The 446,093-nt window shown below is 34.7% G+C and overlaps 18 protein-coding genes and 4 long non-coding RNA genes across 35 annotated transcripts; 13 read left to right on the top strand and 9 right to left on the bottom strand.

The window, feature by feature from the left end:
* Positions 1 to 40,317: 40,317 nt before the first annotated feature.
* On the top strand, positions 40,318 to 41,140 carry LOC106620898 (glutathione S-transferase 1). Its single transcript, XM_014239553.3, has one exon. It carries the CDS (start codon positions 40,442 to 40,444, stop codon positions 41,105 to 41,107), a length of 666 nt encoding a protein of 221 aa, XP_014095028.1. The 5' UTR covers positions 40,318 to 40,441; the 3' UTR covers positions 41,108 to 41,140.
* Positions 41,141 to 42,801: 1,661 nt separating this feature from the next.
* Positions 42,802 to 46,275, top strand: LOC138856986 (uncharacterized). Its single transcript, XR_011395967.1, has 2 exons — positions 42,802 to 43,192; positions 45,916 to 46,275. It is a non-coding gene; the product is annotated as an uncharacterized lncRNA (long non-coding RNA).
* A 30-nt stretch (positions 46,276 to 46,305) lies between these two features.
* Positions 46,306 to 52,414, top strand: NAT1 (N-acetyltransferase 1; the record flags this gene model as incomplete). Its single annotated transcript, XM_014239547.3, has 5 exons — positions 46,306 to 48,060; positions 48,128 to 49,071; positions 49,149 to 50,817; positions 50,888 to 51,074; positions 51,167 to 52,414. Coding segments are annotated over 5 exons (4,734 nt in total), but the record flags the coding sequence as incomplete, so codon positions are not given.
* A 950-nt stretch (positions 52,415 to 53,364) lies between these two features.
* Positions 53,365 to 54,599, bottom strand: GstE10 (Glutathione S transferase E10). Its single transcript, XM_014239552.3, has one exon. The coding sequence runs from the start codon at positions 54,256 to 54,258 to the stop codon at positions 53,539 to 53,541; it is 720 nt and encodes a 239-aa protein (XP_014095027.1). The 5' UTR covers positions 54,259 to 54,599; the 3' UTR covers positions 53,365 to 53,538.
* Positions 54,600 to 56,695: 2,096 nt separating this feature from the next.
* LOC106620900 (glutathione S-transferase 1) lies at positions 56,696 to 57,588 on the top strand. Its single transcript, XM_014239557.3, has one exon. The coding sequence runs from the start codon at positions 56,791 to 56,793 to the stop codon at positions 57,454 to 57,456; it is 666 nt and encodes a 221-aa protein (XP_014095032.1). The 5' UTR covers positions 56,696 to 56,790; the 3' UTR covers positions 57,457 to 57,588.
* Positions 57,589 to 58,425: 837 nt separating this feature from the next.
* Positions 58,426 to 59,356, top strand: LOC106620904 (glutathione S-transferase 1). Its single transcript, XM_014239560.3, has one exon. The coding sequence runs from the start codon at positions 58,588 to 58,590 to the stop codon at positions 59,260 to 59,262; it is 675 nt and encodes a 224-aa protein (XP_014095035.2). The 5' UTR covers positions 58,426 to 58,587; the 3' UTR covers positions 59,263 to 59,356.
* Positions 59,357 to 60,134: 778 nt separating this feature from the next.
* Positions 60,135 to 69,180, bottom strand: LOC106620907 (uncharacterized). 2 transcript variants are annotated; one of them, XM_014239562.3, is made up of 3 exons: positions 68,813 to 69,180; positions 60,975 to 61,242; positions 60,135 to 60,871 (listed from the first exon to the last, which is right to left on the bottom strand). In XM_014239562.3, exons 2-3 carry the CDS (start codon positions 61,027 to 61,029, stop codon positions 60,723 to 60,725), a joined length of 204 nt encoding a protein of 67 aa, XP_014095037.1. In that variant the 5' UTR covers positions 61,030 to 61,242; positions 68,813 to 69,180; the 3' UTR covers positions 60,135 to 60,722. The 2 variants fall into 2 exon arrangements, with proteins under 2 accessions (XP_014095037.1, XP_036226128.1); XM_036370235.2 differs by lacking the exon at positions 68,813 to 69,180 and adding an exon at positions 61,316 to 61,460.
* Positions 61,543 to 64,865, top strand: ENGase (cytosolic endo-beta-N-acetylglucosaminidase). 2 transcript variants are annotated; one of them, XM_014239551.3, is made up of 5 exons: positions 61,543 to 61,743; positions 62,706 to 62,937; positions 62,997 to 63,145; positions 63,240 to 63,414; positions 63,471 to 64,865. In XM_014239551.3, the coding sequence occupies exons 1-5, from the start codon at positions 61,695 to 61,697 to the stop codon at positions 64,693 to 64,695; spliced, it is 1,830 nt and encodes a 609-aa protein (XP_014095026.2). In that variant the 5' UTR covers positions 61,543 to 61,694; the 3' UTR covers positions 64,696 to 64,865. The 2 variants fall into 2 exon arrangements, with proteins under 2 accessions (XP_014095026.2, XP_036226091.1); XM_036370198.2 differs by lacking the exon at positions 61,543 to 61,743 and adding an exon at positions 62,114 to 62,236.
* A 3,751-nt stretch (positions 69,181 to 72,931) lies between the features above and the next one.
* LOC106620910 (glutathione S-transferase 1) lies at positions 72,932 to 73,849 on the top strand. The gene has a single exon (XM_014239565.3). It carries the CDS (start codon positions 73,024 to 73,026, stop codon positions 73,690 to 73,692), a length of 669 nt encoding a protein of 222 aa, XP_014095040.1. The 5' UTR covers positions 72,932 to 73,023; the 3' UTR covers positions 73,693 to 73,849.
* A 5,455-nt stretch (positions 73,850 to 79,304) lies between these two features.
* On the top strand, positions 79,305 to 80,309 carry LOC106620911 (glutathione S-transferase 1). Its single transcript, XM_014239566.3, has one exon. The coding sequence runs from the start codon at positions 79,549 to 79,551 to the stop codon at positions 80,212 to 80,214; it is 666 nt and encodes a 221-aa protein (XP_014095041.2). The 5' UTR covers positions 79,305 to 79,548; the 3' UTR covers positions 80,215 to 80,309.
* Positions 80,310 to 82,149: 1,840 nt separating this feature from the next.
* On the bottom strand, positions 82,150 to 84,182 carry imd (immune deficiency). 3 transcript variants are annotated; one of them, XR_004977977.2, is made up of 3 exons: positions 83,264 to 84,182; positions 82,602 to 83,139; positions 82,150 to 82,513 (listed from the first exon to the last, which is right to left on the bottom strand). XR_004977977.2 is itself a non-coding variant. In XM_014239563.3 (2 exons), the coding sequence occupies exons 1-2, from the start codon at positions 84,032 to 84,034 to the stop codon at positions 82,975 to 82,977; spliced, it is 936 nt and encodes a 311-aa protein (XP_014095038.2). In that variant the 5' UTR covers positions 84,035 to 84,182; the 3' UTR covers positions 82,150 to 82,974. The 3 variants fall into 3 exon arrangements, 1 of the variants encoding a protein (XP_014095038.2); XR_001330861.3 differs by having other exon boundaries at positions 82,150 to 82,842; positions 82,908 to 83,139; XM_014239563.3 differs by having other exon boundaries at positions 82,150 to 83,139.
* A 1,130-nt stretch (positions 84,183 to 85,312) lies between these two features.
* Positions 85,313 to 88,793, top strand: CycB (Cyclin B). The gene is made up of 5 exons (XM_014230680.3): positions 85,313 to 85,607; positions 86,139 to 86,278; positions 86,344 to 86,591; positions 86,654 to 87,522; positions 87,592 to 88,793. The coding sequence occupies exons 1-5, from the start codon at positions 85,575 to 85,577 to the stop codon at positions 87,880 to 87,882; spliced, it is 1,581 nt and encodes a 526-aa protein (XP_014086155.2). The 5' UTR covers positions 85,313 to 85,574; the 3' UTR covers positions 87,883 to 88,793.
* LOC138856983 (uncharacterized) lies at positions 87,418 to 89,673 on the bottom strand. Its single transcript, XR_011395966.1, has 2 exons — positions 89,414 to 89,673; positions 87,418 to 89,353 (listed from the first exon to the last, which is right to left on the bottom strand). It is a non-coding gene; the product is annotated as an uncharacterized lncRNA (long non-coding RNA).
* A 504-nt stretch (positions 89,674 to 90,177) lies between these two features.
* Positions 90,178 to 93,700, bottom strand: blw (ATP synthase subunit alpha blw, mitochondrial). The gene is made up of 4 exons (XM_014230679.3): positions 93,479 to 93,700; positions 91,996 to 92,576; positions 91,078 to 91,879; positions 90,178 to 90,987 (listed from the first exon to the last, which is right to left on the bottom strand). The coding sequence occupies exons 1-4, from the start codon at positions 93,542 to 93,544 to the stop codon at positions 90,778 to 90,780; spliced, it is 1,659 nt and encodes a 552-aa protein (XP_014086154.1). The 5' UTR covers positions 93,545 to 93,700; the 3' UTR covers positions 90,178 to 90,777.
* A 1,569-nt stretch (positions 93,701 to 95,269) lies between these two features.
* On the top strand, positions 95,270 to 358,690 carry LOC106614734 (cyclic nucleotide-gated channel alpha-3). Of its 4 annotated transcripts, none has more exons than XM_070108176.1 (12): positions 95,270 to 99,004; positions 185,914 to 186,157; positions 298,103 to 298,445; positions 299,763 to 300,769; positions 338,534 to 338,685; positions 339,377 to 339,518; positions 342,818 to 342,955; positions 353,779 to 353,946; positions 354,338 to 354,479; positions 355,363 to 355,529; positions 355,667 to 356,023; positions 358,599 to 358,690. In XM_070108176.1, the coding sequence occupies exons 2-11, from the start codon at positions 185,938 to 185,940 to the stop codon at positions 355,990 to 355,992; spliced, it is 2,805 nt and encodes a 934-aa protein (XP_069964277.1). In that variant the 5' UTR covers positions 95,270 to 99,004; positions 185,914 to 185,937; the 3' UTR covers positions 355,993 to 356,023; positions 358,599 to 358,690. The 4 variants fall into 4 exon arrangements, with proteins under 4 accessions (XP_069964277.1, XP_069964276.1, XP_069964275.1 ...); XM_070108175.1 differs by having other exon boundaries at positions 342,818 to 342,967; XM_070108174.1 differs by lacking the exon at positions 95,270 to 99,004 and adding an exon at positions 296,118 to 296,923 and having other exon boundaries at positions 186,074 to 186,157.
* Positions 203,174 to 203,994, top strand: LOC138856982 (uncharacterized). Its single transcript, XR_011395965.1, has 2 exons — positions 203,174 to 203,637; positions 203,763 to 203,994. It is a non-coding gene; the product is annotated as an uncharacterized lncRNA (long non-coding RNA).
* LOC106614740 (protein insensitive) lies at positions 223,396 to 225,254 on the bottom strand. The gene has a single exon (XM_070108177.1). It carries the CDS (start codon positions 225,238 to 225,240, stop codon positions 223,741 to 223,743), a length of 1,500 nt encoding a protein of 499 aa, XP_069964278.1. The 5' UTR covers positions 225,241 to 225,254; the 3' UTR covers positions 223,396 to 223,740.
* On the bottom strand, positions 227,241 to 236,453 carry LOC106614776 (early boundary activity protein 1). 2 transcript variants are annotated; one of them, XM_036370216.2, is made up of 2 exons: positions 236,358 to 236,453; positions 227,241 to 229,081 (listed from the first exon to the last, which is right to left on the bottom strand). In XM_036370216.2, the coding sequence occupies exon 2, from the start codon at positions 228,892 to 228,894 to the stop codon at positions 227,833 to 227,835; it is 1,062 nt and encodes a 353-aa protein (XP_036226109.2). In that variant the 5' UTR covers positions 228,895 to 229,081; positions 236,358 to 236,453; the 3' UTR covers positions 227,241 to 227,832. The 2 variants fall into 2 exon arrangements, with proteins under 2 accessions (XP_036226109.2, XP_014086156.2); XM_014230681.3 differs by lacking the exon at positions 227,241 to 229,081 and adding an exon at positions 230,028 to 231,380.
* On the bottom strand, positions 237,553 to 238,897 carry LOC138855657 (uncharacterized). The gene has a single exon (XM_070108178.1). It carries the CDS (start codon positions 238,714 to 238,716, stop codon positions 237,565 to 237,567), a length of 1,152 nt encoding a protein of 383 aa, XP_069964279.1. The 5' UTR covers positions 238,717 to 238,897; the 3' UTR covers positions 237,553 to 237,564.
* On the bottom strand, positions 270,068 to 270,636 carry LOC118682238 (uncharacterized). Its single transcript, XR_004977999.2, has 2 exons — positions 270,278 to 270,636; positions 270,068 to 270,211 (listed from the first exon to the last, which is right to left on the bottom strand). It is a non-coding gene; the product is annotated as an uncharacterized lncRNA (long non-coding RNA).
* Positions 349,421 to 350,570, top strand: LOC118682230 (uncharacterized). Its single transcript, XM_036370220.2, has one exon. It carries the CDS (start codon positions 349,510 to 349,512, stop codon positions 350,533 to 350,535), a length of 1,026 nt encoding a protein of 341 aa, XP_036226113.2. The 5' UTR covers positions 349,421 to 349,509; the 3' UTR covers positions 350,536 to 350,570.
* Positions 358,691 to 365,036: 6,346 nt separating the features above from the next.
* Positions 365,037 to 444,894, top strand: jbug (filamin-type immunoglobulin domains fbug). Of its 6 annotated transcripts, none has more exons than XM_014230660.3 (18): positions 365,037 to 365,154; positions 384,217 to 384,859; positions 402,545 to 403,195; positions 403,257 to 403,562; positions 403,629 to 404,648; positions 405,042 to 405,416; positions 405,613 to 405,810; positions 406,374 to 406,825; positions 406,888 to 407,327; positions 433,002 to 434,013; positions 434,087 to 434,307; positions 439,233 to 439,381; positions 439,550 to 441,626; positions 441,682 to 441,810; positions 441,873 to 442,234; positions 442,297 to 443,298; positions 443,400 to 443,579; positions 443,648 to 444,894. In XM_014230660.3, the coding sequence occupies exons 2-18, from the start codon at positions 384,623 to 384,625 to the stop codon at positions 443,777 to 443,779; spliced, it is 8,943 nt and encodes a 2,980-aa protein (XP_014086135.2). In that variant the 5' UTR covers positions 365,037 to 365,154; positions 384,217 to 384,622; the 3' UTR covers positions 443,780 to 444,894. The 6 variants fall into 6 exon arrangements, with proteins under 6 accessions (XP_014086135.2, XP_014086131.2, XP_036226049.2 ...); XM_036370152.2 differs by lacking the exon at positions 365,037 to 365,154 and adding an exon at positions 383,959 to 384,060; XM_070108172.1 differs by lacking the exon at positions 365,037 to 365,154 and adding an exon at positions 384,032 to 384,134.
* The last annotated feature ends 1,199 nt before the right edge of the window (positions 444,895 to 446,093 follow it).

Genomic DNA, 446,093 nt, shown 5'->3' with positions numbered 1-446,093 from the left:
TTGGGATTAATTTTTAATGTTTAAATCCGGTTTCTTGCACTAAATTATTATATATTCTTTTTTTAATCCGGTATGCGGGATTAAAATATTTTTTTTTGTTTTTTATCCGGTATTTGGGACTAAAAATTTATTTTTAGTTCTTCGATCTGGTATTTGAAATTAGAAATTATTTTTAATTAAGATTTGCAGGATTCGGGATTAAAAATAAAATAAATTGATTTAAGTAATAATTCAATTGTTTTTTTACCACACAGTACCTGGGTATGAATAACTTTGGCTAGCATCTGGACTTAAGAATTCATCTAGATAAAAAATAGCTGGTATACAAACTGATCAATCAAAATCAAGTTCGTTTTTATTTGAGAAGATATCCTATTATAGACATGATATATAGATTAATACCCAAGACAATACTATAATCTCCGCATTAATTGTTCGGATCGGATCACTATAGAATACAGCTGCCATTTAAACTGGCTGATCAAAATCATGATAAAGATCTTTTTATGCCGTTTTATGCTCTAAAGAATGCCGTTCAACGGCATCGTTAACGTAGTTTATTTCATTTGAGAACGCTTTTCATAGAATCTCTCACAAATTTCGTGGTAACCTCAATCATATCAATCAAATGCAAGGCTCGAAAAACATTTAATCTAAAAAATTTGTCAAAAACCCGTTAAAATTCTACTAAACAAATGTAAAATTCACTAGATTGCTTCAGAAATCTATAACTCTGAAATAGTATTTTCTGTAATACGAGTCTATTTAAATTACATATTTATACATATGTACCGAGAAAATATAAGAAGCCAGCCAGTGTGTTTTTATTAAAATATCTAGATTCCAATTTTGAGGATCTTTCGAAATATCGGATATATTTATTTATAAGACATAAATCAGGCTATCGTTCTCATTATTGCAAAGAAGAATAAATAATAAATCGCAATGAAATCCTGTAAGCGCCGTTCGGTTCGCGTACCGCTTCAATATGCAGCCAACGTGTGTCATATGCAACTGATGACTTATCAACTCTAATTGCCTGAAAGTCATTACTAAATGAGCGATTCTTTTCAGTGACTGACAAACACGCTGTCACAGCAGCCATGACAATTGTTGTTGTTACTGATACAAAATTCAAAATTCACCAGCTTTGGTTTGCTTATCGCGCGATCATCTCGAAGCAACGTTGCAGACTTGGGTAGAGTTGAGTTCAGACGCAGGCGCCTCAATCAGCGCGACACCATTTATCATAAAATAAGCGAAGAGCTAGAAGCGAACGGTTTTGCGTCTGCGGAGAGGAGAGGTTTACTTAATTAATGTTGATCCACAAAGAGGCTGCAGCTACCAAAGCTCAAAGCTATAAAAAGGTGGTCGTATATCTGAAGGTTGCATATATCGGGGATCAGCGATACACGCGTCTAAAATAAAAGTTGAACTGCAAGTGTGTGTGTATGCGTGTATGTGTATGAATTTTTATTAATTTCAAATTTAGATGAGACTAATGGACTTCGCTGATCGCACAACGGGCCGAGCCATTGAGCTTGAATTGCGCCGTACAAAAACCTTGCTGCTCATTGTTATTGTTATTGTTGCCGTTGTGAATTTTTTCAATTTTATTTTCAGCACTTGGCCGTGTTTTGTAACTCTTGTCATTTGATGTGCCTTTCATTGACTTATCACGAATCAATGAGACAATGCGATCACCCCACTGTGTGGCAAGTTGAAACGGCTGTCCATGCGTGCACCATTTGGTAGGAAATGTGCGCAAACGCGCGCGCTCATGAATAAAACAAACAATCGATCGCATGAGCAACGATCGAGCGATGAAGCGATGGACAGCCGCGCATAGCCTGATCGAGGAACTTTTTGTGCGATTTAGTTGTTTTTGCTTTTTTTATTTTTTTTCAGGCAAACACCTGAGCAAGCGTGCGCGAATGGACGTTGTGCGGTCGCTTGGCGGGGAAACCGCTTACAGACGTGTCTCAGCAGCTAAAGTAAACCTGTTGGTTCTGTTGGCTCTTCTATCACTCTTTGTGCCATGACTGTTGCTTAGTCAACAAAGTCTTTGGCAAATTTATTACACGACTCGAGTCAGCAACTCAACAGCAAGCTGCTGCGTCAGATCGGTAGCAACAGCATGTTGCAGCCGGTGCAGTTGTGGCGGACAGCCGGCAGTCGAAGAGTCACCGCCATAAGTATACTCGTATGTAGTAGCGGGAAACCAAATTTTAACATAAAAATTCAATAATTCTGACGTCCGGGCCATCCAATTGATGGATATGCTCTAAGTGCTGCGCAATGTACGCTCAATAAAGTGTCCGTCCCGCCTGTCCAGTTCGACTATTCAGCTTGCTGCAATGTACATAGTGTGACAAGCGGCCGGACCGTTGCGTGTCGCCAAGGTGTTCAACAATTCGCAAATGAATGAGTTTATCGCTTTTTAATAAGTTCACCCATCGCCGCTGCCACCACCAGGCTGATGGAATTTGAACGTTTTTCTCCCTCACCGGCGGCCGGCCTTTCAGCGTGGTGAGCCTAAGTCCTTGTGCTTGTCACCGAACGGCAGCAACAATCGCTAACTATCTACCAAAAAGGCTGGGGACATGTGTGCCTTGTCTGCTGCTCGTCTTCGGTTTTTTTATCTTTCAAAGTTCATGTTTTTACTTTTATGCGTTGTTGCTATTGTTGTTATTTGATCTACTTTATTGCTGACTTTGTGGTGACAGATGTGCAGCGTTGGCGTGGCAATCGCACTTCCGACTTTTCAACACGCATAAATTTGAAAGTCTTTCATGTTTCACCTTCTTTGTACAAATGTGCAGGTATGTTGGTTTATAGATTATGCTTGTCTCATTGTTCTTTCAACTGGAAGTTTTTGTTCATGTTGTTCCTGCTTTTGTTTAAATTTACACACAACTTTTTAGCGATAATTTTCGTTGCAAAGTGGCCTTCTGAGAAACTTGGCCAGGCTTAGAAATGGTGGGAAACTTTTTGCGAGGAAGCATATTTTATTTAAATGCATATACTTGTATGTATTTATATATATATTGAATTATATACATTAGTGTAACCTTCGATAAATTAATATAAGCGGCATCTATTGAGAACTAAAGTGTATTCAGTAATGTTTTTATGATATAAAATATTCTTAGATACAAATACATTCCATAAATTATACCACTTTTCAAGTAGAAACTTCTGACTAAAATGGAATTGATCTGAAAAGCATCAGATTCATTCAAATTATTTTGAAAGTTAGTTTAGAAAAAGAGCATTATTACGTCAGCGACATCCGTATTCTTCCAACAAATAGCAGAGGTTCTGGACAAAGTACAAATGGAAACAGTGAAACTGTCATATTTCTGGCCGAAATCAAGCAATATACTTGTAGTCCAAAATAAAACTCATTTTTAATCAGAAATATTTCCTTCAAGAAAACAAAAAAAAAATATGTCGTTATTATATATATATTAGATTAAATCTATGCATCTAACAGTTCTGTAACTGGTCAAAAATTAAATTTTGGCAGGCCAAAAACGACCCAAAATATGGGTAAACAAAAATTTTTATGAACTCCGCCATTTTGTTTACTTTTATTTTTTTTTCACCGCAGTCCGGACAATATCTTCTAGCAAATAATACAGTTTTTAAGTTTCATCCATGGAGAAGATCGGAATCACTGCAGCAATGGAGGACTTTTTTAGCACCGGCGGTCTCGCGTGTAAATCGAAAAATAGTTAATTTTTTCTTTGATTTAATTTTACTATGTCTTCCTAAAATATGTATGTATATATTAAAACCCTTAAATTTTTTAAACAAATGTTAGAGTCGTTTTTTTAATTCCGAAAAATCGCCTTTTTTAGGCTATCACACTAGATGTGCTCCTTAAAATGAGGGCTGTCATTTATTTATGCATTAAATTCAATGTGTTATTTAGTACAGTTATAGTCATCCGATATATGTCATATATACACGATTTTGTTGCCTTTGTGGAATTCTTAATTTCAATCATAGAAATCCTTTCTTATTGACAAAAAACGTGGATAGTCGATTTTCACAAGCTTCTTTAGAAGCCATTTTTAAGCAGCAAAATCATGTGCCATAGACAGCAACAGGTAGTGATTGTTGAGAGTACAGGTCAGATTAAGAGTATGGCCGTAGTAGAGCTCCTCGTAGGAGATGATTCCCTGCCAATCCCAACAAAAACGTAACAGAATCTTTCTGACTTTGGCTCACCGCGATTCGACCAGAACCGTTTTCGCTGGTCGTTGTTGTTAGTGACCCATTTTTTGTCAACAGTAAAACATCCGCTTGATAAATGTATCGATTTTGTTGCGATTTAGTAAGGATTCTCAGAAAAAAATTCGGTTCATAAGGTTTTTTTGTGTTAATTCGCGTGAGATCCATACATCGAGCTTCTTTTTATATTCAGTCGTATTTAAAAGATAGCTGCTGGGCTATCGAAACATTCCTTGCCTTTGATGATCGGACTCGGATATTTCGGACTATTAAACTTCCAGAACGTAGTACATCTTTGACATCGAAATTACCTGAACGGAATCGTCGAACCCAAAATTGCACGTGATTGGCAAGACCACCCGGAAGGGATCAGCCTTTGAGTATCAAATCTTCTCGTTCTTTCTCTTTTCTTTAATATAGAGTTGCAGGATATAATAATATTTCCGTGCACAATGAAATCTATGCACATCCTTTTTATAATGTTGATGTGTTTCTACAAAATTTAAAGTTCACGTTAGGCCCCACAAAATTTAGAATCCCCTTAAGAATTTTCAATGCCAAATAAAGTTGCAGGAATTTAATGTTTCGAAGTTTTCGCAGTAGTATATGTTTTGAAACGAGGTTTAAAGAAAGCATACATAAGTGACAAATTTCTTCCAAAAATGTAACATGAAAATTGTACTAAATCATTGTTGTCATAACAAGTAGCAATAACATTGCCAAAATCTGCTCCAAAAACCAAACAAAATCCAAAAGCTAAAAAGTTTCGGTAACTTCTTCGGATTTGCAGAGCTTTTGTTGCATCAAAATCATTCTCACTTGTAAGAAACTAGTTTTCAATGTAAACTTAGTTTATTTACAATGTTTTTATAAATCTTTTTGACGAACGAAACAAGATTAAACCTATATACCCTATATATGTAACTACAAATGTTATAAGCTAATTTGGTAGAAAGTGAGTATGGTTTTACCAACAATCATATAACAATCAAATCAAGGACAATTAAAACGTAAATAAAAAAATCCAGTGAAATACCCAGAAATAAGTAGAAAATCGAAAATCGAAAATCGTCCAAATACCTTTCTTTCTTCTTCTTCTTTTCATTTCAAGCAATCTATCGCTTATTAGTCAGCTGTAGAAAGCAGCATCAGCGCTGCCTCATCTCTTAAATTAACAAATTGTCAGCCACTGCATATTATTTTATTGCGAGTAAATTTGTCACCAGTTGATATGAAGGGAAGGGAATGGAGTAAGCTAAGAGGTTATTAGGCGTCACACCAACACCGCAGACAACTGCAGCCGCAGCAGCAACAACAACGGGGCAGAAAATCAACAACAGCCGCATTACAACAATTGGAGTGTGTCAATTGTTGTTATTGTATGCATATTGTTGTTATTGCGGTCGCACGTAAGTCCATCATAAATAAATCTGAGCAACGTCGAACGCGTCTATTTTTGGTGTAATTTGATGGCATTCGATTGGAAGTGGCGCATAAGACGCTTCATTGGATAGCCGTGAGGTTGAGGGCGAACAACCAGGTCCTAGGTGAATTCGAGAGCTATATGTGTGTCTGTGTATATGTGCGTAGGGTGAGTGATGTGAGGCGCGTATTACTTAAGAGTGTCAACACGTTTGCGGGTGAATGCTGCATGCAACGCTTGCGCTCCACACTTTATGGGTTTTTTTAAATAAACAGTTTATTTTATGGTTCAGAAACAACAAAAACCACAGCAGTGCAGTCTGCAGACGTGTGCCCGCCATAAAATTCTAATGCTGCGATCTATCGGGCAGCGGGGAGCTCGGTGAGCGCATTAACATACAAATCGAAGATTCGACATTCCTCAGTAGAAATGTTTTTCCATTTTATTAAAGATCTGAATGTGTTTGTACGTGTATGCTTCAGTGGTATTGGAATCGCTTCGACTTATACGCTGGACTTTTTTGTTGTTTTTGTTGCCCCTGCTTTAGCCACTAATTCCCAATCGTAAATTTGTCTTTAAGTGGCCGTGTCGTTAATTGGAACGATGTAATATATATTTGTTGTAGTTGTTGTTGTTGCTTTTGAATGCGTGAAAGCGCGTGTTTTTGGTTTTAAAATGTGTGAATTGCCAATGAAATGTTTTGATTTTGGTCCATTGAGCGGTGAAGCATTGGTTAACGATGCCCAAATTATATTAAAGTGACAAGCATACGAAATTAGTTGTTGCCACCTTTTGCATTTTAAGCAGTGTTTTTTTGTATACTCTGCGGTTTCATTTATAAATCCGTAAATACATACACATATAAGTATGTAGTTAGTATGGCGCTAATTAGTGCTTGCGTACAGCTTATCTTGCCTCTAGCATAAATTAACCAGGATTTCGAAATAAATCTAATACGATGAGCTGACGCAAGTATCACTCACAAATTACGAAGAATATAGTTAAAGCTTCGAAATTTGTTTTTCAATTGAAAACTTCGGCAGACCCACTATTAAACAAGATATTGTAAGTGCAATGACATTTTAAATCTGATAATTAAAAGTGCCTGACGGCTGAGCTTATTCCAATTTGTATTTGCTCTGACAGAGACCTTCCCAATGGTGGGATTGGCTCCAATTAATATTAGACCTAATATTATTAATAAGTATTAATCAAAGCAAATTATTTATATCTTGATATTTTTCTCCTTTTCGTGGGTGGAAATCATCATTATAAAATATGAAGCAACCCGATTGTTAATATCAGAGATATGTGAGGTTAAGAACGAAAGTTTAAATATATTCGAGAGCGCTATCTTGCGAAAGGACAATTTCTTTCAGGCAACAAAATAAAGCAAATAAGAACAGATAAGTTTCGTGTGTAACCAAATATTAATACTCTCGCAATTTTCAAAGCCGGTTAAATGGGTATTTTCAGGTGTTGATAAAACTCTTTATTAAAAAGTGTTACGTAAAAATTCCACATTTCTTATTCGACAATTATATAATTAGATTATAATCATATTAAAACTAGTTCAGCTGATTTCATTAAAATATCACACATATTGGCCAACATAAAGAATTTAAAGTCAACAGAAAATTTGAAATTCCTATATTTGGTATATGGGTTTAGAGCAATACTTATTTCTGATCTGAGTATCTGAGGTTCTTAAAAAGGTTTATTCCATTTTTTGAATAATTTATGTGAGAAGTGTGCACTATCTCGACCCATTTGAATCTCGCTTGAAACTTCTCGAGGTCAATTAAGGAGTCCATGGACTTTAGCGAGCTCGATCACTTTTAACTGAGGTCAATGACCCTTTTGTTTACCTTTAGTGACCTTTTTATATATTTTTAATGGGGAAACCAACACTACTATACGTCAATGACCTTTGATGAGTTCAATGACCCTGTTTATAACTTTTAACGAGTACAATAACACTTCTATATGTCAATTTTGCTTACCTTTAGAGAGGACAGCAACCATATCGGAGATCATTGACTTTTGGTGAAGTCAATGACCCTTTTGCTTACCTTTTAATTTTAGCGAGGACAGCAATCCTTTCGGGGGCGATGATTTGCGATTTAGCTAAGGATCATTCACGAGTATGGAAAGGTTTCAGTTCTTTTGCATACACCTTAAATACCTATACTGTGAAGTAAAAGAGTCGGTTGTAATTTAAAAATGTGTTATATGGGAACTTCACAAATTAACATACAAATATTGGGATAATATTATATTATGCACCAAATTCGGTTTATATTGAACGAGTAGTTCTCGATATTTGAGTGATTTAGTTTGTGAGAAAATTAAATTTATTAAGACGGGCGGGACCCCGTCTTCTTTTTAAAACTTCGGTCCACCATAACAAATTGCAATTTTTTGAATTTTAAAATTAATGTAAATTTCTTAACTTTTAATTTTTGCTTAAGGGCATTTCATATATGTGACAATGGCCTGATTTTGCCCATTCACACTACCAACCTTCTCCAAGGAATATGTTTTGTTAGATATCTCACTTTTAACTCAAGTTATTTCTGCAATCACCCGGATTTCGATTCGTCTCGTCATCCTGATAATTTGTACCTATATACTATACATATGTACGTACATATGTAACTCTATTGCTATTTCGGTAGGTTTCTGTTGAAACATGTTGCGAGAGTATTATTTATGGTGGTGAAGATGAGGGTTTTCAGCAAATCTCATGAAAATTATAAAAATGGAAATTAAAATATTTATTACAAATAATTTATGGCATTAAAATGAGTTTATATGGCACACGCTTAATTTAATTGTACTAATGGAAAATCAATATTTAGTTGGCAGTTTGGCTTAGATTGAATTAAAATTTATATTATGGAAATGCAGTTGACTTCAAAATTTGTTTTATTATCCTTATCACTTTTTTCATTTGGGCTATCCCACTTCAGAACTTAAAGAAACAGATTTATAAGCGACGTTCTCATCGAGAAACATAATTAATAAATTATTTCCTTTCTGTCATATAACATTAATTAAGATTTTCAATGAAGCATTCAGCACTCAATAAGGATGTGCTGCTGAACCGCCCCGGATATGCCAATTGCAGCTGAAGGCCACTTTTCACTTGTCATGACAAAATAGAAGCTATAAAAAATTAATAAACATATGTAAGCCTAGTTGTACAAATACATCTAGTTGTGCATATATCTTCATCTGTATTTATTTGTAAGCAAAACTGTTGTTTGTATTTCAATTCGTATTTGTATTTGTTTTTGTATTAATGAGGATGCACTTTTAAATCACAGACAAATAAATCACCATAACGCCAGTCAGCGGACTGCGCCAAAATCCAATGCTGTCAACCGACCAGAAAACGAAAACAACAACAAGTACACAAATAAAAAGATGAAATAAAAAGCTGCATACATACACACATACAAACATATATCACAAAAATCAAATCAGCCGGCAATGTGATGCTACTTACCATGCAACATCCAGCAACCGGTAGCTGGGCACCAAGAGGCAGGGGCGTTTCACCACAGTCGCCTCCAAAATGATGTATTGCTTTTTTAACGCTGCTGATAGTGTCTGATCCGCAGGAAATTAACCAAACGAAACAACGGCAACCACAAATAAATAAATATACATGCCCATTGAAACACACACACACACACACACTGACAAACGCATTTACATATGCAGCTGTGAATATGATACCTATGCTAATACATACTTATTGAGTGTGGGCTACATTAATAAAGAAGCCTCATTTAGCGGCGCTGCAATACCCATAAATGCTGTACGGTTGGCTGCCCGCTCATTGGACTTACTTTAGCGGCTATTGTTGTTGTATTTGTGTTGCTGGGCGACCACTGGAGCCGTTGCCCCTTATGCGTGTATTCATAGCTGACAACATGTGGTCCAAATATGTTGCATTTTTCGTTTATTATAAATTGATTTTCATTATAATATCAACTGCAGGACATTGATGTTTGACAGCGTCGCTGTATCCTTACTTCATTTTTGCTTAAATGAGTGTAAACAGCGTGTTTGAGTAGCGCAGAAGAAATCGATGGACCGTACCGGAGCAACGTGGGAAAAATTGATAGTGGTTGAGTGCAGAAAACGGTTTGCAGGAAGCGGAGAATTTTTTCAAAGAAAATTAGAAGTTTTTTTTTTCCTATAAATTGATTAAGCACGTAAGAAAGAGTATGTTCTAAAGCTAATTAAGCTATTAAAACATCAAACTGTCAAAGAAATTGAGTTTGATTTAATTTCAAAGCTCTTAAAAAAGCAACATGATATGAATATGTGGTTCTTACTTGTTCCAGAAAACATTATTCACATATCTTCGAGAATCATGATAACTATTGTTCGCAAAAGAACCGAATATCTCATTAATAATTATAAAACCAATGAGAGCGAAATGATTATCCTCCCACCACATAAGTATATTACATAGTTTTAGATCAATAACCTGTGAATATTTAGGTACATCGATGCTAAGTTAAAATATTAGCCGATTTCTTCGAATTCTCACATTAAACCATATTTTTGTTCATCTTGATCAACATTACGGTACATATAGCATCAACTGCGAGCGTAAACCGAATCGACTAAAAATGTTTTTTCCTAAATTAGTACAACCCTTTTTATGTTCGTATGAAGTGTGATTTCCATATGTCAATTAGTATGTGATTGGCAACTGTTTGTTTACGATGCGAACATTTATCTATCGATTTTCAACATCGAAAAAACTGAACAACGAGTTTCTTTGAAATTTTGTGGAATCGTTGAAAATGTTTCACAAATGTATTGGGGAGTCTACTTTATCACGAACACAAATATTTGTAGGGCACAAAACATTCAGTGAGGGTCTTGAAGTCATAAGAAAACTTGTCTTATGCGAGTCGTACATCCACCTCTTTTATAGACGATGACAGTGAAAAGGTTAAAGAACCAGTGCTTGAAAATCGTCGTGTTGACATCAGAGAGAGAATATAGGTTCTCAGCATCTCTTATGGATCGACTCAACACATTTTGGTTAATGTTTTGAATATTAAATCTAGACTCGTACCAAGGTAGAGATCACAAAAGAGATGGATTTTTCACCACGCTAATGCGCCGTCACATTCTAGCATGATTGTGAATAACTTTTTGACTAAACACGAAAGGAGAGTCATCGCTCAGTTATCCTATTCACCTGATTTCCTCTGACTTTTTTCTGTTTCCGAAACTGAAGGCCATCTCAGTCGAATTTAATTACGCGTTGGCATACTTTGATTAGCTCTGCAGCCTATTTTGTAGTCACTTTAGATAGCGAAGCGTAATATTTCCAATGAAGTCTGCTGCGATAGCTCACATAGAGTATGGGAAGCGTATTTTAGACCTATTTGAAGCTTTTTCATATATATATAATTCTATAACCAAATATGCGATTGAAGCCGAAAACGAATAAGCAATATGCCTTTGCGTTGACCACACTGAATGTCTTTGGAAACCGAATATGTCTATATACCATTTACAATAAATAATATGAGCTGATTTAATTAGAAGCTGAAAAGTCAAGTGTCCAACCAAAAATCAATTTTGAGTGCTAAAAGTGAATTTTTACAATTTCTAATTCAATTAAATTTGCAAGAAAGCCATTTTATGTACACATATAGTACATATGTATGTATGTATATATAGACTATTAACTTGTTTGTCGCAGGTTCTTAAAAATCTGTTGGATGGATAATTCATAAAAACACGGATATTTTCATTGAATTTACATGGATTGGAAAATTGCAATACTCAAACCGCAATAACGAAAAATATTTATAACAATCTTCTCATACAATATTTTTATATATTATTCCACACTTTATTCAGTTCATTAAAATATAAACCAAATTAAATTAAACTTCATATTTATCCAGATTTCACTACGGCACCAACTTCTAATTTTCCTTTTATGCTTCCGCGCCTTCTTCATTGATCTCCTTAGTAGAGTTTCTTTTCCAGCAACTCCTTTGAACTCTTCGCTTGCAATTATGTGGTATGTATGTAGGTATGTACATATATATGAGCAAGCTTATGTAATAGACGCAAGTGGCAATAAAAGCACCGCAGACCCACTATCGTTTGGCCATAAAGTAAGTTTACTTCAAAGTTTCCTACCCCAAACGTAGCAAAAACAGCAAGTCGGCTCAACATTCGGTTGTCTTGTGGCAAAACTACGCCTTTCCTTTCGTGTAGTAAAGTCTTTTAAATTTTTACGCCGAAGTAAATTTTCAAAGCCCATGATTGCCGCAATTTTGGGTTGATTTTATTCATTTAGTGTGCGTAGTGTTGCACACACCCCTCTAAATCGCAAGTCGAATTTCTTGTACATATTGATATATATGTAGGTTTGTATTAATGTACGGGTAAGGTAGTGCGTGTATGTGTGACTCTGGCGTCTTGGCCGCAATTGGTATGGCGTAATTCGTGGTCTCAAATGAGTCTCAGGCACGGAATGGAGTTCGCAATCAACTTAATCTGTTAATAATGGAAAAATAATTCACAAAATTTCCCAACTTCACTTTGTTTTGTCAGTGTGTCCGTTCGTCTGCTGTATGTTTCCTGCTTCCTTTGAATAAATTCGAACCTTTTCCGAGGCCTTAATGGTTACGACAGCGCCTACTTGAGACAAACGAAGGAAAGGTGGTGAGAATGTATAAGAGTTGAGTGAAATTTGAATGAGTTTAAAGAAACGCAAACTTTCTTAAAACAGTATTGTATGAAATTAAACGGTTTAAAGTGTATTATTTCGTTATACTATTTTATTATACTGTGCTATGCACACTTATAGAGGTATGTAGGTATATTATTGATTTGTACTGTATTAGAATTTTGATTAAATATATAATAAATATCATAGGCCTTAACAACAGAACCGTCAGTGCAGCATTTTCCAGCCTAAAAAAGGAACCAAAAAAGTATAGTCTTGTGGTGAACGGGGGCAAAACAAAGTATCTGGAGGCCATACGTAAGATTTCCCGCGTCTTAGGAACTACATATGTTACTGACGTTGACGAACTGAGACGAGAACGCACTTGAGGCATTCGAGAGAAATGTTCTCCGCATAGTCATTGAAGCCGTTCGCGTGAGCAATGAGTTCTGAAGAAGATGAAAGCACGAACTAAATGAGCTCTACAGCGACATGTATATAGTTAACCGCATAAAAGTCCAACGAATGCGCTGGTTAGGCCATGTCCTCGCAAAAAATAGAGGCAACTAGCGAACGTTTTGTGTTCTTGGCCCAGACCGACCTACGGTTGTAGTGTCAAAGTAGAAGAATTTAAGTATTGTACCTAATACGAGTACATTCTTTACATACAAAACTAGAACATGATCAGTTTAACTACAAGTGTATTTTAGTCATTGTATAAACTAGATTTATACAATGATTTTAGTAGACTTAGTTATATCGAGTATACCCGCACATTTAAACAGAGAGACACAAAGAGTGTGTAAACATAAAAAAAATTATTTTCGTCGTCAAAAAGGACTTCTTTCGATGATTCCTTATAATTATTATCGACCTCTACTAGTAAGACTCGCAGTTTTTTCCATGGATTTCTTTCAATGATCTCAAAAGACTCATGTTATATTGTGTGTGGCTACACCGCGCTTCTTACCCAAATCATTCGCCAAAAAGTTTTTATCCGATCATTCAGTGATTTTGAGGACCATTGCTCCCTTGTCATTAAGAGAGAGGGACGAGAGAGTTAAAATCCGATCAAATTTAACCAGAACTGACAAAAGACCATACACTTGCCTCGTACATAAGCCTCGATTGTGATGATATTCGGTGTTTTCAGCGAGTTTAGGTTTTTTCAAAAATCAGTATACCAAATGTTTCCTGTTCAATTGAACATTACACTCAGAATAGTTTTTTTCTTAGATTCTTTATTCAATGAAACCCAAACAAGGTACAAAAAGCTATTTTTCTGAAAAAATCTTCTTAAAAGTATACAATAACATTTCAAAGTCATTTATTTTACGCCAATCTTAAAAAATAACTGGTGTTGGTATTTTAACGTTAATTTTTTCGTCTTTTGTTTTTAAGACAGCATTTTTTTTGTTCACTAAAATACTATTAAAAATAGTTACCGAAAAGAAAATAATTAAAATTAAAAAAAAAAATACTACCAAATTATATATTATACATATGATCAATAAGATTATTGCTTTTAAATATAAGCTCAATTCCTTCATGTCCAGCTTTCCCCACCTATTGCCTATTCGCCGTACGAGTGTATTCTACATAAAATTTCATATTACTAAACTTTCGCAAAGGCATTTACAAATCTAATAATATCTTATACATGTACTCTTAAGCGCAACCGAAATATAATATTTCATAACTATGTGCAAACATGAGTTGGTTAATCTAAAGGCGTTAAATATGTAAGCATATTTACACATTTATTTATAAAACCGCTTTTTAATTAATTTTTGACTGCAACAACTTCTATTCAACATCACGCAACATCGACACACCCCGCCAGCGCTGCCCATATTAAAACAAAAAAAAAACGACGTTATTAACTGGGAACTCATTAAAATTACTTCAATACTTTATTCCACAATTTTTATTTCAATAATTTTTGCGTGCTAACTGGTTACTTGTGCAGCATAATGCACCCTCCGCCCATACCGCCCGATTTATGCCCCTCTCGTGCGTGTTTGGTAAATATTTTTACGAAAACCTGTCAGTTGTGGACAAATTGTCCAATGAATAATGAGTTGTCGGGCGAGCGGCTGTGGCTGAGCGGTGAATGGTAAATGGTGAACGGTAAACGGTAAGCGAAGAGCGACGAGTGGCGAGAAGTTTTGTTGGCTATGCGGCGGCAACCTTTGCATGTTTCATAATTTTAATTAATTGCATTGAACTTTCAAGCATGCGGAAGGGCAAGCGGACGGACGTGAGGCGGAATGAATGGATGAATGAGCGAATGAGAGCACAAGCAATGAATGGTGCAGCATTGAGTGCAATTTTCGGAAATGGACGAAGCAAAATAGTTAGCCACACGCAGCAAGCAGCTGGTAGCTGATGGCTGTTGGCTAAACGTTGCATGCATGCACTATGCAATACGAGAAGTTCCGAAAATGCAAGCGAAAATCAATAAACCAACCAGGCCAAGTGGTTAAAAGAGAGCGGCAATACTTGCTTTCCTTTGGTGTCTACAGCTGGCGGTTGAAAAGAGCGCACTGCTGTTATGTATCCTGCCCGTTCTGAATTGTTTCTGGGTGTGTGTGAGTCGAGTGCTCACACAATCACACACATACACACTTCAATGTGCACAATCCAGTTTGATATCGCGCCATCAGATACCGAGCCACTCGTATCAAATTAACGTCTCGCAGTGGCGACCTCAGTCTCAGTCTCCGCCCAATTGAAACCCCCCCAATGCGTCAAGTTGCAAGCGCTCAACAACAACACTAGCAGTAAGTACGGAAGCAGATGGCAGGCAGTAAGAGTGTTAGTGAGAATGAAAACCGGTTCGAGCTTAAATGCCGTGCTTGTCGCATAGCACATTGTTCTTACAAATATGAATCCATATAACCATACACACATACATATGTATGTGTGTGAATGTATATGTGTTTATAAAATTGGCAATGGTTTTTGTTGTTGTTGATACATGCGCGTATTGTATAAATTGTAAGCGGACATCTTTGTCAAGGGTTGGTCCATAACAAATGGCTATATATTTACAAATGTATGTATAAACATACATAAATGACGCAATGGGCGAAGGGGTGGTGAATTTCTATTTAAGTATGTAAATGTGTGTGTATATATCAATGTTTGTATACATATTGTACATATATTCTTATATTATGTATTATTCACTCTTATTAACAAACACTATTTGCGACTTCAGGCGCTCACTTTCTATTTGCATTTTCGTTCTGTCAGCAAATTTGACATATCTACCAGTTGACCTTAACGTCTTTCTAAATCATAACTTATTTTCAAAAATTAACTTTTTTAATGCCAACCAAATCAGGAAACTACCACAAATGTGTGTAAATGCGAAAAACATTTTGTGCACAATATTTACATGCATAAATGTTGCAAGAATCCTGTCAAAAGAATTTTCTTTGTAACGAAGAGAATTTTGTGTGTTAATGGTATAACGTTTAATCCCTGTTACCTAGAAGCTTATGATCATATGAAATATATACAAGTACTTTTTCCTTGAATTCAGGCAGGCTCCACATATTAGTTTGGTTTCCATATATGTTCATACATACATATGTACATATTTACCATATATTGACCAGCACGAAGTATAAATAAATATGCATGTGTTCGACACTCTTATGAGTGCATGATTGTGATGTTTTGAAAATGTAGTTAGCCCTTAAATAGGGCTCTCAATACTGAAACTAAGAGGCATCTAAGAAACTGATAGAAACCTATAAGATAATTTTAAATAATTTTATCAACACTATTTAATTCAAAACAAGAAAAAACGTTAACTTCGAAGCATAATGCCGTTCACAGATGCATATCTTTTAACATAAAAAAGTATAAAGAGTTCCTTATCTTGATTTGGACTGGGCAGTTTGTATGGCAGCTATACACTACAGTGGTCCGATCTGAACAATATGCTTGAAGATTGTAGAGGACTATAATCTATGCAAAATTCCGGATAATTCCGGAGTTATATAGTAACCTCCAACCTTGTAACACTATCTTTCTATATGGTCACCCCTGTAGTATATGGTCAACTAATAGTATAAAAGAACTGACTATCCTATAACCCTAAGCGCTTCGAGTCCTCCCATCCCATTCAAAGGTCAGCTTTAACGGGCGACATTTAAAAGAGAAACAACGTCATAATCTGTTACTCCACTGACTGCAACCTTATACTTGTACGCTCTGAACAGCATATTCGATATAAAACTGGAATGCTCTATTAAGTGGTATAATATAATATTATCTAGTAAATTCTTTCCTAGTTGTCATACACCGCTCCACTCAACTTCAGCCTCATGGTAAGGGCATCTCTTTCGCACATAAAAAATTCAGAAACATACAATACAAATAACTCCTTGACATTTTACACTTATGCGTTTTGACTCTCAGGCTTTACTCACAAACTTTTGGATCGCAACTGTATCCTGCATGATTTCATCGTCGAGTGTAGACTTATGTATGTATATCGACGAAAAGAAACGGAGGATATTCCGGTGCTGCAAGTGAAACTCTAGTATACCTATTATATTCCTATTATTTTAAGAAAACAATACTATAATTTGTATATGTACTAGACAACTTTTTATGTATAAGAATTTATTACCGAGCAGTATTACTTACATATGTTGTTGCTTGTGATTTACAGAAAAGGTTACTTATTATTGGGAAAAAAAAACGGCTTTACAATGCCAGCGATAACATCCAGCTCTTCTTTTTCGCTTTTAATATTATTATTTTTTAAATAATCAATACATCTTCAACCAAGTATACAAAAGTCTGTAAGCACTTCTATCTCGCTTCACATTTTTCCAATTAATTCCCATATTTCCCATTACAGTTCACATTTCCACACTACCATTTTTGTTAAATGCCTACCAAACTAAGCGTTAATTCGACAAACTTTGCATTCAGCTAATCAGGAGCTTAGCAGCAACCGCATTTACGCGCAGCACAGTGATTCCGCTAAAGCCGAACAGAAGCAAACGATCATATTCTTCGCTGCAGCGAAAGCGTACGGAAGGCCGCAATGCTTCCTCTGTTGCGGCATCATGCTGGTAGGCACAGTAGCTCTCTTGCACACCACACTTCCACGCATACCATCTAGCGGTGTTTCAAAGAAAATGCCACAGCCGCCATATTTGGCGAAGAACAGAAGCGACTTGGATGCCAGTTTATTAGAAAGAACTGATCGCTCAATAAGTAATGCGATCGCGTGCACGGTGGTACGTAACATGCACGAAGAGAGATTGTGAAAGAGCGATGAATAATGATACTAAGAGTTTATTTACTTGTAGGAAGATTATCGCTCCAAATTATTTGATGAAATGCTTGAGATCCCAGCCGAGAGAGATGAATATTTAGCATAAGCTCGAAATATGTGTGAAAAAATTATATATCTTGTGTAAGTTTAGCAGAATTTAATCCAATAAAGTAATAAAGGCACAGCAGAACTTTGTATAAAATGCATTATTAAAAGCTTATAATATCATATTTAATAACAGCCCTTGGCCGGATAGAAATCGGCTCAATTTCGGTAGCGTTGAATCGGCTTTCATGGGAATCGGCTAATCCTTTGTTAGGAGTATCAATCACTACATTCGAACTTCCCCTATAACTGATGCCTATTTTGGAATATTTGAGCAGTTTTCTTTTTTCATGACGTAGCATGTCTATTGGTGAAATATATTTTCTGTTTACTCGTCTTCACTAACAGCAATAACAGTTATATTAAATGTTATAATATTACGTAACTCATTTTTGTTAATTGCAGACAACATCTGTAAAATATTGAAGAATGTCGAATCGAACAGCAACTAGTATAAATAATATACGTATATACCATACTTGTTTAGCAGCTGTTAGCTTACGACGCGAAAAGTTTGTCTGACGATTTTATCATGGATTAAAAAAATGGATAATAACATCGAGAAAGTAAATGAAATATGGCATGAAAAACATCATGTTGGCATCAGGAAGATAGTAGACCGTATCATTGCTAGATAAGTACCAAAAGACCTGAATCTTTCGCAAAAATAACGTAGAGGGGAGGGGGTTATTTGGACAGCGGAGCACTGTAGCTAAGGAACTAATATACATTCATCAAACTCTTCACTACTTGCGACGAGACATGGGTTTATGACGGCGAAACTGCAATCTAGCGAATGGCACTCCAAAAACAAGCTGAAACCGAAAAATCCAAAATTCGCTGAAGGCACTGAAGACCACCCCAGCCGAGGCTTCTAACAAGTGTATGAAAAATTGAATGAAGCGTTGCCATGTTTGTATTTACTTTAATGAGGCATGAGGAAGATAGTGTGGCTCAAACATTGCAAGCAGAAAACCGGCTATAATTTAGGATTCTTAAAAATGGTGGTGGCTCGTGGTTTGATTTCCATTTGAGCTTTTGAGAAAATATGACAAAAAAAAATATATTTTTAACAGCATAATACCGAACGTAATCACTGCGCTTAATAGAAATTTTAAATATTGTGGCATGTTTGTAGTAGAGGCGCAAATGGCCGATCAACGAACGTACAAAGAAGATTGGAGAGAAGTTTGCGGAAGAAATTACAACAACATTCAACCACAAACGCAGCTGGCACCATGACGCAGCTACAAATGGAGCAGATAGCGCTGATGAATGTGTTTGAAAATGAAATGAAACTGCAAGGAAATTGTGGCGTCACAGCACACAACTTGCCAACCATGCAACACGACGATCAGTCGCTGTTGGAATATTTTATTCAACATTTAATGGCCTAACTGAGCGTTAGTGAAGCACTGAATTAGGCAGTTTTAGACCAGAACCAGATTGAGTAATGTGCATGGTGACTGATGGACTGCCAGACTGTGGGACTACGCGCAACGTAGACGAATGGACGCGGGCAGCAAGCAGACAAACAAGCGAGCCAAGTAGCTGATAGCTGGATGGAGCGATGAACGAATGGTTGGATGCATAGTTGGACGATTGTATGGTTGGCTGCTTGTGCGGCTGGAGAAGCGCTTGCTCACTCGCGGCTGTCCATATGTCACGTGATAGTTTTATTGGAATTGCCATATTGCGTATTGGTTTGCTGCAAGTTGAGCGATTCACGCTAATTCATGTGCTAATCCGACGCAGCAGCTGCGAAAAATTGCAGCAATTGAATTCTAATTAAATGTAATTATTCCTTTTTTTGTCTCTATGTGCTGGTGGATGTAGATATGTATGCATGGACCTAAGTGCTAGTGTTCGACGGATGCACACTCAGCAAACTTTCCCACACATTTCAACGTTATTTGGACAGCGGAGCACTGGCAATGTTGCAGATGTTGGGGAGGTGGCGGCGCAGAGGAGCACGAGTTGGCGGTTGCGCATCTCAAAACCTACTCTGTCAGGATAACAAATAAGTGCATGTTGTAGACAGATAGTAGCAAACCCGAACTGACCTGCGCACAAGCGGCAACAACAACTGCAACCGCTATACATACTTGTACAAAAATACATTTATGCATACCAGCCGGCAGCGCAGGAGCCGCCACTATCACCGCCCATGTGGATCGGCTGCTCAGCATTTCGAACATTTCAGGCAGGCCAGTAGCAATTAAGATAAGCTATGCTTATGAAGTGGCCAATGCAGCGTCCGGACCAGCGTGCGATTGTATTTCGGCGGCTGCGCTTACGTTTGGGTCCTGTCAAACGCTGCCGGTGGTCGCGAACATTGGCAACGACTGCTGTGTGTGTTTGTACGCGCACCAACTGGTAGCAAATTGACTGATAATGGTCATTAGCAATGCGACAAGCGAACGGTCGCGACGTGGAGCGGTTATTGGCGGTAGCGTATTTTGTCGGTTGAAATTGGTTAGACAGGTGAATGGCGATGCTGTGGCTTTTCAAGTATTTTTCATGGGTTTTCTTTTGCTTTCATTATAACTATTCATTCATTACACATATTTGTTGCTGTTGACAGTGTTGTTGCATAGACAGTTGCACTCTGGCTGAAGTATGAGCGGGAAATGTCAAGCGTTAACTGGCGCGAAATGTCGCCTGACGACCCAAATATCGAGCGCACCTACATAAATAAGTGGAATCAATAGAATGCGTTACTTTCCTGAAATACTGTATATGCGTTGATGTTGCGCTGCCGCGGCGCAGCACGTGACAAGCGCGCAACAGGCATGCTTGGTATGCGTAGAAATACTTTTTTTAACATTCCTCGCTTTCAATTACTTTTTGTTGTTGTTTACGTTCTAATATTAGTTGTGGCAGTCGCATTAAATGACAATTCTCTATTTTCCTGCCTTCATTAACTATGCAAATTTTCTGTTTTCTTATTTTTTTTTGTGATGTGAAACCGCTGTGATGAAAAATTCCTGACTGTCAGTCCTTTATACACAATCAACTGCAGTACACCCACACCTGTCGACTTTTTATTATGAGCCGCACATTGGAGCTTTTTTGTTCAAATTTCGATGATGCACTCAAATAAAACGTCAAAAGATGTTAGAAAGAATATTACCGTTAAATATTACATACAAGTACATGTATCTCACTTGAACAGACTATATTAAATTTACCATGAACTTTGTAACACCTAGAAGGAAACGTCGGAGACCCTATAATATATATATACATATATATAAATTATCAGCATGACGAGCTGAGTCGGTTAGGTCAAGTCCGTCTGTATATACGCAAACTAGTCTCTCAGTATTAGAGATATCGAACTGAAATTTTGCACAGGTCCTTTTCTCCACAAGAAGCTGCTCATTTGTTGGAACCGCCTATATCGGACCACTATAGGATGTAGCTGCCATACTAAGTAATCGAGCAAAATCAAGTTCTTGTATGAAATTTGATTTCTTTTCTTAAGATGTCTTCACGAAATTTGCCATAGACTATTTCCCAAAGCTATGCTACAAACTCCGAAAAAATTTTGTATGGAAATCATTTTTAGTTTACAAGAAATTTATTTTCACACGAAATTTGACATGAACTTGAAGGTTGTATTTAGTATATTATAGCTTCGGTGCAGCCAAAGTTAATGTATTTTTTTTTTTTTTTTTTGGTTTTAAACTTAGCTCATTCTATCAGCTAGTTTTTATCTACAGTCTTACGCCTTGTGCAATGATTTTATTTGCTCTGAAACATGAATAATAATAAAATTATGAAATGTCAGCTCTTTATCGGAATTTGTTTTCTTTAGAAAGCTTCTCTTATAAAACTTTCAATACAATAATCACTCACTTTGCAATCCTCAAATTTGTCTACTCTAAACGTCATTGGCTCCAGTGTGCCTTTTCCACTCGCTGATACTACGAGTACTATGGTGCCTCCTACATAGAGTTACGTTTCGTGGTTGTCAATGGCAATCGTCTTGCTTACCTTTTCCACCTCAATTACTTTGATTTGTACAAAGACGCTGGTGTCTTTGAAATTTAGCCACAACGTTGGTGTCTTTGACATTCATACTGCACATAATTGTTGTTATTGTCTTTATGCCAAATGTTATTGTTGTTGTTGAAATTCTTATTGCCGTTGTTATCGTTGTAGAAGCCATTACCATTGCCATTGTCGGTAGCATCACCGTTGTTGCTATTGTCATCGTTTGTTCCATGAATGGTTTGTTGGCATTGTTGTTGGTATTAATAATATGCCTCGTCGACAAATTGCCATAATGAAAATGATTTCGAAATGCTTTCTTTGAAGGATGCCTCATCGTAACAGCGGTGTCAGCTTTGCGGCAACAATTTCAACTCAATTATGTGTGTATGTATGTGAGTATGCTTTCTTTCCCCAGCATTTGATAGACACTGGTGACAGCAGTCAAGCGTTGCAATTATTGACGAGCTGGAAGAAAAACAAGTCGCGCCTTCAAACTCCTCAACTCTTGCGAAGTGGTATGCACTTATATTTACTATGTGTTTCAAGGAGAACAACTTTCAGTTTGTTAAAGGAAGTGTGAAATTATTGATGAAAATGGTTAAAGCATTATGGCGGCGGCTTTCTTTGTATAAAGTTAATAATTAAAAGAAATATTTATATATTACGCCGCTTGGCATATTAAGTAGGCAATTTCGTGTTTTACCTAGAAATTTAAACTTCAGTTATGTATATGTGTGTGTGTGTGTGTGTAAAAACATATATGTACATACGTATTCCTGTCACGCGTTTTTGTATCCTTATTAAACACTTGAGACCAATTGGTAGCTATACTCGCGTACTCGTGTTGCCAAGTGTAGAAATATTTTAATATTTTCATGTCTTTTATTGAGCGTTGGTGCTGTCGCAAGATCTGTCAATAATAAAAGCAACAATCCAAATTAATGTATATATGAAATTATGTACACATAGTTAACATATTTTGTATAAAAACGCTGCTAAACCATACATTTACTGTTCGGTTACTACTTAAAAAAAACACCTTATTTATATATAAATATGTGTTGAGCTTTCTTAAAGGCTTAACCATTCAAAACTCTCATTTTTAAATTTTGTATGGTCACTCCAATCCAGGTGCAAGCATAGATGTATTAGTTGAGAATTAAATGCATCACTTCCTCTTAATTGTTCATTGGCTCAAACACTGGTCGAAGAAAATTTTAAAATTGAAAAAAGCTCTACCCTATATAAAGCAATGTTAAGGCCCCGACAAGTTTTTTAAAAGCGATCTAGCATTTTCACGGATGTGGCGGCTTAAAGCTCGCTCTTTTTTGAATAACTACACAGAAATTAGTAAGATAAGTTCACCTAAACATGTTTGTATGTATATATACAAGTAGATCAAATAAATGCAATACTACTATACATGCTATTATTATTTAACCAAGAAATCAAGTAGATCATAAGCTAGAGAACTTTCTGTTTAACATTAATATTTTAAATCAACCTCGTTGTGTCGGTATTTTTTCATTCTGCTTCAGTATACTTTCCTAATTCTCTAACGAAATTAAATTTTTGTTCATTATGCTTTCCTAACTCTCTAAAGGCATCAAATTGTCAGATTTCAGAGGCTTTCAGTGTGTGATTTGTAGAAAATATTTTACTTTTACAGGTTTCGTTTAGCATGCTTATGAAAAAAGTGATTAAGAAGCGCTAATTCAATACTTTCTATGTACACAAAGAATATACATATGTATAATCATTTAGCAATCAACAGCACGAACAATTTCGTGAGTATTTAATACTAACAACTGATCAAATTTGACTCGGACAGGTCCAGGTTGACTGGGTGCGCAACCGAATCGATAAAAATTTGTTCCCAGATTGGTACAATCTTTTTTACGTTCGTGTGAAGCTTAATCTCAATTTATCAATGAGTGTGTGTTTGGCAGCTGTTTGTTTACGGCGCGAAAAGCTTGTCTGTTAAATCACGGCTATTAAATCGTTGAAAATGTTACAAAAGTTTTTTTAAGGAATCTACTTGATAATAAGCCTAAGAATTTAGGGGACATAAAACATTTAGTGAAGGTCGTGAAGTCAACTAAAACTTTCCTAATGCGCGTCGTACATCTGCCTCTGTTAATCAGACGATTAAGACGATCAAAAAAATTAAATAACAAATGCTTGAACATCATCGTGTTGCCATCAAAAGGAGAGAGAGAAAGAGAGCAGAAGATCTAAATTCATTTTGGTTAACGTTTTAGGTATGAAGCATTCCAATGCTGGACTCATACAAAAATTCCTGAATCTTTAACAAAAATTATGTCAAGTAGAGGTCGCAAAACATATGATTGACAACGTCGCTGAGAACCCTACATTCATCATTCGCATCAGCACTGATGACGAGATGTGGATTTATGAATTTGATCAAAACTGTCCAAAATCCAGCGAATGGCGCTCCAAAAATGAGCCGAAACCGAAAAAACACGTTAAAGGCGGTCAAAAATCGAAGTTTTCTTTAATTGCCGTGCTATGATTCAGCATGAAAACGTTCCACAGGGTCAAACGATCAATAAGGAATATTACATGGTCTTTTGTAGGGGTCTATGTGAAACAATTCGTCGTAAACGATCAGATTTGTGGGCAGAAATTGCATGGAGTTTGCTCCATGATAATGCGTCGTCACACTATATAATATTGAAAACGAGAGTCATCGCTCTTTACCGTATTCACCAGATATTGTTGCTGTGATTTTTTTCTGTTTTCGAAACTGAAAAATTGGCTTCGAGGAACGCGCCATGTGGCCATTGAAGTCATTAAAAGTCACTCCGTGAAGCCACTGAAGGCCATCCCACCCGAGGCTTATAACAATCGTATAGAAAATTTGATTAAACATTGCTTTTATTTACTAAGAAGGAGCCTATTTAGATGAAGATAATAAAAATTATTATTAAAATAGGTGATACTATTGTTTTTTGTTTGTCAGTCTAGGTCAAATTTGAAAATATCTTATTGAAAAGGGTCGATTCCGGGTGGGTTCAAGTAATGGACCAGCCGAAAGCTTTCATCTTACATTTTATCTTTCATGTCAACAGTACTAATTTGTCGGAGATTAATCGATTATTCATCTCTTTTACGAATATAAAGCGAATAGCGACTTTGAAGACTACATATAGAATGAAGTAAATTAAGTTTGAAAGACATCTTCAATTTCAACACACATGACCGACGGAAAAGCCGTACAAGTTGAAAAGCAGTTTTGTATGTACCAACTTCACTAAATGCCGACAACTTAAAAGCATTTTGAAGTAGTCAGTGTTTAGCAAGAAACAAGAACTCAAAGGACCGTTTTAACAAGGCAAAGTAAACAAGTGGGGAAGAAGAAAAGTGTGGCGGTGTCGGCAAACTGCTGATCGCATTCGCCGGCGAAGGTTCTGTGAGAAGAATTCAAAACGGAGAAGAATAAGAAAATGGAACTTAAGAGCGCTCGGTGCAGCAGACGCGGCGGTGCAGCTTTTATTGTCGATTGCAATGAAATTGCCGCTTAAAATGATTACAGGCGAGCGAAAGAAGAAAAAATAATTACACGATTAGTAAATTTAAAAAAAGGAGCACAACAACAAAAACTACAAATGTAAACGAACTGCAGCAGCCGCCAATGAGGGCAGCAACAAATGACCGGTCAGCGTGCAGATGCAATCGCAAATTGAGCGGCAAATAAAATTCAAGAAGTTGCATTGCGTTGTTGCGCCTTTTTCTTCTTATTCCAAATTATTTGCTTTATTGTGATAATTGTTGTGTGCATGCTTTTTACAGTTCTTTTTTTTTTTTTGTTGTTTGCGATTTTGCGATGTATTGCTTTATTCCGCGTATCGATGGCTAATGATAAGCAAAAGCAGCAGCCGAAACTGGTCGTTCATATAGATGCTGACTTTATTAACACTCCTTGCCATCTTATTTTCCACACACACACACATATATATATATACATATATGGCCACAACCCTTGCGACGCATCATCAAGTGCTTACCGTGCTGTGCAGCATCCTGCCGCCATGCGAGCAAGTATATCCTGCGCCGTCACCTCGCGCTGCCTGACGCCGCCCCTCGTTCGGGTTTTCCCGCATCGCAGCCGCAACGTCCTACTCCGACATTTGGTGCTTGAGGTATTTTCTTAGTAGTTTATAAAAACATAAAAGCTACAATGCCAACAACAAACACAACAAAAGCAAAAATAATAAACAATGTGCAAACAATAAATGTAGGTACATACATATATGTATGTGTATGCGAGGGAAAGAACTTGAAAAAACTGAAGAAGCCGAAACTGCGGTTCGTTCTCGGCGTATAACAAACAGAACGCTAACAACAGCAGCTACAACAACAAAATTATTGGCAGTGAAACAAAAACAGTGGCATCTGCGGAATGTGAAAAGTTCGTTCCCATGACTGCAGGCGTTCAAAGAGAGATACCGAAAACGAAACGAGAATTCTACTGGCGGCTGATGCGCGGATTCGCGAATTCGCGCATTCAAGCCGTTGCGACCGCTGGGTAGAAGAATACATAGATGCATACGTACATACATATTGGCTGCTTTGCCTTAACCTTCCGACTTCTTGGGCACTTGCAGGTTTGTGTATTTCTGCTAGATTTTTCTACTGGTGTTGTTGTTATTCTTCGTGCTTTGTTATTGTATTGGTGCAAAGCACTTTGTGTTTCGCGCTTTTAAGCAGCTTTTCTCAAACTTTTGCATCAATCGCTGAAGATCTCAAATCAATTATATATCTATATATAAATTGACAAGAATAGTGTTTCGGACGTGTTTCCACGCAAAGGAAGCTCTCTTATCGATCTTCACTCACACACTATCTCTTATAACTATATTTCTAGCTTTTATCTTTCATTTTTTTGTGAAGCTTCGCGAGATAAAGAATGTCTGAAGCCTGCATGAACGGCTTTCCTTTTTGCCTTTAGAAAAAGATTTTTCAATAATGCAGTTTTTTTGGAACTAAGTCCACTGGTCCGATGATCGTTTAATTGTAAAATTTACACAAAACACAGAGTTACATCCTTTAGTTCCATTAAGTGCTAATGATGATCTCGTGATTGTTATTCGCTCTTCCAAAAAATCAGGAAAGAACGTCCGTATGCATTTATTTTGCCTAAGCACATTTAATATCGGGACTATGTCTGAAATGTTGTAGCAAGATCGTGAAGTTTGTTAGAACACGTTAACAAATAAAATCAGGTTACGCCGAAGTAATTTAACATGTGATCAAATTTGATCCGGACTGGTACATTTATACTGTACTGAAACGTTAAAAAAATTAGTACAACCTTTTTTATGTTCGAAGGAAGTTTGAAAACATGGCAATTTGTGTAATGGAACGAGCTCAAAAGTACCAACTAAACGGTTTATTTTATATATTTCTATAATTATATTTTCATATACATGCATATATTCATATTAACTTCAAAGATTATTTCAGAGTTCGAAATTTCTAAGTTTTTGAAATTTCTAAAACTCTTCTCAAAACATAAATTTGCTCTCTCCACTTGGTCACAGCAAAATTAACGTCTGCTCTCGAAATATCTTGAAAAATAATCGATCAATATGGCACATATGTAATAAGTATTCGCAACCTTTGTAGCTGTTGTGGCCTTTTCGCAACATTATTTTTTATCAGCACCTCGCAATTGTTTCTCGCTTGCTTGCTATTGCAACGAAATCACCGCCATTCTTGCAATACGCGCTGTAGTTATTCGTGTGTGTGTGTGTGTGTGTGTACGAGCGTTTGGTGTTGATGCAGCAAATCAGCGAACATCAATGTATGTAAGCATGTTGCTGTTGCCTTTGGGCACCGTCTTTTGCCCATTGCCGCAAACATATTGAAACATTTTCGGATCTGCCGCAGATAAAACAGCAATTCGCGATGCTCGTCGTCGATTTGCGCTTTACGGCCCAAATCGCATCCCATACCGACTACGAACGAGTGCGAGTACAGGACATACGCATATTTCGGAATGTTGCCATAACTTCGCCAGTTGGTAACGAAGACTCCACTTTACAATTTTCTTCTTCTTAGTTTTTTTTTTTTTACTTTGCTTCACACAAGTGTGCTCTTCTTTACTCCTTTTTGCTGTTGTCACATTCAATATCTACATTTATCGTGCGTGATTGTTATTGTAACAGCATTTATATGCTATAGTTGTTGTTGCTGTTGTTGCACTGATAAGGTATTACGTGTGAGTAGTCGCTTCTAGTTCGCCGCATATTTTTGTCGCTTGTCTGCTGCGCCGCACGAACAGCCAAATGGAAGGGCTTCTTTAAAAGGTTCGTGAGGTCAGTAGTAAATTGAATTGAATTGCATTGAAATTGGTTGGTAAAGTGTTCAATTAACAAAACATAACAAGTTAAAAGGATAAGCAACTACCGACAGTTAAACTCATATGCGCATGCGCGCATGCCTGAAGTTGTCCAACTGCAAATAAAAGCATTTGATGGCCAGAGAGAATTCGTTTCCCACGCTCGCACTCAAATATTTGGGTTAATGTCTAGCCGAGAAATCTGTGTTGAAAACTTAACTACACAAATGTAGTATTTGAAATATCTTCTATATGACTAGGATAAACAAAAATTTTTATATAATATAAATATCAGCATTTTCGAGATAAAGTTTCTTTGTTTTGCCAACAATAATTATTATAAAAACGCATAGTAATTTCTAAAGCGTGATCAAAAGGTTCATGAACATCAAAAAAGCTGAAGAAAAAACTAAATATCCATAATCAAGTTCTCTAGTAGGCAAACATCCGTTTACCTTATCCTGTAAGGCAACGAGGTCAGCTTAACAATAATTTGATCATAATAGGCCCAACGTTTAGAATATCACATCAATATTTATTGTTTAAAACAATCCTAAGCTCTGTTGTTGTTGGCTTGGTGGTAGTCCTCGGGTGAAAGTAAATATAGGTCCGTTCTGCCTAAGTAGACATATAGACATATTTCGAAAATAGACTTTCATTAAAAATTTGGGAATTTATAATAGTTGAACATGATAAAATAAGCGGTTGTTGTTATTGTGATGAGAACCATAAATAATTGGGGAATGTTGTTGACGGTACGTACGGTAAATCTGAGTCCATCATCTGATTACGTGCCATTTGATCAGATATGACCCGGACTGACAAAAGTAAACTACATTTTAATGTACTTTAATGCAAATCTTTATTAGCGCCTTCAAAATAGGCTCCTGATCTAATACAAGAATGCCAACGCTTAATCCAATTTTCCATATATTTTTTATAAGCCGTGGTTAGGAAGGTCTTCAGTGCCATCAGCGAATTTTGTATTTTCGGCTCATTTTGGTGTGAGATTCGCTAGATTTTTGCACAATTTTCACGTCATAGTCATAAATTGAATTCGATGAATGTACGGTACTAGGCTACGTTGTCAAACATCTCTTTGCACTAGTCTCCTTCTTTTTTGCAAGATTCAAGTCTTTTGATTCGAGTCTACCATTGACACACTTCATACCTAAAATACAATAACAGATTTGAATCAAATTTTCAATGACTTTACGACCTTCACTGAAACTTTTTCCGTCGTAAACAAACAACTGCCAAACACACACTAATTGGCAAACTTCTGATTAACATAAAAATAAGTTGTATCAGTCCAGGGAAAAAATTTTTATCTGTTCGGTTTGCGCGCGCAGTCCGAGTCAAATTTGATCTGATGGTATAAATCCAGCTTGCCCACTCAAATCCCCGCATCAAACATATTTGGCCAACGGTTCTTCGAACACTGGTATCTGACCTTATTATACCAGTCCCGGTCTCACAGTTTGCCGTTTTCCAAACCTTGCCGCCATTGTAAAATATTTGTCTACATTCGTACTAAGCATAAAAAAAATGTCTATCAGACTATAAAAAAGCTAAATTTTTTGGACACAATGAAGGTTTTCAATTAGCTAGGAAAGCCCTTTGCTCAATGAAGACTAAGTTGACGTGGTTAACTAAACTTAAAAAGCTGTATTTTCCTGAGAGTTTTTCTTTTTTAAGTTGAATCCAATTCTGCTAAATCCAACAACTCCGTCCGACGGCTTTTGCATGCAATCAATATCGAGGCAATTCTTACAATCTTGCCAGCAACTCTTTCTATTTTAATTATAAGTTTTTTTTTGCCTTCCAAAGCTCTGAAGATCAAATGAAACCGCCGACAGCACTGTGAGCACTCGTAAGTCGGCCATTGTTGAGTGCGCACAAATTAAGCACCTGAAATGAGATGAAAAAATCTGATCAGCCTTGAGAACCTAACAACGAGTGGCCAGCTTCCATCTTGTGCACCGCGGCTTTCTCAGACTTAAAATGTACTTAGTACGTGCTGCACTTCGGTGAATGCATCTGCTGCCAAGCCACAAAAAAACTATGCCAACAACAACAAAAATGGCAAAGACGATAAGATCAGCAAATCGAGGCAATGGCTGCAAGAGACCGCAACTGAATGAACCAGCGCTCAGCGCTTTTCTAAGCACAGCAGCTGTTTTTTCCTTAGTACCGCGATTGGCCGCAGAAATGACCATCTTGCCTATTGCCGCATTAAACGCTTTAAGCTTTGGCAGTAGCGCAAGTGTGCGCGTATCAGTCATACGTCCATCATTTTCCATGCCATTGTCAAGAGTAGATCAATCAAAAGGCATCCGCGGCCGCGAAACGGCGAGTATCACACAGGCGCACAAGTGACAATTGCACTGGCCTGTGCGATGATGGTTTATAGGCACCGACAGGTTGTTACTGTTGTTGTTGCATAAAATGCCTTGTCGCAATAATGACCAATCGGAAGAATCTTAAATGCTCCATCCGCACGTTCGTTCGAATATCCGGTCGTCGCAACTTTTCTGCACTCCAACTAACTGAGCGGCAAACGATTGGCGGCGGCGACAATTTAGGCCCGACGCTCGGGCGATAAGAAAAAACTGAAATTAATTTCGAAATTTTTCGTGTTCGGTATTTCAACATTTGGTACTTTTTGCTGGGCTTTTGCTCTGTCGACTCTTGAGTTTAATAAGTTGGTCAGTTGGTTGATTTATTTTTAATACTTTTGTTTATAGCCGACATATGTATGTAGATATGTATAATATATATACATATATATGTGTGTATATATAGATGAAAACATTTTGAATTTTACATATACATGTACATGGTTAACTTTGGCTGGTGTATTAAATGAGTTAAAACGTTTGTAGGTTACATTTCTGTGGAGCTTATCAATTATAGTTATACTCCTCTGTATTGGGTAATTTCAAGAATACCTCTTGTTACCCAAGTCGGACGCATCTGTGTTCATATTTCTTCAGAAATGATGCCGCTGAGAATGTAACCGTCAAGGGCGACCATTATCGCGCCATAATAACCGACTATTTTATGTCTGAAATTGAAACTCGAGATCTCGGCGACATTTGATTTCAACAAGGCTTCCAACAAATCGCATCAATCTATGGATTTATTGAGAGAACAGTGCGGTGAGCAGATAATTTCACGTTTTGGGCCGGTCGATTGGGCATCAAGATCGTGTGATATCACACGGTTAGACTTGTTCCTGTCGGGATAAGTATAGTCTAAAGTCTATGCGGTCAATCCCGCTTCGGCTCAGACCTTGGAGCAAAATATCACGCGTGTCATTCGCCAGTTACCAGTCGAAATGCTAGAACGAGTCATCGAAAATTGGACTCAACGGATCGACCATCAGAGACGTAGCCGCCGCCAACATTTGTAAGAGATAATCTTCAAAAAATAAATGCCAAAGAATGTTCTTTCGAATGATGATAAACATTTTGCATTAAATTTGAATTTTCTGTGTTTTTTTCTTTAAAAAAGTAGGGAACCTTGAAATGGATCAAATGTATAGATATATCGCTGAAATGGAATGGAAAAATAGTGGTCGTAAAATATATGCTTGAAAACGTAGCTGAGGACCCTACTTTCGTCAAACGCATTATGGTGGCGAGACGTGGATCTCGAATCTAGCGAATGGCGCTCCAAAAAATACGTGAAAATGTTTTTTTTTTGTCAGTCCGGATCACACTTGATTATATGGTATTTCTCTGTCGATATGCATTTATATCATATGCATTGACAGCAATAAATATTGTCGGAAATTGTAAAACTAACGTCTCCATTAAATTGTATCTAAACAATTAATAATATGTTTATGAGCATACTCATACATATATGTATGTATAAAAAAGGGCGATCTAATCAATATCGAGTTTGGCCACTGTGGTATTATAAACATAACAGTATTTTAATTTCGTATGTAAATTTATTTTAGCTACAATTTTACAAGTATTCAGCACTAAATGATGCAGATAACCCAATGGCCAACTGGATATATGTATACTTGTACAAATTAATGGAAGTAAATTTATCACTTAACCCTTGTATTTTATGGCAACCCCTTAACAGCTACACAAATAAATAAATGAAAAATATTAATGATTAAATGCCTAACATTGAGGAGAAACCTGAACGAATGGACAACAACATTTTAATTAGCGCTGACATGTCGTTTTATGTGTTGTAAATATGTGTAATTAAAAATGTACGTTTCGCAGTTGAGCGAGAATCATAGATTAAGGATCAGGAGTGGTCGTTTAGCCCATGCGCTTGCCACCTAATGCTGGCGCGAAGTCACCGCAACCAAATGCAACATAGCGGTAAATCATTTTAGACGAATATTTAAGCCTTTAAGCCAACAAACTGTATATTAGATGCGCGCAGATAATATTCAATGGGAAAATATTAAATTTATTTGAGTGGCAAACGTATTTCCGGACGAATGCAACGGTTGGTGAAGATAAAGAAGGACCACACTTTCAGAGCGCATGCACTTGCAAGTGCTTTGGTGTCGACGATGGCGATGGCGGCGCTGTTGGCACCTGGTTACAAACCGCGATGGTATCCTAAACTATTAATTTTCACTACACGCCTCAAACAGCGTTGACCATGTCAACACTTTAACTCTTTACTTTTGTTGTTGCTCGTTATGCCATTGCATGCTAATATATACGAATGTATGTGTAAATGTATGTATGTAGGTTAGTGCATCTTTTTGGTAATAAAAATTCCAGACGCTGCTTATCGTGATCGTCCTTTTTAAAACTGTCAGCATATACAAGTCAATGGGCAGGACACTTCGTGTGCAAAGGACATCATGTCCGTATGCGTGTGCACTTGTATGTATGCGGCTGGTAAGAAAATTCAGCTTAATGAAAAGACCATAAAACAAAGGCGAAATTAAGTTGGTGGACCCAAAGGAATGTTTATTATTTAGACAAAGCATTAAAAGCGTGGAGGGGGAATTTAGATATTCGCTTGTGTATGTGTGTGTGTACTCGTATATGCTAAAAACAAAGTGAACGGGTTAAAGCAAACGAAACTTCTGCACTTGAGTAAGTTGAAAACTCACTTTGAGCAGAGTTGAAGTACTCCTTCATTTTTATGGGCAGAAAAAAGGGTTGCAGTTGAGCGAATCGCCTCAGGTGCGCGAAAGAAGAAGCAGTTGTTGAAAAAGCTGTATGAAATTTTCATAAAAACTATGAATTTAGTTACATTCCATTTATTTATTTATTATTAATTCTATTTATTTTAATGTAAGGTTATCAAAGCAAGCTCGAGTTCACAAAAGTTCACAATTTCTACATTTAATACGTCAAAAGATTTAGTTGCACTAAATTCCAAACACTCCGCATGCTTGAATAAAATATATGTTTACGCTTAGATGAAATTTCTTCATAGCAAATCGTTCAAAACAATTTATGTCTCAGCGACGCTTTAAAAAGCTTTAAAGCACCGTTCGCTGCATCTCAGTCAGTCAACCGTTTACTCGCTGAATAAAAGTGAAATTAAATAATTTGTCTTTTTAATTTTGCAATAAATTCTCAAGTGTCTACCCACTCCACAATGTACGCCACCTCCCGTCAGCCAAATACGCAACACTCATTACCACCCTGTTTTGCCTCATTGCCACATCTCGTATTCGATTTCTTTTATAATCTTTTATTAGGATGAGTATGGTTCACAGCGCCGCAATATCATCTCCGATGTTGTTGGAACAATGCTTGAAGTCATCAGTGTGTCAGCAATAAACACACGCTTCCGCCTGCTATTATCACCGTCATCACCATAGATGTAGAATAGTAATAATAGCTGAAACCAGAAGCGTGCCAAAATCACTTGGCAACGCGGCACAGTGGTGCGTTACTAGAAAATTTGTATACAAAATATCATTTTATCCAGTAACGGTACAACATAATATAATCGCGATATTTTTATACATGTTTCAAGTTATATGAAGAAATTCTATTTCACGGCTATGGAATCGTTGAAAATATTGCAAAAGTGTTTTGAATACTTTACCACAAACATAAGTATTTCAGTGGCGCAAAGCATTCAGTAAAGGTCTTGAAGTTCGAAAAGTTCTCATGAGAGTCGTCCATCCACCTCTGTTATTAACGATGACATTGAAAGAGTTCAAGAAACAGATCAACTCAACACTTTTTGGTTAATGTTTTAGGTATGAAGGGTGTCAATGCTAGACTAGTCCAAAACACCTGAGCAAAGGAGATGCTTGACAAAGTAGCTGAGAACGCTATAACAAATGTATGGCAAATTGGATTAAGCGTTGGCTTACTTGTATTGGCGCAGGAACCTGTTTCGAAGGCGATAATAAAGATTTGTTTTAAAATAGGGGAAAACATATATACTTTTTGACATTTCGTCTAACTTGATTTCTTAAGAAAATACTCGAAATACTTTTCAGGGCCCTCTGAAAATAAATCTTAAACCGCCTCGCAACAACAGATATATTTTTAAGTAGTTTTTTATGTTGATTAAAAACAGATTTACCACTGCGCGGGTCTGTCTCGAAAACTGCTTAACGAAGCTCTAATAGAATTTAAAGCTTTCTTTACATACTTTTTTCAGACTATATCAACCGAGCATTACAATTCTCTGAAATTAATTCCCACGACTGGCGAGTCTACGTAACCGGTACGGGCCCTAATATTATGCCGGGCAAGGACTGTTAACTTGGCAGCATTTACTTGTTGCAGGAATGATTTCTGCCGCTAGAACAATCACAACAATACTCTCTCAAATAGTCAAATGGTCAAAATTGTAATACGATCGACCAAAAGTGTTCCCATTACGTTACATTCGCCTCTACAAAGCCCGAGCTGCAAAACAAAATTTTGAATTTCAAAACCACTGTGCCAACTCATACCATACTTATCACTCACCCAAGATATATTGACTTAAACATTAGGCCTCCACTACACACCACAAAAGCACTGCGAAACATATTGAATGTATGAATAGGCAAATATATAGAAATGGACGGACAACTGAATAAGGGCGCTTCGATGTTTGGCACTTGTGCGACCCCATGAATGCAAAATACAAATTAAAGATGATATGGCAATCAGCAATAAGCGTTTTTATTAAATTCACCAAACACCCAAAACCTTCCGGAGAACACAAACATAACATAGCAACAACACAAGTCATGCCGTATTATTTGTGTATCCGCTCATAAACACCCGCGAAATCCGTTCACCCTCCTTTGAAGCAATATAAAAGCACTTCAACTCACTTGCCTATAATCATTTACAAACAAATTTCATCACTAACACGCCAATATGTCCATTTATATTCGTATATTATTTTTTTTAATATCCTCGTGCCATTGCTTTGTTCCTCGTTTAATGTGAATATTGCTGTCGCGTGGAAGCGTTTAAATCGTGCAGAAGACCGTTAATCCTTGTGTTGAAAATCGTATTGTTGGCAAATTACCATTCTCCCCGCTATCCTGCGTCTCCGCATTCTTCTTTATACTTCAGCGTGGAACACCCTTTGAAGATAATCACGTACATACATAGACACCCGTCGTACAATAACAAATGAAAGGGTGTCAGCTTAGCTGACTTTTGATATTGCCAAGGATATTATTTACAGCGAAACATATTAGAACAGCCAAAAATGTCAAATGATTTTTCGGAATGAACGAGCGAATGAATGAAATGAAGTGGAGCATACACTGAGACTAAAAAGAAACAAAAGCCCCAATACAAGTATATTATAAAACCAGGAATCAATTTAAAGAACTTTTCTTTTTCTGATAAACCTTTCCAAGCATAACGTTCATATGTCAGAAATAAAAATTTTAGTGGACTGGTCCTCTCAATTCTTAAGGAATATAACATATATTACTCTGACTCTTGAAGAATCGAAAGCAACTAAAAGAAGCTCAAGTTGCCTGTTGAAAGCCTTGTATTAGAAACAGTTTTTCGAGCTCGGCTCTCTTGGTAAAAAATTTACATGTGAACTCAAGTAGAGAACATACAGATACCGCATTAAAAACCGCTTGCTGTTCTATCTCTCTCTTTCACTATGGCAAACTATGCGATTTACACTAGTTGTTGTTCGGTTCGCTACTCTTCAAGGTTTGTCGAATTGTGTTATAATTATAATCTTAAGTTTGCCACGAAGTTTGTAACAGCCAGAAAGAAATATTATTTTTTTTTAAAGAAATCGTATCTATATAACCTCAAATTTTGCTCAGTGTAGCCAAAGCTTATACTGATGTCCGCTTCAAATGTTATGGCGATGTCTTTTACCACTTTTACTTCGATTTGGTGCGTACAAAACTTTCTCGACCCTTGATTGTTGTAAGTTGTTGTCATTATTGTTGTTGTAAGCAATTCGAGATTTGTCAATGAGCAGTGGAGAAATGAAAAATGACAATTGTAAATAGTCACGACCGAAACAATGCGCAGCGATTACCCAACACAGCTTCAGCTTTCCAAGGATCTGAAGTTTGAGCGACAGCATGACTGAGCGACAATCCACATTGTGCGAGGTCACCTCATCTTCCGCCGCATTGGCAGCCACCGAACGCTGCTCAAGGAGGGTAGTTGCCAAATATTGGCTTGCGACTACTGCTTTTGATTATGTTGATATGTGGGCTGGTCGTCTGCTGGCTCAAACAATTTCGCATGCTACGGGTCCTGCCGGGAGAAGGATGTGAAATGAATGAAATGTGAAATTAAATGATAAAAGATGCTCTAATGCGTCGACTGCACATACACACAACAACAACATGTGAAGAGCATAGAGGGGGGGGTGTGAATATGTGTGCGCATGTGTGTTTGCATGACGCAGCGTGCTTGAAGGGAAGTTGCGGCGTATGCATGGACCATGCCAAAGGTCGGCAAGCACCTGTTTTATTAAAAAGCAAATAAACGTCGACGAGTGTCTGTGAAGCGGCATTGCGAGCGCACGCCAAGTAAGAGACATCGAGCTGCGCACAAGGACATCAGTCCTTCAATTGATGTTCGCCAAGGGTTTGGGCTGTCAAGTGGTGGTCGGTTGTATAGCATAATAATTGTGCATATTTGGCTTTTTAATAAAACCTAATCGTCATGGCATCGCTTCATCAACGCACAACAACCGGGTGTTTAGCGGTGGCAGTAGAGCGGAGCAAGATAACTGCGAGGGGTGTTTCGGATGTGGTTTGGGTAGCCATATGTATATTTATATGTATGTATGTATGTGTACTACTCGTACTTGGGCAATGAAATTTAATTAAATTTCTAAACACTTAATATATCTGTATATGTAAGTAATTACGCATATAACTATGTGTGTATGTATGTATGCCTTTAGATTTGTAGACATGTACATCAATACACACCTGTAGTACATTTACATTTACAATTTATGGCGAAAGTGTGGCGAAAATCTTTGTTTTGACCGAACACGTGTTTTTTTTATTATTTTATTTTTTATTATTTTTTATTATATTTTTTACCTTTTTAGCATAAGATTAATAACTTTCTGTTCCTGTCCTGTTGATATTAAAAATTGTCATACAGTCGTATTAAATATTAACAACTCTTATGAAATTCAATGGAAAGAAAAAGAAATATTTAACATCGGTTGCATCAAAGCTATAATAGCCATCACAAATAATGTTTCCATTCAAGAACTTAATACTGATCGTTCAGTTCGTATGAAAGCTATATGCTATATTGGTCTGACACAATTTGCTACAATGGTTCCGACTAATGAGCAGTCCCTTGGTGAGAAAGGGTCGTGTACAAAATTTCAGATCGATATTTCAAAACTGAGAAACTAGTTCGCGTATATACAGACGGATGCTGATCATTTATATACATATATTATAAGGTCTCCGACGTTTCCTTTTGGATGTTACAAACTTCATGGCAAACTTAATATACCCTGTTCAGCGTTTAATAATAATTTCTGTTTGAAATGCTTGTGGTACAAATATTTTTTAAACAATAAAATAACATTAACTTCGCCAGCGTTTCTTCAATTTCGGAGTATAAAGAGATCTTCATTATGATTTTGATCGGTCAGTTTGTACCTCAGTTATATTGTTATATAGTGGACCGATATTTATATATAAATATACTTTATATTTGCTGTAACTCTGCAAGAAATCAAGAATATACCAAAAACTTATCAGAAGTACTTTGAGCATTGAAAGATGCGATGGCAAAAAATTATATTGAAAATAATAAATCTAAATAAATCAATATAGAATAGAGTTTTAAATTATCGACTTTCACGTACGTCAATAGCAAACCATGAAAACCATTCGTTATATTTACATACATATGTAGGTATGCACGAATCTTGACTCAATACTTTCCATTTCTAATATAATATAGAAATAGCTCTCAGCTTTTTTCTCTTTCTATGTACGTCAAAGATTCTCCAATTAAATATTATATTATACCTATAATATATACATTATTTGCTACCAATTTTCATAATACGGACTTTGTTTAGACAACTTAATTGTATAAAAAAGGTAAAGGTTGATAACCCGATTAACATTTTAACTGTAATTGTATATTTTCTGATATGGAAAGGTTTAAACTTTTTTAGTTTGATAATCCCATCGTAACATTTCTTTATCTTATCAATCCAAATTTCTATCAACCAATACTCTAACTTTTTATCTTTTTATTTAAAAAATAGTCATCTCGCATACCACATACATACCATATTCCGTGCATATATATTATTTGATCTATTTATATTTTATTATTCTGGATTTCAGAAAGAAAAATTACAAAATATAACCAATAAATAGTAAATAAACTTTACATAATTTTATTTTTAATTACTTTCGTACATATATAGGTAGTAATATTTAATCCAAGAACCAATCACTTGTTTTTTGAAATTTTGTAACTTAAAGTTTAACAAATTAATCGAAAAAGTATTGTAAATTATATACATATTATAAAATGTAAAGTAGGCCAAATTTTATTAATAGATTATAAAATATTAATTTTTGATAAGATAAGAGATTTTTCAACATAACTTCTATATTGTCATAATTTTCCGATATTGTCTCAAAAGCCACTCTATAAATTATCTAATGTTCTCATAAAGTGATTGTGAAATAAATTGAACTTTGCTTTCCACCTGTAAATGGCAGAATAATGCAAGTCATGAAAATAACTTACGTCATGCTCAAACTGTTAATATTGTGGTACCAATAACAAGAAAAAACGTTAATATCGACTACACCGAAGTTATAATACCATTTAAGGTATAAAAGATATTTAACTTGATTTTGATCGCTCATTTTGTATTGCAGCTATATCCTTAAGTGCACCGATGTCGGCGGTTTCAGCAAATTTGTAGCAAAAAAAAAAACTGAACAAAGAGTTACTTTGAAATTTTGTGATTCCAATGGAATTACGGTTGCCGAATCATTGAAAATGTTTCAGAAATGTATTGTGGAGTCTACTTTATCACGAACACAATATTTTGTATGGCACAAAACATTCAGTGAGGGTCGGGAAGTCATCGAAAACTTGTCTCATGCGAGTCGTACATCCACTTCTATTAATGACAATCACATGGTAAAAGTTAAAGAAACAGTGCTTGTAAATCATCGTGTTGGCACCAGAGATATAGCACATCTTTAACGGATCGACTCAACACATTTTAGTTAAGGGCTTGGGTATGAAGCGTATTAACACAAGACTCGGATCAGAATACCAGAATCTTTCAGTCCTGTTCAAATTTGATCAGATTGTAGACATACTTTATGGGGTCGTCGACATTTCCCTCTGTGTGACTTTATGACAACCTTAATATACCTTGTTCAGGGTTACATGTGTGTGCGTGTATGTGCATGTGATATTTGTTCACAATCCATATAAGAAAATATATGCACGGGTACTTTCGTCTTTAGTAGTTATATACTTGTACATATGTATTTAAATAAAATACTGAATATGATAACCGACGCGATAATTACTCTTGGAAAAGAGCAGAGCCGGCAAAATTTCGCATAAAGACCGTAAATATTTGACGCTAAATGCAATAGGTAAGGAAAAATATGATAAGTTTCACTTATTCACAATTTTCAGCACGCACAGAATAATCTTATCAATGTACAATACTTCACACTATCCGTGACCGCCAGTCAGCAAATACTTCATAAACGAGAAATCATTTGTATTATTCAATTAGTTGTTAGTACAACGTTGACAATCACATAACGGTTTTCGACATTTAAAATAATATAAAAACAAAAAAATGGGAAAAATAGAGTTGTACGCAATTGGTGGAAGCGCGCCGTGTCGTGCTGTTTTGCTTACACTCAAAGCGTTGAATGTGACATTCGAATATAAACTGTTGAATTTAATGACTGGTGCGAATCGAACACCGGAATATCTCGCCATTAATCCACATGGCACAGTACCAACATTAGTTGACGATGGAGAGATACTCACTGATTCCCATGCTATTACCACATATTTGGTTGACAAATACGGCACTGACAACTCACTATATCCAAAGGATCTAATCCAACGCGCCAAGGTCAATCAAGTTTTATTCTATGAAGCCACCGTCGTTTTCGATCGCACATTCCTCAGTATTAGCAACGCTGTCTTTAATAATAATAATGTGATTCCATTTGCCAAAATCGATGCCATCTATAAGGTATACGAGCGTCTGGAGGGTTTTCTGCAAGCACATACATACGTGGCTGGCGAACAGCTAACGGTTGCCGATTTTTCACTCATCGCCACAATAACCACCTTATTTACGTACGCCGAACTCGATGCGGGTAAATATCCAAAAATCGCTGAATGGGTTAGACGACTGGAGGAGCTGCCGTACTATGCCGAAGCGAACGGTGTTGGATTGAAGCAATATAATGATTTTGTAAAAACAGTTGGTTTTAAGGTTTTACGTTAATTAAAAGAAACCCTGTGATTAATAAGTGAAAAAGTGTCTTTCAATGTTATTTAAATATATGCTAGATGTGTTTTAGTATTTCACTTTGAAAATGTAACCTACAACTAAAATTGACATTTTCTTGGTTCATGAGTTATGAGTTACAAAAATATACTTATGTATGTACTTATATGAAATTTAGGATATGGTGCCCATAAAAATACCTACATATCTACACTTCTCTATGTGGAAAATTATAAATTTAATTAAATTAAATTTTTTAGTTTTGACAGCGTTCGTTCGATTTTATTGCCAAAGCAAAATACCCAGAAAGTCGACTCAACCGAAACTCGAGTACATTGAAAGAATTGGCGTTGAAACTTACACATACGCACTGTGTAACTGATAAGCCCATTACGTAAGGAAGAGAGTAGCGATTACACGTACTCAAGAATTTCGATTAGATTTGTGAAGCTCATAGAAACTTTAACTGAAATCTCTAGTAGAGCTCTTCGGTATTTAACCCGTGGCTTAACCGATTGTTGGATTGATAATTTGGAGGGTACAGATTTATTCGCTGCCCTAATCTGCTCCATGTACATACACAAGTATATATATATACATAAGCAATCCAAATTTTCAAAATTATTAAAGCTTGCATACATATGTAAAAATGTATATTTGAATATTCACAAACATTTTTTTTTACTGAATTTTACAAGAAAAACATACAAAAGTCTATTTGTCATTATGGACGTAAAAATATTGTCTTCGCGTTTAATAAAGCATTCGAATTATTATTTTTATTTTCTTGAATTCAAACAATTAAACATACTCCTCTTTCAGTTTGTTGTCTACTTTACACTTCTACATTTAGATTATTTCAAAAACATACTTGAAAAAACTAAATAAACTTTATAATAATCTTTCCATCAAAATTATGCGTCCAAAACCAAAACCAACTTATGGCCCAGCCACATACAACTTTCATCGCTATGCCTGACAATTCATACCATAAATAATTTTATAACGAAGCAAAGAAAGCAACGGTAACTCACAATGAATGCTTTGCATTCAGTGTTTCTCTTAAATAAAAACGTCGACTGTTGCTTGGCAAAGCGTAAACAGATGAGAGTTCTCCAACATTTCGCTTCGGCTTGCTGCGTTGCGCTTAGATGTGAACGTAAGCGTACACCGAAGTTTCCTGTCAAAACAAATGTCTGACGTAAAGCAAAGCAAAAATTCTATGTTAATTTGTCAATTATGACAGTGTTTATCGATAGCGACATTTATCATTTCTCGATACATATTGCACTAAAAAAATTTTGATTATCTCTATTTTAGAAATGCATTGCGGAATCAAAAATTTAAATAAATTTATTCTAAATTAACAATTAAAAAAATAATTCATGTCATGACACAAATAACTTTCCTTGCAATTAAAAAACTTTGCATTGAAATTTTTTTAACCTTTGACAACTTGCAGCCCTGGAACGAAATTTATTTTGGAACGCTTCCTTTTGCAATATATCGCTGAAATCAATTTAGTGAATATCACAGTGTTGCTTTTTTGCTGTCAATATCTTATTAAATAAACTACTTAATAATTGTCACATTAAAATAAAGTTTTGTATACAATTATTAAACAATCAAATAAAAAATTCAATAAATATAATTACAAGATACTTGCTGCATATGATCTTAAATTACTATTGTAGACTTCTGTATGCAACACAATTTATTATACTTTACATAATATTTCCACTCTTATAATTTCTACATGAAAAATTTGTTTTTAATTGTCGAAACTATAAAATATTTTTGTTTTCAAAATCTTGCAGTTAAACCGAATTATCGTTTGTTCTGTCTGTCGCTTAGTCAAATACATTTCTTGCCAAAAAATAACATTCGTTGCAACTTGTCGAATAGGAAAATAGTAGCAATTGTGCATTACCTGCAGACACTCTGGTTTACTCGTTTGTTTCGTTTGCTTCGCCATCAGGTTCGGTGACAAAAACTAATTTCTTCGTTTTTGCCTTTGCCTTGGCTAGTGAGTTTCAATTTTTGTGCATCGGTTTGCAGAAAAATAAATTTTTATAAGAAACGGTAAGTGCATTTATTTTACTTCAAATTATTTATATTTCCTGTTTACAATACTAATTCTTATTGTGAGTGGAAATTAAGTCGTTATTGCGCTTAAAACTAAATGTGAAAATAAAATCGAAGTTAGCAGACTTGTGGACATGAGTTTTTCATTCGTTTCTACGAGCATTGCATACATACTTAAATATTCTTTATATGCATATAAACTACTGTAAAACGCGATTTTAACTGAATGCAAATCGATTATTAGCAAAAATTTATACTACAGTGAATTGATCTCGTGATTTTTAAATTATGGATTTTTTATGTTAACGAATTTTATTCTTTAGTATAAAGAAAATTCGGGCTTTTGAAACAGCGCTGCCAACGTCGCTGTCGAAGTCTGTTAGCCTCGCAAAACAATGCCAATGAATCACACGAACGTCGTCGCAACCAAGATGGCGACGACGTCGATGTGTTGTTTTGTCTTGTCGCGCGCCCCGCAATATCTTCCATTTCTAGTATACATACAATAGGTAGATGCACATTTACTTACTCACGTATAACTTTTTCATCTTTTTTCCCCCATTGTAATTTATTGTGTACATGGGCCACATGCTTTTATATATCTACATAGATACATGCATATATTGCGTTTAGCTTCACTTGTCTGATTTTCCGTTTTTAATCTTTGTTACCTACCCAAGACGCATCTTGTTTGTAAGATGTATCATGATGCGACGACATTGCTTTTATCACGTACTTTACATACATATATTATATGTATGTATATATTTATTTGAAAATATTTTCCTTTAAAATACATTGAACTGTATTTCGTCGTAATTTTGCGATATTTGACCTCTCTTATACTCGATTGTTTTTACAGTCATAATTTGTTATCTGGTCGCAATTTCTTGGGTTAAGCCTCAAATCTCCGTTAATGCATGAAAAAGCTCAAACATTCCAAAATGGATACGAATGTTTTGTGGGGGAAAGCAGACGTCGGGGCAGAAAAAATGACGACAGCGTCGCAGTAAACGGCAGTGGCAACGGTAATATCGCAGCAGCAAGTGCAAAGTGAAAATTAAACGTCGCTTTGCTCAAGTGAAATGAGACGGCGACAGCACAAGTCTGAATTGAGGTCGAAATCAATTTAAAGCTCTGTAGTGACCATCAATTTGTATATGTTTGTATTATATTAAAATTGTATGTGTATGTATGTATGTACATAAATAAAATATACAACAGCGTTAGACCAGTGCTCGTTCGAACGTTACTTTACGAAAATTAATTGTAAATATGCTAATTATGCTTTGAAGAATTTACTGATAGATCCAAATTTGAGGTTACAACAATTGAATGATAGCATAAAAACACTGAAAATCACCCTCGAAACGCGCATGTACGACGTGTCTTGCATCTATCTACTTTTTTCATATATGAACCTTACCCCTTGTGGGGGTTTTTGTTCTCCTTCAGTGCTTACACACATCGTTGACGTTGAATTTCTTTGTGATGTCGATCTATGAACAAAGAAAGTTCATAACGAATAATTTACTCTGAAAAAACTTTAAAGCGACAACAAATGAGTTGAGAGCATCGGTGTCGTTATGAAATAACTTGTATTATTGTCAAATTCTTTGTGGTAACGTGCAGGGTGTAGTCTTTTCTTAAATACATATGTATCTAGTATATTCAAATCGACGTTTTATGTGGCCTTAAGATTGACATACAAATTATCTTTGTTGCGTGATGTTGCATTGTAAATTTCTGTTGGGTACAGTTCTGGAAATTGTGAGCCTTTGCTATTCCTTTAAAATTTTGATCAACAAATTTTTATTAAATTTTAGGTATACACATGAAGAAAAATTATGACCTGTTATTCTTTTTCTTCTTAGTTTTGCATATATTAGCTTTAAAAAGTCTGTGTGCACAAATTAACTCAATATCCAAACAACCAATGAGTAATCATCGAAAAAATTCCAACTTTTTTTTATCATTAGGTAAATAATTAGTCTAAAATTTTAGAAAATGTATGCATTTTTTCTAAGTAACACCTCCAGCTCAGTAATAATTATTATCTAAAGAACTTTAGTTTGTGTGGCAACACTTATTTCATGCTATTTCAAGGGACATGATTCTACAAAGAATTTACTGCTTGAATCGTCAAATTATTAAACGCAGGATGAGAGAACCTAGGTAGATGGAAAAACAATACCAACAAGCAGCAGTAGCAGCGAAATCAGCTGCTTTAGAAGCGACAGGAACTGGGAGTGTAGGTAGATAGACGAACATACCAAAGCAAACCGAGTACTTTTAAAACAGGTATAGAGATAAAGTGCAAAGTGAAATGAGTAGAATTGTGACTATGTATTGTTATTGTAGTAATTTTGTCGGACGATTCAAAAACTTGTACCACAATTTCGATGGATAACTAGTTTATTGTTGCTCTTCGTAGTGTACTGTTCATTAGCTAAGAGTTAAAATTTTAATAATTCACCATATTGTTAAAAAATATACATTGTAGAATTAACGCTTTCGGAAGTTGCTGTGCAATTAAAGAAATCGCTTGAATTTTTTCTTCCACCAGTTTCTACCTTAAATGCTCATTTGAAAAGGTTGATAAAAAAAATGTTAATACATATTTATCAGATATATTTATGTAATACACACATTTAAATATAACACCGATGCATTTAATTTGAGCACAAAATTATTAACCAATATTTTTCTTTTACTTGCAGAATAATTTCATATACAAGGCAATTGACTTTGAAGAAAACAACATAATTTTCCAAGAAAGAAAAGTTTTAAATTAAAAAACCCTTGTAAAGATATCATAATATTATAAATTGTGGAAATCGCATACCTGCGATTAAAGTAGTGAAAATTTGTAATCACTTACAACTTGTTTGCGTCTTCATTCGTTACAAATTTTACGTTATCGGCAACCGTGAGTGTGTGCGTGTGAGTTGAGTGTATCGTTTAAATCTCCAGTCACACAGTGGGTCAATCAGCCAGTGATTAGACAGTTATCAAACATAGCAGTTCATCTGAGCGAACTAAGCAAAACATATATATATATATAGAACACCAAAATATTTCCTTTTCAAAAAGTAGACGAGCTTTATTGATTTATCAACGAAGCGCGACGACATCAGACAGTTACGTCAGCAAACGTCGTGTTAGCTAGCTGTAAAGCAGAATTTAAAATTCTTTACCCACAAGTTAACGAAAAAGTTTTCATCATTCCTCATTCAACGCTTAGTGATCACTTCTTGCAGCCTTACGACGACCCAAGGCAACGTTGGGATCAAACCAGCGAACGTTATTTAGGCACAATAGCGCAGGACAGGATCGTGAAATCAAGCACCATTGAGGGAGGCAGCAGCACCGGTGACACCAGTATTGGCGGCAGCGGTTTACACCTTGCAATAACGGCTCATCAAACTGATACTGAGCGTTTTAACGACAATTCGTGTAACCGAGGAGGAGGAGGCGGCGGCGTTAGCGTCAGCTGCGGCGGCCAAACCCCGCCCACACCAACGGTCGGAAAAACACTGTTAAATACAAGTCCCAATCTTTTGCCGATTACCACTGCGTCGGATACTTTTAACAATTTGAAAAATTTAGTCAAGATTGATAAGGGTTCCAGTCCAACAAACGGTAACACCAATAGTGGTGGTAGTAGTTATCGCCCAAAAGGCAATAACGTTGGTGGTTATAAAAATAACAGTAACCTTGCCCATACAATCGGTGTTTCTCCAACATCTGCCGACGAACGTGGTCTAATTTCCGGTAACGGCAGCGGTTCATCTGGTTCGGGTATCGTTGCTGGGGGGCGTGCTGGAGCAGGAAGCTCTTCGGGATATATTAGTTCAACTTATAACAGGAATTCCGCCAAAATTCGTCAATACGATTCGGACGTAAGCCCACGACCTCGACGAACTTACCAGGGTGACTCGTCGTCGTCGCGTTACTATAACAAGAATAGTGACACTTTGGGACAGGGCCCCAAATCAGTTGGTACTAGCGGTAACGGCACTCTAAGTGGTGCTGGTATCGGACGTGCTATCATAGGTAACGAAGGTAATAGCGGACGCGGCTCATACAACGCCGACGGAAGCAATAACAGACGTTATAACAATCAATCGACAGATGGCGGCTACAATAGTGCTAATCGTAATATAAACTCAACCGGTGGCGGAGGCAACAGCTATCGCCAGCAGCAGGCCAACCGTTACGAGAACAGCAATGGGCAACAGCGGTCTTATGGCAATTCCACAAATGCCAACTACAACAGTAATTATTCAAATAAACAAGGCTATGGCTCACGTTCTGGCTACAATGATGGAAATGTAAATGCGCGATCAAATCACCGTGAAGACTACGGTAGCAACAACTATCGAGAGTACGACGACACACCACGTTCACGTTATAATACTGGAAATAACAGCAATTCTAATAGTCTTGAACGCAGCAACAACGGGCGATACAAGCCCTCTGAGCAGGGTAACGGAAACGGCCATATTCCGTCTGCCTTAAGACAAGGCGGTATTTCAATAGAGGATCGTTACGATCGTGCTTCTAGTTCGGCTGAAGTCGGTCGAGCTTATAGCAATCGCACTCCACCAATTCGTGGCGGAAATGCATCTGGCACCGGTTCAGTACCAGGTGCACAACACTCTTCAACACCAACTTCGATAAATTCAGCGTCATCGTCGTCACGTGGCATATCACCCAACTCAGCTGGCGCCACAGCCGGAGCACAGCACATTTCACCATCACCCACGCCACCACCTCCATCTGCAGGTCGCTGGGTGCCACCATCTTTGCGTCCACAACATGGACTCAGTCAGACCGAAAAGAACGATGCTGTCTTCAGAAAGGTTAGTAATATAATATTTTTATGTTTATACATTTTGGTTTATATAAATTTTATACGTTTGCATTAAGGTTCGCGGTATCCTTAATAAATTAACTCCAGAGAAATTTCAAGAACTTAGCGATGAATTGTTGAAACTCGACTTAAACTCCATTCTCATTTTAAATGGTGTGATTTTGTTGATTTTTGATAAAGCTCTAGATGAGCCGAAATATTCGTCTATGTATGCACAGTTATGCAAACGACTCTCCGAAGAAGCTCCATCTTTTGAAAAAGACCCCAACAGTTTATGTACCTTTTTACGGCTGCTCATCGCTGTTTGTCGTGACAAGTTTAATAATCGCCTCAAACGCGACAACACCGACGGTGACAACAACAATCAATTTAACAAAGTACATCGACCAGAGTCACAAGCAAATCTTGGCGAAAATGATACCGATGAAGAAGAACGCCGTCATCTGGCCAAACAGCGCATGCTGGGTAATGTTAAGTTCATTGGTGAACTGCACAAATTGGATATGTTGTCAACAAATGTCCTGCATCAGTGCATCATGGAATTGCTGGACAAGAAGAAGAAGCGTTCACCCTCACAGCAGGAAATGTGCGAGGACATGGAGTGCTTGGCACAGCTGCTCAAAACGTGCGGGAAGGTCCTGGATTCAGAACAGGGCAAAGAGCTGATGAATCAATATTTCGATACATTGGAACGCCGATCAAAATCGACTGACTATCCGCCTAGGATACGCTTCATGTTGAAGGATGTCATCGAACTGCGTGAAAACAACTGGATACCCCGTAAAGTGGCGACCACTGAGGGACCCGTGCCTATTAAGCAGATCCGCACCGACGATGATACAATTATTCGTACACCGTTCGCACAGAGGAATCGCGATATGCGCAATAATGATCGCGACGGTGATAGCTGGATGAATCGTTTCCATATAAATCTGCAACCAGGCTTTAATGATATGTTTGGTAGTTTAAGCGTAACTGGTGCTTCGCCGATTGTTTCACCGTGAGTTTTTCATATTATTGGGCGCGTTATTGCATATTTAAATGCAATAATAAAAATGTTATTTTTTGACTTTACAGATTTGTTGGTAATAACTCCAATCGCCCCTATAATGGACGTGAGCGCAATCAAGGTGGACGCGATGGCAACAATTACAACAATCGTTACAATAAGCACAATAATCAAAATAGTGGATCCGGTGGAAATCGAGAGGACGGACGAGGTGGCCGCAATGGGCACATGGGACGAGATGGTGACTCATCTGGTCCATCACATTATGGCAACGGCGGTGCAAACTCGCTGCTTAACAGCAAAGAACTTGCACCACGCTTCAAACGAAATTTGATGTCGACCAATCAAGATCCTGTGGAAAATCTACAAATGCGACCTGCTGCCAACTCGCTTCTTTTCAAAGCTGCGTCACAAAATCATAAACTGCCAGCAATGTTGCCAATGTCGACACCGCCAACTGGTAGCACTGGCTTCGGTAATAGCAGTTCCAGTCGAGGTGGTGCTCCCAGCAAGGATCAACTGTCTAACATACAATATCCGTTACTTGGTACCCCTACTTCGCACATAATAAACCCAGCACGCCCTTCGTCGACTCCATCTGCCGAATATGATAGTGAGAAGAGTGTTCAATCCGCCAGCTTGGGTTTAACTTTGGCGAGAGGTCTAAAAGCTACTTCTTCCTCGCCAAACTTCGGTGCAGCGAACAATGCTACCGGCGAAAAAGGAAACCCTATCGACAATAATACAGATTACCCCAATATGTCGGATGCTGTTTACAAAAAACGTAGCTCCACACCGGTAGATCCACAACAGTTGGTCACTAAACAGGGTTCCGTGGAGAAGATTGCTGGCGCTGGTGCGAATAAACAGAAGAAAGATAAAGCTTTTAACAAAGAAGAAGTTTTGAAGAAAACTACCACTTATATTAAAGATATTTTCTTCTACGATTCCGATGACGATGAGGATACAACTATCACTGACTCCCCAGTTAACGACCAAGAAGGAGATCACAATGATAGCGGCGTTGCTAGCTCGAACGCCAGCGATAGCATCCATGGCAAGCAATTTACTAATCTAGTAGATGGATTTTTGGATCTCAAAGTGCCTGAGAAATGTATGAAGGATGTCTGCATCAATATCATAATGGATGTGCTGGAAAAACCCGAAGACAAGTATTTGAATCGTGTAATCATATTCTTACAAGCATTACGTAAGCAATGCAATATCAAGCCCAATATTATATTGGAAGTTTTTAAGCAAGTTATTAACAAAATGAACGAACGTGAAGCTTTAAATCCGCGCATTGCCACACATGTTGCTGGCCTGTTGAGCCGCGCCGTTGGCGATGCTGGTCTACTCAAATTGACCGATATTGCCAACTACACAGACAACGGTCAACATTATCCGCTATTTTTGCTCGTGCTGCAGCAACTGCACAAGTCCATTGGCAAAGAACCGTTGGCGGAGACATTCCGTGAAAGTAAAATCGATTTGATGAACAGTTTACCGGAAGTGGATCGCAATAAGACACGTTTAGCCGAAATATTGGACGATCGCAACTTGGCTTTCCTCTATCCGTTGCTCAAAGTGCAGGCAGAGATGTATAAGCAACTCACTAGCGATCCAAATCCCACAGCATTCTTTAAGTGGATCAAAGCCAATGTCGATTCCAAATTCTATAAAGATGTTGGTTTTATTAATGCACTCATGACAGTTATAGTGAAATATATAACACAAGTAAGTACTAAAATTTAACTGTTATTTAATGTGGAATATATTACCAACTATTATTATTTTTTTGTTTTAGGAGACAACTCTAGCAGAAGGTACAGACACTAAGAAGCATCCAGATCGTGCCACCATCGAGAAAGAGGAATCGTTGCTACTCAAATATTGTCAAATTCTGCAAACATTCCTGGGTGGCAGTAACGAGCTGCAATTGATTGCTATTTATGCACTACAAGTTTTTTGCTATAATGAAAACTTCCCCAAAGGTGCGTGCGCAAATAAAACCATTTAAATAACCAAACAGTATTTTCACACTTAGCGGTACGGTTATTTAATTTCTTTTTTGTTTTATGCTTAGGTATGCTTTGCCGCTGGTTCAAATATCTCTATGAAGCTGAAGTAATCGAAGAGGAGACATTTATTTTATGGAAGGAGGAAATTTCAGACAAATACCCTGGCAAGGGAACTGCATTATTCCAAGTTAACAATTGGCTGACTTGGTTGCAAGAGGCCGAATCTGAGGATGACGATGACTGAATTTAGCAAATCCATTAACGCAATAAATAAAAAACAAAATATATTTAAACACAAATTATTAACCTATTAAACTGATAGATAACAAACTAACAAAAATTAAAAAAAAAATTTTAAAAAAAATTAAAAAAAAAAAACTTTCGAAATGAATAATGCGTTGAATCGTTCGTTAGCACATTCTGAAAATCAACACTCCAAATTAAAATAAAAAAAGAATGCTGCATGAAGGCAAAGATAATCACATGCACGCTATTTGCAACAAAAAAAAATAATAATAATGAAAATTAGAATTATAAAATATATTAATAAAACATGAACAAATTAAGCAAGCATAAAAGCGACAAAAGATCAGACTTCAGAAACTGGGGACGAAATGAATGATAATTTTGAACATAAATTTAATACACTTATTGTACTGTACTCCAGTTCTATATTTTTTCTCTCGATACTGCAACAATTCATTGTGTGGAAGAAAACAAAAACAATTTTAGATAATTACCAATCACACTAATTTTCTTAAACTCGATCTTCAACGCTCAGTAATTTTTTAGCAAATTTATTTCAATATAATCTCTGAATACTACGACTTTATTTCTTATTTTAAAATGAATAAACAACAAAAACAAAATATTTAATAAAAACACATTTTACTTAAATAGTTTAAATTCGTTAATAACTAAAAGTTTTTGCGTAAGAAAATTGCAAAGCAGTGCAGGAAAGCATATGGCGCAAATAGGCAGACAAAACAAAAACTAGCAATAAAATGTAATAAATAAATAAAATAAATCGAAACTGCTGCCAGTACACTTCCCTTTGTAATCTATTTCTACTAAATTTGCAATGTGTCCGCATAACGGCTCGAGACATTTTTGTGAAATTTTTGCCAAATTAGTGTTAAACTTTGTGATAAATATCGCAAAAACATGGCCAGTGTAAACAAAAACATTTGCAGAAAACATGAATGTCCAACTGATACTGAAGAGAATTAATGCAAAACAAAACAATATATTATCCGAATTGAACTTTTAGAAGAAAAGTCGAAATAAAGCGAAATAACAGCTGCCGCAACGAATTTATTGTTGTTTTATTATAAACTGAACATGCTAAATTAAGTTTGTCACGAAGTACATATGTAACACCCAGAAAGAAACGTCGAAGACTATAAAATATACATAGGCACATATATATGTATGTATGTATAATTGATCATCGTGACGATTAGCCAAGTCCGTCTGTATATACACGAACTAGTCTCTCAGCTTTTGAGATATCGATCTGGAATATTGCACACGTCATTTGTCGGAACCGCCGATATCGGACCACTATAGCATATAGCTGCCATGCAAACTGAACGATCAAAATGAAGTTTTTGTATAGAAAACTTTTTTATTTGATAAGATATCTTCACGAAATTTGGCACGGATTATTTGCCTTGGGGCAGTGGTACAAGCTCCGAATAAATTGTTTACATCGAACCATTATAGCATATAGCTACCATACAACATGCATGAAGTCGTTGTATGGAAAACTTTTTTATTTGTGAAGGTATAACCGTAAGGTTTTTCTTCTCTTTAATTATGCTTTAAACTGGGTTTTTGACTGGTCGAATCATCTGAGTCGAGGGAAGTACCTGCTCAGCTGCCAATGTTCAATCTCCGAGCGCATTATTGTTAAGAATATTCATTACAGATTTCGTCCAACCAAGCGTTTTGATAGTTTCACGAAGAACTGTCTTGCGCCTCTGATAGATTTCGGTAATATGCTGGTACTAGTGCGAGGAGAAATCAAGGCACGTAGAGCGCATATTTTTTTCTAATAGAGGTTATTGTGCCACTCGCTCTTTACAGTTGTGTTTTTGACAAGAGAAAGTTTTTTATAAATATCCATCAGATGCTTGGAGCTTGGAGCTTTGTGCAAACTTTTACTCAATCTTTAGCGGAAACATACACTAACTTCACTTTTTAAATATATTTCAGTAGTGGAAAGAAGGTTGTAGGTATTAATATCAATATAACTTAAATATTTCTTATGACAAAGTGCAGAATTTATTTTTAATCAATGAGTATAAACATTGGCTTATAAATACAACTTTACATTTTGCAACAAACAATAAACAACAAATGAATGTATAATAACAAATTTGAATTGTCGACGAATCGCCAGAATTACATACAAATCCAAATGACTCGCGCACTCTCACTGCCTACTACTTTTGATTTCTTCATATGCTTTCTTCCACAGCTTTTCATACTGCTTCGGCAGTTTGCTGTGCACCAATTCCGCGTATTCCTTTAAAGCGGCGTCAGAGATTTCCGCATAGTAAGGAAGCGCCTCCAAACGCTTCAGCCACTCCGCCAACTTCGGCCACTTGTTACTATCGATAGCTACAAATGTGGCACTTAAGAGGCTCACCGTCGAAACGATGCTGAAATCGGCGATGGTCAAATTCTCACCAGCCATGTAGGTGCTTTTGGTGAGAAATGTTTCTAGCAAAGTGTAGGCATTTCTTATTTGCTCGAACTTCTCTTTTGGTATATCGATGACATTCTGATGAAAGAGTGGACCGGTGATTTGCTTAAGACAAGTGGAAAACAATGTGACTGCTTCGTAGTATAAACGATGATCCACCACGGCGCGCGCGTAAAAATCTGCTGGATAGAGTGTGTCATCCTTGCCATACTTGCGCACCAGATAACCGGCAATGGCATGAGAGTCCACCAGTATGTTTGTATCATCCTCAAGCGTGGGTACTGTATGCTGAGGATTCTTTTCTACAAATTCCGGCTGCATTTGTTCTTTGGCAAAGATGTTCACCTCACGAAATTCAAAGTCTAAATCGAGCGCTTTAAGCGTGAGCAAGACGGTTCGTGTGGGTGCACTCTTTTTGGTGCCATACAAGATCAATTTCGACGACATTGCTTCGAAACAGTTATTTTTAAAAACACTTTAAAGTCTTAACAAAGGCAAAATACCCGTAAGTCTGCTTTCTCTGCTGGCTGGCTGTTTACACCCACTGCACTAAAGCGTTATTGTGGCATTGACTGACTAAATGATCACGTACACTCATTTATATCTGTACATGCTTCCCAATAATTCTTCCAGAGCATTTGATTCTCCGTTGCGATAAAAGCTTTGGGGCATATAATGCAGATAAGATACGTTTCCCCGTGCTTAATAATGACGTCAGAAACTTGTTTTATTAGCCACACATTCAAAACTACATTGTTTGTTAATTTATTTTAAAGAGGGTAAAAAAAATAATAATAAATAAAAGACAACAGACAACAGATCCGACTACATTCAAATTATTTTATTTTTAAATTGAGGAGACAACAGTGACTACAACGACTGTTCACCTGTGTGTGCGTCACTTAATCCTTAATTAATTTTAATTAGAGAAAAGCTCTAAGTTTGACGTCATTTTGTGGACGCATTAACAGTTAACCTTTATTATTTATTTATTTGCATATAAGTATATCCAGTTATGTGTCTTGAAAAGGTAAAAATATGCTTTGATGCATATTTGATGCTATTAAAAGCTTTGCTTCGTAACGTTAGTGAGTGTATGGTTTTTCTGCTATGGAAAGTGATCGGTAATTTCACTATACCTATGCACACGGCGTGAATAAGCTTTTTATAAGAATCCAATATAAAGCTCACATCTAGTGTGAAATTAAAAAAATAAACGGGTTTTCATATTTCGTTCGGTTTAACCTTTAACAATAACGGTCTAAAATTTTAATTCAATATCTCAAACAGTTTTTGAGTTACAACCTTTTAAAGTAGAGCCGCTCAATTAATCAGCTCCATCAGTTTAGTTTAACTTTAACACTTTTTTTTTTGAAACAGTATTTTCGAATTTACCAATGTGATTACTAGGAGACAAATGCTTCGATCACTAATAAATACTTGCACTCCTACCAGTTTTTGCTCTGATCAAAAATCAATTTTGGCAGGTTAAAATCGACCAACATTTTGGGTAAAACATAATTTTTTTTAAACACCACTATTTTGTCAAATAAAATTTTTTTGTTTTGATCGTGGATTATTTTACGCACAATATCTGCTAGTGAGAATTTTTTAGTTTCGTCTACGGTGAAGGCCGAAATCCCTGCAGCAGTGGAATACCTTTTTTAGTGTCGTCGAAAAATATTTGATTTTTTTTGTTTAAATTTTTTTTATTAATTTATTTAATTATTCTTAAAATATGTATAAATATTCCCTAAAATTTTAAAATAATTGTACAGTACAGTAGTTGTTTTTTGAATTCCTAAAAATCGCCTTTTTTAGGCTGTCACAAGTATGCACCTTGAAACTGCTGGGTTCTCTTTTTTCTGTAATCATTAGGCTTTCAGAGTTTTGATTCCCCTAATATTTATGAATTACATAATACTGGGGGTATAAAACTAAACAGACAATGTAACAGTAAAACCCAAAATTGCCACTATTAAGTATGTACTGGTATTCTATCTTTCCTTTACCGTAATCCAGCATCGCACGCTACAGCAAAAATTGGAAGATTTTTATGAATAGACTCCACTCCACAAGACTTCCAAATTTACTTTTTTATTTTATCGACGATTCGTCATTCCAAGTGGCTACGCAGATTCTAAGAATGTAAACTTTTTTTTCTTCAGTCGTCTCTCAACAGGCACGTAAAACTTTATTGCGAACAAAGTCGCTTAGAAGAAGATTTCTTCTTTCTGTTTAAATTTTAATACCCAAACAAATTTTAAACTTTAAACGCCCTTTTGAAACTTAACTTGTCTACTTGTATATTTATGGATAAGAAGATACTTATTCTCGATACAGCTTTTGAGGCGAGAAGCACCGAAGAAATAGAGATCAAAATTCTTCGATACAAAGTTTTTAAAATATTGCCTCAGTTTGAGACACTTCCTATAGGTCAAGAACCGTTAAAATAGAGTTTTTGCTGTCGGAAAATATCTATAGAGAGTATGTTCTATGAGCATGGGACTGAGAGAAGGGAGAAATTTCATATTCCATTTGAAGACAACGAAAACTATTGCTTGAAATGAGAGCTGTGCTTCAGAGCCGTGTAGTCGTGGTTCAAATCTATTGTACAATTCAATAGTAAGAATAGTCGGAAGAAGTAAGTAATTTTTAGTGCAATACTGTTTAAAAGACACATACTCGTGTATAGACGCTATATACGTTTCCAATAAGCAAGTGAAGTTCAAAAATTTCGAAAAATAATAACTTTTTGCATTTTTCTTTTTGAATATATAGCAATTATTGGTACACACTGTACATTTATCATAATTCCACCACAATCAATGTGGAAATCATGTGAGTGGATGTCTCTATTTATATTTTTGTCATTCCTCTATTCTATGGTAAAAGATCCGTTAGTTAACTGACATTCAATAAAAAGAAATCAAAAACAAACGAAAATTAAATTGCTTCAATTAAGAAAACCGGTGAAAAATGTCAGGTATTATTCTATATGGCCACGACATCAGTCCACCGGTCCGCGCGTGTTTGTTAACGCTGAAAGCACTAAAACTGCAATTTGAATACAAACATGTAGATATTTTGGTGGGTGAACAATTAGCCGATGACTTCATCAAGCACAATCCACAACACACTGTGCCCACATTGCATGATAATGGCGTCTGGTTGTGGGACTCGCACGCCATCTGTGGCTATCTTGTCGACAAGTATGCTAAGGATGATTCGCTATATCCGCGAGATTTAGTCTTGCGCGCACGCGTCCATCAGCGACTCTATTTCGATGCGAGCATACTCTTCATGTCATTACGCTGTATCACTCGACCGATGTTCAAGAGCAATGTATCCATCGTACCGCGTGAAAAGACACAGGGAATCATTGAAGGTTATACTTTGCTTGAGAAGTTCCTGACAAGCGGTGCCTATTTAGTAGGCGATTGTTTGACCATAGCCGATCTTTGCTGTGTTGCCACGGCAACGTCGCTGGGAGGTGTGATCGAATTGGATGCTACAAAATATCCCAAAGTGAGCGCATGGATGGAGCGCTTGAAGAAATTGCCATACTACGAGGAAGCAAACGGTTGGGGATGCAAAAGGTATATGGACATACTTAAGACACGTCTCACTGCCATTGTGTCCTGAATAAATATCCTTTTTATTTACTTAGATGTAATATTGAAATAAAGGGTTGTATGTTAAGCTCATATTAGTATTTTAACTAAGGTTAATTATTTTTGTGAAGGAAATATAAAAGGCTTTGTTATATTAAAATTATTGGCTCGTGGTATTTTTTATACCCTAAACAGGATATACGAAGTTTGTAACACGAAGTTTGTAACACTAAGAACGAAACGTCGGAAAACCGACGTACGAGCGTAAGATGAGTCCATAAAGCCATGTCCGTCTATCTATATGTATATACGTGAACTTGTCCCTTAGTTTTTGAAGCTGCTGATTTGTCGGAATCGCTGATATCGGATCACTATGGCTTATAGCTGCCATACAAACTGGCCAAATTAATTTCTTGCATGGAAAACTTTTTTTATTTAACAAGATGTCGTCACGAATTTTTACATAGATTATTGTCCAAGGCAATACTATAATCTCCGAACATATTGTTCAGATCAGACCGCTATAGCATATAGCTGTCATATAAACTGATCGATCAAAATCAAGATAAAGATGTTTTTATACAATCGTATGCTATAAAAAGTGCACCTGTGAAGGGTATTCTAGCTTTGGTGTAGCCGAAGTTAACGTCTTTACTTGTTTTTTTTTACATTTATTTTGGTACCTTAAGTGAAGGTAAAGTTATAATAATAAATACGTCAAATGTTTGTAAAATATGGTTGTGTGTTGGAGCTTCTCCGTATGTTAAATCGTTTGTTTTGTGTTATTAAATAATACATATATAATTCCACGAACTACTCGCTTTCATAACCAACTCACTTTATATAAAACTTTAAACAATTTAATAAATTGCTTTAGTTTGATTACTGAATTGTTTGCTTGCAAACTTCTTATCATTCTGAGTGTTTGTATTTAATGCACATAGATAAGACGCATATAACATATACAATAATATCAAAACTCTCATCAAATTGGCGAAAAAAAAGCGAATAATTTGCTTTCAGCAATACACACACTTTACATACATATGAATTTCTCTACAAATAGGACAAATTTATGACAAAGCTTTCAGTCGAAATTTAGCACAGGTGGTGGCCAGATGTGATTTTAGTTCAAAATTATATACATAGACATATATTTGAAATGAGTGAAAAAATCGCCCTCTACGGCTTCGAAAGGAGTCCACCGGTACGCGCCGTTTTACTGACACTGAACGCTTTGAATTTGAAATTCGAACAAATAACGGTGGATACACGTAAGGGTGAACAATATTCTGAGGAGTACTTGAAAAAAAATCCAGCGCATACAATTCCATTACTTGAAATTGATGGCAAATATATATCTGATTCTCACGCCATCATTGCCTTCTTAGCTAGCAAATATGGCAAAGACGATTCGCTCTATCCAAAGGATCTATATCAACGCGCCATTGTCGACCAACGTTTGCACTATGAGACAGGTGTTGTCTTTCAAGAAGTAATGAAACAACGTTTGCGTCCATTATTTTTATGTGAACTGCCACAAGCGGCGGCTGATGAAGCAATTAAAGCCGTTTGCGATGTATATACTGTGCTGGAGACTTATCTCAACCAAAATAAATATATGGCTGCTGATCATTTAACCATAGCTGATCTCAGTCTCCTATCAACGGTTACTGTTATGGATTTAGTTGTGCCTGTGGTGGCGGAAAAGTGGCCAAAATTGTCAGCGTGGTTGGTGAAATTGAAGCAGTTGCCATATTATGAGAAAGCAAACACCAAAGGTTTGAAAGAACTGAAGGAAGCCTTTAAGCCGGCATTGGCGAAGTATAAGATATAAGATATAAGAAATAGATAATATTTACACATTGTATACTAAAATATGTGCATTGTTTTAAGAAATCTTCTTTTACATCAAAAATCGAATAATTTTACCGATCTGACTTTTGCTTTATATTCTTTGAGTTTTTATACCCTTAACAGACGGAAAAGTTAGAGACCCTACAAAGTGTATATAGAAATAGTAAGCGTAACGAGCTTATTCGATTTAGCTACATATGTTCGTCTGTCTGTATATATATATTCTCAGTTTTTGAGATATCGTTCAAGATACTGCTGATTTGTCGGAACCGTCGATAACGAATACAAACTGTTTGATAAAAATAAAGTACTTGTATGGAACACTTTTTTATTTGACAAATTATCTTCAAATAATTTAGCATAGATTATTCTCCAAGGCAACGTTACAATTTTTGAAAGCTTTTTTCAGATCGGAACACTATAGCATGTAGCTGTAGAAATGCGCCTGCAAGGATTATAATAGTTTTGGTGCAGCCGAAGTTAAAGTTTTTTCTTGCTTTGGCTTGAAATAAAGTTTGATTCTTTCACTTAAAAGCATATAATTGCTTATATACCCACTTATTTATACATGTTAAACTATTAAATAAAGCGTACACTTTTATATTAATTTATTTATTATATATACATATGTAAATATATTTAAAAGTAAACAATTTTCAATAAATACATACATGAATACAACTTACAAACATACATAAAATTAGCATCACATAACACGGTCAGCAATGCTATAGCAGTTTTTGAAGTACAAATATAAATTTGTTTATGTTTAACAATCCAAATATAATATTTCGATAATATACTATATAGTCGTTTTCGTTTGCAAAATTCAACAACAATAAAAGTGCGTGATTACTTTTTGCTGTTCTCTTTTATTTATTGATAAACTATTTCAATATAATTAATAATTTATATTGAGCAAAGATGTACCTCGATTTTCATACGCAAGGTTATATCAATAAAAAGGCTTATTAGAGGATTCTGGGTATTAAATTGTGTATAATAAAGGTCCTAATTTACTTCAATAATACATTTGGTTTTTATTCTAATACACAACATTATAATACATCTGTGACAAATACATGTACATACATATGTGCATATGGCTTTAACTAGTACGTATGTACTCGTATATGTACAACACACACATATGTAAATACCAACATGAATATGTAAGTAAGTACGTGAACAATCTAATATGCTTTTATATACCTTTTTTATTTTACGGAAGTTTGTTGTTTTCTTGTGCGTTGCTTTTATTTTTCACTCGTCGTAATATTTTCTCTTTGCACCATACTGCAACTTCTACCCATTGCATTTTGGCTTCCGCGGGAATCGTTGACTTTTAATGAGTGAATATGATTAGGTGAATCGGATGATCGGAATCAGGAAATGTAAACGGTATAACGGTATATATGAAATGGATGATTGCGAAAGGAACTACGCGGTCACATAATATTCACGTTGGCGTTTTTGACATTTTTCACGTGCAATATAACACAACGCAATGGTTATGAGAATTGCAATTGTTACCCCCATTCCTATGCTAACCCACATTATCTCCTCGTTGATGCCCACGTACGAACGCCCTTGAAGGAAATTCAAATTAAATGAAACTTTTAGTAAGAAAATATTTATGGAATTGACACATAATATATATGTATGTATATAGTATATATGTATATCACTTACCGTTATAATAATGATTGGAATAGCCAGCTTTCCCGGCTACCCTGCCTGCTGGCATTTTGACGGCAATATATAAAGCAAAACTTTTTTTTTTTAAATACAATTAAATTCTATAGCTCAAAGAACTTGAGTAAACTTTTGTAAGGTTTTTTTTAGGTACTATAAATGCTTTTTCAATGGAAATAAGTCAGTGCAATATCAAAATGTCCAGGCATAGATTGAAGGACCACCAATTTAAAGATCATATAATGTAATTGCCATAGTGTTTGTGCTAGAACGAAAGAAAAAACTTATATAAGGATGTCTGTACACAGAATAATTGTTTTTTTTTTTCTTAATATAACCTAATAGAATTCTGTTTAAAATTCCAGAGGTTGATTATTTGTATGTTATTTTGAACTGCCATTCATGATAATCGCCTTTGAGCTGAAATTATTTATTGTTAAATTCAATTGCGACAACTAAAACGATCACTAATTAACGATTAACGTCGATTGCAACTAAAATGACATTGATAATGCAATGTCTTACATCTCTATGCAATTAACAGCTGATTTTATTTTCCTTCCCATTGGCTTCTGCTATCACAGCGTTTGTCGTATTGCTAGTGATAAATATTAGTTTTATTTTTATTAGTTTCTTTTATTTTATATAAAAATTGTGTAAAAATTGCATTTATTTTTAGTGTATAAATGAAAGTTAGTAAATAGATTAATTCTTTAGATGCAAGCCGATGAAATGAAAATGTGCGATGGATCGGAGGAATGCTGCAGTGAGTAATGCGTACGACTACGTGCTTTTGTTTGCCTGTTAACTAAAGTGTATTTGAATCTGAGTTTTATAAATAATATTAGTGAAGTGTGAAAGTTATTGTACCACATATATACATATTTGTATATATTATTGAAATATCCATTGATTGGTTGCTGTTTAATGTTTATTAGAATTTTACTTGTTTGTGTTTTAGCGGCTTATTTGCATAAAAGCAGACATATTTGTACATACGACCTAACTCGCAAATGATAATTGTTTCGTTCGTGAACAAGCTGGAAGTGATAAAAGATTGCGCAAACCTAAATTATATATTTTCCCGCGTATTCGTAAATATCAGTTATTTGCTAATATTTATTATATATACATTTTATTTTTGCCCACATATTATTTTTTTATTTTGAAACATAATTAACATACTAAAATTTAAAACAACTGATTTTAACTGGATAGATATACCCACTTATAATATCCAAATATTAATTTACTGTTAGGTAAAAATTACTTATTTGTTTTCGACATATTACTTCGGCGAAGTGCACATGCGATTCATTACAATATTCCAAAGTGAACTTTTTTCATATATTTACTCATTGTTAGTGATGCAAACATACTTATAATGCAATGCCTAATTTAGTGATAAGGTTGAGCTTTCTATTCGACTATATAGCATTGTATTAACGCACTTGTATACTTTTATACGTGCATATTAATGCATAAAATCAATCAAACAATGAAATCTTAAAGTTCTAGTCGCACTTCCTAAGCAAAAAAACAAAAACAAAAAATGTATCCAAAGCTTCCGATAAACAATGAATATACATATATACCATATACCATAAGTTTTTGTTGTTTTGTAATATTTGCATTGCTTAAAAAGCATTGGATGTATTAAGAGGTTTATTACATGTGCGCTATAGTTTCAATATTTTCAAACCAATATGCAATATTTTACCATTGAAGACAAACTGGAAGCTGAAGCGATACACTCCAACGAACAGCTACTATCCTTCGAATTGCGAAGTAAAGACATAAAATGGGAGAGCTATGTAACACCATTGACGGCCCGCATTTCGCCAATTTATCTACAAAGACAATTCCAATTGATGAGTAATTATAGAGAACCAATTGGAAACCACAATAGGCGTGAAGTTCTAGTCTGTCACGATATGATGGGAAACTATCTGGAAGATCGGTATATATTATATATTTTGGAATATAAAGATGTTTTTCTATATAGTTTCTATTCTGTAGGCATTACCACTCATCCAAAAAGTATGATGACTACCGTTTCTACCATTGGTCCGGAATCGATTACTTTTGTTACTTTAGTCATAATTATATCACAATACCGCCATGTGGTTGGTTAAATGCAGCGCACAAACATGGTGTACGAGTTTTGGGTAAGTATTAAGCTTTTCATTCAGAATATTTCTTTTAATTAAATTGACTTTTCAATTAAACAAAAAATAAATAAAATAATATTTTCTATTGCAGGCACATTTATTACTGAAAGTGGGCACTCCAAACTATTAAGTGAAGTGCTGCAGTCAAAGGATATGGTAGATAAGATTGTCGATGCTATGGTGAAACTATGCAAGCATTATTGCTTTGAAGGCTGGCTGATTAATGTCGAATGCAAAGTTAAATTAGAAGATATGGAAAACCTTTAGTAAGTAGGAAAACCAGCAGATTTCCAAGTGGATTTAAAAAACACCTCCATTTCAGCTACCTCATAGAACGCTTACGCTCAACTGTGGAAAGTGAAGTGGAACACGGTGTGGTGTTCTGGTATGACAGCATCATTGATACAGGCGACCTGAGATGGCAAAATGAAATTAATGCAAAAAATGTGCGTTTTTTTCGTGCTGCTCATGGCATGCTAATCAATTATACTTGGAATGACAAGAGTCTAGAGATGACAACGGAAATTTGTGAGCGCTCACAAGCTCAATGTCAGCGTGCCTTTTTTGGCATCGATGTCTTTGGACGTGGCCAAGTTGCCAAGTTTCAGTGTAAACAAACCTTGGCACGCATTGTGAATCAACGATTTTCAACGGGCTTATTTGCACCAGCCTGGACATATGAAACACTACAAACGTTTGGGTACAATATAAAACAACCGTTGGGAGATGACAGCGTAAATGATGCTTTCTTGCGACGCAATGAAAAATTTTGGTGTTCTTTATGGGAACATTTGGCTACACATCCCTACAATATATTACCGTTTTATACCGATTTTTGTCTGGGATCAGGAAAAAACACATATGTAAATGGACGCGCAAAGAGTAGTTTGAGCGGGAGTGGTGGGGGTGATGGCGAACAGTTTTTTAATTTATCTCGCTGTTCGCTACAGCCATCAGTCCCTCTATATCAGCTCGCTGAGCGTTACTACGCCGACGGTTTTAATGGCGGCTCGTGTCTCCGAATATTACAATATAATAATAGCTTCCGTGTGTTTGTTACCGACTTCAAACTACAAAATGGTGGACTTGTTTTTGCATACGCTTATAAGCTACAACCAAAGGATGGCGAATTCGACTGCATTTTGCGTTTTTGTACTAGAAATAATGCACGTGATTGCTATCTGTTCCTGGGTGATTATTACGATACAATGAATTTGCAAAAGGGACGCTGCTACGTTTCACCGTTAAAGCCGAAATATTATAATCTATTGAACAGCAATAAGTTAGATACACCAAAAATACCCAAAGAAATTTCGCTGCCAGAAAATATGGTAAATGGGTGGCGCGTACGTTATTATGTGGTGGCTTTTGATGGCGCCATTCAAGTGAAGGATATTGGTGTGCTGTATCGACGAAGTGAAGAAGCAACAGACACTGCCTACTTAGGTGCGGTCTATCTGAATGAGTGTGATGTGAATACGCTTGACTTCCCACAAGATAGCAATATTGCATTGATACAAATTTATGGAGAGGATTTGCTTAATTAGATTTTGAAGGTAAGGCCCAACGGCAGTCAAAAGTCAGTAAATTTTTGCTCTTTTTGGCTTTTGATTAGTATTTTTTTTCTAAATATGTATACACATTTATATGATTATGTAAACAAATTTTATACAGTTTTTTTACAATTTAACTATTAAAGCATAAATGAAAATAAAAACTTGCACTACTGTAATTTGTTTGGGATGAAAAAAAAGTTGATTGCTTGGCGCAAAATGTTGCATCGGCATTTTACACTTTAGCATTTATAGTAATTGATATTAAGGTGTGCGATTTTGGGATTATATTTCCAATATTTGATTTTTTAGTTCAAATTTAGTATTTAGAAATTGAGCAATAGAATTTTGTTGCAATTAATTTAAAATAGAAACAACATTAATCTTGGCCAAGGCTACATATGCATATGCTTCACAGGTGCATTTCTAATAGCAACAAGTAAGGAAGGACTAAGTTTGGGTGTAACCGAACATTTTATACTCTTGCAACTTGCCAGGATCAAAGCCAGGGAAATACCTTCAGGTGCATACGGTATGTTAGAACCAAAAAAATCAATATATGTAGTATATGGTAGTTTGGGTAATTTGTGAACCGATTTCACATATTTTCGGCATTAAACTATAGTATAACCAATATTATTTACTTCCAGTAAATTTTCTAAGGTATTTTACTTATTTGCTGAAATATGCGATATAAAGCCAGCCAGTAGTTCGAAAATCATTCTATTAGGTATATGGGGGCTAAAGGAATTGTTGACCCGATGCAACCCATTTTTAACATACAGGCATATTATTATCCGAAAGGGATCCTTCCGATGTAGACAATTTTTGGTAATAAGGTCGCCCAACTCAAAGGCACTCTTCAGCAAACTTTTATCCCGATACATTCATTGATGCTTGATTTGCATACTGGAAAGTGAAAGAATCAGATGGAATTTAAATCTGTGTTATATGGGAAGTAGACGTGGTTGTAATCCGATTTCGCCCATTTTCGCACTTTATTATAGAAATATGAGAAGAATGTCATGTACCGGATTTGGTTGGAATCGGTTAAGCAGATCTCAAGATATGGGGTTTCACCTAAAAGTGGGCGGTGCCACGCCCACTGTCTAATTTTTACCGCGGCTCTTATAAAGTCATCTCATAAAATCCGGGGGTTAAAATTTAATGTCTCTGGCTTGTTTAGTGCTTGGTTTATCGCGCTTTTAGTGGTTTTTAACAGTACCATTATATGGGGAGTGCGCGGGCTTGTCACACGATTTCACCAATTTTCACACTGTCTGTGCTAAAAGCATTTGTACTCAGTGAATTTCGTTATTATAGCTTTAGCGGTTTAGGACATATGCACATTAAACCTATTGGGGGGCGGGACCACGCCCATTAAAAAAACAAATTATACTGCAGATGCCCCTCTCTAATGTAATCCTGTGTACCAAATAAGAGTCTTGTATCTTGTTGTGGAGCTTAGTTATGGCAATTTATTTGTATTTGATTAATGGCATTTTTGGGCGTGGCAGTGGTCCGATTACGCCCATCTGTAATACCACCGGTCTTACGGCACCAAGAAATATCTGTACCAAGTTTAATAAAGATATCTCAATTTTTACTCAAGTTAGTCTGTCGGACAGACAGTCACCCGGATTTCAACTCGTCTCTTCATCCTGATCATTTATATATATATAACCCTATATCTAACTCCATTAGTTTTTGGCGATACAAACAACCGCTAAGTGAACAAAACTATTATACTCTGTAGCAACATGTTGCAAGGGTATAAAAAATATTTGTCTTGATTTTGATTGATCAGTTTGTATAGCAGCTATATGCTATAGTGGTCTGATCTGAATTAGGAAATTCCGTGAAGTTAGGTATTCCGTTCTCTCGACAGTCGGGTCTAAGTAACCGGAACGGACCCGTATTTTTTATCATCACTCAAAATTACTTCAGGAATGTTTTCTGCCGCTACTACAACAACAACAGCTAGGTATATGCTTTAGTGGTTCGATATGGGCGATTCGGACAAATGAGCAGCTTTTTAGTGAGAAAAGAATGTGTACGAAATTTCAGATCAATATCTCTCTCAGACAGACAGCCGAACAAACCTAAATCAACTCAGCTCATCACGCTGATCATATATGTATTGTATATGCTTTATAGGGTCTCCAAAGTTTTCTTACATACTTCGTGGCAAACTTAATATACCCTGTTCTTATAAAGAACTACCGAAATTTGTGAATGCAGTCAGTATACGAGTGTGAGCTCGTATGACTTTTTCTCATGCCACTACCTCCGGCCAAAAACTTTTCAATTTAACACTTTGTCTTCTTTCCTTTTCAATTACTCATTTGCCTATTCTTGCTTTAACGCTGCCCGTATATAGTATTCGGTAAGAAATTGTAGAAAAGGCTTTATCGACATAGTCTCATACATAGATAAGTGGTTCGTCTGTGTGTATTTCAGCTTGCATTACCTCTACAAAACACAAGTACTTAAGTTGACTTGTTGAGAATACGTCTTTGTTTTCCTTAATGCATAGCCACGCACACTTTTCTGATTTTATGTGACAACATGCTCTTTGGATATTAAATGGGTTTATGGGTATCTAATATATTTCTACTCAAAACATGTACATATATACAGTTTCATTATAAAGAAATCCACACTTATACAAATACATGTGTTTAAGAATGTCCCAGTAGTGTAATTCTTTGGATTTGGATTTTTCAATTTGAAATATGAAAGGATATTAATTTTTAGCAACGCATGATCACTCTGTAGGAGGTAGAATTGAATAAATGCGTCCTAGTATCCCAACGAAACTTGAGTTCGATTCTCAAATAAACGTTGTGGTTAGTGTGGTGTAGTTTCTGTCCAGTAAATCGTTCTCCACTGCCCTTAAACCAACACCACCCATATTGTAGCAAGGATCGTTCATTATATAATACCACAAACAGGGTACATTAAATTTGCCACGAAGTTTGTAACACCTAGAAGGAAACGTCGGAGACCTTACAAAATATATGTGTATAAAGCAGATAAATGATCCGCGTGACGATCTGAGTTGATTTAGTCATGTTCGTCTGTCCGTCGTTACAATCTCAAAAGAAAATGTTCAGATCGGATCACTATAGCATATAATATATGTAGTTGCCATACAAACCGACCGATCAAAACCAAGTTCTGGTGCGAAATCTCTTGTATTTGTGAGTATAGCTTTGCTGCAACTGAAATTAACGGTTTTTCTTGTTTTTGTTATTATTAATAACTTTTCTTCAGAATTGAAGCTCATTCTTCGCGGAGTCTGATCACTTTTTCAAATGCTCACTGTAGCGATATACTAAGTTAGTACTTGCGATAGCTAAGCTCCAAAGTGATATGATAGAGGAATAAAATTTGTTGATATAATTTTATGTGCAGCTCATACTATATGTACAAATGTATGTATGTATGTATGTATGTAAATATTTATATGACTTCTTAACGAACCGAATCGATAGCACGCGCATCCACGGCTCCAACAGCTCTAAGAACAGGCTACATACTTATATACAAACATATATTAACATCGGTGGATGTCAAGTATCAAACAAACACAAGAGTTTGTTGGTTAACACTAAAGTTAGGTCAAATACACTTTGCAAATTGGCGATGCAGCAAATCACTTGGCAGTGGTACTTGCACAAATGAATATGTACATACATATGTTGGTGTATGTGTATGCTAGGATTTATGAGTCTAAGTAAGTACATATATATATGTATATGTACGTGAAAATGTGTGGAAATAGGCCACCAACTTATTGTGCTCTGACACATTTTATTAGATCATGAGCATATACCCATATATAAACATACACATACACAGAGATACAAAATCGCTTAAAATAAATTCTACACATTTTTTAATTTTATGAGAAAAATTTAATCCAATAAAGTCTAAAAACAATTACCAACTTTTTTTTTTTTTATAAAATATACAGTTTAATATTTCGACTGCAACCGTCTCGAAACACAAATTCGAGTTCCACCTTAAAATCTGTATGTATGTATGTGCACATGTGTGATACATGCATTTATTTATGAAATAATAAAACTATTCTAATTACACTCACTTTTTAATAAATTGCCACTGCGTTTGATACGCTTTAAAAGCGGTTTATTATATTATATTATATATGTATATTTTACCCGTAATTATATTTGCTTTTAGTAACAATTTAACATTGTATTGTATTAACAACTAAGTACGAACTATTTTATGCGCTAGCCAAGCAATGTACATAAATCATTCGCTTTATATGTACAGCATTTGAGCCGAATTTGTCCCGCTTTTAGGCAGCCAAGCCCCAAAAAGCACTGAATGCCTTGCTTCGCGTGAGAGAGTACAACGAAAGCACATTATCCACTCCCATGGAGATAATAAACTCAACTGATGCTGTATTGCGGCATGCTGGTGGCACAAACTTTTCCATACAAATTCTCTGTTGTCGTTGATGCTCCGGCACATGTTAACATTGTTGGGGTTGTTCGGCATTTCCTTTGACTAAAGCCTTAGGTTGGTTTTCGAAAGCGTTCACATTGTGTCTTAATATTTTATACTTGAAAAATAATACGCTTAGTATAAAATATTTTTGAAACATTTTCTATGGCTTGAACACACATACGATGTTTTTGGGTGGCATTTGGGTTAATTTTTTTTTAACCAATATTTAAATAAAAGCAAGAAAACACGTTAACTTTGTTTGTGCCGAAGCTATAATACCCTTCACAAATAAAAAAGTTTTCCATACAACGACTTCGATTTGATCGTCCAGTTACATGGCAGCTATGTATATGCTATAGTGGTCCGTTCTGAACATTTTGTTCGGAGATTGTAGCGTTGTTATACAAGTTCATTGTTGTGACACTCTTATATTCAACTAACCTAATATCTGTAAGGAACAAGTGAAATTAAGCGATCCTTAACGGATTATAGTATGGCTCGTGGTGTCGCTGGTTTTAAACATTTAGAGAAGTCTTTAACAACCGGCGACTTCGAACTTACGTTTCATTGATTCTTTTTCATTGAAGTGTAAGCTGAAATAGAAAAGTATATGCGTGAGCGTAACATTATTCTTGTATTTTTACAGGAGTGCTAAGTTTATTGTTTTTGTTTTGACATTCACACAACCGTAACTTTATTCCATATTTCCTGCGTCAACGAGAAAATACTCGCCTAACCCATATGCTCCAGTTAAAAAGAGAGCCTTGTGCATTAAAGCTTTTTTTTCCATGGCTGCCACCGTAAGACAATTTTTACTGTAATCTAAAGTTAATTTTAATAAAAGCTTTATCGAAAAAGAACCATCGTTAACATAGATTTACTAATAAATTATTGATATTGAATACATGTTTGTTTATTGTCATATTTTCTAGAATATTTCCTATCGTACAAATATGCAGTGCCGTCACTTTTCTCGCAGGAAAGAGACTCGCGCATAACAACGCCCCCCCTGACCTAGCTTACAATATTAACTTTATGCAATAATATATGTATGTACATGCTATAAATGAGTACATTATAATATATATAAAACCAAACACTACGATACACCATGATTTGCAACTTTTATGCTGACAAACAAATATCCTTGTAGAAAAAATCTAAAAAAGAAGAAGAAAATTCGCTGGAGAAAAAAATGTCTGAGTTGTTTCCTTATTAAATTAGTAAATATAATTCCAAACAAGTTTTGTCAGATCTTGAGCTTTTTTGCTTATCAACAAGAGTTCTGACGGAATACATTAATTAATATAGCAATTGTTTGTGAAGAATAGAAAATATTTCACTTGCTTGTCTTTATTAAAACTTAAGCATGGCGCAGATATGATTCCAACATGTTTCCCATTGAAAAATCAGTGTCAATATCGGAATAAAAACTAACATAAATACTGACATATGACAAGCCTCATTTAAAAGGGTCGAACCATAACTTTTTTACCACACTTATACCGAATAGGAAGACATCGTTGCTGTGGTTGGCTATGTGTTGAATATTTCGAAGAACATGCAAGATATCCAAGTAAAAAATAAGTAGATCTTCCTGATCATAAATGGTTGGTAAAATCGGTTAAGATCTCGCCGCTTTCGTTGTTCTAGTTTGTACTCACTATATTAGCGGTTAATATATTTGGAAAATACGTATAAAAGTGCCAATGAAATCGAGAACGAAGAAAGCCAAGAGTTGGGCTTCGGGAGACGGCTTTGGAACATTTTGACAAGAATTCACATCTGATGACGTGTTACAACCAAACAAAATGTATAATTATGTTCTTACTTATACATATGTAACCCTTTACAAAATACTGGGTCAAACTTCTGCACCTTTTAATGAGAAGCGGCTTGATATTAACCGACCAAACCACCAACCAGCACTTTAATTCATCCGAGTTTTATTAAAAGCATGTTTAAATTAGAATTACACACTAGCACATACATATGTACATACGAGTATGTACGTTTGATTATTCTACCGTGGGCGACCAAAGCATTTCGAAAAAAAACATCAGACATCTACATGTGTATATGTACTTATGTATGCATATATTTTAGATGAGTGCAAAATTCAAATACATAATGTTCTTGATATTTCTGATAGGCAAAAAACACTTAGCGTTTTGCTTTTTATCTACAATTCTTCAGTAAGATTTGTATAAAAGTAACTAAATATTAACATAGAAATTCATAAGAAAAATTATTTTTACAATTGAAGTTATATGTATATAAAAAGAGGCATGTTAGTGAAATCAAAGAGGGAAATCAAGGGATGGATAATCATTAATTTCACAACTTTGATAATAATAAGAACAGAGTTCTTTTCATAAAATCTTACAGTCAATGAACAAATAACATCATATTAATTCGTTGTGTTGAAAATATTAAATTTTGTACCAAAAAGAGATGATTTGCGAAAAGCATTAAAATAATGTGTGAAATGAAGAACGTGAAAATGATCAATTTAAAACATGCATTGATCGAAAAACGACCAGAATCGGCCAGAAGACACAACAAAGAAATTTTATTACACGACAATGCATCTATACATAAAGCAAAATCGGTTCAGAATACAATCAAAGTACTTGGCTTGGAGCTGCTACTCCACCCACCGTATTCACCAGACTTGGCTACTTCCGATTACCATTTGTTTTCATCAATGGCACATGCATTGGCTAAGCAGCACTTTGATTCCTACGAAGAAGTCGAAAATTGGGTATCTGATTAGTTTGCTTCAAAAGACGAACATTTATATTGCCATGGTATTCACAAATTTCCAGAAAGGTGGTCAAGATTTGTAAAAAGCAATGGTCAATACGACCGCTCATTTCATACCGGTACTAAGTAATATCTAGTATCATTTAATATATTAATTTGAAGCTCGTCAGCAGTTGTGAAATAATACATATATTACAAAGTATTTCCTACAGGGAATACCAATATATTAATTAACGACTATCGACAAGTCTACATAATATTTATCTACATCTCTGTTAAAATTACTGAACCATGTGTTGTGGAGTACTCCGCTACTAGTCATCTGTAATGCTGTAGTGGACCAGCAGATGTCTCTATTTGAGTCCATCACTGCTCGAAATAGTGTAACAGTGTTAGAAAAATGGAATGGTTTGTATTTCAGTGTAAAACATGAATATTCAGTATGAAAGTTAGATCATAATGAATAAGAAAACACATTTGATAAATTTTAAGTAAATAATTAAACGAAAACAATAAGATTTTCCATTCTCGTTTGCATTAAATGCATAAAATATGGCTGAAATTAGTGACATTCGTCTTTTTAATGTTTAATTTCCCAATGGTTTACGACTTTCTTAATTAGTAGCAAAAGTAAAAATAGAATAGTAAAAGATTTGAAAGTATATACGACGGTAGCTTGCCGCACGTACTTCAGGGAACACTCCGATGTCAATATGTTATAAAGAGTTAGAATAGCTGGTCTTAGACTAGCTCCTCGCAATGTTGAGCGATCAACAAATTTTATATGAATTTTAGTTGCTGTTAGAGTACTTTCTAGACCATATGGAGTAGATTTTTCATGCATCCATAGAATACTCGCCATTTTTGCACGTGCATTTTAATATTTTGAGTGCACAAATACAACATGAAAGCGTATGTGATCGATCTCTCTTTTTCATACAGACTAACTCCACTGTGCAAGGTATAAATAGCTAATCAGCAATAACTTTTACAAGTCTGTTGAAACTCGTTGCCGGGTAAACGTTTCATCTGTTTATTTCATTGTTGAAAAAAAAAAGAATCAAAATAAAAGATATGGGCAAACTTGTGTTGTATGGTATAGAAGCCAGTCCACCAGTGCGTACTGTATTATTGACATTGAATGCATTGGATTTACCATATGAATTTGTAGCTGTAGATTTGTTTGCTCAAGGCAATAAATCGGAGGAATATCTGAAAATTAACCCAACCGGTACAGTACCGGCTTTATTGGATGACGGTCAAGCCATTTCGGATTCACACGCCATTAGCGCGTACTTGGCAAGTAAATATGGCAAAGATGATTCACTCTATCCTAAAGATTTGGTGAAACGTTCAGTTGTCGATCACCGCTTGTACTTTGACGCTGGTGTAGCCTTTGAACGTGCCCTGCGCGGAACAACAAAACCTATTCTCTTCAATAATGAAACGAATGTACCACAGCAAAAAATCAACAATATCGCCGAAGTGTATGATATAGTGAACAAATTACTACAGAATCATCCTTATGTTGCTGGCGATAATTTGACCATTGCGGATTTTTCACTAATAACATCAATCTCCTCATTGCAAGCTTATTTAGAGAGCGATGTCGCTAAGTATCCCAATTTGGTTGCATGGATTAAGCGCTTGGAGCAGTTACCTTACTATGAGAAAGCGAACGGCAATGGCGTTAAACAGTTAATCGAATTGATAAAGTCAAAGAATATAACCATCGTATCTTAAACTGTTGGTGTTTAATCGATTTCTTTTTGTAAAATTGTTTCCAATAACACAGTTATATTATTATGTAATATACCTATAATGAAAAATGCACGACTGAAAATATTATATAATATATACCTACTTGATACATGCATATGTATTGTATATTGCAAATAAATATTTAATATTACTAGGAGCCCTCCGCTGCGCTCCGGGACGCTCGCCCCCCGCGTCCGCCCCCCGCCGAGCGCGAGCTAGCTCGCTCTTATGTTAGTTGATTCTCGACAGCAACAGAAAACTTTTATATATAATAGAGAGATATATGACTATCAAATATAACAGCAAAGCTTCTCTAAATGACAGTGTAATTATTGGTAAGGAGACAAAAAGATCAAAAGCTGAGCTATAAATACTAAAGCACTCACTATAATCATTAATAACAGTCATTATCGTTTGTTGTGTATATCATACCGGTTTTGTGAGAGCGTGCTCTCTTCTCAACCAAAAAAGCTAATATAGATATAACATACACCGGTGGTGACATACCATAATTGGCTACACTCCTATTAATTTTTAAATGTCATAATTTCATAATTAAAAAACGCCAGCTTTTTAACATAAGTTTTATATTTTTTTCACAGATTTATTGAAAATTTTAGTCACAGTTTTATTGAAAAACAAGAAAAAATGCAATGTCTTGGGCAATAATCCACGCCAAATAGCAGATATTTTGTCAAATAAAAATGTTTTTCCAAGCCAGAATTTGATTTTGATCTGTTAGTTTATCTGTCATTTAATTGTAATCTTTTCCTACAAAACTATGAGCTTTGCAGTTTAAAATAATGTTTTTTGTATAAAAATAAAATAAATTTGCCTTAAAATAGTCAAACTTCAACCGTTAATATATTTTAAACAGTTAGGTTTACGAAAAAATCGTTAGAACACATTTTGTAGAACATTAAATTTCGAGTAGTTGATAGCGAGATATAAATATTTCTATCCGATCATAAGAAAAAAATAGATAACGGTAAAGCAGAGGACCTTACAGCGAAAAAAAACACATTCGGTTTTTTGATCCACCCTAATATAGGTATACGGTGTTCTTTTAAACAAGCCATATGTCAAGAAGAAATAAAACACTATAAAATAGTGTTATGGCCAAGAATTTAGCTTTATTATAAATATTATTATGTTATATGTTATGTTTTAAACTTGATTTCGGGCAAGTGACCGCGGGCTTGAATAAATTCCAGGCGATAAGCCTAATTTTTTGCAGCAATTGGGGCCGTATGTTAGCGATAACCCGATGACTAACCTCTTCCGAGCCGTCAATTGTCAATGATTCCCTCTGCCCATAGACCACACCAAACAGTGACTTTTTGAGGATATAACGGTGTCTCAACAATGCGTTGGGAAATCATCACTTGAAATGTGGCAATTTTGTTTATTAACTTACCCATTCAACCAAGAGTGAGCTTGATCGCTGAACAAAATTTTCTTGTGAAAACCGGGATCGGTGGCTATCTCGCTTTGGGCCCATTCATCGAACGTGCGACGTTACAATGCGAAGAAAGACATCGTTGGCGGGAAATGTTAAACCGAGCTTCCTATAATAAACAAACTTAAATCGCACGATAATCAAACGGTAAATACATTCTAATAGTATATGTAAGATATTTATATACATATATCGCATAGCATTCTGTACGAGAAAATCCGATCAGTCCTAATGCAATAATCCATATACAGTTAATTAAGCTTTTAAAAGCGTCAAGTTTGTATGATTCAATTAACTGTCTTGATATTGCTAATTATATGTATTATATATCATACATGATTACGAGTATAGCTTTGTTATTTGAAAGTATGGAGAAAAGCGATATAAAAATATACGTGTGGCACTCGGGGACTGCCGCGGTAAAGCTATTGCATAGCATTTTTTATCAACTTATGCATTTATAATTATTTATTTATTTTTTATGCAGTATTTTTTTCTCCTTGATATTAATTCAAGTTACACTTTTTGACGTGTAACCGATACGTGGTGACCGACAAGAAAACAAATTGTTTTCTTTTATTAAATAAATGAGTTGACAATATTGTTTAAAATGTTTTTATTATCTTACAATGCATGTAGGTTATTCAGGAATTTTTATCATTGAAACAATAGGTTTATAGTAACTAAAGAAACATAAGTTTGAGATCTGATATCCTATAAATATGTGGAAAATACCGCGTCAATGGTGGTCCCATATTTTGTTGTGGATTCTTGTGGATCATTATTCATTTTCAAATTCATTTTTTCCGAAAGAAATGTGGTCAATCGCTCTGATTTTATCAGCGAAGTTGATGTTGAAATCGCCCACTAAGATAAGTGAAAATTTATTAGCATTGATAATCCGATTGAAATACATAATTTCAATTGTATTGTTCAATTCAACTGAGATACAGTTCTAAAAGGTGGGGTACCTATTTACCAAAATAATAATAATGTTACTAATATTATGTCTCCGAATGAATATTAAATAAAATATTTTTATTAATTAAATTTTTCTTATAATTCCATATTTGTATTTGCCATTAAAAAAATTGTATCTTAAATATAATTATTTTTTAATCACCCTGCTCTTCAATTGATATGTTCCGCTTGAAATATGCGAAAATACGCCTAAAAGTATGCAAACATTTTGCGCATACTTTGTGATCGTATTAGGTTTATTTCCGTTACGGAACTTGTTGCTTCAGTCCCCGAGCTCAAAGCCCGCGATAGAAGCTATGCAATAGCTTAATAACCCTTTTTGCAAAAAGATAGTAAAACTCATGAAAAGTAGTTTCATATTTAATATTATTTATACAATAGTAGGCAAGCAATTTGTATTGCCGTTGGGACAGCCGATAGGAAAATATAGACACAGATTTTATCACTTCTTTGAACCGTTATTATTATAGTATACTCGATTATGAGATCAAAACGTTACTACATGGTTATACGCATTTTATATTAAATACCTACTTCCGGAATGTATTATTGAAGAACCTTTAATAATTAGTAATGAATTTGACGTTTTAGTGGCACTCAAAAATGTTTGCATTATCTTTATACTCCCATTTTGTATCTATTACGGCTACATACATATTTCTATACTAATATAAAATATATTTTAAATTTGTCAATATTACTTTGAAATTGGACACAGCTGTTTCAAGTTGTCGCAACAGAAGCTTCCCTGTCAAAACGGAGTCTAACTCAACTGCTCATTGTGGTCATGGCAAACCGCTCAACACTAGCTCTGTTATCGAGAAGTAGTTATTGCTAGCAAGTAGGGTGGTCATCGCATTGAGCAGTTTTAGGAATTAGTACGCTCATATGGATATAGGCTCAGCAGGCTATGAGCGTCGCTCTGATCTCACCTTGAAATGTTAGAATGCATTACTAGTTTTATTCAGAACTCAATTTAAAGCACATTCAACGAGAAGTTCAATCAAATATTGATTATATCTAACACTTCTCAGAATATCTCAAAGCTAAAACAAGTGCTGAAATACAAAAGTGTGAATAGAAACAAGATTACGTTTTAGAATTGGGGAAAAATTGCTTGAAAACCTAAGTTATTGTCAAAGTAAAACTATTAGGTATCGATTCCAAACTGCGAGATGGATACTCTTATTCGTAATAACATGTCGAAGCTGAATTCGCCGACTTATTGCTGGAAGAGTGATGCGTTTCTCCATACATTACATCTTTTACCCTGAACAGGGTAGATTAAGTTGGTAACACCTAGAACGAAACGTCGAAGACGAATATATATATCAGCGTGACTAGCTGCATCGATTTAGCAAAAAACGTCGAAAAATTTTAAATGAAAAGTCCATTTATATAATGGATGTGTAATTTTGCACACTTGCTTTTCTCCCAAAGAAGCTGCTCGTTTGTCAGAACCGCTGATTTTAGACAACAATTGCATATAGCTGCCATACAAACTGACCCATCAAACTCATGTAATTGTATGGAAATGATTTTTATTTGACACGATATCTTCACGGTATTTGGCATAGATTCTTGCCCAAGGCCAATCTCCGCACAAATTGTTCAGGTCGGACCATTATAGCATATAGCTGCCATTCAACATCTGCTATAAATATGCTATAAAAAAAGCACCTGTGTAGCGTATAATAGCTTCGGTGCAGTGGAAGTATACGTTTTATTTGTTTATTAATATTGTTGATGCACCCATTTGTTTGCAAGAGCTCGTAACCGCTATTTATAGCATATAAACTCTTTAATACAGTTGACATAACGATAAACTTAAAAAGATCCTTCAATGGTTATTATGAATAGTAATAATTATAATACAAAAGTGCCTCAGATAAGATACGATTTTAAGTACTTACCGGCATATTTTACTTTTTATTTACATGCGCTCATATTAATAAGGGCAAATAGTATTGAGAGCGAGCTATTTACTTAATACAGAAAAAAATAAATATTTCACAATTCATAGTAATAAACAAATAACTTTGCATATTAAGTATTTTTTAATTAAGAGCAAAGCGCATAAAACCGATTTTATCCGACTCAAAGATAGAGTTTTGTGTTTCCAATTAATATTTAAATAAAGTTTACTTACGTGAAAATGAATTAGAGGTTCATTTGTAGAAGAAGAGAGAGATGTTTTATTAAGATAACATCATGCTTCTAATCAATGAAGCCAATGGCAAAATTGGTTGAATGACGCTTCAAATTGCTGTCACCTTAGCGGCCTTAGCGACATTTTCTTGTTCTCACTTATCAACAGAATGCTCAATGGATGGAAATTTAGCGATAATAAAGAGGTATAAGCCGATCATGGCCAATTTCGAAGCTAAAATAATAATAGAAAAGATAGGAGATTGCTATTATCGGTGGGACCTAAGTAGGTATATTAAATAATAAAATCGATTTAGTGTTTTTTTAAACAATAATTTTTATGTACATATAAACAGATCTAGTCGTGCTTCACTAACTAAAAGCTTTTTTGCTGATATGGAAAGAAGGACTTTTTCCCGTTTTTTGTTGTATAAATAATTTATTTGCTTTGAACAGGGTATATTAAATTTGCCACGACGTTCCCAAAAGAAATATCGGAGAGTCTATGGAGTATATACGTCTGTCTATCTATCTGTATATATGCGAACTAGACCCTCAGCTTTTGAGATATCTATCTAAAATTTTGCTAAACTCCCCAAGAAGCTGCTCATTTGTCAGGAAGGTTGATATCGGACCACTATAGCATATAGCTGTTATACAAACTGATCGATCAAAACCAAGTTTTTGCATGAAAAACTTTTTTATTTGTGAAGGGTATTATAGCTTCGGTACAACCGAAATAAAGGTTTTTTTTTGTCTTCTTCTGATTATTATATTTCAGAAATTGCTTTGATATTTGCTGCTGATAATTTGCTCACTCATATTTAATCTTCAATTATATAGCAATATAAATATATAATTTTGTTGTCAAACTGAACTAATTACATTACTGTGAAATAAAACGAGTAGCTGTTGATACTGCATTTTAGGCGACGAGCTCGTGATAACTAAATGTTCTTTGTAAATTTATCCGCTCACTATAAAACATATATTTATAAGCGTGTATGTCGCACATTTTTACTACCGTCTGTCTACGTATGCATTTAGTATGTACTTATGCATATATTGTAAGCTTCAAAATAAACAAAGTCCAACCGTTGAAAACAAAAGCAATCGCGCTTCCAGCGCCTCAGTTAAGCACCAGCACTCAACGCGGTCGCCAGCAGAAGCAGCCGAAACGGATGAAATCTTTCATTCTAGCACAAACATAAATCCACACGAAATATTTACGAAATCGTGTATCCAGAAAGATGGGCAAACTAGTGTTGTATGGCGTGGAACCAAGCCCACCAGTGCGCGCTGTTAAATTGACCCTGGCAGCGTTGGGTCTACAATACGAATACAAATTAGTCAAACTGCTTGAGGGTGAGCACAAAACTGCAGAATTTATGCAAAAGAATCCGCAGCATACAGTGCCAGTGCTGGAGGATGATGGTCAATATTTATGGGACTCACATGCGATTATGGCATATCTGGTACGTCGCTACGGTAAGGACGATTCACTTTATCCCAAAGATTTCATCAAGCGTGCCATTGTCGATCAGCGGCTACATTTTGAAACGGGTGTTTTGTTTCAAGGCTGCTTACGTAACATAGCTTTGCCTCTCTTCTATGGAAATGATGTTGAAGTGCCACGCGCTAAAATTGATGCTATTTACGAAGCTTACGACTTTCTGGAAGTCTTTCTAGCAGACCAACCCTACCTGTGCGGACAAACCATCACTCTAGCCGACTTTAGTAACATTTCGACCGTATCCAGTTTCGCTGACTTGGCGCCCATCGATGCGACTAAGTACCCGAAATTGAAAGCTTGGGTTGCCCGCATGAGCCAGATACCAAACTATAATCAATCGAATGGTTATGGCGCACAGATGCTGGTCGATATGCTTAAGGAGAAAATCAAAAGGATTGTATGAAGGATGTGGAGCAAAAGCTGTGGACTTACAAGTACATGAAATAATTGTTATCAATTAAGTGAAATAAAGTAAAAATACTAATAAGCGTATGAAAATTTAGAGATTTGATTTAATCTGATACTGATAATGAAGTTCGTGTACGATTATTAAGCTCCGCAATGCTTGCTCATGTATGTGTTTTATGATGGCGTGATATTTGAAAGAGCAGAAACTCCCGAAATTTTCCAACGTTTATAACTGCTTTCAGAAAGTTCTTAACTTGATGACTTTTTAGTTTGACTTATGGCATCACCACCTTTAATTTGTTCGAATCGTATTAGTACCGGTATTGTAACGGTTGAATAATCGGAAAGTTGAAAAGGATTCAAACAAGAAAAAACAGTAACTTCCATCGCTTCCGTTCCGAAGCTGCAATACTATTCACAAATACAAAATATTCCATACAAGAATTTGATTTCTATTGTTCAGTTTGTATTATAGCTATATGCTATAGTGACTCAATATTGGTGATTTTTGGGTTGAAAAGGGCGCGTGCAAAATTACAGACCGATATCTCAAAAAATTAGTGATTAGTTGGTTAAAACGAGTCAACTCGTTATGCTGTTCATTTATATACCTATATACTTAGTTTATATGCGACATTTCCTTCTGGGCGTTACAATTTTCGTAGCAAACTGATTAGACCCTGTTTGGGTGATAAATATATACAATTGAAAAATCGTATATTACTCGTTCATCAATTTCACATCTCTGACGCGTGATTTCTCAATCAAAGCTTGGAGAAAACAGACGAAATACCTAATGAAATCACAAAAGGAATCAGCTCAGCTTAGCCGCAGAAAGTTCAATTGGAGACAAGACCTTAATAAATTTTCAACTCAAGCTTTACTGTGGACTTGATCAAAATCGCTTAGGTGGTTACAAAATTTGTATGATTTATTTTAAATATGTTCTTAAAGATATTTTGTCGAGTCATCGAAAAGTTTTACTACAACTCACTTTTTAATGGCATTACTTTCTTATCACGCCAAAACAATAAGATTTCGCATGATTACGAAAAAATAAGAGCAATTTAGGTTTCAGCGTATAAGCAAGTTAATAATAGTAGAAATGAATGCAAACTATAGCGTTATATATTCTGTAAGTATAAGTATAAGTAAGTGTAAGTATAAGAAAGCTAGTAGAGAGAGCTAGTAAAGATCAACCCGTATAGCCACTTATGACAAATGGCAGGAATTATTATTGAATAAATATATAATATTAGTACAAACTGATTTATATTGTATATACCATACATACATACCAACACACACATATATTATAATAATTGCTTATACTTATTAATACATATAGTATATGTATATTGTATAACACAGTGGATTGTCACTTCGCAAGACGATAACGTAAGCTTCTACAAAAAGTGATTTTCAAGTGACTTTGTGTAATTGTATTTAAAAAGCTATTGTTTATATACATACATACTTGTATATATACTCGTACATTTTAATAAATCATTGCTTTTAATCCATATTTTATTTTTATACACTGAATAAGGCACATTAAGTTTGTTAAACGCAAAAGGAAATGTCAGATATTCTATAAAGTACACATATAAATTTTGAACGTGATTAGCTGAGTCCATTTAGTCATATCCATCAATCCGTCCATTTCGAAATTGCAGCTACTACACTAATTATTATTTGTATCGAAAAAGCAGAGCATAAAGTTTTGTGAGTTCAAACCAACTAAAACTTGCTCATAACTTAGTCGGCGTTCACTTTTATTTACTTATTTTTATAGCATACCTTACGCTATTCGCCGGTACCAATAACGAAAAAAGCGTATATTTTTTATTTTTAAAACAATTTTTTTATGTTTTATTGAAATAAAATATTTTTAATTATGTACATATATGTATACAAAATTCTCGAGCTATTAAATTTGTTTAAACGTTAAAGCTTTTATTGTCGTTATAAATCATATTTGTATGCACTTTTTCATTAACATCACGCATTAATCAAAATATAATTAAAAATTTACAAATGCAGTTTTACACAAACTCTTGTATATTCGATATCAAAATTTTCATAGGAATTTTATTATATGTAATTAAATTCATACTTAAATTTCAATTTTCTAAAATTTCTAAATTTTGTTAAATTTGAATATTTATACAAATTTGTTATACATGAATACAAATTGTGCTTAAAAACATATTAAAATCTAAAACCAAATTATGCATTTCTACTTATCACTATTGGAACCTCTTTACTGTGCTGTATTTGATTTGGCCCAACATCTGCAAATATACATGCATGCACAAATGCAATTTCAATAACAAACTTTAAGCATAACAATCAGTACAATTTGAACAATTAAGTACATACATTTGCACATAATATATGTATATTTATGTCTGTATATAGCCATGGCGATGGATATTTTAAGATATGCTCATGGTCATAAGACTGGATTTTAAACTTCTAACTTTTGTGCCGTATTTTCAGGAATATTGTGAACCCATATAAAATATACTTATTAAATTTTACTTTATAAAAATCTTAAGTATACAGGGTTTTTACCAAGAATACAATATTGCACAGAACATAGTTTTTTGTGCTCCTCACACTGAAAGAGTAAAATAAAAATTTTGAAAATTATAATGTATATATAGATATATATACTACTGGAACCTGGGCTTCGCCCGTCAACCCTATAAGGCACTTTGTGTTATCTTAACAACATAGAAATTGTTAGCCATTATGAGGAAGGTTTTCTTCTATCCACTTCGGATTTGTAAACCAATTTCATGCGCTGCACGCAATCGCGATGGTTTAACTCCCAAAGCAGCGAAGTAATATGTCCAAGCGTTGCTACATTATCCTCAGCATCGCGAATCCATTGTAGCAGTAGCTGATAAATAACCTGAAAATTTATCATCGTTTATTGAAATTGCTTGAGTATAAATATTTAAATTCTCAATTTTAACTAATAACTCCGCAGACTCTTCGCTTTTAAACTCTATATAAACACATATCACGTTATATACCTCTTTGATTCCACCATGCATTTGATGATCGATAACAGCTTGCTCGATTTGTCCTTCCGAGAGGCCCAGCTCTCGCATCACATGTTTCCAACCTTCGCCCAGGTGTGTAGATATAGTTTCCAATATACGGTGATTTGGCTCCTCACGTGACTGCATCATAGCCACAATTGAAGTAGTTTTACGTGGTAGTTGTCTTTTTATGTTGTCCACACCATTAGAGCAACTAGAAGAGTTGGGTTCGTCACTTTTACCAATTTTGCGTGTGTTGTTGGTAGCTATACCACTTATGTTGCTATTAAAATTATAGACTGAACCAAAATGCAGCTGTTTTATGTTGGAGAATTGCATTACCATTTGTTGTTGAGCATTATGTACATTCATTGTGTTCATTGTAGCTGGTGCCAGGGCACCGGGGGATGTTGGCGTCAAAGCATGGCTGTTTGACTGCAAGGCAACCACACCCGTATTGGAGTTTAATCCAGTTTCACTTTCAAATGCATTTGTATTATTTGCTTCCTCAACCGAATTGTAGTTTGGTGCTGAGAGTTCCCGAACCACTGACTCTGTTAGTTCTGTCGAAGGTGTTGGTGTGGGGTTATTGCTAGTTGGCAATTCTTCATTTTCATCAATCGGCAAGGCATCGGTTTCTAGCCTTCCTGGGACGCATTTATCTCCAAGGTTAAGGTCTTCGTTCTCACTTTTATTGGTAATTTTTTGAGAATCTTTACCATTACTGAAAATGCCAGGCAGAAATTTTTTTAGCTTTGGCATTTTTTTTTTTTGCGTCTAAACCAAAAATTCAAAACAAAAATCGAAAATTTCACTTGATTAAATTCGATTTTTATCAAGATTCCGGAAATTCCAAGGCAAACAAAGAATATACAAAAAAACAAAACAATTTTCAATTTTTGTCAACATATGTCTTATGATTGTCAATAAAACGAATTTCTACGTTTGATGTCGCTGAAAACAGTATAACTCCTCGTTAAATAAAGCTGCCAACTTTTTATATATTTGAATGTACGCCAGTACATCCAAACTTTTCTAAGCATGAAAATTAATAAACTAAAATCAGAAAATGTAAAATATACATATGTTGCATGTAGACAAATTAACAATTATATTGGGTACTTTTATATTTGTTTACTTGCACACATAATTATATATATATATATATAAATATATACATATAGCGGTCGCAAATTTTCTTATACATATTAATATATACATATATATATATATTATATATGTATATATGTATATATTTATATATATATATATGTATATATTTATATGTATAAGAAAATTTGCGACCGCTTGGCCTTGTCTTATCGGGTTATGTCAAGCAAGAGGTGTACAAAATCAAACACTGAAATCTGACTGATCTTAAAATTAAATGCAAAGTCGTTTGCGAATTGTAAATATACGAGGCTGCATGTGTACATTTCTTAACATTGAAATTAGCTTAATTTTCTGAATTAACATTACTTTGCTCAATTCTGCTATTTTCCAGTTTCCTGATGTTAATTTTGACCAATTATTTTCTGTGGTCAAACACGCTCATCGTTTTCACTTCTCCTGCGAAAAGTGAAATATTTTGATAATGGCCGCACTGTGAACCTTCTCTGCTAAAATAATATCTATAAAATTACTGTTGTCTTTATATGCTGCTAAACAATTTGTAGATTTAATCATATTTAGATCCAACGAAAAATAATGAAAACAAATTTCGTTCTTGCTAAAATAATACGTAGTAAACAACAATAACTTCTGGTAAGATTATTCTGTAATAATTCAAAAGCTTTTTGGGTTAGAGAAGTTGGGACTATCAAATAAATTTTCGAATTATTATATAATATAATATTATACTCTTCATTCAGTAAAATGCTTCTACGATTATAGTTTAAAACAAAGCTTTATAACTAACTAAATATATAAGGTGGCATCATTATTCCTTTAAATTCGTTAAAATGGCAGTTAACGAAGAATTTAACGAAGCATTCTTCGGGTTTTGGCCTGGTTCGGGTAGAGTGCGGGACTTTTTAAAAGTGCGCTTCAAACAGTAATTGCAACGGTTCGTGAACATCAACATTTTCCACTATTCTAAAATATCAGAACTGTCGCAGAAAAGAATAGTTGGATTGTCATAATTGTAGTTAGAAAGGAGTTTGGCAACTTTTTTCTATCCATCAAAAAGTGCAATTGAATTAGAATAGAACAAAATTAGAAAAGTCGGCAGACAAAAATTTTACCAACGAGCCTTTTACTTATATTTTTTGTCTAAGTGTTTAAAGAAGAAATTACCATTAAAATGGTTGGCGCTACAAAAATCCGTATTGATGAGGTAAGTTAACCTAACTGTAATATAATTTCATATTGTAGTTTATTCGTTAATGTATATATATATATATATGTATGTATGTATGTATAAACGCATCAATGCAATGTAGACACATGTCTGCCTACATGATCACAACTATTCCCAATCAAATTCATGTTCTTTGTTATTGGTTTTAAATGAATTCCAGTTTAACCGTAGTATAAAAGGGCAAAGGGAAACAAAATGCAGTATGGTACTTGGCGCTTAATTTGCACTCGTGCATACATATCTTCAAAATATATGTACCATATTTTAAGAAAATCCGGTTCTTTTTGCACATAACAAAAATTTCCAATTATTGAAATAACTCTTATAATTTTTACTGAAAATATATGAATTCAATCAATATTGTGCATTGTTTTTCTCGCTGCAAATTATTCTTTGTCTATTTTAACAAAATTTTCTGCACTATACTTGTGCTTACCTTTACCATATATTTAAAGTGTGTCCTAATTTTAATAATGTAATGTAATTGTAAACTTAATTTCTTCAAAGAATGAAGCCAACAATTTTGCTAAGGTAAAGAAATTTGGTGTTGCTAATGCAACGGAAAACACAAAGCGTGCAGCCTTAGGAGACTTGCAGAATCGAGCAGTTCTAAGACTTGCAAATGCTAAAGAGGCTGCACAGAAGGAGTAAGTGCAATTTATATTAAACAAATATATATTTTGGTTACTAACGTAACGCAATTTTACTACAGTATTGATTCAAAACTGAAAAATGTAATTCAAAATACCAAACCACGTGTGGATACACACTGGAAAAAGGCGCCAGGAGCTACTGTCAAGTCAACAAGCACAGCTGATGAAAAACCGAAAAAGATTCTTACGCGGTCCAATTCTACACGTGTTGAATCTTCAGCTTTGCAGAGAAATGCTGTAACTGGCCTGAACAAACACAAGACGCTTACTACAAAAGTAGTGGAACCAAACTTACAACAGGCAAAACGTAAGTACATATAAAACTATATTTAAATATGAGTTTACTATTTGTTTTATTTGCAAACATAGTCAGTAAAGCTAAGGCTGCACTGGATGAAAACCCAAAGAAATCTGGTGAAGCACTTACATTTAGGCGTGAAGATAGCAACTTATCTCTAAAATCGCTGACAAAATTAAAGGCAGCGTTGTCGAAAGAAGCGAATAAAGTTACTGCCAGAAAACTAACAGCACAGAGCATAAAACCTAAACCAGAAATTGTTACTGAGTCGTCAGATTCAGGCAGCGAAATTAACAAAAATGTTGAAACACAAATCTCAGGTGTACAAAAGCACTCACCAGAAGTAGAAGAGTTCGTTGATTTTGAAGATATCGATTCTGGCGATTCGGATCAATTATTACTGGTATCGGAATACGTGAATGATATCTATAATTACCTCTTTCAATTAGAGGATGAACAGTGTATACGAGAAAACCATTTGGATGACCAAGTGGAAGTTTACCCAAAAATGCGCGCTGTACTAATTGACTGGATTAACGAGGTACACTTTCAGTTTCATCTAACTCCAGAAACATTCCAAATGACAGTTGCAATTATCGATCGCTACTTGCAAGAAGTAAAGAATACAAAACGCACGCATTTGCAATTGGTAGGTGTCACGGCTCTATTCATTGCAGCCAAGTATGAAGAGTTAGTTCCACCATCGATTGCAGATTTTGTCTATATAACCGATGACACTTATAATTCCAAACAAATCGTGCAAATGGAGTTGAAAATCATTAAAGCACTCGATTGCAACTTATCGCGCCCTTTGCCAATACACTTTTTGCGTCGCTTCTCTAAGGCGGCTAAAGTAGAAGATATACACCACGCGATGGCCAAATATTTTCTCGAATTGACATCAATCGAATACGATTTAGCAGCATACAAGCCGTCCGAGGTAATACTAGAATAAACGTTAAATTATGAGTATAATATGAATTAAAATTTATAAATATATGTTTGTCAGATCGCCGCTGCATCTCTCTTCTTAGCCCTACATTTGCTTAAAGAGAACGCTAGAGCATCAGTGGGCTTCAACAACAAACACTGGTCTCCCACAATGCAATATTACTCGCGATACACGGCAAAACATTTAAGACCTATCGCCAAGAAAATTGCAGTGGTGGTGCGAAATGCGCCCACTGCCAAACTAAAGGCTGTCTACACGAAATACCAATCATCGAAATTATATAAAATTGCGATGCGTTCGGAATTATATGATAAACTAATTGAATCAATAATTAACCACACCGAATAAGAAATAGTTACGGGCAGCTATAGCGACAGGGGCTGCAATGCGCTTAATTTTTGTTTATGTCGTTTAGTTTAATTGTTTTTTTTTTTTTACTTTATTTTATAAACATTTCAATATTTTTATTATCAAACATTTTTAAATAATATATATATTTTTACTTTTAAGTTGTATGCTACAATTTAGATTAAAAAAATACTGTCCCGGATTGTCGGTCAAAAGTCATTATAGACATAATAACTTCCATGTAATGCTTTGCATTATAGCAATGAAAGAAGTTTGTAATTATGGAATTATGTCATCGAAAGCACCAATCAAGGGCAATACTAACATCAACTCCTGTTTGTACAAGTATTCGGATATTTAGTCTTAAATAAATTGCTGAATACCTGTCATATTTAATGTAATGTATGTATGCCTGTATTAGTGTTTGCTAAAATGTAACATTTCCGAAATGTGAGGAAATCACCGACTAACCAACGTATATTAGTGTCTAAATGTACTTTATATCAAATTTTTGTATCAAAACTTTTGCTGCTATGGTAGGCGCCTTCTTTTCCCAACCGATAGCAATCATTTCTTTATCAAAGGTGCTTGTTTAGGTTGTTATGAAGTCGGCATACTCATCAGCGCAGTTTTTTTATTCATATTTATGTCTAAATTTGGCAAAATTAGAACTAATGTAGTTTAAAAAAAAAAAGAAAAGAAAACTATTAAATTGAACAATGTTTGTAGGCTCAAACTGAATATATTCTGCTATAATCGTTTGTAATTTAAGGTTCACAAGCATAAGCATAGTGGGAACGCATGCAAGAGCATTGGTGTCTGCTGCTGCCTTGAGTGTTATTTCAGAAATAATTCTGGTTGCATGTGAATATAACTTTTATGTATGATTAAAACATTTTGCTCAAAAAATACCAGCATGCGTTTAATTTGATTTGTTTAGAGTTGGACGAATGTTCCATGAATATTATTGAATATACAATATTATTAAGTAAATATTAAAAACCCTTGCCATGCTCTGTCTGCTTGAAGCGACTTTATTCTTTTACTTACATGCGTTTTTTTTGCGCCGGTCGACTCGCACAAAGGTCGTTCTGCCGCGCATATTTCGGTAATAGTAGTTCAGCAGCGAAGCAAAGCAACGGCGGACAAACCGAAATAAACGAAAGAAAATTTCCAAAATTTGCTATCTGCCATGTATGTATGTATGTGAATGGCAAGAGGCAGAGGGGGCAGGTATGTCAATTCCATCACGTCCGCTTATCTACCAGCGCGCACACCCAACAACAATCATCGTGTATATTTGGAAAGTTGTAGGCATTTCCCGAAACTGAGCCCCTGCCATTGCAGACGGCCATTTTTTCAGCCGCTTAGTGTAGTGCTGCAACAAATGCGCCTGCTTAAGTAGTAGTGGTGTAGGTGCTGATAAGGGGATACAAATGTTTGCTTCGCTTCGATTATCGATTCTCATTCGCTGGAAATAAAATATTTCTGTATAAGTCTATTTGACCCCCTCCCGAATTCGAATGCTCACTCGTGCGTGTTTGTGAGTGCTCCAATGTCGTAAAAGTGTCGAAAAATAATGACGCTCATAAAACCGTCAAACTCGGATTTCGAATAGGCGTGCAGCAAACAAGAAAGTAGCGCTTTTATGTCCAAATGTAAACATTAAAAACAAACACAACACAACAGCCTCAATAACAGTTGTAACTGTGGTAAATTCTGTTAATGTACAGAGAGCTGTAATGTTTTCACTGGCAAACTGACCTTCCGCAACATTGTGTATGCAAATTGTACCTAAGCACTAAAAGGTCGATATGTCAATGTCAGAAGACATGGTGTGTATAAAGCTGAGAACGGTAAATTATGGTTTATTCGTTGAGGCAACAGCCAAAACGGCATTTGTGTAATACACAAGCATATGTAACCAGAATCTTACATGACTTTATGAAGTTTTAATGTATGTACCTGGATTCCGTCTAAGGAATACGTATGTATGTATATAAGTGTAGGATGCTAGCAAACTGGATCTGCGTGGCATCAGAAGTGTTCTAAATTACGGGGTATAGTAGAGAATGTAGTATCATCATTATCATCGATGAAGGGAATAATTTTTTAATTTTTTTAACAAACAATTATGGATACTATTTTTACACACTATAGTTGCTGCTAATCCTCGTTTCTATTCATCATATTTCATATTGTATTACTTCGCCCCATGAAATAGTGAGAAAAGGAGTTAGATCCCCACCCTCAACTATAAGAAAAATTGCAAAAAACCTTTTAATTAAATAAATATTTTATATTTTTTCTAACCTCACTTTATTACTTTTTCGCATGACAATAACTGTTATTTGACTGTATCATCTAAGAATAATTTTAGTTTAATGCACTGTAATTTACTGTTATAAATACTTCAATATTTTCGAAAAATTTGCCTTTAAGTCAAGTGCAGAATTTGTGCAACACATAAAACACAAACTAATTTTTAAGCGCTCTCGTTAAATGCACTATATGCGCACATATTCAGCATATGACCTCATCGAAGTTGGCATCTACGTCTTAGAGCGAACAATGCAGACATTCGGCAAGCGCATAGAATTTATTCGAATTGAGTCCCTTGGTTATGTTAATCTTACGATGCATATTCATAGATATTTAAGTAATAAAAAGGAAACATGAATGGAGTTTTTCTATTTTTTATCATTATTTAATTTCGTTTTTTTCTTCGCTTTATCTGGTTCTTTATCTTTACGTTTATAGTGTATAATTTTATTATATGTAGACGCGACCTGCATTGGTTGTTGGTATTTTTCGCGCTGCTATTTATGAAATAGTGTAACTTGTTATTGTTGCTACTATACTAATTCAGCTTGGCTTTGCACAGCAAATCTTCACTTAACCCTGGAAAGTCGACAAGAATTTTGAGACAATATCCTTCAGCTTGGCATCGGAGCCCTCAGAGATTTGACCATCCTTCGCGATTTGATCGAGCAGACCTTGTTCGTTGGTCTTAATGTGTTGCAAGAATTCCTTTTCGAACTTGGTAATCTTGGCGGGATCCATCTTGTCCAAGTGACCGCGCACACCGCAGTAGATGACAGCAACCTAAGAGTGTGAAGGAATAACCATCAAATATTGTTCAGTAAAACCTCAAATTGAAAGTTTAAATGAAATTTCAATTTTTTGTTCACTCACCTGATCTTCAATGGACATTGGCACGTATTGACCTTGTTTCAACAATTCAGTCAAACGCACACCACGGTTCAACAGTTGTTGGGTAGCAGCATCCAAATCAGAGCCGAATTGAGCGAAAGCAGCGACTTCACGGTATTGAGCCAATTCCAATTTCATGGAACCAGCGACCTGCTTCATAGCCTTGGTTTGGGCAGCTGAACCGACACGGGATACAGACAGACCGACGTTAATGGCTGGACGGATACCCTTGTAGAACAACTCAGTTTCCAAGAAGATTTGACCGTCAGTGATGGAGATGACATTGGTTGGAATGTAGGCGGACACATCACCAGCCTGTGTCTCAATGACGGGCAAGGCTGTCAAAGAGCCACCACCCATAGCGGGCGACATTTTGGCGGCACGCTCCAACAAACGGGAGTGCAAGTAGAATACATCACCGGGATAGGCCTCACGACCTGGTGGACGACGCAATAACAGAGACATTTGACGGTATGCAACAGCTTGTTTCGACAAATCGTCATAGATGATCAAAGCGTGCTTTCCCTTGTCACGGAAGTATTCACCCATGGCGCAGCCAGAGTAGGGAGCCAAGTACTGCAGAGGAGCAGCATCAGAGGCGGTAGCCGACACAATGATGGAGTAGTTCATGGCACCAGAATCGGTCAAACGCTTCACAATCTGGGCGACAGTCGAACGTTTCTGACCAATGGCAACGTAGATGCAGTACAATTTCTTGCTTTCATCTTGTCCATCGTTGAAACGTTTCTGGTTGATGATGGTATCAATAGCCAAAGCGGTTTTTCTATAGTAATTACATACATATATAGATTTTAGTTTGAAGAATTAGGTGACAACAAATTTTTCTTTATCTTCACACTTTTGTGGATAAATGTAGATGATTTCGACATGTTTGCTTACCCAGTTTGTCTGTCACCAATGATCAACTCACGTTGACCACGACCAATTGGCACCAACGAATCGACAGCTTTGATGCCAGTCTGCATAGGTTCGCGCACAGACACACGGGGAATGATACCGGGAGCTTTGATACCGACACGGAAACGATCCTTGGTGTTGATAGCTCCCTTACCGTCAATGGCGTTACCCAAAGCATCGACGACGCGTCCCAACAATTGATCACCGACTGGTACGTCGACAATAGCACCGGTACGCTTGACAATATCACCCTGCTTGATCAGTTTGTCATTACCGAAAACGACAACACCGACGTTGTCAGGTTCCAAATTCAAAGCCATACCTTTCAGACCGGAGGAGAATTCCACCATCTCATCGGCTTGGATGTTATTCAAACCATAGACGCGAGCAATACCATCACCAATGCTCAACACACGACCGGTCTCTTCCAAATCGGCCTTGGGGGCAACACCCAAGATGCGCTCCTCCAGAATGGAAGAAATCTCGGCGCTACGTTGAGTGGCCGAGACATGAAGTTTACGTGCAGCCAAGGAAACAGCAGGGTAAGCAGCCTTGCAGGCGACCTAATAAAATGAAATGTATTAATGAACAAAACGCTTAATAAATATATGAAATTTTATGTTATATTTTTACTGTAACAATTCCTGACAACAGATGTTGTCATAGAACTGGCACATCAGTGGATATAAAACTGGTGGCAAGAACTATAGAATTGTTTCAAAACAACTTTAAAAACGTCTGGCCCAGAGTGCACTTGCCTTAATTTGGATATTCAATTAATTTACAAAAGTTCTAATTTTTTGTAGTTTCTTATGTAAGCAATAGTGTGACGGTTTAGTCTAAAGCCATGCATGCTAACTGACCGGTTATAGCTGTAACCAATTTTTGGAGGACATTCGAGAAAAGCAATAAACTTCAAATGCTTTAATACACTCAATTAATTTATAGTTTATTTGGACTTTTTATTATTAAATTTTCACCATCATTTGATTATGTTAACATAACCTAAAAATCGATATCACTCGTACAATGGTTGTCTCGTTCAGTGGTCACACGAGTGCTACTCGGTGATTTGGGGTGGCTGCTGGACTATGCATTATGTAATTGAAAAAAATTCAATGCATTATAAGGTTTTGTTTAAATATATTTGGATATCACACATCTATTAGTTAGATTTTTTTACACCCAAAACAAAACACTATTATGTAACATTATGTTCCAACCTGCACACTTCATAAAATACGCGTGAATGATTGTACCACACGTTGCGTAACTTTCTTCATCGATCTCTATCAAAATTCTTTTTGTAACGATTTAGTTAATTTGCACAACATAACTAACAATAATTATTTGGAAAACTTTTGTTATTCCAATAAGTACAAGCTTTCAATTTTAATATTATAAATACAAATTTTTCAAGCGCTTATCTTTTCTAAATTTTCAATTTAATATAACCGGTGCATACCTGTGTAGCAGCCTTTGGCAATGTGCGGGCCACAGACGAGGCCAAACGTGCAGAAATCATGGACATCTTAATTTAATTCTTCTGTAATTTCTTCACCGGAATAAGAAAACCTTTTGCACCCAACTACAATTCTCTCGACTTATTTTACAAAAGATGGTTGGTTGATGGCTGCCGAGTTCACGTTCACTCTATTCGCAAAGTGTTACGAATTGCCGACGTTCGACGTTTAGAAGTTTCGTTAAATTGCGCGATGAACTTTTGCTGAATGCGAATGAATATTGGATAAACTGGACGATTATTCGTTGACAAATTTAAAGTGAGATTGCCATAAATGCTTATGTCACGGTTTTTTTTTCACTTGGGCCATAGGTCCATCACTTTTTGAAATGGACCAAATTTGGTCCATTGTTTTTCTCTTGAGCCATTGGTCCATCACTTTGTGAAATGGTTCATTTTGAATGCTTTCGAAAATTTTCTTTGTCCTATAAACATTGTATAAATCTACATATTTTATCCAATGCAATAAATGAACAGGGTTTTTTCAGTACCGCCACAATCATATTCAGTGGCAGCGTTGCAAACATTGTATAATGAAACAATGGTTGCTAAATAGTTTCACAACTGATCTCCAAGTTATCGAATCTAGTAACACTAGACAGCTGTGAAATTTGGGACAGATTCAGTGTTGCCAACAGTGAAGGTCTTCAAATTAAAGATATTTTAAATGCTCTTAAAATCTCTTAATTAAAAATACTTGATCCTATTTTTGTTTTACTATGGACGTTTACATTGTATTGATACTATGTTCTACTTTTAATATGTTAAGTGATAATATATTTTAGTACATAAGTACATGTACTGAAGAATATCTAATATTTGTTTTGTTATATACATATGTGTATAAAGTTATATGTAATGTAATATGTATATCATGTACCTATACTCGTGCGCCTGAAAGATGTAGTAAATTAAAAATGTGAATGATCTCAAGTGAATAAAAATAAAAATATGTAACATAAAAAAATTAAACTTGAATTAATAAAGTGAACGTATATTTCTTTTGTTTGTGGGAAAATATATTTTATTTTTTCTCACACTACACACCGAACAACACGCAAACTTTAGAACTGGCAATACTAATTTTGCGGACATTGCCAGTAGTTACTGTAGCGCGTCATATAAATATACAACAAATAAATATGTTATTTAGTTCAACACTTGTTATTGGCGTTTTTGTTAAATGAGTTTAAAAGTTAAGTTGGAGAGTTTCTCTTTGCCTAATATAATATTTAAAATTGTGAAAACATCGCAGATTGAAAGCAATGCTGATTCATAAACGTTTCAATAGAACATGAATTTCAGTTTCAATGTGTGACATTTCCGTTCCTTTCCTACTATGAACGCAGTTGCAGATAAGCAGTTCCGTTTCCTGGACTATTTGTATTCCAATCAAAAAACGCCTTTGAAATATTTTTTATAAAATTATTACTAAAAATAATGTCTGGGTTATCTTTTAGCAGCTGTATACAATATTTAATTTGTATAAAAGTCAGCTTTAAGCTTTGGCAGCAAAGAAATGCTTTTTCATATTGCTTGTCACACAGCCTCCTATTACCGATTGGTCCACATAAATTTCACCGCAACGAAGTGTCATCACATAATATCTCATTTCACTGCTTCATCCTACATTTGCTTGCATGTGCGCAAGGATAAAATGTAAAAGTGCTTGGAAGTCATATTGGAAATATATTCTCCGCGCATATTACGCTCTGCCTCTCCTCAAATCACAAACAAATTTGGAGATGCTGAGCTATGCGAAGAACATGTGTCACAGTCTCAGTTGTGGCAAGCACGAACGTATTGTGCGTGCGGACACAGATGATTTCGCGTTGTGCTTCGCTTTGCGCCGGATGTGTTGTGCGGAATGTGAGTTGCTTGCGTCAAGTGCATATGCATATGTGTGTGTGCGTGTGCTGCTGATAGCGTTGGCTATGTTGTTTGAATGTCTTTAGGCTCGTAGCAAGCAAATTTCTGTCAGCCATCACTTGGATGAATGGACAAATAGCGCTGGATTGATGATTGGACGACATTTTATATGGTGGAAACTGCTGTAGACACATATATGAGCATACATTCCTTCGTTTATTTCCGAAATTCTTGTCTGATTTAGAGTCTCCAAGCAGCCAAGTAAAAGAGAACAGCGCGATGACGACGGCAATTTGCTGGCTAAGAAATGTGGATATGCAGTAGTCAGTGTTTGTGTGGTCTAGCGAACGCAACTAAAAAACGTGAAATTATCGAGTGAAGTGCTGTTTCCATCTTTTATCACTTATAATCTATAAAACAAGAATTAATAATACTAACCGAAAAGAAATTACTTAAAATAATGTGCTATGTGGATGAGTGTAATATTGCAGTTTAACAAGTGCGATAAATAATTTTATATTCAGCTGGGTAAGCGCTGTCATGTGTTTGCATTGGCCAATAGTGTGAAAAAAATGAAGCTGTGCAAAAGTGGTAATTAATAGAAAAAGTACAAGCTTATGCTTGAGTACTGTCTATCTATGTATGTATAAGAGTGGTGTAAATAAAAAATTACCAATTAAACAAATACCTTACATACATCTACACAAACATATACATGTATGTAGCATACTTTTAGCTGATTTGCGGCGCAGACGGCCTTTGTACGCTCATATGTATGTCGCACGAAAAGGCGTAAAGTCATAATGTCAGTGGAAAAAAATTACAATTAAATCCATTTATATACGAATGTGGCTATAAAAGCGTGTGGTGAAGAGTGTGTACATGAAAATCGCAAGAAATTACCACACCAATATGCGCGGTTTGAGTGATTTAAATGAAGGAATAAGAAACAAATGAAAGTTAAGATAAATAAAATCAAATAAGTGGCAAATGAAAACACAATCTAATTAGCAGCAGATGCTGCACTAAGTTGCTTTTACCGCAAGCGTATGAAAAGACTGCTCGGAGTATTAAATAATCAATTTTCATACTTTAAAATGTGAGGTATTTTAAATTCGCTTAAAATATATCAGATTATTGGTTAAACTAAATCTCGATTAACGGTTGTAAATTATTCTAAAAAATTTCAATAATAAAGCTTGTGAAATATGTGGTCAAATAACCTTACTAACTGGAAAACGGTTGAAAGCGTTGCGCGTGTATTGACATAAGAGTTTTGCATACCGGAAAACCAGAGCTCGTACAAATTGTTCGCCCATAATGAAAACGAAAGTAAAACCATTAGTTTAAGTATAAAAACTTGTAGCACAAACCGATTTGCAACCATAAATGTGCTTAAAACTTTGTACATATAGGCTAAATATGCATCGGTAAGAACCGAAGCGTTAAGCGTAAACTTGCGGTGCCGTGAAAATATTGGGAAAGTACTGATAGACAACCAAAAAAAAAAAAAACTTTTTAAAATATGCAAACTGAAATAGATAGTTTTAATTGGCAAATTTGAAGACACTAGATAGCAAAAACTTTTACACAGCGTGCAACAAGAAGATAATTCTAGCGAGCAAAAAAAAAACACAAATAATAATAAAAACAATAAAAAAATTAAGTACGAGAAGCTTAAGCGAAAAGAACGAACACAAAGAGAGAATCGAAAGCATTACGGGGAAAGTTCAAATCAAAACACCAACCGACCGACGGAGCAACCATTAGCTATCAGCAGCAGCGCAAGAGAAGTAGCAGGGAAAGCAGCAGCATAACATCCAATCTCCAAAATTTCAAATATAAAGAAGAGAAAAAGCACAGAAAACAAGAAAAAGAAGAAATGAACACAAAGTGGAAAGCAATGAAATGTAAATCTAGAAGAACAAGTGGATGAAATTAAAAAGTAAAACAAAAAGCTGAAAGCAGCAGCAACAGCATTTGCAGCGGCCAGTCGCCGCCGAGCGCTCTATGTGAATTTTCAGGCACGCAAGGGAAGTGACAGAACGTGCAGATTATTCGCTAAAGCGGCGAACGATGGGAATAAATCGACACGAGCAGCGCACGCGAGTCTTTGGTGATGTGGTGGTGGTGGTGTTAAGTGAGTGAGGGTGGTGTTGGCATTAGGTGGCATCGATACGATTGACACGAGACAGTGCAGACGTTGTTTGTGTGCCACGCTCGTATTTTCTAATACAACTGCATACATATGTATGTACATAAATATATAACTATACTTATACATCTTAACACAACTAGCTAAGTGGAAGCATGGTACGCTTTCGCATTCAAAACGCAAATCAACCGAAGTGACGATTAGATGCGTGCACAGCAGCCGGTCACACGAATTACACTAACGCAATTCCGAAACTACCCACAAGTGCTGCAAATATACATACATATACAACGCAGGAGCATTTTTATGTATTTGGTGTGTCAGTGAAAGCGCGCATACATACATACATAAACATACCAATGCATAAGCACAGTAACAGCAACAGCATGTTTCAAGTGACAGTTTAATGCTTTTCATATAGGAACAGTGTGCCTAGAAGTCATCCAACAGCAACGGTGTGCGCCTGAAAATGGACTAAGAGTATTTTTAAACATACATATGTATATGTACCCGTTGTACTGGTGTGTGTATGAGAATTCACTGCAAAAGAGCCTATGACGCTGGTAATATTTGCCGCCAACTGCGCCGCACACACACACATACACACATTTACGATTAAACGCACAGTTGCATTGCAAAGGCCTTACTGTTTGCTGTTATTGTATTTGTGAATTCAATGTCGAGGAAAATGTGAAACAAAATTGTGTGAACTAAAAAATACTATCCAATATATAGCACGAAAATACTTTGGCATGTTTGAAAAGAATGAAAAAAAGACAATAGCTGACGGGTGGAAATTGAAAACGCAGAATACAAATCGAAACAACTCAAGGTCAACGAAAATCGAAATTCACACCAACTCAAGTCAGGCAAAGTGAAAGCGAAAAATTAAGGCAAAGCGCTTGCTTTATGCACACTTGTGTGTTTAATTGCACATATACTCACATACATACTACAAATACATACAAAGTCATACTTATTGTTTGTTGCATGCTTAATGCAACAGCGCTAGTTTTAACAAAAAAATTTAGCATACAAATAGGCGCAATTATCTTTAAAAACGCCGCAACGTGGTTATTACCGTTAGTAAAATACAAAAAAGAGTAAAATTAACAAAAAAAAAAAAAATATACATACGAAAGCAAACAAAATCTAAAATAAATTTGGTAGAATTTGGAAATCGCGAAAACCCAAAAAAGTGTTTGTTAAAAATATTTAAAGTGTGTCTAATCGCGTGTTTATTGTGCATGTGTTGTAAATAATATGTTGTAAAAAATATGTAAGTACATTTATGGTAATTGCTTATTTATAAATACACATAAAAGTTACAAAAAAAAAATCGCATGTAAGTTACATATATTTGAAGTGTAAAACGAGCAAACAACTAATAGGCAAACGGCCGTGCCATAATGCAGTTTTAAGCAAATTGTGGATGCTAAATTGAGGTAAGTGTCCACACAAATGAATTTAACAAATATTTTGCCACAAACAAATGGTTATAGTTAATGGCTGTACCATATGAGGTATAACATGCCACTACGTACATATCCAAACACATATATACACGCACACAAACATTGTTGTGCGGAATTTGTGGTACTAATTCGTTGTTAATTGCTTAATTGCCTAATTATGTGCTATTAAATTCTGTTGGACATTTAAACGCATTTTGATGCGTTGAATATCTAATTCCCGTTATTTTTTGCAACGGCATTCAAACTTTCAGTTCGGCCAACTAGATGCATATATATATGTACATGTTCTATGGCATGACAACAATTATGGGCAACTATTTAATACTCGAAGTAAAGAACAAAAATAAAAACAACAACAAAATACATACAAAAATACATATATAACAATATAATATATAACACTTGGTGCATAACAGATTACAAAATTTAATTACGTGGAAACTGGTTGAAGATGAGTGACTGTAGCTGTGGTTATTAGTGTTATATACTTTAGCGCTATGGCAACGCTGTCGCATCGACTGTTAAACATTAATGCAGCAGCAGTAGTTGTGTTGCTATTGCTATTGCTGCTGCCGATGCAAAATGAAAAGTTGTTGGCGCAAACTTTTGTAATGCAATTTGTTAAACGTTAGGAATTGTAAGTGGCGCCGCGTGACAAGCCCTTGGGTGCAGTAGTGGCGTAGGTACATACAAATACATATATGTATACATAAGTTAAGTTAAAGGGTGAACACAATAATTTCTATTACTGGATTTAGAAACATATATCGAAACTCTGTATGGAAGCGTGATGATGTAGATTAAAAATTCTTCCACGAGGCTTTCTACAATTGTGTCTGTTCATATAAGCTATCGCGGCGGATGGTTATAGAATACTGAACATCTAATTAAAATTGACTAGGGCTAACAAAAAAAAAAAAAACATAATTAATAAAAAAAAAATAAAAAACAAAAAACTACATTTAAACGTATTTTAATACAAAATTTTATTATCACCTTCAAAAACGGCTTTTGAGCCAATATACGAGGTGTGTATTCAAAAATAACCGGAATTGTCATTTTTTTTAAGATAATATTTGTCTACATTAATTATTATTATAATTACAATGTTGTCGCCCTCAAAATAGTCCCCAATTGATATTATGCACTTATGACAGCGCTTCGTCGAATCACTTCTCAAAACTCGATTTTATTTGTAGCTAAAATTTCAGAAATGCGCTTTGAATGTTATCTATGCTTGTAAAACGACGGGCTTTTAAGGTTCTCTTTATATTTGGAAATAGGAAAAAGTCACACGGAGCCATGTATCACGAATATGGGGGCTGTGAAATCGTTATAGTATTATTTTTGGCCACGAATTCACAAAGAAATTCTTACCTACATTTCTTTTAACAAAGGGAAAGTCACCAAGCCCGTAAAAACACGTCTAACCACAGCGGCTGCTACAGACTTGTTAAGCAATAAATACAGCTGAAAACTTTATCGTATTTCAGGTGCATATATATTATCAACATACAATAATAAAAAATGTTTTGAAGAATTCGACTCCTCAAGCCCGCGAAATTTTAATTTTAAAATTTCCGTTATTTTTTTAACGGCATTGTAAGCAAACCAACTATTAATCCGATTTCCTTATATTTATTATAAGGCTCGGTTGGGATAATCCTCAGTGTCTTCGGGCGATTTTGGTTATTTCGATTTCTGCTCAGTTTTGGAGCGTGAGGCGCTAGATTGTTGGGCAGTTTCGATTTCATATTCATAAACTTATGTCTCGTTATTAGAAATGATACGTTTGATGAATGTAAGCTCCTCAGCTACGTTATCAAGTATCTCTTTTGTTATCTCTACGCGGCGTCGTTTTTGCAAAACATACAAGACTTTTGGTCCGAGTCTAGCATTGACACGATTCATGCCTAAAACATTAACTACAATGCGCGCAGTCGATGAATCAGAGTTGTTGATATCTTTTGCTATCTCTGATGCCAAACTAGGATTTTCAAGCACTGTTGCTTTGACTACACGAATTTAAGCCTATAAAACTCCACCTTTGAGCAAAATATTAATTTCCATGCCGCATAAATTGAGATCGATATGAAGTTTTTAGCAGCTTAGTCCTTATTTGACCATATGTTAGTTTTTTTCAACAGTTCTTTTTTTCTAATTTTTATAAAGAGCAAATTAATCAGTCGAATCGGTGCACCTAAAAGTATTTTAAGTTAATATTTCTTTGGTCTGACCCATGTCGCTATGTATAATAATAAATCGTATACCTATATATAAATAGTTTGATAAATTGTATTCTATGCACTTAGGATCATTTATTTTTTAAACTTTTCCAAGTTTTTAAATTTTTCTTGTGCTTTTTCTTGTTTTATGCTGCGCAAAAATTTAAAGCTCAGTAATATTATATATACTTATTTAAGAGATTGATCTGTAACAAAGGCATTATAAGTAAAATTAAACAACAGAGTGCCACTTGACACGTCTATAATGAAGTTGCGGTTGCAACAATGCCTCAGCGCGACCGCAAAAATCTATTAGGAAGAGTGTCAGATGTAGCGCAGTGAATGACAGGAATGTGCAACTACTTGCAATATGTAATTTATATCAGGCGAGTTCAGATCAAACTAATAAATTTACTTTAAAAACCTTTACTGAACAGGAAGAGTTATGTTTAACTGCTTTTATTTTTTATACCCTGAATAGGGTATTTTAAGTTTGCCACGAAATTTGTAACACTCAGGCGAAATCGTCGGAAGCCCTATAAAATACATACATACATAAATATAATATATAAATGATCAGTGCGACGAGCTGAGTCGATTTAGCCATATCCTTTTGTATATACACGAGTCAGTTTTTGAGATATCGACATGAAATTTAGTACACGTAATTTCCTTCTCGAGAAGCTACTAATTTATTGGAAACGCCGATATCGGATCACTATCTCATATAGCTGTCATACAAATTGAGTGATCATAATCAAGTTTTGGTATGGAAAACTTTTTTATTTGACGAGATATTTAACATGAATTATTACCAAAGGCAACGGTATAATATGTGAAGAAATTGTTGAGATCCCACCTTTATTACATATACCTGCCATATAAACTGATTGTTCAAAATCAAATTCTTTTCATTTGCGAAGGATATTATAGCTGCGGTGCAGCTGAAGTTAACGTTTTTTATATTTTTTTATTTTCTTACAGCATTTAATTTTTACAAACCGTTTTAAATGCCTTTTAATAATTTTAAAATTAATTTTAAAACTGAAAAACTTAAAAATAATAACTTACGAACTATCTCGAAAATATTATAATGTGTGCGTATGAGAAATTCATGGTTAATTTTTGTAAAACAAATTTTTTTTTAATTCATTAAAAAATATAAATTTCAGCCAAATAAAACCCAATTATTTTAAGTTATTTGCCAGTTTCGATTCTCAGGTGATTCTTGTTATTTGCAATTTTTTAATTACTTATATATGTTAGCTCTATGTTACGTTATAAATACAATATATTTTTTAAACAAAAACTTTTTAACACACACAAATGTGCCACCAAACCGCAAATGAATTATGCATTTCTCGGTTTTCATTTAATTCACATCTGCATTGTGACCCAGCTGTGGCAGCGGAAATGTGTTAGTGTGTTTGTGTGAAGCTGCTATGTATCAAAAGCAAACAGTATTCATTGTAATAATGCATGTACATATATAAATTAATTCACCTGCAATCCTTTATAAGTATGGTCACGAAAAGTAAGTTTATTTATTTATTTACCAAAACCAGAGGGGAACTGAACATTCACACGCCAGACCAACCGCATATTCTTGCACAAATGCATATATATATGAATAGCTATGTACATGAGCGTGTACATACAGCCAAATATATAACAGTATATTTAAGAAAAGTCATAAAAGATTCACCAGAAATGATGTGATGTGTTATTTGCATTAACCAAACACACACACACACGCATACAGCCTAGCATATAAATGTCATATAATATATACACAAAAACTCTTTGTTATGTGCGTGAGTTTGTAAGCTGGCAATATAATTTTATTTCATTTACGACTTGGAAGTCTTACAACAAAGCATATATAATTTTAAATTTCAGCTGGCTATTGGTGTGCGTGCGCCTGTATGTGTGTGTCCATCTAACGCTGACGAACAATTATATGCACTTACGTGTGTGTGTGTGTGTATTGTGTTTGTGCTCATGTTTTAGAAACAATAAAGGTAAAATATTATGTACAATTTCATTTTTCCTTCTTACCGTTATGTGACCGATCGGCGTTCGCAGCGAATTTGAGCAATTTGTTGGTCGTTGCGCCAGCTGTGTGTTTACGCCCGTCCACCACCCTCGTTTCAGCTGGCGTTACCATGATCATGATGGGTTTTAATGGCTCGCACTCTCCCAGAGTTGTTGCTATACTGCTGTCACCTCCCGCCTGTCGGTTGGGAATGTTTGGCCAATTCAACGTTAAAAAGTTCAGTCACGTTCATACCGCAGAAGGATTTTATGAATCAAATTTCTTTGCATTGCGGTGTGCTCGTTTGTTGGCTCGCCTCGTTTGTCCGTTCGACCAGTTAGCGAAGCATCTGCTTGTTTGTTCGTTCCTCTGGCATGTGTTTTTTTTGTTTTTTAATATTTTGTTATTGCTTTTGTTTTGCTACCCATGCTAGTTAGCTTGCAAAGTGCGTGCGTGCTCATTTTGTTTACAATACAAATAAATAAGCAAACAAGCTAATGCGTTTTCTTATGTTAGAGTTGCCAACTCTGTTCGAAACTGTTTGAGAATTTTCTCAAACGAAAACGAAAGTGAAGCGAAAACTTTTTGGAACGAACGCTAAAATAAACATTCTACAAATGAAAATAACAAAAATATAAGAAAAGAAATAAACAAACAAAAAAATAAAAAATAAAAACCTATAAAAGGATTCAAAATTTAACTATAAATTCGCAGCGCTGGATACAAATAACATGTTCAGCTTAGTCCACCTTGCCTTAAAACTAACCAAATTGTAGGGAATTAATTGTTGCTTTTTTAACTATTATAATACCTTAAAGGCAGAAATTTAATTTTTGTAAATATAAATTAAACGGCAAAAACCAAAATTAGCAAAACTTTCAAAATTAAAATATACAATTAATAACTTTAAAAGACAAAACTAGAAACCACGATAAAAAATATAACTAAAAAAAATAAAAACATTAACAAAATCAAAAAATGCAACTGCTTTAAAAAATTTAATGAATAAACCGATATTTCAAAAAAACAAGAAAAAACATAATCACACATCAGCTATATAAACTGATCTGAACAATTTCTTCCGAGAATACATTGTTGCCTTCGACAATAATCCGTGCCTAATTTCGTGAAGATATACGGCTAAATCAATTCAGCTCATCATGTTGATCATTTATGTATATATTTTATAGGGTCTGCGACTGTTCAGGGTATAAAAAAGGAAATAGAGAAACAGGGTAGGATATATTTGGAATTAGAACTTATTATAAAAACCAGGTGGATATCTTAAAAATAGAAGTTTATTTCCAATGTGGTAGCGCTGCTTGGTGTCCATGGCGAAAGTTTGGTTAGTTTCCATATTTGTATTTTGAAGAAATTATGTATGATTCCTTTTTCAAAATAAATATCTTTTAAAAAATATTAGACTTGCACCATTTGTCCAACGCAATTCTATTCAGAGGGCTGTAATAATGTTAGCCATAGAAAGATTTCCAGCGATAAATAACACTAAAAGATAACAAATTAGGTATTTAATAATATACGAACTTTTTATTTGTTGCTCTATTAAGTAATATAATATATAATTCTAAATAACCACTGTTGCCTACAATTAGGAGTTATATATTTTATTATCGAAGTCACCTACCTAATGCTGTCATTGTGCGATAACTAATTCATCTTATAAGCTTAAAACTCCTTCATTCGTAAAAATGTCAAGAAACACTGGACCAGTTTTTACGATTTCGAAGTCGGTTAAGGGGTTGTATTCGCTTACAAGTCAGAAAAAACGCGTTTCGTGATTTGTTCAAAAAGAAATATTTAATAAATAAATGAAAAATGTACATTTACAGAATTTAGTATACATTTATAATCGGCGATTAATTTTGAAATAAATTGGGATTAACTAGATTCCTCTGAAATCTCTAATCTAAAATCCAAAAACAAAAAAAATGTTATTATAATATTATAGATGAATACAGGTAATGCTCGAAGGACTAATCAACCTATTTTTGACAAAATCCGGCTTCCCAAAAAAAGTCGTTTTTTGTGAAAAAATTTACACTACGAAAAATCGAAATTATCAAAACTCTTATTTCTTTAATGTGTACCTGATATTATATATACATCTAAGAAAATATGATGTTGTTTGTTCAGTGACTGTACGGTTATTGAATATGTTTGACAGATGTCATGCCAATCAAACAGAAAAAAAAATTAATTCTCGCTCACAACAAATGTTCTCTACCAAAGCATTTGAATCTTAACGCTCTTTCATACCGGTGATTTTCGTTAAATAAGTACTCTGTGCATATACTTTTAACGGTAATCATTTTTGAAAGTATGGCGAATTCGGTAATCCTAGTCATCCAGCAGAAGACGTAATTTGTAAGCAGATGTATATTTGTAAACATATACATTAGTAGAGCGAAAATTTTTATAAATTTTTTTTGCTAGCCTGAGGGTAAAATTGTAAGATAAAAATAGAAAATTTTTGGAAAAAAAAAAATTTTTTTTAACATCTAGAGGCCCACTCACTTTTAAAGTAAATTTCGAGTTAAAATTTTTGATAAGGGTTCTAAAAGCTGTGGAGAGTTCTCTTTCTGGCCAAAGTTATCAACTTAAAAAAATTTTGTGGTCATTATTGGAGTTTAAAAAAAAGTCTTAAACGACAACATGCTTTTCTTAAGCGTTAAAATAAAATTTGAGTCAATTTTTATATAAATGTAAAGAGCTTAAACGAAAAAAAATATTTTTTTTGTCCAAAATTTTAGCTCGAAATTTACTTTAAAACTGAATGGGTGGGTTAAAATTTTTTTTTTTTCCAAAAATTTTTTTTTTTTATAATATATACAAATAAACTAAAGTACATATTAAGAAACGAATTTCCAAATAATTAAAACAAAACAAATAAAATGTAATTTGAAATATAAAATTTCATTGCTATTTACTTTGAAATTTAATTAAAACAATTTCATAGAAATGCCATTGTTTCGGATTTGGGCGTTGTCTTTATTTCACTTCACAGTTTTATGATAAATAATTCAAATTTGTGTCTCTCAATGGTCATCTGTATGTGTGTACCGTTGTGCATACCTTTTGCTATGGCTTTGTGGAATTAAAATTAAAATCAGCCTGTATTTGTGTGTATGCTGAACAATATTTCGCATTTGAGTGCTCTGCTATGCCGTACAAATGTCTGTTCATTGTTAACAGCTGTTATCATGTTTAATTCAAATTTTTTAATTGCCTCGGTATACTCGAATACACAGTTTGCATAAATAAATAATTAGGCACATTTCGTTTTCAACAACTTTCAACGAACTTCGTGTTGCAAATGTGCATGCAAAGGATAGTCTGTGAATACATCTACACACATACCTGGCTGGCTCATGAGCTTGGGACCAAGCGGATTTGTGCACTTCTTTGGCTAAGCCGCTTTTTAATTTAAAATTAATCGCACTCTCGATATTTTGCTACGGTTGCATTAATAATCAGAAACTTCAACTACAGCGCCAACAACAAGCCATAACAACAACACTAATAACCAAAACAAATATGAGTGAAAACTTTTGAAAACAAATGCGCGAAAGAAAAACCAACAAAAACTGCGAGCAAAAAAATATAATTATTTTTATGAACTTTCAACGCCAATATCCCACGAGTCTAATTTATGTGCCTGTGCATAAACAAGAGGAAAGTGTACAAAAAACTGGGGAAACAAAAAATAGATAATATATAAAAAAATTTAAAAGCATTAACACGCCGCGTGAAAACGCAATGCTGAGCTGCCAATGTTGCCACCGTGGCTGCGTCTGCTATTGCCGCATTGCGTCACTTAATTTCAAATGCAAATTTTCGCAAAGGCACAACAAAAATACGTGGTTATGTTGTCGGCAACAGCACGTAGTAGGCTTGTCTTCCGAATGTGAGGAGCCAGCCATTTACTTAGTTAATGCTTCGCTTTCATTTTCATATTCATATTCATGAGCTAAAATGAACAGTTACAGAAACAACAAGCGCACAAACTGTAACAGTAACAGCAGCAAGTGACAAGCACAACAAACACAGTAGCACAAAGGCAGGCGCACTCTCTCATTCGCAACTAAAGTGTGCGGAACTATACTGGGGCCACGATTGCATGGTTTGTGACTCAAGAATTTGTTCTCCTTTAGGCACATGCAACAATGGCTTATACATTTTGAAGTGCCGCCAGTTAATTTGAAAATATAATACATTAAATATATGCGCCTTAAAGCATGCATTTCATGGAAAGTTGCATGTTCATTTTGTAGCAGACAATTGATTAAGAGAGATCTAGAGTCAGCGGTTATAGCTAGTTAAAGAACATATTTTGCAATTTTTTGCACAAAGTGCTGTCTACTCTTGCAGAAATTATGATAATCACCCACTGCGCTTTAAATCTTTGACAAAATTAGATTAATTTGGAAAGTATCACTCAACCCTTATTTAGACATTTACATTTATTTGAACTGCTACGGAATCATGAAATATGTTGAAAAAAGTTTTTTGAGAATCTAAAAACTCTAAAGCACTCAGAGTACATTTTGAAATCAATGAAGATCGTGAATTACATCGAGTTGTGTTCGCTTCAAGCGGAAAAAAGAAAATTTTGAACAAATATCATTTAATCTCTCAATATAGTCTCCTTTTAGCTCAATACACTTGATACAGCGACGCTACTACCTCGTTAACTCCTTTGAAAATATGCTTTCTGGTCGCCTTCAAGGTTGAAGTTGCGATGGTGGTGAGCTTAAAAAGTTATATCCACTTAAAAAAATCGATATTTTGCTTACATATATAGCAATTTTACTTACCTTTGAGAATATTCTTGGAAAATTTGAAGCTGATCTGGCAAATAGTTTTGGAGATATGAGCGTATTTATAAGAATTTTTTAACTTAATATAATCGATTCTAAAAACATTAAACGCCATTTTCTCGAAACAATTTATTCAGAGACGGTAAGGAAAATTTCTTTGAACCGGCTGAATGAACGACTTGAAATTTTTGGATTTAATTTAAAATCGTCCTCACAGTCAGATAGATGAGAACGACTACGGGATCAATAAAATCCAAAATTTTTCAAAATGAATCTCCGATTATTGAAGTATATACTTTAAATTCTGTCAATTCAAATTACATGTATTTATTTATAAAATATAAAGCCTTTTTGAAACAAATTCACCAACAAACGCGTTTTTTCTGACTTGCTAGTGTTCCTTAAGTACTTATGTAATGCTCTCGTAACCTGCATTCGTTTTTGCAAAAATTGTTGTTGATATAAAGCTAAGCCAGCAATATGTCAGGTTATTTGAGTAATTTGTGGCCCTACTGATATTTTTTTGTACTCCCGAAACTGAAATATGCATTTAATGGAACGCGCCTTTGGATTATTTTTAAAAAAATGTGGTAAATAGTGCTTCGAACTTAAACAATTTAGTGTGCTTTTCGAAACTATTGTATTATTATTTTAGCTACAGGAACATTGGGAAATTATCTCATTTTCACTTCAAATTCACTCACACAGTGAAATAAATTTATTTGTAATTATAATGTTTGATACAGAATAGGCATTAACTGAGTAGTTTGTTTTTTAACTTCAGTAGATTTAACTGCAATTATTTCACTATGAGTTTTATATTTTCTGTGCGTTGCAGTGTAAGAATATAATATCAAATGGCATCAGGTGCAGGCAGTATCGCCACAGGCTACTCGTACGTATGTATATATATAAGTAAAAACCAGCAAAAATTGTATAATGCGTGTATGTATATTAGGAAGGAGCTTCTCTAGAAGCTGAGATTCTTCTTTTTTGCCAATTAAGAGTTATCAACTTAAATGAATTTTTGGTGATCATTATTGGAGTTTAAAAAACAAGACTTAAACGACAACATGCTTTCCTTAAGCCTTAAAATAAATTTTGAGTCAAAAACCGTCAAATTCGGTAAATTTTACATAAATGTGAAGAGTTTAACTAAAAAAAAATTTTTTTGTTTCAAAATTTTACTTCGAAATTTACTTTAAAAGTGAGTGCGGCCGCCTCTTGATGTTAAAAAAAAATTTTTTTTTCAAATATTTTCTTTTATTATAATCTACAAATTTTACCCCCAGGCTAAGCAAAAAAAAAATGTTTTTCGCTCCACCCAATGTATATTTATGTGCAACTACATAAGTAAAGAGCGTGAGTGTATGCTTAAGAATAAAGTAATATGATATATAAGTAATTATATGAACTTATAAAAGCCATAACAGAATGGGCGGCTGATTGTAGTTACCACAGACATAAGAACACTGATACAATGTACACACATATAAAGTGGGCACATATATAGATACATATATATGTATGTTTACTATTTTTTCAACTCCAGTAGTGGCACGCAGCATCCAAGATGAAGTGTTTGTACTTAGTTTTGAGTGAGACTTGTCTGCACGGCTAATGTTGAAATATCTACCAGAAGAAGAAGAACAAGACATATATCTCTACGTTCATTATAATCGCTGATAAACTATTTTTCAGAGGCGTGGTCGCTAAGAACAACAGCACCGCAGCAGTTCACTAAATATATGTGTATTTGTAAGAGTGTGTGTATGTGAGTGTTGTATATATGTTTATGAATTGTTGTACATATGTATGCGTTAGTGTGTATATATATGTAAATTTGTGTGCGTAACTAAGTACATACTAACTAAGAGCACTTGTGCTTAACTCTTTCTTTCACATTACGTATACGCCATGGCCGCCCCGACACAGTCTTGCTTTGTTCGCGTAGAAATAAGTTTGCAATTAGTGTACACTATTTTTTAACTTAATCCTTGCAGCTTTTGGGTAGTTAGGTGTTGAGCTTGTGTAATTTTAATGCAATACTTGCAATTCAATGTAGGAAGACTCTTCAAGTCGCTTAGCTACTTTATTATTTCGTTGCTTTCGTTTGATGTCTACTGCGGCTACAGACCGAGGGTAATTGAAAAGTAAATATGAAATGCTGAAACAATTAAGACTGTTTGCCATTTCTTTCTTAAATGTGGAAAATACTATATGAAAGAGATTTAAAGTTGCAGGCTACATGTAGAACAAATTTGTGTTTTTTAATTTATTAAAGAAATCTGTTTTTAGGGTTAGTTAAATACAAGTACCTTCCGCTCCTCGAATTGCCTAATTTCGCCCGTAAGTATGCTAAAATTTCCACTAAAAATTGGACTTTGCACATTTTCACGCTGAATTTGTTTTCTTACGGTCTCAAAGAGCGCCGACGTACAATAATGTATTTATGTATGTATGTGTGAATATATATTTATCGGCATGCATAAACTTAATTATGTGAACGACTTGTATGTGTGTGTTTGTGTGCTCGTGCTTATTTGTTTTGCGGCAAAATTAATTAGCCATAAAACGACAAAATGAGCAACCAAACAATAAACTATGCAAACAAAGTAGACAGAAATGAATAAACAAAACAAATGAATGAGTGATTGAAAGTATACAAACATTAAGCGCACACTCACACACCAAAGTATACCATGGGGTGCATCAAGAGTTGCCACAAAAGTTGTTCATTAATGAGAAACCAGAAGGGTTGGAGGCCGTTTGAGAAACACAACAGAGAAAAAAGCACTTAGTAATGCTTTTTGTGCCTTGTGTATATATGTGTGTCTATGTGTGTGTGTGTGTGTGGGGCGTTGAATATTTGCTAAATTATAAATTAGCGTCAGCAAACAAATCAACAACGGCAATGTTGAAATATTATTCACTATAACTAATAGACTATAGAAAGTAAGGCAGCGTTGATATAAAGAAGAAGCAGAGAGTATATATAAATTTACTTATGTATGTATAGTTGGCAATAGTCGTAATTTAGTATGCGTTAGAACTTTTTTGCTTGAGTTTTATATGTTTGCGTCAAACACGTTGGGAACGTTAGAAGTGTGTCTGCATTGCCATTATAATTTAGCAGACGTAAAGGACTTCGAAGTTGTATGGTATAATAAATTTTAATGGTATTTTAGCTTATATTGATAAATATTTTTAACTATTGGCTAACTTCTCTCTTCGAAGGAAAAAGTGGTGGAAAGTAATATATACTTATATATAATGCACATCCAGACCTCATTAGAAATTATAGAATTGCATGAAAATAAAGCTGAAAACTAATAAAACGTTAACTTCCTTAGCTATAATATCCTTCACAGGTACAATTTTTTTTTAGCAAACAAGGGTATAAACAGGACGTTATCTTGATTTTGATCGGTTAGTTTGTATGGCAGCTATAAGTTATAGTGATCCGATCTGAGCAATTTGCTCGGAGATTATAGCATTTTCTTGATCAACAATCCATGCCAAATTTAGGGAAGATAATTTGTCAAAGTTTTCCACACAAGAACTTGATTTTGATCGGCCAATTGGTATGGAAGTTAGGTGCTATAGTAACCCGATCTAAATTCATTTGCTCAAAGATTGTACCACTGCCTGTTGCAATAATTCATGCCAAATGTGGTATAGGTATCATGTCAAATAAATAGGTTTTCCATACAAAGTTTTCCATAAAATAACCCTCTCTGGACAAACCGTACGACTATTAATTTTATATATATATATAAAATATTTTATATGGCTTAAGATACGTTTAAAACATACAAAAGAGAGGCATATATAATAACGTTAAATAATTTACATTGCACATTATTTAGTTACACAGAAAACAATGACAAAATTACCAGATTTACTCATACGCCCGCGGTGTTCAGCAGAAGCACCGACTAATGCAACTAAAATGTTATTTTACAATATTTTTGTTGAGTTTACTTTTATATATATATAAAATATAAATATATAAATAGAATATTTAATATTCGCTTGAAGGGTCTAAATTCTTAATAGACTCTGTCAAAATCTTTCTATAATGCTGAATTCTACCATCTTTCAAGTTCATGTCGTTAATATTCGCTTAGAAATTCATTTGACGTTTACTGTCGATCTAAATAACGTTGGCAGCGTAATTTTCGAAGGCAAACAAAAAAATGGGTTTCTCTGTGTTTCATTTCCATCAGTTTCCGAGGTTCATTCGCTCACCAGACGCTAAATTTTTGCTTAACAACTTAGCAAGTGGGGGGTTTTTAGCAAAATAATTCGAAAAGAAGTTCGTAATAGTCTCCGATATTATTCAATTACAACCGTCAAAGCAACATGGAGCCCCCTTTCAAGATAAATTAGGTACTAAAAAGTATTTTTGAAACAAATACTATACTAGAAAAATTTTGATGGGATGATAAACACTGTCAGACAATACTCATTATTTTTGTTTCATCATTTTTGCAGTGCCTTCACAGCATTGGAGCAATTTAATAAGCAAACTACGGTAATTAAATGCGAGCGGCGATTGCATTTCCATAATGTGTGCGAGTATCTGACCGTTTATATGCAAATAGGACAGTGCAGCGCCAAAGGTTAGAGCTAAAGGTCATTATCAGCGTTGTTGGTGTGGCTAACAAGCCAAAGAAGTAATAAACGCACACACACACAGTCATAGCGTGGGAAAACATGAGCGACCAAGCGCTTGAATACAACTGACCATTTCACACAAAGGTACACACAGACGCATATACATACATAACAACCGCCACCGCCACCGCCACCGCCACACTTACGCCGTTCCACACCAGCCGCCATGTAGCAGAGCTTATATAAAGCTTAAATTGATTGAAACGTTTGCCGCTGCTAGCGAGCGTTCTCCCTCTTTTTGCATATATTTGCATATTTTTAATGCACGACACTTTTGCACTTTTATTGTGTTTGTAAAGTCAAGCTCGTGTAAGCTGACACCAACGTCAATGCATGCATGCAAACAACACACGCTCGCATTTACACACACACACACACACACACAAACATACATACATACACAAGCTGTTTAGATGCAAAAACGAAAGAATGGTGCTTCAGTCATATGGGTCTCGCAACGCTTTAAGATGAATATTCGCTTGCCTGTAATTGCTTGCAACTGAGACAGGGTGGGGTCCCACACGAGCGCAAACGTTTCAGCTACTATACAAATTTACACGCGTTTCCTTTCGCAATTGTTTGCTGTCCTGCTGCACTTATACGCGAGGGATGTGGCCGGTGTGTGTATATGTGTCTTTAGGTGTTTATATGTTTGTGCACAGTTCGGTTCCGGTGTGTCGAATTTGCATAGTGCACTCAGGTGTAAAGTAGAAAATTGTGATAATTGAAAAGGTCACCATCACCAACACAATCAGCGTTGTATGCTCGCCTTTGTGGGTGTATGCGCACTTCAGTTTGTATGTATGTGTGTGTGGTGGATGAATGCTGCATTGTGTTGGCTGTAGTTGCATGTGGTATTAGGTGTCCTAGGTGTGGCGCTTGACTCAACTTGCTGCAGTCCCGTGGCAGATTCTACACAGAAATTAAAAGCAAAATTCCATAATACACAAGGAGAACGCAAATTGAAATATTAAATTACTTTAAAGGGAAATGAGAACTAAATAACTGTGTATGCAAAAGCTCAGTGGCTAAATGCAATGATATTGACAGTGTTTGCGTTGTAAAAATTGAAGTTATTTAAATAGACTAGTGAACGAAAAAGGAAGAAATCTCTAAATTAAGGGGCACACCTAGTCGGACAGCTTAGAGGTGTTTTTTAGAATTAAAAGAAAAACGACTATATCAATTGTTTTAAAATTTAAGCTGATTGAAATTTTACAAGAAAAATATTAGTTAATACGCGATCTTCAACGCTGTTAAAAAATAGATCTTCTACTGCTGCAGTGATTACCACTTTCCCCGTAGGTGAAACTTTAAAAAACAAAAACCCGCGCAAACAGAAGATATTATCCGTACAATAACCTACGAAAAAAAATATTAAAAATTGCCGATGCTTAAAAAAAGTTGAATTTTATCCAAAGTATTGGTCTTTTTGGACTGCTAAAATTCGATTATGGATCAAAAAATTAAAAAAAAACCAGATTATTGTATGGAGAACTATAACGAAACATGCAAAAAATTTGATAGTAGCCCAAAGATTTGTCTCAGAGCATTCACTGCAACAAATTCGTAAAATGCTCTTTCGAGAAAAACGCGATTAAAGATAAACAGCATAAGCTGATTGAACAACTCAAAAACTATCTCAGATATTGCTTTAAAATTTCAGTATGTTATTTCTATAGTTATAGTAAATCGAAATATGAAAAATATTTTTCTATCTCTATATCTATATCTATATCTATATCTATATCTATATCTATATCTATATATATTTATCTGCTGAATCAGCAGCTGTATACGTACAAAGTTAATCTGATAAAAATCGTTCAACTAATTGTTCATCATACGCCCTGTCGTTCCCCAACAATAACATGTTGTGAGTATTCAATATATAATATTAATGTCAATTATTTTTTATTGCATGCATTTAATTTTTTTATTTATTACTAATTGTCTCTTTTGACGCTCCATCATTTAATTGCATGCAGTGACATAATGACATGTTTATAATTTTCCTATTTTTATGAACTCAATATTAAATTACAAAAGTGCAGTAAAAGCTCATGGGTTAGCAATGAAAACGATTGCACTTGACGCAGCAATGAATTGCACGTCATTGATATTTAAACAATTCATAACGGTTCATATGGGCAACATTAAATAAAACAATAGAACTGCCAATTCAAAGCAAATAAAAAAACACTTGGGGGGGTAAATATGCTGCCAGTTAACGATAATAAGGACCGTATAACAGAAATGCGTAGTCCCAAATGTTCCGCCAATTGAAAGTGTGAACAGAAGAAAGCTGAGATGTTTTGGAAGGTAAAAATTTAGTTTAAGAATGATTTGGAATTAATTTTAATTTTTTGCAAGGTACAACGCGAATATAGTTATAGTAAGAAACTGTTTTGAAATTAAACGTTCAGAAATCTTATTTATAATTTTATGGTATTTTTCATTTTTCAAGAGAAATGTCAATCGAATAAGCATGGCTACCAGCTGATAGCTAATTTTACTTTAAACATGTGTTATAGAAGCGCTGCGAGACTCATAATAGAATGTTTTATATACTTAGAAAAGTTCACTATCTGAATTTTTTCCACAAGGTAGTAATGCTCTTAAAAGTAATTGTGTGAAATTTTCGTTTTTCTTTTTATTTATGAGCTTAGTTCAATCTATTCAATAACTGAAAATGCAACCCTATTTTGTTTTTTCAAAATGAAATGTTATTTTTATGGTTGGAAGCAGGTTTGCAGATAATACATAAAAAAATTGCCGAATTAACATTTGGATAAAAAATTTTTTTTTGTAATCCTCAAAAAATTTTGAATCTCGCATACCGGATTAAAAAATAAAAAAACAAGAGAAGTGCTTGCTTCCGATTGTTCAGTTGGTATTGCAGCTATATGCAATAATGGTTCCGTTCCGTTACGACAAATGAGCAGCTTCTTAGTGAGAAAAGGCCAGGTGCGAAATTTCAGATCGATAGCTTAAAAACTGAGGGACTAGTTCGCGTATATACAGACAGACAGACGGCCAGACAGACAGACATGGCTAAATCAGCTCAGCTTAACATGCTGATCATTTATGTATATATTTTATAGGGTCTCCGACGTTTCCTTCTTTTTGTTACAATTTTCGTGGCAAATTTAATATATGTACCCTGTTCAGGGTATATCAGGTATGTAAACACTTCAAAAATAATGCCTTATACCATATTCCGAACGACAATTCGAAGTGATTAAGTGTCGGTCGGAACATGTCATTAATGAAATTTTTTCTTCAAATACAAATGAAAATAATATTTAACAAAGTTTTGCAATAAACTTTTTATAACGCGTAAAAAATAGAAAATATTTTTGAATTCACAAAAACGCCATACTTTCGAACGATTCATAAAATTTTAAGCAAAACTGTAATACATACATACATATGTGTGAAAGTACGCTTGAACGGGTTTGCATAGTAGGTAGTTAGTTCTACGTGAAACAAAAAATTTTGATATATTGTATATACCTACAAATGTACTTCCATATCCATACAAAGCTTCATATGCGCACATTTGTTTGAGTTATCGATACACATCACTCATACGACGTGGCGCACGCGTTTATGCTTCGCTGAATTTCGGTAGTCACAGGCCGTATGTGATTTGCATGCGTATATACGCATACATTTATGCATGTAGCGATGCTGTATTCATGCATAACATATGCACATACCTTTATATGTGATTTGTGTGTGTTGTTTGTTGGCTGGAAGACAAATAGACCCGCAGTCAGCCATGCGAATTTGTCGTATTGATTTGAATATGCTGCCAGAAAATGGTAACCCCCTTGCAATAAGGGCTGCCCAATTTCAAATCAACAAGTACGCTATAAACCTCTGCACATGGTGTGAGCTTGAGAAATATATATGTTGTTACATATGTGCTTGTATATGTATATGCATGTACGTATGCATGAATGTACGTATGTATTATGAATCTGCGTATTAACGCATGGGTGGTTGTCTGGAAATCAAGTTGCCGCTTGATATTGAAAACAATCCAAAAATAGATTTTATATTAAAAAAAATTCAAATATTGAAGAAGCGATATTTGAATGTGTATTGATTGAAATTTAATGTGGAATATGATATGATATGAAAAATATGTATTTTATATTTCAATGTGGCGATTAAATTTATCAAATATTATTTTATATGAAGTAACAAGAACATTCAACATTCCATTTAAAGTGTTTCAGCGCATTTTTGACCCGGACTTGACAGTAATGATGAGTTTGATGATTGAAAGGTTCTCAGTTACGTTGTCAGGCATCCCTTTTGCGACATCTACGTAATTTTGGCCACAGATTCAGATTTAGCATTGACACGATTCATTCCATCAACATAAAAAAAATGTGTGGAGTTGAGCTTTTTTCAAGCACCGTTTCTTTAAATTTATCAAATATTTACATAAACAGAGGTGAGTGGACGACTCGCATGAAGTAATTTTTCGATGACTTTACGACCTTCACTGAATGCTCTGTTCCACTTCAATACTTGAGTTCGGGATAAAGTAGACGTTGTTTTATTTATTTTTTCATGGTTAAAATCGCCAGACAAACTTCTTACCAACAAAGAAAGTGTTGTAGCTAGGAAAAAATAGTTTATGGTTTCGATGCACAGTTTAAATGAACCAGTCCGAGTTAAATTTGATAAGAATTAAGAATTTGAAAACCATGTTTTGCTGTTTATAAAGATCAGTGAAATCAGTGCTCAATTTTATGTGAAATATCAGTTACAGTTTATGAAAGATAATTAGGTTAAGGTTTAACTGTTTTTATAAAAATTGACATTGTTATTAATAGTTTATATTGTATATGAGTGTTCTACGAATATGAGTAAGAAATGAAGTTGAAGTATCGGTTATGGATTTTAAATGAGTTTCTTAAAATTTTGAAAGATATTTTAATATTGTAGGAATTAATTATTAATTAACTTATTTAAGTTTTCTCCAGAGATATAGTTTTTCATTGCAAATATTGATCCCGCTTTCACATTACCGTACACATTGAATTACCGACAAGTATATTCGCTACTAAAGTGCACCAACATCAAAATGCAATATTTGATTACGTTGCCCTAAACTCATCAGGGCGGCACATGCCATGTCATGAATGTTACACAGTAAACTTATCTCGTATGCACGAAGTCAATCAAGCGACTTGCTCATTACGAACATCTGCTGCAGGTGTGTATGCTTATCAACAAAATTACAGTTGGCAATAAGCGCAAATATATATATTAAACAATACTCACGGAAATATATATGAACATACGTATGTATTCAAGTGAATAAGTAGCGAAATATAACGAAAACAAGTTTACTTCGGTTGCAACGAAACTAAAATACTCTATAGGTAAAATTTAGATAGCATAAAAGTGTATAAAAAGATCCTTATCTTAATCAGTTTTTATGTCAGCCATCTGCTATAGCGACCCGATCTATATAAATTGTTTGAAAGTTGAACCGTTTTTTGTACAATAACCCGTGCCAAATTTCATGAAGAAAAAAGTGTTCCATACAAAGACTTGAGTTTGATCGTAACAATTTGTATGGCAGCTAGATGCTATAGCAATCCGATATTGGCGTTTCCGACAAATGAGCAGCTTCGTGAGGAAAAGAAGACGTGTATACAATTTCGGATCGACACATCAAAAACTGAGGGACTAGTTCGCGTATATATAGACAAAAAGACGGACATGGCTAAATCGACTTAGCTCCATCATGCTGATCATTTGTACATATGGTATATTTTATAAGGTCTCCAACGTTTCATTCTGAGAGTTACAAACTTTGTGGCAAGCTTAAAATACAATACTTGGTTCAGGGTTTAAAAATGTAGACATATATATATAGGTGGTGGCTTACTTAACTAAAAACGTAAATTTTAAGTTAAAAAGTAATTTTATATTTGGGAAAAGTTTATTAGCGGCAGAACTACAACGCTAGTAGCGTTAAGAAGCGTTAGATAATGAGCATTTATTTTCATCCACCCGATAGATGGCGTTAGCGTTGTAATACTGCTTAAAACCGCATTTTTTCTGTTTGCTGCAACGAAGCACGCCAGGATAATTCAGTATTTATATATATTGTAATTACTTTAATATTGGCATATTGCTTCTTAGTCTTCTTCTCAGCACAACTGTAAATATTTAAATACACAAATTTTCTTCTACAAATATTTATTTTGTATTTTACATATTTTTCCATAGACTGCTGTCCGTATTTTCTACTTTGAAATGGCTTTTGCTCACATTTCTTATTTACCAAATTTTTTTTCGTATATTCGCATTTCACTTCAGTTGGCTTTCATTTCATTATTTATATTAAAATATTTAATCAATCAGCTTTATGTCTATTGTATGGAATATGCCAAATCTTCAAAGTAAGCACTCATTATTCCAACTCGGTAATCTGCTTGTACACTCCAGCGTATCTGTGCTCGGTGCGCTTGCCAGTCGCGTGCTTTTTGCTTTCAGCCCTCTCTCGTTCTTTTTTTTTGTTTGTTTCTTTTGTTATTCTATACTTGTGTATTAATATAAAAGCACTTACATATGTATGGACGTAATCAAAAAGAATTTATTTTCCAATTCTCATACACAAATACCTAGACACACACATATGTAGATGGAAGCAACCTTAACGCAAGCGCTACGAAATCTTCCTTGTCGCTTTGTGTGTGTCTTTTCGTTGCTTCCGTGCTGAGCTTTGCTTTTGATATTCATAATCTCATTTATTATTAAGTAATAATGGTGTGCTGCGTATACTATATACATATGTACATTGTTAGCTACAGACACACTCCCACGCCCAAAAAAATAATGTTCGCACATACACACGCACATATATGCCTTTATTTGAAACGGAGTAAAGTAACATTCTTATGAATACAATAGCAACACTCCGTTCTGTTGCGCTTCTTCTCATTGCTCACCAATTTCTTTGCGCGCTGACAAACTTTGCTCTGGCCCTGCGCGCCCTACGCCACGTCTTGGAGCTTACTTCTTGCATTGACATTTTATTTGTGTTTGCTGTTATCGTTGCGCTTTTTGCGCTGCTATTTTAAAATTATTGTGCCATTGTCTTCCCTGCCATTCCATTGTGTTGTTGCTTTTGTACACAGCCATATTGGTGTGCATGTGTGTGTGCTTTATTATATTAGTGTGTGTAAATGTGTGTATTGTTTTGCCTCGCCGACTGACATTTTTCTCTGTTTGCTGGCGCTTTCGGGTTTATTCGTTCTTATTGAAGCGCTGATACTATCCTCTGCCATGTCGGTATATATCCTCTTTGCCTGTCACTGGCTGATGCCATTGTTGCATTCTTGTGCCGATTTTTTTTAAACAGATTTTCTTTTTGCAATTTTTCATCCCGTTTTTTTACTCTGTGTGGTTTTCAGTATTAATATTTTTTGCAACACACTTTACTCATCTTAATTTTGCCATTTTATTATGACATAAATCAAGTATTTAATTTTGTTACTCATTTTTTAAGTGTACGTGGCTGAGCTTATCTGCTCTGACATCTTATTTTAAAATAAGCCTGAGATTTTTTTTAAGTTTGGTGTACTCAAAGCGATCTTTTTTGTATTTTTTTTGAGTGAAGTGGATTTAATAGTATTTATTTTATTTCATAGTGACATAATGTATTTTGACTTGCTAGCGATTTTGCATAAGGCAAAAGAAATATGATTTAATATTTCTTATGCATTTCCATAGATATTAAAACAATTTATGTATATATATAAAACCAAGTTCATAAGCGTGAACCTCTGAGGTACTGCTTATTCCTTCATCCGATGATTAAGCCTTAACAATTTTAAAATGTTTTAGTTAACGTTTAATAAAAGAAAAATTTCTTTAACTGGTCGAAACTTGTCGAAGGTGAATCGAACAAACAACTGGCCAATTGTCATATACTTTATATCAATAGACTGTATTATTTTAAAGGAAACTTTAGTTGACTTTAAAAGAAAGCAACACACGCTTCTTAATTGGTCGAAAAATGGAGAAGGCAAATCGAAAAAACTATTTACCAACTGACATAAATAAAAAAAAAACATAAGTCAAATGGAAAAACAAGAAGAGTTGCTTTTCATTTTAGTTTTATAGAATACAAATCGAATGAACAACTGGCATAAATTTTCACACAGAGTATACCACATGAACGGGAAATTCACACAACTATTATTCAATTCTAGTTGCTGTTGCTTTGAAATGTAATTTTTCTTTTTTTAGAAAATGGAGCAGAAATGGAATAAAGAATGCTGTGAAATGACAAATCGAACATGACTATTTTAATTTCGAATAATGAAGATATTTCTATACAGATAAAGTTGAGCAAGATATTGCTACAGAAATTCAACTCCATAAGTTGCTAAGGCAAACTGTAGAAGAAATTAAAGCTCACTTAAATACAAGCTTGCGCTTCTTCAATATTGGTGTGATTATTTCAATGTAAAGTTTAAGTGCTTCGCCAAATGTTGGCATAAATTTTGGGCGTTCCTGCGGTTTGCTGTATGGTTTAATTTCATTGGCGACAATAAATGAGACGACCGGAATTCTAAAAAACAAAAGATATATATATATAAAACCTAAAATTCAAATACTGCTCATTATAAATCTCATTATAAATGTATATTTATGTTGCACGTGCAGCCAGAAAGTGTGGTCGCGGCAGTTTTGATATACCCTAAAGTGTGTATGGACATTTGATGGTAGGTAGTTGTGCGATAAGTTAAACCCTTTCGCACAAAACCACCCCCACGACCACATACAACGGCAAAAATCGCTTGCTCATAGCAAATTGCACAAAAACTCTGAAGTTACGCGGTAACTCCATATTACGTAACTGCATAACCGCGGTATCTGTCAAGGCCCCTTGCTGTTACTGCTATATTCGTTGTTGTTATGTGCGCTGCGGGAAGTATACGTGGTTGTTAGTTACATTTATGGAATGCCGTGTCAGCGCAGCTGCTCCACGCCGCAGCAACCACATGGACGAATGGTTGGCGGATGAGTGCACAAAATTCGAGTTGGGGCCGTGAATAAACAGAGAAAAAGGCTAAAAAGAAGAATTGAAGCATGGGAATGTGCATGTTGACGCAAATAGCAATAGACTTTCACTAAAATGCCTAAATATGAAGCTTCTGTGACACACATACATATGCTACCCTTTAAGTATTGTATCTAACTCCGTTTGGCTTTGGGACCCAACCGGGTGTGGGTAAGCGTATTCTGTTGTGAGAGCGGGTGAAATATATGTTTTATATTTTATTTTAGAAAATAACTACATCTGATAAAAATTGTCGCAAAAGTGGCGCATAAATATAATAAATGCGTGTGGATGTCAGTTTGGATGTCTACGAAAAAAGCATTTACTGCCTAGGGTCCGCCGGACGCTCACACACCACCATACACACACAAATGCCCACACATTTTGTTTTGTGATTTTGGTTTATGAATTATGAACGCATAAGCGTTTAGGGACTGTCGGCCAGTGTGTGTATGCAGTCGTCAGTCGTCTGAAAAGTGCCAAATTCCAGATATTCTAGTTTTTTTCTCTCCGCCGTTGGGTATTACCAACTGACGCTTAATAAACGACGCGGTTCACTGGCAAGCTGGCACACATTTTTCAAACATATCAACACAGTCACATATCTAAAATATACTTAAGTTTGCTGTCGTTGCAATGCGTTGTAGGCATATGTTTCTACTCTTTTAATTTCCTACAAAGATTCCTCTTTTGAAAATTGTGTCAAACAACGTTAGGTGGCCGCTGGCAAATCGTTTAGTTGAGAACTTCAAAGGTCAGCTGGCGACTCTCATTATCATTTATTTTCACAGATAATCCACTGAAGGTGCAGGGAGCGAGAAAGAAGGATGAATTATGAAAGTTAAATAATGTATGTGAGCGAAAAATATACGAATATAACGAATACAACTTGCAACAAATCGAAAACAAAGAATTTAAAAGCCTTCAGGTCTTTTCTAAGAATTATTTATTAAAATTCCGTACTAAAAAGTCTGAAGTCAATGTATTTTCCAGAAATCCACTTATCTACCTGCTATCCGTGCTTAATACTTATCACCTGGTGCTTTCGTACCTGCGCAAATTTCTTAAAACACGCGCAGATTTTGTATTATAAACAAAGCTTATTTAACAACGCACAAAAGCGGAACAATTTTAACGAGTGTCGAAAACTCATACAAAAAGAATCATGGAAGTAACAAAATCCTCACTGCTACAAATCTACACTGATTTAAATATACTGCCGACTATAAAGGATCCAGCAGAAATGCGCTTAATGGCTCAGGATTTTCTAGACAAAGTCAATTACTATCAAGAGCAGTATCCGCTCGTACAAGAGCTGGATGATATAGAATTATTTGTAACAAGAATTATCGATATATCGTTCTTGGAAGAACCAGATCGCAATGCGATGTTGTTGTTGATAATTGAAGATTACGTGCGGCGGCGGCGTTGGCTTGAAGCATTTTGAGAAGAATCGAGTATGGCACAAAAGCGAAAAACTGGAGATGCACTGTTCTTCTTCTGAAACAAAGTGCCGTTATATACATTTATAAAGATTTTATACTGTTATTTAAAGTCATATTAGTATTATTTTAAGACAAAGAAAATTATAATAAAGAAATTTATAAAAAAATATGGTTCAAAAATAAATGTTTGATAAAATTCATTTAATTTATATTATATAAAAACGTAACGTAAATAGTAATAATAATGGTATCGGAAGTTGCTCACAGATACCAGAAGTGGTATCACAAAGGGTCTCCTATAGGCTTAGGTGCGTCGTCAGACAGCCACTCCATCTACCTACCTATTAGTAAGAATATGGCGATTAAAAAATAATTAAGTTTAAGTTGTAATAAAATCTTTGTTGAAATAGTGAGAGTATTTACTATATACGTTTAATAAATAATTTTCGCTGATGAATTGGAAAAAAGTAGAAATTATGGATCTGCTCGCCATGCCCGCTCTTTCGTACTCATTTTCTACACCACTTGCCAGCACCGCATAACTACTACTACTACGGCACAGTGGCAGTCGTAACAGGAAAAAACGTTAACTTCGGTTGCAGCGAAGCTATAAACCTCTCACAAATACAAAACTTGCTGTACAAAAAAATGCAAACTGTGCAAAATTTTAGATCAATAACTCAAAAACTGTCTAGTTTGCATATACACAGCCAGACGGCATGGCTAAGTCGACTCAGCTCAACACACTGATCTTTTATATACATATATGTATATTGCGACGCAAATGCATGGCCAAACGAACTTGACAAACTGGCGATGCTGGTGATTTTACTGAGAATGGCGGCCTTTAGTGCTCGTAATGATGTTCCGCTCAAATTTCGCAAGGTGACTTTGAGGCGCATGGCGTTCAGTTGCCAAAGTAACGGTTAACATAAAACCGGTTAGGTGAAGCTACTCGCTACGTTCATAAATGTATGCATGTAGGTATGTGGGACAACACTTCATGCTACTCAATAAATGTGTTGCACACTTACCGGTATGTACGCCTCGTGCGCCACGCAATCATTGGAAGGGGACGCGATAAATTCCACTTGTCACTTGCGCTTGGTTGAATGAATAGCTGATGAGGAACAGTCGACTGCGATGTGGTTAATGATTTTAGTATTGTTTTTGTTGTTTTTTCCAGCTATCAATATCATATGCATATACACATACTCATCTTTGCGCGATTGCTGCTTGTATGTTGTTACGGAGGATTTCGGCAGTGTCGGCGCCACAGTTACCTATAACGCGCCCGTCGAGCATACCCGAGAGATCTTGGCACATGTTCTACCGAAAATTAAACAAGTGCCACTTCCAACACTCTGCACACACCAGCAGGGCAACGCTTTGACGCGCTCTTAGGCGTACAGAGGCGTACAGAGGCGTGGCTCTTGTGTAAAAGTAAAACCAATGCGAAATATGCGTTGCTTAATCAACTTTGAAAGTGATTGTGAGGAAGCGTACGTACAGTGTTGTATATTAAGCATGCCCATTTGCCACTGAATTGATGTTGTAACTTTCACGTATCTTGGATTAACTTTTCAAAATTGAAAGTGTTTCTATGGAGTTTCAAAAGGATAATATGTATAAAATATCGATATTTTGCTTATTATAATATATTTTTCAAATGTCTTTTATATGATAACGTTATTGCAATATTATTTATTTGTGGTGGCAACCCTATTTTATCATGTACTGGGCAGAAACCTTTCATTAACATAATTATTTAAAAACCATGCATTCTAATGGATTAGGGTAAACGTTTTAAAAACGCGGCAACACTACTACTTGCTAAATTGCTTAACTATGTGAGTTCCTAGATTTCCTGAGTTTATTAAAATTATTAATTAAGTTGATTTTTTATCTTATCAATATTTTGAAATTAAATCTTTAAAACATGAGGCAACCCTAAAAATATTCTTTGTGAAACGCCTTTTTAAATTTTTTTATAGCGTTATCCAAATTTTTATACTACAGTAATATAGTATATTTAGGGGCTAACATAATTTGAACAGGTGGCAACCTCACAAAAATATTATGTAGTGTAAACTTTCTGAAATTTACCAAGTTAGATAAAAAAGTTCAGGCAATTCGTTTATATTGTTAATTTTCTTGAAATACAATTTTTTAACAGGTGGTAACCCTTTAAAAAAATTGCCAACTGTAAGTTTTACGAAGGTTCTTAAAATCTTGTACCCATATTGTAGTGTTTTGATTTTTAGACAGGTAGCAAGCTTCTAACTGTTAATTAAGTAGTGAAAGTCCAGACAAAACCAATCAACTTGAATTTAATTCGAAAGTTCAAAACTTCACATATTTCACACAATACTGTAATGTTGTGTATTTGTGTTCGAATTGCTGCTGAGGTGCATTGTTACGAACACAAAACAATGCTGCCTAGCACGTTTCGGGTAATAAATAAGTAAATAAGTGTACCAATGAAGCGCGAAACGAAGAGCTAAAAGAGGGTGAAAAAGACACTAAAAATATATAAAAGGCAACAAAATTCAAAATCAAAGAAAGAAGGGTTTGTGATATTGGGCCGTGTAGAAATTAAACCCTGTGAAATTGACGAGAATTGAAAAGCTTAATTTGTGCGTGAGACAAACGACACACACTTGGCATCGTTCACGCGCTCAATGAGTACAAGTCTAATGAAAGCGAAACGAGACAAACTGCCTGCTTTGACATGCATATTCACGTACGTGTGTGTGTGTGTGTGTTGTTTCTGCTCCTCAGCTACACCAACACATTTGCGTGTATGCTACCCAACGCGTCTCACTGCGTATGCGTGTGTGTGTGTGCAGCAATGCCCACCAATTATTTCTGTAATCGAACACGTTCCATTTCGAGTGTTTATATGCTTGCGTGTTAGTGTGTGCCTGTGCAGTGTGTACCAGTTGTGCTTGTGTTGTGATGGTGCCTTTCACCCATTTCGAACTGTGAAATTGTCATTCATCGTCGTAGTCGAATTCTTGCTGATTCCAGCCGTTCTACTGCCGTTGCTCACGTTCGTAGCTTTTATACTAGGATTTTATTGTCTGTTTGCTTGGTAATTTCAAATTAATTAAAATGTGACAAAGAGTGGGCGGCTTTTATTAGAACCAACACGAGCCCAGAGTCTAGAATATGCGGCGTGGAGGAGCAATAGATGCGAAAATTAGCGCTAGTCGTCGAATCGATGTTACTTTTATTCTTCTTAGATTTTAAAAATGTCTTTGTGGAGAGTTCGTGTTCGAATATAAGTATGTAGTTATAATTAAATATAATATATTACGATATACCTAAAATGTTAACTACGTAGATTCACTCGTAAATATAGGTATATGTACATAAGGGTGGGCCTAAACTTTTTGCATTAATTAATTTTATAACGTAAAAAAATTTCTAATCTTTTTAATACTTCCAACTATGATATATATAAAATGTGTTTGACCGCGTTATTACAATAGTGCTATATAGAAAACGAAATTTCTAGGAATTTATCACATAAAAACAACAAAAAATATTATTTTTTATAGATTTTTTATAATTTTGAGTAATTATTTAGTAAAATGATGTAATAAATTATCTGTTACGATTTAAGGTTAGTCTTTGACCTCGAATAACTTCTGAACGATTCGATTTAGTAAAAATTCAGACTGCAGCATTTTTGTAGATCGTTAAACTTCCTATAAGAACGGGTTTTGCTTTTCACCTTAAAATAACTTGTTGAAATGCATTATACACCCAAACAAAATAAGAAAAAATTGCTTTTTATGTGGAAAATCAAAAACTTCATTGCGCCTGGGATTGTTGAAATTGTTGAAGTCCTACTTTACCAAATGTTTTTTTTGTAATTTTGAACGATATTTTCCGGATATCCAGAAAAAAAATATAATATAATATAATATAACATATTTTTTGTTGTTTTTCTTTTCTAACCCAGACTAATACTTGCATACTAATATACATAAAACAGTTTGTAGTTAATACTAAACTTATGAAAAATAATAAAAAAAAATTTAATGGAAATAGATATGGCAAATTCTTCTTTTGCAAACACTTTTCTAATTTTTTGTTCAGATATTAAAACTAACATCACAAAAAGTTAAATAAACACTTGGCAACACTGTAAAAGATTATACATATCTATACATATCTTCAAATAACAATTCTAATTAAAGGACATTTATTTTCTTTTTTAATTTATATAAATGTTAAGAATGGTTCGTAACTATTGTAACTATATGGCAACTCTATCTCTTAATATATGCACATACTAAGATTTATATAGAAAGCACTACTGTACGCAATTCTATCGACATACATCTGCTTTTCTATAAAAATCTATTTATATTACCTAAATTTATTTTTAATTTGTTCAATATCATCATATATTTAATAACATTTTCGTTGTCTTTAGAAAGGTTTTTAGGTGGCAACCCTAACCAAAATATTTTCATTTTAAACTATTACATGTATTCATTAAAATTGCCGTGGTTTTTAATAAATTTATTTTAAAATTATTTTGTGGCAACCCTAGCCAATTTCCTTAGAGGAATTACTAATTTTAATATTATGTAATATATTTTTGCTAACGCATTCGCAAACACACACGCATTTACTTCACAATTCATTATGTTTTATAAAGTTCTTAAAAATCATTCCAAAGAGACAAATACACAACATTAACGATATAAAATGCGCGTTGGTTTTCAATATATATACCGTTATCTTGAATACAACCATGATGTTACGAAATGCCCAATGAACTGAAAAATTTTTCATATTACACTAATACGATTTCTAAAAAAATATATATATTATATAAACGTTTGTGAATATAGTTAAATTCTGATGCTGTTTCCTTCCCTTGCGTACACATTGAGATAAGTTCGTTATCATCAAACATCTCATTTGTTTGCTATTTACAAGTACCAATATTTTCACCACTGCGACATGCTTTGAATTTTAAGCTGTTTCCATCAAGTTACTAATGCCAGTTTCCAGTCTATTGGCTCTGTTTGTATTTATGAACAAAAATATAAATGTTTACTTGAATGCACAGAAACGTTTTCGTGGAGGCACTCTGTAATTCTAGCTTCCTCATTTGAAATTTATTTGAATTATCGATTTTTTTAGCCGGAATGGAATGGGAAACTATAAATTTATCAATTTTTGAATATGCTCGTTTATATAATGGAATTTTCGCAAAGTAGAATTTGTATATGGTACAACATGCATTTGTAGCTAGTTTCATATTTTTTGTAAGTTTTCGTATAATACGACCTGCAGAATTGAATTCAATAAATTTCCAATTTCGTTTTATAAAATAAATGGTAGAAGTTGATAAGAATTCAGCCTTAAGATGACTTTTAAGCGGTTATATCCACTTACAAAATAGCATAAATGCATATTTTGTGAATTTTTTTGTAGAGGAATTTTATTTAAGAAATATAAAATATGTGCATCTCAAATCTAAAAACCAACAAAACAAATTGTATTACTATAGATGAATACAGGTAATGGTAAAAGGACTAGTCAAAATTTTAATTTTAGGTTCCCCAAAAAAATGTTAGATCTTATTCCTATGATTATTATCTACCAAATATATCCAACAAAATCGAGTAAAATCGAGTAATCGGTTTGGGACTTTGATGAAATCTGAATTGAATTTAAGAAATGCGCCTAGTTGTAGGCAAAGTTTCGAATTTTTAGTTTACAATAGAAAACCTAACAAAAATAAAACGTTGTCTGACAACGGATCTTATTTAATAAAAAGTTCAAAGAAAAACCAACAAACATTTTTTTCATCCTTCATAAAAATTTCAGTGCTAGCCATAGTCTCATACTACAATTTTTAATACGTATATATGAACATGGTTCATTGTATTAAATGCGCAAAAAAGTGAATTTAAAGCAGCAAAAGTTTTCTGCCAATTATTTTCATCGCTCCTAATTGGTTGGCCTCTACAAGTTTTAACTCCAACTTTCAACCAGCTACTCATCCAGCCGCGGCCACTAACAAGCGTCTGGTGTGTGATTGTTGGCTCTCTTGGTGTACTTATCATATTATTAAAATTAAAATTTCAACAATTGCATGAATAAAATACGAAAATCTCTGCACAAAATCACAAACCAACAAAGAGAAAGGGAATCGCGTAAAATTTAAATCGCAAATTTTTGCATAACATCAAAGTGGAATGGGAAACGTGAAGGATCCACAGCAGATAAGGGAAAGTCAATGAAGAAAGAGTAGAAATGGGGAGATGACAATGAAGTGATTTTCAGCATTTGTTTTTCGTTTGCAAAGTAGAAAAGTAAACAACAACATGGTTAGGGGATGGTATTAGTAACTTTTGGCGATGTTTTAGCTATGTTGGTCTTAAGGTGGATATATATAATATATAGTGAATATTACGTTTATATTTGAGTATATTAAGGTGAGCCAAAAAACCTAATATCTAATTTATAGGTTAAAATGACTCGATATAATTTTAAAGAATGTCTGTGAACGGACAAGGTTTCTCATATAAATAACACGTAAAGAAATCGGTTTTTATGAAAAATGCCAAAAGATTTGAACCGTTTGAGATACAATTTTTCACATCGGGAATTTGTGTAGGGTATAAAATTAGCTTAATGAGGTGGGACTTTGACCTCGAATAACTTCTAAACGAGTTCATTTAGCAAAAAATCATTTCAACCCTCTTTTGTAGATCATTAAATTTTCTACAAGAATATGTTTTCATTTTCACTATACAATTATTGATAAAAAAGCTTTAAACACCCAAGCAAAATCAGAAAATATTGATGTATTATTTGCATGGGAAATCAAAAGTAACAAAGCGCCCTTGGTGGGTATTAATATTAAGAGTTTTTGTTCGTCATTACGAACGATATTTTCATGATATTTAAAGAAAAAAAAAATTTTTTGGGCTCACCCTAATATATATATACATATATATATATATATGTATTCTATTTAGTAAAAATAACTAAAAAGTAACAAAATAAAAATACAAAATGCATTATAGCGAGTATTTGAAGTTAAATTCAGTTAGCTAAGATCCACCGCTCAAAACTTATTTTCTTCGCTTTGTGGGACACTTTATATTTACTTGTATGCTTTATGTCCCAAAACAGATGCGCGCATTTGGTTTCATGGGGTAATATTTTTTCTTTCGTCGTAGTCGCTGCAGTTACTCGTATGTGTGGGATAGTAGCACAGTTTTAGGCGTTCGATAGCCATGCAAGTTTGCAACTAGAAGTTCTCACACCAAATATGCATTTGTGCATTTGACTTGAAGTTTGCAGTTTCGTCGCGGGCGTATGCGAAGTTTTATCACCAGTTTCGCCACAATACTCATATTAAATTTATTCCAGATATAACGAAATTGAAGCGAAGTGGAATTGCGGTTCTGGCGAATACTTTCTTGCATTGGTTAGTTTTGCGCCACAGCTGTATTACCCAATTGAAATTGTAGGGAGCTAAACGACATGGTTTAGACAGATTGCATTGCTATTTTTGATTGCGTAAAACTCTATTAAAATGGAACTTTTTTGCTGGTTAAAAAAATATTTAAAAACATTTTTTGAATATTTGCTTAAGAAATAAGTTATTAATCAATAAATGCTGGATCTTAACATTTTCAAGATGCTAATGATTTTATTTTTGATTGATTGTGAAATTTAATTTCCAGGCCTTACAGATGGCACTAATAACCTTTAATCAGCTGTTTTGATAAAAACTTAAAAGTGAAGGTTGAGAAATTACTGCGATGATTATGTGTTTTTTTTGGTTTATTTTAATTAAATTATAAAAAAATCATCAATTCCATTTTAGAAATGCGAAATATACTAGAAATTTCACCTCATTATTATTTATCCAAATACATTTTCTTTTCATTCAGAAAATTTTTGTCCATTGACAATAGTAAAAAATGTTCAAATCAGGCAACGTCAAATCACCGATATTTACAAATTCGGTTCCAAAGTACATTAGAAGAGTGCCAGTTAACCTTTTCGAAAAAAATATTTCACATTTTTATTATATTTCTTGGTTTCACTGCAACTGTATGATTAAAGATGTCCTACAGGTTCACTCTGCAACATCGCAAGCGATGCATTCATCACAAGAATTCTTCGGATAATTCATAGTTGCTATGCTTTGTGTTTCGCATTTCGTGAACATCTGAAAATCAACAACTTTCCGAAAACTTCGTTTAAACGCCTGAGTGCCAGCCACTGCCGCTGTTGCTGCAGCGTTTGCTAACCACATGTCGAGTTTGAGTTTCGACTGAGTGGCTAATAGACAAACATACTCTTCATGCGAATGACACAAATATATACACGCACACACAAACACACATATACGCTAGAACAACGCGACGAGCAGCAATAGAACTGTAGAGAAGAAACGGCCAGTAAGAGATTATGGCAGCAATTGAGTTGTGTTTGTGAACACATACAACGAAAAATATGAAATTTTGGCGATTCACAAACTTTTAGTGCACAGTTGTGCGCACAAGCTTACGAGTATAAGCTGAGGAGTGTGAATGATTGAGAGGCGTATGAGGTGCCTTTGCTGGCGATGGCGAAAGTGTAGGCTGCAGAAAAGTGATAGGCTTACTTACTTATTACTAAGCACATACATATGTATTAGGGTGTTCATTATTTCCCAAGTTGTTTGTTTTTTTGACAAAAACCCCAGAAGATGCAAAGTGACGAAGATATACGAGTATAACATACTTGTAGGATTTTTTGAAATTTTGCATTAAAAAAGTTAACCGAAAACTTTGAAAAAAATATATTTAAGTACAAAATTTTGCGTTCTGCAAAATAGGTCTTATTGCTTTTTTCCAAAAAAATATTTCTTTAAAAAATATACGCAGTTTAAAGTATGCATGAAATGTATTGTACAGTACACCATGTCGTATGAGCAACACAGAATTTATAAGGTACTTGTACGAATGCTCAGGCCATTTGTGTATCAACTTGGTAAATAACGGACACCCTAATATGCATATATGCACACTTCCGAGCAGTGTTTGGTGAATTGTTGAAGTTTTAGGGGATATGTATGAGTATGTTGAACCGATTGCTGATAGCATGTCTTACTTAGTATGAACTGCTCCAGCAATCGCATTTATTATGCAACCTATAATTAATACTTTTTGGTGGGAAGGAAAAAAATGAAATGAAATGGAAATTAGCATAGCGCCACTAAACTTATGAGGACCTATGAATAACGAAAGCCATTAGCAAGCGTATATATATGTATATGCTAGTATATACTCATATATGTATATTCTATACACACATATACATACATAACAAGAATCTGGCATCTTACGCCGCCAACAAGTCAATTGTGCATATCATTTGCGAACTAACACACTTAACCGCTTACTTAAGTATGCAACAAACGTTGGTGGGCGCTGGCAATTGTCTTGCGGCAGAGGCAATCAAGTGTGACAAGTAGCAGTAGTAACGGTATTTGACATCTCACTAGTGAGTTTAAGTGACAGTGTCGCCCAAAAGGTGGCCATGAGTTTGGGTGTGTTTGTGTGTGAGAGTGTGTGTATGTGGTAATTAATTATTTATTATGATATTGTTTCAGTTACTTACGCTGATAATTACTTTGTTATGCTGCGTTAGCGTCTTTGTGGTGTTCATGATGAGCTTTAAGCTGGCAGTCAGTCAGCCAACCAGTCAGTTAGCGCCGCCAATATTGCCAACTTAAATGTTTATATTACAGTCTATCTCAAACATCTCGTATACAGGGTTGTATTTGATAGTTACTTCGAAAGTTTAACTCAGAATTGACATAAAAAGGTAAAAACATCTCACAGATTTTCGCATAACACAAATATTACCACTACAAATAGTTAACGATTCTGATTAATGTTGCACTAGTTATTTACATTAAGGTGAATTAAAAAAAAAAAATGTTTTCTTTTTGCATATATCGAATGTAAATATATTGGAGAATATTTTTCGAAAATTTGAAGTTGATTCGGCAAATAGTTTCGAAGGTAAGAGTGAATTTGTATGAATTCTTTATCTTAGTGTAATCAGCACCCACAACTTTACACACATTTTTTCAAAACGCTGTTTTCAGAAAAGGTGATGAAAATTTCTCCGAAAAGCTTGAGCTGATCCACTTGAAATATTTACGCGACATTCTTAGATATACTTGTATATGTCAGATAAATAATTTTGGATTTTTAGGCCACTCTGATGTCTAAATTAAAAAAAAAAATCGACTTTTCGAAAACACCAAATTTTGACTAGTCCCTCGATTATAACCTGTATTAGTTATATGATTAGTTTTTTTGGTTTGTGGGTTTGAGTTTTAAGTTATTAAGTAATTCTAAGCAGAAAAATCTTTCTCATCGCCAGACATCTTTTTTGTTTTATTTTTTAAACGTGACCTGCAATATGAATACTACGCTACAACAACAATAACATAGATATATAGGTTTATTACTCAAGTATGCATTACGGAAATTTTATATCTCCAACTGAATATAAATTCTTATCGGTATTTTTCTCTCATTTCTCTACACTCACACACCCATACATAATTAGTCACATATTAAAAAAAAAATATATTAATTCAAAAAAGTTGTTAATCGCAGTCGTTCTTATGTGGTTTTTGTTGCCTCACACGTCTGCATATATAAACACGCAATTTTGTCGTAATATTTTGACGCATATTCATTATGAACATAATAATTTTCGCCTCCTGCGTGTTATTCGTTATGTGTGTTCGTATGTGTGCATATTAAACGTGCATAAAAAATTTAAAAGTTCCTTAAACACTCGCATAAAGCAACTTATGATGCGCTGCTAATTATATTTTCACAACTTCCGCTGTCTGCTTTTATGCTTTTCTACATATTTATTATTACGAGCTATACAAGTCTTCTCAAGTCATATCATGCGCAGATCACACCTCACGTCACTCCGGAATAGACACATAGTGAGTACATTTCTGTTGTGCTGATTAATAAAAATTTTATGAGCAACTTTTAATTACACGCAAACAAGGACAATCACACATACATACACAGCCGTATACTCAATACCCATACATATACACACACCTATTAAGGCATTATTTTATGGGCTTACTGGAGAGTGGGCATTCACATTATTTCGTCTAATGAATGATTTCAATTAGTTTTGTTACAAGAACAATAAATTTGTAGTAATTTCGTCGATCATAAATAAGTTTAAAGGCTATAGGCTTCCGGAAATTTTTCTTCTCCACCACGACATTTAAAGTTTGTAAATCGAAAGAAAAGGTGTCATAAGTTTATAATTGCTATTTATGTCTGTATACATACACTCTTTACTTACGTCATCTGATTGCTGCCACAGGTCGCCTCTTCTGTTTATATGTATGTATATTACGAACAATCAGAGTATGTGGGGTATTTGAAAAACCTAGTATAGTCATGTGCCTCCGATATTTGGTTAATCAATCATTTCAATCTGTAAAATTGTTCAATCAATCAATCATATAAAGTCTATGAATTAATCAAATCTACCATCAATCATTCAAATTATTATCAGTCAAACAATCAATCACTAATATAAATCATATTAATCTCTCAATCCATAAAGCCAATTAAATTAATCAATTCTATCAATCTACAAAAACAATCGACCTAATAAACATTCAATTAAATTAATACCTCAAATCAATAAATCAGTTATTCGATCAATCATTAAAATGATTTTCAGTGAAAAAATGAGTTAATCATATAAATCATACCAATCTCTCATTCAAATCAAATCAATCAATCTATAAAATCATTCAAATCAATTATTTAAATGACCATCGAGCAAATAATCATTCAATCACTCTATAAATCAACCAATCAGTCTTTCATTCTTTCGGCATATCCATTAATCAAACAACATGTCAATTAGACAATTAATCAATAATTCCATTAATAATATAATCAAACAAGCAATTAATTATTTGAGCAATCCTTTATTCAATAAATGTCTCCATTATTTAATTCAATAACAAATCATTTAAATAATAAATTATGGTCTCAATTATTTAATGAATTTTTAATAAAAAAAATTATTCACTCAATCAATCAATGAAACAATGAAGCAACCAATTCTCAGATCTTTCTTCAAGAAGTCAATATCTAAAACTGTGCGCTATCTTGCCCGGTCAGTTTACACTGAGCTTGTACTTGATGTGAGAGAACCAGGAGTACGCATTGCTCGGATATAGACGATTGTTTGTGTCAATAAAACAAAATTATTATATTGGAGTCGACTATTTTTTTGTGCGGTTCTTCACGAAAGAACCATGTTTTTTGTAGTGTATTTATCTTGCAACCTCAGTGTTGATTGCTACTTGTTTTAGATTCGATTTGTTTTCTCTTTTTCAAGTAGACACATACATATATTAAATATCGGTTCTTAAATTCTAAAATAAAATATTAAAATCCCGTTATCTCAAAGTGTGGGATATGAAAAATGATAAGATGCCACAACAACAAATTGCGTTTGGAAAACACCCTTCAGGCTTGCAACATTCAGCCAATATTACATTGCATAAATGTGGCACTTTTACTTTATTTAAGGCAACAACAATCGCTAGCAGTTCTCACGTCGTGTCTTTGTGCGCATATTTAATTGCATTGGATAATCTTTCGTTTTCAACACAATTTGTACAAATATTAATAAAAGTCAACAGCTTGGAAAGATATGCCTTTTAGTATACAAGTAGGCATTGTTTTCTTCAGACGCTGCACTATTGGCGTTGTTGTTGTTTTGTGGCGCTTTTTGCCACGAGCACTGCTCAGCCAAGTGTTCGCAATGTGGCAGTGCGATTGTCAACACGTTATGAGCAGAAATAGAGAAATGCCAAGAAATAATATAAATCACTGTCGTAATAGTAAAGAACATAAAAATGAGAGGGGGATTAGGCAATATTTTGAAGGGTGCTGAGAGATGAAATTCGTGGAGGCTGAAAACGGAGGGAGAGAAAAGAAATACTAGATTTCAATACCGTTAGATGAAGCAGAGAGGCGGCAAGGTACAGTGACGCGAAAAACTGAATTGAAGAATTAAACAAATATTCAAATAAATATTTTTTATATATCATTCATAATTTTTGTAAATTATTTTTTTGCAAAAATTATAAGTTTTTTTTTATATTTCTAACTATTTTATTGTATTATATTTTTGATTATATATATTGTTTTTTGTATTAAAAATTAATACGAAGTGGCATGAATGAATAGCAAGCAGCAATATTTTTACAATAAAAGAAATAATTTTCAACTAAAAACTTTTGATTTAAGTGTATTATTTTAATATTTTGTGATGAGAAACACATCCACTGTGCACTGCCGACGCAACAGTGATGGCCGCACAGTAAATATATTTTTGACAGCTGGTATTTGATTGATGATGCTGAAAAATTACAAATTACAACGAAAACGTTAAATTACTGTTTCCGGCTTAGCGCCCCCGAGTTGAGGAATGCGCAACCAGCACAGCCATACTAATAATATTTGTATTTTATTTCAACATAGATATGTGTATTATGCGTGCGACTATGAGAGAACCATTGCTGAATTACCGCACTGGATGGCCTGCACCATTGTTTGTTGGCATACAATCAGCATTTGCCATAGAATTTCACTATCAATAATGTTGGCTGCTCATCAGCAGTCACTAATATAGTTTTCAACAGTATCATCATTGGCTTGCGTGAACGCCTCAAAGTAGGCTAAGAAATGTATGCTCTAACGGCGCTGTGGACTGACTAAGTGTTTAGCTGGGACGCCTAAAATTTGATTAACGCATTTGCAAGCCACATTTGCCATTGTTGCTCAGCAATTTACATTGGCTTTGTGGTAAATAGATTTCCAATTTTTGCTTAAATCAAAATAAAGTGATTATACGCACATGTATGTATGTATTTGTAGGTTGAAGCGCACCGACAATAAATCGACAACCACTGAAGCATATTGATAGCACGAATTACGGCGTATTCGTTATCTGTGTATTTGTGCGTTTGTGTGTATGTGTGTACTCATTTATGTGCGTCTATTTGTTTGTGTGTGTATGTTAGTTACTTAAGTTTCATGTTATGATTGATTGCAACGCATTTGCAAATGAGCGCAATGAATGATTGAATGTCTGAGTGAATATGTGTGCCCGTGCGCGTGTGGGCAAACATAACGGGGCTGGAGTAGGCGTTGATGGAATGAAATACAAATATTTGTGCAATGCGTTACCAATTAACAATGAAGTGAAAATATTTATTGTAAACTAACACAACCACAAACATACTATACATGTGTATAGTAGACAAACAATGCCCACACACACACACACACACAAATATACATGGCGAACTCTTGCGTTGTTTTTACATACACATGGCTTACATTTTCAGCTTGGTTGTGGCGCGTTTTTCCGCAGAATTTTCTATTGTTTCAGTTTTCTCTCTGGTGTTGCATTGAACTCTATTGTGGTTACGTATACGCACTGACCGGCATTTAATAAAAAAAATGTTACATAGAACAGTGCAAATGAATTTTTCGCGAATGAAACATAACGCCTGCAGCATTCTGTTACGGAAGAAAAAACATATGCGGAAATAGGCCATTGTCTGTTAGGTCGAAAACTTCACATTGAAAAGAACTGAAAACAAACAAGTAAGGAAGGGCTAAGTTTAGGTGTTACCGAACATCTTATACTCTCGCAATTTTGAAAGCTCAAATGTGCGGAAATATTTTTAGGTTTTGCAAACCTTTATGTTAAGAAAATGTTGCGCAAGAATTCAACATGGTTTACAATCTAAATTAGTATATTATTTACTTTAATATGTCATAGGACGCAGAATCATTTAGTGTTATAACTACATTTTGCTTTTCCGAACTATTTATATTAAAGCAACTTAATTATATTAAAATTGGTATTAGAACTGTCTAGGGAAAGATCTAAACTGATTGCAATCACTTTTGTGATTATTCAAGTAACCTTGAGTACATCTTTCATGCAATTTTGTAAAGAAAACTCACACACTGACGGACATATTCAACACAAAGTCTGTTAATATAACGCACATGAATATATATAATATATAAGTAGTATAACAGGAGTTTGCGGTAATTCATGAACCAACAAATTTGCGGACTTAAACCAAAGTACATCCAGTGTAGTATGTTCACATAATTTTACAAAGATATCTTACATATTGACCGATATAAATTCAACCGGAAGTTTGAAGATCTTTTATTAGGTATATGGGACATAGATGTACAATAGTATTGACCTGATTTTCATCCATTTTAGGCACAAGAACACAATGTTATTTAAGAAAGACGCTCTCTAAATTTCATTAAGATTTCTTACATATTAGTCGATAAGTGAGGTATTAAATCGAACCGAAACCGAAGATTCAAAAATCTTTATATTAGATATATGAGTGCTAATGTAAGTATTCAACATATTTTACCCAGGTTTGATACAAAGGCACGCTATCAGAAAATAAATTTCATTAATATACATCAGAGTTTTACTGATCTTTTCGGCAAAAAATCAATTGTTTGCACCGTAGTACGCAGGTTCTGTATCTAGCGACTTGAAAAGCTATGGTCCGATTTTGTCTATTTTTGAACGTGATATCATACCTTAGTGGCTTTATTTGCTCAAGCTTTTATTTCCATAACTTAACTGGTGCTTGATTTATATTCTGTAAAGTGAAACAATTATAAGAAGTTAAAAATTTTGATTTATGAAAATCAGGCATGGTTGTGGCCCGATTTTTGTTAACATAACATAAAAAAGTCAAAATAATTTTATGTACAAAGTTTGATTGAAATAGGTCGAGTAATTTCAAAGAAATAGAACTTTGTCGAATATGGGCGGTGCGACGATCCATTTGCCCATTTTTTAAACCGATTCACATGAAGCTCTTTGTGTAAAATTTGACGGCTCTGACACATTTACATATTGAGTTATCGCACCTTTAGTAGTATTCAGCATAACCGTTATGTGGGGAGTGTGCGTGGTTATCATGCGATTTTTGGGTGATACAAAAAACCGTTAAGTTTACAAAACTATTATACTCTCTGTTGCAACATGTTGCGAGTGTAAAAAAATTACGTTTTTTACGTTACGACTTCGTTTACGTAATTAATGTAAGAAGTGCGAATGGGAAAAAGAAAAAAAGATGAATACATGGTCAGAAAAGGTTCAGTGCTCAATTAGTTAGAATTAAATCAGGTTAAGCGAAGGGTTTCTGAGTACCATTTTAAATTTAAGGTAGCAGTTTAAATTACTCCGATATTGGCCAAGTGTAAAGAACACATTTCCGTTATTACCGGAAGCAAAATAATAGGTTTGAATTTCCTTGCAACTTTGAGATGTTCAAATAAAAACCAATAGGCAAGGGAAGTTGTTACATTTTGGACACTTTTTTGTCGCTCCAACTTAAAAGCTCAACCGAAAAATATGAACAGTATTGTCTCTGCAACAAACAACAAACTCAAACGCATGCCAACAACAAACACACTATGCTTGTATGTATGTATGTATGTGTATTAGCTGCATGTTTTTATTTGTGTAATGCGGCATATATTTTACAATGGACACCCGAATGGATATTTGCCGCGCAACCGAAACACACACCGCGCCACATGGCAACCAATTAAGAGCAAAGAATGCCGTTGCAACTGGAACATTGCCATTTAAGCCGCACAGACGCATGCGAAATTGTTGCCGCCTTTGTTTTTGAGTTAGTTGAAGTTTGTTGTTATTTTGTTGTTTTTTGTCGCGCTTTGGCTCGTTTAATTTTAGTCATCGGTACGAGTGAATGGTGTGTTTGTTATTGTTGCTGTCAGTTTTGCGTGATTTTAGCTGCTGTGACACTTTTTGACAGCGTGCGAATGTTGGCAATAGGAAACAATGAGTGCAACACAACAAAAAACAATAATAATAATAACAATGGCAGAAGTGACAACATTTGAACGAGGCAATAAACCACAAAACATGAAACATAAATGTACATATATGCCGCTTCATGTGAGCGCAAAGTGTTGCATGCAATATAAGTGTAGGCAGTTGCTTACTGCCAAGTGCGATGATGGGGAGGCGGGGTGGATGAGACGCGTGACTGTATTTGAGACTGCGGAAGTTTTTTTGGCAGCTGCTTTTGTGCTTTTATTGCACAGAGAATGGCAGTTGCACCGTGAGTATAAATTTAGGCGCTAAATCACTGCTTCTGACAATCGTGGCATAAAGCCGCTGTAAGCGAATATTTAGTTTGTAATAGTTTGGTATTTTATATTAGCATTGTACAGAAATAAGTGTTACTATTACAAGAAGAAGAAGAAAAAAATATATAAAATTGTCTGTGCACGGGAATTCAGCAGATTTTTGATTTTTACTTAAGGGTAAGGTATGGTTCTCATGTTTGGTTAGAAAATATTTGTAACATTTAGCAATAGAAGAAGCTGTCAAATATATGCCACTCTGAAATGTATCTGAAAGTTGACTGCATGTTGAGCTTGTGACCTTGAAATTTACTGAGTATTGAACGTTGCTCTGCAGGCTAACCACTATTCTTCCCAAAATAGCACACAAAATTCATGAACCTCTCCCCTCTGACATCTAAAATCGATATGTCATTCATTGTCGATTGACATTTGTTAGAAATGTCCAAAAGCTTGCAACATTACTTTTACATTCTCATGTGTTTATGTATTTACTTTAACGATTACTTGACGTTACGTGACGTAAAAGCAGTGCTGCACAACAAAGTGATAAATATATATTTTTAAATGAGCACAGTGAAAATACATACTTTATATATGTCAGTACATACTGACATACCTGGGCTACAACACATACATTTATACTCTTCGACTTAAATACATCTATACATATGTACTATATGCAACGTATGTTTTCCATTTAAAAGAGGAAATGAGAAAAATTGTTCATTTTGGCATCGCCTCGTTCGCACATTCATTCATTCGTACTCGTATGCTTCGTTCTTTTTGGCGGCGGAAATGTAATGTGCAAATGTTTGTCAAACATTGTTCAACTGAGTCAAGTATTTACCAATCCACTTATGTATATCAACATGCTTATTTACAGTAATATCTCTACAAATATGCACAAAGAGAACCTGGTGGAAATTGTAATGTTTTGAGTGGAGATATAAGCGCTGGAATTGTAAATATTGTATAAGAATAATTTTAATAATTTTTTGGTTATGATTGTCCGCCAGATTGACTGTTAAACTTGTTGTAGCTAGCATTTTTTAAGATATCATTATGAAACTTTGCTGACGTCCTTTTCTTTCCAAAAACCTGCTCATTTGTCGGAACAGGCGATATCACTCTACTAAAATTAAGTCTTTGTATGGACAACTTTTTTATTTGACAAGAAATCTACACAAGATTTGGCATGAATTATTGTCCAATATAACGATGCAATCAAAAGCCGAAATTTTTCAGATCGAATCACTATAGCATCTAGCTTGTTTATTTGACAAGGTCACACTATGAAATCATTACATCAATAATCAATTACTTTCAGGTGAACTTAAACATTAAAATTTCCTACTGGGTACATGTGCACAAACGCGTGCATATATGTAGTTATATATATATGTGGATGTAATTTCGTATAAATATTTGGACAATGGTGCAGCTGTGCAATGCTAGATACAGTTGTTATTCAATTGTCAGTTAAACAGTCAGTCAGCTAGTCCATTGGCCGGTTATCAATTTCAATTCCCATCAAGTTCCCTTGCCATTGTTGTTTCATCCACCCCGTTACCTACATGCAAGAGTTTTATGAATGTGAGTGTCATATGCTGACGGCATCTTGTGGGTGGGGAAGAGTGCAAATAGATGTCTGAATGCCATCTAAATGTACGTCCGTGTAGCTATAAAGGCACTCAGCGCATTCCTAAGCGCACATATATACAGTTACAAAGGAATATTGAGCTAAAAATAAACTCTGCTCGCAGTTTGGCACTGAGTTTGCAAGGTTATTGTGCACAAAACTTTGTGATTTTTCGCAAATAATCGAATCGAATTTAGTTTTTCTCTTTAATTAAAGTTATTGGTAAATACATTTCTGTTACTGCTGTTACTAAAAATTGTTAAATTTTTATAAAATAAATGGTTTTCCCAGGCGTTAGTAACATTTACTGCTATTTTTATACCATCACTACTTCTCTTGGAGCCACAAATATTTTTATTTAATTCGATATAAACTGTAATTGCACAAATAAATTGTTATTGCATACATAGCAAGAGGCAATAAAACTGGCATTTTATATCAACAATTTAATAATAGTAATCCCTGCAACATTTTCTGTGTCCCAAATTGCGTGCGAACAGCGGCACGTATACGCCCAGTGGTCCGCCAACGCAAAGCACTATCGATTTGAATGGCATTCTCCTAACAACTGACTATCAGTAAATATTCAAAACTATTTCACTGAACTAAATCTTATTAATGGTCTCACATACCTACGCTTTTATTTGCGTATTTGCCACCTCATCGCACCCGCGAACCTCTCAACACCCCTGTTCACTTGTCGCTTCGCACTCGTGGCGGTTTATTTACGATTACTTTGTGCAATTAGCGAAATTCAATTACATTCGCATTTTGTGTTAGTCTAAAATAATATTCAAATAAATATTCCATTGTAACGTAACGCGGTTGTTATTGTTGCATGCATGTGTTGATGCAGCCTGAATTGTGTATGCGCGCGGTTATTTGGGTTTGTGTTAGTCAGTTGCGGAAATTGAATTGTCTGTTAGCCGACTCAGCTGAGCTTAATACCCGAATTGTTGTTGGCGGCTAATAAATGTACACTATGTGTTGCTGCAAATAATATATTTAGTTGGTATTAGTGTATTTGTGTATGTGTGTGTGCGCGCAAATGCATAATTCGTTGGAGAACTTCAATAACAAATCTAAATTAATCCCTTGGATTGAGCGATAAATAATTATTCAGGTAGCGTGGCACCTTTCTGTTTTGGAAGTATAATCAATTTGAATGGTTGTCTGGATGGCAAGCAGACTTAAAAGCAAATGGTTATGATTTTTATAAAAAAAATTTAGCTCGCCGGGACTTAGAGTACGCAAGGTATTTAGACTGAAACAATTGGGATAGGATTCATGTTTTGATAGCATCTGCGCTGCAATGAATTAAGAGTTTTCAGAAGAAGATTAGCTAAATATGCTATCAGACAATTGCAGTTAGTTTCCAGCCGAAGTAATACGTATTTCTATGATTACGGAGTACCGATTGTCGAATAAAATTAAAGAGGCTATAGTGGGCTGGCCATATTATTCGTGCCGAAGAAAACCATTCTTCTAAGCAAATTCTGCTGAAAAGCTGCAGAATTAAACAGAGGCAGACTAAAACTTAAATGGTTTGTTGGTGTAGACTAGGACGCTGAAGTGCTGGAACTACGATGCAAGCAACAGACAAAAATAATTGGAGAATTAAATTGCTGTTAGCGAAGACCCGCCTGGGGTTGTGGAACTGATGATGACAATTGCCGAAGTAATTATAGGAACGATGAGCTTGCCAAATGGATAAGAGTCAAAGTTTTGTTGTTCTGTTCCTTAGGGCGGCGAACTGTAATATATTAGTAAGCTTTGCCTTACATAATCTGCAGAGAAAATTAGACTAAAACAAAAATTACTTAATCAAACTCTTTTTTAATGATGAAGCGCTTAGCAAATCTGGATCTCCAAAATTCTATTACTTTAAAACAACGTCAGCGGTGCTTCGAAGCTGCTAAAAACAACCCCGGACTGATTCAAAAAATGTTCGTTTATTTTTATACAAATCTTTATTATTGCCTTTAAAATAGCCTCCCACCATACCTCTAAGCCTCAACTGGGATAGCCTTCAGTGCATACAGAAAATTTTGATTTCTTCGCCATTCACTAAATTATTGGATAGTTTCCTAGTCATATTCATAAGCCCTCATCTCGTCATCAGTAGTGATGTGTTTCATGAATGGTAGGGTCCTCAGCTACGTTATTAAGCATCTCTTCCCGCATTGCCGCGCTTCATACCCAAAACATTAACCAAATGTATTGAAACGAACTCATGAGAAATGCTGAGTTTCTCTGCTATCTCTGTGATGATAACACGGCGATTTTCTAGCACTCTTTCTTTAACTTTTTTGATGTTATCGCTACTAACAGAGGTGGATGGACGACTCGCACGAGGCAAGTTTTCGATGAATTCACGACCCTCACTGAATGTTTTGTGCCATACAAATATTTGTGTACGTAATAAATTAGACTCACCAAAACACTTTTGCAACATTTCCAACGATTCCGTAGGTGTGATTCATTTGGAAATACAAAATTTCAAGCAAACTCATTGTTATTTTTTTTTTTTTAATGGAAAGATCGCCAGACAAACTTTTTCCGTCATAAGCAAACAGCTGCCAAACAGACTTTAATTGGCATATGGAGATGAAATTTCAAACGAAATTCAAAAAAAGTTGTACCAATCTCAGAAAAAAAAGTTTATTGATTCGGTTTCCGTACGCTGTTTGTATGCACCAATCCGTGTCATATTTGATCAGATGATACTTCTAGAATCTTATCCTATGAAGTCCTTATATTTTGAGTTGCTTTTCAACTAAGCAACTTATAAAAAATTTCGTCATGTTCAGTGTCTTTTAAGCTCATTTTATCAAAAGCGCCACCTGTTGAGTAAATAATTTAAAATGGATTCGACGATTGAATATAAAATTGGTCTATGACCGCTAGCTACCACGTACTTTCTTTTTCTATGTAAATTTTATTTAAGTGTACCTTTTTATATCAGAGTCACACATTTATACACATTAATGATAAGCTCCATTTATTTCTATTTTATTGATAGATCTAAGATCAAAGAGCTTAACAAGTGGCTCATCGTAACTTTTTTGAAAGCTTATAGCTTGCTTTATTTTATAGACATACACACCTAGATACACACACACACTGGTGCAAATGCATAATAAAGTGCTTTCTCAGAAACTATTAGCTGCAAAAGTTTCCTTGAGATAAATTGGCGAAATACTTCATCTTTTGGGAATATACTTGTAGGCTATTATAATTCTGTTTTATATTTTTTTTTATTACTTTTCGATGCCAGCGCATACACATTAAACGCTAAAGTAGGGCTTACATGAACGGTGAGTTCCATTGCTTATGATATACTGTACTATATGAGCGCCTTGCACGGCCAGCGCTTTAATGCTTTGGCCATAAATATAATGCCGAAGTGAAATGATTGCAGGCGAGCCAGCATAATTTCAATTTAAATATAATAAGCCACTTTCGAAAGCAGCAAAGCAGTAAATTTCAGCTGAATGCAAACAAAACACACACATACACATATACAAACACAAACATAGATTTGCAAAAATATAAATTTAAGATTCATGTAAACGAATGTGCGTGTATTTGCCGAAAAGATAGCTTTCGGTATATTGAAAAATATAGCGACGTGACGTATTCACTTGCTCAAGCGAGGACGCATAAAAATATTCTACAGAATTTATTAGCTTCACAGGCGAAATTGAAGTATTTACAAGCGGCAGCCAAGCCGAAGTGGACGACAGTTATATATCTTGCGCGCGAAGTGAAAAGGCTAGAGCAGCGCTCGAGGTGTATGTGTGTGCATTGGTGTGCTTAGGTAAGTCTTGGTGCGCCGCGCCACAGGAGCTAGCGAAGCGCTTAAAGAGTTCGTAATAGAAGTGTTGCGGTTGAGACTGCGGTTGCTAGGCAGCAGCAACAGTGTAGTGGTAGAGGCAAACAACAACATCATCAACACCGGCAGTAATGCGGCTGCTAACCGAGCTACTGCCATGAAAACAACAAAATAATAATCTACAGGAAAGCGGATGCTAAGATGCGGAAGCATTAAAGGACTGCAGGACAAAGATGAGTAGCGACGAACGGCAGTGGGACAGCAAAGCAGTAACGGCTGTTAACGTCCGACACTTGGAAATTATTGTTGTCTTGCGGCTTCATATGCTAGTGGACAGTGGGGGGCGCAGCTCATCTCCTCCTCTCTGCCATGCTGTTGCTCTACTCAGAACTAAGCTTTGCTTAATCCTCGCTGCCGACCACTAAACATTTTAATTTTCCTTTATTAAGGACGGGCGTGCGCGTGTACGATTGCTCGGCGGGTGGTGCATGGTAGCCATGTTCGAATTACCTTGACGCGTTTATGTCAGCGCATGGCTTTAATTGGAGGAGCGCGTGCCGCGCGCTGTCAATTGTCGCATGGCAGGATGTTGAAAATTTCTAAGAAAATTAAATTTGCGTAAATTTCGGGTTTCTGTTGGATAATGTTTCTAAAATTTATGTAAACAAAACTGTGTGAGGGAATATTGTAGATTTAATTTGGCGGACAGTTGGTATTTGATCGAGGGCACGAGTTTGTTATTTAAGTTTGCCGCTCGAAAGTTCTGAAATCCGTGGTTGTGTATGTATGTATTTAGTTTATGCCTCTAAAGTGTTGAGTCAACTCTCACAGATGTATAATTTTACGAAGTTAATTGAACTTTGTAATAGTTTTTCATGAGACTCATTCTTTTGAAACTGTCAATCATTCGATCTCTGATTGATTGAACGAGGATGCATCAGGATGCGATTCTTTTACTGTTATCAAGCGCAGAGTTGGTTTTCAAGTTTCCCCATGAAAAAGAACGATCCGGTAACACTAACTATATCTACTTATCTAAGCACTCTTACAAATTAGTAGGTTTGCATTAGAATTTTGTACGAATTTGTTGTGCGTCGTAAAATTTGAATAAGTTGGACTCATTTGTCGCTTACAATGTTGCAAATAAGATATCTATTCGGCATCTACTGATTAATACTCGTCAAAGGTAATAGTAAACTCAAAAACTAAAATGTGGTTAATTGGACTTCTTCTTTCTCGAAATCACTGTTTGGACATTTCTTAGCGTGTGATCCAACAAAAAAGGTGTTAAACGGAAGTTAGTAAGTATTCGTATTCACCGTATAATACTCGTCGATTACTATAGTAATTATTTTTAAGTACTCGAGCAGTTCTATTCAAAAAGTTAAAAGAAAATTTGGAAAAAGTGATCACTTTCTTAAGTTTTACTTACTTCGAAATAACAGAGTACAGCTAAGCTTTCATGGACCACCGTGCATGTCAGGGTAAAGTTTAAAGCTTAATGATAACTCCTTGTACAGGAGTTTAAGCCATTTCATATGAAAATATATCGCCAAACTAAGACGACTATATCGCAAATACAAAATGATACCAAACTTAAAATGAATTATTGACAAGCTGCTCGTCTTCCGTCTTAATATTTATTCGGTACAGATTTTTCTTGCTAAAAAATGGTCATTAATGCTTTTAGTAAGTATGACTATTAAACGCATGAAATCAAATTCAATAACAGCCAAACGAGTCCATTCGGAAATCGTGAGACAGGCGTGGGGAATTATTATTTAGAGTTCAGAGCCATTTTTGTATATATGTATGTACAATATTTCTCGAATGTTTTTCTGTTAACAGCTGACAGGTAGGCAATATTATATAAAATAATATACTAATCCCCAGCGTCACCTATCGATCAAGTTTTATGATGAACTAATAAAAATCTCATCAAATCAAACTCAAAATACAGTTTATGAATATATCTGGACTATGAACAAATAATAACAGTGGTTAACTCTAGCAGTTTAGATTGTTATACGAAACAAATATTGAAATTAAAAATGCCCACTTTAGTTTTGTTAGTAGAAATTATTTACGTTTCGCCTTCCAGGCTCAAATTGGAATACAAAGAACAATGTAAGAATTTTACCGATTTTGTGCCAAAAATTTTAAGTATTTTTATGATATATGCTAGTATGTATATGTGTCTGCCCAAATGTTGAGTGAGCAAAAACTTTCGTGCTAAGTGTGACGTCAATTCAAGTCACTGACCCAGTTATTATTCACACATTTGCAAAAACACATACACACACACACATAAAGAGTTATATTTAAAAATCAAAACTAAATTATGGAGTTGAAAAGTGCCAAAAGTGCAGAGAATTTTTTGGCAAACCCAATTTGGTTGTTGTTTTTATTTGCATAGATACATACGCAAATAAAATTCGATATTTTTTGCATCGACTGTGTTTGGCAGCACCTGAGGAAAATGTACTGCCAAAAGCGGGTTTCTTTCTGAAACAAAAATCGACGACAATTTTTATTCGTAGAAAACTATATGATGACACTCATGCTATAAACACACTGTTTATATATATATATATACAAGTATAGTTATATAATAATGTACAAAACTATAGGTATGTGCGAGTATTATATATGTATAAACACGCAGCTCGGTGCGTGTGTACTTGTTTGCTTTAGTGCAGCGCATAATCGTAATGCAACCGCAGAAACATGCTACTTGCAACATGTGTGCAAATAACAACAAATAATTCACACATACTCGTACGCCCACACATGTACATTTGTACGCATAAGCTCAGTGCCGCTTTGTTATCAAATGTGTTTACGTATTTATGCAGCCACAGCGTCATAAATTCTGAAAAATTATGAACTGCATATATTGAATATATTGCGTTTATTGCAAGTATGCCCATACACACACATACATATGGTATATAGATTAATACAGTGTAAACAGTCATATAGTGTTCTTCTGACAAAATTCTCAATTTAATATTGTAGTATTGAAGTTAGCAGGATTTATTTGTTAAAAAATGTTCAAAAGAGGTGGCAACATTTTTCAAAAATTTTGATTAAACATATTTAAGTATTTATTTTAAATATTTGTTTCCTTGATTATTTTTAAACAGGTGGCAACACTTCTAAATCAATAATTTAATTGATCAATTTAATAAAATAATTTTTTAGACATGTGGCAACGCTATTGATTTTATTGCAATAGTTCTTAAATCATTCGAATTGTTTTAATTATTTTTTTGAAACACTTGATTCAAATAATTTTTTTAAGTAGGTGGCAATACTTTAAAAAATTATTTGCAACAATAGTTTATAAAATCTATAAACCTATAAGTAAATTTGTCAGTTTAAAAAATAAATTTTTTTATCATGTGGCTACCTTATTTACTGTACTGTAATAATCCGTAAATTCTTTGAAGTGTTTTTTATAGTTTATTTTAAACACTTGATTAAATTAATTTTTTTAAACATGTGGTAACGCGTTCCAAACATGTTCCCAACACAATTTCTAAAATCTATAATTTATAATTTATTTTATCAATTTAATAAAATAAAATAAAATTAAACATGTGGCAACTCTTCTCACACGCCTTTTCAGCTGTAGTCATTATTAAATCTCTATATTTTGGTTTCTAAGTTTTGATACTATTTCTTAGATAATACGAGTGGAAAAATTGAGCCACATAAAAAAACGTAAACAGCTGGCAACCCTCCTAGCCCGCATTTTATATTATTTGATTTGAAAAATCTCAACTTTTCTGCACTCACTGTCTTTTCAACTCATTGGGTTGCAGCCACTGTTGCGCAATCATTGTCACATATGTATATATGTGCATAATATAATATATGTATATAGTTTCATTGTTTGTTATTAATAACCGGCGATATGTGTGTATATATCTTTGATTGTTTTATTGCCTGCGTTGCTTTTGCGGTTATTGCATGCTATATTTACTTGCCACGTATGCTATGACAAACTGCTGTTTATATTTATTGGATAAATATTTTCTTAAGAAGTTATTATTTTTGCGCACATACATCATAACACACACAAGCATATGCCCATGTAAAACAAATAAAATATACAGTTACATATAATTAACATACATACATATAAAACATACATTTTGCATAACGTAAGTAGATGCTGCTTGAGCAACAACACAACCACCAACTGTAAATTACTTGAGCATAACAAATGTTACGTATACGCCGTGCGGTTGAGATTCACATAGTACTGTATATGCCATTACTCCTCACTAACCATTTTAAATGTCATTATGATAAATTAATTTGAATTTGCACACAAATACACAATGTCTTTTATTAGGATACTGAAAGCGTTTGACAATTCTGTTGATTTGTTGTTAGCTATGTACAGTAACTACTTAAGTGGTACTTTGCATTAAAAGCATTCCAATTAAATTTTCGGATTACTTATCGTTTATCAAATGAGCTCTTTTTACGCTTTATTATTTTCTATGAATTTCATAATATTTATGTATAGGGTTTGGTGCATTTGAGTACTGCTGGTGACAATCTTATGTAATGAATTAATTGCTTCGTTGCGTCAGAAATAAACAAAGTGCTGTTACTTTTTGGATTGGGTTATGTCGAAAAATGAAAATAATGAATGTTAATATATTCAATATAATAAGATTTAAAGTTTTCTGTAAGTTTTTGAAATCAGTTAAATACTTTTAGCTTGAAAGTAAGATAAACATAAATTGCCTCATGCGAGTTGGCCATCTACCTCTGATAATGGCGATAACATCGAAAAAGTTAAAGAAATATTTTAGCGGTGTTAGAATCAGAGAAATATGAGAGGATCTCAAATCTTTTATAGATTGACGCAACACATGTTGGTTAATGCTTTGGTTATGCAGCGTGTTAATAGTAGACTCGTAACGGAAGACCTGAATCTTATACAAAAACCACGCCGAATATAGAGCGCAAAATTGCTGCTTGACAACATAGCTGAGATGGCTTCATTGATTAAACGCATAATTACTGAGAACGAGACTTGGGTTTATGAATGTGACATCCAAACTGTGCAACAATTTATTGGATGTAATTTTACTTGGCCGTTGTGAGGCATCGACTTGAAGCAATTTGTCGTAAAAACCGGATTTGTGGGCAGAAAATTAATGGATTTAACAACGAATAATGGGTCGTCATATTCTAGCATGATTGTGACTAAGTTTTTGGCTAAACATTAAACAAGAGTCGTCGCTCAGTCATCATATTCGGCAGATTTGGCTCCCTGTGACTTTTTTCTTTCAAACGAGCTTATTTTGAAGGCGAGAATTGAGATGTGTATTAATATACGGGAAAATATAGCTTTTATGTCATTCCGGGTGTATTTGTATGGACATGTATGAATCCAGGGAAGAAAATTATGAGAAAGAGATTGGTATCAACAAATTCAAACCAAAATCAGAGAAAAAGTTTTAAATATGAAAATTAACAAGTGAATTAGTATACCAACTAACTACTACCGCCCGCAAATTGGAAAGCAAAAGGAACAATGAATATGCCACTTCTATAAGGGTTGGGGAAGACAGCAATATCAAAAAGCAAAGAAATGCCGAAGTGTCGGAAACTTAATGCCAGAACTCATTGCTCGGTCTTTTTACGGATTAATTCCCATTATTTTGAGACATAATTTGGCAAAGTACCCTGCAAATGGGATAAAGCGCCAACACAAGCCCACCTTACTTAATATTGTACATAAATACACATTAAGCGAAACAGCCGGAGAGAGAGAATCGCGAGAAAAAGTGTATTGCAGCGTTTATTCCACTCTTTAATAACTAAAAGTGAAAACAACTAATTAGAAGCACAAAGAAAACGAAAAGTAAATTGGCACACAAGATAACAATGCTGCCAACCGAAAATATTAAAAAATAAAGGAAATGGAACTAAATGAAAAATTGCGGTAAATTAATAAAAAACAAAAAGGGAAAACTAAAATAGGAAGGAAATAAAACAAAAAGCAAAGTAGAAAGCAAGTTCGTGGCAATAACAATAGCCAAAGTGATATAAAGAAATGGGTGAAAAAAAAAAATATTTTTTTTAGATTTGAAATGCAACCACAGCTGTGCGCAAAAACTAACTGGCATATATTTTTTGCGAGGAATGATATAACGTGTAATAATATTTTATGGCATATAAATTGCGTAACTTAACTTAACATAACATAATTTAACTTAAGGTAACGTTACTTAACTTAACTTATCTTTACTTAATTTAACTTAAAATAACTTAACATACGAGTAGCTTAGCCGAAAATGAATTGACCATTTTTCACAACTATAGTTAGTACAACTCTGTTATAAAAAGATGCCACTAAATGCTGATTTTTTTTTACCAGAATATGAACGTTGAAACATGCTATTGCGATGAGAACTGAGTTTATAGAAATTTGAGAATCTTAATGAAACCATAAACAGAAATGCAGAAAACATAACGTGACTTAACCCAACTTAACATAACATAACTCATCACAAAATCACTTAGAGTAACTTAACATAGCATAATGTAATTTGATACAGAAATAAAATAGAAAAAACTTTACATAACTTAACACAACATAACGTAACGCAACTTAACATAAAATTACTTAACGTAATTTACCACAGCATAACATAATTTGTGACAAAAATTAAATAGAGAAAACTTTACGAAACATAACGTAACACAACTTAACATAAAATTATTTAACTTAATTTATTATAGCATAACATAACTTGATACAGAAAACGGATTCAACATTTTGCAAAAATATAGTTGAAGACAATGCTATTTTTGCAATCAGCACTGTATGCATTCATATACATGCATCCGCTATTGTAATGATACCTGCGTCAATGTAACAACAATTACAACAAGTGCTGTGCTAGTTGACAGCACTTGCCAGCTCTTGGTTCATAGTCCAGCGGCTGACTTGGCAGCTGCTTGACAGTCGCTCAATGCAGCAGCACACTGCGAGTTCCGTTGCAAAGGGCGAGAGCATAGATAAGATAAGAGCGACGAATGGTGTAAGTAAGTACACAAGTACGTGAGCAAACAACAAAGTCATTGAAGAAATGGGTTACGCCATTGCTTTGATTAAAGTTCTCATTCATTTCGGCTTTTGTTGCTTTGTGCTGCTTTGTGCGCACCACCACTCATCCTGCTTATAAATAAATATATGTATAAATGTTTAAATTAATTTTTTTGCTGTCACCTTTCTTTGCGTTTTCGTGTCTTTTTGCAATTCTTGTTGTTGAATTTCGCTTTGTTGCTGGTGACCGCAAACGGACAATGGAGCTTCCTTTTCGGCTTTGCGCTTTGGCCAACCAGCTGGCGCTATGTTAGTGAGCGGGAATGTGCGAACGCGTTGATGAGCAGCTGCTTGTAGCACATACCGTTCGTTTCATTCGGCTCCAATGGCGACTGGTGAAGATATCCTTGTATATGTGTGTGTGTTACGTCCATCTTTCTCTCGTTGCCTGGACTCTGCTTGCCGCGCTGCTGGCTTGCAAGGTGAAAGGCATTTTTAATTTTACATAATCAGTCAAAAAATATATTTGTTCTGTTGAAATTTGAGCTCAGAATACTTAGCGACAATCCTGAAATGAATTTGAAAAAATGTGAATGTGAATGAACGAGCTGTCAGCGGTTGAAATTCGTTTTAATATCTGTGATTTGGTTTTGTAGTTTCGCTATCTCTGCTCAAGTTTTGTGAAATTGCTGGATAAATAGCATTTAATTTGCGCAAAACATATATATTTTGCACAAGAAAACCGAATATTTGGAGATTTAAGCGGCAAAAGATAGAATTTCAGTCAGATTCGAAGTATACCACAAGCTTTTTTGTATTGAAAGAAGTTATTCCAGTTTAAGGCTTTTTTTCTTATATTTCGTGGAATTCATTAACTTGTCTCCTTGATTTTGATGGGTCAGTGTGTATGGCAGCTAATTACTATTGTGGTTTGATATCGGCCTTTTCGACAAGTGAGTAGCTTCTTGGAGAGAAAAGAATCTATCCAAAAATTGTGATCGATAGCTCAAAAACTAAGGGACTAGTTCGTTTATATACATAGAGGTAGTCGAACATGGATCAGCTCGTCACGCTGATCATTTATATATATTTATATATATACACATAAATATTATGGGGTCTTTCTTTTAGATGTTACAAACTTCGTGGAGAATTTCAAATTCTGATTTTTTGGGTATAAGTATTACTGGCGTTATTTGAAAGTTATGTGGACCGGGTGATATTTTTTATCTCATATTATTAGCCTTCCAGAAGAACTACACTAAAATCGAAATTAGTCGCCTCAATAAATTTCCGATAGTCTTGTGGGCTTTTGTTGATATATGAAGGTTTTAATCACTCCTTAAGAGTTTTTGGTTCCATAGACACCGGTCTGCAACAGTCGAAGCATGATTTTCGCGATCTCTGTCGTCGAGATCAGCCTCCGTAACCGAACCTGGGGTAACAGGTTTTGCGCTTTAATAATCCGTTTCTGATATACCGCAAAAAAGTAAAAATATAATATCAAACTTTTATGCATCACTGATAGTTTTCCGAGTACACACAATATTCGAATTCAGGTCTCACAATTAAATTTAACATCTACTAAAACATTGATGAAGACGTTCTGTAAGAAATTTTAAGACAAAAGAGAGGTTTAAAAATATGATATTTCACCAAATTTCATTGAAGTTGAGAATTATGTTTATTTTTTGTTTCAATAGTTTTTGTGCAGCAAAAAAGGAAGTCCTTGCATCAGCAATGAAATTTGCAGAGACACTTTGATATCTCGAAACTTCCACTCAATTTGGTGTAGCAAAACTCCGAGGGGTTAGAGTGTGAAGTCGTGCATTTTCTTTACGAGGTAGAAGTCATTTTTTGCCTCAACTTACATATTTAGAGAATAACTTTAAGTTCACACTCGTACTTGTGTGTTTGCAACTTCAATAAAAAATGATTTCCCAAAAGCGCACCTAAATACAACCATGTTTATTGCCATCAAAGCAGAAGTCGACAAACTCGAAGAGATAAGAAAAAATACTTGAAAAAGTAACGGACAGAATGTGTGCAATGCATATCTTGTGAATAGCGCTTGAAGAGATGGACAGCGATGCAGAGAGTTCAAGCAGAAAAACTGCACTTTTTCATGCAGTTTACCGTATGAAGTGGCATGCCACATACATAGCAATCACATGTATAATACATACACACATATATACATACATACATATTATATCCATATACATTACATTTGGAACAAGCATTCGTGCCATATCAAGCGAATTTATGCCACCTTCAACACAAATAAACTTTTGAGCAGCAAGCACACTCACACATGTGTATATACATACACCTAGAAGGAGTATGAGGAAAATAGCGCTGCAAAATAAAAACATCCAATTTGGCAATACGAAAGCAACTGCTATGTTGGCACTCCATCGAGAGCAGTAAATTTTTTTACTTACAAATTTGATTGTGCTGTATTTTGTTGCATGCCACAGAGTTGCTACAGTTGCTCGCGCACTAGACACTTTGGCGTGCCCATTTACACACATTTCGCACACAAACATATACACACATGCGCACACTTACTAAAGCTACTGTTCCATTGACACGCTGACCAAGCACATACTTGTGCCGGACGGACACCTGTACTCCATGTGAAGTGCCTAAACGTGGCACATGGGTCGAAAAAATAAAGGTTCTGCTTACCAACGTTGAATAACGGTAAAAAATGAGAAAATCTCAGTTAGCGCTTTTCGCTTTTGAATGTTAGAAGCACCAACGGCTGCAATGCTGCACCTATACATATACATATATTTATATTGTGTGTGTAGGTATTTTAACATGTGAGTGACAGTTTTCCTATCGCGCAAACTTTTTTTGTAGATGCTTTGTGCTAAGTATTGCATTGGTAAAATTCGATTTCTCGCAATATGAACGATTCTCTGCTTGAGCTGTTGCTTTTTTTAGGGAACAATTTGCCGATGCCAAAATAGAAATCATTTTTAACGGCTACTTTTATACGACGCAGTCGAAGTACTACTTTTGAATTTTGTATTTAATATTTTGAAAAGTAATGTGATATTTTTGACAGAAAGAATTCATAGATTCAAAAAAAATAAAAAATTCAAACAATTAATTCACAATAGCTTTGTCGTGGCGAATTTAGTCTTTAAAACTCAAACTTTCATGGGGTTAAGTGGTAGCTGGTTTGATAGGCCGTGGGATCATAGTAAGCAGTTAAGTATACCAGATAAAGGTCTATGAAAGCGAGGTGAGTTTTAAACTAAAACTTCTAAATGGATTATGAGCAGACTTGAAGAAACCTTAGTATCCTTACCGAACTAATTTTTATAAACTGATACCTTGGCGAGTGTCTTTATACTTTAAACTAGGTATATGAAGTATGCCACGAAAGATGGAAGCTTTGGAGACTCTATAAATAATATACTATACATATATATATATAAGCAAACTAGTCCATCAATTTTTAAGATATCGCTCTGAAATTTTGCACACGTTCCTTTTTCCCCAATAAGCTGCTTATTTGTCATATAGCTGCCATACACACTGAACAATCGGCATCAAGGGCATGTATGAAAAACTCTTTTACTTGACGAGATATCTTCATTAACTTTGGCATGGATTATTACCCAAGGCAGTGCTGGAATCTCCAAATTTATTGTTCAGTTTGGACCACTATAGTGTAGTGTGGTATTATAGCTTTGGTGCAGCGAAAGTTAAAGTTTTTCTTGTTCATCAATAAAATCGCAGCTAAAATTTTTAAATGATTTATAAACTAATATCGACATGCCCTGTTTCCTTCATATATTTTTTAAATATAATATATATATATATACACATGTATATAAAATATGAATACTACTTACTAATTAATCCTAAATGTTCTTTCTATTTTTAGGTAAGCCCAGTGATTTGATGGACTTAAAATTGTTTACCAAATTCAAAGGTACCGGCATAAGATTTTATTTTGAACTAAGCCATATATTTTTTCTTTAAATATATATAATTACTTCAGAGGAAAGTAGATTAAAACAAAATTAAATTTTTGTGGCTGGCATTGCATATATTCTTATTATAATACTAGCTTTTCATTCACAGGAGAGATATTCCAAAATTAAATATTATTATTATTATGTATTACAAAATGTGCTTCAATTCAAGTTTTTTCAAGTACTTTCTAGAAAGCTTTTTTATGCACTTTAAATTTGGCAAATTCTTTCTACTATTGTAATTTTTTTTGAGATGGCATCTCTATTTCAAGATATTTCTAATTTTCGGGAAAGTTTATTAAACTCTTTACTAAAGTTAAGAAAACTGTTTGCCACAACGTTAATTTTCCAACAACAGCTGGTAGCTCTATTTCGAATAAAATTTTTAAATTGAAGACCTTTAGATTAATTCCGGCTGATACTTATATTTTATCAGTTTTTCTTTTAAATTCATTAAATTAATTAAATTTAACATATTCAGTCCCTCTGGAACCATTAGCTTCATTTTTCGGCAACCGATTAGTTTCTCAATTGTTTGTATGTACTTACTTATATATAATTAGATGTTAAAATTTTGTATCTTTGCTGACTAGTTAAAATGAGACTAGTCATCTTTTCAGCGTAACAACTAACTTGTAAACTGAAATATGTTTCTCTAATTGGGCTCTGACGGCGACTGGGTACTTGTGTGCCATCAAACAAGGTACATGGGCTTCACCAACTACGTCCACTAGCTGTCAATCTTTGCTTTAATTTAATTGCTGGAAAGAAAATTGTTTGCGCATGGGAAGTGCAAAGTTTTGATAATTTGCCATATCTACAGCACACACACAACCTCATTCACACACACGTCCACAGCCATAGACATACCCAAAAACAGAACGACTCACTCATTCACGCGCATACTTTTGAATGACAGTTCATTTGCCAACAGCAATGTGCACTTCCAAAAGCACGAGATCTAGATATATGTGTGTGTGCATGTGTGTTTGTGTCCTTCGTGTCTAACTCAGAGATTTTTTCTGCTGTGTGTATGGGGGTTTTGCAAAAAGGACGTTTTGCCTGCGGGTCACACCTTGGCAGACACGAATACTCATACTCAGCATTTTTGGTTGAATGTGTACATATGTGTTAGGGTGTATGTGTGTGTTGTGCCTGTGGGGATTGCAACTAACAACCTCAAATTGCTGTTTTACCTCTGTGCTAGTGTGAAACTATACGTGGCAGTTTATAAGAGTGAAATTATTAATTATTTTTAGTTTTATTAGATTTCGTACCTTCTATCCAACACTAATACTCTTGCACACACACATACTTGTACATGTGTACTTGCGAATATAATATACTCATACCTTGTAGTTGCACGGCAATTTGAGCATCAAAAGTAGCGGTGCAAGTGAGGAACAAGTTTTTCCCGACAATTTTAGTTGTCTGTTGTCTGCCGAAGCACGTCTCTGTAACTTTAATTACACATGCCCACTAACACAGACACACACACACACCCATATAGTAAGGTGCACAGAATATGGGCTGCTGTCGATATGTAGTTCATATTTGTAACTACGTTAGTGAGTTTGTGTGTGTATGTGTGTTAAGGAGGAAAACGCTATTTGACTCTTGCCAGACTTTTAGTTAGCTGGCTGAGACTATTCGGAACTAATGCGTTTAATTTCATAATTTCATAACTCGCAAAAGTTTTAAATGATCTAAATTTTTACTAATGAAATTCAAGCAGATTAGGTTTTGCGAAATATGCGTGTGAAGAGAAAAATAATAAAATTTATTATTTGGTTAATTACAGTTTAACTATTTTTGAAATTAATTAGTTAAATAAGATTAAGTAATGCAGAAGAGTACTACTATATGTAGCCTTGTTTTAACTGATCATGTTGCGATTGGACAAATAGCGTTGTATTTCTTCGGCACTAGCGATGGTCCAACTTCTTTAAGGGCACACCTAGTGTAACAGCCGTAAAACCATCTCTACTAGAAGATATTGTATGTCAAAAAGTATTTGAGATATCGATTTAAAATTTTAGTATGGTATTTTTAACGGCATAGCCAAATGAAACATGAAAAAATTGAGTTTTTTAAATTTCACACTAGATCTGCTCCTTAAGTGGTTTCAAAAACACGTTTTCTGAGGTCTGCTAAGTAGGCATAGTAGAGTTCTGGGACCGTTTTTTTGTCAATTTCAGAAACCGGTGATCATCGCCTTTTCGGCCGATAGAATAGTCTTCGCGGGTTTCGGGTCTTTGATGTGCATCCGATTTATGTTTTATCGAAGGTTACGATACGGATTATGTTTAAACAGCTTCAAAAACTGAAAAGTCACGAAAAGTTCCGATCCGATCGCCATTTTGTTTAATTTTCCTCAACACACCAATTTCCATCGTCTTTCAATTAGCTTCAGCGTTAAATAAAACCCTTTTACATACTTTCCAAATTTCATAGTTTAACAAAAAGCTTAGTTTATATCCCGCTTTCTTAGCGTACGGTTGTGGCAAATCAAAAAGGCTAAAAATTTACAAAAATTGTGCTTTGTTTAGCTTACGTAAGCCACAACGGAAGCCGCGCCAAGTTGTTGCGGTGAAAAATAACCAACAAAAGTTTCTTTCGCACGACTAATTGAATTTTTGCAATTTTTAACAAAGGCAGCGCTGAGTACTGAACCAAAGCTACAAACACACACATATGTATTTGTACAAGAACAACAAAGTTGGCGGCAATGTCGGAAATACGACCCCAATTGGAATATTTATTATTTGTATAAATTTGAAATTGAGCAAAGCACTAGAGCGAACACAGTGCAAGCCGAAACAATAGCAAAAACAACACAAAGTACAAAGGTGTTGTAAAGCGTGCAGCGCGTAGCTGAAAGTGGGTTGGGACTGTCAGCTAACCGCAAGTGCAGCAAAACGCTGTTGGCGAATGCATCGTCACATACATACTGTTATTGCTGCGCTGCCATATCGCTTGAGATAGAGACGCACACATGCGCACCCACATTGTGGCAACTTTTATATCCTCTTCAAATTTTAATTCCATTTAGCCAGCGGCAATGGAAATAATAACAAAACAATCGCAAAGACAAAGCGACACAAGCAGGAGGCTGCCAATAGCACCTGCTCGGTGCAACAGCGCCCCCTGCGAGTAGCCGAGTGTGCGAGTGCACTTGGCAACCGATGCAGCAGCAGTAGCTGGCAGCCAGCTTTGCGCATACAACATGCTGCACGCCACATGCAAGTTGCCACAAACAATACTGTTGCGCTTGCCACGACATACACCACCACCTTCACCGCAACAATATTGCAGAACAAATATACTTCCGTATGCTGCCAACACTTCTCGAGATTGCCACCTTTTGACACGCTAACACACACGCACACACATACATAAACACTTGCGCATGTTCGATACTGCTTTTGCTTTTTCCGCTGCGTATTAATAGTTTACTACTTCTGCGGCGACCAATTCACCATTTGTGCCACCTCATTGCTTCCTGGCGCTTGGTGGTGCTCAAAGATTGCAACAATGTCCTTCCGCAACCGTTGCGTTGCAATATATCTTGTACGTGACACATTCACATTGCGGCCGACTCTGTCACGAAACTCGCACACGCAGACACCGCCGCAGCAACACACTTTGCGGCATCCACATCGATCGGTTGTTGGCTTTCTTTCGAGGCGCATACACGCACACGTGCCTCTTTAGCGTGTTCGTAACAACTATCAAGTTTTAAAAAATAATAATAATAGTTGCAATAATAACAACATTCGATACAACAAGAACAAAAACCACAGCCAATATGGAACAAGCAACACACCGGTAAAATGTTGCAGCTTATTGCGGAGAAATATGAAAGCAACTTATCATTGTAGCAGGCATTCTTCACACACCGCACCTGGGTAAGGAATACGAACGCCCCGAGTAGATATAAACGTACTTTAAACAAAAACGAGTTGATAAAGAAAGCGTGCGGAGAAATAAAAATTTAAACGAGACCGATAAATTGCAAAACTGATTTTCAAAAATTATAATGAGTTCATATAATTTTGTAACCTATTGGTTTATTAGAAATCATTACAGAGTTTTTTGAATCATCAATTGATTGGGTTAACAGGCGACTAAGGCTAAGCAATATTTGTAGCCTATGAAAATACAACGCTGAATTTTCGAAATCGGAAAACTAATAAGCTGCAGTTATTTAAAGAGTGATATATAATATAATGTTATTCTTTATCTCTGTGAGAAAACATGTATCTCCTCTCATGAGAGTTCAAGATCTTATCTATTTTCTAAATCAAAGTTACAAATACTTTAGCGACTTTTGTATAAACTATAGCCTAATTTAAAGTGTAAAGAGGGATCTTGGCTGGAAAGTGCAGGAAGATAAAAATATAATGATCTGATGTCTCGACAGATGCGACGCGAATTCGAAACATTGTCTTAGAAGACATACCCATGGTGACTTCTCACTCGTAAGGATGGGTTATGTGACTTCTATCGATTTAGTAACAGAAGAGTAGTGCGTATGTCGCCACTCAATTGAGTCTTCATGCTCAACCAAGGCGTTATGATAGACCGAGAAATGCTAAGCAAAATAATATCAACATATTTAATTTAAACGTTCTGACTGAACACGGTCCAATAGGCTCACATGCGGTTGTCAGACGCAAATCGCCAAAACTATGTGGAAAAAGTCTAGGTGGAATCATCCAGCCATTTTCTTTTCAACTGCCCGGTATTTGCCAGACTGAGGTTAAAACCACTCGGTGGATAAGAGTTCGGGAAATCTGGCGAAGTTACGCGCATTGATATTAATCGCCTTAAAAAAATTGTGATAGGCTTGAGGAGCTCCTAACCTAAGCCAAAACTTTTAATTAGATTTCCGAAGAAAATAAACCATCCGTTTTCTTTTAGAACTTCTTTTGATAAGCGCAGAATCCTTTTATCATACAGTCTTCAACACACTTATTTTCTTCAAGAAAGTTCTGGATTATTCAACAGCACCATATTTAATGAGAAAGTAAAGCAATTTGAAGAGAGTATACGCTTCCGTTTCCCTTTTTTAGGTAAGAATTCTTGATTAAGATCTCTTCATATAGATTCAGAAAAAAATTTCGATGTAGTTTGTTTTCAGATTCTTTCAAATATGTAACATACCATAGTAATTTGCACGTGTGCATGTACGATAGATTCTGAAATATTTTTTATATTTTTTTTAAAGAAAATTTGAATAAAACTTCAAATGCTATCATTTAAGGCTATATATCCAATTGTGAATTTCTAAAATGTATTTTTTTGCATATGTACAAGTATATCGAGTGTACCTATGTATATCCAGCATTGTGATCCGGCAAACAGTTTCAGAGATATGAGCGCACATATTGCCAAGAATTTTTTTCGTAATGTAATCGGCTTCCAAATCTTCAAACTCATTTTTCTCGAAACGATGTTTTCAGAGTCGGTGAGTAAAATAATGAAAGCACGGCAATAGTAAAATATAAATTGTTTGATAAATATTAATTTTTTTGTAAAACCTTCTAACGGCACATATGCTTGAATGCTAAGCAGTGTTGACTTTAACCCAATATGTCTAGCAGCGAAGTGAGAAAGAAAATAGCATTAGAGCGGAATTGATAAAAGCAAATATTTAAAACAACAATGCGAAAACGAACAAAATGGCAAACATGGCAGCAGCGCCAGCTCGGAGCAACAACAACAGTGTTTTTTATGCAAAAAATATGAACGAAAACACAAAATCCATATGACGCTTAGACATAGACATACATACAAACACATATACACATGTGCACATGTAAGGAGGGCAACAATGTTAACAGCAACAATAATCGGGTATGCAATAAAAAATATTATTACGCTGCAGCGGAGCAATGGCTGGAGCGCGAGCAGTGTCAATAGCCAGCAATAAACTAATAATCCCGAGGTTATGTATTGTGAGCCGGGCGAAATAATGCTAAAAAGTAGCAGTAATCAAAAACAAATAAAAGTACACAAGCATAAGCAAACAAGCTGGACGACGAGCGCTTGTGGAAAGTACGAAGCTACATGTGTGAGTGTGTAAATTTAACTGTTTTTATTGCATTGAATTAAAAAGCGTTTTCGTTTTCCAATGTAACGATTTATTGCTTAACCAATTTTTATTACTGCAGTTTTCCATTACTTTAAATGATGAGGAAGTGGCGGTTGTGGGTAGAGAAGTTTTGTATAGCGCTTACTTTATAATTTTAGAGAATATCGAGGTGTTTCATATTTAATTTGAAGTAGATCCGGCCCAGAGTTTCGGAGATATTACATTTGTAATAATTTTTTAACTTATTGTAATCGGCTCCCAAACTAAGAACAATTTCTCGAAACGTTGTGTTCAGAATTGGTGACGAACACCTTCTTAACAATATTTTGCAGATAATGATCGATCGTTTGTATAAAAGTGATCTCAGAGACTAGGTGTAGCCAGTGAGGCCTTTAAAGTAATAATATATTTAATATTTATGTATATGTCGCTACGTGTATTGACTGAAATGCAAATATCTGAATTAGAATTCTAATATACATAGTGTTTTTTTTTAATATTTGTACATATACTCGTACATATACATCATGCTCATGTCACTTTTCAGAAATTTTCTATTTGATATCCATTAAATTTTGGAATAATATTTTTACTGCCATATGTACGAGTGTATGTGTGCATTTAATTAAAATCTGTATTTAATGAAGTTATTGTGCAACAAAACCCGTATCAAAATAAACAAACACGAAACTCATTGTAAATATTTATGCACGAACTCGCTCATAAATGAATTTATTTTTCAAACAAATGCCATATATTAATATTTTTACTTTACGGCAAAGCTAGCAGATGCAAATTCACAAATTTAATGAGTTTTTTTCTTACGGTTGATTGAAAACAAGCTGGTAGGCTATTATAATAAAATGCATTTCAAGTTTTTACGCAGTTTTTTAAATTTTAATATCAAATATTTTGCCATAAAATAAAATATTAAACGTCAAGTAAGTAAAAGTTAGCTTTTCATTACTTAATCAAACATTTTAAATGGTTGTACAAAAGTATGCCACATCTGAAAATAGTTTGACTTTTTATGTTAGTACTTTAAGAGTGACCGCTGCTTCTAAAATTGTAACTTTTCGTAATAAATTAATTATGTTTCAAATTTGCTTGCAGTCTTTAACAAATAATGTTTAAAGATCGCTTTATGTCTAGAACAACTCTCGATCAACTCTCAGTTACATTGTTTTAGAAATTGATTTTCTCTGTTTTTTCTAATCAATTTTCGACCGCTAACAATTTTGGGATCGTTACCCTGCTGATAACTATTATTTTTACTGGAGAAACCCTTAAAAGCCAATGCATGAAACATATTTTTGATCTATATTTTTCATATTTTGTTTGTGATTCCATTCTCAGTCAACTTCATTACACATAGTCTACTTGCAGATCGCCACAGCCCTAGTGGTTGGCCTCAAAGTTTTAAAGTTGAGCGCATAGTTAATCTTAAGCCTACAAACAAATTGATCTCATCTCTATCAGCTGCAATTCTCTCAATTATCTATTCTGTTACAAATCCATAATCGATTCTCGACTAGTTGTTACTGAAATGCAGAACATATAAAATTTCATTAAAGTCTATGAAATGAGTTTTCCGATATTTAGCACTGACACCACCTTAGGCACATTATTTCTATCTAAGCAAATTTTAGAAACTTCTCTATTCTCATATCTCCCTCGAAGGTATGTGTGCAGAGAAAAGACTGCCAGGGATAGGCTCGGCGGCCTGGTAATCCAAGTATTATGGAACGAAATCAAAGTCTGCGAAGATTCTAGTGTATCCAGGCACCAGGCAGCTTCTCTTAGTTTGAAAACAACTTTCGCGGCCATACACCTTCACAGCTGTTATATGTTATATGTAGCAAGAAGGCATCATAGTTATGCTGATGAGAGCCGCTGGTTGAACACTGAGTAATTTTTTCGCAAGCGTTGTGTTTTCCAGTGCCTTCCACCATATAAAAGTTCCATAGAATATTACTATATATCTTATTGACTGTGGTCTCATATTGCCGAAGAACTACTCTTTTAAAAATAACTTCTCTGCTGCAGTATCAGGTAAACAATGAATTCATTGCTCTTTCAAAAATATTGGAATAGAGCTATCCTGGTTTTTAATCAACTCAAGGCGACGATTAATTTAGTATAGGCTGTAGGCTAGAAGTACTGTTTCATTTTTTTAAACCGAAATTTTTTTTAATTTTATCAATAAATGCATTAAAATTTTCCGTCCATTGTTTTGCTCACCCGCACATTTTAAGTTTTTTAATTTATTGGAAACCACGTAGGGGCAAAATTACAGGTCATAATCCGGCAACCACCACCAAGTTCATTAAATATAATATAATATAAGTAAGTACCCCACAAATATGGTATATATGCGTACTGTTATATATGTATTTTATCAATTCGCGCAACAACAAGCGTGAAGAGCACGGTACATTTTGCTTGTCAATGCACAGCCCAATTGAAATTCATAAAATAATTCATCTTAGTGGCAACGACATAAGCATTTGAGGGGGCCACGCGCTATGTTATGTCATTTAAACTGCTGATAATTTACGCAAACAAAGTCCGAACAATCGTTCAAGCGCTTTAGACCATTTCTGTAATTTATGGCCGCATAAATTCAACATAAAAGCCGAAAATAGCTGAAAATTACAAAATTTAGAATATTTATACAGTACATAGTATAGCATATGTTTAATATGTGAATGCTCGTGTACTTGCATATAAATAATAAACAAATAAACTGAATGAATTTTGCCGGTTTTTTGAAGACCACAAGTTATAATTATTCACCGCTTTCAATTTCGTTTGTTCGAAAATTAATTTTATCTTACTGTTGTTGTTGCTAGTATAAAATTGCGCTCTCCAGATATCTGTTCAGTTATATACATATAGATTGTGCGAAAATGTTTTGATGAACTCGATGAACTAAAATCCACTTGTCACATGAAAGGAGCTTACTTGTGCGTATTATAAAAGGTTAGCCCGGTTTGTCTTTCGGATAGAGTATCATCATCATAATCATCAGCTTGGCACTATAACCGGGTGTCGGTCGTGGCCGCGGTGAAAGCCAGTTGGAGATATCAAGTTTTGCCAGGTCTGCATCTACGTGATCTTTCCATCTGAGTATCTTCGTTCTTTTCTTCGTCGGCCACCAGGAGCACTGAATCGTACATTTTGCGAGATGGAGCGCAGTCACTGTATTTTTATGCGCCGCAATATGTTCATATTGCCGAAGAGCTCATCATTCGATCGAATCCTACGAGTAGGAGGCCAAAACCATAGACGTTGTTGTTGGTATTTATGCTGGATTCTGAATATACGAAGTATTTCACTACCTAGAAGTTATAACTAGATAATTAGATTAAAGAAATCGCTTTATACGAGTTTGCCTTGTCTGAAACCTCGTTCGGTATCGAACGGTTTAAAGATGTCCTTCCATAATCTGATGGAGCCGATGAAAGCGCTCAAAGTCATTTTACGTAATCGTGAAAGATCCATTTGCACATTCGGCTATTGTGGAGGTTCTATTTTACTTTTGAATTTTAAATGTCTATCGAGTCGGACGTCGTGATAATTTCCATTATTATAGTATTAAATAGATAACATAAGTTAGAGTTCCCAAGAAGTCTAATAGACTCTTAGATGAACCGCCGATTATGTTATATATATAGAAATCTCTTAGCCCAAAGTGATTACAAGTGACAGTGTTTCTGGAGGTTGTATCTCTTTTTTAGCATATTTCATTGTCAACACATTTTTGTGCTTTAGCTCTTAACAGTATGCGCTAGAAGTATTTGTCTCCTAAAATAATTCGTCTTATGTGAAAAAAAGATATTTAGGACACATAAGTCATTATAAAGTTGTTTGTTTACACTTTTCATCCATTCGTTTCGCCAAAAGCTAATGTGCCTCAACCCTCCTCTTTCACAGAGTTACTAATTTATCTCACAGCACAGTTCATCGCTTTCGCAATCGAACAAACAGTAGGAAGACATAAAATGTGAAAAATGGGCAAACAGAAAAACAAAACTAAACGCTAAGATGAAGTGCGCACCAAAGCCGAAGTAACCAAGAAAGAGAATGGAAAAAGTAATGCTTAATCCTTTGACACTTTGCGGAATTAATCAATTTCAATGTTGGAGCCACAGCTGTAGCGGCGTACACGACAGCCACCAATTACCATTTCCAGTCAGAGCTTGCATTGCCACGTTACAGTAACAATCTCGACGCGGGTGAGCGGCAGTGGAGTGAAACCAAATGCGGAGCGCGCGCGTTTTTTCCGCTCAGCTGCGGTTTGGCGGAAGTCAACATGGCGTTTGGCGCATTAACGCCATCGTCGATCAGAGTGGTTAATAGTGGGCAACTGCAGTCGCTTCGCTGATTATATGCAGCAACTAATATGAACGACAAAATGGCGACGGACTAAATCACAAGTTAAAAAAAAAATATTTACCATAATACTCATATAAAGTGATGAAGGAATAAAAAAAGGAAAGAAATTGGATTTTTTTAACCACTTTTGCTTTGTTTGCTGCTGTCAGCGTCATATTGCGTCAAGTTTTGCGCCCAAGCCGATCTAAGTCGTGACGTGAGTAACAGTGAATATGCTCAAAGCAGACAGAAATGTTGCTTGCTTTTGCTCACCACCTCGTCTAACTATTACGAGGTGCTTTTCATTCACGCGCTGAGGCGCTGCTGGTTTTGCAGATGAAGTTGACTTTGTTGATGACCATGAGCATCTAATTAGCGTCTCAGCTAGCTGTGATGGTTGGCGAAGGGGGGCGTTACGAAGAATTGCTCTGACAGTTTTAATTTATAGTGTGTCACATAATTAAAATGAAGTCTCATATTAAGGAGACATTTACAAATTGGGAGGTAACTAAAGCAAATGATAATTTTTATATATGAGATAGTGTAAAGTTGGACAATTGACTGAGAATAATCTACGAATATATTATACTAAGTTCGAGTTTGTGAAGTTCCGACTAAAGTGCTCATATACCTAGCTTCGCCATAATTCCTAATAAATTTGATCTTTTGTGCATCGATTTAAAATATTCACATAATACTTGCTGAGCACATCGAAACATTCAGTAATAAAACGGGATATTTTAAAAAGGGTTTAAGATTTTGTTTATAATTGAAATATTCACTTGATACCCATCTGGTCAGGGAGAACTTTTAATAGCATCCTTACAACCATTTCAAAAAAGGGAATTCGTAGATCTGGTCGTTGTTGTGTGGTTTTTGTAATACGATTTAGTGATACTATTTTCGTCTGGTGGTGGGCGCTCCAAAAGGCTACACTCGCTAAGAAGATTGAACGTGTTCAAAGAGATCAGGTGCATTGCTGCGAAGGTCACTCTAAGGCTCAGGTAAGCTGAATATATGAATGAAAACAAATCGGGACTACCTTAAATTCAACTGCAGCCCTGAAAACTCGTGGATGCTCTTCTCTGCTCACATACCAAAGAAATCGGTGAAGAATAGTCGCTGGGAGCTTTTCACGAAAGCATTCATGCGGTGAGGCTAAATCCGAAAAGTTGTCAAAGTTGTATGGAAAAAAATGGAAACAAAGGCGGAAACATCTAGACACTTACTCCTTGATTTCCAGCCTTTGCAAAACGGAGGTTGAAACATTTCGGCAGTCTTAATTTCTGCGAACCAGGATACGTACCCGAAACTGATATTAACCATCTGTACAATTTTGTAATAGGCTCAAAGCGCTTTGTAGATTTCCGACGGTCTTATGATCAATTATATAGAAATTTTAGGTACCACAATGGACCGGCATGCCATGCTGTCCAAGTGAGATCCCTGTTAGGATCAACCTTTAACATAACCTAATCTAGCAATATTTGCAAGAACTCGATTTTGAATTTTCAGATTCCTGAAGACCACTTGCTTTACAATCATTGAATAATTCATGACCTTCCATATAACAAGGAGAATTTTGACAGACTTGTTCACTCTACTTCCTTACTGTTTACCGTTTTTTCTCATTACCAGCTGTATATAAGCATAATTACTATACACCATATACTTTTACGAATGCCTTCGCCACTAATGTGTCTACTGCAACTGTAACTGTTAATGAATTGAAGTGCTTTTTTTGCGAAGTGTTAAGTTTTAAGCAAAATTTGTGCGCTCTCTCTTTTTTCATTTCTCTCCAAATTTCTTAAAAAGCTGCGCTGTTATATAAGCTCGTTCTTTTTTGCTTTTTTGTCGATGGTAAATGAATAGAGAGTGTGTTGGTTACTAATTACATTATGCAAGCGACAAAAAAACAGCTACGCATCGTTGCTGTTTCTGGATTTGCTCTTAAGAGACGGTCGATTTTTTCACATCAGTCCTTGCTTGGAGTTTATGCGCATGTGAGTGCTGTAGTCTCTAATGAGCCATGTAAGAGATAGTTATTTATGTTTTTTAAAGGTATAGGGCAAAAAGGGTGAATTGCAAAATTATAAAACGCTCAAGTGTCACACAAATGTTAAATAAAGAGCAATATAAAGAAAGCCTGAAATTTTGAATATGGTTGAATTTTTTTTTAAATACATATGTATAAAAGAAGTTTAGAAACTGAGTGAAAACAAGAAAAAATGTTAACTTCGGTTGCACCGAAGCTTTAATACCCTTCACAGGGTATAAGAAACTTCAGAGACGCTATAAAATATATACATAAATGACCAGCATGATGAGCTGAGTTGATTTAGCGATGTCCGTCTGTCTGTCCCTCTGTCGGTATATACACGAACCAGTCACACTGTTTTTGATACATCGGTTTGAAATTTTGCACAGGCTCTTTTTTCCTCAAGAAGCAGCACATTTGTCGGCACCGTCGATATCGGAACACTATAGCATATAACTGCCATACAAACTGACCGATTAAAAACCAGAGAAAGATCTTCACAAATGATATTTTTGTCCTATAAAGTAAGTTTAATTCGACTTTAATGTTGTTTATATCATAACATGGCTATAAAGTACTAGCAAAACATTTTCCGATTTAGTAATATATATATAAGTGCACCTCTGAGGGGTACTGTAGCTTCGGTGCAACTGAAGTTAACTGTTTTATTGTCCCTCCATAATTTAGCCAATATTTTAGTATAACTATTTTTATGTTTTTATTTTGAATGTTTTGCCATTTTGCGCCCACCCGGTTCGGTGCTGACTGTATTAGCAGAGATCTAAAGATAATGAAAGAATACACTGCAAAGTTTTTAAATTCTTCCAAAAGAGAAAGTACGCTGTGAATGGCAGGTGATTTCCTTGGAGGCGAATTTGTTAAACTTTGCTATTTTTAAATGTTTGCCCTCGGAAAAAACTTTCTTTCTCCTACCACTAAGTTGACAGTTTGCATTTTTGCCCGCACTAAGTTTTTCGCTTACGAATTTGCCGCACAGTCGGAAGTGGTGGAAAACAAGTTTAGCTAAAATCAACGGATAATTGCTTCATTGAGCAAAGTAAATGAAACGACCAAAAAATGTGAAAAGTTAAAGAATCTCCGCGCCTGTGTCTGCGCGCAATAAGTGAAAGCTGACGCATTGGTCATCGTGTCGCGTCACTCACCATTTCGTACGTCATCGTTATTGACTACAAGTGTTTGTTGGTCTTGTTGGCCTCGCTTTTTTGCTTGCTTGCCGCGAAACTTTTCAATCACGCTCTGCATGAAAGCAAAACATAATCCAACTCTCCTAACGAAATGTCGCACACCCCTTTCATGGACACAGAAGTGCTTTTTAGTAACGCTCGCCTTAAACATTATTGCGTGCATACACTTTTCCCACACCAATCAATATTTGTAGGACTATGACTGTGTTTTCCAGTTAAATAAATGTTCAATGAGTTTATCAGCAGCAAAAGCAAGTCCGGTAACAATAGCAACAACAGCGTTAACGTCGACAAAGAGGGCAGTCACACTTAAGTAGATTGATTTTTATAGTAAATGAGTTTATCGTTTTGATTGATGGCATTGCTTGCTTGATTACATTAAATGAGTCGAACGAAGGAATTTCACAAATACCAACTGAGTTGTAATAGCTCGAAATGCGTCATTAAATTCGCAGTTACCATTATAACCATTAGCTGCATGGGACTTCTTTGATAGCCGCGGCTTTTACTCCTTGCATTAACTTGATTCATTTGAAAATGAAAATCTTAAGGTGATTTTCATTCTGGTTTTATTTTTTATTTATTGTACTTTCGAATTTTTTTGAGTTTGGCTTTGATTGTTAGTTTGTTTGTCTTGGCTTGGTTTGATTTTGGTTTAGTTTTTGATTTTACACTTTGATTTTTATTGTGTTTATCATTTCGATTTTTATTTGGTTTTTGTTTTATATGATTTGGTTTTTGTGTTGGATTTTTATTATAACTTTGTTTGTGATTTTGATTTTGATTTTAACTTTCTTCTTAAATTGAATTTTGATTTTATTTATATTTATTATATTTTTGACTTTGATTTAAAATTTTAATTTTGAATGAGATTTTTATCTGGTTGTTGATGGGGTTTTTGTTTTTGATTTTCATTTTGATAAAATTGATTTTTATTGTGATTTTGAATTATATATTTCGTTTTCATTTTGGCTTTGAATTTGGTTTTGACTTTGTTTTTGATTTTGGGCTTGTTTATAATTTGGTCTTTAATTTTTTTGATTTGGACTATGATTTTGCTTTCGTTTTTAATTTTGATTTCAAATTTTATTGTGATTTTGAGCTGGATTTTTTCGTCGTTTTTATTTAGAAGATAGATTTATCAAGATAAAGTGATATAAGGGATTTTCGTATATATTTTAATTAAAAGTCGGAAGTACTGCATTGCTTATTTACAATCACAGGCAAGGAAATACACTATCATTACAAAGACGTTCTTTCGGAATTTTGTTAAGGTTTCTTACATATTGACCGATAGATGTGTTATAAAGCCAGAAGGAAGTTCGAAAATATTTATATTAGGTATGACGGAGCTAAGGGAAGTATTGACCCGATTTTACCCATTTTTAGCATAAGGGCATGCTGTTATCGTAAAAATATTTTTCCCAGAATTTCAATAATCGAACACACAGACTGGCTGATATGGCTGTATTTGGTCTCTGGAACCTTGAAAAGTTATAGTCCGATTTCAACAATTTTTGGGCGTTAGATAAAACACCTTGAGAACAAAGGACAGACTAAAATTTTACCATAATAACTTCATTGTTGTTTGATTTGTGTACTGTAAAGTGAAAGAATCAGATTGAATAAAAAGAAGAAGTAGGCGTGGTTGTCAACCGAGTCCGCCCATAGTGTGCAATAATAATAATAGCATAACTTTACACTCCAAATTAGGTTGAAATTAGCTAAGTTGTTCCTGATATAAAGAAATGCTTGTGGATCTTTTATTCAGTGAGTTATTGCACTTTTTGCAATTATCAACGTAACCGTTATATAGGTTAGTGGATAGTGGTATAGTGGACGTGGTTATTATCTGATTTTCTCAGTGTACTTGTATAAAGAAATGCTAAAAAGACTTTTTTCAGCAAGTTTGGTTGAGACAGCCTCAGTGGTTTGGAAGATATGTTCAATTAGCATTTAGAGGGCGGGGTCACGCTCAAATTCAAGAGCGTGACAGTGGTTCGATTATATACGTGTACCCAGTTTCATATATCAATTTTCACTCAAGCTATTGCTTGGACGGACAGAAAGTTACTTGAATTTCAATTCGTTTCGTCATCCACAATCAATCAATCATCAACAAGGAAATATACATATGTGCAGTCCTATATTTTATATAATGAGCAACGATTTGAAAATGAAGTACTTATACAATTTGAAAGCTCAAAAGGGAAGAGGAACACGTAACATTCATGCCTGCTGTGGTTTCTTGCCATGTATGCGTCTTGCAGAATGGAAAAATATTTAAATTACATAAGTTCCTGAATTATTAAAATTGCAACAACAACAACAGCGGATGAAAATATTTTAATACATTTTTATAGCACAAAATGGAAAAACATGCAACGAAATATGAAAACGCAAAGTGTAATTTATTTCAGCGACAACACACTCACTGCCACACAATTCATGCGCTGACATGCATTTATTGCATTCATGCCACATGCAGCAACACTTGCATGCAACAACAAAGCCCCATGCATACGGATTCGCAAACAAGCGATGAAGTACAATATCAACACAAAATTTGCCTGCAGCAACAACAGCCAGCAGTTGTCGACACATGTTGTAAGTTGTTGGTGAAGAAGCTGTTAGTCTTTACATTTGCGGCGGCAACTGTTGCTCTTGAGCTTTACTTTCTTGATTTCTTAATGTAAATCATAATGCTCTCGAGGAATGTTTGTATGTAAGTGCATACATATTTCTGCGCCAGTATATGCCTACTACCCGCTTACTGGTACTTACATATATATGTATTAGGGTGGAGCGAAAATAATTTTTTTTTTTGCTTAGCCTGAGCGTAAAATTTATAGATTATAAAAAAAAGGAAATTTTTGGGAAACAAATTTTTTTTTTAACATCTAGACTTTACATCTAAGCCTTACTTTTAAAGTAAATTTCGAGTTAAAATTTTTATTTTGTAAAAAAGTTTTGATAAGTGTTCTAGAAGCAGTGGAGAGTCCTCTTTCTTAAGCGTAAAAATAAATTTTGAGTCAAAACCCGTCAAATTCATTCATTTTTATAAAAATGTGAAGAGTTTAAACTAAAATAACTCGATATTTACTTCAAAAGTGGCCCACTCACTTTCCAAAAATTTTCTTTTTTTATAATCTATAAATTTTACCCTTAGGCTAAGCAAAAAAAATTTTTTTTTCGCTCCACCCTATTATGTATACATATAAATTTTTCCAGCTATCAAAAATCTATCTGTGAAGTTGTAAGTACTGGTTCGCTTTATAGTTCAACTCCTTAGGTATCTCGAAACTGTGAACTACTCAACTCAGTGTGCCGCAAGAGTTCTAAATTTTTTGCACTGATTCTTAGAGTAATCTTCTAATACTTCCTGAGTTCATATTTGTCTTCAGATACCCATTCGATTTGAGGTACGAAATGAGCGAATCAGCTTTTTTGGATAACGTAAATTTATTAAACACACTGACAAAATTTGATACAAATTCGTAAGCAAACATTGCCGCCACGAACTGTCAAAATTACGTCATCCGTATTGGTAGACGCTGTATATAGATATATAGCGGATTTTCATAAGGAATCTCTCGCACGCCAGTTCACTCTGGTCGCTTCCGAACAAATAAAAGTCTAGTTACTTGCTTCTACATGTATTTATTTACCACTGTGAAACTTTAGAGACCGCCGAGACCTTTTCAATTTTTTTAACAACATTCTTGCACTTCAGCTGTAGTTACGTTTGTACGTCTGTCTGTCTGTCTGTATACCATAGAGGTATAAGAACTCATACAAATGCGGTTGCAATATTTGTTCTGCAAATTTACTTTTCTCGTACGTTTGTTTTACTTCTATTTGCTTTCAAATGTTTTACCAGCAACTCCAAAGTTTTTTTTACCAGCACGCATGCCTAATTATACCAACACATATACCATATACAAACTTTTATACACTTAAATGTATGTGTGCTTACGAAAAAGTACAAGTTTTTCATATAAATTTGTTTTTTCTCTTCGACTTTTTTCGTCTTTTTTCAAGTGTTACTGTTTGTTTGCTGCAGGCAAATACAACATTTGGTACACACATACTTACACACATACTCAGCAGGCGTGACTCATACTTGTGGTTATTTGAAGAACAAGAAAATTTTCTTAACACTTCAAGTGGATTTGTCTGTAATTAATGCAACATTTTAATTGTGCGTTTTTAATTTTGAAGTTGTAAGGTAATTCCACAGAGTTTTTGAGTACATATAATTTGATTAATTAAAAAAAATTTATATATTAATACGGAGCCTGAAATTGTGACGAAAAGTAGCTTTAAGCTTATGGAAAAAAAAATTTTGTTTGGTTTGTAAGTTCTTATACTGCAAGAGAAGCCGCCTTATGTCACACCATACATCTTACAGTTGACTTTGTGCGGTCAAGTTCAGTTAATATACAATATTATCAGTGGCCTCCAAGCTAATTAGTAATAAAATAATTTGACTAAGCAGTGCTTTCAGTGTCACCTTGAAAATACTTGGTACATAAATTGGGAAATCTTGATAGGGTTAAGACTTGTCTAAATTGCGGTTAGATTTGTAAATACGGTTCTTCGTAAATGCGGAAATAATTTTTCAATTAGTTGAGAAAACTTAACTGTGTGAAATTAAAATATATATATCTTGTTATTTTAATTTTTGCATATTTCGATAATATTTACCTTTAAAAATACCATACTAAAACAAATTTGAAATATTTGTTGAGTTACAGGGTTCTAAAGCGTAGCTGCTTAGTTCAATCAGCGCCATAAGTTTAGTTAAACTTTAAAGACGTTTTTCTCAAAACAATATTTTACGAATTTGTTTGTTTGTTTAGCTGGAGAAATATGATCCGATCATTATTTTAAAATTTTTTCTGCATTTTCTCTATACAATGAGCCACCAGGTTCTTGATCTGATCAAAAGTGAAATTTTGACAAATTTGGGTAAAATACAAACGCCACCATTAGGTATATATTTGTTGATTTTCGAACGTTGGTTATTGTACTGATAATATCTTCTATAGAGAGTGATTGTTTTGCGCAGATAAGGCCGGAATCACTGCAGTAGTGGAGCACCGTATTTTTAGCGCCATCGAAGATCGCGTGTAACTAGAAAAATATTTTATTTTTTTGTTTTCTAAAATTTTACTGTGTATTCTTAAAGTATTTATGTATATATATATATATATATATATATTGATACAGTGGTGTTTATTCTTAAAACTCGCTTTTTGTAGGCTACCGCATTAGGTGGGCCCTTAAAGAAATTGGTATTCCAAGTTTTATTTTTTTGATAATATGATAGTTTAAAATTTATATTTCTAGAATGCGAGACTTGCTGTAGAATGATTTTGTAAAACCTCAAATAAATTTCAGCGCTTGCATAAAAAAATATTAAATTTGATTTATTTCCAATTACAAATACTTGTATGTGATGGGTTATAATCACATTTGCATGTGCGCACACAGCTGCGGCATTATCCAAATTTAACATTAATCGAATGACCAGTGCAGACAAATACGCCGACAGCATTGGCATTAGTGTGTTATAAACCGTGTTGAATAGCAAAATAGACGACAATTATTTTCACATTATGTTGGCCAACGTCATTATACAGGCGCTATTATCGCTCTTGTAGTAGCTGTTGTAATAATTGCCGAAATGTTCGCGATCTGCAGGCGATGCGGGCGTTTGCTTGCCAGAACCGCGGCGATTTAGGCATTCTGTTTTACATTTTCAATATTTCCGTTTGAGTAATTTGCAACGGTTTATTAGTGAAGCGAAATGCGCGAAAAAAGACAAGGGCAACAACAATTTGAGAAAATCGCATGCGAATTGCACAAATAATATGCAGCTGCCTGTTGCCGGCCCCCTCTATCTAGTGCACAACTGCATGCACACACATACATACAACCAGCTGTGCATGTGTATGTGCAAGCAGCAATTTGTGTCAATGAATTGGAAAATTATTTTCAATTTGTTCGCCTGAATGTGCAACAAACAGTTCGAGATACAGGCGTATGTGTGTGTGTATATGTTTGTAAGCATGCATTGACCAGTATATGAATAAAAGCAAAATAATTTTACAGTTACTCTCGCATATTTGAACAGCTTGTGAAGAGATATGCAGCTACATGAACACATACATATATGCATAATAAGCAGTTGGCCGAAGGCGTATGAGTAATCTTTTCTATATTCACACAACCATACACATATACATAGATACACAAATACATTTAGACACATATGTATATGGTTATGTGTCCATTTTACATTGTGTTGCACATATTTTGTTATTCAAATCGGCTTAGCCGCATTGAGGCTGGAACGTGGCGTATCCGAGAGTGCCTGAGTATCCCGCAGTTTGTAATGGGAATTTTGAGTTAATTTGACATTCTTGTGCGCATATATTTGCGCTACAAAGCAAAATATTTTGACTTTTTTCGATGCAACAGCGAAAAGCATAAAACCGAAATTAATATCAAATACACGGAGAATAGAAAATCCGGTTTAAGCATCAGATGCCTTTTTTGTCGAGAATTGGAGAATACTAACATATAGTTCAGTGCTTTTACAATTTTCAATTATATTTCACAATGCAGTTTGCAGAGCCGTTTTTTTTATTATACCCTGCACAGAGAATATTAAGTTTGCTATAAAATTTGTAAATCCCAGAAGAAAGCTTCGCAGACTCTATAAAGTATATATAAAATTCTATCCATCTGTCCGTCTGTATATACCTGAACTAGTTTCTCAGTTTTTGAGATATCCATCTGAAATTTTGAACACGTCCTTTTCTCGCCAAAAATCTGTTTAGTTGTGGGAATCATTGTTGTCGGATCACTATAGGATAAAGCTGCCATACAAACTGATTTTTTTGAACTTTTGTGTGAACAGTTTTTTATTTGCAAAGTGTATTATAGCTTCGGCGCAATTTATGTTGGCGTTTTTACTTGTTTTCATATGAAATACATGCCCAAATACCGTTAACCATTTACATTAGCCTCAAAAGTGTAGGAAGAAAAATTCGGTGAGAGCTTTGAGCTCGAAATGTGTAATAATGTATACATAGTTTAAAGGCTAACTATATCAAATAAGAAATTGATTTCTGAGATCTAAATATTTTTAAAACGTCACAGGATCTATGAGAAGTTATCCAACTTAAGCGTTGGCAATAGCTACGAGTTGCTTTGAATTTTAATTCTAGTAATATGAAAGTACTGGAACACCATTTGAAGTACCAAACTGGCTACTGAAATGGTCTGTGGATGTAAAAATCTAGATTGAGCTATATTGACATGCGCCAGATACAATCGCCAGTAAGGCGGGTGACAACCTTCTAAGCGGTCTTTTCGCATAGCTAATTGGACAATATCGGCTTCTAATGATTCAAAAACTATGACTTTTACCGAAGAACAAGAAAATACTCTTGTATTTTGAAAAGATAGTAGGGGAATAAGTAGAGCTATTCATCGAGGGCCAAAATAGTTTTTAGAAATTAGCTGGACTTCTTCGCGACGAATGATTGCTCAATGGGAGCCATAGCAAATAGTAAGAAGCAGTATGAAGTAGCAAAATAGCCTTAAAAAAGAATTTTACGTTTCTTATGGAATGAGTATCAGATTAAATATGGATTTTTTTGTTCGGAGAGAGCTGGATATATGCCGTCTGCCAGTCTTCTAACTCATTATTTTGACTTTAATTCTAACATTATGTCATAATAGAACTCATTCTTTGCTTAAGCACGACCCTAATGAGAATCCATTTTTTAGATCAGATAAAGTACGACATCTCGGTAATCTTTTACCAAGGTATTAACAGTTCTATTAATTGCATTTATTGACAATTATCATTCAACTAAACATATTCATAAAATCAGTCAATTTCGCGGAAAACTTTATTGAAGATGAGAAATCTGTAATAAACTTATGAGTACTCAGGGAAATGAGCGAGAACTTCTCACACCTCCTTCTTAAATAATTCAATAGATTCATTCGATTAATTTGAAGATATCCTATTGCATACTGTTTGCACTAGAAATACTTAAAACTCATATCTGTTTATATTTTCTCGCAAAAAATATTAGCACTAGAGTTCACACTGTCATACTAGCATACAATGATACAGCCAAATTTCCTTGCTGACGTTCATTTATTAGATGAATTCCAGATTTTCTACAAACTTGCTAATATGTGTTTACTGTCTATGATTGTAGTGGTAAGCATGAGTTATACGTACATATTTAATAGTTATGTGTAGAAAGCTGACTAAGAGCATTGCAGAAAATAAACAATAACTACAACTTGTTTAAATAAATGAAAAAATACTTTACGTCAACCATAAATGTTGATTTTGCTGTCCACTCTAAATTGTACCGTTTCGTTTCGTATGTGTTCAATAAGTTGCCTTTTCCTTAACGACCCCACCCATCCACCAAACAAAATTGATTCCTTTTCATTTTTGTTTGCTTTATAATAAAATAAACACTGCCAAATGCTTCGAGTTCACCGTTGTGCTCCACTACGCTTCACTTCATTTCGGCTTTTGTGCAAATATGCTTGCGAAATAGCATTCACTTCTCACTTGGTAATTGCTTGCGAGCACACATATGCACACACACACACATACGCTCAAACACTAATATCAAACATTTCTTTTACATAGTACAATGCTTGCACATTCCTCGGCTGTCAAGTAACGAGCGCAGGAATTTCGTCCCATTTCTTGCGGGGCCCACTTGTCAGTGACACTACTGTCATGCCTGATGTATGAAAACGGAAAAAATCCTTAAAATTTTATTATCGACACGTGCTTTACAGGGCAGTCATTGCCATGCATGAGGTCGCACAGAGATGCTTGTATGTGTGATATGAGGTGCTATAGTGCATCTGAAAATTTAACGGCCATTAATACCGAAACGTTTCTTACACGCCGGTTGATATTAGTCGAAACGTATAGAGTTTAAATGTTGATTTTGATCGGTCAGTTTGTATAACAGCTATAAGCTATAGTAATCAGATCTTAACCTTTTTTCGGAGATTGTAGCGTTGACCTGGAAAATAATCAACGCCAAATTTCGTAAAACTTTCTTATCAAATGAAAAGCTTTTCCACATAACTAATTCATTTTGATCGGCCAGTTTGTATTGTATGACAGCTGTAAGCTATAGTAATCAGATCTGAAAATTTTTTCAAGAAAGTGTAGCATCGCTTTGGAGACTAATCCATGCCAAATTTCGTGAAGGTATTTTGTCACAGAAGAAATAAGTTTTCCCTAGAACTTGATTTTGATAGATCAGTTTGTATGGCAGCTATATGCTATAGTGGTCCGATATAAACAGTTCCGATAAATGAGAAACTTACTAGGGAGAAGAGAACGTGTGCTTAATTTCAGATCGATATCTCTAAAACTAACTGGACTAGCTAGCTCGTCCCGCTGATTATTTATATACACTCTTTATATGATTGTCAACGTTTGCTTCTACATTTCATTACTTCGTTTCAATCTTAATACACCTTACTCAGGGTATAAATATGTGTGACTAAGAAGGCTTATTGGCGCGATATTCCAGTCCTGAAACGAGGTGGAGACTCTTTCTTCTCCTTTTTCGCCTCTTCTTATGTCAAATTTTTTAAAAATATCTTACTTGGGTAACTGTTGATTTCTGAAATACCATTTTGAAAAATTATAGCATACATCCAGGCGCATTATGGTTCGTTTTATTTAAGTTTCAAACCATACGGGATTTTTGTGACATTATGAACTCATGTTCAAACATTTCACACTGTACTCTTGCACACTTGTATTTAAGCTTTTGTGCATACATACATATACATATATAAATACAGATTTATATTAATTTGGCTTAAGCTTTGGCTTCTAAAGGAACAAGAAACGCAATATTTAACTGCATGCGCCTATCGTTGGCAAAAAATCAAATTAATTTATGGTAATAGCAAATCGCTAAAGGATCAAAGGTCCCTCTTTAAAATGTCAGCACAATCAGGGACTCAATAATGGAACACGAGCAAGAAGAAATCTAAATTTATTTTTTAAAAGCATGTAGGCGAATTCCATTTGCTTTGCTGCTACAAAAGCAACAGATTTTTGTATGGGCAAAGTGATTTGCATATTTTTAATGCAGCAGAAAAGGAAGAAAAATCATGTCGAAATGCTTTGAAAATACAAAATCATTCGCTGCTCTGTAAAATCCATGCGCTAGATAGACTTAATTAAATGCAGGCGACGGAAATCGATTTAGTGCCTAGAAATATGCATCACTTGCAACAGGCTTTTAACACGAAATTTACATAACACGCAATGCACACATACATGTATATGTATTATAATATGTGTGGATGTTTTAAAACATGTTTGAAATGAAAAATTTAGTTAAATTGAAGCTCGCACTAAAAGAGGAAAGAAAGAAAAATTTTAAGTAGTAAAAACGTTAACTTCGGTTGCACCGAATCTACAAAAATCTAAACATATACAAAAGGTTTCTTAACTTGATTCCGGTCATGGCAGCTATATGCTATAGTGGTCCGACATCGGTCGTTTCGATAAATGTGCAGCTTCTTGGTGATAAAAGAAGGTGAAATTTCAGATGGATATCTCAAAAATTGAATGACGTTTATATACAGATGGATGGACTAAATCGACTCAGCTTATCATGCTGATCTTTTCTTTATATTTTTAATAAGGTCTCAGACGTTTCCTTCTGGGTTTTACAAACGTCGTTGCGAACTTAATATACGCTGTTTAGGGTATAAAAATATATTCGTAGAATGCTTACAAAATATACTCGCATTTTTTTGTAGCAAAGCTAAGTATGTATGAGTATATCGCTTACTTCAACCACACAAAAAATATATTTATCAAAGTATTATATATAGATATATATACCTTGTATATATACTCGTCTAGTTATTGTCCGCTGTTGTCACAGTATATTGTAATATGAAGTTAAATGAACCCACATTCATTGTGTACCGCGTTTGAAGCCTCTTAGAAAGGTTGTGTGTCCTAAAAAAATTTATCATTTGCGTTAAGCAGGTGATGAAAGAAAACTCACTTAAGTGAAAAGTTGACATGTCGGGTTTGAAAATAGAAAACGGCTGCGTGACTGTTTCTTTTTATTCCAAAGCGACTGTCATCTGTTGACTGCTGTGTTGACATTGAAAAGTGGCATTAAATAACCTAACGAAACATAATGTTCCGAAACATAATGGAGTCTACTGAAATTCTTGTATTTGCTGATTACCTAATCAGCGCTTCTAAAGCGTGTTTTTTATTGAAATGCCAAACAAGTTTTATGAACTTTGGGTATTTCCATCAAAAAGTGGTTTAACAGAGGCGAAATGCATGACTTAGATGGCTAATTGTTAAGCATTAAATTGACCTTTACTGATATACAATCTGATTAAACATGACCTCCGATAAAACTCTTTTCCTAGATTGGTACACCTTTTTTGTTTTGTTCGTGTGAAGCTTGATCGCCAATGTGTCAATGAGTGTTGAGTGTTTGGCAGCTGTTTGTTTACGACTCGAAAAGTTTGTCAAGCAAGTTTTACCAAACAAAAAAAAAAAAAATTCCACAACGATTTTCCTTGATATTTTGTATTTCTAATTGCTATTTATGGATACGGAATCGTTGAAAATGTTGCACAAGTGTTTTGGTGAGTCTACCTTATTCGCAAACACAAATACTTGAGTGGCACAAGGCATTCAGTGAAGGTCGTAAAGTCTTTGAAAACTTGTCTCATGCAAGTCGTTCATTTGCAAGTCATATAGAGCATATTGGCATCAGAGAGATAGCAGAGGATCTCAACATCACTTGCGGATCTACTCAACACATTTTGGTTAATGTTTTAGGCATGAAGCGTATCAGTGCTAGACTTGTGCCGAAATACCCAAATCTTTTGGAAAATTACGCTGAGGAAAGGTCGCAGAAGACAATAGGCTTGACAACATAAATAGCTGAGGACCCTAGATTCAACAAATGCATAATTTTGAATGTGATGGCAAAACTGTCCAATAAGTCAAGGCTTATAATAAGTACTTGAAAAATTGGATTAAGTGTTGGCATGCCACTAATGGATCATGCGACATTTATCAAAGTGATAATAAAAATTTGTTTTACATTTTTTTGTCAGTCCGTCAAAAATTGATGATTTCAGATGGTGATTCCATTCGTTTCGTCCAAAATTAAAGAAGTTTTTAATTAGCTATTCAGCTTTAAAATTACAAAAAAAAAAATCTAAAAAGTCGCTAATCAGTTGTATATTGCATTTCGCTGGTTCTTTCTTTAGTTAAAAAAAATTGACTGATGATTTAGCATGCAAATCACACTTGACAGCAATTACTGCCAAGTTAGCCAGAAGAGTCTTTTTGGAATTGTCTACACTAAAATTAAAAACAAAGCTCATTCGTAGTTTGCCGCTGAGACCGTGAGTTTTGGAAATAAATTTTTACCAATTTTGATCCGGCGTATACCTTAGCATGGTAATTTGCTTAAATATACTGAATATAATTGTCAGACACATGTATTATATTGCTGTCCCTCTACCCCACTACTTTTTTGGAAATTACTCCAAGCTTCAAACAAACTGAGCATTTTGTAAGCTTTATTTGGATGCCAAATGTATTGCGCATTTGGTTTTAACATACTTTAATATAAAAACCGTATTTTCTTGCATTTCTTTCTTGTGCAAATGAACATAAATTTAACTTTTGCGTGCTAAAATCGCGCAAGTCACACAAAAAGTTTTAGCATCAATCAAGAAGTTGAGAAGAAGAAACAACAATACGAGGGTAAGAGTCACATGCCGCGACGACCGCAACTCAATAATTTCAATTATGCAAGTTAAAAAAGCTAGGGAAATACAAAAAAATAGATGAAAAAGAAACTCATTAGAAAGGTTTACGCACAAATACATACATATAGAAAACAGCACATTATTGAGCGCGTAAGTGCAAAAGTAATGCATACAAAGTGGTGAGCCGAAGTGAGTGAGTTAAAGTACTTTTAGTATTCATTTTCACGAAAGAAACATAAATTATGCGGACGCCGCGAATGCGTGTGCCTGCAGGGTAGGGCGTTGCCACATATACTCGTACATACAAGTATAGTACGATCGTATACAATGTGTACTCGAAATTATATAGGCCTCAACATGAGAAAGCTAAGGAATGTCTAAGGCATTCGTTTCTGTAATAATTTCTTTCGTTTTGCACCGCTCACAAAGTATCTCTAATGATGCCCGACTGCGTGGCTTTGCCTACCACAATGCGATTTCGCCGCTTTTTCGTATTTTCATACTTATTATAATTCGGCTTTGCTTTGTAAGAAGGTGAAAATATCTTAAATGAAAGCTCGCAGCGAGCCAGTATATTAAAGAATTGGTGGCATAGGCGAAGGTAGGTAAAGAATGTGGGACATGCTTAAAAAAGAGATATGGTGAGCAGTGTAAGGAACAGTGCAGGAAATTTTTCGCCATTGCTTGCGTTGCTTTAAATTCATTTGGGCACGCGGAATGTGAAATGGGCACATATGTACTAAAAGAAAATGCAAAGAAATATTGCGTCTTCAGCGACAAATAAAGAGTGTGGCAAGCACCTAACTGTGTTTGTTGTGTTGTTTTGTTTTGGTTGCGGTATGCTCGTGGCAAGTTGTAATAGATGTGTGTGAGGAATTAAAAGCATACTTTATGGCGTTTGGCAGCGTATGCTGTCGAAGATGCCAACGGAAGTATAGCCAGAAGTGTCTTGCGATTGCTATATGCAGGTGTCAAAGTGTGGCTGGTTGTATATACATATGTATGTGTCAGTGCGTGTCAATGCGGTTGCGATTGCGGTCGACGTTGACTGTCGACGTGTTCGGTGGCGCTTGTTGGCATTAGTGGTTGTTGATGATATGTCGTTGGTGCTCAGTAACTGCAAATACACACACACACATATGTTTGAAAATTAAAGCTTGCCAGTGTGTTGGCTGTTTGAGTACTTCTGTATGATACTTTTTCATTAACTTTGATTTTAACTCTCTTTTTTTTTGCGCTGTGCCTTCTACCAGCTTCCCAAGTTTGCTTACATTGGTTTGGGCTTGTTGTTGGCTAGAATTTTTTATTTTTCCATTAATTTTACATTTTGCATTTTTATTCTGATTTGAAAGCGTGTCTTTCATTATTGCTTGTAAAGGGGGTATGCAGATTAAGTAGCAGCACCCTGCTGTGGCATATTATGATCAGCTGTGTATAATTATGTTGTTATATCTTGAGGATATCTTGTCAAATCAAAAAGTTTTCCTTACAAAGACTTCTACTTGTATATTAAAGATTTCTTCTATAGCGGTTTCGAAAAATGAGCAGCTTCTTGGAAAATTTGACGTGGGAAAAATTTCAGATCGATAACCCAAAAACTGAGAGACTAGTTCGCGTATATACAGGCAGATAGACGGACATTTATATACATACTTTATAGGGTCTCTGACGTTTCGATCTGCGTCTTATAAACTTCGTGGCAAACTAAATATACCCTGCTCAGGGTATAAAAATAGCATCTAGGGCTTGATAGAGGCCTAGCGCACTAAAATATGTATATAATTAGCTATAATTTTTAGGCTTAGACTAACTGTTTTAACTAAATACCACTTACTTGGTCGCACTTTTACTTTATTACCGAAGACCAGTCTTTACGAAAATCTAACGAGGTCACAATTTTGAGAAAACTTAGTAAAAAATTCAATACAATTCTATATACACTTTAATGAACTCTTTCAATAGACTGCAATAAACGAAATTACATTTCTGAGTAGCTCACTCTCGCGAGGCCTAGTCGAGATTTTGCACTATTAAAAATTCATACTTTATTATTTTTTAAAAAGTTTCTGATATTTTTTTCTATATGCCAACATATAAAATTATTCACTTATTTTGTATTATTCTCGCTGACTTCTTATCGTTGCAGTGCCGTCATCTGCGCCCAACGGGGATGTCCACAGCCAAAAGGCTGGTACTCTCATTACGCGGTCGCAAGCATTCACAGGGCAATACAGCGACATCATCGACACGTCTAGTGTCGGCTGGTACCTCCCCGGGACATGAGCTGGACGAAATAGCAGTTGTCTCGGGCACCGGAGGTTCCAGCCATCATCTCTCCTCATATGGCGGTATCGGTGCTGATATAAGTAATGGTCCCCGATACTCAACAGGTGAGTCTTATACGTCTATATATGTATATATTTTTTTTTATATATTTAAAGAATCGAAAATAAATGGATTAATTTACTTATACACAGATACACGTACATATTTTGCAAGAATAATTAAAATTGTTGTGTGCTTGCCTCATTTTTGTGTGTATGCGTTTGCTTGTCATAAATAATAAATGGAATTTCATGGTTTACCAAAAAAAAAATTTCCTGTTGTTGTTGTATATCAGTTAAGTTAAAAAAAAAAACGAAGATTAATACGCCCCTTTCTTTCATACCTTTATTGTTCTTGAAAGCACGCGTAACTTTGATCCTTATTGATAAACCGCCTGTTATTATGAGTTAATTGAACATGTATACATACACATATATACATACCTGCTGATATGTGCTTAAATTTGTACATATTTTTAACTATAAGAAGCTTTTTAAAGCTGGTTTAACTTTGCTTTGAACTTCTAATACTCTGTAGTCATATATACATATATCTACATACATATATATATATGTGTATATCTCATTATGAGTGCATATATGTGTATATCTGGGGCTTAGTTGAGTGTGTGTGTGTGTAACACTGTCTCCTCGTTGTGGTTGTCGTTTGTTTTTACACATGCTCATATTCTCACGACCCTAACTCCTACCTAAATACATACATACATACACATACTCATGCATACATATGTACATCAGAAATTCATATTCAGCAATCAGGCGGACAAAAATGTCCTTAAGCTTCACATTACTTTATATTTGGTATGAAAATGGAGTAGGAACTTTTGTTTTAGCAAAAGCAATTTAGTGAAAATGTTGCTTAACTGTTTCTGTACCAGTGCTGCTTTGGCGATTGTTTCATAATGTTAGACATTATTACTTAGTTCATATGGAATTAGTGTGTGCTGAAAGTAGAGCTTTGGTACTCATGCCACCCATTCAAAACTATAATGAAAGCACATGTCATGCTCGGTTGACAGTTGATAGGGTTGTTGGATGAAGCTCGTTTGTTGTTGTTGCAGCAACATGCTAACTACTTGATTTCTAAACTGTTGCTGCGTTATGGTTAAGGTAACTATGATGAGCAATTTTGGCAAAAATATTTGAGAAAGCAATTTATTTAATGACTTGGGTGAGAATTTCAGTTGCGCTTCACATTTCAGTGCATTCAAAATTGTTTTGGGAAACTTTTAAAATTTTCAGATTATCATATTTTTCATACTCTTGAACATGTGGTTTCTTTTAATTGTAGTGTTAGTTAAAGCGTCAACGTTCTCTTGGCTACGGTTTCTCCACTTATTCAAATTCATTGTTAACTATATATATATTGTATATATATGTATATAAATATAATGTGGACTTATCCGTATATTATGCGTATCGGTTACTGCCGAGCTATTAATCGCTGCAAGTCCACTCCAGTGCATTTTCCAAATAAATGAGAAAGAAATTGTCCGGAGTGGTGCTGTGGTCATAAACTTTTTAAAGTCATACTTATCACAAAAAGAAAAGAGACAAAAACTTCGGTTGCACCAAAGCTATAATACCCGTCACATTTAAAAAGACTTTGATCAATAAGTGTTTATGACAGCAATATGCTATAGTGACCCGATCTGAACAATTTATATGGATATTGTACCGTTGGCAAGGACAATAAACCATGACAAATTTCGTGAAGATATCTTGTGAAATAAAAAAGTTTTCCTTACGATAACTTGATTTTCAAGTGATTCGATATCGATGGTTCTGCTTGATGATACTGCTTTACTAGTTTTGCTAACATCAAACTCTTTAAATACTCTGCATTAATAATATTTCACTTGCTAAGTAAATGACCACAGAGCAGAGTTGCCGAGTTACTGACCGATCAACAGGACTCGTGCCCGCTCTCTTTTATGCGTGCCGTAATGCGTTCGTTGTTATTGTTTTTATTTTATTAGCAAACATGTGGGCGCTCAGTGAGCTCAGCGTAGCTTAGTCTCGGTTGTATTTTCTTTTTGTGGCTTCATTCTTTTTTCCAACTCTCAATTTTGCCGAAAATTACTGTTTATTTGCTTTGTATCGCTTTTACCTCTCCTTCACGTTAGCTATTTTATTCCAGTGTCTCACAGTCTGCATATGTGAGCTGACTACTTTTCGTAAGTAATCTTTTGTGTGCTTTTTTACTCTTTCTGTTGTTTTTACTTCTTCGTGCGTTGTCAACGCGCAGGCGACTCAATCAGTTAAGCAAGCAAATGTGTGCCATTTACAAATCTAATCAAATCTCAGACGCATTAAGTTGCTCGTACATTGCCCTTGTCTCGGCTATTGTTTCTCTTGACTCGTAAAGTGTTGCCGGCGCTTTGAGTTGGGTTATTGGGTCGGTTTTATGTTACGCGTGCCGGTAAAATGTTAAAGTAAATAGACAAAGTAACGTTTAATACAGGTTGCGTTGCAATGGAGTCCCACATTTACGGTTAGAATATTAAGCAAGACACAGGAAATTTAAACGTGGATTCTCTGCAAGTAATTGTCATACCTGAGAGTCAATAGAAATGCGATTTGTAGTGCTAAAAAAGATTATGATGTGTTCGGAGTAACGCTTTCGCATTCAAATTATTCGGTTAGTTTCCGGGTTTGCGAAGCCTTCCTTCGTTATCTTCTTTGCGATCTTTCGCCTGGCGTCGCCACTTTGCTGTGGTTTAACTTAACCAAATACTGTGTCTTTGACCTTTGTGATGTTTGTCAGGCTGAACTAATATCCCCAAAATAAGAAAATTGTATTTATTTTTTTCAATATATAACTGTATTTACGTTGGAGTGAATCGCACCTTTTATTATATAATTTTACTTGGGAGCACAATAACAATATATTTTGTGAGAAATTAGACAATCATGTTCGTGGTTAAATATTATTTTAAGTTTGACATCTCGTTTGTAGCCTTTAGAGTTTTTAGACCACGGTATATGAATTATTTTAGAGAGTGGTATATAAGTTGGTATGGCTTGATTGTTGTCTGAAATATATGCGGCACGATCCTATTAGACCCTAAAGGAACAGTTATATTGTTCTCATTGGGCTTCATATTTCATTAAATCACTAAAAATACTATTTTTCAATTAAAAACGAAAAAATATAATAAGAATTGTATCATAGTCCCACCTGGCGAAAGCCTTTGATAAAAATAAAAATTAAAGATAAATTCCTTTACCCTGAAAAAGTTAACACACCAACAAAAAAAAATAAATAAATAACAAAAAAAAAAAAACAATCAGAGCTACAAGTTAAAAAGCATTTTAGATTTTGGTTGTGGCTGGTGAAACGTCTAATTTTTTTTCTCACACAATTTCTACCTTGTAGTTGTGGGCATTTTTTACGTATTTAAGTAATATTATATTCTTCAATCTTTTTTTCTATCTTTCTGCATAATCTATCATACTTGCTTGATTTCCAAATTTTGCTCTAATGGCAGAGAAGTCCCAGGAGTCTTCAAAACATCTATCAACCGAGATATGCTTTCGAAAGTGGTGCAATTTCATTTAAATTACCGAACATAAATTTGCATAATTTTTCAAGTGCTTGAGCGTTGAGGGAATTATCTCTGCTTTCTATGAAGAACTGATTTTTTTTTTTAATTTTAAATAAATTGCATTACAAGAATATTTACGATATTTTGAAATTTTCACTACTTAAACTGAGCCTTTTTACTTCTCTAAAGCTCAATCTAACTCGTAAGCTAATTTTTATTGTATACATTCTAAAAAACGGGCTTTTTCTATATGAAAGTTACAAGAAATTGTCAAAACGTCAAATACGAGGCATATAAATAAGCGCTTTGCATACTTTTCGGCGCACACCCCCAAAACGGAGCTGATTTGTAGCTTGCTTGTTATTGCGGTATCATCGGTTTTTTTTTGTCTCTGCCGTCTGTGCTTTTGTTGTTGCAACATATCTCATTTCCAACCACTTTTCGAACATTTTTATTTTCGTCGAATTTTATTCGTTTCGCTCTTTTTTTTTGTTGCTTGCGCATTTATTGCCACTCTTTGTGGTTATTACGATTGTGATAACGTCTCGCCTTTATTTGCTCATATTTCAAAGAATATCACAAACGCATATCTCATTTTAAGCTACCGCACCCCCAAATGGACTACGCAGCAAAATGCCGTTAGTGTATTTAGCCACTTCAAACACGGCAGCTGCTGTTGGAGGTGTGTATGTATGTGTGAGTGCGCCGGGGCAGGTGTACAATTGTGGTTGAATTCCCTGTTCGTGGCGCTACTGTGCCCATAAATATATCCCAGGTTAATTTTCCATTTGCTTTTTTATGATGCCGAGATTTGTTTAATTTATATTTTTAATGTCTTACTTTATTTTTGACCAAAAGTGCGGCAATGTTTTATTCCGTTTTTTATTTGCTGTATTTTCTATGTTTATTTATTATTTTCGTGTGCTTTTTCTTCTGCTCACTTTTTGGTTGGTTGCTGTGGTTTCCACCCGTCGCCAGTGCGGCCAACTGTTGCTTAGTCAACATAAATTTTCCACCTGCATTTTTCGTGTTTATTGTCCATGTATTTGTGTATTTTTGTGGCCTTTGTGCTACCGCTCATCAACTTGCCTAAGTCGAGCGCGGCTGGGTGTGGCGATTTATCTCTTAAACCATAATAAAATAAGCAGCTTTTAAAGTGTTTAACAATGGCAAACAAATTCGCGGTGTACAGTTGTATTTGCGATGTTGTTGCAATTTCAAAACCGCGTATGTATGTATGTGTGCTGTCTAAATTTTGCATTTGCCACGGCTTTGTGCGGTTACATGTCCTTAAATGGCTTTGTAATTTGTTGACGTTTCTTTTATTTGTGGATTTCGCTTTTCACGCATTAACGGCGTAAATATAAATTTCATATATATATGTGTGTAGGTGTGAGCGTAATAATAGCTGTCTGTTTTTGTTCAGTTGTTAATAGGCGGTATAATTGCTGCTTTAGGTAATCCGATGAAGATTAATAAAATTGTCGGAAATTGTTTGGCGATAAATTCGTAATTTTTGATGTGCTCAAGAATTGCTTATAGCAGTCTTATTTACAAAGAAGAGACATGCAATTGGTTGCAATATATCTTCGAGATTTCACAGAGTGATTTGAGTAATTTCAGGTTTACAAATTTCCATAAGACACATGCTGAAAATATTACCAACTGTTATCTTATTATCGGCAAATTGTTTATAGCTTCGAGAAAACTATTTACTAGTGCTAAGGCAAGCCAGCAACAGCAAAGTTTGTTTAACATATAACATAGTCGGATGAACCCATTGGAAAAGAAAGAAAAAATATCATTTAGTGTTGTCCTTTTTTTAAAATTTGGTTATTTGAAATTTTCACATAAATTGGTAGTTTATGCGAAAAAATTGTTGACTTGTAGTTTTGTCGGAAATGAAGCGAAACTGTTAGTAACCTTCTTACTCCCGATATTAGATCGCCCGTAAATTATTATTTATGCCACTTTTGTCATTTTACCTTCCCTTTCCAATGGGTTTCACCTTACCATGTTTTTTTGTCACATTTTCTAATTTAAAATGTTTCAGCATTATAATTCACTTTTACATAGTCTCACGATAGGTCTCGCTAACCTCTCGGACGTTCTGTGGAGCAGATATTTGTGCTTTGGCGGCAAAATCGGGCGAATACGATGCTATGTATTTTGGTTTGGGTTTCATTGAATTTCTTTTTTAAGAACTCGGCACGAAATTCCGCTTTTGAAAGTTAGAGCTTTGAATCTGGTAATGTTGTACTTCTAAGCTGCTGTTGTTCCTTTTAATCCTCAAAAATTGAAAGTTAATTGGGCGAAAGACCTGGTAATGAAATGTTCCGTTAATATCACAATATTTGAACAATATTTTCGTCGCTAAAAAAGTACCAAATGAATCCTGAAAGATGTCTCATGTTGCACTCTCTTACGTAACCGAATACTCGGGCAATTGTTATTTTTTAGCGGTGGTGTAAAATATTTAAGTAAATAATCTTTCAAATTTATTCGTAGTTCTGCTCCATATTGATTTTTATTCATACTCAAAGTAGTAGACTTCATATATTTTCCAGGATTTTCAAATGATAATTGCTAATATCTATCCTAGTTCTTCTTCACTAAAGCTTGAATCCCTTAGTTAACCGAAATTAGCAGTTCACAGAATTTTATTTATGTAGGGTTCTAGCTTACTCTGGTTTATTCTCAGAACTAAAATGTATAGAACAACAATACTCTTGGAACACATTTTGCACTAGGATATATTACGAAGATAATTCTAAAAAAAAGTTGTGTAATTGTTATGTAATACATTATGGTACCCAACCGTGAAATTCTGTTACCAGGGCGTTCTCACTAAATTAAAAGTTTAAAATTTTCTTCTATATAAAAATGTTGTTATTATAATGGTGGCTTGGTGTATACATACAAATTTAACACTGCATTTGTATACAAGTATATATACATATTTGCACATGTTTGTGTGAATATGAAATGAATTCACATGCAAAGCACATGAAAAAGCTTTGTAATTCGCAATGTGTACACTTCATTTGCATTAAAAACATTGAAAAAGTGGAAAAAATGGCAAAAAAAGTAAAGCAGCGCAAAATAAATTTAAAAAATGACACACATGTAGAAAATATGTGTGAAAAAATGCGCAAAATTGAAGCAAAAATTAACTATAAAACATTTTTTCAAATTCGTTACACAAAAAAAAAAAAGAAACAACAACAAGAACAAAAAGACAAAAAAAAGAAGTGCACACAAAAATTAACTTTTTCGCCGCTGGCTATGTAACGAAATAAAATTTTATTGTTGTGTCGCATAAAAAGTAATGAAATTTGTGGATCAACGAAAAATGTTAAACGATAAGCTCAGAGCGTCCTTTCGGCTTTCATCTGGCACGTCAAAGGTTACATAAAGACGAGCGTTGAAGAAATAACGAACATATTGAGTGCTTTATGAGGCGCAAAAAATACGCAATTGCATTACATTTTGGCACACATATTGCATACATACTTACTGAAATGTATATCCATGTGTGTGTGTGTGTATGCCTCTTACTTAAGTGCTTTGTTTAAGTTTGACTGGCATGGAATGACATAAAAATAAAATACCTATTTAAATAATTGGCAAAAGTGTGCGAGTGTATATTAGGGTGAGCAAAAAATAATAATAAAGTAAACTTTTAAATATATACATTTTTGAATTGAAAAAAAAAACAACTTTCTCAGGGGTATTTTTTCTCTGTTTATAGGTTAATTTTATTACATAAATTCGTTTTTAATTTTTGTTTTTTTTTTAGCTTACCCTAGTGTAATTGTGTGTGTCTGCGCAAAAAGTGCTCATATGGCGAGCCGCTACCTCGATGTAAGCCCTGTAAGCTGTATTTCTTTCGCATAAAATTCAGTCCGCATAATCGTTTATCGAATATTTTCCAATGGTGCACGTGTTTGTGGCATGCAACGCACATTGAGCACATTGCGTTTAATCGCATTTCGCAGCATTTAAATGTAATATGTTTTGTATGCAAACCCACACACACATACACCCACATGCTCATAGCTGGCCATGGCAAACGTCACAAAAAGCACCAGCTACAAACGTAACTTTGCATTGTGCGCACTTTGTTTTTGCACGCTGGTGAAATGCCATTCATCTTTAAAATTTTTAGTGCCGGCGCATAAATGTTTACTTAAAATGTTTTTGTGCGTGTTCAGTTAAATTTTAGGTTTTTCTGACTTTTGAGCCTTACTGGGAAAAATTAGCATTGTTCTGCTCAACTTATTCGAGGTTCGCGTATTTTAGCTTAATTAAGATTAACTATTGATCGGAAGTTTATCACAGAATAAAGATATGGAATATGTTTAGATCTTCACTAGTAACTTAGTGTAAATCGATTAGAGCAACATTGTCGCATTGACCGTTAATACCGTTATCGAAAGTGCTGATGCATAATTCTACACATTATTATTGTATATTCATCATAATATAAATGAATCTGGCCAGATAATCCATTCAAATATTATTCTGAAACTTTTACCAAAACGTCTCGAAAATAGAAATTCTTGTCAAGTTGAAGCATTATTTGCAGTGGTGCTAAGGCGTGAAATGTAATGAAAAAGTAATATAATTGTAATTACCAATTTACACTAAAAAAGTTGTGTGATCTGTTACAAGGGTGGTATCAAAAGATGACTCTTTTATGGGGTTGTATCCACCTGCCAATCAGAAAGAATGCGTTTTTTTGTGATTTTTTTCTGTAGAGGCATTTTATTAACAAAATGTAAAAAAATAATGTACAATTACATAATTTAATGCATGTACATTAATAATCAGTGCTTAATTTTTAAAAATTTACAACTCCCTTGATCCCGTAGCTGATCTACAGGAGTACCTCCGAAAAAGTTTGTCTGGCGGTAACGAAGTTTTTTCTATTTCAAATTTTCTCAAACCCAAAACCATAAGGAATTATTATTATTAAAGATAAATTCAGCTAGCGATCGAAGAACTAATAAAAGTTTTGATTTTTGAAAATTATGGCGACTTCTCAAAAAAGAATTTTTTCTTGTGGAAAACTTTACGTTTCAAAGTAACTTAAACAATCGAAATTATTGTCGAAATCTTATTTCTTCAATCTCTGCCTAACAAATATATCTAAAAAGGTTGTGTGAAACTTTTAAGTCGATCGGTCCAGCCGTTTCGGTTAAATTTTTCTTATCTTCTTGTACTAAGTTAAAGAACTCATACAAAGTCACTCATATCTCTAAAACTATTTTGCGAATAAAGTTCAAATGATCGAAGAATATTTTCAAATATATGCACATTCGATATATATGCAAAAAAAGAAGATAATTATATATATATTTGATTTAGTATTACTGCCTAAAGCAATTTTGGAGACTTTTTGCAATTACACTACAGCAAAAATGGTTCAAACAAGTTCACATCTATTATAATAAAGCCCTGTTTAACGCTTAGGTGATAAGTTTAGTACAAATAGTCTTGTACATATGTATATACTGTATGGAAAAAATCAAATTGAGTTTTAAAAGAAACCTGCTTTTTCGCTTACTCCTTCAAAAGAGTTCCATCCATTTTCTGGCCGATCTGCAACTTTTAGCGTTTGTTCTCGCGCAATCTCTACTCGATGTTATAGCGGTTCATCAGCTTTACATACTTTCACTCTCCAACGAAACATACTTTCAATTAAATGATAATATCTCTGCATTCCTCTAGAATTTTGGTAGATATTGGGAGTTTTTTAACCTTATAGAAATAATTTGTACATACCTTCATACACGTATGTACCAAAAATAATAGAAGTTAATGTTTAAATCATACAACATGCAGTGTTATCTATTTGCAGCATGCATGAGTTACATTCATTCTCTTGCAAACGCACCTAACTTCATATAATCGTATGACAGAGTTTTTTCACTAAAAGAAAAAGTGTGCAATTGTGCTATTTTTACAAAAGGTATAAAAAGTCTGTGAAATTATTGGTATCGATGTAAATTTTACCACGATATTATTAATTGTTCCTTAATAATTAAATGAAGAACAAAAAAGTGAAAAGTGTGAGTTTTTCATGAAAAAACGGTTTTCGGCCATCAATCACTCTCGGTATCTAAAAAGTTGGGTTATTATTGGAACACACTGTAGAGAGCTTATTAAACTTCGTGGGCGATGTGCTGCCTTGCTATAGAACTTTTTGATACATGGTGACACTTTCATCATGTCATTTTGCAAATTTTTTGGTAACACAGCGTCCAACCTAACTTAAATTTATAATTTCTTGTAGAAAAAGTGCTGGCAAATATTCCATCAAGCACATGTTATACAAATATATATGATAAGTTCATTATAAATTAATATTTTTAATCTCACTCACCTACTGTTGTCAACGTTTGTAATGTTTTGTGATCCCACTTGCACATTTCCTTTGCTCTCAAACTTCGAAGATGAAGAGGAGCACGAAAAATCCTTCACATCCTCAGCGGCAAGCGCGCATCAAAAATTCCCACACAACTGTATTTTCGCACGTGTACTGGTATGTATAATACTTGTATTTATTATTTAAAGAAGTATAACTCACATTTCCTAATGTTTGCATGACAAGGCAAATGTCTTTAATGATTCTCATCTTGATGCTACAATCGCACTGCCACTGTCAACACCGCAGCCGCGACCGCGCCATGCGAGAAGGTAATAAAATGCGGAAAATAAATAAAAGACGAGAATCAGCATAAAAACCACATAAGATATGAAAATGTACAACATATACATGCATATCTACATGTAAAGGAGTTCAGCAAAAAACAAAAAAAAGTGTAAAAAAAGCATATGTAAGTGGGTGTAGATGGTTTGGGAGAGTTTTAAAAATTCTCAGAGGTGTACTTCAGTGAATTTTATTTGCATTTTTATGTGTAGTCAAAGAAACCCCAAGTTTACGTTTCGCGCTCCTAATGGCAGGCTTCGTCATCGGTGTTGTTTTTGTTGTCATAGGCATTGCTCAATGTAGTAGCGTTGTGATTTCCTGTAGTTGTTGTTTTTTGTTTTGACTGCTGCTATTGCTCAAGGGCAGTATTTGTCAACAAAAGTTATCAGCAAAGGGCGAGTTGAGCTTTGTTTACGCATCTTCTATGGGAGCTGGTTGTCCATATACCGATATTTGACTTTTTGTTTTATGAATATTTTATAAAAACTGTGGTTCCTTTTTTATTTTACTTTTCCTTTTTAAAAGTGATGAAGTGAATGAGAATTGGAGTTTCTGAGCTTTTATACCCTGAAAAGGGTATATGTTGCTGCCGCGAACAAGTCGCTCAGTGTTTGAGATATCGATCTGAAATTTGCATACATCTTTTCTCCTCAAAATTCGTATCATTTGTCGGAACCGCCGATATCGGACCAGTATAGGGTATAGCTGCCATACAAACTGATCGATCAAAATCAAGTCATTGTATGGAAAACTTCTTTTTGCGAAGATATCTGCTCGAAATTTGGCACAGATTACTAAGCAAGGTTACGCAACAATCTACGAACATCTTGTTCAGATCGGATTACTATAGCATGTAACTGTCATTCAAATTGATCGATTAAAATCAAGATAAATATCTTTTTATATATTATAGCTTTGGTTCAACTGAAGCTAATGTTTTTTTTCTTGTTGTTGTATATGGGAGAAAAGAGAATTTTTAATAAAAACCCTACTTATTTTCAGGTTTCATAAAAATTGCTTTCATATTTGTTAATGATTTTTGTAACCAAATTTGCTTTCAGGCATAATTGTTTTTGTAAGCCTTTTGGCATATTTTTGTTCATGCCACTCACACTTATTTCTGAAAAATATGTTTCTTTGCTTGTACATTAGCCGCTATTGCTATGGGATAGAATTTTATTTTGGTCAAAAAGTAATTAAAAAATCATTTGAACGAGTTTCTAGTTTACTCAGGAAAACACACAAACCAACAATGTGTGTATTAAAATCATGAATAAAAAATAAGAAAAAATATTCTCCACTCAAACTCACGCCTAAATGGGAAAAGTTTTAGATTTTCGTTGAACGAATAGTATGGAAATTTTATGAGCAAACTTAAACGCCAGCCAAATGATGATGAAAGTGTGGCAATCGATTTGACTTCTGTGGCTATTACCGTTATAGCTATGGAAATGAGCTCATGGCAATTTTTTCGCTTTTTTATTTTTCTAAAAAACGCCGAAAAACGAAGTGTGCATACGGTATACTGCAACATATTTGAAATTTCGAAAACACAAGCGAATTCTCGCTCCGCTTTAAATCACTGCCCGAAAGTACATTAGAAACAAAAAGCCGACACAATCAAAGCAAAAAATAAATCGAAAAACTTTTTAGATACAATAGCAAGAAAAAAATAGTTGCTCTGTGTCGCGTTGCGCTGTTGCACGCACATTGCCCTGCGCCTATATACCATATATTCATGAGTCACTTGTCGCCTTGCTGGGGATGCAGCTGCGTATACGTAATGCGTCATATTAAAGGATTTGTTTAAAGGTGCCTTCCCTTCTATACGTACATGCAAAAGCATTATTTTTTTGATTTCTTTGCTTTCTTTTGTTTGTGGTTTTCCCTTCGCCGTTTGTTGTTATTGTAGCACTTTTTATTTCCCTTCTTTACAATTTTATTAGCATGCTTTAACTGTAAGTGAGTTGAGCAAAGTCATTGACATTGAAAAATGATTGCGGTGGAGACAGAATGCTAAATTACAGTTTTAACTTAAGGGTTCAAGGTTCTAAAATTAATGAAAATAAAGTAAGTGAAATAAATAAAAGGCAAGAAAGCAAATTTTCTTCCGACCAGGTAAAAGAGAGGAAAGCCACATTTCAGTCGAAAGAGTTTAGCAAATAAGCATTAGTATGGATTTAAAAATTTGCAATTTGTTTTTGCTAAAGTTTATTGTGGTTGTTAGTTTTAAGAAGTATATTTCTGCTTATATGTTGATGGTTTTTACCAGTACAAAGGTAGGAAATAATATGAAAACTGTTATATAAGAAAGAGCCCTGAGCTTTTTACACTGATTAACATCCTCTTGTGGAGCTTTAACTCAATATTTTAATTTTTGACACGCAAAATACCTTTCGACTTACAACTGGGCATATTTTAAATTCCGATTCGACTGAATTTCAATTTATTTTTGGCATTCTGGAATAAACATTCTATTAAAATTGATATAGAGACACTCTTCAAATTACACATCCATCTCCAGCGGTAGTAGTAATACTAGATTTTAACGTTTCAAACTTATTTTGAGTACGAAATAGGCATAAGTAAAGATTTCAACGTGTTCAAAAGAAAGCAAAAGCCTGAAAAAGCTATAATAGACATATAAGTATTCGATTGAAAATACTTTAAGAGCTCCGGGCTGTGCTGGAATTCCTATAAAGTCTTTTCTTGCCACTTTTATTATTGCTTTTTTTGGATTTTATGGTTCTCTGGTAAATATAATTATCTGGGGAGTGTCAATTTTTGCAAATCTTTTATTTTCTTAGCATGCGCTCTGCATTTTTGTTGATGCTACTAACGTAGTAGATCCCATATTTATATGATATAACTCACGTTTGAATTTACTAGACTCTAACTTATCCAAAATTAAGGCATATTATGCTTGTATATTTCATGCTTGCCTATTCAAAATATACATTTCGTTCCCACGAAAGTTGAGACTACGTAACCGGAACGGACCCAGATTTGTATCCAGCTGAGTATAGCAATTACTTCAGGAATGTTTTCTGTCGCAATAGTAACAATAACAGCAACAGAATAATGCTTTATATTAAATATTTGACAATTTCGAGGAATTCTTTTAATTAACTAATTAAGTTAAGCCAACTCTTTGCAAGCCGCACGAATATAGCTATCGGCCTATCAATCAATCTATATTAATATTATTCCTATTTTTTATGCCTTGAAAAGGGAATATTAAGTTTGGCGTGAAGTTTGTAGCATCCCAAAAGAAACGTAGGAGACCCTATAAAATATATACATTTATAAATGATCAGCACGACAAGTCGAGTCAATTTATCCGTCAGTTTTTGAGATAACGATCTGATATCGTCAATATCGGTCAAACATAGCACATAGCTGTCATACAAACTGAACGGTCAAAATGAATTCCTTGTATGAAAAACTTTTTGATTTGAAAAAATATCTTCAAGAGATTTGACAGCGACTATTGTTTAAAGCAAGCTTCTTTATTTCTGAAGGCTATTCTAAATAACTTCGGTGTAATCAAAGTTGACGTTTCCTCTTGTTTAAACTATTTTCCATAAAAAAATACTTTGACTTTTCTAAAAGAAGAATGTTATTTATTACTGCCCTTGAAATTATTTACCACTGTTTTAAATTACGAAACAGATGAACTCGTAAACATGCCACAAACATAACTTTCAAAGATTTGCCTTTGCTGAATCGATAAAGTGAACTTCGTATAGAAAATAAAGCAATAAAAGAATAAATAAAACAAAGTGAAACTTCGAAAAATATTGCTAATAAAAGGCAGCTTTTGTAAAAATAATAAAAAAATTGCTTCCAAAATAATTTCTTAACGAAAAAGTGCACGCTGGAATATATTTTTACATTTTCACACATATACACGCATACATGATTATATAAAGTGCCTGAAAGCTTATAAATTTAACTGCAGCTTGCAGTTGATTACAGCTATCAGTGGCACGATCATAAACTTAATGGTGTACCAGGCAAAATGGCAAATGGCGAGTAATAACAGCCACCAACAAAAAGCATTGGGCAGAAGAAGGGAAGTGGAGGTGGTAAACATGAAAAACAAAAACAAAATCATAACAACATCACCATTACCAATAGCATTTCCATTAGCATTATCGGCACCGATAGCAACGACAGCAGCGCAGAAACCCGTTTAATGCAAAAGGACCTGCTATACAAATATTATATATGTATGTATGCGTGCTGCTAGCGGGGACGATAAGCGCGGCTGCTGGTTGTATGTGCCCCACAAAAGTGTATCTGCCACACGTCGGTATATATCCATTCAATCAGAGGCCTTATTATGTGCATGCGCCTTCATAACAACATATATACAAATGCGTATGTATGTATGCATAATATCTATGTATGTGTGTGTGTGTATGTATGCACCTGTTAGCTTGTATGTGTGTGTGTGTGAGCGCGTGCATGAGTTGGTGCTGGCAAATGATGAAATACCAATATTTTCGCAATCAATCAACATATCAAGCACATAAAAGCGCACAATAATGAAAGTAACAGCAACAACAACAACAACATCACCAATAACCAGTAGAACACTAAACGACTCGACGCTCAAATCAGTCAAGCAAGTAAACAACCAGCTATAATGCTAAAAGATATATCCAAAGTGCATAAGAAAGTTGATGGCAGGCATCGGTGTTGGTAACGGTGATGTCAATGGGTTTGTCAGTTGAGCAAGAAAATTATGTATTGTATGTCGCTGCGAATGTAAGCCTATGCATGATGTATGGGCATATAAATAAATAAATAAATAGCGAAGTTAGTTGCAGATAAGCATGAAATGATGGCGTGAAGAAGTGAGAATATTATTCTCTTTTACAGCATACATTTTAGCGCCAAGCAATAAAATACACGGAGTAAACATATTCTAACCGCAAATTGAAATTGAAGTTATAAAATTCTAAGTCCGCTCGAGGTATAAACTGAATTCGAGATGGGTGGTTGTTTCATTAGTATATTCGATAAAACAATAAATCACGAATATTTCTGAAAATTTTTCATATTAACATAAACCCTTTAGTTTTACTTGTTATAAATTCCAGTGCAGGCTGTGTGAGTCTTAAATTACTAACTTATTATCAGTTCGATTATTAGCTGAGTATGTATTCAGTATCACTTTCCTGATTCTTTATATTTCGCCTTGCAGATATAGCTGTCTTCTGCGATATAAGTATCTTTCCATTCACTAAACCTTTCAGGCCGATTTAAGATTTATATATGTGCGTATGTAAAGATGGTGTTGGAGTACCTAATAAAAGTAAGCACACTTTTCAAGTTGATGTGGCGAGCTTTACGAGTTTTTTATATAGTGGCATAAAAAACTTATGTATAATGCAGACTCATACATTCAATGTTAAATTCTTATAAAAAAAGGCTTATTGATTTGCTGGAATTACCTATATTTTTTAATACATAGCTCTATTTGTACGTACCTCGTAGCAATAGGCACATTTTCGTTGTGTGTGGCTTTCGCCGCAAATGGAATAATTTTACTTACTTACAAGTTAGTAGTACTCTGCAAGTAAGCGATATAAATAAGTAGCAATAGCAACAAAGATTGGTATTACTAGCAATAACGGTAACAGTAATCAAACTCGCTCATAAAAACCGCAACGATAAACAGCTGAGATTACTTCATGCCATCAAACTACTCTCTGAAGTTGTATAAAAGAGTTAAAATTTTGTGTGTCGCTATGTATTGTCACAGGGTGGCTCCTAAGAGACCACACCTTCACTGAAAAGACGAATATTTCTGAAAATTTTAAAAATAATTCTATCATGAACAAAATGCTTATTAGACTTATGTAATTTGCCATACGTGGTGGTTTTCGAATGCCATTTTATTACTGATGACAGTTAGCTTCTCTATTTATTTAAATTAAATTTCATAAAAAAAAATATATATATTTTTGATTCGGTAAGTTGTTCCATCAACTCCTTTATGCAGTTTCCGTTGTGTTTCATTCTCCAGTTACATAAAATTAAGGATTAAAATTAAAATTATCTCATTTTAGACATATATATTTTTTTAATGACGAGAATGCCGGGTGCAATATGGCTCCTCTAAAATTGAAATTTGTATTATTATAGAAATCAACTACTTTAAATCGACCAGCTCTCGTTCTAAATGTGGATGCTGCTCTTGACAGATTTCGATTTCTGTTAATAGGACATGTGCCATTATACGCTTTTCTTGCGGATCTTGTATTTTCGGCAGATTACTGAGATTTTTATTGATTTCTTTCATTTGCAGTGATGCTTTTGTTTCGGCCATGATGTTGAGTGCAAGCATTTGTTAGACACCAGGCAGAATTGTTCTATTTATGTTAGGGCCTCGATAAACTTTAACTGCGAAAGAGAAATCTACTCTGGTTTTGAACAGTCTGTGTAGGTACGAAAGCACGTTGGTGATTATGCTTAGGATATTAGTGATAACTAGTTAATTGAATTTCTAAGAAAGACGTTAACTACCGGTTCTTTTAGTCTGAACTTTCAACAAAAATAATTATGTGAAAAGATTTATTTATTTTTGTCGTCAATTTCAACCACTTTGAAGATTTATTCTTTTGAAAGTTGGCCCCGAATTTAGAATGGTAGCTTATCCTTAAAATTATTGTAGATGTCTTCAATATACGATAATCGTATAATATAATAAACTTATATTAATTTATTTTTGAATTTTGTTTAGAAGTTGTTTTTAGCTCTTTATAAGGGAATTACTGGCATATAATAAACAACATAAAAAAAAAACTATATATTTTAGAGCAGAAATACAAAAACAGCTGCTAATTATTTTCTACTCTGCATTAACTTTAGTAATTTATGTTACCGATCTTTCCACTAATAACAAAAACTGGAATATATATAATATTTGCAAAAAGTAAAAAATAAAAAGGAAGGGCGAAGAAAGTATTCGCAGAAGCCTCATCTCTGTCAACGTAAAATAATCATAATTATCATATTACCTTGAAATAAGTAAATATCTACAAAAGGTAAGGATTATTCTTTACTTCGGCACGTTCACTCATACCTCGGTACCTGCGGAACGAATATAAAATGCGAGCACTTTTCGTAGCTCACTTAAAAGTAATAATAACTCTGACAGAAACAGAAAGCAATCCCAACACAGGTCAAAGCATAATGACACGGTTTAAAACTGTGCTCGAAATACAAAAAATCCAAGAGGACTTTGAGAAGTTACATAAAATTATCGATCATAAGGAAATTAATGAAAAATGTTACAGTTTTTTAAAAGATTTGGGTCACATTAAGCATGAGCATCCGCGAATAAAGATGGCCTTGAACGAGATGAAATTTGCAGTAATCCGGCTTTTGCAACTACTTCCAGTCGAAGAGCATAACGAAGTTACACTTTGTCATTCTACTGGAGATTCAGTGAATGATGGATTAATTATAGATCGATGATATAACTGGAAACCCCGAGGAACCCGCTTGCTGGAGAAATGTGGATAAACTGCTTTTAAAGTTAAGAATTTTAAATTTTTCCTAAAAAATATACATTGAAATAAAATAGTTCTTTAAATATTTAATAACCTATTTTTTGATTCGCATATTTATAAAGCATATTTTATATTTGTCAGTTTTTTAAGTTTATTTCGCCAGAGTTTCGATATTCAAGCTCAAAATTAGAGAAATTTAATTAATTGTTCCCACATGTGCTACTTTAAATGAAATTTTTATAGTAAATCAGACATCGCTCGGTCAAGGAAAATACTTCTCAGCTCATGTGGTATACAATTTTGAATGAAAAATTACAGATCTTAGGCTGTGAAATCAGGAACAGGTATAGAGATGGATTATAGTTGAATTAGCGAAGAATAAAAATTAGTTTTTTTTTCAAGTTTTCGACACCTTTATATCTGTTATCGTTAATAACATAAAATAATATAAAAACTATTTATTTTACTTGAAACTTACTCGAGTTTTTTAGTTTGCTCAATAGAGGGCAGTCATGTCCTGCGCTTCTTGCCACTCAAAGTGCCAGCGGTTGACCGCAAAAATTTGTTCAGCACTCTAGCAGCCGCCACTTACCCACAACCCAAACTATTGGCATTTGACACTGACCAATGCTGACAGACACAACTGAACAACAACTCGAGTTAGCAAATAGTTTGCGGAGTATTTCCAGTGTTGCCACCAGCATTTGACGACAAAAGGTTGCACTAACCAGCGCAGCATAGTCACAAAGTAAATAAATCAATCAACTGCGCGATGTGTGTCTAACAATTGTCAACCAAATATTGCAGGACTCCAATAGCACCAACAAATAGTCAACCCACACTACAACGCACAACTGTTGTGAATTATTTCCCTCGTATATCTAGCCTAAGCCGTCTGGCCGCCAGTGTCGGGAATTGCGCGTAGGCGGGACGCCAATCCAGCGCATTTTCGTTTTGTCATTGCAATAAACTTTCACTTTACGCATTTACAGTTACAGTTCAAGTGTTGTTTGAGTTCGGCGAACGCGCTGCGCACCGAAAATGTCGATCTATCGAATGGGCAACCTTTTTTTTTAAGCAGACATGTCGTTGATTGTGGTTGCTGCGAGTCACATTTGGGTGAAAGCAGATGGTGGTAGTTTTTCTCGAGAGTTGTGGGACCCGAAATGCTACTTCTGCATTGCCAAAGATGCCATGCCGTGGTTTTTCTCTTGTTTATGCGCTCATCGGCCTGCATGTGTGTGTGCGATTTCTTGAGATTCCGATTGGTACTTACTGCCATTTGGTGGGTGATTTAGGCATTGCTGCTATAATTTATGGCCACACTGATAGCTCACTCATTCACTGACTAATTCATGGGTTCGGTTAAGTGAATAAATAAATTTGTGGCATTGATAATTTATGTTTAACTTTGTGCGTGCACATTCGTATTTGTATTCGTAGTTGTTATTGGCTTCTTTCTTGTTAAAATTTGCAGTGGGTAGCTTTATGGTTTAATTTTAATTAAAATTGGTTGAAAAACTTTGTTTAAAAGTTAAGCAATTTTTGTGTCCTTTTGTGTTTTTTCTATGCCTCGGTCACAGTTTGTTGGAAATTAAAATTGATTTCAGTTTCAATTATTTTTAATTCTAATTGAATATGGGGTGGTTTTAATTGAAGGCGCTATAAGCTGTTATTTGTACTATGTTTTACTGCGTGGTAAAGTTTTGTTAGATTTTTTTTATGAATAACACAAATTAATTGGTCTCATAGGCGCCGTTCTCCGCAGGTATTAGTTGCAGATTTAGTAATAAAAGTTCTGGTAACTTTTTGACTCAAAGTAAGTAGAGTTTAACAACCGTTACATAACAAAGCTTCGACACACTGATCTTCATACTTTTTAAATTGAATTTGGAAACGATGCTACTCTTTTTTCTAAGCAGCGACAAATTAATTGTGGGCTTCAGCCATACCTGATATATCATTGAGTTCATAAAATGTAATTATTTCCATGGTTAGTATAGATTAACCTTGAAAAGTTCATATAAGATTTTATAAAATGTGTATCGTAGACATTGCTTATATATATTTTTTTATCTTTGACACTATTCTGAGGGATCAGCGGCGAAAACAATCAAATTTTCATCAATAAAATTTTTAGGTTATCATTGAAATTTTGAGAGACGCATTATTAACGCAATACACTCTCAAGAGCTTACCATTGCAGCCACTTCTGCCATTTTAAAAAGTTTTCTCGATTATTCCATATATCACTCCCAAGTGTTTACCATTCCTTGATAATTTGTTGAAGTTCGAAAGCGACCAACTAAAATACATCATCTAATATATTAATATAAATTACTAATGTCTCCTTTAAAATATGTTCCTGCGCCAAAACAAGCATACCAACGCTTATTCCAATTTTCTATATATCTGTTATAAGCCTTGGCTGGGCTGACGCATTTCCTGAAAACAACAAAGTCACAGGGAGCCAAATCTGGCGAATTTGGTGACTGAGTGCTGACTCTCGTTTCGTGTTCGGCCAAAAAGTTAGTCTCAATCATGCTAGAATGTGAAGATGCATTATTCTGGTGTAAAACAAATGGATTTATTGCCCACAAATTACAATGGATTGCTACACCTTGCTTCATGTTGAACCACACATAAAAGATGTTGAGATGCTCTGCTATCCCTTTGTTGCCAACATGACGATTTTCAAGCACTGTTTTTTTTTTTGTTACGTTTTCGATGTTATCGTCATTAGAGATGGATGGACGACACGCTGGGTTGGTTGAAAAGGGAGGCCAGACTACAAGGGGCCGAACTTAGTCCATCATTAGGTTCATTGTACTCCCAAGTGGTAACTTATTTCTTCTTATCCAGAAACTCAGTGGTATTAATAAAATACCTGATTTCATCTAAGCTAAATATCTTCATTTAAGTTGGAACATTGAGAGTCGTAGAAGTTGCGCCGTCTCAGCCAGTTCAGGCTACTCGTTCGCAAAGCTAATGTTCCATTTCTTTCCAAGCTCTGTATTATCTTAGAGGTGGGTGCCCTTTTGTCCAAAACTAGAAACTTTTTGGACTGTCCACTAGCAACACTATCCCAAAGTACATTTTTAGTACGCCCTAGGTCGCTTGTGTTTTCTTTACTAATTTAATAAATTTAACATTATGCTCTATAGAATTTTACCAATTCTACTCTCCCTCTAAGAGATATTTATTATTTTCTCGTGCCAAAATAAATCTACTCAATTTTGAAATTATCCCCAACATAATATTTCAATTTGGTGTGTCAACTTTCATAATACAAAAGCACGTCTGCTAGCTTGTTCATACACAATTTAAGCTACCATTAAATAATATTTTTACTGTAATATTTCGTTTTTTGGTTCTGCCACAATCAGCCAAATCTGCAATTTAATGAACCGGCTGAATTTTAATTGTTTTTACATATATTTCCATTAGTTTGACAAATATTATCACAGCAAAAATTAAAATGGATAGAAACCAAATAATGCGAATTACAAAGAAAACAAGATAATTTGCATATGAAAACAAACAAAAAATGTATTTTCAGCATAACCTGACAAAAATAACAATAACAACAATAACAAAAGCTGCGGCGCTGAATAGCATTTCACCAAGTTATTGATGAGCATTAATTTTTGTCATGCAACACACTTTTTCAGAAAATAATTTGCATATGTGTGTGTGTGTGCATTGCATAAATCATGCAAATACTCAACGGACTGGACATAAGTAGTTTGTTATGCAAAAGCGTAAAGCATGGTAAATGATTATTTATTGTAAGGTACACAAATGTAGCGAGAGAGAGAGAGAGAGCGGTGGTGAGAGAGTGAACGAGAGAATATAGAATACAGAATATTAAATAAATATTGTTTGTTGAAGTTTTTTGTTGCATAATTGGCCTGTAAAAACCTGCCTAAATGGGTTTATAAAAAAGGCAAATAACGGTTTTTTCGTCGCTTTGCATAAAAAAGTAGTATTAAGTGCATTACATGCCACAAAATCGAGTGATGCGCATAATTGTGAAACAATTGTAGCTAATTTTAATTTAGAAGGTGTTTGCTCAACAACTTTTGCTGGAATTTCATTGAAATTGTATAACTATTGACAAAATGAGGAATTTAAATAAAATATATATCTATATATAGATAAAACATTAACTTTTAATTTCACTGATTAAAAATATGCCATATGCCGTTGCTTGTGAAGTGATAAGATTAATTAAAATATATTTGTTAAATATTAGTAAAATTATGTAACATATGTTTTTAACATTTCTCTCCAACAATCGGCTCGAAGCTTTTTTGAGTGATTAACAAATTGTGTGGGATCCAACGTGATCAAATTTTTTTGTATAGAAAAATGTTAATGCAATATTCAATCCGTGCTAATCCTGCTAATGCCCGTGTTGGTTCAATTTCACGATAGGTCACAAGGCAATTTTGCAATATCAGCAAACTGTGTGATAAATTTGTGTGTTGACAGATTGCAACACTAGGTTTGCCAAATCACGAATTATAAAGGCAAACTATGTATGTATGTTTGTATATGTATGCATATGGCTCACATTTTGTTATTTCGATTCATCTTCAGAACCAATTCACTATGCTCAAAAAATAAATATAAAATATGCGTAAAAACAAGTCTTTAACCGGGAATTGAACACAAGTTTGAATGATGAATATGTATGAAAGGCGTAATGCGACATGCGACATGCGACATGCGACATGCGGAAAATAGGCAAGACAATTCGACACTATAGATAAAAAGTTTCACTTTATTAATCAATTTTATAAAAGATAACCGACCATTGCAGCTGAGCGTTTTAAATGCTCGTCTATTCGTTTAACGAACGTGCGAAAAAATTCGGTTCAATAACCTAAACATGCTGCGCAATTATATCACTCAGTAAGCGTACATCTTTATTTTTTGCTGTACAGATTCCCACCAAAGCTTTTTTTTCACTAACTTAACCTGAAAAATTGCTTTTATATGAAGCTAGTCCTTGTTTTTACTTTACTTTCGCATTAATATGACATCAATGCAAACTCAAGCACTGCTTCGTGTGTCTTAACCACAAAGATGCCTCTCAATCGGCAAGGATACATAGTGCTTTCGTAGTTCTCTTCAACAAGCGTTGAGCTTATGTTTGTGTATGTGTGCCATAAAATTGCTTGGTTTGCGTCATACCATAGATTACCTATTCATTGAAGCCAATATCCACTACCGATTGCAATTCACTTTTAATACTTCCAAATTATTTTGTGGCCGGATTTGTTTCGTCAAACACACGAGCAAAAATAATACACATAGACATACAAATAAATATGCATATAAATGTATATATGTGTGTGTTCAGCACACAGCTTTCCTCGAGAATGTAACCTACTTTCGGCATATTGGTTAGGTAGCAGAAGTTGAAAAAAAGCTAACGAGCACTCATTTGATTGTTTTGTATGTGTGCAAGCAAAAGCTGTGTGTGTGTGTGCCTGTCTGCTGCACTGCCAATGCCACTGACACAGCAACCGGGCACAACTTAAGTGCTTGTATTGTGGAAATTGAAACTTGTCGGCAAAAAGAAAACCGCAAAATAAATCAATTATAAATCCCAAACGAGTGAATTGTACAAAGCTTGTAAGATAGCCTAAGCGGCAGGTGGGCCGACGGGCAGCCAGGCAGCAGCGCAGCAAAAGACAATTCTATGTTATTTGTAGAAAGGGAGAAAAAATAAATCACTGCACAATGAGTAATACAATTCCATGTCGTAAGCCACACCGAGACGTTGTGGAGCTGAGAAGGTAGTTGTACAACCACAACAAAAAAAAAAAAAAACAGCAAAAACAAGCCAAATGCTAATGGCTGCACTGATTGCCGATGAAATAAATTTCGCATACAAACCCAAAATCTAAGCCAACATCCAAAGTATAGTGGAAAAAACTACTAAAGTAGAGAATTACTAAGCGAAACTAACTACTTGAAAAAGGAGGTGTATCTTAGAAAAAATCATGGCGACGAAACAAAAAAGGCACTTAAGTGCTTAAGTACAAATATTGGTGTCAGTGAGGATTTTGGGTAACAGTAGTTAAAATATACAGCCTACAGCTACGTTTAGCTGAGTAATGCGAGTAATTGAGGCTACAATTGAATACGTACATTAAGGTGGCACTTAAAATTACAGAAAACTACAAATATATATTATATAGTCAAAGACATGCAGCACAAATTTGCTGCTGTCTACCTCTCTAATGCCTATATACCATACATATGACAGACTTATGTGGCCAATAACAAACACACATACACGCTGAAAATACACAGGCGTGCAGAGTTTTATAGTTAAAAAGTGTACGAAATTTATACACACATACACATACGTGTAACATATTATATAATATGTCTACAACTACAAGTGCCATGTGCATACGTGATGACAATTCAAACGTTTCCATTACAAAACCGCAAACCCACACACACACCAGCGCAAGTGCGCTTTATAGTAAAGCATAACGTTAGTACTGCTGCTTGTTTGGCTACTCCTACAGCTTGTTTGTTTGCCTCCGCTGAGTGATTGATTGAAATATTGATGAATAGTGGCGCATCAGGCTACAACAATGCCAACAAGAGTAATAAAAACAACAACAACCACAATGGTAATGAAAAGCAAGCAGACATATATAGACGAGCATGTATTAATATCAAATGTTTCCAGGGTAAATCATTTCGATTTGATTAGATGTGGCAGCAGCAAGTGGCGTCTCGCCCATAACAGTCTGCGCATACACACACACACAGACACGCAAGTATATGAAGTTATAAATACGTGTGGTGCACGGAAATAATATCAGGCAATTTGATTTGTTAAACTCATTGAGGTAAGTGAGTTTTAAGGAATTTATTACCAACGACCCACATGGCGTATGAGTAACCTGCGCATACAAAAGCTTAAATGTGACATAAATTGTGTTAGTTTAAGCGTTTAGTTGCGGCTTGTGAAGGTTGTTTTGTGGAATATTGCCTGTTCGGAGAATATGAGGAAGAGTTAGAGTGTCTCTCTGCAAATGCTCTTTTCTATTTAAGACTTTTTTGCTCAAAAATATACCTGATGGACTATGACCTATGTTATAAGCCTCAGTGTGTTAAAATACCAGCTTTTTTCAAACCGCTTTATAAACTGTTACGCACAGCATTCAGCATCGCCAGCAGTGAATGTTAATAAATCGATTTAGGTGATAGTCAGTATTGGGCATTGGTATCTTGGTCTGTATCAGCGTTGTGATTCTACGGAGCATAAATTCATGCCAAGACATAATTCACTCTCTGCTGAATTATTTTCATAATCTAATAGTTATTGAATAGAAATAACTCAAAATTACTCACTATCTCTTTCTGTTGTTTTCAATGTTGAAGCAACATAAAATATTCCAAAATAGTTGAGAAATACTGTTCAGGAGTGGCTGAGTACACCAAATTTCAGGGATAATTCTGATTTGATCTGAACGATGTCTGTGCAGAATACATTGTTGCCTTAAACAACAACTCGTGTCAAATTCCATGAAGATATTTTGTAAAATCAAAAAGCTTTTTATACAAGAACTTGATTTTGACCGATCAGTGACAGATATATTGACTCAACTCATCACACTATGTGTGATATATCATATATTATCCTTCCTAGCAAACTTCATACACCCTCTTCATGGTTTAAAAATACCTCAAACATTGCCACCATATAAAATATACTATGAAAGTATGTATGTATTTATGAGAACAACAAATGACAAATATACCAAAAAATGCATTACTTTATTTTATCTGAGTGACAAACTTTTCAGCTGCAGCTCACAGAAAGCTTTTCATAACTGCTTTATTTTTAAATTCAGAAATTCTTTGGCTACTTACACTTCTTTATACTATCGCATTTCTCGACTGTCCCTCTGCTGATACTTTCAAGTGATTTTAAGCTGAACGGCGATGGTGGCATCACTGGTGCGCCGCAAATATCCCAAAGCATTTATGGCAGCTGTGTATGCGAGTTTGAGTGTGTTGTCTGCCGTAAGACAAAGGTCTAAAGTAGAGTATTTCACATTTTGCATTACGTTAATGTATGTTTGTATGTATATTTGTTTGGAATTGTGCATGCCCTTTGTGTTTTTGTGTTGGAAAATAGCTTGCGACAACCAGAAAAGAATATTTTTTATGCTGTCAGCAGCTGATTGTAACTGTTATAGCGTTGTTGCCTTTGCATTGGCTCATTTGACTCGTGAGAATACACCGGTAATTGACATCCGAGTAGTCAAAGAGAATCGTAAGTGTTAATATACTTGTTTTGCATGTGTGTATGTATGTAAAAGTAAAATTATACGTGCAAGCAGTGAATGGCAAAAACTGCTGAACTTATAGCTGAAGATTGGTCCAATAAGTAGTGCCCGGTTCTTAGTATGAAGTATTTTGTACTGGGACACAAGTTTTGTGCAAAGGAATCTCGAGAAGGTCAATGGATTTACATATATCCCATTTCAGCGATTTTTAATTCGTTTTGGACTTTTTTTTTTATTTCTTTGGCTCTTTTTACTAATTCCATCGAGACTTTCGACCATTAGTGACAATATTTAGATCCTATACTCATATTTCGTCGGAGGTATCTGTAGAATGGTCCGAAATAAAAAACAAAACTTATGTGCTGTGGAAGTCTTTTGTTGGAAGTGGTGTTATTAGTTCAAATATTGATCTTGGCACTCTCTGTAGAGATATTCGCAATCATATAGAAATCGTTTTTCCTTCATGGACACTCTATAAAACTATTTTTTTTTTATATTTCACTGCAGTTTGCTTTGTTTCAGGTACCATTCTGTACCAATTTCAAAGCAGTCTTGCCGGCAGCACCTGTCTTCGATTTGTCGTACAGGAAAACCCAACAATTATCAATAATATGACAAGGTGTCAAACTGTAAAGTGTCTCCAACAACCGCAAAGGGAGAAGCACGCACATGCTTAATATCCACAGTTTCTACATCTTTACATACATAAATTGCTTGTGTCTACGTATACGCTGATAGTTGAGGAGTAAATATGTCACTGGCAACATATAGGTAAATATAGTATGAAAATCTCAATGCAGCCTTTGCTTTATCGTCTATCTGTATAGTCGTACATATATAGGCAAATACGTATTGACATATGTATGATGCAAATATCACATTTCTGGCAGTGAGATCCATGGGACACTGTTTGTAGGAATAAATATTTTTATACTCTTGCAACATGTTACTATAGAGTATAATAGTTTTCTTCACCTAACGGTTGTACCATATATATATATGAAACGAGTTGAAATCCGAGTGACTGTCTGCCCGTCCTTTCGTTCAAGCGATAATTTGAGTAAAAATTGATATATATTGATGAAACTATTCATTTGTTCAACACAACTTCCTCAGAACAATTATTTTTAGTATTCTACTACTTCCCATATAACGGCTATGTTGAAAACTACTAAAAGTGCGATAACTCAATAAATTAAAGCGTCAGAGAGACTAAATTTTGCAACCGAGCTGATAAAAAAAAAAGCTTTTAGAAACCGATATAAAAATTAAACAATGGATTTGGCACTGCCCATAGTTAGGTGAAAATCCATATCTCGGGACCTACTCGACCGATTTGAACCAGATTTGGTTCAGACCATTATAATAATATTCCTATATTGCAATGCAAAATTGAAGAATTTGAACTACAATCACATTACTTTCCATATAACACGATCTGATTCTTTCACTCTCTAGTATACAAATCAAACACTAATTAATGTATCGGTGTAAAACTTTGCACGAATAGCGCCTTTAAGATGTGCCATATGATGATCGAATATTAATATAATAATATTGCCAAAATCAGACTACAATTATTCATGCCTACTAATATCGAATATGTGGAGCCTAGTTCCCATTGCGAAATTTTTATCAAATTCTGAAAATTTTTTTATCAATTTCTGATAATACTATGCATGTATGTCAAATATGTTCGGAGATTATAGCGTTGCTTCAGAAAATAATCCATGCCAAATTTTGTGAAGAGATTTTGCCAAATAAAAAATGTTTCCATACAAACGCCGGCTACTGCTAGCATTGGTGCTCGGTGGGACAAACATATGTATATCGCGTCAATTTGTTCCTACGTTCTGATAATTTTGAACTCCCTAAACGGGGTAACACAATGAAAAAATTTAAATTTTAGTTACAATTAATGTCCTAATTAGGGGTGTAGAAGCTTCTTATTGGCATTAGAACATGCAAATTAAAGCGCAACTTCGTTCTTAACAAACAGTTGAGTTCGGTTGGCATTTTAGAAACATATTTCATGAAGAAGAAACGCAAACAAATCAAACAGCGACAGAAGATACACGCACTCCAAGATCATTTGGCTGGTGCGCTGAGACAATTTTCCGCTTTACGGTCACCAACGCTAAAGCAAATGTCAACTTCGCCATTGACCAGCAAAGACAAAGTGCCAGGGATCGAGCAAAGAATACCGCAGCCCGACCACAGACACAAAGAAGCGTTTATTTTCATTTACGCCAAACTAATTGGCAGCAGGTTATGTTGCCAGGCGGCAAACGTAGCAAGTGGCTAACAAAACGTAGCAGGCAACAAACGCAAGTTGCGCAACTGAAACAATTGCAAGAGGCAAGGCGTTCGGTGGCACAAGTCACTGAACCGCAGATTGTGTGGGGCGCTGCCAAAAATTACGGTGCAACCAAGCACGCAAACGAACGGCGACGTGACCAACGGACTGACACAGAGCGAATATGGCCGCAACGAACGAAGGTGGAAAGCTTGAAATCTTTACTTCCGTGCATATGTGTGTGTGTGCGCTTGGAAGTGGCAGCACGCAAAAGCACTTGGACCGAGTGCTAAGTAAGTTAAGCCTAGACGAGTGCGGAGCGCGCAAATTACAGAGCAGCGTCGCCAAAGGCGCTTGCCTCAGCGGCAGAACGCCGGTGTGGCACGCAACGTCCCAGCTGGGGTATTCGGAGTTGTTGCTGCTGCCAACAATGTAGCAAAGCAAATACATACATTGTTGTGTTTTAATTTTCGCCTACTTTGTAATCACAACTTTGCATAGTTCGGAAATTTGTTGCGAGCCCCGCGGCCAGTTGCCAGCTGCCAGGTGCCAGAAGCCAACAGTCAAAGTTACAACAGCAGCCGCAGAAGCTAGACATAAGATGGCAATGGAGGAATGGAGAGCATAAAAAGTGGATTAGTAAATACAAAGAAGCAAGCAGCTAGCATTGGCAAGCGGCAATAACTTGCAACACTGTCGCACGTGGTTGCGTGCTCCGTGTAGGGGGTGTAGCGGTAGATATGGCTAGCAGATCGGCTTGTGGGAAGAGCGTTGTCTGCTCTGCTAAAGCTGCGACATGCCCGCTGCGAGGTCCTTGTGGGCATGTTCGCTGTTGGTGGCAGCGCAAAATGTTGTTCAACCGACGTCAAGGCGCGGTGGCAGCAACTACAGTTAGTATAGTTGTTGAGGGTATGTGAAAGTGTTTTGAGCTTGCATGCCAAATAAAAAATAAAAATATAAAATAAAGCGAGTACGTCGCTTTGACAACCCGTACATGTGTGTGTGTGTGTTTGCCGCTCATGGTCTCGCCTTCAAGGTGTTCTTCGTCAACGTTTGCTCTTTGCTTACTCGTGCAAGTCATGCAGCGCGTGGCATGTCTCATAGTTGCATGCCACTTTTGATGTTGGCAACTCAAAGCCATGCACGCACACACACAGACACACACATAAATATGCATTTTTATGCGCTTAACGGCTCTTCTTCTCCTTTGCAATTTCATTTTGATTTCCTTTTATTTTTGCTAAAATTTTTGTGTTTTTATTGCCATTGCATGCTTGAGAATGCAGCACAAGCAACAACAACAACACACTTGCTTTGCATAGTTGTAAGTATATTTGGCGTATTTGGCTTTGTGCTTCATAGTTTTGTAATTAATTTGCGAATAATGCACAACATTTGCACACTCTTCCTTCTCCCCGTACCTCTTACTCATTGCTTGCGCTTTTTGGTGGCTTCCTCATAATGTCGTGCTTTTTTACTTACTATGATTACTGTCATCACACTTGGTGCTTATGCTGTTGACGTTCCAAAAGTATTTCGCTTTAATACGCTCGTATATTTGCCGGCATTCTCTTGATTGCTTTGTGTGTGGAAACTGCAAACGACGAGTGAGGAGTAGAACGGATTGGTTTTTATTTGGCGGGTGCTGACAGTTTCGTCATAGAATCGTTTGATGCCAAGTTTCAAATATTCAGAGTTTTTATAGTATAACAAGTGGCACTACTATATAAATTGTTCTTTAGAAGTCATTTCAAAGGGGTTGAGTATAGGTCCAGAATGATATCTCATCAAAACTTTCACGGACTGTTAAAAATAACCTTTACGTCACTAATTATATTCGTGTCGCGTTTTTTTTGAGGCTATAACATTTTTCCAACTTCTGGCAATTTGAGGATTCCTTTCCAAAAGCATAGCGCCGCTAGCACTGGCGGCCAAGAATGAATCAAGCCAATTTTTGATACCCTGTTCTGCTGTGAATCGTATTTAAGTGAGAGCGTTCTGCGGCGGCCGGAACAAATCGTGGTCAGAAGTGACAAGGTGTGTGCTATAAGGCGGATGAGGCAAAACCGGTCTAGCAACATTAGACCAAGCGTTGTCATTAGAGAGGAGAGTTGCTGCATCGTGTCTAGTCGCCAATTCCGAGTACTTTCGGCAATCACTCGCTTAAATTTGATGTTGTTTTTAAATAGCTGCTTGGGAGATTCCCAAAGATTTTGCGAGCTCTTCTTGTGTTTGGTAACAATCTTAATCGAGTATGCGTTCAGTAAAATACGACGATTTTCGGCTGAGGTGTTTTTGAGTGAATAAATATTATTATTATTTACGTTTCGAATGTGCGGTTGTTTTCCAACGCATGTTCTGCATATTGGAACAATACTTTTTTACTATTTTCCATCCTCTAAATTGGCTTTGATAAGTGATAAATGCGATTACCATTACCATAGTTCGCTTACTTATTTGTTTTTGTACTTCACTTTGACTCATGGCATTCACCTTGCATGGATATTTAGTATCGAGTACAGAAAAAATCGCAGGTAGTCAAATTTGGTAAAAGAAGAAGAAGATCCTTTACTTTTGCTTGATTTCCATTGTCATGTTCCTTTAGCAATACTGCTCCGAGAGACTTACCACGAAAATTCAAATATTTTGATATGTTTCTACTCATTTGAATTTATGAAAATAAAGAGTTTAAAGTAAAAATATTTTTTTTAGATAATTTTTCCACTTTTTACGTGTTACCTTAACCTTAGCTCACTTTATTTTCTATCGAATTTTGCGTATTACAAGCAGACAAGTGTATCGACCATAACTGTATTTTATTACCGTTATGCAGCAATATTTCGTAATAAATAACAAAACATATTCCCCCTCACACCGAACCGAGCCGACCGAAATGCACTGTGCTTTATTGACAAAGGCAATGATGCAACAACAATGCACATTTCTATATAGGTTGGCCGGCAGCAGAGGCATTGCAGAAACTAAGATAATTGTGAAAGCCATAGAAAACCTAAGACTGCAGTAATTTTTCATGATCTCAACCGTAAAAATCTCTATTGTTCTGTGTGGTTAAGTGTTTGCCCGTGTAAGTGGTTAAGTGTGTGTGTGCCGGAAATGAACTGTCACATTGACAATAGCTAAAATAAAATACACTGCACAGTTCATATATACTACACTGTGGCATATAGCAATCAATATTGCTTGGTTTGCAGCTTATGTGTATAAGTGCTGTCGCTGGTATTGTAGTACACCGCAATCGAAATTGATGGAGCGTATGAGTAACATTAAATTCCGGCCGTAATGAAGTTCGTTATAAATGTAAGCCAAGCAATGATGTTGTTTTGGCATGCTCTGCTCAGCTTATTTATTACTCCAGTGGCATGTTCATTTATATACACACATACATTTGTATTTAGTTGAGCAGAAAAATATCTGTTATATTCGACTTGGAAAGGTGTTCTTGCAGCATATTGGACGTTAAGCTGACAGCGTGTGTGTAGCCATGCGTTGCCAGCCAATTAGGTATTGTGATGGGATATTAGTGCATCTAAATGATTTCTAATAAATACTCTAGGGTGTTGTATTGAATATATTGTTAACTGAAAATAAAGGGTATAAATTAATGTTATATAAAATATCATTGGCTTAGCTAAATTTAACGGAAGGATGGATATAGTCGGGTGTCTTTTGGTGGGATATGATAGGGAAGCATGCGATTAGCAAGAAATTGCACTCGGCAAGATGCTCATAAATATGATATAGATATAATATTGGTTTAAAATAAAATTTTTGAAGTGAAACTGATAAACAATAAACGAATGATGAATTTCTTCGAGCCAATTTAACATTTTTTTGTCACTTATTTTCTAAGTAAAGTATTTTTTGTCTACATTCTACTGGCCTCACAAAAGGAAAAACGATTTGAAATTCTATAAACTTATTTGAAAAAGGTCATCTGTACACTGAAGGCAGTGGTTTAGCTGCAAATTAAAAATGGTTTATAAAAACTTTTGTTTTAGTTTAAGATTTCGCATTCATATCTAACATTCAGAAGCATTTCTGACATGCAAAATCGTTTTTAAACACCTCTTGGCTTCAATTCATATGCCACCTAATTTACTTTTCAAAGTATTCGGTTGCTTTTAAACATTTTTAAATAGCTGCTTAAGTGACTTCCAAAGATTCTGCGAGCTCTCCTTTTGTTTGGCAATAATCTTCATCGCGTAATGCGTGCTCATCTTAAAGTCTTTTTGGTTGCCCAAAACGTTCTTCGCCCTTCAAAGTTTCCTCAGCTAGAGCATGTTCATCATACACTTCCACCAAAACATATGCACTGGTGACCATTTAAATTGATAATATTGTGATATGCTCTCCGATTTAAAAGCTCAAAATGCTTCCTTGCACAAACGAACGAATTATTTTTAAGTTACTTATAGTTTTAATGACTGCTTCCGCTTATGCGGTCTTTTGTCATTATCATGTAAGAAATCACAACACTTACTGAAGCTTTTTTGCGATAGCTTTTGTCTAACAAGTTGATGCATATAGTCAGATAGTCACTGCAATCACAATTTGTCTTTTGTTGTTGCTCCGCTACGCATACGAAAAGAAATAAATGATTTTATGCTGCGGCTATGACGTTTATTTTTCAAAACTCTTCACTATATGAAATGCGAAAAAGAAACGGGGAACAGCAAAAATTGCAAAAAAAAAAAAACAACTTATGCTCGACATGTAAATACTAGGCACAAGCTGAAGAAAATATAAAAAATAAACACACCGAAGCACTCATAATCATTGGAGTGTATAAAAGGCAGCGAGTGGAGTGGAAGTAAATGACTGATTACGTAATATAAAATTCAACAAAACGCATAAATCACGCAGTTTTCTGCTGCCAAGCGGAGCAGAAAGAGAAAATGGGGCGCAGAGAAGAAGCGATGTTGTCGCATACCGAAGTCGAAAAACCGCAAGCAACAGAAGCGCACGTAGAAGACGCAAACTCGCTTCTTTGATATTGACTACAGTCGCCGGCGCAGTTGTTGGCCTGCTTGTCTCATTGCCGTAACCCTTGCTTACTCATATTTACTTATACAAAAATATATAATTGTATTTATTGAAATCGACCACGCAAACGAAATTAACTGCTTTCTACCAACGCGCTGTTGCCATTAACTCCTTCGCCAATGAAATTAACACATCTTTGTTGTTGCTTTTTTACTCAAATTTGCGCATTTTCGCTGGTTTTCACTTTTCCCCAGTGCTAAACGCAAGCAAATAAGTAGGCAAGTTGAAAAGAAAAAGCGCGTTGCTGGCAAAAGTGCTAATAAAAATAAAAGGAAATGGCGTACGCCACGACGTATACGTAAGCGAGGGCAAACTTTTTCCCATAAATTCATGGCGCATATAATTGACTAAAAATTTCAATTATACCAATGAAAAATGACAGCTACTTTGCATTAAAAAGGGTGTAGGCAAATAATTATGATGCAAACGCAGGAAAAAGTGCCAAAGCAAGCCACAACAACAAGTATTTAAGCAAATGCGCAGTTTTAAATTTCAATTTCAATGTCTGCACACAAAAAGGCGCAGAAAGTCTAAAAGTGTGTTACCGAAATTAATATATTGGCAATTCAACAAAGGAATTCTCGAAAATTAGGAAACGCGCGTGGCAACTTGGCTCGAGTTTGGTTTATATTTGTGTGAATTTGTACTTTAAGGTATTTGTGCGCGAGCGTTTATGGCATTTTGTCGGATTTTGAATAAATTTAAGCTAATTTTGCTACAGTTACAGCCGAAGCTGGTAAAGATGAGTTAACACCGGCAAGTTATAAAAAACCATAAAAACCAAGCAAACAAAATGGTGCTTAAAAGTGCTGATGAGTCAACGATTTGAGTTGAAAAAACGAAAGTTAAGTTATTCAAGTTTTTTTAGTAATGACTGTAGTAAATAACGGAGATTAAAAATTATTGATTAAGGACGAATTTGTTTACTTGAAAGTAGCTATTAAAGGAGTCTAGTAAAAATAAATTCATCAATTATTTAGCATAGTTAGAATGCTGCGCATATAATGCAACCATTTTGTTCGATATCATAATGCTACTCTCATCTCTGGATAATTTTTTTAAGACTAATTTTTCACCATCATAATCATTCCCCATAAACAGAAATAGGTAGTAACCACTGGGTGCTAGGTGTGGACTGAAAGATGGTAGATAAAAACCTCCTAACCCAGCTCATAAAGTTTCTGGCGAGTCACTATCTGTCAGGCATTACTCTGAGGGAACGCAACTCCTCTCTAATTGGTCAAAGCAGGTCTCTGCAGGAGATTGCTCCCTTTATATTGTCCAATTGGTAGTAGTACAGATCTGAACTTGGACTTTGGTTATGGAAGAGCAGCTCGTAGTAGATTATTCCCTACCGATCTCACGCTTAGATCAAATTTATTTTAATTTTACTATTTAGTTGCATTCGTTTTCTGAGTAACAGTACTTAAAGAACACAAACACAAGCATTTCTGACACTCTCTTTCTTAACTTCCTATTATGGTATATTCCAAAAATGTGTATGTAAATATTTGTAAAAATATTTCTATTTTATTTACATTTTTTCTCAATACTTTACCATTCTCTTCAATTTTAAAATATAAGAGATGCTCACCGAAACAAAAAGCTCCCGGGCTAGTTCGAAAATAAAATGTTAGCCATTTCCAAAGCATGAAAAGCAAACTTATGATAGACAATGAAGCTTGCCGGACCATACCACTACTGAAAATTCTCACTTCACTTCTTAATAAACTGTACTTTTAACTATCTTCTGCGTCTCACACCCTGGCACTGCATCCACACATAGATGTAAAGAAACGAAATAAAAATAAATAAATACATGTAAAGAAACGAAAAATAAAAATTGTCAAAAATTAAAAGCTTCGCAATTTTTATTTATTTTTGCTACCTTTCTTATTTACCAATTTCGCTTTCATTTCTTATGTCACAGAAGACAAATGTACGAACACAAGCACAATGCTCCTTAAATTTTCCCTTGATGGCTATGTGTTTGGAATATTTAATTGAGTAACTTATTTTCGCCTTGGACCAGGAACGATACGCCCACCATTTTTTGTATGTATGACTGTCAATGCAGGCACGCATTGCCAGGCACTTGCAGGACAACAGCTCAATACAGTGGCTGCAGAGAAAGAGCGTGAAGAGGGAGAGCCAGCTGGGGGTTGGTGCGGAGTGCCGTTAAGAACGGATGGAACACACCGCAATGGCTAACAGCACGAAAATTGACTTAATTTCCGCTTTGGCCACAATACGCGGTCTGTCAATTTTTGTACGCGTAGTTGGCAATGCAAGCACTCGCTGCCGGCCATGAGCCATGTACCAATTGCGACGCTGCACACACTCATCGTCTATACCAAATAAGGGGCCGCAGAGCAAAGTAACCGGCAAAAAAAGTTAAGCGAGTCGGTCAACTAGGCGCTGGAATTGAATTGAGTGGCGCGGAGTTTCTAAAATGCTAGTGGTTAGGGACTGATTTGCAGTGGGGGTGTGCATTCGTAATTGAACTTTAAAGTAAAGAGAAAAATAAACAATAGAATAAAAGACAAAACGATGAGGAGGCAAGGCTGAAAGCAAGGGAAATTGGTAGAATATAAGCGAAATACCAGTAACGGGCAAACGAGGCGAGTGCACGCTGCTGAAGTTCCCTAAATTTTGTTTACAGCAAACTATTTGAATGTTTTATAGTTTTTGTGCAAGCGCCGTGCTCTCAGTGGGTACTCTAATGCTCTTGGTAAAGTTTTTATTTCATAAATTATTTTCTATAATTGTTTGAGTGTGCACCAACAATTTTGTTGAAAGAGATATTTTCTTGAATTCTTGCTATTGTTTTCTTTTTAAATTCCCTTTAAAACGTTTTCTCGTAGCTGACTGAAATTAGATTTTTCTCCGTTGGAGTTTCCCAGGCGGAAAATTAGGCACTAACTGCATTTGTATACTGATATAATGCTAGAAAAAGCAAAAGGGGAAAATTCAGTCAAATTAGGAACTCAGATAAAATAAAAAAACGTTAGCTTTGGCTGCACCCTTCACCCATGCAACTATGGTATAACTATATCAGAAAACGTAAACGGTTAGCGGCTTGCATTCAAAGAAACTGTTGTGTTAGTCCTTTCTAAAGGTTAGGTAAATAATATAGACTGATTTTTCGTGAGGCCACGGGTATTCCTACTCGGAAAGCTAAAGACGCCCGTCCATTGTGATCACCAAAACTCCTAGGTTTGTATCAAAAGACTTTCGCATATCGAAAAAGCACCTAGAGTCTGCCACAATTCGCCGGGTTCGTAGAAAGTATGGAAATCCAGAAGATTTAACCTTAGTCTCAGATGTTTCCATCTCATTTTCCTTCCTGCAAGTTTGACAAGTGGCGTCACCCAAAATCCTTAGCCTCATCTTGTGAGTGCCAATGGGACAGTGTTCAGTGTTCAGTTAAGCGTGCTAAGAGCTAGTAGCTCAATAGATCTTTTACGCTCCACTCTAGGCTTTCGTGAAGATAACTTCTGAAACAATAAAGTTTTCCATACAAGAACTTGATTTTGATTGTTACAGCAATGTGCTATATGTGATTGGGGATTCCGACAAATAAGCAGCTACTTGGGAAGAAAAATGAAGGACAATATACAGACAGATAGACGGATATGGTTAAATCGAAGCACTTCGAATAGCTAATCAGAATAATATAATTTTATATCCACACAAATAAATCGAGATTTTTGTAATAATTTCATCTTGTTTGTAAGCTGTAGAAGATCTACCGTCATTAGCCGCTCCAAATACAATCGCAGAGCTGCGAAAACTCGACTAAAAAACTGAGATTTTTTTTTTGCTCAAGCAGAGCCGTATATTTTTTTTGTTGAAACGAAATACTAAAATCTTTAAATATACATAAAATAATTACAGTGTAAGAATATTAACATAGATGTATACAAAACTTATATAAAATACCATTGGAACTATATCTACATATAAGTATGTACATAAATCATATTATCATCACATAAAATATAATATAATACAAATCAGATTCTAAATATTATAAATATTTGAACTTCATAAAATTTTAAAAATATATATATTACATTATTTGTGGTAAACGTGCCACCGTGGCTTGCTATTCGTGCTTCTGCTACATTTATCAATTCAGTTAGTGAGTTTCTAAGTCTTACTGAGTCGTCTAAGCTTCTTTGTGCTATCTGCACATTTTGTGGTGATTATGCTGCGAATACTCTTTTCAGTGAAAGGAGTGTGTAATTTAACACAATGTATGATATCCGAAACCTTGTCCGGATTCAATTGACCCTTAGGTGGACGCTCACGACCCACAAATGCTGGTGACGGCTTGCCGCTAAGTGTATTTTTCGCCAGTATCTCTTCCGAGAAGACTAAACAAAGCAATATGCGCGTGGCCGTAGACGGAGCCTCAAATGATATGGTTTGGAATTTTCTGGTGGGAACTTTTGTGCCATTCGGACCAATAACTGTGTAAACACCGTTATCAATAGTGGGTAAATGTGGACCTCGCATAGGTGTTGAACTTGCTCGGGGCGGTGAAATTGGTGATGGTGTACCTGTACTGGCAGCGCGATCGTTCTCTGCGGCATTCGAGATTCCGATATCATTAATCAAGATCGGTATTTGCATAGGCGTTGAACTTGTTACGAATGGTGAGGATGCAAGGGTTGGTGTACTCGTGCTGGTAGCGCGATCAGTATCCACGGTATTCGAAATGCTGATGCCACTTTCAGTACTCGTAGCAACAGTTTCATATGCAGCTACAGATTCAATGCCTTCCATGGTACTGATCGATTGGATTTCTTCACCATCGTTTACTACATTTCTGATGTTGCTGCTGTCAACAACATTATTAATGATATTTTCCGATATCGTTGTAGTTGTCACGGGAGGTGATGTACTTGTACTGGAAGCGAGATTATTCTCCATTCTGTTCGTACTGCCGATATCATTGATCAAGATCGGCATTTGCATAGTTGTGCCATCCATGCCTCTGATTGATTGGGCTTCCACTCCGCCAATTGCTACATTTTTGATGGTACTGCTGTTAGCAACATTATAAGTATTATTTTCAGATACAGCGTTCATTTGAGCTTTCACGGAAGCATCCATAGGCTTTACATTATTTCCGGATTGCGTTTCTGTTGAGATCTCGCTTTGATTTACAGTTTCTTGCCTCATTTCCCACAGAACACGCTTACGTGGATCAGCGCGGTAATTGCTATCACAGCGCGTGTTTTGCTTTGCGTTTGAACACACAGGGGATGCTGTGAAATTGAAACTGCTTGTACTTGACCTACCATGCGTCGTGTATAGGTCACTCGTGGAGCTTATTAACTGGTTAGTTGCGCGTTTTGATAACACAGTACTTAGCGCGATGATTCTTTGTTGCTGCTTCAATCTTCTATATACTCTTGAAAGATGATGCATTTTCTCCGATAATGTGGATTTGGTTCTAAGAATATCTTGCACTACAGGATTGAGTTCGCAAGGCTCCAATTGCGGTAGATACTTATTCAACCAACTATCTACCAATTTTTGTATTTCTTCGGGCTCTGTGGCTTTATTAAGTAACTCGATCTCAGCTGCAAGTTGATCCTCAGAAAGAATCGGTAGCAAGAAGTCCATATTTTGTAATAACATTTTACTCAATATTTTTTGTAGTTTCACCGTTTAGTCTGCTGTCAATCTGCAATGGCTGTAAAATTCACTATGAGAAAATTGGCAGTGTCACCAGGTTTTATAGGCCGTTCGATCGTTTAGTAGAATAAGCTCAGAGAGTAGCCCTCAGGTAGAATGTTGTACCTGACGTCGTGCTATTCAGGTAGTCGCGTATTCATCTCAAACGCTGTAATAACAAAGAAAATATTGAATTCATTATTTTAGCTTCGACAATCATAAACTTGAAAATTGCTGCGTTGAGTCTTTTTTGTATCCTTTACCTTTTATTCTTTGGCACACCCATTTAATATATTAATATATACTTTATTATATTTTTAAAATCCCTTTTCGCCTTTATTTTTGAGTTATATTGAAATTAGTTAATCTTTCTATTGACTAATAACAATAAAAAAGAAAGACGGTACTTAATTAGTCAGACCTTGAGCGAAGCACAATGTTATAGACACACCTACTAATGTATACCATATATTTAATTGACATAACCAAATATTTTTTGCATAATTTTGCTTTCTTTGAATTCGATCAAGGTAAAGATATTACAGTGACTGTATAACTCTAGCATTATATCGACAGACACTGTTGAGATGTTTGTTGAAGGATTTGTTTTTTTAATGACCTTGCTGACAAGAGGTGGTGCTTAAGTTTATACAAAAAAAAATCAGATCATTTCACTAAGCTAAATAAAAACATCTATTTAATGCATAAATAAGAGATTTTTTGAGTGCACCTGTGGTCCGAATTTTTTAGAAAGTTGGCCGAAGTTAGGTGAAATTCTTCTAATTCCTAACAACTACATATATTTATACCCTGAACCAGGTATATTAAGTTTGCCACGAGGTTTGTAACACCCAGAAGGAAACGTCGGAAACCCTATAAAGTGTATATAGAAATGATTAGCATGATCAGCTGAGTTGATTTGGCCATGTCCGGCTATCTGTCTGTCTGTCTGTATATATACGAACCAGTATACGAACCTAGTACCTCAGTTCGTAAGCTATCGATCTGAAATTTTACACTTGTTTTTTCTCACTATCGGACCACAATAGCCTATAGCTGCCATACAAACTGAACAATCGGAATCAATTACTTGTATGGAAAACACTTTCATTTGACGAGGTATCTGATTTTATACCGTACATATTGTTAATTTAATAAAATATGCTGAAGTTATCAAATTATATGTTAGATATTTTATTGGCATGTTATTTTAGATTTAAAGTAGTTGGGTGCTTAAAGTTAAGGAAATTGGACCAGGCTGGACCCTAATCACTACATTTAGTTGAGTTTATGTCGCATATATCGTTATTAGCCCGATATTTCAATGTATTGACTGTGATTATGTCATCTATGGTAAAAATAAGAAGAAAAAAAAAAACGGCAGCCTCGGTTGCTATAATACTTTTGAAAAATAAGAAAAGTTTACTTACAGAAAGTTGTTTTTGCTCATTAGACAATAATCTATGCCAAATTGCGTGAAGATAGTTTGTTAAAAAAAATTCCATATACATTGTGGCTTTTGATCGGTGAGTTTGTATGACAACTATATGTTATAGTAACCTGATCTGAACAATTAGCGCGAAGATTGTAGCGCCACTATGAGTTATAATTTATGTAAAATTACGTAAAGGTATCTTTTCACATAAACAATATTTCCATACAAGTTCTTGAGCTAAGTGAGGTTGCGTAACAGTATAAAGACCAAGAAATTTAATTTTTTTTGGCTCTAGTAGAGCACTTATTTAATTAATTTTTTTATTAAATTAAATATTAAATATATGTATAAGTTATGTATATTAACTACTACATGAATATATTCTACTTAAATCATATTTCTTTCATATGTAATTATGATATATAATGAGCCAGATCATAAATAGTTTTCCTTAAAAGTATTTTTTTTTGTGCCTCGTTTTAACTTTTATTAATTTTCTTCATCTTTATAATTTTTTATTTAACTTCGCTTTAAAATAGATTATATTATATATAATAAAATTATAAATATTTATAAATTATATAAAATACTATTACAAATACATCAATAAATATAATTCATACATACTTCACATATAATAATATAGAACATCAATTGAGCTCAGAACTAATCCTGCTTGAAAGTATTCGCTCCGTGATTCTTCTTCATTTTCCTTACTCTTTCTAACTTTTTGTATTAAATTAAATACTAGAATCACTAATTATATGTATTAATTGTATAATTACAGAGTAAGAAAATTGAGCATATGTATATAAGTTATATAAAATACCATATGAATAAAGAATTATTATATACTTCACTTGTGTACAACTAATTTTCCTTAAGAGTATTCTCTTCATGCTTCCTCTTCATTTCGCTTAATTGATTATTTCATTAATATTATATAAAATCAATATAGCTTAAAAAATGTAGGATAAATATAAAAATTATATAAAATACTATGGCAATATACTTAAATCATATTTCCTCCTCAAATAATAATATAAAACCTCAAACGAGATCATAACTAATACTCCTGGAAAGTGTAATATTTTCTTCGTGCTTCTTCTTCTTTATTGCTCTTAATTTTGCGATTCAGAAATTTTATTGAGTCGTCTAAACTTCTTTGTGCTATCCGCACATTTTGTAGTGATGATGCAGCGAACCTCATGTTCGGTGAAAGTTGTACGCGATGTAACACAATGTATGATATCTGAAATCTTGTCAGGATTCAATTGACCTTTAGGAGGACGTCCACGTCCCCGAAATGCTGGCGATGGTTTGCCGCTAAGTGTATTTTTCGCCAGTATCTCTTCCGAAAAGACCAAACAAAGTAAGCTGCGCGTGGCCGTGGACGGCGAACTAAATGATATGGCTCTGAAGACTTTACTTAGTACCTTTGTACCATTCGGACCAATCATAGTGTAGTCGTCATTGTGGGCAGCATAGGGCAAGGCTGGAACTCGCATAGGTGTTGAAGTTGCTGCGTGTAGTGGGGAGTTAAATTGTGGTAAACTCGCATGGAAAGTACGATCACTCTCCGTGGTTCCACTACTTGTGGTTTCATAGCTAGCAACAGATTCATTGCCATCCATGCTACTTATTGATTGGATGTCTTCCCCTTCTCTACTCATTGCTCTCAACAATCGTTTGCGTGGATCAGCGCAATTATAATTAATGCGACGCGCCACGAATTTCTTGCAGTCTGACCAACGAGTGGGTGTTGTTAAGCAAGTGGCACTGCTTGCACTTGGCCAAGTTTGGCTGATTGATACTGCAGTGCTTGACATACGAGGTGGTGTTGTGAAACCCGAACTGCGTGTAGAAGCGGAGATACCGCTGTCGGAATTAAGCGCAGCTGAATACACATTTTCATTACTAAATACTTCTTGAAATAAAGTTTTTTCTTCCAACTTCAAGTTCTCATACTCTCTTAAAATTACAGCCATCTTTAGCGCTACCATATACTTCTTTTTAAGAGCTTTGTGAGTTAACGGGTGAAATTTTCCGGGCTCTAAGTTCGGTAGATACTCTACCAACCATCTGTTTATCAGTCCTTTCATCTCTCTGGGATCTTTGACATTTTTCATCATCTCGTTTTCGGCTTCGAATTGAGCTTTAGAAAGAATCGGGAGGAAAGCCATACTTTATATTACTATATTTTGCAATCTATTTTGCTCTTTGTACTACGTTGTATTTGTTGTCAATCTCTTGTGGATATGAAATTCACTGTGCGCAGGCTTCGCTGTAGTCAGCAGGTTTTATAAGTCTTACTACAGGTAGGTCACTTGCTATCGTGACGTGCAGGTAATTGTGAATTCACCTTAAGCTCTGTAATTTCAAAGAAAATGCATTAGTTGAGTGACCTTAAAACCGATGTATTCGTATCGTTTTGTTGGATAGAGACATTTTTTCAGTTCAAAAATACTTCATTAATTTTCATATTTATAAACCATCACCATTCAGGAGTTTCACCACTTATAACTGTACTAATATATGTTGAATATGTTGAAAGAACATAGCGTTGATGCCATGAAATAAATTTTAAAATATATTTTTCGCACAATTGTCTTTGGCACTACTCAAGAGAGTTGCTGAAATTGATCGACCAATTGTAGTATTGTAGTAATGGTAAATTGTAAGCCTTGTTTTACAAACTGTTTTTGTTATTAATTGCGATTATTGGTGTCATTAAGGCTACCAAGGGAATCAACTGAGAAAGCAATTACTCAGCTCAGTTTTTGAAAAGAAATAATCGATTGATGTTATTGCTCGAACTTCAATTATAGAATGACATCTGCGATTTCTATAGAATTAAAATTTCGAAACCGCTTTTAACTTTTAGGCTGAGTTATGTCCATGTAAAACGTTGCTCAATTTGAGTTATATTAAGTTTTGATTCGATAAAGCTATGACTTCAACAGAAGTTAATAGCAACACTCTAGAAATCAACTCAATAGACAAATTTAATTCGAAAATATGAAGACTATACAAGTTTTTTGATTCTTTCTCTTTATTTTTATTTTTATCTTTTTCTTTAATTTTACTTTTTATCTATATATACCTTTATCTTTATCAATATCTTCATCTTGGACAACAGAAACCCATCAATTTTTTCAAATTTAATTCGAAAAAAGAAGACTATAAAAAATGTTTAAATATTTATCTTTATCTTTAACTTTGATAACAGAAACCCGTCAAATTTTTCTATCGGGTGATGCCCTAAAATAAATTTTTATCGGTTTTATCTAAATAGGTATATAAGAAAATACTACAGTTACAACAATATATTTACTTCACATATATTAATATATCAATCAAACATACAATGAATTTTCTTTATAAATATTGTTAGAACGTAAAAATTTTAAAAAGTTTATCGTATTTGTGACAAACGAGCCACCGTGGAATTCTTTTCCTGCTCCTGTTTCATGTCTCTTAATTTTTCGTTTCGATAAGTGAGTCTTGAAGTTTTATTGAGTCTCCTATACTTCTTAGCGATCTCCGAACATTTAGTGGTGATTATGCAGCGAACTTCATGTTTGGAGGAATGTATGCGGGACATAACACAATATTCGAGATCCGCAATCTTTTCCGGATTCAATTGACCTTTAGGCGGCCGTTCACGTCCCACAAATGCAGGCGAAGGCTTACCGCTAAGTGTATTTTTCGCCAGGATCTCCTCTGGGAAAACCAAACATAGCAAGCTGCGCGTGGCAATACCTAGTGTCGCAAATGATATGGCTTTGAATTTTTTGGTAGAAACTTTTGTGCCATTTGGACCGATCACTATGTATGTATCACCGTTGGCAATTGTGGGCAAGCCAGTCCTTCGTATAGGCTTTGAGATGCCCCGTTGATTTGTGTTGACTTCTCCACTAACTTCCCTTAGCACACGCTTTTGTGGATTATCGATACGAAGTGTCGTGCTTCTTCTGCTCGACCGACGAAGGGGTGTTAAAGTGCTGGAACTGTTTGTACTTGGCTTGATATGCATTGTGTGTGAGTCGCCCGTGGAAGCGGATGTTGAAGTGTCTGCATCATTCGACACATTGTTACTATAAAATATGTCCTGTAATAAAGTATTTCTTTTTTCCACGTTGCTGATGACACTGAAAGCTTTCTCCACATATGCCTTAAGCTCTCTTCTCTCCTCATTTTGCTGATTATTAGAATTTTTACTATGCCGCGTTTCTGGACGCTCTTGTCTCTCGGGGAAATCGGCAAGTTTCATATTCAGCTTAGTATTCGGTTTTCCTTGTTTTCGTCTTACTGCGCGTACTTTTAATATTTCCGTCATTTTTCTAGCTAAAATATATTTAGCTCTAAGGGCCTCCTGAGTTGCCGGGTTGAATTTGGCAAGCTCTGACCTAGTTAGATTCTGATAATCTACCAACCATCTGTTTATTAGTGGTTTGAGCTCTTCGGGTTCGTCAGCATTCATAATCATCTCATTTTCGAATTTTATTTGAGCCTTAGAAAGTATCGGGTGCCTATCTATACTTGCTAAACTTGGCGCCTGGTTTCCATTAGATATCCAGTTCAAAAAGGCTTCCATTTAAATAAGTAAGTTCAGAGAGTAGCCCACAGATAGAATGTTTGTTTAAATATCGCGTGTGCACCTCAGTCGCTGTAATATCAAAGAAAACAGTGCATCAATAACTTTCATTCGAAGGCTTGCAATCGAGTTGTTTTTCTACCCTGAACAGGGTGTATAAAGTTGGTAGCACCCAGAAGGAACCGTCGGAGGCCATATAAAATTTATATATAAGGATCAGTATTACGGCGTTGTCCATCTCTCTGTCCGTCAGTCTGACTGTGTATCATACATGGGTACTAGTCGCTCAGTTTTTGAGATATTGATATGCAATTTTGCGCACGCCCTTTTCTTCCCAAGAAGCTGTGATATCGGACCCCTATAAGATATAGTTGCCGAACAAACTGACCTATTACTAAAATTTTCGATAAAACTGTTCAGATCGATCCATTGTAGCATATAGCTGCCATACAAACTGATCGGTCAGAATCAAGTCCTTGCATAGAAAAATTTTTTAGTTGGCAAGATATCTACACGAAATTTAACATGTTTATTGTTCAAGGCGAACACTTTTACTCCACTGATACCACTTTTATAATAATTTAAAATTAATTTTGAGTTTCATACAAAACAGTTTTTTTGGTTTCATGATAAAAATTCAAGCCAATTTAGACTTCCTGAAATTGTTTTCTAGCCTGAAGCCAATTATGTGAAAGTATTTGATCCGCCCGTATGTAAGTCAGCTAAACTTTCTCGGAAAAAACTATAAATACACAGTTTCCAGGACGAAACAACCTACAAATATTGAATTATGACTACAGAGATAAAAAATTTTGAAAATTCTCTAAAATTACAAACAAAACACATCTCTGCTGTATATTGTTGGCAAGTGCCGTCGCGCAATACCGCTATTAAATGTCATTAACACAAACAAATAATATAAAACATCAGCGTATTTCCCTTTGCTTAAGGCAACTATACAGACACATATCCGTTAGGATGAGCCGCCACACAAGCACTTAAGCATTTAACGTTATGCCATTAGAAACACACACCGCCATTCCATAACCGTTTATAGCTGAGTACATGCATATGTTTAGCTATCCATATTGGATTCCAGTTGTCAGTTTGTATGTAAGCTGCCGCTATTTATGCTATGTTGCAAATAAAAACCCACCACAGTCCATTAAAATTTCTTTGAACTGCCACTGTAGAAGCTTCACTTGCCTGCGTTGCTGACGACGCACGACGCGGCGTCGAAGACGACAGCGCTTTTATTTGATTTCATATAAAAGCATGAACGGATGACATAAAAGAAATAAATGTGTGTTAGTATGTTTGCAGAAATACCAACGCGATTGCATTTCTAGCGCTGTTTGTATTCGTATGTAGGTTTATAGCAGCAACGCAGATACAGAACGTTACATGCTTACATACATTTATAAACACACGCTGCGAAGACTGGTCGACTTTCGCACTGACAATATGTTCTATATATTATATATTTATTTGTATGTATGTATATACATTTATAGTAAGTAGCAACATACAAACAAACCCATTTGTAAATCTATCAAGCCAACGCATTTAGCTATTTATTTGTGTTGTTGTTATTATTGCAATTGCTGGCTTTCATTTCAGCTCAATCCAAACTAAGCCCAACATAATGTCGGTTGCTGTGCCGCCTTTCAGCTTGACATTTATGAATGCGCGCCTCCGTTGTTCGGCGCTGAGGTCTCGTACTCCAGCAGACCCCCAGAGAAATGTTTATGCAGGTGTATGCGTGATTTGTTTTCAGTGCTTGCGAATATGCCATTTCTTCTAAACACAATAAAAGCTTAACTTTGAAAGCTATTTGTGTCTATAGACGCTCTTGAAGCCATCTTTTTTAAAATTCACTAGGAAATCTTTTATAAGAAAGGTGTTTAGCTATTATTCATGAAATAAAAAGTCCGCAAAGCTTTTGTTGACGTTACATTAGAAACCACTAAAGTTCTACATTACTTACTCAAAATACCATGTGTTGGGTTTCTAAGAAGCTCAAATTTACAGAAGCTTGTTTAAAGTTGCCAACAAAGTTGATTTTAGTTTTGTCTGGAAAAGCATAATTAATCTTTAATAAAGAATTATACCTATAATTGTGTAATGATTTGCTCTCTCTTTGATGATTCAGTTTTTATCATTAATTTAGGTTAGGTTGTACTACAGTGATAATTTAGGAGGCAGGTGTTATCTGCTGTTATATTATGTATATAATACACCGCAGCATTTAAGTCATTTAGTATAGAGGTCTTAAACTATAGGAGTTAGTTTGAGTGTTACATCTTTTCAAGCTTCGCTACAGAAAATTGCTTTAACCATTTTAGAGCTTATAACAAGTCGTTCAGGTTAAGAGCTTTGCTGAGAGCAGTATATCATGCTCGTAACTTCGAAGAAGAAGCTTACTTAATAATCAAAATCATAATATATAACACTAATAACAATCAAGCTTATCGAGAGTTGGAGAAAATAATAGAAATTGCCTTGAAATAATCGCAAAAATATGTCAAAGTATTTTGAAAATTAAGCGATGTGCATGTTGCACAGAAAAAATGATATCACTTTGTCGGTTGTTAATTCGTCTCCGCTTGGGTCATGCAAACTTCACTGCAGTGGTGAAGCGTTCGAACGGAAATAGGGGCGCATCGTTTCCTATAACTACCGTGATATGTTTTCCATACAATTCATTTCGGTGAAACGTCGACCTTAGTTGATTCTTCCTAAGCCCACAGCTTTGATGGCTAATGGAATTGTTACTATTATAATACATTCTCTCAAACTTTTACCCATTTTAGGACCAAAGAGGAAGCAGATAAGGTTTTTTGAGAACTTTTACTGTTTCTTGGATAAAAACTTCTGTGGGCCTTTACTGAAGTGTATAATAAATGAATGCAAGTTGTTGGTCAAATTCGTTGTACTTAAGTATAAAAGTAAGTGACGGCATATCTTTTTGAAAGTATAACCGTGAATTTCAATACTGAAATGTTTGCTGTGATTTCAAAGAAGACATCGCTAGAAATTTCTTAATCACTGCATCTCATTTGATACGAAAATATATTTGGGAAGCAAACTAAAATCCAACACCAAAATTTTGAAGCACAGTACAGTCATCCCGACGACTGTTAACAGCAATTTGTACATTGAGGAGAGACTCTGTTCAAAATTAAAAAATATTTCATCTTGAGAATTGTTTAAAGGAAGAAATATCATAAAATATATTTTGTTATTAAAATTTAATTTTATTGAATTCAGAAAATAATTTGCAAACAGTATTGAATAAATGAACACTTAACTGTCTAAATTACAATATTTTAAATTCTGTGTTTATTCTACCTTTAATTTAACAAAATTTATTTTGAATACAACGATTTACATTTTTTTATTTTAATGGAATTGTTTGTTTTACCATTTTCGAATTCAAATAGCATACTTACTGTTACTATTTGTGGATGGTATCCACCCCAGTAATTTTAATTGTTGGAATGCTCAAATTTTTGCATAGAAAATATATAAATGTGTATTTTTGTTGCACTTATTTGAACAACAACAACGGCAAATTTGCTCTACAAGTCATTGAATTGATATACCAGCCTATTATTGGTTTTATTATTCTAATAGACAATTTCGGAATTGCACATTTACTCACGTCAAGCTTTTTCGGTAATAATGAAGCTTATATATATAAAATATTTACTTCTTTTTTTTTTTTTTACTTAGCTTGAGGGTCAAGTTTGTAGATTATAAAACAGAAAATTTTTGGAAAAAAAATTTTTTTTTTTACCATCTAGAGGCGGGTCACTCAGTATTACAGTAAATTTCGAATTAAAATTTTTGTGGACAAGAAAAATATATTTTTGGTTTAAACTCTTTACATTTATATAAAAACTATCGAATTTGACGGTTTTTGACTCAAATTTATTTTAACGCTTAAGGAAAGCATGTTGTCGTTTAAGACTTTTTTTAAAACTCCAATAATGACCACAAAAATATTTTTAAGTTAGTAACTTTTAAATGGAGAGAAAAAGATATGAAACATTTTTTGTTTCCCAAAAATTTTCTTATTTTATAATCTACAAATTTGCCCCTTAGTCTAAGCAAAAAAAAAAATTTATTTTCTCTCCACCCTAATATATATAAATAAAAAAAATATATATAAAAAAATCACTATTTAATCTAGTAAATAGCAGAGAACAGAAGTAAACAAAATTTTCAAACACAAAAGCACTTAAGATAGTGGATTTAAAACTGTTGAGACCTTTAGATTAGCCAGTATCTTATATTCTGCCGCAGTAAAATTTTTCTCTCGCAGCATTTAAAGTTATTTTGGCTTTGAATAAAAATAATTTCTCAGCACACTTTCATAAAAAAAACCTAAGTATTGTTAGACGTGGTTATTGTTTTAGACGATTCTGAAACACCTAATCTCTGTGCAATAACCATATACTAATCGAGATTACTGAGTCATGCTAAATCTTGAGCATATAAATTAAATTATAATACGAAAAAGCTAAAATTGTAACTGTAATAATAAACCAATGATTACCCTCCTCTCACCCAACCAACGTTAGGCGCAATCTGCATACTTGCGAAATTAGCCAAGTAATGAATGGCAGTAAAGCTTTTATAACCATCGAGATCTAAAATTGCTTTTCAACAGCTAAGAGTTAATATTTCGTTATAATACATTTTTATGATATGATTATCAAATATGTGGGTTCGCTTAGTTTAAAAGTTGGTCAACAAGAATTTAACAGCATGGACCTAAACTGCATCTATAAGCGACCGAGAGATTAAGTTTAACTTCAGACAACAGAGAACAACTGCAAATTGTTTCATAAATGATTTTGACAAAGAATATAATGCCAAGCACTTTCCTAGGACTAAGATTTATAGGTTTTAAATGACAAATTTATGAAGGAAGACTTAACCTAGAATCCCATTGGGAATGCCCTAAGGTGAAAAATAAAATTTGTTTTTGAACAGACTATTAAGAAATATATTTTTAGGTTAGGAATTTGGTGTCGCACTTACCTCGGTAAACTCCAATATAATTTTTTTTTTTTGGATTTTTTTAGATTTATTTTAAATTATTTGTCTTTCTTTAAAAACACAAACAACATTGAAACTTTAAAATTATTTAATTAATAACGAAAATTTTCACAAATACGCAATTAATAGTGGACAGATAGTTCAGTTAAGTTAACTGATGAAGAGGGACTGCAAATGACAAAGCTAAAATTTAGCGGAGGAAAAGCAAAGGAAGAAGCAATGACGAAGAACCAAAATTGCAGAAAATGCATAAACAACGGTTCTTACTAAACAACAAAAACAGTATGAACATGAGAAAATACTAAATGCTGATAAGACAGTTTTGGCAGACAAAATATTATACGAAGTAAAAGTTTTTATTGCCATCAATAGAACACAACTTTTATGAAATAATTTAATTGTCGTTTATTTTCAATACAAATTGTTGTTTATTTAAAGTTTGCCATTATTTTATATAAAATACAAAAATTGGGGTTACAAAAAACTTTTCGTATTTTTATTTTTTATTTTTTCGTAGTTATATTGTGCTTAATATAGCAAGATGTTTTCTATAACTATATCTAGTAATATGTGTTTTGCCAAATTTTAAAATACGCTTGAAATTCCAACTCGAATCAATAAATTGCAGACATAATAGAATGCCATTTCATTTTGAAGTTTCGAAAGTAATACCTTTCGCCTTTCACTTAAAGCAGGGATACTTAAAAATATCTTCAAATTTTGGAAAAACTTTTATTTACCTCAAAATAATACTTTTTAAACTTTCATACGCATATTTTCGCAAATGGCAATCATTCAACGAATATTTCGCTAACTGCTTAGACTGAGCACACAGTGAAGCTGAGAGCTCTCGTTAAAACTAGCGATGCGAAAATAAATAATAAATGAACGACTAAAATATAATAAACATTTAATACTTCGCTTTTAGCTTCTGTTTCTTTGCATTGCTTAGGCTAGTAATAGTAGTAGAAATGCAAACCTGTTTCTGTTGACTAAATATGGAAAATATATATGACAAAAAAATAAATTGGAGAAGATGTGATATATGAGAAGTACCAGAAGTCCTAGCTACATGAAAGACATAATCATATTTTTTTTGTCATAAAATTTTTTTTTTCTATTACATATAAAATTTACATTAAATGTGTATATATTTTCTTATATAAAATACTATATATTTCATACAATGTTACGATATTTCGATGGGATTGTATCCTTTTGCTTTGGCTAATTTCAAAAGTCTCCTTGCGACAATGTATGCAAAAGCGTCATAGCTCATCTCAGTCTTTTCCGTAACGTAGTACTGGATGTCGTAAAATTTGTTATCGTCCAAACGGGGTCGGCTTTTGCAATCATCGTCAAGTTCCAGTAGCGTAAATCTGCGGCTAAGCCCATGTGTCTCAAGTACGTGCAATGGAAATACAAGAGAGAGCAAATCGTGTGTCGCTTCCAGGGCGTCTGTCCAATCAATTTTCTTCAATTCATTAAATGGTACCATTGTACCTTTCGGTCCTAGTTCCATATAGACATCATCGTCTGGCTCTCGTTGTTTTGATGTAATCTTGTGCTCTATTTTGTAGAGCTCGATCTGTTTCATTTGGTCATATGATGTGCTGAATATTTTATGTATAGTGCCTCCGAAGCTAATGCTATCGCTGTTGGTGGAAATTTCTGGGACGACATTAAACGTTTTTTCAACTGCGATGGCTGTGGCTGTCGCTATTGCTGCTGACTCTTTTTCTACCTTCCTGCTAAAGTCTATTGGTGCATCGGGCGTTTTGTTAGTGTTCGTGTATTCCAAATTGACGACGCAATAATTCGTGTAGTTTGTTAAGCTAATTGGCTCTTCCTGAATAGGGTTATTGGTCAGTGATATCTTACGTTTATTTCGGTTGGGTGGCACTGTTTCCATCCCCTCGTCATTGTCATACGTAACCTCACAAAGCATAGCAGGGAAAGGTGAATTGTCATTGGGAACGTCAACTGCATGACTTAAGAAATTGACAGCCTCACTTTTACTAACTGCTGGCGGATTGAGATGTCGTCTTTTTATTGCCAAATTTAGAGGTTCGTCAGGGTTGTTTGGTTCGTCATTTTGTGAATTGAATGCCTCGCGTTCTGAAGCTTTTCGCTTTGGCGCTAGCAACTGAGAATCCTCTGTGGATACACCATCTATATGTGGTGTTACAAAATTTTGAAATTTTTGGTTCGGTTCATAATTATTCGATTGTCTTTCCATAACTGCATTCATCAAAGACATATTGGTCGGGAGTTGATTTATTGTATTTGATAAATTTAATTGAAAGCTTTCGCCATTCAGACGAAATTGTCTCGCACTCATATTTTTGTCCCGAATACGGCTTAAATTTAATGAAATTATTAATAGGTATTACCAAATTTGATCTAAGTTTAATGTTTATTGGCGTTTAAGTTTCTTTATTAGCAAAAGTGATGTGTGAGAATAACATTATAAAACTGGCATGACGGTATGACATTTACGTTCTCTTGAGCGCGTAACACCCAAGCGAAGAACTAAAGGCAAAAATAAAAAAACAAAAGAGTTAAGGAACAGAAAAGTAAAACCGATGTGTTAAGGAAGGTAAAGCATGCAGGCAGATGAAAAGCTGTAAATTATCGAGACAGTGCTAAATGTAAATGTTAGCCAAGGTCAAATATTATAAATACAATTTTTTTTCTCTTTATCTTTCTTTTTCCCTCCCTCTGTCTCTGGTAATTCTGTTTTGTTAGTACATTTCTAACTCTTCGACTTTGTCATCGTCTCTCCGCTCAAATACTCTCTATTATTTCCATAACTTGTTGCTCTACTTAAAAATCTTTGAGAATCTGATACCTGATTACCAAATCAAGTATGTCAGACTTGCTTGCTACTCATTATTAATCATCAGTTTAAAATACCTAAAGCGAGGTCATTTTATTGGTATAATAATGCAATTATTACCTAAAAAGGTGAGAAGTGTGCGAAACTGTTTTTCATTGTATATTGAGGTTAAGGTAACATCATAAATCCGTCAATATTTTGTTAATGTTTTAGAATTTTTTGTTTTCTTTTACTTGAAGGTCAGAATCGTTCTGAATTTTCCTTTTTTTAATATCATTGAAACATTGTATATTATTATGCTCTTCTTCTGTTAGATTATTATATTTAAAGGTCAAAGATTCGTTTTCAATTTCATAAAGTGTATACACATGTAATTATGCATATAAAACTGCGATTAGTGGAATTTAGTGGGAAAATGTTATTTTCTACCCCGAAAAAAGCGTTTATGTTAGTAGCTCATTTTTTCAGATAGTATTCATCGCTTACATTTTCTATGCCTAACATCTGATCTACATTGACCTGGACTATACAAATATTTATTATCGGATTCAAATTTTACTTTTCATAGGTCTCGGCTAGTATGGCTTTCAGTAATTTCAGTGCCTTCAGTGAATTTTTTTGTTTTCGGTTTCGGCACATTTTTGGCGCTGCATTCGGTAGATTGTTGTACAGTTTCGACGTCAATTGCACAAACCAAGGTGTCGTCACCATTTGCTTGATGTATACAGGGTCCTCTGCTATGTTAATTAATATTGATATTTGTAATAAGAAATACCATAAACCGTATTTTGTTTTAATGCTCAGCCGTATGTTGTACAGTGTAATGAGTTTAAAAAGGATTAAACTCAAACTTGAAAATTTGTAAAGAAATTAAAAATTTTGTTAAAAAATTTAAGTATTACTATGGCGAAAACTCTTTTAAGCTTTGTTGCTTGTTAAAGTTCTCTTTACGTTAAGGCTAACAGGGGAATAAAAATTATATTAAAAATAATTCAGAAAGTTAACGAAAAAATTAAGAGTTGAAAAAAAAAACGCTTTTGCGTACGTGCTGGCATGCTGCCGTACGCCCAACCAGTGTCCGATTGCACGCAAATTCTCAAATGTCCTTTCTTACATCCTGCCACCATTTCGAGCAGCCGGTTGCTGCACTCTCTCTCTGCCTTTTGACAAAAATTTATGGCGTAATTGTCTTAAGAAGCAAATTAAGCGACGGACGCTTGATGCCCACTCAGCGTTTTCGTTTAAGAGGATTACAAATTTGTGTGTTTGCCACGCTGTCCACCAACGTGATGAGTGTAGTGTGGCAGCAACAAAAATGGCAATTTGCTCGCGAATGTCTTTGTGTGACTTTATTTAATTTATTTGTGTTTGCTCCACGCGGCGAGTGGGAAATTTTAATGAAAATGAAACGATAATTTGAAATGCTTAAAGTCGGTGACCAGAAAAATTACCATGAAAATGTAAATGAAAATGAAAGTTGCGGAATTGTGGAAAAGTGGAAACAGTGAGTGAAAGGGTGTGAAGCATAAATTAGCAAATGCCAAGAAGTAACTTTTCGCAAAGGATATTTGAAAGTAAAATTTTTGGTACTTCTATGGCACGCTGCATATGCCAACACAATGCCACATATTGCACACACACACACATACATACAATTTCCTGGTGAAAGCCTGCAATTGAAAATTCTTATCACGTCGTTGCATCAAATTACTCTCCCATATACACAGATGCATACACACACGTATACTCCACACACACACATATACACATAGGCGGAGATAGTAAAAAAGCACAGGCGCATAATCAAGTTTGCACTGCGGTAAGTGACTGTAAGTAACTCGGAGCGCCTGTTGGCTGTGTGGTTGCTGCGGCTAGCCGCCTGTCGTACCGGTACTCTTTTCTCTGTTTGTGTGTGTGTATGTGCGCATGTGTGTAAATATGCATGACGAAGTGCCGCCGCTATTTGGCGGATGCCATCAACACGCATCAGCGGCGAAACTGGCGCATCAGCAACGCAATGAAGCTGAGTGAATTAGGCGCATTGCCTGTGTTCGCCTGTTTGCATGTGTATGTGTGTGTGTTGCACGGATCTCACAACTGCCACGAGAAGCATGCCACCTAGTAGACCAATAATACGCCATCCAACTTTGTTGCTATTGCCTTTACCTCGCTTAAAGGCTTGAAAAACAAGCGCATTAGTGCGCCACTATTCACGCAAGCCTTGCTGTTGTTGTTGCTGTTGTGCTGATGTGAACGCATCAACACATTTGCAGGCGATTTTCATGCAGTTGGAATTATAGCGCACGCTTGCTGAGCGCCTAATGCAAAAGTGGCGAAAATGTGAAAAAAGTGGGCGGGCAAAATTAAATGGAAAGGTTGCCAGAGTGTGTGTGCACATGCCACAAATGTAGCCCTGCTTGATCAGCACTATCAAAGCCAAGGTTTTGAGAGAGTTCACTTTTACATTGCATTACTGCCATGAAGCAACTGTGAGTGCATGTGTGGGTGTGTGGGCGTAAACGGAATTACTTGCTCGATGACCAAATGAAAGCAAAAGGTGGGATTTTTCTACAACGAATATTCTGTTGCTGTTCTTAAGAATATTGCATAGCTTCTATCGGGGCTTTGAGCGCGGAGACTGAATCAAGAAATTTCGTAAGTGAAATAAAACTAACATGATCAGAAAGTTGCGTAAAATGTTTGCATACTTTTAGGCATATTTTCGTATATCTCAAGCGGAAGAAATAACTTGAAGAGCAGGGTGATGCAAAAATAATAATATTTAAGATACATTTATTTTAATGGCAAATGAAAATATAGAATTTAATTAATAAAAAATAAATTACTCAATATTCGGAGTTATAACAGTAGTAACGTTATTATTATTTTGGCAAATAGCAACCCAACCTTTTGTTACAGTATCTCGTTTGAATTGAACAATACAATTGAAAGTCTGTATTTCAATCGGATTATCAATGTTAATAAATTTCCACTTATCTTGGCTGGCGATTTCAACAATAACTTCGCTCTTCGCTTTTCTTTTGGAAAAATTTAATTCGAAAATGAATAATGATCCACAAGAATCCACAACAAGAATATACCCTTTACGTGGTATTTTCCAGTTATCACCTATAGTTTCAGTCATCTTTCACCGGAAATGTGGGCGCAATTGCTAAACGTCAAAACATCCTGAACTAAGGCAACGGTCAAAGTTCAGGAGGTCTGACGCAACAATACTGCATAAAAAATAAATAAATTATTATAGTTGCATAAGTTGATAAATGCTATGCAATAGCTTAACCGGCAGTTCTCGAGTGCCACACGTATCTTTTTGTTTTTTGTGGGAAAAAGAACAACAGGCTACCTTTATAATGGGTGAATTACCCGCTTTTTTCATATTAATAGTGAGACAAATTACGCGTTTGGAAAATAATATTATACCTGTGGGGGAAATTAGTTGCAAGATTACCTGAATTGAGTAGACCTTGGAGCCAATACTTGTAGAACCGTCATCAACAAACCGTGAATTCGAGAACAGACAGAGAAAAGTTTCTAACGTTTCGCAGCTGAACATAGCTGAGCATTTTTAGCGAAATTCGATTTCATTACATACACCGAATACAGCGGTTTTTCAACGTTTCGTATAGAATATTTGTACTATGATTCATGTTTTCTTGCTTCAAAATAGGTTTCAGTTTCGGCTAATGTTTTCTGAAATCAGAACAGAAGTGACTTAATGCCAGATCCGGGCAGTATACAGTAGAGGCGGAAGCAATTGGAATACAAATTTATGCTATTTTGCTATCAATTTATTTCGTTTGTGACACTGTGTATCGTTCTTATATTGTAAGCCTGAGTAGCTTAGACTGAGTTTATCAGGGAGCAGAGGTTAAATGAGATTTTGTGAAGAGGACAGGTAGTGCAGAACTCAATTTGAGGTCCACTGAGTTCACTGTTTCCTGCGACTACCAAACTTTTTTAAGAACATTTTATTATTATTATTTTTTTTTTTCGTAACCGTTATTCTTTGAGTATCTACATAAATGCAGCAAAAATTCAGAAGTTTATTCAAAGTTTCCTTTTTTTCTACAAATGCATTTACTCAAAGTAGTTGTAAATGTACGCATACATACAACCACTCATAGGTGAGTGGCGCGATGTCAACGACAACGCAACGCCGAAGGCTAAATATGTCAGCTGCTTGTCAACATGCAGTTACTTAGATTGCGCAAGCACACTTGGTGTACACCTTTATTTGGCATATCGGCTGCTTCGAATAACCTTACTACACTCAGCCGCATCAGCCGGAGCCAAGGAGGTCCGCGGCAGCTGGACAGCTGTTCATTGTATGAATATGTTCAATATGGCGACTGATGAGCGCATATGTATGCGTTCAGTTTAATTGTGTGTGCGTGAGTAGACAACATTTGCTTACATTCTGTCGTTACTTCTTCGCATTGCTCAGGGCGCTGACGTTGACAATGACAACAGCTGCGGAGAGTACGATGACGATGGTGCCACACTGATAAACACACATCCACACGAACACACATGATCACATGTGCGCAGATTTGCACATCCACAGCTGGCCAATCATATATGCAAAAACGTTTACAACGATCTCTGCTTGCTGCTTCACTCAGAGACAGTTGTAGTTGCTGTCACTCATTGCCTGTTTTGCATTGCTGCTGCTGTTGCTGACATTTCATCGCAAAAAGTCAACAATAACAGGCCAGCAGACCTGACTGCTTTGTTGACTGACCGACAAACTGTCAGGCCGGCTGGCACTTTTTGTTGCTCTGCTGCTCTTCTTGGTTGTCAGCGCCCGCAAAGTTCTGTTGTACGTTGTTGTCCCGTTAATTGTTTGACTGACCCAATTGAAATTTCAAAACATTGTCCTTACCGCTCGCCGCCCGTATCACCGCTGTCGGTTTGCATGTTCGGTGCCATTTTTGTTACTTGCATTTTTGGTTTATTTGCTTGTGTTGTTGTTGCTCTTATAGTTCAATTGTTGCCGTTTTGCCGCAAATGGTGTTTGTTTTACTCCTTTGTTGCTGTTGTTGCTATTATTGCTATTTTGGTGGCTTCGGCATTTGCCAGCCAGCCGTGCAACCATGGCAATAGTCAGCCACTTAGTCGACCAGTCAGCCTGTCGGCAGCCATTAAGCTAAGCCGCATAAGCACCCGCATACGCCGTGTTGCCCATTAAATGTTGCCGGCGTTGTTTTGTTGCGAAATTACATTATTTGCACTTATTTCTGTGATGTACTTTTTGCTTTTTTTTCACGCCACATATATTTTGGCTCTGCATGCTAATTGCAATAATTTTTTTCTGTGGCGCGCGTTAAGCCAGTTAGGCATTAAACGCTGGCCGCTGGTTGGCAAGCTGCAGCAGATACAAGCGGCGGAAACCACCAGCAACGCCTGATTTACGACATTGGCGGTGATTTCCTGGTTGGAATGTCTGCGTTTAAGCCCGGATTCAAAATATATGGAGGCGATGGTAGTATGTTTTCGTAAGGTTCTAGAGGTAATTGCTTTGCGGTTTTTAATGGAAAAATAACGGATTGAAAAAAGTATACAGTTTTGTAAATATGTTATTTAAATAATAGTTTTAAGATACGAAACTTTCTAGGATCTTATTTTTCGACATCTTCTTACTTTCAGCTCTATCTCTACAGTTGAGAGCTTCTCAGTAAAAACTCAAATCTATCAAATTTCGTAGAGAGAATCTATTTCGACCCTATCTTGAATGAAATATCATCTGTTCTTATTACTCTAGATTAGTTCATGTTAGTCTGATAGGCTGATGAGCCATGCATAGACTAGTTTTGGTTCTTTGCGATACCAGATGGAGTTGTGTTACGGAGTCCATGAGGTGTAGTCATTTTTTGGGAAAACTGCAACTTTATGGCGTCACCTACGATACTTCTTGTAGTGTCTTATACTGTGCGGCCCAAAAGCTGAAAGTGTTGCCTTTCTCATACGGGCCAAGTGCACAAAATATGATCCATTGTTGCACCAGAAGTCTTCTCGACCAGTCGAGTGCGACCAGTTTATTTCCAAACTACTATTTTATATATGACTTTTGCAATTTATTCTCAGGTGGATCGTTCCATCGCATTTTGGTTTAGTTGCCATGCTCCTGCGGTGTCGTATAGACAATGCATGGGTTTACCAATGTTGATCACGTATTAGGGTGACAGCCATATACCACTCCTTGTAATCTCGTCCACTATCTCATTGCCCTTGATGCCTTTGTGACCTGGCACAATCTAGTGAAAGGCGCTCCGAAAACGAGTCGAAACCGAAAAAAACCAAAGCTCGCTAAAAGCACTCTAGGTCGTCTTAGGCGAGGCCTATACTATGTTCGCACCGAATTGAAATCCTCTTGGAAACACAATTTGTGGATTGTGGAACCGAAGTCGCCCTGACCGACATTGTGTGTTTTCAATGAGTTTTTATTGACAGTTCAGACATCTATTTGTTTACATTTATTATGCAACAAAAAATATAATAAAATATGAAAATATAAAAATAAATTTTCACTTCATGCCGTCTCCTCCTCTCAATAGCTCTGCGTACGTCTTTCTCCAATCAGTGGATAGTTCTGAATTTAAAAATGCAAATGTAAATTAACAGTACTGACATATCAAATGTGAGTATATTGGTGAGCCCATCAGCAGTTTCTTGTAGGGTACGTTTAGGCCAATTATGCAGTGTAAACAAATTGTCAACTGACATTTAAGGCTGGCAAAATATGTCTTCTAATAATATCGATTAAATTAGAGCAGGCACCGATTATAATGAGTGGAATGTAAGTTTTCAAGGGGTTTTCAGCGATAACTGTGTTTTCGTTTAACAGATTTTGTATGGATGAAAATACAAGTTTTCGCGTGAAAACCTCTTTTGTCTATGAAAACACGAATTTTGTGTCGGTGCGACCATAGTATTATAACAAGTACATGGGAAATTGGATTACGTGTTGGCTTATGCTTGTGTTGGCTTAGAAACCTATTTTGTAGACGACAATAAAGTTACGCTATTTTTTGAGAGTTTCGATAAAATTTTATTTTAGATTGTATATACACTATACACATCTGAAATGAACACTTCTTAATCACGACCAGTTTGTTCTATTTTTTTGAGTTTCTTTTTTAGTAATTGATTTCATTGTTGACTTTTAAAATTATTTAAATTGAGTTGAAGTTTTCGTGCATAAAAGGGGAACTTCGTCTAAAGTAATTCATAGCTCTAAAGTCAATATTCACACACAATGACACTAATCGACATATATAGGTATATTTAATATTTTAATTAGTGAGTTCAATTCCACACGAGTGCCTGCTCCGATTGGTATCCGCAGAACGCTAAAGTCCGCGTTTCTTTGGCGTAAGTATTGTGGCTAAAAATAGAGATTTCTAAATGTCGGCATCAGAATCACGCTTAAGAATGAATTGCAAGAATTTGTAGTGCTAAATTATGCTAGCTACGCATCCGCATACCAAATGACAGCTGAATAGGTCTGGAGAGACGCACCAATGAACGCTGAGGTATTTAAAGTTGATAATCTAACAAGGCTTCCGTGATGAGGGGAAAATGCGCGGCCACTTTGTATTGTACATTTGGCAAAACAAAGCAAGAATTATGTAAAAAGAGGAAGACATCAGAAGCATAAACAACAACTATGCAATTTTAGGTATAACATCCGTGACCGTTATGTGTTGACGTGGTGTGAGGCAAACTTTTCAGTTGTCACTTAACGAATTGTTTGTGAGTGCCATTTAAAGCAATTGCTTGGTTGGAGAGTTGAAAAGTTGAAGAACTCGATGGTTCAGTGTGATTGAAAGCTTGGCGACAAAACACCGAAACAATACGAAGCACACAACAAAAAGACGCAATGCAAAAGAGCGATAAGGGCAAAGACTTGGCAACTTTGCATGACAATCTCACAAACACCAACATACTAACATGTAGTGTATGTGTGTGTGTTATTTTAACAAATGTGCCGTGTCTCCGCTTAGGCTGAGCAAACCAATGGAATATGTGCAAGAATTTGCCAAAGCGTTGGCAGCTGTTTAGTACATAGTTGTTAAGGCTGGGGGTGAAAATGATGGGAGCAGCAAACTTTAAGATGAATGCCTGATATGCTTGTTAAGCTTTCCACGCACATTAGCGTACGCAGTTACACACATACACACTAGTCAATATAGAATAGTATTGGCTTGCGTTGTGGACTTCTCGTGAACGTTGTGCGGAGTCAAAGAATAATGGCGGAAAGCTACAAAGCGCACATTTGAAATTTTTTTGACTGCTCTCACATACAAACATACACATACATTGGTGCGCTGAAATATTTTTAATGCCGAACTGGAAGCCAACAGATGGGTTTCGAACGTGTGTGTGTGTGTGTGTGCGTGAATCACGAATTGTTATGTTTACAACAAGTGCGCTGACAGAGGGGGCCATTCTAAATAGACATCATAAGTAGTTAGTTAGGAGGTGTTGTTTTGTATATATGAAGTGATGGTGTGTGCATGAAATGAGAGTAAGAATTAATGAGCTGCAATCAATGTTTGTAAGCCAGGCAGCATTTTTAAATAATTTTAAATGAATTATTATTTTAATTAATTAAGATTCTATTAAGATTATGAAATCAGGAAGGTGAAATAAAAATTTCATGAGAAAAATAATTAAAACAAGTATAATTGAATAAAACTATATAAAAACAAGAGAAAGCGTTAACTTCGGCTACATCGCAGCTATAATACCCTTCAAAGGCATTTCTTATAGTAAAAAGAGTATAAAATGATCTTTATCTTGATATTTATCAGTCAGTTTGTATGGACAGACACACGGACACGGCTAAATCGACTCAGCTCGACACTCTGATCATATACTTATATTTTTTTTAAGGGTCTTCGACGTTTCCTTTTGGGTGTTATAAATATTGTGGTAAACTTAAGATATCCTGTCCAGAGTATCAAAAACTAAAGAAGCGTCATTAGTTCAAAATGTCAACCGATTGCGCTTATTCTATTTATATTACGTGTATAGCTAATACCTCTATTTTCTTTCATAGAAATACCTTGCTTTACTATCTGAACAAATTTGAACCGGACAGACAAAAAAAAAGTAAATTATTACATATTTTAATACAATATATTAAATATTTATTATCGCCTTCAAAATAGGTTTTTGAGTTAAAACAAGCATGCCAACTCTTATTCCAACTTTGAATCTATTCATATCCACGTCTCGTCCTTAGTAAAGCTGTGTTTGATGAATATAGGGATCTCAGCTACATTGTCAAGCATCTCTTTTACTTCCGCTATTTGATGACGTTTTTGCAAAAGATTCAGATATTTTAAAACGAGTCTAGCATTAACACGCTTCATACTCAAAATATTAACTAAAATATGTTGAGTCGATACAAAAGAGAAATCAAAAACTAAATCCGTAACAAAATCCATTATATGGTTTGATATGAACTTAGAATGAACTTAAACTATTATAGATAGTTGGCACCACACAAATATCAAAATAAATGTATTGAACATTTGTGTATGTAAAAGTTGAAAAAGTGGGTGCCACGCTAGCTTACAAACAGCTTAAAATCAACTTGTTTCCTGTTTTGTCCTCTCCTCTTCGCAAAGTCTCATTTAGCTCCAGCAGGCTAATAAATTATTGTATGGTGGGCTCAGGGAGGCAATATACCCCCTACTCGAATTTGTGATTACGGGAATTTCACTCTCCCTTCTATTGAGGGCTACGCATTCCAGAAGCAAGGTATTTGCTCAATAGCAAGGTATTTAAAAAAAAGTACTACCATATAGCAGAGCAACCGAAGGAAGGCATTTAGAACGAAGTGGACTTAGGCAGATCAGCCGTATTAAAACGAAGGTAACGAAAGGTTGGATGATCGCCCGATGTGATCACCGTGTTGGATATTAAAATCGAAGTTTTCAACATAAATTTGGTTCGGTTAATTAGTAAAAATTAGGCTTACCGATTTCCCAACACTACCAAAAACTATATATTATAAATATATATTTAATAAACTGAAAATGAATATGAATATTCTAAATATACAAATTGTATCCACTAGAAAGTACATACAAACATATGTTTATACTTTTAGGCTACGAATGCGGCCGGTGTTTATTATATAAACACCATAATGATTGAGTCAATACGAAATTCTAATAGATGATTCAAAAGCCAAAGGCATAGAAAAACTACAAAAAAAAGCTGCAAAATAAAAAAAAAGAAAGATTAAGGACCGTTTGCAAGCCAGACAATGTCATAGACAGTTAAATCAGTTGGCAGGGCTAAAAGGCTGTCAGACATAGCAGCATAGCGATTAAAGCGAAAACGAGTATGGCGACAGCTGTTTTTCAACTACAGTACTACACACAGTTGACAGTGAGCATATATATATATATATGTGTATGAATACATATTTAGGTCTGAGAGTGCGTGCTGGGCTTTGGCTTTGTGTGCGCGGATAAATGGAGCAAGTGACAGACACGCACCAGCGCAACCCAACAAATGTGCGTACATACAGTTATAGGTATATTTGCCACATCACACTTCATTGTGGTTGCTGATCCATCCACACACATACAACTCTTCTGTGTATATTTGTGTGTGTTCGTAGTGTTTGCATTTTCATGTTTGTTTGTGTGTGTGTATTTGGTGGTGGCGCGTTGTGGCGGGTGGTTGTGTGTGATTCTTTGTCATTGACATCGCATGCCGTACGTGCTGTGTGCGTGTTCGTATGTGTGTTTGCGACAGGCGCCACATTGCTAGACAGACAGACACATTTGATGTCAAAGCTAGTTTTCATGCAGCAATAACAATGCTGTGCACATACAAACGCCAAGTGAATACATACATGAATGCACTTAAATTCACACATAACGACGTCTGCCTGTCTATTGACATTTGTCTGAAAGCGAAAATGAAACTATGCCTTTTAATTTGACACGCAGCAAATGGTGGGATGGAGAAAGTCACATTATCTCCAAGAAAGACAGGGATGAAAACTTCTTTGGCGACCAAGTTTTTTTTATGTGAAAACAACAAATATTAAAAGGTGTTATGCATTCTTCTTAATTTGCTCTTCTTGCTCTCGCATTTTTTTAAAATGAAAATACAATTTTATTGTAGGGATATGATTACAAATAAATTATTCGAAGCATTGCTAATGGGAAGTTACGACTTTTTCCCATCTTTCTAGCAAAGCACGAATACTAATAACTATAAAATTATTCATCTTGTGATGTTACCCAAGAATCAAGCCATTTTTCGATGTAGTCTTGTGAGTGGAACTGCTTCTGTGCCAAACCATGCACCATCGAACGGAAAACTGCTGGAGCCATTTATTGACAAACAGCGGGAATTTAGTTGCACACTTAAAAATAAAAATCGCCTTCAAGGTTGGCTCCTTAGCCAATAAAAGCATGTTTTCCTCCAATTATCGATAAACTTGTTATAAGCCTCGACTGAAACTACATGAAACTACACGAAAATTCATAAATTCGAATATTTGAAGTGCATTGTTCCTTTTGAGATCGAAAAAAAAAAATCAGTCAACACACTTTCTTTACAATGACAATGCTTCTATTTATTAGCCCTTTGGTTTTTATGTTGTTGACCTTGTACTTACGTACCCAAAGCTATTAAGACCTTCTCTATCGTATCATGTATGTTATAAGCACATGTTCTTGCATTATTTTTGCTCCACGTCGCTGCTGTTAGTTTTTCATATTATTGTGATTCATAAGCCACTCTTTGTTTTATTTCTAAAACTTTTGTGACTCTGATTTCTCAATACTACAAACAGTTATTTACAGCCTAGAAATTAAAAGGTTTACACGTAGCAGAACAGTGTTAACTTTAGTGTGTGTGTGTGTAGTAGTTCATTTATCCCAATCTTTGAGTTATGAGCTTCAGCACTTTCTACCCATTTGCCGATTGTTTCGGTTGCCTTTTGGCTTGTTACAAAAAAAAAGTGGGAAAGAGAGGGTAAACAATAAAATACATCACCTTATTGGCATTAGTTGTGTCCTGTTAAGCTATTAGCAAATCCTATCGCCATATGGTAGCCAATGCGGCTTTGTTTAGGAATTATAACAAATTTATGTCTTTTCTGGAATGCTCAAACACATCGACACACCGGCACAGGCATATGTGTGTGTTAGTGTAGTAACAGAGTTCCTTGGCATGTGAGGCTCGCAGGCGGCGTAAAAGTCAATGGCTGTGTTGGTTGTTTACTGGTGTAAGCTGCTGCTTACGAGTGTATGCGTGTTTTACACCATTTGCTGGTGTATAGTTGTTTAGATTCGTATACGCATATGTATACATTAGTTTGCCTAAGCCGTTTAACGTTTTAGCTTTATTGTTTTCAGTGTTATCTCCCCTAATGCCGGCTCATTTATAAATACATACAAACACGTATACAACTATACTACAATGACCTGCTAAAACTTGGCAAACGCTGAATTTTCTACATAGCGGCATATTATTTTATGTATGTACTCATATTTGAATGAGTGCGGCATGAGCTAGCACACATTCATTTTATCGTTACATGCAATCATTTGCTGTGCGCCCAGCTCAGAATACTCATAAGTACTCAGGAAAGCACCCAACTACTAAATTTTTACTACACTACTTCCACTTTCCCCTTTACCCCTGCCACACTCTCACTACATTAAACTCTTTCTCTATTTTTCTGCCGCTTTTTGTCTGCGCACTTCTGTGTTCATTGACTTTTCTGAGTTAATTATGAATGTAATGAAATGAAAATGGATTAGTAAGTAATACTCGATAGGCTCTCTGTAGTCGATAAAGTGCCCCAGACAAGTGGTGGTGCTATATATAGTATATTATGAAGGAAGGCGTGAGGAGGAGGTGGCGGTGTGCGGCAGCAAGTGACTGTTGCCACTTTTAACTGTGAAAGAGTTTAAATATTGTACTTAAGTATGTTGCCTGCTTTGAATATGCCGTAAGTAATGGCATCATTGTTGTAATAGTGGTTGTTGTTGTTGTTGTTGCTGCTATCAGTTAGCTGCTTGACTGCTCGATTGCTTTACTGTCAGCTAGCTTTGCTTTACTCTGTTTAGTTGATTGCCTTTTTGTTTTAATTCTTAAAAGTTGAGCATTTCATAAGTGTGGCAACATTGAAATGACTTGTTGAACCATTGAACGGTTAATTTATTGCCCTCTTGACTTTATAATTGGGTGATTGACTATGTAGTTGGTAAAGTGATTGACAAGCGCTGTTTGACGTTGAATATTATACAGCCTGTGATTTTATTTTATTTGTAATTTGGTGATTGGGAGGTGCGTCATTGGATATTGTTTGTACAAATGTATAAATTTAATTCGGTTTGGGAATTCAATAAGGTTTATAGCGCAACTATTACAACTATTTTTTCAGACATCGAGACTTTTTCAGATTTTAATAGATTGTAAAAATATTGAAATATAAGAATAAATAAAATATATTTAAATATAAATTTTTTATTGTATATAAAGTTTACTTTATTAATTTGTATAACTTTTAAGCAGATGGCAGCACTTTTAAAGGCACCTGTACCATTTTTTAAACTGTTAAGTTGGATACAATTAGTTTGTACTATTTAATTAAATTAATTAATTTGTTTTATTAAAACTTTTTAATGCAAATTTCGCGTAATTTGAATAATATATAATAATTAATAATAATTTTAATAATAATTAAATTTAATATTTGTAATTTTTCGTTTATAATATAAATCAACTAAAAAATGTGAACAGGTGGAAACTTTCTTAAAATTTTTTCATATTAACCTTCATATGGCTCTATATACATTTTATTGATATTAAATTTTTAAACATATGTCAGCGCTACGCATCGGCTGATATAATTTTTGAGCCTGTTTAGTTTTAAGCTCATATTATTTTTTTACATTTCTTCTGTCAGTTCAATTTAAATAAAAAAATAAAAAATAGGGCAACCTTTCTTGGAGTTGTTTGGCATTCTTGATCGCTCTTAGATTACAACTTATCAATTTATTCAATTAAAAGTTTTGACCAGATGGCAACACTGCTCATTAATATGCAAGTTTCTGCTTGTGGTTTTTCTTTTGTCCATATTATTTTCAAGAAGGTTAATGTTTTGAAAATTTTTATTTAGCTTGAGAAGATGCCCTGCAAAGTTAAACCTTGTCGTGCAATATCGAAACTTAGTTTGAGTATTTTTTCGAAATTTACTTATATAATGTAGACCACTTTTGAATGCGAAAAAATCATAATAAGATAAAATCCATTAGGCAAGGAAGAGAAAATTATTTACGCGTGTTCTGAAGCCAGGAAGAGACGTGGTTGAGTTTTTAAGGGTTAAAACGATTCTTCTCGATTTGCGGCTAAATTACGTGTCTGATGGAAAAAAGTTAAATCGCTAAGTTGTAGCTAACGAAAAGATCTACATCCTTTGTGTTGATAGTTAAATAACCTCAAAATTTATGTCAAAAATTTAACTAATCAAATGTTGGATGTTTATTTTTATCTTTTACAAAAAATATTTTTCGTTCACTTAATTAGGTGCAAACTAACTTTTACCCAAATACAGCGTAATATTTTGTTTTAATATTTTTAGTTTTTCACCCTATTTTGACTTAACATCGAAAAAGCATTCTAATTTTCTCTAAATTCTCACGTCAAAATATCAGTTTTTTCATTTATCCTTTTAAAAGGCTTTAGCGCTGACCGAATGGCAATACTAGTGAAAAGAGTTTTTTTTTTGCAAATAAGTCTTTAAACGTTCAAATAGAATACATCAATTTAACAAAGTTCTGCACTTACACATGTTTATGCTATTGCCAAAATGTCCAGCTTTGAGCGGAATGTCCATTTAAGCAAATTGCTGAAGTCATATTGAGAAAGCAGTTCATCAGTTTATGAGTTTATACGCATTCTTCCTTTGAGCGGAATTCCGTTTAACAAAATATGGTATATTCGAGTTTCGGTTAAGAGAATTTTTGAACTCGAAAATAAATAAATAGTTTAAGCAAAAAAATATTACTCGCCAGAATGATAAATTGAAAATAATTTAAAAATATAAATATATGTGCATAATTGCATATAAATGTATTATAACAAAACTTAACTGAGTTTATGCTGAAATATGTTTTGTTTTTACCTATTTAAGGTATCTTTGCGTCATTTGTTTTTGAGCACGAGAGAAATTAGAAAAATTCTTAAAACTAAAGTATAAGTCTTAAATACATATTAAGTATGAAGGGTACATACTTGTATGTACATAAGTAACAGTAAACAACACACACATAGTAAAAATACATACCGCTATCCATTTATGTAAGCTTACTCAGCAAATATAAGCACAGTGAGCGTTACAAGTTGAGTAGAAATCTCTTATCAACTCAAGTGGAAGGTATTAAAGTGCAAAGACACACACATATACATATAGCGACACACATTAAAGCACACTAATGTTGTGAAAGTGTATAACTGTAAAAACAGCTAAGACTTGAGAGTTTTTTGTGCCGGCATCCTTGTATGCAAGCAAGCAAACAGTACTGCTCGTGAGAAAATTTCAAAAATTGTAGGTGTGTGTGAGCAGCAAGCCATACATATACATATCTGTTTGTATGTGTGTGTGAATGACAAACAAGAAAGAGTACAAACAAAAAATCAGGTATTCAAATGCATGCACGTGACGAATGCTACAAGTAAGTCAAGCGAATGCAGAAGAGGTAGATAAGAGCAAAGAAAGCAAGGAAGAAAATAAAATAAGCAAGTAAGGTTGGTCTAAGTTCGGGTAATAGTGAAACATAGATAATCTCATATTTTGATTTTTTGAAATAACGCCACCTTGTGGGCATAGAAATGGTTCGATTATCTGAAATTCGAAATTTTAAAACAACTGGCAGCTCTACTCAAAAGTAGCACCTGTGTATTGTGCATTTTCATTTCTTTATAATTTAATAAAAACCTAAAAAGTGGCAACGTTTCAATTTATTAAATTCTAAATTCTTTCAGATTCTTCGTTATTATTTAGATCAATTAAAATTTATTTAAAAGTGGCAATACCACTCATTACTCTTCATCCTAGAACTTGAGGTGTTTCATTTGTCCATATAATTTTAAAGAAGTTTGTCGCCTATAACTTCTTTCTAGGCAAACAATCAGATATATTTGTGGCAGGGACATTCTCAAGGTTTAACTTGTCATCTCGATAATTCTCACATTTATAAGCAAATATCTATCCAGATTAGTCATTAAGTGTCAAAAACAACCGTTATGTGAACAAAATTTTTATATGCTGCGCACTTATTTGCAAGAGTAAAAAATTTATAATGATGGCATATGCTTTAAGATTGCATATTTATCGCATTGTTGTTGCATAATCAAAGAATGCACAATTATGACACACATTACAGCCAACCATGGTCTCGTGTGTATTGCGCTTAGCGTCCAGCTGTGCACAGCGCCCTCTCGAAAGAGCTGAGCCTGTCGTCTACTTTTTTTATCGCCTATGCCACCCAGCGCGTCTGACCGACCAACCTCCAGCCTGAATGTCAGTCTTGATCGGTTCGCTTTCGCACAGTCACGTAGGGCGTAAGTGAGCAAAGTACGATGCAGCTGGTGTTGCCACACTTGTCTGCCAGCCGGTTTCTTCGTACATGCATACTGCTAGGCGCCTGCACGCATAGTAATTTGAGTAGGTGTGAGCATTTAATGCTTTTGCCAGACAACTGCTTTCCTCTTCTTCTTGTTCTTCTTGCGAATTCTTCATTGTCAGCAATGAGTGATTAAATCGCTTTAATTAAGCAGGTAAATAACACTTGAGGTGCATGTAAGACGCTCACTTGATAAGTTTGTATTTTTTTTCCCGCTTGCGCATTTGCAAATATCTTGGCAAATGTTTAATGTGTTGAGGGGGTTTCATTGGAAACTCTATACTTCTTATGTACAATGAAGATGAGTGCTGGCCTGATTATGTTCACATGGTGCTAAGTGTATATTTATTGATTTCTGACTAAAGGGTATAATAGGTGCATTTAGTTTTGAAGTGCTCGTCAAGATGGAAATATAACATTAAGTGAATTATATAAACAAGTGTGCAGTTCCGAAAAATTGCGTCACGAGAAAAATTCGGGATCTCGATGAGCAGATTCGGTACTTATATTTTTTATATTAAAGCTTTATATTTTAATATATTCAATGTTAAACTAATTTCGGAAACCCGATCTATGTAATTCCGGATTAATATTTGATTAATTTTAATGCTTTAAGCGACTTCGGAATCTCGATGCATGTTATTCGGGATTCATATTTATTTTATCCTACATCTTTATACCTAGCTGTATTCGAAGTGCCACCGATGTTAGGATTCCGATGTACGTTATTCGGAATTCACGTTTTACAAAATTTTTTTAATGCAGATAAATCACCATAAAAATGCTCCTGTGTTGAAGCTTTAGTTCAATGTGCCGAATTAAATCAGGTGGCACAATTTATGTACACACAAAAAATCAAATTAGACAGTGATATTTAAAACCAAGCTTTGTATGTTATACGGGTATCGTGACTAAATACGGCTACACTGAATTTATAAGCAATCCAGAGATTGAGTTAAGAAAAAACTAATAAATCCAAAATCCAAACATCTATGATGGTTATCTTTACTTCTACATCCATTAGCTGTACTTCTTGTTCTCTCTTTCTACTATATTTTTTACAAACTTGCGGGCGTCCTTGAGCATTGCGACATTTAATTTGTTTTCTCTGCACTATCTGCTGTTAATAGACGCAAATTGCTGCCAATAAAAGCAATTAATTTCACTGAGTTAGCTCCATCTCTAAGGCTAAGTTTAGAGATACAGTTGCAATATAAAAAGGATAATCCCTTCAAGTACTGCAATGTCTTCATACCTTTAAAGCGAATAAATTAGTATCTCTGTACATTGTGACCAGAAAGTTTCCGTCAATTTTAAATAAAACGAAAAAAATATCTTCATCAATATTTATTCTGTCGCCTTCAAAATATGCTCCTTTTGAAGCGATACACATATCCAACCTCTTTTTCCAATCGTCGGAACTTGCTTTGTAGACGGTGTCTGGGATCGCCTTCAGTATGCTCTGCGAATTTTCTTTTACGGCTTCAATCGCGTCGAAACGGGTTTCATGGAGTGGTGACTTGTGTGATGGAAACAAAAAAAAGTCGCATGAGGCCAACTCCGGTGAATACGGTGGTTGGTCGATGGTATTGAATAAGTTTTTGGTCTTAAAATCGTCTAAAGAGACTTGCACATGATGGTCTTTTTGCAAAAAAATCAAACGAGCTGCTTCACGGCCGATGTTTAGCTTAGATGCTACCTTTCTACAAGTAACACTCGCATGACGATTTTCGATTTAATTTTTTTTTTATTTTTATCGTCAGTGGTAGACGTCGAATTACGACCGGAACGAGGAATGTCTTCGACGATTTTTCGATCATTCTTAAAGGCTTTGTAGCAGTCGTAGACTTGGGTTTTCGATAGAATAGATTCACATCACTAATATTTGCAACGATTCCGCACACGAAATTTGGTTCGAAACACAAAAATCGACGCAAATTCTTTGTTCAATATTTTTTTCCATTGCAAGAAGAGTATTCAGCGCAAACAATTTAAATGACAATTCCTGAATACAACAACAAAATACATACCATACCACACTTTGATCGCCCATACTAAGCACTAACTTCACATGAAATGCCACATCTTCATTATCGCTATGATTTAATTACCAATTGGAAGTTTCCATAGTTCCATAAAAAATAATTATAAGCGCGCACAAATCATGCTTAACCCTTTGCCAGCCGCGAATAGCAAACCCACCAATGCCGACATTTTGTTTTGGTAATTCCACGGCGTCGGAAGTCAAAGAGTCACTGACCATTATTGTGCTAAATTGGCTGGTGAAATTCAGATTATTTAAATTCATACATATTGAAAGCATGAATTGTATAAATGCCAACGAAAAGTTCGGCGCGACACATAGCTTTACTTGCTGGCCCACTTGTCGTTTACCAGGGCGTGTACGTAATTAAAATTGCGCTCTTTAAGTTCTTCGCTTCATCCTTCCTTACAATACTTACGAGTATACATATATATTTTGGACTTATTACCGCTTATTTTTTGATAAAATTTTCGGCAGTTTCTTACAGTTCAACTCGCGTTGAAAAGGGTATAACTTCAATTATTTATGAAGTCATTAAAGTGTCTTCAACACATTTTCACGACATTTTATTTTCTTCGCGTATTTGTAGTTGTTGTTTTGGTTGCGTTGGAATTATTTAAATAATGGAAAATGCTTTAATTAACATGTCACTCCATTTAAAGTGACATTGACAACAAGCTGCAAGAGGCGGGAAAATAAGTGAATAAAGTATTGGCAAACACATACCCACAACGTCGGTTTCCTTTAATACTCGTATATTTGGAGTATTTAGAATGCCAGCTGAAATGCGAAAAAATCGAAAAATTGAGATGAGAACAATGAAAAAATTCACTCTACAGTTAGATGAGATCGTTTTTGAACTATTTTCTTCTGCAAGGCTTTCAGGCTGCATAAAATAATGAATGGAGTTCATGAACTAACCACTTTCAGCCCTTTAACGCAAGAAAAAATTATGGAAATCCCAGGCTGCTAAAAGTGCCTTTGTTTATTGCTATTTAATGAAAAATTACAGCGAAAAATTGATTTTATTTTCAGAAACAACTATATTTCTTCTCAAAACAAAAATTTAAATAACAACCATAAAATATTGCAAATGGAGAGAGCAGAAGCAGTGAGGCATATGAAAATAATAACAAGCAACCGTTGGCCAAATAATAACGAAAGCAGACTCATACATACGCCTGCACAGACACTATTTTAAAAGTTTTTGTACAGGTAATATATATACATACATATATATATACTTGTATATATATTTAGGTAACCCAATAAGAAAATTTCGATAAAATTTGAAAAATATGTGCATAATCTTAAGTAAGATTCAACAAAACATCTTTTGAAGCCAATTGTTCTAGCTTGATTTTTCAATATCGACATGCTATTATATATTTTCATATTAAGTACCGAAACATTTTCGTACCAGATTTGATTAACTCTGTTTCTGTGCAAAGTTTTTCCAGCTTAAGAAAGATTTCTTAGCAACAATGGTATCTTCGCCATATTATGAAAATAATCAACGTTTGTATAGTTGTTTCCACTTATCTAAAATATCAGTTCTCGGTACTTACTTGACATTCACTTTAATGATTTAATTCAATTTCCTTACCTTTTTTGGAAGTTCCAAAGATAAATAGAGATGCGTAACATGTTTTCCAAGAACTAGGTAGAATATTAGCCGCATAAAAGAAAACTGCGTTCCAACAGAGAGGATTATATATTAGATATTTCGAATAACGGTACTGAATGGCCTGGGTTTAGATTATTTCTTAATATTTTTCAAATTAATTATCATTTACTGATGTTAGATATTATTTGTTCTTCTCCCAATATTGACTGTGAGTTAGTGCTGTCGAGTCCTTATGTTTAAAAAACTTAATTTCACTTTCCAACTGAGAATCAAATTCATACATATGTATACAGCTGTATACTTGTATATTAAATTCCGCCTCACACTGCTCGGGCTTTTATACATGTGTGGAGATAACATTCACTTAAACGTACCGCAAAAGTTGAAGAAATTGAAATTAAGTCAGTACAATAAGAGCGAAAACTCACAAACTCACAAACACACATATGTACACATAACAATTCGGCAGCCTAAAGAAATCGACAAGTAGAGCTCGACACATTGTGCTGAATTTTATAGTAGTAAGTCTACGTCCGGTTATTGAGCAAAGCTGATGATCGAGAGCCAAAATTGATGGAATGTTTGTTATTTTTGTTGTTCTCAGCAGACGTTGCCAATGCCCCTTTCTTACGCTTCCTGTGTGCCATTGACCAGTTTATGACATATGGGCTAGCCTCACTTGAGAAAATGTCAGCATGACAGAGATAATAATAATAGTTGGTATAACATGACCATAGGAGAGCGCAAAATAAAAATAAAAACGGGAAATACATATAACGAAAAAAGCAAGTGCAACAAATGCCATGAAAAACCAAGTAAATTTGAGCGGAATAACGAATAATTGAAAAAAGAAAACAAAAATAAATAAATAAAATGGAAATGTGTGTTTGGATTTCGCAATTCAGAGAGTACTGAAATAAAATTCAATCAATTACCATAAAATGTAATTGAGGAAAGTATCGGTGGCGTAAAAGGTGACAGCACAAATGCTGCTCTTGCGCCGCTATAGTATGTGTAAGTGCTCTAAATAATATAAAATATGTAAAAAGTAGAAAAAATAACGAAATCAGCAAATAATCTTACAAAAAAAAAAGTGGTTGCCAAACTCAGCTCAACATTCGTATTGATGGCGTTGACAATGAGCGGTTGCTGCGCCGGCTGGATAACGGCCTGATTGGTTGTGCGGTGGTTGAGCGGTCGCTCGGACCGTCACTTGGTTGACTGGATGCTGGTGGCTGTCTCGTACAGCTCGATTTTTATTCGCATGCTATTTTCAGTTTTTAACAAACAGCTTTTAATTCCGATTTTTGTTCTCTTTCTAATTTTTGGCCTCTGAAATATATTCGCTTTTACATATTTTTTTTTGGCTTGCCAGCCACCGCCTGTTTGGATTTCGAATTGATTGATGTGCTTGTGTGTGGACGCATAAGAGCAAACGATGCAAAAATAAAGTATGCAATCGAAATGGGAATTACACTCGGTGAAGTGAAGTAAATTGTGGCAGTGCTTATGTGCATGTTCAACCACTTGCACACACACATATGTGCCTACCTATATTTGAATTTTATTGAAATGCTAAAAAATAATCAGTGCAGGCAGAGTTCGCAGCGCATGAAAGGCCACACTGCCTATTTTCCAACTATCCCCCACTCTCGCAGCCGCAGTTCTTCAGCGCTGTGAGTTTAAGACACACATTTTTCATTCATTTGGAAATCGCCATTGACAAGTGGAAAAACGACAATTGGCACTTGTCGAAGTCGTATGAATTTCGCCATTTAAGTGAGTGAGTGTCACCACTAGTCGTATGACCCACACAATCGCTTAGTGGTTCAACAATTTTTCCGAATTATGGTGCAAGTGACATGCGAATTTTCAATAAAGCCCAAAAAATACACTTAGGTATGTGTGTGTTAGTGGCATACGAAATGAGTTTTAATACAATTTTCTCTATTTACACGATATGGAAGGAGATGTGATGATAGAATTCTGAATATGTGAGGAATTCATTATTCGATACTTACATAATATACAACACTGATTGGTTTAATCGGGTTTTGCCTTGGAACAACTTAAATACGATAACATATTTTGAGGCTCACTATCATTTGAGTGGTGCGGCAAATAAACAAAACTGTCGATTCTGGTACCATCCACAAATTATTCATGAACAACCATTATATTCACCTAAATTAACAGTTTGGTGTTGTTTTTGGTCTGGTCATCGTCATCGGTGCGTACTTATTTCAAACTGATGATATCGTTACTGTCAATGGAAAGCGGTATAGATCGATGATAACCAACTTTTTATGGCCGCAATTGGAAGATTGATGATGAAGTTGATCTTGACAACATCTGATCCTAACAAGACGGGGCTACGTACTACCCAGCACGTGCAACAACCGAATTTTTGCGAGAAAAGTTTGGAGACTCGATATTTTCAAGAAATTGTGACATAGAATGGTCTCTAAAAAGTTGTGATTTAACACCATTAGACTACCTCTTGTGCGCTTATTTGAAGTCATTGGTCTTTAGCAATAAACCAGGCTCTCTTCAAGCTTTAGAAATCACTATTGAACGTGCTATATCGGAAAGTGGTTTCATCAATTGTTCTTGAAAAAAAGGTGTGGAGGCCATTTGAATGATGTTATGTTAATTGTATCGATTGTACTTCACATTAAATAAAAATAATTTAAATTTTCTTAACAATTTGTGTGCTTTTTTTTTTTAAATCATATCATTCTTATTGGAAACCCCTGTATTTACGCTCAATCTCAAAATAGAAATAAAATAATACAATACAAAATAGCAATTAAGAAAAACTCTCTCTCACTCTTTTCGAGAGTGTTTTGGGAGATAACCTAAATATTATTTAAATATTGACTTGTATTTTTTTTTGGCAATCATTATCGTCTTTTTCTGGTTGTTTTAATTTTTTTATATTCCAGTTCACGAATTCATGAGAATTTAATTTTGTTGCCACATTCTGACATAAAACTCCACAAAATTCGTCCACAAAATTTTAAATATGGCTGCATACTTGCTTAGGGGCATAGTGTTAATGCTGTTATATTTAATATTCATAGACGACATAGTTTCTTTTATTATTGACATAAACTGTCGGCAATTTTCATTTTGTGTATGTGTATTTGTAGCAGATGTCATTGAAAGTGTCACAATTTCTGAATCACTTAATAATGAATGCGACAAGTATTGTCTGGATGAAATTTTTGCAGTCGCATGTCATTTAAGAGAAGCTCTAAATTTTAGTTTAACGGAAAGATGAGTAACTGGGGAGATGAGCACGACGCTGAGTTACAAAGCTTATGAGCTTATTGCGTAAAACCCTTTGTCTGATGTGTTTAATTGGGATATTTTTGTATTCTTTATAAAAATGAAATTTTAATGCGTTGTTGTACTGAAAAAGTGTAAAAGAAAAAAGTTTTGTGGTCTCACAATAGCAAAGTGAGAAGCATCTTGAAAACGGTGTCATCCGCTATTTAATATTTTTTTGAATTTAATTTGGTGATTGCATTTTAAAAATACATAAATATATTTTCAATATATGTATATGAATTATTATAATAATTTATACGCATAATTCAAGAACAAATATGTTAAATGTTTTTTACTAATTTTAGCGTAAAGTTTGCTGGCGACTTTGATTTTGAGTATACTTGTATATCTATATTAGTATAATATATAATTTTTAAATTACTAAGCAGTAATTAACTTTTAAATGAGCTTGCAAAATATTTATTTAAATAATTTTGCGCAATCCCATGATCTTTAACGCTCTGCTGTATTCGCATAAAGTGAGGAACTTGGGTTATACACAAAATTTGCGATAATTGTAGGCAACGTTTGATTTTAATTGAAAATATTACCGCGCACAGTGTTTTTTCTTGTATGGAAGAAAAAGATGAGTAATCAGTTTCAAATTTTCACCAAAAATCTATTAAAATATTATAAATATTGTATTAAAAAAATTTGGGCACATCGGACGAATATATCCTATAGCTCTCATAGTAACAGTCAGTAACGGATCGATAATTTTATTTTTATTTTTTTATTTTAAGGCGAACTGGGCGTAGTTTTACTAATAATAATACAATAAAAAATTAAAATACACACTTTCAAGAATATTCGCATTGCTTGGTGGCACACAAAAATGTTGTGATAACAGAAAAATAAACCAAGTAAAATATTTGTATACAATATTATAATTAGAAAACGATCAAATATTTTATAAATCATTTTCACATTGTCCCATCAATTAAATCTATAGTTCAATTTAGTAGCGTTGTTTTGTGGTTGTAAGCAAGTGTTTGTTGCGCAGTAATAAATGGATCAGAGCTTCCAACTAACTGCTTTGCGGTTTCAAGAGCAAAATATTGCTGAGTTAATCTCTTTACCCGAAGATATGACATACATAAAAGTTGAGGCTCTAAGTTTAAAGTCTTTATCAATTCTTCCCGTATTATCTGCAGATATATCAGAATTATTGAAACATTTTTGGTCGATCCGATGTTGCACTTCTTCCAGTTTCCAAAAACAAAAAAAAAAATATTTATAATAATAATAAAAAAGATATTGTTAGTATATTGCAGAGTATATGCAATGGGCTAATTTGGGCGGCAACACTTAATTTGTTTATTACCTTAAGACATACTAAAATAGACTTAAAACGAAATGAATGGAGGAATTGTGGAGATACACAATTAAATCTTTATGTAAACATATTAAAGACGCACATAAAATGCATAAAACACAGGGTCAACTTAAGTACTGATTTAAGAATAACTACAACGTAAATTAGTTTTTGTTAATTTTCTAACATAAAAAAGATATCTTTAACTACAAAATCCATTAAAAATAATTTAAATTCACTTTGAACTTTGCTTTCGTTGCTCTAAAAAAATTAATAAGTGATCACAACTTCAATGCTATTTATTAAAAGTTCAGTAAGATTTCGAAAAAAAACATTTGCCATTAAAAATTTTAGACATTTTAGAAACAATTGTTTACCTTTTCGCTATTTTTTTAACATGATTTAGTTTTTATTTTTTGCCTATTGGCGAATAGTGGTTTCGCTACGTTTAGTGTAGTAATCTGATATCATAAATTATTTCAAAACATAGTCTTACTAAATTTTTTTATGCCATGACTTATTTGAAAACTTAAAGTTCTCAATATTTTCGTTCGAAACTAAATCTTTTTAAGTGATACAAAAATTATACTCAAAATGTTTTAATTTATCGAAAGTTTCTTAATTGAAAAGTTTCCTAGTAGAGATCATGCACTAGTTACATCAATCTTTTAAAGTATAATCGAGTCCTTCGCATTCTGGAACTATCAGAGCGAAGTTTGTATTCGAACTTATCTCGACTAAATAATAACCCAACCGACGCGAGGAGTGTAATCCCTGCACGTGCGCAATTAGCTTTAGCCAAGTCATAAAAATCAAGAGTGTTTTTGAAGCGTCGAGATTTAGAACTGCTCAAGTTCAGAAACAAATATTTCAACAACTAAAATATACAATTATTAATAATAAATTTTTATGATTTTATTTATAAAAACGAAATGATATATATAGTCCCTTTAATGTTGAAAAGTGAGTCTGCAAGAAAATGGTATGTTCGTTACACATAAAACAAAAAAAAATAAGCTCACTTTTTTAGCCTATTTCATATTAATGAGATTTTTTGGGAATTTTTTTAATGAACCTTGCCATAAATGTTTTAATTTCGCAAATATTCATTAAATTGAATATCGTATGTCCATAATTAATTAAATGCATTAAAAAAATTATTAGAAAAATATATATTTTCTTAGAAAATACAAAAAATGAAATTTTATACCAATAGTATAGACGTTTTTGTAAATGTATTCGTCTTTTTTTCTTTCTTTTATGTTTTTATTTTTACAGAAGACAATCAATATTCATATTTACTTTCGCTGCTCCTGCAAATAACTATGAAACACGAAACCCGCGCAATAAATCGAGCAATTTTATGACAAACCATATAACTGAGGTTGTTGTTTTTACAAGTTTTTACAAGAAAAAAATTCAGAAAGCCGCGGAACACTGTGTCTCAGTACAACGTTCAAGAACAGGCAGTTTTCAGTGGCAAACGGTGGATTGGCGTTCGCGCTAACCTTTTATCTGCAACGTTGTTTTTATTGTTGTTATTGGCATTGCACTGCTTGCCGCAAGCAGGAAATTGATTATGCCAGAATGGTGTCAACTATTTTCATTTATATCTCGTGCCGTTTTCTTGGCTTCTATGGCAATTGTCGGCGCCTCCTTTAGCGCCTCCACAGCCGCCTTTGTTCCACTACGACGATTCGCCGTTATTGCAACTTTTTTTTTTTTTACTTATTTTTATTTATTCACATTTTTGCAAGCTTTTTGTTAATGCAGTGCTTTTTTTATTTTATTCGCTTCGGTTGTAAAATGCAAATTGCTTGCGGTGATTCTAAAGTTATTGCTTACTTTGTTGCAACCAGCTGCTGTTAGCGCTGCGCCAGCTGGCATCGCATGTGCCGCTGTTACCGTAGCGTGGCCTGTGTTAGCGACGGCGTCGACGCAGGCTTTGGGGTTGCAGAGCTTCGGCCGCAGCCACAGCTGTAGCCACAATGCAGCAGTGCAAATGCAGCGCGAAATTGCAAATTTACTGCGTGTTGTTGTTGCTGTTGTTTTATCGTTGTAGAGCTTTTATTGTTTTTGGTTGGCTTTAACTGCTTGCACTTGCCGCTGCTTGGTGTGGTCACTGACCGCCCACTAAGCGGATGGCGGATGTCGGTCGGTATTTTGGCAGCACTCGCATACACACATACACAGCCACACATATGCACTAATGGAATGGTTTAGGTTGCGATGTGTTGCATAGATTGCTGGTGAACGGTTTGCACGCTCACCGCAACAGGATATTTGCACATTTCATTCACCATGCACAATTGGCGCATAAATATTTTATTATATTGCAAATACAAGTATTAGTAAGTTTGTTTGTATGTGTTTGTGTGTGAGTTTATTGCTATGTAAAAGTAATTATTGAAAATTGGCCACGAGCTGCATTTTGCATCAATCTGTTTGCCAATAATTTACTGCTTGGTATCTGTGTGTTGGTGTGCGTCTCTCGAAAAAGCTTTCATCTCGTATTTATGAGCAGCTTCCGATTGCCTTTTGTTGATTGCTGGTTTCTTGTTTACCTTTCAATTATTGGCTAATTATGGATTTTACTCCGGATATTGTTACCTGGTAATTGGCTGCATTTTGTTGTTCACTTAACAACAAATTGCTAAATAATGGCTACTTGTGGGAATGTGGTGTTTGATGGTTGTTTTATATAGCTTAGAGTTAATATAAAGTATTAATTAATTTACTTTTTCTAAAGAATTTGAGTTTGAAAATAATAAGTCGGCTGAAAGTGGAAATTCTTATAAGAAAGTTTATGGTGAAAATTTCGCTTATATTTTCAACACAGAAAATTCACCGCATTAAGTCATACAAACGTTCACAGGCAGCTTCAACACTTCCAACTTCCTACATTTTTAAAGTATAGTTATACCACAAGTTACAAACTGTATGAAAAAATTTGTTAAAAAATTTGGTCTATGAGTTATACCAACCTCCCGCCTATATTTTAGTGTCTTCGTCATGACAAAAAGCACATTCATGTCATAAAATCTGTAGTAAACTATTTGTTAAGTTTTCCATTTTCCGTATACCGAACGATTATAATAGCAAATGTCCGAGCTTATTGCTGTCTAAATCTGTTTAGTGCGCCTAAAACGCTCATGTACGTGTAAGCGTATTTTTATTATGGTCAACTGAATCTAATGTAGGCAGTTTCACATAAAAATGCGTACTCCAACAGTTGTTACATGTGCTGCTAAATGAGCCAATAAAATTAGTTTTTTTTTGGGTTTCCAGCGACTGTACATTTACTTTTACATTAATGTTACTCATACGCACTGATGCACTATATATATCATATTATATATAATATATTGTATTACGAATGTTTTGATGAAAATAGTTCAGTGTTTGAAATTCGTTCCAAATTCGATAACTTTTGTTCTATAACTCGTGTCGATGAGGTTAGTAGATGGATTTAAGAGGAGTATGATAGTAAGCATGTAAAACACGACACATTGTATTATAGGCATTATTGAAACCTAAAAATAAAATATTCTCGTTAAACTAGAAGAAATTCTCCGTACAGCGACTTAAATAAAAAAAAAATAATTTTTTTAAATTGACAAATTTAAAAAAAGTTGAACTTTACCCCAAATTTTGGTAGTTTTTGGCCTGCCAAATCCGATCTGAGCAAACGGATAGATCGATGTTTAGAGAGTTATATACAGAAATGGCAGAGACATATTTCATGATGACCGGATCATTTGTCTTTGAGTTATCACGGCAGCAAATTCGAAAAATACTGTTTCGAGAAAAACGCGTTTAACGATAAACTTATGGAGTATACTGAACTGTACGACTACATTTTAAAAAGCTGTTACTCAAAAATTATTCGAGATATCGATTGTAAAATTATAAATTATCGAAATATAAAAAAAAATCGATGTCGTCAAAATTCCACACAGGTGTGCCCCTTAATGCAAAAGTTTTAGATCTTTTCGCACCTGCAACTTTTGCACATAATTTTTTCCTGTGATTGGTAGTTTTCCCAGAGATCGAGAAAAACCAGTTTTTATCCTAAAAAACTCAGTCGTCTCTCTCCCTTCCACTTCCCGATTTCAAATCCTCTTCTCGACCTAAGATCCCCGTAAATTTTTTCTTCTTTAATTTTTGTTATATTCCCGGTTTTTTTCAATGAGTTCCAGGCTACTTTTATTTTTTCACTTTTTACCAATTTCTAAGGCTTCAGTTATAGTCTAAATGGTACTCAAAGCTAGCATAAACATTTTTTATAAGAAAATCGTTGAATCGCTCTTTTTATATGCATGGATAGTATTTCTGAAGTTGCCACCCAACGAAAAAAATAAAATTGAACACAATATTAAAAAAAATATATATGGCTAAGATATATTTTAATTTAAAAATTTTTTCATTAATTTTGTATGCGTTTTCTACATTAAGCTACAGTTCTGATCTTTTAAAAATATTTGTCTTCAGCTGACTTCAGTTTCCCAACACTTTACCATGCAATAATGTCATTAGCAACAGCTAGCAACCACAACTAGTGTAAGCAAATAATTTCAATATAAATATTTTAGCAAATTAGTTAAAATAGTTGCGAGTCTAAGCCCTGTAGTTGAAAATATAATAAATTCTTAGAAGCTTTGCAATGCCTCAAGTTGTCAGCGCACAACAGATGCACACATTTGAGCTTGAACTGGCCTTAGAACAAATTCGCAAAAGTCACTTTCGAAGTTACTTCGTATTACACTCGAAAATGAGCGAAATTTGTTTGCGCCACGCAGGTGTGTGTGTGTGTGTTTATGTGTTTGTGTGCATGTGCATGTTTACAGATTTCCTTGCACTTAATTATGATGCTAAATTATGCACAAAACACTGACAGCTATTATGCAAAGTGTTGACAACAACATGAAAAACAAAAGCAACAACTTGCGTTGATGTTGACTGCTGCACGTGGTGACATTTACAAACATTAATTAAACTAATTTTCCAAAAAATATTTTATACCATCTGCAAACAAATTAAATCAACTTGAAAGATTACTGACGGCTGCCGGTTGCGCGCTGCCATGCTTTGCATCGGTGGTGGCGATGGCAAAATGAACTTCACGCAGAAATGCCTGAAAATGCAAATAACGAAAGTGCAGAAGCTGAGAAAAAGTTATGCAAACGCTGAAGTTTTCAATGAATTTGCCTCAGTCAAGTTGTTGCTGTGCACACTGTTTTTTGGCTGTTGCAAACACACACACACATATGTATGTCTGTTTGTTGACTGACGAATTATGTGCATTTGGTAATGCGATGCGTCATTGCTGCAGTAAAGTTTTGTGTGGACTCCTTTCCCGTGCAGCGAGTATCTCTCACACCGACACACACATACATGCATATATGGCGTTGTTTGCATATCGTCGCTGCCACAAAATGCTCCAAATATATTCGGGTAGCGCTAACACATTTTTCTTGCGCGCAAACACTGCTCCTTGCAAATTCTTTGATATCTTGATATCATCAATCACCGTGCGCTCGCTGTTATTCGCTTTCTTCCCACTCCATATGTGATTATCTGTCTTTGAGCAACTCTGTGCATATGCCTTGTAGACAATACACTCACTTGCTGCTATTCCGTCGCTTCATTCTGCACGTCTGCTTTTGCTCACTCATTCTTCAACTACGCGCTCTATTTGCCAATACAATTTTTTCTGTTGCCTTTCTTCAGTTTTTTTTTTTCGCACGCATTCTCTTTACGCACGCATGTTTGTGGCTTGCCACGCAATCCGCCGCTTGACACTATGGATAAATGAATGAACGTTAGACGAGTTCAAAGTGCACAAACAAACAAAGCGCAGCCTGGCATTCTTTTTTTTTTTTGAGCTGCGTGAATTTTTTCTTGCTTTGGTAGCCGTTTAAGAAATTTCAGTCCACGAAAATAATTTGTGAAAAGCAGAGATTTATACATAAGTGTCTGTAAATAATCTAATGAAAATAAAAAACATTGAATATATCAAAAATATATTTATATTATTATACTGCGAAACTTACATATCCGATATCTTAAATTTTGTCGGCACAAAAGTTCTTCAAGCATTATTCAATTTGTATTAGAAATAATTCATCATTTAGTTTTTGTTTGCTATAATATTTTTACCCTCTTCGTCACAGTTTTCCTCAGAGGTACACGCTTTATACTTAGTACATATACCTCAGCTTAGTTGCGCTTCATCTTTGACTTGCCTTTGGTTAGTTGTTTATTCTTTTGACACGATTTTATTACCTGCTGTGATGTATGCCTTACGTTGCGTTACGTGGCATATGGCGACAATAGAAAAGTTTCGCGCTACTTACAGTTGGGGAGAAAACGTTAGCAGCTGTATTTATATTAAAGTTATGTATAAGGTACTTTCGCTATTCAAAACGTAGACTTAATAGCTTAGCAGCTTAAGGTATTTCGATTAATTTCGGAGAGAGTTGATTTTCATAGATTTTTTTTATATAACATATACAAGCATATATAAACACTACAAGCTATGGCGTCAAAATTTATTTGTGTTCATAACATAGTTTCATCTGGTTACGTCATAAATAATGCTGAAATAAAGCAAAAATTGATATTATTTCCGTGTACAGATTTTAGTTATAGTTTTTGATTAGCCTAAATGGTGCTGTAGGGAAAGAGTTCAAGATTATGTTACTTTTATAATATTTTTTTTTGATATGGCCAAGGCCGAGTGCTATTTCTCTTTCCTGACCCGACTGAATTTGAAAGCTCTGTATTCGTTTGTATTGGGATCATATTGCATGTCAGCAATTCAACATAGTTTTAAGCTATATCTGAACGCCTAACAATTTTTATAAGATTTTTTATTAAGTTAAATCCATTAACAGATTTCAGATGTTGTCTTTCGTAGAAAAGGTACCATCTGATCACTGGTAGATATTTTGGTTAGTGTTTTGGGTATGAAGTGTGTCAATGCTCGATTTGTACCAAAATACCTGAATCTTTTCCGAAAACGACGTTTAGTATAAGTAGCAAAAGAGATGCTTGAGAATGTAACAGATGATCCTACATTCATCGCATCATTACCATCCGAATTGTTTAGTAATTAGTATAAAGGGTTAAATAAGGTGTACATATATATTAAAAGTGGCGGGACTTGATGGATGGAACTATGACACAACTATGTAGTATCAGTGCGTCGAATTTTCTGGTATTTTAAGTCCCATCCATCTGATAATATCTCCGCCTTTTTGTATGACTACACTTAATTTTGGGCCTCTATTCTCTACCCTTTTGCAATTTTTACATTTGAAAGCGATTTTATCTGATGTTTTGGTATGATGAAGCCTTTTTATTGCCTGTGCCGCAAGTATTTCAAGGTATCATACTTCAGAACATTTTTACTGCCGATTTACAATATTTTCTTACTGCTAGTTATTTTAGTATAAATATTTTCGCTCCTACTGGCTCTCCTACTTGTTCATATAGCTACATATGTACGTGCATATACCTCAGCAATTTGTTACTATATAAAAGTAAAAAAATACAAATAAAAAAATATGAGCCAATAACTGGAAAGCATTGCATTCAGAAATGTTATTCCACTGCATTTCATTTCCTGATTTTCCGGATGATACCATAGAAATTACCTTAGGTGAATGGCATAGCTGAGGAGTTTAGTAACATATACAGGATATTTATTTTATTTAATCGTAGCATAAAATAAATAGAACGCTCGTGTGCGCTTTATTGCCAGGAAACGCAGATGAAATTAGATTCAAAAATTATTTGTGAGTGCGTTGAGACATAAAGTCGAAGTTAGCTGGGTGAATATCGCCTATAATAGTTGATTTTTTTAAATACATAAAAATAATTTATAAATATATAATAGAGTAAATGAATGAAAACAATAGTCAGAGCTATTTTCCTTTTTTGATAAAAATTTTAATTAAATTTTGTGAGTTTGAAATTTTTGTACTCAAGTACAAAACAATCATACATAAATTTAATAACATTTAAAACCATACGAGTGTCATTCGATTTTATTTACAAATTAAACGAAACTATTTTCTTTAATATGTCTCTTAATTTCGCACTTATATGCGTCCTGCATACGCAGCAAATAGACTTCAAACTTGAGTTTGCAAATTTTGTTGCCTGCTTTTGTGCGCAAACAGTGCCATCACAATCAGTTTGCGCGTATGTGTGCCACATTTGGTTGCATTCGTTGCATGCGTTTATTGTGCGCGACACATTCACCGCATAATTGCCCTAAATTTTAATTGTATTCGCGCATAAATGTTGATAGCGTTGAACACGGCGAGTGCGCACGACACTTGCCGCAACTGACAACAGCACGTGGCATTAAACAAAGGGAGCAATAGAGGGGTAATAAAGAAAAAAACAGGCCAGCAGCACAACATTTGAGGTTTGATGTTCGCAGGAACAATGACGACCGCCATTAGACTAACACATTACCAGCAACAACAACAACAACAATAATAATTGCAGCAACAACTACCACAACCAACCAGCAATGCTTTCCGCTACAGAGGTGATGGTGGGTGACCTGCTGTCGTTTTGTGTTGGCATTCTCTGCAATTACGCCTGTTGTTGTTGTTATTGTTGTTGCTGATAATGCTGTTGTTGGTTGCTGACTCCTGCCGTTGAATGTTGGCAATTAAAGCAGTATGCACGCATGAATGCCAACAGCAGCAGCGGCCTTGTGAATTACATAAATATAATATTATGGTGCAGAAATAACAACTGCAACAGCAACAACAACGACGACAAGCTTAACATGTTGCTGCGTAACAACAGCGACATTGTTGTTGGCGTTAATGGCCGCCACATTTGCTAATAGTATGCTGCGTATTGCTGTATCCCGCTTGGGTTGTTGTTGTTGGTGTTTTTTTTTTTTTTGAAACTTGCTGCTAGCCCTGCTGTTGTTGACAGTCTAACGGTTATGTTCAGCGCTGGCGCACATACATCAACTCTGAAACATCAGCAACAGAACAACACTGGCGTCGGCAGTGGCGTCGTTAGCAGCAGAAAAAGCGCTAATAATACTTATGGATGGCGGCAACATGGCAAACGACAACAACAATGAAGAAATTACAACAACTGGCGCTGCAAAAGAGCAGTTATGCGCACATAACGCGCTGAAATGAATAATAGTAGTTTCTCCTTTGTATTTTTGTTGTATTTTTGTTTGTGTTTTAACCGCAGCAAAGTGCGTTTCTATGTTTTACTTCTCCGTTATGGCTGCTCCTCTTTGTGGCTGCTATGCGTACTCCCATTTTACGTAGATTTGACATGACTTGTGCACGCATATGCTGCGTAATTATTGTCGCTGCTGTTGTTCTCCCTTGAAAATTAGTTAATGTACACACAGCAGCTCGTCATAAATATACAAGTTATCTCAATTTTTAAAAGTTTATATAAAACTTTGAGACTGTAACTAAGTGCTTTATATCGTATGGGTAGACTAGGATAGCGTCCGATTTCACCCAGCTGCAATACCAACCTCCTCAGAGTGCTAGCAAACGGATGGAGAGTTATGCATAGAAAACTAAATTTGTCTTGTCATTCTGATCATTTTGATATATATACGCCTATATCTATCTATTTAGATACTCTGTCTAATAAAAAGAACTCCATTGTTTTTGCATTGTATTTGTAAATTTTATTTAGCATATTGAGGTGAAATACACACCGTTTTGTTCGATAACTTGTTGTAATTTTGTAGATAATTTCATAATGCCACTCTCTTAGAAACCTTCGTCTCTATTGGAAAAAAACTACGACAGTCGATTTGAACAAGCTTCTCTTGAGCCGAATTTTTCCCACACGGGAGCTAATAATAAGCAGTTGGTGCCATGTCCAGACTATATAAGGTGCATGCATAAGATTATATCAACCAAACTTCCGGAGCTTCTGCCGAGTCCCTATTCATGTGTATGTCTTTTCATTGTCCCTACTAGACGCCCTAATTGCTTATATTATGTACAGGTCCCAATTAAGAGTTTGGCCGTGGGGAACTGGTTAAATAGCCAAAAGCGCTAAAACATATTTCTTTTAAATGTACTCTGAGTGTTTTGAAACCCAATGGACAAATTTATCGGAAACCTCTGTGTACAAGTAATCGATCAACCCTTTCTTACGCAAAGGGCTTATGTGTTACACGGTGTTTATGTGCTTTGTTTTTTCAATGTATTGGAGTTTCGGTAGTTTGGATTTGTTGTGGATAATTTTTAAAAAAACTGTGAAAAATAAGAGTAAGTTTTATGATATTTTTCTGTAAGAAACATATAAGGTATATTTGTCCTTAAATAACCGAACTTTTTGGATATCGAATAAAACTAACGTTATATTATCTTTATAAGTTTTTATGTATTCAAAATAAGTTCTATTAGATTCAATACAATATTACAAATAATCGACCAGTGTATGCATTGAGATATTATGGCATTTAAAAGGATGTTCTTCAGCACCTTGCTTACGGCTGCTTGAATCGTTGGCATATAATAATAAAATGCTCCTTTTATGTTTATTTTTCAGTTTCAGAAATAGAAAGTACGGTTACTAACTTCTGGGCGACTTGGCTTTTGCTCGTCATTTAAATCCTCACGACCATTTTCAAATCAGTTAAACCTCGGTGACATGAAGTACGACTCATACAATCATTACCATAAACATTTTCATCATATCGCATGTCACCGCGATTTTTTTTCTTTATTTAACACAATAGTGAGAGATAATCTCATTAGCAAATAGTCAGACCCCGATTTACAAATATAATTACAGGGTGCAAATAATTAAAGCAAGTCAAATTTAACCTTTCGCCAATTTGTCCACATTTCCTTATTAAAAGTAATTTTATATAATATATTTTAAATAAAGACAATATGCAATATTAATTAAACTTTAGCTTAAATAAAATACACCTAAATTTAATATTTTATTTCTAAGCAATAAATTGGGCAACTAATTATTCATGACATTTCACACATCAACGCTGATCATTGAATTTGCGTGGCAACAAGTTCGGAAAAAAGACGAAATTTGCATATTTAACAACTCGACCAGTTCAGTTGGACACGCCTAACACGTGTGCGTTTAGCTACCGAAGCATAAATAATGTATGCGTGTATGTGCGTGTTTATGTAAATTAGTAATGTTGTTAGTATAATTGCAATAATTTTCTCAATTACAATTACAATGTCAATTACATTTGCAAACGATCAGTGAAAGCAAAGGTGAAAGTACAGCTATGCAGAGTGTGTGTGTGTGTGAATGCGTTTGTGCGTGTGAGTTTGTTTGTATTTTCTGAAAGTTTTTGTGCAAATTTACACACACATTGACGTGTCTTTAAATATTCAATAACAGAAAATTTTATTATGGTGATAGCTTTTAAATATTTTTAGGGGTTTTGTTCTTCAGGTGTATATCTGAAAACGTGAGGCATATTCAATCCAAAAATAAGAAAAAAATCAGAAACATTGCTAAAGATAAAAGTTGCATTCATTATTTTACTTGAGATTATTAATGTAAAAAATTCCTTTAGCCTTCTCATCTTATTCCAAATTTTCTTTTCTGTATCATCCTTAATGTAGGCAACATTTTAAGTTTTTAACCTATTATTAATATTGTCTAATAAATAGCTGCTATTATAAATATTTTTGTGGTAAAATCTATTCTACATGGGTAATATTGTAAGGTTAGGTTAGGTTAAAAAGTCGATCCAAAAACGGACAATGGAGGAAAAAATGCCTGGATGATTCCACCTATTTTCCACTTTCATCTATACAACTTTGACAGTAAGCTTCCGTTAAAATTTTCAGCCTTAATTTAAGCCCTTCTTTTGGACAATGACCAGTAAGAACTTCTACGATTTCAGCAAGTTGAACCTTACTTACCACAAATAGTTCAGTAGATCTCCTGCATTCCAAATTAGGCCAGAAGGATCTCACAGTCACGCAAGAGTTTGTTGTTGACCAGCGCCTGCTAAGCTCACGCAAAGTTCAGAGCTCCAGCTATTGAACGCCAGAGAACAACGGTGACCCAACTCATTCTCAATGCACTGTAGTCGGGAAAAGGGTGCCCTCTCTTGCGAGCGCAACGGCTTTGGAGTTTCCAGCGATTTTTCTATGACCAGTCAACCGGACTAAAATAAGTAGCTTGATGTTATCGATATTGAGGACAGACACTCCTTAACTATCTTTGAGCGCACCGTGAGCCAGCTCAAAGCTAATATTTAAACTCTGCAATCCTTAATGACAACCACGTTTGCTTAAAAAAAGCCAGAGTGTTCACTTACCCTAAAGCAAGTTTTAAAAGAGACCTCCTTACAGAAACCTCACCCTCCAAATTTCCTTCTGAGTTTCAACATTCCGTGAGAAAGTCGAGAGAGAAAAGGTCATCGAGAGTAGGCTCTGCGATGCCGTGTTCTAAATTTTCAGGGTTGCAGTCGAAAAAAGAAAATTTCAGAATGTCCCAGTATGTACTCTTTTAAGTACTCAGAGCCGCTCTTTGGACATATTCAAGCTTCGTAGCAAGAGTACCCTGCATGGATAATGTAGTCGTCGTAGTATTTATGTTTTCATTAAGAAAATGTTAATCTCAAAAAATAACACTAACATTATGGATATACATAAATATTTAAAAATGTGTGTAAATATTTAGATTAAGGTTAATGAACTTCCAGTACCAAGCACACTCAACTACCAAGCAATCATTTTAATTTGTTTGCTATTTGTGTAACCAATTTTAATTGTGGCTTTAATAAAACTAGAGAAATGCCTGCAACTGCTGCCATTAAGTATATATAAATAAATCTATACATATGTTGTACCTTTCTAAGCATATTTGCAGCAATGTGGTTTTACCTGTGCTACACATCGTCAGTTGTGTTTTGCGTATATACATATACAAGTAGATATATATATCTTTTGGCAGCCGACTGACAGACTGTGTCTGATTGCTTCGCCAAATGTTTAACCACCTTGCTTGATTGCCGCTTGCCATCATACACAAATACAAACATAATGCCTTAGCAGATTTAACTGTACATCAAAACATATCTCAAATAAATGCTTGAATGCACATTGCAGGCTTAGGCTGCTATCACATTGCATGCACCTGTGTGCGTTGCTTGTTGATAATGAAATCTATTTTAATATGCAACTAAATTATTGTATCAAAATTCAAATTGCTAACTAACACACTTCCACATAGATCGGTGAGCAGGAAAAAGCGGCAGACATGCCAACGAATAGCAGATAATTATTTTCTTGTAATGATGATGTGTTGTGACTATTACAAATATGTTTGCAAGAGTCGTTGCTGATGCAACTTAATCAGTACTGTACTTGCAAAAACATAAGTATGTGTAAAATTTTTGTATACACAAACATATTAGTAGAAAGTTATGAAAATCAAGAGTCAAATTTCAAACTTATACCCGAGTCTCCAATATCTGTAGCCGTAAATTATGCTAAACTAATATATATACTTATAAGGGTAGAGCGAAACATTTTTTTTTTTTGCTTTTGCTTAGCCTCAGGTTAAAATTTGTAGATTATAAAAAAATAAAATTGTTGGAAAAACGGCCCATTCACTTTTAAAGTAAATTTCGAGTTAAAATTTTTTGGCAAACTTAATTTTGGTTTTTGAGTCAAGTTGATAACTTTTAATTGGCCAGAAAGAGGACTCTCCAAAGCTTCTTGAACACTTGTCAAAAATTTTTTACGAAACAAATATTTTGACTCGAAACTTTACTTTAAAAGTGAGTGGGCCGTTTTTCCAACAATTTTCTTCTCTAGATGTTAAAAAAAAATTTTTTCTTTTTCCAAATTTTTTTTTGTTATGATCAACAAATTTGACCCTCAGGCTATGCAAAAAAAAAAATTTTTTTCGCTCCACCCTAATACTCATATCTATATTTCTCTTTGTACTTAACAAATACAAATGCAATAACAGAAATTATTAACAAAATTTTCGGGAAACAGAGCATCAGTTTGAACAGCAGCTATATGCTATAGTAGTCCGATATGAATAATTTTTCAGAGCTGTTGGTGTTGCCTTGGATAATAAGCTGTGCTAAATTTGGTGAAGATATCTTGTCAAATCAAAAAATGTTCCATACAAGAACTTGATGTTTGTATGGCAGCTAACGGGTGATCTAAGTAGATGTACTTTTTTCAATAGCCCTTTTTTGACAGATCACGGGTGAATCGTGTCAAGCTGTCATGTTATTTTTGTTCGGTATGGTTTGGCATTTCATAATGAAAAAATTAATCCTTAACAACGTTTGCAAATCGTTCAACGTTATAACGAAAATTCACGTTCTGTAAAGAATGTGTTTCGCGCGCTTCGCTCAACTTATGGTCAACTTAATCGGCTTGCTGAGTATACTTTTCACAATACCGTCATACATCTTGAGACCCAGCATTCATTATTGGATAATATTCGACCGAATAGACCCTCATCTTCAAATAATAAACATTTTCAATTAAATTTGAATTATCTGTGTTCTTTGAAAAGAAAAAGACGTGTGCAAAATTTCAAGTCGATATCTCAGAAACTATGAAACTAATTTGCGTGTATATTCTTTTTCAGGGTATAACAAAATCGCTTTTGTTCCACTGTCCCACTACGCTGAGCACTCATCAGTTGTGAATAAAGATGTGTACGTATTTCGAACACTCATTTTCTCGTTGCCAGAATCAATAGGCCGCAAGGTGCTTTGCGAATCGAAGCCAAGCTACACAAATGCAGTGGAAAAGTTGGAAAAATGCGAAAAAATTTAGAACCTTGTAATTGTAGGATTGCGTTTTTCCACTTCCTTTGTGGCATGCACTTGTGTGTATTGGCTTGTTTTCTGCGGAAATTGAAAATTATCGCGAAACCGCGAACAATGTCTGCACATATGTATGTATGAGTACATCAACATATACATATACATATATGTGCTCACAATAACCAACGCACACGAGTACAATCCAATAGGGAATGAAATAAAAGTGTAAAATGTGCGAAGAAAATACATTTTTCCACTAATGGCGAGCAACAAGTTTGAAAATGAGAATATCTGCGTTTCTCTGCATTCGATAAAATATTTCGTTCCATTTTTTTCTGCGCTTTTGTTCGATCATATATAGTAATTATATATCAACATTTACAATTCTTTATGACTTATTTATTATTTTTACTGCTTAAATACTAATGACAATGGTTTTGTATGATATATTTTTGTTATGTATACCTAATTTTGTTTAATTATTTTTTTTCTATAAGTACTATTTAATATATTTCCGTATATTTGCCCTATTCTGTTTCCTTTATTTGCTACATTGTTTGCCATACAACCGCAGCTAAAAAGAAAAGAAATGGAAAACAATTAAAATAAATTGCAGCTTACGCTCCAACACGCCGAACAACCGCACGCAATATAGCGATGAGAAAATGTCTCTGTTTGGTTAGCTGGCAATTAGTATTGTCATGGTAAACTCGTGGTAGGTTTGATTTTCACTATTGTTTGCAAATATATATATATATTGTATTATACTATACACTATATATATAAAATCGTTTCTCTTTATTTTCTTAAATTTTTTATATTCAAATATTTTTTATAGACAAAACAATCGGGTTATAATTATTGATATATATATAGTGTAAGAATAAATCTTGAATATCTTAATAAATAAACATATAATATCATATTCAAATATTTTCCAAGCAAGCATCTGTATATACCAACATTAGGATGAGCAAAAAAACGAATATTGAAATTTAGTATTTAGTCTAAAATCCTGCCTTGCAGGGATTTTGTCTGGCCAGTTTGTCTGTCTTTACATACGCGAACTAGTTCCTTAGTTTTTGATATATTGATCTGAAAATTTATACACATTCTTTTCTCTTCAAGAAGCTGCACCGATATCGGACCATAGTGAAGTCATACAAACTGAACTATTAAATTAAGTCCGTGTATGGGATTTTTTTTGGCTTACCCTAGTAATCGAGTACATGCATATTTATTTGCGACAACATTTATTTAATAACACCACTTTGAAGCACTCAGCCAATGTTAGGTTATATTGCGAATAGCAACAGCTCACTTGGCGAATTTCACATTTTTCTTTTTATTTTGACAAGAATTCGGTGCATTGTAATGCCTTGCAGCAATTATTCATACGGCATTAACTCGGCCACAAAAGTGCAGATGTTTGTAGCACTCGATGGACTTTGACCAAAGAAGGCTTAAAAATATGCACACACATACCATTGTAAGTGTTAGCAACTGCTTTGGCTTCGGCCATTTATTAAATAGCCAAGTGCAGTTCATGGCGCTCATGTCTCAATTTTAAATATGTAGATTAAATTGCGTAAAGTTCTTTTGACAGCTGCCTAAAGAAGTTTTCTAGTGAAATAGATATGTATGTGTCTGTATGCATGGCAGTCCAGTCTGTATTTAGTGTCATTTGTGTCACATGTGTATATGAATTTAGACTTTGCTGCAGGCTCAGTCACTGCTTGTTGCGTTATTTTTGCTCTAAATTTTGTTTCTACTAACGTCCGGTGGCCATTGCATTCGCACTTTTGTCACAATTTGCCAATATACGTGTATCAGTTAACACTAATCCGTTCGCACACAGCCACACGCGCACAGAACCCCGTTCGTATGCTGTTATACGGTCATGTATCTATTTACTTTGTCCATTTCACTTTGCTATCCTATGCACTTGCCTAAGTACTTAAGTCCATTGAGCGCGCAAAAATACATGTGGCAACTTTGTGCATTTACTTGTCTGTATGTACCACATGCATGTGTGCAGTGTATGGCTACATATGTATTGGCGGCAGTTTGCAGTTGCTTTAGCCAATTTTAGTGTGTCGGTAATTTCGGAAATTTTCTGGTGTCCGTTGAATTATTGTCACTCATTAATTTTCCCCAAATTGCATACAGCATGTATAAGTGTACGAGTATATTAGAGATGAAGAACGCAATAGTTTTTTTATATATAACGAATGTCGAAAATGTTCGAAGCTGTTGAGGATACGAGTTTAGCCAATTTTCCGTGACTATGTAGCTTGGTAGACCCAGGCCCAATATCAGCTTCTTGTTATAAATTTGTTTCTAGGAATGATGCACTATATGTAATATAACAGCTTTCAATTCGTGCTATGCAACGTTTACATTCGTTTTGTCCATTTGAAATCTGCGAAATCCATTTCAATCGTTTTCTACTGCCTACTTGAGGAAATACTATGTAGTTGCTGAATTGATTTTTCAAAAACAAAAATTAATGATATAGATTCTCAGAACCCGACAAGGCAAAACAAAAATTTTCAGTCTAAATTTTTTATAAAATAAAGAGAGTGGTGAATCGAACAAGCAACTTGCATAAATCGAATATTTTTATGAATTAAAAGGGATTTGTCTCTCCTCTATACTAAGGTACTCTTGTTATTGAATTGAGGTGTAAGTTTTTTGATAAAATAGAAGTAGTACATCAAAAATGGTATCCGTGTCTCGTCAAGGTTTTTGATTTTCATTCTTTTCATATTTTCTTTCAAATTTATTTTGGAAAATCTGAGTCAAATAACGCACTAGAGCGAACGATCTTACTTAAGCAATAATAAATATTCAAAGCCTTCGAACCTTATACAAAGGAAATATTAGCTTGTCAGATAAATTTCAAATTCTCAAGAAAGGTCTCTTATATGAAGAAAAAATTAGATACCACTACGAACTAGATATACGAAGAGGTTAAGTGATGATATCTATACAAACAAGAAAGCTGAAGACAATAAATGAAGGCTCTGCCTTTCATTTGAACAAATACCTATCTACAAACAACTACATTTATCCTCAGTACTATATATTTGTATCCGCTCTTAGCACAACTACCAGTTTTATGTCTGCGTCTTGTCTTCTCTCCATTGTAACTAGCAAGTGTCTGCCGCAAATTTCTCGCCATTTTTGGCAATTTGTTCAACAAATAACCTCGAGGTAATTCTATCCGTACAAATATTGGAAAATACATATGAGTATGTGAGGCCGCAATAGAATTGTGGAATGAAGGCGACAGTGCAAGTTTGCACAAGTGTCAATAGATATATGCATATGTATGTGTATAGGTACATAAAGTACCATATGTGTCTAATGCGGAACAAAGAAAGACATAAATTGTCACAAGCACGAACAGTAGTTCAAAATCGGTGTTGGAAAATATATGTAGTAGCAATGATTTGAACGTTCATTTAGGGACCAAACTGGGTAAGTGCTTTTAATTAACTGTGGACTATTTCTATCATCAAACCACTAAGTTGAGCGGTTAGATTATGAAACCTTTATTGGTTAAGTAGCAATTATGCACATGTTATTAAACCGCAATTTACTGAAAACTTTTAAGTCATCACAATTTAGTAATAGACATGTATGAATAATTATGTCGTAGTTCAGGTTCTTTAGGGAATGACAATACTGCCATTAACATTACTCAAAACGTTTTCTTGACATTTCATTTCATTAGCAATATAGTCTATCATTTCTGAAAAGAAAAAAATGTTGAAGAAATTATAAATACTTCATAATTTTCCTGCTGGGTATGTACTGTAGTGTAACCAATATGTAGGTACAACTAAGACATTACAAATATTTGGAGAATGTAGTTTGCTGTAACCGAGTAAAATGTCAGATTCTTGTTTAGAAATGGAAAAGATTTTGAGTAACAGTTATTTTGAAATCTTTTAATTCATATATTTATCTGTCCGACAAGTATGTATTGTAGTGTCATTGGACGGGTTTGTATATTGGTCAATACAAAGTAGCACAATGAGCGTGGCAACTATAGCTTTTAGTTGAAACTTCATATCTGAAAAATTACTAAGCTGATATGCACCATGACGAGGCGATTACAAGCATGTCTACTTCCAACATTTTGTTAGTACTCATATTGCAAGGTAATTGGACTTTACAATAAATTACAGTTTATAAAGTTTACACAACGTAAAAGCGAAAATTCGATTTCACCAATACTTTTTATTTTTTCCAAAAGGCTCTGCATACTACTGCAGGCCTTCATACGGTAATATCAATCAATATTTTATAAAATTTTATAGTAAATATTTGCAGAACCCTTTAACAATTAAAAATTACGAGAGAATTTATCATCGCTTTGCAGCCATACTTAGTTATTTTTTATTTAGTTTTTATTACACGAACACTTTATTGAAAAAATAAATAAATATTGAGCAGAAATTTAAATTGTCTCAGAGTTTTCGCCAAATGTTCGCTAATACCAATTTGTAACCTTGGATACTGTAGCCTGTCACTCACATATTGCCATGCCAACCATACAAATGAGTTTTCCTGGAAGAGTGTGCCATTATATATGGTTCCTCTAATTGTACGCAGAATTGCCCAGTCACTAACTGAGCCAGCGTCATTTGTATGCGAGTTGCGTTTCAGTTGTTGGTCGCATAGAATTGTTTTTAGCTTCATTTGTATTGTTAATATTTGTGTTGTTGTTGTTTGCGCTAATGTTGTTGTTATTTTGCTAATGTTGTCGTCGTTGCTCTAATGTTGCTGTTGTTGCTTATGCTTTGTTGAGTTTACTCTTAGCCGATTTCCATATAATTAGTGTTTTGTTTGCCTTCTGTGAATTTTTCTTTCGTCTTTCGTTTGCCATGTGTCGCCGCCCTTCCACCCTTCCCCTTATTTCTCACATGCGTACTCGTCTCACTGCCACTTTGTCGCTTTCAATTTGCGCTAAATTTCTTTTGATTTGTGATGATGGGGCTCTGTGGATATATTTATTTGTATTTTCTTTTCTATTTTAATCAGTTTTGCTCTTAGTAACTATTTATGAGCTTTCTGCTTATAAGAAATGTTTTTTTTAATTCCTCTTTTGTATTTGTTGGACTGAACACTCATAAAAAAAATTATATCTATTTTCCTTGCTTTGCAGTTCTAATTTGCTTTCAAAATACCTATAAGTTTGCCAAAAACACACTTTTACTTTATGATTGTACAAAATTTTAATTTTTAAGATACCGATTTTTTTCTAAATATAATTTTATTAAAAAAACATTTATTTGTAATTTTTTTAGCTGGTTTGCAACATCATTGTCTTTGAAATTTTCTAAAAGAAAATGTTATAAAAATTCTTTAAAGTCATTTTTCCTAAACTACTTTTTCGCTATATTAATATTTACTTGCTTAACTCCCTGAACAGAATATCTTGACAACTGTATTAATATAAGTATATGCATATATAGTAACCAAATTTAATAGCTGAATGTCCTTTTTCGTTTCATATACGAGTACTGCCGTTTCGCTTTTGCCCAGCTCCTTTCACATCTACAGCAACTATTCGCCACTTCGTTTGAATTCTTTTGCCTTCGCTCCGTGACTTTTGTACCGAAAATAGTTATTCTATGGAGGCGCTTGTACACGAAAGTGACCTCAGGGCAAAAGTTAAATATTGTCTTATATATCGAATAAATACAATATGTCTGCTAGGCATTCTCACGTACACAGCAGATTTTCGAAAGTTTTCGAATACTGCAAATATGCAAAGTTATGAAAGGAAACCCATACCCATACATGTATATCGAGTAATATACTTGTTCTTTACATATATGTGTAAATATATATTTTTTTTATACATATGCACGCTTTTGCAAATATCAAAATAGCTTACTCAAGCCGTTTCGTGGTGTCACAGCTGCTGCTAAATCGGCGACAGCAACGCAAGTCTAAACGTGTGCTGAGAAGTCAGAAGTGATAGCACAATCATAGTTTAATAAAGACGATTTGCTTTTTTTGTTGCATTGACACAAAAGGCGTCAAAAACTTTTGTGTAAGTATGTATTGCCATATAAGTATTAATAGCTGTGTGCCTGTGTGCACTGAGTTCATTGTTTTTCGTGCACTGTTTATTAAGGTTGCTCATACGCAGTGGCGGCATATTGAAGTAAGTTGGTATATAGAAACATGAGAGTATATATGTATGCACGTATATGCAAGTGCAAATATACAAATTACTTTATCGAAGACGTTTTGTAGATTTTGTTTTTAAAATTGGTAAAAGTTGGAAAAAAATACTATTTTAAATGTTAACAGCTGATGAGGCGGTAAGCGCATAATGTATATGAATGATAATGAGTATAGCTGGAATTGTCTTATAAGACGGCTATTTCTTCAACTGAATTGAATTTTTCTTTCAAATAATTTAGAAATTTCGAACAGCCAAAAATACTTTCTTTCTAATTCTAATTAAGACTTTTAGAGAATGTGAACTTCTCACAGAGTGTTTCTTAAGGAGTTATATTCACTTGCAAGTCAGAAAAAATGCGTTTTGACTGACTTTTATTAGATTAGATAGATTAAAAAAATTAATGAAAATTTACAGAATTTCATGTAATTTAAGGCGGTATTCAAGTCTAGAGAGTAAGGTAATTTTTTAAGTGTTACAAAAAAAAAAGGCAATCAATATTTTTACTATAGATTTTTTATGAGTTATTTATTAGTGTTAAAAGAATACAGAAAAACATTTTAAAAAAATTTCAAATTTAAAAAACTGGCAGCTGACGAAGTGCGAGTGCTCAAAAAATTGGCACATGAGTATACCCATGATTTCAACCCTGCTAATCATCTGAAATGAAAAAAAATATTATCAATCTGCAATGAACTAGCGCAATTGTATGAACTAGCGATAAAAAAAATTACGACTGTTTAAAAAAAAATTGATTTTTCTTACCATTTTTTTATTTTTTCGTATATTTAAAAATATAATATGCGGCTATTTCATACTCGAGAGAGGACTATAAAAAAATAGTCTGGTCTGAGAAAAAACGCATTTAAAGTTTCGCGTAAAGATTTTTGTTCGATTAGACCCAGCCGAACTAGTTTGGAGGCCGGGCCAGTAAAATGTCTATATCTTTGAAAATAATTTAAATTTTCAAAAATCCTCCCGTAGATACATATTCTTAAATAGTTAAACTTTAAAATTATGAAAAAAATCGATTTTTTTGAAATTCTACACTAGAATACCCCCTTACTACTTGACAATTTATTTTAAAAAATTTTGGATGTCCCATAGTCGGTGGACCTCCGATAAAAGTTTTTGGCGGCGAGCAGGAATTTTCTGTATAAAATTATCAGAAATCTAAAAGCAAAAAAAAAATTATTATTAAAATTATTACGGATGAATACTGGTAGTAATCGAAGGACTAATTCAAATTTCGATCTTTGACAAAATGGCGGCTTTCCAATAAAAAAAATTAATTTTTGTGAAAACATTTACACTTATAGTGGCTTAAAAATGCGAAATTGCTATCAAAAACCTTGTTCTTTCGAACATAAATGAAAAATATAACTAAGACGGTCGTGTAAATATTTTGTGCTGTTCGGTTCAGTTGTTTCGTAAAAATACGTGTAAAGTTTTGATTAACTTCAAATTTTCGAAGAATATTTCAAAATATATTTGCATTAGATATGGCAAACAGTTTTTTTTAATTCACTAAATTTAATCTCTTAAGTAACTTTGCATTCCATATGCTAAATTAAAGAGCTTTAAGATTGAAGTCTTAATTTCCAAAGCGTGGCACCTAAATTTCTTCATTACCACCCGTTTCTCTTCATAGCGAAACATCAATTTCCAGCATTGCCTTTGACCAGCTAAGCAACAGAAACACATACAATAAAGCAATCTCTTTCACCTCATTTGCCGCTTAGAAATAGTTATTATAGCATCTTGATGACAGTAATATCCAATTAGCAAAGAGCTGAAGAGCTAAGCATAGTTTTTGCTTCAAAAGTGGACGCGAAGCGTTCAATGAGTTTCCAGAGTCTTTATTAAAAGCAAAGTGTCATAAAAAATGTGCCGCAAAGAACGAAGAAAATTTATTGTCGTGCAGAGTGAAGACGTTGCAGGCAAACTTCGGCCGATGTTGGTTGCGTAACTTTAAGTAAGAAAAGAAAAACCTTTCAATTAACTTAAAACAAAGCGGTTTCTAACAAAAAGTTTAAAAACTATTTAAAAAGACGTGAAGTAAGAACACCTTAGAGCAACAAAGTTTCGTTCTACTTGAATGGTGGTAACTTAACCGTTAAAGGCACAATGAATACACATGTATGTGAGCCGGAAAGGAAGTGTGTGGGGTTGTTTAATAGCATCCACGCTTGTCTCTGGCTTTGCGCTCCCAAAGTGCAGTGGAACAAATTATTTAATAACGCTGAAACACACCAGAATATAGGACAGTTGAACTCAAACCAGGTGGCAGAAAGCTTAAAAGTATGCAACAGCAATTGAAGCAAGTTAAAAGCTAACCAAATGACTGACAGCGGCTAGGGATTGGGAAGAGCCATATGCAATTTGGCTACAGGCAACTATGTGACCAACAAAATACGCTAGAAAACACTTTCGAACATGTTTGGCCATCAGCAAATTACACAAACAATAACATACACATAGTTTGCTGACCAAAACGATAAGCGTTCAGGACAAGCTATACCATTTACGGTTAAGTTTTGCTGTCGACCGTCATTGTGCCATTGCCTTCACTTCACAATTGAGTACTTTACCAGCACTATGGAGCACTGGTTAGCCTAGCTGGCTGGCCGGCTGGTTATGCGGTTGAGTGACTCCTTTAAGGAGTCTTCGAGCAGCTGCTGTCACTTCGCTGAAACATAAACCCTAAGAAATAGTTAACGGCTGCGAAGGCACACTGGCGAATGGGGAAAAGTAATTTTTACTTAAATGCTTTTGTAATGTGTGTGTGGGTTTCTTTTTCTTTCTGGAAAGTTTCTTCTCGTCTACTCGGCCACATGGCTGTCTGCTCGCTCCACTCAATTCGAAAATCAACTAAAAGGAAAATGGCAGAAAAATAAAACTCTCTATCATTAGGAATAAAGGTCAGTGGGAAGAGGTTAACGTTGAGTGTCAGCATATTTTGTGTTGTCAATTATTTTACAACAACAAAAAATACACGTAAAAAGTGAAGTAGAGCTTGGTAAGGAAAGGGTAAATTCGGACAAAAATTGTGGAAAACAAAAAAGCAATAATATTATTTATAAAGCTGCCACATGGCTTAAATTTAGTGGTACGTTAAAAATTTGAATAAAAACAAATTAACAACTTAAAATTGCAAATATGTGGTATTATTGTAAAATAAGAGTTGTTAAAAGGCAAGGGAGATTTTCGGAAATTGAAAAGAATTACTGTTTGAATTACTTTAGAATTTTATGTGTCTATTTCTACAAACTTTAAGTATACACAGCAAAATTTTTGAGGAAAGAAATTAAATGTTTTTCAAGTTCAAGTTATACCGGCCTTCTCTGTGGCTGAAACAAAAAAAAAATCTCTTTAGAAGATATTGTCCGTACCAGACCTACTGTCGAAAAAAATCAGAAATGGAAAATTAAAAAAAAAAAATTTAATTTAACACAAAACTTTCTTAATTTGATTTTTAACATCATCAAAAACTAAAAATTGATTTATTTTTAATTTAAATGAGTATTGCTATTAATATATCCCATGTCTATAGTCGATAATATTTTTCGTGAACCACGATCTGCGCGAACTAAAATAAATTGGTGTCGGAAGCGGGTAAAAAGTGACAAAAGGCACCTCTGCTATAACGGAAAAAAAACTGTTAAGGCATAACTAACTTAAAAAATAGTGAAATAGCTCTAGAAAGAAACGTGCTAGAATCATTAAGCAACATTACTTAGGTCACATGCTTAAGGACTTTGTCACGCTCATCTCTCTCGCATTGAAGCGCGCTCTTCCAGAAGTTATGTCACAACATAAACGCATGAATTCAATTTGGAAAATAATTTAATTGAGTGTCCGTATATTGAATAAATATATTATTAGGTATTGCATACTTTTTATGTTGGCGATAAAAGTGCAAAGACGCAACAAAATTGCAACTGTTTTAACGGTGCAGAGCAAATGAGCGTTTCGCAGCAGAGAAATTTGCAAGAGCAAGGATGGTGTCAATGTGCCATAGTAACAGGCACATGTCTTTATACTAACACAACTCTCGCAGCTTACCACACACTACACTGCAACACTGCACCACATAAACGCGCTTACGATATTCAGTTCAGCTCGTTTTGTTGGCCAACAACACCGTGTCGATGCATTTTTGTTGACAAAATTTTACAAGCTGCGCTCCATTTCTCAGTGCGTCATCAGTTCGAAATCGTTAAAGTCACGACGCAAAATGGCAGCAAAACAAAATCGCACAGTGTAAGGCAATATAATCGAAAAGTCATTACTTGTACAGTTACTTCGCTGCCATCGCATGCTGTGCTTTATCAGAAAGAGAAATAGCGTCGTTTGATGCTCGCACTTGCCATCCTGCAGCAAAATTTATGACTACGTTAAATAGCAGCTACTAAATCTTTGTGACTCTGTGCTACTTCCATGCAGATCACATGCATGTGTGTGCACATTGATTGACCCGCGTGCTGCCGAAATCTCATAAAACACGTTCTCATTACACATTTAATGGTCGCACGTCAAATTATTTTAGGTTGAACGCATGTCAAACTGAAGTTTTTGTATTCAATAAAAAAATAAGGCTTTCGGGTTGTTAGTTAATCATATTCAAGGTAAATTTGCGCGCCGATGTGTAGTGGGTGGTTCGCGTGCTGACGAAGTTTCGATGTCTTGCTTGGTTTCGTACAAATAATAAGTGCGTGTGATGCCGTTTAGCCTAAAATAACACTGCTGTCAACTTTATATTTAATTTTTGAGAAACAAATGAGACCAAAATTGTAGTGGCCTTGAATTGTTGAAAATAATATCCGTACGCACTTTACAATGGGGATAATAATTCTACAAACCTGAAAGAATTTCATACGCATATTCGCACAGTTCATATGTATTTATCTATTACAACTTTATTAGAGCTTTCTTACAACAAACCATTGTACGACAAGAACTTTTTCGAAAAAAAAAGATATTTTCCTTGGTCATACCGATAATAGTGTCGATGTACCTGTACTGAACTGTGAAAGGGGTCAGTTGTTGATTCCTTTGAATGGTTTCTGTTTGACAAAAAATATCTCAACTCTCTTAATTATATATGTACATTTTGCCGAATCAAGGAATAAAATAGCTTCAATGTACGATGTTTGCTTAGTTTTGTGTCTACATCCGTAGATTTCCTAACTTGAAAACATTTGTAAAAATAAAATGTGCTAAAAAGTTAAAAGAAAATATTCGTCCCGAAATATTAGCAAAAAATTAGTCAGTGTTTGCTCAAAAAATTGGTCCCAATCAATCATATGTCATACGATCTGATCAAATTTGACCCAGACTTACCAAAAAAAACAACTATATTTTCAAGTATTTTTTAATACCACACTTTATTATCGATTTTACAATAGGCTCCTGCTCAGCCAACATCAGCACTTCAACGCTTAATTTAATTTTCCATACACTTGTTATAAGCCTCGGCTGGGAGACAGTGCCTTCTATGAATTTTTTTTCCTTAATAATATTTTCAAGTGGACTTTCAACCTTTTGAGACTCAAGTGTTATTTGTTAACGCCAGACAGGTGGCAAATAAAATTACGACAAATTAACTACACAATTAAGACTCGTACATACACATACATATACATATATTCAAACATAACGGTAATACAAATAAATCGCAAGCGTATTGCTCTATTAAATGCTGCATTACTATTAACTGGCGGCTGAATAACTCAAGTGCTTCACATATATATATATATATATATATATATACTTTTATTTACATACGCACCTTTGCCCACTGTAACCGATTTGCGGGTTGTCTACGTTTTATTTGCACGCATCTGTGTGTACACTTGTGTGATTATATTAAGTGCATGTAAAATACACTTAAGTTTCCACTTAGTTAAACATACCTTTTTAAATGAGCATATCACAAATCGGTTTAACTATCAGCATCACACACACATACACCAATACACATTTTCACACAAATATATATGTAAAAGTAAGTGAGAACTTATTGAATCAATCACTAGTGCTAGTTTTTTTGGTTTTGCTTATTTTTTTCAATTTTTTTTTTATATATGAAAATGTCATATTTATCATATGTGTTTATCGAATAATAATTGCCGTTCTTGCTATTTCTATACGGCTTAATGATTTGCTTTGCTTTCTACCAAATGCGCTTAAAGTATTTTTTACATATTAAAGCGCACCAAGATTAGCAGCATTACGCTACAACATATACTGTTACATTTTATACAAGTGTTTATGCCCTTAAGGATATTCCCGTTGCAGCTGGATGGTAACAATATTTTATTATTATCGTCTTGTTTTACTACGTTTTCTGTTTCATTAATTATTTTTTGTACTTGTTACGTTACTACGTGCGTCGGGGTTGGGGATAAACTTTATTAAATTCTTTTTCGTGTTATATAATAACATATAACATTTTCACGTACGTAGGTATGTGAAAAGTTATAAAAATTTAATTAATGTCACCTTAAATACATATTCTTAATTACTAAGTATCTAGAACCATTTGTTTTTCTAGAAAGTGCGTTTTTGAGAGGTTAAAAAATATTATAGGACACACTTAGTGGGAGAGCCCAAAAAAAAGATTTCTGGAAATTGAAATATTTTTTGAGTTACATACGATTTCCGACGACGCTAAAAACGTCGCTTCAATACTCCGGTCTTATCCGTGAATGAAACGCAAAAGCCAAAATTCTCTATTAGAAGATATTGCGCATACTACAACCTAGGTAAATCAAAAATTGACAATATGGCAGCGTTTAAAAAAATTTGAATTTTCCCCAAAATTTTGATCGTGTCACGGCGTTTTTTTATTTAAAAAAAAAAAAAAAGAATCTCTTGTTATACATTTCAATCTTTCAAACAGATGTCGTCGCGGTATAAAGGGACCATTGGAAAACGCTTTTAAAACTGACCGGAGGGGCTGGATTTGGGGCTCGATATCTCATAAACCAACATGGTTACGATCAAATTCTTTACAAGTCATGTTTTTAGTTAAGTCTTTGGAACAACTCTGAATCTTAACATTTCCTTGCGCAGTTTATAAATAGGCGAAATTGGTGATTTCTTTGAGCAGACATTTCATTAATTGCAGCTCTACCAATAATACCTAATTTTCTTTCTTGCACTGCAGTCGAAGAATCCCCGTTGACAGCTTCTATATGCTTTAAACTTTCTGCCCATTCTACTGTGGCTATTCTAGGGAAATGCTACTTCCAGCCTTTTTGCACAAATAGCGTTACCTAGCACGGTGGTAATAGAAGCAAAAGTGTTAATAAGTTACAAACAAAGGTCTCTCCGCTGAGATAGCTCTATCAGTTTAGGCTTCTATCACACTTTTCTGTTTTTAAAACTCTAACCTATTTTCCTTATAAATTTTGTAAGGAAAACTTAAGAAACATAAAACCGTCTAAAATATGACCATCTTTCTCTCTTGGTATCCAATTTACTTGGAGTAATATTTCAGCTCGACAAAGACCATTTTACCAATTTAAATCCGTCTAGCTTTCAATAGCTTTAAGTCGTGTCTTAGCCTCCCATTACTCTTATTTCGACAGGTAAGAACATTTCACTTAGCATATTCACGCACGCACCCGCATAGTTGAGTAAATACATACATACAAACATATTACTTGTATATATGTGTCTACTTTTGAGATATAAACATTCCCCCAGTTTAATGTCGAATGCGTCTACATCTTGCCAAGGCTGTTAAAATTAAATAAATATTTAATGATGCCAGTGTGTGCGCGCGTAAACAACGCAACGCGAAAATCAACGCATGCAAGCAAGTGCTCAGGCTAACATACCTCTACAGAATAATTGCTCTGGGGCGTTATAGGCAGTCAAGCCGAAGACAAGCTGTTGAGCTTAACTCTGTAGGTGAACACAGCAAAAAGAAAAAAGGAAAAATTTTAAATTGCAAAAAAAGCCTCCTCTCAGAAAATCCATTTATTAGCATGCACACACAGATACGCCTATGTGTGTTGGGTAAGTGTTGGTATTTGGCTTTGAGCTATATCAGTTTCAAATTACCTAGCTAAAACGCCTAAATGTATACTTATAGATTTACTTTATACAACTGCAACCGTTATTTGAGGCGAAATGTTATTCTCTCCTATTTATCTACGATTATTTTCCATTAGTGCACTGCTTTTAACAAAACTTGCCTTTATATAGTATAGCATTATTTTTGTTTGAATTCCTTTGAGTCGCGTTTCATTGTAGATATACATACATACATGTATGCTTAGAGTAAAAAAAGAACACTATTATGTATATAAATGTACATTTTGAATATTAACAAATCTTGTTAAGTCATGAGTAACATTTTGAAACAATAAAATATGAGCAATCGAAAATTTTACAAAGATTCTTGCAATAAATAATTTTTACCTATACCTTTTCATATTTTTAAATTTGAATAAGCTCTTCGAAAAAAACTATTGTAAATCTTATATAGTAATGTTTTTGCAATTTTGTGTATACAACAAATTATTTATTTTCACTTTTATGTTTGACTAGCGGACTCCATAGATGACGCTACAGTTGAAATATTTAATTTATATGAAAAATCTGCTTTTATGAACCAATTCTTGTATGATGAAACTTGTTAAGCGAAATATTTTTGCAGACATATATATATATCTGCTAGAGGGCGCTGGTAATTTGTTACGCCAAAATTACGTTTTCGCAACGGTTTGCCTCATTTTTGCAATAAAAGATGACAATGACAAGAGCTACCTTTAAAAAAAGGCAAATCTAACTGTCATATATATAGGAAGCAGGGAGATGGTGAAATTCGAAGAAATTGCTATATGTTACAACATATATATACATATAAGATTTTATCGAATGTGTGTATTGCGAGCGATACCGAAGCCCAAAATTAATTAACTGCTTGAATCTTATTAGCAAATAGTACTAATAATGAGACATTGTTGTTGTGATATCCCGAACAGGTTATATTAAGTTTGTCACGAAGATTGTAACAACCGAAAGGTAACGTCGGAGATGTCAAACTAGTCCCTCAGTTTTTGGGATATTAGTCTGAAATTTTGCACACGTCTTTTTCTTCCTAAGAAGCTGCTGAAGTTGTCGAAATCGTCAATAACATTTTTCAGCCGGATATATATTTGATTCTATACAGTGTATGTTTCCTACAGTCCTATCACAAACAGCAGCTTTCGATTCCCTCATAATTTATAGCAACAAAAACTATGAAATGTCAGAAGTTAGGTCACAAAATAATTAGAAGCAATGTTCTTGAAACTGTAATTTTAATTTGTGGTTATTTTTTTGCTTTCGCTGTGATTATTTCGAAGCTAGAAATACTCGTTTTGCTAATAATTTGAACTGACTACTAATAAGTCCGGGCATTACCTTTTTTCATCCTAAATTTGTGAAATTTATAATGGAAACACTTTATTTAAAATACAAAAAATTATTGCTGAACTTATTAATAGCCGTCAAGCTAATCTCCGTTCTGGTTAAATAATAATTGGAGTAATACAATATTATTAATATATTATATAATGGAGCTATAGCTACGAGTATTACGGGCTCAATGTGTAATGCACATATTTAAAACAAACATATCTAACAGCAGATAATATTCAAATAACATTATTATTCTCATTAAGCTAATTATAATAATGTGAGCTTATGAGCAAAATGTAGAGAAATCATTAAATATATGTATGTTTATCTTTGTTTGTATGAAAGTAGTTAGCTGTATAGCTGTGGCGTGTATGTGCGTGTATGCTTGGATTTGTGTGTGTGTGTTTTAACACAAATTTTAATTTACTATTATTAAAGCTTTGTTTATTTAAGCCGAATCACATTTAAATTTGTACGTTGTTGTTATTGGCATGCCATAGTTTCGGAGCAAATTAATTTTAGATCAAATATTTGGCAAATCAATAGAGATAAGCAAATACTTGTATATTCGGATTTAATGAAATATTTGACAATGAAAACATTCGAATATCGAATACACTTAGCAAATTAATTTAGACTAACCCGTTATATATTGCATAAACTGCATTTCATGTTAAATTTTTGCAAATTTGCGTGAACCCACCAACACCCACTGCCACCATAATTTCTATCACTAGCATTCCTATCATTACTGTTGCCACCACCAGTTACCGCCCAAAACCACCGCCATTACTACAACGTTAAAGCGTTGCTTCCACACTTGTTGTTGTTGTTGTTGCTGTTGTTATTTTTTATATGTTCTAGCCGTATGCCACCTGTTAAACACCCTGAAAGTGTGAGAGTTTTATCAAACTGTCAGAAAAGAAGCCAAAAATAAAAAAAATTTTACATTTAGCGAAAAGTTTAGTAAAACCAAATGTTCACCTGCACCCAACTTGCTTGCACCCACCTAGCATTCCACATGATTTCGTTGTACCGTAATTACTTTGTTACCGTGATTGTCTTACAACTAAATTATGTGAATAATTGAGTAACCGCTTAATCTGCGGTGTACATTTTTCTTGCTCACTCTCTTTTTTTTATCTCTCTCTCCTATTCTTTCTCTATCGGTCTTACGAAATCCCGCTATGTATGGTTTGACAACTTCAACGCCACTTTATTGCACTACCTTGTAAACGTAATTCCTTCGTATTGATATATAAATGCGCTCATGTGTGCCCACCCGCCTCTCTGCCCGCTCACTTGCTTGTATCCACCAAATAATACCATTTAACGCTTCCCAAAACCATTCGTATATATATTATTATGCAACAATCATCATTACGACAACAACAACAACTAAATTATATAACAACTAAATAGACTTACCACCAACTTCACCAATTTCCGGTTATTTTCATAGTCACAATGAAGAGCAACGGATCTTAGATGCGGACGAACCGGAAGCTAGTGGTCAAGCGACGTCGAAGCGGCAACGCTATTCACATAAGCTGGGCAAGCCGAAACATGCTCACTTGACGACAACAACAACAATAGAAGCAATAACAACGTATGCAGATAATCAAGCAGCAACCGGAACTTTCGAGCGTTCAGCGCCACACACAAGCAAAGCGAAAACAATTAAAAGTAAAACTAAAAGAGTGATATTCAAAGCCAAAACCGCTTCGATCCGACGCTTAAAAATGAGCAAAAACATTGGCGGTACTGGTGGCATGAGCATTGGCAGTGGCAGTGGCGCGGGGCCCTCTTCACATTTGAATCCACGCAATTATTTTTCACTCAATCGACAGTCGCTAACTTCGCAAAGGCCGCGCGCCAGCTATCCCGAGATAATGCAGCCACGTCTCTCGCTGAACGGTACTTTGCGGCATTTGGTGCCATCGCCACGTCCACTCTATCGGGATCATAGTTCACGCTCGATACAACCGCTGACGGCGAACGAGCAGCAAATGGCTGAATTAGATGGTAGTTTCTATGGCAACACGCTGGGCTGTTTTAGTACAGGCAGCAGCGGAGGTGGTGGTAATAAAGGTGGCGCTGTGGGTGCGGGTGGTAGTCGCATCGGCTTTGGTGGTGGTGGTGGTGGCGAAAGTAATACGGGATTTCATACAACCGAGTTATCGATTACGCCGACATTAACGGGCGATGAACAATATATCGATTTAGGTAGCCTGCGTCGCTTCTCGATCGATCGTCAGAGCTTTCTGGGTAAGCGTTGAAATCATTTAAGTGTGTTGGGTGTTTGGCTGAAAGCTGGGTTGGGCGCGACGCATTCACTCACCATATCCACAAATATTCCCGTGCATTTGTTGAGATATAACTATTCAAGAATTAGTATTTAAGCTTTCGTTGGAAAGCTTCTATTAAGCTCAAAGTTCATTTCATCCAAAAAATTTAGGAAAATGAGAGTTTATATCTGAAATTTCCGACTTTTATTGATAAATACCACTTCATTGTTAGCCATTTTAATTTTGCGACTTCATTGACAGCCACTTCATTCGCATTGTTACTTACTCCCCACGTTCTTCTATTCTTCCAAATTTTATTTTGGTAGCGCCGATAAGATTTTCTCACATTTTATTATTATTCTACCCTGAACGGGGTTAATTAAGTTTGGCAAAAAGCTTGTAACACCCAAAAGCAAAACGTAAAGTATATAAATTATTAGCGTGACGAGCTGAGTCGATGTCCGTCTGTATACAACCGAAGTGGTCCCAGTTTTTGAGATATAAATCTGAAATTTTGTACTCGTTTTTTCTCCAAAAAAGTCACTAATTCATCGGATATTGGACTTCCATAGCATATAGCTGCCATACCGATCGATCAAAGTCCAGTTTTTGTATGGATTACATATTTGTTAAGATATCATCACGAACTTGTACAATCTCCGAAAATATTGTTGAGATCGGACTACTAAATCATGTAGCTGCAATACAAACTGATCGATCGATATCAAGAGAAAATTCTTTTTATACCTTTTTATGCTATAAAAAATGCAACTGTGAGCATTTCAGATATTCCTTGATTGAGGCAGTTAGTAAATTGTCTACACTAATCGACACAATTAAGCGGCTGTCTGAATAGCCAATTCTCTTCTTATACAATTATTTTGTTCACACTTTCTTCATCTTTCTTCATCTCATACACTTTATAGCTATTTTAATTCTCTGTATTACTACTGTATACATAAGTCATACATCATTCCATTTACATCACTCTATTAACTATCATCTACTGTTGATAGTTTGATAAATTAAATTAAATTCTTACTTCATAAACCTAATCGCTTAGGTTGGAAACGTTTTCACCCAGTGAATTTTTATCCATAACATTTATCTAATTTTCAGTGATTAATCGAATACTGTGTTCTCCCATCCTCCTTTGCAGATCTCGGATCGAAATTTAGCATGCCACAGCCGAAATTCGGTCAGAGTGTCTCACAGCAAGGTTTCTTTACATCACACGACAGCCTCGCCACACCATGCGCATCACGTGCCTCCAATCCACATGTGGCCACTGTAAGCACTGCCTCCGAAATGGATTTACTGCACAGCAGCAACAAACAGCGTCGAAAATCTCGCGGCCGCCTGAAAACGATGTCCGGCGAGCAACCGTTACTCGATTCGTGGCAACGCTCAGCGACGGCGCGCAGTTCACAAGACAACACTTTGGCCGGCGGTTTGGCGGGGAGTAATCAATTTAGCGGGAATTTCTGCAACGGCACTGATAGGTGAACAATTTATTAGAATTCTAATTGTATTATTAATTATATACATACATATTTAAATCTGGTAAATTTGCATATATTACTGTTACCGGAACGTACAATAGTTAGATAATGTAGTTCGAAAATGCAAATTTTACACACATAAGGAAATTGATTGCAATGATATTGAAAACTTTTTATTTTCTCATTGCTATTGAGGTTTTCATCTGAGGCGAAAGACATAAATTCACTGTTACATACTTACGTTCTTATTCAATCACTTAACGTTACACTATAATGCTGGAGAAGCAACACATTGGCGTAACTGTCAATTTATGTTGCTAAGCTATCACACAACTCAAGCTCCTGTACGATGTGAAGAAGCAGCAAGCAACCCCTTAGGAAATGTTGACAATGTGCAAGTCATTCCACAAACAGTATGAGAAAATATTAAACCACATTTTAGTTATGGTTTTCTATTTAACCAACAGATGTCAGTCCAAAATTGACTAATTTAAAATTCCGCCTTGGTTTAGCAAAGTCACAAACCAATTTTATAATTGTCAATAGATGATACCATCTCTACTCGTATAAGCAATAGAGTTCTAAAGAGGCTAAGACTTTCTTTTTTCGTATATTCCTGACACCAGAATTGTTCTGTTTGGAGAGAAGAATGACAAAGAATACAACAGAAGAGACTAAGCTAAACGAATATCCGCTCGTAATTCCATTCGTTTCCTGTAACATTAGGTTTTTTCGAACACGATTTGAACATAAAACTATTCGGAAAACTCACTTACTCAACTCGTATGACGCCAACGGTCGTGGGAAGAGCATCTGCAAGTTTCAGGGACTAATAGTTCTACTCATGTCATGATATATTTCTAACATACATGTATCTCCATTCAAGCTCTTCCTCCAACTCAATAATTTTGCTACCACCGCCATTCAAATGCTATGCAGCGATGTGCAATTTGCATTCCAATATTTTAGTGCGGCGCACTAAATCCACTTCAAATTTATAGCTTCCATTCATTTAGCATATTTAAATAGAAAAATCGATCCGAATTTACAAAACATAATACACATACAGACATACATGTTAACGTAGAGGAGTCAGTATATCTAATATTATATATGAAATTACGTAACACTTTTCGCGCTCTTTGCGAATTCATTGAACTAAGGGATTAACTAAAATTCCATTAAAGCTTTCGCATTCTATAAAGCGATCATGGCGCATATAAAAGGATAATTTAAAATGCACTTGATTACAAAGAAAGCTCACATTAAAAGCTTTTCAACGAATTCACAATTAATAAGTCAAATTTGCTTTTGCAGATATCCCCGCTCACGCTCCGGTACCTCAACGACCACTGCCCCGCCGCATAGCGGCCCCTCACAATCGCATCAATCGTCGCATCAGCTACACCATTCGGCGTCGGTGTCGCATGCGCACCATCAACCGTCACATGCATCGCATTTATCATCAACACAACAACAACAGTCCGCAGCGTCACATCATCAGCAGCAACCACATCGAACCGCCTCGCAACGATTTCGTGCCGCCACTGCCTCGCGTAAATTCCACTTTGTGTTCGATCCAGCGGGGCGTCTGTGCTACTACTGGTCCATGGTTGTATCATTGGCGTTCCTCTATAATTTCTGGGTGATAATCTATCGTTTCGCCTTTCAAGAGATCAATCGACGAACGATTGCCATTTGGTTTTGTCTCGATTATTTCTCCGATTTTTTATATCTCATAGATATATTCTTTCATTTTCGTACCGGTTACTTGGAGGATGGTGTATTACAAACCGATGCGACAAAACTACGACAACACTATATGAATTCGACAACATTCTACATTGACTGCCTATGTTTGCTGCCATTGGATTTTTTATATCTATCAATCGGATTCAATTCGATATTACGTTCATTTCGTTTAGTGAAAATCTATAGATTTTGGGCATTTATGGATCGTACCGAACGACATACAAACTATCCGAACTTATTTCGTTCGACAGCGTTGATACACTACCTACTTGTGATATTCCATTGGAACGGATGTCTGTATCATATTATACATAAGAACAATGGATTCGGTTCGAGAAATTGGGTCTATCACGACTCCGAATCGGCCGATGTAGTTAAACAATATTTACAAAGTTATTATTGGTGTACGTTAGCTTTAACGACGATCGGGGATTTGCCAAAGCCCAGATCGAAGGGTGAATACGTCTTTGTGATATTACAATTGCTATTCGGACTGATGCTGTTCGCGACGGTGTTGGGTCATGTGGCGAACATTGTGACGTCGGTGAGTGCGGCACGCAAGGAATTTCAAGGTAAGTACACCAACCTATTGCTAATATTCTAATAAAAAAAGATATAAATCTGAGGTTTATATTTACTTGGCGTAAAATAATGCGGGTTTTTTTGGAAGGGAACTCTTATTAGAGAACTGAGGTAATCAATATACTATAAAATTTCGAAATCTTATTTGAATACCACTATAAGTGAAATACCGGGTAACTGGAAAGCTGACTAGTTTCCTTCATTAAAGTCCACATTCTAGTACTTTTTTCCAAATACTATTTTATCTCACAGAGATGTACTTTTCATGATGTTTAAGAAATATATTTGATCTTAGTACTTGTTACCTTGCCAGCGAATATCCCCTTTGGTCGACTTTCTGCGTGGGGGATTTTCCAATTGCGGATAAGTACTCTTTGTTCAATCAGTTCCTGCTTCTGGAACTGACTATTATAGTCGGAAATCTGAGTTTATTTTGAGCTATGAACAATACTATTTTTTAAAAGAAAGCTATATTCATAGACCTCAATAGATTCTCACCATAATAATTAGTTTACAGTCATCTATAAGCCGGATCAGAATTTTGGACATACTCTACTTGCACGAAATAAAAAACTCGCGTGCGTTTACAGAAACTTACAGCAAAATGTATTAACGTATATATGTCTATTTCTATCTGAACTTACAAAATGAATGTTAAAGGGTTATTCTCCCTGCTAAGTTATAAATAAATAACAAAGCTTAGCTGAGAAGGGAGCATCTATTTGACATAGCGATAAGACTGCTAACTATGCTGACGATTGGATATGAAATTTGGAACGCCAGCTTGCGCCTTAGTGGGGGAAATCAAAGCAAATTCCATAATCTATAAGTCAAAATATACATGAGCATTAACAGCAGCAGCAACAACAATGGCTATAACCATAAGTTACATTGATGTGCACGGCAACGGCAACGGCAATCTCTGCGCGATGCTTAAGAGGCGTGTTAACGCCATACAAACTCTCAGCTAAATGCTTGTACATAAATAAATGAATGACTGCACAACGAGATGACTGAGCAAGTGAACATATATGTGTGTATAGTATTTAGGCTAGAATGAGGATAACGCTCCCCAGCGAATGGGTATTGAAATCTTAATTCCACTTGACTTCATTGTCGCTTGGTAATACCGAGCAATAAAAAGAACAAGAAATTAACAACAAGAGAGCACAGTCAAAGTGTATGCTACGAGTAGAGCAGCACAAGTGGTTAGGTAATAGAGAAACCGAAGTATTGAAGTGAAGTCGGGTATTAAATAGAGGAGCCAAGGTACACAACAGCTGATAGTAGAGCCAAATGCTCGACGCATTGGGAAGGGAAGAAATCGCTGAGAGCGCTTAAAGCTGGCAGATTTCAGTCATGCAAAAGGGGTCGCCATAGTAGCGAGGATAAGAGTAGTGTTAAATTATATACATATATACTTAGACTTACAACTTGATGTATGGTTATGGATATGAAGGCAAAGCAGCGACTATAAAATATAAAAGGTACTGTCATGAAACTTACTGACGACACTGGCACCTATTCAGTTTTGATGCTTTCACCGTTATCAGACGGTGAGTGAATGAAAGCAACTGACTTTCAATACTTGTAACGACGACGATGATGTCGACGAATTTCCAGTTGAATAAGAATGCAGATATAGTTCCTATTTCTTAGTTGATTTTCATTATGCTCATTTCAAGCTTAATCAAAAGAAAGAAGGTAAGCAAGAGCTGAGTTTCGGGCGTAGCTCTTACGTACTCGCAATTTGTACGTACTAACGGCAAGTAGTACATAGTATTTTCAGGTGCCCATGAAGTTTTATTAAAAACGATAAAACCCATATATGAACTACAAATTCAATTGACTTAGATTATTATTTTCGGTATGCGGAAGTAAAAGAAAGGTATGCGTTTAATTTGCGCGTCTTTTTATGAAACTGAGGGATATTGGAAGATCTCGCTCGATTTCATCCATATTTGAAACCAAACCACATTATATTTAGAAAAATTTAATATCCTCATTTCATTCAAATAACCTACATTGTAGATAATATATATGAATAAGACACCTGTATTCCTGAAAATCATTATATTGAATTCGTAAATTTTTAAACTCAGTAGTAAATATGTATTGTTATACATACATAGTAACCATTTTCATATGAAAGATAAGTAAAAAAAAAAATTTGGGGAGCGCTTAGATTTGTAAAGATTTATTATTATTAGATTAGGGATATGCGAATAACAATTATGTCGCTATCTGAGTTATATTTTAATTGAACATGTGGAACCCTTCGCTATACGCGGTTCTCATGCTCCCGTATATCGCTTAAATTGTTATTGCAGTTTTAAAATATTCCAGACCGTTTGCATATGTGTAAGTCATATCTTTCTAAATAGAAAAAAATCGTAGAAAAATACTTTAATGACAATAAAATTGTGCTTAAGGCAAAAATTATTCAACAAAAGGCGCTTATCATTAGATAAAGATAAGTATGGCAAGCAATAAAATTTTAAACAAATTATAAAATAGTAAATCACTTTTTTCTGAATTATTATAGTCAAAAAAGAATACTATTTGCAATAACAAGATAAAGATGAAAGAAATATATATGTATATAACAAAAAAAGAAAAAACTGTCAAACATGTATTATTTTATCTTTGTTTATGTCGATCTTTAACTAGTACTTCAAAGATACTAAGTCAAGCTATCACAAAATTGTGTAAGAAGTTGGCTTTGGGCGAGATACAGCTATTGGAAAATCTATTGGAAAGGTAAAGGATTTTTTTGTGGAACTTATATGCACATCACGAAATTTTCGAATACTGGGATGCCTTGTAAATATTGTCCAAATATTTATCTGCTTTTATTTTGGCTAAAATTGAATTACCTATAATGTTAAAAGAATCCTATTTTAGCGGCCACTAAAAGCTAAAGCATTGCAAATATATTCGTATATCATTCAGATCACATGTTATTTGTATTAGACTTTTCTGGAATAGATCGTTAACGTAACTTTACACTTTATATGAATCAATATTTCTTGACATGAGAACTAATGTTATGAAAACCAAAAAAAATTTCTGATTTAATCATTTCACACTTTTCTATTAATCAAAACCTCGAAAAAGTGGACAATGTCCACTCATGAGTTAAGTTTTCACCACTATGATATATTATTATCTGCGCTTCGTTTGACAAATGTTCACTGAACCTTATTAACTACTTATAAATATTGTACAACATGTAAAAACTATTAAAACCGATTACATTATGGCGCAGACTTGGCGAAAATAAATCAAATTTAATAGGCAAAAGTTTTCATTTAAGTAGGTGCGACTAGATTTATTGAATAGTTAAGTTGAGGAAAGTGATATCTAAGTGCGGGAGCGAGTACATCATAAATATTAGCTGGCGTAGCAGAAGGCGATGAATAAATCGAAGCTTGATAAAGGAGGAAAGTTTCCACAAAGAAGTTATGAAACGTTGGACGCAAATAAATTATGTAGCCAACACACTACAAACACAGCATATGCATATATCAACCTGAACCGTAAGCATAAGCACACTGGGTGCGCACGTGCTACGTGTGCCCCACCGCCGTAAAGGTGCTTTGTCACTTAAAGTATCATTAAGTCTAATCGGATGGTAATTTGGCACTTCATTGCGGGTAAACACAAATTCAAAAAGCTGAAGGCGTAGCGAACTGAAGTGTGCTGTAATCTTTTTTTTTGCTGACAAGCAGGTTATTTTGGGGCGTATTTTCGTTGGTAAATGTGTACCGTTGTCATAATGAGCAACTTGAAATTAATTCAAAATCACGTTTCAGCTATTAATTCGACAACAATGTACTCACACAAACACATACACATGTTGACAAATGTATACAAGGCAAGATTAGTGCACAAGGTTAATTGCGGGTTACTAGAGATAAACTATTATATAAACCGCTGCGAAGTACACTGTATACCATATAGTATATGTTGTATACACACATACACATTTATCACCGTTTGTATATTATAATTCTTCTTACACCTCTTACTATTCCTGGAGAATTTGCTGATTCTTCTTAAAAAATGGTACTGAAATGGTTTGCACAAAAAACTACATAAATCATATTTTCGTATTTTTTTCGTAGTCGGTTTCGCCTAAAAAATGGTATTGGAGAGCTTTACGCTTAAAACGACATAAGTCGTATTTTCTTAGTTTTTTTTTTATCGCCTTAAAGGCAAAGTAACGGGTGACATTAGGTAAGGTTAGCTTAAGATGAATAGTTGAATTGTTGTCAATATACGAATTTCAACAGCCCAAAAGTAACAGTCTGCTAAATGCAAATAGGAAACTTTGTACTTTTCATTTCTTCTTACTACATTTCAGTAAAGTATGAAAGATTTTAAGCTTAGTTTCTTTATAATGAAATTGGTTTCAAAATATATATAGTAGGGTGGTTTTTTTTGGTTAGCCTGAGGGTAAAATCTGTAGATTATAAAAAAGAAAATTTTTGGAAAAAAAATTTTTTTTTTAACATCCAGAGTCGTCCCACTCAATTTTAAAGTAAATTTCGAGTTAAAATTTTTTTGGACAAGAAAAAATTATTTTTGGTTTAAACTCTTTACATTTATACAAAAATTATCGAATGAGACGGATTTTGACTCAAAATTTATTTTAACGCTTAAGGAAAGCATGTTGTTGTTTACGACGTTTTTATAGAACTCCAATAATGACCACAACATTTTTTTTTAAGTTGATAACTTTTAATTGGCCAGAAAGAGGGCTCTCCACAGCTTCTAGAACACTTATCAAATTTTTTTACGAAATAAAAATTATAATTCGAAAATTTACTTTAAAACTGATGTTAAAAAAATTTTTCTTTTGTCCCAAAATTTTCTTGTTTTATAATTTTATAATCTACAGATTTTATCCTCAGGCTAAGCAAAAAAAAATATTTCAAAAACGGAAAAAATAAATAAAGAAAAAGTAAAATATGTTTTCATGAAATTGGAAGGCTCTTTTGAACACTTCACGAATAAGCAGTTCTGTTTGGGTGCAAATCACAAGTTCTAAATCTCACATTTTTGAAATTGTATATACAAAAATTAATAATAAAGTAATTTTTCGATGCAATATATGAGTTTGTAGCATCCAGAATAAATCGACGGAGTATATATAAATGATCAGCGTAACAAGATGAATATATATGGCTATGTCCGTTCATATGTCCCTCCGTATCCGTAATCTTCCCTCAGTTTTTAGAAAATCGATCTGAAATTTTCTACACGCTCACTTCTATCAAAGAAACTGCTCATTTGTCGGAATCGCCGACATCGGACCACGATATCATAAAGTATAGAAACTGCACGATGAAAATGAAGTCTTTGTATGGATAATTTATTTGAGGAGATGTCTTCACGAAATTTGGTACAAACAGTTATTCAAGGCAACGGCAACAAAATAAAAATGTTTTTTCTGATTTTAATTCAAAAAAAAAATTTAACTGCGAAGGGTATTATAGCCTCGTTGCAGCCGAAGGCAACGTTTTTAAAATAAATATGTACATATGTTCACACATCCATAGTTCCAAAACCGTTTTACAACACTTGAACAAAATAAAAGTACCTGTCTCTGTTAAAAATAAATTCATTGAGCTACATACTTCTTTGAAAAATAAATAAGGTTACTGTTCGGGGAAATAACAGCATTTACGGCAAGCAAAATATTTAGTAATAATGGCGGGAATAAACTTCGAGAATCAAGCACGTGAACATTGGAAAATGTTATTACTATTGGACCCAATGATACGCAGATCTTAAAACCGGAGTTTGACAAGATACTCTGGAAATAAGTAAGCTTCTGTACCCGATACTTACAAAACATATTGTTTAGTGATGATATCTTGGCAACGCACACACTAAGCGGCAAGCAATCTCCAGCTTTTCATAGCTGAAGCGACCACCCAAAGGGCAGCTGGATAGCAGCAAGATAAATTATTTGAAACACTGTGTAATGCAGAAAATGGGCTCTGTGCAGCCTCATACATACTGTGACCACCACGAATTGTGCCGAAATCTTGAAGAAATATCGAAAAAAAATTATCAAAATTAGCTGCACTGAGTTAATTATGAATCAATATGAAGAGTTTTAAAATCAGCTTGTAAATATGTTAGTATATATGAGGGTTTATTTAGACAAGATTAAGCTATCATGTATATACTTATTATATTATATAATAATATTGTTTTTTACGTATACAATATCCCATTGTTCCAGTTTCCTTTAAATTAAGTAAAAAAAAACAAGTAATAGCAACAAAAGCATCAAAAATCACACAATTATCTTTGTGTGACAATTGTGTTCCTGGTAATTGTGATTATTGGGATATTTAAGGTAAATTTTTATATCGATATCTCAAAACCTATATGATTAGCTTGCATATATATAAACATGACGAAATTGACTCAGTTCGTCACGGCGATCAGTTATATATATAGTATACTTTGTGGGATCTCTGACATCACCCAAAGGTGATACAAACTTTCTGTCAAACTTAATATACCTTGTTCATTGAAAAAAAAACAGTTCTTGAAAATCATGGTTTTGGCATCAGAGAGAGAACAGTTGATCTTAACGTCTCACATGGATCGACTCAACAAATTTCGGTTAAAGTTTTTCGCATGAAGCGTATTAATGCTAGAGCCGTATCACAAGACCTGAAGACTCCATCATATTCTAACATGATCATAACTGACGATTGCTGTAACTTTGTGCTGTTTTCGGAAATAAAAAATCCGCGTGGAGCCATCGCCAGACAAACTGTTCGCGTCGTGAACAAACCGCTGCTAAATACACATTAATTGACAAATGTATGGAAATCAAACTTCACACGAACATATAATATAAAGGTTCTACAAATCTAGGAAAAAAATATTAATCGAATTGGTTTGCGATCGTAATTTGAATACGTAATTTAAATCATTAATAATAATAAGAAGAACATGGCATGTCAAGTTATAAGTCACAATATCCTGGACAACATAACAAAAACAGACAATATCTACACCCACATATGAAATGCGAAAAGATTGCTTGAAAACAATCGATCAAATGTAATAAAATCTTCATATAAACACTAATAAACTTTTATTGGCATTTCATTTCTCATTAAATTGGACTCAAATATTATTCATGCGCAATGAAATGCTTTTAGTTTATAAATTCCACTCCATAAAATCGCATTATGATTATTATTATTAAAAGCGTATGTATGTGTGTTTATTTGTTTTTGTTCATCTTTAGTTCTGACACTCAGGCAATGTTTACTTTCATGGCTGAAAACTCAAAACTATGCAAATTATTAAAAGGCCCATGAAAATGTAGTCAAACCATAAATAAACATGTATGTATAAGACTGCTGTTGTTGTTTTTTCGAATGTTTGACTTTGAGAAAAAGGTTAGACAGACAGCGACAGCAACAGCAATAGAAGCAAAAACAGATAAATGACTCATAAATAAATTTAAATGTCCGAAAATAAATATGTCACAAAAACGTGTATGAAATGCTTAATATTATATAACGGGGGTTTAGTGAATGAATGGCATTTTAGTTATCTGACAGCGCGGGTGTGAGAAAAACTTGACAGTTTTGTCGCTTTGGAAATGCAGTTGGGGGAGCATAGTTAGTTTGAAATGAAATTTCTAACCCTTTAGGCGCTAGCTTTTTAAAGTCTTCATGTGACAAACGAGATTTATAGGACTTGTTTTGTTCTTGCTTTTATTAGAATTTAAAATAAGCATAACTCTTTGTAGAATCCCATTTATGGCTGAGTGATAATATGCAACATATAGCGGTATTACACCAATTAAGCTCTTGTTAGAGACCCAGTTTTATTCACTTACAATATTTAAAAAATATTACTCATACGCCATGTACGGCACTCGGAAGTTTACTCGTGTGCAAATTAAAAATTTATAAATGGAAATTTCTGGATATTTATGTAAACTAAATCACAAACGCGCACACATACTCAGACACTTATGGACACATTTAACGTTTCAGCGCCTAAATGTATGCAAAACAATGTCCAAATGCCATATATCAATTTATCAAGTGCGGCGTTGGTTATTGAGGGCTCACCAAAGCTCTTTCTATTTGTTTGATATTCGCTATTCTATTCGCTATTTTTCTGCTTGTCACAAACACTCGCTATGCCTGTTCGAGTGTGCTATTAGCGAAAAAGTGCGAAAAATTACGACAACAACAAAAAGCTTAAAATAAAAAATGCTTAAAAATGACTGTTCAACAAGCATGACGACAGCAATAACCAGCCGTCAAGGCATAACAAACCGAATATAAATTGCTACAAAACACATAATTTTATATAAGTACACATATGTGGTAAGCTTGTATGTATTTTTTGAGTGTGTCTATGCGCGTTTGCCTGCAGTTAAAGTGTTATCATAACTTTTGAAAAGTCAACGCCTGTTATATCCACATTTAACAAATTAAATCGTTCAATGAAAATTTCAAAACCAACAATTCAAATGTACTTAACAACAGCTGCCATCAGCGTCACTAGTCGCGCACATATTCCCTCAACACACCGACAAGACTTTTATTAGTGTATATGTAATAGTCGCGAGACGACTGACAGTGGTGTGAATGTCCAACGGGGATTGGAGATGATTTAATTAAAGCAAAAAGCAGTTATCTATACAGTAAACCAATAACAAAACTTTCAAAGAAATCAAAGGCAAGGTAACAGCAAATAATTGTAGCTGTAATGTTTATATGAAATGTTCAAAGGAAAGGGAGTTTAATACTATTATGACCATCTTTTACATTTTTCACTTATTTTAGTAAAAATATCAATATCAAAATCAGTTTGATTATGTTGATGGACTTTTACGATATTTTCTAAATATATTAAATTTTTTTATTTTTTCCTTTCTGCTTGAGCCAAAATATATGTTGGGCATAGCCTTAAACACCCACATTATTTTTGCGAAAACCTTTATTCTGCTTTAATATTTTTTTTATCAAACTCATAATTTCATAAAGTCTTTATTGTTCTAAGCAAACAAAGTTTTGAAAAAAATATGCTGATAGGAAAATAAAGGTTTTCGAATTTTAAAAGTCATTGAATGCAATGAACTTGAACTAAAGCACTTTCAGTTTTGATTTTTTTATACTCTCGCAACATATTGCTACGGAGTATAATAGTTTTTTTGACCTAACGGTTGTTTGTATCACCTAAAACTAATCGAGTTAGATATAGGGTTATATGTATATAAATGATCATTATTATATCTAAATTAATATAATAAAATAAATAAATGAAACTTTCGATAATAGTATATTTTTGTGTCAAAAATGGGTTGAATCGGATCAATACTTGCTTTAATATAAAATTTTGCCAACACTTCAAGTAATACCCGGGCTTTGATCCTTGCAAGTTGCGAGAGTATAAAATGCTCGATCTATATATATGTGAAGTATTCTCTCAGCTTTTAGGATATTGGCCTGAAAACAAGTTTTTCTGCTTAAGAAGCTTATAAGTTGTCAGAACCGCCTATATTGCAGCACTATAACATATAAGTGCCATAAAAACTGAACGATCAAAATTTAGACCTTGTATGAAACCTGCGAAGCGTATTATAACTTTGGTACAGCCGAAATAAATGTTTTTTTTATGTCTTTGTCTGTGTTCAGTCCAAATATTTTAAAAATTTTTTTGTTGTCCAAATCTTCATCAATTTGTGAAATAAGTCCTAAAATTATGCAAAGTCATCAATAAAATGTGTTTAATAGTTCTTAAAAAAAAAGCATTATAAACATTTATTCCCAGTTTGAATATATGAGCTTTCTCATCTTATTCTCTGTAGTCCAATTGCAATAGAAATCTATGCCAACTAAATAGTTGTTGATTTGTTAATTTTACCTGAACTTTTTGTGCCGATTACGCATAATTCCCCTGCGGAAACTAACATGTGTTGTAGCTGTTATTATATATTTATATTACCAACTGTTGTTGTTCACATGCTTTGCTCTTTTACTATAATGTCATTGCAATCAGCTTGCTTGTTGTTGTTATATGACTTGCCACTTAGTGCGGTGCTGCTGCCGCTTTGCTGCTAAGCGTGCTTGTGGCGGATTTGCATGCCAAACTATTCGCTTGACATATTTTTTCCAAATCATCCCGCATACGCACACACACAAACATCCAAATGTGTCGTCATTGAACCATCAATCACTTCATTTATTCATTCGTCCGTTCGCTTGTTTGTTGGCCGGTCGCTCGGGTGGCAGTGGTTCGGAAACCACCCAAACAAACTAACAAACAAATTATCATAAAATATTTAGCATAAGCTATTCATCATCATCTGTTTTTGCGCCATTTTGCTTGTCACTTTCCTTACTTCGTCTCGGTCTACCCGTGGTCTGTCCCTTCATTTGACTCACTCAATTTGTATTTGCATAAATATTATCGAGCTGTGGTGGCTCGCCGACAGAAACTACACTAATAAAATAGGAATAATGCTGATATTCCTGCTGCTGTTTTGCATATATTTTACCCTCACTGAACTCACTAAATTGCTTCAATTTTCCCTTTCCTAACTTAAGCGCGCACATCCCTTAATGCCCGCTTCCGAACTGGCTCTGGCTTATGCTCGTTTTCTTTTCAATCTTCTCCCTATTCCGGTTAAGTAAATATATTCTCAACATTTGCTAACGAGCCACGCGTTTGCAGTTCGTCCGTTGTAAGCCTCAATGCGCAAATCATTTCGAAATGTCATTAATAACTCGAATTAAATTGAAGTTGAACACTTGTTACCCGAAGCTGTCATGTGATGTCCCTTTAATTGCTAATAGCCTTTATTTACATATGTAACGCTTAGGTTGAATACATTACACTTTTCATTTTATGTTTATTTTATGGGGATTGCAAAAATAATCTGCTTGTTATTGATGTGTTCACGGAGAGAGTTCGATAAAATATGATGCTCTCGGGTTTTAGTGTAATATCAATCTTTCTGTATTGTAGTCATAGCTATAGTTTCTTGGGTATGACTCGCTCTGCCTATAAGCGTGCTATATTTATATATTTAAGAAATCAGTGATTAGTTTATATGATTTTAGCAACTTCTTTTAATTTATTGAGAGGTAATTCCTCCTATTTGCCATAGCACAATTTGAGTCTTTCTGAGCCCAATGCTCCTTCTGGAATGGAATTCCCAAAATTATATTGAATTTTAGCAATCATAGTTTAACTTCATCTGTCTCCAGAAGTACTGAAATTATATGTGAGTATAAATGGAAAGAACTTTAAATCTAAATCAAAACACCGCCAATAAATATGAATAAAGAAGACTTCGTTATATAAAATCTTCACCAGATGTCCAGATAGATACCCTTATATATAAATATAATAACATCAAGATTAAGAACGAGATTTCTCTAGAATTTTTTGGAAAAAAGTATTTCCACCGAAGCTTGAAAGTCACATAGAAGCTTTTAGAAGTAATTATCAATAAAAGATGAATTGAAATAGGTATGCACCGAACACACCCCATCATTTTCGATGGTTAAAACCTGGTACAACTAAATGGCGAACTTGGCTTATTAGGTAATTTCTAGCAGAGCCACAAGGAGTCAATCGCCAGAAAAATGTTCGAATACAATACAAAATCAAATTTTATGTATAATCCCTAAACAAAGAGGAGTTCAGACTTTAAGTGTTATATGCACTTGCAGAAAATGTGTTTTTGTTTTTGAAAAGGCGTTTTTTCAGTTGATTAATTTTGAATAATTTTAGTAATTGTTACTTCCCTTAATCCCGTAGCTGATCTCCTAGAGGACGTCGGAAAAAAGGTGTCGGGTGTCTGAGGAAAATTTGTCTGTTTTAAATTATTGCAAATTCAAAAACCAAAAAAATGTTAATGCTATAGATGAATACAGGTAATGATCGAAGAACAAGTCGAGGTTTTGTGTTTTGAAAAAACAAATCGTTTTTTGTGAAGAAATTTCTGCTACAGGGTGGTTTAAAAAAATCGAAATTTTCATTAAGAGTCTCTTTCTTTCGATCATTATCTGACATATATAGTATGTCCAAGAAGGTCGTGTAAAAATTTCAAGTCGATTGGTATAGTCGTTTCTGAGATATTTTCCTCACCGTCTCTGTAAACAGAGTTTCGAGTAAAAGACGTTTGAAGTTTGGGAACGTAATTGCAGTAAGTAAAAAAGTTTTAACAGATACTTCCAATTCAAATATTCGAAGAATGTTTTCAAAACGAGTTCTTTATAAAACTGAGAATTGTTTTTAGGTAAGCTTGGCCTGGAATACAAAATGCATTTATGATCGGTTTGTCATTTTTACATTCAAGTATCTACAGTTTTAACCTTCCTTCAATAATGCAAAAATTGAGTACAAAGAATGTGTACATTTCTTAGAACTGACCATGATGAGCACTAAATCAATGCCAGTCAAATCAAATCTTTCGATAAAATAAAAGGAACAGTGGACCCTGACCAATGCTTTACTTGGCATAAGCAGCATTAAAATGCCATATTTTATGCGAATCAAAAAAGTCGCCTTTCACAAAGAGCCAAGTTCCAAGAGGCTTAAGCGCACTCCAGCACAAAGCAATTGCAAAAGAAGACACAAATAGGAAAAAGTAAAAGCACACAGCATAACAAACTAGGAACTAGTTGCTGCTAACAACGACTGACTTACCAACAGCGGCGGTCAGCAGAGCTGCCACAGTCAATAAAGTGCATGCCATATTTACTTATTCATGAAAGTATTAAGCATTCCCTTAGGTACCAAAGTATGTAAGCTTGTGTGCCTCTGTGATGGTGACCCAAACTTGCTATGACGGCAAAGGAAATGCCTCAACTACGACAATTTACGAACAAGTATATATGTATGTATGTGTGCATGTGTGTGTACATGTGTGTTTATGCATACAAATTGAGCTATCCACATATATGGTATGCGTCATTGTGCTTGCTTATGTGCGTCAGACGATTATAGTTGTCTTTGTAATCACCTACTTACTTACTTACACACCACTTACTCATTTATGAAAACTCACCAATGATTTGTGGTGAGTCAAGCCAGCGCCTTGAAGGCATTTTGTCACACCAGACGCAGCGCGTACAATTGATTCGGCTTAAGTGGCGAGTAAACAATGTGTGTGCGTGTGTGTATGTATGTTTGCATATAATGTATGCATGTATGTATTTGTAGTATGCAGATGGCTGCAAATCATTTACCTATATTTTGTGCATGTGTAAAATAGTCTCCAGTTACCGTTTATCGCTGTGGTTTCCGACGCTTCCCCACTTCAGCGTCAGGCAAGCGTCGAGAAGCGATGCGACAAGGGCGATTAAGTGACAGTAAGGCTGTACATATTGTGACATGTTGTTGTGGTTACTGTTATTTGTGGTGCTGGTGGTTGTTGTTATTATTATGCTTGTGTAACACGGTCAGAAAACTGATTGAATCATAATGTTGATGCTTAAATACAGCTGGTGGCATTGCGGTTAACAGTGCAGTAGCAGTGAATCTGAATATATTTATTACGTCACATATTAAAAAGTCACACATACGCAGTGGTCTCGCAAGAAATTTGTATGCATATTACTTTATTACGTTTTCCTGCGAACTAATAATTTTTTCACAAAATTATGAAAGTTGTTATATAGTTTCGAAGTTCACAAAAAGAATATTGAAAATTGTATTACATTTTTTTTTTTAATTTTCGGTCTGGCAATTAGTGTACGGAGCATGTAAAATGAACTGCAGCTGCCATATTGGCTTACAGCAAATGCAAATTATAACAAAAATTTGCGAACAATGTAAGCAAAAACAAAAAAGCCTAAAACAATAACAACATCAACACTTGCCAAGAATTTATAAAGTTAATTACCGTAGCATTAAATTACTAAACGAACCGGAAAACAATTAAAAAATGACTCAATTTACGCCAGCGCCAATGCCAATGTATAGAGCATACTGTTGTTGTTGAAGTTGTTGCCGTGTTGATAGATATTGGCTGTTGCTGTTTGGACCACAACAAACCGACCATGTCCTCCGGTACTTTGCCGTGCAGTCGATGTTTTTTATGCCACACATTCTTTTTCATTACTCGCACCTACACACTCATGTACAAACATGTAGGTGCATATGTATGTGTATGTGTACAGATAACACGTAGAGTACAAGTATAGCAGCCATATGCGTGATGCCAGTTTGCATATGAGTTGTTGTGGCAAATTGCATTCCTGTTGTTGTAGTTAAGTATTTTTGGATTTCACATACATTTTAAGAGCTGCTTGTGTGTATGTGGGTGTGTGCGAGCGTGTGAAATTTTATTGCTGCTCAATATTTTGCATAAACATCAAAATGCAATTATGTTTATTCATTTACCGGAAATTTGTGTGGGACAGCACGCTTACGTAGGTTTGCAATTGTTAATGAGTAGCTCAAATGAAAAAATAACAGCATTAATTGACTAAAAAAGTAGGATGATATGGCAAAAGTATCTTGAAAACAAGAAAAAACGTTAATTTCGATTACAACGAAGACAGAATACCTTTCACAATTAAAAATAATTTGATTTTGATTGGTCATTTTGTATGGCAGCTATATGCTATAGTAGTCGGATCTAAGCAATTTCTTCAGAGTTTGTATCTTTGTCTTGAACAATAATCTGTGCAAAAATTCCTGAAGATATCTTATCAAGTAAAAAAAGATTTTTTTACAAGAACTTGGTTTTGTTAGTTCAGTTTGTATTAACAATATATGATATAATATCGGATATCGTTAATTCCGACAAATAAGCAGTTTATTGAGGATAACAGATCGTGGTAAAAAAAATTAAATCGATGTGTCAAAAACTGAGAGATTAGTTTGCGTGTATACAGACAGGCGGACAGACATGACTCAATCGTCTGAGCTCGTCATGGCGATGATCATTTATACATATATATTTTTTATCTGGTCTACGACGTTTGCTCTTGGAAGTGAGTATGCATGTGAGTATGAGTCAATACGACTATGAGTGATGTTGAAAACGAAAATTAAAGCATATTGATATGTATATAAGTATGAGTATAAATACGAATATAACTAAGAATTTAAATATAGTATGAGTGTATAAGTATTATCATGAGTATATGATTGTGGATACGAGTATGAGTATGAATAAGGTTATGAATGCGATTTTGAATATGAATATGGTTTTGAATACTGAATTGAGTAGAAATTTAAGTATGAGTGTGAAAGTAAGTATTAGTATGAGTAAGAATATGGATATAAGTATGAGTATAGCTATGAATATCAATATATTTCCAATATGAAGAAGAATATAAATATGATTGTAGATACGAATTTAAGTACAAATATGGTGACGGATGCAAAATAGAATGAATGGGAATGGGTATGAATTTGATGTATATGATTCTGATTTTGAATGTAAATATGAATAAGATTTAATATACTGAACTTAATTGAAATATGAGTATTATAAGTATAAGTATAAGTATAAGTATAAGTATAAGTATAAGTATAAGTATAAGTATAAGTTTAAGTTAAAATAATTATGAAATGAAAAATAACATTAATATAACAGTAACACTGATAATTCTAATGAGATTATAAAGCTCTAATAAGCAATGTTAATATACATATATTATATTTGTATGCTATAATCCGACCTAATATGAATCTCACTATTACCGCCAACCAAACGTATGTATGTATGTATATACATGCAAAAAGTAACGATGAAAATGGAGCAAATAATGTGGTCAGAGCACATTAAATTTTCTCAACCTTTCCTGATCGTTTTTGCCGCTTCAACGTGCTACACATTATTGCGACGCTGTCTAGGTACTTGCAACAACACGTTTTCGTTGCGGTTTAACGGTATATTAATAGTACAACATACGAAATGTGAAAAACTTGTTTACCGTTTTTTGGTTGCCATTCCGCTTTTCCTTCATTTCAGCGCTCACCATTTATTACGCTTTTCTCTTGGAGAGCAGATAAGCTCCCGCTGGACATGGGGATATGGGGCTGTCAGGTTGCTGATTTTGCAATTGCCATGCGACTCGGCGGTGGGGGAATGGTGTTGGTATTGTTGTACGTACACACAGGCATGCAAGTGTGTGCGTGTAAAATTTAAAATTCCGCAACATTGACACAACAAACAATGCGTAAAGATAAAACGAAAAGCAGAAAAGCGACAAAATCGGCGAAATGGAAAGCGCGCGGCATGTGTGCCAACGTAAAGTAACTGTGGCAATACAGTGACAGCGTAGCATAAAAGTACAAACAACAATGCCGAAGTGCTCGGTTCAGCTGCTGTAGTAGCGGTATGTGACGTCTGATGGCTGACGTGCCACATGCCGCATGAGATGGAACGAAATGATAATTTCCGCAGCATTAAGCGCAGCAGACGATATTCGCGTTGTTGTTGTTGCCGGTTTTTGTTTTATTAATATTTATTTTTGTGGCGTTTCCCCGCTTTTTAACTTTTTTGTCACTTTTTTCACTCAGCAAGTTGCTATTATTGCCGATGTTTGGTGTTTGTTTTTGCTTTTGTTTTGTATGGCAATAGCTACTGCTGAGTTTATTGTAACATTTTATCCATTTTTGTGCAAGTGCATGCACTTTGGTGTTTTGTGGGTTAAAAGTTCACATCGAACAATGCATGGCGTCAACGTGATTCTGAATGCTTGATGCTTGTGTGCCTGTGTGTGTCAGTGTGGTGTGTTCAAATATTTGCCTGCACTTGTAGGGAAAATGTCTCAGCTTTACCGAAAAGCATTGCAGGTTTACTTTACAACAAAAATATCAAGATGATATCATAACGAATTGTTGCTTGATTTTTTTTTTTGTACTGTTATATAATTAGTCACTTTATTATTGATAAATGCGTTTTTGTTTATTATCTTCGAGTTTTTTTGTGATTTTATTTAATAAATAATTTTAAAAATATACATATTTAAAGAGTTTAATGTACTATAATTATGGGCGATTAATTTTTAATAATTTTGGACTCGTTTGATCTCGTAACCGCTCATGAGGAGTTGATCCGAAAAAGTTGTCTCGCGAATTTTCTGCTTAAAACTATCTGAAAACCAAATATAATAAATTGCTTATTATTATAGATGAATACATGTACAAGTAATGTTTGAAAAAAGTAGTTAAAATTTAGATTTTTAACTAAATGGCGGCGTTCCAAAAAAGTAGTTTTTAGAAAAATATGTACACTTGAGGGTGACTTTAAAATTGATATTATTAGAGTTTCAAGAAAAACGCGTTTAAAGTTTTATAGCCCGATTAAATTACATAATTTAACAAATTCTAACGCATGCGGTCATATCTCTGAACTCTGACTATTTGCCGGATCAAATTCTAATTTTCAGAGAATATTCTCAAATCATTCCCATGTCAAAAAATCGAGTTTTCGAAATTCTCAAGTGGATATAACACCGTAAGCTTTCATTAACTTTTTTACATAATAATTAAAGAGACACATTTGTGGCCCATATATTTTCCATTCTCCATATCGGTTATCGAATTTAATGGAAATAGCCAAAAATCTTCGCCAGTTCCCACATGGTGTTTTAAAAAGCGCCAAGTACACGAAACTCTGCTGAAAATTAATAGAAACATTGCCAACCAAATTAAATATACAAATTCACAAACAGAAACACCTCAATTAAAAATAGTTTAAAGTTTTTAGCTATCAACAGTGTAGGTTTTTTCTATAAACTAACAAAAAATATGCAAACATGGTAACTGTATTTACTTCTCGTATGTTTACTTGCGCCGACCGCATTGTTTACGGCATGTTCCTGGTCACGTTTACGCAATTTTCGTTCAGCAAACAATTAACACTTGTCACAAAGTGAGCTGAAAAAGAACGAGCCATTGCCAACAGCGTGAACTTATCACGCACACATACACACACACACACGCATGCAAAACTGGAATTGTGCTGAATCATGCACACACACACACATACATAAACAAACATGCCTTATGCTCCGCTTTTGCCGTTACTCGTCCTTTGTCAGCAAGTTGTCAACGCCACCAAAACAAGCGTTAGTCCAGGCTTAGAACAATAGTTGCATGCCACGCTCACTGCTGGTCCGCAACTTGCCCAGTAGCCAAACGCGCTGCGTTGCCGGCTGTTGCTGTTGTTGTTTCTCTAGTTTTGTGTGTATTTACCGAGCACGTGTCAGTGTCAGTTGGTGAACCGACAACCGAGTAAATAAGTTAGCCGTTGTTAGTAAACAAATGTAGCGTTTATCACTCGCATAGCCTGAATTCATAAATATACAGAGTGGTCCACAGTTTTAGTTATTAATTTCAGTTTAGTTATTTAATTTAACGTTTTTTTTTTTAATTTTCATTTCCATCAAGAATAGTAGCGATTGATTTATAATACATCAGATCAGCTGGAAACCACTGTTGTATCTAGAAATTAATTTCCTCAACATCTGCATTTGTGGACGCTATTATAGCTCGATTACTGAGCCTGTTATGATTCAAGTAATTAATTTTTATTTACAGGAAATTAATATATTTTTGTCATGAACAGCACTGCAGAAATTGTCTGTCAACTTAATGCATTGCGTGTTTGGCTGCAGTTCTATTATATGATTTTCAATTTCTAGCAATTGTTCGGAATATATTTTATGCTGATTATTCAATTTGCAGTTGCATGTGCATATTTATGGTCAATCAAATCAATACTTCACCATAACAACGATTATTTATTGTTATTGTTGTTTCGTTAGTATCATTGACTTAAGAAAAAGGAATAATGACTGATCGAAACTCCACATGACTCCACATGGTGCGTCCAAGAAAAAAACCACAAAAATTACTTGCAGTAGTTATATGTTGTTATTTTATTTTTTTTAAGTAATGAAATATTAAAATGACTATTAAATGAATTTTGAGCACATGAGATAAGATTTGAAATATAATTTTTCCTTTTTTGAATAGTTTTGAATTTGAAAAGAGAAAAAGTATCGTACTTGCATGTTCTTTGACTCGTAACTACTTCCCCACCAATTTTCAATCACCGGTTCAGCCTTTCTGGAGTTATAAATTCTCCCTTCTTCTTAAACTGCTATTAACATCAACGCCAACCCTGCACAAAGTTCTTAATTATTAAATATAAAAACGCTACATAAGCTCCCTTGACCAAAAATGTCATTGCTATCAGTCGGCTTACACACAATTTTATAGCCCATTTCACTCATGTGTCGAGGATATTTTAAAAATTGCATACATATTTGGCAACGCGTTTTTTAAGTTCATGTGTAATTCTCAAAACTAGAGGGGATTAATCTGTTTTTGTTCATGCTGAAATAAGGTTTTACTACTACAGCAACATCTGCTCGTATACTAAGGATTCTGCGCAGGTAGAAAAGCACGACCTTTACTACGCTTGGGTGATTAGTAATATATACAGAAGGTAGGTAGATAGATAATATTCTGTTAAATACGTTTACATTTTTAGTCTCTAATTTTAATAAACAATTCTGAGAATAGTCTTTTAAATACTTTGCTTTACTTTGTTGCAATTTATTCTTGACTTTCACAGTATTCGCTGCGCTTATATAGCTTATCCTTGAAATTAATGGAGATGTGTTCGTTCGATATGACTTATCGTTGCATTTGTATTCAATATGAAGATATCGTAAATAAAATACACTCGGACTATATACCAGATATGGAACAACACAAATTATTGTTTTATTTTTATTCACAATAATACTTTTTCCCCAAATGCTTGAAAAGCTGAAATACAAGTAAATGCACAAAAACAGATTAAAATAAATTCAAAGTAGGCAAAATCTCAAAAAACTCAGTTCTGCTGACCTCAGAAAATCAGTCATCATATTACTTAAAAATAAGTGGCATTCTATGCAACGTAATGGCTATTCTTCACTTCGAGCAGACTACCTGCGGCACGAACATAAAATGCCAGCAATTTTCGTATCTTACTTAAAGCGTATTCAATCTCCGGCAGAAGCGAAATATACTCAATACCTGTAGAAGACGAAGCTATGATAATGGCTCGTTTAAAAACGGAGTCTGAAATACAAAAACTTCTCGAAGAGTTTGAGAAGTTACATGAAATTGCAGATCCTGTGGAAATGGGTGGAAAATGTTATAGGTTTTTAAAAGAGTTGAGGTACTCCAGAAATGAACATCCGCAGATAAAGTTAGTCTTGGAGGATATGAAAATTGCAGTAACCAGACTTTTGCAACTATTTCCATTCGAAGAGCACAGCGATGCTGAGGGAGAGGAAGATGGAATTGTCATAGATCGATAATAAAGCAAAAGATACGAGATGACCGCTTACTGGGTTATAAAAAATATTTGCCAACTGCTTTTAAAAATAATGATTTTGGATTTATCATACAAATATAAATAATGAATAGCGCAAAAATTTGGGTTTTTTTTTTATTTGTAAGGTGTTTTTCAGATAAGGCAAAATCTTAAAACCTATCTTATGATGACTTCGATACTTAGTTCAAAAATCAGCCAAATTTTATCTGAATTCTGTTTTTTTACAGTTAAAATGATGAGAAAGAGTTAAGTGTGCATCGGAGTAAAAACTTTAAATTGATAGCACTGCCCACTTTTAGGTTAAATCTCGTATCTCTGCAATTGTTCACCGACTTGAATCCATGAATTATATTTATATACTCAGAATTCTAAATTCCCCCAGATTCTTTCATGTTTTCCATGTCTGTAATTATTTTCTTACTTTTTTCAATATTTCAACGTTTATTAAAAAAAAAAAAACATTATTTAAAGCTCTAACATTTCCCACCTTCTTGACAATTTTTGGATTCCATCCTAATAGAACTGCCTGTTTGCCGCCCAAGAATGAATCAATCGAATTTTTGAAACTCTGTTTTGATATGAACCGTATTCCAGTGAGGGAATTCTGCCCGGACCTGAACAAATAATAGTCAGAAGGAGCAAGGTGTGGACTCTAAGACGGGTCAGCCCAAACTTCATAACTGTTCATTGAATAACTGATGTTGAATTTTTGTCAACATTTAAAAATCAAGCTCCCCCTCTTTAGATTAAGGCAAATTCTAGCCCTATAGACGTTCCTCACTTGTTTTTCTATTATTAATGAAATGGGAAGTAAATCGACTGGCCTCATTGCCTCATTATACGGCAAACATTATATAAATGTACCATTTTTTGGATGACAAAAGAACAAAAAAATCAACCAAATCATTTGCAATATTTTATATTGTACTTAGCAAAACTCCGATCCATTCATTAAAAATAGTAAAAAAACTTGATTTAAAGAAAATATCTATTAAAAGCGAAAAATATCATCGCCTGGGAAACTCTCCCCCTTACGTTTTGAGACGAGCCGAAAATGTTGCATTTTTTTTTTTAGACAAGAAAACGGGAACAACAAATACGTTTTCGGATTTCGGACATAGTTTCTAACCTCATTTCTATATCTCAATTGAAATTTAAATTAAACATCGTTCAAGTTTTTATTTTCGATATCAGACCAAAGACCTGGCTCAGAGTTTCACGTCAAACTATCTCTCTCATTAGAAGAGAGATGAAGTTAAAGTCGACAGAAAAATTTGTTTCAAATCTAAACCGTTTAAATTCAGCAAAGACTGTTTCACTGACAAAATGTGATGGCCACCATTATTACTCATTTCTAAATAAAAAATAGGCTTACAACAAACGATGAATGTATAAAGTAATTTAAGCCATTACATAATTATTTTCGTTAAACATATTTTATTTGCATTTTTCTCTGTTTTTGAATAATCCGTGAAATATACTCTTTTAACTTTTATAATTATCACATTGAATTGCTGAAATTAACAATTTGTGCTTTTAAAATTTAATATTATATGTTTACCCATGCATATAGGATCCACAGCCTTTGCAACGCCGACTTCGAACGAATTCCCTAATTATTATAAATAAAAACGTTTCGCGAGCTCCCTCGTCCAAAAATGTCATTTCTATCAATCTGTTTACACACAACTTTATATCGGCTAGGATAGGATGCTTCACTTGACAGGAATTGAGTTTTACTAAGAAATCATAACCCATTTCTCTCATTTGTACAGGATCTTCTATGGACCGCAAAATGTTGAAATCCTTGTAAATTTCATACATAGTTGGCGATGAGTTGCCTAAGTCCATGACTATGAATTTACTAATTTTCGTTTCGAAACTGGGAAGAGTTGTTCCGTTTCTATTAAAGTTGAAATAAGTTTTGATTACAATATCAAAATTTGCTCAAACTTTAAGGATTCTGCGCAGGTAGAAAAGCACGACGGTGACTACGCTCGGATGAGAAATATTAAATGGCGAAGACAGGTAGTAAAACAATTTTATGCAGAATACTCTTTTTGATTTTTTAGCCTGGATACTGAGTACTCAATACTGAGAAAGTTCTGGAGGATTTGAAGTTCTGTGTTTTAATTTTGTTGCCATTTGACCTTGAATTTCACTGTATTCGGTGCGCTTATACCTATAACTTATAATAAATATGATTAATTTTTGAACTTGTTTTTAAAATGTAAATATATATGGTGATGGAAAATACAGAGATGATTACAAATTATTGCTTAGCTTCTATTCGTTATAATACTTTCTCTCTTAACTACTGTAAAAGATAAAACTGGAATAAACTTAGATATATAAAAAATTAAAATAAGGATCTCAGCAAGCAATCTCGAAAATTTTATCTCTAGCGACGTTCGCAAATCATACTTATCATAATATCTAGAAACGAATGGCCACGTCCGCATGGTAATAGTTATTCTTCTCTTCAGCTAGATCGCTCTTACGAAAACGAAGTGCTTAGAAAGTAGGTACCCCAACTACACCTGCTACAGTCTAGCTGATACCTCACATATGTCTCCCTATACTCGAGGATAAAGTGATATACCATATCTTCAGTGCTTTCGTACGATCGATATTAGGGCAATACTAAAAAAAATGTTGAATTACAACATTAAGTCCATAGAGAGATTGGGAGATACTTTAAACTACTCACTATTGCATTCTTTTAAGTAAGTTTATAAATTTAAACGAAAAACAAGAAAAACGTTAACTGAAGCTGTACCGTAGCTATAATACCTTTCACTTTTGATGGGGTTTGAAAAAAAACCTTTTATACGAACTAGTCCCTCAGTTATTGAGATATCAATCTGAAATTTTGCTGATAAAACCTTATCCAAAGCAACGGTACAATTTCTATGAAAATAGCTTTCGGTGTTTTTTTGTATCAAAAACAACAATGCTTGAGTTCGAAATGTTTAAAATTGTCAGTGCTTAACAGCGCATCAAACTTCACAAACTTCCATTCATTGCATATTATGTAAGCTGTTTAATATCGCTGCCAAGTCGTTTATCGCCTACTATCCGAAATATGCGCTTAAATGCCAAACAACAAATGCAATGTTCAAACTCTATCAACTGAAACAAGTGCTTCCCCGCAAATGCTTCGTGCTGCTGCTGCTGATATTTTCCGAGGGCCAGCTAGCGTAAACAACATCAAAAAGCACACAAATAAGCGCGCAACACAGAAAAGTTATGTATGCATACGAGAAGAAGAAGAAGGCAGAAAGTTGCAAATAAAAATACATTAGAGGCAGCAAAAACAGAGCGGCAAAGTGAAATGGAATGAAAACAAAGCGTCAGCGTCAGGAAATAACACCTAAATTGAATCAGCTACTAGGGTTGGCAGCATGCCCGCTTGTCGGCCTGCCAACTTGCTTGCCTAGTTGACTGCTGAGGCTGCCTACCTGCCAGGCAGCCGTCAATAATGTGTTTCAATGTTGCAACAAGAAGTTGCCAACAACCACTTATTCACATACAATGCATACTTTTTACTGCAAATGCAAAGGTAGTCACACATACACACCTGCATATAAGTATATGTACACATGTACAGAACTATAGATATGCACTGGCATTACTTGCGGTGCACGCTGCGTATGAGTAACTTTGCATTGCCATTGCTGGGATATGTGCCGCGCGTCAAGGTAATGGCATACAAACACAAGCATTTATAGCTCACACGCACACACATATGTGCATCTTTATATGCACGCCATGAATGGCGTTAGTGTGTGTGTATATGTACTTGTTTGTGCCATCCACCGACAGCGATATCCTTGGGAAATGCACTTTTCAAGGATATTAGCGTCATGAAGTGCAAAATGAAAAAGAAAAACACAAACTTAGTACAGCGCATAGTTAGATTTTATATTATTTGTGTGTGTGTTTTTTACATATTTTCATTTTGGTGTTTTTATTATTGCTGCAAACAGACGCTCGTACGGAAATAGTAGTAGAAAATCGTAATGGGTAGTAAAAATAGAAATTTTGTAGAATCACCCATACATACATACTTACGCAAGCATGCAAACTCTATTACACACACTGTTGGAAGCCATAAAAGATGCACATATATGTACGAATATATAAATAGATGTGTGTATTTATGGATGTATTTGCGCGCAACCCATATTCTAAAAATAGAAATTGCGGCGACTGTTGGCGGCGTCGTTGCGACGGAAATATCGATTGGCAACATGCGGCATGTCTAGGAAAAATTTGCAAAAAATTAAATTCGAAAATTGTGGAAAATTTAATATTTTCCAATTGCTGTTTATATTTTCAAAATTCAATTTTAAAAGTTTTCTGGATGAAAAAAGTAAATTATAGATATTACAAGAATGATGGCGTAAAATAAGTGATAATAAAGCAATTATTTTAAAAGTAAAAATGATTTTAAGCAGAAAATATATTACATGATGAGATGTGATTAAATTTGTGGCAGTATAATTTGGTTGGTTGTGATTTCGACATCCAGGTCTGAAAATAAGCTTTATCTGCAGTTAACTTAGTTTGATCAGATATGTGATGAATTCAAGTGATACTTCAAGCAGAAGCAAAATTATAAATGGCGTAATAAAATGATCATGTAATATTTATGGACGTTGAGTTGGTGTGATGAAATGATGTTATGTGCGGAAATGTTGTTGATGTTGTTGTAGCGGCCGAATTGACAGTCCTTGACCGGATAAAGATCCGGGTCCTTTCCGGTTATGTAGACCCGACTGTCATGGGAACGAGTGCGGAAATGTCGTATTATGTGATTTGATGTAATATGATATAATGCTATGTAAGTAAAAGAGATTAAATGCCATAAGCTGAAATGTGATATGACGGGCTGAAATGAGAAATTATATTGCATAATTATATGTGATGAAATGAGATTAAAAGCCGTAAAGCGTTATGAGAGATTGATGAAATTAATAATCACATGATGAGTATTGATGTGATTTAAGATATGATGAAAAGAGATTAAATATGTGATGTGAATTAAAATCATAAAATGGTATAATATTTTATGATGTGCTGTGATAAAACGAGATTAATTGTGTGATGTGATTGAGGATCAGATGATGGCAAAATGTCATATGCTATGATGTTTTGAAATGCAGTATTACTCTAATTAGATGGTGTGCCGAATGTCGTGATGCGACTAAAAGATATGTGATGGAGCGATGTTATGAAACACGATAGGGTATGACTTGATGAAATATCCTGCCAAGTAATTGAATACAATTACATATGATACGAAATGTTGGAAGATCATATGATATAATGGAATGAAGTGTCATAAGATAAAATGCGATGAAATATCATGTACAGTAATGAGAAAAAAAAATCAAAAATGTAAAAAATAATCATTTCCTACATGGCACTATTCGGTTACCCCGATACGCTTGCTGCACCACAAGTTGAATGAATAGCAATAACGGAGCACAAGGACATTGGGGACGAGAGCATTAAGGCGGCAGCAGACAAAAGTGCTCGTACTTCTTGTGTGGATTAGGAAGGTTTGCTGTTTGGCTGATGCTTTAACTTTAAAGTGGAAAAAGTCAGAGAAAATAAACGGAGAATGGTAAAAGTGCATAGAGAGATGAAGAGAGAGAGAGAGCGAAAGTATAGCACAGAGGCTGTGAGGTCGGATGATGCCATTGCAATGGCATTGCAAAAATCAGTACTCAACGAGAGAGACGCAGGCAGTGCGGCGAGAGAGTAACAGCGCAGAGACAACGTGAGGTCGTCGTCAGGATGAAGGCAACGCTGAAAATAGCTCAGAAATTATTGTTGATGCTATTTTTAGAATTTTCACTGCAAGCACACACACACACACACACTCATATGCTTGTACATACGCATATACAATTGGTGGCGCATTTTCAGCGAATAACAACAGCAGTCATGATATCAACAGCAACAACAACAACACACAACTATAACAAATAATGCTCTACTAAGCAACGGAAGAACAAGTAGAAGCATAATAAATGAAACGCTTCTACATGCTGAGCAATGAAAACGGATAATCGCATTGGTAACGAACGCATCGAAGGTTATAGGCACCAACAATAACTGCAAGAAGAGAAGGATAGCGTGTAGCAACATTGGGTGTTGCAAGTGTTAAACTAGTCAAAGTGCAATTGGGTTTTAGCAGCGCATAATCCAATACGGTCACGCACATATACATACATACTTACGTACATAAATGCTGTGAACACCACTTTCGAGGTGTTCGAAAGGCGAAAAGGCAGTGGAGTGGATTGCAAAGAAAATGAAATAAAAGACTCAAATTCGCGTAAGAAATTTAATTGTAACGTGATATTGTTGAGTGCCCCGGTGTGTGTGCGTGTTGCATGCGTTAAGTTTACTGTTGTTCAGGGTTAACAATGACTATAACGAAACTCGTTGAACTTTTGCAACTTGTAACGGATACAAAAGTGCACCGCCAACATCGATAGCGTGCACCTTGTCAACTTGGTTAGGGAAAATGGAAACGATTTCTTTTACGTCGCAGCACTTGTACTTTTCCCTTTCATCGAACTGGCTGACTTTGACGGCCTGGTAGGGCACGTGACATGCCTGTGTGTGATTGTGTGTGCGTAAGTTGCGAGTTGCGGCAACTTATGCATTTATGCCGTGCTCACCTTTGTGCATTCACTGGAGAAGTGCGTACATCAAAAGCGCATAAATTGCAATAGAAATGCAAGTAAAACCAGATGCTGACGCTATTTCTCTTTAGCCTGACTTTTGCTGGCCTCTTTGCAATAAAAGTTGTTTGTGTGCAACAATGTTGCATTTTACTGCAAAAGAAAACAATGTTGTTGAGTTTATTACCAGTAGTAGGCAGAGAATAGAATTTCTTACATATGTACAAATTTATGAAAGCGTGAAAAGGTTGAAAAATGTTGATCGAATTCGAATTTGAAAAGAGCTTTAATTTTTCGCAGTGCCCCTTCTAAGATGTATATCTTTCGGAGCATAATTTTGTAACATAAATCATAGCATAACAGAGACAGAAGTTATCATTTTTGGTAACCGATCAAACTTATAATATAGTTGAAATATCTACTTGATTTCAATAATATAACAGTTATAGTTTGCGTACCGTTTGAGTTTTTCGTGTTTTTTTTTTTTTTTAAATCAAGCAGATAGAACCAAAATATTCAGCTTAAGAATGGTGGCGGAAAGAATAGATCATGTGTTATTAATTTTGCTACAAAATCACATTTTGAAGAGCAAAAACCTCGCTTCATTTTATTTTCATAACTGGATACTCACTTGCATATATCGAGCATTATAAAATTACTGACAGTTTCAAAATCATTTTCTAGGTAGAGAGAAGATCGCACCGATTTCATCTGCTAAACTACCAACTCGCTTCATATTTAGTTATATATTCGCATAAAATTTTTATCGAAAATATTTCACATACATATTAATGCACCACTTGTTCAAAGTTGACCCGGACTGACTGAAAAATTATATTTCATAGATCTTGAGATCCTCTGCTATTTCTCTGACACCAGTCCATGTCAAATTTGATCTACTGGTATGCAACATAATAATGTTGAGGAACGGTATGGTTAAAGTTTTATTGATTTTCGTAATTTAACCACATTATACTAAGAGATTCGATTAATTTTATTTGTATGATATTTGCGTTATAAAATCATCGGAAGTTTGAAAATCGTTTTATGGGGTATAAGTTATCTAGCGGAAAGAATTACCGCTGCATTCGAAACAAATTTTTTTGTTAAATCTTACATACATATAGATATATCTTACTACAATCTTAATGACATAAATGAAAATATGGACCGATTTCAATTACTTTTAATGCCGAATCACAGAAAACACTAGTAAAACACTAGTAAACTTAAAGTTCCTCTTCTATAGAACGTTCTCATCTTTCAAAAGCTTCAGTATAACTAGGAACTCATAAAATTAAACCAATTCTATACTCCTTAGTAAAAAATGTATAGTAATGGAGGCAAATAATAAATTCCCTTATTTTACGTAAGCATAGAAGGAGACTGTTTTCTTTTCAGTGAATAGAAAAAAATTAACAAAAAAAAAAAACACTATTTGAATTTTATGCTGATTTATTCCACGTAATGTAAATAGTTGAGTTACAATCCCCCTGGCACACATAAAGCCTATGCACAAAGGACAGTTATGCCTCCGAATGCAACTACAACACCAACTCATGAATGTCCCAAACATTACTTAAACTAACTTTAAAGCCTCATAAACAAAGGCCGTAAGGGCTGGACGACGAACAGTAAGTCTACAAAACTAAAACAAATGTTAAATAGGTTAAAAGAAAAAATAAATTGAGACTAAAGTTAAAAAATGCTCAGCAATGCACAAATATAAATATCACAACTTTATATTAATATTTATGCAATGCTTTGTGCCCCATACGATCCATGGATGCAGAGAAAATAAATCTAAAACATATAGTGAAAAACAAGCAGAGGCAGAAGCTGTATGCCTAGGCATGCACACACGAACATACATACGTATATAAGCAAAAAAAAAAACTAAAAGCAAAAAGCGCAATGCACGAAACAATTCCAAAACACCAGCCTTGGTGCAAAAGGTGTTAACCGGTGATGAGCCCAAACCCAAATTCCAAACTGAGCAAACAAAAAAGTGCAAGAGCACAAGGGCCGACCCGTATCACGTAAAGCAACGTGAAAGGGGTGAGAAGCATTCGCTAGTCAAAGACAACACGGCGCTTGGAATTTGTAAACAAAGCGTCGAGCCACTGACACGGCGTTCGCTTGCCCTGCCGCTGCAGCATTTGTGCATTGAGTGCATTTGGGCTAACACACCGGGGCGTATGAGTTATTATTGTTTAGTGGCTGTGATTTGTAAGCGATGAGAACTACATAGAAAGATTGCCGTAGTTATCGTGCGAGCTCCAACTAATCCAGCATGAGTGCAAACTACTTTTTCATGCACGTGTGTGAATATGCTGCGTATGTGTGTGTGTAAACACAACAGACATTTGCATGAAATGCACAACAATAAAAAATGTTGGAAAATAAAACAATTGCGCCGCCATTTCTCTGTGTTTGCCAGCAATCAACGTAGTTGGAAAAAGTCTATTATATCTGCGCATCTCACTGTTTGCTATTGTTGTTGTCCTGTGACAATTTTTTTGCTTCACTCGTGTGTGTGTGTGTGTGTACACATAACTTTGAAAGGTACAATTTATTCACCAGCTGCTTTAGCGCCAAGCTGCAACGTGGCAAAGCCGCTATTTATTCGTACCCCTCCACAGCCATTACCCGGTGCTAGCTTGTATATTGCGCAAGCTTTTCATTTAATCGTTCAAATTTCTCGACAAACGCAAACAATTCTCAGCAATTTTGTCAGACAAGTGTTGGTGCTGTGTTAAAGTTGTAGCTTCGCTTAAAATATATGGGAGCGTGTCAAATTTGCTTGCTGTAAAGTAGAGAAATAATAAACAGAGAGTAAATAGGGCGTGGAAAATTAAAGCTGTTTCAAAAAATTAAGCACCAAATACATTTTAAGTGTTGCTGTAAAGTAAAACGTGGCTCATGGGTTATCGGTTCACTAGATATACAATATAATTATTGGGGTGATATACGTATATTGAGAATTATCCTTTATTATAAGGTACTTTTCGAAATTCTAAAGAATTATATATACCATATTAGAAATTAATGAAATTTCTGTTCAGAACACTCATTGAAAATTTGAAGCTCTAAATGATTTTTACTCAACATTGGTTTGGTTGACTCATTTGAAATTTAAAAGAGTAGGCTCAGCAGAAGAGATATGAAACATATAATTTTATTAAAATAGGTAGGAAAATTAGACGATATGTTAAACTATGTACCACCTCTCATCTAGAAATGGTAAAAATCGGCCTATGACTTTACTGGCTAATTATACAAAATATTATGATTGACTTATTCGCATTTAAAGCGACTTGACTGTGAACGATTGCAGTGAAGGTCGTGTAGTTATTGAAAATAATAAAGTGATGTCAGAGAAATAGCAGAGGATCTCAACAAATCTTATGAACCGACTCAACACATTTCGTTTGATTTAAGGTTTTGCATACCAAGCTTGTTAATGCTTGCAAAAACGACGTCGAGTAGAGGCCGTACAAAAGATGTTTAGCAACATAGCTGAAGACTCTACATTCATCAAATATATTATTAGTGGTGATGAGACTTGGATATATGAATAAAACGTCAAAACTGTTCAGTCATCTAGTGAATGGCGCTCCAAAAATTAGCCGAAAACGAAAAACAAAAATTCGCACTTGCACTGAAAGCCAATCCAGCCGAGGCTTAGAACACGTGCATGGAAAAATGCTTGTATTAGTTCAGGAGCCTATTTGAAAGCGGATAATAAAGTTTTGTATTGCAGTTTTAATCAGTCAGTCCGGATAATATTTGATCAGTTGGTATTTATTAAAAAGAATTTGCTATTTAAGTACTCTCCCCCTTTTACATAGTTAATTTTGATTTCCCATACGTTTTAATCGCTTTTTTGTTGCCACTCATGTATTTTTCAAACATGTACCATTTTCAATTATACAATTAACACCCCAAGAAAGTGATCTGAATCAAAATTACTTCAATACAGTTACAATTTTGATTTTTTACCATTTCGAGTAACCACTTATGAGTTAAATAGAATAGAATAGTTTCTTAACTTCCGGTTCTATAGCAGACACTTTCCTAACCGTACACCTCTCACATTTTTCTGTAGACAATTTTTTTAAACAATTCGAGAGTTTTTTTCTTAATCTTTTGTTGCGTGTGTTTGCTATACCCTTCCTCTTCCGCTTTCTACGTGCGACCCACATCAGCAGTTTCGTATAGATACCGATTGATGCCGAATGTTGATATCGATATGACGAGCAAATAATTACACATTATTATTGCTTTTAAGATCACAGGAGAATAAAGTAAATTATAACGGGTGTCTTTTTTTAGATTTGTGATTTTCAATGAGGCAATACTTTTTCGCGTTTGGTTGTTTTGACAGCTGTTAATTGATTTATACTCAGTTTGATTTACAATTTTATAATAAACAGACAAAAGAAAATTTTGTTCAGCGATGAAGCTCACTTTTTGTTCAATGATTGGTGTGCTCTATGGCAGAGGGAAACATTGGTCGGTATAGAGACATGTTTAATGACTTTTTCGTGCATGAGTTGAAGGATGTTCTTGGTTACATTCAGCTAACAAAATTATCATTTATTGAAGGAACCTTTTGTTGAGTGCATAATCTCGCGTTGTGAGTCTGTGGCGTGGTCTCCAAGATCGTGTGATTTAACAACGCAGGCCTTTTTCTTGTGTGGTTATTTGAAGTCGTTCGCGGGGCTCACATGTCCAAGTTTTTTATTAAAACATAATTGCAAAGGGTTTTCTTTATAATAAAGATAAATTCTTGGTCAGCAGGTAAAACAATATGTGTTTTATTTCTTTTTGATATCTGAAAAAACCCTATATATAAGTACCTTATAACATTTACCAACGTAACCACTAATATGTCGTACGAAATAACCTCGACTGTAAGTTACATTAATACACCCTACTCGATTCAAAATACTGCTATACTTTGTTTTATTTTCTAGCCTACTTTTCAGGGTTTTCATATGCTAATGAACTGAAATTTTTCCTATATTATTGAAAAGATATTCTTTAACTAATCGCAAGTTTTTCTTAACAAAACTGAGAAACTGCAAAACAAGAAAATTTAAATCTCCCTCAGACAACCATAAATATATACGATATGTTGTATATGTACATATATCTACATTTAATGCCACGAACTGGCTTATTTTGCGCATACAAAGTCTCTGCGCTGCGAAAGCAGTAGTATTCTCATAATAAACTGCAAAGGAATTTCCTTAACAACACCAAGCCAGCTGTGAATTGAACTATGAGCAACACGAACACAGATACAATAAAATCCGTAAGACAAACTGCCGCAGCAGCAATTGTAAATACTTGTACAACTACTTAAATACAAAAGCGACGCATTGAATTGCTCGGCCACGCAGCGGTCGAGAGGTCATGGTGCCATCTACGGGTGCGCTGCCTGGCCCGAAAATTCAATGACTTCAATGCAACCGCAAACTTTATCGTTGTTGCGGCTGTCGCAGTGGCGACTAAAAGTTGTGCCATCAACTTCTTACTTTATGGCCGCCTTACCACAAGGTTCACAACAATGCCACGCCACTTAAGTCGACCGACCCGATTCAACTTAAACTTAACAGTTCAACTACTGCAACATTTGGCTCTCCTTCTCGCTCCTTGGACACCACCAACTGTAAACAATTGAACTGTATTGCAATTGTGGCATGTGGCAAACAGCTACTGAAGTGGTTGCAATGGCAGCGCCAGCTGTTTAGGCCGTCTCCTCTTCTACCGCGGGGTGTTTCCACAAATTGGCATCGAGTGAAGTGCAGTTTAATATATCTCAATTGCTGACTGGTAGGCTATTTGGCTGCACATTGCGGCAGTCCGTGATTTTCCGTTATTGCTCTGTAGTTGCCGCGAACACATGTTGCGCCTCGTTCAACTCTATTCAAACTGTCGTGTTTCGCTTTTGTTCACTATCTTCGGATTATGGCCAAATTGCGACAACATGATAAGATTGCAATTTTATGGCTGGTGAGAGATGGGACATTGATGGTGACATTGGTGAGGCGACTTGTGGTTGCGGTTGTGGTAGTGATTGTATGTGAACTGTACACGACTAAGAAATTGCTTTGTGTTTATAGTTCAAATTTTGTTCACCGTTATCTGTCAACTTTGGAGCACCACAGAAAATTCAGTTATTCTTTCAGTATTCCTCTTGGGCAGTTTTAAATGTTTTTAATTACATTTCACTTTCAGAATCACTGTCAATTTTTGTTGTCTAAACAAATTAAAATATTTTGTTTTATTTTCCACATTTACATACATACATTGTCGCCTCGTCTGCAGTTGTAAAGTTCACGTTTTTATGGTCAAAGTTTTGAAATCTGCTCCAACTAATGAGCGCTGCGCATGACATCAGAATCTATTATATGTAATATCTGCATAAGGAAAAGAAAAACAAAAATGTTTTTTTAAAAACGAACACATACATATGCATGTTTTTTAGGCAAACTTATTAACTCTTTAATATTTCTGATAAATCCAACTAGTTTGAAAGTTATATAATGTTGGTCATTTGACCCTCTTAAGGGGTTGTATTCACATGCATGTCAGAAAAACACGTTTTTGTAAATTTTTTTTAAGAGGAATTTTATTAAATACATAATTAATAATGTACTTTAATAATCCGAATATTATTTGCAAACACTTTTTATTCCCTTGATCCCGTAGCCGCTCTTCAGTAGGGTATCCAATAATTATATCGATTTTCTTAAATTCACAAGTGGAAATAAACCAACTCCAACACTTTGACGGAAATATTCGTGAACAATTCGAAGAGAAGCTACTTAAAAATTGGTAGTAAATATATATGTACTTGTTGTGGGTATTAGTGACTACAACGAGTTTATGTTGCTGCCACTTGGGTGAAAATTTGTAAGCAAACAAATTATATGGAAACATTATCGCTTTAGTACCAGCTCAGACAGTTTTAGGTTGCTAACAGTGGAAAATATTGTTCATAGTATTGCCACCTTTTTGAAATTTCAAATTAATTAATTAGATCGAATAAACAACTTAGTGTGGAATGGCATAAGTCTAACAATTTTTGCAACGAAAATATAAAATAGTGTTGCCACCTCTTTGAAATTTTAAATTAATTAATTAGATCAAATAAACAACTTAGTGTTGAATGGCATAAATCTAACAATTTTTGCAATGAAAATATAAAATAGTGTTGCCAACTGTTTAACATTTGTGCTTTAATTAAATTGATTCAACAAATAAATATTTGCAGCATATTGGCATCATACCAAACAAATTTAAAAAATATTTTATTCTGATAAATTTTTAAAAATGTTTGCCACCTGTTTGAACATGTAAGAAAAAATTACAAGTTAAACTAATACTAAAAAACTGAATTGGTGTGAGAAAGCATAATGTTTAAAATATTTGTAAGCAGTGTAGCGCCCTGTATAAAAATTTATTCATGGACTTCAATGTCAACAAAACTATCATGGATTTTTAAACGTAAAATATGATCACGGGAGATAACTGTCAAAATAACGCATGTGTTTGAGATTTATATTTATTTATTTTGAAAGCCCTCGTTTTGAATAGTAAACCCAAAATAGGACTTTACGTACGGGCACATTTCAATAGTCAATGCTGGTAAATCTGAATCAGGATGATCTACATATATTGCAGTTGTGATCACCATATACTCGAAACTCGTTCAACACTACATTAAATATTGCATCATTCACGTTTTCTTGTTTAAAGTTAAATTTGCATCCTTTATCAGAGTAAATATCTTTAAAAAATAAATCTCAATCAATTCTATAATAATTGGGTGAAACATACGTATATATAAAAGTAATGTGAAAGTTTATATTGAGTTCATGTTAAGTCTCTTTAGAGAATTATCCGTTAATATAACTTTTACAAACACGAATGCACTTTTACATCATTTTAAAATCAGAGTTCAATAATTGCCTTCCTTAATCAGATTCCCTGAAATGCCGCCTCATATTGCAGAAAATTATGCAACGCACTGAAACTGCTTAAATGTGTTACACAACTACATGCACAATGCACTTACCCTTACACATAAACACAAGCATCGTGGCAGCGCAGCACCAGTGCATTAAGAGGCGTTGCCATGTGCATTTAAAATGGAAACTTTCGCATTTTCAACGTTGAAATGGATAAATTTATTTGGTTTTTTATTTCCAACATATTTACACCAGACAAAGTGTAACCGCAAGCGGCCTACGTAGCTGCGTATGTAGTGGGCCTTACGTGCAAAAATTGCATTAAAAAGCCTCGCGTGCAAAGTGCCTTGGCGCGGCAGATAGGCAGTCAAATAATGTCAATTTTTAATTGTGACAACATTTCCGGTGATGAGCCTGATGGGAGGGAAATGATGCGGCTACAGATGTGAGTCAATACACACGTTTAACGGTTGAGTGTAAATGTGTTGGTTGTTGTGTCGGAGGAAGTAAAAAGCTTGTTAAAGCGAATACGCAGGTTTTTTTGGTCCTTATACAATATCTTATATATTTCTACTTAAGTATATGGCACTTGGAGTGCACTGTCTTTGCTTTAAATTTATTCAGGCACACTGAAAGGTTAATGATGCTGTTTCACCAAGTTCGCCTTAATATTTACATCAATTAATACACATGCATATAAATGCATCGATATATGTATAGTCGTGCATTTCTTCAATATAAATTTTATAAATAAATATAAATAAGTACAATATTGCTCGATGGTAGCAAATATTTATGTATTTTCGATTATACTTTTTGGTTTTTTAAGGTAGTGATATTTTTTAAGTTTATAAAAAGAGTTTTTAAAAAGGCGTAACACTCCATAATTTACGTTTATTCTCAAAGTTCCTTTTTCGTATCTTTATCACTTTTAGTAATTAACCAGATGAACCATGGTCAATAGACTTTTTTTCAACAGCCACTTTTCGACATATTACTCTTAGTTGTGATCTGAGAGTATACTTTTTGAGACAAAATATAGTGGCTAAATGAGATAAGCCCCCCCCATAAAGTCACCACATCAATGCACCTATTGACAACAGGCACCATACTGACACACTCCAATTCAGCACAACAATAGAACCCACACACGAGAATACCACACATCCATATATGCAAACATACACCACAGCAACATAAAAAAAAGCGATCATTGTACTACTCTACACGGATATATATTTTTTTTTTGTTTGGATATCGATAATGAACACATCGCTTTATTTCGATCAGCATTGTGCCTTTTGTCGCCGTCACGCAGCAAATGATTCGCAGACAAATAAATAAATTGAAATCAAATTAAAACCTTGTTGAGCGAGAGAAATTCAGTAATATTTTAATAAGTTGATAAGTTCTTACTTACAAAACCAAAAGGTCTAATTGGAAGAAGAATTTTTACCATTATCTTATGATTATTATTGATGAAGAATTTTTACCATTATCTCGCACTAGTTTCAGAAGACTGCTCATTAACAACCCTTTTAACACAAACAAAAAGGAAAAAGACCTCATGAAGTGACAAAGCTGGTACATAACTTTAGATGTCATACGCAAAAAAAAATCCCATTTATTAGGAGAGTGTTTCTGTAGTACTCGAAGGCCGCAAGTCAATTTGCGTTAGCGAATACACCGCACGGAGATTAACCTACTTAATATCCCTCAAATTAATCAGTACTTAGGAGTACATAGGTAACACAACGGATTGACCTTTTAACTTAACCTAACCTAGTAGAGAGACCTGTGAGACCACACTCAAAGAATTTGCTTTCAAACAACTTTTCTGTCTAGTCGCAAAGTCACATAACCCAACCTTGGCTAATAATAATCGATTACGAGATGTTCAAATTAACAGCCTAATATTAACACTCTCTTGTTTATGTTTTTCTTTTTGTACCCTCAACAGGGTATTTTAGGTTTGCCACGAAGTTTATAACACCCAAAAGAAAACGTCAGAAGTTTCTCGAGATAACTTCACAAAATTTGCATATATTACTGCTTAAGACAGTATTATAATATTCGATCAAAATGTTCAGATTGGTCCACTATAGCATGTAGCTGCCTAAACTAACCGATCAAAATCAAGATAAAGCTACTTTTATAACATTTTTTGAAATAAAAATGCAGCTGTGAAAGGAACATATTAGAGCTTTTGGGCAGCCGAAGTTGACAGTTATTTTTGTTTATTTAAAAAGTGTATGTATTCATCGTATTTACTTCCGATCAGTGGTTTGGTTCTAAAATTTTCTTGACTTATGTAAAAAATAAAAAAAATATTTTACTTTAAAGAACTGAATTCAATTAAGTACGTAATTAAATTTTTTTCAAATATTTAAAATTCTATGACAAGTTAAATAATAACAGCCTGTTAAAGTTTACACCTAATGAAATTTACTAATTGAATGTTCTCTTTTCCTTTACATGTGCACCCGCACGCACGCATTGCGTTGTCGATTGCTGTTTGGCTAACTGTGCTGATGAACTCTACGCCTAAATTTAACTCATACGCTGCTGAATAATTTGCAATTTGTCCGTATGCAACAACAACAACAATTCGAAATCAATATATTACAACAATGCTGATACGATTATTGCCGCTGCTGCTACAACAACTACATTTGCTGCTATTGAAACCAACTTTGAATGCAGCCAAACTGGACGGCGTGAAAACGTATATGCGCATGCGCCGTGTGCCCAATCATCTGCAGGTGAAAGTCATTAAATGGTTCGATTACCTGTGGCTGACCCAAAAATGTTCCGACGAGGAGCGAGCTGTATCCTGTCTTCCTGATAAATTAAAGGTAAATACACACAACCACATACACACATTTATACTCAAATTCATACACCTGCATACATGCGTGCATTTGAGCGGAGCATAAGCGCCTATATATAGGCAACTGCTATAATGACACATAAACAGCAACGAAATTGCATCGCAGCCACTACAGAGCTCTAACCACCAATGAATGGTTGATGTCATTACATTGCTGGCGGAAATATTTTCACCCATGTGTATGACCAACTAGTTGGCAAACGCATACAACGCACTTACGCACGCCCGTACATGAACATGAACACGCACTTACTTTTCGCATTTTATTGAAGCATTGGCTGGGACATGGCTGTTAGCTGTTGGCTGTCGGTTATTGGGCATTGGATATTTTGCAATTGGCAATTTTGGAATTTTTGTTTGATGTCCTATCTGCCTGCCGGTGACTCAAATAGCAACTTTACACACACACAAACACACGCATTGACTTGCTTATGCCGACGCTTAAACAGTCACACGCATTTGCCAACACATTGCTGCTGCATTTCAGCTGATTTATGTGTGTTGCTAATTGTATTTTCGGAATTTCAATACACATTTCGCATTTAATTTGTGTTTTTTTTTTTGCTTTTTTTGTTTTCTGTTAATTTTTAAAAATTTTTCTGTTGCTCTCTCTCCCTTTGGCCACTAACTTTTCAATGTATATTGCATACTTACAGGCTGAAATAGCAATTAACGTCCATTTAGATACACTTAAGCGAGTTGAAATTTTTCAAAATACCGAAGCGGGTTTCCTATGCGAATTGGTGCTACGTCTGCGGCCGGTACTCTTCTCACCCGGCGACTACATTTGTCGGAAGGGTAAGTGAATTAAACACACATATCTATACAAATAATACAAAGCGAATCAGTTTACTAACTCGGTATTCACACATATGCTTTAATTAGATGTATTTGGAAGTTTAGCCGCAAAGCTTTAATTTCGTAAATGATAGTTGGCGCTTGTAGGAGCGTTTGTTGCCTATACTTTGAGCTCCAACTGACGATTAAACATGTGTATGAACTGTTGAGTAAATAATTGAGTTAATTTGGTTTCGTATTACGTTTTTCTGCGCGATTTTTTGAAACCTTTGTGTCAGAATTTGGGTTTATAAAGTTTTAATTTGCAATCTCGAATGAAGCGTTGTTATTTTTGACGGTATTTCAGTAAATTTAGGTTAAATTAATTAATGAATCATTTGCTACCGTTGAAAGACTTGACTTCCAGTACAAAAGTTGTATATTCTTAAATTAAGACTTGAAAAATAAGCGAAAATCATTTCATAAAAACACAATGGTTTTTCAATCAAAAACACATTTAAGTTCCTAAACAGTTTCCCAAAACCCTTAGAAATAATACATTCACATACTGGATGTCCGTACTGGTTTCTCTATTGAATATTTTAAGGACCTCATCTACAGCAAATTTTTTCTGAATCAATTTTTTAAACGTGGCATACGACTGCATGTACACAGCTGTACACGTTATCCGGTAAGATATATCCCTAAGAAAGGCATTTTGCAATAGCTCAGAGCAGTAACGGTATAATTGTTCCAAGTTTACGTAAATAGGAATCACCTTACATAATCCCCCCCAAAAGAATTTAATATTGAAACGAAAAATGGAACAGGCAAACTTTTGGAGAAAGCCTTATATTAATTTCAAAATACATATCTGAGTGAAAACCAAATAATACTAAACTTGAACTAAAACTAATTAAAACTCCACTACACAGCCTATAGTTCGTAAGTAACGCTCTTCAGGTAGAAAATCTTAGTCCAAAGGTACATGATACGGTATATTACACAACTTGGACATCAGGAGATTACATTACTAGCTGAGTCAACTGTACCGCCCATGTTGTCTATGATAGCGATAATCGAACATTCCCAAACATTCATGCGCTTAATCAAATTGCTAACTTATGCCACCGGTATGCAGATACCAATAGTATAGGCTTTTTGCTTCGAATGTTAATATTCTTTAATTCTAAATCTATATTATTTTGTAAAGTTAGAAAGATGAGTGCAGTGTTCTCAGGTACCTTGTGAAGCATCTCTTTTGGGATCCTTACTTTTAGCTTCATAACCAAAACATTAACCAAAATGTGATGAGTCGATCCATTAGATAAATTGAGATCCTCTGCTATCTTTCTGGTGCCAATACAACGATTTCTATCATTGTTTCATTAACTTTTGTGATGTTATTGTCATCAATTAAAGTGGGTGGACGACTCACATGACGCAAGTTTTCGATGACTTCACGACCTTAACTGAAGGCTTTGTGCCACTTCCATTCGGTTTGCGCGCGCAGTAAATATGGCCCAGTCCGATTCAAATTTGAGCAGATGGTACACAGTGTCACTCAAATAATTTTCGATAAGAAAATTCATTAGATTTTTTCATAATAAAGATCACTCTAGAAATCAAAAGCTTATATCAAAGCCACAAAGTTGATCCGAATATTTTAACTATCCCAATATGCCGAACTTTTAAACATACGAAGTAGGAATAAAAAAATTGGATATATGTGTATCTAAATAGAATATTGGTATACCAGAAAACCTAATAAAAGAAATCATACACAGAATAAATAAATAAGAATATTTAGATTTTTTGGTCTTCAAGAAGAGCATAGCCGAGTATGTTCCACATGTTCATATATACGAATCTCTGAAGTGTAAAAACGATTTTTAAACGGATATTCCGTTGTCGGGGAATATTTCATATGGATTCATTCATAACTCACATATTTTAAGAATATTTCTGAAACACATTGCTGATTTTGTTGTAAAAAATATTATTAAAAGTTATCTGCAGTACTAAATAAAGCTATTGTAGATATATGCATCATATATATATATATGACATATATATGTTTGATATATCGAAATCCAAATTTGTTAACAAATATTTAATTTTTATCTATTTTACTTCCAAAAACCATAACAACAACAATAACGCCGTAACGACACCTCTTAATCTCTGCTGGTTCGCCGAACGCACGCTGCCACAACAAACTGCTTGCCAACGAAACTTATTTGTGTCGCCACACTGATTGCTCTGTTGCTATTATGATGTTGCTGACGATGTTGATGATGTTCACAACAACAACAACGACCATAACATGTTTTGTACGATGCTCGTATACTGGAAAATCCAAATTTGTACGATAATTTTACAACGAATCAATGACAACAACAACGATCGCAACAACATAAATTGACTATAACTGTAATGGTGTGCCAAAACGTACTATATCGCTTTAAAACACACACCGTTCCGCACTAAAAACGCTTGTGACAACACACATACATATCAACACACTAACACCATGACCAATTAAACACGCAACAACATCACACTGACATGTTGGCTAATGAACTGCCCGCCGCTGCTGCATTTTGGTCACGAACTTCTCATGACAAACAAACTGTCAAACCATGCACACGTACACACATATACTGTATGTGTGTGTTTGCGTTTGATGTTACGTGCCAATTTCTTATGCCAACACCAATGCCGGTGTCCTTACTCTCAACTCAATGACGACGGCGATGACGATAATGAATGGTCTGTTGGCTTTCGCACGGCAATAACAACGATAACAACAAAAATAACGACAAATCAACGACAACTGCTCACTTCGTGCGTCTTATATGCGCTTGGGGACAAATGTTTCTGCAACAATAACAACAACAATGCCATACTTATGTCAACAATAAATCACCTGCTTGGATATCTTAACGTCACCGGCGGGACTCTACCTCGCTGACATTGGCACATATCTCTGCCATTGTCATACACTCACCGTGGACACTTGGCTCTTGGCTGTTGCCTGCTATCCGCTTGCCCCAACTCCACCGACAAAACACTCAACACTCAACCACCGCAAACCATTGAAATCACACAAACCACTCAAATTCGACTTAACCCTCTGCAATGCCAACTGAATACCGTTATTGCCTACAACCGCGCTGCCTATCGGCCTACGAACATCATCTCTTTAATCTGCCGGCAACTACATTTGTGCTAATCAACCGTTCGCACTATCAACCACCACACGCCAACACTACTCCACACCGCCGCTACACCTCCTTGCAATTGCCGCTCTCCCGCAGGCGAGGTTGGCAAGGAGATGTACATAGTGAATCGCGGCCGTCTGCAGGTGGTCGCCGACAATGGAAAGACGGTGATGGCTTCACTAAAGGCAGGTTCCTATTTTGGCGAGATTAGTATACTGAATATGGGCACAGCAGGTAAAGAACTTGGTAAATATCAGTTTTAGTGTGCCAGGCGGAACAATATACACGTAAATAAGAATATAAATTTTCTTTTCGTGAAATTTGTGAGATTTCCCTTAGCAGTTGTTGCCCATGCTATACTGTTACCCAGCAAACAAGTCTAATATTAGAACTCTCAAAATACGACACAACCATAAAATTGTCCAACAGCCCCTTAGGCATCTTTAGTAACTTCATACACAAAGAAAAAAATAACAACAACAACAAATGTCTCTATATTCCTCCACAATCTAAAGTTTACATGCAATTTGATGTTGCTTGTGTGTGTTGAAATATTTATTTGTAATTCAGAAATATTTTCAAATTAGTTTTTACTTTAAAATACCAATTTTATTTCCTCTCCTCTCGATGTTGTGCAAATCGTAGTTAATCACAAAAAGTATCCAATTACAGTTTAATAGCACACAGTGACAAGTATGATAACGAGTCAAATTACATACATACATATGTACGTATAAACAGGGTGGTTCAAAAATATTTGAACATTTTTTTTTTAATAAAAATGTTTATAAATTCAACTGCTTACAAATGTTTGACCTTTAACAATGTTGTCCATAATTTCATGTTTTATCAAATCGATTTTTTATTTTGCATAATGGCACTTAACTATTTTGTGTGCTCCACAAGTTCAGTTCAGTGTACAAAGTAAAGATATTTCTCGAAATTGAAATCAAGTTTTCAAACACATTATCCACTCTACCATATATGGCCAAGCGCAGAGTAAAACGCATATTTTTAAGTTATAATAATTCAATCTAATTAATAATGGCGAACCTTTTGATAAATTAACATATATTCATATATTGTATAACAAACTGCTTTTTCAAGTTACCTATGGAGTTGTAGCTTTTAGAAAGCTTTCTGAAGCACAAAAGGCTCAACACTTATCAAAAAGTTTTACTCGTATCTGTACAACTTCCGAAACGTCTAGAAACCCCCGACCGATAGTTGCGATTTCTTTCCCATACAAAGCTTTGCCTTCGCATAGAGGATGTTTTATAGTATCCTCTTATTCTACTTCTTCACAGCTTCTACAATAGTCATTGTATGGTGTTCCCAGTCTGGCTTTTCCGCTAATTAGGCAGCGCCTTGCTAGCACTCCTACTAGAGTTCTTATGTCATTCTTTTTGAATTTTAATAGTCGGCATGTACGGTCCATATCCAATTCATGCCACGTTTGCCTGTTTGTTTTGCAAGTTAGGGTTTCACTTTACCGAGACTTAGCTATATTTATAACATATTTGTTAATTAAATATCTACAAGTTTATCTGCTTCACAGTTACCCGGATTGTCACTATGTTCAGGAACCCATTGCAGGTTTATCGTGAAATTGGACGTCATATCTTCTAAGAGATGCATTTTTTCACTATCTGTGATTAAACCCTAAGAGATTTTAGTGTCTGTATATATAAATATATTCCTTGTTGTAAATACACCCTTTGTCTGAAACTTGGTTTTTTTTTTCAATACAAGGAAATGGTAAAAGTTTTACATTATAATATTCTTCAGAATATGTAAATAATACCAAACAAATTTGCGCAGAATTAGTTTGTTTTCAGAAAACAATAAACTTACTTTTTAAATACGAAAATGTGCCTTGAACAAATCGATTTTTCAATATTCTTCCTTTAATACATTTTCGTTTAATTTTAAACAAAATACCTTAAAAACTTTAAAATTCCCATAGATATCTCTTTTTTTTATTAAAATAAGAATAAAGAAAATTTATTTTTGCACCGCCCTGTTTGAAAACTTTGAACTCTGTGGAAAACCTTTTCATAGCTATAAAACAAAAACAAATTACCCATATTTGACTAGCATGCGATAAAAATGTAATCGTTATATTTCTATATGGCAGAATGTGCTACTTTTACTTACATACGTGTACACACACATACATACATATGAGAATCTATTGTAAAACGTTATAATACCGAATGAAATCCATAAGTAAGTGTGTTTTGAATTTGATATTTACTTGTTTTAAAATTTTTCTTTATGCTCTTAATCTCTGTTTGAAAATTTATTAATTTTTTGTTTTATCTGATAAGTCCATCAAATTCAATTTCCAATTCAATATTATTTACGCCAACGACGTTTAAGAGTTGTTACTTAACCAAAACTGATGTGTTTTTAATCTAAAATAAGTTAAATATTTGATATGTTCCTCTATATCGTCAAAAAGTACACTAGAATATGGTATACTCGGACAGAACTCATTATTAACTAGTACTATAAACCCTATCGACAATTACCAAAAAGGAAGCCATACACGTATGCACACATACCTTGAAAGCTACAATGCAATACGTATGAAAAGAAATCACTCGACTTTGGCGAAATATCTTAAGGTAATACACAGCTATGATCGTCCTTCTTTTGGCATTTCGTCTTCGTTCACAATGAGAGTCTATTACTTTAAATTCTTGAATTCAATTAAATTTTTTAGAACAATTTGAGATTTATTATTAAACAAATATAGGATATACAATAGCTATCATGCAAACTAAATGATCAAAAACAATTTCTTAAATGGAAACTTTTTTTATTTTGTATTTACTTCGCAATTTTTCTTTTATTATTCGCTTGCGAAAAGTCGAGTTTAAGTGTTGAAAATATGTTTAATAGTATATACATATGTATACACAAATAAATATTTGTGCTTATACAAAATTAAGCATTATAATTATTGTTTTTAAATCGTACATGCACTTACACTAACATTTAATACAAATACAGCTGCAGATGTTTAAGCCATCCAATGAGTACATGTCAATCCCGAATTAATTGTGAAATAACTGCAATTTAATTGCATTATAATTACAGGCGCAATGTGGCGAATGCGCTACAAAAGCAGGTTCAATCCAACACAAGTAATTGCTTTTAACTTCACACATCGTGTATATAATATGACTCATACACTCACATGAATTCATATTCAAGTGTCTGTGTGGATGCTGTTGTTTGTGTTTGTGTGTCAACCGTTGTCATTGCTGTTGTAGGAACACAGCTTTTGTGGTTTGTCCATGCTGCAGCGTCTATACATACATATGTACATACACAGCCACATTTCGTACCCGCGCCGCATTTGCTTATTCTCTTACAACTCGTAAACTCGCTCATTATCAGTTTGCAATTAATATTGATAGCAATAATAACTGAAATCGAATTATAAACGAATAATTTCATTTCATATTAAAATGCAGCTATGCCGGTCTACGCCTTATATAGCTTGTTGTTTATATGTGTACGTGTGTATGTGTGAGTATTTAGCGTATAATGCCCGTTCATTTCACATGTCTAAAGCATTGTTGGCGCGAACACTCCCCTCCTTTTCAAAGAAATTAATGAAGTTTGCAGAAATGTCGATAAATTTACTCAATCGTTTGTAATCAGAGAGATAATTGCGGTTACTTTTAAAATATAGCACACCTATTTGCAAATTTTCGTGAATGTGTTAGTGTCATTAATAAATTTTTTTAAAATATTTTAACTTTAAAGCTTTAATATTCACATGGAGAGCTTTGTAATGAATCGAAACATGGCAATGATCTCCGCTGCAACGACAGCTTCGCAGACACAAATTAACAAATGACTTTTTGGATTACCCTAGACTTGAAGATCTAGGAACATTCCTCCATGATGTTAGTAAATATATTTTCCCCAGAGAAGATATATGGCATTTGGGTCTTCTTTGCCAACAATCGGTATCGTTTTCAAAAAACTAAAATTGAATTCGCTTTTTGGGTTGAAAATTGACTATAAATCAATGCGGGAAATCAGAGTTTCATTTTTTCTTTTCGAAAAATATTTTGTTCGTCCGATCGTGGTAAATATACATATTATTATAATATTATATCAAAACTACAACACCGTAATTCGTATATTTATTACAATCATCTAGAGGATTAAACCCCCCAAAAATGTCTCAACTTGCAGAGATTTTGATAATTTTGATAACTTTTTTATGATACAAAAACCATTTTTGGAATAAAAATCCAGCCGCTTTCTCTTGTCGTTTCTGTTAAAGTTTTATAAGAACTCTGAAATGAATGTTGTGCTAGGTATCAACTTTAAATTATATTCGTCTTAAATTTTGTATATTTTTATTATGTGTTCTCGTTCCACTAAGAGGCTATAACAAACATGAATTTCTCTACAGTTTCGAAATATTTATTTTATTTGAAATAATAAAAACCGTCCAAAAACATGTGATAAATTTAACTGTACTGTCGATTTACCTTTGTGATACAACTTTCTAATACACAAAATAAATTTCCAGAGGCATAACTGTCAAGCCTTGACAACTAGCTGTCAAAGTAAAGGCATATGTCTGACAGTTATGTTATGGAACATTATTATATTAAGCACTTCAATTGCAAAAGCAAACGCAACGACAGCGCACCACAGAACCAAAATACACTCTCATGAACTCCCAACAATTCTGCAGGATCATTTCATCAATGGTGGACGTATTGAATAAATGGAAAAATCATAAATTCAATTCCGGTGATGTTGTGCTTAATCCTGCAAACGCAACAGGCGGTATACACTTGAAGCGAAATAAATTAAATTGAAACAAATGTGCGACACGTCAACCGGCCGTAAATATGATTGTTGCACGATGACGGAAGTCCGGTGTGTGAATGCGCTTCAATTGTTTTTCCATTGTTCAGGTGGTTGCTGTTGTTGTTGCTCTGCTTGACACTTTATTCTCATTTGCAAATGGGCTGGCGCATTAATATTTTTAATTAATTAATTAATTTAACAATGCGGGTGGGTGTGTGCATGTGTGCTCTGCCGACAATGTTCAGGCCTAATGTGCAATTATTGCAACATTAAGTATGTATGTATACATATTTAAATATGTATATAGTAATTGTTGCACAGGCGTAGTATGTATGACGTCCCTATCATAAATAAAAGCAGCCACAGTTATTGAAACAAAAGCTGCTGACTGCGGCCATCACAAGCTCTGTTTTATCGGAAAAAGGCAGAAATCTCTATACTAGCCTAAAAGTATGTTACCAGTAAAATTTTAAATGTATGCATTTTAAATCTTTCGCAGAAGTTAACACTTTAGGTCAGTATTGGAATATTTTGAATACTATAGTTTTTTGACAATCGTCTCGAAATTTTATTCTTTGAGGCTTTACAGACTATTATTTGCCTCCTGCCTCTTATGCAATCCATAGCTGCGCATCAGATTTTAAAATTACTGTAAATCAACAAATCTTCGACTTTCAAACAAATTCAGCAACTCTTGGGCTTCACGAGTTAAAATACGGAATGCAATTTTTTAGAGTTAGAGTAAAGTTCCCTACATGAAGAACTGTTGTGTGAGGAGTGATGTTCGTCTGATCTATATTCTCAACATTCTAAAAAAAAAATTCCTAACTTTTAGAGTATTTGGTTTGTCAAACAACTAGTTGATCAAGTTTTGATCTCATCAAAGATCATCCACCCATATATGGTTCATTGTACCTCAGAAATGAAGGTAAGCTTATCTTTATCAAAACGCTTACTTTGCAAATTCTAACTACGAAGCTTTCCTCTTGATTGTCGCGCATTTGCGAATGCAAAGCTAAAATACTTTTGATCCTAAACCTGCGATCCTCTTTTGAAATCAAGTATGTAACCTAACATATTTTAGTTATTACACCCGCAAACATATTGCTGCAGTGCATGTAATACAATTAATTATATTTCCTACAGTTTAAATCGGCACAATATTTTAATTTTGCTGCAACTATTTCGTAAGTTCCAGCAAAGTTCTTTTAAATCTGTGCTTGTTTGTTGTTGTAAACGTCTCAGTTGTTAATCTACAATTGATGCAAGATTGGGTCATAACTTTATACGGTGTTAAAGAGATAGCTATAAGGCATGCCATAAGTCAAATACAAGGTGATCGGCCTAGAAATTCTACTTCATTTCTGAAATCTTTCCGTAAAGTTACGAAAATTTTGGGTAATTTTTTAATAATAATATAATAATATAATATCCATAATTGTGGGTTATACCAACAGTGTAACCAATGTCTACCTGTAGTGGAAACAAAACTGCAAACAATAGAGAAGAAAACCGAAGAAAATAATAACAAAAAGAGCAAATAGTATTGATTGTTCGATCTAAGTTCAATAAGCAACATATTTTTTAATACTTTCAAATAGTTAGGCGACGAAATTTTTGGGGTTCGGAAAACCGTATAAGCACAACATGAAGGTTTACGGCTATGCTATTATGCCTAAGAACGCAGGTAGAAATAGCTTAGCCGTAAAGACCTTAGTGTTGTAATCTCGTAACCGACCTATAGATAATACTTGGTACAAAACCAAAACAAAAACACAATGCACCTTGCGCGGCCATTTTGAATTCATAATTTTACCTGCATACAAGTGTATAAGTTCAGAACGAATTCTAATGTCCCAACCAGAGCATCTCGAGTTTTGATCGGAAACACAGCTATACCTGCTAACCAACTATTACGCGCTTTTTTCCACTACGCATATATGTATCTAATAACAATGGACCAAACTACATTCGACAATGAGCTGCGTGAAGCTTTTGAAAAAGTTCGCATGCTTAAGGAAGCAAAAAACCGAGAAGAATTTTGTAAAGTGGTGGACGCTATATATTGCAAACGGCACGCGGCTTTCTTGCTAACAGAGTGCTCGTCAGAAGGAATTCTAGATGCACTGATTTCGACAGTTATAGAAAAGAAACTAACATTACTCAAGAATATGGGGATGTTGACGAGTGAAGAACTCAAGCAAATCGAAAATCAAGCAGACGTGGCAGAAATAAAAAAACGTAAAGCCGCACCGCATGATTATAGTAGCTTTGATGGTTATTGTGATCTGGTGCTTGCAGCACTATCAGATAAATCGCCCATTATCTATGTAGAAACAGATTTGTCTCGTTGCTGCGATGATACACATGCTGAGGATCAACTAGATGACGATGAAAATGATATGCTTATAATTGATGAATATACTCTGGAGGAACCTCATGGAGATGATGATGTGAATAGCAGCGCTGGTAGTAACCAGTTAGTGCCAACGGAGTTTTCGGACTCAGAAAGCGTGAACACTGATACAATTGAAACTGTAAGAACATTCGGTTCACCCGAATCAGTTGCGGAGCTACAAGAGCTGGATGAAAGCTTCGAGTTTATTGTAATTGGTCCGAATGGCACACAGGTCTTAAAATCAGAGTTCGACAAAATACCTTGGGCTTCCGTGAGCATCAGTACAAGAAGCCTACTAAGCATACTATTCAGTGAAGATATCTTGGCAACGCACACACTAAGCGGCAAACCATCTCCAGCTTTTCTTGACCGCCAGCGACCGCTCAAAGATCAACTTGACAGCAACAAGGTAAATGATTTGATACATTGTGTGATGCAGAAGATGGGCTGCATGGAGCGCGACATACGCACTGTGATCACCACGAAATGCGCGGACATCTCCAAGAAATATCGAAAAAGGAGTATTAAAATTAGCTATATTGACTTAACGACGGATAAGTTTATTTAGAATTAAGTATAAACTACGGTATATCAAATATAAACTTTTATTTATGTAAATGAAAAAACTAAAAACTGAAGCGTCTCATTTCAAATTTATTTAAGCCCTGCCGTTGACCGCGGCAGCCTTTTTGTGTTGCTGAATTTGATGGCATAAAGAGTTCAGAAAAATAAATATTTGAAGATCAAGTTGAGAGTATTCTTATTTCTCACGGTTGTAATGTTTTTCTGCGGTACTTCAACAGGCAAGTCTTCTTTCGATGAAAAACAACTTTTCAAATGAAATTAATATTGTTTTCAAGTTTGAAATAGAACGTGGCAATCGATTAGGTACCAAACATTGATATCGATATGACGTAAATTATCACAGATTCATATTTTGAAGGTCAAAGAAGAACGATATTTCTTTTTTTTTCTTTTATGTACAAACTTAATTAAAAATGTGTGTATAACGTTCGGCTACAATGATCCACAGTCACTGTCGGCAGGTTAAGCAATAGCCGCAACATAGCATACAAATTGGAATTTTAACTTTCTTGAGCGAAGTTGAGGATAATGTGTAAATGTAAACTTTTTCCAGTCCTCCAAACAGTCGGAATAGTTTTTTGCAGGTAAAGCCCTTAAGACCTTCTTCTATTCAGTTTTTATGTTATCTACGCAGTCATCTCATAAGCGCGTCCACGTTTTTAAAAGTGATTTTAGTAAGTAAGAAACAGAAGCAGTTTCGAAAAATCATACAAATTATAAAAAAAAAATCGGAGAAAATTTAATGGTTTTTAGAATAATTTAATAATAGTATACATTATGAATGAAATGGCAATTCTTTGAGAAAAAATTTAAAAAAATACACATTTTAAAAGTTTAAATTTTTATTACCTTTTTTCAATAATTTGCGTAAATTTTATACGCTGACTTTAAATTTTCATATTTAATCCGATTTCATTTTAACACACTTACTTATGCATAGTATATTTACTAGTACTTGATTTATAATTTTTCTCTAAGTGTTCTTCTAGATTGAATGTATGTGTGCGCTGTGTGTAATTCTATAAGTAAACCATATATTATTTTAAGAATTTATTGAAATATTTTTAACTCAACTCTATCAATTATACCCATACTAAACTGACATATGTAACACTTACAGGCAAAACAGGTACCAACACACACACACACACATAACGCAATTTTGTAGTCAACCAACTACAACAACAATAAGTTAACAAAAAATTATATACTTTAAGAACATAAATATTTCAATTCCAATAATTATGCATACTTTATTAGCATTGATCTTCTTCGTTGTATTGCTTTGCCTGGCAGTAACTGAACTGTTTTCCAGCATTTAATTCCATTGCTTTTTGTTTAACATTAGTTATTGCAACAACGACCACACGATTTTCTGCATCTGAGCATTTTTTACATTTATATATGCGCACACATTAAAACATCGTTGTTGTTATTTTACTTTTAAGTTATTGCATTTTAGCGCACTTTTCCATTCCAAATATGTAGATTTATGTTTGTGCATAAATATTAAAAAAAAAATGTTTTTAAATTATTTATTCACATACGCATTTTTCCACCTTCAACAGAAACATGTTAACCGTTTAAATTTACATTATTGAACCGAATGCAAAAACTGCCAAAGAATGCGATAATTCTTAATTTATTCCCCAACCAAATAGACCTATGGTAGATGGCAAAAAAATTGTTGATTTTAACCAAAAGCAGTTTCGTAAAAACGGCATAAAATTTACAAAATGAAATAAATTGCAATTTGCGGTTTTGCGTGTAATTATTTTGAAAGCAAAAACAAAATGCAAAATATGCTAATATAAACGCTTTTTTTGGGTGAGATAAAAAAGGTTTTACATAAAATAATTATGAAATACAAGTAATTTAGCTTCACATAATATTGCAGATATGTGAAAAAATGTTATGTAATAATGAAAATAATAATAGTAATGTGCATTAACTTATTTTGATTAGCTTAAATAGCAAAACGATACAAAACATTTGACAGCTGTAAACGTAGCTTTAGGTGTCTAAAATTGATTTGAAATTTAAAATAATTTTCCTGTTCTACACGCATACATACACAAGCTCACCTGGTAATTTTTGGTGAAAAACTAAGCTCTTCAAGCAAAATGGTGATATAACACCGATACCAGATCATAACTATTGAAATTATTATAAGCAGAAACAGTTACTTCTCCTCCCAAACATATTTTTGGATAACAAATTCGATTCATTTTTATCGAGAACTTAATTTTTTCATAATTTTTTCTGCAATTTTAGATACGAAAGTTTTACGCTCGGCTGTAACAGAAACTTTAATACCATGAAATATAAAGAATTTCGGAAGGGTTAGATATAGTTCTTCGAGGTGTATAAAAACAATTGGAAAGCCTTTGAAAGCAAGATTCGTCTTTTAGCACAATTTTGTAGCAATTACATTCGTTTACATTATTTTGGAAATAAGTTTTGCATGATGTGCAAACATTGTTCCGGAGTAAGTCTGTTCATTATGAAATGGCAAACCAAATCCAATATAAATGAAGCAAGAGTTGCCAAAAAGATCAACTTCGAAGAGAGTATTACCTCACTGAAAAATAGTTCTAAAATAAACAGCCATACAAAGCAAATCAAAAAGTTGAAATTGCATAGCGAAAAAGTACCACTGTCTGTCCTCAAGCGTTAGAACTACGCAGCGAACAATGACGTTTTTTTAAGTAATTCTAAAATGTCAACATTTTTAATTTCCGTGTCTAATTCTTTCCAAAACTTGTGCCAAACTTCGAATAGATAAGTCCCAGTTTTTAGTTGCAAGGGTTTGCTATGTGGCATAACTAACACATAATACTTAATTTTGAGCTAAAGATAGCGAAAACATTTACACAAAATAATTAGGTTTTTATAACTTTTTATAATATTAATTTTATTTTAAATAATCGACATTTTTAAAGAAATTTTTATTTAAAGTGTATGGAAACATTTTAGTTCCAATTAATTAGAATAGAAAAATACTTCTAAAAATCATTATACTTAGCATTAGCTTTTCCCAAACTTCACGATAAATTCACAAACATCTTGCAGATGCATTTCACAATCCATAATTTTTGTTTTCTGTTTGCATGCGACACCATCACACATAAATATGAGGATACTCCTGTCGTGGAACTTTAAAATTAATCAATTTTTAACTTTCTTACATTTCAACAATATTTTGTCCAAAAACCAAAAAAATAAGGTAATCGCCGCACTGCCTCGGTACGCTCGGTTGGCTATAGCGACCTCTTCGTGCTGAGCAAAAAGGATATGTGGGATGTGTTGAAGGAATATCCGGCGGCGCGTGTGCGACTCGAATCGATAGCGGTGAAGCGTTTGGAGAAATACAAAAAAGCGCCGTTAGAGAAAGGTGTGTATAAAAATAAAGACGATAAGAATATCTAAAACAACAAAGTGATGCCGTTTGCCCCGTCTAAACCGAACCCCATTTGAAAATATTTGTGCACGAATTACATTATTTTCAAATCAACTCTTTATATATATCTATTCGTACTAAAATTAACATTTGTAATTGCTAGTTGTTTCTTTATTTGTTGAAAACTTTATTTTCTCTAAAATTTATTTCACATAATTAGCATTAAGCCAAAGTTAATTGCCCACTAGTTGTGATAATTATATAATTATTTGTTGATTTCACATGTTTTATGAACACACCAAATGCTTCCTACCCAAAAAAATTGATTCGAATTTCATTATTGTATATATTGCATTTGACAATATAGTAAAATACTTTAATGTAGTTGCCATGGGACGCTGCCAATCGACGCCCGGTTTGGTGGAGAGTTGTGGTCGTACAACATTGGAGGATATGTGGCTGCCACCGCCGTCAGCATTGTCTTTCGCGCAGCAACAACAAATACAACAGCAAAGTGTATCTTATAGGTGAGTGGCTACAACCGGATAGACCGAAATATTTTATTTTTTTTAAAAGTTCATGAATTTCCTGCCTACAAATACGGTCGTTTACGACGAATTCGCGTTTTTGTTCACGTAAACATCTAAAAACAGCACAGTAGCATTTTTTATAGACCGCTTGACCCTGTGGCATGAATTCATGGTAAACCACACGATGGAACATCACATTGATTTTTGGGCGACTTTGACGTGTTTTTTTCGTTTTCTGCATATTTTTGGAACGCTATTCGCTCGACGTCATATTCGTAAACCCAAGTCTCGTTACCAGTAATAATGTGTTTGATGAATGTAGGGTTCTCAGCTACGTTGTCAAGAGACTCCTTTACGCGACGTCGTATTTGCAAAATATTCAGGTTTTTGGTACGCATTGCCTTACTTCATACACAAAACATCAACCAAAGTGTGTTGAGTCGGTCTATACGAGATGTTGAGATTGTTGAGATCCTCAGCTATCTCTCTGATGCCAATACGACGATTTTGAAGCACTGTTTCTTTAATTTTTTTCAATGTAATTGTTATTGACAGAGGTGGATGGACGACTAATATGAGACAAGCTTTTGATGACTTCACGAAGTTTTATTTGAAATTGTGTCCAGCCAGTCCTTGAGATTGCTCTAGTTATTTTCTAAAGCCTGTCTCAAGCTTGAGCTTCACATACAACTTCTTAAAGTCTATAATCTACTTCGAAGATAAACTTTATAACAGGCAAAAATTTCAATAAGCCTCACTTGGCTAGGCAAAAAGTTAAAAGAATAAAACTTTGAATCAATTTTAACATTGCTAAACTATATATTATATAATATATATGTATACTAATATATGTTTTTCCAAACATATTTTTATAACGCAGTCGTGCTCCCAGTCCCCGCTCAACAATCACTTATACGGAACGCATCACACGCGCTACCGACTCGCCCGGCTCGGTCAGTCCTAGTGTACATAGTTCGGATGATCGGCCGCGCAGTCGGGCGACGTCGCATCACTCAACACGACCACAATCACAGCCAAGTCGAACAGGTATGTCCGGGGGTTAAGAATTAATTATTATTATTTTATTTAATTATTAAAATACAAAATGAATATAATTTTGCTATTAATACATTCCAACTTCTTGCTCTATTATTTATACTGTCCTTGCCGCACTTGTTCGGCAGGACACATCTGCGATTCCAGTTCGCATTTAGAATGCTATGGTGGCGGTCTGTCTGCCGCTAGCGGTGGCATCGGTGGTGGCGGCACTACGCCACTACTCGGTTCACATGAAGCCTTAGAAGATGAAATCAAACGTTTGCGCGAGCGTCTACACACTGTGGAGTCGGAGAATCAAGCTCTAAATACGAAACTATCACAACAACAATGGGATTTAGAGAATCGACTGGCCGAAATTGAGATGCAAATATGTGGTGTGTCGTCGACATCAAGTCTAGATCCGGAGAATGAGACCGAGGAGATGGAACGCAATCGTGAGAGTATCATATAACACGGGAGCGAGCTGCCCCATCAGCCGATCGGTATGATGTACATATCATGTTTAACATGACTCGCATTGTTGTTGTTGTCGTTAAATGTTAAAATTGTCGTTGACATTATCGTTGTACACAAACATTCTAACAACTACTCGCACACACAACTACAAGCTCAACTGTGTCACCCAATGTGGATGCAAGCAGCAACGATTCAGAACACAATATCACCAACACCCTTGAACGCTCATGGTCCAGGAAATGTTAAACTAAAAATAGAAACTCTTTCATTTATGTATATGTGTTTGTTGCGGTACATCGCATGTCTATCTGTCACTCAATTTTGTTTTTGTATATCGTAAATTGGCTGACCGAGAATGCATACTCACACACACACACCCATACACACTTGCCACAACGTGCACAATTATATCCACACATTCGTATTGCCACCACCACGTATATATCTATATACATGTGTACATGTGTATCAGCAAGTCAATGTTTTATTCTACTAAATTCGTTTCATTACATTGTTATGGGAAAATCAACAAACAACAACAAGAATTCGGCAACATTTTCAATTTCCGCTTGCAACAATGTTTCCATTTCTGATTGCATTGCCGCCTCTGTCATTCGCATCAGCAATGTCATCATCATACTCGTCATCACCATCACTATCATCATCAACGCTATCAGTGTCACTGTTTGTCAAGCATCAGCGATCATCTGCGTGTTTATTCAAAATTTGAATGGTTCCTAACAACAAACTAAAATACATAAGTGTTTCAACAATTTTGCAATTTTACTAGATGTGAAAATTCTGTAATTATTTTTGCTTTCATTAATATCAGAGACTGTAGTGGAAACTTCGGAAAAACGTTTGGTCATGTTCTTATGGGGTTATAACTATATTCGTGCGTTTTTTTTTAATCAAATTTTGAACTTTTATTCTAGAAAAGTATGTACAATAATATTATATAAAATATTGCCCATCTGAAGCTCGAACCTTTTCTAAACTTTGTTGCAATCTGTGGATTTCATTCCAAAAGAACTGCGCCAAGAATGAATCGAGCCAATTTTTGATACCCTGTTCTGATCTGAACTTTATTCCAGTGCGGGAGTTCTGCCCCAAAAGCATCAAATGGTAGTCAGAAGGGGCAAGGTCTGGCTATTAGGCGGGTGTGGCAAAACTTCCGTGCCGTTATTTTCCAAGTGGCTTTTAACCAGTCCTGCCATACACGGCCGAGCGTTGTCAGGATGGAAAATTATCGCTTCGTGTCTAGTCACAAATATCGTGCGATTTTTGACAACTGCTTGCTTCAATTTGATGAGTTATTGTTGGTGGCGATCCTCAGTAATAGTTTAACATGGTTTTAGAAGCACATAATACAGTACGATGTAATGATCCCACCAAATATAGAGCATTACCTTGTCGTGGTGAATATCCGGCTTTGTCGTTGATTTGACTGGATAGCCAGATTTCACATATGGTTTTTTGCTTTTAGAGCTGTCGTGATATATCCATTTTTTATCACCAGTCCCAATCCGATGCAAAAGCTACTTCTATTTGGTAAAAATCTCCATCAAATAATGCTTCCAGTCCCTCACCTTCAAACTTTTTTCGCCGCGCAGGTAGTAAAGTGGTGATTTTGGCTTGAAAGACGAAGTCAAGCCAAAATCACCACTTTTAAATCGTGTAAAGCATTTCGCTCAGCTAGAGCATGTTCACCATAAACTTCTACCAAAACACGATACCTCTCGGTTTCGGTTTTCTTCATATTAAAGTAATGAAGGAGAACTCTCCACATTTTTACGTGTAAAAACCCATGAACTGATTTTCCGTCTTTGAATTCCTGCAGGAGCGCAGAAAAAGATATCCATTTTTTGAGTAGTCTTTACTAGAGACGAAAAGTGGGTGACTTACTTTTACAAAAACGTCAAGCTAAAACGGTAGTGGACAAATCTCGATGAGTCGACGCATATGGTGTTAAGAAGAATTGGAAGGGAAGCATTCACTATGAGCTCTATCCCTGCGGTTTGACCCAAATCAGATGACCTTCTTCTAAATAAAACTTTCAATTTAATGCAAAAACTACCTAGACCTAGTTGATCAATATTTTTTGACTCATCTACAGAAAAGCGAACTAAAATCAGTCAGATTGTGGAGAGCTAATAAGTTCAAATTTGAAAAAAGATCGAAGTCTTTTCTCATTTATTATCAAACAAATCTTAAAATTAAAATCCTGGAGAAAGGGAATCCAAACCATCAGTAACCATTTGTTTGATCGAAAAGTACTAAGGGTCCATACCGAATATATTTAGGCTAATATTTCTTCAACACTTATTATTATTTGAGAAAAAAATATATTGTTTAGACAGTCTCTGATGTTGATTTGCCAAATCACTCTGTATTCTTTGTAAGATTTTCTATTTCTAAATGTAATATGAATGTTTACTTCTCTCACACACTGTTTACTTACTATAAAAACTTTTAACCTTTAATTAAATGCAATTTTGCTCATCAAATGCCTAACTTAACTTACACAACAACCTACAAACTATTTTACGAAAACCAATATATATGTTTGAACAACAACAATAACAATCATAAAAACAACAGGAGCAGCGACAACAACCAGAGTAAAGCCAGTGGAAAATCGAGGGGAAATTAATGTGTCCACCGCTCTCACATCAATTGAGCCAGAGACGTCAAAGTATTCGTGGTCACGTTACCTGAATATATCTACACAGACGCCACCTTCGCGCCGCCATCAGCGACCTAGCATGCAAGTGGATAGCGCCGAAGATGGCGATGATGATGACGATGATGATGACGATGATGAGGATAATGACGTGGACGATAACAGTGATGGCAAGGATAATGAAAATGACAATTTGATTGAGTCCGATGAAGAGGGCGAGGCCACCACACATTTTGGTGGCAGTGCTTGTAGTGGTAGTGGTAGCGTTGGCGCAGATGTTTATAAACCACACGCCTCTACATCGGATGCTGCTAAAGCTCGTGATCGGCATGCTGATCGGGCAGCCAAGTTTTCATCAATTTGAGAATTTCTGCTAAACCGATTAGAGCTTAATTGTGAGTCATTCACTCAAAGGCGAAAGCACACGATGAATGTCTAGATGTATTGAGTTTTAGGTTTAGAAATATTACATGTACAGGTAAGCTTCGTAGCTTTACAGTTAGAATATTCAATAAATGCAATTCGTGTACATCCCAGGTAGCTGCCAAATAGTTTTTATATGTATTAAAGTAAGGTACCACAAAATCGAATCACGCACATAACCGCACTCATACATACATACTTTTTATTCATAAAAATAGTAGCAAAATTTTGCTCGTTTCAAGAGTTTTTTTCTTTCACCAGATATTACGTTCGGTTTAAGGATGAATTTAATCACATATTAGAACATTAACAATATAAATGCAAGTCGAGTAAAATTCTGTTTCTTGCAAACCACTACTGATCGAAAAATCTTGTTGAATAGTTCAAAACATCAGATGAGAGATTTATCTTACTATTCATTGTAATGATTTCCAGACATTTACGTAAGCCTCACATTGTCCATAGGCCGTACAACTTTCATAGAACAACCCTGTCTATATTATTAATTTTTCTTCAAGCAACAATAAAGTACAGAAATTTGCTGAGATGCTTCTATTTGACAAGTTCTTATCCTTAATCACTTTCCTTACTAGTACAGATACGGATGTATTGAGTCCGTAACATCGCTTCAATTAAAAGGCGCACCTAGTGTAACAGTCTAAAAAAGGCGATTTTTAGGAATTAAAAACTAACAATTTTAACAATTGTTTTAAAGGGGTAAATTCAAACATATTTTGAGAATACCAGTAAAAGTTTCTAAAGAAAAAGCATAATATTTTCCGAGATATGCACGAACTTTGAAGGCAATAAAAAGGGGTCCTCCACTGCTGCAAAGATTCCGACTTTGTCCATGGATGAAACCTAAAAAAACTTTCTCTACTAGAATGTAATAATGTTCTACTTGTAAGTGATTAAATTCTTCTCAGTGTCGATACATTTAATGTCATAGAGTTGGAAAACATATCTCAAGCACTATAAAGTCCACATGGGGACTATTTGATATTTCTCCCTTTTGTTCTTATGGGTAATTTTGAGCTGATGCATCCCGAGATCCCGTATACTCAATACGTAATAAAGAAAATTATGCCAGTTTTCATACAAAGCTCCTATTTGTGAAAACACTTTCTCGGTAAATTTCTAGTTTGATTTCATACAACTCTGAACATTCTCCCGAACGAGAGCTAACACTGCCATATAAAACAGTTTCCATGGTGTGATGGGTACAATCCGAATGCCAATGAGAGTCACACAACCCGCATACCCGCGCAATACCCCCTATAACAATATATCACCAACCACAGTCCTCAAACATCGTTACAATTGCACGCAACTGATAACGCCACACACTTTGTAAATAATAGTTAATCATTACAATTTGCTGTAAATATAATCATCTTAGATTTTTTTCTAATTGAACGGGCATTTAGCTCTTTAACACACGCTACCACAGCATAGTATATAAAACGGTACAAGTACAAGTGAAAGCGTGTGAGTTGGGCGTGGCATGTAATGGCGCCCAAATGCACTATTGTGCTTTGTAATTGTAATCTAAATGAAATAACTAGATAAAAATAATAGAGAGATAGAGTATATCCAAAAAAAAATCAATATTGTAAAATATATATACAATTTTAGTGCGTAAGTGTCGTAGTTATGGTAAGACAAATTCTTGAGCATAAATAATTATAAATACTTGTAAAATGTATGTAGTTAAGAATTGAATAATCAAAAAATAAGTTATGCCCGAAAAAGGTTTACAGTTATTCAAGAAAAAGAATTAGAACAGCATTCACTTACATACATACACATTTACATATGTTCATCAAACGAAATTATCATAATTACGATTCAATAAAAAATAAACTTATTAATAATAATTGTCATGTGTATATTGGAAACGATTTACTTTAAATAAATAAAATACTTGAAATTAATTAGGTAAGATAAAGAAAATTAAAAAATCAATGAAATAACTTAGCAAATTTGTACTATTGGAAAAGAACTGCCAAACAAATGAGTAAACAAACAAAGAAATTATTAAAAAAAAACTAAAAATAAGTTATAAAAAAAAAATAAATACAAGTATATTAAAAAATTAGCCGAGTTGTAAAAAATTATAATTAAAATTAATAATAAAAAAAATCACAAAAAATGGAAATCAAAGCTTTTCAGCGTCATCGTTAGTATAACTAAGAGATATTCACTAAATGACTACAATTTGCACCAAAAGTAATGAGCCGAACAAAGCGCTAATGAAAAGTAATTAATTTGTGTAGTTTTAAAAAGCATATAAATAAATATTTACCAATAATTCCAATGACTTGTCTACAAACTACATAAATATATATGTAATACAATATATAGATAACTGTGTATGAATTAAAATAATAACGGTATCAAGCAGCAGTTGCTAATGTGAGTCAAGCGTATTTTGTCGTTTTGTTGTAATTGTATGTAACGTGTGTATGAAAGTTTGTAAAATTTTAAAAATTCGTAAACAATAAAAACCTAGTGCAGACAAATTAAAATTAATAAAAATTAAAAAAACTAAAGAAAACAAAAAAAAAACTAAACTACAAAAGCAAGAAAATAAAAATTGCAATTAAATTAAAAATTTACGAAATTTTCAAAATAGGTAAATGAGTTTAGCAATTAATATTAAATTTAAAGCAAACCAACAAACAAACAAATAATGAACTACCAAACAAGGAATGCGAAAGCAAAACTAGTGGAAAATAATTAGTTTACAAAAACTCAAATGAAAACCTAATTACCTAGCACTTAAGTAGCAGTTTAAATTTAGGTGATACGTGAAATTTAAAAATATCGCTAAAATTCCAAAAAAAAAAAAACAAAAAACACATTGAATTTTCAAGGATGACAGGTAGTAGGCAGGTAATGTGTTGAAAGCAAGCGGGGCATGATTAGAAGAATGCTATTTTGGTTGTTCAAAAAAATATGTTAATAATTAAAAAGAAAGTATTTAATTTTTAAAATAAATAAAATCTCGCATTTTAAAATTTTCATTCAAATTTTTCCAAAAAAATTGTTTAAATCATAATTTTTGTTCAAAAATTCATTTTTTTTTAATTTCCATAAGTTTTTTAAAACTCATATCTCAATCTTATTTTTTCACAAAATCATATATTTTTCAAAAATTCGTAATTTCTTTTTCAAAAACTTTCTTTTTCGAAAAATCATAATATATTTTTTAAAAAATTTATAACCTTTTTTAAATCGTAATTTTTTTTTCAAAATTTCGTATTATTTTTGTTTAACATACATAATTTTTGGTTGTTTAAATGCATAGTTTTTTCCTAAAATTTATAATTTTGTTTTTTAATTTTATAATGTTTATTTAATTCATATTTTTTTTCCAATAATTTATTTTAAAAATTATTTGTTTTTACTCATAATTTTTTTTTTAAATACATTTTTTTTGTACTTTACACACTTTTCTTAAATGCATAATTGTTTTTTTTTGTTCAAAAATTCATAATTACTTTCAAAAAATTCAATAGGTTCATAGACGCTTTTAAGCATCCAAGTCGTTATAAATTACCAGTTAAGCTTTTTTTCTGCTGGTTAGCTGAAAGGTAGTTTGATAGTCAGGCTGCTCGCTAATTTTGCTATCTCGCAAATAGTATGTGCTAGTAGTATGGTAGAGAGTGAGAGCTTATTAACTGAATTTGGACGCCTCTGGAAACACTTAATTTACCTGGAAGCTCTGTTTACTAATGAAGTGAAACTAAATATTAATTTAAAATTTAATTTATAATTACATATATTAAATTTGGCAATATTAACATACTTTAAAGATTTGTTAAAACTTTCATTATTTTGTTTGATTTTTCTAATATATAATTTAAATAAATTAAAAGTTTAATTTAAATAAAATTCAAGTAAAAAATTCCGAAATTATTAAGGAAATTACTGTAGATGTAATAGTTTAAAGAGGCATTGGACTTTTTTATTATTATTTGCAGCATCATTATTATTATTATTGTTGTTCCTGTAAATTCCTTACATTACAATATAATTTTGGGAAAAAGTATCAAAATTTGTAAAATATTAAAAACATATATAATTTTTTATATATATTTTTTTTCTAAATAATTTTTTTATTTTCTTATATTAATATAACATACAATAAACCCTAATTTCAGTACGAACTAAAACCGAATTTCCATTTTCTAATTTAACATAATTAAAAAATGTATAAATAGTGAAGGTTTTGCCATATTAACTGAAAGTATTTAAATATTTGAATTTGTTAAAGTTTACACAATCGATATAAATTTTATGGCATTTGCTAATAGCTTTCTTTTCGAGAATATCGAAATTATTATAAGTATTTTTTATTAAAATATATATATTAAAAATATTTAAATATTATATAAAGCATTACTTCGTGGAAATTTTCGCTTTATACTTTTTTCTTTGCTTATTTTTCGAAAAAACAAAAAAAAAATATTTTTTCAGTCGAAGAAAGGAATTTTCAACTTAAAAAAATTAATTGGCACAATTAATTCAATACTAGCTAATATAATACTTTGCTCTAAATGGCCAGTTTTCTTTTGTAAATATTTTTTATCTTTTTTATATTCTTTAATAAAACAAGATCATAGCCATAGTTAGGCAGCAAATAATGGATTGTAATAATGAAATGAAAATATGAAATTAATGAATATACTTGAAAGTAACGATCCAATTACGCAGAGAAGCTGAAAGATCATACAGTCAGCGCCAGCTTGTTGTAAACGAACAAAATTCACAGTTGAAAAAAGTACGCATTCCATATTTTGATAATTTTAGTATAGCAAGTATGACTAAGTATTAATTCGCTTCAGCATACAAATTTATATTTAATAATGAATATTACAAATATAAATTTAATGAATTTTTGTATTTTAATTTTTGATTTATTAATGAAAGTTATTTAATATAAAAATTTAAATTTGCATTGCAAAGCAGTACAGAGAGATTGTTGCTTGGATTTGTGAATGCAAACAAATTCCACAAAAAATTATGCATTGTAATTTCTATGAAATACAATGTAAGTCTTAGAAAAAAATATAAATAAAAAGTAAAAACTACTATTTGAAAATGTAAATGTACGACATTTAAGTAAATACTGAAAAAATTCAAAAAACCAGTCAAACGTGTAAACTGAATAAAAATAAAAATTTAATAAAAATTAATATTTAATAATTCATAAAATATGTTTGATTATTACTCTCTTTAGTGGTGGGTGGAAATGCACGAAAAAATTTAGAAAAACAGTTTTGCTATTCTCGATAGGTGGCAACTCTTTCTATTTCAATTTTTGCAGTAAGAACTAACGACTTTCGGTGCTGCTTTATTAGACATCTTTTGATTGGATCCATTGTAGTAATTTCCCTTCATGTAATTTGATAGGTGGCAACTACGTTCAAAAAGATATATTGAACTGAAACCCACACCTTAAGACTTTTTAAATGTTTTTTTTTAATGCCTTAGATTTGGCTGCCTTTTCGTAACATTTTTTCAAGTTTCAATTTTGTCGATTGGTGGCAACTCTATTTTTAAATATAAAAAACATTATATTCACAAAAAAAAAACAAGTTAAAGGCCTTTCAAATGCTATCCTGTAGGTTTTGTAAAGGCCTTATAAATAAGCTTATCAGTACAAAACGAAATGAAATGAAATACAGTATATATTTACCCACAGATAAGCTGCCGCTCCCAGTGTATAAAGGTAAACAGAAGACTTAAGACACAAACACACTGCTTTCTGCGTCGACTTCGACGTTGAAACAACCGACTATGACGTCACGTAATTCCAGTGAGCTTTCTCAAAGCATATCACTTCCAACTGGAAGCGCGCAGCGTAACAAAAATATCTGAAAAGCTCTTTGAAAGCTTAGCTTAACCGTGGCCCAATTGAAGTCTACCACTGAAGTCGACCAACAGTTGCCGATCGTGTCTGAAGCGCGCCACAAGTGCTAGTGAACAGTTGCTTTCAACGAAAATTTGCCTTGTGTAAAAAGATAATATCAACAACTACAACAAGTATGCAATAGAAGTAATATATAATATAATGCTGGAAAAATATTCAATAAAAGTGCTATAAATAGATTTGTTGCAAATAATAGTGAAATGCAACATTTTGTGTCCAAAAATATAAAGAAAACATTTCGCAAAAGCATTTTTGCTAAAAATAGCTGCTCAAATTAACGCTAAGTGTGTAAAAAAACAGAAATTGTGCCGCTTTTTGCTGCTTACTTTTGGTGTTATTGTTGGTTTTTTTTTTTGTTTTTTTGTAATTTTTTCTGTGTCTATTTTGGTCTATTCTTACTTGAAGAGTAAGTCGACGCTGTCTCGCAAGCTACTTGTTCACTTCGCCTCGCCCGCTTCGTCTCAACGCACCGTCCGCACTACTTATTGCGCGCTGCAATTCATTACTCATAGTCGGCTTGCCGCACCAGCCCATTTGTCCATTGTTCACTTGTAGGGCACTTGCCATAAGCGCACCCCGCACTCACACAACGGCTCCACTGTGAACGCTGCAACTCACTCGAGACTCTTTTGATGCCTGTTTTTTGCTTTTTCGTATTATATTTTTTTTTGTTACTTTGTTTTCTATCTCAGCATACTTGAGCGGCAAGTACCGCAACGTCGTCGCCAGTCAACTCCGCTACATGCCACTTCATTTGGGCTGTAATTAACGTGCGCTCGCAGGTGCCGCTTTTATCTTGTCCACATTTGTTGCCTTTTCTTCGCTATTGTTTTCGTGTTTTTGTTGTTATATTTTTTTGTGTTTTTCTTTCAAATTTTGTACCGTAACAATTTGTATTGTTTTTCTATTGGATTTTTTTGCTTCCTCCTACTTTGCTGCATGCTTTATTTACCGCTTGTCTTTGATCCGTAGTTCTCACGTTTTATGGTTTTATTGAAATTCCATATTTTTGCCGATCATCGGTTTTAAGTTTGTTGCTTTTGATTTTTACACTAACAGAAACAATGGACCAGTCTATTTTGTGCATTTTTAGATCAAATTAAACCATTAAGATAAGTTATCGATTATCGAAATGTATTGTTCTATTCACCACATGTACGTATGTATGTGAGACATCGATGTAGCAAACAAAAGCAATTTTTTTTTTTCAGTTTCTGCTTATTATATAATATTAAGCGTTCATTCACGTGTTTGTTGAATGACATATTAATTGCAGGTTAGAAATATTATATCAGAAAAGTGCTTATCATATTAGAAATTTTTTCGTAGACTTGTTAGAATCTTATAAGATATTATGATGAAAAACAATTATACCTTTATTTTAGGCATGACACCAAGCAATAACTTTTCAGATATTTTCGTAAGATCGAGAGATTATTTAATAAAAACTTTTACTCTTTGTGACTCAAATTTTGTTACAATATTACCAACTTTCGAAACATATTCTCTCGCATTATATGTGTATGTGTATTTTCTAATATTTTTTTCCTTAAAAAAAGCTCCAAACCTACATGTTTATAAAAAAAAATAATTGTGCATAATGTTTTATAGAAAATAACATATGTTGACTTAAAATATCAAATACTATTTTAAAATTTATATCAAATCGCCAAAAATATTACAAATATATAACTGCGATTTCTCGTATGAAAATTGAGCCACTGTTCGAAAAAAAATAATTTTAATAAAATAGAATTATCATTTATAGCATCTATGCTTGAATGTAGCAGTTTCCAGATATTTACAATGTAGTTCAAATCGAAAATGTTTCAAAAACTCCCAGTATGATATTTATTTTCACGCCTGACTCACCTAAAGCTTAAGGCTTAAGTTCAATATAACAGACATAGTCTTCGAAAGGGCTTTATATTATATTTTGAGGAATTTTTTTTTTTCATTTTAAAAATTATTCGAAAATTCCAAAGATCAAATTTTTACTTAGCTACATACTCATTAATCTTCTTAACAGTTTGAATTGAGAATTCTGTCGCATGATATAAATATATCGAGTTCGTTTCTTAACTCTTCGGTATACAATCTGTTATGAGAGCTCATATTTATGATATTCATTTTAGTAGTTAATAAATTTAATTGACTGTTTTGAAATTAATACGCGATGTGTTCAGATAATAACGGGTATTTTAAAATATAAAATTTTGCGGGTTTAGAGAGTCCAATTGGGAAATATTTTTTATTATGTTGATAACATGCCCTTGAAGTACAATAAAATTGTCTCCTGTATTAATTACTAACTTTGTCTGCAGCCGCTAAGTTTAGATTTGTTTTTATGAGTTGGCGATTTTCATTTGTTAAAAGAAGTGAATCTACGAATTTGTTCGGGCCGAAATCAATACTGTAACGATATCTCAGCCTCCGTATATGCCAGACATTGCTCCTATTTCCAAAAATAAAAAAAATCTTAAAGGGCCATCTTTTTACGAGAGTAGATGATATTAAAAGCGCATCACTGAAAGAGCGAAGGCTATTCCAAAAATCGAGTTTGATAAGTGTTTTGACGATTGACCGTTTGGAAGAAGCGCTGCCATAAGTGTATAATAGCGAATAGGGACTATTTTGAACGCGGCAACATTAATGTAGACGAATGAATAAACATTTTTTTCAGTAAACCAAATTCCCCTATTTTTTTGAACACATCTATATATTAAAAACTAAAAACTAATATTATAAAGATCATTTTAATGTTTTTTAAGTAATTCTATGTATATCAAACATTAGATATTTAAGGATTTCAGTAGTTAGACTGTCTAAAAATACTCTTAAGCTGCTTTTGTTAAGTTCAAATTTTACCTGTTAAGCTCAAAAATAATTATTTGAATATCAGTTTATTAACTTTTAGACTTGACATTTATAGTTGTATTACAATATGCTTTGGATATATGGCAAGAGAATACCTTTAGTCAAGGAATTTTTTTAAAAGAATTTTATTCTTCCACAATTTTTCCTCAAACAGCAACTTTAGTTTTTTATTATTACCTGCTGCAACTTCTTTTTAAATTTTCGTCATGTTTTCATTTTTACTCTCAGCTGCAGTTAATTACATAATGCACTGCAAAGTAATATGCTCTACCATTGTTTTACACTGCTCGTTTGAGGTGCGCACATATACATGCATACATAAATACGAGTGTGTGCACATACGCAAACATTCGTTCTTTGTCAGCCAATTGGCCTGCTGTTGCCAACAAGGAAGTGTGCTGCACACGCGAGCCATGCAACACCAACACAGTCAGTGCTTCTGCCCACAGCTGCAGACCTCAAGGTAGCTAGATTGTTGGTGATAGTTAAGTTTGATAATACTTATTAGTACTTATTGTTGTTAAGGCAGTCCGCCGCCTGTCACTTTGATCACCAGCAATGACTTAAGTCACTTTAGTTTTTACTTTGCATTAATGGCTTTAAATATTTGCTATTATTTTTCGGATTTTACACGAGCGCTCAAATATTTCTCATTTATTTATTTACTGGCTTTTGTTTTTCATTGCCAAAGCTCGGTTATATTTATTTGCCTTTTCATGCTGATTTTTACTGTTGCTTTCGGTCATTTTAACCGCGTGTGGTTTTATCTTGATTTTCGAAAACAAAGCTGACTGAAACAGCTGGTCCATGATTTTCTGCAACCAGTTGGCGTTCGCAGTGACCTTGACACGTTTCTGCTTTCTGCTTTTATTTATGCTAATTGTTTTAGAGAGTGTTTAAACGTTACAAAGAGTAAAATTTAATATGTTTTTAAGCTTATGATGAAAGGGAAAAAATCTATCTAAATACATACTTTGCGATTTATATTGTTAACTTTAGGTCTCTCAGCGTATAGAACTCACCATAAAGACTAATTTATAGTATGCTACAGAAATAATTTTGTACTCATTGAAAATAAATCCAAAAATTTCACACATTACCTCTCTACATCGGCTTGTAAGCCAGAAGATAAGAACTTTTTTGTGAAAGTTTTTTCTGCTTAAAATTATCTCAAACCCAAAAACTAAACAAAATTTTTTTATTTTTATTTGATAAATTTTTTTAAATTAATAAACTTAACTACGACAATAAACAATAGTACAGCGATAATATTGTATATACGTACAGTATCTCTAGACAAGCATTCAAGTACTCGCTATCAAAAATTAGTAACATTTTATTAGCTAATGATACTATTTATAATATATCTTAACTTAAGAGATATATAGTATATACTTGTACTTGTATTTGTTTGCAAGAAAAAAGTAAAAAAACGATGCATAATGATTTTATTGTATAAAATGGTTAAAGAGAACAAGAAATCAGACCAGATGTGTCATGGAATGAATTAGTTTTCATTATCATTGAATAGCCACCAGCAGTTTCGTCAAAGCGGTTTCATTTTTGTCTCTGAACGAGATATATGCGTCGAATCGTTTGTTTTCAGCAGTAAGTATTTTCCAAGTGACTACTTTGTTGTTAGCTCTTCTAAATATGTGATAGATAATTAGACAAAGATTCCTAGTTTTGTCCGAGTAGAGAAAGGATTCTAGTGGAATAGAAAGCAATCCGTTTGTAATAGCTAATGCAAAGTAATCAGCACTTTCGTAAAAATAATCTCTTATTAAAGTGTTATTTCTATAGGCAGCGACTTATATGTTTTCTAATTATATATACGATGTGAAAATCATTGTATTGTTACTATAGATGAGTTCAGGTAATTATCAAGGAACTAGTCAAAATTTAGAATTTCGGCAAAATGACGGTCGTTTTTTGAGAAAAACTTTACACTTAAAAATGGCTAAAAAAAACGGAAAATAATTTTTCTTCGACCATTACCTGACAAATATATGTAACTACTTTGAATTTGTTTTATACACATGCGGCAAACAGACTATTTACTATTTTCTTGCCTATAATATACAATGTTCACTGTCTCTAATATAACACGTGGTATTCTAGTACTGGTGGAAAAGAACATATATAATACTCGTATAGCATTTATCTCACATAAATATCGAAGCCTCTAGACAGTGAAAAAGTTTCATTACGATATTACTGTTTATGAACTTATTAAACATTAAATTAAAATGATTTCAGTTAGTTTCTGACTGAAAAATGTGCTTGACATTTAATGTGTACTTCGCCATTATCGGGCTCTTCTCACGACAACGTTTTACTAAAGATTTTTACACACAGCACGATGAAAAGATTGGCAAGATTTCACTAAAATTTGTTTTCTAATGAATAAAATCATTTTGGAAAGCTATAAAGACACTACTTTTTTAAAGTAATATATAAGCCATTATAAAATCAATTCGTAAAGTTGTTCAACGGCCTTCTTAGTTCATAAACGCCAATCTTTAAAATCATATTGATATGCATATGCAAGACAGATTTAGTTTCATTTGAACTTCGATACTATGTTCCTTGTTATAGGAAGTGCTATTCAATTTATTCACTGCTCACGATTCCCTCAAATAATTCCTCTTAAATCTATAAACAAATATGGTTTGAGTATTGCGCTAAACTCACTTCAGCATGCTCTGCTACAATTTCACATTTTTTTGTTTTTGCATTTATTGTTTTTTCTTCATCTGAAATCATTTTTCAGTTCAACGTAGGCTGATTATTCCAAGCGATCATTTAATTATTTCGAACATTCTGTTTTTAGAAATTTCGTATGTGACACATTTATTTTTAAAATATTTAAATTTAATTGCGACACTGGCTGCTAAAAAGTCAATTAAAGTTTTGGATAAATCTGCCCACATGCCAGCGGCTGCAAAAGTCAATGAAATGTGCCAACACGCCTACACCTATTTTATTATAAAATGTATATACATGCATACCTTTATGCATATAAATAACCAACCACTTGCAAAAATAAACCGACAATGTCGTTGATGGCGTTGGCGGTGGTGGCGTTGAAAATGTCAAAACAACTCACTCACACAAGCGGATATATCCAATATTGGCGTGATTTTTCGGCCCGTGAAGCGTTAATTTTTCACGACTCTGCTCTGTTGGTCAACAAAAAATAATAATAAATGATTGATTGCAGAATTTCATTGGCGCTACCGAATTTTTTATTACAAAAATGAAAACATGTAGTTATAACAAAAAAATTTCATATTTTTTCCGACGTATTTTTACTTTAATGTTTTTCAATAAATTCATTTATTTGTTGATATACATAGTAGTAAGCAAGACAGATTTTTTGTAACGAAAACTTCGTGCTTCTCACCACCTTTCTTTTGAATTTTTACAAAATGCGTTTGTCTCTATTTTTGCAATTACTTCATGTGGTAATCACTTGAAACCTTTTTACTATTTATTTCGGCGCTCACACGTTAAAAACCCTCGGGCGGGCATTAAGCTCGTGTGTTGCGCTTTGCGTGCCACCGCCACTTACACATAACCGATAAATAAAAGTGTATTTTTGGAATGTTGTTGATTAACGCTGTGTTTGCGTGGTTGCTTTGACCACTTCGTTCGCAGCTCGTTTGCCAGCTTTGCTGCCTTTGCTGTTGTTGTGAATTTGCTCATTTTTCAGCTATTCGCATTTCTCGCTACTCGAACGAGTTTCCCCATTTTTGTGTAAACATATTTTTGTTGTTTGTGTTTTTGTTGGCATTTCTGATATGAATCTGTTATTGAATTCATTAAGCGAATCTGCAAACACACATATGCCACGAAAAGCGAAATCCAAACTGCATTAAAAATATTTATTTACCAACAAACAGATGTGTGTATAAAATAAAAATTAAGTTCAGTAGAGCGAAATTGAATGCATTGGACATTTGCTGGAGAACACTTTCACTTACAAACGCCATCAAGTTCAGTTGTAGAATAAATTTTGGTAAATATATTATTTATTTATCCTTTCTTCTAATATCGTGTTTGCATAAATTTTAGAGATATTTCGTTTTATTGTAGTGTATTTTTGAGTGAGAAGGTTATACAGACTAGTACTGTTACGAAAATAACATGATATAAAAAAAGTCGCACTGGGAACATCTGTTGGACCTTTTAACTACACAGATAAAAGAAATACCTCAATTTTCGGTTTACAATATTAGGATATAGTTAATCTATTGAAAGATTGCTGAAATAAAAATAGCCGTCGAGTTCGAAATATACAATTCTTGAGGCTTTTGGCATAGGATGCCCAAAAGTGTACTAAACTTTTGTAAAAACTAATTATTTTAAAATGCTTCAATAAGAACATAACCATACAATAATAGCATATTGACATTGTAAAGAGTATAGAAAGTATATAGCATATATAAATGATTAGCATGGCTAGCTGAGTCAATTTAGTTATGTTCTTTCGCGAACTAGCACCTCAGTTTTTGAGATATCGATCTACAAATTTACGTATGCTCTTTTCTCCCCAAGAATCTGTTTATTTGTTATAACAAAATCTTTTATATCTTTATGAAATTTGTCATGGATTAATGTTATGGACAGCGCTACAATCTCGAAACAAATCGTTCAGATGAACTACTATAAATGTCATCCTGCCACCGATTCAAATCTAGATAAAGATCTTCCTAAGAGATCTGTTTTCCTTATTAAACAACTTAAATTCAACTTGTAGTTTGCTTATATCAAACAACGTGGCTAGAAAGATCTAGCAAAAGGTTTTTCGTTGGCTGCCAACCGTTTTCCGGTTATAATTTCAGATTTAGTTTTGCATTACATGTAACTCATCTGCCTGCAGTCCGGCTTAGGTTCGTTATAAACCAAATAAGTTAATAAATCAGTGTTATTTCAACTCAATGTACTTATCATTTGAAGATATATGACAGTAATCATTTATGTTTCCCGTCCCCAATTTCAGTAAGGCATCACTTATATTTTCAGAGGTCATAAACTATTCGGTCTAGTAAATTAATTCTACACTTACGAAACAGTCCCAACTGGGCGTCCAGGTAGCCTGAGTTTAAATGAGTACATCATTGAATATAATTAGCTAGCGTCTTGTTTTAATAATTATTAATAATGTAAATTATTCCTAAAACTACTATATAAATCTTACGAAGGGCTTAAATTTACCTAATAAAAGAGAATTTGCTTAGTACCACTCCACTCACAACTACTAAGTTTTAGCTACATCTGCGCCCTCCCTGTATCTTCCTTAATAGCCCTGCCGCTGATACTGCTTCAGCCTGCTGCATCGCCGTCACTTTTTAAATGTATAATTTATTAGCAATCAATTTATCAACTCGTTTACAGCAATTATCAACAAATACTTTTGATGAGCTGCTATTCTTGTTTTATATTTATTATTGCTTCCAAATAGTATATTTTACGTGTTAATTAAATCGAAAAACTCAAACTTAGAAGCAGGCATAACTGCTCATTAGCTTAGCAGCCGAAATTCTGGGAAAGCGTTGACCGAATTTCGCAGATGAATCGTGAATTTCAACAGTACTTGCTTTAGCATTGCTAATCAGTCGACGAATTTGTCAGTTATGTGTGCTAAATGCAGTGTTGATGTTCGCTGTTACGCAGCGTCTTCCACTTCTACATCCACATGCATATTCATATCTCTTGCTCAGTCAGCAAGCAGCGCAATCAAACACATAAAAATATTTGCTGTTGTTGGTGTGTCGTAGTTGCGCTGAAAGTACTGTTATAGTAGACAGTCGCTTTTAAGTTCATCATAAAATGCGCATGTATGCTGACACATACATGAGTATATGCTGAGTTAGTAATTATGTCATGCTTGGCAACACAAACAAAAGATTTAAGACACAAACTTGCAACAGATAGCTGTCTGGCATTTTGTTTTCATTCGTCTTTTGTACTTTCTGCGCCCCACTACTGCTTCATTGTCAAGTGAGTGTATTATGTAACGAATTCTTTTGACTGCATTTAGAAGCGCGCGTGTAAGCTTATCGCTTGTTTGTGGGCTTAGCTGTTGTCGCCTTTGTGAATGTTTCAATTAGAATGCAGTGCATGATGCAGCAGTTAACTTCATCTATGATAATCAAGTAACTGCTTTTCTGACACATGTGCGACACACGCGATGGTGCACACACACATTCACAGTAACATGCATTCTCTTATTGTTAATTACACACACACATTGAAGCTAGTATAGGAATTTGTAATGAGGGGCAATAAATTTGATTGCATTTCATATATATATTTTAATATTTTTGAATTGATTGAACAAAATTAATTTCTTGTATGAAAATTTTTTTTTATTTGAGAAGGGTACTATAGCTTCGTTTCATCTGAAGTGAATTTTTTATCTTTTTACTTGGGTTAACTAGTAATATCTGTCTAATATATGGATAACAATTGGTTAGGCTGACGCAAATTTGTTTTTGCCATATTAAAGCTTTACAGACTTCCAAGAGTTGAAGTAATCAGTAGCTTGAGGAAAATTTTGAAATAAGTGTAATATTAAAAGATTATTCATAAAAAATTCTTAGCTAAAGAATATTTTCAATCTTGTTGTGTTTATTTCATAGAACATTAAGTCAGAACTACTAGCTCTTCTTGTCTACTAAAAACGATTTCAGAATATAATTTAGATTCCTTACTGTCGGTTTGCACACAAGAGAGAATTTTAGCTATTTTAAATTATAGCTCTCATATAACCTCCAAGCAGCCTTGCTAACATGATAAACTTAACAGCAACACAAATCAGTTTTTTATACACCATATTATACAATATATTCCACCGAATGATGACACCAATAAAAAACGCGACGGTGACAGTGAACACAGCTACAACAATTAAATGATGTTGTTAAAAATGCATAAAATAAACTGATGTCATCCTAAATAAACGAACAAAAACATGATAAACATAATAAAAAACACACAAAAATGCTTTTAAAAAAATAGCCGATTATGTAGATATTTAACAAAGCAAATTAGGTGATGACCACCGAGCAGCGAAACAAAAAGCTTAAGCGTTGTAATGTTGACACGCCAAAAAGTGAGGTTATATGCTTATCTCGGCGATATGCAAAGCGCATTTGCGGGTGAAACCAGTAAATAATTGTAAAATTACTTAATATTTACCACAAATAAACGAAAATAGATAAAATGACAGCTGCTAATGGCGGTGTGGTGAGAGAAACCTTCATTTATTTGGTAGCACAGAGCGGCGTTGACAGTTGGGCGTAGCGTTATGAAAAAACTATTTAAATATTTACAACAATTGAAACAAGCAACGAAGTTAGAAAAGCAAGATAAAAAGTTAACCTTAACATATAAAAAAATATCCATACAAGAACCTGATTTTTATCGTTCAGTTTGTATGCTATATGCCAATAAGACAAATAAGCAGCTTCTCAAAGAGAAAAGGACGTGTGAAAATCTTCATCTCGATGTCTCCAAAACATAAAGACTAATTCACGTATATACAAACAGACAGGCGGATATGGCTAAATCGCCTCAGCTCGTCATGCTGATCAGTTGTATATGTATATACAATATTTTGAAAGGTCTCCGAAGCTTCCTTCTGGATGTTACAAACTTTGTGGCAAACTTAATAAGCCCAGTACGGAAAGCAATCGAATAAACATATGAACCATATGAGAAAGATTGATGATGGTTCTAAAATAAAAAAAAAATTTTATTTTAAAAGTTCTTATTGTTGGCTCGAAAATAGGGCTAATTTTGAGAGTGTACAAGCTTGGCAAGGTTTAATGAATTTTTTCATACACTTGTTATAGGTCAAGACCGCGATGGTAGCCTCAACAAATTTCTTTGAATCCAATTCTCCAATGGGATTATCACCGTAGTCGTAGTTTTAGTTTCGGATACTGGAAAATGTCAAAGAGAACTAAATCTGGGGAATAAGAGAGCTTAGTAATGGCTGTTGAAAAACTCCTTTTAACAAGCACTCCGCTTTAAACATATACTACATTTTTTTCCTTTAAAAGTTGACACTTTTTGGCACGAGTGTGGAGCCGAACTTCAGCCATAATACGCGGAGTTGATCTATAAAAGATATTGAAAAATCTGATATCTCCCATTTCTTTAAAACTTCTTCTTTAGCACTTTTATTATACGAATTTCAAGACGCTCGACTGAAGCGATTGAAACAGCCAAAGAGAGTGATGCCAAAAGTCCAGAGGAATCGTATAGTTGACTCGTATAACATTTCGGAATGAATGAGACCGCTTCGCATAGATTTTAATAATGATTTGATTTTTTTCCTTATAAAATGCAAATATATTGCGAACCGATCGTTCCATCGCTAGGTATATCTCATATGCCAGAAAGTGGTGGCATATATCAACTTTAAAAGCAAAATGTACGTCAGCAATCCTTGAACCAATGAAAGGTTCCATTCCATTCCAGGATGAAAACCTCATTTTGCATACATGTCAGACATTTACTCGTAGACTCCTCGAAACACTTTCAGTTTTTCTTGTTTTTACGTTTTTTTCTTTGTCTTTTTTAATAATCGTTTGTTACAAAATATCATCGGTCATTATTCCTCAAGCAGATTTCACTTCACTTAATATATTTGCTAAGCGCCATCAGTCACTTGTCAAATGTAACGAGTAGTCAATGCAGAAAGATTGTGATCTCATTAGTGACATTGTCGCATGATGACTGACAGTTCACACTCACCTAAGCACAACAACACAAACACACACACCCCTATATACATATGTATGTATGTAGCTCTATGAGCTACAATAACATTTATGACTGCATAGCACAACTCAGTTCGATTAAACTCACCTCAGCGGCTGCGGGCCAAACTCAGCTGACATTGGCATTGAACTTAAAATGCGTGCAATTAGTCATTGTTTCGTAGATTTGTATGCAACTACCTACACGCAAACACAAATACATCTCTATTTATAAAAGTGTAAGCACATATATAATATTTGTATGTATGTGCTCAGTTCTGTAACTAAGTAGGTGTAAATTTGTGTCTGTGGTGAAGGAAAACGGGTTGAAAATCAGAAAATGACTCGTGCATTAATCGCCATCACAAAATAATAAAAATAAAAAAAACGAACAAAATAAAAAACAGAAAAACAACAAAACAATATACAGAGTTCATAAAATCAGTTGAAATGCTCAAATGGGTGTATGAAATTGTTTTCGAATGCAGTCATGCGATTAGCTGTGACTATGATATTTTTCTTTGCAATCGAATGCACTGCAACACACATACATAAAAATGTATTATATGTATGTGTGTGTATGCGGGCATGCATTGCCATTGTTTACAGCGATTATGATATTTTTTGCTTAAACTGAAAGTAATTTTACAGCAAATTTAATCTGTTTGAGCGTGTGCAGAAGCATGTGGCTTTGTCTATGAAATTCAGTTCCTGGTTTACATTTTTCTGATTTGATATATGAATGAAAAGCATGCAATCGAGGTTAAGCTAATTATAAATAAATAAATAAATTCACGGCAAATTTAGCACTCACTTTATATGCGCCCCTGTTTGGATAACTGTTGAGGCCAACCAAATTTTCCGTCCCAAATTTTCATGTGGAAAACGTAAAAAAATTATTGCTGAAAGCGAACATGTGATTTATTTTACTGTTTAATTGTCGAAGAGTAAGACAAAATTGCATTCATTTTTGGCAGAGATTGTGAACTAAATTTTAAAAACTTGATAAGAAAATAACACGCAGCTTAAGTATGCATAAAACCGTTAGATACTGAAAATTCATACACTTACAAGAAGATAAAAGAGTTGCCACCTGTTGAGCATTTTTAATTACAAAAGTTGATCATTCAAAGAAACAATACCAGAAGATGAGTAAACTGAAGAGCTTTACAAGCGCTTAACGTTGAATTTATTATTTGAGAAAGGTTACCACTAATTAAAAATTACATTTTACTTTATTTGATTAGATAAAATATTTACTACAATTTGAGTATCTTCAATTTCAATACTTTTTATGTTGGTTTTATCGGACTTTTCGTACACATTTTTCGTGTGGAGGGTTGCCATTTGTTCAAAAATTCTTATTTAAACTTCTTAATGAAATAAATAAATTACTACAACGTAAGCTAAAAGAGAAAAATATTCAGGAAAGCTTGCAATTGAAAATACTGACTGAAGAGTGTTGCCACCTGTTTAAAAAATCGAATACAATCAAACTGATTACAATTTAAATATCACACTGAAGAGTTTTTATGCGACTTTCCGTTACATTTTTTTGCGAAGAGTTGCCATTTGTTTAGAAATTCGTATTCAATTATGTTGGTAAAATAAATGAATCACTACAATATAAGCAACAAACAAAAAATATTATTACAAAAGATTTCAGTTGAAACTGCTGACTGATTAGGGTTGCTATCTGTTAAAAAATTTAAAAAAAATATACGATTTATTAAAACATGAGTATCATAACTCGTGGGTTTGAAATTGCCAAAATACTACCACAATTAATTACTTGTTTATATATTTCTGTATGAATTTTTTTTACCAGCATCATTTTTGAAATTGCCAATCATCATTATTTTAATGTTTCTTGGTTGTTTTATTGTTTATTTCACAATATTATTTGGAAACATCTAAAATAGATCAAGGATGGGCTCTGAAAGAGTTCAAGCAAAAAAAATTGTCTAACCGAAACATTTAAGAGATGTTGCACTTGACCTTATAACTTCATAACTGAAATAAAATATTTGGAGAAATATCACTTTCCAATCGCACATGACATTTAAACAAGAAATTATTAAGTCTAACGATAAACGATTTGCCCTGCACATCGAATTGGCGACTACTTTATCACACTCTCCATTATATTACTGACTTACCGAAGCTATAAGTGGTTCACAGATCTTGATTTGATTTGATTGCAAAACCGAACTTGCAGTAACTATACATTCCGAAATCTAACTCAAGACAAGATCACTTGGTACTATATTTTCAACGCTGAGGAGACCGAATTGGCAACCCTAAATAGACGTTCAAGAGTGCTTTTCTACTATATATTCTACTGTGCTATATACTTTACATTAAATGCACAAAATATAAAATGCTAATGGCTCACCTAAGCAACAATAACAACTATAACAACCAATATCAGCACCGAAATAAATTGCTGTGACGTTCAGGCAAATGTTTTCGTGGGCGAATGGGTGACGTACGCACGTTTACGATGAATTCGAAAACAATGTATGGCAATATTGGTCGACACACACACACACCCACACACCCACGCACACATGCACACAGCAGAAAACTTGCAGAAGCAATAGGATACTACGAAGCTGATAGCTGCAATGCGAACCAAAGTCGTAATATTTTTTATGAGCAATATTTTGTAATTTTCTGTGTGTGTGTGTGTATGCTTATATCGGTATATGTTGCATTTCAAATTGCGATTTTTACGATCTTTGTATTATTTTGCGTATTTTTCGAGCGGTATTATGCCAAACACAAAAGCACCAAAAACAAATACAACAACTACAACTTGCGTACATTTGGAGCATCGCACATTGCTTTTGCATAAGCCTCACGGTTCTTTTCGCTCATTTTTGGCATTTAAACTTCAAACGATAAACGTCATTTTGATTGTTATTGTTATTGTTGCTGCTATTTTACGCAATGCCAAGTTTTATTTGCATTCGCATTTCGTTTTTGCTCGTTATGGGCACTCAGCAACAACAATTCTAAAAACTACAACAGCCAACTGGCTGCATGCAGTATTCCACACTACCTTAGTTGTTTTTGTTGCTAAGCGTATTTGTGTCAGTTAAAGTGACACAAAACGGAAAAGGCAACAGCGATTTCCTGCGCATTGCAACTGTCACGACGTTGACGCAAAGCACTGCCACCACAAACACACTCTCAAGCCAGAACACGCAATCACACACAGAAAGACACACTCTTACATACACACAATGTCGCCACCAATCAGTTGCAGTGCACCTTTTTGGCAATCTGCAGCGAAACGGCTTAGTTTTTACTTTTTTGCGCCGCCGCAGTTTCAATAATTCTTCAATTTTTTCGCTTGAAAGTATTGAGTTGCGCCGCTGCCACGCTGTCACTGTGTTGTGTCGCTGCATTTTCAATGCTCGCTCGCATATTTTTTTGTTTGACAACGCGCTTGCTTCACACCTGCTTGGCGCTTAGTTTTGATTGCCAGCGTTCGCGTAGCGGATTTTCTCACCATAAATTGTGGTTGTGACATTTCTAATGTATTTTCCCATATGGATTTTCAGTTATTTGCCGAACTTGTTTTCGTTTCTTCAATAGAAGATTTTTTATTTTATTTTTATGTTAAGTGATTTTGTGAAGAAATTTAATTGTGCCTTTGGTATAGTTGGCTTAAATGTGACTATTTATTTGGAATTCAAATTTCAATTAATATCACTTAGCTCGAGTTTGCCATAAATCCATAAGATAGCATTATTCAAGAAAGGAACGGTTCTCTAAAGTTCGTAGTCTTCCCATGTGTTATTTGGCATATAAGCAACTGGAAATATTGGGTTCTTTAATAAAGGAGTTTCGGCGATTGTTCCCACCCGGAGAATAATATAAAATTCCTTACACTATATTGATTCATAGAGCATCTACCATCTGATCCATCTGTGTTAATGTCGATAACATTGAAAACAGTGTATGAATATCATCGCTTTGGCATCAGGGAGATAGAAGAGAATTTCAACATATATTATGGACCGACTCAACGCATTTTGGTTAATATTTTGTTCATATGTCAAGACTTAAAAATTTTGCAACAGCGAAGTCTAGTAGAGTTCGCAAAAGAGATGCTGACAACATAGCTGAGAACCCCACAATCATTAAACCCATCATTACCCATAACTATACATATGTTTATGAATATAAAGTCATAACTGTCCAAAAGTCGAAAAAAGCGAATGGCACTCCAAAAATGAGCCGAAACCAAACAAAAATTAAATTTGATGAAGGCCATTCCAGCCGAGTCTTATGGCAGGTGTGTGAAAAATTGTATTATGAATTAAGCGTTGGCATGTCAAGTATTTGTGTTTGTCAATCCGGGTCTAATTTCATCGGGCAGTAAACTGCATTATTGTGGGTTTTTTCTGCATCTTGGCTTCGATTGTATGAAAATTCGTGAGTATTTCTTAAAATCGCATTCACAGCAGAGATATCAATCCAGTTTGCAATAGATTGTTTGAAATTGCATTTGTAAACCAATCGCACCGTATTCAGATTCTGAATCTATCCACCGCTGAACACCTGCCAACAATTTATTTTAACTAAAGTATAACCTAACCTTTGTCATCTATATGTCATAATTTCGAATTATAATAAATAAAAATAGTTAAAAATTCACTCAAAAACTCAATTACTTAAAGCAATATATTCTCCGCGAGAAGCAAAACAAACTGTGTTTTGAAATTGTGGATATGTCACTATTTTGTGACAGGCTAGGTATATCAATTTTCCGTAACAACAAATAACTAAAACACCACAATGTACAGTAATAATATTTATTTATAAATTGTTAGAAATTTACGACATTGCCCCGCATATGTTTCAATTTCCTAAAATATATATCACATACGCATTAAACTATCTCTATTTTAAGCCGTAAATTTAATACTAAAGTTGTAAAAATATTTTTTGTTTGGCATACATACAATTACTACATATAAAAACAACAAAATACCAGAACTATGACATCACGACAAGCAAGCAATCTTTTCCGAGTTGTGATGTGAGATTCCAAATTCGAAAAGCATTTTAGTCTTTTAACATATACAGTTAGACATACCCACTCATACGAGTACTTGCGTTAAGTGCAAGGTATTGTGGTAGAACTCAGCATGAGACGCTGAGCTGAGCGCAGCTGGTTACTCAAGCGCGCAGGTGTCAACTCGAAGGCAGCAATTTCTGGAATTTTTCATTTGGTTTCACTCAAACGTCGCTCCATAGGTGACTACTTTTGTGGCTCTGTTAATTTATATGTATGTATGTAGCCATAATGAACTGGCGACTGCGACTAAGCAATAATCAGCAAAGAGAAATGAAAAAGTGCTATCGGCATTTTCATTCACAAGTTATTGACTTATGATTGTGCACAGAACACGAGTGTAGTTATGCTTATGTAATAGCGCATAATAAGTATGAACAGTTAATCGCATTAAAAAGTAATAAATCACTCACACATATGTACCTATTTGCAACGAAATAATTCTATAGTTAGAAAAGAAGAGTCTATAAATTACCTCACGATTTCTGTGTATTTTTAAACTAAAAAATACAACAATAAAATTAATGTTAAATTTTATACACCCATACCATGTATGTCGAGTAGTGTATTTTAACAGTTTGAAAAACTTTCAAAAACGCGTTTTTAAGAAACTTCATTTCTTTATGTTAGTCCATTTCCGTTCAACAAAAAGGTCTTCACCCTTGCAATTAAATAGACACATTAAACAAATGTTTGGTAGAAACGATAATATAAGACTTTTTGAGAATTCAAAACATATGTATATATATAGGTGATAGTAAGTTTTTCGTATTGAAAATATAGAAACCGAACTTATTAATTTTTTTTTGAAAAATATCCATTTAAAGGTTATTGCTCGCACTCGAATGAATAATAATATTCTTCGGCTAATTTTGTAATGGAACACAGCTTTGTGCTTTAGGTTAGGTTAGATCGCTGATCCCCAAGATGGCGGAGGGATCATATTTAGACTACTATATACTATAAAACTACTTCTGTAGTTGAGTATTAACTCTTGACAAATCACCTTAAACTTTTCACTGATCTGCTTTGGTCTTTTAGCTTTGTTCTGTCCAAGTGGGGGCATTCAAAAAGGAAATGTTGGGATAAGTCGATCTCATCTTCTTTGAAGCGGCTTAGGCCGCTCGTATAATAATCGAACAATGCTCAATTAGAACTCCTACAACTATTGAAAGGTGAACTTGGCTGAAGGCGAAGAGCCTACCAGAACTTTTACGATTTACCCTAAGCCAGAAGGAGCTTGTGACTGCACAGTTGCTAGTTAATGACCAGCACTTGCCGAGCTCGTCTGAAGCCCAACCATCCCGTAGTAAGCCGCAAGAATCTTTCTCATCGAATACGAATCGATACTGAAGTACATTTCCAAGCGAGGTTATCAGCTCATCAGTTTCTTAAAAAATCGTTAGTTCTTAAACAAAAATCGTAACACCCAAAATTTTCTTCAGTGTAATCCGTTTTGATCACTGATTAGCCTTGTTGCTTGCACTTTTTGACTCTTGTTCGCAATTGTTTACTTTGTTTTCCTTAATGCTTTTTTTCATTCGCACTCTTTGAAGTATGATTTCGCATTAAGTTGCTCACTCAAAATTATATTTTTTTTTCGGCTTAACAACAACAGCAGCAACTACGCAGCAACGAACAGCCGAATTTTTATTTCTAAGCCAAAAACAAGTTAGTCAAGTCTCAACAGTAAGAAAAATGCTCCGCGCACAAATTGCTCAGCTGGAAGCAAAGACGAAAGTCAGCCGATCGCCGGCTAAAGCGGGAACTAGCCACTTTGTGTGCATTGGTCAACAGCGCAACCGCTCAGATAGATCTGTTGAGTGAGCGAGTGTTGGGAGAGTGTATAAGGTGTGCGCGTGTGTGTTGGTGAGCGCTCACATTGTTCATTTTCATTTTCGAAAAGCGAGCATGACGTCATCGTTTTTTGCGATGTGTTGACGTTCTGAGGCAGGTTTTTCAAGCCAAGTCTAAATATGCCTGTTAAGAGCTAAGCTGTTGTTGATTTATCATTGTTGTTGTTGCTGCTGCTACTGTACAAACTTGATACAAAAAGTGAGTAGGCCGACTTGAAAGGTTGAAACTGTGTGGGTTGGCGCTGAGTTGAGTCGAGTGTAAGCTGATGTTGGCGAACGAATCAAGCGGAGCGGATTTTTGAATAGATTTAATTTTTGTTCAAACATTCGCCAAAACTAATTGGCGAACTTGGCTAACAACGCGTTTCAGTCTGAGCGCAGCAGTGGCTGAGCGCGCACACACGAGAATTCAACGCGAGAAAAGTTGGCAAATTTTTGTGAACAAAATAATATATAACTTTATAACTACATATATTCAAAGTCTTGAAGCCAAAGAGGTGGCAAATATTATATAATTGTAAAGTTAATTAAAAGCGTGTTTTAGTAGTGTTAATTGTAGATTTTTTTCTCAAATTTCAGCGTTAACGAAACGAAGTATCCAAAATCGCAACTTATTAAAAGTATCTTTTGGCTAATAAGCTGCCAAAACGCCTATATTGGTGAATGCGCAGCAGGTGAATGCCTACCGAATAAATCTCCACCAACAGGCAAATTGAAAAAGAACAAAGCGCTCACTCGTTCTTGTGCGAGTGTCTGTGCAGTTGAGTGTGTGTTAGTGTACTTATATACAGTACACAATATTTTATTAACGTTAGACGTAACTGTGCGAAGTTCACTATGAAAACAAAACGTAAATTGTGTTAAACGCTAAATTTCGCATATTTTGCTTTACTATTATTACAACAAAAAAAGAATAAGAATCCGAATATTAAGAAATAAGTGCACGAATTGCTTAAGTGACAGTGTGTAGACATCCTCGCGCAGGATGGATGTGAAAGATATTAAAGGTGCCAAAGTGACACACGCCGGTCTGCTGAAACACAACACCGATGGCAGCACCGAAACGCAGAAGATTACCCATGCCGGTTTGGTGGCGCGCAGCCCCGAGGGCACCGCCGCCAAAGGCATGAATATACGCGGCAATGAGGACCTATGGGTCGAAATACAGGCGAACACATTTCGCAATTGGGTGAACGAGCATTTGCGTCCAACAGGCATGCAGGTGAGTGTTTTTAAAACTATCTAGTTAAAAATTAATAAATATTTATATTCATAAGTATATGGCATATTAAATTTCCATTAATTAAAAAATATATATAATTATATAAATATAACAACATTGTTTGCTTATAGTAATTTTCAGTCAGTTATTTCTTAAAAGATATTGAATTTTCTATTAATGCATCAATCTCAAATAAGGCTTTTAGCTTTAGAATAAAGACAACAATTAAAGCCAGAGTTAGTTGCTTGTAGTATATATATTATATTATTGGTGGCTCAATAGAATACTTAAAAAACGATTATAATTGCCTTTGCTAGGATCTTACATTATTAATTACACCTTACAACAATCGGCTAGGTAATGAACCAAACTAATTTTTTTCGAGAGATTGAGCACTTAGTAAAAGCGTGAATTCTTCGATTTTTGAAGTTACATCCAAAAATCGAAACTTTTCCATCGAAGTTCGAAATTAAGTTTATTGAAAAATATTTTTATTATTTATAAGTAAACAGTTACTGGAAAAAAAATAAAAATATAAAAATTTTGTAGCATAAAATTTTTGCTCACGTTTAGAATACATATGCTTTATATATTGTATATATAGAGGTCAAAGTCGAATTTTCGAAAAACGTCACCCAGCTTCACTCTTCTGGAGTCGAAATACTCGCGATAGCTACTAGTTAAATTCGGCTCGTTTAATCACATGCAGTTAACGAAACCACACCTACCTAAAATACGAAAATTTAAATTATGTTCTAGCAAATTAAAAGTTGACTACAATAACTCCGTACATATTAAACAAGTGTTTATTTTATGTGTAGCTACTTGTATATGTTAAGTAAAAACTAAACGTGTGGGAAAACTGAATTCCACCAATATCCGCGTGGCAAATATTTAACTACTTCTTTGTTAATAACAACAATGGCATGCCATTATTTAACTCTTTATGGCAGCTTGAATTCGGAAATAAGGCGTTTTCATTGATAATACAAATTAGTACATATGTACCTATATACCTACATACACATGTGTAAGCAGTCTTTTTCTCGTACTATGTACATTTAGAGCTAACTCCATGGGCAAACATGGACTTGTTCGCCTAATATGTTAACATGGCATGAATATAAATTACAGCAATCCACCACATTTGCACACACTTAAGCACTGATATGTAGAGACGCCTTTGGGAGACGTATGTGGGATTAAATCGAAATATGTGTGTGATTATGCGAGAACACGTTAGAATTATGGCGGGTGAGATGTATGCTGGAATGTTTCAACCAATTTGCGTGTGGGTTGCAAATTTTAGGCCATCTTGCCATTGTCACAATAACAACGACAAATCTTAAATACTCGCAGAGTAAGCATAATATATTTCTTTTTTTTTCATTCATATACAGAGCTTCATTGTGTTGTGTAGTAATAAGCACTGTATTTTTACTATTTATTTGCAATTGTTCAACTCAGAGATATGTAGATGTATATATATGTGTTAGTAAGATAGCTGCAATTACGTATATGTAATATCCATTTACCTATTTTTATGCGGAAATACTGCGGAAGGAACCTACTTAGCTTGACATGCATAAATATTTATTCACTGTCTTTGGTTAGCATACCCACACCCTCTAGCATGGTTTGTGTACATTTGTCTACCGGAAATGACTAGCGATTTGCATGTGTTCTACTATTAATGCCGTAAGCTTGACTTTAATATGTTAAGTTGTGGAAATGAATGGCTAAAAGTCAGCGAATTTTAAGTACATTTGAAGGCTATGATAATGTTATTTACTTTAAATTAAGAATTTCGCCAACAAATATTAAATTTTTCGCATATGCCGATACGATATCTGTCCAACAGAATTTTCTAGGCTCAAGTTCAAAACACAGGTTTTGGACGCTCAATAGGCATGGTTCATTTGTTCTATATATATACAAGTATTCTATATATTTTATCATTGTTTGAAGTAAAAAAAATTTCAAAATATTTCTTAGAGAGAAAACAGCTACACTGAAGTAACAGTACCGGTGCATTTCTTATAGCTTAAAATGATATTAAAAGATCTTTATCTCGATTTAGACCGATCAGTTTGTCTGGTAGATATATGCTACAGTAGTCCACTCAGAATGATTTCTTCGGAAGTTGTACCGCTGCCCTCGAAATTAATTTATGCCAAAATTCGTGAAGTTACCTTGTCAAATAAAAAAGTTTTTCATACCAGAAATTGATTTTGATTACTCAGGATTCTTTGGGATAAAAGAACATGTTTAAGATTTTAGAGCGATATCTCAAATACTGAGGGACTAGTTCGCAAAGATACAGAAGGACGCACGGACATGGTTAAAACGATTCGCTGGTAAAGCTGGTCATTTGTAGTATATATACCTTATATGGTCACCGAATGTTACAAATTTCATGGCACACCTAATATATCCTTTTCAGGGTAAAATAGAGATGTTTATGAAATGCTTTTGAAAATTTTTGTAACGAATTTTAAATTAAAAATATTTTTTATGAAGTTACCATCATTCGAAAAAAGTAAGACTGTGCTTTCACCACAACATTTTTGGAAGGTATTCGGGAAGACTTAAAAATGTTTTATTAGGTTACGTTCTTCTAAAAGAGATTATATTAAAAAGCTGTAAAAATTATTTAGAAACTCATTATTGCTAGCAAGAATCAATCAGATATGCTTGAAATCGTATATTGCTTAACTTGTATCACAGTTATACTTTTTATAGCAAAATACATCGGTAATTGGTCGCCAATAATTATCATTGCTTATGGAAGTTATAGGTAAATAGATAATTTCTCAATGAATCAACATTATTAGCCGTAACGGACATTGCTAGAAGTGAACTAAATGGATGTTATATAGATATGCCTACTGAATATTGAATTCTTCGAATTAATTAATAGCTATTATAGATATATTTAATATCAATAAAAAAAAACATATCTACAAACTTGTATGAATTTTTAGTTGGCAGCCGACTAGTAGTATCTAATGATGGAATTCACTGAAATGCAATGGAAGTCAATCAAACATACCGAAATGCCTGTAATAAAATATTGCACAATCCCCATCCAATATTGCATATTTATTGTTTACCTTCTTACGTCACACTAAGCGAAACGATAAATTCCTTAGAGTCGGCACTTTGTGTTGCATGCCGCATGCCAATATAAGTTTACAACAGTTAAATGTAGAAATACAAAATTTACATTCACTCATAGAAGTGCACGTGCGTGTGTTTATATAAGCATTCCATCAGTGAAGCTTGCATACAGTTGATAGCACGCTCTCTACCTTTTCGATTCGCCGCGCCTATGCGAGCGTTTTTCGTCTAATGAGTTTAGCTCAAACGACTCGTCTCCATTGTAGATACTTTTTGTTGTTGCTGCCAGTAATTACCTGCGAGTTGCATAAAATCGTAATTTGATCGTTGTTTAATGATGTTTGCATTTTTTTGCTCTGGCCTTTTGCTCCATTTTGCATTTTTGCATATTTGGCACTTTTCAAGCGGAACAACAGCAATAACAAATGCTTGTTAACTAGTAGAAACTGTAGAGAAAAATAAATAAACTTTTCATGCTTATTGAATTTCAGCTGGAATGGAGAAAAGAAGCCACACAGACGTGCTTATCGACATTTATTATAAAAAAAGGGAACAAATAGTTGCTTCTCTGTTAGGCAGTAGTCTTCGCGATATTACTTATATATGAATGCTAATAAATGTTTTTACTAACCACTATTTGCCACTTTTACTCACAGATCTCCTGCATGTTTTAAGCAGTAAGGGGTTATATCCAGCTGCATGTCAGAAAAAACGTGTTTTTGTGAACTATTTTTGAAAAGACATTCTATTTAATAAAAATTTTAATTTCCTTGACCCCGTAGCCGATTTCCAGAAGGATCTTCGAAAAAGGGTTCTAGCCGTGGGAAGATATTTCTGTTCGCAAGTGGATATGCTTCGTATCATTTGATGTGAACTTTAAGAGAAAAAATAATAACAAATAAAGCTCAAAATCGTCTTTTCCCAGCTGTGGATGTCATTTCTCTGAAGATATTTCTGGCAAAAAGGAAAGCTTTTCACACAAATTATTCAATCTTTATTGACGAATGTGGTTGGATATAAAGGTTTATCTGAGAGTACTCATCATCCGACTAGACATCGGCAAACTGAACAGTCTCCAAACTATTAGTTATAATATTAAAGTCTCAAGTTCACATTTCTTATCCCTCAAATGTATTAGCGCTTCATTAAAATTCCATTAAAGGGATTATTAAAAACAAAAACAAAAAAAAAATCAAATAAAATTCATTCAAATAAAATCTTAAATAATTCATATTATTAAAATGAAAAATTATTTGATTGAAGTATGCAAAATGTAAGTGAATGAATGAAGCTAAAATCCAAAAATACCTGAAGTTTGGAATTTGAATGGAATTAAATAAGCGAAATGAAATTATAAGCTAAATATAGCATCCATATTGAGTCAACAACAAAAAAACAAATACTTTATTTCAACAAAAAGTACATGCCTCAAACACATATGAGCAAGCGTACGTACATACGTATGTACATATTATATATAATCAAGTAAATAAATTTTACTATACAACAATGAATAATCGAAAAGTGCAAAATGGCATTACCAAATTCGCCAGTGCGAATGCCAAGGCTACGACTGCTCGACGCAGACTATAATTGGAATGCACGTAAATATCGAGCGTAGCTCACACCAATACTACTACAACTGTTTATATGATATCACCCGATAATTATCTAAAAATAATTACACATGTACCTATGTATGTACAGTTAAAGAGCGATTAGTGCAAGTACCTACAACAAAAACAAATGTGTGAAACGCAAATAAGGATAAAATCGGAAATTCTTTCACGCCAACTCGGCTACACTCAAGCTCATCGCAATCATTCATTGAGGTTTGACAATTTTCGGGCGTTTTTACTTATTTACTTCATTTATTGCTTTTGTTTTTTATTTTGTTTAGCTTTTATTTTAAATTGTTCGTGACTTTGTCATTTAAAGTTGTGTGACCCTTCACATGCGTAATAAATAAGATTTCGTTTATGTCCATTACGTGTTGGCGTGTAAACAAAAGTAAATGAAGATATGTAACATATGTGTATATATATTGTATGTGGCTATATAATCCCAAAAATATTCAAAGCAAAAAACTGCAAAAGCTTAAATAGGTGACGTAATGCCGTTGAGAAGTTCTTCAAAGACTTTCGAAAAACTTTGATAAACGAAAACTACTTAATAATAATTTAAGAAAAATTATTTTGTAAACATTCTTTTGAGTACGAAATATTTCATTTGTCCAACTTTCTCTCTAAAGTTATAAGTCTAAGAAAATTTTAATGTTGCTGAAGGCTCCTGTATTTACAAACCTTAAGTTTGAAGCAAGGAATTGTGGCTAAACACACTGTAGTAAAATAAATATTTACGATTTCCAAGAACCAGACCATCACGCTCCCTTATAAAATGGTTGTCAAATTCAAAAGTTCCTATAGTATGTGACAACATTTTGTTATGTTACAACAATGTGTTCGCATAAACACAACAAAATGTTTTGGAATGTCCTCAGTAAGTCTACCGAATAGTTCTACTATAACACGGTTTGCGGAATAGTTCATTCACTAATAAATAGCAAGATCATTAAAACACTGATTAAAGCGCGTGATGAGCAATATAATTTGAAGACACTTAGTTTAAATCGCGTATCTAGTCTTCATACAAAAGCTAACGTATGTATCGAAGATATAGCTTATCGATATGTATAGTTTATCGGTATTTATTAATAGTTCAATTTACCAATTATATCGATTAATTGAGGAGAAATAAATATATTTTCCAACGTGTGGATCGATATTTATCGAACATATAATTAATCGATATTTATAACTTATCTGAAATTATCGATATAATTGACAGGAAAAAAGTTTATTGATAAATATTCCATAGCGTTATTTCGATATGTAGCGAAAATATAATATATCGATATAATTATTCGATATTGATGAGCTGAAATGAAATTAATATATGTTTCATCGTGCGGATCGATATTTATCGAAATATAACTCATGGATATTTGTAGTTCTGAAAGGAAAAGATGGAATTGATACAGGTTCTAAAATGCGGTTAACAGCCTCAAGAAATTAATACAAAGGAAGGTAAAAAAGTACTAAACGAAAAATTATGAGTGTGGTTCAGTAAAGCTTCCATAGTCCTTCGACTCTGTGGTACAACAAACTCTTGCCCTTTTCATTTTCTTTTAAGCTTGCCAAATTTAGCTCACACATATTGTAGGGCAGTGAACATATATAGATATACATATATATATTGTATATATAAATACGATCACGTCATTTTCTGATTGCACAAAGCAAATAGGAAGCCATTAAAGCTTCGGTTCATACAATACAAAGATCCGAAATTTACAAAATTTACGAAATTTGCAAATAAAATATATGCAAATTAAGCAGCAATATCTTATTATGTAGACTTAAGAAAGCGGAATACCAAGTAAAACAACATAAAAAAAGGTTTAGTTACTCGAAAAACAAGAAATTCCAAAAATCAAAACCAAAAACTGCTTGGCAACTTTGTTGGTTCGCCAAACCAAGGCAGCTCAAATATTTATTGTTGTTGGCTAATGATATAATTCTTACGCTATAAATATTTCTTTTGTTAATATTATTAATATATTGCTTTTAAATATACAATAGCTTTTGTGTTTAAATTTTTTTAACTCGCTTGCCATCGCCTTACTCACTCTTTTACCGTTGTTTGATGTGCTATAAGAGCTTAGCTAAGAAGCAGAAAGACATGTAGACCAAATATTTTGTTGTCCGCTTCGCACACGCTTGTTGTTGTATTTGGTGTTATTTTAATCAACTACCAAAGCGTTTACAGGCGCCCGACAAAAGAGCGGCGCAACGCGTCAGCCCGCAACGGCAGTGACAACAGCACAACAAGAGAAACAACACAAAACACAACGTTGCCAACAAATGAGAGTGAAATGAATTTTTAATTGAGTCCAACGCACCGCGATGTAGTTTTGGTCCACATTTTTTTACGATATTTCCCAATTTTTTGTTTTATTAGCTTAGACGCAGCGACCAACTTAATTTGACTTCTTTTGGTTTTCTTTTAACCTCCACCGCTACACTACTACTGCTAATTCTATTTTTTCAATTTGTTGTTGTCATTCAACGCTCACTCGCTTAGCCATGTTAATAAACTTGTTTGCCGCTTGACACGTTCGTCCGCCAACACCACCGAACCGCGCGTTGTACCCGCCACCCCACAGCGCCACTCTCCGCCACAGTCATCTATAGTCAGCCAAGGCAATGAATGAAATTTGTTGTGCCAGCATTCGCGCTCCACGCTGCCTGCTCGCTAAGCCATTCAGCAATGTTGTTAGTGCGCCAAGTTAACTAGCGTCCACCGAGTCGTCGTGTCGGCTAATTTGGCCGCAGCTGACTGACTTTCGATCGCTGCAACCTTTTTACTTCACTTCCTCTGGCTGTCAGGCCATTCATAATATCGCGCCGCCTGTCTGTTGGCCGCCTTCATGTTTTCGCATTAGACGCTGTTGCACATACTCGCTTTGGCGCTGCCGTCGATTGCTCGTAAGTTAGTTAGAAATTGCGGGTCGCTGCTTATTGCATTTACAGTTTGACCAGTTTGCAGGTTCTGCATTTTTGAGCCGGAATTTAAAGTTGCCCCACACTATACAAGTGGCTGTGAGTGGCTGACGTTGTCTCGAAAGTGAACTGCTTAAGCCAAAACTAGATATGTGTTATTGCTCTATCCAACCAGTCTGCGCTGTCGTCAAAGTCGACAAATAGTTTTACTTTCCTGACGAAAACAAGTATGACTTTGGGTGGAATTTAATGTATAAATGCAAGAAATCATACCTGAAGGAATTTGAAACGTGAAATCTGGTATGACGAAAAATTTCACCACAATATCAACCAAAACCCCTTTACTCATACCTATTTTGCAAGCGATGGAGGAAATGTATTAAGATTTGTCATTCACCCTACTGCTGGCAAAGTTATCGAAGATCCCTAAGCTTTGTCTTAGTTGGGTACTTACTATAGGTTGCTAGCACCTTCTCATCGTAAAACACCGGTTATGGTTGAATTCTATTATTCGATAAGCATCAGAAGCAATTCTTCGCTTTAATTTATTCTGTTGAGAAATGTATTTTCTGACATCTTTTCGATTTTTTTCGAACCCAGAAGGGTTGCTTGTCTTGTCTCATAACTGCTTTACTGTCGATATCTAAGCTTCAGTTTATTGATTGGTTAGGTTATCAATTTTTATATAGAACATTTAGAATCATTTACCTTAGAACTGATTATTGCATTTTGAAGTAATTTTTATATCTTGTCCGATATCTTTCTATAATATATGAGTCGATCTTAAAAGTTCGTCCTTATTACTTGATTTATTTACATATCAGTATGACTTTTGGAACCATATTTGAATCATTCTAAGTACTTAAACTATTTATTGTAGTATGGATGTCCCGATCTTGACCGAATATTTAGCTGTACCACTCACCAAAAACCGTAACAGTTGTTTTAAAGGTTTTTAAACGTGGTTGTTGTATTGATAATAAGGCAAAGCATGCTGAACATAACCATCTGAAAAAACTTGACCCAGACTGACTAAGAACACAACATTTTTACGTAATTGAATACAAATCAGAATGGGCTCATATTGAGCCGATACCAGCAGGCCAGCGCTTATTCCTATTTTTCATACATTTGTTACAAGCCTCGGATGTGATTTAAGATAATTTTTCATAAGCCACACTTCTCGCCATCAGTAATGCACTAGATGCATGTAGGGTCCTCAGCTACGTTGCCAAGTATCTCTTATGCGACCTCTTCTCCATGTCGTCTTTTGGTACGAGTCTAGCATTTACCCACTTCATAACCAAAACATTAACCAAAATGTGTTGATTCGATGCTCTTTGATGCCAACACGAATATTTTCAAACACTATTTTTTTCTTGGTAAAAATTGCCAAACAAACTTTTCGCGGCGTATACAAACAGCTGTCATACACACACTAATTCACATATGGAGATCAAACTTCACACGAACATAAAAAAGGTTGTACCAACCTAGGAAAAATAAATATGTTTGATCGGTTTGAGCCTGTCCAGGTCAATTTTGATCTTGAGGGTAGGACAGCTATCCCCCTCTTAAATAATGACTACACTTTCTGAATATACGTTTCTAACATGAGAACGCTCGTACTCAAGGTACTTTGCAGCAGAGATGGGAAAACAATATTTACAAGGCATTAAGATATATACGTCCTTTGAATCACTGTATTATTTAATAAATTAAAAAATAAATTCTCGGAAATTTAGTTGAGATCTTAATATCCTAATATAAATAATAAATAAATTTGTTTACCGTATTAATTTTTTTTTTCGAATATGTTCTATTTCGAATACAAAACAATCACATTTTTGGGCATAAATAAATAACAAAATTATTTAAATATTTCACAGACCTTTTAAGAATGGTATGTATGTTAATGGTTGCTTAGTAGGCACTTGAAATTCATTGAATAAATAAACATCAATATAACAAACAACATAATATTTACTTTTTATGTAGAAACATTTGTATGTGTGTGTGTGTGTGCGAGAATATAAGCCAACCAAGCGAATACGAATGACTTCATATTTTAAATTTGTAAATTACTTAGACTCAGGGATATGTGTAAATTATGTACACAAATATAAATGTATATAGTATGTGTATATGTAAATGCAAACACTAATACATACATACAGAGACCTTTTCATGCAAAAGTTGGTGTAAAGTTGAACACCTGTCAACCACGGTCATCAAAAACAAAAACTCGAATATGTATGTGTGCTGATAACACACAGAAACACAAACAAATGCATAGAAATGTATATGCATAGAAGTGTGTATGTGTGTGTGATTTAGAGAGATTGTCGTCATCAAATTGTGCGGTTGATTGTACGGGATGTGTGGGTGTCAACTGTGTGACAACGCCAGAAATGTTGGTGACGATGACAAATGTCGCTAGCCAAGAAACTTTGACTCTGCAGTGAAATAAGCTAAGCGCACGAGGTGAATTAAATTAAAAAACGATTTTTTATTTAATTTTGCCATTTCGAAAAACTTAACTTCTTAATGGCTACGAGTGCGGCACCGTGAGCGTGGGTGCAATTTTCGAGTCAAAGTAGCAGCAAATGTACTCATATATGTGTATGTATGTATGTGGTGAATTTGCAACAAATCATATACAGTAGTTATATATTTTTGTTAACTGTTCTCATATGATTATAAAAGAGTATATATATGAGTATAAATATATCATTATTCATTTTGAAAATTATGTTTAAAAAAAATATCCATAATTGCTTTTGTAAAAAAATATTCGTGGGCAGAAGTACAGTTATTGTGTACAAACGAATTCAAATTCGCCATTTTCACAAATATTCTCCACTCAACCGTTCAACCGCCAGTTCAATCAATTCAAGTGGCAACTTTTCGCCACTTGAAATTTATAAATAGTTTTTAATTGCAATTTATTGAATTTTTGCAAATAAATATAAGCAAAAAATTCGCAATTCAAGTGCAGTTTTCCCAAAATGGGCAACCAGTTCGCCTTCCTTTCCAACCGAATATGGCGAAATGTCGCGTCAACAGACAAGTTTAACAATTCGAAATCGCTCAACTTGAAAACAGCAAACGTACACACGAAAAAACATATACATTTATACAAAAACAAAAAGTGCAACAACCACACGAAACCATCTGCTGTAAAAATCTATATATAAATTTATATGCGAAACTTGTTGCGCGGAAAACATTTTTTCTATATGCAACAATAAAAATTGCAAAATCACACACACATACACACATACATATATAGGAACAAAATTTGTTTGTGAACACACCCAAAAATGCGCCCAACTGATGGCCGCAGCCCGACAGGTAGTAGCACGTAGAAAATTTTTATTCGCAAAACACAGTGAGTCAGCGGAATTGTTGTTGTAAATTCAAAAACGATTGAAAATTTAATAAATTTTGTTTAAATATCATTACTAATTTAATTTATTTAACTCTATATTTTGTTAAATTTTTTCACAAGTTAAGGTTGCCACCTTTTTGAAATTTTGAAATAAAAAAAAACACTACAATACGCATAGCAAACTAAAGAAAAATTATAATTATAACAAATAAAATTTAAAACACTAAGGTTGCCACCTATTGAAAAATTTAATTCAGTAAGTTTTACAAATTATACAATTCATTGCAAAATGGATATCAAACCAAAGAGGTTTAAGAAGCGCGATAATTAAATTTATTTTCAAGAAAAGTTGCCACATATTCAAATTATTTTATTCTATTTAATTTATAAAAATAAAAACAAGAAAAAGCTTTAACCTTGGCCACCACAGCTATATTACCCCACACAGCTGCATTTCTTATACAAGTAGCATAAAAGGGTATAAAAAATTTGAGTTACCTGATATCGGCGATTCCGATACATAAGCTGATTCTTGGAGGGGAAAAAACATGTAGAAAACTTCATATCGATATATCAAAACTGATGGTTTAGTTCACGTATATACGGACGGACAGACAGAGGGTGATGGCTAAATCGACTCATTCCGTTATGCGGATCATTTATATATATACTCTGTTCAGGGTATAAAAATTATTGCAATATGGGTTTCGAACTTAAGGAAAGATTGCTGTAGGAGATATTTTCACAAAGTGTCTCATGTATGAATATTTCACTTCAATGAATGCTGATTAGCACAAAATCAAATTAATTTCGCACAATCTGTGCGATAATAAAAATTATGAATACGAACTTTAAATTACCTATGGCTAAACAATTTAGTTAAATTTAAATTAATTTAAGTGGGTTATCCTAAATACACATTTCTCTCTTTTATATTACTTAATTTCGTTTTATATTATTTTATTTTGCCTATTTGATTAGCTATACCTTCACTCTTACTGAATATGATTTTTTTACACTTAGCTTAAATAATTTTATTTTCAAAAATTTCAAACAGATTATTTTCACACACATTCACACATAAACACAAATTATCTTTTATCTTTTGGTGATTTCTTTTTCGTGCAAATATTTTAAATAAATTCATCAGTTAGTGGCACACATTTGTGGCAACCGCAGCACAGTAGCCCCTGAGCGTAATGTTTTATTCAACAATTGCCACCACAATGGAAACACCAATACAACAACACCATCCAGCAACACCGGCAGCACGCTAGGCTGGTGGCGTAAGCGATGCGTTGACAGTGATGGAAACTGCTGCTACTGCCACATATGATCACACACGAGCCTTGGCTGACACTAACAGGCCGCCCCAGTGTGTCCAAGCCAATGAATTTTGCAAGCATGGCGCTCAACGCCGACGCCGCCGTTGCCGCTGCTGACATGACACATTCATGTGGCCCATCAACGGTGCGGTGTTGTCGTGTCCCTGTCTGTTTGGCTGCTGATGCAGTGGCAGTGAGCGGGAGTTGAAAGCAGCCAACTTGGGATACGTTCAGTTAGTTACATGCATACAAACACGTGTGTTAGTGCTGTAGGCTTCACGGAAATTCCGCTTCTCATAACTGTCAGTGATGTGCTATTTATTCTTGTTGTTGTCGCTTTTCAATCTTCACTTTTGTTATGGTGGCGATGTTTTGGTTGCATTTACATTTGGTTGACTTATTTCTCATGCATTAAGCGTAACTAAATGTTGTTTGTGTTATTATTTCTAAAATAAATATGGGAAATTTTTTAAACAAATAACTCTTACTTTGAGTGTGTAATGCAAAATAGTAGAAAGTATGAGATGGGTATTTCTTTGACAGTTTTTTGGTAAATAGTAAGAAGTATATAAGAGAGCGTAATGTAATTGTTATTGGATCTAACCAAGATAGTTTTCCACAAGCAACTTATATCAAAATAAAATATTAATACTGTCAACCAACACCTATAAAGATAAAATTAGTAGTATATCGCGTAACATGCCACTTACCTGTGATAGGAACCCCGCTAACGCTAACTACCACTTTTCATACTCCCTAAATCCTAAACCCTATAGCTCGGCTACAACACCGTTGAATATACCGCTTCTTTTACTACCGTATAATGACTTCGTTAGGAAGACCTCCCAACGTCGCGAATAATAGCATAGATAATGGCAAAAGCACATTCAGACAAATTTTTACTATTCAATGAGCTTTACTGTGCCACTGTGCAAGGAATTGTTAATAAAACGTTACGTTAAAAAGTTATTGAACGATGATGACCATAGTTCGCTAGGTCGGTAAAGATGGCAACTGTGCGAATACATCAGATTGTACGTAAATGTCTGGACATACCATCTGCTCAAATGTGAATAGGGCTGGTCCATTTGAACAGCGTGCGTAAAAATAATCGATCAAAAAATAGTTTGTGATTGACCGATGTTTGTTTACTGCGCAAAAAGTCTGTCGGATGATTTTTACCATGGAGACAGAATTTAACAAAGAGTTTGCTTAAAATTTTGTATTTACAATGAAATTACGACTACGGAATCTCTTGAAAATGTTGCGGAAAACGTTGTCTGGGGAGTCTACTTTATCACGAACACAAGTATTTCAGTGAAAATCCTTCATTCATCCAGCTTTGTTAGTGACGATAACATCAAAAAAGTGAGAGAAACAGTGTTTGAAAATTGTCGTGTTAGCACCAGAGAGATAGCAGAAGGTCTCAACGTCTCTTATAGATCAACTCAACACATTTCGGTTAATGTTTTTGGTATAAAGCTGAAGCATGACTAGACTTCTATCAGAAGACGTAAATATTTTGAAAACACGAGGTCGCAAAAGTACGTTTAATTTGAAATCATCTATTTATATATGTAAAATCTGCGAGCGCACCGTTGGCACGTTGACAGTTGGTCAGGCAGGCGGCTCTGGGCCTGTCATTGCCTGTTAAGGGCAAAGGTAGATAGACGCCACACCCAGACAATCGCTTGTCTGCCTTTAACATCACTCGCTGTTTTAGTTATTATGCGCATAAATATTTGTTTGAAATACGAGCGTGTGTGTGTGCGTGTGTGGACATGTAATTTCGAAACGCTAGCGGTGCACTTGAATAGGCGCAGGTCAGGACGGGGTTTGGATGGCGGTGAGTCGTGTAAATGGCTTTTGACTCGGCCAACTGCCAATCGAAACTCAGACACACACTCGCTTTGTTCGCAGCTCAGCAGCTCGGTGATTCGCTGTGAAATGTGAAATTTGTTATTTGTAATTTGTAATTCATATGACAGAGCTGGAGCTGGAGTAAGGTTAACACGAACGGTCGCATTGTGACTTTGCTATGAAATTGAGGCTCCATTGTAATTGCATGTGAAATTACGCACGCACACTCATGTGGTTGTAAGTGCAAGTGTCTACATAAATTTGTATATGGATTTGTTTGTGTTTTCGCTGATTGTTGTTTGATAAATGCCAAAGTGGGTCAGTTTGGTAGATTAGCGTGGAATGCGTGCGAACATGTGAGTTGCATGCCTGCATCCTAACAACTAAAGTAACTAAGCAATCATATGTTCTTATATGGCAACTAGATTGTGGTTGGAAAATTAGTAAAAATTTTGATATTTATTAAAATTTAATACACTAGTCAGAAGTATATTTTCAAACAGTTTTCCTGATTTTATCCAACCGCCGGATGTAAGAGAGGTAAAAATATCGATATATTTTTATATTATTTATTATTTTTTGAAAATCTGCTTAATTTTTTAACTTTGAGTAAAACACTTTTAAATTATAATTAGTTTCATTTGCTTACTGACCCGAAACTAATGAGTTTGTTCCTTAAACTTAACTACACCATTCTCAACTAGTTTGTAACTAGTTGAAAAATATATGAAATACTGAAAAAAATGTTATAACAAAAACTGCAACAAAAAAGAGAATTATATTCAATTCATCCAAAACCCAAAGATCTTCGAACTAGTTTCGTAACTAGAGCAATTACGATAAAAAAGTTGTCTATAGCAGCAAAATTCGTTATGTATAAAAATATACAAAAAGCTATAAAAATAGCCTAATGCGAATTTGACTAGTTGGCATGCGTGCAAATTCAAGTTCAAATTTATATACCGTGAACAGAGTTACTAGTCCCTCAGTTTTAGAGATATATATAATATCTTAGATTTCACATACGTCTTTTTCTCCATGAGAATCTGCTAATTTTTTGGAACCATCGCTACCAAAAAACTGATCGATCAAAATCAAGTCCTTGTATGACAAACTTTTTTATTTGACAAGATATGCTCACGAAAAATGGCATGAATAATTGTCTAAGGAAACGGTATCATGTCCAAAGCCATTTTTTCAGATCTGACCAGTAGACATAGACAGCCTATAGCAGACATACAAACTGATCGATCAAAATCAAGATAAAGATCTTTTCTTATAGCAATGCATCTCTAAGCTAGTACTAGCTTAGGCGCAGGCAAAGTTAATATTTTTCTAACTTCTTAATATTTTTAGTGGGTTATTATTAGATATGTGAACGCTGCAACACTTACAGTCTTTGCTACAACATCAACTGCGCAACTGTTTCAATATTTGCTGACACTGACTGCTTTGTAAGCTATTGCATATTCCTTCTAATCATATCTATATATGTACATATACCTCTCTACTCTTGGCTTTGCCTTACCACTACAGCGCACAGCTCTCTATTTATTTTGGAAATAATTTATTACTTATCAGTGCAAAAGCCTATTGTGCATAATTTTCCATTTTTCCCGGTACTTTTCAAACTTTACTTTGCACAGCTTTTACTTTTTCCGTTTTTTTTTTGGCTCCAAACGTCGAATGCTTGTCCAAGCTTTTGGTGGCGGTTGTTGTTGTTATTGTCAGCGTGCTGCATATTTGTTGATTCTCAAGTTTGCTCTAGCTCTGAGCAAATAGAGATGACACATACTAGCAAAAGTGCTACAGACAAGTGCTAATAAGGCACACAAACACTTGGTCACAACGCTAATGCGTAAAGCCACAAACACCGAAATGGTAGCGCATGTCCACGCCGCTGCCTCTACAAAGTAAAGTGAAATTTTATCATATTTTTGGGGTTACATAGAGGCTAGTTCGAAGAAGCGACATACATACACATATTTATAGGTATATATATATACAATTTATGAAGTGTAGGGTTTCCCGTTAAATGCAAGTAAATCCTCTTTAAATTCATCGACTGATCGATGAAATATTGATGTCAACTATTTTCTCGAAAATCAGTTTGAATCTTTCTTTTCATCATCACAGATATGCCTTGGTATCCAACTCGAATATACTTCTACCACTAAAGTATTTATTAGACCCTTTATATCCTGAGTTTTAAACATAGACCGACGATATAGAATACGCAGACCCTCTACATTCACTTTTCGATTGCAAGACTCAAAGTTAGTACGGCCATACATTTTAAGAGGCAAACATATAGTAAAATAGCAACTATTTAGCTCTTTTCTACCTCTACACTTATTTAGGCACCCCCAACCCTGCTCCACTCTCATATATACAAATTTAATTGCACAAAGTGCCACTATTTAACTTCGAAATCTCCTTTGAACGCCAATATATAATACAAGTAGTTATAACTTTACAGTATATGTGGCGGCCGCTTACAGACATTTGCAAGCGCTACAGAGCGAGCAGCACTAAGTTTTAACCGATGGACAACGAGTGCAATATATCGCAATGAGCACGACAAATAAACAATTACTTATTACAAAATTTATTCATATTTATTTGCGTAACAAAGTGGGGGTCTCAATTGACAGACCTCAAAAGTCAAAGTGCTTGACTCCAACTAATTAACTCGCTCAAAGGGCAAACTATTTTCCTCTAATTATGTGTGAATGTATGTACGTTAGTGTGTGTGTGTGTGTGTGTAATGTTTATTCAAATATGTTATTTACATAGACAACCGGTTATTTGTTTTACATTTCAAACGGAACTTCTTTGAGTGCACTCAATTAAGTAAATCATTTAGAAAAATTTTGCTCTTAAACTTTTGAGGATTGGGCAGAAATATTATTTTCATATATGGTATGTATTATTAAAGTGATTTTGAATCATATTGGATGTGTTCTTTTATATTGCCTCCTAGAAACTTTAAACAATACACCCTAAATGTAGGCAACATTTAATATACAAGTATGTTTCCGAATTTATAGATTATCCTACATGCTCTCTCTGCAAAGTCCTTATTGAAGTACTCTCAGATATAATTTCTTTATAGAGGCACTACCGACCAAGTTTTCAATAAGGCCAAACCAGTTATTATAATCTCTTAATCGCAGCAATACCTCCGATATTTTCCTATGAATGTACTGATTTAATTAAAGAGACGCTCTGTATATATAGAGTACAACGTTTTTCTTAGTGGATTGTAAATCTTGCTTCAATCATTCTGCAGCCACTATCTCAGTTAATTATAATAAATTGTAAAATATATGATGTTGATCGTTATAAAAAATCTCGCAGACTATCAATTGAAAAATCATCTTCTTTTTAATAACCTAACTTTCCATTTTTCTTCGGTCTTTCTTAGGTTATCGACTGGGCTAGCGACTTTTGTGACGGCACTTGCCTGTGTGCACTGGTCGAAAACCTGCAAACGCGTCCACTGAAGCCATCATGGAATCGTCGTCCAGCCAATCAACATCATTATCTAGAGAATGCGACCACGGCGTTGAACGCCATCGAAAAGGATCACATCAAACTCGTCAACATTGGCAATGTGGATATTGTAAATGGCAATGTGAAGCTCATTTTGGGTCTCATCTGGTCGCTGATTGTACGCTATCAAATTGGGCGTAGTAAGTTCCCGCCTAGGAAGCTCATGCTCGCCTGGTTACAAGCGGCGTTGCCTGAATGCAAAATCACCAATTTGACCACAGACTGGAATAGTGGTGTTAACCTCGCCGCATTGCTGGACTACTGTCAGCCAGGACTATTTCCACACTGGCGTTCGCTGGATCCCAAACAAAGTGTACAGAATTGTACGACGACCATGAATTTAGCACAAAGTGAATTCGTTGTGCCAAAAGTTTTGGAGCCCGCATATTTGGCTTCACCGTGGTTGGATGAATTGTCTGGCATGACATATTTATCGTATTTTATGAAACCTGGCGGACCGGGTTATAATGCTACATTGCGTTGGGTCAATACACAGGTCAAAGATTCTGTCAAAAACTTTACAGTAAGTAATTTTATAGGTTAACTACACAGTTTCTTTTAACATTTTATCTTCAACTTTGCAGACCGACTGGAATGATGGTCGTGTTATGTGTGAGATTATTAAAGGGCTCGGCGGTCCAGCGCCTGCACCTGAAAAACTCAGCACAGACCCTTTTCATTATGAGAATAACATAAGGAAAGCGGTTGAAGCTGGTCAGCGTCTAGGGGTTCAACCTATACTTACGGCCAAAGATATGGCTAACCCTGAAGTGGAGCATTTGGGTATAATGGCCTACGCCGCACATTTGCAGTGGGTGCCACCGCGACCACCACTGTCAGACATGATAAACGTATTGATGGAGAGTAATTCTGGTCGTGTCGGCGAACCGGTAAACTATCAAGAAATACCCAAGAAGTAAATACACCTTTGACCCTCTCTTGATTTTGTTTTACAGACGCATTTCCGCATCGATGTACTTTCACGCGAAATTAGCCTTAGTTCGGTGAAGGCGTTTATAGTGCCACCATCAGGTCAGCCACAGCCCGTGCGTCTCAATCCGCACGGCGAAGGTGTCTACATACCCGAAAAGTATGGCATGCATGAGATAGTCGTAGAGGTTGGCGAAGATAGTTTGGGTGGACATTTCTTCCGTGTGCTACCACGTTTTATACAAGTTGCACCTCCTGGCATGGCACCTTGTGCGCTTGGCAGTCTGGTCGAAGTATTGGTGAATGCCACTGGCGCACCAAAGACCGAAGATATTCTGGTCACTGCCGTCTCACCGACCGGCATCTCACATAATTGCCCATTGAAGAAGGTCGAGGAAGGACACAGTGCCATATTTAAACCAGACGAGGCAGGTATCTGGGAAATTGCCATCACCTATCAAGGACGACACATACAAGGTGGCCCGTTCACCTGTGCCGTCTTCGATGCTAGCGGTGTTTCGGTACATGGCTTAGACGGCGCTATGCCCTTGCGCGCACACTCCTTCGAGGTGGACGCACGTGGCGTTGGTGTCACTGGTGAACTACATGTAGATATTGTACACGATAAACATTCGCTGGTCTGTTCTGTTGAAAAGATAGTTGAAAATAAATATAGAGTCACATTCATGCCACGTCAAAATGGCAAATATCGCGTCTACGTCTATTTCAATGGTTACGACGTCAAGGGTTCACCATTTATTATGCGCGTCGGCACCAAAGGACGTTCGGGCAAAACGCGCAGCAGCCCATTACATGAGAGCAAACATCGCGCCGAGAGCCCCTCAATGCATTACACCTCAACCACGAACACCCGACACAATGACTATAGAAACACAACATCGGCGGCAACATCATCACTATCACGTCGTGACTTGCTGAATCACAACACTGCGGAACGACAAAGATCGTATTCACCGGCAATATCGCCAAAGATCGACACGCCTGACTATCGCACCACATCCAGCTACTACAAGAGAGAGAGCGAGGTAGGTAGCAAAGTGTGGAATGGAAATATTGACATATGCTTGGTATTGGTATAAAGTTCTAAAATCATACCGCGCGTCTCAGTTGGGTTATAAGTAGTAGCGTTTAATTACGATAGCTGCAGCCCAAAAGCCTTTCAGCTATGCATTTATTTATTTACTAACACCATACCGCTGTGATTAACCTCAAAATGTAAACAAAAAAAGTCTGCACACCGCTGCACACCGCCTTGCACCCTAGAACCGCTACTAAATCTAGAAACAAAATCAGTCAACACTAACCCAACACCGTTACTCGATTCCCCCTTCACATATATGTTGTGTTTTTTGTATCCTTACATTTAAACTTTCCCGCACACTCTACGCAAACCGCCCAACACCAAATTGTTTGTGTAGGATAAATTGGCAACTTCCCCACCACCACCACCAGCTCCCCAGCCTCCCTCACGTGAATACTACAACAATTCTCCCACTACCAAATACATCAACTCGGCCGATTTATACACGTTAAATACAGGACGTCGCGACTCAAGAGTTTCTTCGTCATCGTCCACGACCAAAAACGACTACTACTACGACAAAGAGAACGAACTATATCATCGGAAACGTGATGAACGCGAATTAAAGTTAGCACCACCGCGCGAAGATCGTTATGAAGATACACCGTCATCACACTACCAACAATCCCATTTCCAGCAACAGCAACAGAGCCATGTAGCCAGCGCACGGTCGGCAACAACATTTGCTTCGCGTCTCAGTCCGATACCTAGTGTAATTAAATAATTTGTTATTGCTGTTTTATTATATTGTTTTGCTCGTAACAAAATATATTTGTCTGTTTCAGTGTTGTATGTTTTTAACCTTGTTGTTATTGTTATTGTTATCGATTTCAAGTGCTCAATGAGCTGTCTATTTTTATAAGTAAATTTTTGCTAAACTTTTTGCTTTTACGCTGCACTTCCCACAGATACGCTCGAGTGAGGTACGCACCCACAGTCCATTGACAATCAAAACTTCAATTCCGTACGAATCCAATACGCGCACTTTGAACGCCAGTCCACGTCACACCTCTATTTCGCCGGTGCAACGCCATTCACCCAGCAACGCCTACATTTCGACAGCCACACATCGCATCGGGAGCCCAGTCACAACAACTTTGAACAAGGTGAGCAAGCAAAATTATTTGAATGGTTTTTGATAACCTCTACGATAAAGGACGTAAGTAATTGTTTAGAGCTGTAGATAGAAATCTTATTAAGCTTTATAGAGTTTATCGATCGTAATTCTTTTATTTCGGGCAGGAACTCGCGTATCCCAGTTCATTACATATATTTAAATGTCTTAAGACATGTCTCTACTCCAGAATCTCAAAATAAAGGAAAACAAGTATAACTTTAAGCTTACACTTCATACTCTTATTTTCCATAGAAGATAACTTCCACTCCTAACATAACCAAAAATAAGACTTTCCACTATAAAATGGTGTGGTTTAAATATTTCTTTTTGACGAGGTTGAGACCAATCCTTTCAGCAAGTTCTCTGCCGATTTACACCAAATATAGGACCAAACTCCCTCATTTCGCTTACTTTTTCCATAACGGGATAACCATCTTATCTTTATTGATTAATTTTTCTATGTACCAGATTCTATACTTTGAGGTTTTCTGAATTTATAGTAAATAACCAATTTATATTTATTATTATTATATTATTTTTATGTTTCTCTAGAACGGTCTAAATCGCTCCGATTACGAGACTTCTCGCACCGTTGAGAAATCTTCGACATACAAATCGACCTCTAACTATGTTGCCGATTCGAATATACGTGCCAGTCCTTCACTCTACACAACTGCCGAACGCCTACGACGTACCGCTTCTCCCGAACCGCGCATCGATCATTCTTCGAATGTGCGTGTGTCCTCGATCAAACCGGCAACGGCACGACGTGACAGCTGGGATGTCATCAATAAAACGAAACACATGCTTTCACATAATTCGCTTGAATCATTAGCAAATATGACAGAAAAGCAATTGAACACTGACCTCTCTTACAATCGTCCCGATATCGACCATGAGACACATCGTAATACACAATACAATAAATTTGCGCTGCAAGAGCAAAAGTATCACTCGGATCGGCGTGGTTCACGCGATTCTGTGGACGATGCTGAACGTTACAAGTGAGCTTCGTCACATAAAGTTTTCGGAAAAAGATTAAAAGTTATTTATTCAATATTTACAGACCCAGTGCCATTACAGTTAAATCACATTCAAATAATACTTACACCGACAAATCGGGTGGCTATACGAAGACAGTCAAGGAATCGAGTGAACATGTCGTTACTGAACGCAGCTCCGGTGGTGGTGTCAGTGGTGGTGGCACCGGTAACGGTCATTATGGCTATAGTTCCCTGTCGCGATTTCGCCCCATAGAGAATAGCGCTACTGGTGCCCGTGCTATACGCGTACAAGATATACCAAACGGTGCCATCGGACGTCCCGTGGAATTTGAGATTGATGGTTCGAAAGCCGGTTCTGGCAATTTAGAAATATTAGTCAATGGTGGACGCGTCACTTCTTCGGTGCGTTCACTAGGTGGCCAACGTTTCGTGGCTAGCTTTACGCCACACGAACCGGGCATACACACTGTACAGATCACTTTCAATGGAGAAACAGTGCCAGGTAAAACGAATATTCATGTCTATAATAGCTACTCATAAGCTGTATTAATTTTGAATATTTATAAATGTTTGTGAGCTTCAAAGAAATATTAAATAGAAACATAAAATGTTTTTCGATGTCTGCCATAATTAAAAAATATTATTTTATATAATTTGCTAGCTTATTTTTGATTTCAATGCCGAATTACTAACCTCCTTTATATTAAAGCCGAGCTTTAAAGCTTATTATCCAGCATATTTTCAAAGTTTCTATAGCCATGACACACACATTTGAAATAAGCTCAAAGTTTCTCAAACTTTCAGTTAGTCGCCTTCAAAACCGCACAGTTTTGAAAGCATGCGCTTCATTTGCGCGAAGTAAATTGTTTTGTTCTGTGGTAAATCGTTATTTATATTTATATGTTTGATCAAGTCTTGTAAGCGACTCTATATAGCAATATACATATTTATATAAACTACATTTAGTGCGTACGAGCTTCTAAGGACATAGCAAGCGATGAAATTGTACACAAAGCCAAAATTCACTGCTTAAATTTTGCCCAATACAGTGGCTCTAAAATATCATTAACGACTAAAAACAGTGTGCAGGAAAGACGTTTACACTTTCTCAAAAAATAATTTCTCTCTTTATGTCTTTAAAAATATTCTTAAATTTTTTTATTTTTATATTTTTAAAATAAATAAAATATTTATTTATTAGAAATTTTTTTATTTTTGTGATAATAATTTGTATTTTATATAACTTAATTACTAAAAAAAAAATTTTTTATTCATAATTTTTTCTTTTTCTTTTACATAACTTTGTTTTACCGAGTTTTATTTAATTTAATTTTTTATTTTGCTTGGTTTGTAATATATTTGTTAGTATATATTACTTTTTAAGCAACCTCGAATCAAACACTCTCTGAGCTGCGCTGAGCGTGCATACAATTCTGAGTATCTGAGCACAACAGAATTGCGATCTTTGCTTTCAAACTCATACGCTCACCTGTAGCTACGTGTCCCACACCAATGCTCATTCCATGCAACCGCTCTTCTGTTAGAGTTGCTAGCCCAAATTGAGAACTCAGGTGTTTTGCTTTTAAAAACAACAATATCATTTACCATACCTGTACACACACTCACAAGCACACACACAATACGAGCAACACTCACTACCTGTTTGCGTCTGCAGAGAACAAGTGATCACTTTGAACGCCACTCTGAGCTAGACTCTGAGCAACAGCAATGGCTTAAATACCCCAACTCAGCGACTGCCGACAGTCTTAGCTCGCGTTAGCAGCGTATCTGACACGTCTGCGGAGAAAATTCGAATAAGCAAAACTGCACATTAATTGGGGGAAAATAAGGAGAATAAAGTAAAAAAGAAACTATTGTACATAAATTACACAAACAAAATTCAAAGCCAATAGAGTCATTGAAAAGTTAACTATGCAAGTGTAAAATCCATTGAAAGAGCATAAATATTCAATTCAATGAAATCAAATTGAATAGAAATTCGCATTGTGAATCATTTCGACCAGAAATCACAAAGAATTGCAGATCTTGCAAAGAATGAAAAGTGAAATGTGTATAAATATCATGAGTTAGTGGAAAAAAATACGCAATTATTGCAAAATATCACTTCTTATAAAAATCTGTCAAACGGAAAGTGCTAAAACAACGAAATTTCTACGCGTTGTGTGAATGTGTGCGTGCATTCCACAGTCATGAGCCAATAACCGAAATGCCACTAAAGCGCAGTGGAATTGAAAAAAAAAGTTAAAATAGCAAAATATTCAAAATCGAATTGAAAATGATAATCCAACGCGACACATGTAGACAACTCGCCCATTTTCAATGGCCAAATATGCAAATGTTGCTGCTGTTGTTGCTATCGCGGCCGCTGTCATTTACTAGCGCTTTTTGCGCCGTCTAGCTAGCGGTCTGGCTTGCTGTCTGCTTGGCTGGCTGGTCGGTTACTTAGCCGACTCTTTGCCACTGCCAACGCTGCGCCTTGCTTTGCTGCTGCTGGAAAACCAGTTTAATGAACTTTTTCGTTTCGCGTCTTGTAGCGCCAATACGTTAATTTGTTGTTATGCTTTTGGTGCTTTTTTGTTTATTTTTTTAACTCTATTCTTCTAGCGTTATTGTTGTCGCCCAATTCAGCTCTGCTGCTGCGGCAAGGGTTTAACTTTTTGTTGGAATTCTTGCAGTTACAATTTATTCATTTTGAAATTGAAATGATTTTTTTTCATTTGACGATCTAGCGTAAGAGTTAAACAGCTTTAGATTCAGAAATTTCTTTTGGGAGAAATTAGTGTTAGAGTTAGTTGATTGACTTCCTTGTATAAAAATATTATGTGAAAAGAATAAATATGTATACCACAGGAAATACCATTTTGTATTTCTATTTCAAAGCCTTATGGAGAGATAATCTGAAAAAGGCCCTTACATACATGGCACTGAAATCAAAACACTGAATTTACTTTCTTATGGCCATTAATTTTTCAAGCATTATGTGAAGAAGTTATAATTAATCAATAATATTGGGGAAAGTTTTTCATAATACTAAGATTCACTTCAGAAATGAATGCATGGCCAGCCGATTAATACATAATTCTTAAAATTAGTTAAGCTCTCAAAGAAATTCAAATCCTTTATATGAGATGCCAATGCTAACATTGAATTTAAGGGGTCTGTAGTAGCCTAGCCTTTGAGAGACACGCTATGGGGTTTATGGCTATTGCAAGTTGGTTCATGAGATACCTCACTTAGAGTGACGCAAATTTGAATATTTTGGCGAAAAGAATTTCTTTTGTAAAATGTCCGATGCCAAATAGGGGCTGGATGAATGTTATCGTCGGTAAACATCGAAGATGATAAACGTCTAAAATGAGGCCGTTACGGACGAAAGCAGCAAAGAATAAATTTTCCCTGTTTTGATACAGTAAACAGGGTTTTTGCATGTTTTTATTTTCTAATTTCACTTTTTTCAAAAATTAGAAACCATTAAGCCCAATTTTCGAACAAAACTTGCAAGTCTGGCAATCACTTGTTTATGTTATCACAGCTTCTCTATAGACAAAATATTAGATTTTCATATAAGTTAATCAAACGTGACCCTATGACTGTGCAACTCAAAGTTACTGGTTTCTTATTTAGAAAATGATTTCAACATGGACTTTAAACACCTAAAATCCCCTTGCCTCACACACACTGCTTCCAAGCATTTATCTACAACTTCCCAAGTGTATCGCTACGCTAGACTAATTTTCTCATCCGCTATTTCTTTGTACTGTACTACAGCAGACACTTGCTTTCTGTGTGTACATAATAACTTTCAAGTGCGTTGTTGTTGCTTTTGTGTTCTGTGAACCGCACTCATTGATTATCATGTCACCTTTATCTTGTACAAAAACCAACAAACGCACATTGCTACAGACAAGTTTTTAACTTTTCCCTCGCAGACTCTTACTTACATTTCTCACGAGCGTCAGACCGAGCGCTTAACGTGCACTGCCAAGCGTTAAGAAAACACACTGACACACACGCACGCGCGCTTGCATCTCGGTTACGAAAGCTTTTATCACCTTAGAATTGTATCTGCCGAGATAGAAAACTATGGAAACTTCTGCCACACATTTCAACAAGAATAATAGATTTTCTCAGCGCTTTTTTGGTAGCGCGCGCCAACATTCTCACACACACATTCGCACGCCGAGTTATTTGCTATCGATGCGCTTAGCAATTTGTTCCGACCAAAAAGTTCGACGCATAGCTACAGCGGAAGCATCTAAATGTTGGCAATAAATCTGTGAAAATGACTAATTGTTGTTGCAGTTGCAGTTGCATTTGTTTGTTTTCTTACTTAAGCATACATTTGTTGTTGTTGTTCTACCTGTTGCATGTGCAGCATAACAACCAGCGTCTGACAATGGGTTCTTTTGTAAATTGCATTGAATTTGCTTTACCTTTTGTAACACTTCCTTCACTTCCTCGGCGTTTCCTTGCTTTGCTGTGTTTTTGCTTTTGTTCGAACAGAAAATTGCTAGTTGTTTTCCCAGCGCATTCGTGCTGTCATGGCGATGCACAATAAACATTTCCACAAACGTGTCTATGTGCATGTGTATGTGTCTGCGTGTGAATAAGACACTACAACTGTAGTCTCAGGAAGTGGGAATTGCCCATATTTAACATGCCTTTCTGGTGAATGTTTCAGTCAAAACAAGTGTATGTAGTGGTGTGTGTGTGTATGTATTGCTTGCGTGTTCTTATGTTGTTGTAAATTTCTCTTTTGTATTGCGGCATTTTTCGGAATTTCAGTGCTCCTTTCCTGGATTTCACACATTTTTCCTGTCGCATTTCTTCCCATTCCATTATTGCATATGTTTATATTTCGCCCTTTTCATGGCTTTCTCAATTGATTGTGAGACATTTTCATTGCAATTGTTTTTGCTTGAATTCCTTACGTTGTAATAAGCGAGTAATTTCTTAAACGGTATTTTTCTCGGTTCATTGGCAATTTAATAACACGCTAGTGAGCACTACAGCGAAGAAAAAAGTTAGTTAGTTTATTCTTGAAAAGAAAAATGCTTTCCAATCAACTTACGCCTGAGGAATAAAATATACTCCTCATGGTAACGGAATAGTTATAAATTCTATAGCCCTTCATTTTTGAAGCAAAATGTAACGAAGTTATAACCCATCAATAATTAATATTTCGATAACTTTTCAATTCCTCAAATTCACTTCGGATCTTAACCCATGGCCTAGCTGAAATACATTTTTACTAACTCCAACTTAGTTTCGTTCTCAAAGCTATCATATCCCTTAGATGGATATGAGGTGCCACTATGAACAAGGAATTTTTGTGGTTTGTAGTTAAACCGAGCCATCAAAAGCCAGGTATATAACCTTGATTCATGAGATTTACTACTTAGAGTGAGGAAAGGTTTGATATTTTAAACAAAAAAGAATAAAAAGATATTTCGAACATTTTTATTTATAAAAAATATCTTCTGTTACCACACTTATAAACTCTTTACGGTAGTATTTCTGCGGATTTATGAACATGAGCTATACATTTTAGTTTATTTTGTCAATTATATATAGGCTTGAGACTTACTTATGATTTTTATTAGATCATGGGGAACTCCGCAAATAATTCGTATCTGTTGTTTTAGAATTTGAAATATTTTCTTCTGTCGCTATTCCCTGACGCCTCTACTAAAAAAATTTCGCCACGAATGGGTTGCTTTTCAAATTTAGAGCTTCCTCCAAATGGATAAGACTTCGCCACTCTTCACTCACCCACATCATACAAGTACTTGAAGGGCTTGAGATTCAATATTTAAAAAGGCTTTACAGATATTTTTATCATAACCAATTTAACTGGGAAAAAGTTATATTTTCAAAAAGCAGTGGTATTTACATACATACAAGCCAATATTACTTCTTTTAATGAAAAACCTGAGACCAATCGTTATTGTACTTACTGAAAAGCCGTAAATATCGGATAGAGCGTCTCTTAAGTATAAAATATGAATACTTTTTGGAAAATTGTTGCTGTTGAAAAAACAGTCACTAGACGACTATAAGTCTAGATCATCATCGATTTCGATCATGCAGAAAATGTGTTGGAAAGGTTTAGAGATGGCCATAATAAAAGAATGGATCTAAAAATACTTTTTTAATAAATGATTATTCTAATCAGGGTTAGAAAATAATGTATTTGTTTTGGTTTCTTGATTTAACATTAATGTATTCATCTTGAAGTGTTTTTCTTTTGACTATCAAGATTCTCATTAAATGTGAAGATTTTTTGTCGATTTGGGTGTATTCCGGTTATAATGAACTGCATTCTTATTTGCATTGATTCAATCGGAAAATAGAGTTTAAATCATTATATCCAAAAAAATATATTCACCAACAAATTAAAAAAAATAACCTCATCTTATATTCAACCTCTTGCTGTAATCCATTAGTTTGAAAATTATTGTGTATTTCTCCTATTGATTAAAGTATTTATTGTGCATTTTCGGCTCGGTTCATTAAAAGAGTGCCAATGACACTAATTACCTACAAATGTGCAAGCAATGGTCTATTAATACAAAATGACGTCGGAGCGTTAAGTAGCAGCCACTGTTTAACAAATATTGTGTTGGCGAGGCAAGTCAAGTTCAAAGTCATTTGGGAGAAGGCTTAATGAGCAAACATTTTAAGTGGCTAAAGCAAAGTATTTATAAATGTAGAGGAAGTAATTAAGGAAGTAAAGACTGAAAGATATTATTAAAAAGGAATTATAATCGGATAGATAATAGGAGAATGCGTTAATTATGATCTTATAGATTGAATATTTCACGGGATGCAAACAAATTTTAAAATTTACAGTTACATTTCTATATTTGTCTTCACTTGTAAACAAGCTAAAGCATTAGAAGCTATAATACCCTTCACAGATGCATTTCTTATAGCATGAAAATTTATATCTTTTCGGAAATTGTAGCTTTGCCTTAGAAAGTATTCTAAGCGAAATTTCGTGTAGACATCATTTCAACTGAAAAAGTTTTTCATACAAGAAATTGATTTTGATCGGGCAGTTTGTTTGGCAACTATATAATATAGTAGTCCGATATCGGGGGTACCGACAAATAGTCAGCTTCTGACAAAGGAAAGGGCATGCGCAAAATTTCAGATTGATATCTCAAAAATTGAACTTCACAGTGCTGTCTCTTTTCACCAAATTACAGTTAAATGAATCTAACAGTGGTTCCCAAATTTTAAATGCTTTCTTCTTATTCTTTTTGATGCTTAAAACTAAGATGCAGATACTTATAATCAAATTTCAAATTAGAGTAAACAATTTTTCACACATTTTTTTAACAATTCAGTTAGTTGCCACACAATAAATTAAATAATAACCATCGCTAAACACTCGCAACCAATAATCCATACACATATGGTATTTGCATATGAATTTGCCTTTAAATCCCTTGGCTATAAGTGCCACTCGTCTTTTCAATGCGCACATATCACTTTTGCATTTTGCATGAGACTCTAAAGCTCAAGTCATCTCTGTACAAGCTCCTCACACGCTGTTGTGCTCGCGACATTCCTTCGCCCATCGAATTGGCGCCTATGATAGCTGTATCTCGCTGAACTTGCTTGACACATATCGCAGAATATTTTGTGTGCGAGTTTCACTGCTGCGACACAACAGCTACGCGACAACGATAAAAGCAAACAAATGACTTGTAAATATTGGCACACATTTTCACATTCCAGCCAAGTTCGGCGGCCCCTTACCCACGTAGTACGTACGCTGTGAGCAAACTTTGGCATTCCCTACGCAGCAGCTTGATTGGCAAAACACGTCGGCAAACTTTGACTGAATGCAAAATACACACACATGACTGTAAAAAAGAGTACACAAAAAGCAGTGAAACTGTATTTTGATGACTGCTTTATTTTATAGAAATTGTTGGCGTGAGGGATGAAAAAAAAAAGTGTATGTAAGGTACGTACATTAAAGTGCGTCTTTTAGGTCTTTTACGTTGCATAAATACAAAAGTGTTTGTGTGCTTACCCGTTGTACCTGTTGTTGAATAGCTGTTAGGTATTTTTATCGCCCGCCAGCCGGTTTTCAATAGTGCTCCACGCACTAAGCGAAAAGCGAAAAAATTAAAAAAAAATGCGCAGAGACACAACGACAAACGTGCGCGCATGCGCAAAGGTCCATTAAGCGGGTAAGGCTGGTTGGCACAGCCAGATGGAAAACAAAAAGCGGCAACTTTGCAAAATGCTCGTGTAAAAAATCGAAAATGTTGAATGAAAAAGTGAAAAGGCGCAGCTGCAACAAATGGGAGATGCGAAGTAATGAAGTGAAGTGAACTTTTGACCCAAAAATCAAAGTTTAAAGCTATATGAGATAAAAAAGAATTAATTAAATTAATACCAAAGAAAATCGAATAAGTTTCATTAAAAAGAAAGATAAAAAAGAATTAAATAAATTAATACCTAAGAAAATCGAATAAGTTTCATTAAAAAAATTATATGAAAAATACAAGAATATAAAAACTTAAACAAATTAATTTTCGAAAAAAAGGCATAACAACGAATAATAATAAAAAAAAAAATGTTAATTAAAATATTTTCGAATTACTACAAGCTTACAAATATACACATACATAATATAAACAATACTTAACCTCATGGAAAGTATTTGCATTATTTGCTAAAAAATTGTGTTCGCGTGCTTTAAAAATAATCGTATTATTAAAAAATAATACAAAACAAATAGTTTTATTTGATTAAATAAATTTTTTTTATAATAATTTGGTTTCAACCTCGATTCGTGATATTAAAATATTTAAAAACCGAAAAAGTGTGATTTAATAAAAATTAGTGTCAACTGAAATTTTTTTAAAACAAACTAGTTTTTTTTAATGAGTAAAATATTTTTTAGGAAATATTTTTAATAAAATACAATTATTGTAAAAATAAAAATTTGGGTTTTGTTTCGAAGAAACAAATTGGTTATTTTTTTAATGAATAAAATATGTTTTTAATGAAATACAAATATTTTAAAAATAAAAATTTGGTTTTTGATATAATTTTACGCGTACGATTCGTAATATTCAAAAAATCAAAAAAACAAAAAAAGTGTGAAATAATAAAAATTAAAATATTTTTTTAATAAAATAAATTTTTAACGAAATAATTTTTTATCAAAAAAAATAAAATATTTTTTAAATAAAAATTTGGTTTTTGTTGAAGTTTTCAGCCTACGATTTAATCACAAAGTATTTCTTTTCAATATATTGTATAATGTTATAAAATATATGAATTAAATAATAATATTAAAGTTCTATATGCAAAATAAAGCAATAAAAGGAAATCAAAAAACAAATCGCGCCAAACAACGCTAACGTCGTGATTTGATACAAAAGAAAATTCCACAACAGCACATTGAGTCACACGCGCAGGTGCACAAGCACTCAGTACGCCGCATAAACGAAAAAAACAAAAACGAATTGCGAAATCAGTGGAGCAGTCGCGTTCTTGCACTGTCACTGCCAACAGACAACGCCACAATCACCGCCACTACCGCACACTACCCAACAGCGACGCTATCACACCAACAGCCAGCACCACCAGTCGCCAAACAACACCAGCTAACGCACGTCTTCAATTGCCGCTTCTTCTGCTGGCAACCGCATTTTCCTTATCGACGTCAATAAATTCCAGCACCGTTGTTATTGTCGCAAGTGGCACACGTAACCGCTGTCGCCGGCGCACGAAACCAGCAATCGCAACAAAAGCATAAGCACGCATACGAAAAGAAGATAATAACAACAACAACAAGCAAGCAAGAAAGAATTCGCGACAACACAATCACTGTCGTTGCTGTTGTTGTTGTTGTGGCATAATATCCGGAAATTCTGGTCACCGAAATATCAATACAATTCAAAACTAGCCGCTTAACTGCGCTCTCGAACATAAAATTCCGTCGCTACAATTATCAGCTACGCCAGTGGAGAGAGGTGAGATTTGCGGCATGACTACAGCATACTACTTGCCACACATGCACATTTACCATATGTTTAACGCTTATTTTATAAATATTTTCCGGTTTTGGTAAGAGTTTGATCGCCTTACGGCATATCCAATTAAATAAGTTGTTGTTATGCGGCAACAATATAGTATAATATTTTGAGATACATACAAACGCAACATGTTGCATAAACTGTGATAGCTCGCATGCAACTTCGAAGCTTTCTGCTGTGGCATGCCACATGAATGATTTGCTGCTTTTCCTTACATTTTACGACTTCTTTGAGAGCTTAACAATAGAATTTATGCGTTTGCTTTGGACGCTTGAAACGTTCTTTGTTACTGTAACAGTAATTGCTTTCATCGTTAATGGTAGATACTGCTACAGTGTTGACAGTGCATTGTGAGCTAACAATTGTGAGTAGCATTCGCTTATCAACTCCAATTACGAGTATTTCTAATGGTTAACGATCATACTCAACTACACTCTTATATATTTATATTCTGATGTCTATATGTGTGTATGTATGTCGTAAAAAATTTTTTATACCTTAAACCAAAAGGAAACGTGTGTGACCCTATAATATATAATTGTATATTATATAAAAATGAATACATTTTTTAGATCGGACCTTTTTTAATGAATTCACGCACAATTTCCGAGTTTTTTTCGTTCACTACATCTTTTGGCCGGCCCGTACGTTCGTCGTCTTCCAAGTCCGCCCGTCCCTCTTGAAAACGTTTAAACCACTCGTGAATACGGCTACGGGATAGACAATCATCGCCATAAACTTGTTTCATCATTTGATGAGTTTTGGTAAAAGTTTTACCAAGTTTAAAAACAAACTTAATGTTGGCTCTTTAGTCGATGCTCATTTTCCGACCGACACTACAAATGTAATGTCACATGTAGCGCGATATCAGCTGTTATACAAGTCAGCTGTTATATAAGTTTTATACAACAACACTGAAGAATACACAATTGAGGGATAAGAATTTCAGACAGATGGCGCCACTAGAAGCCGCGTTGTTTAAAAAGTCCTGGAACGTTTGAATTGTACCTTGCAGCATATAGCTGACATGCAAACTGACGGATAAAAACGAATTGCTTGTATGGAAAAATTATTTATTTGTGAAGGGTATTGTAGCTTCGATGCAAGCGAAGTTAACATTTTTTTTCTTGTTTATTTTTTTTTTTGCCGCTAACAAAGCGCCGCTGTTGTCAGTCAGTTACTAAGTCAATCAGTAAGTCAGTTGGTGGTGCATACAACATCGCCACAGCAGCGCCATTATAGACAACTTTTTATATGCTTCAGTTCCATTGTATCGCTATTTGCTTTGTTTTTTATTGTTTATACACACTCGCTAAGCTAACTGTATTTGCATTTTATTCATGGCAAAACTACCGTTTCGTATATACGAGTATCCCACTTTGTATGCGTGTGAGTGTGTGTAAATAGTTCATACCACGGACCATATACGCTCCTCCGCCACTTTTAACACATTTTATCTGCCGTTAGGCACACTTTGGCTCAGCCGCCATATATGGTTTTACAAACAAACAACTTGACTGAGTAATCCAGCGGCGTTATACCATATATATTGATATATGTATATACATACAAACAAACATTTTATTATGTATAAATGAAATACTACCGATTTTTTTGTTAAAGCCTTTTTGGGTCTCAACTACATACAGACATCCAGACATACTATCACACATACACATTCAAATTAAATGCGTTCGTGCGCCAAATTCACGACAACAACGTGCGGTCTACAAATATTTATATACAACAAAGTGTGACGGCGGCTTGGTTAACCCAAATACGTGGCTTACATTTTAGTTACATAATTATAATAACAAATATTATACTAATAGCAGTTAGTAGTTACATTGCCGAGTTATACATTGAGGTTAAACCCGAAACGTTGAATTTAAACACTAAACATTGAAGTTAGAACTTCAACTTTACGAGTTGATTTAAAAACTGGTTAAGAATAAGCAAATCATATATTATATTCAAAATTTTAAAACCTTAAGACCCCAGAACAATTTATGTCTGATCAAATTTGACCCGGACTTAACTTTTAATACAAATCTTTGCTATCGCCTTAAAACAGGCTCCTTTGAAGCCAATAAAAACACGCCAACGCTTAATCAAATTTGCTCTGATGCTTATATAAACATTAAGTGTATTTATTTTTTGAAACTAGTTAAATGCGATAATATTTCAGAAATTTAGGCTATAATCAATATGTGGCGCGTGGTTAATTTGATCCTATCGTGTAAACGGAAAATTTCCAATGATTACCTTTCCATGAACTGTTTTGCATTTACTCACATATTGCTTTAACTCCTGAGGAGGCACTTTTTTGATAACACTTTTTATTACCGAATTTCGAACACAGCACCGGATGAGTCCATGCATACGACACAATATTTTCTGGCGGAAATTAGATGACTAAAACTAAATAATTCCTTCTGTGCTGAAGTAAAAAAGTTATGTAACTAGGCAAAATACCGCTCTGTACTCAATATTGCAGTATGATGCGTTTGATCTTGATATGAACCTTGACCTGACGCTTTAAATTAGAATTAGTCTCACTCCTACAAATATAACCACAAACTGGTACTAGTGTGCCTCGACTCAGGAATGTTATTAGGGTTGATGAACCGTGCAACAGTTCGTTGGTGATCGTATAATGAATAAAATATACACGCAAATAAGTACCTCCCTAATGCAATTTTTTTGATTGTTTTGGTCACCTTCATCGCAGAGCAATTAACTTCGCAGTACATTAACTCTCTTAAATTACCGCCACCGGTATTAGATATTAGCATTTTTCTCTCTTTAAGAAGCCACTATCAAGTACGATCGTTTAAGTCAATATCACTTACTTATATTACACATACATATGTACATATATTAGTTATGTATATACATATTGACAATACCAAAACGAAACTGCTTTTGCATGCAGCAGGCAATCTCTGCAAGTTGGCTTTAACCTTTAAATACTTTTCGAAATATTCGTTGGTCTAGCACAACAACAAGAACAAACACAAAGAGGTGCCGCAGACGCACACACACGCTCCAACAAATAATGCATGGCAAAGTAGTTTGCGATTTATGAGCCAAATACTTGTTGGTGCCGCGCAAAAATGCAAAATCGAGCAAAAAAAGCAACAACAAAGTGGAAAACAAGCAGCAAAGAAAACAGCTGCAATAAATATATTAATAACAATAAACAAGTCAATATAAGTGTACATATGTACATATACTTGTATAGTTCATACAAAACACAATTTTATGCTTATATGAAGTGAAGTTCTTGTTGGCTCCACCAGCATACCAGCGCATTGTTGTTGCCAACTTTAGTGGCCTGCAAACGGTAAAATATGCAATGCCACAGTCAACACCAGCAGCGGCTTAAGTATAAACACAAACAAACAGACGTGTGCACATGGCGACAAGCTGAAACACTCCCTGAAACCGAGTCGCAGTTGAGGTTATGTTTGCGCTGACTCGCCCGTCAAGTTTTGCATTTTCAGCTGTTTTGTGCTGTCAACCACAATGCGGTTGGGCCGTTGACTGGCTGACAGACGAACATACGGAGATAATGCAAGAGCGGTGGAAATGCAAAGGGGTGGGAAATGCAAGTCGTACGCATTTTAGCTTATCGCAGGTCGAGTTAGTGTAGGTTTTCTGCTGTCACCACAAAATATATACGAATGAGGTAGTAGTTGGTGAAGGCAGGTGGGCGCAGAAGTGTGCGAGCAAGGTGGACAAGACGCACTTATGCACAGTTATATAATATATTTATTTAAATGCAAAAAATTAAAAATTTATTCAAAAATACGATTCGACAACAATAAGTTCATATATAGCACAAAACGTTGCGTAATCAGTTTGCGAATTCCTTGCAGCAGCATTTTTCTACAATATTGCTCACTGGCACTGCTTATACATACATATATATATTTATATGTATATGTATATATCATAACCATATATATGTATATGTATGAAATAATTTGCGCTTTAAGCTTTGCTAATTGTTCTTTCCGCTTAATAATCTCAACACGTCGCACAAGTGAACGCGTTAATTGTCTGAGAGAAAAGCGAGAGCAAAGAGTATGGAAAATAAATTAAAAACTATTTTTATATAGATAAAAAAGTCAGCTCATTTGCATGTATCAGACATCGCATGACATTTAATTAGCTGCTCAAATACTTTTTGCTCTCTACTTTTCCTATTATTGACTAAATGACCCTGACTCAGCGGCATTGTTGGCATTTAAATAATGCGGCTATTTTTATAATTTTTTCTGCTTTTACTACTGGTGATACGGCTGATAGCCGTAATTTGCGGTTGCTTGATTTTTCGAGAGGTTGCTTGCTATTTTTTCGCAGATTAAAGTTTAGCGTGCAAACTGTTTTTAGGCAATTTAAAGCTGATATCTGTTGCAAATGATCTAAGGTCTCGCAAATGCTTAAGCTTATTTCTATCTATGATTATTAATTAAATTATGAACTCTCCTCGTTTTGTGTAAAACTTTAATCGCTCAACTGATTTTTAACGGGTTCAACGAGCCGCATCCAATTAATTATTTCTTAACCAGCAACTGAAAGGCATCTCAGCTCATATGAAAAAATAGATTTTGTTGAGTATTACAATTTCAAAAAGTAGATGGTTTGACTTAAACTTTAAAATAATTGCTTCTAATAAAGCGCTTCGTTCCAAAAATCGTTTTTTTCATTTATATATTCATACAAATATATATATATATATATAGGTATATACAAAGCACTTACAAATATGTGTTTTAAAACTTTCTCCGAAAATTTGAAGTTGATCGGGCATTAGAATTCTTTAACGCGGTGCAATCGGTTTCAAAAACTTTAAACGCTTTTTTCTCGGCAGTCGGAGAGGAAAACTTCTTCGAAACGGCTACACCGATCGACTTTGCATTTTCACACGCCTTTCTTGTTTGTTAATGATTGATTGTGGGGTAATGATTAAGGGAATAAGATTTTTACAATAATTTCGATTTTTAAGAAAGTGTAAATTTGAAGTGTAAATTTTCTTATAAAAACTGACTTTTTTTTGGAAGCCGCCGTTCTGTAAAAATTAAAATTTTTACTAGTTATTCGATCATAACCTGTATTCATCTATAGTAATACTAAATTTTTTGTTTGTTGTTGTTGGATTTGAGATAATTTTAAGCAGTAAGATCTTCCTCACTGCCAGACACCTTTTATCGCAGGTCTTTCTGGAGATCGGCTACGAGATCAATGAAATCCAAAACTTTTGAAAATGAATCACCGATTATTAAAGCGCACATTTCTTTTATTTATTAAATAAACAAAATGCCTCTGCAGAGAAAATTAACAAAAAAGGCGTTTTTTCTGACTTGTAAAGGGCTATAACCCGTTTATCTAGTTTTCCATCTGATCACAGATATAAAAGATACTTTCTTTTCGATTTTTTGCTACGCCTTTTTATCAAGAAATTCACCCAACAGGGTATGTTGGAACGTTACTATTTTTATAGTAAAACTATTTCTATTATTTGTTCTGTTCTCCAATCTCCAAATTTTGACAAATCAACTACAGCTAAAAAGATGAACTCTAAAGTCTCCAAAATTTTATTTTCAAACTTTCTTGAAAAGCTGCTTTATATTAGAGAGTGTACAATATTTATTTTTTTTTTGCAAATCATTTCATTAAACCCAATTTCGTAAAATTTTCCAAATCATCAAATGTTTTTCTTTTCTTAATTCAATTTCACATACCATTAAAAGATATTAATGCTTCCACCTTTTGAAAGTTTAAGTTAAGTTAAATTTACTGCTATTAGTTTTGTAATAATTATTGCATTAACAGCTAATAAAATTGCGCCTAATTCTATTATTTAGTTATATCGAAGAGAAGGGAGCACACAATGCACATGTCTACAAACTCAAAAAACAAAAAGAAATAACTTTAAACTTTTAAAAATTACTACTTCAATTAATTAACAAAATGCAAATTAGTGCCGGCCAGATTTAATAAGATAATCACAATTTTCAATTTCACACAATTTAATTCGAGTGTATCTAAACATAGACTATACACACATACACATAATCACATATATAAATTCGCCATTTCACTACATAAATGCACTTCAATATTTTTTTCCACAGTCAATTAAATACGCTCAAGTGCTCTTTTGCCCTTAATTTGCAGTTATGCAATACTCAGCAAAATAATTGAAAAAGAGAAAATAGATAAAAAGCTTAACCGAGTGGAAAATAAACATTACACAAATCGTTAAGACACTCACTTAACATAAATGGCCAGCTGATTACTTTGCTAAGCACGTTAATACATATGTAATATGTATATAATTAAACATACCTACATATGCATATACATGTATGTGCATGTGCGTCTGCATTTATATAAAAATGTAAATGCTATAAAACATAAGTGGCGAAACGCCATACTCTTATAAATGTTTTATTAAAACTATCTTGGCAATGATGCAAGTAATTATGAAATATTTAACTATTTTCCGTTACATATATATGCTTTGAAGTGTAAATTTATGAATATATGAATTCGAATTTTATTTACTTTTACGTAATATAGAAAATTTGATTTGAAAATATTGTGGTTGAATCGTTTAACGGGTTTCACACGCTTTCAAGTTTGTTGGTTAAAACACCTATGACAACTTAAACTAATTTCGATTCAGTATTAGTCATGGTTGCAAAATATGCATCAAAAAACTAATTTAAAGTAACATTTCAATTAAAAATGTATATTTTGTAATCTGAAAAATTTTAATTCAAAATTATTTTAAAATTACAAAACATATATTTTTAATAGAAAATTAAAAAAATGATTTTTGTTTTTACATATTCTCGCGCTTGGGCACAGAGCCCTCATACTCAAAACTCTAGAGCAGTGGTCGGTACATTGAAACAATTACTATTTTATTAATTTTAAATTCTGGTTTTGGGATTAAAAATTTAAAATCTATCAATTTTTAAATTTACTAATTTAAAATTTTTTTTTTTGATAGTTTATTTTAGATTTTGGGACTAAAAATTAAATTTTTTATCCAAAATTTTTTAATTAAAAAATCTCCAAAGCCGCAGTTTAAAATTGATCATCTAATTTTAACTTCAAAAAGTTGGAGTTACAAAATTTTCAAACTCTGGTTCGATTACAATTTGATTTAAAAAAAAAATCCAAATCAGTTTTTTGAAATTTTCATATTTCTCATATATAAATTCGACCGTAAACAAAATTTTTGCCTTTTCAAAAATGAAAATAATGTAACTACATTTTGTAAAAAAAAACTTTTTTTCCATCTCACATAACTCTTAAGGTATCATAAAAAAGCTGGAATGCCTTTGAAAACTTTCTTTCTTTGAAAAGACGTTCAAAGTAAATCACTCGGTTGCTTATGTTATTCTACCAAGCGGTAACGAAACTGCGCGAAACTAACTATTGTATTCTATCAATCTTGGCTCGAACAGAGGGTCTAACGCAATATTCTTTCATTTACTCCAATGCAGTAGATGAATAGCTAGATCTTGCAAGCTGATCCATACAATGCACTCGTATTGAGTTTTTAACTGTTTCAGGCTCAAACCTCTCCAATTTAATTTTATCCTTTCTCCTCTGTAATTTTATAATGTCTGTTGGCTTTTCAATAAATTTGCACATCAATTACAATTAGTTGCATTATCACACACACTCGCTCCCCGACTGGTTTCCGGCCGGACTACCTGACCATAGCCACTAGCACATACATACACACACACACGCGCACACAATATTTGAAAGTGGACGGCATTAGCAGCTGCAGCAATTACTGCTTATTGTTTTCATGCTGCTGCTTGTTGTTGCTGTTGGCTTTTTCTTGCTGGCATTCAGAAAATCTGCGGAATCCGCGCTTTTCCTTCAAAGCTGCTGCTGATCATTGGTTGGTGTTGCATGTTGCACAAAAATTAAAATTCATTACTTTTTGCTGCCACCACAACAGCTTGGTTTTTTCTTGATGTCGGTTGATAGCGCTGCTCACCGGCTTACTGATAGCCACCATTTCGCGGTAACTTGCCTGCGCTGTGCTGGACTTTTTCCTCATTTTCTCTTTAAGGTATTTAATGTGCGCACATGCACCCATTCATATGTAAAAAAAACAACATACATACATATGTAAGTGTTGTTGCAAGCTCATGTGTGCTATGTGCTCATTGCTTTTATTATTATTTCAATCGGTTTTGTTGTTGTTGCCTGCATAATTGTTAAGCGATTTTGTTGCTGTCCACTTGCACTTTTCCTTTTCCACAAGCGATTGTGGCACGGCCTGCTTACTTACTACATGCTCTGATGCCTGTCCATCATCATCACCCATTCACCGCAAGCAGGTGTGGTTGTTATTGTTTTATGTTGAAAATGAAAATGTTTATTAGCCTGCGCCACGCCCCACTGCACCGTACACGAGCTCACTGTGTTTGCTTGTTTCTTTGTATGCACGTGTGTGTGTGTGCGTGTGTGTGAAAGCGAGATTTTAGCTGCTTAAGCAATTCACTTGTCGTGCTTTCAACTTATTCACGGCATACCTTGCTTGCAGGAATGCCGCTGTTGTTGTTGTTGCTGCTCATCAATTCGTCACTTCGTCAGTTTATCAAGCGTTCGCGTCGCATTAACATAAAGTTGCACTTTTCAACATATTTATTGCTGTTGTTGTTCGCGCCAGAGCCAGTAAGCAACGACAGTCATTGTCAAGTCTCGTTTACTACTTAAATAATAAAAGTAAATACATATGTATATATGTGTAATTGTGTACTCATAAATGTGTATGTAATTATTTGCGGAGCGCCATTTATCGGTTTCGCTGTTGCCATATTGGCCGCTGATCCATTGCAATCGGCCAACGTTTGCGCGCGCTTCGTTTTCCCCAATCCACTCTCACGCCAGCAACTATGATTTTGTGTCAACAATGGAAAGGAACGCGACAATCCATCGCGCTCTGGGCAGTTGACAGTGTGAAAGTGCAACTTGTTTTCGCGTAAAACGTCGGCTACCATCATCGGTGACGAAACGAAATGGCGCTTAAACCAATATTTATTTACCAGCATCAACAAGTGTTCAACTTTATGATTTAATGTTTGCATTTTCGCTTAATAATTTTTTGTAATTTTAATAAAAGATTAAATTTGTTTGCACGGATTTAAAAATCAATTAATTGCCGCTTGAATTTTGCCTTGAGTACACTTAGGAATACAGTGGTATTTTTCTTTGAAGCGTTTCTGTCTCTCTAGTGCTACGTGCCTTAAGCTTGTCTTTTTACAGATAGTAATAATAAAAAGCATCCGAACTTTTTTCAAGATGTTGACTCAAGCTATTTTCTACTTTCATCTGATTGTACAGTAAAATCGCACGATATAGTTGCTAATATCGACGTTGCATTACTTCTCGACACTCGCTGTAATTACCTGTTATTTTTTAAACATTTTTATTAAAACATCATTTTAATGTAGAAATAATAGTATTTTTAAACTTTGGCAAAAATTAAAGCTTATGTTTTATAAATCGAGCTTTTAAATCTGGAATGAATTTGTTTTAATTTGAGACTAGTATGGTAAGTAATTTAACAGCTTTCTAGGCTTTGTGAGCTTAAAGTACTATGCAATAATCATGCATTTCTGCTTCAATTTCATAATTTTGTTACTCACTTCATGAAAGGAAAAGTTTTTTTAACTGCATAAAATTTTATAAAATATAAAAAAAATAAATAAATTCAAGTTCACATGATATACTTGTATGTATGTATGTATATGTGGCAAATATATTATTTTACTTCTTTGATTGTCATGCGAATTGAAAGTTTATGAAAGCTTTATAAACCAAATTACAAGTACAAATACAATTTAAATAAGAAAGAGTAAATAAATTGAATAATATGAAATATAAATAAAAAAACTGCAATTGGATGCTTTAAAATATTATAACTCCAGTTGATTTTTGCTGGTATCACGGCATTGGAATTTTGCTGCAGCAAAAACAAAATGCAGAGTATTCCGCAATAATTGGCTAACATTTTTTTTAGACGACACTGCCGCCATTGAGCACACCTTTCATAAAGTTCGAATGCTTTTGCAATTTTGAACTTAATTTTTTGCAATTTATGCTTATTTGTAGCCATAACCTAAACGCTTAAGTAGATTCCAGTAAATGGAAGATGTAAATCATAAAATAATTTAATAATTTGCTTAATTTCCGAAGTATAAAATTTGAAATTAAAATCATAAGCAGCCGAAACGGTGTCAAAGCAATTGTTGTAAGTGGGACCCACAACAGCGAGTGGGCAAGGGTAATTTGCCGCCAGCAAGAAAGCCTTGCAACAATAAGGCATTCATGCCTGTTTGCACAGTGGAATATGGAAATATTTAACTTAGTGCATATGCAGATAAGCCGATGCAAGCTCAAGTCTTGCTTATAAGAGTAAGTACGAGTAATCGAAACTTTCCAGCCCAAATAAGGCTTTGCACCAGCAATATTGCAAGATAACTGTGTCACGTCGATTGGCAACTTTTACTGCTAACTTATACTTGTACCGTTATTTGCTTTTTGTATGATCTATGAAATTGTGCAATTATACCGTTTATCTGCGGCGCCACCAATGTTGTTGTCGCAATCACTATGAATGTGCATTAATTCGCCACAACTCTCTTCTTACACGCCACGCCATATTTGCCAAAGCCAGTGATTTGCAAGTGAACGAGGCAATCATTTTCCGTTTTTCTAAACATTAAACACATTTAAAATAGCGAAAAAAAAGATTTAAAAAAAAGTGTTGTAAAAAATTGTGGAAGTATGTGTGCATGGTTTTTACTTCCTGTCGCCGATTCGTTGCGATTGTAAACAGCCAACGGAGTTATAGCGAAAAAACTGCAAATAACGAAAATGGCATAAATTGCAGAAATTTTGTTTCTCTCGCCCGATTAGGCGTGGCCCACTTGAGCAGTGTACTTAAAAAACCATATAATAAAAATAAATTCCGCAAATAAATGCAAGAAAAGTATGTTAGAAAGTACTTCGATAATGGTTGGCAAATAATTGCATTGGAAAGAAAAAGCGCTTCGAATAAATATTTATTTAGAGAGCAGATAGCATAAAAGTTAACATTTAACAAGAATTGAGCGCCTGCCAAAGCAGCCTGTTGTAGTATTTACAGGTCTTCTATTTTACATCTAGTTGTACAAATGTCGAACTAAGACAAAGCCTCTTCACTTTAATTTCCAAAAACAAGGTACAATTATTTCCAGCAAAAGATTTTCCAATTTTCAGCGAATTTTAACAATTTAAGCAATTTCGTTTTCTTGTATAGTTTTGTTGTATCGCCAACCAATTTCATAGTTAATTTGAAACTCACATGCAATTGAAATCCAAAGTGTAGTGCATGTCATGGAATGCCTACGTCTAGTACGAGTACGAAAAGTGACGCTCCGTTTGGCACATTTATGAGTGATCTTGATCTTGGCAGATTGTAAGCTAAATGCGACACACATACAAATGAAAATAAATGAGCATCATTTAAAAAACCATCACCAGCTTTGGTATACAATCGTCAAGTAGGCTGGTAAAATTTGAAAGCACTCAGTGCTGGGGCGTATGACAGCGGGGCATAGCTGATAGTTGCCGATTTCACACAGTTTTAGCCAAGCATATCAATTACATTGAAGCAGGCACATACGGATATAAACACAATACAAAAAATTCCGCGGAGACAAAAGTTAAATGCATTTTAAATTTAAGTGGTAAGAGCAGAAAAGCAGAGATGTTGGGAAAATAATGTCAGTATGTTTGCAGTTTAGCAAATAAGGTAGTTGTTGTGCACAAAAATGGAGGCTATAATAAAAAAGAAATCTCTGTAGAAAGACAAATATGAGCTTCGCACAATAAAGTTGAAGTTTCGCTAGCAAATTCCTTATTTTGCCATAAAAAAGGTACACGTTTTTCAAAGAGGTAGTAATTTGATTGAAAAATTAATTATGTTTCCGGATTTAGCAAACTTTTTCAAATCACCACAGCTACTAAATAATAATATAATTAAACTAATCGACCAATCTTAATTGCGACAGACCTTTAACAAAAAAAAAAAAAACGATAAGGATATTACTCTCGTATTTTAAACGTCATTATTGAATTAATTGTAACAGGGTCCATAGCTATAGTGTACAAGTAGTGTATAAACTAGGTAGAAACTTTTGCTCGTTTTGTGCACCATTGCATTCAGAACATAATATATCATTTAGTATACTCCCTCCAAAAATTTAGAAAATTGTTTATACTGATGATGATCTGATTTAGAAAAAACTTCCTTGAGTTTTTGCTGAATGTTTCTGTCATTTGCCCGGAAATGCGGAAATTTTTTTGCGCATGTGTACATGAACCAAGCAATGGCGACTGAACCAGGGATTCTAAGATATGCTTTTTGTCGATCAAAATGTCATTGAATTGTGTTAAGTAGCTTTATAAATATTTAAAATATTCAGGTTTAATTATTGGGTCTATAACTATATTCATGCGTTCTTTTTTCCAAATTTGAACATGTATTCAAGTACACTTGTATTATTCAAATTATTGCCTCAATATATTCTCAACTCTCTGGCAATTTTTGGTATCCGTTCCAAAAGAACTGCGCCGGCCTGTCGGACAAGAATGAGTCAAGGCAATTTTTGTTCAGACGTGAACCATGTTTAAGTGAGAGCTTTTTGCATCGACCGGAACAAATAGTACTCAAAAACGGGGTAATCTCTGGACTATAAGGCAAGTGAGGCCAAACTTCTCACCCGCTGTTTTACCAATAGTTTTTAACCAGTGTTGCAAAATAAGACCCGTCACAATTCGATGTAAATATTTATACTTTTTGTAGCCTTCAAGCAGCATTTCTGACTTGCAAATTTGTCTTTTAACGTCTCTTGGCTTTAATTCATGTACCATATTCCAAGTTCGTTGTTTTTGAATGTATCTGGCTTCATTTAAGAGTTTTGAAATGACTGCTTGAGTGACTTCCACATATGCTGCGAGCTCTTCTTCTATTTGCCAAAAACATTATCTAGTAATTCTTCCTGTTCCTCATCCTCAAACTTTTTTGGCTACCGTCTTGCAAGCCAAAATCGCCACTTTTAAATCGTGTAAGCCACTTTTGGCACAATCGAGCAGCTAGAGCATATTCACCATGAACTTCCACCAAAATACGATGATTTTTGTTTTGTTTTTTGTTTCCATTGTAAAGTAATGAAGAAGAACTCATTTTTAGACACAAAAGCACGAATCCCTAAAACCGAATATACGTAATCCATGAAGAGACATTGTGATGAACCGAAAAACTGCATCCAGAAACTAGGTCACATATCGCAAATATCTGCAGAAGAGTTGAAAGAGTATAGTGAGCTTTAATACGATAGAAATAGTCCTCTTAAGTATGTGGCTCTTCAATGTACGAGTATACATAGTGAACTTCACAAATATTAACTGATACCGATGTACAGTTATATATTGAAAATGCTCTTTCCCGTTCTTGCGGAGATCCGCTTCCCTTAAGTCCACCGTCGATGACTTCAGCAAGCTTTGTAAGTGAATACAACTGAATTGTCTAAATTCATAATTAAAATCTCTTCCTAGCGCCATTTCACTTTGTAAGCAATTAATTGTTTTCATTTACACAAAATTTTAATTGCTTTCTACAAACGTGCGCTTGTGGACCTTTATGTATACAAAATTTTATGAAACAATCTCAAGCCGTAAAACATCTAAAAGCATCTTAATGAATAGTTAAATTACAAAAGCAATTAAACAGTTGCCGGCTCTAACCACTCACAGGAGGGGAAATTTGAGTGCTGGAAACAATAGAAGCTGTGGCATGCAAGATGCAACTTATTACAGTTAACTATGGCAAGAATAATGACTAAATTGTAAGATGCGCGCAACTACCCAGAAACTGTTGCACCGTTAAGAGCCAAACGAAGCCACATCAAGCCGCCAACGAAGCGATCGGTCATTCTAGCCAACCGGTGGACGAACGAACCAAGCAATCTCAGAAGGTTGAAGCAACACAATACTAAGGCTACAATTACGCGGCAACAACAACAATGCCGTTGCTACATACCTTCCGCGTAACAACAAAAACGAGTGCAATGCGCCACCATGCACTTGACCAAAAGGGGTGGCAGTTAACTGGCAGCTGCTCGGTGTTTGTGGCATACAACATGCGAGTGGCAAGTGCATGGCCATTCCCGACAAGCGCAAGCTCTACATGCCCATTTAGGTACATATAAATCTCTATAAATTATATGTTTGTAAGTATGTGTGTGCGTGCTGTGGCCAAACTTGTAAGTCATCATCGCCGTAATCATCACTTCCCAGAACGAAAGAACGAACAGCGGCACACACCTACACATATACACACTAGCACATATACATACAAGTATATACGCCTTTGCACGCTGAGTGCGCCGACACAATGCCTTCATTACGTTTGGGTACATAAAGCTCTTGGTTGTGCTGCTAGCTCGATTTGCGGAAGGAGTGCATGTTGCCTGCCACGCTTCGCTGCATCACTGACGCCCTAACTGACGGACTGGCCAACTGTTGGTCTGCTACCGGCAACAACTAGTAACTAGAAACTTAAACGACCTGCCATCAATTCCGGCTGCAGCCCATTTTTGCATGCGGACGCGCCATCCGACAACTTCTGGTTCAATACGCTTCGACATGCCTCTTCGTCATGCTGGAAGTGTGTGCTGTTGCTGACTTCAACTTTAGGCATTTCAGTTCAAGTGTCCGATAGAAATACTTTCCCACTTTACTTACGTTCCCAAAGCACTTGGCATACATACATATATACCTCATATACATATACACTCGGACTGCGCTTATAAAGGCTTCTCCGGTTGTGTGCACACCTTGCTCGGCTCGGTCGCCGCAAATTCATTAATCTAGTCTATTGCCACTACATTATGAATGAATTGGCTAAAGTTTATTACCACAACTCTGATAGCTGCACCATCATTTGACCATCTTGCAACAAGTTGCAATTTTATGAAGTTCACAAGTGCGTCGGTTAGCCGACATCTTAAAACTTCAATAAATTAATTTGATAACTTTCTGCAGGCATAACATAGAAGGCGCTTCATTTGCTCACTTCGTTTCTGTTGTGTGGGTTGCCATGTTGCAAGATTTTTTTTTGCATGAAGGTGGACTTTTATATGAAAAAAAAAAAAAAATTGGTGTACTTTTCTATTTTCAACAATTTGTGGTTATTAGAGGTCCACACTATCAGCATACAAGATGTGCATGCTCTGACCACATAAATACTCTAAATTTAATATTGTATAATAGTGATGTAAATTCTATTAAAATTTTGTCCGCAAAGCTCAAAACGGCGATCCTTATCCACCTTTCTTAAAAACAACGATAAGGAAAGCCTCGATTTTTGACTTAGAACGTTTTTTCTGACATATCCGATGTCTTATAAGTAAGACGTTCAGATTTTGGTATTTTAATCATCGATTATTATTGAGATGGCAACTTTGATTTTACATTATTTTCCGTCCCCTCTATGTTTTTTGATTTTGCTAGGAAGTCATTATCTTCATCAATTTTATAGCAATTATGAAGCTTTCAATACGATAAATTTCCTGCCGCAACTGAGCAATTTAACAAAGCTAAGTACCGTAATGCAATTAAAACGTAGATTCATGTCAACAACGCAAAATCAGCAAGATAAAAAATGAACGCTCAGTAGGAAACATAATTAGGGAAATATTAGAAAGAAGAGGCCTACAAGTAGTACTGAGATAATAATAGCGACAATTTTGAAATTACCCAAAAAATAAAAATTAATATAGCGGAAGAGTCTGAGAAAATGATATGTTAGAGTTATAAAGCTAGTAATGGTATAACATAGAGTATAGTTTTGAACTTCTAAATAAGTCGCAAATTTACATATTTTATTTAAGGAAGCTTGTGACAAAATTTCTTTAAAAGGTCTTGAAAATATGTGAACCTTTTATTTATAGTAAACTTGATACTAACGTTTTTTTATTGCCTCTTTGTACTTGCAGGTTCACCGTGGCACGTTGAGATCATGTCCACACCCGGTCTAACAGCACTGGGCGAATCTACACGCCTTGTACCCGCCAATACGCCGGCGGTTTTTGAGATACTGCCGCCTCCTGGACAAAGCCTAAGCAAGGGCGAGTGCGTGGCTACAGTTTTGACACCGAGTAAGTCCAAACTGAATGCCAGAGTCACCCATGAGGCGGCAAATGGTGCTGCACGCATCGAATTTGTACCCACCGAAGTGGGTACACACATCATTGAAGCATCAATTGTGGGCACAAAAATTGCCGGCGGTCCACTTATCGCCAAAGTCTACGATGCCAGTCTAATACAAGTGACGGATGTGAATGGCGGTGTTGTCGGGCAACCGTGTCAATTCCGCGTCGATGCGAGCGCTGCTGGCGAAGGTCAGCTTGAGATATCGATTAATGAAGGCGAAGTACCGAATCACGTCCAGGTAGTTGGTGGCGGACGTTGTTTGGTCTCCTTCACACCCGAACAGGCTAAATCACATCTAATTGATATTAAGTTTAATGGTGAAACTGTGCGTGGCTGCCCGTTTGTATGCCCCGTGGCAGACACATCGCGCGTCATGTTGAATCTCTCGAATCTCGAGCTGATACCCGTTAATCGTCCGGCATCGTTTCATATCACCGTAAGCGGTGGTGGTGCTGCCGAGTTGGCGGTCAGTGTACGTGGTCCGCATGGTGAGTTACCGGTGCGTGTGACCGGCGACATACATGCTGGCTTCACAGCCGAATTCACACCCACCTCTGTCGGTGGACACTCGATTAATGTTGAATATAATGGTTTCGCTGTGCAAGGAACACCATTCTTGGCAAAATCTTATGATGCCACCAAAGTTACGGTGGGCAGTGTGTCGCGTGGTACTGTTGGTCGTCCAGTGCAATTTACGGTGGACGCTGGCGATGCAGGCGAGGGTAATCTGGAGATTACCATTTCGGCGAAGGGACAGAACATACCGACGCAGGTGCATCCACAAGGCAGTGCAAGGTGATTATTGGCTTTAAACCCAGCTTGTAACGAGATTACTAACTCAATATTCTTTCTTTTTGCCACCTTACAGATTCTCCGTTTCGTTTGTGCCAACTGAGGCGTGTGAACACACCATCAATGTCACCTTCAATAAAATGCCGGTGCCGGGGTGTCCGCTTACGGTGAACATCAGTGGCGGCGTGTCCGGTCCACAGGTATCACTAGGCGGCCCCGGGCCGGTACATCAGCCGAATTCTTTTGTTATCAATCACGCTGGCGGTCGTTTGGAAGACATTGAGGTCAACGTTGAAGGTATGTATGCGTTGAGGTGCTAGCGCACTCTCCAGCTGCTCTTAAAGCCTTTTTGTGTTCCCCAATTATATTTGTGTGTTTATCTATGTGTGTGTACTAATCCCCCCTTACATATCGACGTCCCCATACATGTCACAGTGTTCAGTTACTCATTGAAATTGGATTTATTTTTTTGTTTTATTTATATTGTTTAAATTTATTTTCGATCTGGTTTTGTTACTTTTTTCTAAGTTTTAAAATGCAAATTCTAGTCGCACAACAACACCGGGGGTTTTCACTAATTTAAAGTTCATATTCATAAAGCATGCAACAGATATTGAATGTTTATAATGTTAGCAAATATGAAAAAGTGTTATAAATACCAGATGAACAAAATTCTTGAGTATTTGAGCTTTGAAGCGCTAAATTGCGGTTTCCCCAACCAGTGAAGTAAGATTTCTCCAAGCAATAAGTTTCAATTCTCTTTAATATAACTTTGTGGACAGAACTTCATTTAACTCAAAATATTAATCGGTAAAAATTTTGAGTTTAAAGTAATGTACTCTATGATAACAAGCCAAACATAAAATATTTATGGCACGAGAAGACAAATCAAAAAAAGTACATATACCATCTGACTAAATTTGACACGTACTGACAAAAAAAAACTACATATTACTTTAATACAAATCTTTGTTATCGCACTCCAAATGAGCTCCTTCGACAGCACTTTGTGTAAGCTCGGCTGGGATGGCCTTCAGCAAATTTTGGTATTTCGGCTAATTTTTATATGGCAATTTGCTAGTTTGTTCGACAGTTTCGACTTCATATTCATAAAGCCACCTCTCGTCGCAAGTAATGATACGTTTGGTGAATGTAGGATTCTCAGCTATGCTTCAGGTATATCTTTTGCGATCTGTACTCGACGTCGTTTTTGCAAAAGACTCAAGTCTTTTGGTACTAGTCTAGCAATGACACGATTCATATCCAAAACATAAACGAATATATGTAGAGTCGATCCACAAGAGATGTTGATATCCTCTAGTATCTCTCTGATACCAACACGATAATTTTTAAGCACTGTTTCTTCAACTTTTCGATGACAGAGGTGAATAGACGGCTCGCTTGAGGAAAGTTTTCGATAACTTCACGCCCTTTGGAAGTGCTTTATGCCACTCAAATGGTTGTGTTCGTAATAAAGTAGACTCGGCATTGATTATTCGAGAGCGATTGCAAAATTAATTCATTTTTACTTAAGAATCCAAAAAACTATTGCGTATAAAGAGAGGACAGATCCATATACTAAGGCTATTCTTGAATAGAAGAGAAATCGAGGCTATAATCCAGCAAATCATGATTTCGATTTCATCTGGTTAAATTCATAACACAAATCTTACATACTCTAAAATTCATTATATACTCCCTCAAGCACTTTACATCAGCCAGAATAAACAAATGTACATATGTATATCTTTATGTCAGAGTTAAGGTTCTAGAAAATCACCTATAAGAACTATGGCACATCCCTCCGATCTCTTAGCATTCATTTGGTAAATTGCATTTAAGAAACAAACGATATACTCGTATAAATAAAGTGCATGCTGTGACTTAATCCTCGCAATTAATACTCACTAATTAGACTTTCCACAAACTACAAGTGCGATTAATCAGGAGCACATGCTCTAATACAGTAGAGGTTGTTAGATTGTGTACGTTTTTTCCTAAATTTTTTATTTATCTCGTTTATATTTTGTGGTCACAATAAAGTAAAAGTAAGGATTAAGTAACCTTGGCTTTCATACAGCCCTATCTGGTATCAAATATTTTCGCCTAAAAATTGTTTGTCGAATACGAAAATTAATTTGAGAGAGCAAAGTTATGTTCTACGGGTAAACGAAATCTAACGAAGAGGAGGAGTGGTTAAACAAACTTTCCCCCACATTTGAACGAACTTCTTGCCACTAAAACAAATTCGCAAATCAGCTCACAAATTATCAAGTAAATTTCGCTTGCTCAACTATCTGTGCTGTCAAAAACCTTGCTTCCAAATAACGAATTTTTAAAATGCACTTTACTTCATTACTTTCACCGGCATGACAAAAATTAGAGATTCTATTGAATATAATCAATCAGTTCCATAAATGTATATGTATGCCCTATATGTCTATATGTTTTCCCAGTGTTTATATATTTTCTTTGTAAATATCTCACCAAAAGTTTAGGCCTTTATACCCTGTATGTTTGCACATAAGTTTTCGAAATTCAGTTTTCGGTTAAATGATTTTTATATTAATAGCGATATTTTTATTATTTTTGTTATTGCTTATTATTCGATTCTCACTTTTGATCTGTATTATATTTCAGGGCGGCGAAAACTATTGTACTAGACACTCTTTCTACTTATACAATTATTTGCATACCATACTTATATATAAAACTATATATTTTACGTACATAATTGCATATATGTATATGTATGTATATGAAATAAAACACACACATACATAAACAGGAACTAATAGACACTATACAAACACTTTATCTCTGGCTCTCTATCTTTCGCTCACTTATTATCTGATTTAATTCACTTTAGTGAAGCGCAATGTAATGATTAGTAATGTAAATTGGTAAAAAGTTTTTAATTTCTATATTTTTTCACTAACTCCGTTTTGTTTTACCTTTAATTGCAATTTATTTTATTTCAAAAGAAGAACGTAGAAAAGAATTTTTGCCTTCAACATTTCTAAATTTTGTCAAAATATTTTTTTGTTTTTGTTTTTTCAACCGGTCTTTAAAGTTTTTCAAATACTTACTACTAATTCTTTATCTTTTATAATTTCTTTTTTATTATAATGTATTTAATAAACGATTTGATTAATGTTGACAATTAAGGGAAATATTATTTACAAATAAAACATACTCACAAATAAAAAAATATATAAAGAGTTTTATATTATATTATATATTATATTTGAGGAATTCTTACGTATACAAAGCGGCTAGATAGCTATAGCTCTCTATTTCCTTCACTATAAGTTAGAGGTTAGATCTCTACTGCCAATATATATTTCTGTTTCATAACAAAAAACTCAATAAGAATTAGATATTAGGAATCCTAACTTTGAGTCACTTTTATTAATTTAGAACATCTTAGTAACTTCTCAAACTACTTTATATAAAATCTTGACCTTCTTGTACTGAACATTCCAATTAAAATTATGATAACTTTCTTATTGCCATTATTTTGGTTTCTCGGTCATCATTATTAAATGGTTAGTTAGAAATGTATATTTTATTTCGAATACAACCAGGAAAATTAATAGAACTAATAAATTATGCAATATTTTGGCTTTATTAGTTCGGAGCATTTCTGACACTTTACATTTGAACAGATTTTCGATCATAAATGAAAACCGTCCTTTCGACCTCATTTTGCACCGCTTTCGCCACCATAGCCCTCTACATATCGCCAATAAGATGACAGTCTTAGTAGATTTATCGGAATAGATATTTGACTTAAGGTTCTGCACAAGAAAACCTATTTACATGCTCATTGCGTGACATGAGTCTATCACCAATAATTTTGCCACAATAAAGTAAAATATTTGACCATCCCTCATAATTTTTAAACAAGTGTGGACCAATAATTGCCGCGAAAATGAAGTTACAGTAACTTTCTGTATGCAAGGGAGCTTAGGAAGTATCTTCAGGATTATCTTATTTAGTTATAGTTTAAGTCAAAATTGTGTCTTAGGTTAGAGAATTTTTGGGAACTTCTTCTCTTAAGTATAAAAGCTAATAGCATAGTTTCGATTTGCGAAATCATATAAGTCCATAAAGGATAGGTCTTATCATAGAAAAGCTCAAAGGCTTTATATAATCGTTTGAAGAAGTTTCGAATAGAAGTGAAATATTTAAAAAAGATCTGTACCAATATATGGTGAAATTGAGATCAGTACTTGTATGTATATTAAATGAAAAAATTTAAAAGCGTCCTTTGACATCTGACATATTTGACAACTTGTTCTTACTCGATTAGCTGTCAATTAAGCGGCAGATGTCAAAATGTGAACTAAACTTCGTTTATTAAATTTTCTGTAACTCTCATTATTTGTATTGTAGTATAAAGATTTCTAGCTTTAACTTTCCTAATGTATATAGATATTCCGATCATTTTAGTTGTTTCGAAGTAAATTTTTTTTAACATATTTTCTTCTTTAAAGTATGCAGATACTAACAAAAATTGCTTTTATGTATAATATTATTTACATATACCACGTTAGTATATCAAACTCAACACTTTTGTATATAAAATGCTATATATAGCTAGTTAGTAATACAAAGTACGCAAGCTGAAAATATACTCAACTTATCAAGTAGTTTTTAAACGCAAATTAAAATAATTTTTTCAAATTCAGTCCAAATAAGGTCCCCAAAATGTTATACAAACCCGCTTTACAAACTAAATGACGCTCATTTCATATAACTAGTCATTTATTTTCTATAATAAAAACTAATCAAGCTTTTTTTCAAAATTTTTTCTCATTTATTCATTTTGAAACAAAACACACACATGCCAAACCCCATAATTAATAAAACAAAAAAATAAATACTTTTGAATAACAACAATCCCAACTAACTTTGCCAATCCAAAACTAAAACAAACGTATTTGCTTTTGCTAAACAAAATATAAATACTTTACCCGTATTTTGCAAATTTCAACAAAAACCACATTTTTACGACGTTAACTCTATGCTATGTTCGCGCAACGAAAAAATAAAAACGAAAATAAAAAACAATGAAATAAACAACTCTTTAAAAATAACTAAAAAAACCGAAAAACCAAAAACTTTTAAACTCAATGAAAAAACAAAACGCAACAACAAAACACCGCTACAAAAAAAAATAAAATTAAAAAAACAATTTCCTGCAACAAAAACAACAGGACCTGCTGGTCAATCTGTGCCCGCACAGGTTCACCAAACCTCGGAGGGTATCTTCAAGGCAGAGTTCGTGCCGCGCGTTGTCGGCGAACATCGTGTCAATGTGACAGTCAACGGTTTGTCCACCGCTGGTAGTCCCTACGCAGCTAAGGTAGGATCATGCAATTGTATCGCAACATTTTAGATAGTAAGGTCTAAGGTCTTATCAGTTTGGGTCCATAAATGTAACGATATATTCATGGAGCCAAATTGTTTAGACTTATGACCTCAACAACTTACGACAATTTTATATATTAACCCAGCTTACATATTTATATAGGTTTACGACGTGAATGCCATCAAAGTGAAGAACGTCAGCAATGGCACAGTAGGTAAACCAGTGACTTTTTTGGTAGAGACATCACAAGCAGGTCCAGGTAATCTTGAGGTCACAGTAAATGGTGGTCGCGTGCCGACTTCTGCGCAAGCACAGGGACAACACACCTATGCCATTAGTTTTACGCCACGTGATGCACAAAATCATACAGTCGAGTTACGTTTCAATGGACAGGATGTGCCGGGCTCGCCGTTTACATGCCGTGTATCGGCCGCTGCGCGTATACAATCACCTGAAACTTTGGATAAAGTTAGTGTTGGACGGATGTTTGAGTTCGTTGTTGAGTCGGACACAGAACCGAGTGTTGAAGTGCTCGGTCCGGCTAGACGCAGTGTGCCCGTCAAGATCGACGTACTGGATGGCATTGGTTATAATATTAAATTCGAGCCGGTCGAGGTTGGTGATCACTCGGTGGAAGTACGTTTGCCTGGTGGTGGTCATGTCGAGGGAAGCCCATTCCTGCTCAAATCTTATTCGGCCGAGAAGGTCATTGTCACCGATATACGTCCGGGAGTGGTTGGTAAAAGCGTGAGCTTCGGCATTAATGCCAGTCAGGCCGGTGCAGGCAATTTGGAAATCATAGTTGCAGTAAATGGTAAAAATGTACCGAATTATGTGCAGTCGGAAGGCAATGCGCGTTTCAAGGTAAATTTCAAGCCTACCGAAGCTGCGCCACATTCGCTCTCGGTGCGTTTTAATGGTCACCCAGTACCCGGTTCACCATTCACCTGTCAAATTGCATCAGCACCCATTAGTTTGCCACGCGCTTTAGCTACCGGCGAAGGTCTCAAGCAGGCAGCTATAAAAGTTGATAATATCTTTGAATTGGAGGGCTTCGAAGGTGTGGAGCCGCAAGTTTTTGTAACCACACCATCTGGCGATAATATAATATGTCAATTGAGTCCACAAGGCGGCGACGCGTATACAGCAAGTTTCCAACCCAGCGTTGTGGGGCGTCATTTAATTAGCGTCACCGCAAGTGATAAACACATTAATGGTTCACCATTCTCGTGCAATGTCTTCGATGTTTCACGTGTCAGCATCAGTGGATTGGATCAACAATATGGTCCAGCCGCTTTAGGTGTGCCTGTCACCTTCAGTGTGGATGCCGCTGGCGCTGGAGAAGGCACACTTGAATTAGTTGTGTCCACCGACACGAGTACTGTAAAAGCCGAAGTGGTTGCCTGTGCACGCGGTCTCTATGATGTTACCTTTGTGCCGCAGACCACAGAACCACATTATGTTAATATTACATTCAACGAAGTGCCCGTCGATGGTAGTCCATTCCGCGTGGATATACAACAGACAACACAGCACATACAGATCGGTAGTTTGGCAACCATTGACTTTCCAACAGATGATCAGATCGCCGAAATTATGGGTCCCGATCACAAGCCAGTACCTTATACCATTACTAGACAGACAGCGGAATTCCGCACTCACATGACCGGTAATTATTTGATACGTTTCATTGATCGCGACACACGTCAACACATCGGCACACGCACACTTACGGTCTTTGATCCATCACTGGTGAAAATCACCGAAGTGGGTGAAGCGATCTGCCAGAAACCAGCTAGCATCTCAGTATCACTCAATGAAGCCGGACAAGGTGAATTGTCAGCGATTGTTAAATGTGGTGGTACGGAGGTACCACATTCCATACGTGGTCCATCTAAGACAGATGTTTTCGAGATCATCTATCATCCGACACGTGTGGCACCCCACAAGATGACCATACTTTTTAATGAAGTGCCGATTTCACTAAAACCACTGGAGATCAATGTGCTACCAGCAAATGCTGGTAAGGATATCAGCGTGTCTGGGCTTGGCTTGTATCAGGCGCGTGTTGGTAAGACAACATCGTTTGCCATCGATACCGTTAAAAGGCCAGCGCGCGAGTTCGATGTAGTGGTGTCTGGTCCAGGTGGTCAGGCTCTACCGGTCCGCTGTTATCAAACTAAGAGCGGTCATTTACAGGCGGAATTCACAATCACCAAACCGGGTCAAAGCATAGTTGGTATGTAGATTATTGTGGAACATTATGTTCATTAAATTAAATAAAAATTTTACAGAGGTACTTCATCAATCTAAACCACTACCTGGCAGTCCATTCACATGCGAAGCCTTTGATACGGGCCGTGTTGCTGTACAGGGTGTACCAAAAGGCCAGTTAGCCCTACATAGTCCCATCTGTTTCACAGGTTTGTTCGCTCACTTTGAAATATAAGCTTACCTTACATTACCTTACCTTTATCTAATTTAGTGCGTACCGATAACGCCGGTATCGCTGAACTCGAGGCATTCGCCGTCTCTCCAACAAACCAAAATCTGCCCGTTCACATCACCGAACAGTCAGAGGGCATATATAGCGTTGAATTCGTGCCATCCCAACCGGGTGCTTATAAACTAACAGTTATGTATGGTGGCGAAACCGTACAGGGTTCACCTTTCACTTTTACCGCCTCTTCTACAGGAGTAAAGACCGATACACGTGCTGCCGGCAATGGACTGGAGGTATGTCAGCGCAACAAGGAGGCCTCCTTTATTGTCTACTGTCCCATTGCACCGAATGTTCAAATCGAACGTGTCGACGAGTTTGGTGAACGTATCGAACCGAAAATTAAGGTATACCCACTAGCATTCATGTCATTGAAGACAATTTACTATAATTTCATATAACAATCCAGGCACTAGGCAACAATGAGTGGCGTATTTCGTACACCATTCTTTCCGTCGGTCATTACGAAATACGCGCCAGCTGTCCGAATCGTGGTAATTTACCCGGCTCACCGTGGAGCATTTCCTGTGTGGAAACTTCAAAGATTACACCTGTGGGCGGTTGGGGCACACTGCTCGATCACGATGGTCGTCTCATCTTACCGGCACGTATAATTTTTGATGTGGAGAATGCGGGTCCCGGCGAGTTAGCCTGCTCCATAGATGGCATTGAAATACCCGTAGATAAACTAAGCGATGGAAAAATGCGTATCTATATCTCTGCTGATAGTTTAGCACCGGGCGAACACGATTTAGACCTCACTTGGAGTGGTCTCACTATTGTGCAATGTCCACGCAGTGCTTTCGTCACAGGACAGCAGGCCGCCGACAAAGTAGTGCTCACAGGTCGTGGTCTAGCGGCAGCGCAAGCTGGTGAGGCAGCACATTTCACAATAGATGCCACAAATGCACCCGCCGGACGACCGGAAGTTATATTAATGCATCAAGACAATACTTCGGTGCCAGTAAGTTTGGCGCAACCGCGACCAACAGAAAATATTTGGTTGGCTTCTTACACACCGCAAAAGTCATCTTCCGGTCCGCTAACTTTATCAGTCAAATGGAATGGTCGCCTCGTCAAAGGTTGTCCACTTACAGTCGCTGTCGGTTCTTCTATGGATGCTTCTAAAGTTATCTGCTCGGGTGAGGGCCTACGTCATGGTATTGTTGGTAAGGATATTAAGTCGTGGATTGATACACGTCGTGCCGGTCCCGGTGAGTTGACAGCTCACTGCGCTGGACCACGTAAAGTGGCTTATTGTGAGCTTTATGATCACGGTGATGCTACATTTACGTTAAACATCAAACCACAAGAGCCGGGTAGACATTTATTGACGATCAAATATGGCGGACAAAATGTACCCGGTTCGCCGTTCGCGTTGAAAGTCGCTGGTGCACCAGATGCTAGTAAGGTAAGGCTCCTACAATAATCGAGTTTCGATCAAATATCGATCTTCTACCTTAAAAAACGCCATACTAACGTATTAAATTCGTTCGTTATTTCTTTTACTAGGTACGTGTTTATGGTCCCGGCATCGAGCACGGCGTCTTAGCCACCTTCCAATCGCGTTTCATCTGCGACACACGTGGTGCTGGCGCTGGCCAACTAACAGTAAGAGTGCGTGGTCCTAAGGGCGCATTCCGTGTGGAAATGCAACGTGAAAGTCAAAAAGATCGAACAATACTCTGCAAGGTATATAGAAGCATAACTTGTCTCTTCATCATTCAATCTTTTTAATTTTTCATTTGACTTTCTTGCAGTACGATCCCACAGAGCCGGGCGATTATCGTGTCGAAGTGAAATGGGCTGGCGAATTTGTACCCGGGTCACCGTTCCCAGTAATGATATTCGACACTGAAGAAGAGTTGCGACGCTATTTGCAAGGTATATGAGGCCAGAGTAGTATTAGCACAATTATACTGCCCAGCCCTGCCCTCAGTCAACTAACACCACAACACTCACACCAACATCCACACCAACAACAACACCACCAAACATTACCAATACAACATAATACATTACCAGCATCACCGCAACAATATTATCGTTCCCAACAACAAATACGTCTATCGCCACTGCTGGGCAGTCAGTTACTGAACCAGCATTATATAAGCAATCCGGATTTCATCTACGATATGGGTTCGCGCAGCTGCTTGCGACGTCGCTGCCGACAGGATAGCAATTGCGCGCTGCTTTGACACATGAGAATTAATGGGTGCATAAACGATATAAAATATGTACACTAACTGTTTAGGAAGGTGTACTTGTTTTTTTAGAAATAAAAGGAAAATCACTCATATGAAATTGCGGTTCATTGGAGTAACTCTGCGGCTACATGCGATACTACAAACTGGTCACACAAATCGAAGGCGAGAGAGGGCAGCCAACTCACAGTAACCACAAGTAAAAGTGAGGCATTATTTTAAAACTAATGTTTTTTTTTATTAAATATTTAAGCAAAAATATTAAGAAGACATTAATTACTTAATTAAAAAATTAAGTTATAGTTAAGAAAAAGATTCGCTCAATAGCGAATATTTAAGCAACGAAATCTTCCATTTTGTTACACAAAAAAAAAACGAAACTTTAAAAGAACAAAATTATTTACAAATACATTTAAAAATATTAAAAAAAAAATTGAAAATATGTGCTTAAGTATACGCATACATATATATGTATGTAATTACAAACCGAAAGATTTGAGCAAATAAATTTTAGTTATTAAATTTTTTGGTGAGTATGTGGTTATATACTAACAAAAATAATTAGAAATTATTCAAAACTTTTGTAAATTTTAAAACTGAAAAAACGATTTAGTATTAAAACATTGCAAACTTGTTTGTTTTTAAACACTCCTTCTTGTGCTTCTTTGCTAACACAAATACTAAGCATAAATTACAAAAATATATTATATTAAACTATGATAAAGTTTATTCATCATTTTATTTAATTTAAAATGTTTACACAAATATTGAATAGTAATAAAAAGATATTTTAACTAAATAAACGGAATTTTTAATTATAACTCCAAACACAAAAAGTTAACTTAGGTTGCACCGAAACCCTTCAAAATTTAAAAAGTTTGCATTAAATAACTTAATTTTGATCTTTCTGTTTGTATGGCAGCTAAACGCTATAGTGGTCCGATCTGATTTCATATATATACTTTATAGGGTCTCCGGCGTCTAATTATGGGTCTTACAAACTTCTTACAAACAAACTCGATATACCCTCTGCAGGGTGTAACAAAGCAAATACCAATAAGATTATAAACTTTATATGAAATATCATTTAATATTAGGCTCCACGACAGCTGGCAACCACAATGTGCAGCCCAGCGCCTAAAAACAAGCTTATAATAACCCCAGCTAGCCTTGTCAATAACCATACAGCCTTACGGCGCAAACTACCTGAAAACTCAGTAGCCACAAACTAAACCTCATGGAAGCAAATCTACAAGTTTTGGTTCCGAGTAAAGTCTACAAAAAATTCTTGCAGAACTCCTTTCTACACAAAAATATGTAGAATTCAATGTAAAAATTTTCTGTCTAAATATTTGCTCAATATGCTATAATCATCTATAATTTGTCAATAAAGAGACCAATGTTATAGCGTATTATTCGTTGAAAGTGCAGTTAGCGCCATCTAGCGGTCGTTAGGTTGCTACGTATATATGTAGTAGAAACAGAAAATGTACGAGTAAGAAACTTCTATTAAAGCAATTTCCATAAATATTCGCCATAAAAACAAAAATTGTTATAAATTAAATCGATTATTTTATTAAATATGAAAAATATCGTAAATTGTCAATTTCAAAGTCTCACACCAGCCATGTTTGCGTTTCAAACTAATAAACCAACCCAATTAACTGTTATACACGATTAACTTACGATATTATACTTACTCTCCACTTATTAAGGACACAAACTCTTGACTGCTATAAAATTCTGTGTTTATATTGACTTGGAAATAGCATGCGATAAATTTTAAAATCTTGGATTACTCACTTATTTACATAAATATTTAGATTGATGCACATGCAGGTAAAAATATTTTCATGTATTTCTTGCATGTAATTTTCTATATCATGCTATATAGTCTTGACATACTACATACATATACATAGATATACTGGAAATAATATTCCTTTCTATGCTGCTTAAAGGCTCCTTAAAAACTGAATTACTTGAAAGATCGAATTTCAAC

This window comes from Bactrocera oleae, chromosome 4 (genome assembly GCF_042242935.1).
Source record: "Bactrocera oleae isolate idBacOlea1 chromosome 4, idBacOlea1, whole genome shotgun sequence".
NCBI classification, from domain to species: Eukaryota; Metazoa; Arthropoda; class Insecta; order Diptera; family Tephritidae; genus Bactrocera; species Bactrocera oleae.
This window is presented reverse-complemented; position numbering and strand designations above follow the sequence as displayed.

What these genes read in the sequence shown, in the direction of transcription:
- LOC106620898 (XM_014239553.3), top strand. Translation starts at nt 40,442, where the DNA reads ATGGGAAAAATAGAGTTGTACGCAATTGGTGGAAGCGCGCCGTGTCGT.
- GstE10 (XM_014239552.3), bottom strand. Translation starts at nt 54,258, where the DNA reads ATGTCGTCGAAATTGATCTTGTATGGCACCAAAAAGAGTGCACCCACA.
- LOC106620900 (XM_014239557.3), top strand. Translation starts at nt 56,791, where the DNA reads ATGTCAGGTATTATTCTATATGGCCACGACATCAGTCCACCGGTCCGC.
- LOC106620904 (XM_014239560.3), top strand. Translation starts at nt 58,588, where the DNA reads ATGAGTGAAAAAATCGCCCTCTACGGCTTCGAAAGGAGTCCACCGGTA.
- LOC106620907 (XM_014239562.3), bottom strand. Translation starts at nt 61,029, where the DNA reads ATGCCAGCAGGCAGGGTAGCCGGGAAAGCTGGCTATTCCAATCATTAT. An exon ending in TTCCAATCATTATTATAACG is followed by an intron (nt 60,872 to 60,974) that starts GTAAGTGATATA and finishes ATTTCCTTCAAG; the next exon opens with GGCGTTCGTACGTGGGCATC.
- ENGase (XM_014239551.3), top strand. Translation starts at nt 61,695, where the DNA reads ATGCAAGCCGATGAAATGAAAATGTGCGATGGATCGGAGGAATGCTGC. An exon ending in TGGATCGGAGGAATGCTGCA is followed by an intron (nt 61,744 to 62,705) that starts GTGAGTAATGCG and finishes TTACCATTGAAG; the next exon opens with ACAAACTGGAAGCTGAAGCG. An exon ending in GGAAACTATCTGGAAGATCG is followed by an intron (nt 62,938 to 62,996) that starts GTATATATTATA and finishes TCTATTCTGTAG; the next exon opens with GCATTACCACTCATCCAAAA.
- LOC106620910 (XM_014239565.3), top strand. Translation starts at nt 73,024, where the DNA reads ATGGGCAAACTTGTGTTGTATGGTATAGAAGCCAGTCCACCAGTGCGT.
- LOC106620911 (XM_014239566.3), top strand. Translation starts at nt 79,549, where the DNA reads ATGGGCAAACTAGTGTTGTATGGCGTGGAACCAAGCCCACCAGTGCGC.
- imd (XM_014239563.3), bottom strand. Translation starts at nt 84,034, where the DNA reads ATGCCAAAGCTAAAAAAATTTCTGCCTGGCATTTTCAGTAATGGTAAA. An exon ending in TGCATGGTGGAATCAAAGAG is followed by an intron (nt 83,140 to 83,263) that starts GTATATAACGTG and finishes ATAAATTTTCAG; the next exon opens with GTTATTTATCAGCTACTGCT.
- CycB (XM_014230680.3), top strand. Translation starts at nt 85,575, where the DNA reads ATGGTTGGCGCTACAAAAATCCGTATTGATGAG. An exon ending in AAACTTACAACAGGCAAAAC is followed by an intron (nt 86,592 to 86,653) that starts GTAAGTACATAT and finishes TTGCAAACATAG; the next exon opens with TCAGTAAAGCTAAGGCTGCA. An exon ending in CAGCATACAAGCCGTCCGAG is followed by an intron (nt 87,523 to 87,591) that starts GTAATACTAGAA and finishes TATGTTTGTCAG; the next exon opens with ATCGCCGCTGCATCTCTCTT.
- blw (XM_014230679.3), bottom strand. Translation starts at nt 93,544, where the DNA reads ATGTCCATGATTTCTGCACGTTTGGCCTCGTCTGTGGCCCGCACATTG. An exon ending in TGCCAAAGGCTGCTACACAG is followed by an intron (nt 92,577 to 93,478) that starts GTATGCACCGGT and finishes TCATTTTATTAG; the next exon opens with GTCGCCTGCAAGGCTGCTTA. An exon ending in CAATGTCCATTGAAGATCAG is followed by an intron (nt 90,988 to 91,077) that starts GTGAGTGAACAA and finishes TCACACTCTTAG; the next exon opens with GTTGCTGTCATCTACTGCGG.
- LOC106614740 (XM_070108177.1), bottom strand. Translation starts at nt 225,240, where the DNA reads ATGTTATTACAAAATATGGACTTCTTGCTACCGATTCTTTCTGAGGAT.
- LOC106614776 (XM_014230681.3), bottom strand. Translation starts at nt 231,308, where the DNA reads ATGGAAGCCTTTTTGAACTGGATATCTAATGGAAACCAGGCGCCAAGT.
- LOC138855657 (XM_070108178.1), bottom strand. Translation starts at nt 238,716, where the DNA reads ATGAGTGCGAGACAATTTCGTCTGAATGGCGAAAGCTTTCAATTAAAT.
- LOC106614734 (XM_070108173.1), top strand. Translation starts at nt 296,398, where the DNA reads ATGAGCAAAAACATTGGCGGTACTGGTGGCATGAGCATTGGCAGTGGC. An exon ending in TTCTGCAACGGCACTGATAG is followed by an intron (nt 298,446 to 299,762) that starts GTGAACAATTTA and finishes TTGCTTTTGCAG; the next exon opens with ATATCCCCGCTCACGCTCCG. An exon ending in CAGCAAAGTGTATCTTATAG is followed by an intron (nt 354,480 to 355,362) that starts GTGAGTGGCTAC and finishes TTTATAACGCAG; the next exon opens with TCGTGCTCCCAGTCCCCGCT.
- LOC118682230 (XM_036370220.2), top strand. Translation starts at nt 349,510, where the DNA reads ATGTATCTAATAACAATGGACCAAACTACATTCGACAATGAGCTGCGT.
- jbug (XM_014230660.3), top strand. Translation starts at nt 384,623, where the DNA reads ATGGATGTGAAAGATATTAAAGGTGCCAAAGTGACACACGCCGGTCTG. An exon ending in TCACAACAACTTTGAACAAG is followed by an intron (nt 405,811 to 406,373) that starts GTGAGCAAGCAA and finishes ATGTTTCTCTAG; the next exon opens with AACGGTCTAAATCGCTCCGA. An exon ending in TAGTCCCATCTGTTTCACAG is followed by an intron (nt 441,811 to 441,872) that starts GTTTGTTCGCTC and finishes TATCTAATTTAG; the next exon opens with TGCGTACCGATAACGCCGGT.